The 576,716-nt window shown below is 44.8% G+C and overlaps 11 protein-coding genes, 1 long non-coding RNA gene and 5 pseudogenes across 20 annotated transcripts; 9 read left to right on the top strand and 8 right to left on the bottom strand.

Moving 5' to 3' along the window:
• The first annotated feature begins 29,663 nt into the window (after positions 1-29,663).
• Positions 29,664-34,068, top strand: LOC123494793 (uncharacterized). Its single transcript, XR_006666729.2, has 3 exons — positions 29,664-29,857; positions 33,290-33,394; positions 33,929-34,068. It is a non-coding gene; the product is annotated as an uncharacterized lncRNA (long non-coding RNA).
• Positions 30,242-33,283, bottom strand: LOC109747865 (uncharacterized). Its single transcript, XM_045231222.1, has 3 exons — positions 32,930-33,283; positions 32,057-32,895; positions 30,242-31,905 (listed from the first exon to the last, which is right to left on the bottom strand). Exons 1-3 carry the CDS (start codon positions 33,075-33,077, stop codon positions 30,271-30,273), a joined length of 2,622 nt encoding a protein of 873 aa, XP_045087157.1. The 5' UTR covers positions 33,078-33,283; the 3' UTR covers positions 30,242-30,270.
• Positions 34,069-112,301: 78,233 nt separating the features above from the next.
• On the bottom strand, positions 112,302-114,127 carry LOC109775954 (uncharacterized). Its single transcript, XM_020334658.1, has 4 exons — positions 113,869-114,127; positions 113,548-113,773; positions 112,467-112,587; positions 112,302-112,349 (listed from the first exon to the last, which is right to left on the bottom strand). Exons 1-4 carry the CDS (start codon positions 114,125-114,127, stop codon positions 112,302-112,304), a joined length of 654 nt encoding a protein of 217 aa, XP_020190247.1.
• A 6,691-nt stretch (positions 114,128-120,818) lies between these two features.
• On the top strand, positions 120,819-422,656 carry LOC141026698 (BTB/POZ and MATH domain-containing protein 3-like). Its single transcript, XM_073503544.1, has 7 exons — positions 120,819-120,896; positions 121,219-121,503; positions 130,270-130,423; positions 138,547-138,632; positions 152,560-152,580; positions 421,067-421,526; positions 422,565-422,656. The coding sequence occupies exons 1-7, from the start codon at positions 120,819-120,821 to the stop codon at positions 422,654-422,656; spliced, it is 1,176 nt and encodes a 391-aa protein (XP_073359645.1).
• Positions 139,581-146,393, bottom strand: LOC120969979 (uncharacterized). The gene is made up of 3 exons (XM_045231258.1): positions 145,065-146,393; positions 144,480-144,587; positions 139,581-139,823 (listed from the first exon to the last, which is right to left on the bottom strand). The coding sequence occupies exons 1-2, from the start codon at positions 146,391-146,393 to the stop codon at positions 144,483-144,485; spliced, it is 1,434 nt and encodes a 477-aa protein (XP_045087193.1). The 3' UTR covers positions 139,581-139,823; positions 144,480-144,482.
• LOC109743390 (protein DWARF AND LOW-TILLERING) lies at positions 380,985-384,113 on the bottom strand. Its single transcript, XM_020302478.3, has one exon. The coding sequence runs from the start codon at positions 383,287-383,289 to the stop codon at positions 381,406-381,408; it is 1,884 nt and encodes a 627-aa protein (XP_020158067.1). The 5' UTR covers positions 383,290-384,113; the 3' UTR covers positions 380,985-381,405.
• LOC109743387 (uncharacterized) lies at positions 385,881-389,946 on the top strand. Its single transcript, XM_020302473.3, has 3 exons — positions 385,881-386,052; positions 386,699-386,973; positions 388,989-389,946. The coding sequence occupies exons 2-3, from the start codon at positions 386,711-386,713 to the stop codon at positions 389,794-389,796; spliced, it is 1,071 nt and encodes a 356-aa protein (XP_020158062.1). The 5' UTR covers positions 385,881-386,052; positions 386,699-386,710; the 3' UTR covers positions 389,797-389,946.
• On the bottom strand, positions 391,308-395,284 carry LOC109743386 (uncharacterized; annotated as a pseudogene).
• LOC109743389 (uncharacterized) lies at positions 396,172-400,380 on the top strand. 3 transcript variants are annotated; one of them, XR_012190050.1, is made up of 5 exons: positions 396,172-396,572; positions 397,080-397,352; positions 398,698-399,815; positions 399,974-400,019; positions 400,208-400,380. XR_012190050.1 is itself a non-coding variant. In XM_073505705.1 (3 exons), the coding sequence occupies exons 2-3, from the start codon at positions 397,303-397,305 to the stop codon at positions 399,578-399,580; spliced, it is 933 nt and encodes a 310-aa protein (XP_073361806.1). In that variant the 5' UTR covers positions 396,172-396,572; positions 397,080-397,302; the 3' UTR covers positions 399,581-399,963. The 3 variants fall into 3 exon arrangements, 1 of the variants encoding a protein (XP_073361806.1); XR_012190049.1 differs by having other exon boundaries at positions 399,974-400,030; XM_073505705.1 differs by lacking the exons at positions 399,974-400,019; positions 400,208-400,380 and having other exon boundaries at positions 398,698-399,963.
• On the top strand, positions 403,711-412,278 carry LOC109743385 (uncharacterized). 7 transcript variants are annotated; one of them, XM_040397403.3, is made up of 12 exons: positions 403,711-403,865; positions 403,960-404,046; positions 404,602-404,663; positions 404,807-404,915; positions 405,861-405,932; positions 406,286-406,798; positions 406,881-407,051; positions 407,129-407,212; positions 407,287-407,349; positions 407,430-408,350; positions 408,448-411,822; positions 411,953-412,278. In XM_040397403.3, the coding sequence occupies exon 11, from the start codon at positions 408,922-408,924 to the stop codon at positions 411,820-411,822; it is 2,901 nt and encodes a 966-aa protein (XP_040253337.1). In that variant the 5' UTR covers positions 403,711-403,865; positions 403,960-404,046; positions 404,602-404,663; positions 404,807-404,915; positions 405,861-405,932; positions 406,286-406,798; positions 406,881-407,051; positions 407,129-407,212; positions 407,287-407,349; positions 407,430-408,350; positions 408,448-408,921; the 3' UTR covers positions 411,953-412,278. The 7 variants fall into 7 exon arrangements, with proteins under 7 accessions (XP_040253337.1, XP_040253339.1, XP_040253336.1 ...); XM_040397405.3 differs by having other exon boundaries at positions 404,599-404,663; XM_040397402.3 differs by lacking the exon at positions 404,602-404,663.
• A 1,252-nt stretch (positions 422,657-423,908) lies between the features above and the next one.
• Positions 423,909-425,072, top strand: LOC109743383 (BTB/POZ and MATH domain-containing protein 3-like). The gene is made up of 2 exons (XM_073503542.1): positions 423,909-424,899; positions 424,990-425,072. The coding sequence occupies exons 1-2, from the start codon at positions 423,909-423,911 to the stop codon at positions 425,070-425,072; spliced, it is 1,074 nt and encodes a 357-aa protein (XP_073359643.1).
• Positions 425,073-440,978: 15,906 nt separating this feature from the next.
• On the top strand, positions 440,979-443,786 carry LOC141026697 (protein FAR-RED IMPAIRED RESPONSE 1-like). Its single transcript, XM_073503541.1, has 7 exons — positions 440,979-441,048; positions 441,232-441,374; positions 441,468-441,606; positions 442,075-442,158; positions 442,240-442,700; positions 442,795-442,884; positions 443,166-443,786. The coding sequence occupies exons 1-7, from the start codon at positions 440,979-440,981 to the stop codon at positions 443,784-443,786; spliced, it is 1,608 nt and encodes a 535-aa protein (XP_073359642.1).
• A 10,529-nt stretch (positions 443,787-454,315) lies between these two features.
• LOC109765094 (uncharacterized) lies at positions 454,316-457,120 on the top strand. The gene is made up of 4 exons (XM_020323881.4): positions 454,316-454,892; positions 455,046-455,235; positions 455,727-455,942; positions 456,615-457,120. The coding sequence occupies exons 1-4, from the start codon at positions 454,480-454,482 to the stop codon at positions 456,846-456,848; spliced, it is 1,053 nt and encodes a 350-aa protein (XP_020179470.1). The 5' UTR covers positions 454,316-454,479; the 3' UTR covers positions 456,849-457,120.
• A 10,262-nt stretch (positions 457,121-467,382) lies between these two features.
• On the top strand, positions 467,383-472,458 carry LOC109765095 (uncharacterized; annotated as a pseudogene).
• A 56,820-nt stretch (positions 472,459-529,278) lies between these two features.
• LOC141026695 (uncharacterized) lies at positions 529,279-532,782 on the bottom strand (annotated as a pseudogene).
• A 1,285-nt stretch (positions 532,783-534,067) lies between these two features.
• On the bottom strand, positions 534,068-537,365 carry LOC141026694 (uncharacterized; annotated as a pseudogene).
• A 5,535-nt stretch (positions 537,366-542,900) lies between these two features.
• LOC141026693 (uncharacterized) lies at positions 542,901-545,993 on the bottom strand (annotated as a pseudogene).
• Between the last annotated feature and the right edge of the window lie 30,723 nt (positions 545,994-576,716).

Here is a 576,716-nt window from a genome sequence, read left to right as displayed (position 1 = left end):
CCTTCCCCTCTCCTATCCCCGGCCCAAACCTATCCCCTCTCTCTCCCTCGCCCTCGCCCTCGATCCCCTTCCCCTCTCCTCTCCCGACGCCGCTGCCCGCCGCCCCGTCGTCCTCGTCTCCGCCCCGACGCCCCGACGCCGCGACGCCGCCCTCTCCTCTCCCGACGCCGCCGCCCCGCCGCCCCGTCGTCCTCGTCTCCTCGGCGCCGCTCTCCTCGTCTCCTCGGAGCACCACCACCACCCGGACCTCGTCGCCTCCCGGACCTTGTCGCACCACCACCACCCGGACCTCGTCGCCCCACCTCGTCGCCCCGTCCACACCACCGCCCCCGTGAGCTCCACCACCACCCGGACTTTCTTTCTTTGTTGCATCGTTTCTTGCTACCAACACCCGTAGTTTCTTTCTTTGTTTAGTTGGAAGTTTGTTATACTGATAGAGTGTGCATAGGGAGTAAAAGAATTCCTGCAAAACGAATTTTGTATGAGTTTTTTAGATCTGAATTCATTTATGTTCATGTGCGTCTGTCTGGCTGTGTATCCCAACTTGTGTTGATGCTCTGAAGTAGGTTTTCACTAAGAGAATTCAAAACTAAGACATGTTCTTAAACTGAAGCAGTATTTGTATCACAGAAAAAGTTCTGAAGCTGTTGAACCTTACCTTATGTAACAAGTTTTTTGCCTTCTTTGACCTGATATGCTTGACGATATTTCTGTTTGATTCTCAATTTGATCAAGCTCCTTCATGCTAAGTGGACCCATAAATACACCAAGTATATTGTACTACTATGACTGAGAGCTGATAAATTGGAGAAACATTGCAATATATATACAACAAGTAACTGTTCTGCCCCGTCTCTGTAAACTAGTACAAAGTAATCCTTGATGTTCAGACCCAAAATTTAAGCATCAAGTTTGTTCGACAAAAAAAGGCAAGGAACATCATGAACAACTCTCCATGACTTAATTTTCCTATATGTATTGGCCTGTACAGCAGGTTCACTTTTCCTATATGCATTGGCCAGTACAGCAGGTTCACTTTTCAAAACAAATTAGAGCAGACCTCATACACCCAAGAAAACCTGAAAAAAAAAAGAAGTTCAACCCCTCACTTTTCCTATATGCATTGGCCTGTACAGTTGGATTTGTTTCTGATTTTAGTGTTTTCAGTCTATTTTTCTATTTCTGCTTTAACATAACGGAATAACTAATGGTGGCTGCCTAATGATGACAGACTAAGTGTCTGATTTATTTTGTTATAGAAGTGTAGATTCATTGGTAACAATTGTTTTCAGTGTCTCATGTTGCTTGTAGTGTTTTGTCCAAAATGTTGAATGATACTGCTTGGAGATGCATATATTGTTTCACCTCTTCACATGCCAATGTATTTTCCATGTTGTGATGGAGGCCTTTTTTGCCTTGTCCACCCGAGAGGCCCTTGAGTTTGCCGGAATGTCGATTAACTTCCGTTCCGGCAAATTCGGGTACTCCATATGTCCTATTTTCAGCAAAGGTCATGCTGAAATTTTCCGTGAATTTTAGCATGACTTTGCTAAAAATAGGACATATGTGGTACTTGTGACTAATGCATGGGCCGGGGTATCTTAGTAGTTAATTAAGTAGGATCAAGTGCCCCGGCGTACTTGTGACTAATGCATGGCTTTTAGGGTGCCTCGGTGTCGATAAAAACCGAAATGATGAAAGCTTAGGCTTTTAGGGTGCCTCGGCGTCGAAAAACCTCAATGATAAAAGCTTAGCTTTTAGGATGCCTCGGTGTCGACAAACCCTAAATGATGATACCATGATCTTGTTCCTTGACAATAACCAACTTTTTGACCAAACTTTGTTCCTATTTAGAGAGAAACATGGCCAACAACGATGAGGCCGGGGGTTCGGGCGTCAAGGCATTCTGGAAGCTGTCCCAGGAGTTGGAGGAACAACCTCACTTGTATGAGGACGCCGCCTTCCCCACCGATCCTGAGACCACTGATGGTACCGCCGAGGATGACCCCACTGATGCCACCACTGATGGTGGCGCCGAGGATGCCACCACTGATGATGGCGGCGCACGCACAGATGGCAGCCAACCGAAGAGGCAACGGAAGGACCGGCGCCCGACCGTGCTCCGCACCCTCAAGGAGGAAGTTACTGAAGTGGACTCCGACGGGAATCCAACGGCGCCCGAACGAATAGTCAAGGGGTACTCGCTTCAGCTCGGGTGCATTCTCCGGAGCACCGCCTCGATCAACACCAAGAACCTGAGGCATCCTGACCGAGGGAATTTGCGCAACCTCCTCTTCACGAAGCTGCACGAACGATACAAGTTCCCCGCTGAATTTGAAAACACAAGCCTCAAAGGGAATAAAGTGAACAATGCTGCCCTCACGAAGATGAGCAAGGCCCTGTCTACTTGGAAAAGCAATGTGAAGAGAATGATCGAGAAAGGTGAGAGTTATGAGAAGATCAAGGACAAAAATCCTTCGATCACCGAAGATGACTACAACGACTTCAAGATCAATTGCTCGACCACCGCAAACTCCGAATCAAGTAAGTGGGGGAAAGAAATGCGGGAGCTGAACTTAGGGGAACACACACTCGGTCCCGGCGGTTACAGAGTGGCGGAGCCTATATGGGACAAGGAGGAGGCGGACCGTGCCGAGGAAGGCCTACCGCCCCTCTTCGATAAATACGGTGACAAGCAGACCAGGAACTTTGTCAGGGCCCGGTACAAGAAGGACCCGAAAACAAAGGACCTTACCACGGATCCGAAGACCAGGGCGCTTGAGCTTGTTCTGGTAAGGAATACACCCCCGCGTAATTAGCTCCATATGGTTGCATTCTAATTAATGAAGCCAAATTTCTAAATGGTTCACATTCCTTCCGCAGGCGGCTGAAAGCAGTAGCGCGAGGTCGACTAAGAGCAACCCTTGGGACACCACTCTAAATAGGGCGTTGAATGTAATGAAGAACAAGGATAAGCTCAGTAAGCCGACGTCAGCTGGTCGTGTGGCCGGCAAAGGCTTGTCGACAAAATGGTCATCATACTATAACACTGGTGGGCGAAAGGAGAAAAAGACCAGCTCGGAAAGCCAGGCGCGCGAGGTTCAAGAACTCAGGGCACAGGTGGCGTGGATTCCGGAGATTGTCCAAGAGCAAGTGCAACAACAACTCGGAGCGACGATCACCGCCATTGTGCCTACCTTGATCCAGGGGATTAGTGCGTGGATTGCGGGCGGCCAACAGGGGCCGCCCCCGATTCCTAGCTTCACGGCCAGCAACTCGCAGAACGCGATGGCGGGGCCATTGGTGTCTCCGGCGGAGGCGGCATTGGTGTCTCCGACGCCGGCACGGGAGCTTAATGCACCCGGGTGTACGCCGGCCGGCACCTCTGCAGCAAGCGGCCCCTCCGTCAACTACACGCCCGCCGTTGGCGGTGCCTCGACATTAGCCGAGCTCGACGCCATCATCACGGTAACTAATTAAGCCTCTCTCGGCCGAGGACTTCATCTCCTTGCCTTTGACTGGGCATCCCTAACGCCCTACATGTTTTCGCAGGGCGCCGCCGACGTCCCGTGCACTCTCCTGCACTTCGTGAACAACGAGTTGGTCGATGTCGCCAAGGGCAAAATCATTCAACCGGGCAACCCCTTGTTCCACGGTACCCAGATGCCACCCAACTTGTTTAGGGTTCAACTGGTTCGGGTGCTGCCAGGCTGCGACGAGTTGTGACCTCCGATTCGACCCATCGGGGCCGACGATGATGACGTGATGACCCTCAGCGCCTGCCTGAGCTGGCCCCTGCTTTGGCCGAAGAGCCAGATTCGTTTGGGGGCGGGGGACTCACCCCAAAGACAACACCGCCAGTCGTGCCGGCGCCAAGTCGGCCCCACGGCAAGACCGCCGCAACGGTGCCGGACATCCCTATGCCACTGGATCCAAACATGCATATGGCACAGGATCAGAACGACGACGACGACGATACATTTGCCAATGTCGATCAGTACTTTGCCGATCATGGGTACGGTGGCGACTTCATGGGGCCTCCTTCTCAAGAACCCAACCCAACAAAAGACGTGCGCGATCTAGCTGGCACCGCGGAGAAGCCAAGTTGCAACAGGCGTCGTCTACAGTTCAGCTCTCAGGAGACGCCTCCAGCTGCCGACTTCACCGAGCCTCAAATAGGCGAGGTGCGAAATATGATCAGCCCCAACACACTCAAGAAGGCGGTCTGTGAGCAGAACTCGGTCCCATTACAGGAGAAGAAGAAGGCACGCAAAAGAAAGACTAACAAGGGTGCGGGCCAGCCGGCACCGAGTACGATCCGTGCTCAGGACGGGCCACCTTCAACTGAGGATATCTCGAGGAGGGTGCATGTGGCGGGTAGGCCGATGCTACCAAGAAATATGCTCGATGCTGTAACCGGTGCTATGCGGAGTCTGCATGACAGTGTTCTTTCTTTGGAGAAGCGGCGTCTCGGAGAGAAGGATGTGGCATACCCGGTTTTCGCGGCCAAGGTGCCAGAGGGCAAGGGCTTTGTGGATAACTCCATCGGGGGTACGATCATCCTGCGGTTTGATGACATCCACGCTATGTTGAACCTTCATCCGCTGCACTACACCTTCGTTCGGCTATTTTCGCTGAGTACGGAGATGCGGATCATTCGCGACAAGACCCCGGACATCGTGATAGTCGACCCCTTCTAAATGCGTGCCAAGATCTTGGGCAGCGCTGGGGACCGGCAAGTCGCGAGTTCTTACCTCGAAGGCGTCATTCTGGCAAACCAAGATAAGGATAACTTCCTCGTGCCTTACTTTCCCGAGTAAGTCCTCCCCTCAACCGCCCCGTAACATATGAATTCTTAGATTTCGATCGTTTTTCTTTTAACATTCCGTGTTTTCTGCAGTGACACACATTGCACGCTCATCCTCCTAAGCCCCAAATATTCCATGGCCACGTATTTCGACCGGGACCGTCAGTCGAACGTAGACTACACAAATGTCAAGAAGGTTCTTGATGATGTTCTCCCCGGCTACGTCAAATCTGGAGGCACCTTCACCAGGCCTATTCGTAAGTATGGCAAGCACGTGTTCTCCCACAATACGACGTTTTGCTCCGTCAAGCAGCCGCCTGGCGGTCAGAAGGGTGCCTACTACGCCATCCATCACATGCGGGCGATCGTATGGGACCATCATCAACTTCTGCTACCGAGTAGACTCAAAGATTGGGCCGCGAGCGTGTCGGCAATCCAGGACGCGGACATCAGACAAGAATTCTTTCGCATCCAGTCGGAGTTTGCGGAAATCATCCATCAAGATGTCCTTCGTACCTCGGGGCAGTTCTACCTCAGAAATCAACCGTCCAACAGTGACATCGACACAATCCTACAAATGCAGGCTGACAACGCCCGTTGTTTCATGACTCCCACGATAGACGGCGGCTTCATCCACGCTCCGGTCCCTTGAGTCGAGTCAAAAGCAGTGATGTTGTGTCTAGTTCTGAAACATCGATTGGCTCATGTTGTAATTAAACTTTAATGAACTTGTAGTATGTCTCTTTGGTTTCGAGAGTCGTTCAACTTAGATGTAATCGATGCTATTAATGTCTTGCTTTTCTCTTCCGATCGTTCTGTTGCATACTTATATATTGCTTATGTATTGTCTGTGAATTGGTACTAACGTTTCGTTTGGCTACTGCATAGCGATGCCGTGGTATGTCGTGTACAAGGGTAAGGTTCCCGGAGTCTACGACGACTGGGAGGAGTGTCGGAGACAGGTTCACCGATTCAGCGGTAACAGTTACAAAGGGTACGCCACTAGGGCCGAGGCCGAATCTACATATGCCCGCTATCTAGCGGGAGAGGGGAGGGAGCGTTGGAGGAACCGGATGAAGACGAGTTTCATCGTGATGATGCTCATCGTGATGACCGCAGCTCTCTTCTATGTGATGGTAGTTTAGATGATCGATATCGACTTGTAATGTGAAGACAAACTCGCGGTCTCGAGACTTGTAATATAATGTTCTATCTTTGTTCGGTCTTTTCAATTCGGAGACTAATATGATGAATTGTATTCGGAGACTAAAATGATGAATTGTATTCAAAGACTAATCTTCTATTGAATTCGATGAATCTGTTGTTGATGTGTGCAGTCTATATTTTGTCCAATTATACATTTTGTAACCTGTGCAAAAAACAGAAAATAAAAAAATAAAAAAAGCTAATATTCATACTAATGGCGCATCACATCATAGTGCGCCATTAGTATGCCAAAGGATACTAATGGCGCATCACTAAACAGTGCGCCATTAGTATGCCGAAGTTACTAATGGCGCATCCTGTTGTTGTGCGCCATTAGTATGCCAAAGCACCTGGGTATACATGGCCCCCTGGGAGGCATACTAATGGCACACTGTTGTATATACTAATGGCGCATCTGGGGTGCGCCATTAGTATACCAGATACTAATGGCGCACCAGTGGTGCGCCATTAGTAAAATATACTAATGGCGTGGCACTAATGGCGCACCACTAATGCGCCATTAATGGCCAAATTAGGTGCGCCATTAGTAGGCCTTTTCCTAGTAGTGATGTTCTTGACCGCTGTCCAGTGATCCACTCCTGGATTACTTTGGTACCTCCCTGCTAAACTAATAGCAAGGCACACATCAGGTCTGGTACATAGCATTGCATACATGATAGAACCTATGGCTGAGGCATAGGGAATGACTTTCATTTTCTCTCTAACTTCTGCAGTGGTCGGGCATTGAGTCTGACTCAACTTCACACCTTGTAACAGCTTCCGAAGCAACTGACAGCTTCCAAAGCAGCTATGTACTCTGCTTCACATGTAGATCCCGCCATGATGCTCCGCTTAGAACTGCACCAACTGAGAGCTCCACCATTCAATATAAATACGTATCCGGTTTGTGACTTAGAGTCATCCGGATCAGTGTCAAAGCTTGCATCGACGTAACCATTTATGACGAGCTCTTTGTCACCTCCATAAACGAGAAACATATCCTTAGTCCTTTTGAGGTATTTCAGGATCTTCTTGACCGCTGTCCAGTGATCCACTCCTGGATTACTTTGGTACCTCCCTGCTAAACTAATAGCAAGGCACACATCAGGTCTGGTACATAGCATTGCATACATGATAGAACCTATGGCTGAGGCATAGGGAATGACTTTCATTTTCTCTCTATCTTCTGCAGTGGTCGGGCATTGAGTCTGACTCAACTTCACACCTTGTAGCAGCTTCCGAAGCAACTGACAGCTTCCGAAGCAGCTATGTACTCCGCTTCACATGTAGATTCCGCCATGATGCTCCGCTTAGAACTGCACCAACTGACAGCTCCACCGTTCAATATAAATACGTATCCGGTTTGTGACTTAGAGTCATCCGGTTCAGTGTCAAAGCTTGCATCGACGTAACCATTTACGACGAGCTATTTGTCACCTCCATAAACGAGAAACATATCCTTAGTCCTTTTGAGGTATTTCAGGATGTTCTTGACCGCTGTCCAGTGATCCACTCCTGGATTACTTTGGTACCTCCCTGCTAAATTAATAGCAAGGCACACATCAGGTCTGGTACATAGCATTGCATACATGATAGAACCTATGGCTGAGGCATAGGGAATGACTTTCATTTTCTCTCTATCTTCTGCAGTGGTCGGGCATTGAGTCTGACTCAACTTCACACCTTGTAACAGCTTCCGAAGCAACTGACAGCTTCCGAAGCAGCTATGTACTCCGCTTCACATGTAGATCCCGCCATGATGCTCTGCTTAGAACTGCACCAACTGACAGCTCCACCATTCAATATAAATACGTATCCGGTTTGTGACTTAGAGTCATCCGGATCAGTGTCAAAGCTTGCATCGACGTAACCATTTACGACGAGCTCTTTGTCACCTCCATAAACAAGAAACATATCCTTAGTCCTTTTGAGGTATTTCAGGATGTTCTTCACCGCTGTCCAGTGATCCACTCCTGGATTACTTTGGTACCTCCCTGCTAAACTAATAGCAAGGCACACATCAGGTCTGGTACATAGCATTGCATACATGATAGAACCTATGGCTGAGGCATAGGGAATGACTTTCATTTTCTCTCTATCTTCTGCAGTGGTCGGGCATTGAGTCTGACTCAACTTCACACCTTGTAACAGCTTCCGAAGCAACTGACAGCTTCCGAAGCAGCTATGTACTCCACTTCACATGTAGATCCCGCCATGATGCTCTGCTTAGAACTGCACCAACTAACAGCTCCACCATTCAATATAAATATGTATCTGGTTTGTGACTTAGAGTCATCCGGATCAGTGTCAAAGCTTGCATCGACGTAACCATTTACGACGAGCTCTTTGTCACCTCCATAAACGAGAAACATATCCTTAGTCCTTTTGAGGTATTTCAGGATGTTCTTGACCGCTGTCCAGTGATCCACTCCTGGATTACTTTGGTACCTCCCTGCTAAACTAATAGCAAGGCACACATCAGGTCTGGTACATAGCATTGCATACATGATAGAACCTATGGCTGAGGCATAGGGAATGACTTTCATTTTCTCTCTATCTTCTGCAGTGGTCGGGCATTGAGTCTGACTCAACTTCACACCTTGTAACAGCTTCCGAACCAACTGACAGCTTTCGAAGCAGCTATGTACTCTGCTTCACATGTAGATTCCGCCATGATGCTCCGCTTAGAACTGCACCAACTGACAGCTCCACCATTCAATATAAATACGTATCCAGTTTGTGACTTAGAGTCATCCAGATCAGTGTCAAAGCTTGCATCGACGTAACCATTTACGACAAGCTCTTTGTCACCTCCATAAACGAGAAACATATCCTTAGTCCTTTTGAGGTATTTCAGGATGTTCTTGACCGCTGTCCAGTGATCCACTTCTGGATTACTTTGGTACCTCCCTGCTAAACCAATAGCAAGGCACACATCAGGTCTAGTACATAGCATCGCATACATGATAGAACCTGTGGCTGAGGCATAGGGAATGACTTTCATTTTCTCTCTATCTTCTGTAGTGGTCGGGCATTGAGTCTGACTCAACTTCACACCTTGTAACAGCTTCCGAAGCAACTGACAGCTTCCGAAGTAGCTATGTACTCCGCTTCACATGTAGATCCCGCCATGATGTTCCGCTTAGAGCTGCACCAACTGACAGCTCCACCACTCAATATAAATACGTATCCGGTTTGTGACTTAGAGTCATCCGGATCAGTGTCAAAGCTTGCATCGACGTAACCATTTACGACGAGCTCTTTGTCACCTCCATAAACGAGAAACATATCCTTAGTCCTTTTGAGGTATTTCAGGATGTTCTTGACCGCTGTCCAGTGATCCACTCCTGGATTACTTTGGTACCTCCCTGCTAAACTAATAGCAAGGCACACATCAGGTCTGGTACATAGCATTGCATACATGATAGAACCTATGGCTGAGGCATAGGGAATGACTTTCATTTTCTCTCTATCTTCTGCAGTGGTCGGGCATTGAGTCTGACTCAACTTCACACCTTGTAACAGCTTCCGAACCAACTGACAGCTTTCGAAGCAGCTATGTACTCTGCTTCACATGTAGATTCCGCCATGATGCTCCGCTTAGAACTGCACCAACTGACAGCTCCACCATTCAATATAAATACGTATCCAGTTTGTGACTTAGAGTCATCCAGATCAGTGTCAAAGCTTGCATCGACGTAACCATTTACGACAAGCTCTTTGTCACCTCCATAAACGAGAAACATATCCTTAGTCCTTTTGAGGTATTTCAGGATGTTCTTGACCGCTGTCCAGTGATCCACTTCTGGATTACTTTGGTACCTCCCTGCTAAACCAATAGCAAGGCACACATCAGGTCTAGTACATAGCATCGCATACATGATAGAACCTGTGGCTGAGGCATAGGGAATGACTTTCATTTTCTCTCTATCTTCTGTAGTGGTCGGGCATTGAGTCTGACTCAACTTCACACCTTGTAACAGCTTCCGAAGCAACTGACAGCTTCCGAAGTAGCTATGTACTCCGCTTCACATGTAGATCCCGCCATGATGTTCCGCTTAGAGCTGCACCAACTGACAGCTCCACCACTCAATATAAATACGTATCCGGTTTGTGACTTAGAGTCATCCGGATCAGTGTCAAAGCTTGCATCGACGTAACCATTTACGACGAGCTCTTTGTCACCTCCATAAACGAGAAACATATCCTTAGTCCTTTTGAGGTATTTCAGGATGTTCTTGACCGCTGTCCAGTGATCCACTCCTGGATTACTTTGGTACCTCCCTGCTAAACTAATAGCAAGGCTCACATCAGGTCTGGTACATAGCATTGCATACATGATAGAACCTATGGCTGAGGCATAAGGAATGACTTTCATTTTCTCTCTATCTTCTGCAGTGGTCGGGCATTGAGTCTGACTCAACTTCACACCTTGTAACAGCTTCCGAAGGAACTGACAGCTTCCGAAGCAGCTATGTACTCCGCTTCACATGTAGATTCCGCCATGATGCTCCGCTTAGAACTGCACCAACTGACAGCTCCACCGTTCAATATAAATACGTATCCGGTTTGTGACTTAGAGTCATCCGGATTAGTGTCAAAGCTTGCATCGACGTAACCATTTACGACGAGCTCTTTGTCACCTCCATAAACGAGAAACATATCCTTAGTCCTTTTGAGGTATTTCAGGATGTTCTTGACCGCTGTCCAGTGATCCACTCCTGGATTACTTTCGTACCTCCCTGCTAAACTAATAGCAAGGCACACATCAGGTCTGGTACATAGCATTGCATACATGATAGAACCTATGGCTAAGGCATAGGGAATGACTTTCATTTTCTCTCTATCTTCTGCAGTGGTCGGGCATTGAGTCTGACTCAACTTCACACCTTGTAACAGCTTCCGAAGCAACTGACAGCTTCTGAAGCAGCTATGTACTCCGCTTCACATGTAGATTCCGCCATGATGCTCCGCTTAGAACTGCACCAACTGACAGCTCCACCGTTCAATATAAATACGTATCCGGTTTGTGACTTAGAGTCATCCGGATTAGTGTCAAAGCTTGCATCGACGTAACCATTTACGACGAGCTCTTTGTCACCTCCATAAACGAGAAACATATCCTTAGTCCTTTTGAGGTATTTCAGGATGTTCTTGACCGCTGTCCGGTGATCCACTCCTGGATTACTTTGGTACCTCCCTGCTAAACTAATAGCAAGGCACACATCAGGTCTGGTACATAGCATTGCATACATGATAGAACCTATGGCTGAGGCATAGGGAATGACTTTCATTTTCTCTCTATCTTCTGCAGTGGTCGGGCATTGAGTCTGACTCAACTTCACACCTTGTAACAGCTTCCGAACCAACTGACAGCTTTCGAAGCAGCTATGTACTCCGCTTCACATGTAGATTCCGCCATGATGCTCCGCTTAGAACTGCACCAACTGACAGCTCCACCATTCAATATAAATACGTATCTAGTTTGTGACTTAGAGTCATCCAGATCAGTGTCAAAGCTTGCATCGACGTAACCATTTACGACAAGCTCTTTGTCACCTCCATAAACGAGAAACATATCCTTAGTCCTTTTGAGGTATTTCAGGATGTTCTTGACCGCTGTCCAGTGATCCACTTCTGGATTACTTTGGTACCTCCCTGCTAAACCAATAGCAAGGCACACATCAGGTCTAGTACATAGCATCGCATACATGATAGAACCTGTGGCTGAGGCATAGGGAATGACTTTCATTTTCTCTCTATCTTCTGTAGTGGTCGGGCATTGAGTCTGACTCAACTTCACACCTTGTAACAGCTTCCGAAGCAACTGACAGCTTCCGAAGTAGCTATGTACTCCGCTTCACATGTAGATCCCGCCATGATGTTCCGCTTAGAACTGCACCAACTGACAGCTCCACCACTCAATATAAATACGTATCCGGTTTGTGACTTAGAGTCATCCGGATCAGTGTCAAAGCTTGCATCGACGTAACCATTTACGACGAGCTCTTTGTCACCTCCATAAACGAGAAACATATCCTTAGTCCTTTTGAGGTATTTCAGGATGTTCTTGACCGCTGTCCAGTGATCCACTCCTGGATTACTTTGGTACCTCCCTGCTAAACTAATAGCAAGGCACACATCAGGTCTGGTACATAGCATTGCATACATGATAGAACCTATGGCTGAGGCATAAGGAATGACTTTCATTTTCTCTCTATCTTCTGAAGTGGTCGGGCATTGAGTCTGACTCAACTTCACACCTTGTAACAGCTTCCGAAGGAACTGACAGCTTCCGAAGCAGCTATGTACTCCGCTTCACATGTAGATTCCGCCATGATGCTCCGCTTAGAACTGCACCAACTGACAGCTCCACCGTTCAATATAAATACGTATCCGGTTTGTGACTTAGAGTCATCCGGATTAGTGTCAAAGCTTGCATCGACGTAACCATTTACGACGAGCTCTTTGTCACATCCATAAAAGAGAAACATATCCTTAGTCCTTTTGAGGTATTTCAGGATGTTCTTGACCGCTGTCCAGTGATCCACTCCTGGATTACTTTCGTACCTCCCTGCTAAACTAATAGCAAGGCTCACATCAGGTCTGGTACATAGCATTGCATACATGATAGAACCTATGGCTGAGGCATAGGGAATGACTTTCATTTTCTCTCTATCTTCTGCAGTGGTCGGGCATTGAGTCTGACTCAACTTCACACCTTGTAACAGCTTCCGAAGCAACTGACAGCTTCCGGAGCAGCTATGTACTCCGCTTCACATGTAGATCCCGCCATGATGCTCCGCTTAGAACTGCACCAACTGACAGCTCCACCGTTCAATATAAATACGTATCCGGTTTGTGACTTAGAGTCATCCGGATCAGTGTCAAAGCTTGCATCGACGTAACCATTTACGACGAGCTCTTTGTCACCTCCATAAACGAGAAACATATCCTTAGTCCTTTTGAGGTATTTCAGGATGTTCTTGACCGCTGTCCAGTGATCCACTCCTGGATTACTTTGGTACCTCCCTGCTAAACTAATAGCAAGGCACACATCAGGTCTGGTACATAGCATTGCATACATGATAGAACCTATGGCTGAGGCATAGGGAATGACTTTCATTTTCTCTCTATCTTCTGCAGTGGTCGGGCATTGAGTCTGACTCAACTTCACACCTTGTAACAGCTTCCGAAGCAACTGACAGCTTCCGAAGCAGCTATGTACTCCGCTTCACATGTAGATTCCGCCATGATGCTCCGCTTAGAACTGCACCAACTGACAGCTCCACCGTTCAATATAAATACGTATCCGGTGTGTGACTTAGAGTCATCCGGATTAGTGTCAAAGCTTGCATCGACGTAACCATTTACGACGAGCTCTTTGTCACCTCCATAAACGAGAAACATATCCTTAGTCCTTTTGAGGTATTTCAGGATGTTCTTGACCGCTGTCAAGTGATCCACTCCTGGATTACTTTGGTACCTCCCTGCTAAACTAATAGCAAGCCACACATCAGGTCTGGTACATAGCATTGCATACATGATAGAACCTATGGCTGAGGCATAGGGAATGACTTTCATTTTCTCTCTATCTTCTGCAGTGGTCGGGCATTGAGTCTGACTCAACTTCACACCTTGTACTAGCTTCCGAAGCAACTGACAGCTTCCGAAGCAGCTATGTACTCCGCTTCACATGTAGATTCCGCCATGATGCTCCGCTTAGAACTGCACCAACTGACAGGTCCACCGTTCAATATAAATACGTATCCGGTTTGTGACTTAAAGTCATCCGGATCAGTGTCAAAGCTTGCATCGACGTAACCATTTACGACGAGCTATTTGTAACCTCCATAAACGAGAAACATATCCTTAGTCGTTTTGAGGTATTTCAGGATGTTCTTGACCGCTGTCCAGTGATCCACTCCTGGATTACTTTGGTACCTCCCTGCTAAACTAATAGCAAGGCACACATCAGGTCTGGTACATACCATTGCATACATGATAGAACCTATGGCTGAGGCATAGGGAATGACTTTCATTTTCTCTCTATCTTCTGCAGTGGTCGGGCATTGAGTCTGACTCAACTTCACACCTTGTAACAGCTTCCGAAGCAACTGACAGCTTCCGAAGCAGCTATGTACTCCGCTTCACATATAGATCCCGCCATGATGCTCCGCTTAGAACTGCACCAACTGACAGGTGCACCGTTCAATATTAATACGTATCCGGTTTGTGACTTAGAGTCATCCGGATCAGTGTCAAAGCTTGCATCGACGTAACCATTTACGACGAGCTCTTTGTCACCTCCATAAACGAGAAACATATCCTTAGTCCTTTTGAGGTATTTCAGGATGTTCTTGACCGCTGTCCAGTGATCCACTCCTGGATTACTTTGGTACCTCCCTGCTAAACTAATAGCAAGGCACACATCAGGTCTGGTACATACCATTGCATACATGATAGAACCTATGGCTGAGGTATAGGGAATGACTTTCATTTTCTCTCTATCTTCTGCAGTGGTCGGGCATTGAGTCTGACTCAACTTCACACCTTGTAACAGCTTCCGAAGCAACTGACAGCTTCCGAAGCAGCTATGTACTCCGCTTCACATGTAGATTCCGCCATGATGCTCCGCTTAGAACTGCACCAACTGACAGCTCCACCGTTCAATATAAATACGTATCCGGTTTGTGACTTAGAGTCATCCGGATCAGTGTCAAAGCTTGCATCGACGTAACCATTTACGACGAGCTATTTGTAACCTCCATAAACGAGAAACATATCCTTAGTCCTTTTGAGGTATTTCAGGATGTTCTTGACCGCTATCCAGTGATCCACTCCTGGATTACTTTGGTACCTCCCTGCTAAACTAATAGCAAGGCACACATCAGGTCTGGTACATAGCATTTCATACATGATAGAACCTATGGCTGAGGCATAGGGAATGACTTTCATTTTCTCTCTATCTTCTGCAGTGGTCGGGCATTGAGTCTGACTCAACTTCACACCTTGTAACAGCTTCCGAAGCAACTGACAGCTTCCGAAGCAGCTATGTACTCCGCTGCACATGTAGATTCCGCCATGATGCTCCGCTTAGAACTACACCAACTGATAGCTCAACCGTTCAATATAAATACGTATCCGGTTTGTGACTTAGAGTCATTGGATCAGTGTCAAAGCTTGCATCGACGTAACCATTTACGACGAGCTCTTTGTCACCTCCATAAACGAGAAACATATCCTTAGTCCTTTTGAGGTATTTCAGGATGTTCTTGACCGCTGTCCAGTGATCCACTCCTGGATTACTTTGGTACCTCCCTGCTAAACTAATAGCAAGGCACACATCAGGTCTGGTACATAGCATTGCATACATGATAGAACCTATGGCTGAGGCATAGGGAATGACATTCATTTTCTCTCTATCTTCTGCAGTGGTCGGGCATTGAGTCTGACTCAACTTCACACCTTGTAACAGCTTCCGAAGCAACTGACAGCTTCCGAAGCAGCTATGTACTCCGCTTCACATGTAGATTCCGCCATGATGCTCCGCTTAGAACTGCACCAACTGACAGCTCCACCGTTCAATATAAATACGTATCCGGTTTGTGACTTAGAGTCATCCGGATCAGTGTCAAAGCTTGCATCGACGTAACCATTTACGACGAGCTATTTGTAACCTCCATAAACGAGAAACATATCCTTAGTCCTTTTGAGGTATTTCAGGATGTTCTTGACCGCTGTCCAGTGATCCACTCCTGGATTACTTTGGTACCTCCCTGCTAAACTAATAGCAAGGCACACATCAGGTCTGGTACATAGCATTGCATACATGATAGAACCTATGGCTGAGGCATAGGGAATGACTTTCATTTTCTCTCTATCTTCTGCAGTGGTTGGGCATTGAGTCTGACTCAACTTCACACCTTGTAACAGCTTCCGAAGCAACTGACAGCTTCCGAAGCAGCTATGTACTCCGCTTCACATGTAGATTCCGCCATGATGCTCCGCTTAGAACTACACCAACTGACAGCTCAACCGTTCAATATAAATACGTATCCGGTTTGTGACTTAGAGTCATCCGGATCAGTGTCAAAGATTGCATCGACGTAACCATTTACGACGAGCTCTTTGTCACCTCCATAAACGAGAAACATATCCTTAGTCCTTTTGAGGTATTTCAGGATGTTCTTGACCGCTGTCCAGTGATCCACTCCTGGATTACTTTGGTACCTCCCTGCTAAACTAATAGCAAGGCACACATCAGGTCTGGTACATAGCATCGCATACATGATAGAACCTATGGCTGAGGCATAGGGAATGACTTTCATTTTCTCTCTATCTTCTGCAGTGGTCGGGCATTGAGTCTGACTCAACTTCACACCTTGTAACAGCTTCCGAAGCAACTGACGGCTTCCGAAGCAGCTATGTACTCCGCTTCACATGTAGATTCCGCCATGATGCTCCGCTTAGAACTACACCAACTGACAGCTCCACCGTTCAATATAAATACGTATCCGGTTTGTGACTTAGAGTCATCCGGATCAGTGTCAAAGCTTGCATCGACGTAACCACTTACGACGAGCTATTTGTAACCTCCATAAACGAGAAACATATCCTTAGTCCTTTTGAGGTATTTCAGTATGTTCTTGACCGCTGTCCAGTGATCCACTCCTGGATTACTTTGGTACCTCCCTGCTAAACTAATAGCAAGGCACACATCAGGTCTGGTACATAGCATTGCATACATGATAGAACCTATGGCTGAGGCATAGGGAATGACTTTCATTTTCTCTGTATCTTCTGCAGTGGTCGGGCATTGAGTCTGACTCAACTTCACACCTTGTAACAGCTTCCGAAGCAACTGACAGCTTCCGAAGCAGCTATGTACTCCACTTCACATGTAGATCCCGCCATGATGCTCCGCTTAGAACTGCACCAACTGACAGCTCCACCATTCAATATAAATATGTATCTGGTTTGTGACTTAGAGTCATCCAGATCAGTGTCAAAGCTTGCATCGACGTAACCATTTACGATGAGCTCTTTGTCACCTCCATAAACGAGAAACATATCCTTAGTCCTTTTGAGGTATTTCAGGATGTTCTTGACCGCTGTCTAGTGATCCACTCCTTGATTACTTTGGTACCTCCCTGCTAAACTAATAGCAAGGCACACATCAGGTCTAGTACATAGCATCGCATACATGATAGAACCTATGGCTGAGGCATAGGGAATGACTCTCATTTTCTCTCTATCTTCTGCAGTGGTCGGGCATTGAGTCTGACTCAACTTCACACCTTGTAACAGCTTCCGAAGCAACTGACAGCTTCCGAAGCAACTATGTAATCTGCTTCACATGTAGATTCCGCCATGATGCTCCGCTTAGAACTGCACCAACTGACAGCTCCACCATTAAATATAAATACGTATCCGGTTTGTGACTTAGAGTCATCCGGATCAGTGTCAAAGCTTGCATCGACGTAACCATTTACGACAAGCTCTTTGTCACCTCCATAAACGAGAAACATATCCTTAGTCCTTTTGAGGTATTTCAGGATGTTCTTGACCGCTGTCCAGTGATCCACTGCTGGATAACTTTGGTACCTCCCTGCTAAACCAATAGCAAGGCACACATCAGGTCTAGTACATAACATCGCATACATGATAGAACCTATGGCTGAGGCATAGGGAATGACTTTCATTTTCTCTCTATCTTCTGTAGTGGTCGGGCATTGAGTCTGACTCAACTTCACACCTTGTAACAGCTTCTGAAGCAACTGACAGCTTCCGAAGCAGCTATGTACTCCGCTTCACATGTAGATCCCGCCATGATGTTCCGCTTAGAACTGCACCAACTGACAGCTCCACCACTCAATATAAATACGTATCCGGTTTGTGACTTAGAGTCATCCGGATCAGTGTCAAAGCTTGCATCGACGTAACCATTTACGACGAGCTCTTTGTCACCTCCATAAACGAGAAACATATCCTTAGTCCTTTTGAGGTATTTCAGGATGTTCTTGACCGCTGTCCAGTGATCCACTCCTGGATTACTTTGGTACCTCCCTGCTAAACTAATAGCAAGGCACACATCAGGTCTGGTACATAGCATTGCATACATGATAGAACCTATGGCTGAGGCATAGGGAATGACTTTCATTTTCTCTCTATCTTCTGCAGTGGTCGGGCATTGAGTCTGACTCAACTTCACACCTTGTAACAGCTTCCGAAGGAACTGACAGCTTCCGAAGCAGCTATGTACTCCGCTTCACATGTAGATTCCGCCATGATGCTCCGCTTAGAACTGCACCAACTGACAGCTCCACCGTTCAATATAAATACGTATCCCGTTTGTGACTTAGAGTCATCCGGATTAGTGTCAAAGCTTGCATCGACGTAACCATTTACGACGAGCTCTTTGTCACCTCCATAAACGAGAAACATATCCTTAGGCCTTTTGAGGTATTTCAGGATGTTCTTGACCGCTGTCCAGTGATCCACTCCTGGATTACTTTGGTACCTCCCTGCTAAACTAATAGCAAGGCACACATCAGGTCTGGTACATAGCATTGCATACATGATAGAACCTATGGCTGAGGCATAGGGAATGACTTTCATTTTCTCTCTATCTTCTGCAGTGGTCGGGCATTGAGTCTGACTCAACTTCACACCTTGTAACAGCTTCCGAAGCAACTGACAGCTTCCGAAGCAGCTATGTACTCCGCTTCACATGTAGATTCCGCCATGATGCTCCGCTTAGAACTGCACCAACTGACAGCTCCACCGTTCAATATAAATACGTATCCGGTTTGTGACTTAGAGTCATCCGGATCAGTGTCAAAGCTTGCATCGACGTAACCATTTACGACGAGCTATTTGTAACCTCCATAAACGAGAAACATATCCTTAGTCCTTTTGAGGTATTTCAGGATGTTCTTGACCGCTGTCCAGTGATCCACTCCTGGATTACTTTGGTACCTCCCTGCTAAACTAATAGCAAGGCACACATCAGGTCTGGTACATAGCATTTCATACATGATAGAACCTATGGCTGAGGCATAGGGAATGACTTTCATTTTCTCTCTATCTTCTGCAGTGGTCGGGCATTGAGTCTGACTCAACTTCACACCTTGTAACAGCTTCCGAAGCAACTGACAGCTTCCGAAGCAGCTATGTACTCCACTTCACATGTAGATCCCGCCATGATGCTCCGCTTAGAACTGCACCAACTGACAGCTCCACCGTTTAATATAAATACGTATCCGGTTTGTGACTTAGAGTCATCCGGATCAGTGCCAAAGCTTGCATCAACGTAACCATTTACGACGAGCTCTTTGTCACCTCCATAAACGAGAAACATATCCTTAGTCCTTTTGAGGTATTTCAGGATGTTCTTGACCGCTGTCCAGTGATCCACTCCTGGATTACTTTGGTACCTCCCTGCTAAACTAATAGCAAGGCACACATCAGGTCTGGTACATAGCATTGCATACATGATAGAACCTATGGCTGAGGCATAGGGAATGACTTTCATTTTCTCTCTATCTTCTGCAGTGGTCGGGCATTGAGTCTGACTCAACTTCACACCTTGTAACAGCTTCCGAAGCAACTGACAGCTTCCGAAGCAGCTATGTACTCCGCTTCACATGTAGATTCCGCCATGATGCTCCGCTTAGAACTGCACCAACTGACAGCTCCATCGTTCAATATAAATACGTATCCGGTTTGTGACTTAGAGTCATCCGGATCAGTGTCAAAGCTTGCATCGACGTAACCATTTACGACGAGCTATTTGTAACCTCCATAAACGAGAAACATATCCTTAGTCCTTTTGAGGTATTTCAGGATGTTCTTGACCGCTGTCCAGTGATCCACTCCTGGATTACTTTGGTACCTCCCTGCTAAACTAATAGCAAGGCACACATCAGGTCTGGTACATAGCATTGCATACATGATAGAACCTATGGCTGAGGCATAGGGAATGAGTTTCATTTTCTCTCTATCTTCTGAAGTGGTCGGGCATTGAGTCTGACTCAACTTCACACCTTGTAACAGCTTCCGAAGCAACTGACAGCTTCCGAAGCAGCTATGTACTCCGCTTCACATGTAGATCCCGCCATGATGCTCCGCTTAGAACTGCACCAACTGACAGCTCCATCGTTCAATATAAATACGTATCCGGTTTGTGACTTAGAGTCATCCGGATCAGTGTCAAAGCTTGCATCGACGTAACCATTTACGACGAGCTCTTTGTCACCTCCATAAACGAGAAACATATCCTTAGTCCTTTTGAGGTATTTCAGGATGTTCTTGACCGCTGTCCAGTGATCCACTCCTGGATTACTTTGGTACCTCCCTGCTAAACTAATAGCAAGGCACACATCAGGTCTGGTACATAGCATTGCATACATGATAGAACCTATGGCTGAGGCATAGGGAATGACTTTCATTTTCTCTCTATCTTCTGCAGTGGTCGGGCATTGAGTCTGACTCAACTTCACACCTTGTAACAGCTTCCGAAGCAACTGACAGCTTCCGAAGCAGCTATGTACTCCGCTTCACATGTAGATTCCGCCATGATGCTCCGCTTAGAACTGCACCAACTGACAGCTCCACCGTTCAATATAAATACGTATCCGGTTTGTGACTTAGAGTCATCCGGATCAGTGTCAAAGCTTGCATCGACGTAACCATTTACGACGAGCTATTTGTAACCTCCATAAACGAGAAACATATCCTTAGTCCTTTTGAGGTATTTCAGGATGTTCTTGACCGCTGTCCAGTGATCCACTCCTGGATTACTTTGGTACCTCCCTGCTAAACTAATAGCAAGGCACACATCAGGTCTGGTACATAGCATTTCATACATGATAGAACCTATGGCTGAGGCATAGGGAATGACTTTCATTTTCTCTCTATCTTCTGCAGTGGTCGGGCATTGAGTCTGACTCAACTTCACACCTTGTAACAGCTTCCGAAGCAACTGACAGCTTCCGAAGCAGCTATGTACTCCACTTCACATGTAGATCCCGCCATGATGCTCCGCTTAGAACTGCACCAACTGACAGCTCCACCGTTTAATATAAATACGTATCCGGTTTGTGACTTAGAGTCATCCGGATCAGTGCCAAAGCTTGCATCAACGTAACCATTTACGACGAGCTCTTTGTCACCTCCATAAACGAGAAACATATCCTTAGTCCTTTTGAGGTATTTCAGGATGTTCTTGACCGCTGTCCAGTGATCCACTCCTGGATTACTTTGGTACCTCCCTGCTAAACTAATAGCAAGGCACACATCAGGTCTGGTACATAGCATTGCATACATGATAGAACCTATGGCTGAGGCATAGGGAATGACTTTCATTTTCTCTCTATCTTCTGCAGTGGTCGGGCATTGAGTCTGACTCAACTTCACACCTTGTAACAGCTTCCGAAGCAACTGACAGCTTCCGAAGCAGCTATGTACTCCGCTTCACATGTAGATTCCGCCATGATGCTCCGCTTAGAACTGCACCAACTGACAGCTCCATCGTTCAATATAAATACGTATCCGGTTTGTGACTTAGAGTCATCCGGATCAGTGTCAAAGCTTGCATCGACGTAACCATTTACGACGAGCTATTTGTAACCTCCATAAACGAGAAACATATCCTTAGTCCTTTTGAGGTATTTCAGGATGTTCTTGACCGCTGTCCAGTGATCCACTCCTGGATTACTTTGGTACCTCCCTGCTAAACTAATAGCAAGGCACACATCAGGTCTGGTACATAGCATTGCATACATGATAGAACCTATGGCTGAGGCATAGGGAATGAGTTTCATTTTCTCTCTATCTTCTGAAGTGGTCGGGCATTGAGTCTGACTCAACTTCACACCTTGTAACAGCTTCCGAAGCAACTGACAGCTTCCGAAGCAGCTATGTACTCCGCTTCACATGTAGATCCCGCCATGATGCTCCGCTTAGAACTGCACCAACTGACAGCTCCATCGTTCAATATAAATACGTATCCGGTTTGTGACTTAGAGTCATCCGGATCAGTGTCAAAGCTTGCATCGACGTAACCATTTACGACGAGCTCTTTGTCACCTCCATAAACGAGAAACATATCCTTAGTCCTTTTGAGGTATTTCAGGATGTTCTTGACCGCTGTCCAGTGATCCACTCCTGGATTACTTTGGTACCTCCCTGCTAAACTAATAGCAAGGCACACATCAGGTCTGGTACATAGCATTGCATACATGATAGAACCTATGGCTGAGGCATAGGGAATGACTTTCATTTTCTCTCTATCTTCTACAGTGGTCGGGCATTGAGTCTGACTCAACTTCACACCTTGTATCAGCTTCCGAAGCAACTGACAGCTTCTGAAGCAGCTATGTACTCCGCTTCACATGTAGATCCCGCCATGATGCTCCGCTTAGAACTGCACCAACTGACAGCTCCATCGTTCAATATAAATACGTATCCGGTTTGTGACTTAGAGTCATCCGGATCAGTGTCAAAGCTTGCATCGACGTAACCATTTACGACGAGCTCTTTGTCACCTCCATAAACGAGAAACATATCCTTAGTCCTTTTGAGGTATTTCAGGATGTTCTTGACCGCTGTCCAGTGATCCACTCCTGGATTACTTTGGTACCTCCCTGCTAAACTAATAGCAAGGCACACATCAGGTCTGGTACATAGCATTGCATACATGATAGAACCTATGGCTGAGGCATAGGGAATGACTTTCATTTTCTCTCTATCTTCTGCAGTGGTCGGGCATTGAGTCTGACTCAACTTCACACCTTGTAACAGCTTCCGAAGCAACTGACAGCTTCCGAAGCAGCTATGTACTCCGCTTCACATGTAGATTCCGCCATGATGCTCCGCTTAGAACTGCACCAACTGACAGCTCCACCGTTCAATATAAATACGTATCCGGTTTGTGACTTAGAGTCATCCGGATCAGTGTCAAAGCTTGCATCGACGTAACCATTTACGACGAGCTATTTGTAACCTCCATAAACGAGAAACATATCCTTAGTCCTTTTGAGGTATTTCAGGATGTTCTTGACCGCTGTCCAGTGATCCACTCCTAGATTACTTTGGTACCTCCCTGCTAAACTAATAGCAAGGCACACATCAGGTCTGGTACATAGCATTTCATACATGATAGAACCTATGGCTGAGGCATAGGGAATGACTTTCATTTTCTCTCTATCTTCTGCAGTGGTCGGGCATTGAGTCTGACTCAACTTCACACCTTGTAACAGCTTCCGAAGCAACTGACAGCTTCCGAAGCAGCTATGTACACCACTTCACATGTAGATCCCGCCATGATGCTCCGCTTAGAACTGCACCAACTGACAGCTCCACCGTTCAATATAAATACGTATCCGGTTTGTGACTTAGAGTCATCCGGATCAGTGTCAATGCTTGCATCGACGTAACCATTTACGACGAGCTCTTTGTCACCTCCATAAACGAGAAACATATCCTTAGTCCTTTTGAGGTATTTCAGGATGTTCTTGACCGCTGTCCAGTGATCCACTCCTGGATTACTTTGGTACCTCCCTGCTAAACTAATAGCAAGGCACACATCAGGTCTGGTACATAGCATTGCATACATGATAGAACCTATGGCTGAGGCATAGGGAATGACTTTCATTTTCTCTCTATCTTCTGCAGTGGTCGGGCATTGAGTCTGACTCAACTTCACACCTTGTAACAGCTTCCGAAGCAGCTATGTACTCCGCTTCACATGTAGATTCCGCCATGATGCTCCGCTTAGAACTGCACCAACTGACAGCTCCACCGTTCAATATAAATACGTATCCGGTTTGTGACTTAGAGTCATCCGGATCAGTGTCAAAGCTTGCATCGACGTAACCATTTACGACGAGCTATTTGTAACCTCCATAAACGAGAAACATATCCTAAGTCCTTTTGAGGTATTTCAGGATGTTCTTGACCGCTGTCCAGTGATCCACTCCTGGATTACTTTGGTACATCTCTGCTAAACTAATAGCAAGGCACACATCAGGTCTGGTACATAGCATTGCATACATGATAGAACCTATGGCTGAGGCATAGGGAATGACTTTCATTTTCTCTCTATCTTCTACAGTGGTCGGGCATTGAGTCTGACTCAACTTCACACCTTGTAACAGCTTCCGAAGCAACTGACAGCTTCCGAAGCAACTATGTACTCCGCTTCACATGTAGATCCCGCCATGATGCTCCGCTTAGAACTGCACCAACTGACAGCTCCATCGTTCAATATAAATACGTATCCGGTTTGTGACTTAGAGTCATCCGGATCAGTGTCAAAGCTTGCATCGACGTAACCATTTACGACGAGCTATTTGTAACCTCCATAAACGAGAAACATATCCTTAGTCCTTTTGAGGTATTTCAGGATGTTCTTGACCGCTGTCCAGTGATCCACTCCTGGATTACTTTGGTACCTCCCTGCTAAACAAATAGCAAGGCACACATCAGGTCTGGTACATAGCATTTCATACATGATAGAACCTATGGCTGAGGCATAGGGAATGACTTTCATTTTCTCTGTATCTTCTGCAGTGGTCGGGCATTGAGTCTGACTCAACTTCACACCTTGTAACAGCTTCCGAAGCAACTGACAGCTTCCGAAGCAGCTATGTACTCCACTTCACATGTAGATCCCGCCATGATGCTCCGCTTAGAACTGCACCAACTGACAGCTCCACCGTTTAATATAAATACGTATCCGGTTTGTGACTTAGAGTCATCCGGATCAGTGCCAAAGCTTGCATCAACGTAACCATTTACGACGAGCTCTTTGTCACCTCCATAAACGAGAAACATATCCTTAGTCCTTTTGAGGTATTTCAGGATGTTCTTGACCGCTGTCCAGTGATCCACTCCTGGATTACTTTGGTACCTCCCTGCTAAACTAATAGCAAGGCACACATCAGGTCTGGTACATAGCATTGCATACATGATAGAACCTATGGCTGAGGCATAAGGAATGACTTTCATTTTCTCTCTATCTTCTGCAGTGGTCGGGCATTGAGTCTGACTCAACTTCACACCTTGTAACAGCTTCCGAAGCAACTGACAGCTTCCGAAGCAGCTATGTACTCCGCTTCACATGTAGATCCCGCCATGATGCTCCGCTTAGAACTGCACCAACTGACAGCTCCATCGTTCAATATAAATACGTATCCGGTTTGTGACTTAGAGTCATCCGGATCAGTGTCAAAGCTTGCATCGACGTAACCATTTACGACGAGCTCTTTGTCACCTCCATAAACGAGAAACATATCCTTAGTCCTTTTGAGGTATTTCAGGATGTTCTTGACCGCTGTCCAGTGATCCACTCCTGGATTACTTTGGTACCTCCCTGCTAAACTAATAGCAAGGCACACATCAGGTCTGGTACATAGCATTGCATACATGATAGAACCTATGGCTGAGGCATAGGGAATGACTTTCATTTTCTCTCTATCTTCTGCAGTGGTCGGGCATTGAGTCTGACTCAACTTCACACCTTGTAACAGCTTCCGAAGCAACTGACAGCTTCCGAAGCAGCTATGTACTCCGCTTCACATGTAGATTCCGCCATGATGCTCCGCTTAGAACTGCACCAACTGACAGCTCCACCGTTCAATATAAATATGTATCCAGTTTGTGACTTAGAGTCATCCGGATCAGTGTCAAAGCTTGCATCGACGTTACCATTTACGACGAGCTATTTGTCACCTCCATAAACGAGAAACATATCCTTAGTCCTTTTGAGGTATTTCAGGATGTTCTTGACCGCTGTCCAGTGATCCACTCCTGGATTACTTTGGTACCTTTATGTATGTATGTGGTGTGTATGAACTTATTATGCGAAGAAGAACCATGTATGCGAGCGAGCTCCGACGAGCTGTTGCTTAAATTTCTCGCGCGAAACAACTTTTTTTAAAATTTAGGGGTTTGTTTACGGTTTCTAGTCAGCCGCCGCAAATTTCGGCCTGTATATCCGCCCATGTGCGACCTGCAAACACATTTTACAGATCAGCAAAATGCGAGGCCTGCTAGAGTTGCTCTAAGGAAACACACCTCTCCTGAATCATGGCGCTGAATCTCACTATCTCAGCCTCCGCACCAGCATTCGCGACCAACACCCTCTGTACCAGCATGAGGCGGCCAACGCCGGAAGGAATTCTCTCTAGAAAAGCCTAGGATACTCTTGAGCACCTACCGGCTGGACGCACAAGCAAAATGTCAAGTAAGTCTAATTATATACCTAGCAGTTCAAGTGCAGTAATATGTTTTATAGTTCTTTTTCTTCTTTGTGCAAATTTTAATTATCTTAATAACGGCTGGGGAAAAATCTTAAATTATAGTAGAAGCTCAGTTTATGGACTAAAAAATGGAAAAATATCAGCCAGAAATTTTAGTTCCCCACTGATCCGGCTTCCGGCGACTTGGCAAGATTATAAATGAAGCGGTAATCGATCGCTTTGGGGCCATGAAAAAACTTTAAAATATTTTTAAAAGGTACTTGTCTTAACATATCTGTTTATTGCAGAATTATACTTCCTCTGTTCCTAAATATAAGTCTTTTTAAACATATCAAATGGAATACAATATACGGATGTATGTAGACATATTTTAGAGTGTAGATTCACTCATTTTGCTCCGTATATAGTCACTTGGTAGAATCTCTAGAAAGACTTATATTTGGGAACGGAGGGAGTACTTAATATGTTACTAAGTGGTTTTGTTTCTTTTATTCTGTAGGCAATCAAAGCTTTAATGTTGCATTGTGTCAGCATCCTTCGTACTTATTTTCATAATTTGATGCTCTACTATTGCTCCATATTCTACTATCAACTAATATTTCAAGCGAACCTCTTATATTTGGATTTCTGATAAGCATATTCACTCTTATATCATATTCTATGTAAACTTATTCTTATGTGTGTTACTATTATGTATATTACTAAAAAAAACTTTGAAACGGAGGCAAAAGACTTGCCCCATTTATTAAATAAGAAGGATGTTTAACAAGGTTTCCGGGCACCAGCCAAAGGCCGAAAAGAAAATACAAGCCGTTATTCTTATGTATATTACTTGTTGATATCCACACATGTGATGGACATGGGACACCGGGTCATTTTTGTCCTGGGTCCGCCCTTGGATGATCATCACCCGGTTGCCTCTAAATATTAAAAATCTCAAAAAGAAAAAAAAAACGATTATCTCTCTAAAAAAGAAAATGGAAAAACGAGGAGCTCTGATTACCGGCGGATCCGCAGTGGCCGGTGACCCGTCAAGCTTTGCGTCCCGCCGCCCGCCCGTTGCTGTCCGGCGTGCGCTCGTCGCCCCCTCCGGCTGCAGCATGCAGGATATGTGTGCAGACTCCTCCTAAGTAAACGCACCTCTCCTGAATCATCGCGCTGAATCTCACTATCTCAGCCTCTCATTGGTAATTCTCCTGAACTTCTAAGAAAGCTATCCTTGCTCTCCTTTGCAACAAGTTTACTCTGATTTTTTTAAACTGAATTTTAGCTGAAAAACTGAATTTGCCACAAGTGCTTTCATTGGGAGTACGAATTTTTAACTGAAAAAATGTGTATCACGGTATGAATGAGAAAATGGCTACGTATTTAAGGTTAGTAACTCTCGATTTTGTCTCTGAAAGTTTGACTATTGATTCCAGAGGAAAAAAGGGCTGCTAGGTGATGGAGTTGAGTTGAGCTTAGATTTAAATCACATGTCCTACCTGGTACATTTACATTTGCAGGATGCTTTTCTGGCTTGACACATTTAGACCTGGTACATTTGCATTATGTATCCATGATCCTAGACGTATCCGTGGATACATGCCGTGTATGAGGAGCTGAATGTGCTGATATTAACATAATGCAAAGCCTGCTCCTTTTTGCTGCATAGGGAAACAAAGTTCAGTACCTTCATCACACACCTAAAGGCTGATGATATTCTAAATCATTCACTGAAAATAAAACTGAATCATTCACTTAAATTACTCATGCAACACCTTGCCCAACATTTAAGTTTGATTCAGTTTGATGTACCGCAATTTGATCTACTAAAATTCAGTTTGATTCTGTTTGCTATACTCTGCTCAGGTACTACCCTCTGTTCAACATCATGGATATACCAGTATATTGATCTACTACAGTAATTTCCTCCATTTTTTCTTGTCCAGTTTGATTCAGTCCAGACATCTCAATTTTGAACATGTAACTTGCATAGAACTCTACTCCAATTTTTTTATCTTAATGTTCTGTCATCAATCTTGCATAGAAGATGCATAGAACGGAGCAAACAGGTGGCGTTCAAGGTGAGGGACAAGCCAGCTAAGCATAAGGCCGACAATTGGGCGCGTGTGGTGGGCGTGTTTGTTCTTGGAAAGGAGTGGCAGTTTAAGGACATCTTCAAAAAAGGTGAAAGGAGTGGCAGCTCAAGGACATCTTCAACAGTGGTCTGAACTTCGTTAGTTTTTGCTCAACAACTGTAGAAATAACAGATCATCACACTTGCCTGTTTGTGTTGCAATCATTTTAAAATACTCCTTCTGTTAATGGATCGATAATACTCCTGCAATCATTTCAAAATACTCCCGTTGTTTGTGTTGCAATCATCACACTAAGGAGTAGTTTGTCATTTTAAATGGTCATTTAGTTTCAGTTTAGTTAACACTTCCTTGCCTCAGTTAACCTGCTGTTAATGGATTGATAATACTGATGCTGGTCCATCTAGAGCACTACTCCCATTTTTTGATTGCTCTGCTCCCATTTTTGCTCCCAATGATTCAGATAAGAACTACTCCTAGTAACAAAATGAGAAACGGTCAGAATTAACAAGCAAGTAGGAAGGGCAAACTGTAGATGAATTAAGAAATTCCAAAATGCCGTAAATTCAACAACTCACCGAGGAAACTTTACACCTAGTGTTCCTATCCTAAAGAAAATTTATGTTGTAAGCGCATCCGAACAAAGAATTATTTTTGACTAAAGTTGGAATTCAAGATGGCTTGTGAATACAATTAGACTAGTAAACTTCGTAAATCAAACTCTTACCATGATTGCAGCTTCACATTGGCGTTTCCCCGTCGAATCTGGAGATCCTAAATTCTATTTGGTGCTGGCATGATCTGGCCTGGATGGGAGTACTTGTGGTGCCATTTGTTAATTCAGAAATGTGCAGTGCTTATTTAACTTGGCTAACCTTTAATGTCAAAATATGTAGTGTCAAAACATGGAGTTTAGGGATGTAAATTTTTTTAATGTAAAAATTCATTAAAGAAACAATGTTTAAAGAATTTTTAACGTAACAAAGCAAAGTTCGTGGATACAGTAACACACCTGAAAACCATGGATACAGTAAGTTACTCCATGATTTAGTGTAAATTAAAACACAATCAGCCTAAGTTTCAAATTTCTAAGCTTGACTTCAGCTAATGTTCAATATTTCAGGCGCACGTTGATCTTGTGCCTGCATGCAACATGATACTGAATGTTTCAAGTTCAGTGTGGGATATGAAGATGCAAATCCTGAACTAAGAAGTAAGGGACTGAATGCTCGGGTTGAGGCGCATGTTGAGTATGCAGCATCAATCAGTATGCGGCTTGGTGACGATGAGGACGACGTCGGGAGGAGCACGGCGAGGACGACGGACGCCGATGGGGCTTCAACTATCGATGCTGCCGTCGGAGGACAACGTGAGTCAGCCGCAGGTGGAGCTAGCGGCAGAGCAGCAGCAGGAGCACGGGCGGCAGGGAAGCAGGTCGAGCGCTCCTGGTACACCGATCAAGACACAGGCACGTGTACTAGATCACACCCCGATTCCAGGTATCTTCCCTGTTATCGGTTTCTATTGCTTCTTGTCTTGTATCGATGTATTGTCCATCTTGACATTGCGGCTTGCAAGCAGAATGCTTGCAATTGATACCGAAAGCGATAAAGTGCCATGCATCACCACAGACAACAATGAAGAAGCTCAAAATCGTAGCTTGGCACCAGTAAATTTTCTGTTTGACTATATGTTTATGTCTTGCACAATAGCTAGCAATACTGGAACCAGCACCTACTTTTTTCGCCCAGTTGTACAAAACAGAAAAGGCAAAATCATAATACATATATGTCGAGTATGGAGAACCATATGGTAAATACATGTGAAATTGAACTCAATGTATTAAAATTAAATGCAGATACAGATTTTGCAGTTGAATCAAATTGAAAGCAGGCAAAACATCACATGATGCCTAGCTTTTCTCAACACTAGTTGCTTCATGTGCAATTTCCTTTGTGGCATTGGTCCTTCTTTTATAGAGTGACCAGGTTGCATAGCCTGCAACACAGACCAGCACAGGAATGACTAGACAGATGACATTCCTGGACGTCTCCCACTCCCTTGTGCTTCCTGCTGCGTAGGCACCCAGGAGGCCGAGCATGTTCAGCAGAATGGCCGTGTGCATTGGCCAGAGTAGCAACTTGTGGCCATGCAGCGTCTTTGGAAGAAGCAAGACCACCACCACAATAGAAGCTATAAATGAAGTGGAGTTGCTATAGAAGAAAGCTTGGTACCGGCTTCTGTTGATGTCGTGGAGGATTGAGTTGCCTGCGGAGTGCCCATTGTTGTTGTCTTGCCAGAGGCCACCTGGAGGTTTTAGGCCACTTTGATATGTCACACTTGCGGCCAAGACTCCTACCAGCATCAAGTACTCCCGAAGGTCCTTGTTTCTTTTCTCGTCAGGGCTGTCCTCTACATCTTGGGGTTCCTTCTCATCTTTTTCTTTGAGGCGGTTGTCCTCCTCTCTTGATCTAGTGGATTCAATATCTGCGCCGGGGTATCTTCTTTGAGAAGGGTGAATAGTGCTGACTCCTTGCCCGGAGGGCCCTTGATCATGGGACACATCGCTGCCGTTGCCGTCTTGTTTGGAGATCTTTTTTTTCTGGGATTGTTTCCAGAAGTAAATGACCAGCAAAATTACAAATGCAAACACTGCAGCAACCAATGTTAACACATAGATGGAAGTTCGTAGGTGGCGGGAGCTTCCAGCAGCATAGGCGCCCATGAGCCCAAACATACCTGCCACCATGCAAACATAGAGTGCATAGCACCGTATGCCTGGCCTGTATAGATTCGGGTTCACAAGGAGGACAATTAGAGCTACGGATGCCATGAAGCTCATCGCATTGCAGTAGAAGAATGCCCTGTAACGGTGAGGAAAGTTATCTAGGAGGACTGGGAATCCTGCATGGTGCCCCAAGTTGTCATCCGCTGACCAGAAGCCGCCAGGTGGGGTCAACCCAGCTTGGTAAGTGAGTGTAGCGACCAAGATTGCCAAGAGCAGCAACACCTCACGCCTATTATCCAACACAGTCTCTTCTTCCGGCTTGACCCCGTGGTCTAATGTGAAGAAAACAATATGAATCACCACATAGACAAGGACAGCTCCAGCCAAGGCGACAACATATATGGAGGAGCTTACATCCCTGCAACTCCCTGCGACATATGCACCTATGAGGCCGAACAGATCCAGTAACATGGCTGCCTCCAGTGTATGGCGCCTAAGAAGGGAGCTACTCTGGACCATTGTGATGACAATTAATGATGCCACAAAAGCTGCTGAGTTGCTATAGAAAAACACCTTGTACCGTGTAGGGTGTGTTGTCAGCAATACTGGGTCGCCACCCTTATGACCATCCCGGTCATCTGGCCAGAGGCCGCCTGGTGGATCTAGCCCAGCTTGGTAAGTGATGCTCGCAACGAGAGTAGCAAGCAATATAACAAGGTTGCGTGCTTTTTCCAGAGCTTGGTTGGCCTGGGATTTTTCTGGTTCTTCAGCCTTGGCTTTTCCCAGTGCCTCATTGGATTTTTTTGATGCTTCATTGGTCTTGGCTCTTTCCAGTGCTTTGTTGGCCTCGGCTTTTCCTGTTGTTTCATTATCCCTGGTAATTTGACAATACTCAGTTAAGCATAGTTAAGTTGCAGGATACAAATGGGGATAACTAGTGCTTTACATACCTGCTGCTTTCTGGCTCGACGAATAAGTCTCGATTATTTTCAGTAATGGCTTTGGTTATAACGACTTGAAGGGAGATATAGGCAAGAACCGCGCCAATAAGGCAAACAACATAGGTAGTTGTTTCAGGCTCCCTGCAGCTCCCAGCAGCATAGGCACCAACAAGGCCAAATAGCGCGATGACAATGAATCCATACAATGCTACAAACCGTGCAGACGATTTGTTTAGGTTCAGTGAAGGTAAGGAGAGTATCAGCTTCTTGTCAAGGAGAAGAATGATAATAAGAAGGGATGAAACAAATGCAGTGGTGTTGCAGACAAAGAATGCCTGATAGCGGCTGGAGTTGTGTTCCTGCATAATTGGGTTGCTGACAAGGTGGCCATCCTTGGAGTTGCTCCAGAAGCCACCTGGTGGGTTCAGCCCAGCCACATATGTGATAGTAACAACAAAGGTCGCGAGTAGCATCAAGACCTCATGCTGATCTTCACGCTTGTGATTTTTAGGATCCTCGGCTTGCTTCTCAGGATTCCCCGAGAAGACATAGACGAAGAAAGCAATCATGATGTATAGGAGGATGGCTGACATAATCACTGAAGAGTAGATGGTTGTGAATGTATCACGGCAGCTTCCAGCAGCATAGGCTCCCATGAGGCCAAGTAAATCAAGAACCATGAGCACCCGCAATGCAGCTGCCCAGGCTTTGGACTCGCTGTTCAGAATGAGGAGGAGGAGGCATACCACAACTGACGCGGCGAATGCAGTCGCATTGCAGTAGTAGAACGCGAGGTAGCGGTGGTAGTGGGTATCATGGAGGATCAGGTCGCCCGCGAGGTGTCCCTCCTTTGCGTCTGCCCAGACCCACCCCCCCCACCCGCCCCCCCCCCCCCCCCCCCCCCGCAGGCAGGTTGAGCCCCGCAGCATATGTCACCGTCGCAACCAGAGTGGCCAGAAGAAGGTACTTCTTCAGCTGGTACTCTGTTGAAGGCTTATTGCTGTCTGACCCCATTGGATTAGGGGATACTACTTGGTCGCTGGGTGGCATTGCAAAAAATGGTGGAGTGGAGGACGAATAAGGTGCCTTCGGGCGATGTGAAGACCTGCTCAGTTGAGCTCTTGGTTTTATAGCTGCACAGGTGCAGATAGCGTCACCACACCTTAGCCACCATGTTTCCCTGGCAGCTGCCTGTTTGCTAATTATGCCACGACTCCATCAATTGGTCTTGTTTAAAAGTTTTATCCCGTTGTCTTTCACAGGCTTGTACAGCAACTGAACAAACATTTGCCAGCTGAGGACTTGAAGTAGTCTGCGTTCACACTCCGGGTTTCAGTTGAACATGCTGCAATTTATTTACAATCTAGGTAACTTCTTTTTCCTGCATATAAAGTAGCAATACTCGTTTTATTCCGAGAGAGTTTATTTGATAATTGTAAAATGCCTTAAATATTGTTTTGCATCATTATTTATCCTATAAGCCCATAACTGATGGGAAATAGTCAAATACTCATTAGTATTGTCATCCTAGACAGGGTGTGTGGTTGTGTGGACAGGACAATACTTAGTTTATGTGACCAGACAAGACTTGCCTATTATATATCCTTTTCTAGTACTAGGTAGCATCGTTGAGTTCTGGGAGATGCTTATGCCATGAAGCTTCCTTGCATTAGCTGTATGCCAAAATATAAACATCACCTACACTCAAGTTGAGTTAGGAATGTAGGCACGTTTATCGTCTTCGCTCTGACTAACGAGGTTCAGTCATTCATATCAACGGCCGTCTGTTATTCCGTAATCACATAAGGAGACTAAGCTAATTCTTTGTATAGTGATTTAGTTGCATTGCCAGAGGACAGTGTAACATGTCATGATGCTGACGAATTAAATATATTGTATAGGAATCTGATGGCATAAGGCTTCTTATTAGCTGGCATCTGAGTTGGAATGGATCTGGGGAATGACTTGGTTCATGTTCAACGAACTTCCCTGGATGGACAGCATAGTTAGTTTCCGGTGAAATGCCTACTGGATGGACTCATTCTGGGACTGCAGATCGTAATCCCATGGCTTGCTGGTCTACCCCACGGTGGATCGTGTACAGCTGTGTTCTGGTAGCCTGACACTTGTCTGGCTTTACAATTATCTCAAATCATTCTATCCATCATGGTTCATCATGCTGCTTGAACATATTTCTTTTTATTGTGATGCTGGGAGTTCTTAAATACTCTCCATGAAAGTTCCAACAAAACAAAGTACTTGAAGGTCCTCATCATTTGAAAAGGCAAAGGACAAAACTGGAGCACAAAATAATGCAATTTGCATGTGGTGGAAATTTCCATCGTCGTAGCAAAGGATGAGCTGGTCTTTGGCCCATTGGAACTTCCTGTTCTGTTGTGCTGTTGTGCTACAATGAAACTTGGATTCATCAGGATACATAAATGAACTCTCCTTACATATTTGTGCTACTTAATAAGATGTCAAACCCAGTCTATATGGCTTCTAAAAACAACTGGATAAAAAGATACATTTTCTGCGAGGAAAGCAAATAATATGTCACCAAATATTAGTGCTGACCTGTGATGACCCTATGAATGGGATCGGTCGCACAGCAGAAGAATTTGAGGTGAGGAGAGAGAGCATGGTAGGTGAGATAGACGAACGGGGAGAGAGTGTTTCAGAGTAAAATCTTATTTCCTGTCTTGCTCGGTGTCACACACAGCATTAAGCACACACACGCACAACCGAGTCACATGGCCACATGTGGCCAAAACAACTACGGGTTACGGCCCACACCCGACTCTCCTCGCCTACTACTTGTTCACCGATACAGTCGTACCAGGTCCGTCGTACCAGGTGCGACATTCGCCCCACCTCGAGCATGATCGTCGTCCTCACAGCAAGGCGTCGTGGGGTAGCGTTGGCGCGGTACCTTGTAGCAAATTGTAGACTCCTGAGAGAGCGAAGACCACTGCACGCGCACCTGCCTCTCCTTTTTTTACCGTGCGGCAATCCAGGATGGTGATGGGTTGTAGTGGGGCAACAGTGAGGTCCGGGCTCCGGGTAGCTCAGAGAATACCGGCGAGTAGTCCTGCGTGAAGGGCTTCAGTTGTGAAACGTGGAAGACGGGGTGCATGCGACTGTCATCTGGTAGCTGCAGCTTGTATGCCGTGGCACCAATGCATTGCACGACATTGAACGGGACAAAGAACTTGTGGGCGGGCTTGGGGCAGGTGCGGTTGGCAATCGTCGACTGGGCGTATGGTTGAAGCTTGACCAGCAGATGTTCCCCCGCCGCGAAGGTGCGCTCTGTCCTGTTCTTGCGGGCCTTTTGCTTGCATCTATTCTGAGTGCGCCCTAGCTGCGCTCGAAGCCTGTATGTCGCCCCGTCGAGGTCTGCACCGGTATCCTCGGGCAAGTTCGTGGTGAGTGTCGGTAGACCACCGATGTTGGGGCTCTTTCATAGAGAGGTTGGAATGTGGATGTGTTGAGCCAAGAATGATACACATTGTTGTACCAGAACTCCGTCGTTGGCAGCCACTTGTGCTGCTCTGGTTGGGTGCGTCATGGATGGCGCAACGCAAGTACATATCCAGGCATCTCCTAACTTTGTTTCTTCGCCATTAAATATTGTTTTACACGGACTGAAATTTGTTTGGCCTTCTTCAAGATTGCACCTGAGTTTAACCAACAACAAAGGAGATGACAGAGCAAACATGTGTTCAAGAATATAGTATGAACTTAAGTTAGCGTTCACCTTGCAATGTATTTGTTTGACACAAATTATTATGATTTCTTTTTTGATAACGTGGGGTGTATCATTTTGCTGTCATGTCCTTGTCAAAAATAGAGTACTGAAAACTTTGAAGAAGCATCGTGCTGCAATTGGATATACTCTTGATGATCTTGATGGCATTAGCCATACTCTGTGTGAACACAAGATCAACACGAAACTTATGCTTATAGATGTATGCCTTTTGGTTTATGTAATTGTAACATCCCGATTCTCGGATTTTTTTTAAAGTAGAGCTAGAAAATTTCGTTTGTTTTATTTTTTAACAAATCTTAAACCGAGTTTTTTTTAATTTGGTAGATTTAACGTGACCTCAATTAAAATTTGAGTTTTTATTATTTTTATTTACTCGAGCCTTATTTTTCTCTAGCGCAAATAAAAATGTGCCCTTGAATTTTATTTGGTGTTTTTGAATTTTTCTTTGAGCTTCTTCTCCATTTCTATATTTCTTACTTTTTTTCCTCTCTCAAATTCTGGATTGCCTAACACCTCCTGCTTCACTTTCTTGTTTATTTATTTATTTTCCCCATATAGTCGAAAGGGCCATGTAGATTTTTTTTCTGTTTCTCCAAGGCCATAACTCAACCTCTCTATCTCTCTAATTTTCCTATGGGCTTGGCCGAATTGGCCCATTACCTGACTAAGCGCCTCTTCTTCTCCTTCCTCGTTATGTTTGCACTTATAGGAAGTTAAGCACATATGTCCGTGCGTTGCAACGGTAGAGATATTCTTTTGAGAAGCAAAGAGCGAGATAATTGAAGTGTGCACCAAAAATGGTCTGCACATCAATGAGGCGACAGAGCGAGGAACTGTGGTCTTCTCGCGGATCATGTTTGGCCCGTGAGATCTTGATAGTGGCGGCAACCAACCAACTCGTACCTTTTTTTGCTTTGTGTTCGCCCCCGTGTCGGGGCTGTAGCTCCCTCCTCATTTGATGGCTGGGCGGCGACCTTTAGGGCACGGTTGCTTCGCCACTCTCTCCTACTAGGATTTAACCGGATGGATTACTAATTGCAGTGCATAAATCAAGTTTCATTCGCATAATCCATGCATAACCACTCAGTTCCTTCTTTATCAGAGTTTATTCTCTTTGATTATTTTAGCGGTCACGTGCCTTCATTTCTTTTCATTAGAGCCAAATCAGTATATTCTCTTTTATTGTCTTGTGCCCACAATTTCTCTGAATTATAGCCAAAAAGCATATTCTCTTTTATCGTCAAATAGCACATGGGACGCACAAATAGTTCGTTTCTGAGCCAGCCCACTGGCAGGTCCCAAAAGGACCTGTTTTTGCAAGGCGCGAGTATAAATCCAAAAAACTACAAGTTGAAGTATCGAACTCACGACCTAAAAACCTAATAAAAAATAAATTGATATTTATGAGTTGCAAAATATTTTTGGAAACATGAAAAATTTTGAAATCCCAATTTTTTTTGAAAATTTTGTTCATTTTGGAAAAAGATGAACAACATTTGAAATAGGAAGATTTTTTTAAAATTCATAAACATTTACTGAAAACATGAACCTTTGAAAAAGCACTGGCATTTTTGAAATTGGGAACAATTTTTCAAAAAAGGGAAATGGTTTCAGAATTTAGAATAATTTATGAAAATTTGTTTATTTTAACCACAAACATTATTTTGAATTTGTGAACATTTCACTAAACAAGAATATTTATAGAATCTGGAACATAATTTAAAATGCAATTTCATTTCGAAAACTTGATTTTTTTTTGAAAACCCACACATTTTAAAAAAAAATTGGATTTTTTTTAATTTTGGAATGAGAGCAAAAAAGTTTCAAACATTTTTAAAAACAGGAACAAAATTTTGGAATTTAGAATTCTTTTCTAAAATTTGAAAAGAAAAATCGAAATTCTGATTTTTTATTTTGTATTTAATAAAAAAGTAAAGATTATAAAGTCTGCAGGGAAAAGGGAAAAAAGAAATAGAGAAAGGAACAAAAAAAATAGAAATAGAACACAGAAAAAACGAAAACTGGACGGCACAGTGTTGCGCCCTATGCGAAGGTCAGACTATTTGTCAGCATGTGCGGTAAATAGGGTTTTTCCAGCTGTGTGGGCAGGGAAATAAGTGGGTTGGCTTCGCAGGGTAGCAACATGCACGGCCCATGTACGCAAATTGTTTTTCCTTTTCTAGCCAATGGACTGGGATTATATGTCCGTGTAGAAAAAGCAAATTGTTCATCATCTTGGACCCCTTTGACCGTGGCAGTTTGAAGGCACACCTGCTCATGCATGGTTTCATGGATGGTCATACTCAGTGGATAATTGAAGATGATGATGAGGATGACCACATGGCAGACGACGACATGGAGCTAGATGAAGAGGTGACCGACGATGATGGACCCGAAGACGAGGGCGCAGGACATGGCGACGAAGAAGAGGCCGTACACGGTGGAGAAGAGGCCTGACATGGCGGAGAAGAGGCGGATACGCCGCAATCTTCGACGCGACTAAGTTTAGTCGTGCAAGATCTTCATGTTCCAGACCTGCTTTGCAAGAATACGACTAGCGACCGAGCTGCTTCAAGAGAGGAGGCCAAGCTAGCACAACTGGAGGTAGACTCGAAGACTATTGTAGACGGTTGTGATCCTGAGGTGACCCGCTTGAGTTTCACGCTCGAACTTCTAAAGACGAAGGCCAAAAACAAATGGACAAACGCAAGCCTTGATGAGCATTTCAAGTATCTACATAATAAAGTTCTCCCCACGGGGAACCTGTGTCCTACTGGTGTCGATGAGGCCAAGAAGATCGTGGGTCCTCTTGATCTGCCCCACATTAGATATCATGCATGCATCATTTATCGGAAGGAGCACGCGAAAAAAATCAATTGTCCCGTGTGCAATGCTTCTCGATACAAGAAGGCCGGGAAGAAATCCCCTCAGAAAGTTGTATGGTACTTAGCAATCACTCTCCGTCTGCAGCTTTATTTCATAGATCCTAAGTAAGCAAAGCTCATGCGCTAGCACGCGGAGAGGGTGAAGCCCGACGACGGAGATGATCTGAAGCTGAGACACCTCGCGGATGCTAGCCAGTGGCGAGCATTCAATGCCAAATATGGATATTTCACAGATGATACAAGGAACATCGTGCGTGGCATGAATACTGATGGCATGAATCCATTTGGCAACCAGAACATCAACCATAGCACATGGCCCGTGTTTGTATGGATGTACAACCTCCCCCTAGTTGTGGATGAAGTCAAAGTACGTAGACATGAGCATGCTGATTCAAGGGCGGAAACAACAGGGAAATAATATTAATCTGTATCTGGGGCTACTTCAAGAGGAGTTAGACATGTTATGGAAAACACCGGCCAAGACATGGGATGCAAGCAAAGGCGACTATTTCTATATGAGAGCCGCACTAATAATGATGGTGCACGACTCTCTCGGTTATGGATATGTCGCAGGCCAGGTGTGCCACGGATAGTGTGGATGAACCCGGTGCATGGATGATACAACGTCTCAGCAGCTAATGAAAGATGGAGTGTCTGGGAAAATCGTGTACATGGGGCACCGAAGATGGCTCGAGAAGGATGATCCGTGGAGAAACCGTGGAGATCTATTCAATGGTGAGGCTGAGCATCGAGGACCTCCACGTAAGAGGAGCGGCGCCAAAATTGATGGGCTGTTGGAAAACTGGGAACTGTGCCCCGCACCGAGAAAGATGAAAAAGCCGCTGTGATGTCGCTTGACTACGTCCGTATTTCCCAAAAGAGGAAGGGATGATGCAGCACAACTACGGTAGGTATTTCCCTCAGTGATGCGACCAAGGTTGTCGAACCAGTAGGAGGACCAAGCAACACTATGTAAACGCTACCTACACATAAATAACAAATACTTGCAACCCGACGTGTAAGAGCGGTTGTCGATCCCTCCTGGGTAATTGATTGGTAAAAGGATAGATGAGTAGTAGCAAATGGAACAACAGCAAATAAAATTCAATGAGGTATTTTTGGGTTTTTGATAATATAGATCTGAAAATAAAAGTTGCAAATAAAAGGAAAATCAAATGGCAATATAGATCTGAAAGTATATGATAGGACAAAGACCCAGGGGCGGTAGATTTCGCTAGTGGCTTCTCTCGAGAAATAGCGAACGACGGGTAGACAAATTACTGTTGGGCAATTGATAGAAAAGCGAATAGTTATGACGATATCCAAGACAATGATCATGTATATAGGCATCACGTCCAAGATTAGTAGACCGACTCCTGCCTGCATCTACTACTATTACTCCACACATCGACCAATATCCAGCATGCATCTAGTGTATTAAGTTCATGGAAAAATGGAGTAATGCAATAAGAACGATGACATGATGTAGACAAGATCTATTCATGTAGGAATAGATTCCATCTTTTTATCCTTAATAGGAATGATACATGCATGCCTTGCTGCCCCTTCTGTCACTGGGAAAGGACACCGCAAGATCGAACCCATCACAAAGCACCTCTTCCCATTGCAGGATAAATAGATCAAGTTGGTCAAACAAAACCCAAATATCGGAGAAGAAATACGAGGCTATAATAATCAAGTATGGATATTAAAACAAGGAAAATCTGATCATAAACTCACAATTCATCGGATCTCAACAAACACAGTGCACAAAGTCATTACATCGAATAGATCTCCAAGAGAACTTTCTATTGAGAAACAAAAAGAGAAGAAGCCATCTAGCTACTGCCTACAGACCCGTAGGTCTGAGATGAACTACTCACGCATCATCGGAGAGGCACCAATGAGGATGATGAACCCCTCCGTGATCGTGCCCCCTCCGGCGGAGTGTCGGAAAAGGGCTCTAGATTGGATCTTGTGGTTCTGGAACTTGCGGCGGCTGGAACAAAATTTTGTCGACTCCCCTAGGGTTTCTGGAATATTGGGATATTTATAGAGCGAAGAGGCGGCGTGGGAGGCCACCGAGGTGGGCACAACCCACCAGTGCGCGCCTGGGTCCTGGGTGCGCCCTGGTGGGTGATATGTCTCTGTTGTATCTACTTTTCCAAACACTTTTGCCCTTGTTTTGGACTCTAACTTGCATGATATGAATGGAACTAACCCGGACTGATGCTGTTTTCAGCAGACTTTCCATGGTGTTATTTATGTGCAGAAACAAAAGTTCTCGGAATGACCTGAAACTCCACGGAACATCTATTTGGAAAATAAGAAAAATACCAGAAGAAAAATCCACGTCAGGGGGCCCACACCCTGCCCACGAAGGTGGGGGGCGCGCCCCCCTACCTCGTGGGCCCCCCTGGAGCTCCTCCGACCTCAACTCCAACTCTATATATTTGCTTTCGGGGAGAAAAAAAATCAGAGAGAAGGATTCGTCGCGTTTTACGATACGGAGCTGCCACCAAGCCCTAAAACCTCTCGGGAGGGTTGATCTGGAGTCCGTTCAGGGCTCCGGAGAGGGGGATTCGTCGCCGTCGTCATCATCAACCATCCTCCATCACCAATTTCATGATGCTCACCGCCGTGCATGAGTAATCGTAGGCTTGCTGGACGGTGATGGGTTGGATGAGATTTATCATGTAATCGAGTTAGTTTTGTTAGGGTTTGATCCCTAGTATCCACTATGTTCTGAGATTGATGTTGCCCGAGTGCCATGATTTTAGACCTGAACCTATTATGTTTCCATGAATATATGTGTGTTATTGATCCTATCTTGCAAGTCTATAGTCACCTACTATGTGTTATGATCCGGCAACCCCGAAGTGACAATAATCGGGACCACTCCCGGTGATGACCATAGTTTGAGGAGTTCATGTATTCACTATGTGCTAATGCTTTGTTCTGGTACTCTATTAAAAGGAGGCCTTAATATCCCTTAGTTTCCATTAGGACCCCGCTGCCACGGGAGGGTAGGACAAAAGATGTCATGCAAGTTCTTTTCCATAAGCACGTATGACTATATTCGGAATACATGCCTACATTACATTGATGAATTGAAGCTAGTTCTGTGTCACCCTATGTTATGATTGTTACATGATGAACCGCATCCGGCATAATTCTCCATCACCGATCCAATGCCTACGAGCTTTTCACATATTGTTCTCTGCTTATTTACTTTTCCGTCGCTACTGTTACAATCACTACAAAACACCAAAAATATTACTTTTCCTACCGTTACTTTTGTTACCGTTACCACTACTATCATATTACTTTGCTACTAAATACTTTGCTGCAGATACTAAGTTATCCAGGTGTGGTTGAATTGACAACTCAACTGCTAATACTTGAGAATATTCTTTGGCTCACCTTGTGTCGAATCAATAAATTTGGGTTGAATACTCTACCCTCGAAAACTGTTGCGATCCCCTATACTTGTGGGTTATCAAGACTATTTTCTGGCGCCGTTGCCGGGGAGCATAGCTCTATTCTTTGAGTCACTTGGGATTTATATCTGCTAGTCACTATGAAGAACTTGAAAGACGCTAAGACAACAATTTATCCCTCAACTACGAGGGGAGGTAAGGAACTGCCATCTAGCTCTGCACTTGATTCACCTTCTGTTTTGAGTAAGCTTGCGACACCTAAACCTGCTTCTGCTATTCGTTCTGATATGTCGCATGTTATTGATGATGCCACTTCTGCTATGCATGATACTTATGATGAAACTACTTCTATGCTTGATACTACTGTGCCACTTGGTGAATTTCTTGATGAACAAATTGCTAGGGTTACAGAGAAAGAAATTATTGAAACTGATTATATTGATGAAAGTGATGATGAAGACTTGCCTGTTATTCCTGAGGGTTATGTTTTTGATAAAGAAGCTTCTTTAGCTATTTTAGCTTGCAAACATAGATATGAACTCAAGAGGTTATTAGCTAAATGGAAGCAGCAATCTCTTAATGATAGAATCAAACCTGACCCTGCTTTTGCTACTTCACCTATCTGTGTTACCGATAAGGATTATGAATTCTCTGTTGATCCTGATATAATTACTTTGGTTGAATCTGATCCTTTTCATGGCTATGAATCTGAAACTGTTGTGGCACATCTTACTAAATTAAATGATATAGCCACCCTGTTCACTAATGATGAGAGATCTCGCTATCTTTATATCCTTAAAATATTTCCTTTCTCATTAAAGGGTGATGCTAAGATATGGTTTAATTCTCTTGATCCTGGTTGTGTGCGTAGTCCCCAGGATATGATTTATTACTTCTCTGCTAAATATTTCCCTGCTCATAAGAAACAAGCTGCTTTGAGGGAAATATACAACTTTGTGCAAATTGAAGAAGAGAGTCTCCCACAAGCTTGGGGGAGGCTTCTCAAGTTACTTAATGCTTTGCCTGATCATCCTCTTAAGAAAAATGAAATACTTGATATCTTTTATAATGGACTAACCGATGCTTCCAGAGATTACCTGGATAGTTGTGCTGGTTCTGTTTTCAGGGAAAGAACACCGGATGAAGCTGAAATTCTATTGAATAATATGTTGACAAATGAAAATAATTGGACGCTTCCTGAGCCAGCTCCTGAGCCAATTCCTGAACCAACTCCGAAGAAAAGAGGTGTTCTATTTCTCAGTCCCGAAGATATGCACGAGGCAAAGAAATCTATGAAAGAAAAGGGTATTAAAGCTGAAAATGTTAAGAATTTACCTCCTATTGAAGAAATACATGGTCTTAATTTACCGCCTGTTGTGGAAATATATGATCTTAATCCATTACCAGTTGAAGAACCTCATGGTCTTGATAACCCGACACAGGTAGTAAAGGTAAATTCTCTCTATAGATATGATAAAGCTGAAATCCCTCCTACTAAAATTGCTAGCCAATGCTTGGATGAGTTTGATAACTTTATGGTTAAGCAAGAAGATTTCAATGTTTATTTTGGTAGACAATTAAAACAAAATGCCTATATGATTGAGCACTTGGGTGATTATATGCTAATGTTAGAGGTGAACTTAAACTCATTACTAAACATGCTTCTATGGTTACCACTCAAGTAGAACAAGTACTTCAAGCTCAAAATGATTTGCTCAATGAAATGAATAGTAAGAAAAATGATTATGCTGTTAGAGTGGCTACTAGAACTGGTAGAATGACTCAGGAACCTTTGTATCCTGAAGGCCACCCTAAGAGAATTGAGCAAGATTCTCAGAGAAATAATATTGATGCACCTAGTCCTTCTAAAAAGAAGAAAAAGAAAAATGATAGGACTTTGCATGCTTCTAGTGAACCTATTGCTGAACCACCTGAGAATCCAAATGATATTTCTATTTCTGATGCTGAAACACAATCTGGTAATGAACATGAACCTAATGAAAATGTTAATGATGATGTTCATGATGATGCTCAACCTAGTAATGACAATGATGTAGAAATTGAACCTGCTGTTGATCTTGATAACCCACAATCAAAGAATCAACATTATGATAAGAGAGACTTTGTTGCTAGGAAACATGGTAAAGAAAGGGAGCCATGGGTTTAGAAACCCATGCCTTTTCCTCCCAAACCATCCAAGAAAAAGGATGATGAGGATTTTGAGCGCTTTGCTGAAATGATTAGACCTATGTTTTTGCGTATGCGATTAACTGATATGCTGAAAATGAATCCTTATGCTAAGTATATGAATGATATTGTTACTAATAAAAGAAAGATACCAGAAGCTGAGATTTCCATCATGCTTGCTAGTTATACTTTTAAGGGTGGAATACCAAAGAAACTTGGAGATCCAGGAGTACCTACTATACCATGCTCCATTAAAAGAAACTACGTTAAAACTGCTTTATGTGATCTTGGAGCCGATGTTAGTGTTATGCCTCTCTCTTTATACCGTAGACTTGATTTGAATAAGTTGACACCTACTGAAATATCTTTGAAAATGGCTGATAAATCAACTGCTATACCTGTCGGTATTTGTGAGGATGTGCCTGTTGTGGTTGCAAACGTTACTATTTTAACGGACTTTGTTATTTTTGATATTCCCGAGGAGGATAGTATGTCTATTATTCTTGGAAGACCTTTTTTGAATACTGCAGGGGCTGTTATTGATTGCAACAAAGGTAATGTCACTTTTCATGTTAATGGTAATGAGCACACGGTACACTTTCCGAGGAAACAACCTCAAGTTCATAGTATCAACTCTATTGGAAAAATTCCATCGATTATATTTGGAGGTTTTGAATTTCCTCTTCCTACTGTCAATAAGAAATATGATATTCTTATTATTCGGGATGTGCATATCCCCGTTGAGGTAACATAGTGTTATTCGAAATTTCTCTGGTTCCATGTTATTCGGAATGAGTTTGTTAACAAGACTTGATCAACTTTGTTAGTGGATTCCTTTTGATGAGCATGAGATGGATGAAACTAGAAGGCACAACCTTCTGTACCCTCTTTCTACTTTCTGTTATTTAGTTGAAATAAAGTAAAAAATAGTATTTTTCTGTCTGTTTTCTCATTTATCCGTGCAATATAAAAATACCCTGAAAATAAAAGTTATCCAAATGCCCTGAAAATGGAACATATTTTTTCTAGAATATTTGAGAATATCTGGCACTGAGAACACAGCAGGAGGGGCAAGCACCTGACCACGAGGGTGGAGGGCGCGTCCCCCCTGCCTCGTGGGCCCATGGTGGCCCCCCTCCACTTATTCCTGCACCCACACACTTCTTCTTCCTCCCACAAACACCAATATCCAGCTCAAGCACGAGTTCTAGCTCATTTTGCTGCGATTTTTGATCTCCTTGCTCAAAGCACCTCTCACAAAACTGCTTGGGGGGGGGGGGGATTGTTCCTTGGTATGTGACTCCTCCATTGGTCCAATTAGTTTTTGTTCTAGTGCTTTATTCATTGCAAATTTGTGCTGCCTAGGTGACCATGTTCTTGAGCTTGCATGTTAAATTTTTATGGTTCCAAGTAGTTCTAATGCTTGATACAGTCTCTAGGCACTTGTAGAAGTAGTTGCTATCAATTTTATTATGGTTGGTTCACTTTGTTTGAAGTTACTAAAAATTTCAGAATATTTCAGAAAATAGTGAAGAGATTTTTGAGGGTCTCATCGAGCCGAAGCTCGAAGGAAAAGCAAAATGAAGAAGCACAGAGGCCCAAATATAATTTGCCTCGCACCACGGAGGTCCGGCCGTGTGAATGGCCTTCCGATGATTTCTTGAGAGAAGCCGGGATTTATGATGATTTCTATTCATTGGCTGAGAATGCTGGCCTCACCGACTTCCTCCGCGACCAACGTCATCAGTATCTCTTACTCACCAATACTTTTGTGCAAAACTTCTACTATTTTCCTAAAGAAACACCTCCTTCAGTAGAGTTTCATTTATATGATGTTGTTAAGAAGATGCCACTAGATGAATTTTGCAAGGTTTGCAAAATACCCTTTGAGGGTACCTTAGATAAACCACATCGTAAAGATGTGGACAGGTTTATTGACACCATTACTGTGGGGGAAACCAGGAAGGTTTCCGATGCAAGAATCACTAGCATACATTTTCCTGTTTTACGCTACTTTGCTATATTTGCTAGTCGTTGCTTGATTGGTCGCGGAAACTGTGGAAACCTTAGTGTTCCTGATATTATCATTTTGTTCCATGGTTTATATTCCGATAACACTGTTAGTATGGGCGGTATTATTGCTAAACGGTTAAGTCTGAACCGTACTAAGGGTCCCATCTTTGGAGGTATTTACGCTTCGCGCCTTGCTGCATATTATAATATACCTATTAGGCTCTATGAGAAAGAAGAAAAATTGCTGCCCACTGCTTATTTAGATTATAAGAGTATGGTAGCGCATGATTTCATTGTTAAGAACAAGGAAGGGGAGCTTAAATACAAATTGTTCTTTGATAAACATCACCCTGAGACTATTACCTTGCCTGCTCCTTCCTTGTTTAATTTATCTGCAGGCCCGTATCTCGTTCTGTGGGCGGCCATTTACGCTTACCGGAACCCTACACCAGCCCCAGAGCCGGAACCACAATTTGAGCCTCCACGACAGCCTGATTACTTTTGGGATCTGGAGATGACTGCCAGCCAGTGGCAGTCAGAGTCCTCTTCACCTCAGTACGACCCAAGCTACAGCTACGGATATCCGCCAGGCCATCCGTGGCAATGAACCAACTTAGGCCAAAAGCCTAAGCTTGGGGGAGTACGTATTTCCCACCGACATTACATTCATGTTCACACACACTCATTGCTAGATGTCGGTGCTCATACTCTTTCACTGTAATATCCATGCTAGTTTATTTTCTTTTTCTTGCTTTCTTCTTGTGTGTTTAATAAACCTTAAGAAAAACCAAAAAAAGTTAGTGTAGCTTCTAGCTAGTTTACTTTTCTTGCTGTAGTAGTAATAATTAAAAAGAAAACCCAAAAAGATTTCCTGTTCTTCTTTTTCTTGTTGGGAGCTTTCCCGTGTAAATAGTTTTTATTTCTTTTCTTTTCTTGGGGGTCGATAGGAGAAGACCATGATTAAATTGTTGAAGTGGCTCTTATATGCATTATTGTTGATTTAACCAAGAGCCCATATTTCCTTGTCTTCTCCTGTTCATTGAATGCTCGCAGATTCCAGCTTAGTCCAATGCACGTGCACTCTTATTATTATTCACATCGTTCAGTCGTGCAAGTGAAAGGTAATTATGACGATATATGATGGACTGACTGAGTGAGAAAAGCTGGTATGAACTCGACCTCTCTTGTTTTTGTAAATATGATGAGTTCATTGTTCCTGATTCAGCCTATTATGAATAAACATGTTTGCAATGACAATTAAAGATCATAGTTTCTCGTGCCAATCTTGATTAGCTATGAGTTATAATGGTTTACCTTGCGTGCCAACATGCTATTAAAATGGTTGTGATGTGGTATGATGGGGTGGTATCCTCCTTTGAATGATTTAGGTGACTTGACTTGGCACATGTTCACACATGTAGTTGAAACAAATCAACATAGCCTTCACGATATTTATGTTCATGGTGGATTATATCCTACTCATGCTTGTACTCCATGTTTATTAATTTTAATGCATGTTCATGACTGTTGTCGCTTTCTAGTTGGTCGCTTCCCAGTCTTTTGCTAGCCTTCACTTGTACTAAGCGGGAATACTGCTTGTGCATCCAATCCCTTAAACCCCAAAGTTATTCCATATGATTCCACTATACCTTCCTATATGCGGTAACTACCTGCCGTTCCAAGTAAATTTGTATGTGCCAAACTCTAAACCTTCAAATAAACAATCTGTTTTGTATGCTCGAATAGCTCATGTATCAACTAGGGCTGCCCTTATCTTCCATGCTAGGCGGGTTATTCTCAAGAGGAGTGGACTCCACTCCTCACTCACGAGAAAATGGCTGGTCACCGGGATGCCCAGTCCCATGCTTTATGCAAACTAAATCAAAATAATTGCAAACAAAACTCCCCCTGGGACTGTTGCTTGTTGGAGGCACTCGTTGTTTCGAGCAAGCCATGGATTGATGCTTGTTGGTGGAGGGGGGGGGGGGTATAAACTTTACCATTCTGTTTGGGAACCGCCTATAATGTGTGTAGCACGGAAGATATCGCCATCTCTTGGTTGTTATGTTGACAATGAAAGTATGCCGCTCAAAATATTATTTATCTCTATTTCAAAACCGAGCTCTGGCACCTCTACAAATCCCTGCTTCCCTCTACGAAGGGCCTATCTATTTACTTTTATGTTGAGTCATCACCCTCTTATTAAAAAGCACTAGCTGGAGAGCGCTGCTGTCATTTGCATTCATTACTATTAATTTATATTGGGTATGACTATGATTGGATCTCTTTTACCATGAATTACTATGTCTAGTCAGTCCTTGATCTTTAAAGGTGCTCTACATTTATGTTTTGCGGACTAAGAAAGGGCTAGCGAGATACCATCTTGTTATATCATATCATGATTGTTTTGAGAAAGTGTTGTCATCCGAGATTTATTATTATGGCTCGCTAGTTGATTATGCTATTGATATGAGTAAACATGAGACCTAAGAGTTATTGTGAATGTGGTTAGTCATAATCTTTGCTGAAAACTTGAATGCTGGCTTTACATATTTACAACAACAAGAGCAAACAGAGTTTGTAAAAGTTTTTCTTTATCACTTTCAGTTTATCAACTGAATTGCTTGAGGACAAGCAAAGGTTTAAGCTTGGGGGAGTTGATACGTCTCCGTCGTATCTACTTTTCCAAACACTTTTGCCCTTGTTTTGGACTCTAACTTGCATGATTTGAATGGAACTAACCCGGACTGACGCTGTTTTCAGCAGACTTTCCATGGTGTTATTTATGTGCAGAAACAAAAGTTCTCAGAATGACCTGAAACTCCACAGAACATCTATTTGGAAAATAAGAAAAATACCAGAAGAAAAATCCATGTCAGGGGCCCCACACCCTGCCCACGAGGGTGGGGGCACGCCTGCCCCCCTAGGGCGCGCCCCCTACCTCGTGGGCCCCCTGGAGCTCCTCCAACCTCAACTCCAACTCTATATATTTGCTTTCGGGGAGAAAAAAATCAGAGAGAAGGATTCATCGCGTTTTACGATACGGAGCCACCGCCAAGCCCTAAAACCTCTCGGGAGGGCTGATCTGGAGTCCGTTCGGGGCTCCGGAGAGGGGGATTTGTCGCCGTCGTCATCATCAACCATCCTCCATCACCAATTTCATGATGCTCACCGCCGTGCGTGAGTAATTCCATCGTAGGCTTGCTGGACGGTGATGGGTTGGATGAGATTTATCATTTAATCGAGTTAGTTTTGTTAGGGTTTGATCCCTAGTATCCACTATGTTCTGAGATTGATGTTGCTATGACTCTGCTATGCTTAATGCTTGTCACTAGGGCCCGAGTGCCATGATTTCAGATCTGAACCTATTATTTTTTCATGAATATATGTGTGTTATTGATCCTATCTTGCAAGTCTATAGTCACCTACTATGTGTTATGATCCGGCAACCCCGAAGTGACAATAATCGGGACCACTCCCGGTGATGACCATAGTTTGAGGAGTTCATGTATTCACTATGTGCTAATGCTTTGTTCCGGTACTCTATTAAAAGGAGGCCTTAATATCCCTTAGTTTCCATTAGGACCCCGCTGCCACGGGAGGGTAGGACAAAAGATGTCATGCAAGTTCTTTTCCATAAGCACATATGACTATATTCGGAATACATGCCTACATTACATTGATGAATTGAAGCTAGTTCTGTGTCACCCTATGTTATGATTGTTACATGATGAACCGCATCCGGCATAGTTCTCCATCACCGATCCAATGCCTACGAGCTTTTCACATATTGTTCTCCGCTTATTTACTTTTCCGTTGCTACTGTTACAATCACTACAAAACACCAAAAATATTACTTTTGCTACCGTTACTTTTGTTACCGTTACCACTACTATCATATTACTTTGCTACTAAATACTTTGCTGCAGATACTAAGTTATCCAGGTGTGGTTGAATTGACAACTCAACTGCTAATACTTGAGAATATTCTTTGGCTCCCCTTGTGTCGAATCAATAAATTTGGGTTGAATACTCTACCCTCGAAAACTGTTGCGATCCCCTATACTTGTGGGTTATCAGTGGGTTGTGCTCCCCTCGAAGCACCCCCAGGTGCTTCTGTGGCTACGTTTGGACTCAGTTTTGTATTGATTTTCTGCGATGTAAAAAACAAGCAAAAAACATCAACTGGCATAGGGTACTATGTCAATAGGTTAGTCCCAAAAATGCTATAAAATTGCTATAAAATGATTGTAAAACATCCAAGAATGATAATATAACAACATGGAACAATAAAAAATTATAGATATGTTGGAGACGTATCACGCCGGAGCCGCGACTGAAGGGATGGAAGACGAGTTCTGTTTTCTAGGACTTGGAGTACTAGCCTGAAATCGACACGCCTCATTGTCGTGATCAAATGCTTATCACGAAGAATGTCCTTGAGAGCTTGTTTGCAACAGTGATGAACATGTCGGATAAGACCAAGGATGGGCCGAAGGCAAGAAAAGACTTGGAAGATTTGAACATCTGGGCAGATATCCACATGCCGCCCCGTAAAAAGTTAGTGGAGACGGAGAAGGGGGATAGGGAAAAAAGTCAACAAGAAGGAAGAGAATTATTGCCCCCTTCTTGCTTCACCTTAAGTCCGAAGGAGATCGGTCAATTCTTCAAGTACCTTACCAAAATCAAAGTTAGTTCCGGTTACTGCGGGAAGAGAAGCAGAATTCTAAACACCAAGAAGAAAAGGTTCAGAGGGATGTAATCTCATTATTGTCACGTGATGATGACACAGATCCTTTTGGTTGCCCTTAGAGGGATAATGGAAAAGCACGTCCGTGAGACGCTTACGGGTCTATGCAATTTTTTCAATGTTATCTCTCGAAAGTCAATCAGTGTGAAGCAGCTCCGAAGGCTACAAGAAGAGATTGTTTTCATACTAAATGAGCTTGAGATTTACTCCCCGCCCGCATTCTTTGACGTCATGGTGCATCTGTGTGTCCACATTGTGGATGACATCATCGACCTTGGGTCGTCATCCCTTCATAGCATGATGTCGTTCGAGAGGATGGATGGGGTCATCAAAGGATTCCTTGGTAACATGTTCCATCTGGATGGAAGCATCGTGCAGAGCTATTTGACCCGAGTGTGTATCTCCTTTTGCGAGAATTATCTAGGAGGCGGAAAGCCTGTTGTTGGTTTGCCCGTCAACAAGCACTTTGGGAGGCTCGGAGGAGAAGGTCACACGAACGGATGGAGGGAATTGCATGTGGACCACTCAGGTCGACGCAACGACTTGGACATAGCAAACTTAGTAGTGCTACAGCACCTAGACGTGCTAGATTCTTTCGTGGCACTACACAAAGAAACCATCGCAAAGAAGTACCGTGACAAGGGGCTAAACAAGACATACCCTGAAGTTATTATAGAGCACAACTCCACTTTTTGCATTGGTTCAAAGAGCATGTTCTTGCTATACCCCGGAAGAGGGCAGTGCAGACGGATTGCGCATACACGCGTTAGTACATGGCCCCGCGGCCAACCTCGCGGCCTATCAGGCATATGATATCAATGGATACATGTTCTACATGGAGGCCAAAGACAAAGGCCATGATTACCAGAACTCAGGGGTGACGATGGTGAAGGAAATATGCCCTAGAGGCAATAATAAAGTTGTTATTTATATTTCCTTATATCATGATAAATGTTTATTATTCATGCTGGAATTGTATTAACCGGAAACTTAGTACATGTGTGAATACATAGACAAACAGAGTGTCACTAGTATGCCTCTACTTGACTAGCTCGTTAATCAAAGATGGTTAAGTTTCCTAACCATAGACATGAGTTGACATTTCGTTAACGGGACCACATCATCAGAGAATGATGTGATTGACATGACCCATCCGTTAGCTTAGCACTATGATCGTTTAGTTTGTTGCTATTGCTTTCTTCATGACTTATACATGTTCCTATGACTATGAGATTATGCAACTCCCGAATACCGGAAGAACACTTAGTGTGCTATCAAACGTCACAACGTAACTGGGTGATTATAAAGATGCTCTACAGGTGTCTCCGATCGTGTTTGTTGAGTTGGCATAGATCAAGATTAGGATTTGTCACTCCGATTGTCAGAGAGGTATCTCTGGGCCCTCTCGGTAATGCACATCACTATAAGCCTTGCAAGCAATGTGACTAATGAGTTAGTTATGGGATGATGCATTACGGAACGAGTAAAGAGACTTGCCGGTAACAAGATTGAACTAGGTATTGAGATACCGACGATCGAATCTCGGGCAATATGTGGGAGCCAATATGACAAAGGGAACAACGTATGTTGTTATGCGGTTTGACCGATAAAGATCTTCGTAGAATATGTGGGAGCCAATATGAGCATCCAGGTTCCGCTATTGGTTATTGACCGGAGATGAGTCTCGGTCATGTCTACATAGTTCTCGAACCCGTAGGGTCCGCACGCTTAACGTTCGATGATGATCGGTATTATGAGTTTATGTGTTTTGATGTACCGAAGGTTGTTCGGAGTCCTGGATGTGATCACGGACATGACGAGGAGTCTCGAAATGGTTGAGACATGAAGATTGATATATTGGAAGGTTATGTTTGGACACCGGAAAGGTTTCGGATGAGTTCGTGCATTTTCCGGAGTACCGGGGGGTTACCGGAACCCCTCGGGAGGTTAATGGGCCTTCATGGGCTTTATTGGAAGAGAGGAGGAGGCGGCCAGGTCGAGGGCGCCCCCCCAAGCCATATCTGAATTGGGAAGGGGGCCGGCCCCCCTTTCCTTCTCTCCCTCTTCCTCCTTCCTTCCGCCTCCTAGTTGGACTAGGAAAGGGGGGAACCTACTCCTAGTTGGAGTTGGATTCCCCCCCTTGCGGTGCGCCCCATGAGGCCAGCCGGCCCCCTCCTCCACTCCTTTATATACGGGGAAGGGGGCACCCCATAGAGACACAAGTTGATTGTTTAGCCGTGTGCGGTGCCCCCTCCACAGATTTCCACCTCGGTCATATCGTTGTAGTGCTTAGGCGAAGCCCTGCGTCGGTAACTTCATCATCACCGTCATCACGCCGTCGTGCTGACGAAACTCTCCCTCGGACTCAGCTGGATCAAGAGTTCGAGGGACGTCACCGAGCTAAACGTGTGGAGATCGCGGAGGTGCCATGCGTTCGGTACTTGATCGGTTGGATCGCGAAGACGTTCGACTACATCAACCGTGTTACTTAACGCTTCCGTTTTCGGTCTACGAGGGTACGTGGACACACTCTCCCCGCTCGTTGCTCTGCATCTCCTAGATAGATCTTGCGTCATCGTAGGAATTTTTTTGAAATACTGCGTTCCCCAACAGTGGCATCTGAGCCAGGTCTATGTGTAGATGTTATATGCACAAGTAGAACACAAAGAGTTGTGGGCGATAACAGTCATACTGCTTACCAGCATGTCATACTTTGATTCGGCGGTATTGTTGGATGAAGCGGCCCAGACCGACATTACATGACCGCATTCATGATACTGGTTCTACCGCCGTGCTTCACACACAGGTGGCTAGTGGGTGTCTGTTTCTCCAACTTTAGCTGAATCGAGTGTGACTACGCCCGGTCCTTGTTGAAGGTTAAAACAACACACTTGACGAAAAATCATTGTGGTTTTTGATGCGTAGGTAAGAACGGTTCTTGCTAAGCCCGTAGCAGCCATGTAAAATTTGCAACAACAAGTCGAGGACGTCTAACATGTTTTTGTAGGGCATGTTGTGATGTGATATGGTCAAGACGTAATGATATATAAATTGCAATCGCCATGTAATTGCTTTACTTTATCACTAAGCGGTAGCAATAGTCGTGATAGCAATAGTTGGCGAGACGACAATGATGCTTTGATGGAGATCAAGGTGTCAAGCTGGTGACGATGGTGATCATGACGGTGCTTTGGAGATGGAGATCAAAGGAACAAGATGATGATGGCTATATCATATCACTTATATTGATTGCATGTGATGTTTATCCTTTATGCATCTTATTTTGCTTAGTTCGGCGGTAGCATTATAAGATGATCTCTCACTAAATTTCAAGGTACAAGTGTTCTCCCTGAGTATTGAAACACCACGTGATGATTGGGTGTGATAAGCTCTACATTCACATACAACGGGTGCAAGCCAGTTTTGCACACGCAGAGTACTCGGGTTAAACTTGACGAGCCTAGCTTATGTAGATATGGCCTCGGAACACTGAGACCGAAAGGTCGAGCGTGAATCATATAGTAGATTTGATCAACATAGTGATGTTCAGCATTGAAAACTACTCCATCTCACGTGATGATCGGACATGGTTTACTTGATTTGGATCACATGATCACTTAGATGATTAGAGGGATGTCTATCTAAGTGGGAGTTCTTAAGTAATATGATTAATTGAACTTTAATTTATCATGAACTTAGTACCTGATAGTATTTTGCATGTCTATGTTGTTGTAGATCAATGGCCCGTGCTACTGTTCCTATAATTTTAATGCGTTCCTAAAGAAAGCTAAGTTGAAAGATGATGGTAGCAACTACACGGACTGGGTCTGTAACTTGAGGATTATCCTCATTGCTGCACAGAAGAATTACGTCCTGGAAGCACCGCTAGGTGCAAAACCCGCTATAGGAGCAACACCGGACGTTGTGAACGCCTGGCAGAGCAAAGCTGATGACTACTCCATTGTTCAGTGTGCCATGCTTTACAGCTTAGAACCGGGACTTCAATGATGTTTTGAACGTCATGGAGCATATGAGATGTTCCAGGAGATGAAGTTAATATTTCAAGCAAATGCCCGGATTGAGAGATATGAAGTCTCCAATAAGTTCTACAACTGTAAAATGGAGGAGAATAGTTCTGTCAGTGAACATATACTCAAAATGTCTGGGTATCATAATAGCTTGACTCAGCTGGGAGTTAATCTTCCGGTTGATATAGTGTCATTGACAGAGTTCTTCAATCACTGCCACCAAGCTACAAAAGCTTCGTGATGAACTATAATATGCAAGGGATGGATAATACAATTCCCGAGCTCTTCGCAATGCTAAAGGCTGCGGAGGTAGAAATCAAGAAGGAGCATCAAGTGTTGATGGTCAACAAGACCACCAGTTTCAAGAAGAAGGGTAAAGGGAAGAAGGGGAACTTCAAGAAGAACAGCAAGCAAGTTGCTGCTCAAGTGAAGAAGCCCAAGTCTGGACCTAAACCTGAGACCGAGTGCTTCTACTGCAAAGGGATTGGTCACTGGAAGCGAAACTGCCCCAAGTATTTGGCGGATAAGAAGGATGGCAAAGTGAACAAAGGTATATGTGATATACCTGTTATTGATGTGTACCTTACTAATGCTCGCAGTAGTGCCTTGGTATTTGATACTCGTTCTGTTGCTAATATTTGCAACTCGAAACAAGGACTACGGATTAAGCGAAGATTGGCTAAGGACGAGGTGACGATGCGCGTGGGAAATGGTTCCAAATTCGATGTGATCGCCATCGGCACGCTACCTCTACATCTACCTTCGGGATTAGTTAATAATTGTTATTTGTGCCAGCGTTAAGCATGAACATTATATCTGGATCTTGTTTGATGCGAGACGGTTATTCATTTAAATCTGAGAATAATGGTTTTTCTATTTATATGAGTAATATCTTTTATCGTCATGCACCCTTGAAGAGTGGTCTATTTTTGTTGAATCTCGATAGTAGTGATACACATATTCATAATATTGAAGCCCAAAGATGCAGAGTTGATAATGATAGGACAACTTATTTGTGGCACTGCCGTTCGTGTCATATTGGTGTAAAGCGCATGAAGAAACTCCATACTGATGGACTTTTGGAATCACTTGATTATGAATCACTCAGTAATTGCGAACCATGCCTCATGGGCAAAATGACTAAAACTCCATTCTCCGGAACAATGGAGCAAGCAACAAATTTATTGGAAATAATACATACTGATGTATGCGGTCCGATGAATATTGAGGCTCGCGGCGGGTATCGTTATTTTCTGACCTTCACAGATGATTTGAGCAGATATGGGTATATCTACTTGATGAAACATAAGTCTGAAACATTTGAAAAGTTCAAAGAATTTCAGAGTGAAGTGGAAAATCATCGTAACAAGAAAATAAAGTTTCTGCGATCTGATCGTGGAGGAGAATATTTGAGTTACGAGTTTGGTCTTCATTTGAACAATGCGGAATAGTTCCGCAACTCATGCCACCCGAAACACCACAGCATAATGGTGTGTCCGAACGTCGTAACCGCACTTTATTAGATATGGTGCGATCTATGATGTATCTTACTGATTTACCGCTATCGTTTTGGGGTTATGATTTAGAGACGGCTCCATTCACGTTGAATAGGGCTCCATCTAAATCCGTTGAGACGACACCTTATGAACTGTGGTTTGGCAAGAAACCCAAGTTGTCGTTTCTTAAAGTTTGGGGTTGCGATGCTTATGTGAAAAAGTTTCAAAGTGTGGACTTTGGTTGACTTGCCCGATGATCGGCAAGCCATAGAGAATAAATGGATCTTTAAGAAGAAGACTGACACTGACGGTAATGTTACTGTCTACAAAGCTCGACTTGTTGCGAAAGGTTTTCGACAAGTTCAAGGAGTTGACTACGACGAGACCTTCTCACCCGTAGCAATGCTAAAGTCCGTCCAAATCATGTTAGCAATTGCCGCATTTTATGATTATGAAATTTGGCAAATGGATGTAAAAACTGCATTCCTGAATGGATTCTAGAAGAAGAGTTGTATATGATGCAACCAGAAGGTTTTATCGATCCAAAGGATCCTAACAAAGTGTGCAAGCTCCAGCGATCCATTTATGGACTGGTGCAAGCATCTCGGAGTGTGATCAAAGCATATCGTTTTATACAGACTTTTGGAGAAGCCTGCATTTACAAGAAAGTGAGTGGGAGCTCTGTAGCATTTCTAATATTATATGTGGATGACATATTATGGATTGGAAATGATATAGAATTTCTGGATAGCATAAAAGGATACTTGAACAAGAGTTTTTCAATGAAAGACCTTGGTCAAGCTGCTTATATATTGGGCATCAAGATCTATAGAGATAGATCAAGACGCTTAATTGGACTTTCACAAAGCACATACCTTGATAAAGTTTTGAAGAAATTCAAAATGGATCAAGCAAAGAAAGGGTTCTTGCCTGTGTTACAAGGTGTGAAATTGAGTCAGACTCAATGCCCGACCACTGCAGAAGATAGAGAGAAAATGAAAGTCATTCCCTATGCTTCAGCCATAGGTTCTATCATGTATGCAATGCTGTGTACCAGACCTGATGTGTGCCTTGCTATTAGTTTAGTAGGGAGGTACCAAAGTAATCCAGGAGTGGATCACTGGACAATGGTCAAGAACATCCTGAAATACCTGAAAAGGACTAAGGATATGTTTCTCATTTATGGAGGTGACAAAGAACTCGTCGTAAATGGTTACGTCGATGCAAGCTTTGACACTGATCCGGATGACTCTAAGTCACAAACCGGATACGTATTTATATTGAACGGTGGAGCTGTCAGTTGGTGCAGTTCTAAGCAAAGCGTCATGGCGGGGTCTACGTGTGAAGCGGAGTACATAGCTACTTCAGAAGCAGCAAATGAAGGAGTCTGGATGAAGGAGTTCGTATCCGATCTAGGTGTCATACCTAGTGCATCGGGTCCAATGAAAATCTTTTGTGACAATGCTGGTGCAATTGCCTTGTCAAAGGAATCCAGATTTCACAAGAGACCCTTCAATTCCATCCGCGATCAAGTCAAGGAGGGAGACATAGAGATTTGCAAAATACATACAGATCTGAATATTGCAGACCCGTTGACTAAGCCTCTCTCACGATCAAAACATGATCAGCACCAAGACTCCATGGGTGTTAGAATCATTACTATGTAATCTAGATTATTGACTCTAGTGCAAGTGGGAGACTGAAGGAATGCCCTAGAGGCAATAATAAAGTTTTTAATTATATTTCCTTATACCATGATAAATGTTTATTATTCATGCTAGATTTGTATTAACCGGAAACTTAGTACATGTGTGAATACATAGACAAACAGAGTGTCACTAGTATGCCTCTACTTGACTAGCTCGTTAATCAAAGATGGTTAAGTTTCCTAACCATAGACAAGAGTTGACATTTGGTTAATGGGATCACAGCATTAGAGAATGATATGATTGATATGACCCATCCTTTAGCTTAGCACTATGATCGTTTAGTTTGTTGCTATTGCTTTCTTCATGACTTATACATGTTCCTACGACTATGAGATTATGCAACTCCCGAATACCGGAAGAACACTTAGTGTGCTATCAAAGGTCACAACATAACTGGGTGATTATAAAGATGCTCTACAAGTGTCTCTGATGGTGTTTGTTGAGTTGGCATAGATCGAGATTACGATTTGTCACTCCGATTGTCGGAGAGGTATCTCTGGGCCCTCTCGGTAATGCACATCACTATAAGCCTTGCAAGCAATGTGACTAATGAGTTAGTTACGAGATGATTCATTACGAAACAAGTAAAGAGACTTGCCGATAACAAGATTGAACTAGGTATTGAGATACCGACGATCGAATCTCGGGCAAGTAACATACCGATGACAAAGGGAACACCGTATGTTGTTATGCGGTTTGACCAATAAAGATCTTCGTATAATATGTAGGAGCCAATATGAGCATCCAGGTTTCGCTATTGGTTATTGACCGGAGATGAGTCTCGGTCATGTCTACATAGTTCTCGAACCCGTAGGGTCCGCACGCTTAACGTTCGATGGCGATCGGTATTATGAGTTTATGTGTTTTGATGTACCGAAGGTTGTTCGGAGTCTCGGGTATGATCACGGACATGACGAGGAGTCTCAAAATTGTCGAGACATGAAGATTGATATATTGGAAGGTTATGTTTGGACACTGGAAAGGTTTCGGATGAGTTCGGGCATTTTCCGGAGTACCGGGGGGTTACCGGAACCCCCTGGGGGTGAATGGGCCTGCATGGGCTTTAGTGGAAGAGAGGAGGAGGTGGCTAGGTGGAGGGCGCCCCCCAAGCCCAATCCAAATTGGGAAGGGGGTCGGCCCCCCTTTCCTTCTCGCCCTCTTCCTCCTTCCTTCCCCCTCCTAGTTGGACAAGGAAAGGGGGGAACCTACTCCTAGTTGGAGGAGGATTCCCCCCCTTGGGGGGCGCCCCATGAGGCCGGCCGGCCCCCTCCTCCACTCCTTTATATATGGGGAAGGGGGCACCCCATAGAGACACAAGTTGACTGTTTAGTCGTGTGTGGTGCCCCCCTCCACAGATTTCCACCTGGGTCATATCGTTGTACTGCTTAGGCGAAGCCCTGCGTCGGTAACTTCATCATCACCGTCATCACGCCGTCGTGCGGACGAAACTCTCCCCCGGCCTCAGCTGGATCAAGAGTTCGAGGGACGTCACCGAGCTGAACGTGTGCAGATCGCGGAGGTGCCGTGCGTTCGGTACTTGATCGGTTGGATCGCGAAGACGTTCGACTACATCAACCGCGTTACTTAACGCTTTCGCTTTCGGTCTACAAGGGTACGTGGACACACTCTCCCTGCTCGTTGCTATGCATCTCCTAGATAGATCTTGCGTGATCGTAGGCAAAATTTTGAAATACTGCATTCCCCAACAAATGGAATGCATGGCCGGCAACAACGGCGCAACTGAAATATTCTATGGAATGGTTGAAGAGATCTGGGAGCTTGACTACGCTGGCCTGCATAGTGCCACGATGTTCCGTATCAGATGGGCTAAGGAAGTCGAAAGAGAAAATAGGTATTTCACTACCATGGCTATACCCGACGCGAAGAGCGCAGCTACCATGAACGTCATCGCAATCCGAGCCATGCGTACACGCTAAGCACATGACACAATGCTTCTTCATAACCGAACCGAGCAATCCGAGCCGTGTTGTCGTGAGGAGAGGCAAAAGGAGCATCGTCCGAAAGGATGGAGTCGATAATGAGGAACACTACAACCAGTGCGGCGACCCGATGAGGGAAGACGATGATGACGTTGAAGCATATGCCAAAAGAAGAAGCAAGACTACTTTACCTAAGAAAACTCGTACTCCATGGAAAAGGAAAAGTGAAAACGAGGGGCTCAATTATTCGTCAGCGAACAAGAAAGGAAAGAAGCTCACTCAGAAACGACAACGTTGACACTAAGAAACCATCATTTATATACATGTTCCTATTTTGTATATGCACTTTACCGTTTATCGCTCAAATGATGTAATATATATCGTCTTAGTAATATACATTGTATCGATCCCCTTCCCATCATGTGCATATCGGTCGTCTTTCGGAGGAGAAAAAGAAAAAAGGTAAATCAAAAAGGAAAGAAAATAAAATGAAAAACAAATTGAAAAGTAAATGAAAAGAAACTGAAAAAGGAGAAAGGAAAAGAAAAAGGAATAGAACCAAAAATGAAAAGTAAAAGAAAAAGAAGCACTACTAGGAAAAAGGATACTAGTAGAACGGGTTAAATGGCTACTAGTAGCGCGGGTACCCGCGCTACTAGTATCGCGCTACAGCTAAAAGTTAGAAGTAGCGCCCGCGCTACTGCTATTACAGACCCGTGCTACTACTAACGAAATAGTAGTAGCGTGTCTATAGTGCCAATGCTACTAGTATCCCAAATACTAGTAGCGTGCCATTTTTTCCCACGATACTACTAGATTATTATGAATTAAAAAGTTAAAATCAGCCAATTCCATTCTATCACACATTTGCCGTATCTACTCACAGTTTCTCATTGTAGCGGCAACTCATGTATAATTCCTATCACACAGTGTTGTGCGTAGCAACTTGGTAAGTAGCTACCTACATAAGTTGTTATGGTCCGATCCGAAAATTGGATCACTCGTCAATATGCGGCACCTGCCCGGCCTGATCACGCGGCCTGCAGCTGCGGCGAAACACATGGGGTACCCTCGACGAGCCACATCTGACCGACGGCAACCGCCGCCACGTCTCCAGCAGGCCCCGGTCGAGGTCGTCCTCGTGCCTCGCCACCACTAGTAGAAAAAGGGTCAAATGTCAAGCACATTAGTGCCGGTTTGATTTTGAGCCGGCACTAATGTGTGCATTAGTGCCGGTTCCAATGGCTAGCCGGCCGCTCTCATTAGTATCGGTTCATGGCGAACCTTTAGCACCGGTTCGTGCCACGAACCGGTACTAAAGTGAGTGGTGGCAGGATGTTGTCAGTCCGGGGCCCTTCCAGCACCTTTAGTACTGGTTCGTGGCACGAACCGGTGCTAAAGGTCGTCCTACATAAACCCTTCGTCCACCCGAGCTTGCTCTGTTCTTCCCCTTTCCCCTCTCCTCTCTGTTCTTCCCCTCTTCCTCTCGAGCTCATCACACATTTTGCCCAAAATTTGTCAAGATTTGAAGGCCCCCATCCATTCAAATGATCACAAAGGTTAGCAACTGTGTCCTTTCATCTCTCATTGCTAGATTAGCTCTTGAAATGCTTTGTATAGTGATTAATTTATGAGTTTAGTAATTTGGGAGGAAATATATGTGCTAGTATTTGATTTATATGCAATTTGAGGTAAAAAAATAACACTTAGTTTGTATATGTAGGTGTGGTTTACTTAGTGCCTTCTAAATCTCCGTCGTAACCACAGTCGATCGCCTGCACCGTTCCGTCGCCGGCACCACCTTGTGGTGAGCCTCTTGTTCATGAATGTTTCACATTACCAAATTGATGTTTGTGTGATTTGGATATATAGTTACTCATATAATTATCTTACCCGTACGTTGTTTGTTATACATAGTGCCATGGTTTTGATATCCGTCCCCGTCGGCCCTCGTCCTTGTTATGATTCGGATGTGGTATATTCTCCTTTAAAACTAGTTGTTGCATTTCGTGTTTATGACAAATTATGCCCATCAAGTTGACATAGATATTTTTGTCTAGGAGGTTTGTGAACCGGAAATTCCAACTGACCCTATTGTCGAGAGGTTAAATTTAGTTGAAAGAGAAAACGAGTATTTGAAAGAAAAATTGAAAAGAATTGAGGGGGAGAAGATGGAATTGGAGTTGCATGTTGCCGATGTCGTCGATGATCACAAGATCAAGATGGAGAAAATGCGCTTGAAGATTAGAAAGATTAGAAAATATGCCATTGATAGTGAGGCTTGGTATCATTATGCTGTTGGATCAATTGTTACCTTAGTTGCGATCTTGATCGCATTTGTTGTTGCATTTAAATGCTTTAGTTAGAGAGTTATTTGTTTGTTGCATTTAAGTCTTGTATGAACTTTATGTATGAACTTTATGTATGAACTTTATGTATGAACTTGTATTAATTTGGTCTTTTCGGTGTTGTGTAATGAAGATGAGTCGACAATGGATGTACGATGACCGATGCTCTCCCGAGTTCATTAACGGCGTGCAAACTTTTCTGCTTGCGGCTGAGGCAAACAAGCGGGCGGATGGTTTTATGCCTTGTCCATGTTTAGTCTATAAGAATGATCACAATTACTCTACGTCAAGAACCATTCACGTCCACCTGTTTAAGTCCGGTTTCATGCCCCACTATAATGTTTGGACCAAGCACGGAGAAAGAGGGGTTATGATGGAAGACAATGAAGAAGAAGAGGACGACGATAGCTATCCTGGCCATGGGTTCCCTGAATACGATGATACAACAATGGGGGAAGAAGCTGAGCCGGCAATGCGGGAAGAAGCTGAAGAAGAGGCATCAGATGAGCTGTGGAATGGAACAGGTGTACGTGCGTGGGATGAGCACATGGGGGAAGAATTTGACCTAAAGGCCTTGCTGTTCGTGACCATCAATGATTGGCCTGCTCTCAGTAACCTTTCAGGACAGACAAACAAGGGATACCGCGCATGCACGCACTATTTGGATGATACCGACAGTATATATTTGGACAATTGTAGGAAGAATGTGTACCTGGGACATTGTCGATTTCTTCCGAGCAGGCATCCCGTAAGAAAGAAAGGCAAGCATTTCAAAGGTGAGGCGGATCACCGGACGAAGCCTCGCCACCATACTGGTGCTGATGTACATGATATGGTCAAGGATTTGAAGGTAGTCTTTGGAAAGGGTCCTAGCGGACAACCTGTTCCGAATGACGCTGACGGACGCGCACCCATGTGGAAGAAGAAATCTATATTTTGGGACCTGCCCTATTGGAAAGATCTAGAGGTCCGCTCTGCAATCGACGTGATGCACGTGACGAAGAATCTTTCCGTGACCCTGCTTGGCTTCTTGGGCGTGTATGGGAAGACAAAAGATACACCTGAGGCACGGGAGGACAAGCAACGTATGCATGGAAAAGACGGCATACATCAGGGTCATGCCAGCTACGCTCTTACCAAAGAAGAGAAGGAAATCTTCTTTGAATGCCTGCTCAGTATTAAGGTACCGTCTGGCTTCTCGTAGAATATAAAGGGAATAATAAACATGGCAGAGAAAAAGTTCCAGAACCTAAAGTCTCATGACAGCCACGTGATTATGACGCAACTGCTTCCCGTTGCATTGAGGGGGCTTCTACCGGATAACGTTCGATTAGCCATTGTGAAGCTATGTGCATTCCTCAATGCAATCTCTCAGAAGGTAATGGATCCAGAAATCATACCAAGGTTAGTGAATGATTTGGTGCAATGTCTTGTCTGTTTCGAGTTGGTGTTCCCACCATCCTTCTTCAACATCATGACGCACGTCCTAGTTCACCTATGCGAAGAGATTAACGTTTTGGGTCCTGTATTTCTACACAATATGTTCCCCTTTGAGAGGTTCATGGGAGTCTTAAAGAAATATGTTCATAACCGTGCTAGGCCAGAAGGAAGCATCTCCAAGGGCCATGAAAATGAGGAGGTCATTGAGTTTTGTATTGACTTTATTCCTGACCTTAAGCCGATTGGTGTTCCTGAATCGCGGCATAAGGGCAGACTGGATGGAGAAGGCACGCTAGGAGGGAATCAAAAATTATGTATGGACGGACATTCTCTCACTGAAGCACACTACACAGTTCTGCAGAATTCCACCTTGGTGGCTCCGTATATGGACGAACACAAGAATTTTCTACGCTCCAAACACCCGGAGCGGTCTGATGACTGGATTACACGTGAACAAACCAGGAGTTTCGCCGGCTGGTTGCAGACACGTACCATGCATGACGCCTCTATTGAAGATGACCTGTACTCGTTGTCCCAGTTACCATCTTCGAATATAATGACTTTCAAAGGGTACGAGATAAATGGTGATACATTTTACACGATTGGCCAAGATAAGAAGAGCACCAACCAAAACAGTGATGTCCGCTTTGATGCAACAACCAAGACGGGAAAGGAAACATATTATGGTTACATAGAAGAGATATGGGAACTTGACTATGGACGTGGTTTGAAGGTCCCTTTGTTTCGGTGCAAATGGGTCAATATGACACGAGGCGGGGTAACGGAAGACCCACAGTATGGAATGACAACAGTGGATCTCAACAATCTTGCGTATGCAGACGAACCATTCGTCCTAGCTAATGATGTGTCACAGGTTTTCTATGTGAATGATATGTCTACCAAACTGAGAAAAAGAAAAGATAAGGAAGCGAATGCATCATACGATGAGCCAAAGCGCCACATAGTTCTTTCTGGGAAGAGAAACATTGTGGGAGTGGATGACAAGACAGACATGTCAGAAGATTATGAAAAGTTTGATGAAATTACTCCATTCACAGTGAATATTGACCCGAGAATCCAGTTAAATGATGAATATTTTCCATGGCTACGGCGCAAAGGGACACAGGCGAAGAAAAAGTTTCACACCCAAAGATCTGGGATGTGATCGGCTTCACTATCATCACTTTCTTCTGTGTTTCACACCCAGGAGGGAATCTCTATAATAGTTAGGGTAGTTATGTGTTTTGGCATTTGAAACGCGAAGCAATTTTATGTGCAAACAAATTCTTTCATGCATTTACTGATTTTTTCAGCTAAATGACCCTGAAATTGAAAAGCATTTCAAATGAACTCAGAAAAGGTTGAAAGTTGGCATGGTATCATAATTTCACCCACATAGCATGTGCAAAAAGTAGAGAGGGTTACCGCAAAAACTGGATGCACTTCGTGTACAAAATGGACAATCTCTTTCGAAGTATCAGAGTTTCGGACGAAAACTCATCCGTTACAAAGGCATTTCATTTTTTAAATAACCTAAGCATTACCAAATTGAATATAATGATAAAACACACTAATATTAAACATAAGAAAAAAGAATCACTGAAAAATCTATTTTCAAAGTTAAGTTATTCACAAACTAGTGATTCACACAAATTTCAAATAATTCAAATTGTAAACTATTCAAATTTGTAAACTACCGGCACTAATAGAAAGTTTGTAATAGTTTGTACCTAAAGCAAAAATATTCCCAAAGAAACTCTAAATACAGCGAAAAACAACTCAAAATTAATAAAGCAAAAAAAATAAAAAAAATAAAAAAGCCCACCTACTAGGCCAGAGCGGCGTGCAGACGACTAGAAACCCAACCTGTAGTTGGGCCAGGATGCAGGCCCGCAAGCCCAGTAGGACCACAGACAGAGTAGGAGAGGTAGGCCTAGAAGGCCTGCTATTGAGAGGAGCTCAATGCAGTGCCCGCGCCGGGGCTTATAAACTGGTCCTGGCGCTCCTCAACTAGCGAGGTGGGACTAAACTTCTGCGCCCCTCGCCTGGCAGCGCACACCCTTTAGTACCAGGTCGTAGCTCCAACCGGTACTAAAGGGTGGGTCTTTAGTACCGGTTGGTGCCACCACCCGGTACTAAAGGGTGTGCGCTTCCCGCCACTTGGCCTGGCCAAAACAGACCTTTAGTACCGATTGGTGGCTTCAACCGGTACTAAAGGTTGTTCTATATAAGAAAACACTTCAAAAAATCAGTTTCTCATCTGTCCCTCTGCTTCTTTCTCCTCTGCCCCGTCGCCGCCGCCCCTCGCCGCCGCCCCTCGTCGCCGCCCCTCGTCGCCGCACCCGTCGCCGTCCGTCGCCGTCGCCGTCCCCGTCCCCGTCGCCGCGCCCCGCCCCGTCCTCCCGTCGTCCCCGCCCGGCCCGTCCCCGTCGTCACCTCCCCGTCCCCATCCCCGTCGTCACCGCCCGTCTCCGTCCCCGTCGCCGCCTCCCGTCGCCGCGCCTCGCCGGTGAGCTCCTGCCCCGGCCGCCATGTCCACACACACACACACACACACACATTGTTATAGAAATGTAAGGATTTTTTTTGTTTTTTAGTTATAGAAATATTAGAAATGTTAGTTATATAGAATGTTATAAATTTTTCTGTTTTTTAGTTATAGGAATATTTATAGAAATGTTAGCAATTTTTCTGTCTTTTAGTTATAGAAATATTAGAAATGTTAGTTATATATATAGAAATGTTAGAAATTTTAGAGTTAGTTTTAGCTAGATGAATTAGATTAATGTCAAATTGTTAGAATTTGCATATAGAATTTTAATTATCACAATCCAATCATTTAAAAAATGTTACTTTTTGCGGGCATATAGTATTTGTTCTCGACGATGCCCGGCCCGCATCCTCGCCGTCGACCCGTTCGCCACAACGTCCGGCTGACCCATGTCCGGGACTGGGCTCCGCCGGGCTGACACTGGGAGGTGCTACCTGGAGGGGCGCGCCGCTTGGTGAGGAACCCGGCCTCGGGTCCCGTCGTCGACCCTGATCTCCTTTCACTACAAAAAAATACAGTTCCGTGATGATACGTGTTTGTTACAGTAGGTTGCGCTTTTTGTCATGCATGTACAACCATGAAGATTTTATGACAGAATCAAGATAGTCATACCTGTGTTGTCGTAGAAGTGTTCCATGACATTACCAAAATTATCATCACGGAAGTGTCCACTTCCATGACGATAAATCGCGCGTCACAGAAGTGCTTTCGTCAAGGGTGACCGACACGTGGCATCCACCGTAACGGAACGCCGTTAAGCTATCGGGCCGGGTTTTGGATCCGATAACCCGTTAACAGCCCCGACCAATGGGAAATTTCCACGTGTAAAATTCTTATTGGCCGGACGAAACACGTGTCAGCTCGTCAGTGGGTCAGATAGGCGCCTATGATATGTCGACACGTGCCACGGCCCACCACTGGCCCATTTAGCTTACAAAGCCGGCCCGTTTGACTTGGTCAAAAGTTAACGGGCTGGCTCATGAAAAGCCTGTTAACAGTCTCTTCGCAAATAGCCCATTTTACGGCCCGTTACTCACGGCCCGTTAGGCCCTAAAGGAAATCGGCCCAACAACGTCATGTGGGCCGTCGAATATAACACCAGCCCATTTCACTTTCGGCCCATGTATGGCCCACGACGTCTTTCGGCCCATATGAGGCCTTCGTATCTTTCCGCCCTTTACTGGCCCACGGTGACTCTAGCCCATAATGAACAGTAATTTTCTTTATACCCATTAACGGCCCGTGATTTACATGGGCCGTTTCCAGCCCGTGTTAGCTTTCGGCCTATTGACGGCCCATACGTTCTTGGGCTCCTTTTCGGCCCTCGATTACTTCCGGCCCGTTACTGGCCTGTTCCCCTAATTGGCCAAATTCGGCCCATGGCAAGAGTCGGCCCGTTACTGGCCTGTTCCCCTAATGGGCCAAATTCGGCCCATGGCAAGAGTCGGCCCGTTACTGGCCTGTTACCCTAATGGGCCAAATTCGGCCCATGGCAAGAGTCGGCCCGTTTCTGGCCTGTTAACCCATTGCGCCGTTTCCAGCCCGTCCTATATTCTAGCCCATTAACGACCCGTTATGCCCGTGACAGAATTAAGCCTTTGCTGTCCTACGGCCTGTTAACGGCCTGGGCCAATACCAATTACGCCCGATTACGGCTCATGTAGACCCATTTATCCGACGGCCCGAGGCCCACCGATTACAGGCCCATTTATCGATGGCCCGTAGGAGACCCATGGATCCTACGGCCCGTAGGAGACCCATGGATCCTACGACCCGTATATGGCCCATGGTAGTTGCGGCCACTAGCAAACCAGGGAAAAAGAAGACTAGGAAATAAATAAGGCCGAAACTAACGCTAGGCTATTAAGGCGATTGCACAGATTACATCCACTCGGCATCAAAGTTCGCCACCAGTGCAAATATAGGGAACACCCTACACTATACAAAAATGGCTTGCTGGTTTCTTCAGCCGGTTGCTGCACATTAAGAATAAATTTTGTATCGCACCAAAACAAATTACAACTATATAACAAAAGGAAGGTTGGCATAAAACTTAACAGTCTAGCAGATAAATGCACCACCAGAAGTTCAGAAGCTCAGTTCATTTGACCTGACTGTTATGTTTTCATGCTGTATTGTCCGATGGAGTACCATAACCCTCGCCTTCATTTCCCCTAGGCTCCTGAAGAACATAGCAAATGTCTGATAGTCTGGTTTCAAAACCATTCATATCTTGACGACATTGAGCAATGTTTCTCCTTGTTTCACAAAGGGTCTCTATTAGGGAATGGACTTGTGTCTCGAGCGCAGATACAACATTGCTTTGAGCTTGCTTATCTTGATCATGAGGTAGTTTGGATGATATTGCCTTAACAACCAACCCAATATTACGCAGGAACGTGCTTTTGGCACTGTTAGTGGACAGGTACAGACCCACTGCAGCAAGAGCTGACATTGCGGTTATAGTTGCCTCGCCACCTTCAGAAGGTGGTGGTTCCACCATTTTTTCCATAGCTCGCTGAAAAGTTGAGGTTTTACATTAGTAGTACCAGAACAGAAGATATTAAGGAGGCAGCAAAACCAAACAAAATAGCTTTGGTCTATATACAGAACTTATTCTGGTGAACCCATGTAAAATATTAGTTGTATTTTATTGCAAAGTACATAATAAAACCAGGTTCCAAACATGTGACCATGTACCATCGCTAATGGATTGTCTATTTCTTCACATTGTATTGAGGGCTAAGGATAAAGAGACGAAGTTTATAATACGGTAAGCATAGTATGACATCATTCATATCACAAAACAACTGAGAACAGACAAACAGGCAATTGTAACGTTGTGTGGCAAGTCCAGCACAGAACTAGATTACGGGTCAAGATCAAAGGAACCTCACTCCTCTCTTTTAAACCTTGTAAGGCGCAATGATACGCTAAGACAATTGTGTATAAAATTGAAAAGAGTAATAGACATTGGCTGCAAACCATGCAGTTCAAGGCACAAGTCAGAGTAAGTAGTAGTTAAAATGCATGAGGATTAAGGACTTACAACAGCGGCTTTCACGGGTGTAGTCATGCCCTTCTTCTTGCTGGTGTGACAGTCCTTGAAGATTTCCACAGCATTTGGTTCAGGTACTTTTTGGTCCTTGCGGGCTTTCCTCTGCATTTCGAACAAGTCAATATAGATCTGATAATATGGTACAACGAAAAGAGTGAAACAGCAGCTAATTACAAGAGCCTCGCAGTGTGCAATATAGCTACGAGATCCTGTCATCTGTTGGAATTTCACTTTCGTACGGTTGGCCTTGTTCTTTGAACAGTTCACCTACAAGAAGATAGATTTGTGTGGCACATGCGTAAATAGGACTTCAACATGTGATCTGATCACATATATATAATGTACCTGATACTTCGGATCAGACCAGTGTTTAACAAGGCCCCTCTAGTCTTCATCTGATATATTTTCCACTGGAGATGTTTGGGAAAGTTCACTGTTAGCCTTGCCTTCAAAGTGAGTTTTCCTCAAGTTATACCGATACTGTCACAGAGCAGACTTGAAAACATGGGTGCAAGCTTGTCTGGTTGCATCATCTTGGCTATCCAACTTGAACCTCATATGTTGAAAATTATGGGAGTCTCATTATCAGCAACCTAGAAAGTATGGGACAGAGCAAGACGATATTACTATTTTCCATACATAACCATACTTACAGATAAATGGTCGAGGAAGGTGTTGAACTGGGTTTCGTCTTTATCATTCCTGTACTGAATCCATGTTGGGAGGATACGTACATGACACCTAACGGCAACCGCTGCCTCTGATACTAACTTGGCCGACTCTGTAGCATCACGTGGCCTTTTTAAACCTGCCTCAAAACGGATCTCCATTCTTCCTCCTCTAGATTTAGTTAACCTATCGAGCATTATCCCTGATGTTTGTTCCCTCTTGCACCTAGGTGCTAGTCCAACAACGAACATAGGAAGTGTTAGTGTACATCAAACTGTGAGACTACATATAAAGAAGCATGCAACTGTAACTTGACTCCAGCAAGTACCTTCTTGCTGTTGAAGCTCACAAGGTTCATCTGATATTGCCAACTCGTCTTGTGTCAAGAGTGCTTGGGAAGTAGTGTCAGGTGGCAAGGGAGCTTGGGAACGTGCTGCTAGCTCAGTTGACGCACGAGTAAGTCGTGCAGCTGGTAGTACTATGGTAGGTGTTGCAAGAACTAGGGCTGTCTCTGCTTGTTTGGTGGCAGCTATTTGTTTCTGTTTGGATTTTTTTGCAACTCGTGTAGCATGGGATGCCGAGTTTGTAGAATTTTCCGCTGGACTTTGACCTTCTATTGCACCATCAGTACCAGCAGAATCTGCAGGATTCATCCGCTTCTCATTCCCTGCCATTCTGTGTTTCTTCCTCTTTCTCTGTGCCATGTTAAGTCAAGCCGACAAGAAAAACGAATAACAATTTAGTTCTTCAGAACAAATTGATGCGTGATGCAGACGAACTGAACTTTGATGTTAGACAACCACATGATAGGAGGATGTAATATGTATGATAAACAGGACGGAAGAGATAACCAGAACTATGATGTGTAAACTAAGAAGAAGGCATTTCACCAAATTAGAAGCAATGCAATGGAAGGTAGACACCATATGAAAGATGCTACAAATATTGCTCTGCCAAGTTAACAGTGTCTCATCATAAATGGCGTTTAAACAAATGTGAAGCAGTACAAGAAATAAATCATATGCAAGATGCAAACAACATCACACTACCATGTTAGAGGTCTCTCGTCATTAGTGCCATTGCATATTCACAGCTTATGATGTGTAAACTAAGGAGAAGGCATTTCAACAAATTAGAAGCAATGAAAGCTAGACACCATATGAAAGATGCAACGAATATCACTCTACCAAGTTAAAACTGTCTCGTCATAAGTGCCATTTCAACAAATTAGTAGTACAAGCTAGAAAAGAATGTGAGATGTAACCTATATCACACTCCGAAGTCAAACGTGTCTTATGATAAGTGATTGTTGCAGGTTACACAACAGTAGTAATTTGATGTAAGAACATGGTGTGATAGACAAATATTGTATGTTCTAGAAACAGGAACACGTGTCTTATTCAAGTATAATGTGTAAAGTAAGCAGATAGAATTCAACAAAATTAGAAGCAATACAAGCTAGACATCACACATAACATGCAACCACATATAACAGTGCCAAGTTAGAGGGAGCACCGGTGATGCTGCACTAGGGGAGACGTGCTCATCATAAACACAACTTTGTTGAGTGTCTATGCATGTGTTGTCTTGGAAATCATCTTGGGGGTGTGGAGGAGTAGAAACTGTAGAGGCCCTCCGTTCGGAAGGAGCACCTTTATCCGCTGCCTTGCTAACTTCCTTCCGCTTTATTGATTTTGAATTGTCATGTAAAACCGACAAGAAAAAGCAATAAAATTCTCTCTTCAGAACTCATTCATGCATGATACTGACAATCACTACTTTGATGTAAGGCAAACACATGATACCAGGATGGAATATGTACGAAAAACAGGACGGCATGGCATGTTCACAACTGTTTGTGTAAACTAAGCAGAAACCATTCCAGCAAATAAGAAGCAATGCAAGCTAGACACCACATGAAAGATGCAACCAATATGACTCTGCCAAGTTAAAAGTGTCCCATCATAAATGGAATTTCAACAAATTAGAAGCAGCGCATGCTATAAATCATATGAAAGATGCAACTAATATCGCACTGCATATACTAAAGGTGTCTTGTCATGTTGATTGATGCGGGATACAAAAAAAAAATAGTTTTATGTAAGGACATGCTTAATAGACAGATGTACTATGTACTAAATACAGGAAGGCATGTCACATTAACAGGTATAATGTATAAGCTAAGCAGACTAGCACATGCAGTTTAACCAGATTGGAAGAATTACAATCTAGACACCATATGCAACATGCAACCACATATCACGCTGCCAAGTTAGAGCAAGCACGTGCGATGCTAGTGTAGGGGAAATGATGTAATCAACTACAGAGCTACGTTCACTATCTTCATCTAGCATTTCTGTTTGTTGAGAATCATGTCGGGAGGCTGACGCTGCATTCTTTAAATGAGGAGTAGTCCCCTTGCTTGCCTGCCTCGTCATAAGTGATTGATCACTACTAGGAAAAGGGCTATAGACAATATGCACACTAATGGCGCACCAGACATGCGGTGCGCCACTACTATATAGCAGTGGCGCACTGTGTGCTGGCGCACCACAACCATGGTGCGCCACTACTAACAATTTTTTTTCTTTTTTTTTCAAAAATACTAATGGTGCACCGTGTACTGGTGCGCCATTAGTGTCTATCACACTAATGGCGCACCACAACCATGGTGCGCCACTACTAACAATTTTTTTCTTTTTTTCAGAAATACTAATGGCGCACCGGGGCGCAGTGCGCCATTACTACTTTTAACTAGTAATGGCGCACCAGTCACCCCGTGCGCCACTACTATCATTTATTGTTTTTTTTGCAAAACTACTAATGGTGCACCGCCAGCTGGTGCGCCATTAGTAACCTGGGACCAGCTAGATATTTTGGACAGCCACCTACACACTCACTTTCCCCACTTCATTCTCTCCACCTCCTCCTCCAAGCTTGTCTCGGCTGCCTCCTCCTCCTCACCTCATTTGCACCATAGATTCATCCAAATTAAGTGGTTAAATTACCTTTTTTTTGATAGGTAAGTAAGGGGAAAGCTTTCTTTATGTTGTAGATCTACTTTTTCTCCCTCCAACAACGTGCACATGCACTTTTTATGGCCTAGCTAGATCTATGTATGTTTGTGGTGTTGCATATGTTTGTGGTGTTGCATATATGTTTGTGTTTGCAGGTACCGATATTTGAAATGCGATAGTTGCCAATATTTTGCCGGAATGTTGATTCATTTCCGTTTCGGCGAGAATTTTGGCAGTATGCATTCTTTTTGGTCCTATTTTTAGGCAAAGTCATGCCAAATTTTTTCTTGGTTCTAAAATATCGTTTTGCTCCACCCCGCAGGCGACCATGGTCCGCACGATGACCGAAGGCATCGTGAATAGGTTTTTGAGCTCCGCGAAGGCCGAGATGCTTCAAAATAACGAGACGGAGATAAGATGTCCGTGTCGAAGATGCAAGCTGAGGAGCCTTATGGACCCGGATTCCGTATAGGTGCGGGACCACCTGCTCTTGCGTGGTTTCATGGATGGCTATCGGTGGCAAGGTGATGAAGATGATTATGAAGTCGTCCATGGGGGCCGGCTGGCAAGAAATGAGGAAGGGCAGCAAGACAACCGCGGCGAGGGCGGGCGAGAAGACGAAGAATCTCCAGGACATGATCACGAAGTAGATGCAGTACAGAGTCATCATGTAGAAGATGCCGGACATGATGATGAGGAAGATGCCGGAGCAGACGAAGGGCATGATCATGAAGATGAAGATGCCGGAGCAGACGACGATGGACCATCGATGGGTGGGTGCAGGACCCTCATATTCAAGAGCTGGTTCTCAAGCAGACGGATAACGCAAGAGCTGCCGCCCGAGAGAAAGCCAAGCTGGATCAACTGGAGATAGACACGGTTACTCCATTGTATGAAGGATGCAGGCCCGAGGATACCCGCCTGAAAGTAACGCTCATGGCTCTGGAGATGAAGGTAAAACACAAAATGACCGACGCATGCTTCGACGAGAACATGTCATTCTGGCACGAACGTCTTCCCAAGGGGAACAAGTGCCCAACCAGTTTTGAGGAGGCGAAGAAAATCGTGTGTCCTCTGGATTTACCGCACGTGAATACCATATGTGCATGAACAATTGCATCATTTATCGGGACGAGCACGCGGAGTCTACCATATGTCCGGTGTGCGGCGTCACTCGATACAAGAAGAGGAAGAAAGCTCCTCGAAAAGTGGTATGGTACTTTCCGATCACTCCTCGTCTGCAGCGGTATTTCGCGGACCCTAAGGTAGCAAAGCTCTTGCGTTGGCACGCGGATAGGGAGGAGAAGAAGCGAGAAGATGACGCAAATGATCCGGAAATAAATAAAAAAGACAAGATGATGAGTCACCCTAAGGATGGGAGCCAGTGGCAAGCGTTGAACTTCGAACACCCAGAATTTGGGAACGATCCAAGGAACATCGTGCTGGGCGGGAGCACCGATGGAGTCAATCCGTTTGGCAGCTAGAGAAGCACACATAGCACCTGGCCTGTGTTTGTGTGGATGTACAACCTTCCCCCCTGGTTGTGCATGAAAAGGAAGTACATTCACATGAGTATGCTAATTGAAGGGCCGAAAGAACCAGGGAACGACATCAATCTGTATCTGGGGCTGCTGAAAGAGGAGCTAGACACGCTGTGGAAAACGCCAGCCAATACGTGGGACGCCGCAGAGAAAGAATATTTCCCTATTTGAGCCGCACTGCTCACGACGGTGCACGACTATCTCGGTTACGGATATGTCGCGGGGCAGGTGGTCAACGGATTTTCTGGATGCGTCAGGTGCATGGATGACACAACGTATCGCCAGCTAGATAGAGATCCCGGGTCTTCGAAAACCGTGTTCATGGGACATCGAAGGTGGCTTCGCGACGATGACTCATGGAGGAAACGCAAGGATCTGTTCGATGGTGAAACCGAAACCCGAAGACGCCCGCGTATGAGGAGCGGCGAGGAAATAGACGAGCTGTTGAAACATTGGGAAGATTGCCCACTGCCGGGAAAGAAGCAAAAGGCGCCACAGCCGGGAAAGAAGTGAAAGGCGCAAGAGCCGCTGCTGAAGGTATGGAAAACGAGGTCTGTTTTCTGGGACTTGAAATACTGGAAGATCCACCGTGTGCCTCGCAGCCTTGATGTCATGCATATCACGAAGAACGTGTGCGAGAGTCTGCTTGGTACCCTGCTCAACATGCTAGAGAAGACCAAAGATGGGCCGAAAGCAAGGGCAGACTTGAAATCAATGGGCATCAGGGAGGAGCTTCACGCTAATGATGATGATGATGAGGCAAAACAGGACACGGAAAGTCGTCGCAAAGGCAAAAAGGCCAAGAAGACCGGAAATGACTTCCCTCCCGTGTGCTTCACTCTAAGTTAGGAGGAGATCGATCAGTTTTTCACCTGCCTCGTAGGAGTAAAACTTCCTTACGGTTACGCGGGGCAGATAAGCAGATACCTAGGCCCAGCGAAGCAGAAGTTCAGTGGGATGAAGTCTCACGACAATCACGTGCTGATGACGCAGATACTTCCAGTTGCAATCCGTGGGATCATGGACGCGCACGTCCGTGAAACGCTATTTGGCCTATGCAACTTTTTCGACGTCATCTCTCGGAAGTCGGTTGGCGTGAGACAACTCAGAAGGCTACAGGAAGAGATCGTGGTGATACTATGCGAGCTTGAGATCTACTTCCCGCCCGCACTCTTCGACGTTATGGTGCATCTGCTAGTCCATATCGTGGAGGATATCATCCAACTCGGGCCAACATTCCTGCACAGCATGATGTCGTTCGAAAGGATGAATGGTGTCATCAAAGGATACGTTCGCAACATGTCACGTCCAGAGGGAAGCATTGCCAGGGGCTTTCTGACCGAAGAGTGCATCTCCTACTGCACGAATTATCTAAGCATCGAGAACCCCGTTGGCCTGCCCGTCAATAGGCACCTCGGCAGGCTCGCTGGATGGGGTCACCGTGAGGGTCGCCGCGAAATGCATGTCGACTTCGAGGGTCGACTCACCGACTTTGAAAGAGCAAACCTAGTTGCGCTACAACACATAGACGTGGTCGATCCTTGGGTGGTAGAGCACAAAACCTTTATTGAGAATACGTACAATGACCGAGGCCAACAGAGGACGGACGGAGATATAATCAAAGAGCACAACTCATGTTTCACGCGTTGGTTCAAGCAGAAGCTTTTGTCGTACCCTTTACATGAGGATTCTTCCGCGGAAGAACAACTCATATTTGCCTTGTCATAGGGCGCCGAGCACAACCTGATGACGTATGAGGCGTACGATATCAACGGCTACACATTCTACACCGAGGGAAAGGACATGAAGAGCGATGGTTATCAGAAATCCGGGGTAACGATGGAATCCTACACCGGTAATGACAAGGACAGATACTACGGAAGGATCGAGGAGATCTGGGAGCTGAGCTACGCTGGAGAGAAGGTCCCGATGTTCCGTGTCAGATGGGCCAAGAGCGTCCTAAAAGAAGACCGGTATTTCACCACCATGGTTATACCCGAAGCCAAATCCAAGACCGCAGGCGCAAACGTCACCGCGAAAAATGAGCCATGGGTACTGGCTTCCCAAGTGGACCAATGCTTCTTCATTACCGACCCGTCAAAGCCCAGTCGTGTTGTCGTGAGGAGAGGCAAAAGGAAGATCATTGGAATGGATGGAGTCGCCAATGAGCAAGACTTCGACAAGTACGGCGACCCGAAGATGGAACATGACGACAATGATGAAGTACCAGCATACACCACAAGAAGAAGCAGGACCACCCTACCTAAAGGACGTCCGTTCAAGAGAAGAACTCCATTTACGAAAAATAAGGGCAAGAAGATTGTGAATAGATAGCTAGCTAAGATCGATTGTATTTAAATTGTAGCCTTCATTTCTCGATTGTATTTCGACATATTGAAATGATATTTCTTCTGTTCTAGTATCCTCATGAATATTTATTTATGTTTATTATGGTATTGAATTTCTAACTCACAAAAAGTATTGAATTTGTTAATATTTTTTGAACTCATGAATATTTTTAAATTTCATGGGCACTTTTTGAATTCATGAATATTTTTTCAAATTTGATGATATTTTTTCATATTCAATATGAAAAAATATTGAATATTCATGAGGACACTCGATCTCGATCCCCCTCCATCTCGATCGCTACCCCCCTCGCCAGATCCCCCTCACCGCCGAGCACCCCCCCACCCTCCCCCGCTCCACCGCCGCCGCCAACCCCCCGCACCCTTCCCCGCTCCACCGCCGCCGAGCACCCACCGCACCCTCCCCCGCTCCACCGCCGCCGCCGACCCCCCGCACCCTTCCCCGCTCCACCGCCGCCGAGCACCCACCGCACCCTCCCCCGCTCCACCGCCATCGTCGATCCCCCGCACCCTCCCCGCTCCACCACCGCCGCCGACCCCCCGCACCCTCCCCTCTCCACCGCCACCGCCGACCCCCCGCACCCTCCCCTGTCTCCTCGCTCGGTTCCCCCTCCCCCCCCCCCGAGCGCCATTGCTATACAAAAAAAAGATTACTAATGGTGCACCTCTCTGGGGTGCGCCATTGCTATTGAAAAAAAAAGATTACTAATGGCGCACCTCTCTGGGATGCGCCATTGCAAGGTTGGAAAAAGCGGTAGGCGTAAGCGAGGCGGTTGGCCTTCGCCGAGTGCCTAGGTGGTGCTTAAGCGCCCTAGGCGCAGCCTAGGCTGTTATGTAATTTTCACTATCGGGGTGTATATGTGGTTATTATATGTGTATTTTAATAATTTAGGGCATATAAGGATGTTAACTACCAGTACTATGAATGGAATATGGCCCTTTTGGCATATCAGTGCAATATGGCATGATTTCTCGCTTGGGTAGAGAATTTCTTACTTCCTCTGCCTAGACTTCTGCTTATGCCCTAGGCGAGGCGTTTGGCCATTGCCTAGCGCCTAGGCGTGCCTAAGCGCCTCCTAGGCACTGCCTTTTCTAGCAGAGGCCATTGCTATACAAAAAAAAAGATTTCTAATGGCGCACCGCATGTGGATGCGCCATTGCTATCAAAAAAATTCTAATGGCGCACCGCTCGGGGTGCGCCATAGCTAACCCTTCCCCCCACTAAAATCCCCAGTCCCCTATCTATCTCTCACCTGCCGACTGCCCCGCCCCGACCCGACCCGTACTGCGCCACCGCCGCCCCCGCGCCCTGTGCAAACCGCCGCCGCCGTCGCCCCCGCACCTTCCCACTTCCCCTCCCCTCGCGCTGCTTCACCCGACTAGGTCGTCGCCGTCACCGCATCATCCCCGCGACCACCGTCGTCCCCGCACCCCACCAAGGAGTCCAGGAGCTCACCGCGGATCGAGGTCTTCTTCCACCTCCGGCCACCGCGGCGTCACCGTCGATCCGCGTCACCTCGTCAACCCCGGCCCCGCACGAGCTCGCCATCGTCTTCCTCTCGGTGAGCTGCACCGGTTCCCCTTTTCCCCCCCTTCGATTTCGTCGCCGTAGATTGTCGCACCACCGCGCCCCAGCTCCTGGTTGCCGCCCCCCGTGGCCGTGCTCCCCTCGGCCCCTGGCCGCGCCCTGGCCCCGCCCAGGCGCGCTCACCGCACCGCGACCGCGCCTCCACTACGCTCGAGCCGCGCCCAGCCGTATCGCCCAATTTGGATTACGGACAGAGATGGTTGTGAGCATAACAACATGAACAATAGGGCTTGTTTGCTTGTGTGTTCCTGCTGCTTGACTAATTGAACACCTGTTGTTGCTACTATGGGACAATGTTCCTTCTTTTCTTCCCGATGTTGCTATTTCCATTGAAGTACTCACATGTGTTCTAGATGAGCTGCTGCTAGTTAGTTCCCCTTAGACTACATTCTAGATTGCATAGCATAACTCCAGAATTTTGTCATTGCACACCTGCACATATATTTCTGTTGTGAGCATAACTCCAGAATTTATTTATCTGTGATTCGTATTGGGTTAATAATCTGCAGCTAGTTGTATTTTTAATTCACTAGCCTTTTACTTATACATGAGAGAACTCGGAAGCTAAGTCAATAGGAGCTAAACTCAACCCTTGGCTTGTTACGTGAGCTCAAACTAGTACCTAGTGAGTGTTTCATGTACTGAACTTGGATTTCCGGTGTTTTTGTAACATCCATGTAAGGTGCATAGCAGCCCTATTTTATGCTAGATCCTTTGTTTAACCAAATTAGTTAGGGATGATAACCCATTCATGAGCAATATTGCGAGATGTTGGTTGCCTTTTAGAGAAAATCTGGATCGTGGGGTGACTGGCTGTAAACTGAACTTGGTTCGGTTAAAAATGCACTGTCAAATCTGGACAGCAAGCTTAAATCTGAAAAATGTGTTAGCTAGGCTCAGAATTTTGAGTTGGCCCCTTTACATAAGTTTTAGATAGAGTTTCAAGGTTTCTTTAGAGTATTTATTTGTGTCGTTTGGATGTACGGTTTGAGAGCAGCTATCAGTTTAGTCTGCTGTCCCGAAATATATGTTCCTGGGTACAGTACATTGATATGGGAGATTAGGCCCTGTTAGAGGTGGTATTAAAATAAAGTTACAACATGAAAATTTTAGAGGCTGTTCTGTAGATACTTAAAACACATATCACTTGTCAGGTTTCGTTCGGTATATTAAATCCTATGAAATTATCAAAGTGGGCTGTACTATGTTGGACAAAATTTTATGTTTGGACTTGGGTGAATGTAACCAGACTTATACTCTCAGATTTTGTCATAGTTGATGGTGTGAGGACTTATAATGTGATAAAGTATATACGTTGTTGCAACACCTATATAATGTGATAAAGTATATACATTGTCATCTAAGTTGAGCTGATTTTGATTTCCGTATGTTATGGGGGGACAACAGATATTGCTATATGTTCATTCTTGAGGGTACAGACTTGCTAAACTATTGATGATTTTTTGTTGGGTGACCTATTAGATCTGGAATGGAAGCTCACATAAGTTGAGCTGATTTTTGTCCATATGAAAGCGGAGGACCATATGGTCTGTGGCCTTTTCATCCATATGAAAGTAGAGGCACATTGTGGTGCTAGTTTGCTGGGTTATGTCTCCGACCATCGTGTCGTGATGATTTTGCAGGTACCCCGAGAGGCCCTTGAGTTTGCCGGAATGTCGATTAACTTCCGTTCCGGAAAATTCGGGTACTCCATATGTCCTATTTTCAGCAAAGGTCATGCTGAAAATTTCCGTGAATTTTAGCATGACTTTGCTAAAAATAGGACATATGGGGTACTTGCGACTAATGCATTGGCCAGGGTATCTTAGTACTCAATTAAGTAGGATCAACTGCCCCTTTATTCTTGCTGCATTAAACCATAGGTGGCAATAGAGCCAAGTGATTAGGCCCAACTTAGAATTCTCCTTCCCTTTTCTTGATAGGGTATATTATTAGAAGATACCCATATATATCAGTCAGCCTAGGGTGCCTCGGCATCGATAAACCCTAAATGATGAAAACTTAACTTAGCATTTAGGGTGCCTCAGCGTCGACAAACCCTAAATTATAAAACCTTGGCTTTTAGGGTGCCTCGGTGTCGATAAAAACCTAAATGATGAAAGCTTAGGCTTTTAGGGTGCCTCGGCGTCGACAAACCCTAAATGATAAAAGCTTAGCTTTTAGGATGCCTCGGTGTCGACAAACCCTAAATGATGAGACCATGATCTTGTTCCTTGACAATAACCAACTTTTTGACCAAACTTTTTTCCTATTTAGAGCGAAACATGGCCCACAACGATGAGGCCGGCGGTTCGGGCGGCAAGGCATTCTGGGAGCTGTCCCAGGAGATGGAGGAAGAACCTCACCGCTATGAGGACGCCGCGGAAGACACCGATCCTGACTGCACAACCCCTAGTGGCGTCGGGGATGACACCACTGATGGTGCCGCCGAGGATGCCACCACTGATGATGGCAGCGCACACACAGATGGCAGCCAACCGAAGAGGCAACGGAAGGACCGGCGCCCGAACGTGCTCGGCACCGTCAAGGAGGAATTTACTGAAGTGAACTGCGACGGGGATCCAACGGCGCCCAAAGAATTAGTCAAGGGGTACTCGGTTCAGCTCGGGTGCATTCTTCGAAGCACCGTCTCGATCAACACCGAGAACCTAAGGCATAAGGACCGAGGGAATTTGCGCAACCCCCTCTTCACGAAGCTGCACGAACGATACAAGTTCCCCGCTGAGTTTGAAACACACGCCTCTCAGGGAATAAAGCGAACAGTGCCGCCCTCACGAAGATGAGCACGGCCCTGTCTACTTGGAGAAGCGCGGTGAAGAGAATGATTAACAAAGGTGAAAGTTATGAGAAGATCAAGGCGAAAAATCCTTCGATCAGCAAAGATGACTAGAAGGAGTTCAAGATCAAGTGCGAGAGCGGCGCATCCGAGGAATCAAGTCAGTGGGGGAAAGAGATGCGGGACTTGAACTTAGGGGTCCACAAACTCGGGTCCCGACGGTTACAGAGTGGCGGAACCTATATGGGACAAGGAGGACGCGGAGCGTGCCGAGCAAGGCCTACCGCAACGCTTCGAGAAATACCGTGAGAAGCAGACCAGGAACTATGTCAGGGCCCGGTACAAGGAGGACCCGGTAACAAAGGAGCTTACCACGGATCCGAAGACCAAGGCGCTTGAGCGTGTTCTGGTAAGGAATACACCCCCGCGTAATTAGCTCCATATGGTTGCATTCTAATTAATGAAGCCAAATTTCTAAATGGTTCACATTCCTTCCGCAGGAGACTGAAAGCAGTAGCGCGGAGTCGTCTCAGAGCTCCCTAGCTTGGGACAGCACTGTAAATAGGGCGTTGAACATAATGAAAAACAAGGATAAGCTCAGTAAGCCGTCGTCAGCTGGTCGTGTGGCCGGCAAAGGCTTGTCCACACAATGGTCGTCATACTATAACGCTGGTGGGCGAAAGGAGAAAAAGACCAGCTCGGAAAGCTAGTCGCGCGAGGTTCAAGAACTCAAGGCACAAGTGGTGCGGATTCCGGAGATTGTCCAAGAGCAAGTGCAACAACAACTGGGAACGACGCTCACCGCCATTGTGCCTAGCTTGATTGAGGGGCTGCAGGCGTGCATTGCGGGCGGCCAACAGGGGCCGCCCCCAATTCCCAGCTTCACGGCCAGCAACCCGCACAACGCGTAGGCAGCGCCATTGGTGTCTCCGGCGAAGGCGATATTGGTGTCTCCCGCGCCGGCATGGGCATTGGAGCTTAATGCAACCGGGTGTACGCCGGCCGGCACCTCGGCAGCAAGCGGCCCCTCCGTCAGTTGCACACCCGCCGTTGGCGGTGCCTCGACATTAGCCGAGCTCGACGCCATCACGGTAACTAAGCCTCTCGGCCGATGACTTCATCTCCTTGCCTTTGACTGGGCATCCCTGACACCCTACATGTTTTCATAGGGCACCGCCGACGTTCCATGCACTCTCCTGCACTTCGTGGGCGGCGAGTTAATCGATGTCGCCAAGGGCAGAATCGTTCAACCGGGCAACCCCGTGTTCCACGGTAATTCGATGCCACCCACCGTGTATAGGGTTGAACTGGTTCGGGTGCTGCTAGGCTGCGACGAGTTGTTACCTCCGATTCGACCCGCTGGGGCCAACGAAGATGATGTGATGACCCTCAGCGCCTACGTAAGCTGGCCCCTGCTTTGGCCCCTGCTGGGGCAGAGAAACCCAATTGCAACAGGCGTCGTCTGGCGTTCAGTTCTCAGGAGACGCCTCCAGCTACCGCCTTGACCGAGCCTCAGATAGCCGAGGTGCGGAATATTATCAGCCCCAACACACTCAAGAAGGCGGTCTCTGAGCAGAACCCGATCCCATTACAGGAGATGAGGAAGAAGGGACGTTAACGAAAGAATAACAAGGGCGGTGAGCCAGCCGGCACCGAGTATGATCCGTGCTCGGGACGGGCCACCTTCACCTAAGGATATCTCGAGGAGGGTGCATGTGGCGGGTAGGCCGATGCTACCGACTAATCTGCTCAATGCTGCAACCGGTGCTATGCGGAGTCTCCATGACAGTGTTCTTTCTTTGGAGAAGCGGCGTCTCTCCGAGAATGATGTGGCATACCCGGTTTTTGTGGCCAAGGTGCCAGAGGGCAAGGGCTTTGTGGATAGCGCCATCGGGGGTACGATCGTCCTGCGGTTTGATGACATCTTCGCTATGTTTAACCTTCATCCGCTACACTACACCTTTGTTCGGCTATTTTCGCTGAGTATGGAGATGCGGATCATTAGAGATAAGACCCCGGACATCGTGATAGTCGACCCCTTCTACGTGTGTGCCAAGATCTTGGGCAGCGCTGGGGACCGGCAAGTCGCGAGTTCATACCTCGAAGGCGTCATTCTGGCAAACCCAGATAAGGATAACTTCCTCGTGCCTTACTTTCCCGAGTAAGTCATCCCCTCACCGCCCCGTAACATATGATTTCTTAGATTTTGATCGTTCTTTTTTTCTAACATTCCGTGTTTTGTGCAGTGACACACATTGCACACTCATCCTCTTAAGCCCAAAATATTCCATGGCCACGTATTTCGACCCGGACCGTCAGTCGAAGAAAGACTACACAAATATCAAGAAAGTTCTGATGATGTTCTCCCTGGCTACGCCAGATCTGGAGGCACCTTCAGCAGGCCAGTTCGTAAGTACGACAAGCACATCTTCAGCCACAATACGACGTTCTCCTGCGTCAAGCAGCCGCCTGGCGGTCAGAAGGATGCCTACTACGCCCTCCATCACATGCGGGCGATCGTACAGGACCATAATCACCTTCTGCTACCAAATAATCTCAAAGATTGGGCTGCACGCTTGTCGGCAATCCAGGACGCGGACATCAGACAAGAATTCTTTCGCATCTAGTCGGAGTTTGCGGAAATCATCCATCAAGATGTCCTTCGTACCTCGGGGCAGTTCTATCTCAGACATCAACCGTCCAACAGTGAGATAGAAACAACGCTACAAATGCAGGCTGACAACGCCCGCGATTTCATGACCATCACGAAAGACGGCGGCTTCATCCACGCTCCGGTCCCTGAGTCGAGTCGAAAGTAGTGATGCTATGTAGTTCTGAAATGTCGATTGGCTCATGTTGTAATATTAAAATTTAATGAACTTGTATGTCTCTTTGGTTTAGACAGTCGTTCAACTTATATGTAATCGATGCTATTTATTAGTAGGACCATGAATCGTGCTATTAATGTGTTGCTTTTCTCTTCCGATCCTTTTGTTGCATACTTATATATTGCTTATGTATTGTCTGTGAATTGCTGCTAACGTTTTGTTTAGCTAGTGCATAGAGATGCCATCGTATGTCGTGTACAAGGGTAAGGTTCCCGGAGTGTACAACGACTGGGAGGAGTGTCGGAGATAGGTTCACCGTTTCAGCGGTAACAGTTACAAAGGGTACACCACTAGGGTGGAGGCGGAAGCTAGATACGCGCGCTATCTAGCGGGAGAGAGGAGGGAGCGGAGGAGGAACCGGATGAAGACCAGTTTCATCGCGATGATGCTAATCGTGATGACCGCAACTCTCTTCTATGTGATGGTAGTTTAGATGATCGATATCGACTTGTAATGTGAAGACAAACTCGCTACTCGCGGTTTCAAGACTTGTAATGTTCTAACTTTGTTCGGTCTTTTGAATTCGGAGAAATGATGAATTGTATTCGGAGACTAATCTTCTATTGTATTCGATAACTCTGCTGTTTATATGTTGTGCTGTCTATATTCTGTGCAGTAATATGTTTTGTAACCTGTGCAAATATCAGAAAAGAAAAAAATCCCTAATATTCATACTAGTGGCGCACCACCCAGAACTTTAGTGGCGCACTTCAAAATTCATACTAGTGGCGCATCAGCAAGCAGTGCGCCATTAGTAAGCCAGAGACATGGTTAAATATGGCCCCCTGGGAGGCATTCTAATGGCGCACCGTAGGGTATATTAATGGCGCACTACATGGTGCGCCATTAGTATCTGGTATACTAATGGCGCACCTGTGGTGCGCCATTAGTAATAAAATCTAATGGCGTGGTGCTAGTGGCGCACCTGTAGTGCGCCGTTAGTAGAAAAACAGGTGCGCCACTAGCAGCCCTTTTCCTAGTAGTGTATGAGGGATACACAAGAACATTAGTTTGATGTAAGAACATGGTTAATACACAGATGTACTAGTATGTACCAAAATCAGAAAGGCATGTCATATTCAAAGCTATAATGTGTAAGCTAAGCAGATGCAATTTAACCAATTTGGAAGCAATACAAGCTAGACATCCGGCTGGAGTGGTGAGCATGATCATCTAGGACCTGAGAGCCTGGTGGGAGGCGGGCTGCTTCGCCACCATCGCAGCTTTTTAGTTGGCTTCCAGGTGATGCCTATCTTTGTTGGGCTTGTCACTGGCTCGGCCAATGCCCTGACTAGCTATTTGTCTTCTGGTGCTCACGGGATGGTGGTTCATGTAAAAAAATATCTTTCCTTATCTTACCGACTTCGGCCTTTCGAATACAAGCTAGACACCATATGGAACATGCAACCACATATGACACAGCGAAGTTAAAGCAAGCACCTGGGATGGTGGTTCGTTGCGAGCGAGGTCATCAACTCCAGAGCTACGTTTACCGTCTCCATCTGCTAACACTGCACCCTTTATAGCGCTGTAACGTGTCTTGCCTACCCGCATACGAAGCTGGAGCGACTTCTCTCTCTTTTTTTTGGCTTCTCTCATGGCAGCAGAGTCTGAAATACCCTTGGATAAAAACACAATAGTGAGAGTAAGGGTGAAGTGTGTGCAGAACTAGTGCACTGTAAAAGTAGCAGATAGCAGGTGGCTGAAAAATAAATGACAGGAGACATATGATAGCTCTACAACATTGCATGGCAAACAAAATTAGATTCTACTCTGTATGATTTTGTAATATATGAGAAAAGGAAATGCAGGTACTCCTCCAGCACACCACCACATGTGGTCATATCTAAGATAACAGTCGACTGAAAATAAATAGGTCAGTCGATTTTTTTAATGAACCGTCCGATCTATAAGGAACAGGCAGATGGCCTTCGTCTACCTCCCGGCAGTCACTGTTGACGATCTTTCTCGAACCGCCAGCGACCACCGGCCCAGACCCCTGCCTCCGCCGCCCCGCCCTCCCATCGACCTCACACCACCGCCGTGCTTGGCAGCACCCCCAGGCCATCCCTTTAATCCCGTCCGACCTCCAGATCGGGAGCCAGTAGCTCTAGGCCGCACACGCCCCTAAGATAAACACCAAGGCACTGCTTCCCCGGCGTAATAGGCGTACTAGCGCTTGTTACACTGGGGAATGCTTCCGTTAATTGGGAATCAACTGGCCAGAAATTGAAATTCAGGGGGGGCGACGGACCTCTAGCTAAGGTGAAATAGTATATGAGGAGAAACCTTGTGCATCACGAGTTACTAGGAACATCTAGTATCAAGAAGAAGCGGTCAACTAGTGTCTTCTGTGGGATGAATACCGTGCAAGCAGAGACGTAAGATTTGCACGAATAAGGGAAGAGGAGTACCTTTTTCGGTTGCCGGTGTGGTCACCTCCACATGTCGCGCCGATCTTCTTATTTTTACCGGGGAAACCGATGTTCTGGAGGGTGCAGGCTTGGACGAACCAATGGCCAAATTGTTGACTGTGATGCCGTGGCCGTATGTCCGCGGTGGAGGGTGGCGAAGTTGGAGCGGCAGCGGTGAGGCGCAGGACGGCGTGGTTGAACTGGCTCGGGTACGGACGGCTCGGCCTCGGCTTCAACTACTAGCCGTGGAGGGCGTTGCGGTTGTGGTTGCGGTGGACGACGACGTCGGGGTATCGGCTCCGGCGTGATGGAGGAGGGCGGCGGTTGATGGGTGGGATGGGGTGGCGGACGGAGGACGCCGGGGTTTCACGGCTGGTGGAGAGGTAGTTTTGGCGCCCACTGAGTACGAATGGGGAATCGGGCGGGTGGGGGGAACCATGTTTCGGTCTGGGACACGCTTGTTTTTGGCTTTTTTGAACAGAAGATGGGACGCGCTTGTTTGAAATTTGGGGAAAGTACAAACTTTGCCCCCCTCTTAAATTTTGGACCTACTGCGGGTCGGGGGTAGGATGGTAATCCCAGGTGTCCCAAATAGTGGGCGGGAGCGATTTCGGCCGCGCGCATGCGTGCTTAGGCGGCCATTGTGTATGAATGTTTTTCGGATGCGGTTGCGTGGCGTCTATATGAAGCTACAAACCTACCCCGGTTTAGACCTTTGGACGTCGGGCCGGTAGGTTTCACGGGTCGGAGTTATTAGAAAAGTAATTTCCTTGTACTACCAAACATTGGTCTTTTGGCGCTTCGTTTGAAATTTTGAAACACAAGCATTCACGTTTAGAGTACTCTTGAACTATGAGGATTGACCTAAATAGACAACGTTATATTTGACCTTGTATGTTTGAAAACCTCATTAAATTATCCGCTTCTTTTTGAAATTTTGACACTTGAAAATCCTATAACTACGATTATTTTGGAATGCAGGAGCTAAATTTGAATCTATTTTGTACACGACTACATATGCTATTATGTACAAAATCAGAGCAAAGATTGGTGCCCCCATAACTTAGGTATGGTTTACAAATGCCATGATATCAAATTCAAACAATTGAATGGACTTCATGTTGAATTTGATTTTTTAAAACCACCTTAAGTTGAATTCAAATGTATGCTAGTTCATTGGTAGCTATTTATAATGTCCATTGTGTAACTTTCGTATGTATAATGTGCTTTACACACACAACATGAACTATACTCACGTTTATATTTGATTGCTAAAGCGATGCATTGTCTGGAGTTCAAAATACTAACTATGTGGATCAATTGTGTCGAATAATAACATAGACAGGCTCAAATTCGATAGAATCTAGATGTCTGATGGATCAATGACAGCTCCTTACGCGAATTGCAAATATCATGATCCCATCCTAATATTTGGATACAATTTATATCTTTAATCAATGTGTAGAGCAGTCTTTTACGTGTAGTTTCACTCTCCATCGGTGGTCTCTCACAAATGCTCACACACTCTCTCCCGAGGTGTCTTTCTCGCACACATGCTCTAGATATAACCCTCCCTCCCTCTCGTAACCATTTACAACTGTTTTCACTAACCTTTATCACAAGCACTCTTCCTCTCGCAAACATACACACGCACAATCCTCATCGACCCTTTCTATATACATGGACCTGCCTACGTGTCTCACGTATGCACATTATCTTTACGCCTGTCTCTCACGCATTGTCTCACACCTCTCTTCCTAATCGACGAGTATGATTCTAGCAGAGCATTCTGTAGGATGCCCCTTAAAGTTAGGTTGGATGAATAGTAATATCAGAGATAAAGGGGTTACCTTAGTCCGAGAACCTAGGGTTACAAATCCTAGCCAGCTTTGTCAGTGGACACAGAGTCCTTCACAATTCTGCTATCTTTGTCTTGTACGACTAGTCATCCATGGGTCTTCCTAAATGCGTCACGGGCCGACCAATGTGGCGCAGGACGGAACCGAACGAAGGGCCTCACCTCGACCCACCGGACCTCACGCGGTGACACACCGTCTGCCCCCACGTCTCATTATCTTCTCACACCCACACATACCAACACAAACACCACACACACAGAAAATTTCTCCTGGTGCCTCTATTCCCTCCCCCCTTGCATATACACACTCAAGGGAATGGAATCTCTTGTCGTGACGTCATATTCATCTCTCTCTCTAGACCACTCTCATTTCTCGTGCTATCTCTCCCACGCCTCCCCCCCCCCCCCCGTCGGCCCCTCTATCCATGCCTCTTTCGAATACGTAATACACACACATACCTCTCTAGGCCCCGCCAAATGCATCAACTACACATTCACACATGTTACATCACGTACCCCATTGATCTAAAAAGCCCTCTCTTCACGTTTATTTCACATACAACATTCCTTTTGAATAAAGTGTGGCCAAAAAATTATTTTAGAGTTTCTACATATATACAACATTAAAAAGTTATATGGAGGAGTACGGACGCTAATTTGCATTGCATGGTGCCCACAATGATATTTATTCCGCACTGTGAATTTGTATATTTTTATACTATATACAAAGTTAGTCATAATAAAGAGAAACGAAGAGCATCTCTCTCTCCATCGCATACCCCCCTGTACGCCCCTTTCACGTATGCACACAAAACTATCTCCATGTCCTCTAAAAGTAAGCCCCCAGAAAATTCACGCATGTTTCATCTTTCTCTCGCGATATATGCAATGACGATCATTGTATTTGAAGCGAAAGCACGATACGTACATTGGACTTCAGAATCCACTCATTACGGTCACCATTTACGTTTAGTGGTTATTATAGATTCACGGGCTCACCGTACAACTTTGTATTTGCTCATGACATGACTAGTTAACCAGTTAAACGCTCCACGTGGCACCTCTAGTGTTGCATCACATTATCTCACTACCATCGTGCCCACCTGTCGACTTGTATCTACTCTACATATACACTCTTATAAAATACATAAAATACACTCTTATAAAAACAGAGTTGGTGATGATGGTGTGCCTGCCATCCTGCAATATAGGTCGTCCGATTTATATCTGACGGGTAGGAAAGAAACTATGGCAATTTTGCAAAAAGGTACCCACACACCTCTCCACATTTGCAAATAAGGCCTTCCCTCGTTCATCCTTTTCTCTCACAAGATAAACAAGTCATACAAATGCATCTTGATGTTACGTGCAACGCACGGGCATCTTGCTAGTAAGAATGAAAACAAACGACAAAAAAAGATTTGGACGGTGGTTCGAAGTCATGACCGCAGGCACAGCGGACAAAGGTGGCCTTGTATTGGTATGCTGAGCCGTCTGTTTTAACACACAGGAGCTGGTGTGGTGATTATACACACACGCACGCATGCACACGAACTGCATCCACGCAACACTCACACAAACACATGCACCAACGCACGCACGCAACACTCACACGTACACACACAGCCACGCACGCACGCAACACTCACACGCATGCACGCAACACTCACACGCACACACACACGCATGCATGCACACACCAGTACACCACACGACCAACACACACTCTCATGCTCAAGTGCTCAACCTACACGTGCATGCGCACACATCAGGCCCTGACAGACACATACACAACCAGGTGATTCCCGCGCACGGGTTGGAGCCTTGTCGCGCCTGCGTAAATTTGTGTTTATCTGACCTTTTGCCTATGCGAACTGACATGTGGGACCCACAAGGAACGTGGTCAATTTAACTAGTCAACATGGCGCCATGCAGACTATTTGGCCGGTCAACAGAGTGCAATCCGATGCTGAACTGTGAGCAAGTGACCGTATAATCACCGCAAAACGTATATAGTGACCGTAATCAGCTTATTCTGAAGTTCGGTGATCGTATTACGCTTTTCTCTCTGTAGGCCCTCCAAAACTACATCTCTACACGTTCTCGCATGTTACATCTAACAACTATGCAATACAGCACTACTACTACACTCTAACACAATAAATCATATGTGTTTTTAGTTTTACTAGATATCATATTGTTACTTATAATTATTCAGTTTGCATACATTAATATTGCCTTTGAAATGTATGGCCAGTATCATCTACCGCGCGGGAAAAATCCCGCCCTTTCCTGTTTAATCGGGTTTGTATCGATGGATCGTGCGAAACAGAAAAACTATAGTACTATACAGTACAAGTGACAGTTCACTGGGCCGTCGTGTCGTCTACTCCTCCGTCGTAAGAGTGGAGCGCTCGCTTTCATAAATCTTCTAGTCCCTTTCGCTGACATGTGGGACATCAAGCTACCGGGTCCACGTGCCATACCGAAATACAGTGCAGAGCAGCTGGGGTGAAGCACCCCAGTCATGGCGCTGGCGTAGTGATGAGCAATGAGGCGTCAAATCAGAAAGCTGCACCTTTCCCGTAGTTAAGTTGGAGGGACGAAGCAACCATCATTTCACTCGTTGTTGAATCCGCTTCTCCCTCATCTTCTTCAACTTAACCACGTGTTGATTCTGCCGTTGTTCTGCCTCATGTCGGACGCGAATCGGCTTGGTAAAGCACTGACACGTGGGACCGCACGTTAGCAAACCGCCAGGACAACGTCCTCCGAAAATAAGAAGCCTAATCCTAGACTTACAAAGGGCTACGTAGCTGCTACGTATACTTTCCATCTAATCTATATATGCCCCCCCTGATTTTCAGGTGGGGTGGGCCTAATCCTCTCCTTTAATCCAATCAAATAGTCCCACATCACATCAGTTCTTAACTTTACGTAAACCATTACGTGGATGTAGCATTGCTCAAATAAGAAACCTCCCCCGCCATCCGCGCGGCAAAATCACCTCCTTTTTACTAATCTTGATTCTATAATTGTTTAGATCAATATAATTGAAATTTGTATAGATAGCACACAGGAGCAAAACCAAGTGGTACGGTTAAGGGCATCCACAATGTGTAGCCAAATGTGAAAATAGCTTTTGGCATCGTGGGAACCATTGTGGACGGTGTTGCCAAAGCCAAAAAGATGGAACCGAAGCTCCCTGATTGATTGATTGAAGGAATAGAAAAATGCAACGTCTCTCCTCTTTCTCCCATGCTTGGACGCATGTAGTACAGTATAGAGCACAGAGTCTACTCCCCTGTCCCTTCTATCACAAATCATAAAGCAGTGAGGCGTCAAATCACAAAAGCACGGACGAAGCAACCATCATTTCACTCTTCGCTGACTCCGCTTCTCCATCGTCTTCTTCGAGAAACCATCTCACCGCACTAGTACTCCTAGTAGTACTAGTAAAGGACTTCCTGGATGCAAATAAGGCGGTTGTCTCGGCTTGCAGGCGGCACTTGCGAACGACTTATTGTGGTCTCCCTCAATGGTGTTCTCCGTCGAACGCACTTCGCCAAACCACCCAAAAAAAGATCGTCGACGTCACCGCAATGGGGAAGGAAGTCAAATATAGTTACTACCTCCATTTTTTTTGTACACAAGGCCAGTATATCAAAATTACAATTTGCAAAGGGCCACTAACACTAATCGAGGTAAAATTGATGGGGTTAGCAACCAAGGACATTAATATCCCCTGCATGCATGCGGAAGTGAGAAGGTTGGTTTGCATGGTGTTGCATTAATCAAGCGATGAGGAGTGAGATGGTTAGCTCTTTGGTCTTTGGAGAAAAATACGCATTAATTGACACGTGAAACGAGGATTTGTATTGATTAAATCCCGCGAAGGAAAACCCCGCCTTTCTTTTTTAACACTAGTACTCCTAGTATGTACGTACTTATCCTGTTTGGGTGTAGGCCTTGCATTGCCAAACTTTGCCACACATTTTTGCCAAGCTTGCCTAAAGTTTTCAAAATGAGAAGGAGGTACACTTGCGCACGGCTGTCGCGGTCGCACCGCACCCTCACACGGTCGCTCCTGCACGCCGCGGTCGCACCGCACCCTCACACAGTCGCTCCTGCACGCCGCAAACCCAACCAAGGGAACGCACCCTCATTGACACGTGCTGTCGCATGTGAACAAACCAAACTCAGCCATCCTATCGCTGACACATAATTTTCGTTCATAGAGTATGTTTATCCAACCGCATGTTGGGGAGTATCCGTACGGCCCGTGCGGTGGTCTGTTAGGGAAGAAGAAGAGGTGAGGAAGAAGGAAAGAAGGGTTACGAGACGTAGGATATTCATCCAACCGCCTGAAATGGTAGACTGACCCAAGTCAGGCGACTTGCATAACAAATATATGTTTTTACACAGCAAAAGATCCATAAAAACAACAACATAAAGAAAAACTATCACTGCTCGCGGAAAGAGACGGCCTCGTCGTCTTTGGCTGCCGGCGTGAACCAGCCGTCGCTGCCGACGTGTGTCTCCGCACCGTGGTTGTCCTCGGCCTCCAGCTACTCGTTCAAGCGGAGCATGCGGGCGCTCTGCACGGACGATAGCACAGCCCGGTTCAAGTCGAGGACGTCCGGTTCCGCCTGCAGGAGGGCCTCGATGGCAGCGGCATCCGCGCGCTCCGTGTCGAGTCAAGCCTCCGTCGCCCGGTTCAAGTCTAGGACGTCTGGTTCCGCCTGCAGGAGGGCTCCGATGAGAGCGGCATCCGCGCGCTCTGCGTCGAGTCGAGCCTCTGCCGCCCGGTTCAAGTCCAGGACGTCCGGTTCCGCCTGCAGGAGGGCCTCGATAGCAGCAGCATCCGCGCGCTCCGCCTCAAGTTGAGCCTCCGCCGCCCGGTTCACATCCACGACATCCGGTTCCGCCTGCAGGAGAGCCTCGATGGCAGCGGCATGCACGCGCTCCGCGTCGAGTTGAGCCTCTGCCTCCCGGTCGTCCTTTAGTATCGCCTTGTTGAACCGCTGGTCCGCCTGCACCATGGGGGACTCGAACGCCAGCACGAAGTCGACGTCCGTCGTCTCATACCCATCGGGGGCCTTCTGCGCCGCGACCTCCGCCATGAACATTGGATCGGCTTCCTCCTCCTCGTAGCTTGGCTCCAGAGAACTCGGGGATTGGCCCGCCACAAAGCGAGCTTGGGAACGGAGGTCTGTGGCGCTGACCGCCGCCGTGATTTCTGCGTGGCGCTCCAGCGTCAGCATCTTGTAGTAAGTGATCTTGCGGCGCACCATGGCTTTCCAGCGAACTAGGGGACGCTTGATGCGGGCTAGGGGATCGAAAGGTGGGGGGAATGGGCTTGGAGATTTGGTGTGGTTTTAGGGCAGTGGATGGCGTAGGCCGAGCATCGAAGGTTCTGGTGTGAATAGTGGTTCCGGTGACGACCGGCCAATCGGTTTAGACTATACATCGCTCTTGTCGCGTTCGCGTTGCAGCCCGGCACGCTGGACCCTCCACGTCGCTCACTGAATGGAACGAGCTTCGTCTTGCGTTTTCGCTCGCTTGTGGGACCACAGTTGAGAGCAAACCGACGTCCCTCCCCCTCCCCCGCCCGCGTCATTTATTATACCACCACTCCCTCCGTTTTATGCGGAGTAAATAAAAACAAAGGGAGTATACTATGGATGAGGATCCCCTGACATGGCCGAACCCATTGAGTAACTGACATGCGGGGCCTAGCAAGCATGGGGTCCGCCAGTAAGTGACCGAAAGGGAGGGTAAGGCAGGGATACCTACGTCAGAGGATCCACTTCCACTATACTACTTTGACAAAATGTTAGAGTAATAATATATGACATGCAACTTACACAAATGTTAGAGTAATAATATATGACATGCAACTTACACAAAGCATACAGGGTCTAATGCGTTTTTTTAGGCTAACTTTGACCAAATGTTAGAGTAATAATATATGACATGCAACTTACACAAAGCATACGGTCAAATTCGTATGTGAAAGGAGTTTCCAATGATATAATTTTCACATTATACATCTCATGTACTATTAATCTTGTCAATAGTCAAATTGGAAACCATCTCGAGTACAAATCTAGGAGTACGTACGAATCTAACAATATTGATTGGGCGTTGTTGAATGTTGATACCTTTTTGATCAAAGTAGAGATACTTTGACTACACATAAAACTTATATGTAAACTAGAAAGGATAGGGGGAGTATATTGTACGTTCAAAAACGAAACCAACATTGAATACCCTTTATATATGATTTGCGGATGCTATGATCACCAGTTCAAAATTTTGAATCCGCCTTAGGTATCACGTGCCCCTACTCGTTCCCTCTCGATTTCATCTCGGGGTCCGGGGATCTATTCAAAGAGGACTAGGGTGGGTACATGCGAATGATGCTCGGCGGAATGTTCAAATGAGGCATGCGGGAGGATGGACTCGACTGGAGGGCGACATGATCGATGGAGAAGAGGGTTGGAGAGGAATGAGAAATAAGCAAACGCCACATGATTATACTTGAACGGCTCAAATAAACAATAAGTTGTCTCGCTTGGCCTACATAGTGAAAGGCCTAATGCGCAACGCGGAGCACTGACGCTCAAATATGGCCCGGAAAACAGGGAAACCGACATGTGGGGCACACCCGTCGGGACGACGTAGCGCAGACTAGTCCAATGGAGGAGCTGGCCCACGACCTCCTCGCCACCGACAACCGTTCATGTGGGTCGTTGGGGCCAACAACAGGGCGCAGCTCCAGCACCGCCTCTGGACACAGCGACCGCGGTGAGCGACACGCTCATATCGTCGCTAGACACGGTCGATTTCAGTGTGCCGAGGGTGGCGTTAGTGCTGTGGCACGACCAACGGTATGTTTGGTTTGTGCCCAAGGTTGCCCCATCAAAGCATTGGGTAGCCAAAATTTTGGTTGAGGTATTGGTTGCCCATGATTCGGCCGACATTGGCAAGAAAAATGAACTAGAGTTGGCTAGAGTTCATTGGCATGCCAAAGAAATGGCAACCATCCAAACAAAGACCAATCTTTGGGTCATGACCAAAATTTTGGTTGAGGTATTGGTTGCCCATGATTTGGCCGACATTGGCAAGAAAAATGAACTAGAGTTGGCTAGAGTTCATTGGCATGACAAAAAAATGGCAACCATCCAAACAAAGACCAATGTTTGGGTCATGACCAAAATTTTGGTAAGGTGCAGTTTGGCCACAATCCAAACACACCCCAACACCCGGCTCGTCGAGGATGCACGGGGCGCCGCGACGCGTCCGCTGAGTGGTGTAGCGCGGCCAACTGCATCCTCTGGACCTGAGACCATGCCGGGTCGTCTTGCTTTTTCAATGACATGCGGGGATCGCATGTGAGCAAAGGGCATCTCCAACGTTGCCACGACCGCAGCTGACTACCCTGGCACACCAAAACCCTCGTCCCTCGCGCCGTCGCGCGGTGCGTTCCCAGCCGGTGCCAGCTGCCCGCATTCATGTCGTCCGTTCGTATGTCGTCGTTAAGAGGCTCGGTGCCCGAGGAACCAACTCCGGCGACTTAATGACGCACACGGACGCTTGGCCTCACCGGAATGCTCTAGTTAAAGCGGCAACGCCCAGCTAACCTCCACACCATAGCGCATCGTCCTCCTACCTGGCACCACATCCGCCATGACCGCAAGTGCGAACGCTCTGCGGGAGAGCTTGTCTTCGGGGATGAAGCTCGAGGTCGCCGCCCTCGCTCAAGTCACCTCTGGCGACGCAATAGCGGCGTAGCCGGATGCGGACGCGACCGCACAAGCGGTGGCCACGCTGGCGGCCGACGACGGGAGCACCGTCAGCCACGCGTCCTACTTGCCGCCGTCCAACGTCTGGCACCGCCGAGGTCGGGGACTCCTCCGAGGATGAGTAGGGCATGGGAGGCGGCAGGGCATGGTGTGCCAACTGGCCGGTCCGTATCCCGTGTTCTACTCTTCCTCGCCGGAGACCACACATTCACTTCACGGGTCTTGAACCTCGCCCCCGTACATAGAGATCGCAGATGGAGGACGTCGGTTGCCACCGTAGAATAGAATTAGGGTCAGGTTTCTTTTATTTTTCTATCCTATAAAAGTTCGAAATGTAATGAAAATCTGCCATGTTTGCATTAATCTCGGCCGGTGTATATGAACTTCCACAATAATATAAATATTGTAGGAGTACTAGCAAGATGCCCGTGCGTTGCACGGAAGATCAAGATCTTGTGGGAGAAAAGGATGAACGAGGGAAAGCCTTATCGGCAAATGTGGAGAGGAGTGCGGGTAAATTGTCATAGTTTCCTTCCTATCCGTTAGATATAGATCGGACGGCCTATATTGCAGGATGACAGGCACACCATCATCACCAACTCTGCTTTTTATTGAACCGAGACAAATCTAATATGCGAAGTAAAATAAACACATAGGGTCTATACATACACAAATTATCTTAGGCACTCCAATAGTACGTCCACTACACATTCACGCATTTCACATCTTTCTACATCTACGGGAACTTACGAAAGGGTTAACGTAAATTGCCTCTCTCTCTCCTCCCCTGATTTTCATGGTGCTGGGCCCCTCCCTCCCACCAATCTACAATCAACAGCTCACACGTTTCACATTACGTTAATTACGTAACTGGGATTACGTAGGTGTAGCATTACTCGTCCTAAAAAACCCAACTAAGCCAGCCTCCCAGCATATCGCGCGGGAAAAGACCCGGCCGCGCCGTTTTAGTCGGGATTACCGGATTACTAGTAGTAGTATCGATGGATCGCGCGAAGCAACAAATTTATTTTTTTGAGGGGGCGAAGCACCTAGTTAAAAAGGAAAAAAGGCGGTACACTCACAGCACTCCTGTCGCGGTCGCATTGCACCCCACACACGTTCGGTCCTGCACACGGCTCGCGCAAACGGAACGCGCTTCGGCTTGCCTCTTCACTGACACGTGGGACTGCACTTGGAGAAACCGACCAAGCCCCGCCCACCGCGCGAAAATCCTCCCCCCCCCCACCCAAAAATTCCCCCCAAATCCAATTCAACCGCCCTTCGGCCAACTAGCCAATAATATTCCCCAAACCCCCCTCCCCCTGTCCCCTCCACTCCATTCGCTCCGCCAAAGCCGCCCTCCCCGCCGCGCCGATACGTCGGCGCCGCGGTTCGACGATCCTCTCGCTCCCACAGTACACTCTCGTAGACTGCCGTCCTCTAGCCGCGCCGCCACCTCTGGCTACGTTCTTGTGGAGGCGCACGGCAGTCAGCGCCGCCACCGCTGGCGACGTTCGTGTGGAGACGCACGGCGGTCAGCTTCTCCCACGGTACGTGCATTCTAGACTGAGGCCCCGTTCATGTCGGTGTACAGCTGAATGTTATATGATAGACGCTGTTAATCTCACTGTTTGCCGAAGTAGTTTACTGTCAATATGCTCTGCTTAAGAAGCTTCCTTGCCCTGTTCTGCACTCAACCTGCTTAGCTGAGATGGCATGCCAAGGCCGATTACTTGCTAAAATATCCTGCCATATATTTATTGTGACGTAGATTGCCATGGTCTAGTAGCCAATATGTTAGGTGAAATAGCTCTACGCCATTTTATACTTGATCTTTGTTGCTGCGATGGCCTTCGATAGTTCGATGGTTGTGTGCTCGGCCTCATTGACTGCTGAAACAGCCTGCCATAATTTGGCACTCAAATCTGTTTGCTGAATTAGCTTTACATATATTTCGTTACTTAGATCTGCTCGTCCAAATATCTTGCCATAGCTTTAGACATCGACCTAGGTATTTTTTTTCTGGACTTCGTAGAAAAGCATATATGTTTTTCCTGTAATATCTAGTAGAAAAACTAATTTGTATGTCTAACAGATGGACAAGACTTGGATAACTTCTGCTCAAAGATTCTCCGCTGCATATGTCGAGGGGGTTGAAAACTTCATGAACTTTATCAGAGCTGGGTACGGTGGTCCGAAATCAGATGTGGTCTGCCCGTGTAGCAGTTGTATGAATTCAGTTACAAGACCCCAGTCAACTGTGCAAAATTATCTACACTTGTATGGGATGTCGGTCACATATACTAGGTGGGTTCATCATGGTGAAGCTGTGAACGTCAATGTTATTGACTACGTGGAAGCAGCAGATCACCATCTTGATCTGCCTGATGCTCAGGTGGAAGAGGAGGAGGAGGTGGTGGTGGCGGAGCCAGTGAGTTTGACCAACATTGAAACAATGCTACGAAATGCTCATGCATTCCGTGAACTTTCACCTGCAGAAGAAAAACGGTGAGCCCGCATGTTGGAACAATGCAACGTTGCTGTCACCCCAGGAAATAAGCTGTCAGTATTCTCAGCTATGGTCACCTTTCTTCAGGTGAAGACACCTGAGCGGATGCCCAACAAATCATTCGATGCGATGTTGGCTGCTTTCCGCAAATCTTTCCCAGATGCGTCTGATCTGCCACACACCTACAGTAAAATGAAGAATTTCCTTCGTGCAGTTGGAATTGGATATGATATGATCCATGTTTGTAAGAATAATTGTGTTCTCTTCCGGAAGGATTATGCCAACTTAAGTGAATGCCCGAAATGCAAATCATCAAGATGGAAAGATAGCGATGCTGTGAAGAGGATTCCTCATAATGTTCTGAGACATTTTCCAATTACACCAAGATTGCAGAGGTTGTTTCATGATGCTGAAACAAGAGAGGATGTACTGTGGCATTCTAGGAACCAGGAGTACAGAGATCAGAATGTAATGAGCCATCCATCTCATGGTAGTGAGTGGAAAAGCTTCAATGATAAACACAAAGAGTTTGCTGCTGACCCGAGAAACATTAGACTTGGCTTAGCTTCAGATGGATTTAACCCATTTGGCCACCAGAGCGCCACATATAGCATGTGGCCAGTGCTTGTTATCCCTTACAACATGCCTCCAAATGTCTGCACCAAAGAATAAAACTACATGATGGCCTTGCTCATCCCAGGTCCAAAAAGTCCTGGAAAGGATTTTGATTTGTTCATGGAGCCTCTTGTGGAGGAACTTCAACAGCTATGGAAGGGTGTTCTCACTCGAGACCTATATAGCAGCCCACCAGCTGATTTCTTTCTGCGTGCTGTTATAATTTGGTGCATCCATGATTATCCGGCTTTGGGCACTATGTCAGGGCGAACGACACATGGTTACAATGCATGTGTTCGTTGTGACAGGAGTCCGCTGTCATACGCAATACTTAGCAAGATCTGTTACATTGGACACCGCCATTTCCTTGCCAAGGACAAGCCGCATCCTAGAAAATATCGAAGACATGTGTTCAATGCAAAGCATGAAAACCGTGATGCGCCAAAGAGGCTCACCGCCAATGAGTTGCAAGTGGAATTAGAGAAGGTCAGGCATATTACACCAGGAAACCATCCTGGTAATGGTAGCGGGAAAAGGAAGCGTGGCAGGGTAGAAGAGAGATTATTGTTTACCCGCAGGTCCACTTTGTGGGACTTGGAGTATTGGAAAGATTTGGATCTGCTGCATAATCTTGATGTGATGCACATCGAGAAAAATATATGGGACAGCATTATCGGCACACTTCTTAATATTGAAGGCAAGACGTAAGATACCTTAAAATCTAGGATTGATTTGACACACCTGGGTATCAGAAAGGATTTGCAGGTGCAAGATGAAGGTAAATCACGGGATATGGCACCAGCTGTGTACGTCTTGGACAAGGTAAAAAGAAAAGAATTCTGCGAGGTCCTGTCACGTGTGAGATTCCCACCTAGATTTGCTTCCAACCCTGAAAGGAGAGTGAGTGCAGATGGAAACAAGGTACAAGGGTTGAAAACTCATGACTGCCACGTCCTACTTCAAAGGGTTTTACCTGTTATCCTTAGAGGATTGGGCCGCCCTGACTTATACACAGTAGTTGCAGAGTTGGGACAATTCTTCAGGGAACTCTGCAGTAGGAATATCAGGATAGATGCTTTGGAGTCTTAGAGACAAGATACCAACTATCCTATGCGACCTTGAGAAGATATATCCTCCAGCCTTCTTTGATGTGATGGTGCATTTGGCTGTTCATCTACCTGATGAGGCACTACTTAGAGGTCCAGTACAGTATGGATGGATGTACCCTATTGAAAGGCGGCTAGGCACTTTCAAGGGCTATGTTAGGAATAGAGCTAGACCCGAGGGTTCCATTGCAGAGGCCTACATTGCTACAGAAGCGTTGACATTTTGCTCAAAATACATTGAAACAGCTGATCAGCTTAGCAAAGAGGTGGGTGAAGACAATCCCGGGCTCAATGTTTTCGATTATTCTGTTCGAGTTACAGGGAAGAGTCGACAAGAGGACAAACCTAAAGATTTGGACAAAATGGTTTGGTATGTGTTGAATAACTGTGGTCAATGAACCCAATGCCATAGCGTCCAGCTTTTTTCATTTCATAGATCTTCATCCTGCATAATACCACAGAAAAGAATATATAGTGAGGATATATAATTATAGGTAATTAATGATCAATCAATGAGCACTAGAGCTAGCTTGAGACTTAAATTACAGAAAGAAATCACTTACAGACAATAGCAACTGACGATAGATTTGTCGAGTGCATCTTGATTGAATAACTGAAATAGTTCTGAATACTCAGCGGACAGAGCTTTCTTATTGAAGTAATGATCTTCCTTGACTTGCACCATGAGGGACTCTCGATTGGAACTCTTGGTAATTTTCATGTACCAATCATGCAATTCATACATTCTCGTTGGGAGGTTCTTGACCTCCTCGGGCTCGACCAAAGGTTGGCCCCGGACATATTTCCGTTTTATTTCCTCCTCTCTAAGCGGAGACATGGGCTCGATATCGAGGAGTTGTCCAACAGTGATCTTGAGCATTTCAGCCTGCATTATGCTCCTCGGTTATTACCACATCGCCCAGCTCGGGAACGTAAACGGTTTGCCCACAATAATATTGGGCGCACGTACTCTCATGTGTTGTTGGCACAACAAGCGGAGGGATCGATTGCACCGCCTGTTCTCCCAGCCGGGGAACGGTTTCCCCACATTTTTTGACAGCTTCTTGTTGGCTCGACCTCGCTACTTTCTGTAGTCGTGCTCGATGTGCCTTCCTGATTTGGCGCTCATAGTCGGAGTCAACAGGCTTTGGAGCTGGTGGTCTAGCCATACGAATGAAGTCGTCAATCTTTTCCTCAGGCACTTTCTCCCTCGGCAGCGGTGCCGGTTTCGGTCCAAAATGGGCGTCCACTCCGGCCCGCACTATGGCATCGTTTTGCTCCTCGGTCATGTCTTAAAGCCTCTGAGGTAGAGCAGCGAGGCTGCTTGGAGCATATTTATATCGCTTGTCTCCGCCTGTACTTCCTGTACTACCTCGACTCGTACCGCTACGCACCATAGCTGCGGAGTGTCTCTTTTGCGATTGCTGAGGCGGCGGAGACGGCTGACGTGGCTGAGTTGGAGCAGGAGGAGTGGCCTGACGCTGTGCCGGACTTGAAGCAGGAGGTGTGGCCTGACAAGGGTGTCGGACTTGAAGCAGGAGGTGTGGCCTGACGCTGTGCAGGACTTGAAGCAGGAGGTGTGGCCTGACACGGTGTCGGACTTGAAATAGGAGGAGTGGCCTGATGTTGTGCCGGACTTGAAGCAGGAGTCTGCTCACGCGTTCGTGGACTTGGAGGAGCGGGAGTCTGCTGACACGGTGGCGGACTTCGAGGAGGAGTTGCAGACGCGGTGTCGGTGGACTTCGAAAGATGATGCAATCCTTTCTCCATAGGATGATACGATGTATGGCCTCTCCCAGTGTGTGCTCGTCGTCACCTCCAGGAATGTCAAGCTGTAGCCCCGAATATGGGTCCACCACCTCATCAACCTAGCCCGCTGGAATCGGGGCGCAATGGAAGGTTGCTTCGGGGGTAATTGTAAAAGCAACGGCGTCCGCCACCTTCATGGATATGTTCTTCATTTTGAAGTGTAGCTCACAGTTAGTTTTCTCTATGATGTCATCCACAGGGTATGTATCCACCAGTGCGTCGCCAGGGGCGGAACCAACGCTGCTTCTCGGCATGGATGGGACGGTGCTATCCAATGCTGGATGATCATCCGCTTGCTGCTGCCGCTGCTGAGACCCCCTTTCCTGGCTAAGTGAGTCGATCTGCTCCTGCTGCTGGAATTTAAGTGCCAAGTCCGCGTGCCTTGCTTCTAGGCCTTGAAGGCGTTCCGTGTCCTGCTTCCTCTGCTCCTCCTCCAGCTTCCTCTTCTTCTCCTCCTCCATCTTCTTTCTTGCACGGGTCCTGTAGTCGTCGTTCCATTCCGAAAAGCCCTCATACCAGGGAATAACGCCCTTGCCTCGTGTTCTTCCCGGGTGTTCAGGATTTCCCAAGGCGCGCATAAGCTCGTCGTTCTCTCTGTTGGGCGTGAACACCCCCTTTCGAGCATCTTCTATTGCGTCAAGTAACTTTTTTCGGCTCCTTTTAGACTTGCCTTCTTCGAAACCAGGCCTGTCTTCGGGTCCAACGCGCCCCATGCGCATAGAACCATGTTCTGCACCTGGGGGCCAGCTCCTAGTAACCGGAGTGACCCCTACATCCTCCATCTCTTGCTCAGACTTATCCCACTTAGGCATTGCCACCGCGTAGCCACCTGGACCCAGCCTATGGAACTGCGTCTTTTTGCGGCATTGGCCTTGTTTTTTCTCGACCGTTCCTTAGATAATTCTGATTCCTTGAATTTCACGAAAGCGGGTCAGTGTTCTCTTTGCTTCTCTAGTGTTCCCTTGAATTCTGGAGTCTTCCTTTCTGCAGCGAGGTAGTTGGCCCATACAGTTTTCTTGTGGGTGTTGAATGCAATTGCCATCTTCTTAAGAGCAGCGTCCTTGACTTTCTGCACATCTGCATCAGTGAAATAATCTGGTAGGGTGAAATGTTCCAGCAGAGATTCTCAAAGCCTTTGTTTTGCTTTGTCGTCGACCCAAGTAACATCTGGGCGTTTAGTTTTTGGCTCTTTCCATTCTTGAATGGAGATCGGGAGTTGGTCCTTCACAAGAACTCCGCACTGACGAACGAACTTGTTCGCAATGTTTTTAGGCGTGAGGGGTTCGCCACTAGCTTTGATGGAATCGATGTTGTACTTTACACCCTCCTTCAACTTTTTGCCCGGGCCGCGCTTTGTCCTACTGTCTGTAGAAGAAGATTTGCTCGATCCGGAGGGCTGAAAGAAGAAAGATCGATTCGTTAATATATCTTCAAATAAAAAAACATGTGATGATCACTAGATGCCTGCTTATATAAATATACCTCGCCGGTAGTCTTTGTTATTTCAAGATCAACATTGTATTCGTCATCATAATCATTGTCTGCGTCATCATAATCATAATCATTGTTCATGACTTCATCAGCTCGGTCGTCGAGATCAAATATCTTATCATCACCCTCCCCGGTATTGTTCAGATATTGGGAGCCGTCATTTGCTTCATTCAGATCATCTGGCCTGTTAGGGCTGCGTATGATCTCGAACAGGGCCTCTTCTCCCTCTCTGCCGGTATTGTCCACCATAGCTTTTATTTAACTAATACAGAAGAAATATAAAACAATTTAGTATTCAAATTACAATGCATGGATGCAATCAATAAGGAAAAACTGAATCATATAGTACATAATATGCATCGTCTCGAATAATATATAATCTCGAATACATTGTCTCGAATAATATATAATCTCGAATACATCACCTTGAATAATATAAAATCTCGAATACATCACTGGCTCAGTAGCTAATAAAGATCGAATACTACAGAAGAATCTAGGCCACTCGCGGTTCCTGGGGCACGGGCGGTGGACACCCAAAGACAAGGAACTATCACAGGATCATATCTCCGGTCATCTGCCCAAAGAACCTGCCAGGTATTGGAGAACCTGACGTCCATAGCAGCCATGTAGCGATGGACGTGCTCGTCCTCCTCCCTGACACGACGACGCACCACCTCCGGCGGGGCCGGCTCCCTCTGCACCGAATGTGGCCCACGTGAACGCCACCAAACACTACAAAAAAAAGACACATCCGTGACATTTTGGGCCGAACGGAAATTTTTTCTGTCATACATATGACACTTCTATGACGATAATTGTGACAAAACCCGGTATCATCATAGATGTGGTGGGCTCCTACTTCTATGACAAAAAATCATGACAGAAAATGGGCTTTTCGTCCTGGGCGGGCCGGAGACGCAGCTGCATGACATTCTTTGGGCCGTCCATGACGGAAAAAACCATGGTAGAAGCGAGGGGGAGGAAAATTTCGGGGAGTTCCCGGTTATGGTGGGAGGTCGGGGGCCGAGCGATGCGCGTTTCTCTCGTACACGTACGCGCGTGTGTGCGAGGCGTTGGCTCTAACTGAACCCGGGCGAGGCGTTGGGCTCTAACTGAACCCGAGCGATTGCACTGGAGGCTGCGCGTTACTGAACCCGAGCAATCGATCGATGGCTGTTAACTGAACCCGATCGAGCGATTCCTTCGCTACTGCTTCTAACTGAAGCCGATCGATTGGATGAACAGTGAGCGTTGCCGGGGTGGGGGGGTTGGATGAACAGTGAGCGGTGGCGTTGCCTCTGGATGAACAGGACCCCGTGGTGTGGAGGGGCTGGATGAACAGTAGACGGTGGAGGGGTGGTTGAACAGGACCCCGTGATGTGGAGGGCTGGATGAACAGTAGATGGTGGAGGGGTGCCCGTGGAGGGGTGGTTGAACAGTAGCCCGTGGAGTAGCGCGCGGTGGAGGCTGGATGAACAGGAGCCCGTGGAGGCTGGAGGAGGTCGACGATAGCCCGTGGAGGCTGGAGGAGGTCGACGGTGGAGATGAGCAGTATCCCTTGGAGTCCCGTTTTGCGGTACGCCACACCCCTCCCGATCAACAGGACCCCCGTTTCGACCGTAGGAGGTCCGTTTCGTCCGTTTTGCGGTACGCCACACCCCTCCCGATCAACAGGACCCCCGTTTCGACCGTAGGAGGTCCGTTTCGTCCATTTTGCGGCACGCCACACCCCTCCCGATCAACAGGACCCCCGGTTCGACCGTAGGAGGTCCGTTTCGTCTGTTTAGCGGTACGCCACACCCCTCCCGATCAACAGGACCCCCGTTTCGACCGTAGGAGGTCCGTTTCTTCCGTTTTGCGGTACGCCACACCCCTCCCGATCAACAGGACCCCGTTCCGAACGTAGGAGGTCTGTTTCCTCTGTTTTGCGGTACGCCAGGCCTCGTTTCCATCGCCTGTTCCGTCCAAGCCCTCCCGATGAACACGACCACGCATTCCGTTCCGACCCAGCCGGTTGGCTCCCACGCGTTCCGTTGCCTCCCGATGAACACGACGCATTCCGTTGCCTCCCCATGAACACGACGCATTCCGTTGCCTCCCCATGAACACGACGACGACGCTGTTTCTCCGTTCTGACCCAGCCATGTACACGAGCCCTGGCCGTACGTATGCGCGAGTAGGCGTTCGAGACCCCGCCCGTATGTACACATACGTGGCCGTATTTTCTTTCTTGCACCCTGGCCGCTGTACGTACGTGTACATGCTACGTGTGCGCCTCTACTACGACACGTGCGCGCCTCTACATCGCGCAGTATGTACGTACACGTTCGCGACCAGAATGACAACGCTACGTACGCTTCGACCAGGTGGGTCCCGACTGTCAGGCACTTCCTTGCCTGTGAAGATGTAGCTGGTGGGTCCTAGCAGTCAGGGGGGCGAATCGGTTTTTTTTTGCCCGGACGCACTTCCTTGCGTGCGAAGATGTAGCCGGTGGGTCCCAGTAGTCAGGGGGCGAATCGTTTTTTTTGCCCGGACGCACTTCCTTGTGTGCGAAGGTGTAGCTGGTGGGTCCCAGCAGTCAGGAGGAAATGTTTTTTCCGCGAAATACAGTGGCCCGTCCGGTGGGTCCTAGCTGTCAGGTGGACGAATCATTATTTTCCGCGTAATAAGGAGGCACTTGCTTGCTGCGGCCGTGGACCCAGCTGTCAGCCTCTCCACATACAGTCCACGTCCGATGGAAGTTGTTCCTTGACCACGTTGACCAGGCCGCGCCCAGAGCACCACGGCGGTGGACGACGGCGAGCCTAGGAAGGGGACGACGCGGAGCCGGGGAAGACACGGCAGTGGAAGCCCGCGCGGAGAGGAGTACGAGGGTTCACTGGTTCGGCTGCAGTGTGAGGCTGCCGTCGTCGCAGGGCCTGGCCAGCGGTGGGAATAGTAGGGGGTGGTGAGGCCTCCGCGGCAGCACAGCCGGCCACGGGAGGCAGGAGCATGCGGCACGACCGGCGCTGCTTTGGGCGGCTGGAGCAAGAAGACCAGATGTTGAAGAAGCACTACGGCCGTTGGATGGACATCGTACGGTCACTGGAGCTAGAATCGTTCATATTGATTAAGTTGACAAAGCCCTCCGTCCCCGTCAACTTAGTTGGCCCACAAGTCATCCTCCCACTATGGTGGGTCCCAGCTAGCAGGGGTATTCAGTTTTTTGTGCGTAATAAGGAGACACTTCCTTGCGTGCGAAGATATAGCTGATGGGTCCGACATGTCAGCAGGGGGGACGTTTTTTTCACGAAATACAGAGGCCCTTCCGGTGGGTCCCAGCTATCAGGTGGAGGAATCATTATTTTGCGCGTACAGTCCATGGCCGATGGATGTCGTTCGTTGACCACGTTGACCAGGCCGCGCCGAGAGCACCATGGCGGTGGACGACGGCGAGGCCTAGGAAGGGAACGACACGGAGCCGGGGAAGACTCGACAATGGTTTCCCACGCGGTGGGGAGTACGAGGGTTTACTGGTCCGGCTGCCATCGCCGGAAAATAACAGGAGGTGTGGGTGAGTAGAGGAATGGCCTGGCAAGTAGTAAGGTGGGGCGGTGCGGCCTGTGCGGCAGCACAGCCGGCCACGGGAGGCGGGAGCAGGCAGTCCCACCGGAGCTGGTTTGGGCGGCTGGAGCAAGAAGATCAGATATTGAAGAAGCAGCACGGCCGTTGGATAAACATCCAATGGTCACTGCTGCTAGAATCGTTTGTGGACTAAGTTGACAAAGCCAAAGTACACGTCAACCTAGTAGACCCACAAGTCAGCCTCCAAATCTGTCCCAAACAGCATATAGCCCGAAATTTCTAGCCAGATCCAAATTAATTTTAAATCTAAATATACCTTAATTTAAATTCAATGAAATTTTACCCGCACAAAAACAATGAAATTTAAAATATCAAAATCCGAAAGAAAACAGTATTTTGGAACTAATTGCCTGTTTGCTGTATTTTTTCATTTTACAGCCCATTTATTATTACTTATAGCCCATTTTCTGGGCAAAATGCATCCCTCCTCGTCTTGAAAGATTTTCGGCCCAGCAGGGCGTAGAAAAGCAAGTAGGCCTACGTTGGTTATTCTGCAAAAAAAACAAAATAGCTGGCTAGCCATTTTCAGAAAGGAAAAAAACAAACTGGGCTGGTCATGTGCTAAACATATGAAATAAAAGCCTGGGCTAGACGGGCCACGGGTCCCGCACAACCCAGTTGATACCCTTCTCCGTCCCAAAAAAACAAAATTACTGCGCGCTGCTGGGTCCCTACTGTCATCCTCACCATGTACAGTTATCTCCTTATTCCTCTCGGTTGTTGACCATGTTGACAACACCGGAGGGCGGCGCCGCGGCGAGCGAACCAAGGCGGAGGACGATGGTGAGGCCTCGGACGGGAACGAACAGGAGCCGGGGAAGATCACAGCCAGCCGTGGGAGGCGGGAGCAGGCGGTCCCGCCGGCGCTGGTTTGGCTTTGGCGGCTCGAGGAAGAAGAGACTGAAGAAATGCGACAGACATTGAATGTCAATCCAACGGTCAAGGTTGGCACAATTGTTTGTTGACTAAGACTGAAGAAAACTGCGAGGAAAATGCGTTCGTCTGCCGTCCTCCTTACAGGGAACGTTCGCCACATAAGTGACTAGCACCCTCGGTTTTCAACCGAGAGGTCTTGGGTTCGAGTCCCAGGAACTCTCAATTTTGTCCTCCTTCCTCGCCAAAAAAAGGGAAAGAAAATCAAAGACTTGGGAAGGCGTACAGAACAAGCTAGTGTACCAGTAAAGAGACGTTGCCGAGTTTTAGAAAAAAGAAAGACGTGCTCCTGTAGCTGGATCGAATCCAAACCTAGACTATGACTATATATGGTGCTATGCTACTCTGCAAGTAATGAAACTGACATATCCAACGCTCGCTTCTCCTCTTCTCTACTTACTCTGCCTAGCACCAGAAGCTCTGGCCGCAGCAACCATGTCTGTTGACTGCTCGTCCACCTGCTCTTCAGCAGGCAACAACCAGATATGCGCCAAGTCGCCACCCGTACCATCGCCTGTGGGTCTCATCACACCCCCGCCGGCACGCGCACCGTAGCCGATTGCTCATCGCAACCCGCTGCCGTTGGTGTGGTGCCACAGCTGCAAATCACGCAGACTCATCCGTCGCGTCTCAACCACAATCCGCAACCCTGGCCGAGTCTTCTACAAATGCCCGAATCATGGGGTAATAATATGTTGAAGTGTTGTTCTGCTGCTTTCAGTTGCTGATTTTTTTAATAGTTTGGTTGATGATCTTCCAATTTGATTCGTGCAGAAAAGGGAAGATTCGTGTGATTTGTATTTCTGGGAAGTTGCTGATGTGGGGGAATGCAACTACGCTGATTATTTGGTTAGCCGAGGAATCCCAATACCAGCAGGTTGGGGTGTTGGACAAGTAACTGAAGGAACGGCAGAACAGGAAGATGCAGAGCAGAAGGTTAAAGATGCAGTTCCTCTGATCATGGCCAAGCAACAGCTGCTGAACAGCCTTGACAGCAATGAGGAGATGAAAGAGCTTGTGAAGATAATGGGCAAAATCGATGTGCTCTGTAGGATGATTGTCTCTTTATTTGCAGTGTATGTAGCACTCGTGATGTATTCAGTGGCTACGACATGAGCACTTTGCTGAAACTCGTAATGAATGAAACCTGTGTAGCAGGCTGGGCGTAGTGTTGTGAACATCTAATGATTTCTATTAACGGAAATCAGGGGGTATCCCCTTTTTCTCATATAAATAAATAAATAAATAGCAGAGGCCCTGTCGGGTCAGCTTTGTTCTCATTCGAAGACGTCGAGCAAATTGCAGTCCAACAGCAAACTATTTCATCAACTTCAAGTTTCACAGCCAAATATGAGTACAAGTAAACAACAATGTCATCATGTTTTAGTTGTCATACAATCACCAAACACAAATCAGCATACATAACAAGTGATGTTCTCACAGCAAAATACTAAACAACATGTTCATCAGGTTTCAGTTGTCATAGCAAAGACAATTTCACATAGTAGATAAAAAACGTCTTCTGACAGGCAAATACGACAAAAGCAATGTAATCATCATCCGCAGCAGCAGCGTCAACATCTTCGCCATGTGTATCAGTCTGAATCGTAATTCCCCACGGTGTCTTCTTCTTCTTCGTCCTCACCGTCCTCGAACGCTGGCTTCTTCTTGATCAACTCTTGTATGTCCACAGCACGACAGGCAATCTTTTCGCCGGCGTCATTGACGTGATGGTTCTCAAAGATATTAGGAACATCTGTGTTATCTTGTACATCAGGAGCAGTGTAAGCATCATCTTGTTGTGCAACTTCATTAAACGAATTCCTCTGCTCAAACCTTTGCAATACTCTCCAGTCATCGCTACGTGCAAATGTGTCTTCCAAGAAAAATATCTGTGTTGCTTGATTTGCCAAAATAAAAGGCTCGTTGGTCTGGTACGCCGCCTTGACATTGATGGATTTGAAATAATCATCAGCTCTGGGTTTTGCGATCCTGGAAAACAGGTTATACCAACGACAGCACAACAGAACCACACACCGATGATCCTCGAAACTGGAGATATACTGCAACTGAACAATGTCTGTTATGTTAGCATACATTTCAGTTGTCTCTTTGTCATACGTATCCGTGCTCATGATGGCACTGTTTTGTGTCTTCCTGCCTTCGTCTCGTGCAAGGGTGTTGTAGCGCACATCTCCAACAACGCAAGATTCATAATGTCTTACCCGAGTATCAGCGCCTCAATAGCAATGAAAATATACTACTTCCTTACAACTTCGAGTGAGTCACACTGTCTTGTACTACAAATTCTGTTTTTGCTTACTAGCTAGATGTTAATAAGTGTATAGGGTTTAGGGTTATAGTTGATTAGTGTTATGCACATGCCCGCTTAATTTATACATGCAAACGTATGCGCATGCAGGTTCCACTGGATCTTGTTAGACATTAAAGTTGACGAAGGAAAAGTTGAAATACTGGACTCACTACTTAAAAAAGAAAGTGACTATAGCATCGTGAAGGGGATAGTCAACAGGTAATTTCAATCATTATTAACTATATCTCGGCCTATTTAGTTCGTCATTTCCTGATATGAACTATTTTTAATAACCCCTTTATTAATTTTCTTTGCCGGCGGGCAGGGCTTGGGCAAAGTACATCAAGGTGACTCCAGGAAAATGACGACAAAAGCTATTTTGGTATCGACCCAAGGTAAGTAATTAAGTAGTACTAGCTAGCTAGCTACCATCTCTTTAATTCTTGTTTCAACACCATTAATTAATTATCATGCTTGATTAATTATTATCTGATTAAATTCTATTCTCGTAAAGGCCCTGAAGCAGGCGTCGGGGACTGAAGTGTGTGCATACTACGTTTACGAGAACATTCGCATGATGGCGTCCGAAAGGAGCAGATCTGATAGACAACAATGGGTACGTTTGCCAGAACACTATTCACAAATCTTACATGATTGTCGATATCTAGTCACGCAACTAATACACATGCATATTGATCTCCTTCTTAACAGTTCAAAGACGTGCGGGACCAGCTCCTACCAACAGTGCGCATATGAGCACTTCAAGAGGAAATAGCGGGATTTTTGCTCGACCAGGTCATAGATCCCAAAGGAGAATACTATTACCCGCTACCGCCCCCATGAACCACTAGTCATCGTGCTCCGAAGGCACCAAGGCAACATGTAGGAGAAATTGTATATATATACATGTGTATGTGTGAATAACTAATGGTGGTTGTGAGACATTCGATTATATATATGATCGGTTCTACGAGAAAATCTATTTATATATATGCATAACGTGTACAATATGTAGTATCGTAAAATACCAGCAAACAAAAAAGAATTAAATGGAAAACACAAAATTAATGGAAAAATAAAAATTAAAACCAAAACCACCCCAAACATTTAGTACCGGTTGGTGCTACCAACCGGTACTAATGGTCTACCAGCACCCGGGCCTGGCTCGTGCCACGTGGTGGCACTTTAGCGCCGGTTTGTGCCGAACCGGTAGTAAAGGGGGGGGGCTTTAGTCTCCACTCTTTAGTGCCGGTTGCAGAACCGGCACTAAAGGCCCTTACGAACCGGCGCTAAAGCCCGGTTTTGCACTAGTGCACCAGCGGATGGAGGAAGCCATCGTACAAGTGCCCCGCACCCTGAAACCCGAACATCATTAAGATTCAGATTCAGATTCAGATTTGGCCACACACCGAATCAAGTGTATCTAAATGTTGATCATCTCTCAGGCTCGGGGTGTCTGGTCGACTGCTTACCCATGTGCTGGGGTGCCAGAGGTAGAGGACATGCAGCAGCTTTGCTTCTCCGTGCACCGGCTGCCACGACACCGTTGAGTCCACGAACCATTCAACGACCGTCAGCGTCGCCAACAGAACCCTGCAACATTACCAAGAGAGGTTCGGAAACTTCAGATTCTTCAGAAGAATGACACGAAAAAACAATGCGGTACATTTCGATGTCGTAATGCACAACTGAAGCTATAAGCTATTTCCTAGTAGGATAAAAGTGCAGAGAATAGTTATATAAGAATGCATATAGATTTGACAAGTGCATAGAAAAACATAAGGTCCAAAAGAAACACATAATCAGGCAACCACATAATCGGTTAACTTCTATTTACTCACCAATCAAATAACATCAAAATCAACACATTAGCGTTGGACCTCGATACAACACACAAGGGGTGCAAAAGAGGCTGACTGAGATCATAAAGAAATATATAAGAAGGACCAATACAATCATATTTCAGTCCAGACATATACAAGGACATATTATAACACACATACAAAGTAGCAACAAACTGATAATATAGTTTCTAGAATCATCTGCAAAGAGAACGACATTGGTACGATGATGAATTTACAATCTTTAGTCTTAGCCAACACAACATACAACCTTTACAACCTTAAAATATAATAATTTTTCTTATCTCAAGTTGTGCATCCTTCTAGCTCTGTATCCTAATTTTCTAAGATGTCTTCTAGTTCTAGACATAGGAGATTTTTGTTTAATCCTTTAAGAAATCTATACTACTACAAATGGTCAATGAAAAATATTTTAATTGACTTCCTTATATATCACCAGGACCCAAATTTTTGGTGGTGCGGCCTTGGCAACATGCATCAGGCGCTCACAATGATGTCAACAAGTAGATGATTACTGAATACATAGGCAAAGCAACAACTCCAACAAGATATAGAGCATTTCACTTCTCTACAGAATCCATTTACAGTCAGCATATTCAGACCAACTTGTTTGAGTAATATATCATGATCATCATCATCGTCATATCGTCATAGACAGGATCGATCGATCGAAAGAGCAGCACTGAGATACCTCCTGTCGTGCCGCGAGCGGTTCTGCTCCCTCCTGGTCATGCCAATGGGTTGGAAGGCGAGCCGGACGCCCCGGCGCTCCGCAGCCTTGCGGAGGAAGGAGAGCCACGGCGGTAGTTGGGCGCCATGGCGTCCCTCGAAGCTGCAGCCGTAGTTGCGGCCGAAGCCGCCGAGCAGCCTGTGGGCCGTCTCCCTGACCTGGCTCGTCTCCTCCAGCAAGTTGTAATCTGCACGCAGAGAAAACAGGGGACGGACAGTCAACATGGATGGAGGCCACGGCGAGCGAGGGACTAGACCGGAGGTTGAGGGACGAATCTGTCACCGGAGAGGAGCTGGTTGTCGTCGAACTGGGCGAGTGGGACGGGGACGGTGCGGGGGCGCTTGCCGGAGCAGGCGGTGCAGCGCTTGTGGGCCTGCACGCAGGGGAGGCTGCATGTGAGGCGGGAGCAGCCCGGGCACCGGTACTTCCACGGCTGATCCCCGCACTCCTGGCACGGGGTGCCCTTCTCCCCGCCGCCGCCGGACCCGGAGGCGGCGGTGGCGCTGGGGGGCGGGCCCTGCGCGGGCGGCTCCCCCTCCATGCCGAGGCCGGGGGGCAGGGCAGGGCGGCGGTGACGGCGGTTTCCTGGCTAGGGTTTTTGTGAGGGGTTTAGCTGCGAGGCAGGGCGGCCGCTCGGTCGGCGGCGGTGACTCTCTGGCAGCAAGCGACGAAGACGGGATTCATCATCTGATGGATCATGGCAGCGAAGCCCACCTACAGCAGACGGCGTGGTGGTGGACTATCTTGCTAGTGCTCGCCGGTGGCGAGTGGGTTGGGACAGGAGAGGAGGTGAAAGGGAGGCCGGCGCCGAGTGGGTTGGGACTTGGGAGAGGAGGAGAGGAGGGAAGGAAGAAAGGAATAGAAACAAAAAGAGTCAATTACACCGGTGGTGCTTGAACTTGGCGTAAACGATCACTTTAGTACTAGAACTTGTGGCATACATGAAACTGGTGCAATAACTTGGCTCGGTTGTGCAAATACGGTCCTAATCGCGTATGGATAGGAAATCAACGCTGACTTGGCATGCCAGCGTGGCATGGGGCCCGCTGTCAGCGACTTGAAGCGTGTGGCCTGTTTTCTTGTCAACAAAACCCCTCAAAAAATTATTTCTCACAAAAAAGACCATGTTCACGTGGTAGATGTTTTTTTCCTTTTTGTTGTATGACAAGTAGGTCCTGACGTGAAAACTAAAAGAAAAAAGCTTAGACCTCTACATTCGAACACGCCAACTACTGCTAGGACGCACACCCTCATAGCCACGGCAACATCTGCTCCCGGATGTTCAACAAGTATAACAGTCGGTAATGTAGTATATAAGGGTATTTGGAAAAAGAAAAGTAGTATAACGATGATGCATGTGGGGCTTAAATTGGCAGCTGATAGTGCGGCCCATTTTACACGCGCTAGTTTTTTTTGAAATAATTGTAAAACACAAGAAATAAAAATAAAGTTCAAAACATTTATGTGTGATAAATATTATACATACAAAAGATGATTAGTACATAAAAGTTTTTAAACAGACATGTATCATATAAATTGTTTAGTAAATGCGGGCACTTAAAATGTTTAATGAATATAAAAAAGTATAGAGTTGCAGCTATATTTAAATTATTCAAACTGATGAATATAAAAATTTACTAAATATTTATGAATATTCACTTCTGACTTATATTCAAAACAATTATCTAATTTAAATATTAGCACGACTGAATATTCGTATTAACATTTTAAATCTTAAACTACCTATTTTTTAATTATACAAACATCGAATTATACAAATATGCGTATAATTATTGAAATGTTTGTACAATTAAAATAAAATTTATGAATTGTAATGCTAAAAATATTTATATTTCTAATTATACAAATATTTTTATAATTTCACAAATATTATTATACATATATATGTATATTTTTAAAATTATATGTTAACATTTTAGAAAAGTAATTTATTTTGTTTGTATGTATAATAATATTTATACTTCTTGAAAATTGAAAGATTGTTTTTATTAGTGAGATTAGAATTTACATACCTACAAATATCTAAATAAAACAAACAGGAGAAAATGGGCCGTACTGACGGCAGTCCATTTCAGCCCCACAAGCGCCTCTATTCGACTACATTAACCTAAGTTGTTTACCATGGCATTACCGATCCCACAATTCTTGATACTTTGGCGTGCAGGGAGGCTCTAGCTCTTGCAGAGGATCTTCAGGTCACAAGCATGTTGATTGCCTCGGATTGCAAAGGAGTGGTTCAAGATATAAACGAAGGAACAGGAGGCCCGCATTCGGCTATAGTACATGAAATAACGCATCGTAGAAGTTTTTTCGATTCGGTTGTTTTTGTTTTTGAGCGTAGAAATCATAATTTCGAGGCTCATAATCTCGCCAAGTTCGCTTGTAACTTAGGGGTAGGGCGGCATGTTTGGTTGGGAGTTCCCCATTACCAACGTCGTGTACCTATGAACATTGCTGTTATATAATAAAGTGGCGAGATTTCTCAAAAAAAAAACGTAACTATCCATGTTGAAGTGTTTCTCAAAAGAAAAAACTATTCATGTGAAGTTGTTAATAGGTGAATGGTATAGCGGCCAGGACCAACTGTGACCTAACCAAGGGTCACGCGCTTGAGACGCCAAGCCTCCTTTTTTTCTTGTTAATTTTAGGATGCACACACGGGACCCACTGGCAATAGAGTCGTAAAAATATTGAAATGCCACCTTTCCAACGTCAATAAGGCTTTTTTATGAGAAAAAAACTCTAGGGGGTTTAAAAAAACTGGCCACACTCCCTCTCTTTGTCGTCCTGACTGCGGGACCGCCATGTTGGCGCGCCTAGTCAATGGCTCGGGCGTACACAACCGAGATCTGTACCGTATTTGCACGCTGGAGCCAAGTTATTACACTAGTTCGATGTATACCGCAAGTTCTAGCACCGAAGTGACCGTTCACGCCAAGTTCAAGCACCGCCGGTGTAATTGACTCAAACAAAAATGAAAAGAAATAGAAAAAAGGAGAAAGGAAAAAGGGAAAAATGAAGAGAAAAATGAAGAGAAAAATAAAAGGAAAAGATAAATAAAAGGAAAAGAAAAATAAAAAGAAAAGAAAAAAGGGAAAGGAATAGCAGTAGCGTTGGTTCTGTGCCCGCGCTATAGGTGCTTACTATAGCGGTAGCGCGGGTTTGCAAACCGCGCTACTGCTAAGTTTGACTTAACCCCCGCGCGGGTGTCCCTCCTTTCTCCCCCAATTCCCCATTCTTCACCCGCCTCCATGCTGTCTCCTCACCGTTACCGGAGCACACCCCACTACGGGAAATAGCTCATTTGTCATCAGGGGACGTCTTTGCCGTCAGCTTTTCGTCGACAGACGACAAAGAAAGAGTTTGCGTCATCAGCAAACGACAAAGAAAACCTGACCGCAAAATAAACTTTGTTGTTTGCGAAAGAAAACACAGACGACAAAATAGCTGATTCCTGTAGTGCCCGCCTCCTCGCCGCCACCGAAGCCCGCTCGACGCCCCTGCCTTCTTACCGTCATCGCGCCTGCCTCCTCGCCGTCGACGCCCCTGCTTCCTCGCCGTCATCACCTCTGCCTCCTCGACCTCGCCTCGCCTCCGGCCCTGCCTCCTCGCCCTCGACGCCCCAGCCTCATCGTGGAGGTATGCCCTGCTGCCCTTCCCCCTTCCCTTCCCTCTCCCTCCCGTCGCCTCCATTCCCCGTGCCACAACCGTCGTCGAGTCTCCTTCTCTGCTAGCCCCTCCGACTCCTCGACATGGCGTACAGCTCGTGCAGGTCCCTCGTCTACGCATGCCCGGTGCTGGCAACACGGATGCGTGCCTTCGTCCACGACGTGTCCCGAGGCCTGGCAAGCCTGGTGCGGCGCTTCGTATTCATTCGTCTATGCATGCCCAGTGCTGGCAACACCGATGCATGCTTTCGTCCACGATGTGTCCCCGGGCTTGGCAAACCCTGCGCGACGCGTCGTCAGGAACGTCTTCTTCCCAGCGCACCACTACTTTGACACCACCGTGCCTATGACTAACACGACGCCTCCTTGCGCCCGCGGCTCCACGGCTACTTCCTCGACACCGGCCACCCCGACTCGACATCGACCATGGCGTTCTTCGCACGGCTACCTCGACCACGGCTACACCATCCTATTCTCTCGGCTACGTCGACATCGACACAAAGGGCTATCACCTCGCTTGAGCAACTCGTCGGCTTCCTCTACAGTCCACGTGTCCGCAACACGACACCGTCCACGACACTCCCGCTGAGACTGCGGGGGGATGTCAGCCCGTCGGCTGCTATTCACTCCAGTCTAACCGTCCGCGACGCTCCTGCTATTCGCAAACGCTACTGCTACAGCTACGGGGGGATGTTAGAGATATATTTGGGATGCATGTATTTGGTAGTCTAGGATTTGTAATCCGTCTCCTACCTTATCTCTAGGAGAGGCGTCTTACCCTCCAATTCTTGTACTCAATATATACTCGCCCTCGAGGCTCAATAATACATCCATCATACAATTGTACTATTTCACCAATGTATCCCTTCTAACACGCTGTTTAAACCAGCGCTGCTGCTACAGGTTAGTTGTAGCGCCGTAGTAGTAGCGCGAGTACCCGCGCTACGACTATTTGTTTACCCCGCGCTATTACTAGGCTTTTCCCTAGTACTCCCTCCGTTCCTAAATACTTGTTTTTCTAGGCATTTCAACAAGTGACTACATACGGAGTAAAATGAGTGAATCTACACTCTAAAATATGTCTACATACATCCGTATGTGATAGTCATTTGAAATGCCTAGAAAGACAAGTATTTAGGAACGGAGGGAGTAGTATAAACATGCTAGATGAGTCATGGCACTTTACAAACGTTTCCAGCATGAAAAGCCGTGTGATGGATAGCTCTATGTCATACAGTTTTCTTCACCGAATCGTGTGTAATATAATTGAATAACAAAAGCGCTTAACTAAGGTAAATCGTCTGTGATGGCTCTCCCTATCACATACGAGTTTATATAAAATGTTGTGTGTGATGCACCCTACTAACGCAAACGTTTGCTTCAAACTTGTTGCGTGGGATGAAAAGCTTATCTCACACGGCTTGTCCGTTGCAATTATCTGTGATAGCTCTCCTGATTGCACACGAGCATATTCGCATGCGTGACCGGAGAATCTATTGCAGATGATTTATTTGTGTCGTGTCTGATGAGAGCCCCCCTATCGCCCACGTTAGCAAGGCGACAATTTAGAACTGTGTCACCTAATAAAGAGGATAAAAAACGTTTGCATAGTACGTCGTGGCACTAGTGATGCGTGTGTGTGTGAATTATGAAAAAAAAGATGGAGGAAGCAGCGTCCGCGTTGATCCAGGCGATTGTTGACTAACATAGCTTAACTTTTATCTCACAGCTTAACTTGGTTTCTTTAGGTATTTTTTGATCTTCTGCAGTATGCCAATCCTGGCTTGGCCATGGATCCAAATGTGTGACAGTACAGTCACACGGCGTCCGCTACGGGATCCACCGATACAAGCTTTCCATGCACCAAACATGTAATCAGTTTCCATGTCAAACGATTTATATTTGTAATTGATTATTACTTTTTCTTCCTATTTCACCAGCAGAGACCCAATATGGAATCAGTTTCCATGTCAAAAGAGTAATACGCCATGAAATCGGTTTCCATACCAAAAACAGTCTATCAATCTGTACACAGCAGTACTGCCATATAAATAAGACAAGCGTCTACTCCTGATTTAATCTGTGCCGTCCACATACGATCTTCGATCAAGCTCTAGGTAGGCGATCGTCTCCCCTGCCGGCCGCAGATCATGTCAACGTCCGAGCTTTTGTCCTGCCTGAGCGCCGCCGGCCTGCAGCCGATCACGGCTTCGACCGCCCACGCGACGCAGGAGACTGGCTTCCACGTCTTCAGCATTCAACGATTCACGGAGAAGGTGGCCAATGGCGTGTCGGTCGTGTCAGACAAGTTCAGCGTCGGCGGCCACGACTGCGTATCAAGTGTTTTCCGAACGGCGGGCTAGAAGAGGACGAGGGCCATATCTCACTCTTCCTCATGCACGACAGCCACGCCAAGACCGGCGACGCCACGGCAACTTATACAAGATAAGGATACTCGACAAGGCCTGGAAGCCATCGTTGTGTACTTTTATCTCTTCAGAAGGAAACCGCTTCAGGGGCACTGGTCATGGCTAGCTGCCCAAAATTCATGAAGCACAAAGATCTGGACAACGAGCAGCACCTCAAGGATGACTGCCTGTCCGTCCTCAGCTGCGACGTCTCCGTCCACTACACCCATGAGCCTACTGAGGTGAGTAAATTGCACAAAACCACCACTTTGAAGGCTAGGTTTGCAGAAAACACTACGCTACACTTTTGTTGCAAAAAACACCACGTCTTCTGTAATCGTTTTGCAAAAACCACTGATCGGCGGCTTTGTCTCGGTTAAGCGCACTTATGACAGACGGGGCCCGCCAGTCAGGCTGACGTGGCGCCGCTTAACACCTCGCAGGTAACGGCGACAGTTGGTAACATTGTGAGCATGTGTGGAGCCATGTGGGGCCACCTGTCATTGAAAGAAAAAGGACAAAAAAAGTCTGCCTTTTTTTTGCTTGCCTTGCCTTATCTTCAGCATACTGAAACAGAGCTGAGTTGCAGACACAGACGTTCCTTGGGAGGTGCACCTGCTTCGACGCTATCGAGCTCCGCATGCCGCCGGTGGTGTCCTCGAGAGCATCAGGAGGCAGAGCGCGGCGTCCTCCTGCTCCTCATGGAATGAGCTTAACATCGGCGGTCGCGACGCGGGGGCCGGCGCCGCCACGCGCATCGAACTGCGCCTCCGCCTGGGCGGCGCGGCCATCACAGCCACCGGCGGCCGCCTCCATCTCGTCATGGGCCTCCGGCAGCGCCTCGCCGAGCGAGATGTGGGAGCGCATGTGCCCGCCGAGCGAGCGGCCGCACAAGAAGCCCTTTCCTGCACACCTTGCACTTGTGGTGGTGCATCCCGCTTCCCACAGCAAGCTCCCCCATGGCGTCCATGACCAATTGAGCGACCAAAAGCAGTGATTCGGTTGGATCGATCAAGAGGAGAGTGGGAAGGGGCTGCCTGGAGGAGGATCTAAGGCAGCGGGTGCGACCATTGGGGATCTGGGGGAGAGCTGAGGGAGTAGAGGGGAGGCGGGCTCGTCCCGCTTCGTCAACTGGATGGCTCAACCTTCAGGAGGCCACGACGACGGCGGCCTCTGCCTCGGCAGGGGCGGGGCGAGCTTCGCACGGCAACGGGTACAGCGGCCTGTGCCCCAGCCGGGGGCGGGACGGGCGGCGAGCATCTGCCCTGGTCGGGATCCGGTGGTGAAGATGAAGTTTTTTTTTCATTTTCTTTCGATGACAGGTGGACCCCACATGGCTCATCACTCGTTACCTACCGTCGCCGTTAGCTGCAAGGTGTTAAGCGGTGCAACGTCAACCTGACTGGCGGGCCCCGTCTGTCATAAGTGCGCTTAACCGAGACAAAGCCGCCGATCAGTGGTTTTTGCAAAACGATTACAGAAGACGTGGTGTTTTTTGCAACAAAAGTGTAGCATAGTGTTTTCTGCAAACCTAGCCTTCAAAGTGGTGGTTTTATGCAATTTACTCTACTGAGGTCGCGCTTGCGCCCGTCACGTCAACACCCGGGCTCTTGTGCGCCCTGCGCGCCGAGACCCGTCAGCAGATCACCGCCTCCACCGTCACCGCGAGGCAGGCGACAGGCTCCCACATCTTTAGCATTGAAGGGTTTACGCGAGTCTGGGAGATGGTGCCCAATGGCTCCGCCGTCACATCAAGACCCTTCAGCGCCGGCCGCCATGAGTGGCGTATCCTGTGCTACCCAAACGGGCAGAAAGAAAAAGTACAAGGGGTATATCTCCCTCTACCTTGTCACTTGTCAGGCATGGTAAGATCGGCCACGCCACGGCAACGTCCAAGATGAGCATACTCGACACGAGGCTCGAGGCTACCGCTTCATGAACGCTTGGCACCTCATGTGCTATGGTTGGAGCTTGGAAGATTTCCTGAAACATGAAGATCTGGACAAAGAGAAGCACCTCAAGGACGATTGTCTGTCCATCCTTTGTGATGTCACCGTTGACCTAGGACTTCACACTACCGACTACGATGGCGAGATTGTTGTGGCGGAGGAACCAATGGTGACGCCGTGATTGGACTTGAACAAGCAGGCGGGCCTGAAGGCGGTTGCTCTGTGGCTTCACCTCGACTTGAATGTCAACTAGTATAGCCTTCTAGAGATTTGCTTCCCTTCGATTTGATTATCTACTACCTAGTATATGTTACCTGTTATATGTCTGAGTATCTATATTAGTAAGTAGACATTTTCTCTCTAAGTATCTATATTATATTACGGAGCATTATGGCGACTTACGTAATGCATCTTTGTTTCTTTACAAAGTTGTTTTTATCCTCACTTGGCTAAAAAATTGTTGCATATGAACTGCATTGTAAAATCGTTGCATTCACTATTAGTATGTGCACCATGTGAGATAATGAGTTGGCCACGGATGGATTTGAGTGCTACATAATACGAGGCTCAGGCTCAGCTTGGGATTGTTGCTCCATTGATTTGTCAGCAAGAAGCAGTAAAAATTGACCACACAAGATCCATGCACATCGTTGGCAAAGCAAATCCTAAACAAGAATTAGCTAGCTAGCAGCGGTAAGAATAGAAATAAATCACCCCGTCAATCCAGTATTGCGTCAAATCAGCAGCGACAAGGCTTACAACTTCGAATCACCATTCTCGTCATAACCTGACCATTAACCATCTTAATAGACAAGCAATCGACAAGTAAGGTTGAATTAGGTCCGAAATTCCAGAATACTAAATAAATAAGCAAAAGGCAACATTCAGATGAACATATTGCTTGAGTCACCATGGATCCGCATCAACATCTCACCAGGTCTCCAAGTGATCCTACCGGAACAAGATAAACAAGTGCACATCAATCGTCAATATAGTGCGTAGTTGGAAATCTGAGTCCAGTAGTCTACCATCTGATCCCAAAATATTTAAATATGAGGCTAATTCAAAATCTAGGAATGGCTGACTTTCATGCATCCAAAAGGTACTATCCAAATGTTAAAAGACAAAGCAGCAAAAGAGATTGTCTCAGGTCCATTCTTCAAAGTTTGGAGATGCAAGATTATACGTAGAAAACTAGCAGGCCAACTGAATCGACATTTATACCATCGTAACAAATGTGCAGGCCATGTCTAGTTATGCAAACCATCCACCTTCAGAATTTATATATAACATTCAGTTACCTATTATGCTTTTGCAACAGACGCAGGCCCTTTTAAGGCACCTTGATCCTTCACATCACTTCCTTCGGATCCTGGTGTAGACAAAGCTTGACCTTTTGAACAGGGACCCTGAAGAATCTATATGTATTGTGAACAGCCCAAAACAAGTACAGTGTTTCTACTCCAAATTAAAGTACACAGATCAGCCGATGTTGCCTCGATGGACATATACTGCTGTAAGCAGTCAACAGATTGTTGAGCCCAACATCAACAAGTATACAACATATGCTTATTACAACAGTAACGCCGAAGGGTGGAAGGGTTTCCACTTTTAGCGAGGCAGTTATACAGCCTACAGAGCACGGTTTACATATATCTATCAATCTTTCATGAATGGGTGCCTAGACAAGTCTGATTCTGAATTTATGCTTTATGCAAATCAAGTGCTTCATCCGTCAAACAAAGAATAATATAACAAACCATAATACCAAATACGGTGCCACAAGGGTATGATATATCATAATGTGCACACTATCAGCATAGAACTGCCTCAGCAATATATAGCACGGTTACAGAGTATTAGACTTTATAATGGTTCAGTATTTTCAAGTGAAATAGAAATGCAAAAAGGAAATCATGTACGGTAAGACTGGATAGCAGATTCGTACAACAATCCATTAATTCAGTGTTCTCAAGTAAATAAAAATTGCATACTGAAATCCAGGTTCTGTACATAGAAAGAAACTGTGGCAAAGCATTTTCTCACAATGTGCATGAGCTCACCTTATCAATTACTCCCTCCGTCCCGAAAAACATGTCGCAGGGGGTTTCAAATTTGAACTATCGCACTTTTTACAAAAACACCCTTCCATAACTTTGAATTCTCTAAAATCAACCCGCACGCAGGCTCCAGGCGTGGGAAGATCCTGCCGCCGGCCAGGCTCCAGGCCGGTGGATCTCCTGCCGTTGGCCAAAACGGCTGCTGCCGGTCAGTCGCTGCTTCTCCCCTGCTGCCGATCGCTGCTTCCGCACAGGAGCTCCCCCCACACTCCAAAAACGAGCTCGTCTCCTCCCACGCCGTCAGCGGCGTCGGCACAGGAGCTCGGCGCCGTCGCACCTCCTTAGTCCTCCCCGAGCATACCAGGAGCTCCGCCTCGCCCATACATACGTCCTCCTTGAGCCACGCTTGCTGGGAAGCCGTGGATCGACGGAATCGATCCCGTCTCCTCCCACTCCGGCCGCCGATTCCGCACACGAGCTCAACGCCATCGCTCCTCCTATGGCTTCCCCGAGCTGCTCAACAGCTTCAGGGTGATCTTCGGGTCCTCCAGGTCTCTTTTCCGCTGTCGATTGGTTGCTGGTTCTCCTGGCCGTGGTGGTCTGCCGCTCGCCGCCATTGGAGCTCGTCAGTAGCTCCTCCGGTGACCAAAAACCGCCGCCGCCGCCACCCAAGCTCGGGTGCGTGCACGCTCGCCCATGCTCCATGCTTGCCGGTGGAGCTCATGCTCGTGCTGCGCTGCTGTTCTTCGCTGCTGATCATCTCTGAAGAAGAAGGTACAGTGTAATCTCTGATCTGTAGCAACTGCTGTTGTTCCTTGTTGTAATCTCTCAGTGATGTTGTTGTTGCAAGCATAAGGAGTAGACATCAAGTGTAATCTCTTCGTGCTGCTGTTGCTTCCTGTAATAATGATCATTAATACAGTACTCATTCAGAGATGACATTAAGATGGTATTCAGATTGAAGCATAAACATAATGGAAAACAGTCCACTCTCAAAAAATGACCTGTAATTTTGTCATTTACTCCCAATCAAAATTACAAAGAAAAGAGAGGGCACCCATATGTCCAAATCATGAATCACAACTCTAAAGTTGAATGATGTGAAGTGAATGAACTAAAGAGGGACTAAGCATGTTGTGTGTTGTATGGCAGGTTTCAGGCTTCAGTTAATCTGTACTCCAGTAAGCCAATCATCTAATTGAAACAAAATTGCAGTATATAATCTGGTCAAATTGTACTTGCAAGATAAATTGAACTGTTTGACACTTGTCATGTCATAGTCTTTGCCAGTTTAGTTAACTGAAAACAGTAGTGTAAACCTGGGCACACCATTCTTGTTTGCAGTAAGATGAATGTATTATAGCTAACTTGGGCAATTTATTGCATAAGCAAGTTTTAGGCTCTCAGACATCAGCTACACATGGTCCCTCTTGCCTCCTCTTTTCCAGTTTAAAGAATTGTTCTACAGACAGAGAGAAGTACTGCAAATAAACAAGTTAATCTGAGGAAGGTTTCCTTAAGTAACATAGCTAGTTAGTTACTCCTACAAGATGTTTGATCAGTTATGTGTTATCTTTCAGGCAATAAATAGTTGTCCTCAGAAACAACTGCACAGAGTATAATTCACAAGTTGACATCACCCTTTACAAAAGCACATCTCAGTTTACAGGAGTACATCTCACATTCACTAAAATTCAGTAGACAGAGAATAAGTGGTTCAGAGAATACACACATTCAGTAAATTCAGTAAAGATGAAGTAGAGAAGAGAGGTTCATACCCAGGTTGTAAGAGTATATAAGGGGTATTTTCACCAACTTACAGAGAGTATTTGAAAATTTGGTCACCACAGGACCACTACACTACTCCATGTCACTACTGTTCAGAAACAAACTTGGCTGAAAATTCAGTCATTCAGTCATTCTAAAATGCATTAACAACATTTAAATTCAGTTAACTGTTTTTTTTTCAGAAACACACACAACACAGGATGTGAAGATGACCCGACTATTTTTCAGAACAGAATTCAGAGTGGTTCAAAAAGATCCATTCCACTGACAAAATTCAGTTAACTGTTTTTTTTTCAGAAACACACACAACACAGGATGTGAAGATGACCCGACTATTTTTCAGAACAGAATTCAGAGTGGTTCAAAAAGATCCATTCCACTGACAAAATTCAGTTAACTGTTTCAAGCTGAGACTAGTTCACTGAAACCTGTGCACACCATTTAAAATGATTTGTCAATTAAACATTTAAATAAAAAACTACAGTACATCATGACTCAATAGCTAGACTAGTTCACTGAAAGAAAAAGAAAATGCACAAGATCAGGACTCAAGCTGAGACTAGTTTCTGATTTACTCATAATTTGAAAATGTCAAATTGCTTTGCTTTACAACCAATGAGGAGGCCCACATCAAGGAGTACTTTACTCTTTGTTAATTACCGTTACTTTACTCTTTCTTAGTCACAAACAAGCATGTAGAATGGTCTCGATTTGTTTACATGATGAGAGTAGCAGATAATTAAGCCGAACAAATAATTCAGGCAAGCTTAGCTTCTAGCTAGCTGCACCACAAGTGCTAGTGCAGCAGCAACTACAGTCACGAAGTTTCTATAGTAAGCCCGCCGTAGCACCGTCAAAAAAAAAGAAATAAAGTGTCTATAGTCCCCTATTATGGAAAGCTACACTACAAACCAAATGAAAAAGAATTAGCAGCATTCACTTGGACCTGGTTTGATTTGCTTAATTACCCAACAGCATGCCGATAAAAGAACTCTAACACCGAGACGTGATGCCACCGCCTTAATTTAACCCAACTAGAGGAGACCTCTGCATCAGCACTACAATGTAAGCTACCATGCCAGCATGACCTATGTCCCTGGATCTAAAGAAAAGGGTGTGAAACCAGATACAAGTTGTAGAAGAACTAGTTTCTATCTCATCTTGTTTTACATCTCTCTCTCTCCCAATCATGGCCAGATCGAAAGCATCAAACTTTAGCGGCAATCAGTAAACAAACGCCGATGAATTATTGACACGTTACGTTGGCTCTAGATGTGCGAATGGGTCGCTTAATCTTCTGAATCTCTGGATCAAACTAGAAATGCCCACATCAAGGAGTAAATTGACAGTTTTGACAGTGAACTTTAGTCTGAATCTTAGCATCAAGTAGTTTCAGTACTCACCTCTGAATATGAAATCTTGAACAGGAGTGGACGGCCTTGAGGTGCTGGACGATGTCGGCCTTGAGGTGCTGGACGATGGTGCCGTGGCTGAACAGGAGTGGACGGCGTCGTCTACCTGCTGGCGACGACGACACGGGGTGGAAGGCGGCGTCGGCTTGCTGGCGAAGGAGCTGCGGCGTGGCGGGGCCGCCGGCCGAAGATGACGCGGGAGCGGCGGGGTGGGGCTGTGGGCGGAAGGGATGAGGTCGACGGAGGCTAGCCGGCGAGGAGGTGATCCACGACGCGCAGGTGAACCAGGCGGCGGCAAAAATCGAACCTTGCCGCTTGCTCTGTTTTGGCAGGGGAACGAGGCGGCGGCGTGGGGGGGGGGGGGGGGGAGGCGACGGCTACGTGGTGCGGCGGAGAGGTGGGTGGGGGGAGCAAGGTGACATGGGGCGTGGGGCGGAGGGTCGGAGTCAGCGCCGTCGCCGGAGTGGGGGAGCGACGAAGAGAGCGAGGAAGGAGACGGGGTGGACTGCGGGTTTGGTCGGGAATGTTCGAAGGACTAAATTGCGAAAAAGCCCTTGCGACATGTTTTTCGGGACGGAGGGAGTACCAAAGAAGGAGGCCACGCCATGATGTAGGGATGGATGGGCTTGTGATAATCTTCACAGATCATTTTCAGCTCTGCTGTTTCGAGACAAAAGGATAACAATAACGGAGGAGCCTCGGTATACCAGTCATATGCAGTACGCAGGTACACGACCCCATCGATAAGCTGCATAAGCCGCAAAATAATAAATTCATCATCTCCTTTTGAGAACTTAATGAACTGACGAATAGTTTTCAAGGGAAATGTCTGGTCCAGTATCCAGCCATCGTCAATATATTCGTTGCGTCTCCAGAAAAAAAATTAAGCGAGCAATCACCCCACAAATCTGGGGAAACGATACACGGCCTCCCATCCTTGGTATTACCAAGCACAAAAGCACACTCACGGTCATCTTGCCGCTCTGCCAAGAGCGGCGGCAGATCCATCTTAGTGAACTGCAGCGTCGCGGTGTCGAGCACGGTCATGTACGGTTTCCCCACGTGCGTCCAATAGATGGAGCCATTCACCATCTTGCCGGTGAGTCCGATCGCGGTCTCAGGGAACTTCTGCCACTCGGACTCGGTGCTGCTGTCAGACGAGCTGATGCCGACGACCGCCTGATCGAAGTCATTGTAGAAACACACTACCACGCGGGGTGGTATGTCGGGGTCCTCTTGGGAGGAGATTATGTGGAACTCGAAGTTTATGGCATCAGAGAAGAGGCGTGGCGGCGAGGGGTAGAGATGCAGTGCCTCCGTGAGAGGGTTGTAGGCAGCTATCTGCTTTGCCCTCTTGTTGAAGAGGACGACGTAGCCGTCGCAGCATCGCTCAATCTGCCACACGGGCGAGAAGGCCTCATCGTTCTGCTCTTCCTCGCTCTTCTCGTCTTCTTCTTCGTCCTCCTCCTTTTCATCCTCCATGTTCTCATCTTCACCATCGGTGTACCCCTCCATGTGGTTCTCTTCCTCGCTGTTCTCGTCTTCTTCTTCGTCCTCCTCTGCTTTATCCTCGCTGTCCTCATCTTCTCCATCGGTGTCCTCCTCCATTTCCTCCTCCTCATTGTTCTCATCTTCTTCGTCCCTGTCCTCATCCTCGTCTGGGAGTGGGAGGCCGTTGAGGTCGAAATCGCCACCGCGGACAGCGGCGGCGAAGTCCCGGTCGGTGTGGAGGTGGTGGGCGTCGAAATAGGAGTCCTCGGGCTCGAAGCCGTTGATGAAGCGTTGGATGAAGAGGCCGACAAAGGGAGACGGGTGGAGAGCCTGGAAACTGCGGCGGAAGGCGGGTGACGAACGGACCGCGCGGAGGAAGGTGCGGCAGGCGAGCGCGGCGCGGACGAGGCTCGGCAGCGCAGGAAGGTGGAGGAACACCTCGCGGAGAAGGGAAGTCGTCCAGATCGAGCACGGTTGTGGGGCATTTCGCCGGCTGCGGCGGCGCCATCGCTCCAGACCTAGCTAGCAGTGGTGAGGGAAGGGGCAGCCGAATAAATGGGTAATCTCGATCGTGTCGTCCGAATTTCCCAAAGGCCGAGTTTTATCCCAGCGGAACGGATACAGCCCAGGCCCAGATAATTCCACAATGTAACAATTCAACATTAGAACTTGAGAGCAACTTTTGTTTTTTTAGCAACAGAACTTAAGTACGTGTTCGAGTAGCCCTCCACGGCTGCAAAATCCTACGCTCACCGTCCCTCGAGCCGCTATATGTACGCGGAACCGGTGATTTAGGGTTACCTTCTCACATCAGATGCGCCGCTTTCCTCTTCCCCTCCGCCGCTTTCCTCCTCCCCTCTGCCACCATTTTTTCGTAGCTCCAGCGAGCACAGCCATGTTGGGATAAGGTTGCGGACGTGGTGGCCGCCGCCGTGCAAGTGCGGCCAGCACGGTGTGGAGGCCGGCAGCTCCAGCGGCCAGTCCGTCGAGCCGTGGCGCCGTGAGCAGGCTGGCAACCGTGGCACACTATCCCGCAAAGGCGGGAGCCATGGGTGGTTGCACTTCAATGAGCTATACAACGCACTCTGGCCATCGACAAAGGCTCTCCGCCAGGCGAAGGTCGCGCGATTCGCTGCTGGACATCGACGAAGAGGGTGCCGCCAAACACGGCGTATAGGAACTCTCCTACACCATCTACAAATCCGCGTGCGAGTTCCATCTCGGCGTGAAGCTGTGAGCCGCTACCGCCTCGCTTTGTCGTGAAGCTCGTTATCAGAATATACAAGTCAAGTTCTAATAATGTAAAAAATCCCACTAGTATATGAAAGTGAAATTCATGGAGACTATATAGAATGCATAGTGCTACTTTGAAGGACAAGTGTGATGATAGGATAGTAGTGTGCACCATCTCTCCCTTTTTCTCTCATTGTTCTCCTTTTTTCTCTTTTTTTCAATGGCCTCACGGACCTCATCCCCTCCTTTTCGAGGAATCATAAGTCTCCTTCAATTCATGTCCTCACAGGTAGTTCTCCCTGCATACCGAATAGGAATTGTCAGGCAGCAACCGGGTTAGATCGTGTGTGTGTGTGTGTGTGTGTGTGTGTGTGTGTGTTCTATACACGCCGGTTTGAGAGAAAACAAACAGGTACTCTGTGCTGATCTGGAAGCCCTAGGCAATCCGTCTCCTCAGCCGACCACATGTCAACGCCCAGCGCGGCGCTAACCGTCAGCGGATCATGGCTTCCACCGTCAGCTCCAACGTCTTCTGGATCAAAGGGTTCACACAAGTCAGGGAGAAGGTGGCCGCAATGGCGAGCAGGTCAAGTCAGACCACTTCAACATCGGCGGCCATGACTTGCCTGTCGTGTGTTACCTAAACGTCTGAGTCAGAGGGCCATCTCCCCCTCTTCCTCCGGCACGCCACCCACGTCAAGACCGGCAACGCCAAGGCAGCGTACACCATGACCAAACTCGACAAGTTCCTGAAGCCGTCCTACACTGGAATAGGGGATCGCCACTTTGATAATGACAGTGGTTGGGGCTGAAAAAATCATGAAACACAAAGATCTGGACAAGAAAGAGCTCCTAAAGGACGACCAATTGTCCATCCTTTGCCATGTCGCCGCCGAATTACCAATGCGATCGCGCCTATTGTCTCAAACTCAACACTTGGACGGTAGCTTACCACCGCCTCCCATGTCTTCAGGATCGAAGAGTTAACGCAAGTCAGGGAGAAGGTGGCCAGTGGCAAGAAGGTCATGTCATGCACATTTAGCATCGGTGGCCAAATATAGGCCGACGGTTATATCACCCTCTTCCTCCAGCACAACAGCCATGCCAAGACCGGTGACGTCATTGCAAAGTACACAATGAGTGTTGGAAATATGCCCTAGAGGCAATAATAAATTGGTTATTATTATATTTCCTTGTTCATGATAATCGTTTATTGTCCATGCTAGAATTGTATTGATAAGGAAACTCAGATACATGTGTGGATACATAGACAACACCATGTCCCTAGTAAGCCTCTAGTTGACTAGCTCGTTGATCAATAGATGGTTACGGTTTCCTGACCATGGACATTGGATGCCGTTGATAACGGGATCACATCATTAGGAGAATGATGTGATGGACAAGACCCAATCCTAAGCCTAGCACAAGATCGTGTAGTTCGTTTGCTAAGAGCTTTTCTAATGTCAAGTATCATTTTCTTAGACCATGAGGTTGTGCAACTCCCGGATACCGTAGGAATGCTTTGGGTGTACCAAACGTCACAACGTAACTGGGTGGCTATAAAGGTGCACTACAGGTATCTCCGAAAGTGTCTGTTGGGTTGGCACGAATCGAGACTGGGATTTGTCACTCCGTGTAAACGGAGAGGTATCTCTGGGCCCACTCGGTAGGACATCATCATAATGTGCACAATGTGACCAAGGAGTTGATCACGGGATGATGTGAGTTACGGAACGAGTAAAGAGACTTGCCGGTAACGAGATTGAACAAGATATCGTGATACCGACGATCGAATCTCGGGCAAGTAACATACCGATAGACAAAGGGAATTGCATACGGGATTAATTGAATCCCCGACATCGTGGTTCATCCGATGAGATCATCGTGGAACATGTGGGAGCCAACATGGGTATCCAGATCCCGCTGTTGGTTATTGACCGGAGAACGTCTCGGTCATGTCTGCATGGTTCCCGAACCCGTAGGGTCTACATGCTTAAGGTTCGATGACGCTAGGGTTATAGGGAATAGATGTACATGGTTACCGAATGTTTTTTGGAGTCCCGGATGAGATCCCGGACGTCACGAGGAGTTCCGGAATGGTCCGGAGGTAAAGATTTATATATGGGAAGTCCTGTTTTGGTCACCGGAAAAGTTTCGGGTGATATCGGTAATGTACCGGGACCACCGTGAGGGTCCCGAGGGTCCACCAAGTGGGGCCACCAGCCCCAGAAGGCTGCGTGGGCCAAGTGTGGGAGGGGGCCAGCCCCAGGTGGGCTGGTGCGCCCCCCACCAAGGCCCAAGGCGCATGGGAGAGTGGGAGGGGGCAAACCCTAGGTCCAGATGGGCCTTAAGGCCCACCCTAGTGGCGCCCCCCCCCCCCCCTCTCCTCCCCTTGGCCGCACCCTAGATGGGTTTGGGGGCTGCCGCCACCCCTGGGGAGGGAACCCTAGATGGGGGCGCAGCCCCTCCCCTTCCCCTATATATACTTGAGGTATTTGGAGGTGCCAGACACACGAGAACACCTCTCTCTTGGCGCAGCCCTTCCCCTCTCCTTCCTCCTCTCCCGCGGTGCTTGGCGAAGCCCTGCGGGATTGCCACGCTCCTCCATCACCACCACGCCGTCGTGCTGCTGCTGGATGGAGTCTTCCCCAACCTCTCCCTCTCTCCTTGCTGGATCAAGGCGTGGGAGACGTCACCGGGCTGCACGTGTGTTGAACGCGGAGGCACCGTTTTTCGGTGCTTAGATCGGAATCAACCGCGATCTGAATCGCTACGAGTACGACTCCCTCATCCGCGTTCTTGCAACGCTTCTGCATAGCGATCTACAATGGTATGTAGATGCACTCCCCTTCCCCTCGTTGCTAGATTACTCCATAGGTTGATCTTGGTGATGCGTAGAAAATTTTGAATTTCTGCTACGTTCCCCAACAGTGGCATCATGAGCTAGGTCTATGCGTAGTTTCTATGCACGAGTAGAACACAAAGCAGTTGTGGGCGTAGATGTTGCCAATTCTTCTTGCCGCTACTAGTCTTATCTTGTTTCGGCGGTATTGTGGGATGAAGCGGCCCGGACCGACCTTACACGTACGCTTACGTGAGACAGGTTCCACCGACTGAGATGCACTAGTTGCATAAGGTGGCTAGCGGGTGTCTGTCTCTCCCACTTTAGTCGGAACGGATTCGATGAAAAGGGTCCTTATGAAGGGTAAATAGAAATTGGCATATCACGTTGTGGTTTTACGTAGGTAAGAAACGTTCTTGCTAGAATCCTATACAAGCCACGTAAAAACTTGCAACAACAATTAGAGGACGTCTAACTTGTTTTTGCAGCATGTGCTATGTGATGTGATATGGCCAGAAGATGTGATGAATGATATATGTGATGTATGAGATTGATCATATTCTTGTAATAGGAATCACGACTTGCATGTCGATGAGTATGACAACCGGCAGGAGCCATAGGAGTTGTCTTTATTTTTTGTATGACCTGCGTGTCATTGAATAACGCCATGTAAATTACTTTACTTTATTGCTAAAGGCGTTAGCCATAGAAGTAGAAGTAATCGTTGGCGTGACAACTTCATGAAGACACAATGATGGAGATCATGATGATGGAGATCATGGTGTCATGCCGGTGACGAAGATGATCATGGTGCCCCGAAGATGGAGATCAAAGGAGCAAAATGATATTGGCCATATCATGTCACTATTTGATTGCATGTGATGTTTATCATGTTTTGCATCTTATTTGCTTAGAACGACGGTAGTAAGTAAGATGATCCCTTATAATAATTTCAAGAAAGTGTTCCCCCTAACTGTGCACCGTTGCGAAGGTTCGTTGTTTCGAAGCACCACGTGATGATCGGGTGTGATAGATTCTAACGTTCGCATACAACGGGTGTTGACGAGCCTAGCATGTACAGACATGGCCTCGGAACACACGCAATACACTTAGGTTGACTTGACGAGCCTAGCATGTACAGACATGGCCTCGGAACATGGAAGACCGAAAGGTCGAGCATGAGTCGTATAGAAGATACGATCAACATGGAGATGTTCACCGATGATGACTAGTCCGTCTCACGTGATGATCGGACACGGCCTAGTTTGACTCGGATCATGTATCACTTAGATGACTAGAGGGATGTCTATCTGAGTGGGAGTTCAATAATCAGATGAACTTCATTATCATGAACAAGAAGAGCAAGGTGAGATGACGATAAGTGTTGGAAGTGCTTCCAAGGTTGATGTGATCAAGCATCACATGCTCCCTCTACCATCGAGATTTGGTGTTTGTGTTGAGCATAAACATGATTGGATTATGTTTATCGCAATACGGTTATTCATTTAAGGATAATAATGGTTACTCTGTTTATTTGAATAATACCTTCAATGGTCTTGCACCTAAAAGAATCTCGATCGTAGTGATACACATGTTCGTGCCAAAAGATATAAAATAGCAATGATAGTACCACATACTTGTGGCACTGCCATTTGAGTCATACTGGTATAGAACGCATGAAGAAGCTCCATGTAGATGGATCTTTGGACTCACTCGTTTTTGAAAGGATTGAGACATGCGAACCATGTCTATTGGTATATATGCGTGAAGAAACTCCCTGCAGATGGATCGTTTGGACTCACTTGATTTTGAATCACTTGAGACATGCAAATCATACCACATGGGCAAGATGACTGAAAAGCCTCGTTTTCAGTAAGATGGAACAAGAAGAGCAACTTATTGGAAGTAATACATTTTGATGTATGCAGTCCAATGAGTGCTGAGGCATGCAGTGGATATCGTTATGTTCTTACTTCACGGATGATTTGAGCAGATGCTGAGTGTATTTACTTGATGAAACACAAGTCTGAATTATTGAAAGGTTCAAGTAATTTCAGAGTGAAGTTGAAGATCGTCGTGACAAGAGGATAAAATGTCTGTGATATGATCATAGAGATGAGTATCTGAGTTACGAGTTTGGCACACAATTAAGACATTGTGGAAAGTGTTTCACAATTAATACCGCCTGGAACACCATAGTGTGATGGTGTGTCCGAACATCATAACTGCACCCTATTGGATATGGTGCATACCATGATGTCTCTTATCGAATTACCACTATCGTTCATGGGTTAGGCATTAGAGACAACCGCATTCACTTTAAATAGGGCACCACGCAATTCCGTTGAGACGACACCGTTTAGAGAAACCTAAGTTGTCGTTTCTTAAAAGTTTGGGGCTGCGATGCTTATGTGAAAAAGTTTCAGGCTGATAAGCTCGAACCCAAAGCGGATAAATGCATCTTCATAGAATACCCAAAACAGTTGGGTATACCTCCTATTTCAGATCTGGAAGCAAAAGTAATTGCTTCTAGAAACGGTTCCTTTCTCGAGGAAAAGTTTCTCTCGAAAGAATTGAGTGGGAGGATGGTGGAGACTTGATAAGGTTATTGAACCGTCACTTCAACTAGTGTGTAGCAGGGCACAGGAAGTTGTTCCTGTGGCACCTACACCAATTGAAGTGGAAGCTCATGATAGTGATCATGAAACTTCGGATCAAGTCACTACCAAACCTCGTAGGACAACGAGGATGCGTACTACTTCAGAGTGGTACGTGATCCTGTCTTGGAAGTCATGTTGCTAGACAACAATGAACCTACGAGCTATGGAGAAGCGATGGTGGGCCCATATTCCGACGAATGGCTCGAGGCCATAAAATCCGAGAGAGGATCCATGTACTTGATGGTCGTAAGGCTGTTGGGTGCAGATGGATTTTAAAAGGAAGACATACAATAATGGTATGTGTCACCATTAAGAAAGCTCGGCTTGTCATTAAGATGTTTTCCGACAAGTTCAAGGAGTTGACTACGATGAGACTTTCTCACTCGTAGCGATGCTAAAAGTCTGTTGGAATTGTATTAGCAGTCTTGCAGATAGGATGTCAAAACATTGTTTCCTCGAAGATTTTCTTGAGGAAAGGTTGCATGTGATACAACCAGAAGGTTTTGTCAATCCCGAAAGATGCTAACAAGTGTGCAAAGCTCCAGCAATCCTTCTAAGGACTGGAGTAAGCATCCCGGAGTTGGAATGTACGTTTTGATGAGATGATCAAAGATTTTGGGTTTATACAAAGTTTATGAGAAACTTGTATTTCCAAAGAAGTGAGTGGGAGCACTACAACATTTCTGATAAGTATATGTGAATGACATATTGTTGATCCGAAATGATGTAAAAAAATTCTGGAAAGCGTAAAGGGTTGTTTGAAAGGAGATTTTCAAAGGAAGACCTGGATAAAGCTGCTTACATATTGGGCATCAAGATCCATAGAGATAGATCAAGACGCCCGATGATACTTTCAAAGAACGCACACCTTGACATGATTTTGAAAGAGTTCGAAATAGATCAGCAAAGAAGGAGTTCTTGGCTGTGTTACAAGGTGTGAGTATTGAGTAAGACTCAAGACCTGACCACAACAGAAGAGAGAGAAAGGAGGAAGGTCGTCCCCTATGCTTTAGACGTAGGCTCTACAGTATGCTATGCTGTGTACCGCACATGAAGTGTGCCTTGCCATGAGTTGGTCAAGGGGTACAATAGTGATCCGGGAATGGATCACATAACAGCGGTCGAACTTATCCTTAGTATCTAGTGGACTAAGGAATTTTCTCAATTATGGAGGTGAAAAGGAGTTCGTCGTAAAGGGTTACGTCGATGCGAACATTGACACTAATCCGGATGACTCTGAGTAGCAAACCGGATTCGTATAGTAGAGCAGTTATTTGAAATGGCTCCAAATAGCGCGTGGTAGCATCCACAAGATGACATAGATATTCGTAAAGCACACACGGATCTGAAAGGTTCAGACCCGTTGACTAATAACCTCTCTCACAAGCATAACATGATCAAACCAGAACTCATTGAGTGTTAATCACATAGTGATGTGAACTAGATTGTTGACTCTAGTAAAACTCTTTGGATGTTGGTCACATGGTGATGTGACCTGTGAGTGTTAATCACATGGTGATGTGAACTAGATTATTGACTCTAGTGCAAGTGGGAGACTGTTGGAAATATGCCCTAGAGGCAATAATAAATTGGTTATTATTATATTTCCTTGTTCATGATAATCGTTTATTGTCCATGCTAGAATTGTATTGATAAGGAAACTCAGATACATGTGTGGATACATAGACAACACCATGTCCCTAGTAAGCCTCTAGTTGACTAGCTCGTTGATCAATAGATGGTTACGGTTTCCTGACCATGGACATTGGATGTCGTTGATAACGGGATCACATCATTAGGAGAATGATGTGATGGACAAGACCCAATCCTAAGCCTAGCACAAGATCGTGTAGTTCGTTTGCTAAGAGCTTTTCTAATGTCAAGTATCATTTCCTTAGACCATGAGGTTGTGGAACTCCCGGATACCGTAGGAATGCTTTGGGTGTACCAAACATCACAACGTAACTGGGTGGCTATAAAGGTGCACTACAGGTATCTGTTGGGTTGGCACGAATCGAGACAGGGATTTGTCACTCCGTGTAAACGGAGAGGTATCTCTAGGCCCATTCGGTAGGACATCATCATAATGTGCACAATGTGACCAAGGAGTTGATCACGGGATGATGTGAGTTACGGAACGAGTAAAGAGACTTGCCGGTAACGAGATTGAACAAGGTATCGTGATACCGACGATCGAATCTCGGGCAAGTAACATACCGATAGACAAAGGGAATTGCATACGGGATTGATTGAATCCCCGACATCGTGGTTCATCCGATGAGATCATCGTGGAACATGTGGGAGCCAACATGGGTATCCAGATCCCGCTGTTGGTTATTGACCGGAGAACGTCTCGGTCATGTCTGCATGGTTCCCGAACCCGTAGGGTCTACACGCTTAAGGTTCGATGACGCTAGGGTTATAGGGAATAGATGTACGTGGTTACCGAATGTTGTTCGGAGTCCCGGATGAGATCCCGGAGGTCACGAGGAGTTCCGGAATGGTTCGGAGGTAAAGATTTATATATGGGAAGTCCTGTTTTGGTCACCGGAAAAGTTTCGGGTGATATCGGTAATGTACCGGGACAACCGGGAGGGTCCCGGGGGTCCACCAAGTGGGGCCACCAGCCCCAGAAGGCTGCATGGGCCAAGTGTGGGAGGGGGCCAGCCCCAGGTGGGCTGGTGCGCCCCCCCCCCCCCCCCGCCCCATCAAGGCCCAAGGCGCATGGGAGAGTGGGAGGGGGCAAACCCTAGGTCCAGATGGGCCTTAAGGCCCACCCTAGTGGCGCCCCCCCCCCCTCTCCTCCCCTTGGCCGCACCCTAGATGGGTTTGGGGGCTGCCGCCACCCCTGGGGAGGGAACCCTAGATGGGGGCGCAGCCCCTCCCCTTCCCCTATATATACTTGAGGCATTTGGGGCTGCCAGACACACGAGAACACCTCTCTCTTGGCGCAGCCCTTCCCCTCTCCTTCCTCCTCTCCCGCTGTGCTTGGCGAAGCCCTGCGGGATTGCCACGCTCCTCCATCACCACCACGCCGTCGTGCTGCTGCTGGATGGAGTCTTCCCCAACCTCTCCCTCTCTCCTTGCTGGATCAAGGCGTGGGAGACGTCACCGGGCTGCACGTGTGTTGAACGCGGAGGCACCGTTTTTCGGTGCTTAGATCGGAATCAACCGTGATCTGAATCGCTACGAGTACGACTCCCTCATCCGCGTTCTTGCAACGCTTCCGCATAGCGATCTACAATGGTATGTAGATGCACTCCCCTTCCCCTCGTTGCTAGATTACTCCATAGGTTGATCTTGGTGATGCGTAGAAAATTTTGAATTTCTGCTACGTTCCCCAACAATGAGCATACTCAATAAGTCTTGGATGCCATCATGCACTTATACCTCATTGGAGGAAGATCGGTTCACGGGCAATAGTCCAGGCTGGGGCAAATTCATGAAACTCGAAGATCTGGACAAGGAGGAGTTCCTAAAGGACGACTGCTTGGCCGTCCTTTGTGACCTCTCCGTCCACTACATCGATGAGCCTACTTCGGCCGCACCCATAGTATCAACACCCGGGCTCTTGTGCGGCCTGCACGGCAAGAACCAGCAACATATCATGGCCTCCACTGTAGCCGCGAGGCAGCGATGGGCTCCCACATATTAAGGATTGAAGGGTTCATGCGAGTCAGGGAGAAGGTGGCCAATGGCTCCGCGGTCCGGTATGGTAAGATCGGCCATGTCACAGCAACATACAACATGAGCATGCTCGACAAGGGCCTCAAGCCATTCCTGCACTCAAATCTCCACACGAGGTTACCGTTTCATGAACGCTTGGCGCCGCATGTACTCCCTTGCTTCGAGCTTGGAAAAATTCCAAAAACTCCCAAGTTCTGAACAAGGAGAAGCACCTCAAGGACGAGTGTCTATCTATCCTCTGCGACATCACCATTGACCTCGGACTTCACACTAATGAGTACGATGTTTTTAATTTTCTCTGACGGATTGGCTGTGAAGTCCGAGGTCAACGGTGATGTCGCAGAGGATGAAGATCGTTGAACTGAATGTATTATATTTATTGAACTGAACACTTGAACATCGCTTTTGAAAAGAATACTTAGCACATGATGCTGAGATCATTGCAATAAGCCACCAACCATACCTATCATATGAGAAAATCAGTCGACGAGGGTGGATTTGAGTCGAAGCAGACTACCGCAGCTTGATAGTGCTACACAATATGAGGCTTAGGCAGTTAGGCTCAGCTTGGGCTTTTTTGCTGCATTGATTTGCAAGGCTGAGGATAGACGGCACCAGCGAGCAGCAGGCAAAATAACCACACAAGATCCATGCATGCAGATCGTTGGCAAAAAAAAAAATTCCGAAACAAGAATTAACTAGCAGCTGTAATACTAGACATATATCAACCCAGCAATACAGTATGCACCAAACCAGCAGCAACAAGGCTTACAACTTCGAATTACCATGCTGTTCATAACCTGATCATTAACCATCTTAAGTGACAAGCAATCGACAACCAGAATAATGGTTCAAGGAGGTTCAAGTAGGTATAAAGTTCCAGAATACTGCATACGGAAAAGGCACATTAAGTTAATACAAGGCCATCAGGCTCTCAAGACATAGACCTTGAATCACCATGTATCAGCATCGGCATAAGACACCACCACCATCCATCTCACCAGGTCTCCAAGTAATCCTACAAAAACAAGATAAACAAGTGCACATCATTCATCAGTATAGCGCATTGCAAGTCTAAGTCAAGTCTACCATCTGATCGTAACACATGTAAATATGAGGCTAACTAAAAATCTAGGAATGGCTGGCTTTCATGCATCCAAAATGTACCATCCAAATGTTAAAAGGCAAAGACACAAAAAGATCATCTCAGGTGTATTCTTCAAAGTTTGGAGATGCAAGGTTATAGAAAACTAGCAGGCCAACGGAATCAACAATTATACTATCGTAACAAATGCAAACCATCCACCTTCTGAATCTCTACTCCTAATGGGAGAGTCCATTGTCGTTTCGTCTCGTTAGCCTCCCCACCGAAAGATGCCTCACCCACCGAACGATGCCTCCCCACCGATATTTTTTCATCTCCGCTGCAAAACCGGTGCGCAAATCTCTACTCGTAATGGGAGAGTCCGTTGTCGTTTCATCTTGTTAGCCTCCCCATGGAACGATGCCTCCCCCACGGAACGATGCCTCCCCACCGATTTTTTTTCATCTCCACTGCAAAACGGGTGGGCAAATAACCAGGGAAAAAACCACCAATCCCTCAGCACGCTTTCCTATCTCTGACCACGCTTTCCTAATCTATCTCTGACCACACTTTCCTAATGTAACTATGTAATCTAATCAATCTATATTCATAACGTTTTGCTTCCTTCCGCATCACGTTCACAACTTTCCTATAATCGTTGGTGATGGTCGGGTGGTACGTTCGCATCGTTTCGTCCCACCTCCTTCACACGGAGGAAATAAAAGGAAACACCTCTCCTCGTATTTTGAGTTTCTCTATATATCCTTCCCACGATCGTTCCCATCCAGATTTTTCGTTCGTAGGTATCCATATCTTCCTTTCCTTTTCCTACCCTCGCTTGATCTAGATCCAGAGGAGGGGTTGCTTCCCATTCCGTCCCTTCCATCCAGAGAAGGAGCGCGGCGGCGGTGCTGGCCTAAGCAGCTGCAGAGGAAGAGGCGCTCGTGGCGCTGTCCGAGGTCGGTGTGCAAAGGGATGGAGCCCAACTACTGTGGTGATTGACCAACCAAGGTAGAATTTGGTCGTATTGTCCCTTGCGCCGGCGATGGAAGAGAAAGAGATAGGAGAAAACCCAACCACGTGGAGAGGCGCCTTGTCCCCGGCAGAGTGCACGCGGCATGGTGTTCGCCCTCAGATCAGATTTGGCCAGGAGGGTGCAGTTATGCAGCGTAGAAGCCTTGGGGAGGCAGGGAGGGGAGGGACAGGACCACGGCGATGGAGGAGCAGCACCACGATAAGGTACACGCATAGAGCGGCCACTGTCGTCGAGTCCCCGTGTTGCCCGGGGCTCGTCGCTCTCGGTCATCTTCCCACCGGCGATGGTGCCAACTTCTCCTTAACAGCCTGGTTGCCGCTCCCTTCTGATCATCACATTAGGGATCAAGGTTTGCTAATTGTGGTTTTAACTTGCCACAAACATTGTACGTAATTGATGTTTTTAATCATGTATTATGTGTTGGGTTTATTCACCTGATTTTCTTAGTTATTTCGTTCAGGTTGCGATCTTCAAACTCCCGTTCCACCCCATCTGCTTGGATTGCCTAGGAAAGCACAATGGCAAGTAAACATATCTTAAGCTGAACACTTGAACATCAGCTTATCTATTCTTGGAGATCTTCCTACGTTCTGAATTTTCGAGATATTCTTCCATTCTGAATATGTGTGCTCACTTTGATATACCTACTACCTTAGGTATGTGTAACGTGGCTGGTCCCTAATATGATACTGGTGACTGGTCTATGAGGCATCTGCCAGGGGCATTTTGATGTAAGTGGTCTTACTATCTTAGGCAACCTAACTTATTTTGCTTCCAAAAATCTGCACTATTATTTTAGGCAACCTCTTTCTGAACATGATCAATGACGCACAATTTTATGCTGACTATCGTTAGTGATTTAAGTTCATAATATAATTCAGTCAGAGGAGGTTTAAACGGCCCGTTGTCATGCTGTAGTAGTTAACTTTGCTTTTTTACAGATATATCGACATAATATGATCATTATTTCTTGATAATAGTTTCATGATGAAGTTCATACATTTAAACAAGCTTAACTTATACAGCGAGGCTCGCGTATGATTACTTGCTTGTGTAAACCAAAGTAACATTCCTGAAAAAAAAACACCAAGGTAACGTCCTTGCTCTTCTTTATACTAGCAAGAATTTGACACATACTATCATCATTTTCTTGTCCGGAAGTTAATCTTCTTGCCCAAGACACTGAGAGACTCTACCACGTGATTTTTGCTACATAAGGAATGGGGAGAATCATATTGCCCATAATATACTTACAACTACGAACTGTGTTGAAAGAGCTCTAAAGTAGGTTCACAGTTTGGAATATTAATGCACTTATAAATATAAATAAGAGGTTGTTCTAAAATACTCCCTCCGTCCGAAAATACTTGTCGAAAGAATGAATGTATCTAGACGTATTTTGGTTTTAGATAGATCCATTTTTATCCATTTCTCCGACAAGTATTTTCGGACGGAGGGAGTACGTAGCATATGGATTGTAGTCTGGTGATCTAATTTATGGTTTGACCGTGTATCATGCTAGAAATTATCTGTAGATAATGTTTTTTTTTCTAATTTGAAGATGTGTTCGCTTTTTTTCCTCGATCTGGTTTTATGTATTTTTTTTTCCTATATGACTTCGAATTGTTGTAGCAGACATCTGTAGATTAAACACATAATCTGACAATGCTCTGTGTGAAGGCCAACCTGATGCTTATCTTTGTTTGTGTGCTATCTTTAGTTTGAAGACCTTTTCTCCATCATGTCCGTTCAATATCATATTGATATCTTCTCTAGCTTGACCTCCAAGCACAACATGGCCATTTGGATTTAACTAAAGTGAATGGGAGAAGGTTTGCTTTTGTTACTTAGTTTTGTTTTCTTACTACAATAAAATTGGGATATCCTTTTCGGTCTCCTTTTCCTCTGAGCAGAACAATGAAGGTTGGTTTTGTGCATCAAGGCTTGGATGGTGTTGTGAGAAATATGAGGCGATGGAGGATGGTTAGTTACTGTTGCAGTGTCGCTTATCATACAATAGTCAAAGTTGTGGTTTATCATACTGTAGTTGAAGATTAGTACAAGCAAAAGCTGTTTGGCAATTTGTAGTTTCTGACTGCATGGGATGCAGCTAAATAAATCCTCGATAGTCAATTCAAGATTTCTTGAGTAAAGATTACTGTGTGTAAACTTTGTATCTTTAGCTCTCTAAATAAAAGCCTCGGTTGTTAACATGGTTTATCACGATATGTTTGGTGCTTAGTAGGCTTGGACACACTGATGTTTATCAAGATGAATCTGAAACATGCTTTGATCTCAGTGAGAACATTTATTTGTATTTTTCGCACAGGAATGGACATTTTTAGTATTTTTGTGTGTGCAATGCACACTTAGCACTGATCCTGAGACGTTAGGCTGCGGCATACAACGATTCATCATGACCTTGCTAGAGGTAAAAAAAATTGCTGCTTGCCATGTCACTGGTGACACATGAGAGGCACGGGATAAAAGGATTCGAGTGAGGGGTGCGGGAGGTTAGTGGCACTGGAGACGGTAGGGTTTAGAGGGATGGCACGCTGGCGACGGTGATGGAGGAGGTGACTTGAATAGGGGAAGGGCGAGGCGGCGTGTGTCAACATTCGTCAACTGTGGGTGGCGGTGGCAGGTGCCGGCGATGGTGACTCGAGCAGGCAAAGGGCTAGGTGGCGTGCGTGAGCACTTGTCAACTGCAGGTGGCGGTCGCAGGCAGTTAGGCAGGGAGAGGTGGGCGCTTCAATAGGGTGGACGAAAAAAAAAGGTAGTGGCTTTACAGATTAGAGTGCGGCTAAGAGGAAGGTCGAAGGCGTCGGAGATGATGATAGGTTTGAAGGGATGGACGACGCCAGCTAAGGCAGTGACTCGGGCAAGGGGCAGCCAAGCAGCCCACGTCAACATCCGCGAGTCGTGGGTGGCACTGGCTGGTTGTTAGGCAGGGAGACTTAGGCGAGTTGATAGGGTAGATGAAGAAAAAGGCAGCGGCGTGAGAAATAATTAGAAAAGTAGCAGCAGCGAGTAAATTCGAGCGACACTGGTTTATTCTAGCTAACCGACGCAAAGATGCTTCTTTAAAATCGTGTTGTCTAACTCATATTATGACAAATCTCACAAGGTTAAAATATCAATAATTTTCTGGTCGGAAATGGGAAATAGCATCCTTGCACAGTAGATGAAATTTTGGTTTTTTTTGTTTGCTGGATTAGGAATTCCCTATTTTGTAGACCTTCTCTGACCCATTATGTCTACAGGGGCGTTATATGTTAATTGCAACTACATGCTGCAGTAATTTGTTTGCACAATCCATCGTGAACAATCATAGAAATATGTGAAACTATGTTGAGATATCTATTTGTGTGAAGAAACGAGAAAGAATGTAACTTATGAGGGTGGCTCCCATCGTCTACTTATGTCATTTAATTATCTGTTTGATTAATTCACCTATATTATCAGCATCGAGACACAAATTATATGTGTTATTGCCTGTAGCAACGCACAGGCATTCAACTAGTTTATATATAACCTTCAGTCCATGGCGTTACCTATTATGCTTTCGCAACAGATGCAGGCAATGTTTGGCCACCTCCAGCCTTCACATCACATCCTTCAGAGCTTGCGGTAGACAAAGCTTGATCTTTTGAACAGGGACCCTAAAGGATTTACAGATTACTATATAAGTATTATGAACAGCACAAATACTACAGTGTCTCTACTTCAAATTAAATTACACAGATCCACCGATGTTACCTCAATGGAAAATACACTGCGGTAAGCACCCAACAGAATGTTGAGCCCAACATCAAGCATAAGAACATATGCTTATGAGAATAGTAACGATGAATAACATTTTCTTGCTGGAAAGCAAAGAATAACATAACAAGCCACATATAGTGCCACAAGGGTATGATATATCATATGTGCAAACTATGAGCATAGAATTGTACGTGAACTGTCCATATCAGATATAGCACTGTCAAAGAGTATTAGACTTTATATGGTTGAGTAATTTCAAATGAATCAAATTTGCAAAATGGAAATCATGTACACTAAGAGTGGATAGCCGATTTCCACAACAATTCACTAAATCAGTGCTCTCATGGAAAGAAACTGTATATACATGGGCTCACCTCATCATTTTGTACCAAAGAGGGAGGCCAGGCCATGACGTAGGGACGGACAGGCTTGTGATAATCTTCACATATCATTTTCAGCTCTGCTGTTTCGAGGCAAAAGGATAGCAACAACTGAGGAGCCTCGGTACACCCGTCATACTCGGTACGCAGGTACAGGATTCCATCTATAACATCCATAAGCCGCACAATGAAAAATCCATCATCTCCTTTTGAGAACTTAACGAACTGGCGAATCGTTTTCAAGGGAAATGTCTGGTACAGCCAGTAATTGCAACCATCGTCATAATCCTCATCCTCGGGTCTCCAGAAAAAGACATCAAGCGAGCAAGCACCCCACAAATCTGGGGAAACGATACAGGGCCTCCCATCCTTGGTACTACCAAACACAAAAGCACACTTACGGCCTTCCTGGTCTGCCAAGAGCGGCGGTAGATCCATTTTAGTGAACTTCAGTGTCGCGGTGTCGAGCACGGTGATGTAGGGTTTCCCCACGTGCGTCCAATAGACAGACCCATTCACCATCTTGCCAGTGACCTCGCTCCCGGTGCCAGGGAACATCCGGCACTTGGACTTGATGCTGTTGTCCGACGAGATGAGGCGGACGACCGCCTTCTCCTGAAACAAGTCGAAATCAAAACACAGCACGCGGGGTGGTGCGCCGGGGTCCTCTTGGGAGGAGATAATGTGGAACTCGAAGTTAGTGGCATCGGAGAAGAGGCGGGGTGGCGAGGGGTAGAGATGCAATGCCCGGGTGAGAGGGTTGTAGGCAGCTATCTGCTTGGCCCTCTGGTTGTAGACGAGCACGTAGCCGTCGCAACATCGCTCAATCTCCCACACATGGGAGGCCTCCTCCTCCTCGTGCTCCTCCTCGTGCTCCTCATCCTCATGCTCCTCATCCTCGTACTTCTCCTCCTGGTTGTTGCCATCTTCTTCATCGATGCCCTCATCCTCCTCGTAGCCGTGTACGCTGCCGTCGGCGCCTGGGAGTGGGAGGCCGCTGAGGGAGAAATCGCCGCCGCGGGTAGCGGCCTCGAAGTCCGGGTCCGGGCGGGTGTGGTGGGCCTTGAAAGAGGAGGCCTCGGGCTTCAAGTCTCTGCGCTGGACGAAGAGGCCGACGAAGGGAGACGGGTGAAGGCCGACGAAGCTGCGGCGGAAGGCGGAGGACGAACGGACCGCGGAGAGGAAGGTGCGGCAGGAGAGGGCGGCCCCGACGAGGCTTGGGAGGCCGGGGAGGCGGAGAAACACCTCGCGGAGGAGGTCGTCGTCGAGATCGAGCACGGTGGTCGGGCATTTCGCCGCCGGCGGCGGCGGCGGCGGCGCCATCGCTCGAGACCTAGGTTTTTTTCTGAGGGAGAGCTCGAGACCTGGGTAGTGTAGTGGGAGGAGCCGGATGAACGGGGCCATGGGTCTCGCGTCGTCTGAAAATTTCGAGTTTTATCCCAGCGGATACGGCCCAGGCCTGTCACCCATCTGAGTGCATGGGTCGCGCTGATCAAGGCTATAGCGCAGCAGGACACCGGCCCATAATGCATCACCGCAGTTGAAACTGGCATTCTCTCGATCAAGGGAAAAGTGTGTGTTGCCGAGGCCATTGAGCTGTTCCCAGACTTTCTCCACCATGTTGGAAAAAAAAATTCAAGAAACTTCCAATCTATTCATCTTCAATCATGGCAGTACAAAGAACAATAGAAGTAATAAAGATTACAACAATGTTCGTGGACCACCTAGCGAGAACTACAAGCACTGGAGCGAGCCGAAGGCACGCTGCGGTCATCGCCCCTCCCTCACCGGAGCCAGGCAAACCTTATTGGAATTTTCTAACATACCATGTCTATGCCCTTAATGTCTTGATCGGTGTAGTATGGGTACCACAATGGAGGAGTGGCGTGATGCCCTACTGCATTCTCTTTTTTCTGTGGTTGCGCTAGGAGTCCCTAAGGTTACATGTAGGTTGGTTACATCAAGAGATAAACATGCTGATGATTCAAACATGTCTTGGAGTGTGCGTCAAATCTTTGGAGACAAGAACAAATGTCCAATCTAACACACACATTTCAGATGATAGGATACACAACATCATATGGGATTAGACAAGAACAAATGTCCAATCTAACACACACATTCCAGATGATACTTATGAGAGCACTAAGGCAACATCAATTGGAAAAATCAAGATTAGCACGTCCGAAATCCAGTTAATTAAACTCCCTAACATCAAAGTTGTTCCTCACCAGATCCGCGTCCTTATGTGACTATTTATGGCCATAATGTTTTCAATAATTGGTATTTCATATGTTATTCACAAGTTTTGTTGTTGAACCATTGACGCTAGAAATGATCACAAGAGTTGGTCGTGCATAAGCAACCTCAATCACTCTACTGAAGAATGCATCCGATAGCTCTAATGGAAGCACTATGAAGAGCCTGGACCTGAAGGTTGGCGTCGGCGCCCACAAGCAGGATGCCTCACCAGTTGGTTCCTTGAGCTAGCATCAGGTGCCTATGCCGGCGAGCAGCCTGGGTAGGACTACTCTCATTTGGAGCAGTGTGTGTTTATGACTGAAATTTTAAGTGTGCACTAGACGAGCAAAGACCTAAATGGCCCACATCTTCTTGCAATTTCTTCTAAAATCTTAGCTCGTCGGCGAGACACAACAAAAATTCGGCAAAGAATGTGGCACCTCATGACTTCTCACCCGAACCCCAACAGAAAGAGTGAGCTGACACAGCAGCACTGCAAATGGTCTACAGATATATAACAAGGCAAAGTGAGTGAGGCCAAAACTTCAGTTGAATAAAATCTCAGCTCGTCGGCGAGACACAACAAAAGTTCAACAAAGAATGTGGCACCTCATGGCTTCTCACCCAAACCCCAACAGAATGAGTGAGCTGACATAGCAACACTGCAACTGGTCTACAGTTATATAACAAAGCAAAGTGAGTGAGGCCAAAACCTCAGTTGAATAAATCACACTGTAAGTGTGATGCTTCGGAATGGTGTGACCCATTGCTCATATGGTGTAACAATCACAAGCATGACCAACTGGCCATGGTGCGACAAAAGGCATGAAGGAAGTCGTCATATGTCAAATTGCAGTGCGCTACTTATGTGAGCACTAGTTTCTCAAAAAGAAAACTTATGTGAGCACTAAGGCAACAACAGTTGGAATAATAGCAAGTCCAAAATTTCAGTTAATTAAACTCCCTAACATCAAAGTTGTTCCTCGCCGAATCTACGTTTTGTACTTCTGTTGTTTCTCATATAAATCAAGCCCCGACTGCTGTTATCTCTGAACAAACTAAATGTCTTCATTTCATCCAAATAATGCACCTATATAGCACCATAACCACTATATCCAGTATCTTTACTTCTATAAAATGCCAGGTCCAACTGCGTGACCTAGATTCTGTCACCAGGGCCAAATTGTAGTTAATTGGGCAATAATCAGAAGAGTTGATCATTTACAAGCAATATCTCAATACTCGATTGATTAAATGGAAGCGCAGCAATAAGCCTGAACCTGAAGCTTGGCTAGCGCCGGTGACTCCAAGCAGGATTACTCACTAGTTGCTTCCTTGAGCGAACATGAGGAGTCGGAACGAATGGCAACTTGTACCTATGCGGCCAGCAGCATGAGTAGCTAGGAATGTGTGGTAACAGAAGGATTAATGCAGTGGCTTTTCATTCTGTCATTTCTCTGCTCTTGAGTGAGCACTGCTAGGAAGCTGTTTGGAAGCTTAGTTCAGAAGCAAGTTGTACAATGCATTGCTGCCATTTTACACCTCGGTTACAACAGTGCAAAATGTGACTTTGTTTGCGGGTAAGTGCAATGTGTGACTGACATAATAGTTTAGATAATTTACTCTACCATTTGTCGAGAAGTAGAGTGAGTTCTTTAGTTATCTGTCTGAATCTGAAGCAATTATGCATCATGAATTTCTTACTTTTTCTCTCCATGGAACACAACATGGGATGCAGATAAAGGAAAAAACTTCCCATCAAAACACGAAAGTTCAGACAATACAAAGATTATATAGAACATGGAGGATGGATGAAGTAGTGTTTTGATTCCATTTTATTTCTAACTCTGAACAAAGATTACATGCTTGAAAGCGATGGTTGAATGCAATCATGATCTCAAGAAAATCGAAATCTACCAATTAACAACCACTGAAGTAACTAAAGGGAAATTGAAAGTATTCTATTATAAGAACATCTAGCAACCTTCCTTATGCGGATATTTAATTCTTCTTTCTCACCAATTGTATATAAATATGTTTTTTCATGCTACACACTCACGTGCACTTCGGGTTCTCCACAAAGAGTTTGCTGATACATTTGCATACATCGAGCCCAAAGTGGTTTATGCGGTTGCTCTCATTTTACTATTGAAAAGTTGTGAACTCTGCAGTAGTTCGCTGGAAATTGTGAAATGCGCTCTGAACAGGCAAATCACCAACAACAGCTATATAAGCTATCCTTAGTATCTTTTTTTCGCCAACCATTGAGCGTTGCCTCGTGATTCTGCACACTCATTCATACACTTCAGATGCTATACACCAACGTTACGGCTTGCTACACTGCATTTGCATACATCATGCCCAAACTGGTGTATGACTGCTCTCATTTGGAGTAGTGTGTTTTACGACCAAAATTGTAAGTGTGCACCACTGCGAGGTAGAGCTTGCTGTTGGTCCACATCTCCTTGTAGTTTCTTCTAAAATCTCAGCTCGTCGGCGAGACACAACAAAATTTCAGCAAGGAATGTGGCACCTCATGTCTTCTCACGTTCTCACCTGACAACCAACTGTGAGCAACATTGCAAATGGTCTAGAGATGTATGTATAAAGAAGGCAGAGTAAGCGATGGGCAGAACTTCAGTTGAATAAATCACACGGTAAGCATGATGCTTCGGAATGGTGTGACTGCCACTACAAGAAATATGTCAATTTGTGACCTTGACTATTGGTCACTGAAAGGTCATTGTTTTTCATTTGCGACCTTTTTGTGAGCAAAAACAGAATGTCAAAAGCTGGCAGTCGTAAACTGAAATTAACGACCTTCTCTGTGAGAAGGTCGTAGATGTTTACGACCAAAATATGCCTACTGTTTTGTTTTGGTCACTAGCTGTCTGCCCAGGCCACTTCGGATCCGACGTGGCAAGCTGACATGGCAATATTATGACCAATTGAAAAGGTCATGAAATTAGAATCGGCCCGGTCCAATTGGGTGTTTATATGGGCCGAGCCCATTAATTCAGCCAATTTAGTGTATTTTTCTGTCAATTTTTGTTAGCTTCATGGGCCAAGCCCAACATCGCAGCCTTTTTATTTTTGGGCCATGGCTATTTTGGCTAAGGAGTTCAAGTATTTCTTTTTTTTAAGATGGATCCACTATTCAAATAGTCCCAATTGTCGGGTTCTTCTAGTAAGTGGGTCCCAATTGTCAAGGTCATTTTCTTTAAATTTCAATTTGCTAGTAAATAAATCACCAACATTCAAATGGGAACAGATAGAGGACACAAATAGTACTTCACATAACATCCAGAATCAGTTTTGGAACTACATGCCGAGTACATGGTAGTACAACTACATGGGACTACAGCTACCACCAGAAGTAGACGCTTGCAAGAGAGGTAGGGACTAAACGAACATCAACCGAGCTAAACTAAGTGACAGTAGCAATGACTGGCAGCGGCGACATTCGAGAGAGCCCCTCCCCTGCTGCTGCTTGGTATGCCTGCTACTGCTTGGTGTACTGCATCACTAGTCACCCTGCACATAGCAAGAATTTTAGCTTTACATAAGGTTTGCCAACTTTCATATTGCCAGCAGAATGCTTAGCGTAGAGGGAAGATATTATCTCCACTGCACTAAGACCCGCATTTTCAGATAGTGTTCTTGGAACCATTTCAAAACTTTCACCAAATTTTGAAATGGCATACTGATCCAACCTGCATAATTGACCAACAACAGATGACGCAAATTAGCACAGGATTAATAAGTAACATTCTGTTTAATAAACCAACTACAAAAAATACTATGGCAAGAACATTGTTCACATATTAAATATGTCTTGAGTCCTACAGAATTATGGAACTCTAACAAAGAATACAAACATGACGTTACAAACTAAAACCCCAATGTGGACTTCAGATGCAACCACTCAATAAACACCAGGAGAACATGCACAATATTACTTGTATATTTTATTTGTTGCCATTGTACTGGAATGCATGCAATGATAAAATTTGTGCACTTGAAGGTGGTTAATAAAAAGAACTATCATTTGTACCCTCATGTTTCAGATGTGCCCTTTTACATGTATATATGAAATTTATTTGTCTCACAATAAAATGTAGTTACCCTGTTTCCTTCAGAGAAAACTCCTTCAATCTCTTTGCCAGTTCTACTTCTGTTGTGGCAGCTCCAGGAATAATCCGACTGCCCCTGCACATTGACTGGTATAAACACAACCAGTTAGATAATATTCCACAAATCAGATGATAATGGAGCATGACTAATACAAAACAATGCAAGGACCCTAATACATGAGATTGACATTCACAAGCTATTTGCATTTATATTTAGAACTGCGTCACACCATTTACATTACTAGTTATGTATTGACATACTTATCTAAAAGAACATATATATAAATATATGAATTTTATTTCTAAATACCATTACAGAAGTACTAAAAAAACAAGAGCTCATTACACAAGGATCCAGGAAGAACCCATCAATTCTGCGCTGGAGCGGGATATGTGCAGGCAGATCAAATAGTAGATTCGAGCAAGAAGGATGTACTACCTGAAATAGGAAACGAGGAGGCCGATACGACGAGTCCCACCCAAACTATGGAAGGAACAGCGGCAGCAGCTGCAGAAGGACTCGATGGCCCAGACGCCGTCGTGGAACTGGTAGGTGACGACGATGTGGTAGTGGTGGAAGCCGTCGCTGAGGCCGACGGCGCCTGCCGTGTCCTCGTTGTCCTCGAAGGCGATGACGATGGACGGGTCGACGTCGAAGCAAGTGCGCTGCAGGCCACATCATCATATTTGAGCATTAATATTTCTGTATTACTACACAACAACTACAGCACTAGGAGTACACAACAACTAGTAGCAGAACTAGAAGAAATAACCAGATTGAGTGTACACCAATATCATCAGGAACATGAGTATAACAAGCATCTTGCTTTACTGGGATAGAGTGACACAGAAGAATTACTAGGATACAATAACACATACACATTTTTGATTTAACATGTTCAGAAACAATCTAGTGTGTATATTGTACTATGCTAGGCTTGATTTAACACACATTATTTATTTAACACATGTCCCAAAAATGAACTACTCCTGCAAATCTCAGAAGAGCATAAGCACACACTACATCTACTCCCCAAATAATCACTTGCCAAACTCAAAAGAGCATAAGCAAAAGACCATTGCATATTAACCAAAACAGTTTCTCCAGTACTGAGGCATCACAAGGAAAAAGAGCAGTGCATCACTAGTGACACTCACAATTTTGATGCCAATTATAGCAAATTAGCTTCAGATCTATCAATGCTAGTAGAAGATCTCTTTAGATGGTCATAAAGAGGAAAGGCATTGACCTGATCTCGGTGCGCAGGTTCCGGTTGATGCTCTTGAGCCGGCTCAGGGTGCGCTGCATATTCTGCCATGATATCAAACGGAAGCAAATCAGCCACATCAAAGAAAGGAGAAAGTGATACAGCTAAAGAAAAAGATGGATGGAGGCAAGATAGAGAAGCAGCAGCCAACCTCATACTGTTCGGTCCGCAGGCTGGTCCCGGTGGCCTGCTGGTAGCGGTCGAAAATCCCCTTGATGCTGCAAGTAGCACATGAAGAAGAAGAACAAAACGAAGCTTGGAGGTCTTCTCCTTGTCATCCTCACAGTTTCTGCATACACACAGTCACATGAACAACATTCGACATTGTTATCTACACAGAGAAGAGATAAATCAAATAGAGCTCAATCATTTTGTCGTATTCAGAGCATGAACAACATTCAACATTCAGCAAGTTATCTACACAGAGAACAACAACATTCGGCATGAACAACATTCAGACAAATCAAACAGAGCATGAACAACATTCAACATTCAGCATATTATCTACACAGAGAACAACAACATTCAGCATGAACAACATTGAGCAGGCATGAACAAGCTACGAAAACCTGTTGCAGCAGAACTAAGTGAGCAAGTAGAGTCACCAAACAATAGAACTTTTGCAATTGAGGCTACAACCAATCTGGGCTGCTGCCATGTACTACTTCTATTCTAGTTCAGAACCAAAGCATGGACTGTATAGATATAATGGGGTTATAAGTAATGAGCATCCCTTACACTGGAACTCAACATTGCAAAGAACATGCATGATTGGCAAAAGTAAAGGGGAAGATCCTGCCAATCTGCCAACATAAACAAGCACAATTGATCCATGTCCCTCAATCTTAAGCTGACCAACCAAGAAAGGAACAAGATAATGCGACTGTCTGCATCAGAGTTCCACTTTGACATGGCAAAGAGACGCTCATAACTCCTTCCTACCCAACACTGGACCATGCAAGCAAGGCTTGTTTGTAATCCAAATGATGAGCACCTGAGAGAGCACTAATCTATACCTAGCCATAATCCACCACAGCAAGAAACACAAGGCGCTCCCTCAATCCCCACGAATCAATTCCAAACTAGAGAATCCTGCCAGGATCTCACCTACACATGTACAAACAAATCCACTGAAAGTAGTTCACATGCATGAACTAGCCAGTAGCCACCAGCAAGAATCATGAAGCAACTAACATAATACTGCTAATACCACACTTGCCCAAATTACTAGTAAACCCAAGAAGTTTTCCTCGTGCTGGATCTCCCTATCGAAGTTTCCTGCAACCAACCCAAACCAACAGAGAAGAGAAGCATTCATCAGGGAATGGAAGGGAAGGGGATAGGTGAAGAGGAAATAGAGAGAGGGGGGTGGACCTTGATGCGGCAGCTGCTTCTGCTTTTCCTCATGCTGGAGGAAGAAGGACCTTGACGAGCACAAGATCCATGGCGTCTCGAGCAGAGGAAGCTCCACTCCATGGCGCCTGCCTACAGAGACGAGACGAGACGGGGTCAGAGAGGGAGAGAAGAAGAGGAGGAGAAGGAGGGGAGTAGGGATTCATACCAAGCACTGCCGTCGAGCTGAGCCCTGTGCCTGCACCCTGCGGTCGGTCGCCATGGCCGGCGGCTAAGGTTTCCGGCGCGGGCAGGGGTCGAGGGAGGGCGGGTCTGACCGCAGGCTGAGCAGCTCCAGCGGATCTGCGTCCACGGCAAGACGGGGAGGGGCCAACGACGGTGGAGTGGAGGCCGGGGTTGGGGGAGACAACAAAGGTCGGCGGCGGCCATGGTGACCTGCCGCCACCGGCGGCGCTCGTCCAGCATGGGGGGGGGGGGGGGAAACTAGGATCGACGGGGGGATCAGCGCGGGGGCGAGGGGAGGCCGGAGGTGGCGTGCGGCATGGTGGGAGACAGGGGCGAGGCAGAGAGGGAGGGACGGTGAGCGGGCGTGGACGGTGAGGTGCCGCGTGGATCTGGGCAGCGCGAGGCGTGGGGAAGGACTGCGATGGGGAAAAGGGAGCGGCGGAGGCGATGGGGAGAAGGGGTCATGCGGTGATTCATGGGAGAGAGGAGTGCATGGGGGAGGCCCTGGACGGTGGGGCGCTCCGCCGGAGGGAGGTGGCGGCTGCGATCTGGAAGGGAGGAGGAGTGGTGTGCGGGGAGAGAGGGGCACGAGGACTCAGGAGAGCTAGGGTTTCGGCTTAGGTGGGCTTCGGGTGAGGACAGCCGTTGGATCCAGGAGCATCCGACGGTGATCCATCCACGATCCGCGTGAAACGCCCACGGACCAATCAAAATGCAGCACACGCGTACGATGTCATGACCATCTAAATTGGTCGTAGTTAACTGAAAAATTGGTCATGGTTGATTAAAAATTCATTTTCCATTTTTTGAGTGCCCAAAATGAGTTTTTTTGTATAGGATCTACCATATATTTATTTCAAAATTGTACCAAATCAATTTTCTAAAATACTAGGACATATTTAATGCACAATTGACCAAATGGTTGGGTGTAAAAAGTTTTTATACACTTCTGGTGAAAAAGACAAATTTTGGTCTATTTAGCTGGAAGCGGGTCAAATTTGAACTGCAGCTGCCTCATAGTTTGCTCTTTATTTTTTCCAAAAATCATTTGTAGGTACATAAGTATCTATTAAATCATAGAAACACAAAAAGTTTTCCAAGATTCAACCACTAGCTAGGAACGGTCATGCCCGCCGTTTTGACCGCATTTTGAAACGGGCATAAAAAATTCAAAAAAAAATCAAAAAACTGGAAGACCTTCGCATTGTGTGACCAAGTTACCAGCAAAAATTATAAGCTTGTAATACGGCGATTATTTTTAAAAAGTGTTCTCAGAAACGAGCTATCAAGTGTGAAGATGCATGGCTTTCAACCCAAATGCTCAATCTTATGGCCACATTCATGGCATAGTTTGTTCAAATGATCTCTTATTGTGCACAAGAGTGCATATTGGAATGACAAACAATGTTGCCTAAGGGAGTTTTCATTTTCTTTGGACGAAAAATTCATTTTCCATTTTTCGAGTGCCCGAAATGAGGTTTTTTTGTGAAGGACCTACCATATATTTGTTGCAAAATTGGACCAAATCAATTTTCTAAAATACTAGGACATATTTAATGCACAATTGACCAAATGGTTGGGTGTAAAAAGTTTTGATCCACCTCTCGTGAAAAAGACAAATCCCGTCGATTCAACTGGAAGCGGGTCAAATTTGAACTATAGCTGCCTCGTAGTTTGCTCTTTATTTTTTCCAGAAATCATTTCTAGGTACATAAGTATCTATTTAATCACAGAAACACCAAAAAAAATTCAAGATTCAACCACTAGCTAGGAACGGTCATTCCCGCCGTTTTGACCGCATTTTGAAACGGGCATAAAAAATTCAAAAAAAAATCAAAAAATTGGAAAACCTTCGCATTGTGTCATTATATGTGGCCAAGTTTCCTGGAAAAATAATAAACTTGTAATACGGAAATTATTTTAAAAAAGTGTTCTCAGAAACAAGCTATCATGCGTGAAGATTCATGGCTTTCAAGCCAAAAGATCAATCTTATGGCCACATTCATGGCATAGTTTGTTCAAATGATCTCATATTGTGCACAAGGGTGCATCTTGGAATTCCAAAGAATGTTGCCTAAGGGAGTTTTCATTTTCTTTGCACGGAAAATTCATTTTCCATTTTCCTAGTGCCTGAAATGAGTTTTTTTGTGAAGGACCTACCATATATTTGTTGCAAAATTGGACCAAATCAATTTTCTAAAATACTAGGACATATTTAATGAACAATTGACAAAATGGTTGGGTGTCAAAAGTTTTGATCCACCTCTGGTGAAAAAGACAAATTCCCGCCGATTCAGTAGGAAGCGGGTCAAATTTGAACTGCAGCTACCTCATAGTTTGCTATTTAATTTTTCCAAAAATCAGTTCTAGTTACATAAGTACCTATTTAATCAGAAATACATGGTTTGGTGGTGATACGTTGAGGTTTGGATGGTGGCTGAGGGCCCCAACTCTAGAGCGCGTAAACTCGCATGCCCGCCGCGAGGTCACCGCGTGACCGTGTTGTTGCCATGTGTTCTGGGCGGCCTAGGAATGTCTAGTGGGTTGGGCACTCCCCAGGTAGGTGCTAGGAAGAAAATCACAACATAAGATTCTCACTAGGAGACCAATCGATGCTCAAACATGAATAAGCAGCCAGGTGTTTGATTAGCGGTACGGGAAATGCACATGGCTAATGGGCGTGAGTTTTGGCCGAGGATGATCAGTTACTAAAAAGACCATCTTCACAAATTTTCAGCTCAAAAGGAGGAGCCTAGGTGGTACTTGCTTTGCAAAGTACCACACTGGACATAAATACGAATGTTGAAGCTGGGCTCAAAATAATGAATGGATTGAGCTGGCATTTGGTGTAGGACGGTTATTTGGGCATAGGAAAGCACTGTAGAAAATGGATACTATTTGGACATTCCAAAGTGGTACTTCCTTCACAAAGTGTTTTTCTGAACAGAATAGGAAAATGAATATTTTTGAATTATTTTTTAACTAGGCAAGGAAGGTTTTTTACATATTTGACGAAGATATGACCCAAAGAATTTATGAGATTTTTTTGGGAATTTTGGGAATGGCAGAAATATAGGTTGCTTCAGAACCTAGGGCAAAAACTGCCACATGGACCTGACACATAGGCAAAACTGATGAGGTGGCGCCTAGTCATAGCAACCCACCACAATTTACAAGGCTATGACCATCTATATTGGTCATGATCAGCTAGAAATAAGGCAGCGGACCAGTGCTATCTGCTTTATAACCATTTCGTGTAAGGAAATTACGACCTTTCTAACCAAAATGGTTGTTATAGTTTAGGGTTTGGAGCCCCCCGAACAGCTTTTGACGAATTGGTCTGAAATGGTCATAGATCTATGACCAATTCTTCCAGGGTCACTGACAGAAGGTCACTAGTTGACATATTTCTTGTAGTGTGCTCATGAGGTGCAACCATAACAAGCATGACCAACAACACAACAAGGGCATGAAGGAAGTTGTCAGATGTGAAAATGCAGGGGGCTACCTATGTGAGCAGAGCACCAAGGTAACAACAATTGGAATAATCAAGATTAGCAAGTCCAGAAATTCAGTTAAGTAAGTGTTAGAAAATTCTGTGCACAGAAATTGCTATTTATCTCTCTGGATCTGTTCGGTTCTCTGAATTCTGCGCCAAAAATTCAACAAAGTGAGGTTCTCTGGATCTGTTCACAGAATTTGCTATTTATCTCCATGGGAATGGGATACAGACAAGAACAAATATCTAAATATAACAGACATTTCAGATGATACTTATAAGAGCACTAAGGCAACATAATTGGAATAATCAAGATTAGTAGGTTCAAAAAGTCAGTTAATTAAACTCCCTCACATCAAAGTTCTTCCTCACCAGATCTGCATTCTTATGTGACTATTTTCGGCCTTAGTTTTTTCAATATTGGTGTTTCATATGTCATCCGTAAGTTTTGTTGCTGAACCATTTGACACTAGAAAATGGCCTCCTCAGACCCAACACTGGATTTTTTTTGGAGGGGAAGGAATGCTGACACTTAATCGCAATTCTTGATTCTTCTATAGATCAAAAGACCACACGGAAAGACATCCCAATTTGCGGACGAAGCCGCACATATGTGTGCACAACTGTGTGACCCGGGTTGTTTCACCAGGGACAAATTGTACTTAGTTGAGCAATGATTAGAAGAGTTTGTCCTCACAAGCAATCTGAATCACTCTGCTGGAGCAATGCATCCGATAGCTCAAACACAAGCGTAATGATAAGCCTGGACCAGAAGCTTGGCGCTGGTGCCTCCAAGCAGGATTTCTCACGAGCTGGTACCTTGAGCGAGCATGTTGTGTCGATGCCGGCCAGCAGCCTGAGTAGAAAACTTTTCAATAGTAAAAGGAGAGCAACAAAACTAGTGTATAACTGCTTTCATTTGGACCAGTGTGTTTTACGACCGAAATTGTAAGTGTGGACTAGTGCATTTTAGGCCAAGTTGGTCCACATCTCCTTGTAGTTTCCTCTAAAACCTCAGCTCCGTCGGCGAGACACCACAAAAATTCAACACAAAATGTGGCACCACATGACTTCTCACCTGACACTCAACAGAAGGAGTCAGCTAACACATCAGCGTTCCAAATGGTTTAGATATATATAAAAAGGCAGAGTGAGTGATCTTGAATAAATCACAAGGTAAGTGTGATGCTACAGAATGGTGTGACTCTTGACTCATAATACCACAAGGGCATGAAGGAAGTTGTCACATTTCAAATTGCAGGGTGCTACTTATGTGATCACTAAGGCAACATCAATTGGAATAATCAAGATTAGGATTTCCAAAAATTCTGTTAATTTAACTCCCTAACATCAAAGTTGTTTCTCATAGAATCTGTGCTATGTTTTCCTTATGTAAAATACAGTATAATTCAAGCTCTGGTATCTCCGAGGCAAACTAATTAAAGACCTTCACTTCATCAAAATAGTGCACCTATAGGAGCACCATGACAACTGCTGTGAATATGTAAATTTGTATGAGATGGGATTTTAAGCAACACTATTGGCCCCAATTACCTCATCTGCTATGCACAGCCGTGGTAACAAAAGGGGGCTTTTCATTATGTCATTTCGCTGCTCTTGAGTGAGCACGGCTGGGAAGTTGTTTGGAAGCTTAGTTCAGAAGCACGTTGTACAACGCTTTGCTACCATTTTACACATCAGTTACAACTTACAGCAATGCAAAGTGTGACTGGCATAATAGTTCATACAATGTAGTCTACCATTTTCACCAGAGCTAGAGTGAGTTCTCTGAATTTTACTCTACCATTTCCAACTGAAAAAAGATTGTGCGCACGGTGGGTTCTCAGATGATACAAAGATAGCATGGAGGATGGATGAAATAGTATGTTGGTTCCAGTTCATTTCCAACTCTGAAGAAAGATTGCAAGGTTACATATAACACGAGTGCGGTTCTCAGAATTGGTTCGCTTATTCTCTGAATTCTGGAACAATTGTGGGCACAAACGTACAGAATTCGCTGTTTTCCTCCATGGGAATGGTATATAGAGCACCACAAGAACAAATATCCAGTCCAACACACGCATATTTCAGATGATATATATACACAACGTGAAGGATGTATGAAATAGTCTATGATTCCATTTCATCTCTGGCTCTTGAACGAAGATTACAAGTTTCACATAATTACTGCAAAGAATGTGATGAAATGTAGTAATGCAGTGAAATATCCCTGCCGCTTCCTATAGCACCGTCGACACGTGCGTTCACATGTACGCCGTGTGGAGCACGAGTGCCTCGGCGACATGCAGTGCAACGGCATGGGCCCCAACGGCAAGGTCGTCTTGCCGAGCTGTGCCAATGTAGTGCTAGCGCCTGAAACCTGCCCTAGTTTGATTCGCTTGCTTCCTATTTTCCCTCGGTACGGTGAAACAAACAGGTTCAGGGAAATTTTAAAAGGAAAGAAAGGAAAAGGAGCAAGCGAATCGAGATAACCCTATGTGTGCGTTAGATCTCTAGTTGCAGCATTGCACTCATATTCCGCAATTTTTGTTTTTTTGAGTGGAATCCATATTCCGTAAATGCTATAGCCTATAGGTCACCCGTTGCGAGCGATGGCGTAGAGGAACCGCGAAAGATTCTTCTCACGCTTCATAACCTGCGCCTGCGGTTTTCTCTCGTTTGCATTAGCGATTGCTCGCTAGCGTAGGTAGACGGGCCTGCCCATTAAAAATCGAGGCGAAGCGAGCTTGAGACCGGTTCAGAAGGTTCCTGGACCGGATCTTTTCTTTCTAGGTTTTTCCTTTTTTCGGTGTTCTCTTTCGTTTTTTCCGTGTTCTTTTATCTTTTACGTTTTTCCTTTTCTTATTTTTCTTCTTTTATCATCCATAAATATCATATTTGTTTTTTATCCGATATTCGAATTTTATTACCATTTTAAAGAAATATTCAAACAAATTTCCTTTGTACTCTTGACCAGTTTTTACAAATTTCCAAACTTTTTTGAATTTGTGACAAAAAATTAATTCATGATTTTTTTGAATTCATGAACATTTTCTAATTCATGAAACAATTTTGAGTTTGCAAGAAAATTTCGAATTCAGAACATCCTATGTACCATCGATTCTGAAAATTCTTAAATTAAAGAGACGGGAGAAAAAGAAAAATGCATGCGTTCTCGCCACGCCCTCGCCCAGCCCAAGTCCTCGTTTTCAGTTTTGGGAAGTTTCTTTTTTCATTCTTGTTTTTTCCTTCTGATTTGTTCATTTTTTCCTTTCACTTTTAGTTTTAGTTTTTTGATTTTTCTTGTCTATTTTATTTATTCTATTTCCTTTTTATTCCAAATGCATAAAATTTTCTGAAATTTGGGAACCTTTGAAGCTGCTAATTTTTTGAAATTCAAACAATTTTCAAATTGGTGAATTCAGAAAAATACTCATTGAATATAAAATTGAGAAAAACGCTCATTGATTTTTTATGCATCAAAGACAAAAAATTATCATTGAAAAGTCCAATAAAGTTTTGAATAAAATAAAAGTTGACTTTTCAAAAATAGTGAAAAAATGTTCTGATTTTTTTTATACTTTTTGAAATTCATTAACATATTTTGCGTTAGTGAACATTTTTCGAAATTATATTTTTTTGGAATTCAAACATATTTAAAGAAGCAAAACAACAAAAACAAAAAAGAAACAAAAAAATTCTGAGACCTGCCTCATGCCCGGGCCGGCCAAAGATCACGCGTGGGGAGGGAGGGGGTGCGCGCTGCCCTCTTACGCACCGCGCAGGTCGTTGTATTGGAGGTACAGGATGGCCCTTCATATTCCACCATACAACTAGCTATGTCCAGCCCCTGAACATGAAGATGGGTCAGTGGGCTTCATGAATAGATGGGATGCTCATCGTTCAAATTTTGTACCTCAAACAAATAGCATTTTAGCATTTCTATGCCCCTAATAATTATAGAATTAGAGTCCTTATTTGTAGGTTAATATCATCGATATTTTTTGGGGGTGTTTCTTTTTTGTTTCACTTTTGGTTTACGGTTTTTCTTTTCTTCACTCATTTTTTATTTCTTTTTGTTTCCAAGGAAATCTGGGAACATCTTGATATGAGTGAATATTTTTTGAAATTCAATCATTTTCCAAAATGTGACTATTTTTTTAAATTCAAAACATGTTCATCAAACTCAAGAAATGTTTGTCATATTCAAAAATGTTGAAGAATTGATTAAAAATATTCTTCATATTTAAATTAAAGAAAATCTAAATTCAATTTTTTTATCAAATTCAAAAAAATCTTCATTGAATATATATTTTTTGGTCATCAAACACAAAAAAAAAACATTCATCGAAAATACAATTGTTTGTTCAACAAAATACAAAAATTGTTTGGTTTTTTTAAATTGTGAATATTTGTCTGAATTTGTGAATATTTATTGAAATTTGTGAACAAGTTTTCTGTTAGTGAACTTTTTTTGAAATTCTAATCTTTTTTCAAATCTCAAACATTTTTAAAGAGCCAAGAAAAACAAAAAAGAAAATAAAAAACAAGAAGAAACAAAAAATAAGGGAGCACCGCCCCACACCTCGGCCTGCTCATGGGCATGCGTGGGGAGCGAGGGGTGCGCACTGCCGCCTTTCCCAACACGCAGGTCACGGTAGGAGGTCCCACATGGCCCTTCATATTTCGCCGTACAACTAGCTATGTCCAGCCAGAGAACATGAAGATGGGCCAGTGCGCTTCATGAATAGATGGGATGCTCGTCGTTCAAAGATTGTACCTAAAAAGATACCAATTTAGTCCCTGGACGCCTTATTACCCATAATATTCTCGTCCCATATGAGAGTATGCACACAATTAAGAAAAAGAAAGGAAATTCCAGGTATTGTTCTGTCAAGCTAGACATGCATAAAGTGTACGACATGGTCGAGTGGGTTTTCCTTCAAAAGATGCTACTTCAGTTGGGTTTCCAACAAGAGTTCGTTGATCTTCTTATGGCTTGTGTCTCATCTGTTAAATATAACTAGACCATGAAGCCGCGCGTTGCCGCGCTCGCCCATCGTTGATGCAATAACAGAGATGCTTTTGAAAATTTATGTTTCTATTGAACATTGCTCCATGATATGTTCAGAATATGGTTAGGAATGACAGTCTTTTCCTTTAATTAAAGATGAATGCACAAGTTTGTAATTTATTATTTGTATTTGTCCGAACTGTAATTCTAGTTGAGTGGGTAGTGGGAAGTTAATGATTTAGTTACCATTTTACTTTGCACTTAATTAATACTATAAAACTGTGTCTTGGTTTGCTCTTTATAATGACCTGCTGTAAGCTGCGTGTGGGTTAGTGTCAGACAAAGCAAGAAGGATACATGGCTGCGGGGGCGAGAGGTAATATATTTCACATGATTAAATTATTTGTAACTGTCTTGGTGATTCTCCTTTCACAATTATGTGTATGGGTTAGCCCGAATATACTATTTATTAATGATTAAATTATTTGTAACTGTCTTGGTGATTCTCCTTTCACAATTATGTGTACGGGTTAGCCCGAATATACATATAACTTGGGGATTGTTTGCGTCTCTCGGAAGATAATTTTAGATGAAATTCTTAAGATTGATGGAAGAAGAGCCGAGTATAGTTGCATGAAAGTCATTATTATTAGCACAAAGAAAATATGTCAGGTAGACTTGACCAGGCCGTTGAACACTGATGTGGATGCTGAGGAAGATGCAGCTATAGCCATGATAGGGAAACTCACTGAATCATATAGGTTTGAGATTGATGATACATTTGAGGAATTGAAAAAGTGAAATCCTTGTGCTTGAAAATCTGAGAAATCAGCAAGTTGAGGCCACGAAGGTGTTTAAACAAGCGTTACAAGGATGAACAAATATTATATGTGATTTAGAAACAATTTTGTAGAGAAAAAAAATCCTGCATCATGTCCAAAAACTTGACCTCTTTTCACCGGCAACTATGTCTCCCCGACTCGCAGCCGGGACTAGATTGCAGATCTCGAGATCTGCTCACCCAGCCTCAGGCCGACCACCTCCGACGTAGGAGATGAACACCACCGTCAAGCCCAGGGTCGCCGTCCCGGGTGCCCGCGTGATGCAGATCAAGACCAGGAGCGCCACCACAATCCCAAGCCGAACCGGAGGTTGAGCGACTACAACATGGCCGCCGTCGCCGCCACCCGCTGCGACTACAGACCTGTTGCCACACTCCAACTGCCATTGTCTGCCATCACTGCCAAGAAGATCAAGATTGGAGCCGCCGCATCAATCTTGAGCAGCTGACGCGCGAGCACAAGACCGCCACCGTCGAGCCGCTCGGGCTTTCCCCTGGCGGCGTCACCGACGGCGGCGGAGAGGAGAGTGGTGGCGGGGGGACCGGAGGAGGGAGGCGGGGACGCCCCAGTGCTGCACGGCGGTGCTGCACGGGAGCGGGGTGGTTGAAACAGTATTATATACCACATGGAGGATGGATGAAACACTATTTTGATTCCATTTTATTTCTGGCTCTGAACAAAGCTTGCATGCTTGAAAGGGATGGTTGAAAGCAAACATGATCTCAATAAAACCGAAATCTGCCAATTAACGACCACTGAAGTAATTAAAAGGAAATTGAAAGTATTCTATTGTAAGAACATCTAGCAACCTTCCTTGTGCGGATATTTACTTCCTCTTTCTCACCAATTGTAAAAATACGTGTTTTTTCGTTCTGCACACTCACGTGCACTCGGGTTCTCCACAAAGAGTTTGCTGATACATTTACATACATCAAACCCAAAGTGGTTTACGAGGGTTGCTCTCATTTTACTATTGAAAAGTTGTGATCTCTGCAGCAGTTCACTAGAAAATGTGAAATGTGCTCTGAACAGGCACATCACCAACAACAGCTATACAAGCAATCCTCACTATATCTTTTTCACCAGCCATGGAACGGTGCTTTGTGACTCTGCACACTCATTCATACACTTCCGATGCTATACACCAACGGTTATGGCTTGCTACGCTCCATTTGCATACATCATTCCCAAACTGATGTATGACTGCTCTCATTTGGAGCAGTCTGTTTTATGACTCAAATTTTGAGTGGGCACTAGTCTGCACTAGACCTGGTGAAATGTCCACAACTCCTTGCAGTTTCTTCTAAAATCTCAGCCTGTCAGCGATACACACAAAAGTTGAGCAAGGAATGTGGCACCTCATGACTTCTCACCTGACAACCAACAACAGAAGGGGTGAGTTGACACAGCAGCATTCCAAATGGTTTGGAGGTACATATATAACAAAGGCAGAGTGAGCGATGGCAGAACTTCAGTTGAATAAATCACATAGTACGTATGATGCTTCCAAATGGTGTGACTCATGGCTCATGTGGTGTGACAATAACAAGCATGACCAATTAACCATAACGCAGCAAGGGCATGAAGGAAGTCGTCATATGTCAAATTGCAGGGGGCTACTTACGTGAGCACTAAGGCAACAACAATTGGAATAATCAAGATTAGCAAGTAAAAAATAAGTTAATTAAAGTCCCCAACATCAAAGTTCTTCCTCACTGAATCTGCGTTCTATTGTTTCTCATATAAATGAAGCTCTGCTATCTCCCAGAAAAACTAAAGATGGCTTCACATCATCCAAATAATGCACCTACATGAGAACCATAACAACTACTGGGAATATGTAAATTTGTACGAGATGGAATTGTAAGCAACACTGGCCCCAATTGATATTCCCGTTACCTCACCTGCCATTCACAACCGTAGCACTGGCTTTTCATTTTGTTATTTCACTGCTCTTTAGTGAGCACTATTGGGCAGTTTAGTTCAGAAGCAAGTTGTACAATGCATTGCTGCCATTTACAACAATGCAAAGTGTGATTGTCATAATAATTTACAGTAGATAATTTAACTCTACCATTTCACTAGAACTAGAGCGAGTTCTCTGAATTTGTTCAGTTATCAACTACAGTCGGGAGTTTGTTCAGGCATCTCTCTAAAACACAACATGGGATGCAGATAAGAATAACAAGAGGTTCTCTGAATTCTAGAACAATTGTGCGCATAGAATTCACTACTTTTCTCCATGGGAATGAGATTCAGTCGATTCAGACAAGAACACATTTCGAATGACACAAAGATTATATACAGAACATGAAGGATGGATGAAATAGTCTATTGATGATTCCATTTCATTTCCGCCTCTGCACAAAGATTACATGGTTTCATGGGTGTTTCATATGTCATCCGTAAGTTTTGTTGCCGAACCATGGACACTAGAAAATGGCCTCCTCAGACCCAACACTGTATTTATTTTTGGAGGGGAAGTAATGCTGACACTTGATCGCAATTCTTTATTTTTCTATGGATCAAAAGACCACACGGAAAGGCAGCCCAGTTTGCGGAAGACCACACACATATGAGTGCACAACTATGTAACCCAGATTGTTTCACCAGGGCCAAATTGTACTTAGTTGAGCAATGATCAAAAGAGTTGGTCCTGCAAAAGCAATCTCAATCACTCTGCTGGGGGGGACGCATCTGTAGCTCGAACGCAAGCGTGATGATATGCCTGGACCAGAAGCTTGGCGCCGATGCCTCCAAGTAGGATTCCTCACGAGCTGGTACCTTGAGCGTGCATGAGGTGCCGATGCCGGCCAGCAGCCTGAGTAGCAAACTTTTCAGTAGCAAAATGAGAGCAGCAAAACTGGTGTATGACTGCTCTCATTTGGACCAGTGTGTTTTACGACCAAAATTGTAAGTGTGCACTGCTGCATTGAAGGCCGGGTTGGTCCACATCTCCTTGCAGTTCCTTCTAGAACCTCAGATCCGTCGGCGAGACACCACAAAAATTCAACACAAAATCTGGCACCACATGACTTCTCACCTGACACTCAACAGAAGGAGTCAGCTAACACATCAGCGTTCCAAATGGTTTAGATATATATAAAAAGGCAGAGTGAGTGATCTTGAATAAATCACACGGTAAGTGTGATGCTACAGAATGGTGTGACTCTTGACTCATAATACCACAAGGGCATGAAGGAAGTTGTCACATGTCAAATTGCAGGGTGCTACTTATGTGATCACTAAGGCAACATCAATTGGAATAATCAAGATCAGGATTTCCAAAAATTCAGTTAATTTAACTCCCTAACATCAAAGTTGTTTCTCATAGAATCTGTGGTTTGTTTTCCTGATATAAAATACTGTATAAATCAAGCTCTGGTATGTCCGAGACAAACTAATTAAAGACCTTCACTTCATCCAAATAGTGCACCTATAGGAGCACCATGACAGCTGCTGTGAATATGTAAATTTGTATGAGATGGGATTTTAAGCAACACTATTGGCCCCAATTACCTCATCTGCTATGCACAGCCGTGGTAATAGAAGGGGGCTTTTCATTCTGTCATTTTGCTGCTCTTGAGTGAGCACGGCTGGGAAGTTGTTTGGAAGCTTAGTTCAGAAGCACGTTGTACAACGCTTTGGTACCATTTTTACACATCAGTTACAACTTACAGCAATGCAAAGTGTGACTGGCATAATAGTTCAGACAATGTAGTCTACCATTTTCACCAGAGCTAGAGTGAGTTCTCTGAATTTTACTCTACCATTTCCAACTGGAAAAAGATTGTGCGCACGGTGGGTTCTCAGATGATACAAAGATAGCATGGAGGATGGATGAAATAGTATGTTGGTTCCATTTCATTTCTGACTCTGAACAAAGATTGCAAGGTTACATATAACACGAGTGCGGTTCTCAGAATTGGTTCGGTTATTCTCTGAATTCTGGTACAATTGTGGGCACAAACGTACAGAATTCGCTGTTTTCCTCCATGGGAATGGGATACAGAGCACCACAAGAACAAATATCCAGTCCAACACACGCACATTTCAGATGATATATATACACAACGTGAAGGATGGATGAAATAGTCTATGATTCTATTTCATCTCTGGCTCTTGAACGAAGATTACAAGTTTCACATAATTATTGCAAAGAATGTGATGAAACGTAGTAATGCAGTGAAATATCCCTGCCGCTTCCTATAGCGCCGTCGACACGTGCGTTCACATGTACGCCATGTGGAGCACGAGTGCCTCGGCGACACGCAGTGCAACGGCATGGGCCCCAACGGCAAGGTCATCTCGCCGAGCTGTGCCAATGTAGTGCTAGCTCCTGAACCTGCACTAGTTTGATTCGCTTGCTTCCTTTTTTCGCTCGGTACGATGAAACAAACAGGTTCAGGGAAGTTTTAAAAGGAAAGAAAGGAAAAGGAGCAAGCGAATCGAGATAACCCTATGCATGCGTTAGATCTCTAGTTGCAGCACTGCACTCATATTCCGCAATTTTTGTTTTTTTGAGTGGAATCCATATTCCGCAAATGCTATAGCCTATAGGTCGCCCGTTGCGAGCGATCGCGTAGAGGAACCGCGAAAGATTCTTCTCGCGCTTCATAACTTGCGCCTGCGGTTTTCTCTCGTTTGCATTAGCGATTGCTCGCTAGCGTAGGTAGACGGGCCTGCCCATTAAAAATCGAGGCGAAGCGAGCTTGAGACCGGTTCAGAAGGTTCCTGGACCGGATATTTTCTTTCTAGGTTTTTCCTTTTTTCGGTGTTCTCTTTTGTTTTTTCCATGTTCTTTTATCTTTTACATTTTTTTTATTTTTTTTCTTCTTTTATCATCCATAAATATCATATTTGTTTTTTATCCGATTTTCGAATTTTATTAACATTTTAAAGACATATTCAAACAAATTTCCTTTGTACTCTTGACCAGTTTTTACAAATTTCCAAACTTTTTTGAATTTGTGAAAAAATTTAATTCATGATTTTTCTGAATTCGCGAACATTTTCTAATTCATGAAACAATTTAGAGCTCGCAAGAAAATTTCGAATTCAGATCATCCTATGTACCATCGCTTCTGAAAATTCTTAAATTAAAGAGACGGGAGAAAAAGAAAAATGCATGCGTTCTGGCCTCGCCCTCGCCCAGCCCAAGTCCTCGTTTTCAGTTTTGGGAAGTTTCTTTTTTCATTCTTGTTTTTTCCTTCTTATTTGTTCATTTTTTTCGTTCCTTTCACTTTTGGTTTTAGTTTTTCGATTTTTCTTGTCTATTTTATTTTTTCTATTTCCTTTTTTATTCCAAATGCATAAAATTTTCTGAAATTTGGGAACCTTTGAAGTTGCTAATTTTCTGAAATTCAAACAATTTTCAAATTGGTGAATTCAGAAAAATACTCATTGAATATAAAATTCAGAAAAACGCTCATTGATTTTTTGTGTGCATCAAACACAAAAAATTATCATTGAAAAGTCCAATAAAGTTTTGAATAAAATAAAAGTTGACTTTTCAAAAATAGTGAAAAAATGTTCTGAATTTTTTAATACTTTTTGAAATTCATTAACATATTTTGCGTTAGTGAACATTTTGCAAAATTATATTTTTTTGGAATTCAAACATATTTAAAGAAGCAAAAAAACAAAAAGAAAAAAGAAAAAAAAGTTCTGAGACTTGCCTCACGCCCGGGCCGGCCAAAGATCACGCGTGGGGAGGGAGGGGGTGCGCGCTACCCTCTTACGCACCACGCAGGTCGTTGTATTGGAGGTACAGAATGGCCCTTCATATTCCACCATACAACTAGCTATGTCCAGCCCGTGAACATGAAGATGGGTCAGTGGGCTTCATGAATAGATGGGATGCTCAGCGTTCGAAATTTGTACCTCAATCAAATAGCATTTTAGCATTTCTATGACCCTAATAATTATAGAATTAGAGTCCTTATTTCTAGGTTAAAATTATCGATATATTTAAGGGGTGTCAGGGCACCATGGCACCCCCATTGGATCCGCCACAGACCGAGTCAGCACTAAAACAACGCTAGCTAGGCCGAGGCATGAAACTTTTCTGGCTTGGAAAGGTCAAGTTTGCAAATTTCATATTTTCAAGTCGAGGGACTACGGCTGGGTCTACGGGTTTTTTCTTCTCCTTTTCTTTTTTCTTTTTTGTTTCACTTTTAGTTTACGGTTTTTCTTTTCTTCACTCATTTTTTTTGTTTCCAAGGAAATCTCGGAACATTTTGATATGACTGAATATTTTTTGAAATTCAAACATTTTTCAAAATGTGACTATTTTTTGAAATTCAAAACTTGTTCATCAAACTCAAGAAATGTTTGTCATATTCATAAATGTTGAAGAATTGATTAAAAATATTCTTCATATTTAAATTAAAGAAAATCTAAATTCATTTTTTTATCAAATTCAAAAAAATCTTCATTGAATATATATTTTTTGTGCATCAAACCCAAAAAAAACATTCATCGAAAATACAATTGTTTGTTCAACAAAATACAAAAATTGTTTGGTTTTTTTAAATTGTCAATATTTGTCTGAATTTGTGAATATTTATTGAAATTTGTGAACAAGTTTTCTGCTAGTGAACTTTTTTTGAAATTCTAATCTTTTTTCAAATCTCAAACATTTTTAAAGGAGCCAAGAAAAACAAAAAAGAAAATAAGAAACAAGAAGAAACAAAAAACAAGGGAGCACCGCCCCACACCTCGGCCTGATCATGGGCACGCGTGGGGAGCGAGGGGTGCGCACTGCCGCCTTTCCCAACACGCAGGTCACGGTAGGAGGTCCCACATGGCCCTTCATATTTCGCCATACAACTAGCTATGTCCAGCCAGAGAACATGAAGATGGGCCAGTGGGCTTCATGAATAGATGGGCTGCTCGTCGTTCAAAGATTGTACCTAAAAAGATACCAATTTAGTCCCTGGACGCCTTTACCCATAATATTCTCGTCCCATATGAGAGTATGCACACAATTAAGAAAAAGAAAGGAAATTCCAGGTATTGTTCTATCAAGCTAGACATGCATAAAGTGTACGACAGGGTCGAGTGGGTTTTCCTTCAAAAGATGCTACTTCAGTTGGGTTTCCAACAAGACTTTGTTGATCTTCTTATGGCTTGTGTCTCATCTGTTAAATATAACTAGACCATGAAGCCGCGCGTTGTCGCGCCCGCCCATCGTTGATGCAATAACAGAGATGCTTTTGAAAATTTGTGTTTGTTTTGAACATTGCTCCATGATATGTTCAGAATATGGGCAGGAATGACAGTCTTTTCCTTTAATTAAAGATGAATGCACAAGTTTGTAATTTATTATTTGTATTTGTCCGAACTGTAATGCTAGTTGAGTGGGTAGTGGGAAGTTAATGATTCAGTTACCATTTTACTTTGCACTTAATTAATACTATAAAACTGTGTCTTGGTTTGCTCTTTATAATGACCTACTGTAAGCTGCGTGTGGGTTAGTGTCAGACGAAGCAAGAAGGATACATGGCTGCGGTGGCAACAGGTAATATATTTCACATGATTAAATTATTTGTAATTGTCTTGGTGATTCTCCTTTCACAATTATGTGTATGGGTTAGCCCAAATATACTGTTTCTCAATGATTAAATTATTTGTAACTGTCTTGGTGATTCTCCTTTCACAATTATGTGTACAGGTTAGCCCGAATATACATATAACTTGGGGATTGTTTGCGTCTCTCGAAAGGTAATTTTAGATGAAATTCTTCAGATTGATGGACGAAGAGCCGAGTATAGTTGCATGAAAGTCATTATTATTAGCACAAAGAAAATATGTCAGGTAGACTTGACCAGGCCGTTCAACACTGATGTGGATGCTGAGGAAGACGCAGCTATAGCCATGATAGGGAAACTCACTGAATCATATAGGTTTGAGATTAATGATACATTTGAGGAATTGAAAAAGTGAAATCCTTGTGCTTGAAAATCTGAGAAATCAGCAAGTTGAAGCCACGAAGGTGTTTAAACAAGCGTTACAAGGATGAACAAATATTATATGTGATTTAGAAACAATTTTGTAGAGAAAACAAAATCCTGCATCATGTCCAAAAACTTGACCTCTTTTAATATCATCAGTTAGTTCATCTTGCTTCGTTTTGTACACCCAATTAACAATGTCAGGCCAGATCTGAACTCAATTTATTTTAGAACAATAAACGGTGGTTCTGTTCTAAGCATGTGTAACAATGAACCTGTAGCTGGGATGTAGCCCTACCACATCATGTGTATGTGTTGTATTGGCCAGGTCTGTAATGGCAACAATATGCGTAATAATCTAGCATTTCAATTATTTTTCGAGACTTGGAGGTAATAGGTGAGCATCAGTGTATTGAATGCCCAAATGAAATTCAGGATCACAATGTGCAGAGGTCAGTAATCTAGTGAAACCTTCAAGGGTATCGATGAATGGGGTTGTCCATTGGGATCAGATGGTGACCCTTTGCCGAACCATTTTAAATTGGTCCCTTAATTTGATTCAGGCTTTTCCCTTGTGTGTCACACAGAGTAGAGAGGGAAGAATTCATCTCCTGGTTTGTATGGCAGTGTAGAACACAATTATCAAGGAAACAGAAATCTCGTAAAGTAGCACAAGTAGAGGTGAATTAACACTATTTGTTTTTGGTTCCAATCCAATTGTATATAGTAACTGGTTCATTAATCCTTGTCTGCCTACATTGCGGCAGGACTCCAGTTGGTCCAGTACGTGTCATAGACAGATTGTATGAAATCTGAAACAAAGAAAAGGAAAGGAAGCAAACAAAATGGATGTGGCCGGTTGGAGTGAAAATCAACCAAATTCCTATGTAACAACTAAAATCACAGTAATCAAGAAAACATAGTAGATGATCAAAAGACAACCGTATGTAAGAATATTCGTGAGCATGATACCTGTCCAGAAGTCATGGTTGTAATTGGGTGTAACACACACACCCTCAAGCAATTTAGACACGCAAATCCCAAGGAATGAGGATTGCTAAACTGCAAGGAAGAAATAGGAAGTCACTTCGGTAGATATGAAGACATGGAGGAAAATTAGAGGGAGGAAGATGGATAGTCAGCAAGAACAAACCTAGGCAATAGGCATGGCCAAGAGGGACAGTGAAGGTAGGACGGAAGAGATGGCGCAAGGAATAATATATGAAGCAGAATGGGAGATTGGGGTAACGCACCAGGGCAAATTAATCACCATCATCACCCCTGAAACTAATTACCATCATCACCATTATCACAGGAGGTAGACAGTGGACCTTTAACGCCGTAGTTTCAGCTTCGTTTACGGGATGGGAAGGGACGCGCGGTACAATTGCAAGGCATGGAGAAAGGGTGCAGGAGGAGGACAGCCGGCGATGGACGCCGACGGCACGGACGGCCGCTGCAGACGCCATGGACGAACGTTGCAGGGCACGAAATTGAGAAACAGGGAAGAAGAGATTGCAGATGAAGAGTACAGGTGGGTGGACGGCACCAGTGTGGAGGCAGTCGCAGCAGCAGCTCGCCGACGGTGGAACGCCGGCGCATCGAGGAGGAAGGAGCGGCGGCGCGGAAGGAACAAAGAAATTGTTCTCATTTGGGGAGGGCGATGCTGGAACGCGGCGTACGACCTGGGCTGTTAACATCTCAATAAAAAGTTGTGGGCCTTATGCGGCCCGATTACTGAGAGAAAACCCAGCTAGCTCTATGGAGCAGCGGCCCGCGAGACGGGGCGTGCAGCGCGTTAGCGATCAGGGACGACCAGAATTTATCTAGAGCGTATGTTCGAGCAATCCGATGGCTGAGACACTCAAATCGCTGTGAAGGCTCCTAACTAGCCCCGTTATACTGTTTCTCAATGTGAGATTTACTGGCGATCTTCCTAACGGCCTCTGCCTATGCCATGGCAGAGACATGGCTAGCACTGCATGGTCGAGCTACTGATGCGTCGTGTGAAGGGCCTCCTCGGCATGGGAAGTGAGCATGGCAACATCGTATGCTGGAGCCGGTATCTCTTCCTCAGCCTCCTCCTCCTTGGTGTTGACGTCGAGGTATGGCTGCATCGCCCCTCTATCTTGGCGCCCTCCTCCTCAACCTTCTAGCAGTTTCGGGGAAATTTGGATGGTGTGGGCTCATACTCGGAGTAGTTGGTGTCGCCAGAAGCGCAGACTGAAAGTTGTCCGAGGCGGCCGAGGAAGCGCAGACTAAAAAGTTGTCCGAGGCGGCCGAGGAAGCGCAGACTTGGAGTTGTTGGAAATATGCCCTAGAGGCAATAATATTTGTATTTATTATATTTTTGTATTCATAATTAAGAGTTTATATTTCATTGTATAACTGTTATGATTCTGGAATATGCGATTCAGTGGAAAACTCATATGCACATGTGGAATAATAAACGGTTAATTAAAAGGTTATTATACGATACAAAGATTACATACGATATGGAGGTGGAGGGTGGATGAAGTAGTCTATTGCTTCCATTTCATTTCTGACTCTGAACAAAGATTACAAGGTTTCATGAGGTTCTCTGAATCTGTTCACCTATCTGAATTCTTGAACAATTGTGTGCACAGAATTCACTATTTTTCTCCAATGGGAATGAGATTCAGACAAGAACAGATATCCAATCCAACACACACATTTCATATTACACCAAGATCATATACAGAGCATGGAGGATGGATGAAATAGTCTATTGATTCCATTTCATTTCTGAATCTGGACAAAGGTTACAAGTTCCATATAACCAACTGACCATAGTGCAACAAAGGGCATGAAGGAAGTCGTCATATGTGAAATTGCAGGGCGCTACTTGTGTGAGCAGAGCACTAAGGCAACAACAATTGGAATAATCAAGATTAGCAAGTCCAAAAATTCAGTAGTAAGCTCCCCGACATCAAAGTTGTTTCTCACTGAATCCGCGCTCTCTTATTTCTCATACAAATCAGGCTTTGTTATCTCCTATACAAACTAAAGGCCTATCCAAATAATGCACCTATAGGAGAACCATAACAACTAATGTGAATATGTAAATTTGTATGAGATGGAATTTTAAGCAACAGTATTAGCCCCACTGGATATTCCCCATTACCTCATCTGCAATGCACAGCCGTGGCAACAGAAGGATCAGTGCACTGGCTTTTTGTTCTGTCATTTCGCTGCTCTTGAGTGAGCGTTGCTGGGAAGTTGTTTGGAAGCTAGGTTCAGAAGTAAGTTGTACCATGCATTGCTGCCATTTTATACCTTAGTTACAAACAATGCAATGCCTGACTGACATAATAATTTAGATAATTTACTCCACCATTTAACCAGAACAAGAGTGAGCTCCCTGTTTTAAATTCTACCATTTCCAACTCAAAAAAGAGAGTGAGTTCTCTGGAATTGCTCAGTTATCAACTTCAGTCGACAAACTTGTTCAGGATTTTCTTACTTTTTTCTCTCCATGGAACACGACATGGGCTGCATTTTTTTATACAGGCGATCCTTGACATTGCATTTTTTCTATAATGCCAAGTATAAATATTTTTGGCAAGCCTCGGTACAAAACCGCTTCAAACAACTGTAAACCAAAAGAGAAAAGCTACCAATACATCTTTGTTGATGGTGGTGATGAATGAATGTATAAAATCTCAGCTCAACAAATACTAGATTGGTCGACATTTCGTTGCAGTTTCTTCTAAAATCTCAACTCATCGGTGAGACACAACAAAAGTTAGCAAAGAATGTGACACCTAATGACATATCTCCTAAACCCCAACAAAGGAGCGAGGTGACACAACGGCATTGTAAATTTTCTAGAGATATATAACAAGTCAGAGTGAGCGATGGCCAAAACTTCAGTTGAATCAATCACACAGTAAGTGTGATGCTTCGGAATGGTCTGACTCGTGGCTCATGAGGTGCAACAATAACAAGCATGACCAACAACGCAATGAGGGCATGAAGGAAGTTGTCATATGTGAAATTGCAGGGCGCAACTTATGTGAGTAGAACACCAAGGCAACAACAATTGGAATAATCAAGATTAGCAAGTCGAAAAATTCAGTTAAATTGTTCCTCGGTTAATCCGTGTTCTGTTGTTTCTCATATAAATCAAGCTCTGGTATCTCCTAGACAAACTAAAGGCCTTCACTTCATGAACCTTTCTTAAAATAATTATTAATATTTTTCAATTCAATGAGCAAATTTTGAATTCAAAAAAGATTCACCCTGATTCGAAAAATGTTCGTATTTCAAAAAAGAAATCACCGATCTAAAAAAATATTCCTGGATTTCAGACCATTTTTCTAATTTGATGAACAAATTTGGAATTGAAAGAATTTTTTTTAAATGTGATGAACATTTTTTAAAAATTTATGAACATTTCTGAAAAAATGATGAACATTTTATGAATCGAAGAGAAAATTTTGAATTCAAAAATATTCACCCAGATTCGAAAAATTGTTCACCCAGGTTCAAATTGTTTTTCACAGATTTGAAAAAATCTTCCTGGATTTCAGAAAAAAAATATCATGAAATTTGGAAGGAAAAAATAATAACGGGAGTAAAAGAAAAAAAAGGCAAAAATTAAAAGATAAAGGAAAAAAGGAGAGAAAACCCAAAAGAAATAATAAGAGAAAAATAAAAAACCTATTTGAGAAGGTTCTAGAACCTTCCCAAAACCAAGCATAAGCTAGTTGGGCCGGGCCACATATACTCAGCGGGGGTACGCTTGTGGTCGCTTCCAGGTACGAAGCTTTCCTCTTGCCCTGATCTCAAACAAAAAAATATCCTCTTGCCCACTCCACACATACACACACACACACACAAACTAGTAATGTATCCTCTTACTGGCAGTGGCAGAGGGTTTCTTGAAGAAGTTGAAGCTACATTTTGGTGTCCAACTGCTTTCAGATGATCTTTTCCAATTAGAATCAAGAGATCAATCTTTTCAGGCTGAGTGATGTCTACCGGGAAGTTGATGTATAGTTCTTCTCGTGGTGTTGTTGATTTCGACGATTTGTTGCTCATACAAGGCGCCTTATGCAATGTAGGTTACTACTTTGCTTCTTAATTTCAGGCTGCTGGGTTGAGCGTTCACAGGTGCCAAGTGCAGTTCCTCGGTGGGATTCTACGTGGTGGCTGGATAAGCGAAGGGAAATACTTTGCAACCTACCATGAATATGTAAATTTTGTATGAGATGAAATTTCTAAGCAATACCGTACCGTTGGCTATTCCAATCCATGTTCACATTACCCCCTCATCTATGCACGTCATGGTAACATCAGGATTCAGGAACACTGTAGTGGCTATTCTTGCTGTCATTTTGATGCTCCTGAGTGAGCATTGCTGTTAAGTTCCTTACAAAATCTTAGTTCAGAATCATGGTGTGTCATTTATTGCTGCCATTTTACATCGCAATTAAAACGATGCAAGTGTGCTTAAAGAACTAACTTGAATAATTTACTCTACCATTTCCAGAACAGGAGTGGGTGAGGTTCTCTGAACCTGTTCACTTATCAACTTCGGTCGATAATTTGTTTAGTTACATCTCTGAATTATGGAATTATGCATATAAATGTGCAAGAGCTTGTTGTTTTTCTCTGGGATGCAGACAAGGACAAGCATCCCATCCACCACAAGCGCTTCAAATGACCCAACGATTATATACACACCATGAAGGATGGATGAAATAGTTTATGATTCCATTTAATTTATGACTCTCGACAAAGATTAATTAAACCTATTATTGCTGTGAAATGCCCCTGCTGTTGCAGATCAACTGATTGTCGCAGGAGAGTGGATTTTCAGCTCCCGGGGTGCCTAGGCACCCTCTATGAACAGTAAAATAAAAAGGAAACAAAATTAAAAAAATCTTAAACTTTGCAACATCAAAGATAGTCAAACTTTGTATGTGCTTTTAGCACTGAAATCTGAAACTCGATTGTACACCTTTCTCTACATGGTATTTTGGCATGAAAACTTGCAAGAACGTACAAAGTTTGACAATCTTTCACATTGCAAAGTTCCAGATTTTTTTTGCTATTTTTCACTGTTCATAGAGGGTGCCTAGGCACCCAGGAGCTGTTACACCTTTCTCTGGTTGCAGGAATCTTAGCTCAACAACCAAAATAATAAATAATTGTTACTCCATAGCTAATAACAATGGAACATTTTTCTACTTTCACTGTAAAACAAAAGAGAAAAACTACTACATCTTTCTTTTCTTCTGTTGTTTATGGTGGAAGTGAACGTGTCACGGTAGGTTTATCCTCAGATTCCACACACCAAGTCCGCTCTACAACTCATCCAACCAAGCCATGGTCCTTGGACAAATTGGACTATTGTTGCTCTGGTTTGCAGATGTGTGGTTGACAGTCAAAATCTTGTGAAGTATGCAACATTTCAACCGAGTGAGATAGCCTGATCCACATCTCCTTTCAGTTTCCTCTAAAATCTCAGCTTGTCTAGACACAGCAAAAGCTCAGCATAAGATGTTTTCCACCGCATGGCATCAGAACCAACTGGAGCAGAACGAATACTAAGTAGTGCAAACATATATAACGAGGCAGGTGTAGTGGTGACTAGTGAGCGATGGCCAAAACCTTAGTCAAGTAAAGCACATGGTAAGTGTGATGCCTCTGAATAGTGTAACTCATGAGGGCTAACAATACAAGCATGACCAGTGTGTCGACCATTATGTTTGTTTAATGACCATAGTGCAAGAAAGGCATGAAGGAAGTCATATAATATACCACTTGATCACTGAGGATACCACAACCAAGGAATAATCTAGATTAGCAAGTCCATAAATTCAGTTATACTCCCTAAGTCAACAGTAGTGTCTCAGCTAATACAGGAGCATATGAATTCTTTGTAAGTGTTAAATAAAATAGATGATGAAGATGATTAAGCGGAGGAACTAAAGTAGATGGAGGTATGACCGATGAGCTGAAGACTACGAAACCTTAAGTTCAGCCAAAAAATGCACTGCTTGTCTGCCATTGACATGCATCATCCAAACAATATGTACATGATGAGAACAAATTATTGCATGCACATCCGGTTCGTGCAGTGAAGCTAATCCTCGCTAGTGAGAGAGAATTTAACCTAAATAAAATTCTTCATGATCGAAGTAAGGTTAGCCATGAGCTAGCAAAGTTTTCTAAACTTTTTTTCTCCCCAGATCGTGTGCATGGTCAATCTATTGACTGTGCTACACAGCCTATTCTTATTCAAGGGAAGCACAAAAGAAATCTTAAGTTAACTGACTTTTTTCTCATCATTTTATTATTGTTGAGTACAAAAGTTGAACCGGCGCGATTCACATATAGTGTGTACAGTGATGTCTTCTTAGCTATTTATCTAAAGTTAAAAGGCTAGCTTAAACCTTGTTCTTTTATGAATCTTCTACATGTTGATTTATACGAAAAGTTGTGAATTAACTAGTTCATTTGCTTTTGTTCTTACTTCTTAGTTGCGTCTCATACGAAATTTAATTACAAAAAGTGTGGTGTTTCGCTTATCTAGTCAACAGGAGGAAATATAACTGCCGCATAATTCACAACTTTTCAATAGTAAAAGGAGAGCAGCAAACTGGTCTGGTTTTATGGCTGCTCTTATTTGTAGCAGTGTGTTTTACAACCCAAAATTTAAGTGTGCACCAATTGGGTGAAGACCTGATTGGTCCACATCTCTTTGTAGTTTATTCTAAAATCTCACCTCGTCGGCAAGACACAACAAAATTTCAGCAAAGAATATGGCACCTCATGACTTCTCACCCGAACTGACACAACGACATTTCAAATAGTCCAGAGCTATATTTAACAAGGCAGAGTGAACGATGGCCAGAACTTCAGTTAATTAAGTATATCGCATGGTAAGTGTGATGCTGCAGAATTGTGTGACTCTTGACTCATGAGGAGTAACAATAACAAGCACTGCCAACTGACCATAAATCCATAATGCAACAAAGGCATGAAGGAAGTCGTCATATGTAAAATTGCATGGCGCTACTTGTGTGAGAACTAAGGCAACATCAAATGAATAATCAAGATTAGCAAGTCCAAAATTCCAATTAATTAATCTCCCTAGTATCAAAGTACAACAACATATGGCATACAAGCGAGAGGGTTGTTGAATGTAAGAATTATCTCATGAAAATAGAAAGCTACCAACAACCACAAAAGTAACTAAAGTATATTATTTTACAAGAACATCTACACCTTGCTCATGGACATTTAATTCCTGTTTTGGGGCCATTTGTTTGTTCATGTTGCACACTCTCAGAAGCTCTTCAGGTTTTCCACACAAAGAGATTGCTACGCTACATCTAGATACATAAAGCCCAAAGTGGTTTATGCAGGCTGGTCTCATTTTACTGCTGGAAGCCATGAAATGTGCAACTGTTCGCAAGAAAAAGAGAAATGCTAGCTCAAAATTTGCACAACAACATCACCCATAAAGCCACACTCCTTAACTTTCTCCATGGGTGCTCACTTTGCCACAAAATCCAAGCTGCCTCTTTTTCCCTAACCATACATGAGTGTTTGTTCATTCTGACACTCAGAAGCCATACACCAAGGGTTACAGCTTGCTACGCCACATTTAGATATATGATTCCCTTGCACTAGCTGGTGTACATCCGCTCTCATTAACAGCAGTGTGTTTCACGGTTGAACTTTGAAGTGTGCACCAATATAGCGGGGGGTAGATGGTGTATTGACATCTCCTTGCAGTTTCTTCCAAAATCTCAGCTCACCGATGAGACACAACAAAAGTTCAGCAAACAATGTAACACCTCCTGACCTGATAACTGGCGGAAGGAAAGCGAATACCAGCATAGCAAACGGATCATATATAACAAGGAAGAGTGAGCGATGGCTAAAACAATCACATCATAAGCATGATGCTTTGGAATTATGTGACTCGTGTCTCATGTGGTGTAATAGTAACAAGCATGACCAATTGACCATGATGCAACAATGGCATGAAGGAAGTCATCATTTGTGAAATTGCAGGGCGCTAGTTGTGCGAGCACTAAGGCCACAACAATTGGAATAGTCAAGATTAGCAAGTCCAAGAATTCAGTTAATTGTACTCCCTAACATCAAAGATGTTTCTCAATCAAGTTCGGTTATCTCCGAGACAAGCTAAAGGCCTTCACTTCATCCAAAGAATGCACCTATATGAGCACCATGACAACTACTGTGAATATGTAGATTTGTATAAGATGGACTTTTAAGCACCACTATTGGCCCCAATTGAAATTTGTGTTACCTCATCTGCTATGCACAGCCGTGGTAACAGAAAAACCAATGCAATGGCTATTTATTCCGCCATTTTGCTGCTCTTGAGAGTGAGCATTGTTGCTAAGCTGTTTGGAAGCTTAGGTCAGTAATAAGTTGTACCATCCATTGCTGCCATTTTACACCATTCAGTGACAACAATGCAAAGTGTGACTGACATAATAATTTACTCTACAATTTCACTAGAATTAGAGTGAGTTCTCTGAATTTGTTCAGTTATCCACGTCAGACAACGAGTTTGTTCAGTTATGTCTCCATGGAACACAACATGGGAATGGGATGCATAAAAGAACCATTATGGAGGATGGAAGAAATAGTCTGTTGATTCCATTTCATTTCCTACCCTGGAAAAATATTACAAGGTTCATATAACAATAGTGAATCTGTTCGGTTATCTCTCTGAATTCTGCGTAGAGGATTTGCTATTTATCTCATGGGAATGGGATACAGAACACCACATGGGATTTAGACAAGAACAAATATCCAATCTAAAACACACATTTCAGATGATACTTATGAGAGAACTAAGGCAACATCAAAAGGCCACAAGGAAAGGCAGCCCAGTTTGCAGAAGAAGCTGCAGTATGTGTGCACAACTGTGTGACCCAAATTGTTGCACCATGTCCAAATTGTACTTAGTTGAGCAATGATCACAAGAGTTGATTGTGCACAAGCAACCTCAAGCACTCTGCTGGAGGAATGCATCCGATAACTCTAAGGGAAGAGCGATGATGAGCCTGGACATGAAGGTTGGCGCCGGTGCCTCCAAGCAGGATTCCTCACCAGTTGGTTCCATTAGCGAGCATGAGGTGCATGTGCCTGAAGGCACCTGGAGGAGTCGTTCTGTGAGTTGTATTCAAGCTCGCCGTTAGACCGAGTCAAGTTAGCGATAAGAGTCAGCTACTTTGGCATACCAGCCAGCAGCCTGAGTAGTGAGTAGCAAACTTTTCAATAGTAAAATGAGAGCACCAAACTGGTGTATGACTGCTCTCAGATTGTTTTATGTCTTAAATTTTAAGTGTGCACCAGATGAGTGAAGATCTGATTGGTCCACATCTCCTTGCAGTTTCTTCTAAAATCTCAGCTCGTCGGTGAGACACAAAAAAAGTTCAGTGAAGAGTATGGCACCTCAGGACTTCTCACCCGAACCCCAACAAAATGAGTGAGCTGACGCAGCAGCATTTCAAATGGTTACAGATATACTCCCTTCGTCCAAAAATAAGTGACTCAACTTTGTACTATTTTAGTACAAAGTTGAGTCACTTATTTTGGGATGGAGGGAGTATATAACAAGGCAAAGAGAGTGATGGCCAAAACTTCAGTTCAATAAATCACATGGTAAGCATGATTCTTCGGAATGGTGTGACTCATGGCTCATATGGTATAACAATAACAAGCATAACCAACTGACCATACTGCAACAAAGGGCATGAAGGAAGTCGTCATATGTCAAATTGCAGTGCAAAAAGCTTATGTGAGCATTAGGTTCTCAAAAAAAACTTATGTGAGCAGTAAGGCTAAGGCAAGTCCAAAATTCAGTTAATTAAACTCCCTAACATCAAAGTTGTTCCTCACCAAATCTGCGTTGTGTTGTTTCTCATATAAATCGAGCTCTGATTGCTCTGTTATGTCGGAGACAAACTAAATTCTTTCACTTCATCCAAATAATGCACCTATATGAGCATCATAACCACTATATCCAATTTCTATACTTCTATAAGATGCCAGGTCCAACTACGTGACCCAGATTCTGTCACTGGGGCCAAATTGTAGTTAATTCAGCAATAATCACTTGATAGCTTAAATCTCAATTACTCGATAGATTAAATGGAAGCACGGCGATAAGCCTGAACCTGAAGCTTCACTGGAGCCGGTGACTCCAAGCAGGATTCCTTACCAGTTGCTACCTTGAGCGAGCATGAGGAGTCGGAACGGAATGGCAGCTTGTTCCTAGGAATGTGTGGTAATAGAAGAATCAATGCAGTCGCTTTTCATTCAGTCATTTATCTGCTCTTGAGTGAGCATGCTGGGAAGTTGTTTGGAGGCTTAGTTCATAAGCAATTTGTATCATGCATTGCTGCCATTTTACACGTCAGTTACAACAATGCAAAGTGTGACTGAACATAATAATTTAGATAATTTACTCTACCATTTGACAGAAGTAGAGTGAGTTCTCGGAATATGTTCAGTTATCAACTTCACTCGACGAGTTTCTTCAGTTATATCTCTGAATTCTCAAGCAATTATGCATCATGATTTTCTTACTTTTTCTCTCCATGGAAAACAACATGGGATGCAGACAAGAACAAGCTTCCCACCAAAACACGAACATGTCAGACGATACAAAGATTATATTTTTTTAGAAAAGGAGGAAGACCCCCGGCCTCTGCATCTAGGCGATGCATGCATCCATTTTATTAATTATTCACAAAACACCTTACAAAGAAATACAACAATAAGTCTGAAGCCACCGTCTAGGCAACATCTGTCGCTACTCCTATCCACTTGATGAAGGGATGCTGATAGTCCGGGCCTAATACCACAGACCTCGCAGCCAAACCTAACATCTAAGACCTGAGGCCCCAACCAAGCCACTTGCCGGGTATGGGGCACACACCGGTCCGGCGTGCTCTCAGAGTCCGCCGCCGCCAACTACCACCACTCCATCTTCAGAGCTGTACCGACGCATCATCCTTGCTCGGTCTAGCTGCCGTCGACGCCACCACGTCGCCCAATAGCACCACCTCCCCGCGCGCGAACTGGTAAGCACGTCGTGGTCGCCGCCGGTTCTCCTCAGCACCATGCCGCCAAGTACCACCAGCCGACACAACTTGAAGTATGTGGAAGATCTGTCGTGCGTAGCACCTGCCGACCAGGCATGACAAAGCGTAGCACCTGTCGGCCAGGCATGACTTGACATCTCCAGCGAAGCTCCATGCCAGACGAAGCCGCTCCACCTCCTGCCTCTGACTTCCAGCGCCTGCTCCCCAAACGATGCTCCCAAGAGAGAACCAACACCGTAGTGCCGCCATCGTCCGATCTGGAAAATCAAATCCTAGGGTTTCCCCCGGAGTAGCACGAGTGGGTCGACAGTAGTTACAGGACAATGCCTTCATCAAGGCAAAGGCGCAGACCGCCGCCATCGTCCGCCATCGGCTCGGTTTTCACCGGCAACTATGTCTCCCTGACTCGCAGCCGGGACTAGATTGCAGATCTCGAGATCTGCTCTCCCAACCTCAGGGCGACCACCTCCGACGTATGAGATGAACACCACCGCCAAGCCCAGGGTCGCCGTCCCGGGTGCCCGCGTGATGCAGATCCAGACCAGGAGCGCCACCGTGATCCGAAGCCGAACCGGAGGTTGAGCGAATGCAACATGGCCGCCGTCGCCGCCACCCGCTGCGACTACAGACCCGCTGCCACACTCCAGCCGCCATTGTCCGCCATCACCGCCAAGAAGATCAAGATCGGAGCCGCCGCATCGATCTTGAGCAGCTGACGCGCGAGCATAAGACCGCCGCCGCCGAGCCGCTCGGGCTTTGCCCTGGCGGCGTCACCGACGGCGGCGGAGAGGAGAGTGGTGGCGGGGGGACCGGAGGAAGGAGGCGGGGACGCCCTGGTGCAGCACAGCGGCGCTGCACGGGAGTGGGGTGGTTGAAACAGTATTATATACCACATGGAGGATGGATGAAACAGTATTTTGATTCCATTTTTATTTTTGGCTCTGAACAAAGCTTACAGGCTTGTAAGGATGGCTGAAAGCAAACATGATCTCAATAAAACCGAAATCTGCCAATTAACGACCACTGAAGTAACTAAAAGGAAATTGAATGTATTCTATTGTAAGAACATCTAGCAAACTTCCTTGTGCGGATATTTAGTTCCTCTTTCTCACCAATTGTAAAAAACGTGTTTTTTCATTCTGCACACTCACGTGCACTCGGGTTCTCCACAAAGAGTTTGCTGATACATTTACATACATCAAACCCAAAGTGGTTTATGCGGGTTGCTCTCATTTTTAGGCAAAGACGAAAACCAAGTTTTAGAGCGATCTCTAAGAGAAAACGGAAATAGCTTCAATTTAACAATATCATTATCCACATCTTTCTTCTTTTGCATATCACACAAATAAACAAAGCTATTCAGAAGGGTAGCAGCATCTTCACTAGGAAGGCCGGCGAGTTGATCTTTCATGACAAGATTCAGCAAGGCAGCATTAATTTGACAAGATTCAGCATCGGTAAGAGGTGCAATCGGAGTGCTAAGAAAATCATTGTTGTTGGTATTGGTAAAGTCACACAATTTAGTATTGCCTTGAGCCATCGTGACAAGCAAACAATCCAACACACAAGCAAACAAGAAGCAAGCGAAAAAGAGGCGAACGGAAAGAGAGGGCGAATAAAATGGCAAGGGTGAAGTGGGGGAGAGGAAAACAAGAGGCAAATGGCAAATAATGTAATGAGGGATAAGAGTTTGTGATGGGTACTTGGTATGTCTTGACTTGTGCGTAGACTCCCCGGCAACGGCGCCAGAAATGGATCATTGACGGGAAATCAAATCCTGACTTGACTTGGCGCACACCTCCCCGGCAACGGTGCCAGAAATCCTTCTTGCTACCTCTTGAGCACTGCGTTGGTTTTCCCTTGAAGAGGAAAGGGTGATGCAGCAAAGTAGCGTAAGCATTTCCCCTCAGTTTTTGGGAACCAAGGTATCAATCCAGTAGGAGGCCACACTCAAGTCCCTTGTACCTACACAAACAAATAAGAACCTTGCAACCAACGCGATAAAGGGGTTGCCAATCCCTTCACGGCCACTTGCCAAAGTGAGATCTGATAGAGATGATAATATTTTTGGTATTTTTATGATAAAGATTGAAAGTAAAGACTGCAAAGTAAAAATAGATTGGAAACTTATATGATGGAAAATAGACCCAGGGGCCATAGGTTTCACGAGTGGCTTCTCTCAAGATAGCATAAGTATTACGGTGGGTGAACAAATTACTGTCGAGCAATTGATAGAAAAGTGCATAATTATGAGAATATCTAGGCATGATCATGTATATAGGCATCACATCCGTGACAAGTAGACCGATTCCTGCCTGCATCTACTACTATTACTCCACACATCGACCGCTATCCAACATGCATCTAGAGTATTAAGTTCATAAGAACGGGGTAATGCTTTAAGCAAGATGACATGATGTAGAGGGATAAACTCATGCAATATGATATAAACCCCATCTTTTTATCCTCGATGGCAACAATACAATATGTGTCGTTTCCCCTACTGTCACTGGGATCGTGCACCGCAAGATTGAACCCAAAGCTAAGCACTTCTCCCATTGCAAGGAAGATCAATCTAGTAGGCCAAACCAAACTGATAATTCGAAGAGACTTGCAAAGATAACCAATCATACATAAAAGAATTCAGAGAAGATTCAAATATTGTTCAAAGATAATCTTGATCATAAACCCACAATTCATCGGATCTCGACAAACACACCGCAAAAGAAGATTACATCGAATAGATCTCCAAGAGAATCGAGGAGAACTCTGTATTGAGATCCAAAGAGAGAGAAGAAGCCATCTAGCTAATAACTATGGACCCGAAGGTCTGAGGTAAACTACTCACACATCATCGGAGAGGCTATGGTGTTGATGTAGAAGCCCTCCGTGATCAATGCCCCCTCCGGCAGGACTCCGGTTAAGGCCCCAAGATGGGATCTCACGGGTACAGAAGGTTGCGACGGTGGAATTAGGTTTTGGTGGTGCTCCTCGATGGTTTGGGGGTACATAGATATATATGGGAGGAAGAAGTAGGTCGGTGGAGCCACGAGGGGCCCACGAGGGTGGAGGGCGCGCCCAGGGGGTAGGTGCGCCCCCTGCCTCGTGGCCTCCTCGATGATTTATTGACGTCCACTCCAAGTCCTCTGGATCACGTTTGTTCCAAAAATAAATCTCCCGAAGGTTTCATTCCGTTCGGACTCCGTTTGATATTCCTTTTCTGCGAAACACTGAAATAGGCAAAAAAACAGCAATTTGGGCTGGGCCTCCGGTTAATAGGTTAGTCCAAAAAATAATATAAAAGTGTATAAATAAGCCCATTAAACATCCGAAACAGAATATGTAATAGCATGGAGCAATCAAAAATTATAGATACGTTGGAGACGTATCAAGCGCCTACTCCACAAATGATGCTCCCAAGAGAACCGACACCGTAGTGCCGCCATCGTTCGATCTGGAAAATCAGATCCTAGGGTTTCCCCCGGAGCAGCACGAGTGGGTCGACAGTAGTTACAGGACAATGCCTTCATCAAGGTAACGACGCAGACCGCCGCCATCGTCCGCCATCGGCTCGGTTTTCACCGGCAAGTATGTCTCCCCGACTCGCAGCCGGGATTAGATTGCAGATCTCGAGATCTGCTCACCCAGCCTCAGGCCGACCACCTCCGACGTAGGAGATGAACACCACCGCCAAGCCCAGGGTCGTCGTGATGTAGATCAAGACCAGGAGCGCCACCATGATCCCAAGCCGAACCGGAGGTTGAGCGACTGCAACATGGCCGCCGTCGCTGCCACCCGCTGCGACTACAGACCTGCTGCCACACTCCAGCCGCCATTGTCCGCCATCACCGCCAAGAAGATCAAGATCGGAGCCGCCGAGCCGCTCGGGCTTTGCCCTAGCGGCGTCACCGACGGGGGCGGAGAGGAGAGTGGTGGCGAGGGGACCGGAGGAGGGAGGCGGGGACGCCCTAGTGCTGCACGGCGGCGCTGCACGGGAGCGGGGTGGTTGAAATAGTATTATATACCACATGGAGGATGGATGAAACAGTATGATTCCATTTTATTTCTGGCTCGGAACAAAGCTTACAGGCTTGAAAGGGATGGTTGAAAGCAAACATGATCTCAATAAAACCGAAATCTGCCAATTAACGATCACTGAAGTAACTAAAAGGAAATTGAAAGTATTCTATTGTAGGAACATCTAGCAACCTTCCTTGTGCGGATATTAACTTCCTCTTTCTCACCAATTGTAAAAAAATGTGTTTTTTCGTTCTACACTTTCACGTGCACTCGGGTTCTCCACAAAGAGTTTGCTGATACATTTACATACATCAAACCCAAAGTGGTTTACGCGGGTTGCTCTCATTTTACTATTGAAAAGTTGTGAACTCTGCAGCAGTTCACTAGAAAATGTGAAATGTGCTCTGAACAAGCACATCACCAACAACAACTATACAAGCAATCCTCATTATATCTTGTCACCAGCCATGAAACGGTGCTTTGTGACTCTGCACACTCATTCATACACTTCCGATGCTATACACCAACGGTTATGGCTTGCTACGCTCCATTTTCATACATCATGCCCAAACTGATGTATGACTGCTCTCATTTGGAGCAGTCTGTTTTATGACTCAAATTTTGAGTGTGCACTAGTCTGCACTAGACCTGGTGAAATGTCCACAACTCCTTGCAGTTTCTTCTAAAATCTCAGCCTGTCAGCGATACACACAAAAGTTGAGCAAGGAATGTGGCACCTCATGACTTCTCACCTGACAACCAACAACAGAAGGGGTGAGTTGACACAGCAGCATTCCAAATGTTTTAGAGATACACATATAACAAAGGCAGAGTGAGCGATGGCAGAACTTCAGTTGAATAAATCACACAGTAAGTTTGATGCTTCCAAATGGTGTAACTCATGGCTCATGTGGTGTGACAATAACAAGCATGACCAATTGACCATAACGCAACAAGGGCATGGAGGAAGTCGTCATATGTCAAATTGCAGGGGGCTACTTACGTGATCACTAAGGCAACAACAATTGGAATAATCAAGATTAGCAAGTAAAAAATCAGTTAATTAAAGTCCCCAACATCAAAGTTGTTCCCCACTGAATCCGCGTCTATTGTTTCTCATATAAATCAAGCTCTGCTATCTCCCAGAAAAACTAAAGATGGCTTCACTTCATCCAAATAATGCACCTATATGAGAACCATAACAACAACTGGGAATATGTAAATTTGTACGAGATGGAATTATAAGCAACACTGGCCCCAATTGATATTCCCGTTACCTCACCTGCCATTCACAGCCGTAGCACTGGCTTTTCATTTTGTCATTTCGCTGCTCTTTAGTGAGCACTATTGGGCAGTTTAGTTCAGAAGCAAGTTGTACCATGCATTGCTGCCATTTACAACAATGCAAAGTGTGATTGGCATAATAATTTACAGTAGATAATTTAATTCTACCATTTCACTAGAACTAGAGCGAGAATTTGTTCAGTTATCAACTACAGTCGATGTGTTTGTTCAGGCATCTCTCTGAAACACAGCATGGGATGCAGATAAGAATAACAAGATGTTCTCCGAATTCTGGAACAATTGTGCGCATAGAATTCACTACTTTTCTCCATGGGAATGGGATTCAGTCAATTCAGACAAGAACACATTTCGAATGACACAAAGATTATATACAGAACATGAAGGATGGATGAAATAGTCTACTGATGATTCCATTTCATTTCCGCCTCTGCACAAAGATTACAAGGTTTCATGGTGTTTCATATGTCATCCGTAAGTTTTGTTGCTGAACCATTGACACTAGAAAATGGCCTCCTCAGACCCAACACTGGATTTATTTTTGGAGGGGAAGTAATGCTGACACTTGATCGCAATTCTTTATTCTTCTATGGATCAAAAGACCACACGGAAAGGCAGCCCAGTTTGCAGAAGACGACGCACATATGTGTGCACAACTGTGTGACCCAGATTGTTTCACGAGGGCCAAATTGTACTTAGTTGAGCAATGATCAGAAGAGTTGGTCCTGCACAAGCAATCTCAATCACTGTGCTGGGGGAACGCAAGCGTGACGATAAGCCTGGACCACAAGCTTGGCGCCGATGCCTCCAAGCAGGATTCCTCACGAGCTGGTACCTTGAGCGTGCATGAGGTGCCGATGCGGGCCAGCTGCCTGAGTAGCAAACTTTTCAGTAGCAATATGAGAGCAGCAAAACTGGTGTATGACTGCTCTCATTTGGAGCAGTGTGTTTTACGACCAAAATTGTAAGTGTGCACTGCTGCATTGAAGGCCGGGTTGGTCCACATCTCCTTGCAGTTCCTTCTAAAACCTCAGCTCCGTCGGTGAGACACCACAAAAATTCAACACAAAATGTGGCACCACATGACTTCTCACCTAACACTCAACAGAAGGAGTCAGCTAACACATCAACGTTCCAAATGGTTTAGATATATATAAAAAGGCAGAGTGAGTGATCTTGAATAAATCACACGGTAAGTGTGATGCTACAGAATGGTGTGACTCTTGACTCATAATACCACAAGGGCATGAAGGAAGTTGTCACATGTCAAATTGCAGGGTGCTACTTATGTGATCACGAAGGCAACATCAATTGTAATAATCAAGATCAGGATTTCCAAAAATTCAGTTAATTTAACTCCCTAACATCAAAGTTGTTTCTCATAGAATTTGTGCTTTGTTTTCCTCATACAAAATGCAGTATAAATCAAGCTCTGGTATCTCCGAGACAAACTAATTAAAGACCTTCATTTCATCCAAATAGTGCACCTATAGGAGCACCATGACAGCTGCTGTGAATATGTAAATTTGTATGAGATGGGATTTTAAGCAACACTATTGGCCCCAATTGCCTCTTCTGCTATGCACAGCCGTGGTAACAGAAGGGGGCTTTTAATTCTGTCATTTCGCTGCTCTTGAGTGAGCATGGCTGGGAAGTTGTTTGGAAGCTTAGTTCGGAAGCACGTTGTACAACGCTTTGCTACCATTTTACACATCAGTTACAACTTACAGCAATGCAAAGTGTGACTGGCATAATAGTTCAGACAGTGTAGTCTACCATTTTCACCAGAGCTAGAGTGAGTTCTCTGAATTTTACTCTACCATTTCCAACTGAAAAAAGATAGTGCACACGGTGGGTTCTCAGATGATACAAAGATAGCATGGAGGATGGATGAAATAGTATGTTGGTTCCATTTCATTTCCGACTCTGAACAAAGATTGCAAGGTTACATATAACACGAGTGCGGTCCTCAGAATTGGTTCGGTTATTCTCTGAATTCTGGAACAATTGTGGGCACAAACATACAGAATTCGCTGTTTTCCTCCATGGGAATGGGATACAGAGCACCACAAGAACAAATATCCAGTCCAACACACGCACATTTCAGATGATATATATACACAACGTGCAGGATGTATGAAATAGTCTATGATTCCATTTCATCTCTGGCTCTTGAACGAAGATTACAAGTTTCACATAATTACTGCAAAGAATGTGATGAAATGTAGTAATGCAGTGAAATATCCCTGCCGCTTCCTATAGCGCCGTCGACACGTGCGTTCACATGTACGCCGTGTGGAGCACGAGTGCATCGGCGACACGCAGTGCAACGGCGTGGGCCCCAACGGCAAGGTCGTCTCGCCGAGCTGTGCTAATGTAGTGCTAGCGCCTGAAACCTGCACTAGTTTGATTCGCTTGCTTCCTTTTTTCGCTCGGTACGGTGAAACAAACAGGTTCAGGGAAATTTTAAAAGGAAAGAAAGGAAAATGAGCAAGCGAATCGAGATAACCCTATGCGTGCGTTAGATCTCTAGTTGCAGCACTGCACTCATATTCCACAATTTTTGTTTTTTTGAGTGGAATCCATATTCCGCAAATGCTATAGCCTATAGGTCACCCATTGCGAGCGATCGCGTAGAGGAACCGCGAAAGATTCTTCTCGCGCTTCATAACTTGCGCCTGCGGTTTTCTCTCGTTTGCATTAGCGATTGCTCGCTAGCGTAGGTAGACGGGCCTGCCCATTAAAAATCGAGGCGCAGCGAGCTTGAGACCGGTTCATAAGGTTCCTGGACCGGATCTTTTCTTTCTAGCTTTTTCCTTTTTTCGGTGTTCTCTTTTGTTTTTTCCGTGTTCTTTTATCTTTTACTTTTTTTCCTTTTCTTATTTTTCTTCTTTTATCATCCATAAATATCATATTTGTTTTTTATTTGATTTTCGAATTTTATTAACATTTTTAAAGAAATATTCAAACTAATTTCCTTTGTACTCTTGACCAGTTTTTACAAATTTCCGAACTTTTTTGAATTTGTGAAAAAAATGAATTCATTATTTTTTTTGAATTCGCGAACATTTTCTAATTCATGAAACAATTTTGAGTTCGCAAGAAAATTTCGAATTCAGAACATCCTATGTACCATCGATTCTGAAAATTCTTAAATTAAAGAGATGGGAGAAAAAGAAAAATGCATGCGTTCTCGCCTCGCCCTCGCCCAACCCAAGTCCTCGTTTTCAGTTTTGGGAAGTTTCTTTTTTCATTCTTGTTTTTTCCTTCTGATTTGTTCATTTTTTCATTTTTCCTTTCACTTTTAGTTTTTGTTTTTCGATTTTTCTTGTCTATTTTATTTTTTCTATTTCCTTTTTTATTCCAAATGCATAAAATTTTCTGAAATTTGGGAACCTTTGAACCTGCTAATTTTTTGAAATTCAAATAATTTTCAAATTGGTGAATTCAGAAAAATACTCATTGAATATAAAATTGAGAAAAACGCTCATTGATTTTTTTGTGCATCAAACACAAAAAAATTATCATTGAAAAGTCCAATAAAGTTTTGAATAAAATAAAAGTTGACTTTTCAAAAATAGTGAAAAAATGTTCTGAATTTTTTAATACTTTTTGAAATTCATTAACATATTTTGCGTTAGTGAACATTTTTCGAAATTATATTTTTTTGGAATTCAAACATATTTAAAGAAGCAAAAAAACAAAAACAAAAAAGAAAAAAAATATGAAACCTGCCTCACGCCCTTGCCAGCCGAAGATCACGCGTGGGGAGGGAGGGGGTGCGCGCTGCCCTCTAACGCACCGCGCAGGTCGTTGTATTGGAGGTACAGGATGGCCCTTCATATTCCACCATACAACTAGCTATGTCCAGCCCCTGAACATGAAGATGGGTCAGTGGGCTTCATGAATAGATGGGATGCTCGTCGTTCGAAATTTGTACCTCAAACAAATAGCATTTTAGCATTTCTATGCCCCTAATAATTATAGAATTAGAGTCCTTATTTCTAGGTTAAAATCATCGATATTTTTAGGGGGTGTCACGGCACCATGGCACCCCCATTGGATCCGCCACAGACCGAGTCAGCACTAAAACAACGCTAGCTAGGCCGAGGCATGAAACATTTCTGGCTTGGAAAGGTCAAGTTTGCAAATTGCAGATTTTCAAGTCGAGGGACTACGGCTGGATCTACGGGTTTTTTCTTCTCCTTTTATTTTTTATTTTTTGTTTCACTTTTAGTTTACGGTTTTTCTTTTCTTCACTCATTTTTTATTTTTTTTGTTTCCAAGGAAATCTGGGAAAATTTTGATATGAGTGAATATTTTTTGAAATTCAAACATTTTTCAAAATGTGACTATTTTTGAAATTCAAAACTTGTTCATCAAACTCAAGAAATGTTTGTCATATTCAAAAATGTTCAAGAATTGATTAAAAATATTCTTCATATTTAAATTAAAGAAAATCTAAATTCAATTTTTTTATCAAATTCAAAAAAATCTTCATTGAATATATATTTTTTGTGCATCAAACACAAAAAACACATTCATCGAAAATACAATTGTTTGTTCAACAAAATACAAAAATTGTTTGGTTTTTTTTAAATTGTGAATATTTGTCTGAATTTGTGAATATTTATTGAAATTTGTGAACAAGTTTTCTGTTAGTGAACTTTTTTTTTGAAATTCTAATCTTTTTTTGAAATCTCAAACATTTTTAAAGGAGCCAAGAAAACAAAAAAGAAACTAAAAAACAAGAAGAAACAAAAAACAAGGGAGCACCGCCCCACACCTCGGCCTGCTCATGGGCACGCGTGGGGAGCGAGGGGTGCGCGCTGCCGCCTTTCCCAACACGCAGGTCACGGTAGGAGGTCCCACATGGCCCTTCATATTTCGCCGTACAACTAGCTATGTCCAGCCAGAGAACATGAAGATGGGCCAGTGGGCTTCATGAATAGATGGGCTGCTGATCGTTCAAAGATTTTACCTAAAAAGATACCAATTTAGTCCCTGGACGCCTTATTACCCATAATATTCTCGTCCCATATGAGAGTATGCACACAATTAAGAAAAAGAAAGGAAATTCCAGGTATTGTTCTGTCAAGCTAGACATGCATAAAGTGTACGACAGGGTCGAGTGGGTTTTCCTTCAAAAGATGCTACTTCAGTTGGGTTTCCAACAAGACTTCGTTGATCTTCTTATGGCTTGTGTCTCATCTGTTAAATATAACTAGACCATGAAGCCGCGCGTTGCCGCGCCCGCCCATCGTTGATGCAATAACAGAGATGCTTTTGAAAATTTATGTTTGTTTTGAACATTGCTCCATGATATGTTCACAATATGGGTAGGAATGACAGTCTTTTCCTTTAATTAAAGATGAATGCACAAGTTTGTAATTTATTATTTGTATTTGTCCCAACTGTAATGCTAGTTGAGTGGGTAGTGGGAAGTTAATGATTCAGTTACCAATTTACTTTGCACTTAATTAATACTATAAAACTGTGTCTTGGTTTGCTCTTTATAATGACCTGCTGTAAGCTGCGTGTGGGTTAGTGTCAGACGAAGCAAGAAGGATACATGGCTGCGGTGGCAAGAGGTAATATATTTCACATGATTAAATTATTTGTAACTGTCTTGGTGATTCTCCTTTCACAATTATGTGTACGGGTTAGCCCGAATATACATATAACTTGGGGATTGTTTGCGTCTCTCGGAAGGTAATTTTAGATGAAATTCTTAAGATTGATGGAAGAAGAGCCGAGTATAGTTGCATGAAAGTCATTATTATTAGCATAAAGAAAATATGTCAGGTAGACTTGACCAGGCCGTTGAACACTGATGTGGATGCTGAGGAAGATGCAGCTATAGCCATGATAGGGAAACTCACTGAATCATATAGGTTTGAGATTGATGATACATTTGAGGAATTGAAAAAGTGAAATCCTTGTGCTTGAAAATCGGAGAAATCAGCAAGTTGAAGCCACGAAGGTGTTTAAACAAGCGTTACAAGGATGAACAAATATTATATGTGATTTAGAAACAATTTTGTAGAGAAAACAAAATCCTGCATCATGTCCAAAAACTTGACCTCTTTTAATATCATCAGTTAGTTCATCTTGCTTCGTTTTTTACACCCAATTAACAATGTCAGGCCAGATCTGAATTTATTTTCGAACAATAAACGGCGGTTCTGTTCTAAGCATGTGTAACAATGAACCTGTAGCTGGGATGTACCCTAACACATCATGTGTATGGGTTGTATTGGCCAGGTCTGTAATGGCAGCAATATGCGTAATAATCTAGCATTTTAGTTATTTTGCAAGCCTTGGGAGGTAATAGGTGAGCATCAGTGTATTGAATGCCCAAATGAAATTTAGGATCACAATGTGGGAATAATATTGAGTACTGTAAGGGCATAAGGGAATGATTTAAATTGGAGATGTAGTGCAAGCCACGTTGCTTGTCATGCATGATAATATCTCTCTTGAATGTATCAGTTGCGAAAAACACCAACAATTAGCAAAGCAATGTCGTCAGACGTAGGTAAATTGTATTGGACATCTGCATCTGATTGTGGACCCAATATTCTAATGGCTATGCACTGGTCGGGTTAGTCCTTTATTCGGTCCCTAGCAATTCTAAACTGTTATCATTACACAAAGCACATATTCTATTTTGAATTTCTTTGTCAGTCTCGTGATCATGGATATACAGTAGGGCAAATTTAGGCTTCTAGCCTGTTGGAGGAATTAATGAGCCTACCTGTCCGCTTATTTTTCCCACCAGAAAGCTGCATCACAGTGTCGGCATCTAAAACATCGGTGAACCAAGATTTGATCGACCACAGTAAGTAGCTGAAATTACCAGCAAGAGTGCAAAGTCAGATTTAAATGGGGAAAACAGGTTGCAGAATATTTGTGCAGAGGTCAGTAATCTAGTGAAACCTTCAAGGGTATCGATGAATGGGGTTGTCCATTGGGATCAGATGGTGACCCTTTGCCGAACCATTTTAAATTGGTCCCTTAATTTGATTCAGGCTTTTCCCTTGTGTGTCACAGAGAGTAGTGAGGGAAGAATTCATCTCCTGGTTTGTATGGCAGTATAGAACACAATTATCAAGGAAACAGAAATCTCGTAAAGTAGAACAAGTAGAGGTGAATTAACACTATTTGTTTTTGGTTCCAATCGAATTGTATATAGTAACTGGTTCATTAATCCTTGTCTGCCTACATTGCGGCAGGACTCCAGTTGGTCCGCTAGCGCAATGTAACTGGCACGCATCGCTTCCATGGGCTTGTAATCGAAAACGTTTAGGCATTTTTACACTACTTAGGTCCAGTACGTGTCATAGGCAGATTGTATGAAATCTGAAACAAAGAAAAGGAAAGGAAGCAAACAAAATGGATGTGGCCGGTTGGAGTGAAAATCAAACAAATTCCTATGTAACAACTAAAATCACAGTAATCAAGAAAACATAGTAGATGATCAAAAGACAACCGTATGTAAGAATATTCGTGAGCATGATACCTGTCCAGAAGTCATGGTTGTAATTGGGTGTAACACACACACCCTCAAGCAATTTCAACACGCAAATCCCAAGGAATGAGCATTGCAAAACTGCAAGGAAGAAATAGGAAGTCACTTTGGTAGATACGAAGACATGGAGGAAAATTAGAGGGAGGAAGATGGATAGTCGGCAAGAACAAACCTAGGCAATAGGCATGGCCAAGAGGGACAGTGAAGGTAGGAAGGAAGAGATGGCGCAAGGAATAATATATGAAGCAGAATGGGAGATTGGGGTAACGCACCAGGGCAAATTAATCACCATCATCACCCCTGAAACTAATTACCATCATCACCATTATCACAGGAGGTAGACAGTGGACCATTAACGTCGTAGTTTCAGCTTCGCTTACGGGATGGGAAGGGACGCGCGGTACAACTGCAAGGCATGGAGAAAGGGTGCAGGAGGAGGCATCCGGCGATAGACGCCGACGGCACGGACAGCCGCCGCAGCCGCCATGGACGAACGTTGCAGGGCTCGAAATTGAGAAACAGGGAAGAAGAGATTGCAGATGAAGAGTACAGGGGGGTGGATGGCACCAGTGCAGACCCAGTCGCTGCAGCAGCTCGCCGAAGGTGGAACGCCGGCGCATCGAGGAGGAAGGAGCGGCGGCGCGGAAGCAACAGAGAAATTGTTCTCGTTTGGGGAGGGCGATGCTGGAACGCGGCATACGACCTGGGCTGTTATCATCTCGATAAAAAGTTGTGGGCCTTATGCGGCTCGATTACTGAGAGAAAACCCAGCTAGCTCTGTGGAGCAGCGGCCCGCGAGACGGGGCGTGCACCGCGTTAGCGATCAGGGACGACCAGAATTGATCTGGAGCGTATGTTCGAGCGACCCGACGGCTGAGACACTTAAATCGCTGTGAAGGCTCCTAACTAGCCCCATTATACTGTTTCTCAATGTGAGATTTAATGGTCATCTTCCTAACGGCCTCTACCTGTGGCATGGACAGATACATGGCTAGCACGGCCTGGTCGAGCTACTGATGCGTCGTGTGAAGGGCCTCCTCGGCATGGGAAGTGAGCATGGCAACATCGTATGCTGGAGCCGGTATCTCTTTCTCAGCCTCCTCCTCCTTGGTGTTGACGTCGAGGTATGGCTGCATCGCCCCTCTATCTTGGTGCCCTCCTCCTCAACCTTCTAGCAGTTTCGGGGCAATTTGGATGGTGTGGGCTCAAACTCGGAGTAGTTGGTGTCGCCAGAAGCGCAAACTGAAAGTTGTCCGTGGCGGCCGAGGAAGCGCAGACTGAAAAGTTGTCCGAGGCGGGCGAGGAAGCGCAGACTTGGAGCTGTTGGAAATATGCCCTAGAGGCAATAATATTTGTATTTATTATATTTTCGTATTCATAATTAAGAGTTTATATTTCATGCTATAACTGTTATGATCCTGGAATATGCGATTCAGTGGAAAACTCATATGCACATGTGGAATGATAAACGGTTAAATAAAAGGTTATTATACGATACAAAGATTATATACGATATGGAGGTGGAGGGTGGATGAAGTAGTGTGTTGCTTCCATTTCATTTCTGACTCTGAACAAAGATTACAAGGTTTCATGAGGTTCTCTGAATCTATTCATCTATCTGAATTCTTGAATGATTGTGTGCACATAATTCACTATTTTTCTCCAATGGGAATGAGATTCAAACAAGAACAGATATCCAATCGAACACACACATTTCATATTACACCAAGATCATATACAGAGCATGGAGGATGGATGAAATAGTCTATTGATTCCATTTCATTTCTGAATCTGGACAAAGGTTACAAGTTCCATATAACCAACTGACCATAGTGCAACAAAGGGCATGAAGGAAGTCGTCATATGTGAAATTGCAGGCCGCTACTTGTGTGAGAAGAGCACTAAGGCAACAACAATTGGAATAATCAAGATTAGCAAGTCCAAAAATTCAGTAGTAAGCTCCCCGACATCAAAGTTGTTTCTCACTGAATCCGCGCTCTCTTATTTCTCATACAAATCAGGCTTTGTTATCTCCTATACAAACTAAAGGCCGATCCAAATAATGCACCTATAGGAGAACCATAACAACTATTGTGAATATGTAAATTTGTATGAGATGGAATTTTAAGCAACAATATTAGCCCCACTGGATATTCCCCATTACCTCATCTGCAATGCACAACCATGGTAACAGAAGGATCAGTGCACTGGCTTTTTGTTCTGTCATTTCGCTGCTCTTGAGTGAGCGTTTCTGGGAAGTTGTTTGGAATCTAGGTTCAGAAGTAAGTTGTACCATGCATTGCTGCCATTTTATACCTTAGTTACAAACAATGCAATGTCTGACTAACATAATAATTTAGATAATTTACTCCACCATTTAACCAGAACAAGAGTGAGCTCCCTGTTTTAAATTCTACCTTTTCCATCTCAAAAAAATAGAGTGAGTTCTCGTGAATTGCTCAGTTATCAACTTCAGTCGACAAACTTGTTGAGGATTTTCTTACTTTTTTCTCTCCATGGAACACAACATGGGCTGCATTTTTTTATACAGGTGATCCTTGACATTGCATTTTTTCTATAATGCCAAGTATAAATATTTTTGGCAAGCCTCGGTACAAAACCGCTTCGAACAACTGTAAACCAAAAGCGAAAAGCTAGTAATACATCTTTGTTGATGGTGGTGCTGAATGAATGAATAAAATCTCATCTCAACAAATACTAGATTGGTCGACATTTCATTGCAGTTTCTTCTAAAATCTTAGCTCGTCGGTGAGACACAACAAAAGTTAGCAAAGGATGTGACACCTAATGACATCTCTCCTGAACCCCAACAAAGGAGCGAGGTGACACAACGACATTGTCAATTTTCTAGAGATATATAACAAGTCAGAGTGAGCGATGACCAAAACTTTAGTTGAATAAATCACACAGTAAGTGTGATGCTTCGGAATGGTCTGACTCATGGCTCATGAGGTGCAACAATAACAAGCATGACCAACAACACAATGAGGGCATGAAGGAAGTTGTCATATGTGAAATTGCAGGGCGCTACTTATGTGAGTAGAACACCAAGCCAACAGCAATTGGAATAATCAAGATTCGCAAGTCCAAAAATTCAGTTATATTGTTCCTCGGTTAATCCGTGTTCTGTTGTTTCTCAGATAAATCAAGCTCTGGTATCTCCTAGACAAACTAAAGGCCTTCACTTCATGAACCTTTCTTAAAATAATTATTAACATTTTTCAATTCAATGAGCAAATTTTGAATTCAAAAAAAAATTCACCCTGATTCGAAAAATGTTCGTATTTCAAAAAAGAAATCACCGATCTAAAAAAATATTCCTGGATTTCAGACCATTTTTCTAATTTGATGAACAAATTTGGAATTTAAAGATTTTTTTTGAAATGTGATGAACATTTTCTAAAAATTTATGAACATTTCTGAAAGAATGATGAACATTTTATGAATCGAAGAGAAAATTTTGAATTCAAAAATATTCACCCAGATTCGAAACATTGTTCACCCAGGTTCAAATTGTTTTTCACAGATTTGAAAAAATCTTCCTGGATTTCAGAAGAAAAAAATCATGAAATTTGGAAGGAAAAAATAATAACGGGAGAAAAAGAAAAGACGAAAATTAAAATATAAAGGAAAAAAGGAGAGAAAAACCAAAAGAAATAACAAGAGAAAAATAAAAAACCTATTTAAGAAGGTTCTAGAACCTTTCCAAAACCATGCATAAGCTAGTTGGGCAGGCCCACATATACTCAGCGGGGGAGCGGGGGTACGCTTGCGGTCGCATCCAGGTACGAAGCTTTCCTCCTGCCCTGATCTCAAACAAAAAAATATCCTCTTGCCCACTCCACACATACACACACACACACAAACTAGTAATGTATCCTCTTACTGGCAGTGGCAGAGGGTGCTCTTGAAGAAGCTGAAGCTACATTTTGGTGTCCAACTGCTTTCAGATGATCTTTTCCAATTAGAATCAAGAGATCAATCTTATCGGGCTGAGTGGTGTCTACCGGGAAGTTGATGTATAGTTCTTCCAGTGCTGTTGTTGATTCCGACGATTTGTTGCTCATACAAGGCGCCTTATGCAATGTAGGTTACTACTTTGCTTCTTAATTTCAGGCTGCTGGTTGAGCGTTCACAGGTGCCAATGTGCAGTTCCTCGGTGGGATTCTACGTGGCGGCTGGATAAGCGAAGGGAAATACTTTGCAACTTACCGTGAATATGTAAATTTTGTATGAGATGAAATTTCTAAGCAATACCGTACCGTTGGCTATTCCAATCCATGTACACATTACACCTCATCTATGCACATCATGGTAACATCAGGATTTAGGAACACTGCAGTGGCTATTCTTGCTGTCATTTTGATGCTCCTGAGTGAGCATTGCTGTTAAGTTGCTTACAAAATCTTAGTTCAGAATCATGGTGTGTCATTTATTGCTGCCATTTTACATCGCAATTAAAATGATGAGAGTGTGCTTAAAGAACTAACTTGAATAATTTACTCTACCATTTCCAGAACAGGAGTGGGTGAGGTTCTCTGAACCTGTTCAGTTATCAACTTCGGTCGATGAATTTTTTTAGTAGCATCTCTGAATCCTGGAATTATGCATATAAATGTGCAAGAACTTGTTATTTTTCTCTGGGATGCAGACAAGGACAAGCATCCCATCCACCACAAGCGCTTCAGATGACCCAACGATTATACACACACCATGAAGGATGGATGAAATAGTTTATGATTCCATTTATTATGATTCCATTTAATTTATGACTCTCAACAAAGATTAATTAAACCTATTATTGCTGTTAAATGTCCCTGCTGTTGCAGATCAACTGATTGTTGCAGGAGAGTGGATTTTCAGCTCCCGGGGTGCCTAGGCACCCTCTATGAATAGTAAAATAAAGAGGAAACAAAATTAAAAAAAATCTTAAACTTTGCAACATCAAAGATAATCAAACTTTTTTGGTGCTTTTAGCACTGAAATCTGAAACTCGTTTGTACACCTTTCTCTACATGGTATTTTGGCATGAAAACTTGCAAGAACGTACAAAGTTTGACCATCTTTCACATTGCAAAGTTTCAGATTTTTTTGCTATTTTTCACTGTTCATAGAGGGTGCCAAGGCACCCGGGAGCTGTTACACCTTTCTCTTGTTGCAGGAATCTTAGCTCAACAACCAAAATAATAAATAATTGTTACTCCATAGCTAATAACAATGGAACATTTTTCTGCTTTCACTATAAAACAAAAGAGAAAAACTACTACATCTTTCTTTTCTTCTGTTGTTTGTGGTGGAAGTGAACGTGTCACAGTAGGTTTATCCTCAGATTCCACACACCTCATACAGCCAAGCCATGGTCCTTGGACAAATTGGACTAGTATTTCTCTGGTTTGCAGATGTGTGGTTGACAGTCAAAATCTTGTGAAGTATGCAACATTTCAACCGAGTGAGATAGCCTGATCCACATCTCCTTTCAGTTTCCTCTAAAATCTCAGCTTGTCTAGACACAAGAAAAGCTCATCATAAGATGTTTTCCACCGCATGGCATCAGAACCAACTGGAGCAGAACGAATACTAAGTAGTGCAGACATATATAACGAGGCGGATGTTGTGGTTACTAGTGTGCGATGGCCAAAACTTTAGTCAAGTAAAGCACACGGTAAGTGTGATGCCTCTGAATAGTTTAACTCATGAGGGCTAACAATACAAGCATGACCAGTGTGTCAACCATTATGTTTGTTTAATGACCATAGTGCAAGAAAGTCATGAAGGAAGTCATATGATATACCACTTGATCACTGAGGATACCACAACCAAGGAATAATCTAGATTAGCAAGTCCATAAATTCAGTTATACTCCCTAAGTCAACAGTAGTGTCTCAGCTAATACAGGAGCATATGAATTCTTTGTAAGTGTAAAATAAAATAGATGATGAAGATGATTAAGCGGGGGAACTAAATTAGATGGAGGTATGACCGATGAGCTGAAGACTACGAAACCTTAAGTTCAGCCAAAAAATGCACTGTTTGTCTGCCATTGACATGCATCATCCAAACAATATGTACATGATGAGAACAAATTCTGGCATGCACATCCGGTTCGTGCAGTGAAGCTAATCCTCGCTAGTGAGAGAGAATCTAATCTAAATAAAATTCTTCATGATCAAGTAAGGTTAGCCATGAGCTAGGAAAGTTTTCTAAACTTTTTTTTCCCCAGATCGTGTGCATGGTCAATTTGTTGACTGTGCTACACAGCCTATTCTTATTCAAGGGAAGCACAAAAGAAATCTTAAGTTAACTGGCTTTTTGCTCATCATTTTATTGTTGTTGAGTACAAAAGTTGAACGGGCGCGATTCACATATAGTGTGTACAGTGATGTCTTCTTAGCTATTTATCTAAAGTTAAAAGGCTAGCTTAAACCTTGTTCTTTTATGAATCTTCTACATGTTGATTTATACGAAAAGCTGTGACTTAACTAGTTCATTTGCTTTTGTTCTTACTTCTTAGTTGCGTCTTATACGAAATTTAATTACAAAAAGTGTGGTGTTTCGCTTACCTAGTCAATAGGAGGAAATATAACCCTGAAAGCACATATTTTGTGAACTATCTTCGGTTTCACTTATCTAGTCAACATGGAGGAAATATAACTGCCGCATAATTCACAACTTTTCAATAGTAAATGGAGAGCAGCAAACTGGTCCGGTTTTATGGATGCTCTTATTTGTAGCAGTGTGTTTTACAACCCAAAATTTAAGTGTGCACCAATTGGGTGAAGACCTGATTGGTCCACATCTCTTTGTAGTTTATTCTAAAATCTCAGCTCGTCGGCAAGACACAACAAAATTTCAGCAAAGAATATGGCACCTCATGACTTCTCACCCGAACTGACACAACGACATTTCAAATAGTCCAGAGCTATATTTAACAAGGCAGAGTGAACGATGGCTAGAACTTCAGTTAATTAAGTATATCGCAAGGTAAGTGTGATGCTGCAGAATTGTGTGACTCTTGACTCATGAGGAGTAACAATAACAAGCATTGCCAACTGACCATAAATCCATAATGCAACAAAGGCATGAAGGAAGTCGTCATATGTCAAATTGCATGGCGCTACTTGTGTGAGAACTAAGGCAACATCAATATGAATAATCAAGATTAGCAAGTCCAAAATTCCAATTAATTAATCTTCCTAGTATCAAAGTACAACAACATATGGCATACAAGCGAGAGGGTTGTTGAATGTAAGAATTATCTCATGAAAATAGAAAGCTACCAACAACCACAAAAGTAACTAAAGTATATTATTTTACAAGAACATCTACACCTTGCTCATGGACATTTAATTCCTGTTTTGGGGCCATGTGTTCGTTCATGTTGCACACTCTCAGAAGCTCTTCAGGGTTTCCACACAAAGAGATTGCTACGCTACATCTAAATACATAAAGCCCAAAGCGGTTTATGCAGGCTGGTCTCATTTTACTGCTGGAAGCCATGAAATGTGCAACAGTTCGCAAGAAAATGAGAAATGCTAGCTCAAAATTTGCACAACAACATCACCCATAAAGCCACACTCCTAAACTTTCTCCATGGGTGCTCACTTTGCCACAAAATCCAAGCCGCCTCTTTTTCCCTAACCATAGAAGAGTGTTTGTTCATTCTGACACTCAGAAGCCATACACCAAGGGTTACAGCTTGCTACGCCACATTTAGATATATGATGCCCTTGCACTAGCTGGTGTACATCCGCTCTCATTAACAGCAGTGTGTTTCACGATCGAACTTTGAAGTGTGCACCAATGTAGCGGGGGGTAGACGGTGTATTGACATCTCCTTGCAGTTTCTTCCAAAATCTCAGCTCACCGATGAGAAACAACAAAAGTTCAGCAAACAATGTAGCACCTCCTGACCTGATAACTGGCGGAAGGAAAGCGAATACTAGCATAGCAAACAGATCATATATAACAAGGAAGAGTGAGCGATGGCTAAACCAATCACATCGTAAGCATGATGCTTTGGAATTGTGTGACTCGTGTCTCATGTGGTGTAACAGTAACAAGCATGACCAATTGACCATAATGCAACAATGGCATGAAGGAAGTCATCATATATGTGAAATTGCAGGGTGCTAGTTGTGTGAGCACTAAGGCCACAACAATTGGAATAGTCAAGATTAGCAAGTCCAAGAATTCAGTTAATTGTACTCCCTAACATCAAAGATGTTTCTCAAACAAGTTCGGTTATCTCCGAGACAAGCTAAAGGCCTTCACTTCATCCAAAGAATGCACCTATATGAGCACCATAAAAACTACTATTGGCCCCAATTGAAATTTGCGTTACCTCATCTGCTATGCACAGCCGTGGAAACAGAAAAACCAATGCAATGGCTGTTTATTCCGCCATTTTGCTGCTCTTGAGAGTGAGCATTGCTGGTAAGCTGTTTGGAAGCTTAGGTCAGTAATAAGTTGTACCATCCCTTGCTGCCATTTTACACCATTCAGTGACAACAATGCAAAGTGTGACTGACATAATAATTTACTCCACCATTTCACTAGAATTACAGTGAGTTCTCTGAATTTGTTCAGTTATCCACGTCAGACGACGAGTTTGTTCAGTTATCTCTCCATGGAACACAACATGGGAATGGGATGCATAAAAGAACCATTATGGAGGATGGAAGAAATAGTCTGTTGATTCCATTTCATTTCCTACCCTGGAAAAATATTACAAGGTTCATATAACAATAGTGAGGCTCTCAGAATCTGTTCGGTTATCTCTCTGAATTCTGTGCAGAGGATTTGCTATTTATCTCATGGGAATGGGATACACAACACCACATGGGATTCAGACAAGAACAAATATCCAATCTAAAACACACATTTCAGATGATACTTATGAGAGAACTAAGGCAACATCAAAAGACCACAAGGAAAGGCAGCCCAGTTTGCAGAAGAAGCTGCAGTATGTGTGCACAACTGTGTGACCCAGATTGTTGCACCATGGCCAAATTGTACTTAGTTAAGCAATGATCACAAGAGTTGATTGTGCACAAGCAACCTCAAGCACTCTGTTGGAGGAATGCATCCGATAACTCTAAGGGAAGAGCGATGATGAGCCTGGACATGAAGGTTGGTGCCGGTGCCTCCAAGCAGGATTCCTCACCAGTTGGTTCCATTAGCGAGCATGAGGTGCCTGTGCCTGAAGGCCCCCTGGAGGAGTCGTTCTGTGAGTTGTATTCAAGCTCGTCGTTAGACCGAGTCAAGTTAGCGATAAGAGTCAGCTACTTTGGCATACCTGCCAGCAGCCTGAGTAGTGAGTAGCAAACTTTTCAATAGTAAAATGAGAGCACCAAACTGGTGTATGACTGCTCTCAGATTGTTTTATGACTTAAATTTTAAGTGTGCACCAGATGAGTGAAGATCTGATTGGTCCACATCTCCTTGCAGTTTCTTCTAAAATCTCAGCTAGTCGGTTAGACACAACAAAAGTTCTGTGAAGAGTATGGCACCTCAGGACTTCTCACCCGAACCCCAACAAAATGAGTGAGCTGACACAGCAACATTTCAAATGGTTACAGATATACTCCCTTCGTCTAAAAATAAGTGACTCAACTTTGTAGTAATTTTAGTACAAAGTTGAGTCACTTTGTACTAAAGTTAGTACAAAGTTGAGTCACTTATTTTGGGACGGAGGGAGTATATAACAAGGAAAAGAGAGTGATGGCCAAAACTTCAGTTCAATAAATCACACAGTAAGCATGATTCTTCGGAATGGTGTGACTCATGGCTCATATGGTGTAACAATAACAAGCATAACCAACTGACCATACTGCAACAAAGGGCATGAAGGAAGTCGTCATATGTCAAATTGCAGTGCAAAAAGCTTATGTGAGCATTAGGTTCTCAAAAAAAAACTTATGTGAGCACTAAGGCTAAGGCAAGTCCAAAATTCAGTTAATTAAACTCCCTAACATCAAAGTTGTTCCTCACCAAATCTGCGTTCTGTTGTTTCTCATATAAATCGAGCTCTGACTGCTCTGTTATGTCGGAGACAAACTAAATGCATTCACTTCATCCAGTAATGCACCTATATGAGCACCATAACCACTATATCCAATTTCTTTACTTCTATAAGATGCCAGGTCCAACTATGTGACCCAGATTCTGTCACTGGGGCCAAATCTATCTATCTATCTATCTATCTATCTATACCTACCTATACTAATTCTTGACTTCCCGTAAATTCCCACATTAATCAGTAATTGGAAGCTGTTAATCTGGTGGGTCCGAATTATTACGGTGTAGATCTTTTGAATTTTTTTGTAGATCAGTCAGAGAAAAAACAAATATATGAGCCTTCTATGGGACGCAATCGTAGTCTTTCTTTCTCACGGTTCTCTCTCTAGCTCGCATGTCCCTCCTCCTCCCTCATGTTTCTCTTTATCGCCACATTGAAATCAATTAGAAAAAAAACAAATATACGAGCCATCTATCAGATCGCAATCATAGTCTATCTTTCTCACGGGTCTCTCTCGAGCTCTCATCTCCCTCTTCCTGTCAGGTTTCTCTTCATCCCCACATGGACAATTCTGCTGCTCCTACCTTCATTGTTTATCTTATCAGAGTCCTTGCAGGAATCAACCCACCTACCTCTCCTTATTCATCTCCTCTGCTCGGTCCTCAATAACGAGGTCTTTCAATCTGAGATCGCCTACGTCTCAAGCATATGCTCCTCCTTGCCAGTCGCTGTTGTAGATCCATTGGAGTAACCTCCTACGTATGGTGATTTACCTGGCCTCATTACCTTGGCTAATGATCAAAGCCTCACCTTCTGGCGGTTTCACCACACTATCCCGCTGGCTCAAGATCGCAACCGCCATCTTCGCAATCGGCCTGGTACGAAAGAGCACTCTGAAATTAGATTCTTTTTTCCTCACATGTGGTGTGCTGGCAACAAAACTCAGATTATCTGTTTGTAGTTACACATGATTACGTAGAGGTAGCCTTGCATTGATATGTAATCAGAAACTTATTACTGCATTGCTTCCAAGATTTTTTGACTGAAATAAATCATGGCCGCCATCTACTTCGGTTTGTGTGCTTCTGGTGTTGTTTCGGTGTAGTTTCTAGCAGAGGCATTACTCTCAGTGGCCAGGCCGAGAGATGGATCACCAATACCGTCAGAAATTATCACGAGGTGACCAATACATAACAACTCATGCTGGCTTCGTCTCCCGCCTTGCATCTGCCTTGGCAATGGCAACCAAGATGTAATGCCCTGAGTTATGTTGCTCTTGCCTAACCTGTAGCGCTAGCCCACTGGATTGATTGGATATCAAAGGATACGTATATATTAATACAATAAATTACATGCAGAGTTGCAGACTAAGTTTGGTAAAAGGGGAATTTCAGTCATACATGCTATATTTATGTTGATGAGTGCACCCTGGAAATCGATCTTAAAGGGACGGATCCAAGCGCTCACCTGCTACTGAACAAGAGGCCTACCAATGAAGTGGAGTGGATCATCTCAGTTTTTGTTTACTCCTTTAACTGTACTTGCAGTGTTGCTGCAAGTTGTTCTATATAAGTATGTTCTATGTTTTTCATTTTCAATGAAATACGCATGGTACCGGGCCTGAGGGCCTTTTGATGGAAACAAAGTTACCCTCATGAGTTCACTCAGTGGCATTATTGTATATCAATCCAGCTCATTCAGTATAATTGTATCCGAATGCACATCCATAGTTATTGTAGTAGAATGTAGTTCGTAGTAAGTTTCTATAATCTTGCACCACAAACCATATGTACATGTTCTCTACACTCTTCCAATGAAGATTTTTTTTCGCAAAATGTCCAACGAATAAATTCTGATCATATATCCTTCAAAATATCCATTCTTATTCATTAGGCACACATAAGTATAGCTAAATCACACATGCATTCAATTAGATTTAGTTTTGTTTCATGTGCATGAGCTTTCACTTCTTTTATCTTGGTGTGCATTTCATTTTCCTGCTTAGCATAACTAAAGTTATGTCCATTGTGAGGGGAGATCGAAATTCCTGCTGTGATTGTGACTGTTAGTTTCTATCTAAAGTGCATTGCATCAACGAAACATTCAGTTGGGTGGGTTTTTTGTTCTTCAGTTACATACAAATTTCACTTTGGGTTCAAACTTCATATAAATAATTTTTTACCACCTATCCTTCAATGCCACTGCTTCTTGTGGTTGTTCTTGGCAAACAGCCTCTCCCAGTGCCTCATGCTGCTCCCTGGCTCGCGATACTGTGCTTTACCCCTCATCGCATCGTGTAGATTGTGCGCCTCCACGACGACGACTTTAGTGGGGTGCCTCTCCTTGGATCCCGATGCCAGTTTTGACAATGACGCTGGTAAGCAACCTTCTTCAATTTGAAATTATAGGTGCACTTTTTTACCCATGCGCTGTTTGGAAGATGAGTCTTAAGTACGCTGTGACCACAGGCTATTGATACCAGATAAGGCAATTTACATTTAGTCTGAGCTCCTAAGAGATTTTCTAATCATACGAGTTATATTTATACCCATGGAGAATTTTGATTCTGTAAAAGCCTATAGCATAGTGACGTTATTGGTACGTAATATTTTATCCGTTCCAAATAAAACTGGAACATACACATTTTGTTTATGTATTGTTGTCCAGCAAGAATAATACCTGATCCCCGACAACATATTTTCGTTCACCATACTGTGTGATGCCGTGGATAGTTAAATTTTTATAATGTATAGTTACAGTAGTATCAGTTTATACAAAACTAATGGGCTTAATTCTTGCTGCCAATTTACAGAAGGTCCTATCATACAAACATTCTAATGATCAAGTTCCATACATTCCATTTTTTCATTATGTTGTTTCACCTTAATTTGGACTCTGGCCTTTATGCTTTGGATGTTGCCCTTTATCCTTTGCCATATCCTTGCTGTTTAGTACACGCTAGATATTCTAAAGAGTCATAATATTTTTGGTATTTTAAACTGTCTCATTTGAGGAGATCTTGCATCACTGGTGATGCCTCTCGATACCAATTCCACTACTTCCTTTCAATGATGTGAATGTTAGACATTGCAATTATCTGCACATTTGCAGCTAAATTAATGCTTCTTTTGTAATTCATCTACTCCTGAGAAATTGAACATCATTGGAAATTTAAGTTGTATTGGATTGATTTACTATATAGGTAGTCGAATATAGTTATTACATAGTGTTCTTGCAACAAAATGACTTGCTTCATCAAATAGTTTTGAATGTCAATTAAGCCTTCCAAACAAATGTTTGATAAATTCCCAGCTAGGGAAATCAAGGATTGGTTCCTAATTTGTTTTTTTGCAGAGTTAAAAAAATGACTACTTGAATTCACATGCATGCACCATGTAATTTGTGGATTTACTCCGGTATATCAAAGGTATTTTCTGAAACAATTCTTCCACCATAATTTTTTTTGACTGAATCTTCTGCTACATTTTCATTGTAGTATTCCTATGACAAGTAAAAAAATATTCATATTGTTTGGTTCATAGAGATGTAGCTCTAAATTATAAACCTCTTGAATTACCTTAGAAGAAGATAATAGCGTTATTGCTATCACCATGACAGGTGATCTACATTTACAAATAGACAGTGTCAACACTATTTTTACATGTTTTCATTTTTCCAAAGTATATTACTCACCATGTTTCTTCTACTCAACATCGCTATCCTTGAAAAATATACATATGCACACAAGTAGAAACTTTACCTGAACTTCTACAAGAAATCGACAATTGGATAACTACAAATAGGCTTTCCGAATAATAATGGTTCAACATATGTGGCTATAAGTTTTAGTATCCAAATCCGTATATATTTAATCCAATATTAATAATGATTTTTAACATGGAAGCTAGCCCGTGCAAGTGCACGGGTTGACGACTAGTTGTAGTTAATTGAGCAATAATCACTTGATAGCTTAAATCTCAATTACTCGATAGCTTAAATGGAAGCGCGGTGATAAGCCTGAACCTGAAGCTTCACTGGCGGCGGTGACTCCAAGCAGGATTCCTCACCAGTTGCTACCTTGAGCGAGCATGAGGAGTCGGAACGGAATGGCATCTTGTACCTAGGAATGTGTGGTAATAGAAGAATCAATGCAGTGGCTTTTCATTCTGTCATTTATCTGCTCTTGAGTGAGCATGCTGGGAAGTTGTTTGGAGGCTTAGTTCATAAGCAATTTGTATCATGCATTGCTGCCATTTTACACGTCAGTTACAACAATGCAAAGTGTGACTGAACATTATAATTTAGATAATTTACTCTACCATTTGACAGAAGTAGAGTGAGTTCTCGGAATTTGTTCAGTTATCAACTTCACTTGACGAGTTTCTTCAGTTATCTCTCTGAATTCAAAAGCAATTATGCATCATGATTTTCTTACCTTTTCTCTCCATGGAAAACAACATGGGATGCAGACAAGAACAAGCTTCCCACCAAAACACGAATATTTCAGACGATACGAAGATTATATTTTTTTTAGAAACGGAGGAAGACCCCCGGCCTCTGCATCTAGGCGATGCATGCAGCCATTTTATTAATTATTCACAAAAGACCTTACAAAGAAATACAACAGTAAGTCTGAAGACCGTCTAGGCAACATCTGTCGCTACTCCTATCCAGTTGATGAAGGGATGCTGATAGTCCGGGCCTAATACCACAGACCTCGCAGCCAAACCTAACATCTAAGACCTGAGGCCCCAACCAAGCCACTTGCCCGGTATGGGGCACACACCGGTCCGGCGTGCTCTCAGAGTCCGCCGCCGCCAACTACCACCACTCCATCTTCAGAGCTGTACTGACGCATCATCCTTGCTCGGTCTAGCTGCCGTCGACGCCACCACGTCGCCCAATGGCACCACCTCCCCGCGCGCGAACTGCTGAGCACGTCGCGGTCGCCGCCAGTTCTCCTCAGCACCATGCCGCCAAGTACCACCAGACGACACAGCTTGATGTCTGTGGAAGATCTGTCGTGCGTAGCACCTGCCGACCAGGCATGACAAAGCGTAGCACCTGTCAGCCAGGCATGACTTGACATCTCCACCGAAGCTCCATGCCAGATGAAGCCGCTCCACCTCCTGCCTCTGACTTCCAGCGCCTGCTCCCCAAACGATGCTCCCAAAAGAGAACCGACACCGTAGTGCCGCCATCGTCCGATCTGGAAAATCAGATCCTAGGGTTTCCCCCGGAGCAGCACGAGTGGTTCGACAGTAGTTACAGGACAATGCCTTCATCAAGGCAACGACGCAGACTGCCGCCATCGTCCGCCATCGGCTCGGTTTTCACTGGCAACTATGTCTCCCCGACTCGCAGCCGGGACTAGATTGCAGATCTCGAGATCTCCTCTCCCAGCCTCAGGCCGACCACCTCCGACGTAGGAGATGAACACCACCGCCAAGCCCAGGGTCACCGTGCCGGGTGCCCGTGTGATGCAGATCAAGACCAGGAGTGCCACCATGATCCGAAGCCGAACCGGAGGTCGAGCGAATGCAACATGGCCGCTGTCGCCGCCACCCGCTGCGACTACAGACCCGCTGCCACACTCCAGCCGCCATTGTCCGCCATCACCGCCAAGAAGATCAAGATTGGAGCCGCCGCATCGATCTTGAGCAGCTGACGCGCGAGCATAAGACCGCCGCCGCCGAGCCGCTCGGGCTTTTCCCTGGCGGCGTCACCGATGGCGGCGGAGAGGAGAGTGGTGGCGGGGGGGGGGGGGGCGGAGGAGGGAGGCGGGGACGCCCCGGTGCAGCACGGCGGCGCTGCACGGGAGCGGGGTGGTTGAAACAGTATTATATACCACATGGAGGATGGATGAAACAGTATTTTGATTCCGTTTTTATTTCTGGCTCTGAACAAAGCTTACAGGCTTGAAAGGGATGGTTGAAAGCAAACATGATCTCAATAAAACCGAAAGCTGCCAATTAATGACCACTGAAGTAACTAAAAGGAAATTGAAAGTATTCTATTGTAAGAACATCTAGCAACCTTCATTGTGCGGATATTTACTTCCTCTTTCTCACCAATTGTAAAAAACGTGTTTTTTCATTATGCACACTCACGTGCACTCGGGTTCTCCACAAAGAGTTTGCTGATACATTTACATACCTCAAACCCAAAGTGGTTTATGTGGGTTGCTCTCATTTTACTATTGAAAAGTTGTGAACTCTCTTTTTTAGGCAAAGACAAAAACCAAGTTTTAGCGCGATCTCTAAGAGAAAACGGTAATAGCTTCAATTTAACAATATCATTATCCACATCTTTCTTCTTTTGCATATCACACAAATCAACAAAGCTATTCAGATGGGTAGCGGCATCTACAGTAGGAAGGCCGGCGAATTGATCTTTCATGACAAGATTCAGCAAGGCAACATTAATTTCACAAGATTCAGCGTCGGTAAGAGGAGCAACCGGAGTGCTAAGAAAATCATTGTTGTTGGTATTGGTAAAGTCACAGAATTTAGTATTTCTTGAGCCATCGTGACAAGCAAATAATCCAACACACATGCAAACAAGAAGCAAGCGAAAAAGAGGCGAACGGAAAGAGAGGGCGAATAAAACGGCAAGGGTGAAGTGGGGGAGAGGAAAACGGGAGGCAAATGGCAAATAATGTAATGCGAGGGATAAGAGTTTGTGATGGGTACTTGGTATGTCTTGACTTGTGCGTAGACTCCCCGGCAACGGCGCCAGAAATGGCTCGTTGACGGGAAATCAAATCCTGACTTGACTTGGTGCACACCTCCCCGGCAACGGCGCCAGAAATCCTTCTTGCTACCTCTTGAGCTCTGCGTTGGTTTTCCCTTGAAGAGGAAAGGGTGATGCAGCAAAGTAGCGTAAGCATTTCCGTCAGTTTTTGAGAACCAAGGTATCAATCCAGTAGGAGGCCACACTCAAGTCCCTTGTACCTACACAAACAAATAAGAACCTTGCAACCAACGCGATAAAGGGGTTGTCAATCCCTTCACGGCCACTTGCGAAAGTGAGATCTGATAGAGATGATAATATTTTTGGTATTTTTATGATAAAGATTGAAAGTAAAGATTGCAAAGTAAAAATAGATTGGAAACTTATATGATGGAAAATAGGCCCGGTGGCCATAGGTTTCACTAGTGGCTTCTCTCAAGATAGCATAAGTATTACGGTGGGTGAAAAAATTACTTTCGAGCAATTGATAGAAAAGTGCAAAATTATGAGAATATCTAGGCATGATCATGTATATAGGCATCACGTCCGTGACAAGTAGACCGACTCCTGTCTGCATCTACTACTATTACTCCACACATCGACCGCTATCCAACATGCATCTAGAGTATTAAGTTCATAAGAACGGAGTAACGCTTTAAGCAAGATGACATGATGTAGAGGGATAAACTCATGCAATACGATATAAAACCCATCTTTTTATCCTCGATGGCAACAATACAATACGTGTCGTTTCCCCCTACTGTCACTGGGATCGAGCACCGCAAGATTGAACCCAAAGCTAAGCACTTCTCCCATTGCAAGAAAGATCAATCTAGTAGGCCAAACAAAACTGATAATTCGAAGAGACTTGCAAAGATAACCAATCATACATAAAAGAATTCAGAGAAGATTCAAATATTGTTAATAGATAATCTTGATCATAAACCCACAATTCATCGGATCTCGACAAACACACCACAAAAGAAGATTAGATCGAATAGATCTCCAGGAGAATTGAGGAGAACTTTGTATTGAGATCCAAAGAGAGAGAAGAAGCCATCTAGCTAATAACTATGGACCCGAAGGTCTGAGGTAAACTACTCACACATCATCGGAGAGGCTATGATGTTGATGTAGAAGCCCTCCGTGATCAATGCCCCCTCCGGCAGGATGCCGGAAAAGGCCCCAAGATGGGATCTCACGGGTACAGAAGGTTGCGGCGGTGGAATTAAGTTTTCGTGGTGCTCCTCGATGGTTTGGGGGTACGTAGGTATATATAGGAGGAAGAAGTAGGTCGGTGGAGCCACGAGGGGCCCACGAGGGTGGAGGGCGCGCCCCCTGCCTCGTGGCCTCCTTGGTGATTTCTTGACATCCACTCCAAGTCCTCTGGATCACGTTTGTTCCAAAAATAAATCTCCCGAAGATTTCATTCCGTTCGGACTCCATTTGATATTCCTTTTCTGCGAAACACTGAAATAGGCAAAAAAACAGCAATTTGGGCTGGGCCTCCGGTTAATAGGTTAGTCCCAAAAATAATATAAAAGTGTATAAATAAGCCCATTAAACATCCAAAACAGAATATGTAATAGCATGGAGCAATCAAAAATTATAGATACGTTGGAGACGTATCAAGCGCCTGCTCCACAAACGATGCTCCCAAGAGAGAACGGACACCGTAGTGCCGCCATCGTCCGATCTGGAAAATCAGATCCTAGGGTTTCCCCCAGAGCAGCACGGGTGGGTCGACAGTAGTTACAGGACAATGTCTTCATCAAGGTAACGGCGCAGACCGCCGCCATCGGCTCGGTTTTCACCGGCAACTATATCTCCTCGACTCGCAGCTGAGACTAGATTGCAGATCTCGAGATCTGCTCACCCAGCCTCAGGCCGACCACCTCTGACGTAGGAGATGAACACCACCGCCAAGCCTAGGGTCGCCGTCCCGGGTGCCCGTGTGATGCAGATCAAGACCAGGAGCGCCACCGTGATCCCATGCCGAACCGGAGGTTGAGCGACTGCAACATGGCCGCCGTCGCTGCCACTCGCTGCGACTACAGACCTGCTGCCACACTCCAGCCGCCATTGTCCGCCATCACCGCCAAGAAGATCAAGATCGGAGCCACCGCATCGATCTTGAGCAGCTGACGCGCGAGCATAAGACCGTCGCCGCCGAGCCGCTCGGGCTTTGCCCTGGCGGCGTCACCGACGGCGGCAGAGAGGAGAGGGGTGGCGGGGGGACCGGAGGAGGGAGGCGGGGACGCCCCAGTGCTGCACGGGAGCGGGGTGGTTGCAACAGTATTATATACCACATGGAGGATGGATGAAACAGTATTTTGATTCCATTTTATTTCTGGCTCTGAACAAAGCTTACAGGCTTGAAAGGGATGGTTGAAAGCAAACATGATCTCAATAAAACCGAAATCTGCCAATTAACGACCACTAAAGTAACTAAAAGGAAACTGAAAGTATTCTATTGTAAGAACATCTAGCAACCTTCCTTCTGCAGATATTTACTTCCTCTTTCTCACCAATTGTAAAAAAACATGTTTTTCCGTTCTGCACACTCACGTGCACTCGGGTTCTCCACAAAGAGTTTGTTGATACATTTACATACATCAAACCCAAAGTGGTTTACGCGGGTGGCTCTCACTTTACTATTGAAATGTTGTGAACTTTGCAGCAGTTCACTAGAAAATGTGAAATGTGCTCTGAACAGGCACATCACCAACAACAGCTATACAAGCAATCCTCACTATATCTTTTTCACCAGCCATGGAACGGTGCTTTGTGACTCTGCACACTCATTCATACACTTCCGATGCTATACACCAATGGTTATGGCTTGCTACGCTCCATTTGCATACATCATGCCCAAACTGATGTATGACTGCTCTCATTTGGAGCAGTCTGTTTTATGACTCAAATTTTGAGTGTGCACTAGTCTGCACTAGACCTGGTGAAATTTCCACAACTCCTTGCAGTTTCTTCTAAAATCTCAGCCTGTCAGCGATACACACAAAAGTTGAGCAAGGAATGTGGCACCTCATGACTTCTCACCTGACAACCAACAACAGAAGGGGTGAGTTGACACAGCAGCATTCCAAATGGTTTATAGATTCATATATAACAAAGGCAGAGTGAGCGATGGCAGAACTTCAGTTGAATAAATCACACAGTAAGTGTGATGCTTCCAAATGGTGTGACCCATGGCTCATGTGGTGTGACAATAACAAGCATGACCAATTGACCATAACGCAGCAAGGGCATGAAGGAAGTCGTCATATGTCAAATTGCAGGGGGCTACTTACGTGAGCACTAAGGCAACAACAATTGGAATAATCAAGATTAGCAAGTAAAAAATAAGTTAATTAAAGTCCCCAACATCAAAGTTGTTCCTCACTGAATCCGCGTTCTATTGTTTCTCATATAAATCAAGCTCTGCTATCTCCCAGAAAAACTAAAGATGGCTTCACTTCATCCAAATAATGCACCTATATGAGAACCATAACAACTACTGGGAATATGTAAATTTGTACGAGATGGAATTGTAAGCAACACTGGCCCCAATTGATATTCCCGTTACCTCACCTGCCATTCACAGCCGTAGCACTGGCTTTTCATTTTGTCATTTCGCTGCTCTTTAGTGAGCACTATTGGGCAGTTTAGTTCAGAAGCAAGTTGTACCATGCATTGCTGCCATTTACAACAATGCAAAGTGTGATTGGCATAATAATTTACAGTAGATAATTTAACTCTACCATTTCACTAGAACTAGAGCGAGTTCTCTGAATTTGTTCAGTTATCAACTACAGTCGATGAGTTTGTTCAGGCATCTCTCTGAAACACAGCATGGGATGCAGATAAGAATAACAAGAGGTTCTCTGAATTCTGGAACAATTGTGCGCATAGAATTCACAACTTTTCTCCATGGGAATGGGATTCAGTCAATTCAGACAAGAACACATTTCGAATGACACAAAGATTATATATAGAACATGAAGGATGGATGAAATAGTCTATTGATGATTCCATTTCATTTCCGCCTCTGCACAAAGATTACAAGGTTTCATGGGTGTTTCATATGTCATCTGTAAGTTTTGTTCCTAAACCATTGACACTAGAAAATGGCCTCCTCAGACCCAACACTGGATTTATTTTTGGAGGGGAAGTAATGCTGACACTTGTCGCAATTCTTTATTCTTCTATGGAACAAAAGACCACACGGAAAGGCAGCCCAGTTTGCGCAAGACGACGCACATATGTGTGCACAACTGTGTGACCCAGATTGTTTCACCAGGGCCAAATTGTACTTAGTTGAGCAATGATCAGAAGAGTTGGTCTTGCACAAGCAATCTCAATCACTCTGCTGGGGGAACGCAAGCGTGACGATAAGCCTGGACCACAAGCTTGGCGCCGATGCCTCCAAGCAGGATTCCTCACGAGCTGGTACCTTGAGCGTGCATGAGGTGCCGATGCCGGCCAGCATCCTGAGTAGCAAAATTTTCAGTAGCAAAATGAGAGCAGCAAAACTGGTGTATGACTGCTCTCATTTGGAGCAGTGTGTTTTACGACCAAAATTGTAAGTGTTCACTGCTGTATTGAAGGCCGGGTTGGTCCACATCTCCTTGCAGTTCCTTCTAAAACCTCAGCTCCGTCGGCGAGACACCACAAAAATTCAACACAAAATGTGGCACCACATGACTTCTCACCTGACACTCAACAGAAGGAGTCAGCTAACACATCAGCGTTCCAAATGGTTTAGATATATATAAAAAGGCAGAGTGAGTGATCTTGAATAAATCACACGGTAAGTGTGATGCTACAGAATGGTGTGACTCTTGACTCATAATACCACAAGGGCATGAAGGAAGTTGTCACATGTCAAATTGCAGGGTGCTACTTATGTGATCACTAAGGCAACATCAGTTGGAATAATCAAGATCAGGATTTCCAAAAATTCAGTTAATTTAACTCCCTAACATCAAAGTTGTTTCTCATAGAATCTGTGCTTTGTTTTCCTGATATAAAATACTGTATAAATCAAGCTCTGGTATCTCCGAGACAGACTAATTAAAGACCTTCACTTCATCCAAATAGTGCACCTATAGGAGCACCATGACAGCTGTTGTGAATATGTAAATTTGTATGAGATGGGATTTTAAGCAACACTATTGGCCCCAATTACCTCATCTGCTATGCACAGCCGTGTTAACAGAAGGGGGCTTTTCATTCTGTCATTTCGCTGCTCTTGAGTGAGCACGGCTGGGAAGTTGTTTGGAAGCTTAGTTCAGAAGCACGTTGTACAACGCTTTGGTACCATTTTACACATCAATTACAATTTACAGCAATGCAAAGTGTGACTGGCATAATAGTTCACACAATGTAGTCTACCAATTTCACCAGAGCTAGAGTGAGTTCTCTGAATTTTACTCTACCATTTCCAACTGAAAAAAGATTGTGCGCATGGTGGGTTCTCAGATGATACAAAGATAGCATGGAGGATGGATGAAATAGTATGTTGGTTCCATTTCATTTCTCACTCTGAACAAAGATTGCAAGGTTACATATAACACGAGTGCGGTTCTCAGAATTGGTTCAGTTATTCTCTGAATTCTGGAACAATTGTGGGCACAAACGTACAGAATTCGCTGTTTTCCTCCATGTGAATGGGATACAGAGCACCACAAGAACAAATATCCAGTCCAACACACGCACATTTCAGATGATATATATACACAACGTGAAGGATGGATGAAATAGTCTATGATTCCATTTCATCTCTGGCTCTTGAACGAAGATTACAAGTTTCACATAATTACTGCAAAGAATGTGATGAAATGTAGTAATGCAGCGAAATATCCCTGCCGCTTCCTATAGCGCCGTCGACACGTGCGTTCACATGTACGCCGTGTGGAGCACGAGTGCCTCGGCGACACGCAGTGCAACGGCATGGGCCCCAACGGCAAGGTCGTCTCGCCGAGCTGTGCTAATGTAGTGCTAGCGCCTGAAACCTACACTAGTTTGATTCGCTTGCTTCCTTTTTTCGCTCGGTACGGTGAAACAAACAGGTTCAGGGAAATTTTAGAAGTAAAGAAAGGAAAAGGAGCAAGCGAATCGAGATAACCCTATGCGTGCGTTAGATCTCTAGTTGCAACACTGCACTCATATTCCGCAATTTTTGTTTTTTCGAGTGGAATCCATATTCCGCAAATGCTATAGCCTATAGGTCGGCCGTTGCGAGCGATCACGTAGAGGAACCGCGAAAGATTCTTCTCGCGCTTCATAACTTGCGCCTACGGTTTTCTCTCGTTTGCATTAGCGATTGCTCGCTAGCGTAGGTAGACGGGCCTGCCCATTAAAAATCAAGGCGAAGCGAGCTTGAGACCGGTTCAGAAGGTTCCTGGACCGGATCTTTTCTTTCTAGGTTTTTCCTTTTTTCGGTGTTCTCTTTTGTTTTTTCCGTATTCTTTTATCTTTTATGTTTTTTTCCTTTTCTTATTTTTCTTTTTTTATCATCCATAAATATCATATTTGTTTTTTATCTGATTTTTGAATTTTATTAACATTTTTAAAGAAATATTCAAACAAATTTCCTTTGTACTCTTGACCAGTTTTTACAAATTTCCAAACTTTTTTGAATTTGTGAAAAAAATTAAATCATGATTTCTTTGAATTCACGAACATTTTCAAATTCATGAAACAATTTTGAGCTCGCAAGAAAATTTCGAATTCAGAACATCCTATGTACCATCGATTCTGAAAATTCTTAAATTAGACACGGGAGAAAAAGAAAAATACATGCGTTCTCGCCTCGCCCTCGCCCAGCCCAAGTCCTCGTTTTCAGTTTTGGGAAGTTTCTTTTTTCATTCTTGTTTTTTCCTACTGATTTGTTCATTTTTTTTCCTTTTTTCCTTTTTTCCTTTTTCCTTTCACTTTTAGTTTTAGTTTTTTGATTTTTCTTGTCTATTTTATTTTTTCTATTTCCTTTTTTATTCCAAATGCATAAAATTTTCTGAAATTTGGGAACCTTTGAAGCTGCTAATTTTTTGAAATTCAAACAATTTTCAAATTGGTGAATTCAGAAAAACACTCATTGAATATAAAATTGAGAAAAACGCTCATTGATTTTTTTTGTGCATCAAACACAAAAAATTATCATTGAAAAGTCCAATAAAGTTTTGAATAAAATAAAAGTTGACATTTCAAAAATAGTGAAAAAATGTTATGAATTTTTTAGTACTTTTTGAAATTCATTAACATATTTTGCGTTAGTGAACATTTTTCGAAATTATATTTTTTTGGAATTCAAACATATTTAAAGAAGCAAAAAAACAAAAACAAAAAAGAAACAAAAAAATTCTGAGACCTGCCTCACGCCCGGGCCGGCCAAAGATCAAGCATGGGGAGGGAGGGGGTGCGCGCTGCCCTCTTACGCACCGCACAGGTCGTTGTATTGGAGGTACAGGATGGCCCTTCATATTCCACCATACAACTAGCTATGTCCAGCCCCTGAACTTGAAGATGGGTCAGTGGGCTTCATGAATAGATGGGATGCTCATCGTTCGAAATTTGTACCTCAAACAAATAGCATTTTAGCATTTCTATGCCCCAAATAATTATAGAATTAGAGTCCTTATTTCTAGGTTAAAATCATCGATATTTTTAGGGGGTGTCAGGGCACCATGGCACCCCCATTGGATCCGCCACAGACCGAGTCAGCACTAAAACAACGCTAGCTAGGCCGAGGCATGAAACTTTTCTGGCTTGGAAAGGTCAAGTTTGCAAATTTCAGATTTTCAAGTCGAGGGACTACGACTGGGTCTGCGGGTTTTTTCTTCTCCTTTTCTTTTTTCTTTTTTGTTTCACTTTTAATTTACGGTTTTTCTTTTCCTCACTCATTTTTTTATTTTTTTTGTTTCCAAGGAAATCTGGGAACATTTTGATATGAGTGAATATTTTTTGAAATTCAAACATTTTTCAAAATGTGACTATTTTTTGAAATTCAAAACTTGTTCATCAAACTCAAGAAATGTTTGTCATATTCAAAAATGTTGAATAATTGATTAAAAATATTCTTCATATTTAAATTAAAGAAAATCTAAATTCAATTTTTTAATCAAACTCAAAAAATCTTCATTGAATATATATTTTTTGTGCATCAAACACACAAAAAAACATTCATCGAAAATACAATTGTTTGTTCAACAAAATACAAAAATTGTTTGGTTTTTTTAAACTGTGAATATTTGTCTGAATTTGTGAATATTTATTGAAATTTGTGAACAAGTTTTCTGTTAGTGAACTTTTTTTGAAATTCTAATCCTTTTTCAAATCTCAAACATTTTTAAAGGAGCCAAGAAAAACAAAAAAGAAAATAAAAAACAAGAAGAAACAAAAAACAAGGGAGCACCGCCCCACACCTCGGCCTGCTCATGGGCACGCGTGGGGAGCGAGGGGTGCGCGCTGTCGCCTTTCCCAACACGCAGGTCACGGTAGGAGGTCCCACATGGCCCTTCATATTTCGCCTTACAACTAGCTATGTCCAGCCAGAGAACATGAAGATGGGCCAGTGGGCTTCATGAATAGATGGGCTGCTCATCGTTCAAAGATTGTACCTAAAAAGATACCAATTTAGTCCCTGGACGCCTTATTACCCATAATATTCTCGTCCCATATGAGAGTATGCACACAATTAAGAAAAAGAAAGGAAATTCCAGGTATTGTTCTGTCAAGCTAGACATGCATAAAGTGTACGACAGGGTCAAGTGGGTTTTCCTTCAAAAGATGCTACTTCAGTTGGGTTTCCAACAAGACTTCGTTGATCTTCTTATGGCTTGTGTCTCATCTGTTAAATATAACTAGACCATGAAGCCGCGCGTTGCCGCGCCCGCCCATCGTTGATGCAATAACAGAGATGCTTTTGAAAATTTATGTTTGTTTTGAACATTGCTCCATGATATGTTCACAATATGGGTAGGAATGACAGTCTTTTCCTTTAATTAAAGATGAATGCACAAGTTTGTAATTTATTATTTGTATTTGTCCCAACTGTAATGCTAGTTGAGTGGGTAGTGGGAAGTTAATGATTCAGTTACCATTTTACTTTGCACTTAATTAATACTATAAAACTGTGTCTTGGTTTGCTCTTTATAATGACCTGCTGTAAGCTGCGTGTGGGTTAGTGTCAGACGAAGCTAGAAGGATTCATGGCTGCAGTGGCAAGAGGTAATATATTTCACATGATTAAATTATTTGTAATTGTCTTGGTGATTCTCCTTTCACAATTATGTGTATGGGTTAGCCCGAATATACTGTTTCTCAATGATTAAATTATTTGTAACTGTCTTGTTGATTCTCTTTTCACAATTATGTGTACGGGTTAGCCCGAATATACATATAACTTGGGGATTGTTTGCGTCTCTCGGTAGGTAATTTTAGATGAAATTCTTAAGATTGATGGAAGAAGAGCAGAGTATAGTTGCATGAAAGTCATTATTATTAGCACAAAGAAAATATGTCAGGTAGACTTGACCAGGCCGTTGAACACTGATGTGGATGCTGAGGAATATGCAGCTATAGCCATGATAGGGAAACTCACTGAATCATATAGGTTTGAGATTGATGATACATTTGAGGAATTGAAAAAGTGAAATCCTTGTGCTTGAAAATCTGAGAAATCAGCAAGTTGAAGCCACGAAGGTGTTTAAACAAGCGTTACAAGGATGAACAAATATTATATGTGATTTACAAACAATTTTGTAGAGAAAACAAAATCCTGCATCATGTCCAAAAACTTGACCTCTTTTAATATCATCAGTTAGTTCATCTTGCTTCGTTTTGTACACCCAATTAACAATGTCAGGCCAGATCTGAACTCAATTTATTTTCAAACAATAAACGGCGGTTCTGTTCTAAGCATGTGTAACAATGAACCTGTAGCTGGGATGTAGCCCTACCACATCATGTGTATGGGTTGTATTGGCCAGGTCTGTAATGGCAGCAATATGCGTAATTTTCTAGCATTTTAATTATTTTGCGAGCCTTGGGAGGTAATAGGTGAGCATCAGTGTATTGAATGCCCAAATGAAATTCAGGATCACAATGTGGGAATAATATTGAGTACTGTAAGGGAATGATTTAAGTTGGAGATGTAGTGCAAGCCACATTGCTTGTCATGCATGATAATATCTCTCTTGAATGTATCAGTTGCGAAAAACACCAACAATTAGCAAAGCAATGTCGTCAGACGTAGGTAAATTGTATTGGACATCTGCATCTGATTGTGGACCCAATATTCTAATGGCTATGCACTGGTCGGGTTAGTCCTTTATTCGGTTCCTAGCAATTCTAAACTGTTATCATTACACAAAGCACATATTCTATTTTCAATTTCTTTGTCAGTCTCGTGATCATGGATATACAGTAGGGCAAATTTAGGCTTCTAGCCAGTTGGAGGAATTAATGAGCCTACCTGTCCGCTTATTCTTCCCACCAGAAAGCTACATCACAGTGTCAGCATCTAAAACATCGGTGAACCAAGATTTGATCGACCATAGTAAGTAGCTGAAATTACCAGCAAGAGTGCAAAGTCAGATTTAAACGGGAAAAACAGGTTGCAGAATATTTGTGCAGAGGTCAGTAATCTAGTGAAACCTTCAAGGGTATCGATGAATGGGGTTGTCCATTGGGATCAGATGGTGACACTTTGCCGAACCATTTTAAATTGGTCCCTTAATTTGATTCAGGCTTTTCCCTTGTGTGTCACACAGAGTAGTGAGGGAAGAATTCATCTCCTGGTTTGTATGGCAGTATAGAACACAATTATCAAGGAAACAGAAATCTCGTAAAGTAGCACAAGCAGAGGTGAATTAACACTATTTGTTTTTGGTTCCAATCGAATTGTATATAGTAACTGGTTCATTAATCCTTGTCTGCCTACATTCCGTCAGGACTCCAGTTGCTCCGCTAGCGCAATGTAACTGGCACGCATCGCTTACATGGGCTTGTAATCGAAAACGTTTAGGCATTTTTACACTACTTAGGTCCAGTACGTGTCATAGACAGATTGTATGAAATCTGAAACAAAGAAAAGGAAAGGAAGCAAACAAAATGGATGTGGCCGGTTGGAGTGAAAATCAAACAAATTCCTATGTAACAACTAAAATCACAGTAATCAAGAAAACATAGTAGATGATCAAAAGACAACCGTATGTAAGAATATTCGTGAGCATGATACCTGTCCAGAAGTCATGGTTGTAATTGGGTGTAACACACACACCCTCAAGCAATTTCAACACGCAAATCCCAAGGAATGAGGATTGCAAAACTGCAAGGAAGAAATAGGAAGTCACTTCGGTAAATAGGAAGACATGGAGGAAAATTAGAGGGAGGAAGATGGATAGTCGGCAAGAACAAACCTAGGCAATAGGCATGGCCAAGAGGGACAGTGAAGGTAGGAAGGAAGAGATGGCGCAAGGAATAATATATGAAGCAGAATGGGAGATTGGGGTAACGCACCAGGGCAAATTCCTTGAAACTAATTACCATCATCACCATTATCGCAGGAGGTAGACAGTGGACCTTTAACGCCGTAGTTTCAGCTTCGCTTACGGGATCACTAGTAGAAAACAGGGCTTTGGTCACAGGGTAGTATTCACATTAGTCCCGGTTCAGTCACGAACCGGGACTAATGTGAGCATTCGTCCTGGTTCGTGCGGCTAAGGCATTAGTCCCGGTTCACCTGGGCCCTTTAGTCCCGGTTGGTGCCACGAACCGGGACTAAAGGGTGCGATGCCCATTAGTCCCGGTTGGTGGCACCAACCGGGACTAAAGGTCAAATGGGCTTTGAGGCATTAGTACCGGTTCATGGCACGAACCGGTACTAAAGGTCCCATTTTCAAACTCTACCCCCCCCCCCCCAGTGGACCGCCTTTTTAGTTTTAGAAAAGACAAAAGAAAATGATGGAAATGTCAAAAAAAATAAAATAAAATAAGTTTCCCATGTGATATGTGGTCTAGTTGTTGGGAAAATTTACAAATATGAATTTCGACTTTATTTGCAAAATCTCTCTGGAATTTGTAAAATGGGCATAACTTTTGCATACGAACTCGGATGAAAAAGTTTTTTATATGAAAAATCATCTACTCGAAAAGTTACATCCGAATTTAATGAGGGAACCCCATTAAACATTTTCAAAATCCTCAAAAACCTAACAGAAAAAAGTTACGGGGCTTTTAAGATCTAGAGTGGAAAAAATCGAAAAAATTTCAAACTTACTAGTGGTGCACCATTGGCTAGGTGCGCCACTAGTAACAGAAAAAAATATAGTTTCAATTTTTTTTGGGAAAAATGTGGTCAAATGTGGTCAAACTGTGGTCAAACAATGGTCAAACTAATTATTCTAGAATATTAGTGTTACTAAATAATTATTTCAGTTATTTTGAATTTGGTCAAATCTGGTCAAACTGTGGTCAAACTGTGGTCAAACAATGGTCAAACTAATTATTCTAGAATATTAGTTTTACTAAATAATTATTTCAGTTATTTTGAATTTTGGTCAAATCTGGTCAAACTGTGGTCAAACTAATTATTCAAGAAATATTAGTGTTACTAAATAATTATTGTTTTTTAAAACAATAGTTTCAAACTCAAACAGTGAAATGTGTCACTTCATGCTCAAGCAAAATTCCTGAGGGTTAATAGGATTGACATCTTACTATTGTCAGGAAAACAACAAGACTTGGAAACAAGGGAGAATAGAACCCGGAAGTTAAGCGTGCTCAGGCTGGGGGAGTGGGAGGATGGGTGACCGTTCGGGAAGTTAGATGATTTGGAATGATGAGGGGTGATTAGAGATTACAGGATAAATTGAGCAGTGATGAGGGGTGATGATTAGAGATTAGAGGTTAAAATAATTAAAAAAATTGAAAATAAAAATAAAAATAAATAAAAAAATTCAAAAAGATATCATAAAATTTCCTTTAGTCCCGGTTGGTGTAAGAACCGGGACTAAAGGGGAGAGGCATTAGTAACGACCCTTTAGTCCCGGTTCAAAAACCGGCCGGGACTAAAGGGCCTTACCAACCGGGACAAAAGCCCCTTTTTCTACTAGTGGATGGGAAGGGACGCGGTACAACTGCAAGGCATGGAGAAAGGGTGCAGGAGGAGGACAGCCGGTGATGGACGCCGACGGCATGAACGGCCGCCGCAGGCGCCAAGGACGAACGTTGCAGGGCACGAAATTGAGAAACAGGGAAGAAGAGATTGTAGATGAAGAGTACAGGGTGGGTGGACGGCACCAGTGCGGAGGCAGTCGCAGCAGCTCGCCAACGGTGGAATGCCGGCGCATCGAGGAGGAAGGAGCGGCGGCGCGGAAGGAACAGAGAAATTGTTCTCGTTTGGGGAGGGCGATGCTGGAACGCGGCGGACGACCTGGGCTGTTACCATCTCAATAAAAAGTTGTGGACCTTATGCGGCCCGATTACTGAGAGAAAACCCAGCTAGCTCTGTGGAGCAGCGGCCCGCTAGACGGGGCGTGCAGCGCGTTAGCGATCAGGGACGACCAGAATTGATCTGCAGCGTATGTTCGAGCGATCTGACGGCTGAGACACTCAAATCGCTGTGAAGGCTCCTAACTAGCCCCGTTATACTGATTCTCAATGTGAGATTTAATGGTGATCTTCCTAACGGCATCTGCCTGTGCCATGGACAGAGACATGGCTAGCACTGCCTGGTCGAGCTACTGATGCGTCGTGTGAAGGGCCTCCTCGGCATGGGAAGTGAGCATGGCAACATCGTATGCTGGAGCCGTTATCTCTTCCTCAGCCTCCTCCTCCTTGGTGTTGACGTCGAGGTATGGCTGCATCGCCCCTCTATCTTGGTGCCTCCTCCTCAACCTTTTAGTAGTTTCGGGGCAATTTGGATGGTGTGGGCTCATACTCGGAGTAGTTGGTGTCGCCAGAAGCGTAGACTGAAATTGTACGAGGCGGCCGAGGAAGCGCGGACTTGGAGCTGTTGGAAATATGCCCTAGAGGCAATAATATTTTTATTTATTATATTTACGTATTCATAATTAAGAGTTTATATTTCATGCTATAACTGTTATGATCCTGGAATATGCTATTTAGTGGAAAACTCATATGCACATGTGGAATGATAAACGATTAAATAAAAGGTTATTATACGATACAAAGATTATATACGATATGTAGGTGGAGGGTGGATGAAGTAGTCTGTTGCTTCCATTTCATTTCTGACTCTGAACAAAGATGACAAGGTTTCATGAGGTTCTCTGAATCCGTTCATCTATCTGAATTCTTGAACAATTGTGTGCACACATTTCATATTACACCAAGATCATATACAGAGCATGGAGGATGGATGAAATAGTCTATTGATTCCATTTCATTTCTGAATCTGGACAAAGGTTACAAGTTCCATATAACCAACTGACCATAGTGCAACAAAGGGCATGAAGGAAGTCGTCATATGTGAAATTCCAGGGCGCTACTTGTGTGAGCAGAGCACTAAGGCAACAACAATTGGAATAATCAAGATTAGCAAGTCCAAAAATTCAGTAGTAAGCTCCCCGACATCAAAGTTGTTTCTCACTGAATCCGCGCTCTCTTAGTTCTCATACAAATCAGGCTTTGTTATCTCCTATACAAACTAAAGGCCTATCCAAATAATGCACCTATAGGAGAACCATAACAACTATTGTGAATATGTAAATTTGTATGAGATGGAATTTTAAGCAACAGTATTAGCCCCACTGGATATTCCCTATTACCTCATCTGCAATGCACAGCTGTGGTAACAGAAGGATCAGTGCACTCGTTTTTTGTTCTGTCATTTCGCTGCTATTGAGTGAGCGTTGCTGGGAAGTTGTTTGGAAGCTAGGTCGAGTAAGTTGTACCATGCATTGCTGCCATTTTATACCTTAGTTACAAACAATGCAATGTCTGACTGACATAATAATTTAGATAATTTACTCCACCATTTAACCAGAACAAGAGTGAGCTCTCTGTTTTAAATTCTACCATTTCCAACTCAAAAAAAGAGAGTGAGTTCTCTGGAATTGCTCAGTTATCAACTTCAGTCGACAAACTTGTTCAGGATTTTCTTAGTTTTTTCTCTCCATGGAACACAACATGGGCTGCATTTTTTTATACAGGCGATCCTTGACATTGCATTTTTTCTATAATGCCAAGTATAAATATTTGTGGCAAGCCTCGGTACAAAACCGCTTCAAACAACTGTAAACCAAAAGAGAAAAGCTACTAATACATCTTTGTTGATGGTGGTGATGAATGAATGTATAAAATCTCAGCTCAACAAATACTAGATTGGTCGACATTTCGTTGCAGTTTCTTCTAAAATCTCAGCTCGTCAGTGAGACACAACAAAAGTTAGCAAAGAATGTGACACCTAATGACATCTCTCCTGAACCCCAACAAAGGAGCGAGGTGACACAACGACATTGTAAATTTTCTAGAGATATATAACAAGTCAGAGTGAGCGATGGCCAAAACTTCAGTTGAATAAATCACACAGTAAGTGTGATGCTTCGGAATGGTCTGACTCATGGCTCATGAGGTGCAACAATAACAAGCATGACAAACAACGCAATGAGGGCATGAAGGAAGTTGTCATATGTGAAATTGCAGGGCGCTACTTATGTGAGTAGAACACCAAGGCAATAGCAATTGGAATAATCAAGATTAGCAAGTCCAAAAATTCAGTTAAATTGTTCCTTGGTTAATCTGTGTTCTGTTGTTTCTCATATAAATCAAGCTGTGGTATCTCCTAGACAAACTAAAGGCCTTCACTTCATGAACCTTTCTTAAAATAATTATTAACATTTTTCAATTCAATGAGCAAATTTTGAGTTTAAAAAAAAAATTCACCCTAATTCAAAAAATGTTCGTATTTCAAAAAAGAAATCACCGATCTAAAAAAATATTCCGGGATTTCAGACCATTTTTCTAATTTGATGAACAAATTTGGAATTTAAAGAATTTTTTTGAAATGTGATGAACATTTTAAAAAAATTTATGAACATTTCTGAAAAAATGATGAACATTTTATGAATCGAAGAGAAAATTTTGAATTCAAAAATATTCACCCAGATTCGAAAAATTGTTCACCCAGGTTCAAATTGTTTTTCAGAGATATGCAAAAATCTTCCTAGATTTCAGAAAAAAAAATTCATGAAATTTGGAAGGAAAAAATAATAACGGGAGAAAAAGAAAAAGAAAAGACGAAAATTAAAAGATAAAGGAAAAAAGGAGAGAAAAACCAAAAGAAAAAACAAGAGAAAAATAAAAAAAAACCTATTTGAGAAGGTTCTAGAACCTTCCCAAAACCAAGCATAAGCTAGTTGGGCCGGCCCACATATACTCAGCGGCGGAGCGGGGGTACGCTTGCGGTCGCTTCCAGGTACGAAGCTTTCCTCCTGCCCTGATCTCAAACAAAAAATATCCTCTTGCCCACTCCACACATACAAACACACACACACACACACACACACACACAAAAACTAGTAATGTATCCTCTTACTGGCAGTGGCAGAGGGTGCTCTTGAAGAAGCTGAAGCTACATTTTGGTGTCCAACTGCTTTCAGATGATCTTTTCCAATTAGAGTCAAGAGATCAATCTTTTCGGGCTGAGTGATGTCTACCGGGAAGTTGATGTATAGTTCTTCTTGTGGTGTTGTTGATTCCGACGATTTGTTTCTCATACAAGGCGCCTTATGCAATGTAGGTTACTACTTTTCTTAATTTCAGGCTGCTGGGTTGAGCGTTCACAGGTGCCAAGTGCAGTTCCTCGGTGGGATTCTACGTGGCGGCTGGATAAGCGAAGGGAAATACTTTGCAACTTACCGTGAATATGTAAATTTTGTATGAGATGAAATTTCTAAGCAATACCATACCGTTGGCTATTCCAATCCATGTTCACATTACCTCCTCATCTATGCACGTCATGGTAACATCAGGATTCAGGAACACTGCAGTGGCTATTCTTGCTATCATTTTGATGCTCCTGAGTGAGCATTGCTGTTAAGTTGCTTACAAAATCTTAGTTCAGAATCATGGTGTGTCATTTATTGCTGCCATTTTACATCGCAATTAAAACGATGCAAGTGTGCTTAAAGAACTAACTTGAATAATTTACTCTACCATTTCCAGAACAGGAGTGGGTGAGGTTCTCTGAACCTGTTCAGATATCTACTTCGGTCGAAGAATTTGTTTAGTTACATCTCTGAATTCTGGAATTATGCATATAAATGTGCAGGAGCTTGTTATTTTTCTCTGGGATGCAGACAAGGACAAGCATCCCATCCACCACAAGCGCTTCAGATGACCCAACGATTATATACACACCATGAAGGATGGATGAAATAGTTTATGATTCCATTTAATTTATGACTCTCGACAAAGATTAATTAAACATATTATTGCTGTGAAATGTCCCTGCTGTTGCAGATCAACTGATTGTTGCAGGAGAGTGGATTTTCAGCTCCCGGGGTGCCTAGGCACCCTCTATGAACAGTAAAATAAAAAGGAAACAAAATAAAAAAATCTTAAACTTTGCAACATCAAAGATAATCAAACTTTGTAGGTGCTTTTAGCACTGAAATCTGAAACTCGTTTTTACACCTTTCTCTACATGGTATTTTGGCATGAAAACTTGCAAGAACGTACAAAGTTTGACCATCTTTCACATTGCAAAGTTTCAGAATTTTTTTGCTATTTTTCACTGTTCATAGAGGGTGCCTAGGCACCCGGGAGCTGTTACACCTTTCTCTTGTTGCAGGAATCTTAGCTCAACAACCAAAATAATAAATAATTGTTACTCCATAGCTAATAACAATGGAACATTTTTCTGCTTTCACTGTAAAACAAAAGAGAAAAACTACTACATCTTTCTTTTCTTCTGTTGTTTATGGTGGAAGTGAACGTGTCACGCTAGGTTTATCCTCAGATTCCACACACCAAGTCCGCTCTACACCTCATCCAGCCAAGCCATGGTCCTTGGACAAATTGGACTAGTGTTGCTCTGGTTTGCAGATGTGTGGTTGACAATCAAAATCTTGTGAAGTATGCATCATTTCAACCGAGTGAGATAGCCTGATCCACATCTCCTTTCAGTTTCCTCTAAAATCTCAGCTTGTCTAGACACAACAAAAGCTCAGCATAAGATGTTTTCCACCGCATGGCATCAGAACCAACTGGAGTAGAACGAATACTAAGTAGTGCAGACATATATAACGAGGCAGATGTAGTGGTGACTAGTGAGCGATGGCCAAAACTTTAGTCAAGTAAAGCACACGGTAAGTGTGGTGCCTCTGAATAGTGTAACTCATGAGGGCTAACAATAGAAGCATGACCAGTGTGTCGACCATTATGTTTGTTTAATGACCATAGTGCAAGAAAGGCATGAAGGAAGTCATATGATATACCACTTGATCACTGAGGATACCACAACCAAGGAATAATCTAGATTAGCAAGTCCATAAATTCAGTTATACTCCCTAAGTCAACAGTAGTGTCTCAGCTAATACAAGAGCATATGAATTCTTTGTAAGTGTAAAATAAAATAGATGATGAAGATGATTAAGCAGAGGAACTAAAGTAGATGGAGGTATGACCGATGAGCTGAAGACTACGAAACCTTAAGTTCAGCCAAAAAATGCACTGCTTGTCTGCCATTGACATGCATCATCCAAACAATATGTACATGATGAGAACAAATTGTGGCATGCACATCCGGTTCGTGCAGTGAAGCTAATCCTCGCTACTGAGAGAGAATTTAATCTAAATAAAATTCTTCATGATCGAAGTATGGTTAGCCATGAGCTAGCAAAGTTTTCTAAACTTTTTTCTCCCCAGATCGTGTGCATGGTCAATCTATTGATGTGCTACACAGCCTATTCTTATTCAAGGGAAGCACAAAAGAAATCTTAAGTTAAATGACTTCTTGCTCATCATTTTATTGTTGTTGAGTACAAATGTTGAACGGGCGCGATTCAGATATAGTGTGTACAGTGATGTCTTCTTAGCTATTTATCTAAAGTTAAAAGGCTAGCTTAAACCTTGTTCATTTATGAATCTTCTACATGTTTATTTATACGAAAATCTGTGAATTAACTAATTCATTTGCTTTTGTTCTTACTTCTTAGTTGCGTCTCATACGAAATTTAATTACAAAAAGTGTGGTGTTTCGCTTATCTAGTCAACAGGAGGAAATATAACCGTGAAAGCACATATGTTGTGAACTATCTTCGGTTGCACTTATCTAGTCAATATGGAGGAAATATAACTGCCGCATAATTCACAACTTTTCAATAGTAAAAGGAGAGCAGCAAACTGGTCTGGTTTTATGGCTGCTCTTATTTGTAGCAGTGTGTTTTACAACCCAAAATTTAAGTGTGCACCAATTGGGTGAAGACCTGATTGGTCCACATCTCTTTGTAGTTTATTCTAAAATCTCAGCTCGTCGGCAAGACACAACAAAATTTCAGCAAAGAATATGGCACCTCATGACTTCTCACCCGAACTGACACAACGACATTTCAAATGGTCCAGAGCTATATTTAACAAGGCAGAGTGAACAATGGCCAGAACTTCAGTTAATTAAGTATATCGTATGGTAAGTGTGATGCTGCAGAATTGTGTGACTCTTGACTCATGAGGAGTAACAATAACAAGCATTGCCAACTGACCATAAATCCATAATGCAACAAAGGCATGAAGGAAGTCGTCATATGTCAAATTACATGGCGCTACTTGTGTGAGAACTAAGGCAACATCAATCTTATATTTACTAATTGGAAGCATCATTAGAGCCTCGACGTTAATCCTAGATAACTAACTATAATAACCATTGGATTTTAGTTGTACGTCCAAGATAATGAAGAAATCAATATAATCATATTTTCCGAAAGACCAGGAGTCCTGGATGCTTACGAGTCACAATCGGTTTGTTACTCTCACGAAAGGAGATCTGTTCTTCTCATTTGAAAAAGAAGAGGAATCTTCTGTATTGATCTCTTCTCAGTTAAAAAAAAAAAAGATCTCTACTATATCATGACGTGGGGATAAACGATTAGGCAGATGAAGTGCCTTGACGTGTCCTCTCCACCCTCGCATGCGCCATACATCCCTGAATCCCTCACATCGCCGCTCCTCTTCGCTCGAGCCTCCAATCCCTCACGCCGCCGCTCCTCTTCGCTCCTCCGGCATGGCCATCTCCTAACCATGCCGTTGTGAACCTCAGGTGCATCCATGCTTTAATCCCTTTGATAAAAAGCCCACGATTCAATCCCTCCGCCATACCAATCCGAGCTTCAAATTTCCACTTTTCAGGATTACAGATCAAAGGGAAGTTTCACCTCAAAGGGAGCAGAAGAGATGCCGAACCGAAGCGAACATTACGACGAGCGATGGCCTATATGCCAGACCGGCGACATACAGGCTGTAGGTGGTATGCATGGCGTTGATGGAAGTAGAAGAGAGGAGAATGGCGGGCACCGGAACCGACGAGGGAGGAGAGGAGAAGAACGCCTGCTAGGTTGATGGAGCCATCGGTCAGGAAAAAAATCGTTACTGTTCAATCTACTCCCCAATCTCTTTTTTTCCGGTCTTTAATCTCCTCATATTTCAGGTTCTGAACAGGCCAATCACTGAATCTTCTGAACAGACCAACAGCAGTTTCAAGTAGACTAGGCCGTGTGAAGAAGATGCAGCGAACTGGTGGTGTCACGACGCCTGCTGTATTGTTCATCCTACGATTTTTTCACAGAAGACAGAACCTATGTGAATCCATATTCAGTCATGCTTGACTCCATTGTGCGCCATAAGATGAGTACGCATGGCAGTGGGGTGTTCTGCATCGCCTCCAGCAGCAGCACATAATCTATATTGCAGGGAACCGAGTTAGTTCTTTTCATATGGCCAACCGAATTAGTTGTTGTCGTTTCTTATGTAGAAGATCAATGATGTGTGGGTGTTTCTTTCAAGTATATTATAAAAAATCTCTGATTAACTCGATCGTGTATATCTAATAATTATCCTGCCATTACATAGAAGTACTAGTCTTAGAGATTTAATTTCGTTGACATATTTATATACTAAAATTGTACCCTTTTTATTTGTTAGATAAAGTAGTCATATTTAAAATCTATTGGTATGGAGTTAGCTTTAAGTAGTACTTGAGCTGGACATGCATAATTAATGCTTTTACAGACGTTTATGCGGTCATGTTGTACATGGCATACTCCACAGCTTTCTCTATATGTTATGTCAGTTCCTATTGCCCTAACTGTACTCTACTATCGGTTCAAAAAAAAAAAACTGTACTCTCCTATGCAAGTACTGCACTCCAGCTAATGATGTTTCGCTCCTAACTATGGTCAATATGCACATACCGTTGTGCATAATGCTTTTGCAGCTTCAGAAAACTATGTGCAGGTCTCTCCAATCTCCATCACTCTTTCGGTTTCCAGGCCAGTGCTACGGCTAGCTCTTTATAGTGCTTCTCAGCAGTTTTTACACGAGTAAATTCTTCTTTTTCCGATCATGGACTCACATGCTAGGATGACATATAGTAATTAGTGTAGCAGTATGCCTTTGTTCAATTTTGATTTTCAAATAAGGGGAAATAGCGTAAGTGATGGAACGACGGCAGTTTGAAGCAGCTCCGCGGATGCTGCCCTCAGCAAGGCTCGAGTCGAAGGAGTGCGGCAGACTGCTCGGATCCTTTTTTTAATTATTTTTTTGCGAATCAGACTGTTAACATGGTGATTCATTTTCCTGACAGTCATCCCTAATCAGTAGGAAAGTAAGCCTGGATCCTTTAACTCCCCTCTTTATTTCCCAACCAAGCCAACCGATCACAAGATATTAGCAGATTTCCTACAGTATGGTCGCGTCCCTGACTTGAACAATTGAAACACAGGCCAGCCAATTCACTTTGATATTTATAGGAAGCTTAACTCCAGGTACGTAGAGACTCCATGGCCAAAACAAGTTGTTATCAGACTATGTCTCTGAATCCCGGTTCTACACTTCCATGGTACGTACATCTCTAATTATTTCGTCTTTCAGCCCTAAGGGACGCTATGATGCCTAGACTTTAGAAAATATTTCATACGGTATATAAATACAAGCAAATATTTCTTAAACCTTACATATGCATATAAATACATTAAAATGTACATTTAGACCTTTTTAGACTTGAAAATGTGGTTTGCCCTATTTAACCCAACACCCTAAAGCCAAGAAGACATTTGGGGTTTGTACAATATATCATGCATGATACATGACTGTCAGAAGGTTTTAGATCATCAGTTATACAAGCACACAATATTTAGGCTCACATAATATAATTACACTAGCATACAAAAATGGTAATATTCACTAATATTCTTCGTATATTTGCTAACTGAGTTCACCAGAGCTCTAACTTATCCGTAGAAAGAATGTTTTTCAAACATCATATATAATGAACATTAATGAAAATTGAAGCCTTTATCGAAATAAGTTCCTTTGGACCAAATGGTAGCCAATGTACTATTGCGGGTAATTTCATCATGTTATCTGTTCTCGAACCAAATGGTAGCCAATGTACTATTGCTGGTAATTTCATGTTATCTGTTCTCAAATGTATGCTCCTTATTGATTTTTTAATTATGCTAATATCCACATACTATTGAATGTAATTAGTTGCATTCTATCAAAAATTGGCTAGCTCGTGCAGACGCACGGGTTGATCACTAGTATGAATAATCAAGATTAGCAAGTCCAACATTCCAATTAATTAATCTCCCTAGTATCAAAGTACAACAACATATGGCATACAAGCGAGAGGGTTGTTGAATGTAAGAATTATCTCATGAAAATAGAAAGCTACCAACAACCACAAACGTAACTAAAGTATATTATTTTACAAGAACATCTACACCTTGCTCATGGACATTTAATTCCTCTTTTCGGGCCATGTGTTTGTTCATGTTGCACACTCTCAGAAGCTCTTCAGGTTTTCCACACAAAGAGATTGCTCCGCTACATCTAGATACATAAAGCCCAAAGTGGTTTATGCAGGCTGGTCTCATTTTACTGCTGGAAGCCATGAAATTTGCAACAGTTCGCAAGAAAATGAGAAATGCTAGCTCAAAATTTGCACAACAACATCACCCATAATGCCACACTCCTAAACTTTCTCCATAGGTGCTCACTTTGCCACAAAATCCAAGCTGCCTCTTTTTCCCTAACCATAGAAGAGTGTTTGTTCATTCTGACACTCAGATGCCATACACCAAGGGTTACAGCTTGCTACGCCACATTTAGATATATGATGCCCTTGCACTACCTGGTGTACATCTGCTCTCATTAACAGTAGTGTGTTTCACGGTCGAACTTTGAAGTGTGCACCAATGTAGTGGGGGGTAGACGGTGTATTGACATCTCCTTGCAGTTTCTTCCAAAATCTCAGCTCACCGATGAGACACAACAAAAGTTCAACAAACAATGTAGCACCTCCTGACCTGATAACTGGCGGAAGGAAAGAGAATACCAACATAGTAAACGGATCATATATAACAAGGAAGAGTGAGCGATGGCTAAAACAATCACATCATAAGCATGATGCTTTGGAATTGTGTGACTCGTGTCTCATGTGGTGTAACAGTAACAAGCATGACCAATTGACCATAATGCAACAATGGCATGAAGGAAGTCATCATATGTGAAATTGCAGGGCGCTAGTTGTGCGAGCACTAAGGCCACAACAATTGGAATAGTCAAGATTAGCAAGTCCAAGAATTCAGTTAATTGTACTCCCTAACATCAAAGATGTTTCTCAATCAAGTTCGGTTGTCTCCGAGACAAGCTAAAGGCCTTCACTTCATCCAAAGAATGCACCTATATGAGCACCATAACAACTACTGTGAATATGTAGATTTGTATAAGATGGACTTTTAAGCAACACCATTTGCCCCAATTGAAATTTGCGTTACCTCATCTGCTATGCACAGCCGTGGTAACAGAAAAAACAATGCAATGGCTATTTATTTCGCCATTTTGCTGCTCTTGAGAGTGAGCATTGCTGGTGAGCTGTTTGAAAGCTTAGGTCAGTAATAAGTTGTACCATCCATTGCTGCCATTTTACACCATTCAGTGACAACAATGCAAAGTGTGACTGACATAATAATTTACTCTACCATTTCACTAGAATTAGAGTGAGTTCTCTGAATTTGTTCAGTTATCCACGTCAGACGATGAGTTTGTTCAGTTATCTCTCCATGGAACACAACGTGGGAATGGGATGCATAAAAGAACCATTATGGAGGATGGAAGAAAGAGTCTGTTGATTCCATTTCATTTCCTACCCTGGAAAAATATTACAAGGTTCATATAACAATAGTGAGGCTCTCTGAATCTGTTCGGTTATCTCTCTGAATTCTGCGCAGAGGATTTGCTATTTATCTCATGGGAATGGGATACACAACACCACATGGGATTCAGACAAGAACAAATATCCAATCTAAAACACACATTTCAGATGATACTTATGAGAGAACTAAGGCAACATCAAAAGACCACAAGGAAAGGCAGCCCAGTTTGCAGAAGAAGCTGCAGTATGTGTGCACAACTGTGTGACCCAGATTGTTGCACCATGGCCAAATTGTACTTAGTTGAGCAATGATCACAAGAGTTGATTGTGCACAAGCAACCTCAAGCACTCTGCTGGAGGAATGCATCCGATAACTCTAAGGGAAGAGCGATGATGAGCCTGGACATGAAGGTTGGCGCCGGTGCCTCCAAGCAGGATTCCTCACCATTTGGTTCCATTAGCGAGCATGAGGTGCCTGTGCCTGAAGGCCCCTGGAGGAGTCGTTCTGTGAGTTGTATTCAAGCTCGCCATTAGACCGAGTCAAGTTAGCGATAAGAGTCGGCTACTTTGGCATACCAGCCAGCAGCCTGAGTAGTGAGTAGCAAACTTTTCAATAGTAAAATGAGAGCACCAAACTGGTGTATGACTGCTCTCAGATTGTTTTATGACTTAAATTTTAAGTGTGCACCAGATGAGTGAAGATCTGATTGGTCCACATCTCCTTGCAGTTTCTTCTAAAATCTCAGCTCGTCGGTGAGACACAACAAAAGTTCAGCGAAGAGTATGGCACCTCAGGACTTCTCACCCGAACCCCAACAAAATGAGTGAGCTGACACATCAGCATTTCAAATGGTTACAGATATACTCCCTTCGTCCAAAAATAAGTGATTCAACTTTGTGCTAATTTTAGTACAAAGTTGAGTCACTTTGTACTAAAGTTAGTACAAAGTTGAGTCACTTATTTTGGGACGGAGGGAGTATATAACAAGGCAAAGAGAGTGATGGCCAAAACTTCAGTTCAATAAATCACATGGTAAGCATGATTCTTCGGAATGGTGTGACTCATGGCTCATATGGTGTAACAATAACAAGCATAACCAATTGACCATATTGCAACAAAGGGTATGAAGGAAGTCGTCATATGTCAAATTGCAGTGCAAAAAGATTATGTGAGCATTAGGTTCTCAAAAAAAACTTATGTGAGCACTAAGGCTAAGGCAAGTCCAAAATTCAGTTAATTAAACTCCCTAACATCAAAGTTGTTCCTCACCAAATCTGCGTTGTGTTGTTTCTCATATAAATCGAGCTCTGACTGCTCTGTTATGTCAGAGACAAACTAAATTCTTTCACTTCATCCAAATAATGCACCTATATGAGCACCATAACCACTATATCCAATTTCTTTACTTCTATAAGATGCCAGGTCCAACAACGTGACCCAGATTCTATCACTGGGGCCAAATTGTAGTTAATTGAGCAATAATCACTTGATAGCTTAAATCTCAATTACTCGATAGCTTAAATGGAAGCACGACGATAAGCCTGAACCTGAAGCTTCACTGGCGCCGGTGACTCCAAGCAGGATTCCTCACCAGTTGCTACCTTGGGCGAGCATGAGGAGTCAGAACGGAATGGCAGCTTGTACCTAGGAATGTGTGGTAAGAGAAGAATCAATGTAGTGGCTTTTCATTCTATCATTTATCTGCTCTTGAGTGAGCATGCTGGGAAGTTGTTTGGAGGCTTAGTTCATAAGCAATTTGTATCATGCATTGCTGCCATTTTACATGTCAGTTACAACAATGCAAAGTGTGACTGAACATAATAATTTAGATAATTTACTCTACCATTTGACAGAAGTAGAGTGAGTTCTCGGAATTTTTTCAGTTATCAACTTCACTCGACGAGTTTCTTCAGTTATATCTCTGAATTCTCAAGCAATTATGCATCATGATTTTCTTACCTTTTCTCTCCATGGAAAACAACATGGGATGTAGACAAGAACAAGCTTCCCACCAAAACACGAACATTTCAGACGATACAAAGATTATACTTTTTTTAGAAAAGGAGGAAGACCCCCGGCCTCTGCATCTAGGCGATGCATGCAGCCATTTTATTAATTTTTCACAAAAGGCCTTACAAAGAAATACAACAGTATGTCTGAAGCCACCGTCTAGGCAACATCTGTCGCTACTCCTATCCAGTTGATGAAGGGATGCTGATAGTCCAGGCCTAATACCACAGACCTCGCAGCCAAACCTAACATCTAAGACCTGAGGCCCCAACCAAGCCACTTGCCGGGTATGGGGCACACACCGGTCCGGCGTGCTCTCAGAGTTCGCCGCCGCCAACTACCACCACTCCATCTTCAGAGCTGTACTGACACATCATCCTTGCTCGGTCTAGCTGCCGTCGACGCCACCACGTCGCCCAACAGCACCACCTCCCCGCGCGCGAACTACTGAGCACGTCGCGGTCGCCGCCGGTTCTCCTCAGCACCATACCGCCAAGTACCACTAGCCGACACAGCTTAAAGTCTGCGGAAGATATGTCGTGCGTAGCACCTGCCGACCAGGCATGACAAAGCGTACCACCTGTCGGCCAGGCATGACTTGACATCTCCACCGAAGCTCCATGCCAGATGAAGCCGCTCCACCTCCTGCCTCTGACTTCCAGCGCCTGCTCCCCAAATGATGCTCCCAAGAGAGAACCGACATCGTAGTGCCGCCATCGTCCGATCTAGAAAATCAGATCCTAGGGTTTCCCCCGGAGCAGCATGAGTGGGTCGACAGTAGTTACAGGACAATGCCTTCATCAAGGCAACGGCGCAGACCGCCAACATCGTCCTCCATCGGCTCGGTTTTCACCGGCAACTATGTCTCCCCGACTCGCAGCCGGGACTAGATTGCAGATCTCGAGATCTGCTCTCCCAGCCTCAAGCCGACCACCTCTGACATAGGAGATGAACACCACCGCCAACCCCAGGGTCGCCGTCCCGGGTGCCCGCGTGATGCAGATCAAGACCAGGAGCGCCACCGTGATCCGAAGCCAAACCGGAGGTTGAGAGAATGCAACATGGCCGCCATCGCCGCCACCCGCTGCGACTACAGAACCGCTGCCACACTCCAGCCGCCATTGTCCGCCATCACCGCCAAGAAGATCAAGATCGGAGCCGCCGCATCGATCTTGAGCAGCTGACGCGTGAGCATAAGACCGCCGCCGCCGAGCCGCTCGGGCTTTGCCCTGGCGACGTCACCGACGGCGGCGGAGAGGAGATTGGTGGCGGGGGGACCGGAGGAGGGAGGCGGGGACGCCCCGGTGCAGCACGGCGGCGCTGCACGGAAGCAGGGTGGTTGAAACAGTATTATATACCACATGGAGGATGGATGAAACAGTATTTTGATTCCATTTTTATTTCTGGCTCTGAACAAAGCTTACAGGCTTGAAAGGGATGGTTGAAAGCAAACATGATCTCAATGAAACCGAAATCTGCCAATTATCGACCACTGAAATAACTAAAAGGAAATTGAAAGTATTCTATTGTAAGAACATCTAGCAACCTTCCTTGTGCGGATATTTACCTCCTCTTTATCACCAATTGTAAAAAACGTGTTTTTTCATTCTGCACACTCACGTGCACTCGGATTCTCCACAAAGAGTTTGCTGATACATTTACATACATCAAACCCAAAGTGGTTTATGCCGGTTGCTCTCATTTTACTATTGAAAAGTTGTGAACTCTCATTTTTAGGCCAAGACGAAAACCAATTTTTAGCGCGATCTCTAAGTGAAAACGGAAATAGCTTCAATTTAACAATATCATTATCCACATCTTTCTTCTTTTGCATATCACACAAATAAACAAAGATATTCAGATGGGTAGCGGCATCTTCACTAGGAAGGCCGGCGAATTGATCTTTCATGACAAGATTCAGCAAGGCAGTATTAATTTCACAAGATTCAGCATCTGTAAGAGGAGCAATCGGAGTGCTAAGAAAATCATTGTTGTTGGTATTGGTAAAGTCACACAATTTAGTATTGTCCTTAGCCATCGTGAAAAGCAAATAATCCAACACACAAGCAAGCAAGAAGCAAGCGAAAAAGAGGCGAACGGAAAGAGAGGGCGAATAAAACGGCAAGGGTGAAGTGGGGGAGAGGAAAACGAGAGGCAAATGGCAAATAATGTAATGCGAGGGATAAGAGTTTGTGATGGGTACTTGGTATGTCTTGACTTGTGCGTAGACTCCCGGGCAACGGCGCCAGAAATGGCTCGTTGACGGGAAATCAAATCCTGACTTGACTTGGTGCACAGCTCGCTGGCAACGGCGCCAGAAATACTTCTTGCTACCTCTTGAGCACTGCGTTGGTTTTCCCTTGAAGAGGAAAGGGTGATGCAGCAAAGTAGCGTAAGCATTTCCCTCAGTTTTTGAGAACCAAGGTATCAATCCAGTAGGAGGCCACACTCAAGTGCCTTGTACCTACACAAACAAATAAGAACCTTGCAACCAACGCGATAAAGGGTTGTCAATCCCTTCACGGCCACTTGTGAAAGTGAGATCTGATAGAGATGATAATATTTTTGGTATTTTTATGATAAAGACTGAAAGTAAAGATTGCAAAGTAAAAATATAGATTGGAAACTTATATGATGGAAAATAGGCCCGGGGGCCATTGGTTTCACTAGTGGCTTCTCTCAAGATAGCATAAGTATTACGGTGGGTGAACAAATTACTGTCGAGCAATTGATAGAAAAGTGCATAATTATTAGAATATCTAGGCATGATCATGTATATAGGCATCACGTCCATGACAAGTAGACCGACTCCTGCCTGCATCTACTACTATTACTCCACACATCAACCGCTATCCAGCATGCATCTAGAGTATTAAGTTCATAAGAACGGAGTAACGCTTTAAGCAAGATGACATGATGTAGAGGGATAAACTCATGCAATATGATATAAACCCCATCTTTTTATCCTCGATGGCAACAATACAATACGTGTCGTTTCCCCCTACTGTCACTGGGATCGAGCACCGCAAGATTGAACCCAAAGCTAAGCACTTCTCCCATTGCAAGAAAGATCAATCTAGTAGGCCAAACCAAACTGATAATTCGAAGAGACTTGCAAAGATAACGAATCATACATAAAAGAATTCACAGAAGATTCATATATTTTTCATAGATAATCTTGATCATAAACCCACAATTCATCGGATCTCGACAAACACACCGCAAAAGAAGATTACATCTAATAGATCTCCAAGAGAATCGAGGAGAACTTTGTACTGAGATCCAAAGAGAGAGAAGAAGCCATCTAGCTAATAACTATGGACCCGAAGGTCTGAGGTAAACTACTCACACATCATCGAAGAGGCTATGGTGTTGATGTAGAAGCCCTCCATGATCAATGCCCCCTCCGGCAGGACGTCGGAAAAGGCCCCAAGATGGGATCTCATGGGTACAGAAGGTTGCGGCGGAGGAATTAGGTTTTCGTGGTGTTCTCGATTGTTTGGGTGTACGTAGGTATATAGAGGAGGAAGAAGTAGGTCGGTGGAGCCACGAGGGACCCACGAGGGTGGAGGGCGCACCCAGGGGGTAGGTGCGCCCCCTGCCTCATGGCCTCCTCGGTGATTTGTTGACGTCCACTCCAAGTCCTCTGTATCACGTTTGTTCCAAAAATAACTCTCTCGAAGGTTTCATTCCATTTGGACTCCGTTTGATATTCCTTTTCTGCGAAAAACTGAAATAGGCAAAAAAAACAGCAATTTGGGCTGGGCCTCCGGTTAATAGGTTAGTCCAAAAAATAATATAAAAGTGTATAAATAATCCCATTAAACATCCAAAACAGAATATATAATAGCATGGAGCAATCAAAAATTATAGATACGTTGGAGACGTATCAAGCATCCCCAAGCTTAATTCCTGCTCATCCTCGAGTAGGTAAATGATAAAAAAAGAATTTTTGATGTGGAATGCTACTTACCATATTCTTCAATGTATTTCTTTTTATTGTGGCATGAATGTTCAGATCCGAAAGATTCAAGATAAAAGTTTAATATTAACATGAAAATAATAATACTTCAAGCATACTAACAAAGCAATCATGTCTTCTCAAAATAACATGGCAAAAGAAAGTTATCCCTACAAAATCATATAGTCTGGCTATGCTCTATCTTCATGACACAAAGTATTTAAATCATGCACAACCCCGATGACAAGCCAAGCAATTGTTTCATACTTTTGATGTTCTCAAACTTTTTCGATCTTCACGCAATATATGAGCGTGAGCCATGGACATAGCACTATATGTGGAATAGAATGGTGGTTGTGGAGAAGACAAAAAGGAGAAGATAGTCTCACATCAACTAGGCGTATCAACGGGCTATGGAGATGCCCATCAATAGATATCAATGTGAGTGAGTAGGGATTGCCATGCAACGGATGCACTAGAGCTATAAGTGTATGAAAGCTCAACAAAAGAAACTAAGTGGGTGTGCATCCAACTCGCATGCTCACGAAGACCTAGGGCATTTTGAGGAAGCGCATCATTGGAATATACAAGCCAAGTTCTATAATGTAAAATTCCCACTAGTATATGAAAATGACAACATAGGCACTCTCTATCATGAAGATCACGGTGCTACTTTGAAGCACAAGTGTGGAAAAAGCATAGTAGCATTGTCCCTTCTCTCTTTTTCTCTCTTTTTTTATTTGGGCCTTCTTTTTTTTCTTTTGGCCTCTTTTCTCTCCCTTTTTTTTCTTTTCGTCTCGAGTCTCATCCCGACTTATGGGGGAATCATAGTCTCCATCATCCTTTCCTCACATGGGACAATGCTCTAATAATGATCATCACACTTTTATTTACTTACAACTCAAGAATTACAACTCAATACTTAGAACAAAATATGACTCTATGTGAATGCCTCCGGCGGTGTACCGGGATATGCAATGAATCAAGAGTGACATGTATGAAAGAACTATGAAGGTGGCTTTGCCACAAATACGATGTCAACTACGTGATCATGCAAAGCAATATGACAATGATGAAGCGTGTCATGATAAATGGAACGATGGTAAGTTGCATGGCAATATATCTCGGAATGGCTATGGAAATGCCATAATAGGTAGGTATGGTGGCTGTTTTGAGGAAGGTATATGGTGGGTATATGATACCGGCAAAAAGTGTGCGGTATTAGAGAGGCTAGCAATGGTGGAAGGATGAGAGTGCGTATAATCCATGGACTCAACATTAGTCATAAAGAACTCACATACTTATTGCAAAAATCTATTAGTTATCGAAACGAAGTACTACGCGCATGCTCCTAGGGGGATAGATTGGTAGGCAAAGACCATCGCTCGTCCCCGACCGCCACTCATAAGGAAGACAATCAATAAATAAATCATGCTCCGACTTCATCACATGACGGTTCACCATACGAGCATGCTACGGGAATCACAAACTTTAGAACAAGTATTTCTCAAATTCACAACTACTCAACTAGCATGACTCTAATATCGCCATCTTCATATCTCAAAACAATTATCAAGTATCAAACTTCTCTTAGTATTCAATGCACTTTATAGTTTTTATCTTGGATGCCTATCATATTAGGAATAATTTTATAACCAAAGCAAATTACCATGTTGTTCTAAAGGACTCCCAAAATGATATAAGTGAAGCATGAGAGATCAATAATTTCTACAAAATAAAACCACCACCGTGCTCTAAAAGATATAAGTGAAGCACTAGAGCAAAATTGTTTAGCTCAAAAGATATAAGTGAAGCACATAGAGTATTATAATAAATTCCGAATAATGTGTGTCTCTCTCAAAAGGTGTGTACATCAAGGATGATTGTGGTGAACTAAAAAGTAAAGACTCAAATCATACAAGACGCTCCAAGCAAAACACATATCATGTGGTGAATAAAATATGGCTCCAAGTAAAGTTACCGATGGACGAAGACAAAAGAGGGGATGCCTTCCGGGGCATCCCCGAGATTAGGCTTTTGGGTTGTCCTTAGATTTTACCTTGGGGTGTCTTGGGCATCCCCAAGCTTAGGCTCTTGCCTCTCCTTGTTCCATAATTCATCAAATCTTTACCCAAAACTTGAAAACTTCACAACACAAAACTTAACCTTGTACAAGATTCGACTCCATAAAATAATGTAATGTGAAGGATAAGAGTTTGTGATGGGTACTTGGTATGTCTTCACTTGTGCGTAGACTCCCCGGCAACGGCGCCAGAAATGACTCGTTGACGAAAATCAAATCCTGACCTGACTTGGTGCACACCTCCCCGGCAACGGCGCCAGAAATCCTTCTTGCTACCTCTTGAGCACTGCATTGGTTTTCCCTTGAAGAGGAAAGGGTGATGCAGCAAAGTGGCATAAGCATTTCCCTCAGTTTTTGAGAACCAAGGTATCAATCCAGTAGGAGGCCACACTCAAGTCCCTTGTACCTACACAAACAAATAAGAAACTTGCAACCAACGCGATAAAGGGTTGTCAATCCCTTCACGGCCACTTGCAAAAGTGAGATCTGATAGAGATGATAATATTTTTGGTATTTTTATGATAAAGATTGAAAGTAAAGATTGCAAAGTAAAAATAGATTGGAAACTTATATGATGGAAAATAGACCCGGGGGCCATAGGATTCACTAGTGGCTTCTCTCAAGATAGCATAAGTATTACGGTGGGTGAACAATTACTGTCGAGCAATTGATAGAAAAGTGCATAATTATGAGAATATCTAGGCATGATCATGTATATAGGCATCACGTCCGTGACAAGTAGACCGACTCGTGCCTGCATCTACTACTATTACTCCACACATCGACCGCTATCCAGCATGCATCTAGAGTATTAAGTTCATAAGAACGGGGTAACGCTTTAAGCAAGATGACATGATGTAGAGGGATAAACTCATGCAATATGATATAAACCCCATCTTTTTATCCTCGATGGCAACAACACAATACGTATCGTTTCCCCTACTGTCACTGGGATCGAGCACCGCAAGATTGAACCCAAAGCTAAGCACTTCTCCCATTGCAAGAAAGATCAATCTAGAAGGCCAAACCAAACTGATAATTCGAAGAGACATGCAAAGATAACCAATCATACATAAAAGAATTCAGAGAAGATTCAAATATTGTTCATAGATAATCTTGATCATAAACCCACAATTCATCGGATCTCGACAAACACACCACAAAAGAAGATTACATCGAATAGATCTCCAAGAGAATCGAGGAGAACTTTGTATTGAGATCCAAAGAGAGAGAAGAAGCCATCTAGCTAATAACTATGGACCCGAAGGTCTGAGGTAAACTACTCACACCTCATCGGAGAGGCTATGGTGTTGATGTAGAAGCCCTCCGTGATCAATGCCCCCTCCGGCAGGACGCCGGAAAAGGCCCCAAGATGGGATCTCATGGGTACAGAAGGTTGCGGCGGTGGAATTAGATTTTCGTGGTGCTCCTCGATGGTTTGGGGGTACGTAGGTATATATCGGAGGAAGAAGTATGTCGGTGGAGCCACGAGGGGCCCACGAGGGTGGACGGCGCGCCCAGGGGGTAGGCGCGCCCCCCTGCCTCGTGGCCTCCTCGGTGATTTCTTGACGTCCACTCCAAGTCCTCTGGATCACGTTTGTTCCAAAAATAACTCTCCTGAAGGTTTCATTTCGTTCGGACTCCGTTTGATATTCCTTTTCTGCGAAACACTGAAATAGGCAAAAACAGCAATTTGGGCTGGGCCTCCGGTTAATAGGTTAGTCCCAAAAATAATATAAAAGTGTGTAAATAAGCCCATTAAACATCCAAACAGAATATGTAATAGCATGGAGCAATCAAAAATTATAGATACATTGGAGATGTATCAAGCGCCTGCTCCACAAACGATGCTCCCAAGAGAGAACCGACACCGTAGTGCCGCCATCATCCGATCTGGAAAATCAGATCCTAGGGTTTCCCCGGAGCAGCACGAGTGGGTCGACAGTAGTTACAGGACAATGCCTTCATCAAGGTAACGGCGCAGACCGCCGCCATCGGCTCGGTTATCACCGGCAACTATGTCTCCCCAACTCGTAGCCGGGACTAGATTGTAGATCTCGAGATCTGCTCACCCAACCTCAGGCTGACCACCTCCGACGTAGGTGATGAACACCACCGCCAAGCCCAGGGTCGCTGTCCCGGGTTCCCGCATGATGCAGATCAAGACCAGGAGCGCCACCGCGATCCCAACCCGAACCTGAGGTTGAGCGACTGCAACATGGCCGCCGTCGCCGCCACCCGCTGCGACTACAGACCTGCTGCCACACTCCAGCCGCCATTGTCCGCCATCACCGCCAAAAAGATCAAGATCGGAGCCGCCACATCGATCTTGAGCAGCTGACGCGCGAGCATAAGACCGCCGCCGCCGAGCCGCTCGGGCTTTGCTCTAGTGGCGTCACCGACGGCGGTGGAGAGGAGAGTGGTGGCGGGAGGACCGAAGGAGGGAGGCGGGGACGCCCCAGTGCTGCACGGCGGTGCTGCACGGGAGCAGGGTGGTTGAAACAGTATTATATACCACATGGAGGATGGATGAAACAATATTTTGATTCCATTTTATTTCTGGCCCTGAACAAAGCTTACAGGCTTGAAAGGGATGGTTGAAAGCAAACATGATCTCAATAAAACCGAAATCTGCCAATTAACGACCACTGAAGTAACTAAAAAGAAATTGAAAATATTCTATTGTAAGAACATCTAGCAACCTTCCTTGTGCGGATATTTACTTCCTCTTTCTCACCAATTGTAAAAAAACGTGTTTTTTTCGTTCTGCACACTCACGTGCACTCGGGTTCTCCACAAAGAGTTTGCTGATACATTTACTTACATCAAACCCAAAGTGGTTTACGCGGGTTGCTCTCAATTTACTATTGAAAAGTTGTGAACTCTGCAGCAGTTCACTAGAAAATGTGAAATGTGCTCTAAACAGGCACATCACCAACAACAGCTATACAAGCAATCCTCACTATATCTTTTTCACCAGCCATGGAATGGTGCTTTGTGACTCTGCACACTCATTCCTACACTTCCGATGCTATACACCAACGGTCATGGCTTGCTACGCTCCATTTGCATACATGATGCCCAAACTGATGTATGACTGCTCTCATTTGGAGTAGTCTGTTTTATGACTCAAATTTTGAGTGTGCACTAGTCTGCACTAGACCTGGTGAAATGTCCACAACTCCTTGCAGTTTCTTCTAAAATCTCAGCCTGTCAGCAATACACACAAAAGTTGAGCAAGGAATGTGGCACCTCATGACTTCTCACTTGACAACCAACAACAGAAGGGGTGAGTTGACACAGCGGCATTCCAAATGGTTTAGAGATACATATATAACAAAGGCAGAGTGAGAGATGGCAGAACTTTAGTTGAATAAATCACACAGTAAGTGTGATGCTTCCAAATGGTGTGACTCATGGCTCATGTGGTGTGACAATAACAAGCATGACCAATTGACCATAACACAGCAAGGGCACGAAGAAGTCGTCATATGTCAAATTGCAGGGAGCTACTTACGTGAGCACTAAGGCAACAACAATTGGAATAATCAAGATTAGCAAGTAAAAAATAAGTTAATTAAAGTCCCCAACATCAAAGTTGTTCCTCACTGAATCCACGTTCTATTGTTTCTCATATAAATCAAGCTCTGCTATCTCCCAGAAAAACTAAAGATGGCTTCACTTCATCCAAATAATGCACCTATATGAGAACCATAACAACTACTGGGAATATGTAAATTTGTATGAGATGGAATTGTAAGCCTTGATACCAAGGCCATATACTCCTATACTAATAAAACATTAAGGCCACGAGGTGATGCAGTGCTGGTTACAGGAGGCAAGAAGAAGAGATGCATCCATCGACGACGTCCACCTCCTCGACTCAGGGCGCCGGCCCACCGAACGGCGGCTAAGTAGCAGCTGCTTTTGTGGCCAGGTCGACGTGCTTCTGAACAATGGCGTCCAAAGATTATAGCCACTGGAAGAAGGCCAACGTCTTTCTGTCCTCGCTGGCCTTGTAGTGGCCTATGTAGACGATTTCCTCGTAGACGTGGATGTGCAGGTCGACGGTTTCGTGCATGGCGAGGCGCTGCGCGACGAGCGCGGCCTCGAGGTGCACATTCTTCATCGCGACCTCCGGCAACTGCAGGGCCACCAGGGCTTGAAAGAGTTCATCACCATGGAGGCCGATGAGGGTGGCAGGCAATAAGGAGCCTGGGCGCGCGGGCTGGAGCAGTATGGCAAGGTCGTCAGCGCGCTTCTTGACGGCGGCGAACTTGCGGATGGAGTTGACCATCATGTCGTCCATCCGAGAGGCGAAGCCGGCATCGGCGAGGGCTACGACACCGGCGGTCGCCAGCACCATCTGGAAACGCTGCGCGGTGCTTCGGGCTTCTAGTCACTTGGTCTTGGATTGGAGTGAGCAGTGTTGCGCAGAGACTAAGGAGTAGATGGATTGGAGTGGTGGGGCGCCTTTATATGAGAATCCAAACTCTGTTGCATACACATCGTGCTGGCTCTATTCTTCTTCTCCAATTAATTCCCTCTGCTCCTTAAAAAATTAATTCCCTCTGCATGTAGAGTAATTTGAGGATGCATCATTGACCGTTCAACGTCTCGGGAACCGCTACCCTCTCCCTCCTTGGCATTCAAGCACCTATGGAGGCAACTGCCGCTCGCGTCTATCGCGTGTCAGGAGACGTTCCCGTCGACGACGAGGTGCCTATGGTGACTTCGTAAATTTCAAGATGATAGTACTAGTATACTCAATATTGTGCACCGCGACCAAGGCCGAGAGGAAAACGAGAGAACTACGTGTTTATTTACGGTGTAGATTCACTCATTTTGCTCCATATGTACCCCGTCTCGGTGTAGTCTAGTCACTTGTTGAAATCTCAAGAAAGGAAAATACTCCTTTCTGGTTTACAGGGCTATACTAGCAAGTACTTACTACAATAGTGGGCTCACATAGCAATTTTGTCTCATGCAAGAGCCTGGCTATATGCGTGCTCCAAGGTTCGCAACTGCCACGTTCGGGTTGCACTTGGCTCTTCGCCTCTTCGAGAAGACGAACAATGATGTTACTACTACTGCTTCTACAGTATCGAATCCACTGCTGCATGTCCGTCCACCGCGAGCGGGAGGGATAGCTTGTTGTTGTACTATATAAGCAAAAGCTTGTCCTCGTCTGCGAGCCACCGCGCGCATGGGCGAGGGAGAAGGCGTGTAGTAGTAAAATCAAGCTTCTCCTCCTTGTATGAGTTGACGCGACACATCATAGCACTGGCCCCACATGGTTGCCTCTAAACTTGGTTGAAAGACCCGCAGTGTACAATACTCCATTTGCTGCAACCTCTAACATTTACCCCACCACAAATTAAAATATATATTCCTGTCTTGACCAGATGAGCTTGCAAACTAGAATCACCAGGATGACAGGTAGGGCCAGAAGATAATTTTAATCAAAAAAATATAGCGTGGAGCCGACCCCAACGATTTTAAGCTTACAGGCACGGTACACGCTATCCTAGACTACTCTACACATGAAACTGCCACACGAGCGTCCGGGCTGCGCTTGGCTCTTCGCCTCTTCGGGAAGTCGAACAAAATGATGGAGTACTACTGTAGTGGAGGAGTACTACAGTATCTTTCTGGCCATCTGACACCGATTGAACTGCTGCATGTCCACCGCGTACGGGAGGGAGAGCGTGTAGCGAACGAAAGCTTCTCCTAGTCCTGCCAGCCACCACGCTCATGGGCGAGGGAGGGACGCAACTTCATTGACTTACTGCTCTTGCCATTGCGTCCATGACAGGTGGGCCGAAGAGGTCGGTGGCCCACCTGTCATGCAGCCAAAGGCACGTGCATTTAAGGCGAGAGGGCGTTGTAGTAATCAAACTTCTCGGTCTTGTACGAGTTGACGCGACACATCAAAGCACTACACTCGATATATTTCAATAATTTGCGTTTACCGATGCATTAATTACAACGCATGCATGCATGCCATGACTCTCCTTTTGATACTTGCATGTGTTTATTTAATGCACCTTGAAGTAGTATGAATATGTGACGGTAAAGCTTTGTAATGCCCCGGCCCTAACAAAGCAAGAGATGGTTGTGCACGAGGAGGGCGAGATCATGCAGACGGAACAGGACCCGACGATGGAGTTCTCTATGGTCTCGATGGACCTCACCTTGCTCCACTGCCCCTTGTGCCTCCGCCCCTTGAAGCCTCCAGTGTCTGAGGTTCGAATACACCTCGTCCGTTCAGCTGATCGAGCAAGGTGCAGGTTTCTTGATTGATGTGTTGTTCGATTGATTTGTGCAGTGCAAGGGAGGGCACCTGGCTTGCGCGGACTGCCACGTCGAGCGCCCCGGGAACCAGTGGCAGTGCCGGAAGTGCGAGCGCGGCGGTGGCTTCGACGTGCCGAACACGGCGGTGGACGCCGTCCTCTCCTCGGTGAGGGTGGAGTGCCCGCACGAAGGCTGTGGGCTCTACGTCACTTACCACAAGCTCGCCGATCACCAGAGCGTGTGTCCGCTCGCGCCCTACAAATGCCCCGTGCCCGTCTGCGGCTACGAAGGCCCGCCGCTGTGGCTCTCCCACCACATCAGCACCGTGCATCCCATGCCCATGCACAGGATCCAGTACGGCAAGGCACTCCAGCTGCAAGTGCCACTGTCGGAGCCACGGCTCTTGCTGTTCGTGGAGGAGGACGGCCGCGCGTTTTTCTTGGTCGGCGGCATGCTCGACATCGGCGCGCCTATCACCGTGTCGGTCGCCTGCATCAGAGTGAGGGCGTCCCCACTGCCGCACTACGTGGCCAAGCTGTGGGCGAACGGCCCGCCGAGTGAGCCCAAAGGCAGGACCGACGCCGTCAAGGTGGAAATGGAGGTGACAAGCAGCAGGGATCCCGGCGACGTCGCCGTGAAGGAGCTGACGTTCTTCACAGTTCCGCCCAAGCTGCTGGCCGGGGCTAAGCTGGTGTCCCTCCACATTCAGATTGACAAGCTCACGTCCTAAATGATTCTACAGTGCCTTCTGTTTATCTTAGTAATATGCTAATATAGGGGTTAGCTCGGTCTACTTTAGCTTAAGAGATGGTGGGTTTTGGTGGCGATGCAGCAATTACCTCGACATCAGATCAGCGGTGAAAGTAATTTCGAACAGTCGAATGGATATTTTGTGTCTGTTGGATATAAAGATCCTTTGGGTAAGAAGTAACAGCTTATATACTTTTTTTCGAAATGGAACAGCGATACTAGTATAATTTTTGTTGACATGCACTAATATTTTCGAAACGGACGTCGGGCTGTAGCTAGAAGGGCGGTTGGGACGCGGCATCGGCCCATGCCGTGGTGACCCCCGATTGGGACGCACCGACTGTGGATTTTCTCCCTCGCCGATGTCGACCGCGTCTACGCAGAACATTGTTCCCTTCCCCCAGATGCGGGATCAGGACGGATATGTGACCAGCGGTGTGGCCACCGTCGTTTGATGCTTGTGAAGAGAGCAACCCAAGCAAGCAGGCTTGTAGCTTAGGCTCCTGCTAGTGTATATATAGTGGTTTTCTTTTTCTCTCCATATCAACCATTTTATATTGCGTACGTGTCATTGAAGAGTGAAATGATGGTTGCTTCTTCCGACTAACTTACTGTGTGATTTGACTGCTCCTTTAGTGGCCCCTACACGTACTCCCCCTACGTGTATGCAACAGTCACACGTACACATGGACGCAAAAACGCGCGCGACGCCCTAATGCATGCATGTCCGAGCACACGACGGAACACACACGGTCACGCTCAAGTGCTCAACCTACACGTGCATGCACACACATACTCAGCCAGGGTGAGCTAGTGACCGTATAAACACCGAAAAATGTATATATTGAGCATAATGAGTGTATTATGAAGTCCCCTGACCGTATTTTTACAAATATACAGTGACAGACAGTGTATTTATCTCGTTTGAAATTAAGCCATATTAGCCGGAGAGGCGGCAGTATGGACTAGCATTACTTTGCTGTGTCCCATCAACTTGCCGAACGAGGAGAAGCTTGCAGGACGGGAGAAGCTTGCACGCGGTGGCTCGCAGGACAAGGAGAAACTTTTGACTAATGCAAGCTGTCCTTCGCTCAGGCGGTGGACGTGCAACAGTTAATTCGGTGTCAGATTGCCAGAAGCATACACTATACTAGTACTATTATTGTTGCACTTCCCGAAGAGGCGAACAGCCAAGCGCAAAGTTTACTAGTACTAGGAACCGGATGGAGGAGCATCTGCACTCTTATTATATTTTTTAAATGTGATAAAGCAATCTTCAACACATTGGTTCTCTTCGAGGGTTCTCGCATGTGATAATGGAAGTTGATTGCATGGAACACTCGCCACAATTCTCGCTTAATTCTGGCTCATATCCTGTTACAAATAGGAGCGCTCGGTAATATTTCCTCTCTTTTTTGTTATTCAGCATGTAAACAGGTCAGCAAACCTTGAGGCGCATCTTTGTGCGAACCATGCTTGCTGCACTTTGAATGTGGCCGAGAGCTGGCTTGATGAAACACGTCGCTTCCTACTTCTTTTTTTGCGGGGTACCTCGCTTTCTAGTGACCAGTGTCTTGGCTGATCGTCCTAAGAATGCTTATATATGAATAAAGCTCTCTCATTTACCGGAAAGGAGGGAGTATGGACTAGCACTACTTGCTGGTGTGTCCCGTCAACTCGCAGAACAAGGAGAAGCTTGCAGGACAAGGTGAAGCTCGCTTACGCCTTTTGACTAATGCAACGTACCTCGCCCAGGCGGTGGACATGCATCGGTTCATTCGGTGTCAGATTGCCAGAGGCATACACTGTAGTACCGAACATGCGGAGTACCATCATTATTCGACTTCACGAAGAGGCAAAGAGCCAAGTGCAAGGTTTAGTAGTACGAGTAGTACTACTACTAGAACCGCGTGGTGGAGCCTCTGTACTCTTATTTTTCTTAATCTTTGATAAAGTACACATTTATTCCGGAGAAGGGCGGAAAACGGCAGCCCAACATGTAATGATGATATCGATCAACCATGCTCGAATATATCTTGGCCTCCGTGCGAGCCCGTCTGTGTGTTCTCGCTCCTCGTCTCTCTCAAGGAACGGCGGGTTGGCCATTTTGCCGTCAATTGAGATCGGTTTGCTCACACTCCGGTCCCACATGTCAGTGATATGCCAAGACGAGGTGCGTTGACCGACTGGCCATACGCGTACTTGGTTTTGCACCTTCATACTACTCCTCCCTCCGTCACAGTTTACAGGGCGCGCTTCATTATGATGCATTTCTCTCAATGCATTTCCACCACCAGCGAGACTTTAGACGCGTTTGGTTTAATGCTCAATTAATTAGGGCGTGGTAACCGCAATTTTCTCTCGATGTAGTACTACGGAGTGGAGTAAGTGCATGCATGTGTCTACCCGGGGTGGAAGCACTGCATGCATGTGTGTACGCATTATTTCCTCTAGTAATAGACGCCGTGCTATAACTACCAATGCTATTTTTCAGGCCGATCGCTAGTCGCCTTGGTCCCAGAGATTTTCTCTTTTTCTGAAGCGCGCTCTATAAACAGTGACGGATGGAGTAGTATGAGCGGATTCAAAGAAGAGCGTATTGATGGTTGCTTCTTCCAAGCAACTTACGGTGGGAAAGGTGGGGCTTATGATTTGACTGCTCATTACTCACTATTAATGCGGCGCAACCACCGGTCTGAGTCTCCCATGCGGCTGTGCACTACCCCCTCGGTTCTTAAATATACTCCGGAGTATTTGTCTCTCTAGAGATTTCAACGAGTGACTAGTCAAATATTTGTCTTTTTAGAGATTCAAATGGACTACTACATATGGATGTATATAGACATATTTTAGAGTGTAGATTCACTCATTTTGCTCCGTATGTAGTCACTTGTTGAAATCTCTAGAAAGACAAATATTTAGGAACGGAGGGAGTGAACATACGAAGCAAAATGAGTGAATCTACACTCTAAAATATGCCCATTTGAAATTTGTAAAAAGACAAATATTGTTGATGACAGTTGCGACGACAAAAAAGAAGCATATTCCTTAGATCCTTGTCCTAAGGGAAGATAACAACACGGTTGTCTTTGTCTAAAACTATGTGAGGACGAGATTGCAATATGGAAAGTATGCCGGACGAGCTATGTTTTGTGCAAAGAACTATGGAAGATCCACATGCAGCGACGTGGGAAGCCGGGCAGTGGAGCAAGGCCGGAGGGGATACCTGGAGGTCGTCGGGATGTAACTAGGTGAGCGGCGGCGGGCGGAATCTGCCCATACTGCGGCAGCGAGTAGGTGGCGTAGGCCCTACCGCGCCGGAGCTTGGTCAGAGAGAACAGCGTGTACCGCAGATCGGGACGTGCTGCCTCGGCGCGGTCGAACGGAGAAACGATGCACGTCCTCCCTTTCCGCCGGCGGACGGGATGCGGCCGGATCAGTGACCAACGGTGAGAGAGAGAGAGAGGCCACTGCAGCCTTGTGTGAGACACTCTGAAGAGAGACAAACCAGGCAGGCAGGCTCCATTGTATATAGTGCAGCGGACTACCTTTTTCTCCATAAAAATCGGTTTATATTCTGTGTACGTGCCATTGAGCGATATAACTTTATTTAAAAATAACGCGCCAACGCATCAAGTCGAACTTTGTTTCGTGCACGCGTGGTACACGACCTCCATAGGTAAACAACCGCTACACGCATTCAAATTAGCACGTGGGCTGCCATTTCATATAGAAATGAGCTCCACCGTGTACCCGCGCGGGTGTGGCTGGGCACGAAGCGTGAGTATGTGCACGGTGCACCTATTCTCTTCTTGTATACGTACACCACCTACGTGGGGTTGTGTGAGAGAGATACAAACATAGAGAGATATAGTGTGTGGGTTCGTGAGAGTTTTTTTTAAGGGGGGGGGGGTCAATCAAAAAATGTAACATATGCAATGTGTGTGAAATAGAGTCCTGGATATATCATACATATAGAGGGGCGATCCACAAGAAGAGAGTGGAGGTATCATCGACTTGAGGTGTCCATAGAATCGAAGAGAGGGATGATGTGTGTGTGTGTGCGCGCGCGGTCGATAAAGAGTGCCATCAAATTTGTGTGTGCCCAAGTCAAAGATATAGAGTGGCTGGCCTACTAGAACGAGAGAGGGGACAGGTGCGGTTTGTCTCTGTGGCATGGATACCTACCTACAGCGCTCGACTATCGGTGTGTGGTGGGGGGGAGGGAGGCCTAATTAACTATAGAGGTACAATGGCTGGTATATGTGTGGAGGAGGAGAGAGGCCTACCTCATGTATTAAGGGATATCGATCTACCTCATGTATTAAGGGAGATCGATTGGCATCCATGCATATGTGCAGGAGAAGAATAAGGTTGGGAGAGAGACAGAGCTAGAGTGTTGGAGGGGGTGGTAGTGGAGTTGCTTCTAACAAATGGTGGGATAGGATTGCTAGACAACCGGAGGGCACACCTACAATATCAATAAGAGAGGGGATGGCTGCCTGTCTGTGCATGTGCGTGTGAGAGATGGGTCTGGAGGCATGCATGAATGATGGGGGGCGCTATGGATGTGGTAAGCAGACATAACTACATAGGAAAATCAATTGTCCTTTGTCAGAGAAAGGAAAGACATAACTTGTGAGGTACGTCGATCGATGGGGGGGGGAATAGTTAAAGTCGACCTAGGTATATGTTGGGAGATCGATCGGTATACATGCATGTGTGTGTTAGAAGCAAATGAGGCACGGGGAGAAGGATAGAGAGAGAGGGATGCATCTAGGAGGTGGTGCGAGAGTCATACTATATCGAGGGGGGAGAAGTGTGCGAGTACGAGATCGATGAAAAGAGTGGTGGGAGTGAGGCATGGACGATGATAATAGAAGAGGGGAAGCTTGTGTTTTGTGCTAGGCACACCTGGCTAGAGAGGCATATCGATCGATGTGTGCCATAAAGAAGGAGCTGGGGGGCCTACACACACCGTGGGTGAACGACCTAAAGTGAAAAGACGAATTTGCGCGTGGAGCTAGAGAATGCTGAGGGAGGGTTAGAGGGATGCGGGCGTCTGCATGCACGAGAGAAAGTTAGCGCTAGCTAGCTAGCTACAAAGATAAGAGGATTGTGTGGGTGTAAAAGACGAATGGAGATCATACTTTATTATAAAAAGTGAATTCGGATATTTTAAGAATTTATCATAGTGTTTTAAACTGACCCATGTGTGAATATATATAACGGTGATACACATGGTGTGGTTATGAACATGTTATACTACATATAATATATTTATCTCTACTCTTATAAAAAAGGAGTTGTTGATGATGGTGCCATCCTGCAATATAGGCCGTCCGATTTATATCTAACGGATAGGAAGGAAACTATGGTAATTTTGAAAAAAGATACCCACACCCCTCTCCATATTTGCAAATTAGGCCTCCCCTTGATCATGTTGATGTTCTATGGAACGCATGGGCATCTTGCTAGTACTACGTATAACATATAGAACATTGATCATAATTTGGGCTAATGTGTGGCTTTTGCAGCTCAGGTCTAAATACTTGTCATAATGTAGGGGGCGGGGCACTATAATATGTGTGATAAACACGGTGTACACGTATGGAACATGGTTTAGATTATGAATATGTAGTTAGTACATCAAATGTACTATTATTTGGAATCAACATCAAGTGTATTCAAAAAATAGAATTCGAGTTCATGTAGTACACATAGTTCATATCTATCTCTATAGTAATCATGTGGTGTGTTATTAAGGTAATACACGAATGATGGTTGAAGTTGGCAACAATCATGATTGTAGATTTTTTATTGAAATAGAGAAACGAATTCAATTCGAATTGTAGCGGTAGTATAGACATTTGGAATGCACTAAAATGTTGGTATGAGTAGGTTACATGCATTATACAGCAAGCGAAAAATTTAATTGGACATAACATGGATTCATACTACCGAATAGCATTTAATTGCGCTAAATTGTTGGTATGAGTAGCTTTAAATAGCATTTTTATAGTAAAACGGGGCAAGACTCTCTCTTTGAGTGGTGTGAATAGTTTTATTTTTTTCGTTTTCTTTTTGGTTGAGGGAAGTGCGAATTGATTTTGTACGTACAAGTACAATATTACACGTTAGGCTTGTCCCTAAAATTCAACCCGCGCCTTGTTATATCCCGAACATTCAGATATCGTGCTCCCAAAACTGGCGCCTTCACAACCCGCGCCTTGCTATCCCGAAATTACAACGCGCGCGAAAACTCGCTCCAGCTGCCAAATCCCGACACGCGAAATCCCCCTTCTAACCCTGAGCCGAAAGGGCCGCTAGTTCAAATCGGTGCGGGGTACTTTTGTAACACACCCTACATTTTGGACAAGCGCGTCCCTAAGTCATGGTTCACCGCCTCCCATCGCCTCATTTTTGCCATTCAAAATCTCAGGCCGCCATAACCTCTCTGCTCCAGCCACGAAACCTGACCCTCCTCCGTCCACCACCTTACCGCTACCCAGCCGGAGCCTCTTCCCCGACGACGTCGTCCACCGCAACAGCTCGACGTCCCTCGTCCACCTCCCCGGATGAGGATTCGTCGTCCATCTCGTCGTCCCGCCGGTTCAGCCGCCCCGTCCTCCACCTCCAAGGAGCTTCTCCGACGAACGCCTCGTCAATCGCGGCTTCTCCATCCCCACAGCGCTGCCTTAACCTGCTCCACCGGAACCACAGCATCCTCACCGACTCCTCGGACGAAGCCGAGGCCTACTCGGCACCACCAAAGAGGTTGTACACTCATCGCATCGCACCTTCTCCTTAGCTCGACCTCCCGGTGCCGACGGTGCTCCATCCCGCAGCCCCATGGAGCGGCTACCTTGAAGCCGGTGCCGCGGGCGACATCTCCACGGCGGCTCTCCCCCAGTGCGAGGCCCCTTCGGCGGCGGCGTCCATACCAGCCGGATCTGCTGCTACTGCTCCGGCTCTCGCTCGATCGCTCGCGCTGCTGCTGCTGCTCCGGCTCTCGCTCGATCGCTCGCTCGTCCAGCTGCTGCTGCTCCGGCTCTCGCTCGATCGCTCGCTTGCCCAGCTGCTGCTGCTCCGGCTCTCGCTTGTTCGCTCGCGCTGCTGCTGCTCTCCCCCTCGCTCGTGCTGCTGCTCTGCTCCGATTTAGCTACACTTCAGTCGACTGAATCGACTTTTGGGTCAGTCGATTTTCAGGGGGTGGGGGGCTTGCCGGAGTTAAGGAAGAACCACCCGCAGCGGGGACGGGGGATCGCCGGAGAGGTACCCCACTATCTATCTTAGGGTTCAGGGTGGGGGCGGGGGGCCTATAGGGCTGGCCGGGGCGGCGGAGGACCGACAGTGGGGAGTTGTTTCGGGGCGGCGAGGCGTCGCTGGGGCCGGTGGTTCGGCCGGTGGTGGCTGGCGGCTCAGGGGGGTGCAGGCTGAAGATGAACTGCAGGCCCTCCCTAAACTACATGTCAAGTGCCTATCTGCTACCATTGCATTCAGTTTCGACAGTAACATTCAGATTCCAAATTAATGTTCAAACTTGAGTTCTAAATTAGTTATGGGGCACATATCGAGGAAGCAATGAATAGTATCTCTGTCTAATATCTGGTTCACCTAGGGTATGCCTATGTTGTTCATCTTGGGTGGGAAACAAATAGTAAAGCAATCAGCATCTGTCTTTTTATTAAATTAAAGCAATCATCAGCCTGCTACCATTATTTTGGATCCATCCACTGGTTGTTACCATCACTCTAAATTTCTGCATGCTCTCCTTACATAATCTCACCATATTTTTTCGTATGCATGTCAAATATTGTACACAGCCATGTTGAACATGTAGAGAAAAAGAGAGGAGTTTTGCGCGGCAATACAATGTCATGCAGACATCGCTCCATGGTGGGTTCAATGGCAAACCCTCCCCACCCCTCTTCAGATTGTAATCCAGAGGAAGCTATCTGTTCTGAGGCGGATTCAGACGCCGCTGACCACTCCTATTTACCCCCCAAGGTGTTTGCTCTACCTTGGCATGATGATGTTAGTCATATCATGCATACGTTGCCTTGCAGTGCCTACTTTTGAAATCATATATGTCATCTGCTTAGTTTAGACATGTTCTGTAATGCCACCTGTTTAGTTTCTATATCACATATGGGAATTGTGCAGGCTCATGTCTTTTAGCCAGCCATAATATACGTGAAATGTGCAATGCCATCCTGTTTAACCAGGCATCATATATTTGAATGATATCTTGCCCATCCTTTTCTTCATTACATTTCCATTTGTCGACAATGTTTGTACATTAAACTACTCTTCCTGTGAATCAGCCATTTGGGTGGGAGATTGAAAAATCTGGAGTGAAAACAAGGCCTTCTGAGCAGACAGTGCTACTTGTCGAAGCCGATCTCTTGTTGGGTCCCGATAGCTCCTTAGAGATGGATTCAGAGACAGATGACCAGTCATATTCCCCCACCGAGGTGTATGCTCTAACTTGGCACAGTTATACTGCTCATATCATGCATATGGTGTCTTGCATTGCATAGATTAGACATCATATACACAATATTCAACACCATGCTCTTAGTTCAGACATCATATCTAATGCCCTCTGTTTAGCATATAAATCACATATGTGAATTAAATGATGCGATCCTGATTACTTAGATAACATGTAGGTGAATTATGTCATGCGATCCTGTTTAGTTATTCATCATATCTTTGAATTATGTTATGCTATGCTATCCAGTTTAGATAGACATCATATATGTGAAATTATGTCATGCTATCCGTTTTAGTTAAACAATATACATGTCAACTATTTCATGCCCTCTTTTTTCCACACTATCTATTGCATCTGTCTCTCATACAATGTCTGTACATTCAACTATGTTTCCTGTTTATCAGCCATTTGAATTGGAACGGGTGATGCCAGCATCTAGCGGACTAAAAACAATGTCTTCAAATAAAACAGTGCTACCTCTTGGTGGAGATGGCACCCCGGTTGTACATGCACGAGAACCAGCCCTACCACACATAACCCAAACTCTCGCGGATTGTACCCCTACTGCGATGGACAGAGAACCAGCTTCACCGAATCTAACCCCAACCCCAGTAGATAGTAACCCAGTTCCTGTTGACACGGCACCATCTCCACCACAGAGCTCCCAAACAAGAGCAGTTAGTAAGGGAGCTCCAGTGCCCAAAGGGCCAGTACTACCACGGCGAACCCCAACTCCACCAGTTAGTACGCCTATTCCTGTGGAGGTAGCACAACCAGCTAGTCGTAGTTTAGCATCTATCGCATTTGATGTTGTTAAATCGTATGTGCGTATCTTCCCATCTTGGAAATATTATACTGAAGATGAAGGAAAATGCCAGTTGCAGGTGTTTGTCCAGGAGTTATGTGTAATTAATGTTATTCATGGCAATTACTTTGCTTTGTCCCATACATCCTACCTCCATGATGGTTATAATACAGAATTTTTTCCCATTTTTCTCTATAGAGAAGGACCGATTTGGAAACCCAGGATGAGGTAACCTGTGCTAATACCTCTGCTATCTTCAAGAATGATTGGTGGCAGTATCGGAATTACCTGAAGAAAACGTACTTCACCGGCAAAGAAACTCATCAAATTCCCTTACGTTCTCCTGAGACACATTTACTGGACGATGACTGGGAATGCCTTGTTCTGTACTGGTCCCGAACCAAGAATGTGGTAAGGTCTATGAGCTCATTTTCTATTTTTAAGTACTATATTCATGCGTCTTACTGTACTCTGTTCATGTAGAACAAGTGCCCAAACCTGAAGAACAATTGTTCTAATTTAAGATTCCATTGCTATCATAGTTCAAAAAAGCGCTAGGCGTTAATTGTGCGTTTTGCCACCGCCTTGCGCTTTACTGACCAAAGCGCATGCTTATGCGCAGTTATGCACAGACTAAGCGTAGTTATGCGCAATGCGTTTCGCCAACGCCTAGAGCCTAGGCGCGCTTACGCGCTCGCTTAGGCACGTCCTTTTTAACTATGATTGCTATTGTGCATACTGCTTTGCTCTTGTATCACTGTATTTACTCGTACAAACTTATTTTTAAATTGAAGGATCCAATCGAAACTGCAATGGCACAGCAGGTATGTTCACGCATGTTTCTTTAACAGGCTTGCTCTTATGAATAGCTCTGCTGATTTCAATTTCAATTGTGTATACAGTTGACTTCTCATATCATGCACATTACTAGCATCACAACAGAGCCAATAGTGTTGTTGTACATGTAGACCCGTGGTACCCATCTGAAATCTTGTTGTGCCGTGTAGTTTCCCACGCTTTGTATTCTTTCACTGCTGCTTTGTCTTGAACTGATATGATTTGAACCGTGTCTCTATTTTGATTTGGCAAGACAATGCAGTGACCATAGGACATATACATATACATATATATATATATATATATATATATATATATATATATATATATATATATATATATATATATATATATATGTTTGTTTGATGCTTTTATTATGTACTAGTACTTGGCAATAGAAGACTTGGTAGTTTAATCCTGTCCACCTTACTAATGAACTGGTTCACCGAAATGAGTTTCATATACTAGTACATGCTAAACTGTTATGTGTCTGCTTGTTTCTTCTTTTAGAATGCTGACAGAATATTGGGGAAGAGTGCCTTATTAAGCAATGGTAAAGGAAGTAATGCAGATAAGGTTTAGGATAGTGACACATCCTTGTTGGTCTCCAACAAAGCTGATAAAACAGCTAAGGAAGACTATCTCGAAGACAGTGAGACAACCCCAAAGTCCTGTCTTGGTTTAGTGTTGGAGTTACTGGCCACTACCGCTTGCACAAGCTATTCAAACTCACTGTCTGAATCAGTTCGGTTTCTTGAGTCTCAACTACAAGCTGAAAGACATCGATCAGCTGTGCTGCGACAAGAAGCAGAAGGACTGCAGAAGTCCCTGGAGCATTCAGATGCATACTTTCTGGTGCAACAGCAAGCGTTGGAGGATTTTAGCGCCAAACAGGACAAAGCTAACAAGCTTGCTAAGCTTATTGCCAGCATGGTGGATACCACGTTTCTTGAGCTCTTATGAAGTTGTTTCAGTTATGCTCTTGTTTTGCTGCCGCGTTTATTTGCACTGGTGGCCAATTTTGACGGCCAGTGTATGTAATATGCTGCTTTGTTCCCTGTATTTGCACTGGTGGCGAACTTTGATGCCTAGTGGATGTAATATGTGTAATAGCGGTAATAGGCTAGCGTTAATTGCTTGATTATTTATTTCCTTATTATCTTGTTTAGTTGTTTGCCTGTAGTCACTGCAGTTCTTTTTATGTGTTTTTCTAATAATCATGGCAACACACGGACTGTTGTAACCATGGGCCTCCTGCGGGCCGTATGATCCATGGGCCTTCTATGGGCCGTAGGATCCATTGGCCTTCTATACGGGCCATAGGATCCATGGGCCTTTTACGGGCCGCACGATCCATGGGCCTTTTACGGGCCGCACGATCCATGGGCCTTCTACGGGGCGTATCATCATTTCGCCAATCATGGGCCATACTATTCATGGACAATAACGGGCCGTTTATTGGCCATATTTGATAACTCTATGAAAACAGCCCAATGGGTTTTTTCGACATGAAAACGGCCCAACGTATTAATGGGACGCAAACGGGCCGACTGTAACCACGGGCTGAATTTGGCCCACAAGCAGAAAATGACAGTAACGGGTCGTAAGTAACCGAATGCTGGAAATGAGCCCAAGATTAAATGGGCCCTGAGAAGGCCGAAAGATATCATGGGCTGGAAACGGCCCAACGGAATAATGGGCCATTAATGGGTATAAAGTGATACACTGTTCATTACGGGCCAGTTTTACCACGGGCCGTTAAGGGGCCGAGGGTTACTAAGGGCATCATATGGACCGAAAGACGTCATGGGCCATACATGGGCCGGAAGTTAAAACGGGCTGGAATTATATTAGACGGCCCAGATGACGCTAATGGGCCTAATTCGGATAGGCCATAAACGGGCCCTGGGATAGCGGGCTGTAAATGGGCTATATGCGAACAGGCCGTTAACAGGCTTGCCGTGGGCCGGCCCGCCACCTTTTGACCAAGTTAAACGGGCTGGCCTTTTCACACGAATGGGCCTCTGTTGGGCCGTGCCACATGTGGACGTATCATAGGCGCTTTGTGTCCAATGAGTGGATGACATCTGTCCCAGCGGTGAGCGGACACGTGTTTCCTCTAGCCAGTGATGATTTTACACGTGGAAAATCCCCATTGGTCGGGGCTGTTAACGGGTTATTGGATCCAAAACCGGACCCGATAGCTTAATAGCGTTCCGTTACGGTGGATGCCACGTGTCGGTCACCCTTGACGAAAGCACTTTTGTGACGCGCGATTTATCGTCATGGAAGTGGACACTTCCATGATGATAATTTCGGTAATGTCATGGAACATTTCTACGACAGCACAGGTATGACTATCTTGATTCTGTCATAAATTTTTCATGGATGTACATGCATGACAAAAAACGCGACCTACTGTGACAAACACGTATCATCACGGAAGTGTATTTTTTTTGTAGTGGAGGGAGGCGGGGATGCCCCAGTGCCGCGCGGCGGCGCTGCACGGGAGTGGGATGGTTGAAACAGTATTATATACCACATGGAGGATGGATGAAACAGTATTTTGATTCCATTTTATTTCTGGCTCTGAACAAAGCTTACAGGCTTGAAAGGGATGGTTGAAAGCAAACATGATCTCAATAAAACCGAAATCTGCCAATTAACGACCACTGAAGTAACTAAAAGGAAATTGAAAGTATTCTATTGTAAGAACATCTAGCAACCTTCCTTGTGCGGATATTTACTTCCTCTTTCTCACCAATTGTAAAAAAACGTGTTTTTTCGTTCTGCACACTCACGTGCACTCGGGTTCTCCACAAAGAGTTTGCTGATACATTTACATACATCAAACCCAAAGTGGTTTATGCGGGTTGCTCTCATTTTACTATTGAAAAGTTGTGAACTCTGCAGCAGTTCACTAGAAAATGTGAAATGTGCTCTGAATAGGCACATCACCAACAACAGCTATACAAGCAATCCTCACTATATCTTTTTCACCAGCCATGGAACGGTGCTTTGTGACTCTGCACACTCATTCATACACTTCAAATGCTATACACCAACGGTTATGGCTTGCTACGCTCCATTTGCATACATCATGCCCAAACTGATGTATGACTGCTCTCATTTGGAGCAGTCTGTTTTATGACTCAAATTTTGAGTATGCACTAGTCTGCACTAGACCTGGTGAAATGTCCACAACTCCTTGCAGTTTCTTCTAAAATCTCAGCCTGTCAGCGATACACACAAAAGTTGAGCAAGGAATGTGACACCTCATGACTTCTCACCTGACAACCAACAACAGAAGGGGTGAGTTGACACAGCAGCATTCCAAATGGTTTAGAGATACATATATAACAAAGGCAGAGTGAGCGATGGCAGAACTTCAGTTGAATAAATCACACAGTAAGTGTGATGCTTCAAAATGGTGTGACTCATTGCTCATGTGGTGTGACAATAACAAGCATGACCAATTGACCATAACGCAGCAAGGGCATGAAGGAAGTCGTCATATGTCAAATTGCAGGGGGCTACTTACGTGAGCACTAAGGCAACAACAATTGGAATAATCAAGATTAGCAAGTAAAAAATCAGTTAATTAAAGTCCCCAACATCAAAGTTGTTCCTCACTGAATCTGCGTTCTATTGTTTCTCATATAAATCAAGCTCTGCTATCTCCCAGAAAAACTAAAGATGGCTTCACTTCATCCAAATAATGCACCTATATGAGAACCATAAGAACTACTGGGAATATGTAAATTTGTACGAGATGGAATTGTAAGCAACACTGGCCCCAATTGATATTCCCGTTACCTCACCTGTCATTCACAGCCGTAGCACTGGCTTTTCATTTTGTCATTTCGCTGCTCTTTAGTGAGCACTATTGGGTAGTTTAGTTCAGAAGCAAGTTGTACCATGCATTGCTGCCATTTACTACAATGCAAAGTGTGATTGGCATAATAATTTACAGTAGATAATTTAACTCTACCATTTCACTAGAACTACAGCGAGTTCTCTGAATTTGTTCAGTTATCAACTACAGTCAATGAGTTTGTTCAGGCATCTCTCTAAAACACAGCATGCATGGGATGCAGATAAGAATAACAAGAGGTTCCCTGAATTCTAGAACAATTGTGCGCATAGAATTCACTACTTTTCTCCATGGGAATGGGATATAGTCAATTTAGACAAGAACACATTTAGAATGACACAAAGATTATATACAGAACATGGAGGATGGATGAAATAGTCTATTGATGATTCCATTTCATTTCCGCCTCTGCACAAAGATTACAAGGTTTCATGGGTGTTTCATATGTCATCCGTAAGTTTTGTTGTTGAACCATTGACACTAGAAAATGGCCTCCTCAGACCCAACACTGGATTTATTTTTGGAGGGGAAGTAATGCTGACACTTGATCGCAATTCTTTATTCTTCTATGGATCAAAAGACCACATGGAAAGGTAGCCCAGTTTGCGGAAGACAACGCACATATGTGTGCACAACTGTGTGACCCAGATTGTTTCACCAGGGCCAAATTGTACTTAGTTGAGCAATGATCGGAAGAGTTGGTCCTGCACAAGCAATCTCAATCACTCTGCTGGTGGGACGCATCTGTAGCTCGAACGCAAGCTGGTACCTTGAGCGTGCATGAGGTGCCGATGCCGGCCAGCAGCCTGAGTAGCAAACTTTTCAGTAGCAAAATGAGAGCAGCAAAACTGGTGTATGACTGCTCTCATTTGGACCAGTGTGTTTTACGATCGAAATTGTAAGTGTGCACTGTTGCATTGAAGGCCGGGTTGGTCCACATCTCCTTGCAGTTTCTTCTAAAACCTCAGCTCCGTCGGCGAGACACCGCAAAAATTCAACACAAAATGTGGCACCACATGACTTCTCACCTAACACTCAACAGAAGGAGTCAGCTAACACATCAGCGTTCCAAATGGTTTAGATATATATAACAAGGCAGAGTGAGTGATCTTGAATAAATCACACGGTAAGTGTGATGCTACAGAATGGTGTGACTCTTGACACATAATACCACAAGGGCATGAAGGAAGTTGTCACATGTCAAATTGCAGGGTGCTACTTATGTGATCACTAAGGCAACATCAATTGGAATAATCAAGATTAGGATTTCCAAAATTCAGTTAATTTAAATCCCTAACATCAAAGTTGTTTCTCATAGAATCTGTGCTTTGTTTTCCTCATATAAAATACAGGTAAATCAAGCTCTGGTATCTCCGAGACAAACTAATTAAAGACCTTCACTTCATCCAAATAGTGCACCTATAGGAGCACCATGACAATTGCTGTGAATATGTAAATTTGTATGAGATGGGATTTTAAGCAACACTATTGGCCCCAATTAACTCATCTGCTATGCACAGCCGTGGTAACAGAAGGGGGCTTTTCATTCTGTCATTTCGCTGCTCTTGAGTGAGCACGGCTGGGAAGTTGTTTGGAAACTTAGTTCAGAAGCACGTTGTACAACGCTTTGCTACCAATTTACACATCAGTTACAACTTACAGCAATGCAAAGTGTGACTGGCATAATAGTTCAGACAATGTAGTCTACCATTTTCACCAGAGCTAGAGTGAATTCTCTGAATTTTACTCTACCATTTCCAACTGAAAAAAGATTGTGCGCACGGTGGGTTCTCAGATGATACAAAGATAGCATGGAGGATGGATGAAATAGTATGTTGGTTCCATTTCATTTCTGACTCTGAACAAAGATTGCAAGGTTACATATAACACGAGTGCGGTTCTCAGAATTGGTTCAGTTATTCTCTGAATTCTGGGAATGGGATACAAACGTACAGAATTCGCTGTTTTCCTCCATGGGAATGGGATACAGAGCACTACAAGAACAAATATCCAGTCCAACACACGCACATTTCAGATGATATATATACACAACATGAAGGATGGATGAAATAGTCTATGATTCCATTTCATCTCTGGCTCTTGAACGAAGATTACAAGTTTCACATAATTACTGCAAAGAATGTGATGAAATGTAGTAATGCAGTGAAATATCCCTGCTGCTTCCTATAGCACCGTCGACACGTGCGTTCACATGTACGCCGTGTGGAGCACGAGTGCCTCGGCGACACGCAGTGCAACGGCATGGGCCCCAACGGCAAGGTCGTCTCGCCGAGCTGTGCCAATGTAGTGCTAGCGCCTGAAACCTGCACTAGTTTGATTCGCTTGCTTCCTTTTTTGCTCCGTACGGTGAAACAAACAGGTTCAGGGAAATTTTAAAAGGAAAGAAAGGAAAAGGAGCAAGCGAATCGAGATAACCCTATGCGTGCGTTAAATCTCTAGTTGCAGCACTGCACTCATATTCCGCATTTTTTCTTTTTTTGAGTGGAATCCATATTCCGCAAATGCTATAGCCTATAGGTCGCCCGTTGCGAGCGATCGCCTAGAGGAACAGCGAAAGATTCTTCTCGCGCTTCATAACTTGCGCCTGCGGTTTTCTCTTGTTTGCATTAGCGATTGCTCGCTAGCGTAGGTAGACGGGCCTGCCCATTAAAAATCGAGGCGAAGCGAGCTTGAGACCGGTTCAGAAGGTTCCTGGACCGGATCTTTTCTTTCTAGGTTTTTCCTTTTTTCGGTGTTCCCTTTTGTTTTTTCCGTGTTCTTTTATCTTTTACGTTTTTTCCTTTTCTTATTTTTCTTCTTTTATCATCCATAAATATCATATTTGTTTTTATCCGATATTCGAATTTTATTAACATTTTTAAAGAAATATTCAAACAAATTTCCTTTGTACTCTTGACCAGTTTTTACAAATTTCCAAACTTTTTTGATTTTGTGAAAAAAAATTAATTCATGATTTTTTTTTGAATTCAGGAAACAATTTTGAGTTCGCATGAAAATTTCGAGTTCAGAACATCCTATGTACCATCAATTCTGAAAATTCTTAAATTAAAGAGACGGGAGAAAAAGAAAAATGCATGCGTTCTCGCCTGGCCCTCGCCCAGCCCAAGTCCTCGTTTTCAGTTTTGGGAAGTTTCTTTTTTCATTCTTGTTTTTTCCTTCTGATTTGTTCATTTTTTTGTTTTTTCCTTTCACTTTTAGTTTTTGTTTTTCGATTTTTCTTGTCTATTTTATTTATTCTATTTCCTTTTTTATTCCAGATGCATAAAATTTTCTGAACTTTGGGAACCTTTGAAGCTGCTAATTTTTTGAAATTCAAACAATTTTCAAATTGGTGAATTCAGAAAAATACTCATTGAATATAAAATTGAGAAAAATGCTCATTGATTTTTTTTGTGCATCAAACACAAAAAAATTATCATTGAAAAGTCCAATAAAGTTTTGAATAAAATAAAAGTTGACTTTTCAGAAATAGTGAAAAAATGTTCTGAATTTTTAAATATTTTTTGAAATTCATTAACATATTTTGCGTTAGTGAACATTTTTCGAAATTATATTTTTTTGGAATTCAAACATATTTAAAGAAGCAAAAAAACAAAAAAAAAGGAACAAAAAATCTGAGACCTGCCTCACGCCCGGGCCGGCCAAAGATCACGCGTGGGGAGGGAGGGGGTGCGCGCTGCCCTCTTACGCACCGCGCAGGTCGTTGTATTGGAGGTATAGGACGGCCCTTCATATTCCACCATACAACTAGCTATGTCTAGCCCCTGAACATGAAGATGGGTCAGTGGGCTTCATGAATAGATGGGATGCTCATCGTTCGAAATTTGTACCTCAAACAAATAGCATTTTAGCATTTCTATGCCCCTAATAATTATAGAATTAGAGTCCTTATTTCTAGGTTAAAATCTTTGATATTTTTAGGGGGTGTTAGGGCACCATGGCACCCCCATTGGATCCGCCATAGACCGAGTCAGCACTAAAACAACGCTAGTTAGGCCGAGGCATGAAACTTTTCTGGCTTGGAAAGGTCAAGTTTGCAAATTTCAGATTTTCAAGTCGAGGGACTACGGCTGGGTCTACAGGTTTTTTCTTCTCCTTTTCTTTTTTCCTTTTTGTTTCACTTTTAGTTTACGGTTTTTCTTTTCTTCACTCATTTTTTTATTTTTTTTGTTTCCAAGGAAATCTGGGAACATTTTGATATCAGTGAATATTTTTTGAAATTCAAACACTTTTCAAAATGTGACTATTTTTTGAAATTCAAAACTTGTTCATCAACCTCAAGAAATGTTTGTCATATTCAAAAATATTCAAGAATTGATTAAAAATATTCTTCATATTTAAATTAAATAAAATCTAAATTCACAATTTTTTATCAAATTACAAAAATCTTCATTGAATATATATTTTTTGTGCATCAAACAAAAAAACATTCATCGAAAATACAATTGTTTGTTCAACAAAATACAAAAATTGTTTGGTTTTTTTAAATTGTGAATATTTGTCTGAATTTGTGAATATTTATTGAAATTTGTGAGCAAGTTTTCTGTTAGTGAACTTTTTTTGAAATTCTAATCTTTTTTCAAATCTCAAACATTTTTAAAGGAGCCAAGACAAACAAAAAATAAAATAAAAAACAAGAAGAAACAAAAAACAAGGGAGCAGCGCCCCACACCTCGGCCTGCTCATGGGCACGGGTGGGAAGTGAGGGGTGCGCGCTGCCGCCTTTCCCAACACGCAGGTCACGGTGGGAGGTCCCACATGGCCCTTCATTTTTCGCCGTACAACTAGCTATGTCCAGCCAGAGAACATGAAGATGGGCCAGTGGGCTTCATGAATAGATGGGCTTCTCATCGTTCAAAGATTGTACCTAAAAAGATACCAATTTAGTCCATGGACGCCTTATTACCGATAATATTCTCGTCCCATATGAGAGTATGCACACAATTAAGAATAAGAAAGGAAATTCCAGGTATTGTTCTGTCAAGCTAGACATGCATAAAGTGTACGACAGGGTCGAGTGGGTTTTTCTTCAAAAGATGCTACTTCAGTTGGGTTGCCAACAAGACTTCATTGATCTTCTTATGGCTTGCGTCTCATCTGTTAAATATAATGTGAGATTTCATGGTGATCTTCCTAACGGCCTCTGCCTGTGCCATGGACAGAGACATGGCTAGCACTGCCTGGTCGAGCTACTGCTGTGTCGTCTGAAGGCCTCCTCGACATGGGAAGTGAGCATGGCAACATCGTATGCTGGAGCCGGTATCTCTTCCTCAGCCTCCTCCTCCTTGGTGTTGACGTCGAGGTATGGCTGCATCGCCCCTCTATCTTGGTGCCCTCCTCCTCAACCTTCCAGCAGTTACAAGGAAATTTGGATGGTGTGGGCTCAAACTCGGAGTAGTTGGTGTCGCCAGAAGCGTAGACTGAAATTTGTACGAGGCGGCCGAGGAAGCGCGGACTGAAAAGTTGTCTGAGGCGGCTGAGGAAGCGCAGCCTTGGAGCTGTTGGAAATATGCCCTAGAGGCAATAATATTTGTATTTATTATATTTTTGTATTCATAATTAAGAGTTTATATTTCATGCTATAACTATTATGATCCTGGAATATGCGATTCAGTGGAAAACTCATATGCACATGTGGAATGATAAACTGTTAAATAAAAGGTTATTATACGATACAAAATTATATACGATATGGAGGTGGAGGGTGGATGAAGTAGTCTGTTGCTTCCATTTCATTTCTGACTTTGAACAAAGATTACAACGTTTCATGAGGTTCTCTGAATCTGTTCATCTATCTGAATTCTTGAACAATTGTGTGCACAGAATTCACTATTTTTCTCCAATGGGAATGAGATTCAGACAAGAACAGATATCCAATCCAACACACACATTTCATATTACACCAAGATCATATATAGAGCATGGAGGATGGATGAAATAGTCTATTGATTCCATTTCATTTCTTAATCTGGACAAAGGTTACAAGTTCCATATAACCAACTGACCATAGTGCAACAAAGGGCATGAAGGAAGTCGTCATATGTGAGATTCCAGGGCGCTACTTGTGTGAGCAGAGCACTAAGGCAACAACAATTGGAATAATCAAGATTAGCAAGTCCAAAAATTCAGTAGTAAGCTCCCCGACATCAAAGTTGTTCCTCACTGAATCTGCGCTCTCTTATTTCTCATACAAATCAGGCTCTGTTATCTCCTATACAAACTAAAGGCCTATCCAAATAATGCACTTATAGGAGAACAATAACAACAAGAATATGTAAATTTGTATGAGATGGAATTTTAAGCAACAGTATTAGCCCCACTGGATATTCCCCATTACCTCATCTGCAATGCATAGCCGTGGGAACAGAAGGATCAGTGCAGTGGCTTTTTGTTCTGTCATTTCGCTGCTCTTGAGTGAGCGTTGCTGGGAAGTTGTTTGGAAGCTAGGTTCAGAAGTAAGTTGTAACATGCATTGCTGCCATTTTATACCTTAGTTACAAAAAATGCAATGTCTGACTGACATAATAATTTAGATAATTTACTCCCCCATTTAACCAGAACTAGAGTGAGCTCCCTGTTTTAAATTCTACCATTTCCAACTCAAAAAAAGAGAGTGAGTTCTCTGGAATTGCTTAGTTATCAACTTCAGTCGACAAACTTGTTCAGGATTTTCTTACTTTTTTCTCTCCATGGAACACAACATGGGCTGCATTTTTTTATACAGGCGATCCTTGACATTGCATTTTTTCTATAATGCCAAGTATAAATATTTTTGGCAAGCCTCGGTACAAAACCGCTTCAAACAACTGTAAACAAAAAGAGAAAAGCTACTAATACATCTTTGTTGATGGTGGTGATGAATGAATGTATAAATTCTCAGCTCAACAAATACTAGATTGGTCGACATTTCGTTGCAGTTTCTTCTAAAATCTCAGCTCGTCGGTGAGATACAAAAGAAGTTAGCAAAGAATGTGACACCTAATGACATCTCTCCTGAACCCCAACAAAAGGAGCGAGGTGACATAACGGCATTGTAAATTTTCTAGAGATATATAACAAGCACTACTAGAAAAAAGGCTATTAGTGGCGCACCACATATTGCTATTAATGGCGCACTATGGGTGCGCCATTATTAACACGCCATTAGTAATTGTTAGTAATGGCTCACCTTTGATGCGCCATTGGTAATCCAAATACCAGTGGCGCACCACATGGTGCGCCACTACTAACCCTTAGGTGCTACACTAGTATTCCCTCCAGGTGCGCCACTAATAGCCTTATAGGTGCGCCACTAGTAATAAAGGAAGGTGCGCCACTAATAAGGGCTTAAATGCGCCACTGGTAATGTATTTGGAAAACAAAAAAAATCCAAATTTATAGAAAACAACCTATAAGGAAAAATAATTTTAAAAAAATGAAATAGAATCATATTTTTTATTATAGTAAGAATATTACAATGTCTTTACAAGTATCCAATAAAAGGAAAATTGCAAGGAAATAAAAGAAAATCCTAAAACTAATCTTCTAGTAATCTTTTCTTCTTTTTCTTCACTTTATCCCTGCAAAATGTAACAAAATAAACAGAAAGACAAATAAACTATTTATAACATGTCAATACTGTCATTTTTTATGCAGAACTAGATATGAGCATATATTTCCAGAATTACATGGTGTGAATATTGTATGAGTAAGATTATAATGGAAATGAATTTTGATAGGAGCCCACTTTCGACGAGTATTTATCTGACAGAGCTAAATAATCAGGGAATTTACCTTTTGATAATATTATTATACTATACTACCAGTATACTACTCCACTTGGATTTTTTAGATGAGCAGATCTGAGATAGACATCTGTTCAAGTGGCTATAGGTAGGCTTGAAGAATTCTCATCGGTTCAAGTGGCTACAGGTAGTTGCACAGCTGGAATATAGACTACTAGTACTATTTGAAAAGAAAACAAGAGCAAATCTGAACGTACTAGTCAGATCCGATCACATTGAGCTAGAAAGAAAATTCATCAGGAAACAGATGGCCAGCGACTTACTTCCAGACGTTGAGGATCTCGTTGTGCCCAGCGAAGACGCTGCGGAGCGCGTCGCGGACGGACTGCTCACAACAATAGCTGCCGCAGATGAACTCGTTGTCCTGCAGGTAGTCCAGCAGCCAAGAATTAAAGATAGGAGGGCTAGAACTGAAAGAACTAACATCTTAGAAAGCAACAGGAGATAATTCATATATGCAAAATACATATGAAGTGGTCTTCACCAAATTTGTTGAAACATGAACGAAATGTTTTAGCAGTACCAATGATACATGTCAAATTAATTGTTCATGTCAAATCAATACATACCTACTACTCCCTCCGTTCCTAAATATAAGTCTTTTTAGAAATTTCACTACAAACTACATACGGATGTATATAAACATATTTTAGAGTATAGATTCACTTAATTTGCTCTGTATGTAGTTTTTTTTAACAGAAAGACTGTAAGGGAACCCCTTACAGTATAATTGGTGCAACAAACCCAAATTGCAAGTACCATGCCTTGAACCTAGGCTATGCCTTAGTCTGCTACTCTGTATGTAGTCCATTGTGAAATCTCTAGAAAGACTTATATTTAGGAACGAAGAGAGTAATATATGCCTATATCTTAGTATTTCTTTCTATAAGAAAAAGTCTCGCTCCTATATATATACTTAACAATCGCCTTGGCTCAACTTTTTTTCCTCTCAAGAGGCATGCCGGTGCAAAACTGAGGAACAAATTGTGCCAAGTTATAGTTTGGGGAAAAAAAGGTAGACATCTCTTGTATGTATGTCAAAATTGCATGTTAGAATCATTTGGCATATGAAATTTCAAGTTTCAGCCCTGAATTATGTCCGTCGAACCCAAGCCACAAATTTCGTTGGGAAAAGATAACCCAAGCCACATGCATGGAGAGTCGCCGCGGGTGGTAAATTGTCTCAAGGTGAAGACACAATGCATTGCAGCAACATACATCATGTATGGCTGACACAACAGGTCGATTGTAATCTTCCAATAACCATCAGATTTCGTCTGATAAGAAAAATCCCCTTTTGTCACATAGAGAGTTCAAATGACAATACATCACATATGATCAAATTAACATGTTCAAGCAAACGATAGTGATCAGTAATCTGTCATTAACATGCAAAATGGAAAGCACACATATCCCAATGGAAGAACACAACTCCCGACCAAGTTAAGAAAGATCTTCAACGATACAACACTGCATACCCGAGAGAGAATATGTCCATAGATGGTTTCAGAGGTGCATCTGATGAAACTTGGGACTCAGCACCATGTTCGTGGAATCTCTGGAGAAAAAATGGAGTTTAGTTTATTTCATAGTATAAATAAAAATGTGCCATCAAAAAGAAGTTATAAGCTAACAAAGATATAGCATAAAAGTACATCACATTACAGCTGGATACCATTGTGAATGGATGTTGTGGTATGCTTCTTTCTTATTCTTGGTGCTCAGCAGAAGTTGTAAGTTCATGCCTGGAGCTCCTATTTTGTATGTACTGCTAAACTGTCTGAATTGGCCTGGTATAAATGTTTTTGGATCATTTATATAGTTTATCAATCAGAAGTGATTTTTTATCATGCTTTTGTGAACCCAGTTGGTTTGGGTGGTGCTGTGGAAGTATTATACAGGCCTTTCTACTGATATATTCTTGTACTCCCTCTATTTCATATTAGAGGTCCCCATTGTTTTGGTTCAGTTTCTCATTACAAAGCTTATGATCTTATCTAAAACATCTGTTAACTGCAGGCTTTTCCTATTGTACCCTCTTTTGCATGATGAAGATGCAGTGAGAGCAAGCATTTCAGTGAAGAGCATCTATTAACAAACTATTAGTAGCATGTAACAATTGTTACACCAATGAGGGCAAGCAAACTGAGATAAAGTGGATAAAAGAGCTTGAAGTTTTGAATATAATTTAGGTGAAGGGACTAACTTCAGGTGTGAGATAGCATCTTCGCCTTCCTCCAGTGTCGAAGAAGAACGAAAAATCAGATGGATCATCATCCGGGATGTAAGTTGGTTTAAAAGACGCAAAGTCCGTGAGGTATAGCTAGTTCCATGAGGTAACCAGTACATTCTCACACTTTATGTCACCTAACATAAACAGCAGTGTAAATATATATTTTTAGGAGAACAGCAGTGTAAATACAAATGAAAGAAAAACAGTACTGCTCATATAACTTAAGAGAAAACCTTCTCACCATGGCAAACTCCCTTACTATGGCTCTGCTCCACAGCATGGATTAACTGCACAACCAAATTGAGCTAAGTGGACAACCATATCTGGGAAGGAAAGCAATGAAGAACGACTCTAACATGTGCCACTAGTTTAAGGCTACACTTAGCAAAGAGGCTGTACAACTTCCTATAGAAGACCCCAACATGATTGACTCTTTCACCTTTTTAACCACTACTAGTGACCATCCGACAGCAGAGACAAAAAAGAAAGAATGGCGCACCTGAAAAGCAAGCCACTTCTTCTCAATTTGACTGAGGAAAGGGCGTGTACTAAGTCTATCATGCAGATTGCTGTAGGAGTACTGCCTCAGGAGATATGCTGCCTTGTCCGTCTGAAACCAAACCTGAGAAAACATCCGGAGTCCTGTCAGCATGTCAACCATGGGAGAGAGAAAACATGTCTGCGCAACAAAGGCACTCTCTACACATTGGAAGGCAATGCAACATGTCAATGTTCATTCATCCATGTATCATGTTGTGAGGAAACATCCAAGCAAGTAAGCATACTCAGGTAGATTCATAATAATCCAGAAAGAAGAAACCCCTAACAAATATAGTATAACAAGCAAGCAAATCCTCAAAGCAATTTACTCTAAATCTAACCCTTCTGCCTTGGCAGAATCAACACACTAAAACTCCAAGCAAAAACAAACAGAGATGGTATTAATACACAGGGCATAGAAACCCCTTAAAATGACAGTACACCAAGGAAGCAAAATACTGCAGGCAATTAACTATGCACCCAGACCCAACCTTGCTGCCCCTGCTGAATGAAACACACTAAAATTGCAACCAAAAGCAAACAGAGAAAATAATACACATGGCATAGAAATTCGCTAAACCACAATGTCACAGAATAACGCACTGATAAACAGCGCCGAGTAGTAATCGTTCGCAATGTACAGGAGAAACAAACAGCAGAGCGAGGCCCTGACCTGGAAGGGGGTGGATGGTGGGATTGATGGTACGGCCGCGCTGCGGTCCGGCGCGAGGCGGCGAGGGGAGCTCCTACTCCTGCAGATCGGCAGCCTCCACACCCTGGAGCAACGCCCTCGCCGGAGGACGTGGTCACCAGCTCTCCTCTGGATCCGGTGAGGAGGGTTGGGGAAGGAGCTCACCACGGCTCCATGCCCTGGATCTGGTGTGAGGGAGGGGGAAGGGGGCTCACCATGGTCGTGAGGGAGGGGAAGAGGCGGGCGGCCGGGGCTTCCCGATCTAGATCGAAGTCGAGGGAGGTGGATGGGTGTGTCAGGAGGAAGGGGAGGGGAGAGAACGTGACTAGAGGGAGGAGATAAGGGGTGATAGCAATGGCGCACTGGTAGGGGGTGCGCCATACATATAGATAGCAATGGAGCATCTCTTACTGGTGCGCCATTACTAGTTAAAACTAGTAATGGCGCACTTTTCCCTGGTGCGCCACTGCTAAGTCTGAAGAGGGGTGTGGGGCCAGGACAAAACTAGTAATGGCGCACCACACACCAGGTGCGCCATTAGTAATATGGTCATTAATGGCGGACCCATATCTGGTGCGCCATTAATGTCCATATTAGCTATAGCAGTTTTTGTAGTAGTGAAGTCAGAGTGAGCGATAGCCAAAACTTCAATTGAATAAATCACACAGTAAGTGTGATGCTTCGGAATGGTCTGACTCATGGCTCATGAGGTGCAACAATAACAAGCATGACCAACAACGCAATGAGGGCATGAAGGAAGTTGTCATATGTGAAATTGCAGCGTGCTACTTATGTGAGTAGAACACCAAGGCAACAGCAATTGGAATAATCAAGATTAGCAAGTCCAAAAATTTAGTTAAATTGTTCCTCGGTGAATACGTGTTCGGTTGTTTCTCATATAAATCAAGCTCTGGTATCTCCTAGACAAACTAAAGGTCTTCACTTCATGAACCTTTCTTAAAATAATTATAAACATTTTTCAATTCAATGAGCAAATTTTGAATTCAAAAAAAAATTCACCCAGATTCGAAAAATGCTCGTATTTCAAAAAAGAAATCACCAATCTAAAAAAATATTCCTGGATTTCAGACCATTTTTCTAATTTGATGAACAAATTTGGAATTTAAAGATTTTTTTTGAAATGTGATGAACATTTTTTGAAAATTTATGAACATTTCTGAAAAAATGATGTTTTATGAATCGAAGAGCAAATTTTGAATTCAAAAATTCACCCAGATTCGAAAAATTGTTCACCCAGGTTCAAATTGTTTTTCACAGATTTGAAAAAAACTTCCTAGATTTTAGAAAAAAATCATGAAATTTGGAAGGAAAAAATAATAATGGGAGAAAAAGAAAAAGAAAAGACAAAAATTAAAAGATAAAGGAAAAAAAAGGAGAGAAAAACCAAAAGAAATAACAAGAGAAAAATAAAAAAAAACCTATTTGAGAAGGTTCTAGAACCTTCCCATAAGCAAGCATAAGCTAGTTAGGTCGGCCCACATATACTCAGCGGGCGAGCGGGGGTACGCTTGCGGTCGCTTCCAGGTACGAAGCTTTCCTCCTGCCCTGATCTCAAACAAAAAAATGTCATCTTGCCCACTCCAGACATACACACACACACACAAACTAGTACTGTATCCTCTTACTGGCAGTGGCAGAGGGTGCTCTTGAAGAAGCTGAAGCTACATTTTGGTGTCCAACTGCTTTCAGATGATCTTTTCCAATTAGAATCAAGATATCAATCTTTTCAGGCTGAGTGATGTCTACCGGGAAGTTGATGTATAGTTCTTCTCGTGGTGTTGTTGATTCTGACGAGTTGTTGCTAATACAAGGCGCCTTATGCAATGTAGGTTACTACTTTGCTTCTTAATTTCAGGCTGCTGGGTTGAGCGTTCACAGGTGCCAGGTGCAGTTCCTCGGTGGGATTCTACGTGGCGGCTGGATAAGCGAAGGGAAATACTTTGCAAATTACCGTGAATATGTAAATTTTGTATGAGATGAAATTTCTAAGCAACACCGTACCGTTGGCTATTCCAATCCATGTTCACATTACCTCCTCATCTATGCATGTCATGGTAACATCAGGATTCAGGAACACTGCAGTGGCTATTCTTGCTGTCATTTTGATGCTCCTGAGTGAGCATTGCCGTTAAGTTGCTTACAAAATCTTAGTTCAGAATCATGGTGTGTCATTTATTGCTACCATTTTACATCGCAATTAAAATGATGCAAGTGTGCTTAAAGAACTAACTTGAATAATTTACTCTACCATTTCCAGAACAGGAGTGGGTGAGGTTCTCTGAACCTGTTAAGTTATCAACTTCGGTCGATGAATTTGTTTAGTTACATCTCTGAATTCTGGAATTATGCATATAAATGCACAAGAGCTTGTTGTTTTTCTCCGGGATGCAGACAAGGACAAGCATCCCATCCACCACAAGTGCTTCAGATGGCCCAACGATTATATACACACCATGAAGGATGGATGAAATAGTTTATGATTCCATTTAATTTATGACTCTCGACAAAGATTAATTAAACCTATCATTGCTGTGAAATGTCCCTGCTGTTGCAGATCAACTGATTGTTGCAGCTGAGTGGATTTTCACATCCCGGGGTGCCTAGGCACCCTCTATGAACAGCAAAATAAAAAGGAAACAAAATTAAAAAAATCTTAAACTTTGCAACATCAAAGATAATCAAACTTTGTAGGTGCTTTTAGCACTGAAATCTAAAACTCGTTTGTACACCTTTCTCTACATGGTATTTTGGCATGAAAACTTGCAAGAACGTACAAAGTTTGACCATCTTTCACATTGCAAAGTTTCAGATATATTTTTTTTGCTATTTTTCACTTTTCATAGAGGGTGCCTAGGCACCCGGGAGCTGTTACACCTTTCTCTTGTTGCAGGAATCTTAGCTCAACAACCAAAATAATAAATCATTGTTACTCCATAGCTAATAACAATGGAACATTTTTCTGCTTTCACTGTAAAACAAAAGAGAAAAACTACTACATCTTTCTTTTCTTCTGTTGTTTATGGTGGAAGTGAACGTGTCACGGTAGGTTTATCCTCAGATTCCACACACCAAGTCCGCTCTACACCTCATCCAGCCAAGCCATGGTCCTTGGACAAATTGGACTAGTGTTGCTATGGTTTGCAGATGTGTGGTTGATAACCCACAAGATAGGGGATCGCATTAATTTTCGAGGGTAGAGTATTCAACCCAAATTTATTGATTCGACACAAGGTGAGCCAAAGAATATTCTCAAGTATTAGCAGCTGAGTTGTCAATTCAACCACACCTGGATAACTTAGTATCTGCAGCAAAGTAATATGATAGTAGTGGCAACGTTAACAAAAGTAACGGTAGCAAAAGTAATATTTTTGGTGTTTTGTAGTGATATTAACAATAGCAACGGAAAAGTAAATAAGCAGAGAACAATATGTGAAAAGCTCGTAGGCATTGGATCGGTGATGGAGAATTATGCCGGATGCGGTTCATCATGTAACTATCATAACATAGGGTGACACAGAACTAGCTCCAATTCATCAATGTAATGTAAGCATGTATTCCGAATATAGTCATACGTGCTTATGGAAAAGAACTTGCATGACATCTTTTGTCCTACCCTCCCGTGGCAGCGGGGTCCTAGCGGAAACTAAGGGATATTAAGGCCTCCTTTTAATAGAGTACCGGACCAAAGCATTAACACATAGTGAATACATAAACTCCTCAAACTACGGTCATCACCGGGAGTGGTCCCGATTATTGTCACTTCGGGGTTGCCGGATCATAACACATAGTAGGTGACTATAGACTTGCAAGATAGGATCAAGAACTCACATATATTCATGAAAACATAATAGGTTCAGATCTGAAATCATGGCACTCGGGCCCTAGTGACTAGCATTAAGCATAGCAAAGTCATAGCAACATCAATCTCAGAACATAGTGGATACTAGGGATCAAACCCTAACAAAACTAACTCAATTACATGATAGATCCCATCCAACCCATCACCGTCCAGCAAGCCTACGATGGAATTACTCACGCACGGCGGTGAGCATCATGAAATAGGTGATGGAGGATGGTTGATGATGACGACGGCGACAAATCCCCCTCTCCGGAGCCCCGAACGGACTCCGGATCAGCCCTCCCGAGAGGTTTTAGGGCTTGGCGGCGGCTCCGTATCGTAAAACGTGATGAATCCTTCTCTTTGGTTTTTTTCTCCCCGAAAGTGAATATATGGAGTTGGAGTTGAGGTCGGTGGAGCGTCAGGGGCCCACGAGGCAGGTGGCGCGCCCAGGGGGGCAGGCGCACTCCCTGTCGGTGTCAAAACCGGCGGATCTCGGGTAGGGGGTCCCGAACTGTGCGTCTAAGGCGAATGGTAACAGGAGGCGGGGGACACGATGTTCACCCAGGTTCGGGCCCTCTCGATGGAGGTAATACCCTACTTCCTGCTTGATTGATCTTGATGATATGAGTATTACAAGAGTTGATCTACCACGAGATCGTAGAGGCTAAACCCTAGAAGCTAGCCTATGGTCTGATTGTTGTTGTCCTACGGACTAAACCCTCCGGTTTATATAGACACCGGAGGGGCTAGGGTTACACAGAGTCGGATACAAGGGAGGAGATCTACATATCCATATCGCCAAGCTTGCCTTCCACGCCAAGGAGAGTCCCATCGGGACACGGGACGAAGTCTTCAATCTTGTATCTTCATAGTCCAATAGTCCGGCCAAAGGATATAGTCCGGTTGTCTGAGGACCCCCTAATCCAGGACTCCCTCAGTAGCCCCCGAACCAGGCTTCAATGGCGATGAGTCCGGCGCGCAGATCACTACTAGGAAAAGGGCTATAGATGGAATGGCCACTAATGGCGCACCAGAGACGTGGTGCGCCATTGCTATATAGCAGTGGCGCACCATGTGCTGGTGCGCCATTAGTCTGAAAGACACTAATGGCGCACCAGACACACGGTGCGCCATTAGTAACAATTTTTTTTCCAAACATACTAATGGCGCACTAGGGCACAGTGCGCCATTACTAGTTCTAACTAGTAATGGCGCACTAGCCACATAGTGCGCCACTACTATACCTCCCCCGCTCCACCGCCGCCGAGCACCCCCCGCACCCGACCCCCCGCCGCCGCCGACCCCCCGCATCCTCCCCCACTCCACCGCCGCCAACGACCCACCGCACCCTCCACCGCTGCCGAGCACCCCCCGCACCCTCTCCCCCGCACCCTCCCCGGCCCGCTCCACCGTCACAAATGAATGCAACTAAAATTGCAAAAAAAACAAACTTGATTATATTTTCAAATAACAAATTTGATGATATTTTCAAATAATAAATTTGATGATATTTTCAAATAATAAATTTGATGATATTTTTAAAAAAATTATTACTGTTTTTATAAAAAAATATTACTGTTATGATTTAAACAAGTTTGAACATATTTAAACACAAATAAATATCAAACAACATTTTAAATGCATAAAACAAAAATTGGGGAGCCTAGGAATCAAAACCAAGACCTCCTAGTGTGTGTGCTGCGTGCTGACCAGTCGGGCTAGTGGGCGTGTTCTGATGGAGATAGGGTTAGGTGGAATATAACCTGACCAGTCGGGCTAGTAATTTCTAATGGCGCACCAGTGTGAGGTGTGCCATTGCTATCGCCGTACTTATGGCGCACTTGGGGGAGGTGCGCCATTAGATAGACATCCCGCACTCCACCTATTCCCCTCGCACTGTGGCCTCCCTCCCTCCCTCGCCAGATCCCCCACTCGACCCCAACCGTACGCCGCCGCCCCCTTGCTCCGCCCCCTCCATCCGCCGCGCCTGCACGCCGTCGGCGGCGCCGCCGCCGCTGTGGTCTTGCGCTGCCTCGACGCCGCCGCCCCGACCCCCGCGGGACTCCACCCCCGCCGCCCCCGCGCCCCCCGAACAGGATCGGCCGGGCGCGCGCCGCCCGCTCCTCTCCTCTCCTCCTCCCTCCGACGAGTGAGGGCCTCCTCCGGCCCCTGCAGCAGCCGGCGAGCGCGGCCCCGACGCGCCCATCCCGCCTGCCCCTGCCGTCCTCCGCCACCGGCCCCTGCTCTCCTTCGGCCGCGGCGAGCGAGGACCCGGACGAGCTCGGACCCCGACCGCGACCCCTTCGTCGACCCCGACCCCAACCCCTCCGGCGACCAGGTACCTCTCCTCCTTCCTCCTTCCTCCCTCTCTCCACCATTCCCCATTCCCTCCCTCCCTCCCCTCGACCGTGGCAGTGTAGGTCATCTGACCGTTGGCAATTTGTTCCAACATTTGCTCTGTTGTCCATGTGGTTGAAGCAATGAAGTTGAGTGTGTCATTCTTGCTATGGTCATGTAAGAGAAATGCCCTGCCTTGCTAATTTTACCATGAGATTTCGGGTAATCAGCTAGTTCTGGTCAAAGCAAGTGGTTTTCCTGAACTATGCCTTGGTTAGAAAATGATGCATGATGGTTTGTTCAGAAGAGGAATAATCCCAGGATAGCACCTATCATGGGGTCAAACCTGGGACCCCTATTGTAATTTGATTTTGATTATTAATTTTTCTGTGAGCAGATGAATTACAGTGTTTGTGTTGTAATGAAACTTGAGCTGAAATAGAACTTGACAGCCTGTATAGTGAATATATGCAGTGAATAGAAATTGACAGGTTTTCTTGACTGAATTCAGTCCTGTACAGTGAATATATGCAGTCAATATACAGTCATTGTAATTTTTGGGAGTAATGTTTGGTACAAGTTCACCTGTGAACACTTGAAATTAGTCAGGACATCCCGTACTGATAGATGTAAATTGTGTCCAGTAGGCTTTGAAGCACCGGTTTTTCCTGTTTCTAACTCTGAATCTGATATAAACCATACTGTTGGCATAAGTGGTCTTTTGTATATGTGCTGATGCTTTGTTAATATAAAGCTATAGATGATGTTTACTGCTGGGAGTACTATCTGAAGTTGTGAACCTAGCTACTAAGTATTGGTGCAAATTAACTGTTAACTTGAAGAAACAAAGCTTCTCTTGGTACTATTGGCTGTTAAGATGGCTGAAGTATTGGCTGAAGAAATGAACCTAGCTAGGAGTACAACATCCAGATGCTAGCATTGAGGTTTTGCTTACAGAAAATCTATATTCTCCCAAAACGAATTAATAAAGAAGAGCATATTCCAGTTTATTCATGGATTAAAAACATATGGTGGAATCTCTGTCATGAGATAGCCCAGGTCCCTCTCCTCCTTCCTCCTTCCTCCTTCTTGTCCAGCGCCCGCCGCCCCGACAGCATCTCCAGCAGCACCACCCCGCAGTTGTACATTTTTTGGGGTATTAAGGCATTTTAGAGTTAGTTTTACTCATGAGGCAGTACTTTATTTTAATATTTGAAAGGGCCTCTCACAAGACATGTATTGTCAAGCACATCGATGAACAATCTTTTTTGTGCAGTACAATATCCCAACTAAACACAAGCAGGACAGTGCTGTGGGAATACCAGTTCCATTGAGGATTTCTGACATCAGATTAGTTTAGCAGCCCCATTTTGATACCATTACTTTTCTTGGGGGGCAAATCTCCAGTGTGCTTTTTTCTTTTCCAAAGGAAAAGAAATGTGGTGTATAACAAATGTATTATTTGGTGGAAATTGAGATATCATATTAATCATTGACAAATTGGCTTTGAACAAATAATCTTAAATCCATGCATACCTACACAATTCATCTATTTGCAATGTGATGTTGTAAGGGTACTAATTGGTCTCTTCTGCTGCTTATCAGAGATGGGGGGAAGCAGCCACCGCCGCACTGCCTCACCGGAGTACGAGTTGGATGCTTTCGAGTTCTTCAGTGTCATACTTGGGACTTCAGTATCAGCCACGAGGCAGGTATATAAAACGAGAGATCTCCCCTTCACCCATCTCATTATGCTAACTCTGTTGTTTGCTACATCACTCCTTGTCCCAAATTGCAGAGGCTGCCTGACACTTTTATGAACATGCTGGGTGAAGATCCGCCAAATAATGTGAAGCTCGGACAGGCCAGCAGCGGGGTTCGCAGGCTGTGGGACGTGGAGTTGGTGATCGAGGAGGGCCACATGTACCTGTGTCGTGGCTGGGAGAAGTTCTACAGTGCCTACGACCTGCGGACCGGGTACTTTCTTCTCTTCAAGTACGACGATGACGCCACAATGCTCATCGTGAAGGTTTTCAACACGACTATGTGTCGCATGCGCTACGCTGACGACGAAGATGCCAGTGCGTTCTGCCTCTTCTTATTCCTCTACATTTGGCTTTGTCTCACATCGATTGTTAACGGTCATTGTTGCATTTGGACAGGCAATGGAAGCAGCAGCAGCGACACTGGCTACAGCCAAAGCAGCAGTGATTATGGCTGTAGCAAAAGCAACAGCGATTCTGGCTTTAGCGAAAGCATCAGCGATTCTGGCAGCAGCAAAGACAGCAAGAAGGATGATCCGGACTGGAGTGGGGGAGAAGAGGAGCAGAGTGGGGATGAGGAGCTGCAGGATGACGATGGGCATCAGGCTGAGGATGACCTAGCGCTGGTGGTGGCTCACCAAGGGCAAGAGATGGTGGTGGCTGACCATGGGCAAGAGATGGTGGTGGCTGAGGATGACCTAGCGATGGTCGTGCCCGTCCTGCCTGAAGGTGGCCTCGCGATGGTGGTGGTGCCTGACAATGACCACGCACCGGTGGTGGCGCCGGCGATCCCACAGCTGGGCGACATGACCACGCCAATTGTGGTAGAAGACTACATCCCACAGCTGCCTCCACCGCCTCGCCGCTCTTGGCGCATCAGGCTGAGGAAGGAGAAGGAGAAGAACAATGAGAACTGAACTATGTCAGGTATGTCAGATCTCCAAAATGATATATATATACTTAGTTACCTATGTTATCTCTAATATGCTTAGTTTCCTATAGGTTAGCTCCAAAATTACTTATGTTAGCACAAAATGATCAAGTTTACATAATAAGCTTATAGTCTTCTTCTTATTCTTCTTCTTTACCAAAATGACATATGTTAGCTTCATTTTACCTAAGTTGGCTCTAATATGCTAACTTAGAGCTTATATGCTTAGTTTCCTATAGGTTAGCTCCAAAATTACTTATGTTAGCACAAAATGATCAAGTTTACATAATAAGCTTATAGTCTTCTTCTTATTCTTCTTACTCTTCTTCTTTTCCAAAATGACATAGGTTAGCTTCATTTTACCTAAGTTGGCTCTAATATGCTAACTTAGAGAGCTTATATGCTTAGTTTCCTATAGGTTATCTCCAAAATTACTTATGTTAGCACAAAATGATCAAGTTTACATAATAAGCTTATAGTCTTCTTCTTATTCTTCTTATTATTCTTCTTATTCTTCTTCTAGTATTCTTCTAGTGTTCTTCTTCTTCTAGTATTCTTCTAGTCTTCTTCTTATTCTAGTATTCTTCTAGTCTTCTTCTTCTTCTCTTCTTCTTCTTCTTCTTCTTCTTCTTCTTCTTCTTCTAACTTCTTGTTTATCATTTTGCAGATTTGATTTAATTCACGGAAGCTTGCATGGATGGAGTGCTTCTTTTCCATTTGTGTTTTTATTTTGTATCAATGTGAAACTTTTGTGAATTGATGGATAACGGTGTTGGATGAACAATGTGAAACTTTCGTAATATGTAACGATGGAACTATGTGTTGGCTATGTATGTATATATGATGAAACTTGTGTGTTGGATATGATTGTTATATGGATGCTTGTTGTATATATATGTGTTGGATATCTCATATGTGAAATAGTGACCTAAGATTAAGAAAAAACGAATTTTAAAAAAAAAATTGTTACTAATGGCGCACTTCCATGTGGTGCGCCATTAGTATACCAGTTACTAATGGCGCACCTGTGGTGCGCCATTACTAAAATATACTAGTGGCGTGGTACTAATGGCGCACCTGTAGTGCGCCATTAGTAGCCAAAATAGGTGCGTCATTAGTAGGCCTTTCCTAGTAGTGGATTGTCTTCGGCATTGCAAGGCGGGTTCTTCTCCAAATTCTAAATACTTGTTTGAGTAGTGTCTGGCTTCCCATAAATGTTGCACTCCTTGGCTTCCGCGCCTAATAATGGATATTCCCCACGCGTTGAGCGAATGCGAGAAGTCGGGGCATTCTTACAATTGCCACCCTAGCCATGTGGGTAAATCGTCTATTAAAGAGACGGGGATTCTCAGATCCAGATCACACCATCCTCCCACAGCGAGTATCCATCGGAGCGCGCCCGGAAAAAATCCATTCCAACATGGCCGGTCATCGCAGCTCCTCCTCTCGCTCCCGTAGCCCTAAGCCCGGCAATTGGAAGAAGTGTTCCGTCCCCCACGGCCAATTAGTAGAGTTGCAGACCCAGGGATTTCTTCCTCCAGCGTATATGGTCCCCGTTCGAGCCGGGCTCGCCACCTATAACGGCGGGGAGCAACCGGAGATCTTTCCCAGCCCATCCATGGGGGAGCGGGTATGCCTCGTCCCTTACTTATTAAGAGGGCTTGGATTTCCAATTCATCCGTTCCTCCGTGGGCTCCTGGAGTTCTATGGCCTCCAGCTGCATAATTTCACTCCCGCCTCCATATTACACGTTGCTGGCTATGTCGCCCTTTGCGGGCTGCTTCTGGGCTGCGAAGCTCATTTCGAGCTATGGAAGAGGCTATTCTGCCTCGTACCCCGTAAACAGGAGGGGTCACTGTACCAAGTGGGCGGAGCCGGAATATGGCGCATCGCCGGGACCGGATACCTGTCCGGTACTCCGAAGAAGACATCCGAGGACTAGCCTTCGGAGTGGTTTTATATGGAGGACGTCCCCCTTCCGGACCCTATTCGGATGGGCCTCCCTGAGTTCGACAACGCTCCCCTGAAGAAACGCCGCAGCTGGCACCCTCGGAGCCCTCAGGAGGAAGATAATGGAGAAGTCCTTTACCTGATGGGCCGGATAAAAATGCTGGCTCAATCAGGACTGACAATAATCGAGGTTATGTCAATATGTATAATGCGGGGGGTACAGCCACTTCAATATCGAGGGCACCCCATGTGGCACTTTAACAGGGAAGATGATGCCACCCGCTGCGGGCGTAAGGGACCGGACTCAGTTGCTGCTCTAGCAAAAATTCTGTCCGATTTGTACAAGGGAGAGGAAGAGGAGTTCATCCGTATTAAGCCACGGGATGGATTCTCCATGTACAACCCTCCAAGCTGGGTGAGCTATCACTTTCTACTCCCAGCCTTCCCACATTCTTCGTCATAAGTACTTACCTTGCCGTTTCATGGCAGGAACTGCGAAAAGCTGTAAGGGAGGTCAACAGCCCGCATCCACAACCGGAGGACCCTGACCGGGCCCTCGATCCTGGACTCGAAGAGGATCCGGACATATTTGTGGAGCTGACCGACAGGACATTCTATCAATTAAGCTGCAATGATGCCATGGTGGCCATCATAGCCGACTATCCTGGGCTACTCCCTGCATCGCATGTAAGTAAAACTGGAGTCCCAACTTCTGAGAAGGATCCCCTTTTTTGCACTTCACCTACTGTACACATATGGTGTCTTACAAGGAAGGCCCTCGGGACGCCATGCCAAACCCGCAGTGACTCGCCAACAAGGGGCACCGAAGCCGCGTAGGCTAAAAAGGAAGGCGGTCAGGACTGAGACGTCGTCGCAGAGGTATGATACAGAACCTCGCTCCGTGGTTGTCGTCTTCTAAAATATAATAACGTCCACGTTTCCTAGTAGGAAAAATGCTCACCGGACTATGTCCGAAGAGGTTGCCGATCACGCCTCCACCAGCCGGGCTCCAGGGCCGGACAAAGAGGCAGAAGCTAACACGGGGCGAACGCCGGATGCTCCTCCTACAGAGGATGCGGATAGATTATCTGCTACAAATTCCGAAGTGGAGAGCGCCATGAATCACAGGCGTCGCCGGGCCGTACTCCGTGACGCTTGTTTCTCCCAAGAGGCGTTTGACGCCTTCAACTCAGGAGACGATTACATCCGTGCCGCTCAAAATGGTCTTGCCAGAACCACGGACCAGTATGTAAAGGATATACGGGTAAGAAAATCTGATGACTATATATATCAGTAGCCCCTGAGACTTGAAACAGTTGACACAACTGATTTAAGGATCATTATTTGTGCAGGTTCTTACAGAGAAGAATACCCAATTGTCTCAAGAGCTGGAAGAGTGCAAAGCCCAGCTACGGGCCGCAGTTGCCGCGTTGAAGGAGTCCGAGAAGGCCCCCTCTGGTAACACTTGTTTCCCTTGCAAAGAATGATAGGTACCAGATAGTATGCCGCATGCATGAAAATCTAACAATAGATGTTGCAGGTGACTCCGGAGTGAATCCGGAGGCCGTGCTGGGGGATGCGCAACATGGTAATCGACAGCTAAATGCTGGCGAGCGCGTGCTTACGCGGGTTAGGCAGGAGAAAAATTATCTCCAAGACGCCAATATCCAGCTGAGCGTGGAACTGAAAGATGTTCGAGCCCAGCTTGCGGACTCCGTGAAGGAGAATAAGTGGCTTCGACGTGGCATTTTCAGTAAGTGCTTGAACGAACTTTTGAAAGAGTTCGGCGAAGAAGCCGGCTAACAGAGTTATGTCTGCAGGTATGCTCACGGGTCGTCCCGCGGAGGAGATGCCCGGGTCTGCGGGTGATCTTCTACCAGAGCTCTCACAACTGCACGAACAAGTTCGGCAGGTGATGCAGGGTATTGCCCAAGCCTTGTGGCCATCCGCCTCCCCGCCAGGAGGCATGGGGGAGCTTATAGAGAAGCTCAAGGGAGCGCGGCGGCGCTTCCTATTATGGAAGATATCAGCCTACCGACAAGGTGCAAGGGAAGCCTGGGCCATGGTGAAGACGCGATATACCAAAGCTGACCCAAACCACATGGCCGAGGTCAGACCTGTGGGGCCTGATGGGAAAGAGATCCCCGTCAGTTTGGTGTATGACCAAGAAGAATTAGCCGCAAAGTATTTCCAACAGGATTGTAGGCTAGCTAGACAGCCTATTGGATGGTATAGAAGAAGAATTTAGTCAGTCTAAGTGACTGTGTACTTCAAGTGACATATATTGTTCCTAGCCGGATTGTAAATCATTTGTCATGGCGGACCTTTTCTCTTCGACCTCTGGACCCGATAGTCCGGAGTGTATCCGAATACCCGCTCAGTTATGTAAAAACCGGGGTACGCGTGGAAACCAGGCCTAGGGGTCATAAGTGCTTGAACAGATAAGTACCCAACTAGCTATGTTATATTACATGGATAGTAAGAAACGTCTTCCAGGGAGAATAGTTCCGTTAAAGGTTCCTTTCCCTGGGTACGCATGCCCTAATGTGCATGTCCGAACTGCGAAAAGAGACGCAGGTTATAAACATCTGGGGGCATGTATTAAAATAAATAAAAGTCATCTTTTGTTCACCGACTGAGTATTCCCTTAAGAACGCTAGCTTTCGGCTTCACCCAGTCTGAGGTACACATCCGGCTGACCCGGGAGTAACAATCGCAAAGGTGCTCCCCTTATGCCCTAGCCGAATTAACGGGAACGTAGGGCATAAACACAACAGCCAGGCAACCCAGCTTGGCCAAAACTTAAGTCATATCGATGCATATAATGGCGAAAAAAGGTACATGTGGAAGAATAACACATGTGTGGGGCATAAAGCCCGGAAAATAGTTATATTAAGCTTCTGTACAAGAAGCCCCCAGGTATAATGAGCGCGGTTAGCGCGTCAAGATTGTATAGTCAAGACACAATTTAGCCTTTTAAGGCCTTGAAGAAATGGAAAAAAGGAGAGGGAAAGAGAGAAAAGACAGTTAACGGATATGTAAAAAATTGACGGAGGTAAGGAGACGAACATAGAGTCCGGCACTAGGCGTAGAACCTTCGGAGTCTGGCTGCGTTCCATGGGTTTGGCTCGAGTCGATTATCCGATGCATCCCGCAGACGGTACGCTCCACCGGTCAGAACCTGGTCAATAATGAAGGGACCTTCCCATTTGGCCTTGAGCTTGTTCGTTTTCTTCTCCGGTAGGCGTAGAACGAGTTCGCCAACATTATAAGCTTTGGCCCGTACTTCTCTGCTTTGATACCTTCGAGCCTGTTGCTGATAGAATGCGGAACGGGCTTTTGCCACGTCACGCTCCTCCTCTAGGGCATCCAAACTGTCCTGCCGATCGAGCTCGGCCTCTTTTTCTTCATACATGCGCACTCGAGGTGAGTCATGAATTATGTCGCAGGGCAGTACCGCTTCTGCACCGTACACCATAAAAAACGGTGTGTATCCGGTAGTGCGATTCGGCGTGGTCCGCAGCCCCCATAGTACGGAGTCGAGCTCCTCTACCCAGTGCGTGTTTGATTCCTTTAAGGACCGCACTAATCTGGGTTTAATGCCGCTCATGATAAGACCATTTGCTCACTCGACTTGACCATTAGTTTGCGGGTGATAGACAGAAGCATAATCGAGCTTGATGCCCATGTTGCTGCACCAAAGTTTTACCTCGTCGGCTGTAAAGTTTGAGCCGTTGTCGGTGATGATGCTGTGGGGGATGCCATAACGGTGTACAACCCCATATATGAAGTCTATCACCGGTCCGAATTCAGCCGTTTTGACTGGTTTGGCTTCTATCCATTTGGTGAATTTGTCCATCATGACCAATAGGTATTTTTTCTTATGGGTTCCCCCTTTGAGGGGTCCGACCATATCAAGCCCCCAGACCACAAAAGGCCAAGTAATGGGGATTGTTTGGAGAGCGGTAGGCGGCATATGGCTTTGGTTTGCAAAAAGCTGGCAACTGACGCAACGTTGAACAAGGTCCTGTGCGTCTGCCCGGGCCGTCGGCCAATAGAAACATGTACGGAAGGCCTTGCTTACAAGGGCCCGGGCTGCGGCGTGGTGGCCGCCGAGTCCAGCATGGATTTCTGCCAAAAGCTTCCGCCCTTCCTCTTCGGAGATGCACCTTTGAAGGACTCCGGTAGTGCTTTTCTAATAAAGCTCTCCCTCGTGGACCTTGTAGGCTTTAGACCGCCGCACTATGTAGCGTGCCTCATTTTGGTCCTCGGGTAGTTCCTGCCTGGTTAGATAGGCCAGGAATGGTTCTGTCCACGGGGCGATGACGGCCATTATCACGTGGGCTGAAGGTGTTATTTCGGTGCCAGAGCCTCCGATTGTGTCAGAGTGTTCGGTATCTGGTGTTGTGGCCGGGTCCGGGCTATTGTTACCGGTGTCCCCTTCCCATACCACGGATGGCTTAAACAGCCTTTCCAAGAAGATGTTAGGTGGGATAGGGTCGCGCTTAGCGCCGATACGGGCGAGGATATCCGCCGCCTGATTGTTTTCCCGAGCCACATGGTGGAATTCAAGCCCCTCGAACCGAGCTGACATTTTGAGGACGGCGTTGCGATAAGCCGCCATTTTTGGATCCTTGGAATCGAAGTCTCCATTTATTTGAGATATTGCGAGGTTCGAGTCCCCACGCACCTCCAGGCATTGAATGCCCATGGAAACTGCCATCCGGAGACCATGTAACAGGGCCTCGTATTCGGCTGCGTTGATGGAGTCTGTGTATAGTATTTGGAGTACGTATTGGACTGTATCTCCGGTGGGGGACGTCAGGACGACGCCAGCCCCCAGACCAGCCAGCATTTTAGAGCCGTCGAAGTGCATGATGCAATTGGAGTACGCGCCGTACTCTTTAGGGAGTTCGGCTTCTGTCCACTCGGCGACAAAATCGGCCAGTACTTGTGACTTAATGGCTCGCCGTGGTCTATATGTTATGTCGAACGGGTGGAGCTCGATAGCCCATTTGGCAATCCGGCTCGTGGCATCGCTGTTGTTTATTATGTCGTTGAGTGGTACTTCCGAGGCCACCGTAATTGAACACTCTTGAAAGTAGTGTCGTAATTTCCAGGATGCCATAAATACCGCGTATGCTATCTTTTGATAATGTGGGTACCGTGATTTGCATTGAGTGAGGACAGTGGATACATAATATACCGGCTTTTGAAGTGGGAATTTATGTCCGTCCGTGTCTCGTGCGACGACGAGCACTGCACTCACAACTTGGTGAGTTGCCGCTAACAGCATTGGTTCGCCGACATTTGGCGCGGCCAAGATTGGGTTGGTGGCCAGGATGGCTTTTATTTCTTACAATCCGGCCGTGGCCGCGTCCGTCCACTTGAAGTGTTCGGTGCGCCGAAGGAGGCGATAAAGGGGTAGTGCCTTTTCTCCTAATCGGGAGATAAAGCGACTTAAGGCCGCCACGCATCCAGTTAACTTCTGGATTTGCTTGAGGTCAGTTGGGATAGCCAACTGTGACAGAGCTCGGATTTTAGCCGGATTTGCTTTAATTCCTCTACTGGAGACGATGAAGCCCAGGAGCTTTCCGGCGGGCACGCTGAAAACACATTTTTCCGGATTGAGCTTAATGCCGTATGTTCGGAGATTGTCGAACGTGAGCCTCAAGTCGTCTATTAAGGATTCGACATGTGTGGTTTTAACGACCACATCGTCTATGTATGCCTCCACTGTTTTGCCGATCTGTTTTTCCAGACATGTCTGAATCATGTGTTGATACGTTACACCGGCGTTTTTGAGCCCGAAGGGCATTGTGTTAAAACAGAAGGGGCCGTATGGGGTGATAAATGCCGTTGCGGCTTGATCGGACTCCGCCATCTTAATTTGGTGGTAACCGGAGTATGCGTCGAGGAAGCACAATGAGTCGTGTCCTGCAGTAGCGTCGATAATTTGATCGATGCGGGAGAGGGGGAAGGGATCCTTGGGGCAAGCCTTGTTAAGGTCCTTGAAATCGACACATAGGCGTCAAGATTTATCCTTCTTTGGTACCATCACCAGGTTTGCTAGCCAGTCCGGATGTTTTATTTCTCTAATGAATCTGGCCTCCAGTAACTTGGCTAGCTCCTCTCCCATGGCTTGTCGCTTAGGTTCGGAGAAACGCCGAAGAGTCTGCTTGACCGGCTTGAATCCCTTTAGAATGTTAAGGCTATGCTCGGCCAGCTCGCGTGGGATTCCTGGCATGTCTGAAGGATGCCAGGCGAATATGTCCCAATTCTCGCGCAGGAACTCCCGTAGTGCGGCGTCTACAGCGGGGTTTAACTGTGCCCCAATGGATACTGTTTTTGTAGGGTCCGTTGGGTGGACTTGGAATTTGACTATTTCATCCACTGGTTTAGAAGAGGTGGACTTGGATCTTTTGTCGAGTATCACGTCGTCCCTGTCCATTATGGAGCGCAGCGCAGTTAATTCCTCAGCCGCAAGGGCTTCGGATAATGCCTCGGGGGCCAGTGCGGCTATTTAGTTTTCGGCGCGGAGTGCTATGTCCGGATCACTAGCTAGAGTGACGATTCCATTGGGCCCGGGCATTTTGAGCTTCATGTACCCGTAATGGGGTATGGCTTGGAAGATCGTGAATGCCTCCCGCCCTAGAAGGGCGTGGTATCCGCTACTGAACGGGGCCACTTGGAATGTAATTTCTTCGGACCTATAATTCTCCGGCGTGCCGAATACCACATCTAGTGTGATTTTCCCAGCGCATCGTGCCTCCCGACTAGGGATGTTTCCTCTAAAGGTCGTGCTGCTTTGCTCAATGCGGTTTCTGTCTATTTCCATTTTTTGAAGAGTCTCCTCATAAATGAATTTTAATCCGCTGCCGCCGTCCATGAGCACTTCAGTAAGTCGAAAGTCGTCCACAATTGGACTAAGGACCAAGGCGGCTGGTGCTCGGGCTGTTCGGAATTTAGGTTCGTCACTGGCATTGAAGGTGATAGCCGTGTCGCTCCATGGATTTATTGTTGCCATGTGGCAAACTTTGGCAAGGCTGCGGAGTGCTCGCTTACGCCTATTATTTGAGGCGAAGGTCTCGAAGACTGTCAATAATGTATTGTTGTTATCCACGGGGTGGTGCTCTGCGGTATTTCTAATGAGGAGATCCTCTCCGCTCTTGGCCACCTGCCGGAGTACCCAACATGCTCTAAGGCTGTGTGTTGGTATGGTATCCGTTGTACTGTGAATTTTGCATGGCCCATTAAGCCATCCCTCCAATACGGTTCCACGCCCTGTAGTGGGCTTTTGCTTCTTTGTAATTGAGTCGGGCGACTTATGAGAATGCACCCTTTTAGTTCGGACTGGGGGTTTTGTTAGAGCCGGATTATCCCAAAATTTTGTTTGGGTTTTCCAGGCGCTTTCCATCTCACAGTACTTCCGTACTATGGCCGCCAAGTCAGCGAAGTGTGCTATGTCACGGCGACTTATGGCGTTGAGGATTCCCTTGTCCGTGCAATTATTGCAAAAGAATGAAATTGCATCTTCCTCGCGATAGTCCTTGACCTTGTTCATTACAAGGAGGAGTCTGGCCCAATAGTGATGTACTGTCTCCTGGGGCTCTTGCCTAATGTGGGAAAGATCGTTTATATCTGGGTGGGTGGGTGGATTTAAGTCCGGACCTTGACCCGATCTGAGACCCAGGGGCGGAGGAGTTTCCGATCATGGAAGTTCGGGCTCCGGGATGTTGCCCAGTGGGTCTGGCCTGCTGCCTGATTCTAGGTTCAGGGTTTGGGTGATGTCCTCCCGTAGACGGGTATCCGGCTCGGAGAGCTCGGGAATCCGGACATAGTTTGTCCTCAAGATAGAGGAAGAATCGCCGCATTGCTCCTCCACCACCGCAATCTGATGGGTGACCCGCGGAGAGTTAATCTCCCTTTGGTCGGGTTTAAGCCCAATCCGATCATAGTCCGTAGCGACTCCTAAAGCGGCGATGCGATCCAAGAGGTCGTTCAAAGAGGAGAGCTCCATTGGATTCATCCGCTCGATAAGTTCCGAGCCGATGTGGAGGCTGTTTTCGATGACCCGAGAAGTCATCGTCGGCGCAGCGGCCGAACGGGCGGTCATGACGAAGCCGCCTAGTCGGAGAGTTTTGCCTACAGCCAGGGCTCCCCCAGAGGTGATGTTGTCCCTGACAACGAGACGAGCCATCCTTCCTTATGATGACGGCACAGTGGAACTCTCAATGAAAGCACCAATGTCGGTGTCAAAGCCGACGGATCTCGGGTAAGGGGTCCCGAACTGTGCGTCTAAGGCGGATGGTAACAGGAAGCAGGGGACACGATGTTTACCCAGGTTCGGGCCCTCTCGATGGAGGTAATACCCTACTTCCTGCTTGATTGATCTTGATGATATGAGTATTACAAGAGTTGATCTACCACGAGATCGTAGAGGCTAAACCCTAGAAGCTAGCCTATGGTCTGATTGTTGTTGTCCTACGGACTAAACCCTCTGGTTTATATAGACACCGGAGGGGGCTAGGGTTACACAGAGTCGGTTACAAGGGAGGAGATCTACATATCCATATCGCCAAGCTTGCCTTCCACGCCAACGAGATTACCATCCGGACATGGGACGAAGTCTTCAATCTTGTATCTTCATAGTCCAATAGTCCGGCCAAAGGATATAGTCCGGCTGTCCGAGGACCCCCTAATCCAGGACTCCCTCACCCCCCACCCTCGTGGACAGGGTGTGGGCCTACTGACGTGGATTTTTCTTCTAGTATTTTTAATATTTTCCAAAAAGATGTTCCGTGGAGTTTCAGGTCATTCCGAGAACTTTTGTTTCTGCACATAAATAACACCATGGAAAGTCTACTGAAAACAGCGTCAGTCCGGGTTAGTTCCATTCAAATCATGCAAGTTAGAGTCCAAAACACGGGCAAAAGTGTTTGGAAAAGTAGATACGACGGAGACGTATCAACTCCCCCAAGCTTAAACCTTTGCTTGTCCTCAAGCAATTCAGTTGATAAACTGAAAGTGATAAAGAAAAACTTTTACAAACTCTGTTTGCTCTTGTTGTTGTAAATATGTAAAGCCAGCATTCAAATTTTCAGCAAAGATTATGACTAACCACATTCACAATAACTCTTAGGTCTCATGTTTACTCATATCAATGGCATAATCAACTAGCGAGCCATAATAATAAATCTCGGATGACAACACTTTCTCAAAACAATCATGATATAATATAACAAGATGGTATCTCGCTAGCCCTTTCTGAGACCGCAAAACATAAATGCAGAGCACCTTCAAAGATCAAGGACTGACTAGACATTGTAATTCATGGTAAAAGAGATCCAGTCATACCCAATATAATTCATGCAAATGACAGCAGTGCTCTCCAGCTGGTGCTTTTTAATAAGAGGGTGATGACTCAACATAAAAGTAAATAGATAGGCCCTTCACAGCGGGAAGCAGGGGTTTTGAAATACAGATAAATAATATTTTGACCGGCATACTTTCATTGTCAACATAGCAACCAAGAGATGGCGATGTCTTCCATGCTACACACATTATAGGCGGTTCCCAAACAGAATGGTAAAGTTTATACTCCACCTCCACCAACAAGCATCAATCCATGGCTTGCTCGAAACAACGAGTGCCTCCAACTAGCAACAATCACAGGGGGAGTTTTGTTCGCAATTATTTTGATTTAGTTTGCATAAAGCATGGGACTGGGCATCCCGGTGACCAGCCATTTTCTCGTGGGTGAGGAGCGGAGTCCACTCCTCTTGAGAATAACCCGCCTAGCTTGGAAGATACGGACAGCCCTAGTTGATACATGAGCTATTCGAGCATACAAAACTGAATTTCATTTGAAGGTTTAGAGTTTGGCACATACAAATTTACTTGGAACGGCAAGTAGATACCGCATATAGGAAGATATAGTGGACTCATAAGGAATAAATTTGGGGTTTAAGGGACTGGATGCACAAGCTGTATTCCCGCTTAGTACAAGTGAAGGCTAGAAAAAGACTGGGAAGCGACCAACTAGAGAGCGACAATAGTCATGAACATGCATTAAAATTAATGAACATTGAGTGCAAGCATGAGTAGGATATAATCCACCATGAACATAAATATCGTGAAGGCTATGTTGATTTGTTTCAACTACATGTGTGAACATGTGCCAAGTCGAGTCACTTAAATCATTCAAAGGAGGATACCACCCCACTATACCACATCACAACCATTTTAATAGCATGTTGGCACGCAAGGTAAACCATTATAACTCATAGCTAATCAAGCATGGCACGAGCAACTATGATCTCTAATTGTCATTGAAAACATGTTTATTCATAATAGGCTGAATCAGGAACGATGAACTAATCATATTTACAAAAACAAGAGAGGTCGAGTTCATACCAGCTTCTCTCATCTCAGTCAGTCCATCATATATCGTCATAATTGCCTTTCACTTGCACGACCGAACGATGTGAATAATAATAAGAGTGCACGTGCATTGGACTAAGCTGGAATCTGCGAGCATTCAATAAACAGGAGAAGACAAGGCAATATGGGCTCTTGGTTAAATCAACAATAATGCATATAAGAGCCACTTCAACAATTTAATTATGGTCTTATCCTATCGACCCCCAAAGAAAAGAAAAGAAATAAAACTATTTACACGGGAAAGCTCCTAACAAGCAAAAGAAGAACGGGAAATATTTTTGGGTTTTCTTTTTAATTAATACTACTACAGCAAGAAAAGTAAACTAACTAAAAGCTACTACTAATTTTTTTTTCTTAAGGTTTAACAAACTCACAAGAAGAAAGCAAGAAAAATAAAATAAACTAGCATGGATATTACAGTGAAAGAGTATGAGCACCGACATCTAGCAATGAGTGTGTGTGAACATGAATGTAATGTCGGTGGGAAATACGTACTCCCCCAAGCTTAGGCTTTTGGCCTAAGTTGATCTATTGCCACGGATGGCCTGGCGGATATCCATAGCTGTAGCCGGGGTCGTACTGAGATGAAGAAGACTCTAATTGCCACTGGTTGGAAATCATCTCCGGATCCCACCCCTAGTTAGACTGTCGTGGAGGCTCAAATTGTGGTTCCGGCTCCGTGGCTGGTGTAGGGTTCCGATAAGCGTAAATGGCCGCCCACGGAACGAGATACGGACCTGTAGATAAATTAAACAAGGAGGGAGCAGGCAAGGTAATAGTCTCAGGGTGATGTTTATCAAAGAATAATTTGTATTTAAGAGCCCCTTCCCTATTCTTAACAATAAAGTCATGCGCTATCATACTCTTATAATCTAAATAAGCATTGGGCAGCAATTTTTCTTCTTTTTCATAGTGCCTAATAGGTATGTTATAATGTGCAGCAAGGCGTGAAGCATAAATACCTCCAAAGATGGGACCCTTTGTACGGTTCAAACTTAACCATTTAGTAATAATACCGCCCATACTAACAGTGTTATCGCAGAATAAACCATGGAACAAAATGATAATATCAGGAACACTAAGGTTTCCACAGTTTCAGCGACCAATTAAGCAACGACTAGCAAATATGGCAAAGTAGCGTAAAACAGGAAAATGTATGCTAGTGATTCTTGCATCGGAAACCTTCCTAGTTTCCCCCACAGTAATAGTGTCAATAAACCCGTCCACATCTTTACGATGTGGTTCCTCTAAACTACCCTCAAAAGGTATTTTGCAAACCTTGCAAAATTCATCTAGTGGCATCTTCTTAACAACATCATATAAATGAAACTCTACCGAAGGAGGTGTTTCCTTAGGATAATAGTAGAAGTTTTGCACAAAAGTATTGGTGAGTAAGAGATACTGTTCGCGTTGGTCACGGAGGAAGTCGGTGAGGCCTGCATTCTCAACCAATTCATAAAAATCATTGTAAATCCCGGCTTCTCTCAAGAAATCATCGGAAGGCCATTCACACGGCCGAACCTCCGCGGTGCGAGGCAAATTATATTTGGGCCTCTGTGCTTCTTCATTTTGCTTTTCGTTCGAGCTTCGGCTCGATGAGCCCCTCAAAAATCTCTTCATTATTTTCTGAAAAATCTGAAATTTTTAGTAACTTCAAATAAAAGTGAGCCAAGCTCAATAAAATTGATAGCAACGACTCCTACAAGTGCCTAGAGACTATATCATGCATTAGAACTACTTGGAACCATATAAATTTGACATGCAAGCTCAAGAACATGGTCACCTAGGCAGCACAAATTTGCAATGAATAGAGCACTAGAACAAAAACTAATTGGACCAATGGAGGAGTCACATACCAAGGAACGATCCCCCCAAGTAGTTTTGTGAGAGGTGCTTTGAGCAAGGAGATCGAAAATCGCAGCAAAATGAGCTAGAACTCGTGCTTGAGCTGGATGGTGATTTTTTTGGGAGGAAGAAGAAGTGTGTGGGTGCAGGAATAAGTGGAGGGGAGCCACCATGGGCCCACGAGGCAGGGGGCGCGCCCTCCACCCTCGTGGCCAGGTGCTTGCCCCTCCTGTTGTGTTCTCAGTGCCAGATATTCTCAAATATTCCAAAAAAAATCATATTCCATTTTCAGGGCATTTGGAGAACTTTTATTTTCGGGGTATTTTTATATTGCAAGGATAAATCAGAAAACAGACAGAAAAATACTATTTTTACTTTATTTCAACTAAATAATAGAAAGTAAAAGGAGGGTATAGAAGGTTGTGCCTTCTAGTTTCATCCATCTCATGCTCATCAAAAGGAATCCACTAACAAGGTTGATCAAGTCTTGTTAACAAACTCATTCCGAATAACATGGAACCGGAGAAATTTCGAATAACACTATGTTACTTCAACAGGGATATGCACATCCCCAATAATAAGAATATCATATTTCTTCTTGACAGTAGGAAGAGGAAATTCAAAACCTCCAATTATAATCAATGGAATTTTTCCAATAGAATTGATACTATGAACTTGAGGTTGTTTCCTCGGAAAGTGTACCGTATGCTCATTACCATTAACATGAAAAGTGACATTGCCTTTGTTGCAATCAATAACAGCCCCTGCAGTATTCAAAAAGGGTCTTCCAAGAATAATAGACATACTATCGTCCTCGGGAATATCAAGAATAACAAAGTCCGTTAAAATAGTAACGTTTGCAACCACAACAGGCACATCCTCACAAATACCGACAGGTATAGCAGTTGATTTATCAGCCATTTGCAAAGATATTTCAGTAGGTGTCAACTTATTCAAATCAAGTCTACGATATAAAGAGAGAGGCATAACACTAACACCAGCTCCAAGATCACATAAAGCAGTTTTAACATAGTTTCTTTTAATTGAGCATGGTATAGTGGGTACTCCTCGATCTCCTAGTTTCTTAGGTATTCCACCCTTAAAAGTATAATTAGCAAGCATGGTGGAAATCTCAGCTTCCGGTATCTTTCTTTTATTAGTGACAATTTCTTTCATATACTTAGCATAAGGATTCATTTTGAGCATATCAGTTAATCGCATACGCAAAAAGATAGGTCTAATCATTTCAGCAAAGCGCTCAAAATCCTCATCATCCTTTTTCTTGGATGGTTTTGAAGGAAAAGGCATGGGTTTCTGAACCCATGGTTCTCTTTCTTTACTGTTCTTCCTAGCAACAAAGTCTCTCTTATCATAACGTTGATTCTTTGATTGTGGGTTATCAAGATCAACAGCAGATTCAGTTTCCACATCATTATCATTACTAGGTTGAGCATCATCATGAACATCATGATTAACATTTTCATTAGGTTCATGTTCATTACCAGATTGTGTTTCAGCATCGGAAATAGATATATCATTTGGATTCTCAGGTGGTTCAGCAATAGGTTCACTAGAAGCATGCAAAGTCCTATCATTTTTCTTTTTCTTCTTTTTAGAAGGACTAGGTGCATCAATATTATTTCTCTGAGAATCCTGTTCAATTCTCTTAGGGTGGCCTTCAGGATACAAAGGTTCCTGAGTCATTTTACCAGTTCTAGTAGCCACTCTAACAGCATAGTCATTATTCTTACTATTCAATTCATTGAGCAAATCATTTTGAGCTTTAAGTACTTGTTCTACTTGAGTGGTAACCATAGAAACATGTTTGCTAATGAGTTTAAGTTCACCTTTAACATTAGCCATGTAATTACTCAAGTGTTCAAGCGTATCGGAATTGTATTTCAATTGTCTACCAAAATAAGCATTGAAGTTTTCTTGTTTGACAATAAAATTATCAAACTCTTCTAAGCATTGTCTAGCAGACTTATAGTGAGGAATATCACCTTCATCAAATCTATAGAGAGAATTTACCTTTACTACCTATGTCGGGTTATCAAGACCATGAGTTTCTTCAATAGGTGATGGATTAAGATCATATGTTTCTTCACCAGGCGGTAAATCAAGACCGTGTATTTCTTCAATAGGAGGTAAATTCTTAACATCTTCAGCTTTAATACCTTTTTCTTTCATAGATTTCTTTGCCTCTTGCATATCTTCAGGACTGAGAAATAGAACACCTCTTTTCTTCGGAGTTGGTTTAGGAATAGGCTCAGGAATTGGCTCAGGAAGTGTCCAATTATTTTCATTTGTCAACATATTATTCAATAGAATTTCAGCTTCATCTTGTGTTCTTTCCCTGAAAACAGAACCAGCACAACTATCCAGGTAATCTCTGGAAGCATCGGTTAGTCCATTATAAAAGATATCAAGTATTTCATTTTTCTTAAGAGGATGATCAGGAAGAACATTAAGTAACTGGAGAAGCCTCCCCCAAGCATGTGGGAGACTCTCTTCTTCAATTTGCACAAAATTATATATATCCCTTAAAGCAGCTTGTTTCTTATGAGCAGGGAAATATTTAGCAGAGAAGTAATAAATCATATCCTGGGGACTATGCACACAAACAGGATCAAGAGAATTAAACCATATCTTAGCATCACCCTTTAATGAGAACGGAAATATTTTAAGGATATAAAGGTAGCGAGATTTCTCATCATTAGTGAACAGGGTGGCTATATCATTTAATTTAGTAAGATGTGCCACAACAGTTTCAGATTCATAGCCATGAAAAGGATCAGATTCAACCAAAGTAATTATATCAGGATCAACCGAAAATTCATAATCCTTATCAGTAACACAGATAGGTGAAGTAGCAAAAGCAAGGTCAGGTTTCATTCTAGCATTAAGAGATTGCTGCTTCCATTTAGCTAATAACCTCTTGAGCTCGTATCTATCTTTGCAAGCTAAAATAGCTATAGCAGCTTCTTTTTCCAAAACATAACCCTCAGGAATAACAGGCGATTCATATTTATTAGGGGGGGAGTCTTCATCATCACTTTCATCAATGTTATCAGTTTCAATAATTTCATTCTCTCTAACCCTAGCAAGTTGTTCATCAAGAAATTCACCAAGTGGCACAGTAGTATCAAGCATAGTAGTAGTTTCATCATAAGTATCATGCATCGCAGAAGTGGCATCATCAATAACATGCGACATATCAGAACGAATAGTAGAAGCAAGTTTAGGTGTCGCAAGCTTACTCAAAACAGAAGGTGAATCAAGTGCAGAGCTAGATGGCAGTTCCTTACCTCCCCTCGTAGTTGAGGGATAGATTTTTGTTTTCTCGTCTTTCAGGTTCTTCATACTGACCAGCAGATATAAATCCCAAGTGACTCAAAGAATAGAGCTATGCTCCCCGGCAACAGCGCCAGAAAATAGTCTTGGTAACCCACAAGTATAGGGGATCGCAACAGTTTTCGAGGGTAGAGTATTCAACCCAAATTTATTGATTCGACACAAGGGGAGCCAAAGAATATTCTCAAGTATTAGCAGTTGAGTTGTCAATTCAACCACACCTGGATAACTTAGTATCTGCAGCAAAGTATTTAGTAGCAAAGTAATATGATAGTAGTGGTAACGGTAACAAAAGTAACAGTAGCAAAAGTAATATTTTTGGTGTTTTGTAGTGATTGTAACAGTTGCAACGGAAAAGTAAATAAGCGGAGAACAATATGTGAAAATCTCGTAGGCATTGGATCGGTGATGGAGAATTATGCCGGATGCGGTTCATCATGTAACAATCATAACATAGGGTGACACAGAACTAGCTCGAATTCATCAATGTAATGTAGGCATGTATTCCGAATATAGTCATACGTGCTTATGGAAAAGAACTTGCATGACATCTTTTGTCCTACCCTCCCGTGGCAGCGGGGTCCTAGCAGAAACTAAAGGGATATTAAGGCCTCCTTTTAATAGAGTACCAGACCAAAGCATTAACACATAGTGAATACATGAACTCCTCAAACTACGGTCATCACCGGGAGTGGTCCCGATTATTGTCACTTCAGGGTTGCCGGATCATAACACATAGTAGGTGACTATAGACTTGCAAGATAGGATCAAGAACTCACATATATTCATGAAAACATAATAGGTTCAGATCTGAAATCATGGCACTCGGGCCCTAGTGACAAGCATTAAGCATAGCAAAGTCATAGCAACATCAATCTCAGAACATAGTGGATACTAGGGATCAAACCCTAACAAAACTAACTTAATTACATGATAGATCTCTATTGGGGATCGTAGCAGAAATTAAAAAAATTTCTACGCATCACCAAGATCAATCTATGGAGTCATCTAGCAACGAGAGAGGAGTGCATCTACATACCCTTGTAGATCGCGAGCGGAAGCGTTCAAGTGAACGGGGTTGATGGAGTCGTACTCGTTGTGATCGAAATCACCGATGACCGAGCGCCGAACGGACGACACCTCCGCGTTCAACACACGTACGGTTGGGAAGACGTCTCCTCCTTCTTGATCCAGCAAGGGGAAGGAGAGGTTGATGGAGATCCAGCAGCACGACGGCGTGGTGGTGGAAGTAGCGGGATTCCAACAGGGCTTCGCCAAGCGCTGCGGGAGGAGGGAGATGTGTCACGGGAGGGAGAGGGAGGCGCCAGGGGCTTGGGTGCTGCTGCCCTCCCTCCCCCCCTCTATATATAGGGCCCCTGGGGGGGCGCCGGCCCTAGGAGATCCCATCTCCAAGGGGGGCGGCGGCCAAGGGGGGGACTTGCCCCCCAAGTCAAGTGGGCACCCCCCCCCCACCCCTAGGGTTTCCAACCCTAGGCGCAGGGGAGGCCCAAGGGGGGCGCACCAGCCCACCAGGGGCTGGTTCCCTTCTCCACTTCAGCCCATGGGGCCCTCCGGGATAGGTGTCCCCACCCGATGGACCCCCGGGACCCTTCCGTTGGTCCCGGTACAATACCGGTGACCCCCGAAACTTTCCCGGTGGCCGAAACTGGACTTCCTATATATAATTCTTCACCTCCGGACCATTCCGGAACTCCTCGTGATGTCCGGGATCTCATCCGGGAATCCGAACAACTTTCAGGTTACCGCATACTAGTATCTCTACAACCCTAGCGTCACCGAACCTTAAGTGTGTAGACCCTACGGGTTCGGGAGACATGCAGACATGACCGAGACGACTCTCCGATCAATAACCAACAGCGGGATCTGGATACCCATGTTGACTCCCACATGTTCCACGATGATCACATCGGATGAACCACGATGTCGAGGATTCAATCAATCCCGTATACAATTCCCTTTGTCAATCGGCACGTTACTTGCCCGAGATTCGATCGTCGGTATCCCAATACCTTGTTCAATCTCGTTGCCGGCAAGTCACTTTACTCGTACCGTAATGCATGATCCCGTGACCAAACACTTGGTCACATTGAGCTTATTATGATGATGCATTACCGAGTGGGCCCAGAGATACCTCTCCGTCATACGGAGTGACAAATCCCAGTCTCGATTCGTGCCAACCCAACAGACACTTTCGGAGATACCCGTAGTGCACCTTTATAGCCACCCAGTTACGTTGTGATGTTTGGCACACCCAAAGCACTCCTGTGGTATCCGGGAGTTGCACAATCTCATGGTCTAAGGAAATGATACTTGACATTTGGAAAAGCTCTAGCAAACGAACTACACGATCTTTGTGCTATGCTTAGGATTGGGTCTTGTCCATCACATCATTCTCCTAATGATGTGATCCCGTTATCAATGACATCCAATGTCAGTAGTCAGGAAACCATGACTATCTGTTGATCAACGAACTAGTCAACTAGAGGCTCACTAGGGACATGTTGTGGTCTATGTGTTCACACATGTATTACGATTTCCGGATAACACAATTATAGCATGAACAATAGACAATTATCATGAACAAGGAAATATAATAATAACCATTTTATTATTGCCTCTAGGGCATATTTCCAACAGTCTCCTACTTGCACTAGAGTCAATAATCTAGTTACATTGTGATGAATCGAACACCCATAGAGTTCTGGTGTTGATCATGTTTTGCTCTAGGGAGAGGTTGAGTCGACGGATCTGCTACATTCAGGTCCGTATGTACTTTACAAATATCTATGTCTCCATTTTGAACACTTTCACGAATGGAGTTGAAGCGATGCTTGATATGCCTGGTCTTCCTGTGAAACCTGGGCTCCTTGGCAAGGGCAATAGCTCCAGTGTTGTCACAGAAGAGAGTCATCGGGCCCGACGCATTGGGAATAACTCCTAGGTCGGTAATGAACTCCTTCACCCAGATTGCTTCTTGTGCTGCCTCTAAGGCCGCCATGTATTCCGCTTCACATGTAGATCCCGCCACAACGCTTTGCTTGCAACTGCACCAGCCTACTGCCCCACCATTCAAAATATACACGTATTCGGTTTGTGACTTAGAGTCATCCAGATCTGTGTCGAAGCTAGCATCGACGTAACCCTTTACGACGAGCTCTTCGTCACCTCCATAAACGAGAAACATATCCTTAGTCCTCTTCAGGTACTTCGGGATATTCTTGACCGCAGTCCAGTGTTCCATGCCGGGATTACTTTGGTACCTTCCTACCAAACTTACGGCAAGGTTTACATCAGGTCTGGTACACAGCATGGCATACATAATAGACCCTATGGCCGAGGCATAGGGGATGACACTCGTCTTTTCTCTATCTTCTGCCGTGGTCGGGCATTGAGCCGTGCTCAATTGCACACCTTGCAATACAGGCAAGAACCCCTTCTTGGACTGATCCATATTGAACTTCTTCAATGTCTTGTCAAGGTACGTACTTTGTGAAAGACCAATGAGGCGTCTTGATCTATCTCTATAGATCTTGATGCCTAATATATAAGTAGCTTCTCCAAGGTCCTTCATTGAAAAACACTTGTTCAAGTAGGCCTTTATACTTTCCAAGAATTCTATATCATTTCCCATCAACAGTATGTCATCCACATATAATATGAGAAATGCTACAGAGCTCCCACTCACTTTCTTGTAAACACAGGCTTCTCCATAAGTCTGTGTAAACCCAAACGCTTTGATCATCTCATCAAATCGAATGTTCCAACTCCGAGATGCTTGCACCAGCCCATAGATGGAGCGCTGGAGCTTGCATACCTTGTTAGCATTCTTAGGATCGACAAAACCTTCCGGCTGCATCATATACAATTCTTCCTTAAGAAAGCCGTTAAGGAATGCCGTTTTGACGTCCATCTGCCATATCTCATAATCATAGTGTGCGGCAATTGCTAACATGATTCGGACGGACTTCAGCTTCGCTACGGGTGAGAAAGTCTCATCGTAGTCAACCCCTTGAACTTGTCGACAACCCTTAGCGACAAGTCGAGCTTTATAGATGGTAACATTACCATCCGCGTCCGTCTTCTTCTTAAAGATCCATTTGTTTTTTATCGCTCGCCGATCATCGGGCAAGTCTGTCAAAGTCCACACTTTGTTTTCATACATGGATCCTATCTCGGATTGCATGGCTTCAAGCCATTTGTTGGAATCTGGGCCCGCCATTGCTTCTTCATAGTTCGAAGGTTCACCGTTGTCTAACAACATGATTTCCAGGACAGGGTTGCCGTACCACTCTGGTGCGGAACGTGTCCTTGTGGACCTATGAAGTTCAGCAGTAACTTGATCTGAGGCTTCATGATCATCATCATTAACTTCCTCCCCAGTCGGTGCAGGCACCACAGGAACATCTTCCCGCGCTGTGCTACTTTCTGGTTCGGAAGGGGTGACTATCACCTCATCAAGTTCCACTTTCCTCCCACTTACTTCTTTCGAGAGAAACTCTTTCTCCAGAAAGGACCCATTCTTGGCAACAAAGATCTTGCCTTCGGATCTGAGGTAGAAGGTATACCCAATGGTTTCCTTAGGGTATCCTATGAAGACGCATTTTTCCGACTTGGGTTCGAGCTTTTCAGGTTGAAGTTTCTTGACATAAGCATCGCATCCCCAAACTTTTTAGAAACGACAGCTTAGGTTTCTTCCCAAACCATAATTCATACGGTGTCGTCTCAACGGATTTCGACGGAGCCCTATTTAAAGTGAATGCTGCAGTCTCTAAAGCGTAGCCCCAAAATGAGAGCGGTAGATCGGTAAGAGACATCATAGATCGCACCATATCCAATAGAGTGTGATTACGATGTTCGGACACACCATTTCGCTGAGGTGTTCCAGGCGGCGTGAGTTGTGAAACTATTCCACATTTCCTTAAGTGTGTGCCAAATTCGTGACTCAAATATTCCCCTCCACGATCTGATCGTAAGAATTTTATTTTCCTGTCACGTTGATTCTCAACTTCACTTTGAAATTCCTTGAACTTTTCAAAGGTCTCAGACTTGTGTTTCATTAGGTAGACATACCCATATCTACTCAAGTCATTAGTGAGAGTGAAAGCATAACGATAGCCTCCGCGAGCCTCAACACTCATTGGACCGCACACATCAGTATGTATGATTTCTAATAAGTTGGTTGCTCGCTCCATTCTACCGGAGAACGGAGTCTTGGTCATTTTTGCCCATGAGGCATGGTTCGCATGTGTGAAATGATTCATAATCGAGAGACTCTAAAAGTCCATCAGCATGGAGCTTCTTCATGCGCTTGACACCAATGTGACCAAGGCGGCAGTGCCACAAGTATGTGGGACTATCGTTATCAACTTTACATCTTTTGGTATTCACACTATGAATATGTGTAACATCACGTTCGAGATTCATTAGGAATAAACCATTGACCAGCGGGGCATGACCATAAAACATATCTCTCATATAAATGGAACAACCATTATTCTCGGATTTAAATGAGTAGCCATCTCGCATTAAACGAGATCCAGATACAATGTTCATGCTCAAAGCTGGCACTAAATAACAATTATTGAGGTTTAAAACTAATCCCGTAGGTAAATGTAGAGGTAGTGTGCCGACGGCGATCACATCGACCTTGGAACCATTCCTGACGCGCATCGTCACCTCGTCCTTTGCCAGTCTCCGTTTATTCCGCAGCTCCTGCTTTGAGTTACGAATATGAGCAACCGCACCGGTATCAAATACCCAGGAGCTACTACGAGTGCTGGTAAGGTACACATCAATAACATGTATATCACATATACCTTTGGTGTTGCCGGCCTTCTTGTCCGCTAAGTACTTGGGGCAGTTCCGCTTCCAGTGACCACTTCCCTTGAAATAAAAGCACTCAGTCTCAGGCTTGGGTCCATTCTTTGGCTTCTTCCCGGCAACTGGCTTACCGGGCGCGGCAACTCCCTTGCCGTCCTTCTTGAAGTTCTTCTTACCCTTGCCTTTCTTGAACTTAGTGGTTTTATTCACCATCAACACTTGATGTTCCTTTTTGATCTCCACCTCCGCTGATTTCAGCATTGAATATACCTCAGGAATGGTCTTTTCCATCCCCTGCATATTGAAGTTCATCACAAAGCTCTTGTAGCTCGGTGGAAGCGACTGAAGGATTCTGTCAATGACCGCGTCATCCGGGAGATTAACTCCCAGCTGAGTCAAGCGGTTGTGTAACCCAGACATTTTGAGTATGTGCTCACTGACAGAACTATTTTCCTCCATCTTACAACTGAAGAACTTGTCGGAGACTTCATATCTCTCGACCCGGGCATGAGCTTGGAAAACCATTTTCAGCTCTTCGAACATCTCATATGCTCCGTGTTGCTCAAAACGCTTTTGGAGCCCCGGTTCTAAGCTGTAAAGCATGCCGCACTGAACAAGGGAGTAATCATCAGCATGCTGCTGCCAAGCGTTCATAACGTCTTGGTTCTCTGGGATGGGTGCGTCACCTAGCGGTGCTTCTAGGACATAATCTTTCTTGGCAGCTATGAGGATGATCCTCAGGTTCCGGACCCAGTCCGTATAGTTGCTTCCATCATCTTTCAGCTTGGTTTTCTCTAGGAACGCGTTGAAGTTGAGGGCAACATTAGCGTGGGCCATTTGATCTACAAGACATATTGTAAAGATTATAGACTAAGTTCATGATAATTAAGTTCATCTAATCAAATTATTCAATGAACTCCCACTCAGATAGACATCCCTCTAGTCATCTAAGTGAAACATGGTCCGAGTCAACTAGGCCGTGTCCGATCATCACGTGAGACGGACTAGTCAACATCGGTGAACATCTTCATGTTGATCGTATCTTCTATATGACTCATGCTCGACCTTTCGGTCTTCCGTGTTCCGAGGCCATGTCTGTACATGCTAGGCTCGTCAAGTCAACCTAAGTGTATTGCGTGTGTAAATCTGGCCTACACCCGTTGTATTCGAACGTTAGAATCTATCACACCCGATCATCACGTGGTGCTTCGAAACAACGAACCTTCGCAATGGTGCACAGTTAGGGGGAACACTTTCTTGAAATTATTGCGAGGGATCATCTTATTTAAGCTACCGTCGTTCTAAGCAAATAAGATGTAAAACATGATAAACATCACATGCAATCAAATAGTGACATGATATGGCCAATATCATTTTGCTCCTTTTGATCTCCATCTTCGGGGCGCCATGATCATCTTCGTCACCGGCATGACACCATGATCTCCATCATCATGATCTCCATCATCGTGTCTTCATGAAGTTGTCACGCCAACGATTACTTCTACTTCTATGGCTAACGTGTTTAGCAATAAAGTAAGGTAATTTACATGGCGTTGTTCAATGACATGCAGGTCATACAAAAATAAAGACAACTCCTATGGCTCCTGCCGGTTGTCATACTCATCGACATGCAAGTCGTGATTCCTATTACAAGAACATGATCAATCTCATACATCACATCCTTTTGGCCATATCACATCACACGGCATATGCTGCAAAAACAAGTTAGACGTCCTCTAATTGTTGTTGCAAGTTTTTACGTGGCTGCTATAGGTTTCTTAGCAAGAACGTTTCTTACCTACGCCAAAACCACAACGTGATATGCCAATTTCTATTTACCCTTCATAAGGACCCTTTTCATCGAATCCGTTCCGACTAAAGTGGGAGAGACAGACACCCGCTAGCCACCTTATGCAACTAGTGCATGTCAGTCGGTGGAACCTGTCTCACGTAAGCGTACGTGTAAGGTCGGTCCGGGCCGCTTCATCCCACGATGCTGCCGAAACAAGATAAGACTAGTAGTGGCAAGAAAATTGACAACATCTACGCCCACAACAAGTTTGTGTTCTACTCGTGCATAGAAACTACGCATAGACCTAGCTCATGATGCCACTGTTGGGGATCGTAGCAGAAATTAAAAAAATTCTACGCATCACCAAGATCAATCTATGGAGTCATCTAGCAACGAGAGAGGAGTGCATCTACATACCCTTGTAGATCACGAGCGGAAGCGTTCAAGTGAACGGGGTTGATGGAGTCGTACTCGTCGTGATCCAAATCACCGATGACCGAGCGCCGAACGGACGGCACCTCCGCATTCAACACACGTACGGTTGGGAAGACGTCTCCTCCTTCTTGATTCAGCAAGGGGAAGGAGAGGTTGATGGAGATCCAGCAGCGCAACGGCGTGGTGGTGGAAGTAGCGGGATTCCAACAGGGCTTCGCCAAGCGCTGCGGGAGGAGGGAGATGTGTCACGGGAGGGAGAGGGAGGCGCCAGGGGCTTGGGTGCTGCTGCCCTCCCTCCCCCCTCTATATATAGGGCCCCTGGGGGGCGCCGGCCCTAGGAGATCCCATCTCCAAGGGGGGCGGCGGCCAAGGGGGGGGCTAGCCCCCCAAGTCAAGTGGGCGCCCCCCCACCCCTAGGGTTTCCAACCCTAGGCGCAGGGGAGGCCCAAGGGGGGCGCACCAGCCCACCAGGGGCTGGTTCCCTTCCCCACTTCAGCCCATGGGGCCCTCCGGGATAGGTGGCCCCACCCGGTGGACCCCCGGGACCCTTCCGGTGGTCCCGGTACAATACCGGTGACCCCCGAAACTTTCCCGGTTGCCGAAACTGGACTTCCTATATATAATTCTTCACCTCCGGACCATTCCGGAACTCCTCGTGACGTCCGGGATCTCATCCGGGACTCCGAACAACTTTCGGGTTACCGCATACTAGTATCTCTGCAACCCTAGCGTCACCGAACCTTAAGTGTGTAGACCCTACGGGTTCGGGAGACATGCAGACATGACCGAGACGACTCTCCGGTCAATAACCAACAGTGGGATCTGGATACCCATGTTGACTCCCACATGTTCCACGATGATCTCATCGGATGAACCACGATGTCGAGGATTCAATCAATCCCGTATACAATTCCCTTTGTCAATCAGCATGTTACTTGCCCGAGATTCGATCGTCGGTATCCCAATACCTTGTTCAATCTCCTTACCGGCAAGTCACTTTACTCGTACCGTAATGCATGATCCCGTGACCAAACACTTGGTCATATTGAGCTCATTATGATGATGCATTACCGAGTGGGCCCAGAGATACCTCTCCGTCATACGGAGTGACAAATCCCAGTCTCGATTCGTGCCAACCCAACAGACACTTTCGGAGATACCCGCAGTGCACCTTTATAGCCACCCAGTTACGTTGTGACGTTTGGCACACCCAAAGCACTCCTGTGGTATCCGGGAGTTGCACAATCTCATGGTCTAAGGAAATGATACTTGACATTTGGAAAAGCTCCAGCAAACGAACTACACGATCTTTGTGCTATGCTTAGGATTGGGTATTGTCCATCACATCATTCTCCTAATGATGTGATCCCGTTATCAATGACATCCAATGTCCATAGTCAGGAAACCATGACTATCTGTTGATCAACGAGCTAGTCAACTAGAGGCTCACTAGGGACATGTTGTGGTCTATGTGTTCACACATGTATTACGATTTCCGGATAACACAATTATAGCATGAACAATAGACAATTATCATGAACAAGGAAATATAATAATAACCATTTTATTATTGCCTCTAGGGCATATTTCCAACAATCTCATCCAACCCATCACCGTCCAGCAAGCCTACGATGGAATTACTCACGCACGGCGGTGACCATAATGAAATTGGTGATGGAGGATGGTTGATATTGACGACGGCGACGAATCGCCCTCTCCGGAGCCCCGAACAGACTCCAGATCAGCCCTCCCGAGAGGTTTTAGGGCTTGGCAGCGGCTCCGTATCGTAAAACACGATGAATCCTTCTCTCTGGTTTTTTTCTCCCTGAAAGTGAATATATGGAGTTGGAGTTGAGGTCGGTGGAGCGTCAGGGGGCCCACGAGGCAGGGGGCGCGCCACCCACCCTCGTGGACAGGGTGTGGGCCCCCTGACGTGGATTTTTCTTCCAGTATTTTTAATATTTTCCAAAAAGATGTTCCGTGGAGTTTCAGGTCATTCTGAGAACTTTTGTTTCTGCACATAAATAACACCATGGAAAGTCTGCTGAAAATAGCGTCAGTCCGGGTTAGTTCCATTCAAATCATGCAAGTTAGAGTCCAAAACAAGGGTAAAAGTGTTTGGAAAAGCAGATACGACGGAGACGTATCAGTGGTTAACAGTCGAAATCTTGTGAATTATGCAACATTTCAACCGAGTGAGATAGCCTGATCCACATCTCCTTTCAGTTTCCTCTAAAATCTCAGCTTGTCTAGACACAGCAAAAGCTCAGCATAAGATGTTTTCCACTGCATGGCATCAGAACCAACTGGAGCAGAACGAATACTAAGTAGTGTAGACATATATAACGAGGCAGATGTAGTGGTGACTAGTGAGCGATGGCCAAACCTTTAGTCAAGTAAAGCACACGGTAAGTGTGATGCCTCTGAATAGTGTAACTCATGAGGGCTAACAATACAAGCATGACCAGTGTGTCGACCATTATGTTTGTTTAATTACCATAGTGCAAGAAAGGCATGAAGGAAGTCATATGATATACCACTTGATCACTGAGGATACCACAACCATTGAATAATCTAGATTAGCAAGTCCATAAATTCAGTTATACTCCCTAATTCAACAGTAGTGTCTCAGCTAATACATGAGCATATGAATTCTTTGTAAGTGTAAAAGAAAATAGATGATGAAGATGATTAAGCGGAGGAACTAAAGTAGATGGAGGTATGACCGATGAGCTGAAGACTACGAAACCTTAAGTTCAGCCAAAAAATGCACTGCTTGTCTGCCATTGACATGCATCACCCAAACAATATGTACATGATGAAAACAAATTGTGGCATGCACATCCGGTTCGTGCAGTGAAGCTAATCCTCGCTAGTGAGAGAGAATTTAATCTGAATAAAATTCTTCATGATTGAAGTAAGGTTAGCCATGAGCTAGCAAAGTTTGCTAAACTTTTTTTCTCCCCAGATCGTGTGCATGGTCAATCTATTGACTGTGCTACACAGCCTATTCTTATTCAAGGGAAGCACAAAAGAAATCTTAAGTTAACTGACTTTTTGCTCATCATTTTCTTGTTGTTGAGTACAAAAGTTGAACGGGCGCGATTCAGATATAGTGTGCACAGTGATGTCTTCTTAGCTATTTATCTAAAGTTAAAAGGCTAGCTTAAACCTTGTTCTTTTATGAATCTTCTACATGTTGATTTATACGAAAAGCTGTGAATTAACTAGTTCATTTGCTTTTGTTCTTACTTCTTAGTTGCGTCTCATACGAAATTAAATTGCAAAAAGTGTGGTGTTTCGCTTATCTAGTCAACAGGAGGAAATATAACCCTGAAAGCACATATGTTGTGAACTATCTTCGGTTTCACTTATCTAGTCAATATGGAGGAAATATAACTACCGCATAATTCACAACTTTTCAATAGTAAAAGGAGAGCAGCAAACTGGTCTGGTTTTATGGCTGCTCTTATTTGTAGCAGTGTGTTTTACAACCCAAAATTAAAGTGTGCACCAATTGGGTGAAGACCTGATTGGTCCACATCTCTTTGTAGTTTATTCTAAAATCTCAGCTCGTGGCAAGATACAACAAAATTTCAGCAAAGAATATGGCACCTCATGACTTCTCACCCGAACTGACACAACGACATTTCAAATAGTCCAGAGCTATATTTAGCAAGGCAGAGTGAACGATGGCCAGAACTTCGGTTAATTAAGTATATCGCATGGTAAGTGTGATGCTGCAGAATTGTGTGACTCTTGACTCATGAGGAGTAAAAATAACAGGCATTGCCAACTGACCATAAATCCATAATGCAACAAAGGCATGAAGGAAGTCGTCATATGTCAAATTGCATGGCGCTACTTGTGTGAGAACTAAGGCAACATCAATATGAATAATCAAGATTAGCAAGTCCAAAATTCCAATTAATTAATCTCCCTAGTATCAAAGTACAACAACATATGGCATACAAGCGAGAGGGTTGTTGAATGTAAGAATTATCTCATGAAAATAGAAAGCTACCAACAACCACAAAAGTAACTAAAAGTATATTATTTTACAAGAACATCTACACCTTGCTCATGGATATTTAATTCCTCTTTTGGGGCCATGTGTTTGTTCATGTTGCACACTCTCAGAAGCTCTTCAGGTTTTCCACACAAAGAGATTGCTACGCTACATCTAGATACATAAAGCCCAAAGTGGTTTATGCAGGCTGGTCTCATTTTACTGCTGGAAGCCATGAAATGTGCAACAGTTCGCAAGAAAATGAGAAATGCTAGCTCAAAATTTGCACAACAACATCACCCATAAAGCCACACTCCTAAACCTTCTCCATGGGTGCTCACTTTGCCACAAAATCCAAGCTGCCTCTTTTTCCCTAACCATAGAAGAGTGTTTGTTCATGCTGACACTCAGATGCCATACACCAAGGGTTACAGCTTGTTACGCCACATTTAGATATATGATGCCCTTGCACTAGCTGGTGTACATCCTCTCTCATTAACAGCAGTGTGTTTCACGGGCGAACTTTGAAGTGTGCACCAATGTAGCGGGGGGTAGACGGTGTATTGACATCTCCTTGCAGTTTCTTCCAAAATCTCAGCTCACCGATGAGACACAACAAAAGTTCAGCAAGCAATGTAGCACCTCCTGACCTGATAACTGGCGGAAGGAAGGCGAATACCAGCATAGCAAACGGATCATATATAACAAGTAAGAGTGAGCGATGGCTAAAACAATCACATCATAAGCATGATGCTTTGGAATTGTGTGACTCGTGTCTCATGTGGTGTACCAGCAACAAACATGACCAATTGACCATAATGCAACAATGGCATGAAGGAAGTCATCATATGTGAAATTGCAGGGCGCTAGTTGTGCGAGCACTAAGGTCACAACAATTGGAATAGTCAAGATTACCAAGTCCAAGAATTCAGTTAATTGTAGTCCCTAACATAAAAGATGTTTCTCAATCCAGTTCGGTTATCTCCGAGACAAGCTAAAGGCCTTCACTTCATCCAAAGAATGCACCTATATGAGCACCATAACAACTATTGTGAATATGTAGATTTGTATAAGATGGACTTTTAAGCAACACTATTGGCCCCAATTGAAATTCGCGTTACCTCATCTGCTATGCACAGCCGTGGTAACAGAAAAACCAATGCAATGGCTATTTATTCCGCCATTTTGCTACTCTTGAGAGTGAGCATTGCTGGTAAGCTGTTTGGAAGCTTAGGTTAGTAATAAGTTGTACCATCCAGTGCTGCCATTTTACACCATTCAGTGACAACAATGCAAAGTGTCACTGACATAATAATTTACTCTACCATTTCACTAGAATTAGAGTGAGTTCTCTGAATTTGTTCAGTTATCCACGTCAGACGACGAGTTTGTTCAGTTATCTCTCCATGGAACACAACATGGGAATGGGATGCATAAAAGAACCATTATGGAGGATGGAAGAAATAGTCTGTTGATTCCATTTCATTTCCTACCCTGGAAAAATATTACAAGGTTCATATAACAATAGTGAGGCTCTCTGAATCTGTTCGGTTATCTCTCTGAATTCTGCGTAGAGGATTTGCTATTTATCTCATGGGAATGGGATACACAACACCACATGGGATTCAAACAAGAACAAATATCCAATCTAAAACACACATTTCAGATGATACTTATGAGAGAACTAAGGAAACATCAAAAGACCACAAGGAAAGGCAGCCCTGTTTGCGGAAGAAGCTGCAGTATGTGTGCACAACTGTGTGACCCAGATTGTTGCACCATGGCCAAATTGTACTTAGTTGAGCAATGATCACAAGAGTTGATTGTGCACAAGCAACCTCAAGCACTCTGCTGGAGGAATGCATTCGATAACTCTAAGGGAAGAGCGATGATGAGCCTGGACATGAAGGTTGGCACCGGTGCCTCCAAGCAGGATTCCTCACCAGTTGGTTCCATTAGCGAGCATGAGGTGCCTGTGCCTAAAGGCCCCTGGAGGAGTCGTTCTATGAGTTGTATTCAAGCTCGTCGTTAGACCGAGTGAAGTTAGCGATAAGAGTCAGCTACTTTGGCATACCAGCCAGCAGCCTGAGTAGTGAGTAGCAAACTTTTCAATAGTAAAATGAGAGCACCAAACTGGTGTATGACTGCTCTCAGATTGTTTTGTGACTTAAATGTTAAGTGTGCACCAGATGAGTGAAGATCTGATTGGTCCACATCTCCTTGTAGTTTCTTCTAAAATCTCAGCTCGTCGGTGAGACACAACAAAAGTTCAACAAAGACTATGGCACCTCAGGACTTCTCACCCGAACCCCAACAAAATGAGTGAGCTGACACAACAGCATTTCAAATGGTTACAGATATACTCCCTTCGTCCAAAAATAAGTGACTCAACTTTGTACTAATTTTAGTACAAAGTTGAGTCACTTTGTACTAAAGTTAGTACAAAGTTGAGTCACTTATTTTGGGATGGAGGGAGTATATAACAAGGCAAAGAGAGTGATGATCAAAACTTCAGTTCAATAAATCACACAATAAGCATGATTCTTCGGAATGGTGTGACTGATGGCTCATATGGTGTAACAATAACAAGCATAATTAACCAACTGACCATACTGCGACAAAGGGCATGAAGGAAGTCTACATATGTGAAATTGCAGTGCAAAAAGCTTATGTGAGCATTAGGTTCTCAAAAAAAATTATGTGAGCACTAAGGCTAAGGCAAGTCCAAAATTCAGTTAATTAAACTCCCTAACATCAAAGTTGTTCCTCACCAAATCTGCGTTCTGTTGTTTCTCATATAAATCGAGCTCTGACTGCTCTGTTATGTCGGAGACAAACTAAATGCTTTCACTTCATCCAAATAATGCACCTATATGAGCACCATAACCACTATATCCAAATTTCTTTACTTCTATAAGATGCCAGGTCCAACTACGTGACCCAGCTTCTGTCACTGGGGCCAAATTGTAGTTAATTGAGCAATAATCACTCGGTAGCTTAAATCTCAATTACTCGATAGCTTAAATGGAAGCGCGGCGATAAGCCTGCACCTGAAGCTTCACTGGCGCCGGTGACTCCAAGCAGGATTCCTCACTAGTTGCTACCTTGAGCGAGCATGAGGAGTCGGAACAGAATGGCATCTTATACCTAGGAATGTGTGGTAATAGAAGAATCAATGCAGTGGCTTCTCATTCTGTCATTTATCTGCTCTTGAGTGAGCATGCTGGGAAGTTGTTTGGAGGCTTAGTTCATAAGTAATTTGTATCATGCATTGCTGCCATTTTACACGTCAGTTACAACAATGCAAAGTGTGACTGAACATAATAATTTAGATAATTTACTCTACCATTTGACCAGAAGTAGAGTGAGTTCTCAGAATTTGTTCAGTTAGCAACTTCACTCGACGAGTTTCTTCAGTTATATCTCTGAATTCTCAAGAAATTATGCATCATGATTTTCTTACCTTTTCTCTCCATGGAAAACAACATGGGATGCAGACAAGAACAAACTTCCCACCAAAACACGAACATTTCAGACGATACAAAGATTATATTTTTTTTAGAAAAGGAGGAAGACCACTGGCCTCTGCATCTGGGCGATGCATGCAGACATTTTATTAATTATTCACAAAAGACCTTATAAAGAAATACAACAGTAAGTCTGAAGCCACCGTCTAGGCAACATTTGTCGCTACTCCTATCCAGTTGATGAAGGGATGCTGATAGTCCATGCCTAATACCACAGACCTCACAGCCAAACCTAACATCTAAGACCTGAGGCCCCAACCAAGCCACTTGCCGGGTATGGGGCACACACCGGTCCGGCGTGCTCTCAGAGGCCGCCGCCGCCAACTACCACCACTCCATCTTCAGAGCTGTACTGACGCATCATCCTTGCTCGGTCTAGCTGCCGTCGACGCCACCACGTCGCCCAACGGCACCACCTCCCCGCGCGCGAACTGCTGAGCACGTCGCGATCGCCGCCGGTACTCCTCAGCACCATGCCGCCAAGTACCACCAGCCGACACAGCTTGAAGTCTCTGGAAGATCTGTCGTGCGTAGCACCTGCCGACCAGGCATGACAAAGCATAGCACCTGTCGGCCAGGCATGACTTGACATCTCCACCGAAGCTCCGTGCCAGACAAAGCCGCTCCACCTCCTGCCTCTGACTTCCAGCGCCTGATCCACAAACGATGCTCCCAAGAGAGAACCGACAACGTAGTGCCGCCATCGTCCGATCTGGAAAATCAGATCCTAGGGTTTCCCCCGGAGCAGCACGAGTGGGTCGACAGTAGTTACAGGACAATGCCTTCATCAAGGTAACGGCGTAGACCGCCGCCATCGTCCGCCATCGGCTCGGTTTTCACCGGCAACTATGTCTCCCCGACTCGCAGCCGGGACTAGATTGCAGATCTCGAGATCTGCTCACCTAGCCTCAGGTCGACCACCTCCGACGTAGGAGATGAACACCACCGCCAAGCCCAGGGTCGCCATCCCGGGTGCCCGCGTGATGCAGATCAAGACCAGGAGCGCCACCGCGATCCGAAGCCGAACCGGAGGTTGAGCGACTGCAACATGGCCGCCGTCGCCGCCACCCGCTGCGACTAGAGACCCACTGCCACACTCCAGCCGCCATTGTCCGCCATCACTCCCAAGAAGATCAAGATCGGAGCCGCCGCATCGATCTTGAGCAGCTGAAGCGCGAGCATAAGACCGCCGCCGCCGAGCCGCTCGGGCTTTGCCCTGGTGGCGTCATCGACGGCGGCAGAGAGGAGAGTGGTGGCGGGGGGACCGGAGGAGGGAGGCGGGGACGCCCCGGTGCAGCGCGGCGGCGCTGCACGGGAGCGAGGTGGTTGAAACAGTATTATATACCACATGGAGGATGGATGAAACAGTATTTTGATTCCATTTTATTTCTGGCTCTTGAACAAAGCTTACAGGATTGAAAGGGATGGTTGAAAGCAAACATGATCTCAATAAAACCGAAATCTGCCAATTAACGACCACTGAAGTAACTAAAAGGAAATTGAAAGTATTCTATTGTAAGAACATCTGGCAACCTTCCTTGTGCGGATATTTACTTCCTCTTTCTCACCAATTGTAGAAAAACGTGTTTTTTCATTCTGCACACTCACGTGCACTCGGGTTCTCCACAAGGATTTTGCTGATACATTTACATACATCAAACCCAAAGTGGTTTATGCGGGTTGCTCTCATTTTACTATTGAAAAGTTGTGAACTCTGCAGCAGTTCACTAGAAAATGTGAAATGTGCTCTGAAAAGGCACATCACCAACAACAGCTATACAAGCGATCCTCACTATCTCTTTTTCACCAGCCATGGAACGGTGCTTTGTGACTCTGCACACTCATTCATACACTTCAGATGCTATACACCAACGGTTATGGCTTGCTACGCTCCATTTGCATACATCATGCCCAAACTGATGTATGACTGCTCTCATTTGGAGCAGACTGTTTTATGACTCAAATTTTGAGTGTGCACTAGTCTACACTAGACCTGGTGTCAGTGACCCTGGAAGAATTGGTCGTAAATCTACGACCATTTGAGACCTATTGGTCAAAAGCTGTTCAGGGGGCTACAAACTGTAAACCATAACGACTATTTTGGTCAGAAAGGTCGTATTTTCTTACACGAAATGGTCTTAAAGCAGATAGCCCAGGTACGCTGCCGCCTTAATTTTGTCGGTTTTAACCAATTTAAATTGGTCATGATCTTACAAATTGTGGTGCATTGCTATGACTAGACGCCACCTCATCATCTTTGTGTCATGCTTAGTTCACAATTTTGTTTACCAGTTTTGCACATGTGTCGTGCTCAGGTGTCATTTCTTTTGCTTATGTGTCAATTTTACATATGGTTTGAACCAAACTCAGCTGACCTATGGGACCCGCCCCTACTGACCAACGGGACCGACCTGATGACATGCAGGACCAGCCATGCGGGACCCATCCACCTAACATGCAGACACACACAAGCTGACACATGGGACCCAGCACACTCAAACAACCAAGCGAATAATCGAACAAAAACTAGGCAGCGGAGGGAGTCGAACCCGCGAACCCCCGTATTTGTAGGGGAACGCAGCAGAAAACAAAAAATTCCGACCTACGCACCAGTCCAGGACCACTATGGAGACTGCATACAAGGTTTGATCTTTTTCGTTACCGACTCGTAGCGCAGCGGGAAGTAGAGTCGATGACGATCGGCGGTGCAGATCCCCGCAGCTAGGATTTACAACCTCCCAACCGCGAGGATGTATACCCTCATCTGCTCCTCAGACAGCCCTCCGGGAGGCGGTCGAACAGCCCCCCGGACGGTGTCGCGGACAGCGCTTCGGGAGGACCTTCGAAACTCGAACGGTCACTCGGACAGCCCTTCGGGAGGACCTTCGAAACTCGGACGGTCACACGGACAGCCCTTCGGGAGGCACTCACGAACTAAGACCGAAACTACGATCTCTCTACAGAGTTGCACACATACGGTGTCATCAATCCGGCAGGGCTTCGCCGACCAGAACTAGTTCCCACCGGAACCCAGACAGCCTTTCGGCTCTACGAAACTATTTCGCTGGGAGGGAGAGAGAAGCCAGATCATGCATGGCACTTGTATGTGAGAAGGGATGATCCTTTAGGCAGCCCCCTCCACCCCTATTTATAGGCCAAGCCCAAGGGTGGCTTCTCCAAGAAGCCAAGGGGGGAAATACCAAAAAGGCCCTCAAGGTGGCTTCTCCAAGAAGCCAAGCAAAAAGCACTTTCACTATTCATGACTACATTTTTCAGCGTCCGTTCGAACTGAAAATATTTATGTGGGCTCAGAACATTTCTAGTACCCACTAAAATAATTTTCAACGCGTTCCGAAACAATTTCGGTTTAGTGATTTTCATCTACGAAAAGCAAACAAGAATGTGTTTTCACTATTCATGAAGACAATTTTTCGCGTCCACTAAATCCGAAAATATTTCTGTGGGTCTTAGAATAATTCCAGTACCCACTAAAATGATTTTGGATTCGTTCTGAAACAATTTCAGATTAGTGAATTTCATCTGCGAAAAACAGCCAAAGCGGTACCGGCAGCTCCGAAACATTTTCGGTTTTTATTTCTGAAAATTCCAAAAAGTTTCCAGAATGATTCTGGCACCCTCCAAGAATTATCAGGCATGTGCCGAAACCATTTTGACTTAATGGCATACCCCGAAACAACTTTTTCGGTTTCACCGAAACTCATCCGGTGACCTCTCTCTGCGGTACGATTCCGCTGTCCGAAACTTTTCGGTGTCCGAAACTTTTTCGGTGATTTTCTCTCAGACTCCCTGTCTAGTATTCAGCAGATAGATGACCCTTAAGCGTGTGACCCTATAGGTTCGGTGAAGTATAGACATGACCTGGAACCCCTTCCGATCAATGATCAACATCGGAGCCGTGGACACCCATATTGACCCCTATACCCACACGAATGAATATTGGAGTGAACCTCCAGTTGAGGTGAGCTATTCCTGTTGCTTCACGATATATCACAAACACCTGAGGTGAGATTTATTGCATCCCCGTGGGCCAACACTTTGTCCACTATGCAAGTTACCTCGTTACCGGTTTTGTTCTCTTTTCTCGTTTCGTGTTCCGGCATCCCCGTGATCAAATCACAAAGTGTCTGGCCAGACGATGATGGACACCGTAACACCGAGTGGGCCCGAGTATATCTCTCCATCGTCGGAGGAGCATATCCCAATCTCGAGCTATCAAGTTACTTAACATACTTTCCCATGAACCCGTAAGCCGCCGTAATAGCCATCCAGTTACGGATGACGTTTAACAAACCCCAAAGTTCATGAAGCAAGCATGAAGAAACTCGATACTCTCATGGTCTAAGGAATTATGCAAACATTAACTATCTCTGTGTTATAAACCATTAACTTGTGACGAATGAATCTCTTAGCATAACATCAATCCGGGTCGATTCAACACAAATGTTCTCTTAACATTGTGCCCTCAAAATTGCTGGCATAGACATGCCCATGATCAGGAAAACAGAACCATCATGCAACACTTGAGCTAGTCTTAGAGGCCAGACTAGGAATACTTCTTACCGTTTATTATTCCACACGTGCATATGAGTCTTCCTCCGAGCCTCGTGGATATTGCAGACTCGAGAATCATTGCAGTTATAGCATGGAACATAAACATAATTATGAACTCGGAGATAAATAATATCATTTATTATTGCCTCTAGGGCATATCTCCTACAGACTCCCACTTGCACTAGAGTCAATAATCTAGCTTATGCTAATGCACTTCACACCTGTGGCACACTGGTGTAAATATGCTTCGCTTGTGGTATAGCCTGATGTCCAACGGATCTGACGACTTCAGTTCCGTGTGTATCTTTGCATGTCCTCGCGTTTTCACGTTTTCACAAAATTCGTATTTTGTGTGGACTTGGCTTTGTATGTATGTGAATCACAGGTCGAACCTGGATTCCTCAGACTGAGTTATGGAGCAACTACCTGCAGTAGTGTCCCATTGTCAAAAGTCATCTTGGAACTATACTAAGTTCATGAATGAACTATATGATTCAACATCTTCTTTGTCGCTTCTAAAGCGTCAACATACTTAGCCCTTGTTATAGAATTCGCCACATTAACTAGTTTGAACAAATTCCAACTAACTGTGCCACCACATTGTGTGTTACACAAAACCCTTAATTTAAATCGAAAATCGCATGGAGAAAAGATGAAGACTGTATCGATGTAACATTTTACAACGAACTCTTCATGATCTCTGCTTGCGAGAAAACCATGTCATCAGTACTTACTCTAGTACTCTGTGACATCTTTCACTGTTGTCCCATGATCAGTAATTTGATCACTTTGGTATCCATACTCGCAACACCTTGGGAGTATCGGACATATCTGGCTGTTTTACATACCATGGAATACATGATTAATCCAAACACAAAAGTGTGTGGAATCTGCATCATGTATTTTACTCATCAGTGTTTTGGGACACCGAGTCTTGCAAAAACTCTTTCCATGTGACTTTGGCAAGAATCACTCCTTGGCGTTTTAAATGCTAAAAGGTTTTAGCATCTTGTCAATATGTATTCATTGCTTAGCCCCATTAGGTAAATCTATCTCCATAGATCATCATGCCTAATATTGAGGCTATTTGGCCTAAGCACTTCATCGAAAAATATTTTCAAATGAAGTCCTAATTTGTGTCAAGAAATTTATTTCCAATTACCAATGTGCCAAGCACATAAGGTTTTTAGAAATTATTACGCTCCCACTTACTTTCTTGAATTACAAGCATCTTCGTTACCCATTGATGAAGTCAAAACCCCTTTGACCATTTCATCAAAACACGAAGATTCCAACTCCATTTTGCTCTCTTCTGTCCTTTGCTAGAACTCTGAAGTTTGCATACCTACTAGCATCCTCTGGATCGACAAATTACTTTGGACTGTATCATATACAAGTCCTAGCTTTCATTTCCATCAGATGGAAATCCTTTTATCATCCATGTTTCATATCTCATGATTGAAATATGTATTAATTGCTAGTTCAACCCGAACCGACTTTAAGCATCGCTACGATGAAAACAACCTCATCGTAGTCAACTCTTGAACTTGTTATTTCAACAAGTCGAGCTTTATGGATAAAACATTTTATCCGTATCAGTTTTAAGTTCCATAAATATTCGTTAGACTCTAAGTCTTCCGAAAGGTGTATCAAGGTTTTAATCTTGAATCACTTATATGGAAACTAACTCGGGTTGTATTGGCATTTAGCCAATTCCGGAGTCAGGGCCCATCAACGCTTCCTTGTGTATCGTAGGTATAATGTTGTCTAACAACAATATCTTGTTTGCACACCTGAGAGGTTTGCACGAGCCTTGCCTACGTGGTTCAGCTGCAAGTTCAACCGAAGTTCATACATTTTATTGTAGAGACTTCCGTATCAGTCGCAGTAGGAAACTCTGGAATTACTTGCAAGGTCTCTTTCCTTTGATCTGATGACGTAGATACTGTTTATCTCATCGAGTTGCACTATTCTCCCACTCACCTTTTTGAAAGAACCATTCTCTTTAAAAGCACACCGTTTCACGGCAAAACTATTTGCCTCGGTATAGTGAGGGAGGAATACCCAACATTTTGGTATAACCTAAAAAGTAGCACTTGTCTGATTTGGAATAGGTTTGTAACCTTTTACACAAGCCCCATATTCCAAATGTTAAGAAAAGATATAACATGGTTGGGCGTACCATACCATGGCTTCATTTCAACAGACCCGATGTAGCTCTTTTCAGTGTAAAAGCCGCAGTCTCTAAAGCATCACTTTAAAAGGGATAATGGCAAATTTATTTATGTCATCTTTGACCTTACCATGTCATAAATGGTTTGATTACATATCCACGGACTTTCCACTTGCAGTGGTGTTCCGGGAGGTGCAAGTTTATGAAACCCCTTTCACAACTCATCAGACATTCGCTAAACATGTAACTAAAATATTCCTTTGTGCAATCAAATTGCAGAAACATAATTTTCTTGTTACAATAACTTCTACTTCATTTTTTAGAACCTTTCGAATGATTTCAAAAGATCCAGACTTACGTCTCATCAAGTAAATATCCATATATCTACTTGAGTCATTTCTGAAGATAAATAAATCCACCACTAACAACACTTATCGGACTACACACATCAAATGTATGATCACTAATAAGTTTGTTGTTCGTTCCTTATGGCCTGTGAACGGTATTTTAGTCACTTCACTTTTTGGAGGAAAGTTACAAGTGTCAGATGATTCAAAATCAAAAAGACTTCAAAATCCATCATAATGGAATTTTCCATGCGGGTTTCTCCAATGTGACCAAATGTAGTGCCACACTTGTGTGGTATTCTTTTAGTCTTGCGACATTTAGCGTCAGTGTTATGGATGTATCATATTACCCTCAATATTCATAACATACGTCCCATCGATGATGGAAGTATGGCCCTTATGTTATTCATAATACTTAACAACAATTGTTGTTATTATGAACAACTCTTTTGCAACAAACATTGTGCAATGCGCTAGAGTGTATGAAACTCTAAAATGAATTATGAAAGTAAACCCAGAGGTATTGTATTATTATCAATATTCATAACATACATCTCATTCATAATGAAAGTATGGCCCTTGTGTTATTCATAACATCGAACATAAAAAGTTCTCTTATGAACAACCTTCTTGCAAGATACCTTATGCAATGGGATAGAGTTTGTAAAACTCTAAATGAATTATGAAAATAAATACAGACGGCAATGCACCGATGGAAGGTATAGTAAAATTTACTATGTTCCCTGTGTATACCTTAACCTCATTTCTAGCTAGTCTTTCAGGCCATAGTAGTTCTTACATCGAGTTGCAACAGAATGCATCGAGCGGGCATTTTTGTGATGAACTCACAATACCCAAGAATTAGTGATTAACATGTTTAACCATAATTCGCAAGAACTATATCTTTGACCAGCCTTCTATACATCAAAAACTTGTATGACATTCATACATGAGCTGGATATTCCAGTCTTCTTTCCTTTTGCCTTTATACTTCTAGCAGTTTAACTTTTAGTATTTCTCCTACTCTCAGAAGAAGCACCCAACTTAAGAGTGGCATTAGCCCCGGACTTCCTAGGCGTGTAAGTCATACTAACACCCTTTGGACACTTCCTTTCTCTTTAAGTTGTTGTTTTATTCACCTTTCATTATATGACAGGCGTCCTTCTGGATCCCTTTCCCAACAGTCAAATGCATAGTAAACACTTTTACTAATACTTGCAAACAAACATTGCTTTGTTTGTATCTGAAAATAATTTTCAGTTCCATGAATATCATATAACTATCCCAACTTTTGAAGTTTGGGTTTCATGGAAGCAAACATATTCCACTTGACCGTAACAGAATTCTAGCTTTTGGATCGAAGGATGAGAGTCACATGATCCATAGCATTAGCGGGAGGATACAGAAAGCAGGCGATAGGACAAAGTCCTTCTTGGCACTTTTGAGGACAATCCTCATATTACGTTACCAATCGTAAAGTTTTAACCAGATATTTAACAGCTATTCAATTTTAATAGGGAAGGTGGAAATGCGAGCCATTATTCTACAACTATTATGCAAGATACACTTAGACAGTGTTCATAATTAATTGCACTGAGAATTAAACATGTTAATTCAACAGTGCGCTCCCACTCAAATCAATATCTCTCATAATTGATTTAGAGTGATTCAAGATCCATATTTCTATCCGATGCCATTGACGGGTTCATCATTGATGACACGAATTTCAATCGGTAGGCCAACTTGCCGATCACATCTCTATGTGATTCTTGTTCATCTTTCGATGGGCGTGTTCCGAGCTCAGGACTCTCCTGCCTGAACGTCAAAGACAACCAAGTGATCTTGCTGCGAGGTCTGACCTCACCCGCCTCATTCCTCTCGATTCGTTCGTGCTCATGTGTACATGGCGCACCCCGAAAGGATACGAATTTCAGACTGTGCTACACTTGGGTGAACACTAACTACTTTGATATTTTAAGTGAGAGATCACCCTAATAAAAAGCGACTACCGCACAATCAAGAAGGGTGCATCATAAGGGATAAACATCTCAGGCAATTCATAATAGCATGATATGGTATAGCCCTTTCTGACGGAGAAGTATTTCATTTCTTCGTCTTCGGCATTCGCGTCGGTGTTCACCTTCGCGAAGATTGCCACCACCTTGTCGATGCACCAGATAATATTGCTATCTCTATAGCTAACAAAATAATGCATTACAACAAGGTTGACACGCAGGTCATTAAAGTGCAATCATATGGCTCCAGCCATCATGCCGAATCATGACACGCAGGTCATGTTAATCAAATTACATCATATAGTCATCTCATACATAATCGAATTAGTATGAGCACTGCTATACCACATCACATGCACATCCTGCAAAACCAAGTTAGACGCCTCTAATCGGTTTATGCAAAATTTATTTTACGTGGCTTCTAAGGTTTTGACTTAAACCGCAGCTACCAACATTTTATCATCAAGTATGATTATTCAGGTTGCTAGATTAACATCTCGGGGTGTATGAAACATGGGATAATTAAATCTCGAGCCCCATACTAAACTTCGTCATACGCATGACCCCCGTGCAGATCATATCTGCAATGCCCTTTCATCTGCGAATTTCATCTTTCTTTTGACTACGGCAGAACCCAAAGAACCGATAGCACTTCCATGATCAATCAGGATCACGGATTGCCAGAACTTTGTCAAATTCCAACATGCTGTCTCGAGATTGAGCAAACGCAAATTCTAGGGAAGCAACAAGAACCTCGGGTAACAGATTTCATCTGTCACTCGCATAAATAATTTTCAACAATAGATCTCATCTACTACCTAATTATATTATGCAATACCCATACATCTCCATGTATTCTAGATCGAAACCTGCATCTACGCATAGCACGGCTCTTGATGCCACTGTAGGGGAACGCAGCAGAAAACAAAAAATTCCGACCTACGCACCAGTCCAGGACCACTATGGAGACTGCATACAAGGTTTGATCTTTTTCGTTACCGACTCGTAGCGCAGCGGGAAGTAGAGTCGATGACGATCGGCGGTGCAGATCCCCGCAGCTAGGATTTACAACCTCCCAACCGCGAGGATGTATACCCTCATCTGCTCCTCAGACAGCCCTCCGGGAGGCGGTCGAACAGCCCCCTGGACGGTGTCGCGGACAGCCCTTCGGGAGGACCTTCGAAACTCGAACGGTCACTCGGACAGCCCTTCGGGAGGACCTTCGAAACTCGAACGGTCACACGGACAGCCCTTCGGGAGGCACTCACGAACTAAGACCGAAACTATGATCTCTCCACAGAGTTGCACACATACGGTGTCATCTATCCGGCAGGGCTTCGCCGTCCAGAACTAGTTCCCACCGGAACCCAGACAGCCTTTCGGCTCTACGAAACTATTTCGCTGGGAGGGAGAGAGAAGCCAGATCATGCATGGCACTTGTATGTGAGAAGGGATGATCCTTTAGGCAGCCCCCTCCACCCCTATTTATAGGCCAAGCCCAAGGGTGGCTTCTCCAAGAAGCCAAGGGGGGGAATACCAAAAAGGCCCTCAAGGTGGCTTCTCCAAGAAGCCAAGCAAAAAGCACTTTCACTATTCATGACGACATTTTTCAGCGTCCGTTCGAACTGAAAATATTTATGTGGGCTCAGAACATTTCTAGTACCCACAAAAATAATTTTCAACGCGTTCCGAAACAATTTCGGTTTAGTGATTTTCATCTGCGAAAAGCAAACAAGAATGCGTTTTCACTATTCATGAAGACAATTTTTCGCGTCCACTAAATCCAAAAATATTTCTGTGGGTCTTAGAATAATTCCAGTATCCACTAAAATGATTTTGGATTCGTTCTGAAGCAATTTCAGATTAGTGAATTTCATCTGCGAAAAACAGCCAAAGCGGTACCGGCAGCTCCGAAACATTTTCGGTTTTTATTTCTGAAAATTCCAAAAAGTTTCCAGAATGATTCTGGCACCCTCCAAGAATTATCAGGCATGTGCCGAAACCATTTTGACTTAATGGCATACCCCGAAACAACTTTTTCGGTTTCACCGAAACTCATCCGGTGACCTCTCTCTGCGGTACGATTCCGCTGCCCGAAACTTTTCGGTGTCCGAAACTTTTTCGGTGATTTTCTCTCAGACTCCCTGTCTAGTATTCAGCAGATAGATGACCCTTAAGCGTGTGACCCTATAGGTTCGGTGAAGTATAGACATGTCCTGGAACCCCTTCCGATCAATGATCAACATCGGAGCCGTGGACACCCATATTGACCCCTATACCCACACGAATGAATATTCGAGTGAACCTCCAGTTGAGGTGAGCTATTCCTGTTGCTTCACGATATATCACAAACACCTGAGGTGAGATTTACTGCATCCCCGTGGTCCAACACTTTGTCCACTATGCAAGTTACCTCGTTACCGGTTTTGTTCTCTTTTCTCGTTTCGTGTTCCGGCATCCCCGTGATCAAATCACAAAGTGTCTGGCCAGACGATGATGGACACCGTAACACCGAGTGGGCCCGAGTATATCTCTCCATCGTCGGAGGAGCAAATCCCAATCTCGAGCTATCAAGTTACTTAACATACTTTCCCATGAACCCGTAAGCCGCCGTAATAGCCATCCAGTTACGGATGACATTTAACAAACCCCAAAGTTCATGAAGCAAGCATGAAGAAACTCGATACTCTCATGGTCTAAGGAATTATGCAAACATTAACTATCTCTGTGTTATAAACCATTAACTTGTGACGAATGAATCTCTTAGCATAACATCAATCCGGGTCGATTCAACGCAAATGTTCTCTTAACATTGTGCCCTCAAAATTGCTGGCATAGACATGCCCATGATCAGGAAAACAGAACCATCATGCAACACTTGAGCTAGTCTTAGAGGCCAGACTAGGAATACTTCTTACCGTTTATTATCCACACGTGCATATGAATCTTCCTCCGAGCCTCGTGGATATTGCAGACTCGAGAATCATTGCAGTTATAGCATGGAACATAAACATAATTATGAACTCGGAGATAAATAATATCGTTTATTATTGCCTCTAGGGCATATCTCCTACAAGTATAGGTGAAAGGATCGATATAGTTGACTAGAGGGGGGGTGAATAGGCAACTAACAATTTTTAACTTTTCTTTACCAAATTAAACTTTGCATCAAAGTAGGTTGTCTAGATATGCAACTAAGTGAGCAACCTATATGATGCAATGACAACAAGCATGCAAGCAAGTAAGAGATATAGCACAAGAAAACTTGCTAAAGTAAAGGAACGAGATAACCAAGAGTGGAGCCGGTGAAGACGAGGATGTGTTCCCGAAGTTCCTTCCTTTTGAAGGGAAGTACGTCTCCGTTGGAGCGGTGTGGAGGCACAATGCTCCCCAAGAAGCCACAAGGGCCACCGTATTCTCCTCACGCCCTCACACAATGCGAGATGCCGTGATTCCACTATTGGTGCCCTTGAAGGCGGCGACCGGACCTTTACAAACAAGGTTGGGGCAATCTCCACAACTTAATTGGAGGCTCCCAACGACACCACAAAGCTTCACCACAATGGACTATGGCTCCGCGGTGACCTCAACCGTCTAGGGTGCTCAAACACCCAAGAGTAACAAGATCCGCTAGGGATAAGTGGGGGGAATCAAATTTCTCTTGGTGGAAGTGTAGATCGTGGCCTTCTCAACCAAACCCGAGCAAATCAACAAGTTTGATTGGCTAGGGAAGGAGATCGGGCGAAAATGGAGCTTGGAGCAACAATGGAGCTTTTTGGGGGAAGAGGTGAGTCAACTTTGGGGAAGAAGACCCCTTTATATAGTGGGGGGAACAAACCAACCGTTACCCCCCTTCTGCCCCGAAGAGAGCGGTAGTACCGCTGTGCCAGCGGTACTACCGCTTGCCACTATAAGCGGTACTACCGCTCCAATGTGCGGTACCGCTTGGCCCCCAGCGGTACTACCGCGGAGGGAGGGCGGTACTACCGCACAGGAGTGGTACTACGGCCCCCCACAGCCGCGGCCAGTACCGTAAAACCCGACACGAAAAAGGAGCCCTTGAATCGAGGCGGTACTAGCACGAGACCACCACGGTACTACGGCTTGGGGCCACTAGCGGTACTACTGCTCTGGAGCGGTACTACCGCGCCCAGAGCGGTACTATCGCTTGTGGCACCCAAGCGGTACTACCGCTCCGTCCCGCGGTACTACCGTTGGGACCAGAGATAGTACACACAAGGGGGCTACTAGCGGTACTATTGCTCTGGGCGGTACTACCGCTCCAGAGCAGTACTACCGCTTGCAGCACCCAAGCGGTACTACCGCTCTAGCCCGCGGTACTACTGCTGGGACCAGAGAGGGCACAAAGAGAGGAGAACCAAGCCCATCATCGAAACGGAAAGGCTCGGAGGGAGGGGCAAAGGAAGTGTACGTGATGGTTCCGCCCTAGCCTTTCCAAAACGGACCCCCTCTTGATAGTACGGTGATCCCTATGAAACTAGTCCACCAAACTAATCCGAAAGGACCACACCGTCTTCGCTTTAAGCTCCGAGGGGAGGAAATCGTCTCGTGCCAAAAGGATGAATCTCTGAAAGACACTCAACGCACACGATTAGTCCGCAAAAGCATTGTCATCAATCACCAAAACATCTTAGGGATAAATATGCCCTTACAATCTCCCCCTTTTTGGTGGATTGATGACAATACGGGATTTGCACAACTGGGAAAAAACAAAGGACATAAGCAAACCCCAGGTCTCTAAAATATAGACGGGCTCCCCCTAGATGTGTGCCATCAAGATAAGTGCTTTGAACTGCACGACACACATACTAGGATCAACACTCCCCCTGTATTTTAGAGACCAACAACCTAAGCGAGATACAAGATAGCAGGATATATAACATAATGAAGCATATAACTCATGAGATATCAAATGACTAGAGACAAAGATAAAGATATGATAATGATAGGGTAGCATATGTCTCACACCATATGACTCGAACTAAAGGCTCACTGAACACAAAACCAAGCAAAGCACAAGGTCCAAGCAAAGCACAAAGTAGCACATAACGAAAGCACAAAGGCAAAGACACACTCGCAACACAACGACGCAAATCCCTAAACTCTCTCCCCCTTTGGCATCGAGACACCAAAAGGGGCAAAGAGCTAGCCTACGGCTCCAGGTGAGAGCATGCTGAGGATCTCGAACATCAGGACTCTGCGTGATCATCTGCACTGCTGTCCTCGCCCGGAAACTGCTCGGCATCTGAGTCGGTCCACGGACAGTGCTGCTGGATCCACTCCTCCTCCTCAGTAACCTGACCCTTTGAGCCGCTGGTGACTGTCGCACCCATCTGACGCATCAGCTCCTTGTGACGTCCTCTTGCCTTCTTCTCAGCCACATGAGTCATGTACTGACCATGAGACTCCAGGCAGAACAGCTTCTTCATCTTGCGTTTGAGCTTCTTTGCCCAAGAGGGCTCTGCTACAGAAGGCTCTGTCCCAGGAGGCACATACTCCTCATCATCATCACCGGCATCAGCCTCGTCCTCGGTCTCCATGGCAGCAGCAGAAGATGGAGCTCCAGATCTACCCCAATTATCCTTCTTCCTCAGACGCTTGATCTCATGAGAGACCAACTCTCCAGTTTCCAGCTGCTCCTCAGGATAGGTACGTCTCCAGGCCCTCTCAATAAGCAACATGATGAACGGACCATAACTTGGGCACTTGCGCTCAGAAACAGCCGCCAGAAGCTAAGACCACATGACATGAGAGATGTCCAGAGACTCGCCGGTGTTTGCGTCCTTCTCACGCTGGCAGAAGAGAAGCATGTCCACAAGGTAAGTGTGTACCATGTCCAGATTCCCAATACGAGGGAAGAGAGTCTCGCGGAAGATGCGGTGAAGGATGTCCAGATAGGTAGACAACTCATAGGTTTCCTTCCTGGTCTCAGGGTGGACCTTCCGAGTACAGTAGGGCCAGAGGGCTTTCTTGTGAGTGGAGGTGACATTTTGGTGAGGACGAAAACCAACTGGAGTCTCGAGCCCTTGATCTTCCACCTCAAGCAGCCCCATGAAGGCCTGCCACTTGACAGCTAGCACCTTTCCATTTGTCATCCAAGTCAGAGTCCTGTCTGCGTCAGTTCCCAGGTGAACAGTGGCAAAGAACTGTGCCAGCAAATCTGCATCAAAGTCCTTGTTGAACTGCATGATCCTGAGAATGTTCAACTGAGAGCACATCTGAAGGGCATCACCAAAGTACTCAAGGTCCTTCTCCATAGCATCCGTGTTGATGGAATGAACATTGACAAAGAGATTCTTCTTAGCCTTGATCACATCAAAGTATGTGGCATACTGAAACCGGTTCCAGAACGGGCGGTTAACAAGATTGGGTTCTTCTTCTTCTTCATAGGGGTTGCGCCGACGCCTGTCCCAGAATTCCTTGCTAGACATCTCAGTCACTTTCTTGCCACTTGGCTTCGGTCGGCTGGCAATCTTCTTCTTGCGAGGAGGATTAGCACTTGAGGAAGCACCCCCTGCCGGCTGTGGAGCACTGGAAGAACCACCTGCAGTCTCAGATGAGCGGTACCGCTTCGACGTTGAAATCACCTGGAACCAAACACACGGACACAAGAAACAACCAGAAGGAACGATCAAAACCAAATAAACACAACAAAGATGGATCAACATGTGGTAGGAAACAATGGAACTGGGCATCCAGCGGTAGTACCGTGCCTGCTCAGCGGTAGTACCGCTTAGCCATATAAGCGGTAGTACCGCTCCGTGGAGCGGTAGTACCGCTCCAGCGGTAGTACCGTGCCAGATGGGCGGTAGTACCGCCCGAAACGGGGCATGGCGGATCCCTACTGCCGTGGTCATATCCGGCACTACCGGGGATGCCAAATTCAAAAATAAACCTACCAAACATCAATCCAAAGAGTCTAGTTGCCTTCTCCAACCTACTCAAGCCTAGATTTGGCCAAAAATCTAGAGATGCAACTACTATTGCCCCTAAAACGCGAGATCTGAAAACTTAGACAAGAAGAGAAGAGGAACGGGGGCAATACCGGCATCCATGGCAAGAGGGCGAGGTGGGGATCGACTCCACCGAAGGAAATGGAGAGGAACGGTCCGGAGACGGAGGGCCGCCGGAGCCTTCCCGCGGCGAGATGGCGCTGGAGAGAGAGGAAGAGGAACCAGGGGACGAAGCAAATGGGTATGGGGTGGAGGAAACCACCCCTGCCCACGACTTAACCCCCTGGCCCCGCCCCTCAGCGGTAGTACCGTGGTGAGGGGCGGTAGTACCGCTTAGCGTATAAGCGGTAGTACTGCTCCGTGGAGCGGTAGTACCGCTCCAGCGGTAGTACCGCTCATGCACAACGGTAGTACCGCTCAGCGCAACTCAAACCAGACTCAACACATATGGTGCAAAACGAAAGACGGGAAACACCGGCAAGAAGACCAACACGAGCACTAGCAAGAGAACAAGAAACACAAGCCTCTATACGAGAGGGCGGTGGCCGAGGCCACCTATGTTTGAGTCACTTGGTATGGCACCGCGAAGAATTATCCTTGGGCCCATGACCAAAGCTCGTCTTTGAAGCACAAGTACCATCAAAAATGGCTAATGTGAAAGAGTGAGATCAGTTTATGCATTGTGGGGGGGAGGGAAAGTTCATTGAGAGAACAACACTCCCCCTATGTCCATGCCTACACCTAGACAAGAAAGCACAATGAATGTGAGGGGTGTGCAAAGGTTCAAACCACATTGCTCGAATCAATGATATTTAGCTCATGCCTTAACTCGCGAAATCTTGCTTCATCCAATGGCTTCGTGAAAATATCTGCAAGGTTATCATGAGTGTTGACATAGTTGAGCTCGATCTCCCCTCGCCTAATATGATCCCGGATGAAGTGATACCGAATCTCAATATGCTTTGTCTTGAAGTGTTGCACCGGGTTGAGAGAAATCTTGATAGCACTTTCATTGTCACACCAAAGAGGCACTTTGTCACAAATGACACCGTAATCCTTTAAAGTTTGCCTCATCCATAAGAGTTGTGCACAACAACTTCCGGCCGCCACATACTCCGCTTCGGTGGATGAGAGAGACACACAACTTTGCTTTTTAGAAGACGAACTTACCAAAGAGAAACCAAGAAATTGGCACCCTCCGGAAGTGGACTTCCTATCCACTTTGTCTCCCGCCCAATCGGAGTTCGAATAACCTACAAGCTTGAAGTTTGCTCCTCTTGGGTACCATAGGCCAAAGTTTGGGGTATGAGCCAAATATCGAAAGATTCGCTTGACCGCCACAAAGTGGCTTTCCTTAGGTGCGGCTTGAAACCGTGCACATATTCCCACACTCAACATGATATCCGGTCTAGATGCACAAAGGTAAAGCAAGGATCCAATCATAGAGCGATATACCTTTTGATCCACCGCTTTACCATTGGGATCAATGTCAAGTTGGCACTTGGTGGGCATTGGAGTGGAAGCCGGCTTGACATCACTTAGCTTGAATCTCTTTAGCATGTCTTGAGTGTATTTGGCTTGGTTGATGAAGGTTCCTTCTCTTCTTTGTTTGATTTCGAATCCGAGAAAGAACTTCAACTCTCCCATCATAGACATCTTGAACTTTGAGGTCATGAGAGCGGAAAATTCTTCATTGAAAGCTTTGTTAGGGGAACCAAAAATAATATCATCAACATATAGTTGGCACACAAACAACTCCCCTTTGACCTTCTTAGTAAAAAGAGTGGGGTCGATTTTCCCGATTTCGAATCCACGATCTTGTAACAACTCCGTAAGATGCTCATACCATGCACGTGGGGCTTGTTTAAGGCCATAGAGCGCCTTGTGGAGTTGATACACATGATCGGGGAAATAGGGATCTTCGAACCTGGGGGGTTGTTTGACATATACCAACTCATTTATGGGACCATTAAGAAAAGCACTCTTCACATCCATTTGTTGCAAAGTGAAATTATGATGAGAAGCATAAGCAATCAACAAACGAATAGATTCAAGGCGAGCAACGGGGGCAAAGGTTTCACCGTAGTCGATACCCTCGACTTGGGAGTAGCCTTGTGCCACCAAACGAGCCTTGTTGCGAACAATGATTCCATGAGCGTCTTGCTTGTTCTTGAATATCCACTTGGTTCCAATGACATTATGATTCCCGGTTGGCCTTGGCACTAACTTCCACACTTGATTATGTTCGAAGTTGTTGAGTTCTTCATGCATGGCGTTGAGCCAATCCGGGTCCTCAAGCGCTTCATAAACCTTTTGGGGTTCGACACAAGAAACGAACGCATGATGTTCACAATAGTTTGCTAATTGTCTACGAGTGCTTACCCCCTTTCTTAGGCTTCCAACCACATTCTCCATGAGATGACCTTTGGTGGTGAGCTTGGAAGCGATCTTAGCGGCACGACGCTCCAATTCCTCCTTGGAAGTGAAGTGAGGAGGGGTTACTTGATCATCTTGAGCGTCGTCTTGAGCTTGTTCTTGATCTTGAACTAGCTCGAGGGGAAGAACTTGACCTTGGGCATCATTTGGTGGATCACCACCATCTTGAGGTTGATCTTGCCCTTGATCTTGTTCATGAGGTTGAGGGCCTTCACTTTGTTCTTCGGAAGCGTGTGGGTCTTGGGTTGGTGATGGCTCCACTTGAGTGGAGCATTGTCCTTCTCCTTCGGCCACAAGGGGTTCCTCAATGGGTAGGATATATCCAATACCCATTCTTCTTATGGCTTGGGGAGGAATTTCATCACCTACATCACAAGTACCACTTTGCTCCACTTGGGAGCCGTTATTTTCATCAAACTCCACGTTACATGTCTCCTCAATAAGTCCCGTGGACTTATTGAGAACACGGTAAGCATGGGAGTTTGTAGCATAACCAACAAATATGCCCTCATGAGCTCTAGTCTCAAATTTAGACAAACGAACACCTTTCTTGAGAATGAAACACTTACACCCGAACACCCGAAAGTACTTGAGGTTGGGCTTGTTACCGGTGAGTATCTCATATGGAGTCTTGTTCAAGCCTTTGCGAAGATCGAGCTGATTTGAAGCATGACACGCGGTGTTGATGGCTTCGGCCCAAAAGTTGTATGGAGACTTGAACTCCGCCATCATGGTCCTTGCCGCATCCATCAACGTCCGATTCTTCCTCTCCGCAACACCATTTTGTTTAGGGGTATAAGGTGCGGAATATTGATGCTTGATCCCCTCATCACTGAGAAACTCATCCAAGGTGTAGTTCTTGAACTCGGTGCCGTTGTCACTTCTTATTGTCAAGATCTTTGCATTGTGTTGACGTTGGGCTTCATTTGCAAAGTCAATGACTGTTTGTTGGGTCTCACTCTTCCTCTTGAATAAATACACCCACGTGTATCTAGAATAATCATCCACAATTACCAAGCAATACTTTCTACCCCCAAGACTATCAAAGGATGGAGGCCCAAAGAGATCCAAATGAAGGAGCTCCAACGGCCTCTTCGAGTAAATAAGAGTCGTGGGAGGGTGAGCCTTCTCATGAAGCTTTCCTTCGATACAAGCACTGCAAGCACGATCTTTGGAAAAACTAACGTTCGTTAGTCCACGGACATGGTCCCCCTTGAGAAGACTTTGCAAAGATCTCATATTGACATGGGCTAAACGGCGATGCCAAAGCCATCCCACGTCAAATTTAGCCATTAGGCATGTCGCGGTCTTAGTGGGTCGCTCCGAAAAGTTAATCACATAGAGACCGTTCTCGACATGCCCAACAAAGGCTACTTTAAGAGTCTTGCTCCACAAGAGGGCCACGGTATCAATATCAAAGAAGGTGGCGAAACCCATGATAGCAAGTTGACAAACGGAAAGTAAATTGTATGCAAGGGACTCAACTAGCATGACCTTCTCGATCGTGAGATCATGAGAAATAACGACTTTGCCGAGTCCCAATACCTTAGAAGACGAGGCATCACCCCACTCGACATTGGTGGGAATAGATGGAATTTTGTGCACGTCCACCACCAAGTCCTTGCTTCCAGTCATATGATTTGTAGCTCCACTATCGAGCAACCATGATCCCCCACCGGAAGCAAACACCTACAAGAGATCAATGCTTGGTTTTAGGTACCCATTTAGTAATGGGTCCTTTGATGTTAGCAACAAGGGTCTTAGGAACCCAAATAGACCATTCAATGTACTCATGAGGAGAACCAACGAATTTGGCATAAACATGCCCATCACTAGCACGGCATAACACATAAGAAGGATTAAAGTCGTCGGCTTTGTTGGAAGGAGTGGCATTGCTCTTCTTGACACTGCCACCCTTCGCCTTGTTCTTCTTCTCCTTGGAAGCACCCTCTCCCTCCTTCACAAAAGTTTGCTTGAGAGGAGGAGGTCGCTTGGTCTTGTCATTCTTCTTCTTGTTCTTGGGATTGGGTGTGAACCCAATCCCCTCCTTGGCCACAACTTCCTTTTGATTGCTCAAAAGGTCGTTGAGGTTCTTCTCACCTTGTATGCATGACACAAGGCCTTTCTCAAGTTGCTCCTTCAACTTAGCATCCTCCTCAACAAGATGCACATGCTCACAACACGGGTTAGTAGCATTTGCATTATCAATTAACACCATATGAGGAAAGGTGGCTTTCTCCTTTGTTAGCTTCACTTGGAGTTGATCATGAGACTCCTTGAGGCTAGCATGAACACCCTTCAAGACTTTGTGAGCCTTGTCGAGAATGCCAAACTCCTCTTTGAGTCTAGCAAGATCAACCCCAAGTTTCGCCTTCTCGGAGTTTAGCACACGAGACACAACAAGAGCATGATCAAGATCTTTCTTTAACTTAGCATGATCATCGTTGTATGACTCCTCAAGATCCAAACGAAGACCACGCTCTTCGTCAAGAGCATTGGAAAGATCCAAAATCTCATCGGCATAGTCACGACTATGCCCCTCCATCTTAGAGATGGTATCTTCGTGAGCCTCGATCATGTCATTGGCTTCACCAAGTTGTTCCAAGAGAGCAACGAAGTGCTTCTTGGATTTACCCTTGAGTTTACCCATAAAGATCTCAAACTCATTTTCCTCCACATTTGTCCCCTCATGTTCATCAATGCTATCCATCGAAGAAGAATGATTAATGATGGTAGTTTTGATGTTGGAGGTTACCTTATTGGTGGCTTTAGCCATGAGGCACTTGGCGGTGATGTTCTCATTGGGTGAGTCGAAGAGAGACACCCGTGGAGTCTTCGCAATGGCAACGGAGACCATGGCAACCGACTCACTATCTTCATCATCGTCATCATCCTCATTGTACTCTTCTTGAACCACCAATGCCTTGGGAGGAGTCTTCTTGGTGAAGTTGCTCTTGTTGGGGAACGACTTGGCCTTGTCTTTTCTAATGAGCTTGCCACCATTGTCTTCCCTCTTCTCGTAAGGGCACTCCACAACAAAGTGGCTCACATTGCCACAATTGAAGCAAGTCCTCATCCGTTGCTTGCCCTTTGCGCCACTTGAGTTGCTTTTGTTGAAGTTTGGCCTCGAGTTCTTCTTGCTCCAAAATTGCCTTGAAGCAAGAGCCATGTGTTCATGATAGGCATACTTCGTATCTTCGAGGTTGCCCTCCTCTTCTTCCTCTTCATCCTCTTCCTCCATACTAACCTTGGCCTTTAGAGCAAGGTTGGGCTTCTTAACTCTTTGAGAGCGAAGAACCGCATTGTCGGCGGTCTTGTCCAAGATGCTCATAGCCACAAACTCATCCAACACTTCACTTGAGGACAAGGTGTGAAAGTCCGGCCTTTGACGAATTACGGAGGACATGGCTTTGTGGTAGGGCATCATTGCCTTGAGGAACTTGCGCTTGATCCAATTGTCATCCGTGTCCTTACTTCCATAATCTCGGAGCGAGACCGCGAGTTTGGTTACTCTTCGAAAAAGCTCACGAGGTTCTTCATCTTCTTTCATTGCAAACTCGTCGGCTTCATCTTGCACCACTTCATAGTTGGAGCGTTGAATGCTTGCGCTTCCCCGATAAAGGGAAACAACTTGGAGCCACGCATCTTTGGCCACGGTGTAAGGCTGGAGATGAGGAAGATCTTCGGGTGGGATGGCTTCTTGGATGATGAAGAGAGCATTCTCATTGAATTGATGATCCACAACTTCTCTAGGAGTGAAGTTACTTCGGTCATGCGGATAAAAGCCTTCTTCAATGATTCTCCAAAGGTTAGTGTTCACATGATTTAAATGACGCTTAAAACGATAGACCCAAGAATTAAAATCTACATTCTTCTCAATCTTAGGGGCCGGGCCGGCATGATTCAAATGAGTGGAAGGGAGCGGTCCACCATAGACGGGTGGAGGTTCCACATGGGCAAAGATGTCGGTCCCATTTTTATCACTAGAACAAGGAGCCTTCTCGCTCGAAGCTTCCCCCTTGTCAGAGGTAGCATCCGTCACCTTGTTAGCAGGATCACCCACTTTCAACGGTGCGGTGGTAAGTTTAAGCCCTTCTAAGAATTTATTCAACATGCTTTCGACCTTGGTCGTCATGGAGGTTTTCAATGTGTCCAACGCCACATTGAATTCCTCACGAGAGACCGCGGTTCCCCCATCTCCCGTAGACGAGACTGGATTCTCACCGGAGTGCTCCTCCGCACCGTCTACGACGTCAACCATACTCTTTGGATGGTAAAGTCCTTAATAAAGAGACGAGGCTCTGATACCAATTGAAAGGATCGATATAGTTGACTAGAGGGGGGTGAATAGGCAACTAACAATTTTTAACTTTTCTTTACCAAATTAAACTTTGCATCAAAGTAGGTTGTCTAGATATGCAACTAAGTGAGCAACCTATATGATGCAATGACAACAAGCACGCAAGCAAGTAAGAGATATAGCACAAGAAAACTTGCTAAAGTAAAGGAACGAGATAACCAAGAGTGGAGCCGGTGAAGACGAGGATGTGTTCCCGAAGTTCCTTCCTTTTGAAGGGAAGTACGTCTCCGTTGGAGCGGTGTGGAGGCACAATGCTCCCCAAGAAGCCACAAGGGCCACCGTATTCTCCTCACGCCCTCACACAATGCGAGATGCCGTGATTCCACTATTGGTGCCCTTGAAGGCGGCGACCGGACCTTTACAAACAAGGTTGGGGCAATCTCCACAACTTAATTGGAGGCTCCCAACGACACCACAAAGCTTCACCACAATGGACTATGGCTCCGCGGTGACCTCAACCGTCTAGGGTGCTCAAACACCCAAGAGTAACAAGATCCGCTAGGGATAAGTGGGGGGAATCAAATTTCTCTTGGTGGAAGTGTAGATCGTGGCCTTCTCAACCAAACCCGAGCAAATCAACAAGTTTGATTGGCTAGGGAAGGAGATCGGGCGAAAATGGAGCTTGGAGCAACAATGGAGCTTTTTGGGGGAAGAGGTGAGTCAACTTTGGGGAAGAAGACCCCTTTATATAGTGGGGGGGACAAACCAACCGTTACCCCCCTTCTGCCCCGAAGAGAGCGGTAGTACCGCTGTGCCAGCGGTACTACCGCTTGCCACTATAAGCGGTACTACCGCTTGGCCCCCAGCGGTACTACCGCGGAGGGAGGGCGGTACTACCGCACAGGAGCGGTACTACGGCCCCCCACAGCCGCGGCCAGTACCGTAAAACCCAACACGAAAAAGGAGCCCTCGAATCAAGGCGGTACTAGCACGAGACCACCGCGGTACTACGGCTTGGGGCCACTAGCGGTACTACTGCTCTGGAGCGGTACTACCGCGCCCAGAGCGGTACTATCGCTTGTGGCACCCAAGCGGTACTACCGCTCCGTCCCGCGGTACTACCGCTGGGACCAGAGATAGTACACACAAGGGGGCTACTAGCGGTACTACTGCTCTGGGCGGTACTACCGCTCCAGAGCGGTACTACCGCTTGTAGCACCCAAGCGGTACTACCGCTCTGGCCCGCGGTACTACCGCTGGGACCAGAGAGGGCACAAAGAGAGGAGAACCAGGCCCATCATCGAAACGGAAAGGCTCGGAGGGAGGGGCAAAGGAAGTGTACGTGATGATTCCGCCCTAGCCTTTCCAAAACGGACCCCCTCTTGATAGTATGGTGATCCCTATGAAACTATAGTCCACCAAACTAATCCGAAAGGACTACACCATCTTCGCTTTAAGCTCCGAGGGGAGGAAATCGTCTCGTGCCAAAAGGATGAATCTCTGAAAGACACTCAACGCACATGATTAGTCCGCAAAAGCATTGTCATCAATCACCAAAACATCTTAGGGATAAATATGCCCTTACAATAGGGGATCGCAACAGTTTTCGAGGGTAGAGTATTCAACCCAAATTTATTGATTCGACACAAGGGGAGCCAAAGAATATTCTCAAGTATTAGCAGTTGAGTTGTCAATTCAACCCCACCTGGATAACTTAATATCTGCAGCAAAGTATTTAGTAGCAAAGTAGTATGGAAGTAACGGTAACGGTAGCAAAAGAAATATTTTTGGGTTTTGTAGTGATTCTAACAGTAGCAACGGGAAAGTAAATAAGCAAAGAACAATATGTGAAAAGCTCGTAGGCATTGGATTGGCGATGGAGAATTATGTTGGATGCGGTTCATCATGTAACAGTCATAACATAGGGTGACACAGAACTAGCTCCAATTCATCAATATAATGTAGGCATGTATTCCGAATATAGTCATACGTGCTTATGGAAAAGAACTTGCATGACATCTTTTGTCCTACCCTCCCGTGGCAGCGGGGTCCTAGCGGAAACTAAGGGATATTAAGGCCTCCTTTTAATAGAGTACCGGACCAAAGCATTAACACATAGTGAATACATGAACTCCTCAAACTATGGTCATCACCGGGAGTGGTCCCGATTATTGTCACTTCGGGGTTGCCGGATCATAACACATAGTAGGTGACTATAGACTTGCAAGATAGGATCAAGAACTCAAATATATTCATGAAAACATAATAGGTTCAGATCTGAAATCATGGCACTCGGGCCCTAATGACAAGCATTAAGCATAGCAAAGTCATAGCAACATCAATCTCAGAACATAGTGGATACTAGGAATCAAACCCTAACAAAACTAACTCGATTACATGATAAATCTCATCCAACTCATCACCGTCCAGCAAGCCTATGATGGAATTACTCACGCACGGCGGTGAGCATCATGAAATTAGTGATGGAGGATGGTTGATGATGACGACGGCGACGGATTCCCCTCTCCGGAGCCCCGAACGGACTCCAGATCAGCCCTCCCGAGAGAGTTTAGGGCTTGGCGGCGGCTCCGTATCGTAAAACGCGATGAATCTTTCTCTCTGATTTTTTTCTCCCCGAACACGAATATATGGAGTTGGAGTTGAGGTCGGTGGGGCTCCAGGGGGCCCATGAGGCAGGGGGGCGCGCCCCCCACCCTCGTGGCAAGCGTATGGGCCCCCTGACCTTGATTCTTTTGCCAATATTTTTAATATTTTCTAAAAATAAGCTCCGTGGAGTTTCAGGTCATTCCGAGAACTTTCGTTTCTGCACATAAATAAGACCATGGCAATTCTGCTGAAAACAGCGTCAGTCCGGGTTAGTTCCATTCAAATCATGCAAGTTAGAGTCCAAAACAGGGGCAAAAGTGTTTGGAAAAGTAGATACGACGGAGACGTATCAACTCCCCCAAGCTTAAACCTTTGCTTGTCCTCAAGCAATTCAGTTGATAAACTGAAAGTGATAAAGAAAAACTTTTACAAACTCTGTTTGCTCTTGTGGTTGTAAATATGTAAAGCCAGCATTCAAGTTTTCAGCAAAGATTATGAACTAACCATATTCACGATAACTCTTAGGTCTCATGTTTACTCATATCAATGGCATAATCAACCAGCGAGCAATAATAATAAATCTCGGATGACAACACTTTCTCAAAACAATCATAATATGATATAACAAGATGGTATCTCGCTAGCACTTTCCGAGACCGCAAAACATAAATGCAGAGCACCTTTAAAGATCAAGGACTGACTAAACATTGTAATTCATGGTAAAAGAGATCCAGTCATAGTCATACCCAATATAAATTAACAGTAATGGATGCAAATGACAGCAGTGCTCTCCAGCTGGTGCTTTTTAATAAGAGGGTGATGACTCAACATAAAAGTAAATAGATAGGCCCTTCGCAGAGGGAAGCAGAGATTTGTAGAGGTGCCAGAGCTCGGTTTTAAAGCAGAGATAAATAATATTTTGAGCGGCATACTTTCATTGTCAACATAACAACCGAGAGATGGAGATATCTTCCATGCTACACACATTATAGGCGGTTCCCAAACAGAATGGTAAAGTTTATACTCCCCCTCCACCAACAAGCAACAATCCATGGCTTGCTCGAAACAACGAGTGCCTCCAACTAACAACAGTCTCGGGGGAGTTTTGTTTGCAATTATTTTGATTTGATTTGCTTAAAGCATGGGACTGGGCATCCCGGTGACCAGCCATTTTCTCGTGAGTGAGGAGCGGAGTCCACTCCTCTTGAGAATAACACGCCTAACATGGAAGATACGGACAACCCTAGTTGATACATGAGCTATTCGAGCATACAAAACAGAATTTCATTTGAAGGTTTGGAGTTTGGCACATACAAATTTACTAGGAACGGCAGGTAGATACCGCATATAGGAAGGTATGGTGGACTCATATGGAATAACTTATGGGTTTTAAAGGATTGGATGCACAAGGAGTATTCCCGCTTAGTACAAGTGAAGGCTAGCAAAAGACTGGGTAGCGACCAACTAGAGAGCGACAACAGTCATGAGCATGCATTAAAATTAATGAACATTGAGTGCAAGAATGAGTAGGATATAATCCACCATGAACATAAATATCATGAAGGCTATGTTGATTTGTTTCAACTACATGTGTGAACATGTGCCAAGTCAAGTCACTTAAATCATTCAAAGGAGGATACCACCCCATCATACCACATCACAACCATTTTAATAGCATGTTGGCACGCAAGGTAAACCATTATAAACTCCTAGCTAATTAAGCATGGCATAAGTAACTATAATCTCTAATTGTCATTGTAAACATGTTTATTCATAATAGGCTGAATCGGGAACGGTGAACTATTCATATTTACAAAAAAAAGAGAGGTCGAGTTCATACCAACTTCTTTCATCTCAATCAGTCCATCATATATCGTCATAATTGCCTTTCACTTGCACGACCGAACAATGTGAATAATAATAATAGTGCATGTGCATTGGACTAAGCTGGAATTTGCGAGCATTCAATAAACAGGATAAGACAAGGCAATACGGGCTCCTGGTTAAATCAACAATAATGCATATAAGAGCCACTTCAACAATTTCATTATGGTCTTCTCCTATCGTCCCCCAAAGAAAAGAAAAGAAATAAAACTATTTACACGGGAATGCTCCCAACTAGCAAAAGAAGAACAGGAAATATTTTTTTGGGTTTTCTTTTTAATTACTACTACTACAGCAAGAAAGGTAAACTAACTAAAAGCTATTACTAATTTTTTTTTGTTTTCTTAAGGTTTATCAAACACACAAGAAGAAAGCAAGAAAAAGAAAAATAAATTAGCATGGATAGTACAATGAAAGAGTATGAGCACCGACATCTAGCAATGAGTGTGTGAATATGAATGTAATGTCGGTGAGAAATACGTACTCCCTCAAGCTTAGGCTTTTGGCCTAAGTTGGTTTATTGCCACGGATGGCCTGGCGGATATCCAAAGCTGTAGTTGGGGTTGTACTGAGATGCAGCGGCTATTGCATCATGGGCTGCAGCTTGGAGGCCAGCTGCCCTCGTCCTCCTTCCGTACTCATTTGCCTCCTCTCTGGTTATAAAATGTCTCCCTTTTGCCTGAAAGTCAAAGAGAGTAGGGGCAGGGAGAACAATATTGACAGCATGACGCCTGTCAAAGATTAGTCGGTACTGGAGAGGTGGTTCATTCCTCTCGACAAACTGATGGTGAACCATAGCATTAAAGTCTAGATAAGTAGGGGCAATTCAATATCATCCTCACGTATGGTTACACCAAGAAAATTAGCTATACGGGTTGCATAAATTCCACCAAAGAAATCTCCATTAAATCTATTATGATGCAACCTACGTGCAACAATGGCTCCCAAATTATAATGTTTATCTCCTAACACAGCACTCCTAAGAACACTGAGGTCAGGGACACACATGTGACATGCTTCATCCTTTCCATTTATGCACCTACCTATGAAGAGAGCAAAATAATGTATAGCAGGAAAATGAATGCTCCCTATGGTAGCTTGTGATATATCTCTAGATTCCCCCACAGTTATACTAGCAAGAACATCTCTAAATTCAGATTTGCGAGGTTCACTTGTACTACCCCATTGTGGAAGTTTGCAAGCAGTGGTAAAATCCTCTAAGTCCATGGTATAAGAATTTTCATAAAGATTAAACAGGACAGTTTGAGAATTGCGTGAAGATTAAAATTCAAACCTCCTCACAAAGGAACTAGTGAGATAGTGGTACTGACGGCACTTTTCCGCCTCGAAGCTCGCAAGATCAGCGTTACACAAATATGCGTTAAATTCTTCCTTGATTCCTGCTCGATTAATAAAGTCTTCTGAAGGCCATTCACAAGGCCGCACTGGAGCGTCCCTTGGTGGTTCATCGTCAGCATCACGCATTGCAAGCCTGGGTCCTTGCTTCCTTGAAGAACCACCTTGGTACATTTTCCTAAACATATTTCTTCCTCTGAAAAATTTCTGAAATTTTTAGTAACTTCAAATAAAAGTGAACCAAGCTCAACAAAATTGATAGCAACTACTCCTACAAGTGCCTAGAGACGATATCATGCATTAGAACTACTTGGAACCAAATAAATTTGACATTCAAGCTCAAGAACATGGTCACCTAGGCAGCACAAATTTGCAATGAATAAAGCACTAGAACAAAAACTAATTGGACCATTGGAGGAGTCACATACCAAGGAACAATCCCCCAAAGCAGTTTTGTGAGAGGTGCTTTGAGCAAGGAGATCGAAAATTGCAACAAAATGAGCTAGAACTCGTGCTTGAACTAGATGGTGATTTTTTTGGGAGGAAGGAGTGTGTGGTGCAGGAATAAGTGGAGGGGAGCCACCATGGGCCCACGAGGCAAGGGGCGCGCCCTATAGGGGTGGGCGCGCCCTGGACCCTCGTGGCCAGGTGCTTGCTCCCCCTGCTGTGTTCTCAGTGCTAGATATTCTCAAATATTCCAGAAAAAATCATATTTCAATTTCAGGGCATTTGGAGAACTGTTATTTTCGGGGTATTTTTATATTGCGCGGATAATTAAGAAAACAGACAGAAAAATACTATTTTTACTTTATTTCAACTCAATAACAGAAAGTAAAAGGTACAGAAGGTTGTGCCTTCTAACTTCATCCATCTCATGCTCATCGAAAGGAATCCATTAACAAGGTTGATCAGGTCTTGTTAACAAACTCATTCCGAATTGCATGAAACCGGTGAAATTTTGAATAACACTATGTTACCTCAACGGGGATATGCACGTCCCCAATAATAAGAATACCATATTTCTTCTTGGCAGTAGGAAGAGGAAATTCAAAAGCTCCAATAATAATTGATGGAATTTTTCAAATAGAGTTTATACTATGAACTTGAGGTTGTTTCCTCGAAAAGTGTACTGTATGCTCATTACCATTAACATGAAAAGTGACATTGCCTTTGTTGCAATCAATAACAGCCCCTGCAGTATTCAAAAAAGGTCTTCCAAGAATAATAGACATACTATCGTCCTCGGGAATATCAATAATAACAAAATCCATTAAAATAGTAACGTTTGCAACCACAACAGGCACATCCTCACAAATACCGACAGGTATAGTAGTTGATTTATCGGCCATTTGCAAAGATATTTCAGTAGGTGTCAACTTATTCAAATCAAGTCTACGATATAAAGAGAGAGGCATAACACTAACACCGGCTCCAAGATCACATAAAGTAGTTCTAACAAAGTTTCTTTTAATGGAGCATGGTATAGTGGGTACTCCTGGATCTCCAAGTTTCTTTGGTATTCCACCCTTAAAAGTATAATTAGCAAGCATGGTGGAAATTTCAGCTTCCGGTATCTTTCTTTTATTAGTAACAATTTCTTTCATATACTTAGCATAAGGATTCATTTTAAGCATATCAGTCAAACGCATGCGCAAAAAGATAGGTCTAATCATTTTAGCAAAGCGCTCAAAATCCTCATCATCCTTTTTCTTGGATGGTTTGGGAGGAAAAGGCATGGGTTTCTGAACCCATGGTTCTCTTTCTTTACCGTGCTTCCTAGCAACAAAGTCTCTCTTATCATAACGTTGATTCTTTGATTGTGGGTTATCAAGATCAACAGCAGGTTCAATTTCTACATCATTATCATTGCTAGGTTGAGCATCAACAAGAACATCATCATTAATATTATCACTAGGTTCATGTTCACTACCAGATTGTGTTTCAGCATCAGAAATAGAAATATCATTAGGATTCTCAGGTGTGTCTACAACAGGTTCACTAGAAGCATGCAAAGTCCTGTTATTTTTCTTTTTCTTCTTTTTAGAAGGACTAGGTGGATCTACATTATTTATGTGAGAATCTTGCTCAATTCTCTCAGGATGGCCTTCAGGATACAAAGGTTCCTGAGTCATTTTACCAGTTCTAGTAGCCACTCTAACAGCATAATCATTATTCTTACTATTTAATTCATTGAGCAAATCATTCTGAGCTTTAAGTACTTGTTCTACTTGAGTGGTAACCATAGAAACATGTTTACTAATGAGTTTTGTTGGAAATATGCCCTAGGGGCAATAATAAAATGGTTATTATTGTATTTCCTTGTTCCTGATAATTGTCTATTGTTCATGCTATAATTGTATTAACTGGAAACCGTAATACATGTATGAATACATAGACCACAACATGTCCCTGTAAGCCTCTAGTTGACTAGCTCATTGATCAATAGATTGTTATGGTTTCCTGACCATGGACATTGGATGTCATTGATAATGGGATCACATCATTAGGAGAATGATGTGATGGACAAGACCCAATCCTAAGCATAGCACATGATCGTGTAGTTCGTTTGCTAAGAGCTTTTCTAATGTCAAGTATCATTTCCTTAGACCATGAGATTGAGCAACTCCCGGATACTGTAGGAATGCTTTGGGTGTACAAAACGTCACAACGTAGCTGGGTGGCTATAAAGGTGCACTACAGGTATCTCCGAAAGTGTCTGTTGGGTTGGCACGAATCGAGACTGGGATTTGTCACTCCGTATGACGGAGAGGTATCTCTTTGCCCACTCGGTAATGCATCATCATAATGACCTCAATGTGACTAATGAGTTAGCCATGGGATCATGCATTACGGAACGAGTAAAGAGACTTGCCGGTAACAAGATTGAACGAGGTATTGGGATACCGACGATCGAATCTCGGGCAAGTAACATACCGATAGACAAAGGGAATTGTATACAGGATTGATTGAATCCCCGACATCGTGGTTCATCCGATGAGATCATCGTGGAACATGTGGGAGCCAATATGGGTATACAGATCCTGCTATTGGTTATTGGCCGGAGAGGTGTCTCGGTCATGTCTGCATGGTTCCCGAACCCGTAGGGTCTACACACTTAAGGTTCGGTGACGCTAGAGTTGTTATGGGAAATAGTATGTGGTTATCGAAGGTTGTTCCGAGTCCCGGATGAGATCCCGGACGTCACGAGGAGTTCCGGAATGGTCCGGAGACGAAGATTTATATATGGGAAGTCCTTATTCGGTCGCCAAAAGTGTTCGGGGGTATATCGGTATTGTACCGGGACCACCGAAAGGGTTCCGGGGGTCCACCGGGAGGGTCCACCTGCCCCGGAGGGCCCTATAGGCTGAATATAGAGGTTAACCAGCCCCTAGGTGGGCTGGGCGCCAAACCCCCCTAGGTCCCATGCGCCTAGGGTTGGGGGGAAACCCTAAAGGGGGCGCCCCCCTTGGCTTGGGGGGCAAGCCTCCCCCCCTTGGCCGCCACCCCCCCTCTAGATCCATCTGGAGGGGGCCGGCCCCCCTCTCCCTTGCCCCTATAAATAGAGGGGGGGTGGGAGGGCAGCAGCACCACATCCATGGCGCAGCCCTCTCCTCCTCCAACTCCTCCTCCTCCTCCGTAGTGCTTAGCGAAGCCCTGCCGGAGAACCACGAGCTCCATTGCCACCACGCCGTCGTGCTGCTGGAGTTCTCCCTCAACTTCTCCTCTCCCCTTGCTGGATCAAGAAGGAGGAGACGTCCCCGGGCTGTACGTGTGTTGAACACGGAGGCGCCGTCCGTTCGGCGCTTGATCGGATCTTCAGCGATTTGAATCGCCGCGAGTACGACTCCATCAACCGCGTTCTTGTAACGCTTCCGCTTAGCGATCTTCAAGGGTATGAAGATGCACTCCCTCTCTCTCGTTGCGAGCATCTCCTATATTGATCGTGGTGACACGTAGGAAAATTTTGAATTATTGCTACGTTCCCCAACAGTGGCATCATGAGCTAGGTCTATGCGTAGATTCTATGCACGAGTAGAACACAAAGTAGTTGTGGGCGATGATTTGTTCAATTTGCTTACCGTTACTAGTCTTATCTTGATTCGGCGGCATTGTGGGATGAAGCGGCCCGGACCCACCTTACACGTACTCTTACGTGAGACAGGTTCCACCGACTGACATGCACTTGATGCATAAGGTGGCTAGCGGGTGTCTGTCTCTCCCACTTTAGTTGGATCGGATTCGATGAAAAGGGTCCTTATGAAGGGTAAATAGCAATTGTCATATCACCGTTGTGGCTTTTGCGTAGGTAAGAAACGTTCTTGCTAGAAACCCATAGCAGCCATGTAAAACATGCAACAACAATTAGAGGACGTCTAACTTGTTTTTGCAGGGTATGCTATGTGATGTGATATGGCCAAAAGGATGTGATGAATGATATATGTGATGTATGAGATTGATCATGTTCTTGTAATAGGAATCACGACTTGCATGTCGATGAGTATGACAACTGGCAGGAGCCATGGGAGTTGTCTTAATTTATTGTATGACCTGCGTGTCAATGAAAATCGCCATGTAATTACTTTACTTTATTGCTAACCGTTAGCCATAGTAGTAGAAGTAATAGTTGGTGAGACAACTTCATGAAGACACGATGATGGAGATCATGATGATGGAGATCATGGTGTCATGCCGGTGACGAAGGTGATCATGCCGCGCCTCGAAGATGGAGATCAAAAGGCGCAAGATGATACTGGCCATATCATGTCACTTTATGATTTGCATGTGATGTTTGTCATGTTTACATCTTATTTGCTTAGAACGACGGTAGCATAAATAAGATGATCCCTCACTAAAATTTCAAGAGATGTGTTCCCCCTAACTGTGCACCGTTGCCAAGGTTCGTTGTTTCGAAGCACCACGTGATGACCGGGTGTGATAGATTCTAACATTCGCATACAACGGGTGTAAGCCAGATTTACACATACAAAACACTTAGGTTGACTTGACGAGCCTAGCATGTACAGACATGGCCTCGGAACACGGAAGACTGAAAGGTCGAACATGAGTCGTATAGCAGATGCGATCAACATGGAGATGTTCACCGTTGATGACTAGTCCGTCTCACGTGATGATCGGACACGGTCTAGTCGATTCGGATCATGTATCACTTAGATGACTAGAGGGATGTCTATCTAAGTGGGAGTTCATTAAATAATCAGATGAACTTAATTATCATGAACATAGTCAAAAGCTCTTTGCAAATTATGCCATAGCTTACGCTTTGGTTCTATTGTTTAAGATATGTTCCTAGAGAAAATTTAGTTGATAGTTGATAGTAGAAATTATGCGGACTGGGTCCGTAAACTGAGGATTATCCTCATTGCTGCGCAGAAGGCTTATGTCCTTAATGCACCGCTCGGTGTGTGAACCTCGATCGTCGTCTGTGGATGTTGCGAACATCTAACATACACGTTTTGATGACTACATGATAGTTCAGTGCGTAATGCTAACGATTTAGAATTGAGGCGCCAAAGACGTTTTTGAAACGTCGCAGAACATATGAGATGTTCCAAAGACTGAAATTGGGATTTCTGACTGGTGCCCACATCAAGAGGTATGAGACCTCCGACAAGTTTCTTAAGCCTGCAAACTAAGGGAGAAAAGCTCAATCGTTGAGCATGTGCTCAGATTGTCTGAGTACTACAATCGCTTGAATCGAGTGGGAGTTAATCTTCCAGATGAGATACTGATTGTTCTCCATAGTCACTGCCACCAAGCTATTAGAGCTTCGTGATGAACTATAACATATCAGGGATAGACATGATGATCCTTGAGCAACTCGAGATGTTGGACACCGCGAAAGTAGAAATCAAGTAGGAGCATCAATTGTTGATGGTTAGTAAAACCACTGGTTTCAAGAAGGGCAAGGGAAAGAAGGGATACTTCATGAAACGGCAAATCCGTTGCTGCTCTAGTGAAGAAACTCAAGGTTGAACCCAAACCCGAGACTAAGTGCTTCTGTAATGAGGGGAACGGTCACTGAAGCAGAACTACCCTAGATACTTGGTAGATGAGAAGGCAGGCAAGGTCGACAGAAGTATATTGGATATACATTATATGAATGTGTACTTTACTAGTACTTCTAGTAGCACCAGGGTATTAGATACCGGTTCAGTTGCTAAGTGTTGGTAACTCGAAATAAAAGGCTACGAAATAAACGAAGACTAGCTAAAGGTGAGATGACGATATGTGTTGGAAGTGTTTCCAAGGTTGATGTGATCAAGCATCGCATGCTCCCTCTACCATCGAGATTGGTGTTAAACCTAAATAATTGTTATTTGGTGTTTGCATTGAGCATAGACATGATTGGATTATGTTTATCGCAATACGGTTATTCATTTAACGAGAATAATGGTTACTCTGTTTATTTGAATAATACCTTCAATGGTCTTGCACCTAAAATGAATGGTTTATTGAATCTCGATCGTAGTGATACACATGTTCATGCCAAAAGATATAAGATAGTAATGATAGTACCACATACTTCTGGCACTGCCATTTGAGTCATGTTGGTATAAAACGCGTGAAGAAGCTCCATGTTGATGGATCTTTGGACTCAATCGTTTTTGAAAAGATTGAGACATGCGAACCATGTCTATTGGTATATATGCATGAAGAAACTCCATACAGATGGATCGTTTGGACTCACTTGATTTTGAATCACTTGAGACATGCAAATCATACCACATGGGCAAGATGACTGAAAGGCCTCGTTTTCAGTAAGATGGAACAAGAAAGCAACTTGTTGGAAGTAATACATTTTGATGTGTGCAGTCCAACGAGTGCTGAGGCACACAGTGGATATCGTTATGTTCTTACTTCACAGATGATTTGAGTAGATTCTATGTATATTTACTTGATGAAACACAAGTCTGAAATATTGAAAGGTTCAAGTAATTTCATAGTGAAGTTGAAGATCATCGTGACAAGAGGATAAAATGTCTATGATATGATCATAGAGATAAATATCTGAGTTACGAGTTTGGTACACAATTAAGACATTGTGGAAATTGTTTCACAACTAATACCGCCTGGAACACCATAGTGTGATGGTGTGTCCGAACATCATAGCTGCACCCTATTGGATATAGTGCATACCATGATGTCTCTTATCGAATTACCACTATCGTTTATGGGTTAGGCATTAGAGACAACCGCATTCACTTTAAATAGGGCACCACGCAATTCCGTTGAGACGACACCGTATGAACTATGGTTTAGAGAAACCTAAGCTGTCGTTTCTTAAGAGTTTGGGGCTGCGATGCTTATGTGAAAAGTTTCAGGCTAATAAGCTCGAACCCAAAGCGGATAAATGCATCTTCATAGGACACCCAAAAACAGTTGGGTATGCCTCCTGTCTCAGATCTGGAAGCAAAAGGGATTGTTTCTTGAATCGGGTCCTTTCTCGAGGAAAAGTTTCTCTCGAAAGAATTGAGTGGGAGGATGGTGGAGACTTGATGAGGTTATTGAACCATGACTTCAACTAGTGTGTAGCAGGGCACAGGAAGTTGTTCCTGTGGCACCTACACCAATTGAAGTGGAAGCTTATGATAGTGATCATGAAACTTCAGATCAAGTCACTACCAAACCTCGTAGGTCGACAAGGATGTGTACTACTTCAGAGTGGTACATAATCCTGTCTTGGAAGTCATGTTGCTAGACAACAATGAACCTACGAGCTATGGAGAAGAGATGGTGGGACCGGATTCCGACGAATGGCTCAAGGCCATAAAATCCGAGAGAGGATCCATGTATAAAAGCGAAGTATAGACTTTGGAAGAACTACTTGATGGTCGTAAGGCTGTTGGGTGTAGATGGATTTTAAAAGGAAGACGGACAATGATGGTAAGTGTCACCATTAAGAAAGCTCGACTTGTCGTTAAGATGTTTTCCGACAAGTTCAAGGAGTTGACTACGATGAGACTTTCTCACTCGTAGCGATGCTAAGAGTCTGTTGGAATTATATTAGCAGTTACTGCATTATTTATGAAATCTTGCAGATAGGATGTCAAAACATTGTTTCCTCGACGATTTTCTTGAGGAAAGGTTGTATGTGATACAACCAGAAGGTTTTGACAATCCTGAAATATGCTAACAAGTATGCAAAGCTCCAGCAATCCTTCTAAGGACTGGAGTAAGCATCTCGGAGTTGGAATGTACACTTTGATGAGATGATCAAAGATTTTGGGTTTATACAAAGTTTATGAGAAACTTGTATTTCCAAAGAAGTGAGTGGGAGCACTATAGATTTTTGATGAGTATATGTTGTTAACATATTGTTGATCAGAAATGATGTAGAATTTCTGGAAAGCATACAGGGTTATTTGAAAAGTGTTTTTCAATGGAAAACCTGGATTAAGCTACTTGAACATTGAGCATCAAGATCTATAAGGATAGATCAAAAACGCTTAATAGTACTTTCAAATGAATACATACCGTGACAACATTTTGAAGGAGTTCAAAATAGATCCGCAAAGAAGGAGTTCTTGGCTGTGTTACAAGGTGTGAGTATTGAGTAAGACTCAAGACCTGACCACGGCAGATGAGAGAGAAAGGACGAAGGTCGTCCCCTATGCTTTAGACGTAGGCTCTACAGTATGCTATGCTATGTACCGCACCTGAAGTGTGACTTGCCATGAGTTAGTCAAGGGGTACAATAGTGATCCAAGAATGGATCACATGACAGCGGTCGAACTTATCCTTAGTATCTAGTGGACTAAGGAATTTTCTCGATTATGGAGGTGGAAAAGGAGTTCGTCGTAAAGGGTTACGTCGATGCAAACTTTGACACTAATCCGGATGACTCTGAGTAGTAAACCGGATTCGTATAGTAGAGAAGTTATTTGGAATAGCTCCAAGTAGCGCGTGGTAGCTGCATCTACAAGATGACATAGAGATTTATAAAGCACACACGGATCTGAATGTTGCAGACCCGTTGACTAAAACCTCTCTCGTAAGCATAACATGATCAAACCCTAGAACTCATTGAGTGTTAGTCACATGGTGATGGGAACTAGATTATTGACTCTAGTAAACCCTTGGGTATTAGTCACATGGCGATGTGAACTTTGAGTGTTAATCACATGGTGATGTGAACTAGATTATTCACTCTAGTGCAAGTGGGAGACTGTTGGAAATATGCCCTAGAGGAAATAATAAAATGGTTATTATTGTATTTCCTTGTTCATGATAATTGTCTATTGTTCATGCTATAATTGTATTAACTGGAAACTGTAATACATGTGTGAATACATAGACCACAACATGTCCCTAGTAAGCCTCTAGTTGACTAGCTCGTTGATCAATAGAAGGTTATGGTTTCCTGACCGTGGACATTGGATGTCATTGATAACGGGATCACATCATTAGGAGAATGATGTGATGGACAAGACCCAATCCTAAGCATAGCACAAGATCATGTAGTTCGTTTGCTAAGAGCTCTTCTAATGTCAAGTATCGTTTCCTTAGACCATGAGATTGTGCAACTCCCGGATACTGTAGGAATGCTTTGGGTGTACAAAACGTCACAACGTAACTGGGTGGCTATAAAGGTGCACTACAGGTATCTCCGAAAGTGTCTGTTGGGTTGGCACGAATCGAGACTGGGATTTGTCACTCCGTATGACGGAGAGGTATCTCTGGGCCCACTCGGTAATGCATCATCATAATGAGCTCAATGTGACTAATGAGTTAGCCACGGGATCATGCGTTACGGAACGAGTAAAGAGACTTGCCGGTAATGAGATTGAACGAGGTATTGGGATAACGACGACCGAATCTCGGGCAAGTAACATACCGATAGACAAAGGGAATTGTATACGGGATTGATTGAATCCCCGACGTCGTGGTTCATCCGATGAGATCATCGTGGAACATGTGGGAGCCAATATGGGTATCCAGATCCCGCTATTGGTTATTGGCCGGAGAGGTGTCTCGGTCATGTCTGCATGGTTCCCGAACCCGTAGGGTCTACACACTTATGGTTCGGTGACGCTAGAGTTGTTATGGGTAATAGTATGTGGTTACCGAAGGTTGTTCGGAGTCCTGGATGAGATCTCGGACGTCACGAGGAGTTCCGGAATGGTCCGGAGATGAAGATTTATATATGGGAAGTCCTTATTCGGTCGCCGGAAGTGTTCGGGGGTATATCGGTATTGTACCGGGACCACTGAAAGGGTTCCGGGGGTCCACCGGGAGGGTCCACCTGCCCCGGAGGGCCCTATGGGCTGAATATAGAGGGGAACCAGCCCCTAGGTGGGCTGGGCGCCAAACCCCCCTAGGGCCCATGCGCCTAGGGTTGGGGGGAAACCCTAAAGGGGGCGCCCCCCTTGGCTTGGGGGGCAAGCCTCCCCCCTTGGCCGCCACCCCCCTCTAGATCCATCTGGAGGGGGCCGGCCCCCCTCTCCCTTGCCCCTATAAATAGAGGGGGGTGGGAGGGCAGCAGCACCACATCCCTTGTGCAGCCCTCTCCTCCTCCAACTCCTCCTCCTCCGTAGTGCTTAGCGAAGCCCTACAGGAGAACCACGAGCTCCATTGCCACCACGCCGTCGTGCTGCTGGAGTTCTCCCTCAACTTCTCCTCTCCCCTTGCTGGATCAAGAAGGAGGAGACGTCCCCGGGCTGTACGTGTGTTGAACGCGGAGGCGCCGTCCGTTCGACGCTTGATCGGATCTTCCGCGATTTGAATCGCCGCGAGTACGACTCCATCAACCGCGTTCTTGTAACGCTTCCGCTTAGCGATCTTCAAGGGTATGAAGATGCACTCCCTCTCTCTTGTTGCTAGCATCTCCTAGATTGATCTTGGTGACACATAGGAAAATTTTGAATTATTGCTACGTTCCCCAACAAGTTTAAGTTCACCTTTAACTGTAGACATATAATCACCCAAGTGTTCAATCATATAAGCATTTTGTTTTAATTGTCTACCAACATAAGCATTAAAATCTTCTTGCTTAACCATAAAGTTATCAAACTCATCCAAGCATTGGCTAGCAATTTTAGTAGGAGGGATTTCAGCTTTATCATATCTATAGAGAGAATTTACCTTTACTACCTGTGTCGGGTTATCAAGACCATGAGTTTCTTCAATAGGTGATGAATTAAGATCATATATTTCTTCAACAGGCGGTAAATTAAGACCATGTATTTCTTCAATAGGAGGTAAATTCTTAACATCTTCAGCTTTAATACCCTTTTCTTTCATAGATTTCTTTGCCTCTTGCATATCTTCAGGACTGAGAAATAGAACACCCCTCTTCTTCGGAGTTGGTTTAAGAATAGGCTCAGGAGTTGGCTCAGGAAGTGTCCAATTATTTTTATTGGTCAACATATTATTCAATAGAATTTCAGCTTCATCTGGTGTTCTTTCCCTGAAAACAGAACCAGCACAACTATCCAGGTGGTCTCTGGAAGCATCGGTTAGTCCATTATAAAAGATATCAAGTATTTCATTTTTCTTGAGAGGATGATCAGGCAAAGCATTAAGTAATTGGAGAAGCCTCCCCCAAGCTTGTGGGAGACTCTCTTCTTCAATTTGCACAAAATTATATATATCCCTTAAAGAGCTTGTTTCTTATGAGCAGGGAAATATTTAGCAGAGAAGTAATAAATCATATCATGGGGACTACGCACACAACCAGGATCCAGAGAATTAAACCATATCTTAGCATCACCCTTTAATGAGAACGGAAATATTTTAAGGATATAAAAGTAGCGAGTTCTCTCATCATTAGTGAACAGGGTGGCCATATCATTTAATTTAGTAAGATGTACCACAACAGTTTTAGATTCATAGCCATAGAAGGGATCAGATTCAACCAAAGTAATTATATCAAGATCAATAGAGAATTCATAATCCTTATCAGTAACAAAGATAGGTGAAGTAGCATAAGCAGGATCATATTTCATTCTAGCATTCAGAGTTTTTTGTTTCAGCTTAGCTAATAATTTCTTAAGATCACTCCTATCATTGCAAGCAAGAAAGTCTCTAGCAGTTTCTTCATCCATAACATAGCCCTCAGGCACAACAGGCAATTCATACTTATTGGGAGAACCTTCATCATCACTTTCATCAATATTATCAATTTCAATAATTTCATTCTCTCTAGCCCTAGCAAGTTGTTCATCAAGAAATTCACCAAGTGGCACAGTAGTATCAAGCATAGAAGTAGTTTCATCATAAGTATCATGCATAGCAGAAGTGGCATCATCAATAACATGCGACATACCAGGATTAGTAGCAGAAGCGGGTTTAGGTGTCGCAAGCTTACTCAAAACAGAAGGTGAATCAAGTGCAGAGCTAGATGGCAATTCCTTACCTCCCCTCGTAATTGAGGGATAAATTTTTGTTTTCTCGTCTTTCAACTTCCTCATAGTGACCAGCAGATATAGATCCCAAGTGACTCAAAGAATAGAGCTATGCTCCCCGGCAACGGCGCCAGAAAATAGTCTTGATAACCCACAAGTATAGGGGATCGCAACAGTTTTCGAGGGTAGAGTATTCAACCCAAATTTATTGATTCGACACAAGGGGAGCCAAAGAATATTCTCAAGTATTAGCAGTTGAGTTTTTAATTCAACCACACCTGGATAACTTAATATCTGCAGCGAAGTATTTAGTATCAAAGTTGTATGGAAGTAACGGTAACGGTAGCAAAAGTAATATTTTTGGGTTTTGTAGTGATTGTAACAGTAGTAACGGAAAAGTAAATAAGTGGAGAACAATATGTGAAAAGCTCGTAGGCATTGCATCGGTGATGGAGAATTATGCTGGATGCGGTTCATCATGTAACAGCCATAACATAGGGTGACACAGAACAAGCTCCAATTCATCAATATAATGTAGGCATGTATTCCGAATATAGTCATACGTGCTTATGGAAAAGAACTTGCATGACATCTTTTGTCCTACCCTCCCGTGGCAGCGGGGTCCTAGCGGAAACTAAGGGATATTAAGGCCTCCTTTTAATAGAGTACCGGACCAAAGCATTAACACATAGTGAATACATGAACTCCTCAAACTATGGTCATCACCGGGAGTGGTCCCGATTATTGTCACTTCGGGGTTGCCGGATCATAACACATAGTAGGTGACTATATAATTGCAAGATAGGATCAAGAACTCACATATATTCATGAAAACATAATAGGTTCAGATCTGAAATCATGGCACTCAGGCCCTAGTGACAAGCATTAAGCATAGCAAAGTCATAGCAACATCAATCTCAGAACATAGTGGATACTAGGGATCAAACTCTATCAAAACTAACTCGATTACATGATAAATCTCATCTAACCCATCACCGTGCAGCAAGCCTACAATGGAATTACTCACGCACGGCGGTGAGCATCATGAAATTGGTGATGGAGGATGGTTGATGATGACGACGGCGACGGACTCCCCTCCGGAGCCCCGAACGGACTCCAGATCAGCCCTCCCGAGAGAGTTTAAGGCATGGCGGCGGCTCCGTATCATAAAACGCGATGAATCTTTCTCTCTGATTTTTTTCTCCTAAACACGAATATATGGAGTTGGAGTTGAGGTCGGTGGGGCTCCAGGGGGCCCACGAGGCAGGCGGCGCGCCCCCACCCTCGTGGCAAGGGTGTGGGCCCCCTGACCTTGATTCTTTCGCCAATATTTTTAATATTTTCAAAAAATAAGCTCCGTGGAGTTTCAGGTCATTCCGAAAACTTTTGTTTCTGCACATAAATAACACCATGGCAATTCTGCTAAAAACAGCGTCAGTCTGGGTTAGTTCCATTCAAATCATGCAAGTTAGAATTCAAAATAAAGGCAAAAATGTTTGGAAAAATAGATACAACGGAGACGTATCACTGGGCGCTCAGCCGCTCATGGGTCATGGAAGAGCACGCGCCCCTGCCTGGCTCCATGGTTCTTTGCCGATGTCCATCCCATCTCCACGGCGTTGCCCCTGGCATCCTGCGCGCGGCCACCACCTGCTGGTTCGGCCGCCTCTCATCGGCGTCAAGACCTCGCCGTGCCGCCGCTACCTGCTGGGTCAACCGCTTCTCATCGGCGTCAAGAGCTCGCCGTGCCGCCGCTACCTGCTGGGTCGACCGCTTCTCATCGGCGTCTAGATCTCGCCATGCCGCCGCACTCTGTAGCAGCCAACAGTGGCAGGGCAACAGCAGAGGGGCGGCGCTGTCCTCCCGGGCCAAACTCGCGCAACTCAAGCTCGGCCGTCGAGGTTCGGCTGGGCCTCCTCCAATGGTGCCTCGACCCGTCCGTCTCCATGCCGTTTCAGGATCGCCACCGGCCTCCTCCAATCGCCTCGGTCTAAACTTCTTTGATGATTAATAGAGCAGTAGTACAGGCGATGTCCTTCTCCAATTCTCATGCCGCACAAGATCGTACAACGGGAGGATGTTGGTATTGGATCCCGTCTCCTCACTCTCTCCTACTGATATTCCTTTAATTTTCCCCATTACTAATCAGCCTGCTTATGCTTCGTACGCTTCAGGCCTCTGTTCTTCTTTTAACTGTTGCTGCTGCACGCACGAGCTTAGGAATTCGGACCCATTCCTCATGTTCTTAGGTATTTCTTCATTCTGAATCAATGTTCAAGCCATATGGTTCAGAGGTGTAACACTTGTTGCAACCATTTTGTTTCCTGATCGATAGCTTCGTCTGTTGGTTTCAGTCTCCAAGCTCACTGAGTTCCCCGATCATCCCCACTGAGAATTCCAGGCCGTCATCTACATGCTTGATGGAGGCATGCACACATGCAAATAATGAAACCATTATGTGTTGAGCTTGAGCATAATTACAAATTCAGCTTTTAATCCTACAAAGTTATCCCTATAGGTCATTAAACTTACTGTAGTTTCGATTTATTTTTGAAGACACTTATTCTCTTTCTCCTATTGTCTATTCTTTCTCGTGGTAAAACCACACAAATTGAGTGAAATTAGTCCGAAGGACAGCGGGAAGAATGTTCTGTTCAATTGTTAAAACCATTGATTTAGGGTCCTAATTTTTCTTAATTTAACCGGCTAGAATTTAATTACTTCCACCTTATATTTCTTTGCATACAATTAGTTTTGGTAGAAGGGCTTATATTATTGTTTTGCTCATCCTGTAGTTTTGGTTTAGCAAAGCATCAACTATTTCATCTAATCTATATCATGCTCAAGTACATTTCAGCCACTAAAGTTCAGTTCTCCTGCTTTCCAAAAGTTGGAAGTGTTCCTCAACATCCTAGCCATTCTGGTTGTTCATCTACAGGTAGACTACTTCTCTTTATTTGGTATTTCTGTCTTAGATTACTATGTATATTGTTGCATGGTCTTGCATAACACATATGTCTGTTCTATAAGGATCAATCCTTGCTTTCATCGTTTTGAGGGATCATACTTGGATATTTCAATAGCTTGAATTTCCAGTTTGACATCGTCCGGTTCGTCCTCCGTACACGATGATCTGTTGATCATGTAGATGATCTCTCTTTTGCCTTCCTTCTCCTATAGAAGAAAGCAATGTTTAGTAGTAATTTTTCGGTAGTATTTCGCTGGCTACTGCTTATTCTGTACTGTAGTGCTTGCTACGCCTTGTTTTGCAGTCTTTTCTTAGCTTGCTACTACCTGTTATGAATTAATTTCTTTAGCTTGCTACTACCTCTTCTTCTATTACCTGTTCACTTGGTACTACATGTTCTGTTTCTGTACTTTTTTCTTGTAGTGAAGACAGAGAATATGCATCCTTTTAAGTCTCCAACTATGCTATCTTCTCACAGATTAATCTCCCTGTCCTGTTTGGCGTCAAATTCTTTGTATTTCTCTTGGGATCTTGATGGACTTTATAATATTCTCTGAATTTAATCGTGCTGCAGGACCGACGGAAGATCATCACAGTGCGGCTCGAATTCATATGGACCTCCACCAATTTTAATTGAAGATCACCGTGAAATGCATACAGAAGAAACTAAAAACATAGTATACAGAGATCATTGATTCTCATAGTCACTTACCCACCAAGAAAGCTACATGATAGTTTCTTTAGTAATAGGTATATATTTTTAGTAATAGGTACTCCCTTTGTAAAGTAATATGAAAGCGTTTAGATCACTAAGTAGTGATCGTTTAGATCACTAAGTAGTGATCTAAACGCTCTCATATTAGTTTACGAAGGGAGTACATGATAGTATCCTCTTTCTGTACAGGCCCAGGAATTTTATAGGTTCAATTATTAATTATTGCACATAGTTGGATTTGTTTCTAAGTTCTAATTTGCTCTGTAACAGTAAGAATGTAGTTCTCCAGAGTTCAGTGCTACGATAAGTAATTCCTGTAGTGAGTAAATGGGTGACACTCAGATTGTCAGAATGTGCGTAGTTTTTGTATAGCATTTTCTAGGTCTGTACAACACTTTGAATCTTGCAAAGAGAGATAATTCTGAAGCTATTTCGTATTTGCTGTGCACATGCAGTTTTTGTTTTTGTTTCATGTGGTCCATCAAGAATCAACGAAATAATGTTCAGGAGTTGTTAGAACAAGACTCACCACAGGACTGAGACTAGCATGTTCAAGGCTTCAGGAACTGAAGAGAGAGAGCTCAGTCACAATTTATATGACAAAAGGAGCATGTTTATTTGTGCGTGGGAGTAAAGAGGTCCGTATTTGCAGAGCATAGTGATACCTTCAAAGCTACAAGTACAGTAGTTCAACATAGGCCGGGGACTTTCCCTGCTGCTCTAATCCGCTTGACCTGTTCAAGGGATGTTTTGTTGTTCCCGTATGGTCGATGAAAATTTACTGGAGGCTATACAGTAGGTCCTATATTTAGGATTGTCCCTATGATATGTACTTAAGGAAGGTTTTGAGGACTGAAACTCCATTGGGTGATCGCTCACGCTTCTATATATAAATGTGCATTCGAGTTGTGGTTCTTTATCTCAGCATGCAGCTTGCTCTCTTTCTTTCTTCTTTTCTTTTTTGGCAAAGTACAGTTCGCCCTTTTTACTCATTTGTGTTTGTGATGATTTTGTGTGATAGGAAGCATGATACCATTGCTACCCCGTCGGCAATGGATGTCCCACGAGTACAAGGAGAGGCGTAAATGTGCACATACACCTTCCGAGGAAACCTGGGTCGGCTCCGATGGAAAGAAAATGCAAGGCAAGATTGCACGCCAATAAGGCCACGCCCTCCATAAAGAAAGTAGAAGATCTGTCTTCAGTTTTTTGGACCCTCTTTGCACTCCCACTTTGTCCTCGAACTGGAAGAATATGCCTCATGACATAAGCTATGAATGACAGTAACACAAATCTTAGTACCAGAGTAGCAATGTGTACTTCCTACTTTGTAAAATATATATATCGATCATGTGATGAATAAATGTATGCTTTGCAATTCACCTTTATACATTACTTGCCTTATTGTAACCCCCAAATTGCACATATATTTTTCTCTAAAATCTAAATTGTTCAAATAGAAGAAATTAGCAAACTAGCATACTATGCCGTAACATATTTCGTCATGATGTATCAACGGGGCACGGCGTGCCGCCGCGCGGGCATTGCTAATAGATAGTTATGTACCTAGGAAAGATTTTTGGAAAAAATAAAAAGCAAACTATGAGAGAGCTGCAGTTCAAATTTGACCTGTTTCCTACATAATCGGCGGAAATTTGTCTTTTTCACCAGAGGTGGATCAAGACTTTTGACACCAAACCATTTGATCAATTGTGCATTAAATATGGCCTATTATTTTAGAAAATTAATGGAGTCCAATTTTGCAACAACTATATGGTAGCTCCTTCACAAAAAAAGTCATTTTGGGCACTCGGAAAATGGAAAATGAATTTGTCTAGAATTCCAAGATGCACCATTTTGCACAATATGAGATCATTTTAACAAACTATGCCATGAATGTAGCTATAAGATTGATCATTTGGCTTGAAAGCCATGAATCTTCACACTTGATAGCTTATTTCTGAGAACACTTTTTTAAAAAAATTGTTGTATTACATGTTTATTATTTTTCCTGGTAACTTTTTCACATATAAAGACACAATGCGAAGGTTTTCCAATTATTTGATATTTTTTTGAATTTTTCATGCCCGTTCAAAATGCGGTCAAAACGGCGGGCATGACCGTTCCTATCTAGCGGTTGAATCCTAGAAAACTTTTGGTGTTCCTCTGATTAAATAGATATTTGTGTACCTAGAAATGATTTTTAAGAAAAATAAAGAGCAAACTATGAGGCAGCTCCAGTTCAAATTTGACCCGCTTCCAATGTGGTACGTTGCAAAGCAAATGCCACCTAGGATCCTCCATTTGACCTGAAAATTTGTGAAGACATTCTTCTTAGTAGATGATCATCCTCAACCAAAACTCACGCCCATTGGCCATGTGCATTTCCCATACCGCTAATCAAACACTTGGCTGCTAATTCATGTTTGAGCATAGTTCGGTCTCCTTGTTGGATTCTTTTTGTTGTAATTTTCTTCCTAGCACCTACCTGGGGAGTTCCCAACCCACTAGACATGCCTATGCCGTCCAGAATGCAGGGCAATGCCACGGTCACGTGGTGACCACGCGGCGGTCATGCGAGTTTACGCGCTCTGGACTTGGGGCCCTCGGCCACCGTCCAAACCTCGACGTATCGCCACCAAACCATGTATTTCTGATTAAATATATACTTATGTATCTATAAATGATTTTTGGAAAAATAAAGAGCAAACTATAAGACAGCTACAGTTCAAATTGACCCGCTTCCTGCTGAATCGGCGGAAATTTGTCTTTTTCACCAGAGGTGGATCAAAACTTTTGACACCCAATCATTTTGTCAATTGTGCATTAAATATGGACTAGTATTTTATAAAATTGATTTGGTCCAATTTGCAACAAATATATGGTAGGTCCTTCACAAAACAAACTCATTTTGGGCACTCAAAAAATGGAAAATTGATTTTCCGTCCAAATAAAATGAAAACTCCCTTAGGCAACATTGTTTTCCATTCCAACATGCATCCTTGTGAACAATATGAGATCATTTGAAGAAACTATGCCATGAATGTGGCCATAAGATTGATTATTTGGCTTGAAAGCCATGAATCTTCACGCATGATAGCTCATTTCAGAGAACACTTTTTTAAAATAATTGCCGTATTACAAGTTTATTATTTTTCCTGGAAACTTGGTCACATATATTGACACAATGCGAAGATTTTGCAATTTTTTTATTTTTTTGAATTTTTTATGCCCGTTTCAAAATGCGATCAAAACGACGGGCTTGACCGTTCCTAGCTAGTGGTTGAATCTTGGAAAACTTTTGATGTTTCTCTTATTAAATAGATAATTATGTACCTAGAAATGATTTTTGGAAAAAAAAAAATAAAGAGCAAACTATGAGGCAGCTATTGTTCAAATTTGACCCGCTTCCTACTGAATCGGTGAAAATTTGTCTTTTTCACCAGAGGTGGGTCAAAGCTTTTGACAACCAAACATTTAGTCAATTGTGCATTAAAGATGGCCTAGTATTTAGAAAATTGATTTGGTCCATTTTGACAACATTTATTTGGTAGTTCCTTCACAAAAAAACCTCATTTTGGGCACTCAAAAAATGAAAAATGAATTTTCCGTGCAAAGAAAATGAAAACGCCCTTAGGCAACATTGCTGTCATGTGAATTGGCTAACTGTGGCTCATATTGTTTTCCCCAGGTAGCTCATGGCGAGTGATGCGGCTCATTGCTGTCATGTGAATTGGCTAACTGCTGCCTGTTAATTACTACTACTCACTGCTGCTGTATTCTCAGTACCATGCTACTTATTTTGCCTCCTGAGGTTTCTAGTCTGCTATTTCTTGCTTTCCTTTATCTTCATACTTATTATGATGGTAATTTGACTTGCAGTGCTCATGTAGGTTAATTATTAAGCATACTGTACATATTCATGAAAGTTCTGTTAGTAGGTGGATGGCTTCTAGTTCCAAATGGTATCCTCAACAAACTGAACTTATTTGAACAAGACACAACATATTCATTCATCAGTTGTAACACCAAGTTTCATCTATTAACATGGCGTTGATTTTGTGCTGCAGATTTGGAAGCTGGGAATCTAGGGAATGCGAAATTGAAGAGACCTGGAGTATCTAGAATGTGATTGCCATTGTATATGTGTTATATGATGATGTACACAATGATTCTGATATTGTATCTTTGTTGTATGATGTATCAAACTGATTCTGGCTGTTATGTGAAGTACTATGTGTGTTCTCTATCTGTTCCCATTTGAATGTTGGTGATTTATTTACTAGCAAATTGAAATTTAAAGAAAATGACCTTGACAATTGGGACTCACTTACTAGAAGAACCTGACAATTGGGACCCATCTGAATAGTGGACCCATCTTTAAAAAAAGAAATACTTGAACTGCTCAGCCAAAATGGCCATGGCCCAAAAATAAAAAGGATGCGATGTTGGGCTTGGCCCATGAAGCTAACAAAAATTGACAGAAAAATACACTAAATTGGCTGAATTAATGGGCTCGACCCATATAAACACCCAATTGGACCGGGCCGATTCTAATTTTTGACCTTTTCAATTGGTCGCGATTTTGCCATGTCAGATTGCCACGTCGGATCCGACGTGGCCTCGGCAGAGAGCTAGCGACCAAAATAGAAGGTCATGGAATCAACGACCTTTTGTTTTGGTCGTGGAATTCCACGACCTTCTCATAGAGAAGGTCATTAATTTCAGTTTACGACCGCCAGCTTTTGACCTTCTGTTTTTGGTCACAAAAAGGTCGCAAATGAAAAACAATGACCTTTCAGTGACCAATAGTGATGGTCGCAAGTTGACATATTTCTTGTAGTGAAATGTCCACAACACCTTGCAGTTTCTTCTAAAATCTCAGCCTGTCAGTGATACACACAAAAGTTGAGCAAGGAATGTGGCACCTCATGACTTCTCACCTGACAACCAACAACAGAAGGGGTGAGTTAACACAACAACATTCCAAATGGTTTAGAGATACATATATAACAAAGGCAGAGTGAGCGATGGCAGCACTTCAGTTGAATAAATCACACAGTAAGTGTGATGCTTCAAAATGGTGTGACTCATGGCTCCTGTGGTGTGACAATAACAAGCATGACCAATTGACCATAACGCAGCAAGGGCATGAAGGAAGTCGTCATGTGTCAAATTGCAGGGAGCTACTTAAGTGAGCACTAAGGCAACAACAATTGGAATAATCAAGATTAGCAAGTAAAAAATCAGTTAATTAAAGTCCCCAACATCAAAGTTGTTCCTCACTGAATCCGCGTTCTATTGTTTCTCATATAAATCAAGCTCTGCTATCTCCCAGACAAACTAAAGATGGCTTCACTTCATCCAAATAATGCACCTATATGAGAACCATAACAACTACTGGGAATATGTAAATTTGTACGAGATGGAATTGTAAGCAACACTGGCCCCAATTGATATTCCCGTTACCTCATCTGCCATTCACAGCCGTAGCACTGGCTTTTCATTTTGTCATTTCGCTGCTCTTTAGTGAGCACTACTGGGCAGTTTAGTTCAGAAGCAAGTTGTACCATGCATTGCTGCCATTTACAACAATGCAAAGCGTGATTGGCATAATAATTTACAGTAGATAATTTAACGACGAGGAGTCTAGGACACCCTCAGTAGCCCCTGAACCTGGCTTCAATGACGAGGAGTCCGGCACGCAGATTGTCTTCGGCATTGCAAGGCGGGTTCCCTTCTTTCCGAACTCCAAGATAGTCTTCAGATGTAATGATTGTATCCGGACTTGTAAACACAACTGCAGAGGATATAATATTTCACGAACCCAATCTGCTGACAACTTTTTGGGTAATATGGCATCACGCCTACTTGGTCATTATTTGCGAACCGTTGGCTAGCCCGTCGTCCCACGTCTCAAGACGTGCTTTTATTGGAATTGCCTTATCCAAGCGGAGATCGTGTCTCCCCTTTTTTTAGGGATTCTTGTTAATCCGGACGTGGGTAACCCAACCGTCACCTGGGTACAACTCCTTGGGAATAGGCATGTTTTGAGGCCTAGGAGGAGACGCTCAACATTCGCTGTCTTTATATAGGGGCACATACCCGTCTTTTTTATTTCACGCTTGCTTCTTCCTCAACCCTTGCTACCCCGAGTTCCAACACCCAGGTTTCAATCTCCACAAGCTCCGATCATGTACGGATCCAGCCGCCAAGGCCGGTGGGTGGCTTCCTCTATCACGGAGGGAGATATTGCAAAGCTTCGGGAGGCGAGGTATCTGACCGCAGAAATCCTTCATCGGCTTCCTGCTAAGGGGCAGGTTATTCCCACCCCCAGATCCGGCGAGAGAGTCGTGTTTGTGTCTCACTTCCTCCGCGGGTTAGGGTTTGCACTTAACCCCTTCATCCGAGGGCTCATGTTCTATTATGGGCTAGATTTTCATGATCTGGCCCCGGACTCTATTCTTCTTATCTCGGCGTTTATCGTCACGTGCGAAGCCTTCCTCCGAACTCCTCCGCACTTCGGCTTGTGGCTCAAGACCTTGGATGTGAAGCCGCAAGTGATAGAGGGGGAGCAGGCAGAGTGCGGTGGTGCCACGGTGAGCAAGCTTGCTAGCGCTGTTTGGCTGATAGGATCCTTTGCCAAATCTTCCGACTTATGGCAGCAGGGGTGGTTCTATATCACCGATCCCCGTGGCTCCAAATGGGCAGCTACGCCCGCATTTCGATCCAGCCCCCCAATTCAGCTCTCATCGTGGATTAATAAGGGGTTGGACTGGGGATCAACGGACAAGGTACGGGCTCTGCAAAGTCGCATCCGAAGCCTCATTGAGAGGGACATCAATATCGTCAACGTTGTTCAAGTAATGCTAGTCCGTCGGACCTTGCCGTGCCAGCGACGGCCTCTCCGCCTGTGGGAGTTTAATCCAGAAGGGCCGCGGACTCTTCAACACTTCTTTGGCACTATGCACGAAGGAATGTGGAGATTATTTTTTGAGAAACGAAAGCAGTGGCCGGACACCACCGAAGATATCGGCCTAGACTATAACCATATGGACACCCCAGTAAGTGCCCGTTCGGCGAACACCTCATAATCAGATACCCAGTGGTAAGACACTGACCGAACCATCCTTTTTAGGGCTGGATAAAGAAAGTGGAATGGATTAGGTGTCCAGCTCCCCTTCCCGAAGACGCAGCTAATCATGTGTTAACAAGGATGCTGGCCTCGGCACCATACCAGGCGCCGGCAAGGGAGGGCAAAAAGGAGAGTGAAAAGACCCGGGATGGCCTTTGTTCCGGAGGTAAGTCGGATACTGAGTCCGGAGAAATCGACCTTTCCTCGCCTGAAGACAGAGGCGAGAGAGGAGCCAGTATCCCTTCTCCGAGCAGGAGGAAAAGGGCCGCCTCCGAAGGTTGGGAGGGGCGGTCTCCCAAGAGGGGCAAGATGCCACCGTCGAGCGTCTTGGGTTTGGAAAGCGACACCGTTGAACAGCTCCAACATGGGGACAAGTCCCTGACCAAACCGTGAGTGAATCTGGGGTGCTTTGATAGCGTCCCGCTCCTCTGCCATTACCAAAGATATGCATAACGTGTCCATGCATTTTTACAGGTCAACACAGAGTTTTTCGAGGCAATCCTCTTCTTCAGGAGGTCTCCTCCCAGAGATGAAGGAAAGCGAGACGCCTGCCCCGACCTCCTCGCCCAATAAGGCGGACGACTCCGAAGTGTCATCGCGGAGGGTTTTTCTTGCTCAACAAGCTACGCAGGGGATGAAAGAGGCAGTACCCGAAGGTGGACCTCCGACCGTCCGGGATTCTGTGGCCAATAATAAAGGCCCCGGACTGTCTGGCTTGCAGCCGACGATGATTCCGGAGACAGGTGAGCGAATTCCTTCAAAGGATGACTGTGCTCCTAGAGCGGCTTCCGGAGACCCGGCGGCTCCGGACATATTGCGGGACATGTTGCGAAACGCATCTATCTCGGGGGAACAGCGTACCTTGATGGGTACAGTGGTTGAGAAGATTTTGTCCGCGAAGAGCGGATTAAATGAAGCCTTCATGAGCCTACTAAAAGGCTTCGAGGTTTGTGATATAATGTTTTCAGCTATGTTTTATTTGCAAAGGTGCACTTGTGTATAGGTAGTAGCCCCTGAGACTCGGGTTGGCTTCCACTGGGAAGCGAACGGAGGATCGAAAAGAATTATTCAAGGACTAACCTGACGAACTTGACCACAGGCTGCTTCCCCTTTGGCTACTTCCCAAACTATGGATATTGCCAAGCTGCAGCGGAAGCTTGATATAGGAGGGGATGATCTTGCGTTAATCAATATGCGTCTTGACGAGTCGCGAGGTATGTATTAATTCGGGGCAATCCCCATACACTTTTGTGGTATAAGCATGATGCTAAAATTTATATGCTGGAATATCCATGGCTGCAGATGGTGCTGCCGCCGTTGAAGTTCTTCGAGCGGAGCTGGCCCAGGCCAAGGAGCAGGCCCGGCGTAGCAATGCTGCTGCCGAAAAGGCATCGGCTGAGTTAGAGCCGAGCAAGCTGCACGGCGCCAAGACGAGGAGAAATTATCCATGATGGCGCTCGAACTGAAAAATGCTACTAGCCGCTGTGAATTTCTGGAGAAGGAGAATGAAGCCAAAACGGCTGAACTGGACAAGGCCTTACAAGAGGCGAGAGAAGCGCGGTCGGAATCGAGAGCAGCCCGTGAGGAGATCCTGCAAGCTGGGGAGATTGCAGCTGGTAAGCCATTTTTGCTACAAACTAAGTTCGGCGATCCGAACTATGCTCAGCTTAACCGAGTGTGGAGTTCTCCGGACGAGTTTTTAGACTTGCCGAAGAGTTCTTCCGATGCGGCGCAGTATTACCAAGCGCGAGATGGGTACGCCACGGAGAAGCTTTTCTGGTCACAGTTTGGCGCATCAAAGCGCCCTCTGTTGCTGAATGAACAAATGTCCCAATGGGCCGAGCTTCATAGGATATCCGGCGCTGCCATGAAGGAGGTGATAATGTGGCGAACCAGGCAATCGGACTATAGGGCGTTAACACTTTCACTTAGCCATAGGATTTTTATGGTGGGACTACGACATAGCCCCTGGTATGTACACGGCGTATTATGATACGATGCTTTACATTCTTGACCTGAAAAAGATCCCTCGTGTGACACGGAGAATCGCTAAAGATTTCAATAAGTCGTCAAGTGGTTGACCAGCTCTCGCCGCATCATGACAGTCAGTTTTCGGCTTTCTCTACTGAGGCACTTGACCAGATGAACGGGAAGCACAATCGCAGTAGTTCTCCCTTTACTACCCTAGCCGATGGAGCGGAACATAGGGTAGCAAGCACAGAAGCCGGGCAACCCAACTATTGACCCAAGACAATGATTCGGAGCTGATGCATATAAGGCCAAACTTGCGACGCCGAAGTACGCTATAGAGCTGTTCGGACTTTTGTTGGCAACTCATTTGTTCCCATACCGAGCCCCTGGCAGGCTATGCCAAGGTGTATCTGTGAACCAACCATGGGAGCTGTATTCATTGGCGAAACAACACAGATGATTAATTCGGGTACTATTTACTGGGATCTGAGTGATATGCCAATGATTACTTTATATATATATATATATGAAGACCACAACCCCGGCCATTTGACATGCTCGGGGCCGGGGGCGGAGGAAGAGGCATAGTACAGGCTCGAAATAAAGAGTGCGGTCTACAAAAAGTTATTTTGGACCTCCTGTCGCACGTCTGTGTCGCCTGTCCTCGGCGAGGGGAATCCTTGGTGGACGGAGCCCTTAGGTGAGTTTACGGATCCGGACTCCGATAGAGTCAGTTTTAGATGTTTGTCCTGTTCGTCACCTGTTTTTAAAAGGTAGTGAAGAAAAAAATAAAAAGAAAATAGATAAAAGGTGTTACGGGAATGCTTCCAGGTTTGTCTGTAATGTGCTTCCACCAATGCCCATGGTATCTTGAGTGCATAGTGATGCATGCGCGATACAAATTTTGCAGGTATACGAGGTGGGCGGCGGAAGCCGGACTGCTATTTCCGCTCTGGGAGTAGTCTATCCTCGGGTCGAAATTGCTTCTGACCCCCGGTATATCGTTGGTGAACCTCTCCGTCGTTCCTGTCGCCTGGCGGCCTCCTCCCCTTGTGTCCGGCGTTGAGCTTGCCAGCCTGCTTAAAGACCCAGCAGTTTCTGTTGGTATGATTAGCTGGTTTATCGGGGTGGCCGTGAATCTGGCAGGGTTGGTCCAATATCCTGTCGAGGTTGGATGGTTCGTCTCGGTTTGCCTTGAATGGCTTGTTCCGTTAGACCGGGCTTGGGATTGCTGAATCCGGCGTTGACCGCTATGTCGCGTGATCTTTCATTATCATTGCGGCTGTTGTAGTTGCTTCACCGTGGCTTGCCGTTGCCGTCTCGGATTTCGGAAGTGCCCGGGTCGCTGGCGCTGTTGCTTCTATGAGTGAGTCAGCTGTCTTCTCCCGCACAAAAGCGGGTCATCAGAGCAGTGAGGGCTGTCATGGATTTAGGTCCTTCTTGACCGAGGTGGCGTGCGAGCCATTCGTCCCGGATACTGTGTCTGAAAGCCGCAAGGGCTTCCGCGTCCGGACAGTCGACGATTTGGTTCTTTTTGACTAAGAACCGAGTCCAGAGCTTCCTGGCTGACTCTCCGGGCTGCTGGACAATGTGACTTAGGTCATCGGCATCCGGTGGCCGAACATATGTTCCTTGGAAGTTGTCGAGGAAGGCCTCTTCCAAGTCCTCCCAGCTGCCTATGGAATTTTCAGGCAGGCTGTTTAACCAGTGCCGAGATGGCCCTTTTAGCTTTAGTGGGAGGTATTAAATGGCGTGGAGGTCGTCTCCACGGGCCATATGGATGTGGAGGATAAAATCTTCTATCCATACCGTGGGATAGGTTGTTCCGTCGTATGGTTCAATATTGACGGGTTTGAATCCTTCGGGGAATTCATGATCCATTACTTCATCGGTGAAGCAAAGAGGGTGTGTGGCGCCTCTATGTTGGGCCACACTGCGACGTAACTCCGAAAAAGTCCATTTGCGGTTTCGGCTCGGGCGTGGCTAGGTTTGTCACGTCCAGATAGGTAGCCATCGTCGCGTGTCCGGGCATGCCCTCGCGATCCGTAGATCTATCTTGCATGTCCTGCTCTACTGTCCAAGTCCCGTCGAAGGTCGTCTGTATAGCCATGGGCTATGTTATTCTTGCCTTTACGGCGAGGTGAGGCGGTCTGGTGTTCGGCTTGAGTTGCCTCTTTATCCGGACCGAGTTGTCGACAACCTGCCGAATTGTGTGATGATGGTACGGGCTCCAACGCCTCGTCATCGAACTGACGTAGCAGTCTATGCTTTGGGTAGCTTTTGGCTGGGCCACTAAGGCCGTATTCTTCGGCAGCCTGGACTTTGGTCCATCTATCGTTGAGTAGGTCTTGGTCAGCTTGAAGCTGTTGCTGCTTCTTTTTTAGGCTTCTTGCTGTAGCAATTAGCCTACGTTTGAAGCGCTCCTGCTCGAGGGGTTCTTCGGGTACGATGAAGTCTTCGTCGCCGAGGCTTACCTCATCTTCGGAGAGCGGAAGGTAGTTGCCGTCCTCCGAACTGTCGCTGGGCAGGGCCTGTTCATCGGGGCTAGCTTGCCCGTTTTCTTGTTCCTCCTGTTCGGATCTTGCTCCAACAGGGTCTTCATTGTTTTCCACGTCGTCCGGAGTACTATTTTCTTCGGTGTCAAGATTGTTGTATGTTGAGCGACGTGACTTAGAGAGGCATTTAGGGCGCCGGCGCTTGGACCATGTCCCAGGAGGTTTATTCTCAACTGTATCTTCTTTGTCATCATCGCTAGCTTTTTTAGGTGTATCAACCATGTACACGTCGTACGAAGAGGTGGTCGTCCCACGTCCAGTGAATGGCGGATCTTGGCCTTGCTCCTTGTCGGCATCGTCGTCTATACCGTCGATGTCTTCGGAGCCATAATCAAGCATGTCGGTTAAATCCTCGACAGTGGCTATGAAGTGGGTGGCGGGTGGGAAGCAAAATTCTCCATCATCAGCCTCCAGTTCGAATCGGACATAGTTCGGCTGTGAGTCCCCCGCCAAGGACAGGCTCTTTAATGAATTTAGCACATCGCCCAGGGGCGAGTGTTGGAAGATATCTGCGGCGCTGAACTCGAAGATCGATAACCGATCCAGCTCGGCGTCCGCAGGCGTGTGTGGTTCGGAACTTATAGCCTGGAACGAGTCCGGAATTCTGTTGACGCAAATATTGCAAGGTGCTGAGTCTGTGTGCGGCTCCAACGCCACGGACTATGTGCTTCGGATGGCGTGATCTGCTCCGGATCTAAGGCCGTAGCAGTTACAGGAACCATCTCGTGAATATGGTCCGATGATAGATTTAAGTTATGTTCATCGGAGCGAGGGGGAGCGATCGCCGCGGTCTCATATCCATTGAAGATCAAGTCTCCACGGATGTCCGCAACGTAGTTCAAGCTTCCAAATCTGACCTGGTGGCCAGGGGCGTAGCTATCGATCTGCTCTAGATGGCCAAGCGAGTTGGCCTGTAGTACGAAGCCGCCGAATACAAAAATCTGTCCGGGGAGGAAGGTTTCTCCTTGGATAGCGTCACTATTGACGATCGAAGGGGCCATCGAACCTTTCGTCGACAGCACAATGGAACTCTCAATGAAAGCACCAATGTTGGTGTCAAAACCGGCGGATCTCGGGTAGGGGGTCCCGAACTGTGCGTCTAAGGTCGACGGTTACAGGAGACAGGGGACACGATGTTTACCCAGGTTCGGGCCCTCTCTATGGAGGTAATACCCTACTTCCTGCTTGATTGATCTTGATGAATATGAGTATTACAAGAGTTGATCTACCACAATATCGTAATGGCTAAACCCTAGAAGCCTAGCCTGTATGACTATGGTAATGAGTATATCCTTTCCGGACTAAACCCTCCGGTTTATATAGACACCGGGGGGGATCTAGGGTTACATAGAGTCGGTTACATGGGAAGGAATCTTCATAGTTGATCGCCAAGCTTGCCTTCCATGCCAAGGAGAGTCCTATCCGGACACGGTACAGTCTTCGACCTTCCTGTCTTCATAGCCCATCAGTCCGGCCCATTGATAATAGGCCAGATGCCCGAGGACCCCTTAGTCCAGGACTCCCTCACCACCGTCTAGACAACATCTGTCGCTACTCCTATCCAGTTGATGAAGGGATGCTGATAGTCCGGGCCTAATACCATAGACCTCGCAGCCAAACCTAACATCTAAGACCTGAGGCCCCAACCAAGCCACTTGCCGGGTATGGGGCACACACCGGTCCGGCATGCTCTCAGAGGCCTCCGCCGCCAACTACCACCACTCCATCTTCAGAGCTGTACTGACGCATCATCCTTGCTCGGTCTAGCTGCCCTTGACGCCACCACGTCGCCCAATGGCACCACCTCCCCGCGCGCGAACTGCTGAGCACGTCGCGGTCGCCGCCGATACTCCTCCGCACCATGCCGCCAAGTACCACCAGCCGACACAGCTTGAAGTCTCTAGAAGATCTATCGTGCGTAGCACCTGCCGACCAGGCATGACAAAGCGTAGCACCTGTCGGCCAGGCATGACTTGACATCTCCACCGAAGCTCCGCGCCAGACGAAGCCGCTCCACCTCCTGCCTCTGACTTCCAGCGCCTGCTCCACAAATGATGCTCCCAAGAGAGAACCGACACCGTAGTGCCGCCATCGTCCGATCTGGAAAATCAGATCCTAGGGTTTCCCCCGGAGCAGCACGAGTGGGTCGACAGTAGTTACAGGACAATGCCTTCATCAAGGTAACGGCGCAGACCGCCCCCATCGTCCGCCATCGGCTCGGTTTTCACCGGCAACTATGTGTCCCCGACTCGCAGCCGGGACTAGATTGCAGATCTCGAGATCTGCTCACCCAGCCTCAGGCCGACCACCGCCAAGCCCAGGGTCGCTGTCCCGGGTGCCCTCGTGATGCAGATCAAGACCAGGAGCGCCACCGTGATCCGAAGCCGAACCGGAGGTTGAGCGACTGCAACATGGCCGCCGTCGCCGCCACCCGCTGCGACTACAGACCCGCTGCCACACTCCAGCCGCCATTGTCCGCCATCGCCGCCAAGAAGATCAAGATCGGAGCCGCCCCATCGATCTTGAGCAGCTGACGCGCGAGCAGAAGACCGCCGCCGCCGAGCCGCTCGTGCTTTGCCCTGGCGGCGTCACCGACGGCGGCGGAGAGGAGAGTGGTGGCGGGGGGACCGGAGGAGGGAGGCGGGGACGCCCCGGTGCAGCGCGGCGGCGCTGCACGGGAGCGGGGTGGTTGAAACAGTATTATATACCACATGGAGGATGGATGAAACAGTATTATATACCACATGGAGGATGGATGAAACAGTATTTTGATTCCATTTTATTTCTGGCTCTGAACAAAGCTTACAGGCTTGAAAGGGATGGTTGAAAGCAAACATGATCTCAATAAAACCGAAATCTGCCAATTAACGACCACTGAAGTAACTAAAAGGAAATTGAAAGTATTCTATTGTAAGAACATCTAGCAACCTTCCTTGTGCGGATATTTACTTCCGCTTTCTCACCAATTGTAAAAAAAACGTGTTTTTTCATTCTGCACACTCACGTGCACTCGGGTTCTCCACAAAGAGTTTGCTGATACATTTACATACATCAAACCCAAAGTGGTTTATGCGGGTTGCTCTCATTTTACTATTGAAAAGTTGTGAACTCTGCAGCAGTTCTAGAAAATGTGAAATGTGCTCTGAACAGGCACATCACCAACAACAGCTATACAAGCGATCCTCACTATCTCTTTTTCACCAGCCATGGAACGGTGCTTTGTGACTCTGCACACTCATTCATACAGTTCAGATGCTATACACCAACGGTTATGGCTTGCTACGCTCCATTTGCATACATCATGCCCAAACTGATGTATGACTGCTCTCATTTGGAGCAGTCTGTTTTATGACTGAAATTTTGAGTGTGTACTAGTCTGTGCTAGACCTGGTGACTGGTCCACATCTCCTTGCAGTTTCTTCTAAAATCTCAGCTCGTCGGCCATACACACAAAAGTTGAGGAAGGAATGTGGCACCTCATGAGTTCTCACCTGACAATCAACAGAAGGGGTGAGCTGACACAGCAACATTGCAACTGGTTTAAAGATACATATATAACAAAGGCATAGTGAGCGATGGTGAGAACTTGAGTTGAATAAATCATACAGTAGGTGTGATGCTTCAGAATGGTGTGACTCATGGCTCATGTGGTGTGACAATAACAAGCATGACCAACTGACCATAATGCAACAAGGGCATGAAGGAAGTCGTCATATGTCAAATTGCAGGGCGCTACTTATGTGAGCACTAAGGCCACAACAATTGGTTCAGTTAATTAAACTCCCCAACACCAAAGTTGTTCCTCACTGAATCCGTGATCTATAGTTTCTCATATAAATCAAGCTCTGGTATCTCCGAGATAAACTAAAGATGCCTTCACTTCATCCAAATAATGCACCTATATGAGAACCATAACAACTACTGTGAATATGTAAATTTGTATGAGATGGAACTTTAAGCAATACTATTGGCCCCAATTGATATTCCCATGATCTCATCTGCTACGCACAGCCGTGCTAACAGAAGGAACAAGTGCGCCTTTTCATTCTGTCATTTCGCTGCTCTTGATGAAGCTTAGTTCAGATCAAGTTGTACCCTGCATTGCTGCAATTTTACAACAATGCAAAGTGTGATTGACATAATCTCACTCTACCATTTCACTAGAACTAGAGTGAGTTCTCTGAATTTCTTCAGTCATCTCCATCTCTCTGAAACACAGCATGGGATACAGACAAGAATAACAAGAGTGAAGTTCTCTGAATCTGTTCTACCTGAATTCTGGAACAATTATGCACACAGAATTCACTGCTTTTCTCCATGGGAATGGGATTCAATCAATTCAGACAAGAACACGTTTCAGATGTCACAAAGATTGTACATACACAACATGGAGCATGGATGAAATAGACTTATCGATGATTCCATTTCATTGATGACTCTGATCAATTCAAAGGTTACAATGGCTGAAAAGAATGTAATGGAATGAATGTATTAATAATGCTGTGAACTGTCCCTGCTGCTTCTTCTTCTACAAGCAGCTGAATCTTGCAGGGATCCTAGCTCAACAGCCAAAAGAATGAAGAATTATTACATATAGCTAGCTAATAACAATTGAATCTTTTTCTCCTATCATATCACTGTAAACCAAAAGAGAAAAGCTACTACATCTTTGTTGATGGTGGTGATGAATGAATGAATGTATAAAAGAATTTGGTCAGATTGTATTATGAACTAACGAATGAATGAGTCTCAGCAAAAGAACCACTGAAAAAGTTCAGTTCTTTCCTCTTGGCTTCACTTGGCCTCCTCCTCCTGTTCAGCTCTGCAGAGAGTGTGACGCGGTGGTGGACGCGGACACGGTCGCGCTGCCTCCTGCGCCGTCGCCGGCCGGCGCCCACGCCGTGACGGTGTAGAGCGGGGTGTCGAGCCAGTGGAGCGTGAGCCCCTCGCCGTCGCCCTGCGGGTGCACGGCGTACTTGCCCGGCGCGAACATCCTGGCGATCATCCGCCCCTGCATCGCCTCCCGGTCGCCGATGCCGGCGCTCCGGAACCCGCCGTCCTCCATGCGCCGCCGCCACCCGGCGAAGCTCTCGTGCCGCTCCGACCTGTCGGGGCCCTCGAACGCCACCGCGTTGCGGATCTCCCGCGCGAACATCTCCTCCGCCTTGGCCCTGGCCGCGCTCGCCGGCGGCAGCCCGGCCGCGCCCACCGCGTCGAACGCCGCGGCGTAGTGCTGCAGCGCGCGCGCGAACCGCGCCTCCCATCGCCCGGCGTTCAGCCCCGCCGCCTCGTGCTCGCCGAGGAGCAGGACGGCGGCGCTTGTGCTGCGCACGAGGCCGAGGAAGTCTGACAGCGCGCCGCCGGTCTCGTCGCGGAGCAGGCGGTGCGCGGCGAGGACGCAGTTCACGGCGACGCGCTCGCCGCGCTTGACGTGGAGCATCCAGAGGCGCACGTCCTCGAGCCGGTCCACCACGGCGTGGAACTCGAAGGCGAGCCCCAGCCCGGCGGCCACGTGTGCGAGACGCGCGCCGGTGTCCTGCAGCTCCTGTCTCGACGAGCCGACGCCGGTGATCCGCACGTGCGCCGGCGGCTGCGGCGTCCGCGTTGCCAGGCTCTGCAGGAGGCTCGGCCACTGGAGCCCTTGCTTGATGTCGAAGTCGATGATGTGGACGCGGTCGTGGCCGTCGAAGGCGCGGAGGAGACGCTCGTTGAGCGTGAAGTGGAGGAACCTCGGGATCGGGGTGACGCTGTTGAGCACCCGCAGCGCCAGGGCGTCGTCGTCGTCGTGGAAGGCGCCGTCGGTGAGCTCGCGCGGCGGGGTGACGTCGAAGACGTGCGGCCACATGTTGGCCGCGCGGAGCGCGAGCGCCTCGGCGAAGCAGGCGGCCACGCGGTGCAGCGGCGTGGGCCCGGACGGCGAGGCCGCCTCGCCGAGCCGCGCCAGGTAGTAGTTGGCGGCGTCGTGCTGGCAGCCGGCGAGGGCCTCGGCGCACGCGGTGAGCGCGCCCACCAGCTCCAGCGCCTCCCGCTCCGCCTCGGGCACCACGAAGCCCCTCACGCCAGACGGCTCAACCGGCAGCATGGCCGACGAGCCGCCGTCCGTGCCCGACGAGGACGACGAGTGGGACGGCGACTTGCTGAACTCCTCCTGCTTGGCCGCGGCCAGCGACGAGGGCCCCGCGGCGGCCGCCATGCCGTGCGGGAACGCCGCGGCGCTCGGCACAAGAAACACCTTCTGCTCCTCCGCCACCACCTCCTCCTCCCCTCCCCCCTCCCCGGCGGCCACCTGCATCATGGCCGCCGGCCCTGCAATGGATTGATGGAACCATACCTCGTCGCCGTCGCCGCCCATCCGCGTCCGCTTGGCGCGGACGGCGGGGGCGCCATACTCATCCACCGCCTCCTCCTCGTGCGCGCGCTTGACGGCCCCGCCCCGCCTCTCCCAGCCGCCGGAGTCGGCGACGACGGAGGGCTCCGGCTTGGCGCCCCAGGACACGGCCTGGGTGACCGGCGGCGCCGGGTGCGCCCGGAAGGAGCAGGTGCCGTTGCCGCCCCGGCCGTCGCCGCCCGGCACGGCGCGCGGGGCGGCGCCGGGGACTGCCGAGTCGCCGCGGCCGCCCCGCTTGGAGAAGCCGCATGGTAGTCGCTGCGCCGTGCTCATCTGATGCCTGGACGACAAGGAGGAGCAGCCTGCCAACATCCCTGAGACGGGCGTCACCAGCGGATGCAGCAGCGCAATGTAACTCCTCCTTCTCCTCCTCTGAACTTTCTTCTTCCTCCTCTGCTTTGCTGATCACACTCTCACTCGCTCTCAAGTCACTCTCTGCTCGAGCTTCAGTGAGGATGATGGATGATGGATGGATGAATGTGGATCGAAAAACAGGGGAATGTTGGTGTTCTTGGAACGAATTTGTCAGTCCAAAGAAAGAAAACGAGAGAAAAAGAAACTGAAAAAAGAATGTAATATGTTTGTGTATCTGCTGTATATGCAGGAAAGAATTTCAGTGGTGGTGTTTGGACTCTGCAGAAATGCCGCTTAGTACAAAAGAATCAACGAATCGTTAGGGAGAAATTTAGAAAGAATGGCCTATAACATCTACGAAGGAAGAAGAAGGTCAATCAGAAGCTGCCGGGCACTCTCTGCAGAGCCTCCTCGCCGGCGACGACGGCGGCGAGCCCCAACACCTCCATCAATTTTTCTTCCCCAAGATCAAGATAGATAAAAAAACAGAGAAGAAATCCTACAAGAAAAATCTAGGATGGATGGGTGATGGATGCGATGCGGATGGGGATGGGGGGTTGATGATGATCCTATCTCCTACGGGGATTTGGTGGGTGGATGGGGGGTTGGGTTCTTGTCGCTCTTGTATCCTACACCACACTGTTCTTACCTCCTCGCCATGGACGATCCTCTCTCTCTCTGCTCTCACTATCCTATCCCTCTCCTCACTCTCTGTAACGGTGGCTGGCTCTCACTCCTCTTCTGATGATCTCACCTCCACTCTACTACCTATTGGGGAGGGGAGGAAGAAGAAGCCCGGGGAAAAGGAGGAAACGGCCTCGACAGCGGGCGGGAACCCCGAGGCGCCGCGCTAAGCCGTCGGATGGAGCACGGACGGCGCAGGGGATCTGACCGTTGCCTCGCGTCCGGTCAATGTGACCGTTGCGGGTGCTGGGCCGGGCTGTCAGCCGGAGGGGCGGGTGCGGCTCACGTGACCTGGCCCGTCCGTTTCCTACCGTTGGGGCGCCCACCACCGCACGGCGCACGGGCGGGGCGTGGGTTGGGGTGGCTGCCGCGTGGGGCCCGCGTTCGGCAGGGACGGCCGAGATCGCCTTGCGTCGCGTGGATCGCACGCCGCGCGGGAAAGTTGACGGGGTCGCCGCGACGTGTGGCGCCATGTAGGCCGCACGCACGCACGCACGCGTGGCTTCTGGTCGAAGGAAGGTGGCTGCCACCGTCGTCGGCGGAAATGACAAAATACGCCAATGGCCGGCTAATACGTTGGGCAGACAGTAATGGCGAGTTGGGTAGTACAGCGAGTGCACGGTGGCAGCAGCCAGCGCTGGGCTGTACGGACGGCCCGTGTGTGTCCGGCCATGGCCCTGTTTCCTCCACGCTCAACGGAAAGAGGAAATCTTGTAGTACAAATTAGCAATCTAAACGCTCTTACATACATTTCTTTATAAAGGGAGTGCTACATAGTAGCGTGCTTATTCAGAGACATCCACATTTAAGTGTCGCTGTAACTAAACTTGTGTTATACTAAACCAACGACATTTATTTTGTGCAAGGGAGAGTACTATAGCAGAGGCAAATAGGATTTCGCCAAAAAAAGGGAAATGAAGACAAAAAGAAAAGGGCCAGAAGTACATCGCAGTCCCCGATCCTGCCTTTTGATGATGTGGAGCGAACCTCGAGACGTTGTTGCTCTGATTTTTCACGGCACAAAGCTTCATCGTAACAAGAACTAGTTACGGGTTTACCAAGATGTTCACATGCTCCGCAGAAACAACGCGTCAACCCTTAGATTTGAAAGAATGGCGTGGACGCATCATATAGGTTCAGCCGAGATTTTTGACAAGATTTCTCTAAACCCGATAATGACTGAGGGCCGAAACACACACGATGTGTAATTCATCATAAAAGAAATCTTATTCACAATTCATAATAGAAAGTGGTAGTACATAGTTTTCATGGTAAATTTTTGAACAAAAAAAATGTAATATTCACTTGCCATACTCATGGACATCTTTTGTAGATTTATTTTCCCTAGAACATTTTTTTGTAAATGACCCAAAATATTGCTGTTTTTGTACAAAACAGTTTTTGAAACCTATTTTATATAAATTTTGAACTGTTTAGTCATGAAGATATTCATATATTTGGCATATTAAAGCACTTTATAGTCAATATAAAATACACTGGCCACAATATTCGTTTTGAGATAGACACAATAATTTTATTTTGTCTGGCTCAGAGCGTTTTTTGTAGCAACGCTCAGTTTTTTTTGAAAATTGTTTTTTTAAGAATAGCGACGCTCAGATCGGTTGAGTGTGGCGTTTCTGGCCTGGGCCCAGGATTTTCCCGGTCTGTTTACCGATAAATTTTTTCTATTGGGCCCAAGTTCGGACTTGAGTGCAGCACAGCCCAGGCAAAAAGGGCCCGTTTCTCCCTGTTGCTCGACCTAGCCGCTCGCACCGCCTCTGCCTCTCGATATCTCTCCGTCCGGCGTCCGCCGCCGCCCCGCTGTCCGCCACCCGCCCTCATCGTCCCCCCCCCCCCCCCCCCCACCCCCCGCCGCCTGCGCTGCTCCGCGCGGCGCTTGTTCCTAACCTCGCTGACCGGCGACCAGAGTCACCGTCCCTGCCTCAGCCGCGGGCCCCGGCCGGCGGCCGCCGTTCCCGACTGCTCCGCAGTGCTGCTGCTGTCCTGCTGCCTCTCTTTCCGCTGCGCCAGGATTGGGTAAATTTTTTGTGCCAAAAATTGATGCGTTTTGAGTTCCTCTCTCCACTGTATTTCAACATTGTATAGAAAGGATGAAACTGAATTGAAAAGAATTATGTTTATCACTTATCAGCTTATGTTACTCAAACTGATGCAGTGTTGTGTGAACAATTTTTTATGTCGTAGAACTAGAAGAATTTTGCTGGGAAAAAAAATTATGTTCGCCAGATTGTTTTGGCCTGGGGTTTGCCTCAATCCTGGCTCAGCCCACAGATCTTTGCCGGTCACCTTTTCTGCTTTTTCTTATGTGTCACTCTGTCATGTGCATGCCAGGTGTTCAGCAAAATTCCTATGGGTAGCTGCATATCACTAATTTATAATACTTGGGAGAAATTGATTGTTGAGCCTTTTCAGCTTATATCACCATCCCTGGGCGCGCGCGGTGGCCACCTGTTGTGGCAGTAGTGCTGGCTTGCTAGACTGAACCTGTTGTTTATATTCTCTATTTAGTGTTTTTCATCTTATTTGCACCTTCTGAGTGGATTTATTTTGTTAGGCCGGTTATGGATTCTTAGATGTTGGGAAATGTTAGTACAATATGCAATTTCTTATTGTGGAGTAGATACCTAGATTTGTCTAACTAGTTGACCCTCTGTATAACCAGAAACTTTTCTACATGGGGAAGAAGCCGGGCAATGCTGGCCCTTCCTCGGCATCCAGGCCCATGAACCAGGCCATGTCGCTCCGCGAGGAGACCTCCGGGAAGGCGCAGGCCGACGTGCCATCCCTGCTGAGGGTCCAGCACCTGCAGCGGCTGGCGGCATGGGTGAGTGGGGAGGCAGGAGTTGGCTCGATCGGGGCGCTGCTGGGCCACCGCCTCGCCACGAACGCCGAGGCGTCCGGGATTCCCATTGAAGCCTCCACCTTCCTTTGCCAGAGGTGAGAGTTAAAGCTTACTGTGTATTTTTTAAATGCTCCATTCATGTGTCTAATTGTTTGACCGTATCAATCTGAATATTATCTACCCATTTGAAATTCTACTATAGTTTATTTGTGTGCGACTTATGTACCATTATATTGTTTTCGGACAAATGCATGTTCTATCAAAGTAGCATGTCTGCATCTTGTGATGTGGCGAACTGAGACTTTGAGAAACAAACACACTGTATGAGCTTTTCAACGGGCAATACAGTAAATTTTTTTCTCTCTTAGGCCATTGCTGATAATATTTGATTGGAGAAATGGGGAAGTATTAGGGGCTTATTACCTGAATTTTGTTCTTTCGTTCACATAGGCAAAACTGTAACAGAATAACTGAGTGAATGAGATGTATCTCAGTTTTGTTTTCACTTTTTACATGGAAAGTCTTCTAATGGAAACTTCCGCCAAATGATTAAGAGTTGAGCGACAGTGTACCAGTCCTACCTTAGGTGTCGACTGGGCACATTGAGTGTACTGGTTGGCACAGTCAAGTAACTGGTTGACTAGTCGCTGACTAATCTCGGCAAATTGACCCCCTTGATTCAAGCGACTCTAAATCTTAGTCCCTGCCCGCGCAGCCTCCAGGCCGTCTCACCTCCTGGGTGTTACAAAGCCTAACCTTGTCAGGCCAATGCCGGAGTGACTGGGGGCCACAACAACGGCCGTTGCTGCCCTCCTGAGTGATATTCTCATCTGCCCTCTCCGCTCCTTGCTGAACTCATGATTTGTGCTTTCATCCGTTCCTTCCAATCCTCTGCCGTGCTGACTGATTTGTTCGATTTATGCTTTCCTCTCTTCCTTCCATATCGTAGCAGCAGCATATGATAGGCAGAGGTAGCAGGCAGAGATAGAGCCATAAGTTGCTGCCAGCGGTAGCTGTTAGAAGTATGGTCCCTCCATCCTGAGATCCTAAGAGGAAGCCATCTAAGTGCAAGGACCCCAGTATCAGTATATACACATACAGTTGACATGTTGAAATCGGTCTACAATTGTGTTAACTATGCTGTACCATTATCTTGCTGGATCCATGTTTGCTTGGACCTCCAACTACCTTTCTCAAAGTTTCTCAATGCAGTATATCAGTTCACTTGTTTTCTGCTAAACTCCTGACACTCACTAAGCAACAATATTTGTTGGCTTACATTGATTAAGTGGTACCACTTTATTGCAGTGATTTCTGTTCTGTTTTCAGCACCCATTGTTGCTGAGATGCTGTCTCCTATAGCTTTGAAAAACTTGTTTTATTCAATGAGAGCAATCTGTCAGGTACAGATAATGTTTAGATGGGTGGTTGTAAGGCCAAAAAAATGATTGAACATGCAAATTTTAAGTGAAACATCTTTTGTTTAAAACAATGAACTACACAAAAGCGAGAGAAAGGATGGGAAGGTTATTGGTCTCCAATTTGCAGGACCAACATTTTGCATGTTAGATTGGTTCTTTACCGGAATGCACCTTAGCTAATGGCTCTGGATCCTTGTATTGTCAATGTGAGCTTACCAGCATACAAGAACTGGAAATAGAAAACTGTGCTGATAATGTTGTATGAGTATTCCGTCTTAAGAGTAAATTACTGCAAAGCTTGTCTGTCTTGCTTAACCTTTGATCTCACTATGTATGTATGTATCAATTTATTTTTAATACGCCTTACAGTATGTAGTAATGCTAGAATATTTGGAATTATGTGTTTAGCTCAGATCTCCACATTCAGACTCTTCTCATTTAGCAAGTTTGCAGAAAGGTCCTTCAGAATATATTAACTAACAACACTAACACCAGCACATCTCCAATCTGCAGTATGTTTATAAGCGGCCAGGTTGAAGGGTCAGCGGTATTCTTGTACATTTATAGATTATATATGTGGTCAATGCAGTTTGTTATTTATGCTGCATTTTATTTTCTATTTTTGTACCTTTGTCCATATCAATAAGCCTTAAATGGACCTCTGAAGAAAGATTATTCGAATATTGCAGGTGTGAATCAATCTTACAGCCAGGTTTCAACTGTACAATCCGCATAAAGAACAACAAAAAGAAATCAAAGCGGCGCAAGAAGTCAAATCCTGGCCAAAACAGTGTTGTCTATGCATGTCATTTCTGTGGAGACCAAAACCTGATACGGGGCAGTGGAAAGGGTATCGTGAAGGGCCTGTTAGCATCAAGAAAGCCTGTTAGCACAATGTTGAAAGGAGAAAATATGAACGTGCCAACAGTAACTACTAAAACTGGTAAACAAGGTAATGGGCCAAAATCTAATCTTCCTGAAGATTATAAAATGGAGAAAGGGGCAGTTTTCTCAATGGTGGATTGTGGTCAGTTAGCGGCTGCACACGAAGACATCCTGCAGAAAATCGAAGTAGAAAGCCCACATGATAAATGTGTGAGTGGAATTGAGCCTGCAGCTTCTAAAAATACTACAACATGTGAACCCGATGTCACTTCTCAAGCAGAATTTCTAGCTGGGTCAAACTTTGTTACTCCTCGGAAGAGCAAACTGGCGGAAGTGACTGCGCCTATAGGTTCAGCAGAACCATCGAAGACTAGAAGTACACTGAACAATAAAGCGAAGAATTGTGGTTCAGTTGCTGGCAAGACCCCTGGAAGTTATAGCAAGTCAGCATCGAATAAAAAGTCTGCACCAGGTGATTCTACTCAGCCAGCTGGCAGTTCGAGGAAGCGGGCAAGAAAAGGGTGGACTACACTGAAGCAGATTGCTGAGAAGGACGAACTTGAGAGAAAAGAGAAGATGGATAACTTTGTAATCCCGTTCTTCATGCAGTAAAATATCTTTTACAGTTGGCACCTGTTGTAAACGTTCGGCTGGAAGAACTGTCACATTTTTAGTGGTATATTTTAGTTTTGTACTTCTGCACCAATCATGTCGTCAGTAGTATGATAGAAATATAAAGTTACCAAGAAATTCAAAATTTAACCTAAGGCAGATAGCTATCAGTCAAAGGAGAATGAAAGCAATGTAGGCGTGCTTGGCTCGAGCTGCCAATCTGTGAAAGGTAAAGTCAAGTACTCTGCTTTGTTCTTGGCGGAAGGATTAATAATCCAGAGATCCATTCATGCAGTTCTTTTCCATGTTATAATCAGATCCAGGTTGCTAGTTGTGCTCCAGATGCCATACAATTCTTTTTGTTTTTGGGATCAACATTGGCTAACAATTCCTGACATGTGAATTGGCTATGTTCTTCATCATGACCTACGCCGTCAGAAAGTAAATTGAAATTGCATGTGTACTAGTGCACCAGTGTAGTAGTAACATCTGTGAACTATTTGATGAATCTATAACCTGATTCAAGACAAGGGCACTTCCATAATTACAGTTTTGCTCTTATTTCTGTACCGCATCAGCATGATTTCTTCAGAGTTTGTTCTTGCTATGTAAACAGTTTTGTTGCTAATTAAGTATTCCTTTGTTTGTATCAGACACCATCAGAGTGATCATGCTATGGACTGGAGTTATACATGCAGTCCACCAGTCTGGATTTGGTAACATCTTGAGACTGATTTGTATGGCACTTCTTTAGTTGACCTGGTATAGCATCCACCTTTAGTTCTTGGGCATCTCATGCCTGAATCCTGTAGATTTGGCATGAAACCAGTGTTCCAAACATACTGGCATAACGGCGTCAGACTGATGATTTGCAGTTACATTGTCACTTTAAATCACATTTCTTTCCGCGCTTGAACATATAGTAGTAGCTGACTATCATTTGTTTTCCTGTCATCAAAACATCAAACGATTCAGAATACTGAAAGTACTATAAAATAGCACAACGGAGATGGCATCGGCCAATTGAAAATGTCATGTTTTGCTTCTGCAAACCAATCAGTACAACACTCATCTAGGTAAACAAAATGATTGGTTGGTGGATGATCTGAAATGAACTAGACGGTCAGCAACAATTATTTATATACTTCTCAGTTTTTTGGAACAAACATACTTTTTTTCTGGAACTCGCTCCTACGAGATGGCGCTTGCTCATGAGCTTAGCGAGCCGTGCATGCGTCCGGTGGCATTCCGGACGTAGAGCTATGTATAGCTACGTGCATGCATGTTATTAACTTAGGATTTGTGTTGAGATTAGGATTCGTGCTGAGATTTAGTATCCTTGAAAATCCAATGTTCCATTTTTTTAGTGTTATAATTCACTGAATATAGATTAGTTCGGAGGCAAGCGCCACCTGATGGCTGATGACCAATGTCATAGCTGAATGAACTAAATTGAACATGCACTGATAGGTCACTGGAATCGTCGGTGGTGTTCGTCAGCACCAGCGGTTAAGACAGCAGTTGTAAGCAATGACTGTCGGGCGACAGCCCTATGTCGTTACTATTGACGGGGCGGAAGAACACCCCCAAGAGTGTGGAGTAGTCGCTTTTGGTTGACAAACTTTTTTTCTACTTCACTTTTAATTTTCTAGTGAGCTTTTTCCCTTTCTTTGTCCATCCGATTATTTTTCTGTTCTTTCGTGGTTTTCTTTTTCCTGCACATATTTTGATTTTCCAGGACTTCATTTTTACTGACCTTCTCGCTGCTACAACACCTCGCAGTTATTGGAGTAGGCTCCAGGTTGCATTCATGTGAAACAGAGGCAGGGTAACTCAGATAATTGACAAAACGTGAGGAAGCTGCACATTATATTCAGGGTACCTCTCATTTTCTCTGATCAGTTTTACAATTAAAAATAGGAAAACATTCGTTTCACAATGGATGCTATTCTCAGTACCTATGCAGGGCAGATGCATCCATACACAGATAGGCGAGAGTGATGAATCATTCGGATGCATGACTCTGTTCAAGTGCTGATTTAGCATATTCCTTTTTTATTTTCTCCAGCATCACAACCACATCGCTCATCGTCATCCTGTCGTCAGGTGCGAAGCTGGTGCAGCGCAAACCCAGCTCGAATACTGGCGCTAGAAACCCTTCAAAGCTGCAGCCAGAAGCGCCTTGGAGTAGATGGACATCTATAACATGGACGAGTTCCGCAGGAAACGCTTCAAAAACCCATTGCCTAAGGCTTAGATCTCCATTGAAAAAGGCATCGGTTGGTCTCTTTCTAGTGAAGACTTCAAGGAGCATGACCCCGTAGCTGAACACATCAGCCTTCCGTGATGCTTTTCCAAGGGACCCGTACTCTGCTCAAGGAATTCATGAAAGGAAATTTAAGGCGTGATTGGTTGACCAAAAGGGCTTAACAACAATAGACCGAGCAAGCTTAATTACAAGGTCTAGCCAAGTACCTGGTGCCATGTAGCCAATTGTTCCAGGCATGCTGGCAGAGATCATAGAGGTGTCATCCCGGAGTAGCAACCTTGCGATGCCAGTCTGCCACATGCGCCGTCATGTCATCATCGAACAACACGTTGCTAGGCTTCAAGTCACAGTGCAAGACCACCTCATGGTGTTCATGGTGCAGGTACTGCATTGCCAGTGCCACTTCAAGCATGATGCCTAGCCGCTCAAGGAACCCCAAGTATGTCGAGCCTTGAGGGGAGTGTAGGAGCATCTCCAAACTACCATTAGGCATGTACGGCAACACAAGTGCTCTGAAGTCCAAGTTGGAACAGGTGTTGAGTATCCTTATGAGGTTGCGGTGTCGTGCCATACGCAATACACCACACTCAGTATTGAAGCTTCTGATAGCCTGCTCCAGCTGCATGTCTAGGACTTTTATTGCAACCATCAAACCGTTGCTCAATTGTCCCTTGAAAACTTTTCCAAAGCTTCCAGACCCCAACATCTTATCATCACTGAAGTTATCAGTAATACGAACTAACTCATGGTAGGAGACTAACTGATGGCTTATTACAGAATCAGTCGGATCGGCCGAGGCATTAACAACATCTCCCTGTTTAAGCTTTCTTCCTATCAATAGGTATGCGAAGGTAGCAATACCGCAAAAAGCTACAATGGCAGCAGGGAGCAGAAATTCCAGCAAATGCCTACTGCTTGAGTGGGATTGGGCAAGGCATGACAAAAATCCCAAGCGTGGAACACCACATAGTCCAGCATTCCCAATCAAAGATTGCAATGTGAGGGTTGAGAAAACACCTCCCTCTGGTATTTGTCCTTCTAGCCTATTGAACGAGAGGTTTAATGTAGTCAAGTAGGTAAAATTGGCAAGGAACTTGGGAATTTTGCCGGAAAGATTGTTGGAGGAGAGGTCTAATGTTGCTAAGCTGGTTAACCTTTGAAGCTGGTCTGGGATTGAGCCATCGAACGAGTTGTGTGACATATTTAGGTAGGTTAGCATCCTAAGTAGAGAAAATGATTGTGGGATGGTTCCTGTCAAGAAGTTGGAAGAAATGTCCATTTGATCGATTTGTATTAGACCATCAGCATTGGTCGGTAATGCACCAGCAAGGAAATTTTGGAAAAGAAATAGCTGGATAAGTTTATCAAGCTGGAATAAGCTTGTTGGTATCTTTGAACTTACTTGGTTATTGGACAAGTCAATGTATTCCAACATGCTAAGATTGCCGATGCTGGTTGGTATAGAGCCAATGAATTTGTTTCCTTGGAGAAACAACTTTTGTAGACCCACGAGCATGCCAATTTGTGTTGGTATTGGGCCCAAGATACTGTTTCCGGAGAGGTTAAGAAGCACCAGATTTCTCATTGTAGTAATGGACTCTGGGATTGCCTCGGTGAGTAGGTTGTTTGAAATATCTAACCATTCAAGGTTGGATAAGTTTGAGAAAGTAGCTGGAAGTCCACCGGTTAACTTGTTGCGACCCGCACGAAAAGTGATCAACTGTGTAGAGAGGTTTCCCACGTGGTTAGGGATGGGCCCGGTGAATGAATTTCCCTCTATGAAAAGGAGTTGGAGATCCCTACAACGGGAAAGATCTGATAGGAAGCCCAGATTCCCCTCTAAATTGTTATCCGTTAGAATAAGCATGTTCAAAGTTGCAATGTTGCCAAGTGTTGATGGTATGGATCCAGACAGTGGATTTATTTGCAAATCGAGGTAAGTTAGTTGAGATAAATTGCCGAGGGTAGGTGGAATTGCACCTGATAGATGACTAGTGGCAAGGTGCAATTCGGATAGCTGGCCAAGTTGTCCAAGTTGAGCCGGAATGGATCCTTCCAACTTGCAGAATGACAAGTCTAGGGCATACAGTGAAGTTAGGTTGCTGAGAGCAACTGGGATTGGACCAAAAAGCTCATTCCCACCCAATAAAAGGTAACGGAGATTGGTCAACTTGCCCAACCATGTTGGCACAAGACCCTCAAATGAATTGCTTGAAAGGGCAATAATTTGAAGGTACTGGCAAGACATGAGCCCCAGTGGGATCTGACCTGTGAAACCGTTGTTTTGAAGGATGATTTTTTCTAGCGATGGTAGATTAAAACTTGAGTTGGTTGGGAAAGAGCCAGTTAAGTTGTAGTTGTCACCGAGCCATAAAGAATGCAGTTTGGACATATTGAAGATGGCTGGGGGCACCGGACCTGCGAGATGATTTACTTGCAGGTCCAGTAACTCTAGCATTTCTAAGGACGCGATGCAAGGCGGTATTGCTCCGGACAAGCTGTTGTTGCCAATGTCTAGAACAGTCAACATTGCTGTGCTGTTGAACAGATTGACCGGTATGGTGCCGGCGAGGGAATTATGTTGCAGATATAGGGAGTTGAGATGGTGTAGGTTCTGTAGCTCGAGCGGGATCGGACCAGAGATACTGTTAAAGCCTAGGCTAAGAACCTGAAGCCTGGTGAGGTTTCCTATAGTGGGTGGGATGCTACCCGAGAGGCCATTGAACCTGAAGTTTAGATATTTTAGGCGATGCAATCTCCCTATAGAATCAGGGATTGAACCGGTGAGGTTTGTGCTGGTGAGGTTAAGGACCGAGAGGAAAGAGAGGTTACCAAGCTGAGGAGCGGGCGATCCATGGAGGGGTATGTAGGTGAGGCGCAGAGCTGTGACGCGCCGCCTCCTTGAGCTGCACGAGACGCCGACCCAGTGGCAGAAAGACGTGCCGGTGGTCCAGTTGCTGGCAAGGATGCCGCCTCCTTGAGCTGCACGAGACGCCGACCCAGTGGCAGAAAGACGTGCCGGTGGTCCAGTTGCTGGCAAGGATGCCGAGAGGATCGGAAAGCTGGCCTTTGAAAGCCAACAGCGCGGCAAGGTCCGTGTCGCTGCCGTTGCCGTTGGCCGGAGTCGGAGAAGAAGTGCCTAGAGCAGCTATAGAGAAGGCTGATAGAATAAGAAGTAGGACGCTGGAAATGGATGCGGTGGCCATTGAGCTGCTCCTGCCTGACGTTCGTGCGTCTAGCTTTGCTGGTGATATATAGTGCGGTTCGTATGGGGTTTCCGCATAGTTTCGGACGTATTGGCTGCTAACCAAACACTCAAAAGTTCTTTTTGGAATGCCTAATCGCTACTAGTCAAACTTTAGTCCATCTGCCGGCAATCACAAAGGACTCTAGCAATGATTAATTCCACTAAGCACGGCTGATAGAATAATGCAATATGACATAATTTTGACATATTATGCATGCAAAACGGATCTATATGCATGCAAATCAATATCATGGCGTCGAGGAACGCACTTTCTTTGTAAGTTTAATACGTCTTTTTTCCCTTCTTTCTTCGGAAGAGGTTATATGTTGGCAAGAGCCTCACTCTCTCACCTTGTTCCCGCTGGATGCACACACATGCGCATGCAAGCTGCTCCAGCAAATGGACAGAAGCAAAAACAGAGGAGGAGCAGAGCAGCACACACATGTTTGTTTTACAGGCAACGAATGGCTTCCGGCTCTGCTCTTTTGATGTCCTGTTAGGGTGTGTTTGGTTCGAGAACCAAGTGTAATGTAATGGAATGATTCCGTTCCATAGGAATCGGTCGGTTCGTTCTTCAGTTTTTTGAACTACAAAATGGAATGGAATGGAATTTATTTGTTGTGTTTATGTGTTTTGTTGGACAGATGGAACTTGCAATAGTCAGTCCATTCAAAATGGAATGGCGGTTGCTTCTTCCGATTTACAGATTGTTCATTTGTTCAATAAGATTTTTCTTATATTTGATCTTTAAGGCAATTCAAAATCAATATAAAATACATTGGCCACAAGATTTTATTTTGTCTGACTCAGATTGGTTGAGTGTGGCGTTTGTGTGCCTCGGGTTCCAGGGCCTTTTTTTAGTGTTTTCAGTGTGGCGTTTGAGTTTTAAAGCAATTTAAAATCAGTAAAAAAATACATTGGCCACAATATATAAAAAACGTCCTGGTTTTGGCGGAGCTGGACCCCGGGCCCAGGCACAAAGGCCCAGTCAGCGTCTCGACCACTGCTCAGAAGCACGCCGCGCCGCCCCCTGCCTGGCGCCGGCCCTGCTCCGGCCTCTGCCCATCTCCGACCCGGAACGCCGCCGCCGGTCGCCGCCGATATTCCTCCTCGACGCACGGGCCGCCTCGAATCTCCACACGTGCAGGTGGCCGCCTCGATCCTGCCCCGGACGCGTAGGTGTACGCCGCCCATTCTCGACCTCCGTTCCCGACGCCAAGGCCGCCGGCCGACCTCTTCCTCTCCCCGTGAGCTGCACCTGTATGTAATCTTTGCCTATCACCGTTTCTGCCTTTTATCTCTGTTATCTGCATGTCAGGTGTTCGGCAAAATGCCTATGAGCAATACCGTTACTAGGGAGCAATTGATCGACAGTACTAGGCAACCACCTGCTGTGTTGCACGCATGATGGGAAGATGCGCTGCCTTAGTTCTGAAGTTGCTTGATTACATCTTTGATTTATTGCTGACCACCACATGCTGTATGATTAGAGTATCTCACGAAAAATAAATGGTAGACACATGTGCCTGGCATTACATTGCTGTGCCACTAATATTATATTCTCTATTTATTGTTTTTCATCTTATTTGCATCTTCTGGGTGGATTTGTTGGGACATATTAGTGCAATACGCAATGTCTCGTGTTGAAATATGCAATGTCTCATTCTTCTTAGATTAAATGTGGGTACATATTAGTGCAATATGCAATGTCTCGTGCTGAAATAGATGCCCAGATTTGTGTAACTAATCGACCTTCTGTGTAACCAGAAAATTTTCAACATGGGGAAGAAGCCGGGCAACGCCGGCCCTTCCTCGGCATCCAGGCCCATGAATCAGGCCGTGTCGCTCCGTGAGGAGACCTCCGGGAAGACGCAGGCCGACACACCCTCCCTTATGAGGGTCCAGCACCTGCAGCGGCTGGGGGCGTGGGCAAGCGGGGAGGCGGGAGTTGGCTCGATCGGGGCGCTGTTGGGGCGCCACCTCGCCACGAATGCCGAGGCGGCCGGGATCTATAGGCGCCTCCACCTTTCTTTGCCAGAGGTGAGAATTACAGCTTACTGTCTAGTCTTAAAATGCTCCATTCATGTGTTTAATTGTTTGACTGTATCGATCTGACTATTATATTCGCACCTTAATTTCTATTATAATAATTTCTTTGTGTTCAACTTTGTGCCATTACATTGTTTTTGGATGAATGCTTGTTCTAGCAAAGTAGCATGTCTGCATATTGTAATGAGGCAAGCTGAGAGTTCAAGAAACAAACACAATATAATTATGGTCCCTCCATCCTGAGATCCTAAGAAGCCATCTAAGCCCCAGTATCAGTATATACACATACAGTTGGCATGTTCGGTCTACACCCGAAGTATTGTGTTAACTATGCCGTACAATTAGCTTGTTGGATCCATGTTTGCTTGGACCTGCAATTACCTTATCAAAGTTTCTCAATGTAATACCCCCTCCATCCCAAATTAAGTGACTCAACTTTGTACTAACTTTAGTACAAAGTTGAGTCACTTATTTTGGGACGGAGGGAGTATATCAGTTCAAGCACTTGTTGGATTTCTGCTAAACTTCTGATACTCACAAAACAACAGTTTTTGTCTACTTACATTGATTTAAGGGGTACCACTTTATTCCAGTGATTTCTCCTATTCCTATAGCTTTGAAAAACATGTTTTATTCATTGAGAGCAATCTGTGACATATAGATAATCTTTAGATGGGTGTTCGTAGACTCGTAGGAAAAAAAAATGATCGAACAACAAATTTAAGTGAAGCATCTTGTGTTTGAAACAATGAACTACACAAAAACGAGAGAAAAGATGGGAGGGTTTTTGGTCGTCCATTTTTACAGGACCAGCATTTTGCATGTTACATTGGTTCTCTACCGGAATGCACCTTAGCTTTTTTTTTTTTTTTTTTTTTTTTTTTTTTTTTTGCGAATGGAATGCACCGGAATGCACCTTAGCTGATTGTTCTGGATCTTTGTATTGCCAGAATGTGAGCTTACTAGCATAGAAGAACTGGAAATTAAAACAACTGCACTGATACTGCACTGATAATGTTGTATGAGTATTCCGGCTTAGAGCAAATTACCATGAAGTTTGTCTGTCTTGTTAACTTTTGATCTCAGATCTGTCATGGTGCTATGTTTATATGTATGTATATATCATTTTATTTTTAATACGCCTTAGTCTGTAGTAATACTGATAAAAACTTTCTTCTGTGTCTGAGGAATATTTGCAATTATGTGCTTAGCTCATAGCAGCACATTCAGAGTCCTTTCATTTAACTAACAACACTAGCACCAACTCTGTAAGAAACATCTCCAATCTGCAGTATGTTTATCAGACCTCTGAAGAAAGATTATTTAAGTATTGCAGGTGTGAATCAATCTTACAGCCAGGCTTCAACTGCACAATCCGCATAAAGAACAAAAAAAAGAAAGCAAAGCGGCGCAAGAAGTCAAATCCTGGCCAAAACAGTGTTGTCTATGCATGCCATTTCTGTGGAGACGGAAACCTGATACGGGGTAGTGGAAAGGGTATCGTGAAGGGCCTATTGTCATCAAGAAAGCCCTTTAGCACCAGCATAATGTTGAAAGGAGTCAACATGCCAACAGTAACTACTAAAAAGGGGATTGAGCATTCTGTAACAGCAGCCTTGCAACTGGAATCATCCAGGTTGAAAACATCCACTATTGAAAATGATAAACAAGGTAATGTGCCAAAATCTAATCTCCCTGGAGAATCTAAAATGGAGAAGAAAGGGGGAGTTTTCTCAATGGTGGATTGTAGTCTGTTAGGAGATGCACATGAAGATATCCCACAGAAAATTGAAGTGGAAAGCACACATGATAAATGTACGAATGGAATTGAGCCTGTGGCTTCCAAAAATATTACAACATGTGAACCAGATGTCACTTCCCAAGCAGAATTTCTGGTTGGGTCAAACTTTGTTACTCCTCGGAAGAACAAACTGGCGGAAGTGACTGCGCATATAGGCTCAGCAGAAACATTGAAAACTAAAAGTACACTGAACAGCAAAGGACAGAGTTGTGGTTCAGTTGCTAGGAAGACCCCTGGAAGTTATAGCAAGTCAGCTTTGAATACCAAATCTGCACCAGGTGATTCTACTCAGGCAGCTGGCAGTTCAAGGAAGCGGGCAAGAAAAGGGTGGACTACGCTGAAGCAGATTGCTGAGAAGGAAGAACTTGAGAGAAAACAGAAGATGGATAACTTTGTAATCCCGTTCTTCGTGCAGTAGAATATCTTTACTGTCAGCACCTGCTGTAAATGTTGGGCCGGAAGAACATTTACAGTGTTTAGTGATACTTTTTAGTTATGCACTTTTGCACCAATCATGTTGTAGAAATATAAAGGTGCGAAGGAGTTCGAAATTAAACACAAGGCAGATATGCTAGCAGTGAAAGGAATGAAAGTTAAGGCTTGAAGATTCACCAGCGTGGGTGCGCGTTGCTCGAGCTGCCAAGCTGTGAAAGGTAAAGTCAAATACTCGGTTCGGTTCTTGGCTGAAGGGTTAACAATCCAGAGTTTGTTCTCTGTATACAGTTTTTGGGCCACAGCGGCACAATTTCTCCAGAGTTTGTTCTCTGTATACATTTCGGTTGCTAATTCAGTATTCCATTATTTGTGTCAGATACCATCGCAGGGACCATGCTATGGACTAGAGTCCACCACTCTCTGTTAGTATTTGGTAACATCTTCATACTCATATTTTTGGCACTTCTTTGGCTGCTCTGGTACTAATAACCTATATAGCATCCATCTTCAGTTCTTGGGGCATCTCCTTCTTGAATCCTGTAGACTGATGATTCACAGTTACAAACTGTTTTCTTATGCCGAGTTTTTTTTATGTGTACTCGGTGTACAGGTGTCTAAGCCGAGGGTGCCACGTGGAGCCTGCCACCATGGGCTGTCACTATCCCATTAATTCAGAGGCAAAGATACAACTTTGTTTGATCCATGATATTGTCGCTATGCCATGATTTGATGAGGATTCTTATTCTTTGATGCTGGAACTGCCACTTATGTTGTCTTGATCTAGCTTTGAGGTGCCGATTGCTGTTGTGTGTTGGCTTGATCTAGCTTATACCAGATAAAAAGATAACCACATAATTTTGATCCAAGTCTTGACTCACTCAAGTCACAGGACAATTACACCGGCAATGTGCTGCATTTACTCGTGCGTGTATGGTGCACAACTCTAGGTTTAGAAAATCGGTTGGGCTAAAAATCAGTCGACTGATTTTTTACGAAGTCTCAGTCGATCGAAGATTTCTTTGCTGTTTAAGACTTTTTTTAGCGTTTCGTGTGAGCAGCCCACGTAGGATCCATGCTTCGGGATGGGCTCTCTTCTGTCTTCGTTTTTTCTGTCAGGCTGGGGTTCGCGTGAGGGGCTGGCCACGGGATGGGGCCTTTTCCGTTGTTAGTTGGCCTTTTCTTTCTTTGTTGGACTGTTAGATTTATTTTTGTTTTGTCCTACATTTTTCATTTACCCTTTTGTATATGTTTGTTTTTCCTTCTTATATTCATTTTTCTACATGTATTTTTGTGCTTTTGTATCATTTATTTTTAGTTATATTTTCTTTACATTTTTTCTTTTTTCTTTTTATTTTTTTCCCTATTTTATTTTTGCTGTTCTTAGCACACATTCCGTTGCACTGCCTTACTGTGTATGTACCTTGAGGTGTGTGAATGCCCATAACGCAACCTGCAACTGCATGTGCCACGACACGTCTGCAACTGCAAGGGGTACAACGTGACTGCAACTGAAGGGGAGAATTGTTGATCAATTGCATGTCGATGTCCATCACTAGAGTTGCAACTGCACTTGTTGTAGCCCGCCTGCAACTGCTAGTGGTACAACGCGGCTGAAAGTGGAGGGGAGGGATGTCGGCCAGTTACATGTCCATCACTAGAGTTGTAGCTGCACGTGTGGCAGTCCGCATGCAACTGCAAGGGTACAACGCGACTGCAACCGGACGGGAGGGATGTCGGCCAGTTGCATGTCCATTACTAGAGTTGCAACTACACGGGTCGCAACATGCCTGCAACTGCAAGGCGTACAACGCGACTGCAACTGGAGGGGGAGAGATGTCAAATGGTTGCATGTCCATCACTAGAGTTGCAACTGCATGTGTCGCAACCCACCAACAACTGCAAGTGGTACAACGCGACTGCAACTGGAGGGGGAGGGATGTCCGCCAGTTGCATGTCCATCATTAGAGTTGCCACTGCACGTGTCGCAACCCGCCTGCAACTAGAATTTATGCGGATCGATATTTTATTTTTATTTTTATTTTCATTTTATAAAATGGTAGGAAAATGGACCCAAATAGAAGGTGTAGTACTGCTCTGCCGAAGGGAAGAATGGAAGAAAAACGGGTTGATTCCTAGCCCATGAGCGAATAGACAACGGTGTATAGCAAGAAAAGAGTAAAAGGAGCACTAATTCCTAGCCCCACGCCCACATGCATGATTTGCTCAAAAAAAAGCCCACATGCATGACGTCGGCCGACTGAGACTTCACCAAGTCTCAGTGGACTGATGCCTAGTCAGACCCAGTAAGTAAAGGCAGTGCATCCTTTAGATCAGAAGGAGTGTCAGCAGTGCCCATTGCTTTACGAGTGTTCATGCCTTTGATCAGGATATCTACGAGTACATCTTGCCGGTGCATGCCCAAAATTTCTCAGATCTGGATGTTCTCAAATCAAGAGGGCTGGTAGCAAGATCAGGAGAACAGATAGCAACGTGCAATTTCCAAACAGCACTTACGGCCGTTTTTTTTTTTTTTTTTTTTTGCGTTATAGATCATCCGCGTGAGTTTAATGCTAGAAAAGACCACCTGCAAGTGTAATTTATTGAGATCTAAAGGAAAAATGATCGAACTCTGTCCTTTATTGATGATTGGTGCAACTTATATACAGTGCGAGGAGATGCCTTCGGAGAGGCGTCCGTTTGCAGGGGCGTGATACAAAGAGCAACCACCATGACGGTTGTCAAAGTTGCAACCGCACGCGCGGGGAATAGCGGGGATTTCCCCTAATTAACGTCGTGTGTTAATTAGTCTTAACATAATTGCCAAAATTACCGTGACGGCAGGCCTGGCAGGCAACACGTGTCACGTGCCACCACAGGTGGCAGCAGCCATTGTATTTACATGATTTGGAGCGAGGCAGGAATGGGTAATGGAACGGGGAGCCACGTGGAGACGCCATGCATGGGCTGTTGTTGTGCGCGACATGACAGCACACTGCGGGTGTTGGTTGGTAAGAGCATCTACAACCGGACCTCTTAAATCTGTCTCAATTGTCCAGGCAGGCCGCCCAGTCACTGACCAGTCACGAATTTTGGACCCAAACGGGTCTCTCAAACCGCCTTCAAATGTCCTGGCTGACCGGCATCCCTCATATCCAGTCTAAATATGAGGCGGATATGGGGCGGTCCAGGTGCGTCCGGCCGTGCCCGCCACGTCGACTTGGCCGAGCCTAGCCCACGCCTGCCCCACAAATATCGTCGTCCGAAAAACCCTAGGCCGCAGTCAATCCGAACTCCACTCCACTCCGCTCTCCGTCCACTCCACTTCCGATGGCTGGCGACCGAAGCAATGCTGCCTCCGGTGGGAACTCTGGCTCCGACGACGACTTGTCTAGCCTGCTGCGTGAAGCGGACCCCGACGATGTGGAGGAGGTCGCCCTCCGCATCGCCTTGAGGCGTTCGGTCATCGTTCAAGGCGGATCCGACAACGGCGGATCCACTTCGTTAGCGCCCGGCACCCGTCGACGCAGCGCCAGCGACGTCGCCGGCCCTTCCTGCCCGGCGCGCAGCTCCGGCCACTCTGCTCCGCTCTTCCAGGTACGGCTCCACCTCCAGCTCCGATGGTGACGCGCCTCCGCACGCCGACGCCTACACGGAGGAGGGGCACAGCCGCGCCGACGTACGGAAGGGGAAGGGGCCGGCGAGGAAATGGTGATTTCCTCCGCTCTTCCTCGTTCTGTTTATATTTTATCTATGTTTGTAGTATGGATTTGCACTATCCACCGTTGAATTCCAATGTATCATGTTTCTTTTGTCATGCTAATCTGATGAACTGCGATATAATCATGTGTTTTACGTAGCGTTGCATGAATTGCATGATTTTGAGGTTTAGGATATGAAGGACGCGAGTGTGTAAGACAAAATATAAGATGTGCCCGGTCAGTGTCCGCGGATGGGGCCCGTCCGCGGGCGTTTGAGGGGTCGGATTTGCCCAATACGTGTGTAGATGCTCTAAGTGTTGTCTGGTTGTGCCGACAGCGCCTGTGCCTGCCTTTATTCGATTATAAATGGTTCGCTTCCGGCAGCACACTCACACATTTCCTCGGTCTCTCTCTCTCTCTCTCTCTCTCTCTCGTTTGCTCTCTCTCAACTTTGTTTCCTTTCTCTGTTAGCATATGTGCCATTGAAGAAAATAGTCACTTTGGCTGCGATTTTGATCGATTTGAAGGCCGATTCAGAAGATGTTGTAGTTGAAGAAAAGATGGATCAAGGTAAGATCTATCCATTTGTGTGTTTTTTGTTTGCATGCATGCTATTTTTTGTCTGTTTGACTAGCCCCTAATTATGTATCCTCTGCTGTTGCAGGCATTAGTTGATTATTTTGGGGAGCCATTTGAAGTACTTGGAGTAGGATCTGTCAGTGAGAAGTAAACTAAGAAGTTGAACATCAAGGTACGAGCTATCCAATATATTGTACATGCACGATATAAATTAGTTGGTTATGGAGCTTGTAATTAGCTATGCCATGTTTTATTACTGAAATTTTAGATATGTCACCGGAGGACATATGTTGCACTTATAGTAGGAATTTCGAGAAGATGTAGTTCAACATGTTGTTGACCAATATTAGCACTGTCCAACAGTGGTATTTTTTTCACATGCACGATGTTGTTAGTATTGTCATTAAGTTGTAATTAGTAGTTTTGTTTAAAGTTTATGAAGGTTTAGACGATGAGTTTTGCACAACAAGTATTTGTAGATATTGTAGATCAGCGTGAGGTCCTTCGATTGCGCTATTTTATTTTGGCACGCAAGAGAAAAAAAATAGTACTATAATTGGAGTTTGCATGATTAGCTGCACTGTTATTTCGTGTGCTATGTTTAGACCACCTAGGTAGTAGAGTTAGGAAACCATAGGTAGTAATTTGTTATCTCGCAATCATCTTAGTTTTATACATGTATACTAGCTTCTAATTTATAATTAGGTACTTTGGATCATTTTAGCAGCAACAAGGAGGAGATGACGTAGTTGAAGATATTGTGTGTCGATATTTGCTCTCCATTTTTAGGTGACGAGTTCATACATACATATTTTATGTTTATGAATTTGTTAGCAGAAATAAATTTCCGTGGCTAATATTTATGTTCATGTTTATAATCTGTTAGCAGAAATAAATATCCATGGCTAATATTTATGTTCATACGATAATAGGTGGACTCTCCTGACACAACATTGATGATATGTTGATGGTGACGGATATTATCTCGAAATATTGTGACACGTAATTTATTTCTGGAACGACATCCATCTCCAGGTTGAGGTATAAATAAACGGTGGTTTTGGTGCGCTTGCATGTGGTCTTTTCTGGCATTACACCCGTGCAGTTAGTCTACAACGCCAAAATTTCATGTGGCTGATGCCATCATTAAAGGATACCTATTTTCTAAAGGCAGTGCATGCTCATAATTTTATTTTTAAAAATAAGCCATAATTGTACTTAGCTAGGAGGTACACCAGACAATTCTACTGTGAATGTGTTCCTCTGAGCATATACCCGCACTTGTCATACATGTATCAAACACAGACCATGGCACGCGAGCAATTTCAAAAAAAGTTCATTATTTAGTAAAGGTAGTGCATGCTCAAACTTTCATTCTTAAAAATAAATCGCAAAAAATATATTACACATCTCTATCTCTTCTCAGTCTTATCCATCTCAGCATTCGAACCACAAAAGTGCACACATTTGTTACAAAAATAGGAATCAGAATCCTAATTATTTAGTCACCTACTTACACGAGTTCAAATTCTAGTTAGCTACATACACACACGGTTTCCCCTGGCTTTAGTTAGCAAGAGTACAAATTCTAAATTAGCTAAACGAACACGTGGTGCTCTGCTACAAATACAAACGGCTTCCGCTGGCTTAGCTAGCTTTGTACGTCGGCTTTGTGCTAGAAGTCGCTTTTGTACGCCGCCTTTCAAATAGCTAGCTTCGATTTGATTAAGGTGGTTAACAAGTAGATTTGCGTAAGGTACGTTCGTTATCTGTTTTCATACGACCTCCTTCCCCATCCATATGAACAGTATGATCCTGCCATGTACAAATGAAATTTATCATCATCAATTTGGAATTTCCGGACAAGTAAAATCCGACGAGGAATAGCTGTTAGTTTGTATATACAGTGAAGAAAAGCCAATCAGGTTTACTCCTTTTTGTTTTGCGGGGAGGTTTACTACTTACATTATACAAACTCCCATGCAGATTTGTACTGTTGCCTTTCTGCTAGCAAGCTTTGCTTCGATTAAGGTGCTTAACAAGTTAAATTTGCATAAGGTACGCTCGTTATCTCTTTCCATACGACGTCCTTTCACTGTTTCACATCGTCATTAACAATATGATCCTGCCATGTACTCCCTCTGTAAACTTATATAAGAGCATTTAGAAGAGCATTTAGATCACTAAAGTAGTGATCTAAATGCTCTTATATAAGTTAGTTTACAGAGGGAGTACAAATTCTTTAGTGATCTAAATGCTCTTATATAAGTTTACAGAGGGAGTACAAATTAAATTTATTGCCAGCAATTTGGAATTTCCAGACAATTAAAATCCGAAGAGCAATAGATGTTAATTTGTATATGAGAAAAGCCTTCCGGGTGTAATGTTTACATTATACAAACTCTATGCAGACAAGTCATTTGGATCGATGGATGCCACTGGACAAAGAAGAAAAAGAGATAGAGAGCGGTATGCAAGAATGAATGATGAAGAAAAACAAGAAAAATTAAAAAAACGTCGTGAAGCCTATCAACGAAGCAAAACAAATAAAGATTCAAGGAAGAAGCCAGATGTAAAGACAAAAAAAAGATCACAATATGCAACTATGCGGCCAGAACAGAAGAAAGCTAGAATAGAACAAATTAGAGCTAACCGTGAGTTGAACCGCTCCAAATATTCAATTGCGATGGAGAACCCTGCATATATGGCAACCGAACAGGAAGTTAGTACTTCTACGTTTCCTGTAAAACACAGAAAGCATGTGACGCCAGGAAAAAGGCAAACATCGCTACACTATCGTAATGAAGAATTCACGACAAGACAGATGAAAATGGTTTCTGTAACATCACAAGAAGACGGATCCATGCCGGCAACCAGCAAAGATGACATAGGACCTCTAGAGGAGTCAGAAGTCGTGATTTATGGTAATACTCTTAATTTTATATAATATCCGCATTCCAAATAAATATACATTTGTCTATACAACTAACCATCTTTTGTGGATAGACAACCCTTCTTCAATGTTTCCATGCACCACAGAAGTGGATGCACCAACACAAACACTCTACAGTGATGATAATAGTAAGGTGGCTTTGTGGCCAGACATCCCCTCTTCATTGTTTCCAACAATCAGAGAAGTGGATGCACGAATACAATCATTCTACAATGAGGATCACGGTAGGTTTATAAATTTCATATATACTTTTATGCAATACTAAAATTATATATAATAATAGTCAGAACTTACTACACAGGTAATGATGAAGTCATATGTGAGCAAGAAGCAACCATCAAAGAAGTAGATGCACCAACACAATCAATCTACCATCAAGATCATGGTAAGGTTACCAATTTCATATATATTCTTATGCAAGTCAAAGAAAAACATATATAATAAAAGTTTACTACATAGGTAATGATGAAGTCATATTTGAAGAAGACACAGACGAGGAAGAATACATGTTCCCTGGTGAAGGTATGCTCAATACAATTTAACCATATTTGCATCATTATATTACTCCATTACTAATTTCTTGATGCGATAAATCAAACCAGAATGGGATAGAGAAGTGGAAATCAAAACTGGAGAAGACCAGGAATTTTACAACCTTGATCAGTATGATTCCGTCTATAGCAACATACCAAAGATCACACACATGCTCAAAATGGTACCAAATTGCAGCTTCTGTAATGCAAAAAAAATTATGTATGAATCGAAGGGGTTATGCTGCAATAAAGGACAAATAAGACTAGCCAATCCAGATACACCACCTGAACTCATGAGACTTTGGACAAGCAACGACTCTAATGCAAGACATTTTCGAAACAACATAAGATTTTTCAATGGACACTTCTCATTTACTAGTCTATACTGCCACCTTGATAGAGACACAACTGACATGCGAACAACTGGTATTTACACCTTTCGAGCTCATGGTCAGATCTATCACAATATACACTCATTTGCTGATATTAGGTCAAATCCAAAGCATTTGGAGCTATACTTCTACGATGATGATCCAAACTTAGAGCATCGATACCGCCATTGTCGCGAGGAAATGTACGAGCAAGACAAGCATGTGATCAGAATAATAACGAACATTCTACGCGATAACCCATACTCTCATCAGTTTAGGAGTTTGGGACAAGTCCAAAACCTTCAGGACTATAGAGTCATCTTGAACCTTGACCAAAGATTGGACCAGAGAACATACGGTGCACCAGTCACTTCAGAGGTAGCTTCAGTGTCAGTTGAAGGAAATGAAAAAAGAAATACTTATGACAAGAATGTAATACTACTACATGGGAATAACAGAGAAACCAAGCACATTAGATCATATTATGGGTGCTATGATCCATTGTCGTATCCTCTATTCTTTCCAAGAGCTGAACTGGGTTGGCATAGGAAAATCCCAAAGAAGGATACACCCGAGGAAGATGTTGGTGCTAATAATATCAACAATGACGACGTCACATGTAAAAATTCCATACATTGTTCCCTTCAAAATTCAACTTTCATATATGATATACTTCTACGTATCCAACTAACTTTTATGTTGCAATATTTGCACAGATCCAGTCAATGGCCTCTGGGTAACCATGAGAGAATACTACTGTTATAAATTCCATACACGACCAAACATATTCAACCCAATATTGCACGGCGGACGGCTTTTCCAACAGTTTGTTGTAGATACATATATCAAGATTGAAAATTCCAGACTGGATTACCTGTGGCATCATCAAAAGGAAATAAGGGCGGATCTATACCAAGACCTTGTAGACAATATTCAAGCTGGAGAACAAAAGGGAAATGCAGTTGGAAAACGGACAGTACTTGCCTCGTCATTTATTGGAGGGCCACGAGATAAACTTCGCCGGTATCAAGATGCTATGGCTTTAGTTAGAAAATATGGAAAGCCAGACATATTCCTCTCAATGACCTAACCCCAAATGGGAAGAGATCACACGTGAACTACAATCTGGACAAACACCACAAGATCGCCTAGATATTGTCGTTCGTGTTTTCAGGGCGAAGTTGGAAGAAATGAAAAAGCAACTATTTGAGAAGACCATTCTTGGAAAGGTTAAGGCATATACATATGTCGTAGAGTTCCAAAAGTGGGGATTACCCCATGCTCACTTTTTGCTCACCATGACCGGAAAATACAAGTACACAGGTCCGGAACAATATGACAGAATCATCTCTGCCGAGCTCCCTAACAAGCACAAGTACCCAGAGCTATACAAGATGGTAATCAAACATATGATACATGGTCCTTGTGGTGCATTGAATAAAAAATTTCCATGCACAAAAAATCGTCCGTCATGCAAGAATAATTATCCAAGGCCATTTAGTGAAACTACAATTCAAGGCAAGGACTGCTACCCGCTCTATAGGAGACGCAATAACGGCAGTACCGAAATTGTCCGAAATTGGAAACTCGACAATAGGTGGGTGGTTCCTTACAATCCCTATCTATTAAGGATGCTCAACTGCCACATAAATGTTGAGATATGTTCAAGCATTAAAGCCGTTAAGTACCTGTTCAAGTTCATGTACAAGGGTCATGATCGAGCATTTGTAACTGACAAAGTAGACGAAGTGGAAATTGACGAGATTCGACAATACAGAGACACACGGTGGGTGACACCTACAGAAGCATTGTGGAGAATATATGGCTTCGAACTAAGCAAAATACACCCATCAGTCTTGCAGTTGCACCTACATCTCCCAAATATGCACATGGTTTCATATCATGTCAAGGAAAAAATAAAAAATATTATCGACCGTGATGGCACCAAAAAATCAATGTTGACAACATACTTTGAAGCAAACAACTTACATGTGAAAGCACGAGGCATACTATACAGGGACTTTCCGGAATATTATACTCGGCAAAGACGAGGGAAGTTTTGGCAAGAGAGGAAACGAGCCGCTCTGTCCCAGGTTGGCAGGATCATCTCAGCACACCCGGCTGAAGGAGAACGATACTATCTTCGGGTTCTCCTAAACCATGTGACAGGCGCCACCAGCTATGAAGGCCTACGGACAATTGATGGACAAGTAATGCCAACCTTCCGTGAAGCTGCAGAAAAAAGGGGGCTCATTGAGGCAGACAACACACTAGATGACGCCATGACAGAAGCAGAGTTGTTCCAAGTGTCCTCATCGCTACGAAGGCTATTCACGACAATCCTGGTGTTTTGCATGCCCAATGACGTCCATAGCCTTTGGAACAATCACCTCAAGGCAATGTCAGAAGACTACAATATAAATTGCAAATGCAAGCACACGGTTGAACAGATGGTGCTGAAAAATATCAGTGACATCTTGCACTCAATGGGAAAAGACATAGAATCGTTTCCTCTTCCAAAGATTGACAAACAAAATGGCACAACAAATGATGTACCTAAGGAGATCATAGAGGAGACCTCAATCGAGGTAGACCCTGAGGACGCATCTTTGCATAAGAACCTAAACAACGAGCAGAGGAAAGCCTACGATAAAATCCTAGCCACAGTTGACTGCCAAAGAGGAGGCTTATTCTTTGTCGATGGACCGGGAGGCACGGGAAACACTTTTCTATACAGGGCTCTTTTGGCCACAATACGCGGACAAGGCAAGATTGCTGTGGCAACGGCCACTTCAGGTGTTGCTGCTTCCATAATGCCTGGAGGGAGGACCGCACACCCGAGGTTCAAAATTCCATTAAGAATAGACGATGGAGATATTTGTGGGTTCACAAAACAAAGTGGGACAGCCAAGCTACTCCAAGCAGCATCATTAATAATCTGGGACGAAGCATCTATGACTAAGAGGCAGACAGTGGAGGCACTAGACAAAAGCATGCGAGACATAATGGACAAACCAGATCTTCCATTCGGTGGAAAAACGGTCGTGTTTGGTGGTGATTTTAGGCAAGTGCTCCCTATTGTCCGAAAGGGAACAAGAGCCCAGATAGTAGATGCATCACTACGCAGGTCCGAGCTCTGGAATTGCATGCATCAATTGAAGCTTGTGCGCAACATGAGGGCCCCAAACGACCCATGGTTCACAGAATACCTACTACGCGTTGGGAATGGAACCGAGGAGACAAATGATGATGGTGAAATACTTCTACCTACAAGTATATGTGTGCCAAATAAGGCGGATGATAATGGCCTTGATAGACTGATTGACAGTATCTACCAACCTGCTTCCCTAAAAGATCCAAAATACATCACGTCAAGGGCAATTTTATCCACAAGAAACGACTGCGTAGACAAAATCAACCTAAAAATGATTGATCGCTTCCAAGGGGAGGAGATGGTGTACCATAGCTTCGATTCTGTAGAAGACGACCCACATAACTACTATCCACCAAAATTCCTAAACACACTCACCCCAAATGGATTGCCTCCACATATGCTAAAGCTCAAAATAAATTGCCCAATCATACTACTCAGGAATATTGACCCCGCTAATGGACTATGCAATGGCACAAGGTTGCTCGTACGTGGGTTTCAGAAAAATGCAATCGATGCAGAGATTGTGGTAGGGCAGCACTCAGGAATGCGAGTTTTCTTGCCTCGGATACCATTATGCCCCTCTGACGACGACATGTTCCCATTTAGTTTCAAGAGGAAACAATTTTCAATCAGGCTCAGTTTTGCAATGACAATAAACAAATCACAAGGTCAGACAATAGCAAATGTCGGCATCTACTTGCCTGAACCGGTATTCTCACATGGTCAACTATATGTTGCACTTTCTAGAGCGACCACGACAGCAAACATAAAGGTACTAACAGGTACACATGATGAGAACAAGGAGAAGAATAAGAAGATCAGTACAAGTGACACATACACAAAGGAGGAGAAGAAAAAAAAGAATAAGAATAAGAATATCAGTGCAAGCAAGACATACACAAAGAATATTGTCTACACAGAAGTCCTCACCAAATAGGTAATGCAACCTTTGAATTTTTTGTTAAAAGTTCAGTTTCAACATCATAGGTTCATGTACGACCAAGTATTTTATATTTCACATTCGCTGCTGATTTCCTAACCTTAAGTTCATTACTTGGATTCTACAGAACCATTGCAGCCAACTGTGAACTTCGCAGTTAGAATTCAGAACTACTTATCATCGTGAAGGAGCATGTCTTGATGTCCTGAACCACTATCCCATTCATGGATATTTCTGTATTATGTGTCCACGAATTCATTCGTGGTTATTTAAAACTTTGATCAGTCTGACGGTCCCCATTATGTTTGTACTAGCTATAACAATAATCTGTGTGTATATGCAAATTTAGCAGCAAAATGTGTTGTTAAGGGGAAACCGAGACTTACCAGTCAAAATAAGAACATATTTCTCGCCTTGGAGCTGTTGTTGCTGCTGCAACACAGATTTTCTAAACATCACTTTCTCTAACTTCCTCAAACCTGAAATATATCTGACTCATTTTGTAAAAATACATTTCACAGCTATAGATAAACAAACCCACCGGAAGACTATATGTATATATATGCAGATGCTAGAAAGGTTCTATTCCCTTCGTCCGGAATTAGTTGACACTCGAATGGATATATCTAAAAACAGATACCTGTGAATGTCCAAATAGCAAATGCACACTTCATTAACACTGACTTTCACGGGATTGAGATCCAACTTTTTGGAGCACTACAAGAACAGAGACACAAAAGGCTATGTACAGGAATAGATGAATATAATCCCGTTGATATAGTATATCGAATGGGCGAGCCGCCCCTCCGTCGCCACCAGATCATGAGCTGCCCTTTCCCTCCCCTCCCCTTCGTCGCCCCCACCCCTATCCCCGGCGAGTGGGCGACCGAGGGCCCCCAGACCCAGTTGTCGGTCCTCCCTTCCTTCCCCTCCGACGCCGCCGGTGGTCGGCGTCGGGCAAAGCTTGCGCGTCTGGCGGCGGCGGCAGAGGTACTGCCTCCCCTCTCAAGTCCTTGGGTGGCGCCGGACGCACCATCTCGAGGGTGTGATCCCGATCTGGATCATGGTGGCGCCGATCTGGACCAAGGCGCCTTGTTGGACAATGGCGGCGTGGCGGCCGACCTACGTCCCATCGGTGGCTTTGGCTGCTGGGATGGCATAGCCCTTCCCGATCAGGGTTGGAGGGCCCTAGATCAGGGGTGGTGGACCCTGGGATACCCTCCATGTCTGGTGGCGCTGGGCGGGTGGGCTATCGGGGATCGGACCGAGTGGCCGACGATTCACCGGCTGGTTGGTGTCGTGGCTTGCTGCCCCGGCGGCCAACGGCGCCAAGCCACTCCTTCCTACAACCCATGTTGTGTGCACTCTGTCTTATCAGACATGGCCATGCTGCTAGTCGGTTACCGGATTGGGACGGAGCGGGAGATGGGTATGCGGATTGGGATAATTCTCAGGTCGGTTCCTGCCGGCCACGGCGGTGACGACACCCGATGGTGCCGTTTTTCTTCATGGAGACGTTGTTCGGGTCCGCCCCACCTTTTCCCGCCTCATGGTCTTTTGGGTGAAAACCCTAGGGCGGCGACGACGCTCTTGGCGTCGTGTCCTTCTTGAGAGCTATGTGGCGGCGGGCCCCGCTTGGGTACTTTGGCAGTTGCAGATGGTGTGCCTCCGTTCCTCCAAGTGGCAGTTGTTCCAGGGGAAACCCTCGGTCTGGGTCACTTTGGTGTCGTTCTTCCCTCCTGGGGCATCGTCTTAGAGTAGTGGTTCACTGGAGAGGCCAACCGGTGAAGTGGTGTTACATCGACCACATTGAAGACGATGGGTCTCGGCGATGTGGAGCAGTGGAGTCTCAGTGTGTGGACGCGGTTTGATCGACACACGCAGGCTGGTGGCGCTGTCTGCTGTCGTCGACGACATATATGATTGGCAGGATCTTTGTAGTAATTCCTCTTGAAGACAGGGTGACGGAAGATGGCGGCGGCGTATCTTAGAACGTGTGCAGGTGGTGCACGTTATGGGATGCCTAGACGGGATGGTCTTAAGGCCACTGAATTAGGGATATTCCCTTTTGCTCCTACGTGCATATGCACCCATTGTCGAAATACACATTTCGAAAAGTTGAAAAATTCGGAACAAAAATCCCGCGTGTATATCCGGACATTTTATGTCAGTTCACAAGGTTTTGGTGAAAAACGACGTTTTTTGTGGCTTGTGTAAAAAAGACAATTTCTGATGCTTCATTCTAACTATTCATGAGGCATTTCTTTATCTTGTTTACACAAGCCACAAAAAACTTCGTTTTTCACCGAAACCTTGTGAACGGACATAAAATGTCCGGATATACACGCGGGATTTTTGTTCTGAATTTTTCAGCTTTTCAAAATGTGTGTTTTCGACAATGAGTGCATATGCACCTAGGAGCAAAAAAGCCGCGCGTCTATATGCTTGTTATACTCTGGTAAATAATCAATAAAGATGGCTGCATGCATCATGTTGATGCAGATGCCAGGGTAATCCTTCTTTTCAAAAAATAGTATATAGAATAACTACATAGAAGTATACCACATTAATTAAAAAGGTCTATCTATCTATCTATCTATCTATCTATCTTCTATCTATCTATTATATTATAAAAACGATAGAAAATGAACGGTTTAGATATAACAACAGAAAAAAGGCTCAAAAGAACGGTTCTGATTTGCTAGAAATAAGTAATCACGTATGCACATCTCCATATCCCGTACGTTTCCTGCCTCCCAAGCAAAGCCATGAGTTGATTTAAAAATAAACAAAACGATTGGTTGTCCAATTCCCATACGCCAGGCTACATATGCCAGCCGGCACGAACTCACTTGAATCAATCAGCCCAGTTTGTCACGCTGCATCAGATTGGATAAGACAAGAGGAAAACGTACGGGCAACAGAAAAAAAAAGATAAAGAGGATGTAGCGTTCAAAAAATAAAACCATGTACACGGCCATCATTGATACGTCTGACATGCATGGATACATACACATTAAAAAAGCCATCCGAGGTGAGAAGCTCCGGCGAGCCCAAGTTAGAGAACGTTTTAGAATTTTGTCCCCATTCACTGACTACATCCGTTTAGAGTGAGAAGCCGTATAGATATTCAAGCTATGATGAGAACACGTGGAAGAACATATATTGATAAGTGGATATATAACAGTCTACTAACAAAACATACAAACGCTATATGGTGGGTGTTGAGGCACGTGATTGATTCTACATTACTAAATAACTTGCGCCAGTATGGAAAGTTCTGATCTGTTCAGATTTCTTTCGTTGTGTGAGAGGGTGACGCGGAAATAAACCGATGAAGTGGGGGAGGGGACGAAAAAATCTACAAAAAAACTAGCGAAGGTGGGAGGAGGTACCAAAAAAACCATGAGAGGTGGGACGAAAAAAAACCTGTAAGCGAGACTACCAACTTCTCCATTAAAAGTAGAGATAAATAACTTGCGCCAGTATAGAAAGTTCTAATCTGTTCAGATTTCTTTCGTTATGTGAGAGGGTGACGCGGAAATAAACCGATGAGATGGGGGAGGGGACGAAAAAAAATCTACAAAAAACCAGCGAAAGTGGGAGGAGGTACTAAAAAAACCATAGGAGGTGGGACGAAAAAGAAACCTGAAAGCGAGACTACCAACTGCTTCATTAGAACTAGAGATGAATGTGCGCATCATGGTGATGCAGAGGCCGGGTAATCCTTTAAAAGAAATAGTATGGAAAACTACAAAGAAGTATACCACATTAATCTAAAAAAGGTCAATTTCGTTAATTTGAAGACCCGCGGCCTTCACTGGAGCAGCTGGTCTGACAGGTTGAACGCGGCGGCCAGGGCATTTGCCGACGGCGGCGGCTCCTCCATTACTTCTCTCCTCCGCTCGCCGTCGCCCCTCCTCAACTCCCCTCACCGTCGCCCCTCCCTCCCATTGGCGCTCCGCTCCCCTCCCCTTAGTGCCGCTCGACCAGTCCAAGCCACCGCCCACCTCGCCGCCGCCGGCGAGCTCCTGTACTGGCCACTCCACTCAGAGCCAGCAACTAGTTTACTATCACTACCGTCAGTAACTGGTTCACTTCCTCCATTCCAGCTTCTTTTTATGTGCCACTATGTTATGCGCATGTCAGGTTCTCGGGAAAATGCCTATGAGTAATACCGTTGCTGCATATCTCTAATGGATACAATTAGCGAATTACCACCAAATAGGAGTATATGATTAGAGTTATCTCGCAAGAAATGAATGCTAGACACATGTGCTTAGCATGGTATTGCCGTGCCGCTAATGGTTTACTCTCCATTCAGTGTTTTTCATCTTATTTGAACTTTCTGATGGATTTATTTTATTGTGCCATTTAGGGATTCTTAGACGTTGGGAAATTTTAGTACAATATGCAATATCTTGTGTTGAAGTAGATACCCAGATTTGACTAATTGACCCTCTGTGTACCCAGAAAAAATTTCAACATGGGGAAGAAGCCGGGCAACACTGGCCCTTCCTTGGGATCCAGGCCCATGAACCAGACCGTGTTGCTCCGCGAGGAGACCTACGGGAAGACGCAGGCTGACGCGCCCTCCCTGCTGAGGATCCATTGTAGACTAGAAGTACACTGAACAACAAAGCGCAGAATTGTGGTTCAGTTGCTGGCAAGGCCGTTGGAAGTTATAGCAAGCCAGCTTCGAATAGTAAATCTGCACCAGGTGATTCTACTAATCAGTCAGCTGGCAGTTCAAGGAAGCGGGCAAGAAAAGGGTGGACTACGCCGAAGCAGATTGCTGAGAAGGACGATCTTGAGAGAAAAGAGAAGATGGATAACTTTGTAATCCCGTGCTTCATGCAGTAAAACATCGGCTGGAAAAACAGTTACAATTTTTAGTGGTATTTTTTAGTTATGTACTTCTGCACTAATCATGTCGTAAGCAGTAATTAAAGTTACCAAGAAATTTCTAATAAACCTAAGGCAGGCATGCTAGCAGTCAAGGGAGAATGAAAGCAAAGGATTGTATGTCCATCAATGTGGGTGCGCTTGGCTGGAGCTGCCAAGCTGTGAAAGGTAACACTCTGCTTAATTAGTCCTTGGCTGAAGGGTTAATAATCCAGAGATCCATTCATGCGGTTATTTTCGGCATTGCTATCATGTCCAGGATGCTAGTTGTCCTCCAGATATCTATACGCTGGCTAACATTTCCTTTAGCTCTTTTAGATTAAGTACATTGGCTAACACTTCTTGACCTGCGAAGTGGCTATGTTCCGGTCAGCCTGGGGGGGGGGGGGGGGGGGGGGGGGGTGTTCTCCTGCGCGCTAGGGCCGACGGGGGTCGGGGTCAGCGGGCGGCGGCGCGGCGCTGGCCGAGGGCGTGGCAGGGGGCGGCGGGGGCGGGGTCGGTACCTGGCGGCGGCACATTGGGCTCGGTGGTGTTCATTTTTGCGCGGATGCGCCTGGACGGTTCCCCTGCAGCGGGTGGCAGGGGTGGATGCGGAAGGACGCCGGCCTGGCGGCGGGTTGGCAGTGGGCGTGGAGCTTGCTCCCTAGACTCCCCCGCGGTCCTCAGAGCGGATCTAGAGTCTGGTGGTCCCCCCTCGTGCTCCTTCTTGCCTCGCCAACCCACGCTACTGGCATCCTCTGGCTCGCAGGATCTGGTGGCTGGGTGAGGGTAGGGGGCTGGTGTCTTTGGATTGGGGGAAACCCTTGGCCGATTGTTGCGGCTGCAATGTCGGTGGCGCTTTGGGCGTCGTTCCCCTTCCTGAAGGCTGCATCGCGATCCTCCATTGCCCCCTTCCTCCATGTTCCGGGTGAAAACCCCAAATCCATGCATTGGGTGGCGACGGCCCTCTGGCGTCGTTAGTCTTCTTGAAGACGCCACCTTTGGACTGTGGCATGGTGGTCGGGGATGCGGTGATGGGGGTGGACTACCGAATACCTTCAGTGGGGGCTCCCGCTTGGTTGCTTGCGGTGGATGTGATCTGTGCTAAGGCCCGTGACGATGTTTTGGGCGAGGCATCGCACCGTAGGTAGCTGTCCTCTCATTCTCTCCACGGCAACCCATTGGTCCTGTTCTTTCCGCTCGATGGTGAGTGGCTTTGCTTGCCGATGTTGTGGCGTCCTGCGATCCAGGATGCGAAGGCAGGGGTGCCTTCTTTGGCGGCAGAGTCGGATGATGGATCAACTATGGTTGGCCTATGGAGTTGATGGAGCACGGTCTTCCTCCAGCGGGGGGCTACTCCCTCGTCCTTGTCACGTCGTATGCAGGATCTTGTTCGCCGAGAGCCTCGATGCTCAAGCCTCGCTTGGGCATTCGAAGTTTGTTAGTGGCTCTTTCGGTATCTTGTACCTTTGCTATTTTTTGTATCTCCTTGTTTGTTTGTTTTCCTTTCGAACTTGGATCTGTTGATCGATGTTGTGGTTGTTGCTTTATAATATGAAGTGGGGGTAACCCTTTTTCGTCTATGTTCTTCAGTATGACTCACATCTTCAGAAAGTAAATTGAAACTGCATCTGTACTAGTGCACCAGTGTAGCAATAACATCTGTCAAGTATTTGATGAGACTCTTTAAGCTGATTCTGATAAGACAAGGGCACTTGCACAACCACATCGTTTTCCACAGCGGCACAGTTTCTTCAGAGTTTGTTGTCTGTATACATTTCCGTTGCTAATGAAGCATTCCATTGTTTCTGTCAGATACGTCGCAACGATCACTCTATGGATTGATTTACGTACATGCAGTCCACCACTCTCTGGATTTGGTAACATCTTCAGACTGGTATGTATGGCTCTTCTTTAGCTGCTCTGGCACTAACCTATATAGCATTCATGTTGAGTTCTTGGGGCATCTCCTGCTCGAATCGTGTAGACTACCCAATGTTTCAAACCTCTATCTAAATTCCAATGAAGCGACGGTTCCTTTCTACCAATCCTACTTGTTGACGATTTGACCGGGCAAGGAGGTTGGCACATTAGCTGGTCGTTTCTCGCCCGGAAATCTTTTGGTACACGATTTGCAGCTTCAGGATGACATCTGCAGATGTGGCAGATTAGTGAATCATGTGAGCGGGAGCGACCGCGCGTTCCTGCGCCGGAGCGCTGTTCAGTGCTCGACCAAGAGATCAGGAGCGCGGAGACCTCCTGTATCCCTCTCCCATTTCCACAGTGCCTGAGCAATGTGGGAACGCCCTGGGAATGATAAAGAACTTGCCTACTGTTAGGAAGGAAATCTTGTTTGAGGTTATGGACAAACATAGATAGTCCAGTTTTGAAAATCACCAACCAGTACAGTAGCAGCAACATCATAAATCACCCATGGTAAGTATGAAGTAAATAAAAAAATGTCTTCAAAACGCACCAATATGGATTCTACATTTAAAGGTCCTGTAGAAATAAAGCCGATAATATAGATGTGTCATGAATCAATTACACGGCTTAACTAAGAAATTTGAAGTTTTGAGTTTGTAAATAAAATTGTCCGTTCTACGCATTTTTTTTTTCGAAAAGGGGGACTCCCCGGCCTCTGCATCAGAACGATGCATACGGCCACATTAATAAATAAGTAAAAAGGTTCAACAAGATCTTAAAGTCTGGAAACAAAACAAAATAAAGGCGAACTCACAAAGAGCCTCAACGCCGCAAAAAAAGCCATAGAGCCACAACCGGCTGGCAAAACAAAGATAGGTAAACTAATCGCCTATCCTATTACATGACCGCCATCCAAACCGGTTGAAGATATCCCACGCTACCATCTCCCACCGGACAGATCCAGTAAGCAAACGCTCCCTGGCCTCCATCGGAGTGAGTAAGGACCACATACGGAGCAGCGCCGTAGCTCGGAATAAAACCTGCAAAAGACGCATGCAAAGTTAAAGGGAGTTCTATGCTTCCCCCATGTGTAGCTCTGCTCCAGCGGTTAGAGCTCGTTAAGATAACGAGTCGGTCGGCTCGGCTTGTTAAAATAACGAGCGCAGATTCAATTGGCCCGACTCGTTTAACTCGTTATAGACGTGAAGAACAAAGTATATGTATTATATATAAATTAATCTAGAAAAATTTATTTGGCAACTTATTATTTCTCACAAATCATAAGAGTTAACAATTTTACACCAAAAGGTCCAACCATGTCCTCGACGCCCCAACTGCCGAGCTCTTCGCGATGAAGAAGGGGATGGAAATTATGGTACACCAGTTAGGCTGCTCTACAATCACCTTTGAATCAGACTGTCCAGAAATTATACAAGCGTGTAATGGTCTATCAGAGATTGGAGGCCCATACTCGGCAGTACTTGCTGAATTGGTGATGTTCATTTTACTCATTGTCCAAGGGATGCAAACACAGTGGCACACACTTTAGCTAGGAAGTCTTTTGATTCAAACTCTGTAGTCTATTGGGACGGTGATCCGCCTGAGTTTCTTCTAGCTGATTTGGTTAGAGATGTAACCATCATTTGAGTTTAATAAAGTGTGTCACACCTTCAAAAAAAAAAAAACAGCGAATAACAACGACATTGATCCATAGCTCATGTCCCATCTAATTAATGAGGTTAACAAGGACTCCCTCTGTAGTCAAATATAAGATGTTTTAGATCACTAACTTGTTAGCCTGGTTTGTTAAACTCGTTTAGTTAACGAGTTCAGATTAAAACTCAACTCAACTGGTTAGCCAATGAGTCTAACTAAGTCAAGCCAAGTCATGAACTACCGTCTTAACTCTTATTAGCTCGTACTCCCTTCGTCCGGAATTAACCGTCGAAACGTGTCTAGATTCAATCGTTTCAGTGACAATAAATTCCGGACGGAGGTTGTATAAATTTCGAAGTTTTAATTTCAGCCATATCCCTCTATCCCACGGAGCGAGAGCATGGGAGATTCCAGTCCATATGTGTGATATAAGGATTTAGGAACCACATCTCGGATCAACCAATATTCTAGGGATAAAATATTTTCATGCACATTATAAACAGGTGTTGCAAGAAAAAAAACTATATCTTTTCTGGTGAAGACCTTTTTTGAACGTGTAGAAAAAAATGTCTGCCAATTAATTGTAGCCCAAGTCATGACCTTCCCTCTGATCGATCTGGTCTGGTCTGATCTGTCGCAATACGTGGGTTTTCTTATCAAAAGAGTATCTATCTACCAGCCCCGTTGAATTCGCTAGTAGCCATATGATCTGGTCGACCTCGGGCTGCACACCGATGACTACACAGGTGAGGTTGCCACGGCGGAGCAGCTCAAGTCGGCGTCGCCCCCGTTCGACTTGCACGGCTTCGCGCTCCCGGAGGCCATCTGGAACAAGCAGGCGGCGGACGTGATGATCCACGTCGGCGACGACGGACAGATGGTCGCAGCACACCGGTGGGTGCTGGAGGCCCGATCCCCCGTATTTAAGGCGGATCTCGCCCTCGCCTCGTCAACCGGCGAGAACATTGCTGAACTACGCGTCGATGGCATGGACGCCGACGTGTGCAAGGCGCTGCTCAGGTTCATCTACACCGACTCACCTCCTCCAGAATTCGATGCAGCAACGATGATGGCAGAACGTCTCCTCGTGGCGGTAGACAGGTATGCGCTGGAGAAGCTGAAGCTCGCCTGCGAGGATGCGCTCTGCAAGAAGATCGACGCGAGCTCTGTGGCCGCGGCCCTGTCTCGGGCGGAGCGGCACCGCTGCCCGGCTCTGAAGGAGGCGTGCATGCAGTTCCTCTCTTCTCCTGATAAACTGAAGGCCGTCATGGCGTCTGACCAGGGGCGGACCTAGAACAAAACTTCCCGGGGTCCAGGTGTACGCCATAAATGATGGATACTAACCAATAATATACACAAAAGTAATCCACTCAATAGCTTAAAATGTCCAATAGTAAAAAATAATTATCAATATGAAGTGTTCCCTTGAAATTCTTGTTGATTGTGTAAAATTAAACAATAAAACATAAGATCTCCAAACAATAGGAACAAATATGATCAGGCAACATGAATTCCCTGGTAATTCGCTGATTATTATGTTATCACAAGTGCATAAGGAGTTACACTATTTGTGTTTGTAGACAGAAACAACAAATAAAGCATGCTGATCGAACCGTATGGTTGTGAAGTTAAGCTTACTTGACACTGTGTCTTAATGCTGCCGCGCAGTCGACAAATAATCCAAGGTTCCAAATAGATGTGAATCACTAAGGAAAATTAATCAAATCACAGAATTCATATCTCTGTTGTAATACCCTTGAATTTGAAAACACCAGCCATACAATCTAGGTAAAGAATTAGAGAAAATTGGGATATGTACATATGTTTCAGAGAAATTGGCGACCTTACCGAGAGCCATACTATTTCCTTTATTATTTAGCGATCTGCAGCCGCCAGCGGACGAGCGCAGGGGAGGGCGACTGATGAGTGGCGATTGCTCAGGGGGCGAGGGGCGGCGGCGCGACGGAAGGAGGCGAGCAGGCACCAACCGAACTGGCGCAGGATACGCACGTATGTGAGCGGTAGGATCCAATGGATCGCTATCTTGTTTTCTTTGCTCCCTCGAGACGATCGACAACCGGATGGGCCTTCAACTAGATGGGCCGCCTGAGCTCGCTCCAACCGGTGTCCAAGCCTCAAATACGAAGTAGTATACACGTAAGTGCAATTTCTACGCGGTGTCCTGTGACACCGGCTGCGTGAACGTAGGTCCGCCCCTGCGTCTGACGGTTTCGAGCAGCTCAAGACGGGTTGCCCCTCCGCCCTGCTGGAGCTCCTCGTGAAGAACATGCCAACGCATCATGAGCAACCACCAATTAGTACCAGCAGCCAGCTATTTAGTTACGCCAATCATGAGACAAAGTGAGTAGAGAGATTAGGAATTTATAATACTCATATACTAGATATATACATTACTGGAACTTGGGAGGAAGTGATCAGTCAAGAGATTTATTCTCTTTATTAGGAGATAACAGAGCTTTTGTTTTAATGTGCATGTGTGTCTTAAGCTTGGAGCTTGTTGAACCTTTAACAGTGGGCAAATTTATTATTTCAGCCATGGTAAACTTGTTGTTTTAACCTTCATGTCTACACCACCATGGAAACTAGTATCGCACACCAGCATAAATTCTATTTTTTTGTAAACTATTTTCGAAACATGGAAAATTTGTTGAATAGAGCATGGTAAATAATTTTGCACACCATTGACATTTTCATCACATTTGCAAAAAAGAACTCCATTAGTCTTTGAAATTTTTTGTTTTCAAATTTCTTTTTTGTTGCCATGTTTCTTTTATATGAAACTAATGGCAAACTTCAGTTAAAACACATTTTTGCTGAGTTTTCTTGCACCGACATGCCCTAAAACATATTTTTGTTATGTTTTTAAGTTCTGATGGCAGCTTACTTTGGGTTTTGGGATTTTTTTTTATAATGCAGCACAGCACAAACTGTGTGACATTTTTCTTGTTTCGACCTGATGGGCCAGCAGTATTAGGGCGCAACCTGATCGTTGTTCGGGAATCGTTCCCAGGGAATGTTTTGTTCGATCTGTGAGCCCACATCGAACGTTCCCGAGATATCCGGATCAAAAAGTTTTATGAATACATATATCATACTTTTTCGGTAATTTTTACCCCGCATATAAGATTTGCTTGAAGTCATACTTTGTAAATTTGACCATAGTTATTATATAATAAATATCAACATCACCAATACTAAAATTATACAATATGAAAATTAAATTCATGACGCATCTAATGATATTGATTTGCTATAGTGAATGTTGATATTTTTTTCTATAAAACTGGTCAAACTTTGTGAAATTTGACTTCAAACAAATCTTATATGTGGTGTAAAAAAGACCGGAGGGAGTATAGCTGGGAAATTGCATTTGAGTCATTTATCTCCATCCCATCAATCTTCTCAAAATAAAGATAAATATGCGTTTGAAGGGAAAATCTGTCTCGCGGAAATAATTAGTTTGTTGAGACTCTTATATTAGGAAACAAAATGTGCTAATAGATTGCAGCCGTAGAGGTTGCCAGATAAGACACGCGCATGCCGATTTAAGTCGCCGCCGGTACAAACCAACTTCTTAGGCGATCGTCTCTTTTGTCATGTCAACGTCCGCTCTCTTGTCCGCCATGCGCGGCGCCGGGCGGCAGCAGATCACCGCCTCTTCCCTCCGCGCGAGGCAGGCGACGGGCTCCCACGTCTTCACGATCCACGAGTTCACGAAAGTCAGGGAGAAGGTGGCCAACGGCACCGCCGTCCTGTCAAGCCCGTTCCGCGTCGGCGGCCACGACTGGCGTATCAAGTGCTACCCGAACGGCGAGACTGAGAAGGCCGAGGGTCATATCTCCCTCTTTCTGAATCATGGCAGCCACGGCAAGACGGGCGATGCCATGACAAAGTTCAAGATAAGCGTACTCGACAAGGCCTGGAAGCCGTCGTACACTGAAACAGGAAAAGAACGCTGCTTCACGGGCGGCGGTTGGGGCTGGAACAAATTCATGAAACATGAGGACCTGGACAAGGAGAAACACCTCAAGGACGACTGCTTGTCCGTACTCTGCGACGTGACCATCGATCTCGGGCTGCGCGCCGACGACTACACCGATGAGGCTGCGGCAGTGGACGGGCACAAGTCGGCGCCGCCGCATTCGCCACCGTTCGACTTGCGCGGCGTAGCACTCGCGGAGGCACTCTGGAACACGCGGGCGGCGGACTTGATGATCCACCTCGGCGACGGGCAGACGATCCCGGCGCACCGGTGGGTGCTGGAGGCCCGATCCCCGGTCTTCAAGGCGGATCTTGCCCACGCCTCCACAACCGGCGAGAACATTGCTGAGCTACGCGTCGATGGCATGGACGCCGAGGTCTGCAAGGAGCTGCTCCAGTTCATCTACACGGACTCGCCGCCTCAGCAGATCGAGGTGGCGGTGGTGGAGGGGCTCCTTGCCGCGGCGGATAGGTATGAGCTGGAGAAGCTGAAGCTCGTCTGCGAGGAGGCGCTGTGCAAGATCATCGACACGAGATCTGTAGCCGCTACCCTGGCGCTGGCGGAGCGGCACCGCTGCCCGGCGTTGAGGGAGGCGTGCATGCAATTCCTCTCTTCTCCCGGTAACCTGAAGGCCGTCATGGCGTCTGACGGTTTCGAGCAGCTCAAGACGGGCTGCCCCTCCGCCCTGCTGGAGCTCCTCGTGAAGAACATGCTGACACATGAGCAGCAGATTAGTACCAGCAGCCAGATAGATAGTTACTCCAATCGTACAAAGTGAGCAGAGACATTAGGAATTTTATTATCTTTTTATTTTTTGAGGAACCAGGTTAGGAATTCAAAATACACACATAGATTCATGATTTGCGGTGATCAAACAAGAGATTTATTGTCTTTCGGAGATATAACATAGCTTGTTTTCGGAGATTATTTCAGACATGAGATGCAAATTTAAGAAGTTTGACTTCAAACATGGAAAATTTGTTGAATAGAGCATGGTAAATAATTTTCCACACCATTGACATTTTCATCACATTGCCAAAAAAATCCATCAGAGTCTTTCACACTTTTTGTTTTCAAATTATTTTTTTCCCATGCTTCTTTTATATGAAACAAATGGCAAACTTAAGTTGTAAAAACAATTTTGCTAAGTTTTCTTGCACCGACAAACCTTAAAACATAAGTTTTGTCAAGTTTTTAAGTTCTAATGGCACCTTACTTTGGGTTTTGGGATCTTTTTATAATGCAGCACAGCACAAACTGCGTGGCATTTTTTTTTGTTTCGACCTGATGGGCCAGCAGTATTAGGGCGCAACCTATTCGTTGTTTGGGGCTCGTTCCCAGGCGATCGCTCCAGGGAATGTTTTGTTCGATCTGAGAATGTTCCCGAGATATCCGGATCCAAAAGTTTTATGAAAACATATATCATACTTTTTCGGTCCTTTTTATTCCGCGTATAAGATGTTTGAAGTCAAACTTCTTAAATTTGATATTATTTATTATATGAAAACTATGAACATCTACATAAAGTTGAAAGTTAAATTCATGATGCATCTAATGATATTGACTTGCTATTGTGAGTGTTGATATTTTTCCCATAAAGTTGGCACAACTTTACAAAATTTGACTTCAAAAAAATCTTATATGCGGAGTAAAAAACACCGGATTGAGTATAGCCTAGGGAAATTGCATTTGAGTCATTTATCTCCAACCCATCTATCTTCTCAAAATATTATATATTTATTTATGGAGGGAGTACTACATATACTAACCAACTAAATATGCGTTTGAAGAGAAAATCTGTTTTGCGGAAATAATTTTGTTGGAAACAATCTGCTAATGGATTGCAACCGTCGAGGTCGTATATAAGACACTCGCACGAATATCGATTTAATTCACCGTACAAACCAACTTATTATGATCTGCAAGGCCTTAGGCGATCGTCTCTTTCGTCAATCGTCATATCAACGCCCGGGCTGTTGTCCGCAATGCGCGCCGCCGGCCGGCAGCAGATCACCGCCTCTTCCCTCCGCGCGAGACATGCGACGGGCTCCCACGTCTTCACGATCCACAAGTTCACCAAAGTCAGGGAGAAGGTGGCGAATGGTGTCGCCGTCCTGTCAAGGCCGTTCTGCGTCGGGGGTCATGACTGGCGTATCAAGGTCTACCCCAACAGAGACGAGACAGAGAATGCCGAGGGCCACGTCTCTCTCTATCTGATGCACAACAACTACGCCAAGACCGTCACTCCCGAATGGTCATGCCACGTGGCTTCCTTTTGCCGTGCGTGGCTCTTGGCGTCTACCCCGTTCGTTGTACGGTACTTGTTTGCCGTGAGCCCTTGACGGCAGTAGGAGCTAGTTGCCGTGAAACCAGGTTTGCCGAGTGTCCCCCTCAGCGTTGCTTACTTTGCCGACTGTCCGCATTTTGGCTCTCGGAGAAAAGCTTGGCACCCGACGTATAAGGATTCCAGTAGTGGCGGTGGCTTCTAGGGCAATACTGACTCGTGTGGATTGGGTTAGTATTCCATGTATAGAGTCGACTGAGACCTATCCAATATCAACACGCAAAGAAGCTCCGGAGGCCGAGACCGAGAGCCCGAGACTGAGCCCAGAATAAGAAAAGGCAGAAAAAAATCAACTAATGGCAGAAAAATTTTACTGCAGAAATTCTGCTTTTGTCATTATTACGTATAGATTTAAGAATCTTTAACAATTGGTATTATCTGATACACCAACCATGAAACATTTTTTAGTAATATATTTGTTTGGTGTCACAAAATTGAACTTCTCTTTATATAAATTGGGTTAAATAACTATATATATATAGGTAAATTAACTGGGGCACCTAGGTGCTTGGGCACCTAGGGCATCAGCCGTTAGATCAACTCATCATCCTATCGAGATATATCGGGTTTACAACTGCCCAACCCACAACCCGTTAAAATCATTAAATACATTGGCAAGCACACGAATTTGGACGGGTTTTCAAAAATATTGCATGCGGATAAATTAGTACCTATCATAATGTTTCGCATTATTCTGATGCTACTTAATTTGACCGTTTCCAAAAATAAAAGTTGCAGTCTAATTTGATTGCTTTCCATAATATTAAAAATATTTATTAGCCAGTCATGATTCACACCTTTCAAAAATATTGCATGCGGATAAATTAGTACCTATCATAATGTTTCGCATTATTCTGATGCTATTTAATTCGACCGTTTCCAAAAATAAAAGTTGCACTCTAATTTGATTGCTTACCAAAAAAAGGGTTCATGCACTGCCATAATTTGGCCGAGGAATTAAAGCGGGAGGAAATCAAAGCATCCGGCATGCATTACATACCTATACGTGATCCACTCTCCCTGATTCATTTCCTACATGCGCACACCCGGCTGATTTGACCTCTCCTTTGTCAGTCTTCCCCAAAAGCATACCCAGATCATCATCAGTCCATCGTTAATCTTCAGACGAGCATACCCAGGTGACGTCCCCCCTTCGTTTAGCTTGGCCATGGTAGCCAGTGTCACCTTCGTGGTCGCCGACTGTGGTCGCTTTTCTCCATCAGAGCTATAGCAATTTACATATTTCTTTTCCATTTATAGGTATATTCATGCCTAGGTTACAGAGGTGTGCTACCGCAAGAAGAAAGAAAATTCTTGGGGTTGGTCGTGGCAATATGGCTGCAGCTGCAGACCACGATGACGACTTCATGGAGCCACCGGTCAGGTTGTCATCACTTCCCGTAAAATATGTAGCGCCGGTTTCTAGATGCACACCCATTTCAATTTCGTCCATCATGAACGATTTTAACGATGAAAAGAAACGCTTAGTCAGGGAGATGAAGTTTGATGGAATTTTGAAACCACCAGAAATCACAAACTCTCGTGAATTTAGTCACAACCTTCTATCTAGGGTATACACTGAAGATATAGCAATTAGAATGGGTGATGGATCTCTTCTCTACTTCACTGATGGTGATGTTCACAAAGTTCTGGGTATCCCATTCACGGGAAAGGAGTTGCGAATTCCTTCCACGGAAGAAATCAATCACATCAAAAATATAATATGCATCCGACTGAACGACCCGGAGTTTAAAAAAATCACGAGAACTGTACTAACTGATATTGTAAGCAAGAAACATGAAGCACCAATGTCGGATGATGAAGTTGCTGCCTTCAAGACTGCATTCATTCTACTTGTGATGACCAAATTCCTTGCGCCACAAACTTTGTTGGACAATATATGTCCGAGGTATTTTATGGCGCTCAAGAATTTGGATGACATACATAATTGGAACTGGGCAAGGTATGTCGTTAATGACATTATAGCAGCAGCGCGGGCATTGGCCAACAAGCTCACTGATGAAACAAAAGCCACCTATATAAATGGATGTGTCATATTTCTGCAGGTATTTACATTCTACATTCAGATATTCTACTCTGTATATACAGCTTGCATGTAATTCCAGTTAATACTTACATTCTACATTCAGATATTCTACTTGGACAACCTGGAATTGGGTCCGCTAAGTCTCAAGCATGATTGCTTCCCACGAATTATGGCGTATGATAAACATGCAATAAAAGTACGAATGAGTATGGACCTCAAAGAGAAGAATCAGTACAAGCCAACCCAGTTTTGGATGATGAAGGTAGAAAACAATCTCATTGTTACATTATAGTGTGCGTATCGTAATGAATTAGGACCTATTTTACATTTTTATCTTCATTTTTTATGTCCTTACGTGCATTATTTTTCTTGCAGCTACGTCCAAGAAGTGAAGTCTGTTACAGCAGACATACAATGGGTATGATGTCGGCTTTTCGAGCTGAAAGTGGCGCTGTCCCATCAGAGATCAATCCTGATAATAGCAAGGTATTTTCATAATTCTCTAGTTATATTCGTTTAGCATACTGTCTGCAATCCAACATGTTGTGTATATATGTTTACAGATAGTTCAGCAAGCATTCCTGATTAGGGACAATTTGTCAGATTGAAATATAGATTCCTGCGCCAATGTATTTCGTCAAACTTCTCATGTTCAGCTGCAGCATCCCTCTGGTATTTCCTAAACTTTCATCCACTGATAGCAATTTTAATAAGTAATGGTTAATCTATTTCATTTCAGCTCTAGCTCAGATGCAATTTACGACCAACATACCGACAACAAATAATCTGCATGCCAAAACATCAACATCAATGGGTACACCAGGTTCAAATGGATCACTCGATTTAAATCGGTCGGTTAAGAGTGAGCAAGAGACGAGCTTGAACCTGAACAAAACATACCCACGTCAATCATTGTGCGATATAGAGCCACCCTCCTTTGATCTCGGCATTGACCTAACACCAGTACAAGAATCAAAGAAAGGTATTACTGTTGGGAATCGTAGCATAATTTTAAAATTTTCCTACGCTCACCAAGATCCATCTATGGAGTATACTAGCAACGAGGGGAAAGGAGTGCATCTACATACCCTTGTAGATCGCCAGCGGAAGCGTTCCAATGAACGGGGTTGATGGAGTCGTACTCGCCGTGATCCAAATCACCGATGACCGAGTGCCGAACGGACGGCACCTCCGCGTTCAACACACGTACGGAGCAGCGACGTCTCCTCCTTCTTGATCCAGCAAGGGGGAAGGAGAGGTTGATGGAGATCCAGCAGCACGACGGCGTGGTGGTGGATGTAGCGGGGTCTCGGCAGGGCTTCGCCGAGCTTCTGCGAGAGGGAGAGGTGTTGCAGGGGAGGAGGGAGGCGCCCAAGGCTGTTGTGTTGCTGCCCTCCCTCCCCCCTTTATATAGGCCCCCTAGGAGGGGGGGCGCCGGCCTGGAACCCATCTGGATGGGGGGGCGGCGGCCAGGGGGGAGACTTGCCCCCCAAGGCAAGTGGGGCGCCCCCCCACCCTAGGGTTTCCAACCCTAGGCGCAGGGGGAGGCCCATGGGGGCGCCCCAGCCCACTAAGGGCTGGTTCCCTTCCCACTTCAGCCCATGGGGCCCTCCGGGATAGGTGGCCCCACCCGGTGGACCCCCGGGACCCTTCCGGTGGTCCCGGTACAATACCGGTGACCCCCGAAACTTTCCCGGTGGCCGAAACTTGACTTCCTATATATAATTCTTCACCTCCGGACCATTCCAGAACTTCTTGTGACGTCCGGGATCTCATCCGAGACTCCGAACAACTTTCGGGTTTCCGCATACTCATATCTCTACAACCCTAGCGTCACCGAACCTTAAGTGTGTAGACCCTACGGGTTCGGGAGACATGCAGACATGACCGAGACGCCTCTCCGGTCAATAACCAACAGCGGGATCTGGATACCCATGTTGGCTCCCACATGTTCCACGATGATCTCATCGGATGAACCACGATGTCGAGGATTCAATCAATCCCGTATACAATTCGCTTTGTCAATCGGTACGTTACTTGCCCGAGATTCGATCGTCGGTATCCCAATACCTTGTTCAATCTCGTTACCGGCAAGTCTCTTTACTCGTACCGCAATGCATGATCCCGTGACTAACGCCTTAGTCACATTGAGCTCATTATGATGATGCATTACCGAGTGGGCCCAGAGATACCTCTCCGTCATACGGAGTGACAAATCCCAGTCTCGATCCGTGCCAACCCAACAGATACTTTCGGAGATACCCGTAGTGGACCTTTATAGTCACCCAGTTACGTTGTGACGTTTGGCACACCCAAAGTACTCCTACGGTATCCGGGAGTTGCACGATCTCATGGTCTAAGGAGAAGATACTTGACATTGGAAAAGCTCTAGCAAACGAACTACACGATCTTTGAGCTATGCTTAGGATTGGGTCTTGTCCATCACATCATTCTCCTAATGATGTGATCCTGTTATCAATGACATCCAATGTCCATAGTCAGGAAACCATGACTATCTGTTGATCAACGAGCTAGTCAACTAGAGGCTTACTAGGGACACGTTGTGGTCTATGTATTCACACATGTATTACGATTTCCGGATAACACAATTATAGCATGAACAATAGACAATTATCATGAACAAAGAAATATAATAATAACCATTTATTATTGCCTCTAGGGCATATTTCCAACAGTCTCCCACTTGCACTAGAGTCAATAATCTAGTTACATTGTGATGAATCGAACACCCATTGCGTCCTGGTGTTGATGATGTTTTGCTCTAGGGAGAGGTTTAGTCAACGGATCTGCTACATTCAGGTCCGTATGTACTTCACAAATATCTATGTCTACATTTTGAACACTTTCACGAATGGAGTTGAAGCGACGCTTGATATGCCTGGTCTTCCTGTGAAACCTGGGCTCCTTCGCAAGGGCAATAGCTCCAGTGTTGTCACAGAAGAGAGTCATCGGGCCCGACGCATTGGGAATCACCCCTAGGTCGGTAATGAACTCCTTCATCCAGACTGCTTCCTGTGCTGCCTCCGAGGCTGCCATGTACTCCGCTTCACATGTAGATCCCGCCACGACGCTTTGCTTGCAACTGCACCAGCTTACTGCTCCTCCATTCAAAATATACACGTATCCGGTTTGTGACTTCGAGTCATCCAGATCTGTGTCGAAGCTAGCGTCGACGTAACCCTTTACGACGAGCTCTTCGTCACCTCCATAAACGAGAAACATATCCTTAGTCCTCTTCAGGTACTTTAGGATATTCTTGACCGCTGTCCAGTGTTCCATGCCGGGGTTACTTTGGTACCTTCCTACCAAACTCACGGCAAGGTTTACATCAGGTCTGGTACACAGCATGGCATACATAATAGACCCTATGGCCGAGGCATAGGGGATGACACTCATCTTTTCTCTATCTTCTGCCGTGGTCGGGCATTGAGCCGTGCTCAATTGCACACCTTGCAATACAGGCAAGAACCCTTTCTTGGACTGATCCATATTGAACTTCTTCAATATCTTGTCAAGGTACATACTCTGTGAAAGACCAATGAGGCGTCTTGATCTATCTCTATAGATCTTGATGCCTAATATATAAGCAGCTTCTCCAAGGTCCTTCATTGAAAAACACTTATTCAAATAGGCCTTTATACTTTCCAAGAATTCTATATCATTTCCCATCAATAGTATGTCGTCCACATACAATAAGAGAAATGCTACAGAGCTCCACTCACTTTCTTGTAAACACAGGCTTCTCCATAAGTCTGTGTAAACCCAAACGCTTTGATCATCTCATCAAAGCGAATGTTCCAACTCCGAGATGCTTGCACCAGCCCATAGATTGAGCGCTGGAGCTTGCATACTTTGTTAGCATTCTTAGGATCGACAAAACCTTCCGGCTGCATCATATACAATTCTTCCTTAAGGGAGCCGTTAAGGAATGCCGTTTTGACGTCCATCTGCCATATCTCATAATCATAGTATGCGGCAATTGCTAACATGATTCGGACGGACTTCAGCTTCGCTACGGGTGAGAAAGTCTCATCGTAGTCAACCCCTTGAACTTGTCGATAACCCTTAGCGACAAGTCGAGCCTTATAGATGGTCACATTACCATCCGCGTCTGTCTTCTTCTTAAAGTTCCATTTGTTTTCTATGGCTCGCCGATCATCGGGCAAGTCAGTCAAAGTCCATACTTCGTTTTCATACATGGATCCTATCTCGGATTTCATGGCTTCTAGCCATTTGTCGGAATCCGAGCCCGCCATCGCTTCTTCATATTTCGAAGGTTCACCGTTGTCTAACAACATGATTTCCAGGACAGGGTTGCCGTACCACTCTGGTGCGGAACGTGTCCTTGTGGACCTACGAAGTTCAGTAGTAACTTGATCCGAAGCTTCATGATCATCATCATTAACTTCCTCCCCAGTCGGTGTAGGCACCACAGGAACATCTTCCCGCGCTGCGCTACTTTCCGGTTCGGAAGGGGTGACTATCACCTCATCAAGTTCCACTTTCCTCCCACTCAATTCTTTCGAGAGAAACTCTTTCTCCAGAAAGGACCCATTATTGGCAACAAAGATCTTGCCTTCGGATCTGAGGTAGAAGGTATACCCAATAGTTTCCTTAGGGTAACCTATGAAGACGCATTTCTCCGACTTGGGTTCGAGCTTTTCAGGTTGAAGTTTCTTGACATAAGCATCGCATCCCCAAACTTTTAGAAACGACAACTTAGGTTTCTTCCCAAACCATAATTCATACGGTGTCGTCTCAACGGATTTCGACGGAGCCCTAATTAAAGTGAATGCGGCAGTCTCTAAAGCATAGCCCCAAAATGAGAGTGGTAAATCGGTAAGAGACATCATAGATCGCACCATATCCAATAGAGTGCGATTACGACGTTCGGAGACACCGTTTCGCTGAGGTGTTCCAGGCGGCATGAGTTGTGAAACAATTCCACATTTCCTTAAGTGCGCACCAAATTCGTGACTTAAATATTCTCCACCACGATCTGATCGTAAGAATTTTATTTTTCTATCACGTTGATTCTCAACCTCACTCTGAAATTCCTTGAACTTTTCAAAGGTTTCAGACTTGTGTTTCATTAGGTAGACATACCCATATCTACTTAAGTCATCAGTGAGAGTGAGAACATAACGATATCCTCCGCGAGCCTCAACACTCATTGGACCGCACACATCGGTATGTATGATTTCCAATAAGTTGGTTGCTCGCTCCATTGTTCCGGAGAACGGAGTCTTGGTCATCTTACCCATGAGGCATGGTTCGCACGTGTCAAATGATTCGTAATCAAGAGACTCCAAAAGTCCATCTGCATGGAGCTTCTTCATGCGCTTGACACCAATGTGACGAAGGCGGCAGTGCCACAAGTATGTGGGACTATCGTTATCAACTTTACATCTTTTGGTATTCACACTATGAATATGTGTAACATCACGTTCGAGATTCATCAAGAATAAACCATTGACCAGCGGGGCATGACCATAAAACATATCTCTCAAATAAATAGAACAACCATTATTTTCGGATTTAAATGAGTAGCCATCTCGAATTAAACGAGATCCAGATACAATGTTCATGCTCAAAGCTGGCACTAAATAACAATTATTGAGGTTTAAAACTAATCCCGTAGGTAGATGCAGAGGTAGCGTGCCGACGGCGATCACATCGACCTTGAAACCATTCCCGACGCGCATCGTCACCTCGTCCTTCGCCAGTCTCCGTTTATTCCGTAGTTCCTGTTTTGAGTTACAAATATGAGCAACCGCACCGGTATCAAATACCCAGGAGCTACTACGAGTACTGGTAAGGTACACATCAATTACATGTATATCACATATACCTTTGGTGTTGCCGGCCTTCTTGTCCGCTAAGTATTTGGGGCAGTTCCGCTTCCAGTGACCACTTCCCTTGCAATAAAAGCACTCAGTCTCAGGCTTGGGTCCATTCTTTGACTTCTTCCCGGCAACTGGCTTACCGGGCGCGGCAACTCCCTTGCCGTCCTTCTTGAAGTTCTTCTTATCCTTGCCCTTCTTGAACTTAGTGGTTTTATTCACCATCAACACTTGATGTTCTTTTCTGATCTCCACCTCCGCTGATTTCAGCATTGAATATACCTCGGGAATGGTCTTTCCATCCCCTGCATATTAAAGTTCATCACAAAGCTCTTGTAGCTTGGTGAAAGCGACTGAAGGATTCTTTCAATGACCGCGTCATCCGGGAGATTAACTCCCAGCTGAGACAAGCGGTTGTGTAACCCAGACATTCTGAGTATGTGCTCACTAACAGAACTATTCTCCTTCATTTTACAGCTGAAGAACTTGTTGGAGACTTCATATCTCTCGACCCGGGCATGAGCTTGGAAAACCATTTTCAGCTCTTCGAACATCTCATATGCTCCATGCTTCTCAAAACGCTTTTGGAGCCCCGGTTCTAAGCTGTAAAGCATGCCGCACTGAACGAGGGAGTAATCATCAGCACGTGATTGCCAAGCGTTCATAACGTCTTGGTTCTCTGGGATTGGTGATTCACCTAGGGGTGCTTCTAGGACATAATATTTCTTGGCAGCTATGAGGATGATCCTCAGGTTCCGGACCCAGTCCGTATAGTTGCTGCCATCATCTTTCAGCTTGGTTTTCTCTAGGAACGCGTTGAAGTTGAGGACAACGTGGGCCATTTGATCTACAAGACATATTGTAAAGATTTTAGACTAAGTTCATGATAATTAAATTCATATAATCAAATTATTCAATGAACTCCCACCCAGATAGACATCCCTCTAGTCATCTAAGTGAAACATGATCCGAGTTAACTAGGCCGTGTCCGATCATCACGTGAGACGGACTAGTCAAGATCGGTGAACATCTCCATGTTGATCGTATCTTCTATACGACTCATGCTCGACCTTTCGGTCCTCCGTGTTCCGAGGCCATGTCTGTACATGCTAGGCTCGTCAAGTCAACCTAAGTGTATTGCGTGTGTTCCGAGGCCATGTATGTACATGCTAGGCTCGTCAACACCCGTTGTATGCGAACGTTAGAATCTATCACACCCGATCATCACGTGGTGCTTCGAAACAACGAACCTTCGCAACGGTGCACAGTTAGGGTGAACACTTTCTTGAAATTATCATAAGGAATCATCTTACTTACTACCGTCGTTCTAAGCAAATAAGATGCAAAATATGATAAACATCACATGCAATCAAATAGTGACATGATATGGCCAATATCATTTTGCTCCTTTGATCTCCATCTTCGGGGCACCATGATCATCTCCGTCACGGGCATGACACCATGATCTCCATCATCATGATCTCCATCATTGTGTCTTCATGAAGTTGTCACGCCAACGATTACTTCTACTTACATGGCTAACGCGTTTAGCAATAAAGTAAAGTAATTTACATGGCGTTATTCAATGACACGCAGGTCATACAAAATAATAAAGACAACTCCTATGGCTCCTGCCAGTTGTCATACTCATCGACATGCAAGTCGTGATTCCTATTACAAGAATATGATCAATCTCATACATCACATATATCATTCATCACATCTTCTGGCCATATCATATCACATAGCACATGCTGCAAAAACAAGTTAGGCGTCCTCTAATTGTTGTTGCAAGTTTTTACGTGGCTTGTATAGGTTTCTAGCAAGAAAGTTTCTTATCTATGTAAAACCACAACGTGATATGCCAATTTCTATTTACCCTTCATAAGGACCCTTTTCATCGAATCCGTTCCGACTAAAGTGGGAGAGACAGACACCCGCTAGCCACCTTATGCAACTAGTGCATGTCAGTCGGTGGAACCTATCTCACGTAAGCGTACGTGTAAGGTCGGTCCGGGCCGCTTCATCCCACAATGCCGCCGAAACAAGATAAGACTAGTAGCGGCAAGAAGAATTGGCAACATCTACGCCCACAACTGCTTTGTGTTCTACTCGTGCATAGTAACTACGCATAGGCCTGGCTCTGATACCACTATTGGGAATCGTAGCATAATTTTAAAATTTTCCTACGCTCACCAAGATCCATCTATGGAGTATACTAGCAACGAGGGGAAAGGAGTGCATCTACATACCCTTGTAGATCGCAAGTGGAAGCGTTCCAATGAACGGGGTTGATGGAGTCGTACTCGCCGTGATCCAAATCACCGATGACCGAGTGCCGAACGGACGGCACCTCCGCGTTCAACACACGTACGGAGCAGCGACGTCTCCTCCTTCTTGATCCAGCAAGGGGGAAGGAGAGGTTGATGGAGATCCAGCAGCACGACGGCGTGGTGGTGGATGTAGCGGGGTCTCGGCAGGGCTTCGCCGAGCTTCTGCGAGAGGGAGAGGTGTTGCAGGGGAGGAGGGAGGCGCCCAAGGCTGTTGTGTTGATGCCCTCCCTCCCCCCCTTTATATAGGCCCCCTGGGAGGGGGGGCGCCGGCCTGGAACCCATCTGGATGGGGGGGCGGCGGCCAGGGGGGAGACTTGCCCCCCAAGGCAAGTGGGGCGCCCCCCCACCCTAGGGTTTCCAACCCTAGGCGCAGGGGGGAGGCCCATGGGGGGCTCCCCAGCCCACTAAGGGCTGGTTCCCTTCCCACTTCAGCCCATGGGGCCCTCCGGGATAGGTGGCCCCACCCGGTGGACCCCCGGGACCCTTCCGGTGGTCCCGGTACAATACCGGTGACCCCCGAAACTTTCCCGGTGGCCGAAACTTGACTTCCTATATATAATTCTTCACCTCCGGACCATTCCAGAACTTCTTGTGACGTCCGGGATCTCATCCGAGACTCCGAACAACTTTCGGGTTTCCGCATACTCATATCTCTACAACCCTAGCGTCACCGAACCTTAAGTGTGTAGACCCTACGGGTTCGGGAGACATGCAGACATGACCGAGACGCCTCTCCGGTCAATAACCAACAGCGGGATCTGGATACCCATGTTGGCTCCCACATGTTCCACGATGATCTCATCGGATGAACCACGATGTCGAGGATTCAATCAATCCCGTATACAATTCGCTTTGTCAATCGGTACGTTACTTGCCCGAGATTCGATCGTCGGTATCCCAATACCTTGTTCAATCTCGTTACCGGCAAGTCTCTTTACTCGTACCGCAATGCATGATCCCGTGACTAACGCCTTAGTCACATTGAGCTCATTATGATGATGCATTACCGAGTGGGCCCAGAGATACCTCTCCGTCATACGGAGTGACAAATCCCAGTCTCGATCCGTGCCAACCCAACAGATACTTTTGGAGATACCCGTAGTGGACCTTTATAGTCACCCAGTTACGTTGTGACGTTTGGTACACCCAAAGTACTCGTACGGTATCCGGGAGTTGCACGATCTCATGGTCTAAGGAGAAGATACTTGACATTGGAAAAGCTCTAGCAAACGAACTACACGATATTTGAGCTATGCTTAGGATTGGGTCTTGTCCATCACATCATTCTCCTAATGATGTGATCCTGTTATCAATGACATCCAATGTCCATAGTCAGGAAACCATGACTATCTGTTGATCAACGAGCTAGTCAACTAGAGGCTTACTAGGGACACGTTGTGGTCTATGTATTCACACATGTATTACGATTTCCGGATAACACAATTATAGCATGAACAATAGACAATTATCATGAACAAATAAATATAATAATAACCATTTATTATTGCCTCTAGGGCATATTTCAAACAATTACTTACATACATTTTCATTCCTTAATTACTTTTACTGCATACAGATTCTGCGGACTGCCGTCATCCTATCTCACCACGTTCTATGTCACGTGAGATAGCAGCATCTAGCTGCATTATTCTACAAGGCATGTACGTTGAGAACAGCCAAGGAGAACTAAAGCATGTGTGTGGCATAAAACGAGGGTACCCTGAACCCAAACTCTTGGACTTCAGTCTTTCTACCCATAACAAACCTCAGCGTCAGCGTTTCAAGTATTATATTAACTCTCCATTTGGTGACGCGGCCGCTGTACATTCTTGTCCGGAACACGTGATGAATGTATTAGTTAACTGGATTAAGAACTATCAGACTGAAGATGTATCCAGGTATTTCAACTTCATATTTTTTGGGTCCATACCCAAAACCTCTGAAGTTCGCAATGTTTACTAATTATCCCCTACATCTATCTCTACTTGGGTAGCTCATGTCAAGCCAACCGCGATCGAACTAACGGGGACAGACATCCATAATTTCATTGAAGGCAATGATAGAGTTGAGTATCCAACCGTGAGTCTTTACACTAGAAGGCTCATTCAACTGGATTTTGAGATGTATGGGGAAACTGATGCTTATGGAAAGCGCCACTTTATTGAGCCTGATTTTGGGGTTAGTTATCTTGTTATCCTGCTCCGCATATATGAATTTATTACCCAAACTTTTATTTACATAAGACTTTTGCAGGTTCATGCAATAGCTGGTGGAGACTGTTGGAACCCGGAATTGTTTCGACAACAGTTCACTGGTCCGCACCTCAAGTAGAACGTCTCCAAGTGTGAAAATGTAAGAGTACAAATTTTGCTAAGCTACATTAGTGTGCTTTGTCTAACGGACGGGTATATGGTCACTGCAGATTCATGTTTCCCTATGCGATATTAAACACTGGTCTTGTTATACATTCAACTTGCATCGAAGAGTTATTTACATCCTTGACTCTAGTAAGCCTGAAAAGAGCGAGGATGTTAGGCAATACAGTAGACATACTTGGATTGTACCTATGTTGGCTTCTGCCATGCAACAATGCTTGTCCCTGTTCTTCAGTGACTGGAAAGAAGATGTAACTACATGGGCTTATAAGGAACCTGGTGTGCCTACACACCGGTTTGAGTAAGAATTTCCTCTGCCTAACCTTACGTCTCATGATAATTCAAGATTTTACTGTTTTAATTACTACCGGTTACATCTAATTGTGCAGGGTTGAGAGTGGTGTTTATACTTTGGAGTTCATGAAGAATTGGAAGGGGACAGACGTCGCCAAAGAGCTCAATTCAGTAAGCCATCCATAATTTTTCTTAAAACATTTTCAATAAAAAAACTGTCATCCATGTGTTGCCTTACTTACTTCCTATCGTCAACACAGGCTTGCATTGACAAGGTTAGGGCCAACATTCTACTGGACATTCTTACCATCAGAGATAATGTAGCGGCACTTCCAGATTTCGTCAAACAACTTGTGAGGCAATACGAGGATGGAGTAGTCGTGAAGAAATGAAGACTGTCTTATTACCTTTATTTCATAATTTACATAATTATATTGAACTTGTTGTCACTTTCGGAAAAAGTATTGACCATTCTGTGTAATAAATACGCCAATTTGCTTCATTTTATGTTCAATCTCTTCATACGTTCCCTTGGGTATCATGTTGTCGGTTAATATTCCCACGGACCTGTCCTGGGATTGTACTTTTTAGCGCCGACAGTTAAAATTCATACACGATGCTTCATACAAATTAGACTACAATTTTCTCCTCTGTTCTGGATTTATACTTCAACTCATTTGGGTTTCCCATACTCCAATGAGATCAAAAACGAATATTACCTTCAGTTCCATACATACACTAAACCTTCTCTTCTAATACACAGCCGTCAAAAAATATCAAAGCAAAATGGCGCCACATTGATCATGGCGGGCTCAAATGGTAGCAACTGATCCAGTGTTGAGTTGACGGATCCATGAAAGCGGCGACAACCTTACTGACTACTATTTTACATTATTCTGCTCGAGTAACCAACATCCACACCAACGTCTCTTCGAATTATAAAAAACGAGTACTTACACTGCCATCATACATTCATTGTCATTGTACATAACCAATATCGACACCTTCTATAGTGGTCACAGTAGTCAGTTCAATTTTTAACATAAAATGTCAGGCAAAGTATCATAGCAAACATCAATTTTAATATAGATTCAGCGACGATTCTTTAACTAGGTGTCTTGCAATTAAGAAGCAATCTAAAATCGTCCGTAAAAATGGAAGCAGAGCAAGTGCTTGTGCACTGCCTTGTACGTTGTACCACTACTAGTGAATGCAACAAATCGCTAATTCCTAGTAATTAGCTAGGCAATGAATCACACCATAACTAAGAGTTAATAACCCGAATCAGTTACTGATCATGGCTAGTGGAGTCTCCTATCTCACGTATGGGTATTTAAAAGGAGAACCCCTCCTTCCCAAACACACCATTTCACAACGAAACACCATAGTCTGAAGCGCAAACCTAATGACCACTCCTTCTGAAGGAGATGTCGCTGGTGGCACGGAAGGATGTTCTTCACTGGATTGTTCTAATCAAGGCAGGACTACCAGTGGCAGGTCATTTCTGATACTACTATACTCATCTTCCCTACGTAATAGACATATTAGTCATTTTTGTTCTAGAAACTTGTACTCAGTGCTGACTCATTATATATTTTATAATTAGTGATGACTCCGGAACTGCGCTGGTTACTATTCCACCAGAATATTGCGATGCAATGATTATGGATCCTCTTTTAGGCCAGGTATTCCATGAAGACACGGATGCCTTCCAGTTTTATAACATGTACGCGTTGAGAAACGGGTTTGGTATAAGAATTCGTAAACAAGTCAAAAATGTTGCTGGTGACACTACTTACATCGAATTTGTATGCTCATGCGAGGTATGTACTACTTATCGTTTATCGCTCAAACTAAAATAATTCATGATTGTGGGATCATTCAATTTTTCTGTTGTCTTGTATTTCCTTTCTCAGGGCAAGCCATCTAAGGGGGTTCAAAAATCTGTGAAGAGAGGTTGCGGTGCCATGATGCGCATACACAGACATGAAGAACATAAGTGGATCATCACAGAACTCCGGCAAGAACACAATCACCCCCTTACAACCAGCACAGGTATGACCCGCAACTGGAAATCACATAACAAAATCGGTGAGGGCACCAAGCGCATTATGAAAGATATGATGGAAAACAACAGCACCACAACTCAAATGTATGGATATATAGCCGGGATTGCCGGAGGAGCATCGATGCTGCCTTTCTCTAGGACGTATTTTCAAAGTGTTAAACAATCAATCCGAATTGAAGAAAGTACAGATGACATCAAGAAGACATTACGGCTATTTGTAGAAATGCAAAAATCAAGCAAAGATTTCTTTTATGCTGTCGATGTTGGAAAGAATGGAAAGATAAAAAATGTTTTCTGGTCGCATGCTTGGTCTAGGGATAGTTACAAGCACTTTGGTGACGTGGTCACATTTGATACTACCTACCAAACAAATATATACGGTATGCCTTTTGGTCTTTTTGTGGGTGTAAACAATCACTTCCAGACTGTCATCTTTGGTTGCGGACTGGTTATAGAAGAATCAGAGGATGCCTTCAAGTGGTTGTTTAGTACTTTTCTTAAAGCTGTCGAAGATAAGCATCCAGTTGGAATTCTCACAGGTTTACTCTCCACATACCCTTACAGCACTTTTCCATTTTCTTTTCTTAAAACATTCTAATTATTTTGTACAAATAATACAGACCAGAACAGGGCCATGGAACTTGCCATCAAAGCTGTACTCCCTAACACAATCCATAGGTGGTGTAAATGGCACATTTTTTACAAAGCCAAAGAACATATTGGTCCTAATCTTTACAGCAAGACATCTGATTTCAAGGACAAGTTCCATAGAGTTCTTAATCATACAAGGACCATAGATGAGTTTGAAGGTGCTTGGAACTCACTTATTGCTGAGTATGATCTCCATAGCAACACCTGGCTACAAGATGTGTGGGATAAACGTGATCGCTGGGCACCACCATACTTCAAAGATTTTTTCTTCGCAAAGATGACAACAACGCAACGCAGCAAGTGCATGAATCATGTGCTTAAAGCCTACGTTTCACCATCATCAACCATGCATAACTTCATTAAACAATACGATAAGTTTATTGCTGATAGGATTGCGGCTGAGGACAAACTTGAGTTCGACACTTCGAAGGTACATTTATATTATAATACAAATATACCTTTTCTTTTTTCTAAATGAGATTCATTACCATACCTCATGCCGTTGCCACTTCTCATATTCGCAGGATGCAAGGCAGCCGAGATGTGGATCACCAATAGAGAGGAAAGCTGCTAAAGTTTACACAGACACCATGTTTGCGAAGTTCAGCGACCAGGTATACATGAGTGCGTCTTACTTTGTCCAAGAAATCAGAGATGATGGCACATACATAACAGTTCACATGGAATGTGATACGAGGGAAAACTGGAGTAAGTTGGAGTTTCCAGTTCATGTAAAGAAAGATGAAGAGGAGTACAGATGTATTTGTAGGTTATTTGAACACATGGGCATATTATGCTCACACATAATCAGGGTATGCACAATGAACCCTTTCAGTACTAGTCTTCTTTTCCCAAGGAAATTAGAGTCAAATTATATTATTCATTTTTGTGTCAGGTTATGATGCATATTGGGTGCCGGAATCTTCCAGACAAATACATCAAGAAAAGATGGACGAGCAATGCCCGAGAAGGAAATAAAAGCAGATTCAACATGCATGCTGCTGCTTCGAGGACTCACCGGCATACCCTGTTATTCGAAGCTTGCATGGACCTATCGTCCAAAGGTGATGCATCAGTTGATGTGTACCATGTTGCAATGAGGAAAACTACTGAAGCTTTACAGGAGATTCGTTTGATGCCAACCCAAGAAGATGCTACGGCTATACTTCAAGTCCACACAACATCTACACATTTATCTGCGGAATCAGATGATGAGTGTGCCAATGAAATGGAAGACGAGGACATCTTGGAAGCTCAACTTCATGACGATGTGCTTCCACCAAACCGACGCAAGAAGCGAGGACGTCCAAGGACAGCAAGGCTCAAATCTGCTGCCGAAGGTGGTGTACGTACAAAACGGAAATGTTCATTCTGCCAAGAGAAAGGACACTACAGAACTGGTTGTCCTCAAAACCCAGAGAATTTGACAAAGTCAAAGATTAATAAAGTCTGCAAGAAGTGCCAGCTTCCTGGCCACAACACCTCTACATGTGGCGATCCTCCTTTACATACTTGATACGTTTTAGTACAAGTGTAATAGTTTTCTTACAAAATTTCCTTCATTTTATTGAAGCATGTAATGTTCGTCCTTAATAATAACAGTGCCAAGATATTTATGATTTCCCATTCATTTTGTTTTTTGCATAACACTAAGCAATGGTAGTGTTATTCTACTGTCGTCCTCACTGCCAACTGTTTAATGAGTTTAAAACCCAGGTTGCATGGCAAACTTGTGTTCTGACTGAGTATCATCCTGTTGTCTGTTGCCATACCTTGCTCATGTTTGTCGATACAAGTTTAATACCCAGTTCAATAGTCTGATAGTCTTACTTCCGACTTATTTCTAATTCCGACTGAGTATCATTTCGGTTTCATTATTTCAAAAAAATGTACATTAATTAGAGGCGCATATTTGGAAGGTATTTCAATTCCTAGTTATACCATTTCCATATTACACACGTCCCGCAAAATTTTTGGAAGGTATCTGACGGGAAATCAGTTCGGTTTAATTTTGCAAAAATTGACTGACCATTGATGACAGCCACATTTTCGGAAGATGATACCCTTTCCATGTTATACCCTTTCCAAAAAAATGGATAATTTCGGTTCGTTTTTTCCAAAATGATAGACCACTATTGCACAAGCCACGCCATGCAAATTTCTTGGCAAGGTATTCAATTCGCATGCATCATTTATTTCTGGAAAGTTCGTATGGGGTATGAATTACAAACAGACATATGGAAACTAATTTCTTACCGATGGACAATAAAACGCAAAAATAAACACCTATTTGTTAACGGGTTATACCCAATAACAGATCTGACGGCATCTAGACAAGGTGCCTGGGCACCTAGGTGTCCCAAACTAGCGTCCTATATATATATGCGAACTTTCCAGAAATAAATGATGCATGCGAATTGAATACCTTGCCAAGAAATTTGCATGGCGTGGCTTGTGCAATAGTGGTCTATCATTTTGGAAAAAACGAACCGAAATTATCCATTTTTTTTGGAAAGGGTATAACATGGAAAGGGTATCATCTTCCGAAAATGTGGCTGTCATCAATGGTCAGTCAATTTTTGCAAAATTAAACCGAACTGATTTCCCGTCAGATACCTTCCAAAAATTTTGCGGGACGTGTGTAATATGGAAATGGTATAACTAGGAATTGAAATACCTTCCAAATATGCGCCTCTAATTAATGTACATTTTTTTTGAAATAATGAAACCGAAATGATACTCAGTCGGAATTAGAAATAAGTCGGAAGTAAGACTATCAGACTATTGAACTGGGTATTAAACTTGTATCGACAAACATGAGCAAGGTATGGCAACAGACAACAGGATGATACTCAGTCAGAACACAAGTTTGCCATGCAACCTGGGTTTTAAACTCATTAAACAGTTGGCAGTGAGGACGACAGTAGAATAACACGACCATTGCTTAGTGTTATGCAAAAAACAAAATGAATGGGAAATCATAAATATCTTGGCACTGTTATTATTAAGGACGAACATTACATGCTTTAATATGGAAATGGTATAACTAGGAATTGAAATACCTTCCAAATTTGCGGTGGCTCCATGAAGTCGTCATCGTGGTCTGCAGCTGCAGCCATATTGCCACGACCAACCCCAAGAATTTTCTTTCTTCTTGCGGTAGCACACCTCTGTAACCTAGGCATGAATATACCTATAAATGGAAAAGAAATATGTAAATTGCTATAGCTGTGATGGAGAAAAACGACCACAGTCGGCGACCACGAAGGTGACACTGGCTACCATGGCCAAGCTAAACGAAGGGGGGACGTCACCTGGGTATGCTCGTCTGAAGATTAACGATGGACCGATGATGATCTGGGTATGCTTTTGGGGAAGACTGGCAAAGGAGAGGTCAAATCAGCCGGGTGTGTGCATGTAGGAAATGAATCAGGGAGAGTGGATCACGTATAGGTATGTAATGCATGCCGGATGCTTTGATTTCCTCCCGCTTTAATTCCTCGGCCAAATTATGGCAGTGTATGAGCCCTTTTTTTGGGTAAGCAATCAAATTAGAGTGCAACTTTTATTTTTGGAAACGGTCGAATTAAATAGCATCATAATAATGCGAAACATTATGATAGGTACTAATTTATCCGCATGCAATATTTTTGAAAGGTGTGAATCATGACTGGCTAATAAATATTTTTAATATTATGGAAAGCAATCAAATTAGACTGCAACTTTTATTTTCGAAAACGGTCGAATTAAGTAGCATCAGAATAATGCGAAACATTATGATAGGTACTAATTTATCCGCATGCAATATTTTTGAAAACACGTCCAAATTCGTGTGCTTGCCAATGTATTTAATGATTTTAACGGGTTGTGGGTTGGGCAGTTGTAAACCCGATATATCTCGATAGGATGATGAGTTGATCTAACGGCTGATGCCCTAGGTGCCCAAGCACCTAGGTGCCCCAGTTAATTTACCTATATGCGTGTGCGTGTGCGTGTGGACGAAACCATGCACAAGGACACGGAGGCTCCGATCTTATCTCCTCCCAACGCCTTCAACTTCAATTCTCTCCCAAATCTTACAAGGCGCGCGTGCGCTGCACCCTGTAGCAGCGCACGGACGCGTGGCACGTGGGGAAGCGGAGACGGAGTGAGAATGGCGCCGCGATGGACGCGAAGTATTCAGGGAAGCATAACGGACAGACGTGGTGATGGGAGCGGACCACGTGTTGTGTCAAATATATTTTTTAAATGGTATACAAAGTTTAAAATATAATAACTTTCTCGTCAAGCATCTATTTCATGTTCCGATCGCACCATTAAATACATTACGACGAGATCTATAAAAGTAATCCATGTTGGATATGTTTCGACACAATTTTTGTGATGATAGAGTTTTTGCGTCTAGGGGTATAAAGTTTCAATAGTTGCAGTATAAATTTACAAAACATAGAGTGTGAAGTTTTGAATTTCAAAACTGCAGTTCTAGGTGTACAAAGTTCATGCCATATTATTATAAAATTCATAATGTAATAGTTCATAGTTTCTAACCTAGGATTACAAAGTTAGTAATGTGATAGTTCAAAATTTATAAATTTTGTGTGTAAAATTTTGAACCTATCAATGCAAAGTTTATAACATGGGAGTTCAAAGTTTTGAAACTATCATTACAAAGTTTGTAATGTGATAATTCAAAGTTTATAAATTCTAAGTGTAAAGTTTTGAACTAACCATTAAACAGTTTATAATGTAATAGTTCAAAGTTTTAGAACCATGTAGTACAAAGTTTGTAATGTGATAGTTTAAAGTACATATATTTTGAGTGTAAAGTTTTGAATCTGGTGGTACAAAGTTTATAATGTAATAGGTCAGAGTTTTTTAACCTAGCAGTACAAAGTTTGTAGTGTCATCGTTTAAAGTTTATAAATTCTGATTGTAAAGTTTTGACTCTTGCAGTACTAAGTTTATTTGATACATATATATCTCGACAAATAAGATGTAGTCCTTTCCCTAGTTTTTTTGATAACCATGTTTTCACTATCGATTCAATTATTAATCCCGTATAAAGTATTATGGAGCATAAATATATGAATTTCGAAAATAGTACTTTTACATTCATATGGATGTCAAACCATGTCCACGCCCTATTCTTCTCCCACAAACCCGCTATCCCGAAAGAGAAAAAATAGCTCGGAGAATCCAAATTGGCGCATAGAGCTAGAATCTAGACAGAAACAAACTGGACTACAAAAGCTAAATAGGCCTTAGACGGGAGAACTGGGCTATAAAGTCCCTGCGTGCGCTACCCAGCTCTCCAGATGCACACCCGTTGCTGCTAATTCAAATGCGCGCGCGTTGCTATTCTTACCGGCGCACACGCGCTTAGTAAGTGGCCCGCAATTCTCTGCCAGTCACAAATAAATAAACAGTGCCGGCCCACTGACATGTGGCATGTGTGTGTATAGACTCCTACTTTACGTCTCGGAGATTATGACACAACTTTCGTTGCTTTTTCCAGATCATGGTGTGTGATGTGCTGCATGTCGTGAAACATCGACGAGACCGTGCGTGATACACGATCCACTTTGTCTCTTCTGAACCTTAATTTACAAGTGCATGTGTATCATTGGATTTTGCATGTGAATTTTTTACTCCATATGAATTCGTATTACGAAATGTTGCAGTATCCCTGTCCAATTCATAACTATCATATGTTTTCTACATGCACTCTAAAATTAATGACCGCATGTAGATATGTTAGTATAAATTGACTATTTGCATGGTACCGTTTCATGACCTACAGCGGTCCACCCATGTGACAATCAAGCTCGTGTGGCCCTATCTGGGACAAGCCTCCGAAAACAAAATTGGGCTATATATACTGACCGATGTCCGACCTAATTAAGTATTAGTTTTACAGATCGATGTCGAAGACTGTTGCCGAGTTGATACTATTAGATATGCCCACCTATAATCTGTTTGAAATTTGTTGCAACCAATGATTTATCGTTAATGTTATATTTTTATTAACATCTAACACGTGAAAGCTCTTTCTTTTTTTGAAAAGGAAATATATTAATATCACACCTTCTACATCGACTAATGCATATAGCTATTCTTTATTACAAGCACAAAGCTCCTTAGATGTATCTTAACCTTGGATCGACGTTACACAACAACCCGTGCTAAATGCCATTCAGGAACTACCTGTAGCAGTACAATTTCCGTAGTAATATAACTTCTCGTAATCAACCGCCTGAGGGACGGACAATACCAGGTGAATGGTCCCAGTTGTGAAGATAACGTTGCCATTCTCTTGTGGTCTCGGTTCTGACACAGCTTTATTTGGCTTTTCCTTTTGGCCACACACGGGCTGGGCGTGTCATAGATATGGACCAGGTTGCGCGCGTGATAAACAACTCCCGTTGCTGCGCGTGATACACGACTCCCTTTGTCGTCAGTTAACTAGTGGATGTAATTGAGCCTTGGGGTGTGAAATTGTTTATATCCATTCATATTTCATAATGTTGATGATTCTCGGACAAATGATAAGCTATGTTTTCCGTAGAAACTATAAAATAAGGACTACATGCATAATTATGTGGGATCGGTTGACATATCTATATATCTATGTCTGTCTTTCTATATACCGGCAGCGACGCAACCTAGGACTAGCACCGAGCTAAGACTACCCACAATGGGAGTAACATAGGTAGTAACATCACACATATCTAGATAAAATAGATGATGTGGCAAGCAATAAATGAAGAAAGAGAAGCATGTGGTAATATAGCTAATTACTACTAGTATGAGTAACATCACACATATCAAGGCAAGATGAGTCTATAGCTTAATAAATGAAGTGTTGCATATTACCACACATATGTTACTCCCCTCTATAGAGATAATAACATAGAGTAGTAACATGGGCATGTTACTACCCATTGTGGCTAATCTAACCCCTACCAAATCTCTTCCTACCCTCCGTTGTAACCCCCGATTTTGGGTGCTCTTGATTATAAGGATCATTAGCTGCTGGACGTAGGGCATCATCGGCCCGAACCAGGATAAACAATTATGTCATGCCTGTGTGATTCTTGTGTTCCTAAGAGCACCCGAGCCACAGAAGACACGTACTCTGACACCAACTCGAACACAATGCTTGCCGCGGTTTCGACCCCGCGAAACCTGGGAATCTTAAAAATGGCACTGCCAGAAATTAATAACTACTGTAAACTACATGATAGTAACCTGTTCCAATGTGCTAGCTCCATGGGATGAGAAACGAGTTTTGTTGTGATGAACTTGTTTAAATTGTTTCTAACCGTCTTTGAAATAAAGACATGAAACTTCCATTAAGACCGGACTAATGATGGATGGATCGATGACTTTGTTTGTTAGCGTCACGCGTACTAAAGATCCTTTAATTTGCCCTAATTTCATAAAAAAAAATGGATCCATTGGGATTGCCAGCTTATTGCTGAACCCAGAACAAATTGTTAAGTGCTTTAAAAACCTCAAAGTTAAATGCGGCCTCTCTAAACGACGTGCTTTATAGCGACCAGAGGCATTAGTTGGAATAAAATTTATAGTGACCCACTGTCCATCACTATAGTGAGTTTTAGCCACTCAATGCAGCTATTGCTTTAAAGCTGTGGTGTAGCGCTTGTCAATGGATGTTATTTAGGTCCACAAACTTCAAAATTACAGTTCTAGGTGTACAAAGTTCATAGCATATTATTAAAAAATTCATAATGTTATAGTTCAAAGTTTCTAACCTAGTATTACAAAGTTAGTAATGTGATAGTTCAAAATTTATAAATTTTGTGTGTAAAATTTTGAACCTATCAATGCAAAGTTTAAAATGTGGGAGTTCAAAGTTTTGAAACTAGCAGTACAATGTTTGTAATATGATAATTCAAAGTTTATAAATTCTAAGTGTTAAGTTTTGAACTTACCATTAAAAAATTTATAATGTGATAGTTCAAAGTTTTGAACCTCGTAGTACAAAGTTTGTAATGTGATAGTTTAAAGTACATAAATTTTAAGTGTAAAGTTTTGAATCTGGTGGTACAAAGTTTATAATGTAATAGTTCAGAGTTTTTGAACCTAGCAGTACATAGTTTGTAGTGTCATAGTTCAAAGTTTATAAATTCTGAGTGTAGAGTTTTGAATATTGCAGTACTAAGTTTATTTGCAAGTACATATATATCTTGACAAATAAGATGTACTCCTTTTCCTAGTTTTTTTTATAACCATGTTTTCACTATCGATTCAATTATTTCCTAGCTTTTTGATAACCATGTTTTCACCATCCATATAACAAGTTCCAACCATGCAAGTTCATTGATATTAAATAAAAGCACAAATGGAAAAGAAGCACTCCATCCATGCAAGCTTCCGTGAATTAAATCAAATCTGCAAAATGATAAACAAGATGTTAGAAGAAGAAGAAGAAAATGAAGAAGAAGAAGAAGAAGACTATAAGAAGTAAGCATACTTAAGTAAAATGGAGCTAACCTAGAAGAAAATGAAGAAGAAGACTAGAAGAATACTAGAAGAATAAGAATAAGAAGAAGAAGAAGAAGAAGAATAAGAAGAAGAAGAAGAAGAAGAAGAAGAAGACTATAAGCTTATTATGTAAACTTGGTCATTTCGTGCTAACATAAGTAATTTTGGAGCTAACCTATATGAAACTAAGCATATTAGAGATAACTTAGCATATTAGAGCTAACTTAGGTAAAATGGAGCCAACCTAGCTAATTATGCCATCTTTGAGTGAACTAAGCGTATTAGAGCTAACTTAGAGCTAACTTATGTCATTTTGGAGAAGAAGAAGAAGAAGAAGAAGAAGAAGAAGACTATAAGCTTATTATGTAAACTTGGTCATTTTGTGCTAACATAAGTAATTTTGGAGCTAACCTATAGGAAACTAAGCATAGTAGAGATAACTTAGCATATTAGAGCTAACATAGGTAACTAAGCATATTAGAGCTAACTTATGTCATTTCGGAGGAAACAAAGCTAAGTATATATAGATCATTTTGGAGATCTGACATACCTGACATAGTTCAGTTCTCATTGTTCTTCTCCTTCTTCTTCCTTAGCCTGATGCGCCAAGAGCGGCGAGGCGGTGGAGGCAGTGGGATGTAGTCTTCTACCACAATTGGCGTGGTCATGTGGCCCAGCTGTGGGATCGCCGGCGCCACCACCGGCGCGAGGTCATTGTCAGGCACCACCACCATCTCTTGCCCATGGTCAGCCACCACCATCTCTTGCCCTTGGTCAGCCACCATCATCGCTAGGTCATCCTCATCCTGATGCCCACTCTGCTCCTCTTCTTCCCCACTCCATCCGGATCATCCTCCTTGCTGTCTTTGCTACAGCCAGAATCGCTGCTGCTTTTGGTACAGCCAGAATCGTTGTTGCTTTTGCTACAGCCAGGATCGCTGCTGCTTTGGCTGTAGCCAGTGTCGCTGCTGCTGCTCCCATTGCCTATCCAAATGCAACAATGACCGTTAACAATCGATGCGAGACAAAGCCAAATGTAGAGGAATAAGAAGAGGCAGAACGTACTGGCATCATCGTCGTCAGCGTAGCGCATGCGACACATAGTCGCGTTGAACACCTTCACGCAGGTCGTAGGCACGGTAGAACTTCTCCCAGCCACGACACAGGTACATGTGGCCCTCCTTGATCACCAACTCCACGTCCCACAGCCTGCGAAACCCGCTGTCGGCCTGTCGCAACTTCACATTATTTGGCGGATCTTCACCCAGCATGTTCATAAAAGTGTCAGGCAGCCTCTTCAGTTTGGGACAATGAGTGATGTAGCAAACAACAGAGTTATCATAATGAGATGGGTGAATGGGAGATCTCTCCTTTTATATACCTGCCTCGTGGATGATACTGAAGTCCCAAGTATGATACTAAAGAACTCGAAAGCATCCAACTCGTACTCCGATGTGGCAGAGCGGAGTCTGCGGTGGCGGCTTCCCCCATCTCTGATAAGCAGCAGAAAAGACCAATTAGTACCCTTACAACATTATAACATAAGAAATTTTGAGCAGAAGATAATCAACTACCCCAAGTTATCATTTCTCATTCAAAAAAACAATCCACTTGTGGACATATGATGGCTCTAGTTGAATTTATTAGTAGCACTAGTTGTCAAAAATGTTGACTTTAGTTGAATTTCATATAATAACTATTTTAACTTCTTTCGGTCAGCAAACTAGGCAACTAGCTAGCAGTATAAAAACATTCAACTAAAGAAAAGAAAGGAACTGCAAAACGTGGCGGAACCCTAAATAAGAAAGTATAAAAACGTGTCTTTTTCTTCTTCTTCTTCTTCCCCTCTTCTTCTTTTTTCCTCTTTTTCCTTTTCTTCTTCTTCCTCTTCTTCTTCTTCTTCTTCTTTTTCTCCTCCTCTTCTTCTTCTTCCTTTCCCTTTCCCTCTTCTTCTTCTCCCCCTCTCCTCTTTTCGTCTTCTTCTTCTTTTTTCTTCTCCTCCTCCTCTTCTTCTTTTTCTTATTCTTGTTCTTATTTTTTCTTCTTTTCCTTTTTTCTTTTTTCTTTTTTCCTTCTTCTTTTCTAATATGTAAACTATCTAAAACTATTTATTATCTAAAACTATATCTAATATCTAAAACAGAAAAGAAAAAAAGAAAAGGGGGGTGTGGAAGTGGAAGAGGGGGCTCACCGTGGGGAGGTGGAAGAGCTTGGCTGGCGACAGGGAGGGGCGGCGAAGGGGCGGGAGGGCGGCGGCGACGGGCGGGAGGGGGGCGGCGACGGGCGGTGACGGGGCGGCAGGACGGCGGGGAGGGGCGGCGACGGGCGGGAGGGGGACAGCGACGGGGCGCCAACAGGACGGCGGCGACGGGGCGGCAGGACGGCGGGGAGGGACGGCGACGGGCGGGAGGGGGCGGCGACGGGGCGGCAGGATGGCGGGGAGGGGCGGCGGGGGGCGGCGACGGGGCGGCAGGACGACGGGGAGGCGCGGCGATGGGCATAGGGGATGGGGCGCCGGCGGCGGGCTGGTAGGTGAGAGAGAGAGATAGAGAGCGCAGGCGTTCACGATGTGGGAGGTTAGCGATTCAACGCCGTGCCCGGGTGGGTCCCCTACCCTCTTTGCCGTCAGCCTAGCGGACGGCAAAGAATTGTTCCTTGTCAGCCGGCGGACGGCAAAGAAATGGCAGACGACAAAGAGCTGACCTAGCCATAGCCTTGCGTCTGTGGGCCAACAAGGTTCTTTGTCGTCGGCCAGCTGATGGCAAATAACTCTTTGCCGTCCGCGAGCCGACGGCAAAGTACTGGCTGATGGCAAAATAACCTGTTTCATCAGCTATTTCTTTGCCGTCAGCTTTCAGTAGTGATATTTGGCAAGCCAACATTTGGCAAAATCAAAAGTTGCCAAATATTGACAACTTTTTGTGGAGTTGAGAAAAAAAGTTGGTAGCCAACATTTGCCATTTGCCAAATATTGGCATGCCAACTTTTGGCATCGAACCAATCATGGTCAAAGTCCCTGCGTGCGCTGCCCGGCTCTCCTGACGCACGCGCGTTGCTGTTAATTTAAGTGCGCGCGCGTTGCTATTCTTACCGGCGCACACGCGCTGAGTAAGTGGCCCGCAATTCTCTGCCACTCACAAACAAATAAACAGTGCTGGCCCACTGACATGGACATGTGTGTGTGGATAGACTCCTACTTTATTTGTGCATGTCGTGAAACATCGACGTGCGTGATACACGATTCACTTTGTCTCTACTGACACAACTTTATTTGCTTTTTTCGTTTGGCCACACACAGGCTGCCTATATGGGGGTCTGCTCACTGTAGGGGCTCGTGTATCACGCACACCACCTTGCGTATATCTTTGTGCGTGTTATAGATATGGACCAGGTTGCTGCGCGTGATACACGACTCTCATTGCTGCCCGTGATACACGACTCCCTTTGTCGTCAGTTAACTAGTGGATGTAATTAAGATTTGGGGTGTGCCTTGCTGTGTGTGCATATTATCACTTTATCCCACATAGTCGTCCCGTCAGTCGCATGCATCCATCTCACTTTATCCCGTGTGTGCAAGCTTGCAGTTCCGTCCGGGGCTATAAATAGGAGTACGTACGCACCTGTGTTTTATCAGCTTTCATAGAAAGACAACTTACACAAGTTGAGTCAAGTACCGCACCGCCACCACTAGCTAGCTAGCAATGGCTACACCCACCGAAGAGCCCACCATGGAGACCTGCGGCGACGACGTCTCCGACCCAAGCATGGAGACCATCGGCGTCCTCTCTGATGTCTCCATGGTGAACAGAAGCCTCCCTGTAGGCGTCGTCTCCCCCAATTTCAAGGTCACTCGTGGCTTCGGTGGAATCGCGGAGAACGCCAAGGTGAACGTCGACAGGCTGTATCTGCGCCAGATCTTGACGGGCTGGGACGCGAATCAGTCAGACGTGATACAGCCCAATGCCGTGACAGGGCTAGGTAAAACTGCTGTGAACAACTGGGGGGTCTATGACGGTGCTGGCTCCAAGGCGAAACTTGTTGCCAAAACTCACGGCATGCACACACTTGCCGGCAAATGGAGCAATTGGTTCACCCTGGCGTTTGTGGTCGGAAGGTACGTAGAGTAACTCTTATCGTTTCGTTCCACTGTTTTTATTTTACATGTAAGGCCAATAATACATGAGAGTCTACGGGGCATGAAACCACTGCCGAGAATGGCCTAATTATTATCTAGGAGCAAAAGCGATTATATATATTGTGCATGCAGGTTCGAAGGGTCCACTCTTCAGGTTATGGGAGCTAATGATGAGGATGTAGCAGATAATGATTGGGCCATTGTAGGTGGGACCGGTGAATTCGCAATGGCTCGCGGTATCATCCAGAGAAGAGTATATAGTATAACAAACAGTACATTAACACATGCGCTTACTATTGAATTCTTCTGCCACATGAAGGAGGTAAGCGTGTAATTAATTTCAGGTCGTCCTCTTTGCATCATATATTCAAGTGGTGTCGTTATCTGATCAGTTTGCATTATATATGCAGTAAAATACTTATCGTTTCTTTTCTGTTATTTCAAATCGAGCTCATTGTTGGAATATGTTATACGCTGCGGACCGCTACTATCATGTTAGTCTCAATTACATAGCCTAGTAGGTCCTGTAAAATAATATTTGGAGGGCCATTTTTAGCCTGTAAATACGAACCCCACCAAGGGCCCATTTGTAGCTCCTAGTAGTGTTTTTGTAAATACAAACCCTACCGTGAGACATAAAGAGGACCTGGTCTCCCAAATCCCCCAATAAAAGGGGTTGAGGGAGGAGAGGTGGACGACTCTTCGTTTTTGCCCTATGACTCTGTTTGGCTCTCTCCTTTATTCCTTCACTCCCTCATTTTGTTGGGCTAAACCAACAATCGTGAATCATGATGCATGATCCTTCATATTCAGGTCGTCCCTTCACCTACAAAGAGAGGAACAGTTGGTGGAAATAGAGGCACCCTGCCTCGGGAAATGGAAGGCAAATCCCAACGTCTTGAAAATGTGACAATCTACCATGTAGGTGCAGTTGAAGGGTTTCAATTTTCCTACGTTGACGAAGACGGGAAAATCCGCACCACTGATACTTGGGGTCGAGTACATCCTGATCCTTTGCGCAAGACCGAAGTGAGTAGATTTCATATTTTGCCATGCATGTGGGGTGCAGTTGTTTTGCAAATCATGTTATAGTTTATGCCTGGCTTCATCATGAAAGGATGGTGCAAATCTATGTTTGGTTAGAGCTAAACTAACCTAAACTTGACATCAATTTATGGAAAATATTATCAAACGGTATGACTCCAAATATAGGTATATATATAGTATAATGAAAATATATATTACTTGTAAAATCATACTCACTACGTTTTTTACATGTCGTATTAGTTTTGTTATAAGTCAAACATTTGTATCTTTGACTATATAGATTCATAACATATAAGATTTGTTTTTTAGATTTACTATGAAAAATACTTTTATAGTATATAATTCATATATATGTTGTGAAACTATAAGGATGTTTTGAAAATGATTAGATGGTTATTAACGTTTGACTTAAAGCACTGCGACCTCTGAAATAAAAGAAGAGAGAGGGAGTACGTATAGTTGCTTATTTAGTGATATAATGTAATATCTTTTTATGGAAATTAAGATAGTTTGACCTAACATTATTTTAGACTTATATCTTTTTTGGGAGGTATGGAGTTTGTACCTATGTATATCTTTTGTTCTATCACCTAATTAATAAATACTTGATGATATATCTTTTTTCCTCTTAACTTATTATGTGTTGTTTTACAGATAAAGTTTGGCCCATCAGAGTTTGTGAAAAAGATCAATGGGGCTCAGAGAGGAGGCGAGGGCTGGCTGTCAAAATTTGAGATTGTCACCACCCACAAAACGTATGGTCCTTTTGGAGCTGACAACGGCACTCCAAATTTCAGTTATACCGTGCCGGAGGACGAGACGGTGGTGGGCTTCTTCGCAAACACTGATAACATTTTCGTCACTTCGATTGGTGTTTATACCATCTAAATCATTCAATATTCGACCCTGCTGCAGCCTGCAGTTACCTACATGTTCCTTTTAATCATCAGAGTGTTTGATTTCTTCCCGTTTCCCCTGTTCCAGCAATAAGATGGCTTGCTAACAAGGGTGGGTCCCCCTTGTCTATGCCTATTGCATTGTGATCTTTCGTAATCAAATCGGTCGTGTAACATCTTTCTTTTTCTCTTTCCTTTGCTATGTTCAATGATGTTTTCAGAGATTGTTTTCTTCGGAATAAAACAGATCGTATTGATGGCAAAGTAGAATGAGTAATCACGTTCATGTATTTCCATATCCATATAACATCCGCCAATCCGCGTCTTCCCAAGCGTCCCTGTTGTTGTTTATTAGGTATGGTCGCCCTAACGGTGCTACGCCGTGTGCACCTCTATCACTGTATCACTGCTATTGATGGCGACTGACGCCTGGTCTTGTGCTAGTCCACAGCTAGCCTCCTGCACCCGCGTACAGTTTCCGCGCACAACGACCGCTCTGTTGCCAATACCCGCCAGTCTCATCTCATGGTTTCTGCTCGAACACTCAGCATCGCGCGTGTCCCACCGTAACAGAACTAGTCCAAAATATGCACACACCCCAAGTGTTTCATTGTGCGAGGTCGGGGCTTCTCTCTACAACTCCAGGCAGCTTCGTCTTCCTCTTCTTCCACATGGCTACATCTATGCATGTTGTGTACCACAAGAGATATATACACCGGCTTCCGATTCTCCTTCCAGGTCCTTCTATCGGAATTACATGATGGCTAATATTGTGTTGTTGTATGTTGTATTAATCTAACCCATGTGTGGGTAGATATATGAGAGAGACCTAGAGTAGAGGGCAAGTCGTACATGATTTAATCCTATTATATCTCTTAACTCCTAATCTCTAACTTGAACATAATTATACTTTTAACATTCCCCCTCAGTCATAGCGGGGTCAAGCGGATGACTGCGACTGAATTTGAAGTCTTGCACTTCCGTCATCTTCTCCGCTTCATCATCATCACTGCGTCATGGGTCGGCACCTAGTGCGGTGACTGCGTCTCTCCTCTATTCCCTCCGCAGTCACAGCGGAAGTGGCATGGACGCTAGCGATGACGCGGACGCTGTTGACTAGAGTTGTGCCGATGAGTAACTGTAGACGTAGCCCTGTATGTCGATGTCGAGGTAGCCAATCATGATGTAGTCGTGGTCGAGGTAGTTGTGGTTGTTGATGTAGTCGTCGTGGATGATGAAGCCGCACAAAGCCTGAGGCGCAAAAAAGATGCGCTATGTTGTAGATGACGGAGCTGCAATCAAGGACGAGGCACCTTGCGAATGTCAAAGGGTGCCATCGGCGATGAGACCACTGGTTTTACCAGGAACAGAGGAAACCCATCGAGCACACGTCGGCTTTGCCAGAACCGTGTGGCCGTGCAGGGGTCATCACTATAGTGACACCGTGTCGATACAGTCGTGCCGTCGTGGATGACACGGTCGATGCCGTCGTCGTGACGCGGTCATTGCCGTCGTTGAGGCCGCGTCTTGCAGAAAAGTCTGTCAGAGGACGCTAGGTGTCCGTCTTGCGGACGAGGCGGCGGCGGTGTGTTGACAATGATGGCGATGAAGACCACGTTGATGAAGATCTTGACAATGAAGTGTCGACGATGGCGTCGGAGCATCATCTCGACGATAATATGTCGCTTGAAGGCATCCCTCGCGGCGACCAATTGTCCATGTCGTGTCGCGCCGGAGAAATTGATGGCGTGCAGATGGTGCATGTCGTGGTAGCTTGTCGTAGTTGTGCTCGACGAAGAATTTTTTTTTTTAGGCGTGATGTAGCAGTACAGCTCGATGATGTGGCGTGGGTCGATGCAGATAGCTCGTTGCAGTGCAGACGTAATGTTCGCTGCAGCGGCTCGTGGACATGGCTCGAATAGTGCGTGGTCCACAGTCGGTGCGCCGGTGGCTGATGATGCCGGTGAAGTGCCCTCCCGTGATCCGAGAACGACGCGTCGTGCAGCGTAGCCTACCGATGCAGTCCGGTGCTGACTCGAAGTTGCTTGCGGCTGGCTCGTCGACGGTTCGATCGGATCGTGGCCGGTTGTTGCACAGACGCGCTCGCGCAGGTCGATGAAGGCTCTGGACGGCTTGATGTAGATCAGCTGGTGTTTCTTTTTTGAATTGTTTGGATTGGTTATCACATTGGTTATCAGCCGGTGTTGATGCATGCACCCGCTCGTGCATGTGGTGCTGGGCTGCTCGCTATTCGTCGTACTGCTCCATGGCGGGGCCAGCGGCCAGCGCATGGATCGGTGACGCTTGCATAGGCAGATCTGATCTGGTCCTCGCCCGCCCGTGCGCGCGTCCGACGGGGTCAATGCTGCGCGTCGCAGCCGACGGATGTTGAGCTCCAGTAGCTCGGTGATGCGCCCGGACCTAGAATCGTAGGTTGATGCCGATGTCACCCGCGTGCTGCAGAGGGAGGAGCGCCCATGGCGCCGTTCCATCGCCGTCCGGCTGCCGGGTTGGAGATCGCTGGATTTTATTTGGCTAAAGAAGAAATTTCGAAAAAAAAATTCAAGATATTGATCTAATCTAATCTAATGAACCGATCTCATCTTTGATGATTGGTGCCCCGCCTCAAGGAATTTCTCGGGAGCGGCGCGTTATGAAAGTGGTGGAAGGTTTTAGAATCAGCATTGTTAGACAAACTACTCTAATACCATATTGGAATTATATGATGGCTAATATTGTGTTGTTGTATGTTGTACTCTCTCCGTCCGAAAATACTTGTCATCAAAATGGATAAAAATAGATGTATCTAGAACTAAAATACATCTAGATACATCTCCGTTTACCCATTTTGATGACAAGTATTTCCGGACGGAGGGAGTATTAATCTGACCCATGTGTGGGGTATATAGCCATACATGATTTAATCATATTATATCTCTTTAATCCTAATCTCTAACTTAAATATAACGGAAACACTAACGCCCACACGTGTGGGCGTTTGCATCTCGTCCACACACGTGGATCCGCGTCCGTTTATGGGTGCACGAATCTTGGCATTTTTGTGGTGCCACGTAGGACTGGGCTGGTGTGTGGGCATTCATCCGGTCGCCCACACGTCTGTTTCACCACACGGAGGGGCCGGTGTGTGGGCGTTTAGCAGTTCGCCCACACGCCAGTTTTCACTCACACACAAGGGCTGGTGTGTGGGCATTTGCCATCTTGCCCACACGCCCGTCTTCTCTCCCACACCCAAGCTGCCAGTTGCCATGCGTTTTCAGTGTACATGGCAACTGCCCTAGTGTGCTTGTAAGCATATGGCAACTCTCTTTTTTTTTACCCGAACATGTCAGTTGCCATATGTTTTGCAGGGTACACGGCAACTGCCCTAGTGTGCTTGTAAGCAGATGGCAACTCTCTCTTTTTACCCGAACATGTTATTTTGCCATATCTCTTTTGTAGCGCTACACGGCAACTGCCTAGTGTTAATAGGTGGCAACTCCTAAGGTTTTCAAATCATGGCAACTGTAGTAAACCAGACCATACATGGCAACTGCTTAATGTTAGTAGGTGGCAACCTCTAAAGTTTTCAAATCATGGCAACTATAGTAAACCAGACCATACATGGCAACAGCTGCAGTTGTCCAAAATGGCATCTGGCACTTGACCTGAGATGACAGCTGCAGTTGAGCAACCATGGCAACTGTAGGTAAACGGACATTGAAGAGGGTTCGGACCATGGCAACTGCGGGGACACGTGGTGACTGTCACGCTGGGCGTGCGGGACTGTGAGGTAGGTGGCTGAGAGAGGTCGTGTGGGCGTTATGCATTTTGCCCACACGTAGGCGTGTGAGAGGGACCGCAAGAAAAAAAAGAGGCGTGTGGGCGCTAGTTGTTTTGCCCACACATAGGCGTGTGGGCTGGACCCCTTAACGCCCAGACGTGTGGCAGTTATCGTCGTCCATACTTTAACACCTTCTACGTCAAAAAAAAGAAAAAATCGGTCTTCCTCCTCTCGTTCTCCGTCTCCCGACCCTGACACGGTGACGCGCTCCCGCGTCCCGTCCTCTCCTTCTCTCCCTTCCCCTTTCCCTCTCACTCGCTCTCTCGCTCTCTCCCGCCGTCGCGGTGTGCCCGTCAGGCCTCAAGATGCCAACGGGGATGAAACCCACCGGGTTTTGCTTGCCCAAACCCATCCCCATGAGAAAATCGCAAACCCGTCCCGTCCCCATCAACGTGCGCGGGGTTAAATTTTTGCCCGTCCCCTAAACCCGTCGGGTTTTCAAAACCCACGGGGAACCCGTCCCCATGAGCAGTAAATGAAAACAGAAACATTTGAAGAAAAAACAGGAGCAAGAGAGAGAGGCCTGAAGAGCGAGCAACACTGCAGCGACCAAGTGAGGGGTTGGTTTGTACTCCAGGGCCTCGACGCTGTGGGGCTCGGCTGCTCGGGCACTGTGGCTTTGGGCCACATGAGTCAAGATGGATCGGTGCATGCTAAATAACATATTTTGACGGGTTTTCTCGGGTTTCGGGTTCGGGTAGTACTCAAACGGGTTTAAACCCATGAAACATGTCGGGCTTTATAATATACCCATGAGCAGCCCCGCGGGGATAGAAAGTCGCCCATCCCCGTCCCCTAATAGGGTAAAAACCCGCGGGGACGCGGGTTTCGGGGCCCCATTGCCATCTTGACTCAGGCCCCAATGCCGCCGTTCCACCACGTGGCGACCTGCTTGGGCGATGGTGCCGCCGGTTTGCTGCACGGCGGGGTGCGCCGGACCCCGGGGTGGCCATCCCCGACCTCGGTGTCTCACGAGCACGCAATGCCGGTGGCCGCCGGTGTGGCTGCCCCACGGTGCTGACTGCTCCAGCCGGTCCACGAAACCCTAGCTCCCGGGCAGGGCGACGGCGCTGGGCTGCTTGCCCCAAGCACGGCAGAGCGGGCCCGTGCGGTGGTTTGTTTTGTTTCTGTTTTTCGGGATTGATTTCAGCTTGCTTGATTCTCTTCCTTAGGGTTCATCTAGGATCCCCAAATTTGATGCATTACTTTGAACAGTGCTGCTCTAATGTTATGCCTGGATGGATGTCCGTCAGGTTTGCCTGTTGGCTGGATATGCACTGATGTAGTAGCAAGAAAATCTGTGGTGCTTTAGTATGATGAATTTGTGCTGGTTTAATATGCCTACAAGATATTTCAGCGTGTTCAGAATATGCAATTTCATGTTTGTAGCTTGGACAACAAAGAAATTTATGTGTGTGCTTTTTCCCATATTTTTTTTATGTTCAAAGTGAAGGGATGGAGCATATGGAGGCGGAAGGAAATTTAATTTGTCCATTTAGCCATTGACATTTCAGCAATCTATAGTTTTCCTAAGTTTGGTCAATACATTTACGTTACCTTTTTCGATAGCAATATATAGCTTCCTTGAATTTTAGATCTTGTATGGTTTGTCACAGGCTGATTACTTTGTTGTGATGCAGGTAACTGCAGTTGCTTGGTAGCTACTAATAAATATGCCTCCGCTACAGCAAGGTAGTCAGACAGCTAAAAAGAACTAGATAGCTATAGTGTCATCTTCTGTACTGTTTCATATCTAATTGCTGCATGGACATAAACATGACAAGATGAAAAGAGAGCCATCAGTTGAACTGAGAAAATTCTAGCTTTAGTCCCTCCTCTAGCCAATTTGGCCTTTTAATGTTGTGTTGCCTCCTTTTCCTACAGGTTGCAGTCAAGTCCCAGAATAAATTTTTATGTGTGCAGCTCGTGTGCAGTTCAGCTTCTTTTTCTCTTTCAGAGTCTCAGGTGACACGTCCTTAGATTTTTTTCTGAACTGGTCCAGAATGAAGTAGAACCAAGTATGCATTATTTGCCTATCCATATGGAGCTTTATTCAGTATATTTCGTAATTTGCCTATCCAATGGATAACAAGGCTCCTTTTGACTGGGACACCATTTCAGAGCAATCTGACAGAGCTGCGGTCACTATTGAACTTCATTTTTTTCCTGATATATTCTCGTCCCACCAAGAATTTGGATAATCGTATGATTCTTTGATATAGATCAACTGATATGCGCATTTGTAAGTTCTACTATTCTGACAATGGACGAAATTTTGGGACATTCTACAGTATTACCTAGATTCAAAAGGCCACGGGGTTTGCACAAGCACAATTGATGGTAGTGTTAATTTGGAAGAGAGGTGGACACATGTAACATGCTAGCCTGTGCCAATATATCACTATTTGGCAAAATGTTGATAAGAAGAACTTGGATCTTTATTATACCTTCTTTGCTTCCCAAATTCTCATTTCACATCAGCACATCCAAATGGTAAATTCTTTAGGTGCTTACTGCATCACATTTTGCCCCCGACGATCCAACCACACAGACCATGGTTTACGGTTGCAAGGAAGCACAACACTACCTTTAGTTGGGTAAACACTAAAAGAATAAGAGTTGCTTTTTAGCCTTTTTGTGTTACTCCTTTTTCCTGCTTGATGACTGACTAATCTGTTGCTATTTTTACTTCACCAAAAAACTTTTGCTAATGTTATCTGTCGTAGATAATGATTTCAATGGCAATCTAAGTGTCTTCATTCTAAGCATATGGGCTGGTGGGTTTGTTATCATTAAATATTTGTCTTTCTAGAGATTTCAACAAGTGACTTCGTACGGATTTTTTTTCAAAACTATGACATATTTTATAGCATTTTCGGAAACTATAGCATGATTTGGATAAAAATCAAAAGTAGCAGCCCGTCGGCCACGCGCTGGCCGAAATGGGAGTTTTCGGCCACCTCTAGGCCGAAGTAGCCTTTTCGGCCTACCCTTGGTCGAAATGGTGGGGACCTGGCCGAAAAGAAACTTTTTGGTCAAGTATAGGCCGAAATAGACTTTTTGGTCAAGTTTAGGCTGAAAAGTCCTTTTTGGTCTCGTGTAGGCCGAAGTTGCATGGCTCATACATTAGGCTGAAATGTATTTTCCCTCCAAGATGGCGCATGCACCACCGGCTCTGCATGTCCCTCCAAGGTGTTGGTTCGTCAACTGTTGAATTACGTAGTGTCTTCACGGCCTTCAATATACCAGCATGTCTGTCATGAATGACACACATATTTGGTCGGTCCTTCACGATGACAATTTTCACTTGCCGGAAGAATCATACCCAGCTGGGAAAGTTCTCACCCTCCACAAATGCCATGGCAAGTGGGATGATTTGATTGTTCCCGTCCACACCAATAGCAGTCAGGATTTGCCCTCTATACTGCCTGGTCAGGAATTACCATCCACAAACATAACAGGAGGACAATGCTGGAAAACTTCGATGCACATAGCGAAAGAGAAGAACACTCGTTTCAATACCTTGAAATCTGGTATACTCAACAACCTCATGTGTTGTACGTTCACATAAGTGCCGGGATTCCTCTCCTTCAGTATGCCAAGGAGACGGACAACATTATCATATGAGTCGAAGAACGTCCCAAACCTTTCCTCCATAGCCTTGTGCTTAGCCCTCCAAGCCTTCCCATAAGGAATGACATAATTCCATCTGACCTTCACTGCTGTCTGGATGTGTTTGCTTCCATATCTTTCTTCTCTACTATCTCAGTATACATGAGTTGCGCAATGAGACTTGAAGTCAGGTTCGGATGCTTCACCAGCAGGTTCTTCCTCACACAATTATGTGGGACGACAATGGTGACAACCCAGTGGATGTCATACTTCGGCACGTGCCCGTGCACCTTCCCAGGACAACCTGTTTCAACACATTTCACGGTATAGTTTGTTGGACTTGATATGTGTGTCCGGAAAACCCTCTGCGTAGACATAGCCCACTTTATCACCGCATACTTCAATTTTTTCTTTGTATCAAACATAGCCCCTATCTGTACTTGGTTCAGATTATACTGCCATGGAGTCTCACGACCATCGTTGACCGTAAGGCCGGTGGATATGTCCTGCTCCCATGCAGAAGGAATCGGTACTTCAACTTCATCCTCCGAATTTTCAGAATCCAGTTCCTCCACCAATCCATCCTCGTCCTCTTCCTCCATCACCCTCTGTATTTCATCCCCTTCCTCATCCCCATCTGCAAAACCAGAACCAGCTAATATTATCGATTGGCTACTCTGCCCAGTATCAGGACCACAAACATTGTGTGGCACGTAGTCCGACCCTTTCTCGGGTTGGCTAGCATCCACATCTTGTGGTTGTGACCCGGATAAAACAATCTCGTTAGCCACTTCACTGCCTTGGCCGGGTTCATACCCCCTGTGGAGTTGTACGGTATTCTCCTCCTTCGGCACAGGTTGCACAAGTGCATATGGGTGGATTCTTCGGTCTCGGCAGCGTCTTAACAGGGACAACCAATGCAGGCTCCTATCTATCGGCATCAACTCCCACTTGACATTTTTTACAGGATTTGGTCCACAATGCATGAATACCGACGGAACATACTTCAGGATCCAGCCCGAAACTAGTTGTCAACCAGTACTTCAACTGTCTAATGTCCAGTCTGTCCGGGTCTGCTAGTGTCATGACGCCATTTTTAAACTCGCTAAGATCAACCCCCAACTCATTATATCGAACATTACTAGCGCCGTAGTAAACAGTCAGATTTACCGATTCAGACATTTTCACCTGTCAGACATTGTCATCTTCTCATTAATCACAACGAACACTAATATTACCCGCTACACGAACTATGCGCTAAAATGCCTCCACAAATATATTAGTACTAAAATTCGCAATATGACTTATATACACTAACTAAAATATACAATTTAGATAAAATCAATTTGTGACGACATGGTTATACCTTCGAAGCGTGTGTCCCTAGCTTCTTGCTCCTCTCTTTGACTCAGCGGCACCGGCCACCTCGCGGAGTTCTTGCACCACCGGACAACGACACCGCCGCCCCCTCGACGACTGGAGGTTCAACTCCTGTCACCCCCAAGCCGCACCTCCTCCTCACCACCTCCTCCTCCACGGCTGCTGCTCCTCCTCACCACCACCCACTGCCCAACCCCACGTCCTCCTCCCCACCATGGCTCCTCCTCCCCACCATGGCTACTCCTCCCAAACGCATCAAGAACTATCCCATAGCAAGAAATAACACCGTAGGCCGTCGGGGATTGCTACGATCTATCGATTTTATAGCTTGGATGTGAAAATGGGTGGCAAATGGAGGAGATCGGAGTGGGGTGGCGACCTACAGAGAAAGAAGAACAGAGGCGACAGGAAGAAGACGGGCGCGGCGCTGGCTTATCCAGCCCATCGGTCGAAAACGACTTCGGCCTATGCGTGGCCGAAAATGGCCCATTTCGGTCAGCTGGTGGCCGAAGTTACTATTTTCGGCTGGGCCACCGCCGACGCCATGTCTTCGGCCCAGAAAAGCCAGTCTTCGGTCAACCGCGGGCCGAAGTCCCCTTTTCGGCCAAAGTTTAGCCGAAAACTCCCTTTTCGGCCCAAGCAAGGCCGACAGGGTCATACTTTTGAATTTTTTACTTTCTATCCTATAGCTTTCGAATTTGCTTCAAAAAACGTGATAGTTTTAAAAAAATCCTACATACGGAGCAAAATGAGTGAATCTACACTCTAAAATATGTCTATATACATCTGTATGTGGTAGTCCATTTGAAAACTCTAAAGCACAAATATTTAGGAACGGAGGGTGTATATGACACTGATTGGGTAATTTGAAAAAAAAACTTCTTTCTATTTTGGATAATTTCTTTTTCAATAGGACTCTCATTTTGGAGTGAACGATCGAATATTCCCCTATTCCTTCTTATTTTAACAATTCTCTATCATAAGAAAACATTTTTTTAGTTAAAACTAGTAGAATGCAAAATATTTTCTCTTAAACCCGGAACATCATGGCAAATCGGTTCAAATTATTCCGGTAACTAGGCAACTAGTAGAACGCAAAACCTTTTCTCTTAAATCCGGAACATCATGGCAAGCCGGCATACTTTTTTCTCGGGCTTCGACAGCCCCATGCGCACACCCCGCCACGGACCCGAACAATCAACCACCAACTCCCCTGTACTCTGGGATACCGCTGGTGCGTCGTCCCGGGCTCTGGGTCGTTTGCCATTCGCTTCAACACCGGTGCCCACACGTCTCCTTGTGCTCAGCGCCGTGGAAAATCGTCTGACATTAACTCGTTTTTCAGGTGACTAATGAATAGCAAAACCGGATGTGGAAATAATTATTTTTCATTTACAATATAACCATGCAAATAGTGTTATTTTGAAGAGAAAAGGTTGTTTCGCGGAAATAATTTTGGCGAGACTCCTAGGAAACAAAATCTGCTAATGGATTGCAGCCCAAGTAAGGACTCTCTTTGGTTTGTTTGCATTGGATATGGACCTTTTTTTCAGCACATCTGTTGAAGTAGCCATATAAAGACACGCGCGCATGCCGTGCTGATCCGCCGTATACAAACCGAAAGAACGATCTACAAAGGAGCCCTAGGCGATCGTCTCCTGTCCTTGGTCAACTCCGGGCGGCCGGCCGCATCATGTCCACGTCCGGGCTCATGTCTGCCATGCGCGCCGCCGGCCGCCAGCAGATCACCGTTTCCACCCTCCGCACGGCACCGGCAGCCGGCTCTCACGTGTTCCGGATCGAGGAGTTCACACGACTCAGGGAGAAGACGGCCAATGGCGTCGCCGTCATGTCAAGCCCGTTTGGTGTCGGCGGCCACGACTGGCGTATCAGGTTCTTCCCGAACGGCAGGATCAAAGATTCGGAGGGCCATGTCTCTCTCCACCTCCAGCACGACAGCCACGCCAGGACCGGCGACGTCACGGCGACCTACAAGATGAGCATACTCGACAAGTCCTGGGAGCCGTCGTGCACCCAAATAATGGAGAATCACCGCTTCGAGACAGACGATGGTTACTGGGGCTGGAGAAAGTTCATGAAACACAAAGATCTTGATCTTGACAGAGAGAAGTACCTCAAGGATGACCGCCTCTCCGTCCTCTGCGACGTCACAGTCGACCTCGGGCTGCGAACCACCGATGAGGTTGCGGCGCCCGAGCAACTCAATTCGGAACCAGCGCCTTTGGAGCCTCCTCATGGCTTACATCTCGCGGAAGCAGCCGACGTGATGATCCACCTCGGCGACGGGAAGAGGATCGGAGCGCACCGGTGGGTGCTGTAGGCCCGATCCCCCGTATTTGAGTCTGAAATCGCTCTCGCCCCGACAACCGGCGCCAACATTGCTGAACTACGCGTCGACGGCATGGACGCCGACGTGTGCAAGGCGCTGCTCAGGTTCATCTACACCGACTCACCGCCGGCGCAGCTCGAGGAGGCACCGGCAACGACCGTGGAGCAGCTGCTCATGGCGGCGGACAGGTATGAGCTGGAGAAGTTGAGGGCCGCCTGCGAGCAGGCGCTGTGCAAGAAGATCGACGTGAGCTCCGTGGCCACCGCCCTGGCGCTGGACGAGCGGTACGGCTGCCCGGCGCTGAGGAAGGCGTGTATGAGGTTCCTCTCTTCTCCTGATAACCTGGAAGCTGTGGCGGCGTCATATGATGGTTTGGAGCAGCTCAAGACACTCGCCCCCTCTGTCCTGCTGGATCTATTCGACAAGAACATGCCGTTGCGTGAGCAGCAACGGATGCTCCGGACTATCAGACTCGTGTGGGATCAGTCTGATAAAGGGTGGTGAAGGGTTTAGAAGGCCCCCATTCCATTTTCTTTCATCATATATCATCTCTGTAGGAAAAGGGAAATATCATTGCTACGGGAGGTACATGTGCGATTGAAGTACAGTACTAGCGTAGCGTCTAGCGTCTCGTCTCCCTTCTTATGATTTCATAGTCTGCTGTTTACTCTTTTCCCATTACGTACTCTAGTTCCTTGTATTTGCGATTGGTCTGTTTGCTGCGCTTTGGGTGGTTGTCATTTGTGTTTTGGCCGAACTGTGTTGCCCTGCTTTATACGATAATACTACACTCACGGAGAAAAACAACGGACTATTACGGACCCCCCCAACGTGCCCTCATCTAATTGCCCCCCCCCCCCCCCCCCCCCCCCCCCCGCGATTTTCCAGGTGTGGGCCCGCCTCACTTAATTTAATTCCAACCAATCAGGACCTAATCACCCCGTAAATCCCCCGTGAAGGGTCCGTGCGTCTAGCATCTCTCTGCTTTATATATAAAACACGAGGCAAAATACACGCCTAACACAGTTTTCGTTCGAAGCTCCAATGCTTCACCAAAGAGTGTCCAGTTTATACACGAAGTGCATTCAGTTTTTTTCATAATGTTCCAAAAAATTTATCACATCCTATAGGGGTCATATTATGAACCCACAACAAACTCACACACACACACCTTGAGAATGTCAAAATCTTCAAACACAAGAGCGCGCCTTGACCAAGGTTGAAGCAAATACAATACCTACAATTCGGAGTGGCAAACGACTTGAAGAATGTGCCTTCTTCTCTTAAACGAAAGATGGACCTCGTCATGGTGCCATCCTTCTATCGCTGAAGAGACCTCCTTGCCCTGGCTTGAAGTGTGCCGAACCGATAGACGATATAGAACTCGCCCTAGAGCATGAGTGTCAACTCGAAACCGGACCACAAACCAGATGTGCATGCCGCGATTTGTTATCATCATGTATGTATTGCTTAGATAATGCATGGCAATATAATGGCAAACAGGCAGTATATTTTCTGTTGAAATGAAGGTTTTGTATTCCCTAGCTCATCACAGATACCTCCATCTACTTTACTCCCTCTGCATAATCATATTTATCAATTATTTCATTTACTCTTACAAAGAACCATCTTCTCTTGCAAATTTCACAGGGTTTTGACGGGCAACCAGACAACTGCGAACCAGAGTAGCAATTGACTAGTTTCGTGTTAGTCACAGTCGGCGTAGAGCTCAGGCAACCGAGAGCGACTCGAACGGCGGCAGCGAGCACCGCACCTGCTCCGGGCCGGCGTTGGCCCGGGCGCAGGCCAGGGCGAAGCGAGTCGATTCGACCAGACGCGGCGGCGCTAAAACCCTAAACGTCTGAATCCGGAGGGGCGAGAGAAGGAACGGATCAGGCCAGGGGGAGGGTGCAGGAGAGAGGGGGAAGGGGGCACCATTCTTGGCACCACCCATCATGTTAATGTACCCACCAATTCCCCCTCCCATTCCTCCTCCTATGGCACCTCCCATTCCCCCTCCATTCCTCCCATGGCACCTCCCATTCCTCCTCCCATCATGCTTCTCATGAGCATTTGCTTCTTCAAGAGCATTTCATCACGACAAAGTTCGACATACGCCTTTGCCTTGGCATCAAGAATAGATGTGTTCATGAACATAAACTTGAGTGCCTTCTTCTCGTCCATCTTCATCTCCTCGGCTGCCGCCTTTCTCTCCTCGGCCGCCGCCAACCTCTCTTCGGTTGCCGCCCTCTTCTCCTCGGCCGACACCCTCCGTCGCTCGGATTCACTCCTCTCCTCCATTTCTTTGAGCTTCAGAAATCTTTTTTCTTCCGCGTACTCTTTCCTCGCCATGACGATGGCATCAAATTCTTCCATGAGATCATTGTCTCCGGCCTTGGTCGCCGAGTGAGGGGTGGGGCTCCTTCTCTCATCACCAGGGACATCTTATTTATCCTCCACCACCATACTCTTCTTCTTCGAAGCATCGAAAACTTCCCTAGTTTTCCACTTCTCCTCATCCTTGAGCTCTTTCAAGCAGTGATGGAAAGTGAAAGGTCTTCATTTCTTCTTCCTCTTCCCTCCTTTGTTGTTCCTCTCTCGAAATAAGCCTTGCGCAATCATTTTCTACAAGAAAACAGTCAACATGTCATCATAAAACTAGTCAACATTTCAACAATTGCGGAAACTAGAGAAAGCACACATAAAGAGCAAATGATTATTACCAAGTCACTATCACCGCAATCACTCGGGTTCATGCGATCAACATTTGCCAAGCAACCTGCCCACTTTGGACATTCTGCTTTCTCAAAGCGGATGGCAAAGAACCTTTGCCGTCGGTGACAGGCGGCAAAGAAGTTGGATGGCAAATAACGGGAGCCTTTGCCGTCGCAGACGGCAAAAAAGTGGCTGATGGTAAATACTCTGATTCCAGTAGTGAACTATCAAATTACAGCTTGGTTCGCCCAAAATAATGTTGTTGAGACTTCCGGTCTAGGAAACAGGATCTGCTAATCGATTGCAGCCCAAGTCAGGACTCTCTTTAGTTTCCTCACGATCTTCTAGGAGACAAAATGTTGCTAAAAGAAAAAATTCTAGGAGACGATATATTTTTGTTGAGACTTCCGGTCTAGGAAACAAGATCTGCTAATGAATTGCAGCCCAAGTCATGACTCTCTTTGGTTTCCGCACGATCTTCTAGGAGACAAAATGTTGCTAAAAGAAAAAAAAATCTAGGAGACAAAATATTTTTGTTGAGACTTCTACGAAACCAAGATCTTCTGTTCTACTAGATGGATTGAAGTAGCCATACAGGACACGCGCATGCCGTTTTAATTCTCCGTACAAACCAACGCGCGATCTGCAAAGCCGTAGGTGATCGTCTCCTTTCCTTGGTCCAACCCGGCCGGCCGCACCATGTCCACGTCCGTGATCTTGTCGGCCATGCGCGGCGCCGGCCGCCAGCAGATCACCGCCTCCACCGTCCGCGCGAAGCAGGCATCCGGCTCCCACGTCTTCAGGATCGAGGAGTTCACACGAGCAAGGGAGAAGCTGGCCAATGGCATCGCCGTCATGTCAAGCCCGTTCGGCGCTGGCGGCCACGACTGGTTCATCAAGTGCTACCCGAACGGCGTTCCGGGAGGGGCGGGGAACCATATCTCGCTCTTCCTCATGCACGACAGCCACGCCAAGACCGGCGATGCCACGGCGGCTTACAAGATGAGCATACTCGACAAGGCCCTGAAACCATCGTGCACTAAATTCGAACATGAGCGCCACTTCAGGGGTGATGGATGGGGCTGGACAGAGTTCATGGGGCTCCAAGATCTGGACAGGGACAAGTACCTTGTGGAAGACTGTCTGTCCATCCTCTGCGACGTCACCACCACCGACGGGCTGCGTGCTGCGGCGGAGCCGCCGTTCGACTTGCGCGGCTTGCAACTCGCGGAGGCCATCTGGAACAGGGAGACAGCGGACGTGACGATCCACCTCGGGGACGGAGAGACGATCGCGGCGCACCGGTGGGTGCTCGAGGCCCGGTCACCCGTCCTCAAGGCGGATCTGGCCTTCGCCTCGAACACCACCGCTGACCATCTGCGCCTGTTCGTGAACGACATGGACGCCGACGTGTGCAAGTCGCTGCTCCGGTTCATCTACACCGACTCACCGCCGCCGGAGCTCGAGACGGCGCCGCCAAAGAACGTGGAGCGGCTGCTCGCCGCAGCGGACAGGTTTCAGCTGGAAAAGCTGAAGCTCCTCTGCGTGGAGGCACTGTGCAAGAAAATCGACGCCAGCTCCGTGGCGGCCGCCCTGGCGCTGGCCGAGCGGCACGGCTGCCCGACGCTGAGGGAGGCGTGCGCGCAGTTCCTCGTGAAGAACACGACGACACATGAGCAACCAATTAGTACCAGTGTATTTTGAATTTACCAGACTGCTAGCTACTTCCTTCCGTTCCTAGTATATGTCTTTTTAGAGATTTCAATATAGACTGCATATGGACAACATTATGTTCCGGCAATGCCTCAATGTGCACACCACTAGCGTCGTGTGGCATCATGCGCTTCTTGCATTATTTTCTTGGACAACATTATGGATGACTCTTCATGCTTGTTTTTTTTTTTGTTTTTTGTTTTTTGTTTTTTTTTTTTGAAATTTCATGCTTGTATTGTTACTCGTCATGAGTTACACAATTTGTCAGCATCACGCTTACCATCTGGTTTATACTTAACTAAAGTTTTGGCCATTGCTCACCACTGTATATATGACTTGTTGTATGTCAATACCATTTGATATGCTTATGTTTTCCCTCCGTTGCTGGTTGTCATGCATGAGATGCTATATTGTAGGCTAAACTTTTGATGTGTCTCATGGATCAGCTGAGATTTTAAACGAACAGTTTGTCTAATTCACATCTAGATGTTTTTTTAAGAATGTCATATCTAAGCTCCTACAAATATATAATGTAGCAACAAGAAATACTTAGAAGAAACTGCAATGAGTCGGGGACCATCGCCGACGTCTCTCTTCGTGGACCATTTTTTATTTTACTTCCGTATGACACACCATTGAGAACGATGGCCAAGGAACTACTTAATTCATACCTTTATGGATAAATCAGTATGCAAAAGAATATACAAAACTAGGTTCAAGCCTTCTAAGAAGGTATTATCGTATAGACAACCTCTGATTCTAGCTTGTCCAACTTTTGTACTCAAGAACAAGAAAAGGATGAGCAAAGAAACGACAATCTTTAGATTTTATTTTGTTGGTTTCATTGATCAAATAATAATGGTATTGCGGTACGCGTTTATAATTTGTACCCCAAACCCAGTATGTAGCTTGGCTGGGGCCTCCGGCATTAGATGTTAGGCTTTGGTGTTGTCGGCGGGATGACCCCCGGGTAGGCAAATCAGGACCTAATGGTTTTCTAAAACGACGCTGCGGCAAGCTCCCCGCCATCCGGCTTGCTTCCCAACCAGCCGCCCAGCTCCGGGCCAGCTGGACGCGACAACGAGGCTCAACCCGGCAAGGCCGGCTCCCTCTCAGGCAGACAAGACGACCAGATATCCCCCCTCCTACGATGGGCGGACGTGGCTACAGTGCTCCTGTCGCCCTCGCCCGAGGTAGATGTGGCTACAGTGCGCCCTGAGACCACGCCCTGGGATCGGTGGCGGCGACCCGGCCGGTGCTGTAGCGAGTCAGCGCCCGCCACTTCGTGATGCAAGCAACGGCGTGCCACAGTAACAGGCGGTCAGCGGGACCTGCACCCGGCGGGTCCCAGCAGCCGGCGGGCCCTACTGGCCGGCCTGAGGGAACACTAGTAGAAAACAGGGTACTAGTCACGGTTCCAGAGGGCCTTTAGTCCCGGTTCTGGAACCGGGACAAAACAGACGGGACTAATGCCCAAAACCTTTAGTCCCGGTTGGCTTACGAACCAGGATCAAAGGAGGTCCACGTGGCCGTTGTGGGGCGCCGAGGAGGACCATTAGTCCCGGTTGGTAACACCAGCCGGGACCAAAAGGCAGCCACGCGTCAGCAGCTCGCAGGCGCTGGGTTTTTTAGGGTTAATTTGGAGGTTTTGGAGGGTTAATTTAGGGGTTTCATATTGTGTTAGCTATAGCTACTACATATAGAGAGAAGTGACCTCTCTTTCTCCGTACTTGGTCAACACTAGCTACCACATATAGAGAGAACTCGATGCTAGTAAGCAAATGAAGGAACCATTAATTATAGAAGATCGCCATGAACATATACAGAGAGAAGTGACCTCTCTTTCTCCGAGAGATTGGTCGAACAACAAATTTTCGTATATCTATCCGACGCTACTACATATATAAATATAACATCTCTTACGAACCCTGACATCATCTACCGAAAATCCATTTGAATTTCCACATGGTATTCTCCGTCTTTATGTATGACGTGGTCAAGAAAAAATCCCGCCAATTCCTCCCGAATTGCTCGTATGCGATCATGTGGTAGGAGTTCTTGCCGCATCTCCCACATCTAATTTAAAGAAGGGGGTCAATACATATATATGAATGAAACTCAACACAATTGATGGTAATAAAATACAATTGTGAATATTATTATTTACGTAATTCAAATTGTTTGGCAGAGTAGCCCCGCTCAGAGGGTCGAGTGGCGGATGAACTCGCAAACGTAGTATCCACATAAATTATTCCCGCCTTCCTGCCATAAGCACTTTACGAGAATAGAGTTCAATCAAACTGATAATCAAGCATGATAATGGTATTGATGAAACAAGAATCAATGAGAGATGCACGGAACTAGCTAGTACTACTTACTTTGGGGTGTGTAAATCGCAGCTCCTTCTGTAGACTTGGAACCATTCCGGTGAACTTTTTCCAAACCCTGCCATGCAAAGAAAATGATTACTTGATATCAGGAAATGAACGAAAGTTGCCGATATGGTGCGATAATGATTGAACTTACTTCTGGAGCATTGCGGTCATGTCCGCATACTCTTAGGGATCTTTACGTCTCGAGTCTAAGACAGTTACTAGTCCCCCGTCAAGCTTAATCTCTAGTAGAATAAAGTGGAACCTGTGCACGCATAACTCATCAGTTACATTACTATAACCTCGAGTAAGCAAAACCAAATATGCACAAGACAGTAACACTCACTGGAAGTTGTAAGGAAAGAGTATGTTCCCTTTGTTTGATGTTGAAGGAACGATTGTAGCAAGTTGTCTTCAATATCTTTGACTCTATTTTGAACCGACGATTCATTTATGGTATTTGGGCTAATGAACCCAAGGTCATAGATTTGTCCTTTTTGCATTCGACAATCTTCAATCTGCATAATATAGTGAGGATAATTATATATACATGCAATGAACGAGCTAAGCTATAGAGACTTAATTACAGAAGTAATACATACACACAGTAGCAAGTCATGAGTTGTTAGTCGAGGGCGTCTTGATTGAATAACTGAAATAACTTCACAAATTCAACAGGCATCACCTCAACTCCAATGAGGTTGTGATCCTCTTTAATTCTCAGCAACATACTGTCGGCCCCACTCTTCCTACAGGTATCCATGTACCATTCATGCAATCTTCGCACCATCGTTGTTAGAGGAGGATGATCAGGTTTGACGAGAGGCTTCCCGTACTCGTATCTGAAGATCTCTACTACCTCTAACGTTTCAAACTATACATCATCGCCCAGGTAATCACCAAGATTGGTACTGGGCAGTAGCCCCGGATGATTAGCGACGATATCGCTAGACACCTTGAGCGAGGGGTGTGACTGCTTCGCCTGTTCGCCGAGCTGGGGAATTGTTTTCCCACATCTTCATTTTTCTAATCTTGCATCACTGGAAGTACTTCCTGACCGCCGCACTTCATCATATGTCTTTGCCATACAGCGGTCATAATTGGATTGTGGCGGAGGTGATGGTGGTCGCTTCAGGGCACACAGAATGCGCTTCGCTTTCATCGGATCTACTGTTTCCTACGGAGGTGGAGGTTTCCGTTCAAAATGGGCCCTCACTTCGGCAGCACAGATGTCCGCGTTTTCCTCGTCAGTCCTCTCATATGGTAACTTTGGAAGAGGCTTTAGGCTTGGACCAAATCTGTATTTCTTCCCGCCTCTTGTACTGCTAGCCGCCGGAGCAGCGGCGTCTCTCTTCCGCCGTTGCTGACGCGGCGGAGTCCGCTGACACGCTGTAGAAGACGGAGGAGGAGGCGAAGTGCCATCACGTGCCGGAGGAGGCGGAGTCCCCTCACGCGCCGGAGGAGGCGGAGTGCCCTGATGCGGTGACGGAGGAGGAGGAGGACGCGTCCAATTTGGAAGCTTGATGTACTCCTTTCTCCATAGACAGGTACTCCTTAAAGCATTTTCCAGATGAATCTCCCCTTCACCTGTAGGGTAGTCAAGCTTCAGCTCCTCAAATCCCTCCATTATTTCATCCACCATCACAATAGCATAGCCATGTGGAATCGGACGGTAATGAAAAGTTCCCTTAGCTTGAGGAGGTACAACAGAGCCGACCGCCGCCTTCAAGGTCAGGTTCTTGCATTTCATCATTAGCTCGCAATGTTCAGCCTGCGTGATACTATCCACGGGGTAGCGAGGAGCCGTGAAATTAGGTTGAACGAGCTCCATGGAAGCCACGCTGCTTCTTCGCTGAGATGGTGGGGTAGCTTCTGGGGCAGTGTCGAAACAAGGATCTTCGTGCCACTGAGATGGTTGGTCGGTAGCTCGCTGGCTCTCAAGTTCCTCTAGTTTTGCTAATCTTGCACTGAGCCTCTGCATTTCGGTTGCTTCCACTTTCCTCTTTCTCTCTCGGCTTCTATAACCACCGCTGTCGGGAAACCCATGCACCCACAGAACGGAGCCTGGTGTGCCTCGTGTTCGTCCAGGGTGCTCAGGATTCCCGAGGGCCTCTGTCAGCTCGTCCTTCTCTCTGTCGGGAATGAACGTCCCTTCCTGCGCTGCCTTGATTGCTTTCTGAAGCTTCCGAATGGGTATTGCAAGTTGCTCGTCCCTCCATCCATCCATATTTATCAATCCATCCATCCATACATATATACATATGAACATCCTATATTGACAAAAAAAATTCTAGCTTTGTTACAAACGTATGAACATATGAACATTTTCTATATACATCAATCCATCCATACATACATACATGGGCAAAAAAATTCTATGAACGTAAAAAAAAATTAAGAAAAAAAAATCTATGAGCATAAAAAATTCTAACTTTTGCATATTCTTTGCATATGAACATACATACATTTTCTTTTTTTCTTAAATGTAACTTTTGCATATGAACATACGTACATAAAAATTTCTAACTTTTGCATATTCTTTGCAAATTCTAACTTTTGCATATGCAAAATTCTAACTTTTGCATACGGAATGACAGGGGCGGCGGCGGCAGCGCAGGGGAAGGGCCCATTGCGGAGCTCACTGCGGGAGGCAGGGTGTCGGGGCATCGGCAAAGGGGCGGTCGGCCGGAGTGCGGGCGGCGTCGGCATCGCGGCGGGCGGCGGTGTCGGGGCGCGGGGTGGAGGAGAGGAGGGGAACGGCGCAGCGTCTCACATTGGGAGCGGGGACGGCATCGGGGCAGCTCGGGGACGGTGACGACGGCGGCCGGATCGCGAGCAGCGACGGTGAGGAGGCCCGGCGAGGGCGAGGGCGTCGGCGTCGAGGGCAGCAGCCTGGCAGCGTCGTGTGTTTCGGCGTCGAGGGAGAGAACGGGGAGAAAACTGCTAAGTGTTTGCTTATATAGCAAAGCCTTTAGTCCCGGTTGGTGGCTCCAACCGGGACTAAAGGCCACCCTTTCGTCCCGGTTGGTGCCACCAACCGGGACTAAAGGTGTTTTTTGCCAGCCCAAAGGGCGGGAAGCAGAGACCTTTGGTCCCGGTTGGTGACACGAACCGGGACTAAAGGGGGGCATTGGTCCTGGTTGGTGGCTCGAACCGGGACCAAAGGCACCCTTTCGTCCCGGTTGGAGCCACCAACTGGGACCAAAGGGCTTGTGCTGTAACTGGCGCGGTGCGGTGGGAGTTTAGTCCCACCTTGCTTCCCGAGAGGCGGTCGCGGTGGTTTATAAGCCCCGCTGCAATAGACCCGTCGAACTCCTCTCTAATGCAGGCATGTTGGGCCAAATGTTCTTATGTGCCCTGTTGGGCCTACTTGCCCCGCGGGCCTGCATCCTGGCCCACGTGTAGGTGGGTTTCTAGTCGTATGCAGGCCGTTGTGGCCTAGTAGGCGGGCAATTTTTTTGCATATGTTATGTTTTAAAAAATTTAATGTTATTTTTTTTGCATATGTTAAATTTAGTTATATAATTTTAGTTGCATAAATTTTATATGATTTGAGTTGCATAAATTTTATCGCTTATTAAAGTTTTATAAAAGCTTTTTAGTTTGCTATGAAAGTTTGTAACAAAAAAAACTTTATGAAAATTCATTTTGCTATTAAAGGTTTTAACAAAAAAATACTTTGATAATTTTAGTTGCATAAATTTCATATAATTTTAAGTTAATATTATTTTGATCATAACTAGAGGTTTATAAAAGCTTTTTAGTTGATTCTTTTTGCTATTGAAGAATATTATAGTTTTGTTTTAGTTGATCATAACAGAATATTTTAATTGATTCTTTTTAGTTCATTCTTTTTGCTATTAGAGTTTTATGAAAGTTTTCTAGTTCATTCTTTTTGCTATTAGTTCATTCTTTGAGCTAAATGACCCTGAAATTGAAAATCACTACAAATGAACTCTAAAAAGGTTGAAACTTGGCATGGTATCATCATTTCTCCCACATAGCATGTGCTAAAAAGTTGAGAGGGTTACGGCAAAATCTGGATGCACTTTGTGTACAAAATAGACAATCTCTTTTAAAGTATAAGGGTTTCGGACGAAAACCCATCTGTTACAAAGGAATTTCATTTTTTTTACTTATTTCAACTCCAGACTTTTTGTGCGTTCAACATGCACCATTCAAAGCCGCACCATCAATTTTAAACCCTTTCTGACTTCATTTGGTATTTTTCATGCATTTACTGATTTTTTTAGCTAAATGACCCTGAAATTGAAAAACGCTACAAGTGAACTCTGAAAAGGTTGAAAGTTGGCATGGTATCATCATTTCACCCACATAGCATGTGCTAAAAAGTTGAGTGGGTTATGGTAAAAATTGGATCCACTTTGTGTACAAAATGGACAATCTCTTTCGAAGTATCAGGGTTTCGACGAAAACTCATCTGTTACAAAAGGCATTTCATTTCTTAACATGTAACTGCAGTGATATTCTAGATCAAAGCCATCATCAGGATAGTTGTGGAGAGAAAGTCTTCACTTTTTCTTCGCGTGTGTCCCGTGCTTATTGCACCGTAACCATGGATAATCTTCATCATTTAACAGAGTGCTTGGGTCAGCCTTGACTTTGAAGGGAGGAATTTCATGAAACTTTTCATAATCTTTAGACATGTCTGTCTTGCCCTCCACTCCCACGATGTCTCTTTTCCATGAAATAACTATGTGGCGCTTTGGCTCATCGTAAGATGTATTCGCTTCCTTATGTTTTGTTTTTCTCGGTTTGGTAGACATGTCCTTCACATAGAAAAGCTGCGCCAAAACTTTGGCTAGGACGAATGGTTTGTCTGTGTAACCAAGATTGTTTAGATCCACTGTTGTCATTCCGTACTGCGGGTCTACATGTACCCCGCTGAAGGAAATATGCCCTAGAGGCAATAATAAAGTTATTATTTATTTCCTTATTTCATGATAAATGTTTATTATGCATGCTAGAATTGTATTAACCGAAAACTTAGTAAATGTGTGAATACATGGACAAAACAAAGTGTCCCTAGTATGCCTCTACTTGACTAGCTCGTTTATCAAATATGGTTATGTTTCCTAACCATAGACATGTGTTGCATTTGATGAACGAGATCAAATCATTAGGAGAATGATGTGATGGACAAGACCCATTCGTTAGCTTAGCATTATGATCGTTACAGTTTCATTGCTACTGCTTTCTTCATGACTTATACATGTTCCTTAGACTATGAGATTATGCAACTCCCGAATACCGGAGGAACACCTTGTGTGCTATCAAACGTCACAACATAACTGGGTGATTATAAAGGTGCTCTACAGGTGTCTCTGGTGGTGTTTGTTGAGTTGAGATAGATCGAGATTAGGATTTGTCACTCCAATTGTCGGAGAGGTATCTCTGGGCCCTCTCGGTAATGCACATCACTATAAGCCTTGCAAGCAATGTGACTAATGAGTTAGTTGCGGGCTGATGCATAACGGAACGAGTAAAGAGACTTGCCGGTAACGAGATTGAACTAGGTATTGAGATACCGATGATCGAATCTCGGGCAAGTAACATACCGATGACAAAGGGAACCACGTATGTTGTTATGCGGTTTGACCGACAAAGATCTTCGTAGAATATGTGGGAGCCAATATGAACATCCAGGTTCCGCTATTGGTTATTTACCGGAGACGTGTCTCGGTCATGTCTACATAGTTCTCGAACCCGTAGGGTCCGCACGCTTAACGTTCGGTGACGATCGGTATTATGAGTTTATGTGTTTTGATGTACCGAAGGTAGTTCACAGTCCCGGATGTGATCACGGATATGACGAGGAGTTTCAAAATGGTCGAGACATAAAGATTGATATATTGGACGACTATATTCAGACACCGGAAGTGTTCCGGGTGATTTCGGAGAAAACCGGAGTGTCGGAGGGGTTACCGGAACCCCCGGGGGAATTAATGGTCCACAATGGGCCTTACTGGAGAGAGAGGAGGGACGCCAGGGCAGGCCGCCCGCCCCCCACTTGGAGTCCGAATAGGACAAGGGAAGGGGGGTGGCGCCCCCTTTCCTTCTCCCTCTCTCCCTCTCCTTCCTTCCCCCTCTTTCCCCCTTGTTGGAAACCTACTAGGAATAGGATTCCTAGTAGGAATACTACTTGGGGGCGCACCCCAGAGGCTGGCCGGCCTCCCCCCTTGCTCCTTTATATACGGGGGCAGGGGGCACCCTAGAACACAACAAGAGACATTGTCGTAGCCGCATGCGGTGCCCTCCTCCACCATAATCCACCTCGGTCATATAGTTGCAGTGCTTAGGCGAAGCCCTGCGTCGGTAGCTTCATCATCACCATCATCACGCCGTCGTGCTGACGAAGCTCTCCCTCGACACTCAGCTGGATCAAGAGTTCGTGGGACGTCACCGAGTCGAACGTGTGCAGATCGCGGAGGTGCCATACTTTTGGTGCTAGGATCGGTCGGATCGTGAAGATGTACGACTACATCAACCGCGTTGTCATAATGCTTCTGCTTTCGGTCTACGAGGGTACGTGGACACACTCTCCCCTCTCGTTGCTATGCATCACCTAGATAGATCTTGCGTGTGCGTAGGAAATTATTTGAAATTACTGCGTTCCCCAACAGTGGCATCCGAGCCAGGTCTACGCGTAGATGTTATATGCACGAGTAGAACACAAAGAGTTGTGGGCGATAATAGTCATACTGCTTACCAGCATGTCATACTTTGATTCGGCGGTATTGTTGGATGAAGAGGCCCAGACCGACATTACGCGTACGCTTACGCGAGACTGGTTCTATCGACGTGCTTCGCACACAGGTGGCTAGTGGGTGTCTATTTCTCCAACTTTAGTTGAATCGAGTGTGACTACGCCCGGTCCTTGTTGAAGGTTAAAACAACACACTTGACGAAAAATCGTTGTGGTTTTGATGCGTAGGTAAGAACGGTTCTTGCTAAGCCCGTAGCAGCCACGTAAAACTTGCAACAACAAAGTAGACGACGTCTAACTTGTTTTTGCAGGGCATGTTGTGATGTGATATGGTCAAGACGTGATGAGATATAAATTGTTGTATGAGATGATCATGTTTTGTTAAAGTTATCGGCAACTGGCAGGAGCCTTATGGTTGTCTCTTTATTGCATAAGATGCAAGCGCCATATAATTGCTTTACTTTATCGCTATGCGATAGCAATAGTTGCAAAAGCAATAGTTGACAAGATGGCCATGTGACGACACATTGATAGAGATCAACATGATGGAGATCATGGTTTCATGCCGGTGATGATGGAGATCATGAAGGTACTTTGGAGATGGAGATCAAAGGCACAAGATGATGATGGCCATATCATGTCACATATTTTGATTGCATGTGATGTTTATCTTTTATACATCTTATTTTTCTTAGTACGGCGGTAGCATTATAAGATGATCCCTCACTAAATTTCAAGGTATAAGTGTTCTCCCTGAGTATGCACCATTGCGATAGTTCGTCGTGCTGAGACACCACGTGATGATCGGGTGTGATAAGCTCTACGTTCACATACAACGGGTGCAAGCCAGTTTTGCACACACAGAATACTCGGGTTAAACTTGACGAGCCTAGCATATGCAGATATGGCCTTGGAACACTGAGATCGAAAGATCGAACGTGAATCATATAGTAGATATGATCAACATAGTGATGTTCACCATTGAAAACTACTACATCTCACGTGATGATCGGACATGGTTTAGTTGATATGGATCACATGATCATTTAGATGACTAGAGGGATGTCTATCTAAGTGGGAGTTCTTAAGTAATATGATTAATTGAACTTTAATTTATCTTGAACTTAGTCCTGATAGTATTTGCATAACTATGTTGTAGATCAATAGCTCGCGATGTAGCTCCCCATTTATTTTTTGATATGTTCCTAGAGAAAAACTATATTGAAAGATGGTAGTAGCAATGATGCGGACTAGGTCCGTGATCTGAGGATTATCCTCATTGCTGCACAGAAGAATTATGTCCTTGATGCACCGCTAGATGACAGAACTATTGCAGGAGCAGATGCAGATGTTTTGAACGTTTGACAAGCTCAGTATGATGACTACTTGATAGTTTAGTGCACCATGCTTTTCGGCTTAGAACCGGGACTTCAAAAATGTTTTGAACGCCACAGAGCATATAAGATGTTCCAAGAGCTGGAATTGGTATTTCAGACTCATGCCCGAGTCGAGAGGTATGAGACCTCTGACAAAGTACTTTGCCTACAAGATGGAAGAGAATAGCTCAACCAGTGAGCATGTGCTCATATTGTCTGAGTACTATAATCGCTTGAATCAAGTGGGAGTTAATCTTCCAGATAAAATAGTGATTGACAGAGTTCTCTAGTCACTTTCACCAAGTTATTGGAACTTCGTGATGAACTATAATATGCAAGGGATGACGAAAACGATCTCGAGCTCTTCGTGATGCTGAAATCGACAAAAGGTAGAAATCAAGAAAAGCATCAAGTGTTGATGGTTGACAAGACCACTAGTTTCAAGTAAAAGGGCAAGGGAAAGAAAGGGAACTTCAAGAAGAATGGCAAGCAAGTTGCCACTCCCATGAAGAAGCCCAAAGCTAGACCCAAGCCTGAAACTGAGTGCTTCTACTGCAAAGGAAATGGTCAATGGAAGCGGAACTGCCCCAAATACTTGGCGGATAAGAAGGATGGCAAAGTGAACAAAAGTATATATGATATACATGTTATTGATGTGTACTTTACTAGTGTTCATAGTAGCCCCTGGGTATTTGATACTGGTTCAGTTGCAATGATTAGTAACTCGAAACAGGAGTTACAAAATGAACAAAGACTAGTTAAGGGCAAGGTGACGATGTGTGTTGGAAGTGATTCGAAGGTTGATAAGATCACCATCGCACACTCCCTTTACCTTCGGGATTAGTGTTGAACCTAAAATAAATGTTATTTGGTGTTTGTGTTGAGCATAGGGATGGCAATGGGGACAATCCCCTATGGGGATACCTACAACATCCCCATCCCCATCTATTCCCTATCATCCCATCCTCATCCCCGTTTACATGACTGGGGATGAAATTTCCCCATACCCATGCCCCACTGGGGAACGGGGCCCCATTAGGGTCCCCATCCCCATAAACAAATACTCATATACATAATATGACACCCTATAATCAACATACATACATGGTGTTGTCGTTATCCTAGTAATGCCTATCGGTCGTATTGACTTCTTGGTCATGGTGGCAGCTGAGGTGAGGATGTGAGATAGGTTTAAAGTTTTTTCAGAGCTTTTTTTTTGTTTTCACAAGTTTGTTTGCGAATATTTTAAGGTTGACTGCAGTATCACAGTTACTAACCGGGTCCCCGATGGGTATTGGGTCTGGGGAATAGGATATCGTCCCCATCCCCATTGTACCCTATGGGGAATAAAATAGTTTAGTAAATATCCCCATGGGGATGTTTTTTGCCCATCCCCACCCCCTAATAGATGAAATCCCCACGAGTTTGTCGGTTATGGGGCCCCGTTGCCATCCCTAGTTGAGCATAATATGACTGGATCATGTTTATTGCAATACGGTTATTCGTTTAAGTCAATGAATAATTGTTATTCTGTTTACATGAATAAAACCTTCCGTGGTCATACACCCAAGGTGAATGTTTTATTGAATCTCGATCATAGTAATACACATATTCATAATATTGATGCCAAAAGATGCAAAGTTGATAATGATAGTGCAACATATTTGTGGCACTGCCGTTTAGGTCATATTGGTCTAAAGCGCATGAAGAAACTCCATGCTGATGGGCTTTTGGAATCACTTGATGCTTGCGAACCATGCCTCATGGGCAAGATGACTAAGACTCCGTTCTCTGGAACAATGGAGCGAGCCACCGACTTATTGGAAATAATACATACTGATGTATGCGATCCAATGAGTGTTAAGGCTCACGGTGGGTATCGTTATTTTCTGACCTTCACAGATGATTTGAGCAGATATGGGTATATCTACTTGATGAAACATAAGTCTGAAACATTTGAAAAAGTTCAAAGAATTTCGGAGTGAAGAGGAAAATCATCGTAACAAGAAAATAAAGTTTCTACGATCTGATCGCGGAGACGAATATTTGAGTTACAAGTTTGGTCTTCATTTGAAACAACGTGGAATAGTTTCGCAACTCATGCCACCTCGAACACCACAGTGTAATGGTGTGTCCGAACGTCATAACCGTACTTTATTAGATATGGTGCGATTTATGATGTCTCTTACCGATTTACCACTATTGTTTTGGGGTTATGCATTAGAGACAGCTGCATTCACGTTAAATAGGGCACCATCTAAATCCGTTGAGACGACACCATATGAACTGTGGTTTGGCAAGAAACCTAAGCTGTCGTTTCTTAAAGTTTGGGGCGGCGATGCTTATGTGAAAAAGTTTCCACATGATAAGCTCGAACCCAACTCGGAGAAGTGCATCTTCATAGGATACCCAAACGAAATTGTTGGGTACACCTTCTATCACAGATCCGAAGGCAAAATATTCGTTTCTAAGAACGGATCCTTTCTGGAGAAGGAGTTTCTCTCGAAACAAGTGAGTGGGAGGAAAGTAGAACTTGATGAGGTAACTGTACCTGCCCCTTATTGGAAAGTAGTTCATCACAGAAATCAGTTCCAGTGATTCCTACACCAATTAGTGAGGAAGCTAATGATGATGATCATGAAACTTCAGATCAAGTTGCTACCGAACCTCGTAGGTCAACCAGAGTACGTTCCGCGCCAGAGTGGTACGGTAATCCTGTTCTGGAAGTCATGTTACTAGACCATGACAAACCTACGAACTATGAGGAAGCGATGATGAGCCCAGATTCCGCAAAATGGCGTGAGGCCATAAAATCTGAGATGGGATCCATGTATGAGAACAAAGTATGGACTTTGGTGGACTTGCCCCATGATCGGCGAGCCATTGAGATTAAATGGATCTTCAAGAGGAAGGCGGACACTGATAGAAGTGTTACTATCTACAAAGCTAGAATTGTCGCAAAAGGTTTTCGACAAGGTCAAGGTGTTGGCTACAATGAGATTTTCTCACTTGTATCGATGCTTAAAAGTCTGTCCGAATCATGTTAGCAATTGCCGCATTTTATGAAATTTGGCAAATGGATGTCAAACTTGCATTCCTTAATGGTTTTCTTAAAGAAGAGTTGTATATGATGCAACCAGAAGGCACTACAAAAAAATACACTTCCGTGATGATACGTGTTTGTCACAGTAGGTCGCGTTTTTTGTCATGCATGTACATCCATGACGATTTTATGACAGAATCAAGATAGTCATACCTGTGCTGTCGTAGAAGTGTTCCATTACATTACCAAAATTATCATCACGGAAGTGTCCACTTCCATGACGATAAATCGCGCGTCACAGAAGTGCTTTCGTCAAGGGTGACCGACACGTGGCATCCACCGTAACGGAACGCCGTTAAGCTATCGGGTTGGGTTTTGGATCCGATAACCCGTTAACAGCCCCAATCAATGGGAAATTTCCATGTGTAAAATTCTTATTGGCCGGACGAAACACGTGTCAGCTCGTCAGTGGGTCAGATAGGCGCCTATGATATGTCGACACGTGCCACGGCCCACCACTGGCCCATTTAGCTTACAAAGCTGGCCCGTTTGACTTGGTCAAAAGTTAACGGGCTGGCCCATGAAAAGCCTGTTAACGGTCTCTTCGCAAATAGCCCATTTTACGCCCGTTAACTCACGGCCCGTTAGGCCCTAAATTAAATCGGCCCAACAACGTCATGTGGGCCGTTGAATATAACACCAACCCATTTCAGTTTCGGGCCATGTATGGCCCACGACGTCTTTCGGCCCCTATGAGGCCTTCGTATCTTTCGGCCCTTTACAGGCCCACAGTGACTCTAGCCCATAATGAACAGTAATTTTCTTTATACCCGTTAACGGCCCGTGATTTACATGGGCCGTTTCCAGCCCGTGTTAGCATTCGTCCTATTGACGGCCCATACGTTCTTGGGCTCCTTTTCGGCCCTCGATTACTTCCGGCCCGTTACTGGCCTGTTCCCCTAAGGGCCAAATTCGGCCCATGGCAAGAGTCGGCCCGTTACTGGCATTTTCCCCTAATGGGCCAAATTTGGCCCATAACAAGAGTCGGCCCATTACTGGCCTGTTACCCTAATGGGCCAAATTCGGCCCATGGCAAGAGTCGGCCCGTTTCTGGCCTGTTAACCCGTTGCGCCGTTTCCAGCCCGTCCTATATTCTGGCCCATTAACGACCCGTTATGCGTGTGACAGAATTAAGCCTTTGCTGTCCTACGACCAATTAACGGCCTATTACCGTGCTGGGCCGATACCAATTACGCCCGATTACGGCCCATGTAGACCCATCTATCCGACTGTCTGAGGCCCGCCGATTACAGGCCCATTTATCGACGGCCCGTAGGAGACCCATGGATCCTACAGCCCGTATATGGCCCATGGTAGTTGCGTCCACTAGCAAACCAGGGAAAAAGAAGACTAGGAAATAAATAAGGCCGAAACTAACGCTAGGCTATTAAGGCGATTGCACGGATTACATCCACTCGGCATCAAAGATCGCCACCAGTGCAAATATAGGGAACGCCCTACACTATACAAAAATGGCTTGCTGTTTTCTTCAGCCGCTGGCTGCATGTTAAGAATAAATTTTGTATCGCACCAAAACAAATTACAACTATATAACAAAAGGAAGGTTGGCATAAAACTTAACAGTCTAGCAGATAAATGCACCACCAGAAGTTCAGAAGCTCAGTTCATTTGACCTGACTGTTACGTTTTCATGATGTATTGTCCGATGGAGCACCATAACCCTCGCCTTCATTTCCCCTAGGCTCCTGAACAACATAGCAAATGTCTGATAGTCTGGTTTCGAAACCATGCATATCTTGACGACATTGAGCAATGTTTCTCCTTGTTTCACAAAGGGTCTCTGTTAGGGAATGGACTTGTGTCTTGAGCGCAGATACAACATTGTTAGTGGACATGTACTAACCCACTGCAGCAAGAGCTGACATTGCGGTTATAGTTGCCTCGCCACCTTCAGAAGGTGGCGGTTCCACCATTTTTTCCATAGCTTGCTGAAAAGTTGAGGTTTTACATTAGTAGTACCAGAACAGAAGATATTAAGGAGGCAGTAAAACCAAACAAAATAGCTTTGGTCTATATACAGAACTTATTCTGGTGAACCCATGTAAAATATTAGTTGTATTTTATTGCAAAGTACATAAGAAAACCAGGTTCCAAACATATGACCATGTACCATCGCTAATGTATTGTCTATTTCTTCACATTGTATTGAGGGCTAAGGATAAAGAGACGAAGTTTATAATACGGTAAGCATAGTATGACATCATTCATATCACAAAACAACTGTGAACAGACAAACATGCACTTGTAACGTTGTGTGGGCAAGTCCAGCACGGAACTAGATTACGGGTCAAGATCAAAGGAACATCACTCCTCTCTTTTAAACCTTGTAAGGTGCAATGATACCCTAAGACAATTGTGTATAAAATTGAAAAGAGTAATAGTCATTTGCTGCAAACCATGCAGTTCAAGGCACAAGTCAGAGTAAGTAGTAGTTAAAGGCATGAGGATTAAGGACTTACAACAGCGGCTTTGACTGGTGTAGTCATGCCCTTCTTCTTGCTGGTGTGACAGTCCTGGAAGATTTCCACAGCATTTGGTTCAGGTACTTTTTGGTCCTTGCGGGCTTTCCTCTGCATTTCGAACAAGTCAATATAGATCTGAAAATATGGTATAGCGAAAAGAGTGAAACAACAGCTAATTACAAGAGCCTCGCAGTGTGCAATATAGCTACGAGATCCTGTCGTTTGTTGGAATTTCACTTTCGTACGGTTGGCCTTGTTCTTTGAACAGTTCACCTACAAGAAGATAGATTTGTGTGGCACATGCGTAAATAGGACTTCAACATGTGATCTGATCACATATATATAATGTACCTGATACTTCGGATCAGACCAGTGTTTAACAAGGCCCCTCCAGTCTTCATCCGATATGTTTTCCACTGGAGATGTTTGGGAAAGTTCACTGTTAGCCTTGCCTTCAAAGTGAGTTTTCCTCAAGTTATACCGATACTATCGCAGAGCAGACTTGAAAACATGGGTGCAAGCTTGTCTGGTTGCATCATCTTGGCTATCCAACTTGAACCTCATCTGTTGAAAATTATGGGAGTCTCATTATCAGCAACCTAGAAAGTATGGGACAGAGCAATACGATATTACTAGTTTCCATACATAACCATACTTACAGATAAATGGTCGAGGAAGGTGTTGAACTGGGTTTCGTCTTTGTCATTCCTGTACTGAATCCATGTTGGGAGGATACGTACATGACACCTAACGGCAACCGCTGCCTCTGATACTAACTTGGCTGACTCTGTAGCATCACGTGGCCTTTTTAAACATGCCTCAAAACGGATCTCCATTCTTCCTCCTCTAGATTTAGTTAACCTATTGAGCATTATCCCTGATGTTTGTTTCCTCTTGCGCCTAGGTGCTAGTCCAACAACGAACATAGGAAGTGTTAGTGTACATCAAACTGTGAGACTACATATAAAGAAGCATGCAACTGTAACTTGACTCCAGCAACTACCTTCTTGCTGTTGAAGCTCACAAGGTTCATCTGATATTGCCAACTCGTCTTGTGTCAAGAGTGCTTGGGAAGGAGTGTCAGGTGGCAAGGGAGCTTGGGAACGTGCTGCTATCTCAGTTGACGCACGAGTAAGTCGTGCAGCTGGTAGTACTGTGGTAGGTGTTGCAAGAACTAGGGCTGTCTCTGCTTGTTTGGTGGCAGCTATTTGTTTCTGTTTGGCTTTTTTTGCAACTCGTGTAGCATGGGATGCCGTGTTCGTAGAATTTCCCCTGGACTTTGACCTTCTATTGCACCATCAGTACCAGCAGAATCTGCAGGATTCACCCGCTTCTCATTCCCTGCCATTCTGTGTTTCTTCCTCTTTCTCTGTGCCATGTTAAGTCAAGCCGACAAGAAAAACGAATAACAATTTAGTTCTTCAGAACAAATTGATGCGTGATGCAGACGAACTGAACTTTGATGTTAGACAACCACATGATAGGAGGATGTAATATGTATGAAAAACAGGACGGAAGAGATAACCAGAACTATGATGTGTAAACTAAGAAGAAGACATTTCACCAAATTAGAAGCAATGCAGCAATGGAAGGTAGACACCATATGAAAGATGCTACAAATATCGCTCTGCCAAGTTAACAGTGTCTCATCATAAATGGCGTTTAAACAAATGTGAAGCAGTACAATAAATAAATCATATGCAAGATGCAAACAACATCACACTACCATGTTAGAGGTCTCTTGTCATTAGTGCCATTGCATATTCCCAGCATTGCATTCACAGCTTATGATGTGTAAACTAAGGAGAAGGCATTTCAACAAATTAGAAGCAATGAAAGCTAGACACCATATGAAAGATGCAACGAATATCACTCTACCAAGTTAAAACTGTCTCGTCATAAGTGGCATTTCAACAAATTAGTAGTACAAGCTAGAAAAGAATGTGAGATGTAACCTATATCACACTCCGAAGTCAAACGTGTCGTATGATAAGTGATTGTTGCAGGTTACACAACAGTAGTAATTTGATGTAAGAACATGGTGTGATAGACAAATATTGTATGTTCTAGAAATAGGAGCACGTGTCTTATTCAAGTATAATGTGTAAAGTAAGCAGATGGAATTCAACAAAATTAGAAGCAATACAAGCTAGACATCACACATAACATGCAACCACATATAACAGTGCCAAGTTAGAGGGAGCACCGGTGATGCTACACTGGGGGAGACGTGCTCATCATAAACACAGCTTTGTTGAGTGTCTATGCATGTGTTGTCTTGGAAATCATCTTGGGGGTGTGTAGGAGTAGAAACTGTAGAGGCCCTCCGTTCAGAAGGAGCACCTTTATCCGTTGCCTTGCTAAATTCCTTCCGCTTTATTGATTTTGAATTGTCAAGTAAAACTGACAAGAAAAAGCAATAAAATTCTCTCTTCAGAACTCATTCATGCATGATACTGACAATCACTACTTTGATGTAAGGCAAACACATGATACCAGGATGGAACATGTATGAAAAACAGGACGACATGGCATGTTCATAACTGTTTGTGTAAACTAAGAAGAAACCATTCCAGCAAATAAGAAGCAATGCAAGCTAGACACCACATGAAAGATGCAACCAATATGACTCTGCCAAGTTAAAAGCGTCCCATCATAAATGGAATTTCAACAAATTAGAAGCAGCGCATGCTATAAATCATATGAAAGATGCAACTAATATCGCACTGCATATACTAAAGGTGTCTCGTCATGTTGATTGATGCGGGATACAAAAAAAACAATAGTTTTATGTAAGGACATGCTTAATAGATAGATGTACTATGTACTAAGTACAGGAAGGCATGTCACATTAACAGGTATAATGTATAAGCTAAGCAGACTAGCACATGCAGTTTAACCAGATTGGAAGAATTACAATCTAGACACCATATGCAACATGCAACCACATATCACGCTGCCAAGTTAGAGTAAGCACCTGCGATGCTAGTGTAGGGGAAATGCTGTAATCAACTACAGAGCTACGTTCACTATCTTCATCTAGCATTTCTGTTTCTTGAGAATCATGTCGGGAGGCTGACGCTGCATTCTTTAAATGAGGAGTAGTCCCCTTGCCTGCCTACCTCGTCATAATTGATTGATGAGGGATACACAAGAACATTAGTTTGATGTAAGAACATGGTTAATACCCAGATGTACTAGTATGTACCAAAAACAGAAAGGCATGTCATATTCAAAGGTATAATGTGTAAGCTAAGCAGATGCAATTTAACCAAATTGGAAGCAATACAAGCTAGACATCCGGCTGGAGTGGTGAGCATGATCATCTAGGATCTGAGAGCCTAGTGGGAGGCGGGCTGCTTCGCCACCATCGCAGCTTTTTAGTTGGCTTCCAGGTGATGCCTATCTTTGCTGGGCTTGTCACTGGCTCGGCCAGTGCCCTGACTAGCTATTTGTCTTCTGGTGCTCACGGGATGGTGATTCATGTAAAAAAATGTCTTTCCTTATCTTACCGACTTCGGCCTTTCGAATACAAGCTAGACACCATATGGAACATGCAACCACATATGACACCGCGAAGTTAAAGCAAGCACCTGGGATGGTGGTTCATTGCGAGCGAGGTCATCAACTCCAGAGCTACGTTTACCGTCTCCATCTGCTGACACTGCACCCTTTATAGCGCTGTAACGTGTCTTGCCTAACCGCACACGAAGCTGGAGCGACTTCTCTCTTTTCTTTTTGGCTTCTCTCATGGCAGCAGAGTCTGAAATACCCTTGCATAAAAACACAATAGTGAGAGTAAGGGTGAAGTGTGTGCAGAACTAGTGCACTGTAAAAGTAGCAGATAGCAGGTGGCTGAAAAATAAACGATAGGAGACATATGATAGCTCTACAAGGCAAACAAAATTAGATTCTACTCCGTATGATTTTGTAATATATGAGCACAGGAAATGCAAGTACTCTTCCAGCACACCACCACATGTGGTCATATCTAAGATAACAGTCGACTGAAAATAAATAGGTCAGTCGATTTTTTTAATGAACCGTCCGATCTATAAGGAACGGGCAGATGGCCTTCGTCTACCTCTCGCCAGTCACTGTTGACGATCTTTCTCGAACCGCCAGCGACCACCGGCCCAGACCCCTGCCTCCGCCGACCCGCCCTCCCATCGACCTCACACCACCGCCGTGCTTGGCACCACCCCCAGGCCATCCCTTTAATCCCGGCCGACCTCCAGATCGGGCGCCAGTAGCTCTAGGCCGCACACGCCCCTAAGATAAACACCAAGGCGCTGCTTCCCCGGCGTAATAGGCGTACTAGCGCCTGTTACACCAGGGAATGCTTCCGTTAATTGGGAATCAACTGGCCAGAAATTGAAAATCAGGGGGGCGACGGACCTCTAGCTAAGGTGAAATAGTATATGAGGAGAAACCTTGTGCATCGCGAGTTACTAGGAACATCTAGTATCAAGAAGAAGCGGTCAACTAGTGTCTTCTGTGGGATGAATACCGTGCAAGCAGAGACGTAAGATTTGCACGAATAAGGGAAGAGGAGTACCTTTTTTGGTTGCCGGTGTGGTCACCTCCACATGTCGCGCCGATCTTCTTCTTTTTACCGGGGAAACCGATGTTCTGGAGGGTGCAGGCTTGGACGAACCCATGGCCAAATTGTTGACTGTGTTGCCGTGGCCGTATGTCGGCGGAGGGGAAGCAGATCCGAGGCGGCGAAGGATGGCGTAGCAGGAACAGCTCCAGTGCGGTGGAGGGTGGCGAAGTTGGAGCGGCAGCGGTGAGGCGCAGGACGGCGTGGTTGAACTGGCTCGGGTACGAACGGCTCGGCCTCGGCTTCAACTACTAGCCGTGGAGGGCGTTGCGGTTGAGGTTGCGGTTGACGACGACGTCGGGGTATCGGCTCCGGCGTGATGGAGGAGGGCGGCGGTTGATGGGTGGGATGGGGTGGCGGACGGAGGACGCCGGGGTTTCGCGGCTGGTGGAGTGGTAGTTTTGGCGCCCTCGGAGTACGAATGGGGAATCGGACAGGTGGGGGGAACCATGTTTCGGTCTGGGACGAGCTTGTTTTTGGCTTTTTTGAACAGAAGATGGGACGCGCTTGTTTGAAATTTGAGGAAAGTACAAACTTTGCCCCCCTCTTAAATTTCGGACCTACTGCGGGTCGTGGGTAGGATGGTAATCCCAGGTGTCCCAAATAGTGGGCGGGAGCGATTTCGGCCGCGCGCATGTGTGCTTAGGCGGCCATTGTGTATGAATGTTTTTCGGATGCGGTTGTGTGGCGTTTAGATGAAGCTACAAACCTACCCCGGTTTAGACCTTTGGACGTCGGGCCGGTAGGTTTCACGGGTCGGAGTTATTAGAAAAGTAATTTCCTTGTACTACCAAACATTGGTCTCACGCGGTTTCGAGCGAGTAGAGGCTCTTTTGGCGCTTCGTTCGAAATTTTGAAACACAAGTATTCACGTTTAGAGTACTCTTGAACTATGAGAATTGACCTAAATAGACAACGTTATATTTGACCTTGTATGTTTGAAAACCTCATTAAATTATCCGCTTCTTTTTGAAATTTTGACACTTGAAAATCCTATAACTACGATTATTTTGGAATGGAGGAGCTAAATTTGAATCTATTTTGTACACGACTACATATGCTATTATGTACAAAATCAGAGCAAAGATTGGTGCCCACATAATTTATGTATGGTTTACACATGCCATGATATCAAATTCAAATAATTGAATGGACTTCATGTTGAATTCGATTTTTTAAACCACCTTAAGTTGAATTCAAATGTATGCTAGTTCATAGGTAGCTATTTATAATGTCCATTGTGTAACTCTTGAATGTATAATGTGCTTTACACACACAACATGAACTATACTCACGTTTATATTCGATTGCTAAAGCGATGCATTGTCTGGAGTTCAAAATACTAACTATGTGGATCAATTGTGTCGAATAATAACATAGACATGCTCACATTCGATAGAATCTAGATGTCTGATGGATCAATGACCGCTCCTTACGCGAATTGCAAATATCATGATCCCATCCTAATATTTGGATACAATTTATATCTTTAATCAATGTGTAGAGCAGCCTTTTACGTGTAGTTTCACTCTCCATCGGTGGTCTCTCACACATGCTCACACACTCTCTCCCGAGGTGTCTTTCTCGCACACATGCTCTAGATATAACCCTCCCTCCCTCTCGTAACCATTTACAACTGTTTTCACTAACCTTTATCACAAGCACTCTTCCTCTCGCAAACATACACACGCACAGTCCTCATCGACCCTTTCTATATACATGGACCTGCCTACGTGTCTCATGTACGCACATTATCTTTACGCATGTCTCTCACGCATTGTCTCACACCTCTCTTCCTAATCGACGAGTATGATTCTAGCAGAGCATTCTGTAGGATGCCCCTTAAAGTTAGGTTGGATGAATAGTAATATCAGAGATAAAGGGGTTACCTTAGTCCGAGAACCTAGGGTTACAAGTCCTAGCTGGCTTTGTCAGTGGACATAGAGTCCTTCACAATTCTGCTATCTTTGTCTTGTACGACTAGTCATCCATGGGTCTTCCTAAATGCGTCACGGGCCGACCGATGTGGCGCAGGTCGGAACCGAACGAAGGGCCTCACCTCGACCCACCGGACCTCACGCGGTGACACACCCTCTGCCCCCACATCTCATTATCCTCTCACACCCACACATACCAACACAAACACCACACACACAGAAAATTTCTCCTGGTGCCTCTATTCCCTCCCCCCTTGCATATACACACTCAAGGGAATGGAATCTCTTGTCGTGACGTCATATTCGTCTCTCTCTCTCTAGACCACTCTCATTTCTCGTGCTATCTCTCCCACGCCCCCCCCGTCGGCCCCTCTATCCATGCCTCTCTCGAATACGTAATACACACACATAACTCACGAGGCTCCGCCAAATGCATCAACTACACATTCACACATGTTACATCACGTACCCCATTGATCTAAAAAGCCCTCTCTTCACGTTTATTTCGCGTAAACATTCCTTTTGAATAAAGTGTGGCCAAAAAATTATTTTAGAGTTTCTACATATATACAACATTACAAAGTTATATGGAGGAGTACGAACGCTAATTTGCATTGCATGGTGCCCACAATGATATTTATTCCGCACTGTGAATTTGTATATTTTTATACTATATACAAAGTTAGTCATAATAAAGAGAAACGAAGAGCATCTCTCTCTCCATCGCATACCCCCCTGTACGCCCCTTTCACGTATGCACACAAAACTATCTCCAGGTCCTCTAAAAGTAAGCCCCCAGAAAATTCACGCATATTTCATCTTCTCTCGCGATATATGCAATGACGATCATTGTATTTGAAGCGAAAGCACGATACATACATTGGACTTCAGAATCCACTCATTACAGTCACCATTTACGTTTAGTGGTTATTATACAGTCATGGGCTCACCGTACAACTCTGTATTTGCTCATGACATGACTAGTTGACCAGTTAAACGCTCCACGTGGCACCTCTAGTGTTGCATCACATTATCTCACTACCATCGTGCCCACCTGTCGACTTGTATCTACTCTACATCTACACTCTTATAAAATACATAAAATACACTCTTATAAAAAACAGAGTTGGTGATGATGGTGTGCCTGCCATCCTGCAATATAGGCCGTCCGATTTATATCTGACGGATAGGAAAGAAACTATGGCAATTTTGCAAAAAGGTACCCACACACCTCTCCACATTTGCAAATAAGGCCTTCCCTCGTTCATCCTTTTCTCTCACAAGATAAACAAGTCATACAAATGCATCTTGATGTTACGTGCAACACACGGGCATCTTGCTAGTAAGAATGAAAACAAACGACAAAAAAATATTTGGACGGTGGTTCGAAGTCATGACCGCGGGCACAGCGGACAAGGTGGCCTTGTATTGGTATGTTGAGCCGTCTGTTTTAACACACAGGAGCTGGTGTAATGATTATACACACACGCACGCAGGCACACGAACTGCATCCACGCAACACTCACACAAACACATGCACCCACGCACGCACGCAACACTCACACGTACACACGCAGCCACGCACGCACGCAACACTGACACGCACGCACGCAACACTCACACGCACACACACACGCATGCATGCACACACCAGTACACCACACGACCAACACACACTCTCACGCTCAAGTGCTCAACCTACACGTGCATGCGCACACATCAGGCCCTGACAGACACATACACAACCAGGTGATTCCCGCGCACGGGTTGGAGCCTTGTCGTGCTGCGTAAATTTGTGTTTATCTGACCTTTTGCCTATGCGAACTGACAGGTGGGACCCACAAGGAATGTGGTCAATTTAACTAGTCAACATGGCGCCACGCAGACTATTTGGCCAGTCAACAGAGTGCAATCCGATGCTGAACAGTGAGCAAGTGACCGTATAATCACCGCAAAACGTATATAGTGACCGTAATCAGCTTATTCTGAAGTTCGGTGACTGTAGTACGCTTTTCTCTTTGTAGGCCCTCCAAAACTACATCTCTACACGTTCTCGCATGTTACATCTAACAACTATGCAATACAACACTACTACTACACTCTAACACAATAAATCATATGTGTTTTTAGTTTTACTAGATATCATATTGTTACTTATAATTATTCAGTTTGCATACATTAAAATTTCCTTTGAAATGTATGGCCAGTATCATCTACCGCGCGGGAAAAGTCCCGCCCTTTCCTGTTTAATCGGGTTTGTATCGATGGATCGTGCGAAACAGCAAAACTATAGTACTATACAGTACTACAAGTGACAGTTCACTGGGCCGTCGTGTCGTCTACTCCTCCGTCGTAAGAGTGGAGCACTCGCTTTCATAAATCTTCTATTCCCTTTCGCCGACATGTGGGACATCAAGCTACCGGGTCCACGTGCCATACCGGAATACAGTGCAGAACAGCCGGGGTGAAGCACCCCAGTCATGGCGCCGGCGTAGTAATGAGCAATGAGGCGTCAAATCACAAGCTGCACCTTTCCCGCAGTTAAGTTGGAGGGACGAAGCAACCATCATTTCACTAGTTGCTGAATCCGCTTCTCCCTCATCTTCTTCAACTTAACCACGTGTTGCTTCTGCCGTTGTTCTGCCTCATGTGGGACGCGGATCGGCTTGGTAAAGCACTGACACGTGGGACCGCATGTTAGCAAACCGCCAGGACAACGTCCTCCAAAAATAAGAAGCCTAATCCTAGACTTACAAAGGGCTACGTAGCTGCTACGTATACTTTCCATCTAATCTATATATGCCCCCCCTGATTTTCAGGTGGGGTGGGCCTAATCCTCTCCTTTTATCCAATCAAATAGTCCCACATCACATCAGTTCGCAACTTTACGTAAACCATTACGTGGATGTAGCATTGCTCAAATAAGAAACCTCCCCCGCCATCCGCGCGGCAAAATCACCTCCTTTTTACTAATCTTGATTCTATAATTTTTTAGATCAATATAATTGAGATTTGTATAGATAGCACACAGGAGCAAAACCAAGTGGTACGGTTAAGGGCATCCACAATGTGTAGCCAAATGTGAAAATAGCTTTTGGCATCGTGGGAACCATTGTGGACGGTGTTGCCAAAGCCAAAAAGATGGAACCGAAGCTCCCTGATTGATTGATTGAAGGAATAGAAAAATGCAACGTCTCTCCTCTTTCTCCCATGCTTGGACGCATGTAGTACAGTATAGAGCACAGAGTCTACTCCCCTGTCCCTTCTATCACAAATCACAAAGCAGTGAGGCGTCAAATAACAAAAGCACGGACGAAGCAACCATCACTCTTCGCTGACTCCGCTTCTCCATCGTCTTCTTCGAGAAACCATCTCACCGCACTAGTACTCCTAGTAGTACTAGTAAAGGACTTCCTGGATGCAAATAAGGCGGTTGTCTCGGCTTGCAGGAGGCACTTGCGAATGACTTACCGTGGTCTCCCTCAATGGTGTTCTCCGTCGAACGCACTTCGCCAAACCACCAAAAAAAAGATATCATCGACGTCACCGCAATGGGGAAGGAAGTCAAATATAGTTACTACCTCCATTTTTTTGTACACAAGGCCAGTATATCAAAATTACAATTTGCAAAGGGCCACTAACACTAATTGAGGCAAAATTGATGGGGTTAGCAACCAAGGACATTAATATCCCCTGCATGCATGCGGAAGTGAGAAGGTTGGTTTGCATGGCGCTGCATTAATCAAGCGATGAGGAGTGAGACGGTTAGCTCTTTGGTCTTTGGAGAAAAAAATACGCATTAATTGACACGTGAAACAAGGATTTGTATCGATTAAATCCCGCGAAGGAAAACCCCGCCTTTCTTTTTTAACACTAGTACTCCTAGTACGTACGTACTTATCCTGTTTGGGTCTAGGCCTTGCATTGCCAAACTTCACCACACATTTTTGCCAAGCTTGCCTAAAGTTTTCAAAATGAGAAGGAGGTACACTTGCGCACGGCTGTCGCGGTCGCACCGCACCCTCACACGATCGCTCCTGCACGCCGCGGTCGCACCGCACCCTCACACAGTCGCTCCTGCACGCCGCAAACCCAACCAAGGGAACGCACCCTCACTGACACGTGCTGTCGCATGTGAACAAACCAAACTCAGCCATCCTATCGCTGACACATAATTTTCGTTCATAGAGTATGTTTATCCAACCGCATGTTGGGGAGTATCCGTACGGCCCGTGCGGTGGTCTGTTGGGGAAGAAGAAGAGGTGAGGAAGAAGGAAAGAAGGGTTAGGAGACGTAGGATATTCATCCAACCGCCTGAAATGGTAGACTGACCCAAGTCAGGCGACTTGCATAACAAATATATGTTTTTACACAGCAAAAGATCAATAAAAACAACAACATAAAGAAAAACTATCACTGCTCGCGGAAATAGACGGCCTCGTCGTCTTTGGCTACCGGCGCGAACCAGCCGTCGCTGCCGACGTGTGTCTCCGCACCGTGGTTGTCCTCGGCCTCCAGCTACTCGTTCAAGCGGAGCGTGCGGGCGCTCTTCACAGACAAGAGCACAACCCGGTTCAAGTCGAGGACGTCCGGTTCCGCCTGCAGGAGGGCCTCGATGGCAGCGGCATCCGCGCGCTCAGCGTCGAGTCGAGCCTCCACCGCCCGGTTCAAGTCCAGGACGTCCGGTTCCGCCTGCAGGAGGGCGTCGATGAGAGCGGCATCCGCGCGCTCTGCGTCGAGTCGAGCCTCTGCCGCCCGGTTCAAGTCCAGGACGTCCGGTTCCGCCTGCAGGAGGGCCTCGATGGCAGCGGCATCCGCGCGCTCCGCCTCAAGTTGAGCCTCCGCCGCTCGGTTCACATCCACGACATCCGGTTCTGCCTGCAGGAGAGCCTCGATGGCAGCGGCATGCGCGCGCTCCGCGTTGAGTTGAGCCTCTGCCTCCCGGTCCTCCTTTAGTATCGCCATGTTGAACCGCTGGTCCGCCTGCACCATGGGGGACTCGGACGCCGGCACGAAGTCGACGTCCATCGTCTCATACCCATCGGGGGCCTTCTCCGCCGCGACCTCCGCCATGAACATTGGATCGGCTTCATCCTCCTTGTAGCTTGGGTCCAGAGAACTCGGGGATTGGCCCGCCGCAAAGCGAGCTTGGGAACGGAGGTCTGTGGCGCCGAACGCCGCCGCGATTTCTGCGCGGCGCTCCGGCGTCAGCATCTTGTAGTAAGTGATCTTGCGGCGCACCATGGCTTTCCGGCGAACTAGGGGACGCTTGATGCGGGCTAAGGGATCGAAAGGTGGGGGAATGGGCTGGAGATTTGGTGTGGTTTTAGGGCAGTGGCTGGCGTAGGCCGAGCAGCGAAGGTTCTGGTGTGAATAGTGGTTCCGGTGACGACCGGTCAATCGGTTTTGACTGTACATCGCTCTTGTCGCGTTCGCGTTGCAGCCCGGCACGCTGGACCCTCCATGTCGCTCACCGAATGTCTTGTGGGACCGCAGTTGAGAGCAAACCGACGTCCCTCCCCCTCCCCCGCCCGCGTACTTTTATTATACCACCACTCCCTCTGTTTTATGCGGAGTAAAGAAAAACAGAGGGAGTATACTACGGATGAGGATCCCCTGACGTGGCCGAACCCATTGAGTAACTGACATGCGGGGCCTAGCAAGCATGGAGGTCCGCCAGAAAATGACCCAAAGGGAGGGTAAGGCAGGGATACCTACGTCAGAGGATCCACTTCCACTATACTACTTTGACCAAATGTTAGAGTAATAATATATGACATGCAACTTACACAAATGTTAGAGTAATAATATATGACATGCAACTTACACAAAGCATACAGGGTCTAATGCGTTTTTCAAGGCTAACTTTGACCAAATGTTAGAGTAATAATATATGACATGCAACTTACACAAAGCATACGGTCAAATTCGTATGTGAAAGGAGTTTCCAATGATATAATTTTCACATTATACATCTCATGTACTACTAATCTTGTCAATAGTCAAATTGGAAACCATCTCGAGTACAAATCTAGGAGTACGTACGAATCTAACAATATTGATTGGGCGTTGTTGAATGTTGATACCTTTTTGATCAAAGTAGAGATACTTTGACTACACATAAAACTTATATGTAAACTAGAAAGGATAGGGGGAGTATATTGTACGTTAAAAAACGAAACGGACATTGAATACCCTTTATATATGATTTGCGGATGCTATGATCACCGGTTCAAAATTTTGAATCCGCCTTAGGTATCACGTGCCCCCACTCGTCCCTCTCGATTTCATCTCGGGGTCCAGAGATCTGTTGAAAGAGGACTAGGGTGGGTACATGCGAATGATACTCGGCAGAATGTTCAAATGAGGCATGCGGGAGGATGGACTCGACTGGAGGGCGACATGATCGATGGAGAAGAGGGTTGGAGAGGAGTGAGAAATAGGCAAACGCCGCATGATTATACTTGAACGGCTCAAATAAACAATAAGTTGTCTCGCTTGGCCTACATAGTGAAAGGCCTAATGTGCAACGCGGAGCACTGACGCTCGAATATGGCTGGGAAAACAGGGAAACCGACATGTGGGGCACACCCGTCGGGACGATGTAGCGCAGGCTAGTCCAATGGAGGAGCTGGCCCACGACCTCCTCGCCACCGACAACCGTTCATGTGGGTCGTTGGGGACAACAATGGGGCGCAGCTCCAACACCGCCTCTGGACACGGCGACCGCGGTGAGCAACACGCTCATATCGTCGCTAGACACGGTCGGTTTCAGTGTGCCGAGGGTGGCGTTAGTGATGTGGCACGACCAACGGTATGTTTGGTTTGTGCCCAAGGTTGCCCCATCAAAGCATTGGGTAGCCAAAATTTTGGTTGAGGTATTGGTTGCCCATGATTTGGCCGACATTGGCAAGAAAAATGAACTAGAGTTGGCTAGAGTTCATTGGCATGCCAAAGAAATGGCAATCATCCAAACAAAGACCAATCTTTGGGTCATGACCAAAATTTTGGTTGAGGTATTGGTTGCCCATGATTTGGCCGACATTGGCAAGAAAAATAAACTAGAGTTGGCTAGAGTTCATTGGCATGCCAAAAAATGGCAACCATCCAAACAAAGACCAATCTTTGGGTCATGACCAAAATTTTGGTAAGGTGCACTTTGGCCACAATCCAAACACACCCCAACACCCGGCTCGTCGAGGATGCACGGGGCGCCGCGACGCGTCCGCGGAGTGGTGTAGCGCGGCCAACTACATCCTCTGGACCTGAGACCATGTCGGGTCGTCTTGCTTTTTCAATGACATGCGGGGATCGCATGTGAGCAAAGGGCATCTCCAACGTTGCCACGACCGCAGCTGACTACCCTGGCACACCAAAACCCTCGTCCCTCGCGCCGTCGCGCGGTGCGTTCCCAGCCGGCGCCAGCTGCCCGCATTCATGACGTCCGTTCGTATGTCGTCGTTAAGAGGCTCGGTGCCCGAGGAACCAACTCCGGCGACTTAATGACGCACCCGGACGCTTGGCCTCACCGGAATGCGCTACTTAAAGCGGCAACGCCCAACTAACCTCCACACCATAGCGCATCGTCCTCCTACCTGGCACCACATCCGCCATGACCGCAAGTGCGAACGCTCTGCGGGAGAGCTTGTCTTCAGGGATGAAGCTCGAGGTCCCCGCCCTCGCTCAAGTCGCCTCTCGCGACACAATAGCGGCGTAGCCGGACGCGGACGCGACCGCACAAGCGGTGGCCACGCTGGCGGCCGACGACGGGAGCACCGTCGGCCACGCGTCCTACTTGCCGCCGTCCAACGTCCTTCACCGCCGAGGTCGGGGACTCCTCCGAGGATGAGTAGGGCATGGGAGGCGGCAGGGCATGGTGTGCCAACTGGCCGGTCCGTATCCCGTGTTCTACTCTTCCTCGCCGGAGACCGCACCTTCACTTCACGGGTCTTGAACCCCGCCCCCCTACATAGAGATCGCAGATGGAGGACGTCGGTCGCCGCCGTAGCATAGGTTTAGGGTCGGGTTCTTTTATTTTTCTGTCCTATAAAAGTTCGAAATGTAATGAAAATCTGACGTGTTTGCATTAATCTCGGCCGGTGTATATGAACTTTCACAATAATATACATATTGTAGGAGTACTAGCAAGATGCCCGTGCATTGCACGGAAGATCAAGATCTTGTGAGAGAAAAGGATGAACGAGGGAAAGCCTTATCTGCAAATGCGGAGAGGACTGCGGGTAAATTGTCATAGTTTCCTTCCTATCCGTTAGATATAGATCGGACGGCCTATATTGCAGGATGACAGGCACACCATCATCACCAACTCTGCTTTTTATTGAACCGAGACAAATCTAACATGTGAAGTAAAATAAACACATAGGGTCTATACATACACAAATTATCTTAGGCACTCCAATAGTACGTCCACTACACATTCACGCATTTCACATCTTTCTACATCTACGGGAACCTACGAAAGGGTTAACGTAAATTGCCTCTCTCTCTCCTCCCCTGATTTTCATGGTGGTGGGCCCCTCCCTCCCCCCAATCTACAATCAACAGCTCACACGTTTCACATTACGTTAATTACGTAACTGGGATTACGTAGGTGTAGCATTACTCGGCCTAAAAACCCAACTAAGCCAACCTCCCAGCATATCGCGCGGGAAAAGACCCGGCCATGCCGTTTTAGTCGGGATTACCGGATTACTAGTAGTAGTATCAATGGATCGCGCGAAGCAACAAAAAAATCTTTTTAGGGGGCGAAGCACCTAGTTTAAAAGGGAAAAAGGCGGTACACTCACAGCACTCCTGTCGCGGTCGCATTGCACCCCACACACGTTCGGTCCTGCACACGGCTCACACAAACGGAACGCGCTTCGGCTTGCCTCTTCACTGACACGTGGTACTGCACTTGGAGAAACCGACCATGCGCCAAACTCCCCCCGCCCACCGCGCGAAAATCCTCCCCCCCCCCACACCCAAAAATTCCCCCCAAATCCGATTTAACCGCCCTTCGGCCAACTAGCCAATAATATTCACCAAACCCCCCCCCATCCCCCTCCACTCCATTCGCTCCGCCAAAGCCGCCCTCCCCGCCGCGCCGATACGTCGGCGCCGCGGTTCGGCGATCCTCTCGCTCCCACAGTACGCTCTCGTAGACTGCCGTCCTCTAGCCGCGCCGCCACCTCTGGCTACGTTCTTGTGGAGGCGCACGGCGGTCAGCGCAGCCACCGCTGGCGACGTTCGTGTGGAGACGCACGGCGGTCAGCTTCTCCCACGGTACGCGCATTCTAGACTGAGGCCCCGTTCATGTCGGTGTAGCGCTGAATGTTAGCTGATAGACGCTGTTAATCTCACTGTTTGTCGAAGTAGTTTACTGTCAATATGCTCTGCTTAAGAAGCTTCCTTGCCCTGTTCTGCACTCAATCTGCTTAGCTGAGACGGCATGCCAAGGCCGATTAGTTGCTAAAATATCCTGCCATATATTTATTGTGACGTAGATTGCCATGGTCTAGTAGCCAATATGTTAGGTGAAATAGCTCTACACCGTTTTATACTCGATCTTTGTTGCTGCGATGGCCTTCGATAGTTCGATGGTTGCGTGCTCGGCCTCATTGACTGCTGAAACAGCCTGCCATAGTTTGGCACTCAAATCTGTTTGCTGAATTAGCTTTACATATATTTCGTTACTTAGATCTACTCGTCCAAATATCTTGCCATAGCTTTAGACATCGACCTAGGTATTTTTTTTCTGGACTTCATAAAAAAGCATATATGTTTTTCCTATAATATCTAGTAGAAGGACTAATTTGTATGTCTAACAGATGGACAGGACTTGGATAACTTCTGCTCGAAGATTCTCCGCTGCATATGTCGAGGGGGTTGAAAACTTCATGAACTTTATCAGAGCTGAGTACGGTGGTCCGAAATCAGATGTGCTCTGCCCGTGTAGCAGTTGTATGAATTCAGTTACAAGACCCCAGTCAACTGTGCAAAATCATCTACACTTGTATGGGATGTCAGTCACATATACTAGGTGGGTTCATCATGGTGAAGCTGTGAACGTCAATGTTATTGACTACGTGGAAGCAGCAGATCACCATCTTGATCTGCCTGATGCTTAGGTGGAAGAGGAGGAGGAGGTGGTGGTGGCGGAGCCAGTGAGTTTGACCAACATTGAAACAATGCTACGAAATGCTCGTGCATTCCGTGAAATTTCACCTGCAGAAGAAAAATGGTGGGCCCGCATGTTGGAACAATGCAACGTTGCTGTCACCCCAGGAAATAAGCTGTCAGTATTCTCAGCTATGGTCACATTTCTTCAGGTGAAGACATCTGAGCGGATGACCAACAAATCATTCAATGCGATGTTGGCTGCTTTCCGCGGATCTTTCCCAGATGCGTCTGAGCTGCCACACACCTACAGTAAAATGAAGAATTTCCTTCGTGCAGTTGGAATTGGATATGATATGATCCATGTTTGTAAGAATAATTGTGTTCTGTTCCGGAAGGATTATGCCAACTTAAGTGAATGCCCGAAATACAAATCATCAAGATGGAAAGATGGCGATGCTGTGAAGAGGATTCCTCATAATGTTCTGAGACATTTTCCAATTATACCAAGATTGCAGAGGTTGTTTCATGATGCTGAAACAAGAGAGGATGTACTGTGGCATTCTAGGAACCAGGAGTACAGAGATCGGAATGTAATGAGCCATCCATCTCATGGTAGTGAGTGGAAAAGCTTCAATGATAAACACAAAGAGTTTGCTGCTGACCCGAGACACATTAGACTTGGCTTAGCTTCAGATGGATTTAACCCATTTGGCCACCAGAGCGCCACATATAGCATGTGGCCGGTGCTTGTTATCCCTTACAACATGCCTCCAAATGTCTGCACCAAAGAATCAAACTACATGATGGCCTTGCTCATCCCAGGTCCAAAAAGTCCTGGAAAGGATTTTGATTTGTTCATGGAGCCTCTTGTGGAGGAACCTCAACAGCTATGGAAGGGTGTTCTCACTCGAGACCTATATAGCAGCCCACCAGCTGATTTCTTTCTGCGTGCTGTTATAATTTGGTGCATCCATGATTATCTGGCTTTGGGCACTATGTCAGGGCGAACGACAAATGGTTACAATGCATGTGTTCACTGTGACAGGAATCCGCTGTCATACGCAATACTTAGCAAGATCTGTTACATTGGACACCGCCGTTTCCTTGCCAAGGACAAGCCGCATCCTAGAAAATACCGAAGACATGTGTTCAATGCAAAGCATGAAAACCGTGATGCGCCAAATAGGCTCACCGCCGATGAGTTGCAAGTGGAATTAGAGAAGGTCAGGCATATTACACCAGGAAACCATCCTGGTAATGGTAGCGGGAAAAGGAAGCGTGGCAGGGTAGAAGAGAGATTATTGTTTACCCGCAGGTCCACTTTGTGGGACTTGGAGTATTGGAAAGATTTGGATCTGCGGCATAATCTTGATGTGATGCACATCGAGAAAAATATATGTGACAACATTATCGGCACACTTCTTAATATTGAAGGCAAGACGAAAGATACCTTAAAATCTAGGATTGATTTGACACACCTGGGTATCAGAAAGGATTTGCAGGTGCAAGATGAAGGTAAACCACGGGATATGGCACCAGCTGTGTACGTCTTGGACAAGGTAAAAAGAAAAGAATTATGCGAGGTCCTGTCACGTGTGAGATTCCCACATGGATTTGCTTCCAACCCTGAAAGGAGAGTCAGTGCAGATGGAAACAAGGTACAAGGGTTGAAAACTCATGACTGCCATGTCCTACTTCAAAGGGTTTTACCTGTTATCCTTAGAGGATTGGGCCGCCCTGACTTATACAGAGCAGTTGCAGAGTTGGGACAATTCTTCAGGGAACTCTGCAGTAGGAATATCAGGATAGATGCTTTGGGGCGTCTTAGAGACAAGATACCAACTATCATATGCGACCTTGAGAAGATATATCCTCCAGCCTTCTTTGATGTGATGGTGCATTTGGCTGTTCATCTACCTGATGAGGCACTACTTAGAGGTCCAGTATAGTATGGCTGGATGTACCCTATTGAATGGCAGCTAGGCACTTTCAAGGGCTATGTTAGGAACAGAGCTAGACCCGAGGGTTCCATTGCAGAGGCCTACATTGCTACAGAAGCGTTGACATTCTGCTCAAAATACATTGAAACGGCTGATCAGCTTAGCAAAGAGGTGGGTGAAGACAATCCCGGGCTCAATGTTTTCGATTATTCTGTTCGAGTTACACGGAAGAGTCGACAAGAGGACAAACCTAAAGATTTGGACAAAATGGTTTGGTATGTGTTGAATAACTGTCCTGAGATACTACCTTATATCAAGTAAGTGCAGTACTGCAGCTTACACATCGTAATCTACTAAACTTGCAGCACATTCTTATATATTTAGATGTTTGACGCGATCACTATGTTGTGCAGCATCTACAAAGAGGAGTTACTGCCGCAAAATCCAAGAAACATTGACAAACTGGTTATGGCAGGATTTGCGAAATGGTTCAAGAACCATGTAAGCTTTTGAAGTGCATTGTCAGTTTTTTTAATATATTGAGTACATAAGATGATCAGCTTGTCCATTTTCTAACCATAGGTTAAGAAGATGCGGGAGGATGGGCAGGTAGTTGATGATGCCCTTTACTCACTAGCAATGTGTCCTGATAATCGGGTAAGACATTATGAATCTTGCGTTGTTGGAGATGTGCGCTACAACACCCTTGCACGAGACGAAGGCAGGAAGACACAAAACAGTGCCATCATGAGCACGGATACGTATGACAAAGAGACAACTGAAATGTATGCTAACATAACAGACATTGTTCAGTTGCAGTATATCTCCAGTTTCGAGGATCATCGGAGTGTGGTTCTGTTGTGCTGTCGTTGGTATAACCTGTTTTCCAGGATCGCAAAACCCAGAGCTGATGATTATTTCAAATCCATCAATGTCAAGGCGGCGTACCAGACCAACGAGCCTTTTATTTTGGCAAATCAAGCAACACAGATATTTTTCTTGGAAGACACATTTGCACGTAGCGATGACTGGAGAGTATTGCAAAGGTTTGAGCAGAGGAATTCGTTTAATGAAGTTGCACAACAAGATGATGCTTACACTGCTCCTGATGTACAAGATAACACATATGTTCCTAATATCTTTGAGAACCATCACGTCAATGACGCCGGCGAAAAGATTGCCTGTCGTGTTGTGGACATACAAGAGTTGATCAAGAAGAAGCCAACATTCGAGGACGTTGAGGACGAAGAAGAAGATGACACCATGGGGAATTACGATTCAGACTGATACACATGGCGAAGATGTTGACGCTGCTGCTGCGGATGATGATTACATTGCTTTTGTCGTATTTGCCTGTCAGAAGACATTTTTTATCTACTATGTGAAATTGTGTTTGCTATGACAACTGAAACCTGATGAACATGTTGTTTAGTATTTTGCTGTGAGAACATCACTTGTTATGTATGCTGATTTGTGTTTGGTGATTGTATGACAACTAAAACATGATGACATTGTTGTTTAGTTGTACTCATATTTGGCTGTGAAACTTGAATTTGATGACATAGTTTGTTGTTGGACTGCAATTTGCTCGACGTCTTCGAATGAGAACAAAGCTGACCCGACAGGGCCTCTGCTATTTATTTATTTATATGAGCAAAAGGGGATACCCCCTAATTTTCGTTAATAGAAATCATTAGATGTTCACAACACTACGCCCAGCCTGCTACACAGGTTTCATTCATTACTAGTTTCAGCAAAGTGCTCATGTCGTAGCCACTGAATCATCACGAGTGCTACATACACCGCAAATAAAGAGACAATCATCCTACAAAGCACATCGATTTTGCCCATTATCTTCACAAGCTCTTTCATCTCCTCATTGTTGTCAAGGCCGTTCAGCAGCTGTCATAACCTTCTGCTCTGCATCTTCCTCTTCTGTCGTTCCTTCAGTTACTTGTCCAACACCCCAACCTGCTGGTATTGGGATTCCTCGGCTAACCAAATAATCAGCGTAGTTGCATTCCCCCACATCAGCAACTTCCCAGAAATACAAATCACACGAATCTTCCCTTTTCTGCACGAATCAAATTGGAAGATCATCAACCAAACTATTGAAAAAATCAGCAACTGAAAGCAGCAGAACAACACTTAAACATATTATTACCCCATGATTCGGGCATTTGTAGAAGACTCGGCCAGGGTTACGGATTGTGGTTGAGACGCGACGGATGACTCTGCGTGATTTGCAGCAGTGGCACCACACCAACGGCAGCGGGTTGCGATGAGCAATCGGCTGCGGTGCGCGTGCCGGCGGGGGTTCTGATGAGACCCACAGGCGATGGTACCGGTGGCGACTTGGCGCATATCTGGTTGTTGCCTGCTGAAGAGCAGGTGGACGAGCAGCCAGCGGACATGGTTGCTGCGGCCAGAGCTTCTGATGCTAGGCAGAGTAAGTAGAGAAGAGGAGAAGCGAACGTTGGATATGTCAGTTTCATTACTTGCAGAGTAGCATAGCACCATATATAGTCATAGTCTAGGTTTGGATTCGAACCAGCTACAGGAGGGACCTCCTTGTTTTGCGAAAAAAATTATTTCTCCACCTGACAACTGGGACCCACCGGTTGTATCTTCGCACGGAAGGGAGTGCCTCCTTGTTTTGCGAAAAAAAATTATTCTTCCCGTTGACAGCTGGGACCCGTCAGATTTGGTGCCTGACTTGTGGGCCTACTAAGCAGACGTGTACGCACGACTTTGTCAACTTAATCAACAAATGATTCTAGCAGCTGGACCGTTGGATGTTAATCCAACAGCCATGCTCCTTCTTCAACCTCTGTTCTTGCTCCTGTCTCCCGTGGGCGGCACCGCGGTTGTGCTGCCGCGCACCCGAACAAGTGAAGTTTCCCACTCCTCTCCATCTGCGACTCCACTGCCCCGTCTTCCCCATCTCCGGGTCGTTCCAGTCTGGCTGCGCTCGGCACGGTGTGGTCAACGTGGTCAACAACCGAGAGTTATCGGAAGATGACTGTACGTGAGAGGCTGACAGTGGGGACGCACCACGCCCATGACGCATGCATGCAATGGAACGCGGCGAGGTCAACGTGGTCAAGGAACGACTTCCATCGGAAGTATACTGTACGTGGAGAGTCTCAGCTGGGTCCATGGCCGCAGCAAGTAAGTGCCCCCTTATTACACGGAAAATAATGATTCCTCCAACTAACAGCAGGGACCCACTGGACGGGCCACCATATTTTGCAAAAAAACGTTTGCCCCCTGACTGCTGGGACCCACCTGACGGGCCACCGTATTTCGCGAAAAAAACGTCCCCCCCCTGTCAGCTCGGACCCACCGGAAGTGCCTCCTTATTACGTACAAAAAATGAATACTCCCCCGGCTAGCTGGGACCCACCTTGGTGGGAGGCTGACTTGTGGGCCTACTAAGTTGACGGGGACGAAGGGCTTTGTCAACTTAGTCAATATGAACGATTCTAGCTCCAGTGACCGTACGATGTCCATCCAACGGCCGTAGTGCTTCTTCAACCTCTGGTCTTCTTGCTCCAGCCGCCCAAAGCAGCGCCGGTCGTGCCGCATGCTCCTGCCTCCCGTGGCTGGCTGTGCTGCCATGGAGGCCTCACTGCCCCCAACTATTCCCACCGCTGGCCAGGCCCTGCGGCGACGGCAGCCTCACACCGCAGCCGAACCAGTGAACCCTCGTACTCCTCTCCGCGCGGGCTTCCACTGCCGCGTCTTCCCCGGCTCCGCGTCGTCCCCTTACTAGGCCTCGCCGTCGTCCACCGCCGTGGTGCTCTCCGCGCGGCGTGGTCAACGTGGTCAAGGAACGACTTCCATCGGAAGAGTACTGTACGTGGAGAGGCTGACAGCTGGGTCCACGGCCACAGCCCAGTTTTTTTGTGATTTGCCAAGTAAGTCGCTTTGTCAGGCCTGTTGGGCTGCAAATCTTTCAAGACGAGGAGAGCTTTCATTCGGCTGGCCGAGAAAATGGCCCATCAGTAATGAGAAATGGGTTGTACATTTTTAAAACACATCAAACCGACAATTAGTTTCAAATATCTTTTTTTCATTTCGAGATTTTAAATTACATTAATTTTTATGCGTGGAGAATTTGTTGGATTTTATATTGATATACATTTATTTTTAAAATCAGTTTGAATGTGAGTCGAAATTTCGGGATTAAAAACAGTTCGGACCGCACCGAAATATGCAAAATTTCGTATAATTTTTTAACCGTGGCCACAATATGGGCTGTAATGCTAACAAAAAGAATATGGGCTCCAAAAAAAACCTTAATAGTTAGCAAATGGATTGTAAATTATTAGAAATAATGGCAGATGGGCTATATGCTGTTTTCCACAGATTTGAGGCTTTCCTAAAAAAAGGTTGACGCACAAGCAGTGACTGTTGGATGGCCATCCAATGGCCGTCGTGCTTCTTCAATCTCTGCTCTTCCTGCTCCAGCCACTCAAACAAGCGCCGGCGGGACTGCCTGCTCCCTCCTCCCCGCGGCCGGCTCTGCTGCCGCGTAGGCCTCACCGCCCCACCGTACTCCCATCGCTGGCCTAGCCATCCCTCTATTCACCCACACTTGCTGTTATTCTCCGGCGATGGCAGACGGACTAGTAAACCCTCGTACAGTCGTACTCCCCTCCGCGTGGGAAACAACTGCCGAGTCTTCCCTGCCTCCGTGTCGTTCCCTTCCTAGGCCTCGCCGTCGTCCACCGCCCTGGTGCTCTCGGCGCGGCCTGGTCAACGTGGTCAACGACCGACATGCATCTGAAGTGGACTGTATGTGGAGAGGCCGACAGCTGGGTCCACGGCCGCACGCAAGGAAATGCCTCCTTATTACGCGAAGCAAAATAATGATTCCTCCACCTGACATCAGGGACCCACCGAAAGGGCCTCTGTATTTCGCGAAAAAAACGTTACCGCCGCTGATAGCTCGGACCCACCAGCTATATATATCTTCGCACACAAGGAAGTGCCTCCTTATTACACACAAAAAAATGAATACTCCCCCTGTTAGCTGGGACCCAGTATAGTGGCAGGCTGACTTGTGGGCCTACTAAGTTGACGGGGACGGAGGGCTTTGTCAACTTAGTCAATATGCACAATTCTAGCTCCAGTGACCGTACGATGTCCATCCAACGGCCGTAGTGCTTCTTCAACCTCTGGTCTTCTTGCTCCAGCCGCCCAAACCAGCGCCAGTCGTGCCTCGTGCTCCTGCCTCCCGTGGCCGGCTGCGATGCAGCGGAGTCCTCATCGCCCCTACTACTCCCACCGCTGGCCAGGCCATCCCTCTACTCACCCACACCCCCTGTTATTCTGCGGCGACGGCAGCCTCACACCGCAGCGAACCAGTGAACCCTCGTACTCCTCTACGCGTGGGCATCCACTGCCGCGCCTTCCCCGGCTCCGCGTCGTCCCCTTCCTAGGCCTCGCCGTCGTCCACCGCCCTGGTGCTCTCGGCGCGGGGTGGTCAACGTGGTCAAGGAACAGCTTCCATCGGACGTGGACTGTACGTGGAGAGGCTGACAGCTGGGTCCATGGCCGCAGCAAGGAAGTGCCTCCTTATTACGTGCAAAATAATTATTCCTCCACCTGACAGCGGGGACCCACCGAACGGGCCACCGTATTTCGCGAAAAAACGTTTGCCCCTGACTGCTGGGACCCACCAGCTACATCTTCGCACGCAAGGAAGTGCGTCCGGGCAAAAAAAACGATTCGCCCCCTGACTGCTGGGACCCACCAGCTACATCTTCGCAGGCAAGAAAGTGCCTGACAGTCGGGACCCACCTGGTCGAAGCATACGTAGCGTTGTCATTCTGGTCGCGAACGTGTACGTACATATATACTGGTGGATGTAGAGGCGCACACGTGTCCTAGTAGAGGCGTGTACGTGTCGTAGTAGAGGCGCACACGTAGCATGTACACGTACGTACAGCGGCCAGGGTGCAAGAAAGAAAATACGGCCACGTATGTGTACATACGGGCGGGGTCTCGAATGCCTACTCGCGCATACGTACGGCCAGGGCTCGTGTACATGGCTGGGTCGAAACGGAGAAACAGCGTCGTCATCGTGTTCATGGGGAGGCAACGGAATGCGTCGTGTTCATGGGGAGGGGTGTGGCGTACCGCCAAACGGAGGAAACGGACCTCCTACGGTCGAAACGGGGGTCCTGTTGATCGGGAGGAGTGTGGCGTACCGCAAAACGGAGGAAACGGACCTCCTACGGTCGAAACGGGGGTCCTGTTGATTGGGAGGGGTGTGGCGTACCGCAAAACGGAGGAAACAGACCTCCTACGGTCGAAACGGGGGTCCTGTTGATCGGGAGGGGTGTGGCGTACCGCAAAACGGACGAAACGGACCTCCTACGGTCGAAACGGGGGTCCTGTTGATCGGGAGGGGTGTGGCGTACCACAAAACGGACGAAACGGACCTCCTATGGTCGAAACGGGGGTCCTGTTCATCGGGAGGGGTGTGGCGTACTGCAAAACGGGAGTCCACGAGATACTGTTCATCTCCACCGTGGACCTCCTCCAGCCTCCACGGGCTACCGTCGACCTCCTCAGCCTCCACGGGCTCCTGTTCATCCAGCCTCCACCGCGCGCTACTCCACCGGCTACTGTTGAACCACCCCTCCACGGGCACCCCTCCACTTTCTACTGTTCATCCAGCCCTCCACACCACGGGGTCCTGTTCAACCACCCCTCCACGGGCACCCCTCCACCGTCTACTGTTCATCCAGCCCTCCACCACACCACGGGGTCCTGTTCATCCAGAGGCAACGCCACCGCTCACTGTTCATCCAACCCCCCTGCAACGCTCACTGTTCATCCGAGAGGCAGCATCGATCGGCTTCAGTTAGCAGCAGTAGCGAAGGAATCGCTCGATCGGGTTCAGTTAACAGCCATCGATCGATCGCTCGGGTTCAGTAAGGCGTACCCTGCAGTGCAATCGCTCGGGTTCAGTTAGAGCCCAACGCCTCGCTCGGGTTCAGTTAGAGCCAACGCCTCGCACACACGCGCGTACGTGTACGAGAGAAACGCGCATCGCTCGGCCCCCGACCTCTCACCGTAACTGGGAACTCCCCGAAATTTTCCTCGCCCTCGCTTCTACCACGGTTTTTTCTGTCATGGACGGCCCAAAGAATGTCATGCAGCTGCGTCTCCGGCCCGCCCAGGATGAAAAGCCCATTTTCTGTCATGATTTTTTGTCATAGAAGTAGGAGCCCACCACATCTATGATGATACCGGGTTTTGTCACAATTATCGTCATAGAAGTGTCATATGTATGACAGAAAAAAAATTGGTTCGGCCCAAAATGTCACGGGTGTGTCTTTTTTTTGTAGTGAGGTTTTGTCGATCCTAAAGGTGCTAACAAAGTGTGCAAGGCTCCAGCGATCCATCTATAGACTGGTGCAAGCATCTCGGAGTTGGAATGTACGCTTTGATAGTGTGATCAAAGCATACAGTTTTAGACAGACTTGCGGTGAAGCCTGTATTTACAAGAAAGTGAGTGGGAGCACTACAGCCTTTCTGATAAGTATATGTGAATGACATATTGTTGATCGGAAATGATGTAGAATTTTCTAGAAAGCATAAAGGAGTGTTTGAAAGGATTTATTCAAAGAAAGACCTCGGTGAAGCTGCTTACATATTGAGCATCAAGATCTATAGAGATAGATCAAGACGCTTGATAAGTTTTTTCAATGAGTACATACCTTGACAAGTTTTTAAAGTAAGTTCAAAATGGAACAGTCAAAGAAGGAGTTCTTGCCTGTATTGCAAGGTGTGAAATTGAGTAAGACTCAAAGCCCGACCACGGCAGAAGATAGAAAGAGAATGAAAGTCATTACCTATGCCTCAGCCATAGGTTCTATAAAGTATGCCATGCTGTGTACCAGATCTATTGTATACCCTACACTGAGTTTGGCAAGGGAGTACAATAGTGATCTAGGAGTAGATCACTGGACAGCGGTCAAAATTATCCTTAGTGGAATAAGGATATGTTTCTCGATTATGGAGGTGACAAAAGGTTCGTCGTAAAGGGGTACGTCGATGCAAGTTTTGACACTGATCCAGATGACTCTAAGTCTCAATCTGGATACATATTGAAAGTGGGAGCAATTAGCTAGAGTAGCTCCGTGCAGAGCATTGTTGACATAGAAATTTGCAAAATACATACGGATCTGAATATGGCAGACCCGTTGACTAAACTTCTCTCACAAGCAGAACATGATCACACCTTAGTACTCTTTGGGTGTTAATCACATGGCGATGTGAACTAAGATTACTGACTCTAGTAAACCCTTTGAGTGTTGGTCACATGGAGATGTGAACTATGGGTATTAATCACATGGTGATGTGAACTATTGGTGTTAAATCATATGTCGATGTGAACAAGATTATTGACTCTAGTGCAAGTGGGAGACTGAAGGAAATATGCCCTAGAGGCAATAATAAAGTTATTACTTATTTCCTTATTTCATGATAAATGTTTATTATTCATGCTAGAATTGTATTAACCGGAAACTTAGTACATGTGTGAATACATAGACAAACCAAAGTGTCCCTAGTATGCCTCTACTTGACTAGCTCGTTTATCAAAGATGGTTATGTTTCCTAACCATAGACATGTGTTGTCATTTGATGAACGGGATCACATCATTAGGAGAATGATGTGATGGACAAGACCCATTCGTTAGCTTAGCATTATGATCGTTACAGTTTCATTCCTACTGCTTTCTTCATGACTTATACATCTTCCTCAGACTATGAGATTATGCAACTCCCGAATACCGGAGGAACACCCTGTGTGCTATCAAATGTCACAACGTAACTGGGTGATTATAAAGGTGCTCTATAGGTGTCTTCGATGGTGTTTGTTGAGTTGGCATAGATCGAGATTAGGATTTGTCACTCCGATTGGCGGAGAGGTATCTCTGGCCCTCTATGTAATGCACATCACTATAAGCCTTGCAAGCAATGTGACTAATGAGTTAGCTACGGGATGATGCATTACGGAACGAGTAAAGAGACTTGCCGGTAATGAGATTGAACTAGGTATTGAGATACCGACGATCGAATCTCGGGCAAGTAACATACCGATGACAAAGGAAACAACGTATGTTGTTATGCGGTTTGACCGATAAAGATCTTCGTAGAATATGTGGGAGCCAATATGAACATCCAGGTTCTGCTATTGGTTATTGACCGGAGACATGTCTCGGTCATGTCTACATAGTTCTCGAACCCGTACGGTCCGCACGCTTAACGTTCGGTGACGATCGGTATTATGAGTTTATGTGTTTTGATATACCGAAGGTAGTTTGGAGTCCCGGATGTGATCATGGACATGACGAGGAGTCTCGAAATGGTTGAGACATAAAGATTTATATATTGGACGACTATATTCGGACACCGGAAGTGTTCCGGGTGATTTCGGAGAAAACCGGAGTGCCGGAGGGGTTACCGGAACCCCCGGGGGAATTAATGCGCCACCATGGGCCTTAGTGGGTGAAAAATCACAAATCGACCCTTTGGCCAAAGTTCAGCACAAATTGGACCCTTTTTCAAAAAAAACACGAAATGGCCTACCCGCATGACGCCGCGCCCGGGGCGCCATGTTAGATATCGTAACGCCCTGGTCAAAGGCGCCATATGATCAGAGAAGACCGGACCGGGCTGGAGGCATGACGCCCTGAATAGGGGCGTCATGCATAGAAGCACAACGCCTTCACGCAGGGCGCCATGCATCTGCTAAAGTTGCTGGTCGCCATTCCAAAATTAAACAGTGGGAGTCACATCCATCATGTTATATCTACCTTAGTGCATGCATGGGACTTCAAAGCAAAGGTGCATGCATGGGACTTCAAAGCAAAGGTAGTGGATGTTGTACCAGTACATACTGTATATGGCAACACTTCAAGTATTTTTTTTTCAACCAATAACAAGCCGAGGCCGATGCCAGAAAGAAAGAATTAACAAGCCTAGGCTGTCTTAGATGGCGAGATATATGTAGCACATACGTATCTTTGTGAGTGCATGCATACATACATAAGTTGGGTGGAATGATATAGGTGTCATACGTGTGTGGTAAGAATAGTCTTTCGACCATGCAAACTTTGCATATTTAGAGCATCTACAACCGGACTCCCTTTCTTCCCTCTCTGGTCTGCGTCGCTTCCCCTTCCATCTTCATCCATTCCTGCCTCAATGTCGAGCATCGGCAACAGTGGCGACGCCGGATCCGGCAGTGAGGATGATCCCATCGACCGGGATGCCTTCGTTCGTGAGGCGGAAGTGGGCGACTACACGGGGGTAGCTCAGGCTCCGCTCCATTTCCTGTTACCCGGTGTTGTAGTGCCAACGCCGACGCCGGCCCGTCCCGCACCATGCGCAGCTCTGCTCGCTTACCTAGCTCTGTTCTACTGCCCCGATGCCCTCCTACCCGGGACGGGCCGGCGCCGACGTTTGCGTTGTGACGCCGGGTGACAAGGGACGGAGAGCCTATACGCCTGGACTGACCGGTACTCCTCATATCCAACTCATATATGGAGCAGATTGAGCACACAGAGCTGCATGCGATGCGGGATGGGCCAACATCGGCATCCGTGCTGTGTCACCCTGTGACAAGGGACGGAGCGGAGCCTGAGCTACTGCCCGCCTCCGCCCCACGAACAACGGCATCCTAGTCGAGGGGATCATCACTAGTAGAAAAAGGGCCATTTGTCCCGGTTCATAAGGCCCATCTGTCCCGGTTGTGGAACCGGGACTAAAGGGTCGGTACTAATGCCCTAGGCCTTTAGTCCCGGTTCTTATACCAACCGGGACAGATGGGCCTCCACGTGGCCGCTCCGGCGAGCCCAGGCAGGAGGGCCTTTGGTCCCGGTTGGTAGCACCAACCGGGACCAATAAGCTTCCACGCGTTAGCATTTCAGGGGCTGGTTTTTTTTTGAAAGGAGGTGGTTTAGGGGTTTTGGGGGTTAATTTAGGTTGTTATCGGTAGCTAATAGAGAGATGTGTCCTCTCTTATCTCCATGCTACTGCTATACTATTATTTCTAAACATGACTTAGATTGAAGTGAGGCAACATGTGGTGCATGTCGAAAGTAATACTAATCCTAACTTGATCAAGTCTGATTGTACTACTTTCGACATGCACCACATGCATGTTGGCTTCACTTCAATCCAATCCATGTTCATTTCACCCACAGATATATAATAACTCTTCATGCTTGCATCATGCATCATCATAATAACAAGTCCTACTAATCATCATCATACAACTTCTACTCGTTATTAATAACAAGTCATACGATCATCATCCTGATAGTCATCGAACCAACCCTACTTAATTGTTCTTAGCACATGATCATCAGTATTATGCAGGACCTAAATACCCTATTTAAGGTAAAATTGCATAAAACAATATAGACCCTGACTCTCCATTATGGAGAATGGAGATCATCATGTCTCCAATTCTTGCGCGGCGCTTCCTTTTGCTTCCAAGAACCTCCTTACGACTGTCCATACATTTTTTCCATTCTCTGATTAGCATGTCTCCACTTCTTTTAGAAATCCAGTATGGACAGTTGAGATTTGTAGGATGACCTGGATATATGTTCAAAACACGAAGGCTGTCATTATGATACATCAAATGAGGCACACAATAATCCTCTGGGATTCTCTGTTGAAAAACATAGTAATAACTTCATAGTTAGCAATGATGTACTAGTTTTAGAAGTATGCAAAAGATGCACGGATGTTGTAATAGTAAAAAATCTTACCAGGGTATCTCCATGGTAGTTACCATAGTTCAACACGTGCACTAGTGGCACGTATTGACCATAATGTTGAGGAGTTTGATTGTAGATATTGTACTTCTCAAGATCAGTACAAAATCCGACCAGATGATTTTTCTCCTCATAAGTTAAATCGGAGCCATCGGTGTAGTGGGTTTTGTCTACCATGTTCCGCACATTGTTTGAACAATCAAAATAAGCTGTCAATGGAAATAAGCAGTCAACTATTTTCAAATAAACAATATAAATTAGTTAATAATTAACTATGTTTGAGAAACTCACATAGCGGTAGAACTGGAGGCGTATCAACAAGGACCCAAATGTCCATATTGTCTTGGTCGATGTCAGGATCACCAAGATCCATGGTGACAAGCATACCCTCATCAAAACCATACATCTTGCAAAATGCTTCCCAATTTTTGCAACCAAAATGGGTTACGCTCTCAGCATTATACAGATTTACTTCAAAATCCACATCATGATGGGTCCTTAGGTGAATTTTCTTCGTTTCAAAATTTTCATGGTCTTCAAAATCCATCCTCTCCAAGACATAGCGTCTTGCATGGCATGGGATAAGCTACACTCGAATTGTAAAAGATGAAAATTACAAGTTGAAATAGTTGAAGTCATGCTTAATTACGAAAAAAACACTTGTCGCCGTTGCGTACCGTTTCAACATCGAAGGTCTCCTCGAGCTTAATGCTGAAGCGCCGATCATCGTCCAGGTGAGGCCTGTCGCACAAACCTCGATCGGCGTGGCACCAGCCGCACTCCCCTGGGAGACTTTCGTCGTCCGGTGGCGACATTTCCTACCTTCATAATTCAAAGATTAAACTTGTACAATTAAATATATGTACTACAAAAACTAAATTAGATCATTATTATTCATCACGGGTTGACTATCGGTTTGTCGAGTCTTTTCTTGAAACTCTCAGCTCACATGGTGTATACATTCGACCGTTGATGATGGTCGCTCCTCCATTTGTCCCCGAGTGCATTACACCAAAATTTCTAGCACACGGGAAGGAAGGAGAAGCGACCCCCACGACAACAGTCGGGATTCTTCGTCCTCTCATATATATATGGTGGAACTCTCCCTCACCGATTCCTCTCTGACATTTGCGACCGTCGGTGATGGTAGCTCCTCCTTTTGTTCCCGAGTGCATTACACCAAATTGTCTAGCACACGGGAACGAAGGAGAAGCTACCCCCACGACAACAGTCGGGATTCTTCGTCCTCTCATATATGGTGGAGACTCGACAGACTTAAAGTCAACCCAAAATATCGTTTAATTATCTTTCTAAAAGAGGATTTGGCTGGTCTCACCTCGAGGTCGGAGGGGTCGGTGACGGGGATGACGGCGGGGATGATGGAGGGGCCGGGGGCTCCTAGATTTCTGCGAAAACAAAAACCCTGTAAGCTATCAACTAATCATATGCATACGCCTTGCATAGTGCTCTCCAATTTTAGCATTCAAAGTAGGAGTAGTTTTCCAATTTGAGCATTCAATAAGCAAAATCAAATCGCAAAATAAAGTAGTATTCAAATTAGGATGCATTCAATTATAAGCAAAACTACATCATATCCATGCGTCCGTACATCGTCGAATATTATCACTAATACACCTCGAATACTATCATACATATAGCATCGCCAGTACCGCTAGAACCGTAGCGCCCAGTGGGTATCGGCGCGGGCGATGGACACCCAAAGAGAAGGAACCATCACAGGATCGCTCCAGTGAGATCCCTGAAGAACCTGTCAGGTATTGTCGAACCTGCCCTCCAACGCAACCATGTAGCGACGGACGTGCTCGTCCTCCTCGCTGACACGGTGACGTACCACCTCCGCGGTGTCCGAAAGCCTCGGCACCGTCACTGGCCCACGCGACTGCCACCAAACAAGGATCGGGTCAACGACAGGCTGGCTCCTCACCAACCTACGCCCCCCGGAAGGTAGCACCTCCCAAAACCAGTCCGGCGGAGCCTAGTCCCGGATATGGCCCCTCTGATCAAGCCGGCCTCCTCCGTCGAGTCGACGACGAGGATGCGGGATAGGCATCGTCGACGTCGATGCGGGAATAATTGCTTTAACTAAAAAAATAAACTAGTTCTATTAATTTCCTTGCTAAAAATAAACTACTTCTATAGTAAAATAAACTAGTTTTGTTAAATCAACTAGTTCAACTACTAAGCACTTACTATAAATAGAATAAAGCAGTACTTACTAATTAAAAATAAACTAGTTTAACTAGTTCTATTATTTTTCTAACTAATTATATTAAACACTTTCTCTTCTTATTGTATGAACAAAATTACAATAGAAAAAAATCATAAAAATTCTATGAACAAAATAAAAATTCTATGAACAAAATATCAACAGAAAAAAATCATAAAAATTCTATGAAAAAAATTGACATATTCTTTGCATATATATGAACACACAAACATTTGCATATTCGACAATAATATCACCAAAAAAATCTATGAACAGAAAAAAAATTCTAACTTTTGCATATTATTCATTTATGAACAAATTACAACAACTCAATTAACTACACATCTAAACTACGCATGTAAATTAACTACATATCTAAATTAGGAAATTCATATATGGAGCTCTCACTACGCAACGGGGCGGCGATCGACGAGGAGGCAGGGCACGGGGCGACGGTGATGGGCGCGGCGACGGCGACGGTGAGGGGCGCGGCGACGGGCGATGAGGAGGCAGGGGCGGCGACGGCGACGCTGAGGGGCGCGGCGACGGGCGGCGAGGAGGCAGGGGGTGCGGGGCGGCGACGGCGTCAGAGGCAGGGCGACGACGGCGACGGCGAGGCGCAGAGGGGCAGCCTGGCGGCGGCGTCGGGGCGGGATCGAAGAACTGAACGAAAATTTTCACAAGTGTTGTATATACAGACGGAGCATTGGTACCGGTTCATAGCAGCAACCGGGACCGAAGACCCCTTTAGTCCCGGTTAGTGCCACCAACCGGGACCAAAGGCCTGTTTTCAGCAGCCCAAAGGGCGGGAAGCGGCGGCCTTTGGTCCCGGTTGGTGGCACCAACCGGGACTAAAGGGGTGGCATTGGTCCCGGTTAGTGCCACGAACCGGTACCAATGCACCCCTTTAGGCCCGGTTCGTGCCACCAACCGGGACCAAAGGCCTTGTGCTGCTGCGCCCGCGTCGAAAGTTTAGTCCCACCTCGCTACTTGAGAGGGGCGCGCAGTGCTTTATAAGCCCCACTGCCGCACCCCTCTCGAGCTCCTCTCCATTGCAGGCTTACGGGCCTAATTGAAACTGCTATGCCTGATGGGCCTACTGGGCCTTCTGCTGGCCTGAATCCTGGCCCATTGGTTGGTTTCTAGTCGTATTCACGCAGTGGTGGCCCAGTAGGTGGCATATTTTTTATTTTTTCCCTATTTTTTTTGTTTTCTTTGTTGCTTTATTTGTTTTGTTTTGTTTCTACTTACAACAAAGAACTTATTTATTTTATTTTATTTTGTTTCTAATTACTTATTTATTTCACTTTATGATACACTGGTAGAAAAAAGCCTTTTAGTCCTGGTTCGCAACAGCCTTTAGTCCCGGCTGTGCAACCGGGACTAAATATGCGCGACTAAAGACCCCCCCCTTTAGTCGCGCCTCTTACGGACCGCGACTAAAGGCTTTAGTCCCGGTTCTTGTGGCTGACCGGGACTAAAGGCCCGTCCACGTGGGCGCCAGTGGTCCGTCGGGGCGGAGGACCTTTAGTCCCGGTTCTCGTGGCCAACCGGGACTAAAGGCCTCCTCCGCAGGTTTAGGGTTTTAGCCCCCCTAAACCTGGTTTCTTTTTAGTTTGGAGTGTTTTATTTCTTTTATATTTTGTTTTGTGTTTTATTTTAATTTTGATGAAGTTTCAGTACACATATTCTACGCTACTATATACATGCATATGAAATTTCAAACAAGAAGAATTCAAGAGGAATATATAATATATATTCAATCTCGGGTGACCATATACAACTTCGAACAAGTTTCCATACACAATTAGGATGGATGACCATATACAACTTCGAACAAGTTTCAATCTCGGGTATGCATATAAATTTCTTCGTCCTCGGTATAGTGTTCTCCTTTAGGATTGATGACTTCCCTCATGAAAAATCCTGCTAATTCTTCTTGAATTGGTCGGAAGGGAGCTTCTGGACTAAGCCTCCTCCGCAAGTTATCCGTCGCGTTCCGCACGCTATCCGATGCCTTCCGCTCAGAGGTGTGTCTCCGGATGTTCTCACAAACATAGTATCCACATAGATTGGTCCCCGGTGGCTGCTTATCCACATTAACTAACCTTCTGAAATCTAGCCCATGTTTGAATTCACCGACAATTTCTTCTGAGAACCGTCTCCAAACCCTACAGGGCAAAGAAAATTAAATGAACAAGGGAGTTATTAGTTACTTGATATTAGGAAATGAACGAAAGAGACCGATCGATATAGAGCTCAAATGATTGAAAATAATTACTTTTGCAGCATTTTTCTCATGTCGGCCCAACGCTTTGGATCCGAATCCATAGAGTCCATGATTAGAACTCTGGAGGTGTGAAGTTCAATATTTAGCAGAATCCAGTGGAACCTGCGGACACGTTACATGCACAGTCATGCATAACTCATCGATTAGACATACCATGCGTGGAGTAAACAGAAGAGAATGGGCACAAGAGAGAAACACTCACCCAAAATGGTAAGGAAATAGAATATGACTTTTGAGTTGATGCTTTCTAAGAAACTTGTACAAGTCTTTCTCCACGTCTTCGGGGTGATGTTGTAACACATGTCCATTAACGATATGTGGGTCAATGAACCCAACATCATGGATGTTTCTTATTTTGCATTCCCAAATTTTCAATCTGCATAATAGCGTACGCAACAATATAGTTAGGACAATATATATATATATAGTGCAGGCAATGAAGAACGAGATGAGGTAGAAATAAATCACTTACAGAACGTAGCAACTCAGCATAGATTTGTCGAGGTCGCGCAGATTGAACAGCTGGAACAATTCACTCATATGAACTTGTACAGAGTACCGTTTGGTGTGATGCTCATCTGTAACATCCGCATAAACATATTCTTTGTCGGCCCATGTTATGAATTGCTTGTACCAACGTAGCAGATTTCGCATTTGTGGTGGTAGACTCTTTTCCCGCGCAGGCTCGACGAGAGGCCCAATCCGCACATATTGTAATGCTATCTCACATACTGGCGCATCCTCAAGGCCTAAGAAGGCGCGAAGAGTCAAACCCATCTCAGACGCTTGTGTCATGGCACTCGCTACAGTCAATCCAAGTGCTGCCACAGCTGCTATGATCTCGGGGTCCTCTTCCGGACCGGCTTTCACTATGAGCGGGGGGATCGATTGTTTCTTCTGCATCCCGAGCTGGTCAACTTGTTTCCCGCTTTTTTTACTTTTTTCTTTCTCCTCCTTCAATATTTTTGCTTGCCTACGAAGTTCATGTCCATAGTTGTCAGGCATATTCAGCTCGGCTTGGGACGGTGTCGTCAAAAAATCCTTAGCCCACTTCTTTTGCTTCTCAGTGAATACTTGCTTGGGCTCAGGCTCTTTTATCGCCTTCATATCCGCCTTCCATTTCTCATAATCAGCAGACGCGGCCAATTTGGTTTCAGCTTCACTAAGTTCCCCAGGCCTTGGGAGGAGAGGCTTCAGTGATGGCTCCGGTACCCTTGTGGTCTTAGGTACATAAGGGTCCGGGTTAATAGTCCAGGAGTGGGTTTCCTTGTTGTCCGCCTGCTTCTGCTTCTTCGCCGGACGTGGATTGGGGGGCGTCGTACCCGCCGGAGGAGGATTGGGGGGCGTCGTACCCGCCGGAGGTTGTGGATCGGGGGACGGCGTCGAATGGCGTGAAGGAGGTGTAGGTGAACCACCACCACCGCCACCACCACCAGCACCACCATCGGAGGGGGGTGGACTTGCTAGCCTTGGCGCCTCGCCTGGAAACACTATGTACTTCTTTTTCCATAGAATAATCTGGCGCTTGACATCTCCAAGTCTTCTCTCCCCTTCGGGTGTAGGTTTGTCAATCTCCAGGTCCTCAAACCCTTGGACTATGTCTTCCACCGTGACACGAGCATAGCCATATGCAATGGGGTTGTTGTGGTGGAGTGCTCCAGGTGTACAGGGTAAAGCACTGCCGCTAGCTACCTTCGTGGAAACGTTCCCCACGGGATAATGCAGATAACATTCTTTCATCTCCTTTACATCATCCACGGGGTAGTGAGGCTCCGGTGCACGAATCTCGATCATCGGTGCACTAGCACCAGGCGGGGCCTCCGTGGAAGCCACGCTGCTTCTCCGCTGCTGGCTTCCGCGATCCGCTTCATGATCTTCATGCGGCCCTGCAGCCGATTTTTCTTTTACTAGTTCATGCACGGTCTGCTTCAACTCATGGAGTTCCGATGCAAACTTCGTCATAAGATCTGCATCCCGGTCCGTCTTTCTCTTACGGCTTCTGTAACAGTACGGGTCATTGTCCTGGGAAAACCCTACTTTCCATGGAACTTTGCCTTTGCCTCGTACACGTCCTCCGTGTTCATCATTCCCGAGGGCTGTTGTCAGTGCGTCTTTCTCTCTGTTGAACTTGATCAAGCCCTCTTGAGCTTGGGTCATTGCGTCAATAAGGGCTTGGGTGGGAGCAAACTGTCTCTGCCGGTGAACACACACCCCTGTCTCCGGGTCTAGCGATCCCCCATGCCCGTACCACCAGCTTTTGGCCCTTGGGTCCCATCCCTCTGTACCTAGAGGGATTCCTCGCACCCTCAGGTCCTCCTCCATCTTCTGCCACCTAGGCTCCGAAAGGCGGTATCCTCCTGGCCCCATAATATGATGGAACTTTTTCTTACTCGCATTATCCTTATTTTTTTTCGATATTTCCTTGAAATGCTCCGATTGCTTTTGCCTCAGAAATTCTCGCCAATCATCTTTCAGTTTCTCATGTTGTCCATTGAAATCCGGAGTCTTGCCCTTGTTGACATAGTCACGGGTTAAATTTTTCTTGAAGTTCCGGAATGCTTCGCCCATCTTCTGAAGAGCGAACTCTTTAACTAGCCTCCTCCTCTGACGTCCACCCGGAACCTCGTTACCGAATTCATCGACTTTGTTGTATTCCGGAGGTAGAATGAAATGTTCCATAAGCTTTCTCCAGCAATCCTTTTTCGTTCTCTTGTCGACAAAACTGAAACCAAGACGTGCCTTCTTTGGCTCCTTCCATTCCAGGACGGTGATCGGGACGTTGTCTCTAAAAATGACTCCGCATTGGTTGATAAACTTTGAGGTGTGCTGTAGGGGCTTGCCGGTTTCACTGACAAACTCAATGGCATATGTTTCTCCTGTTTTCATCGCCTTGGATTTGCCACGCTTTGTCGTACTCGATCCGGAGGGCTAAAAAAAGAAAGAGAGTCGCGCGCGTTAATACATATGTATTCACATTGCAGTAAGTTTGTATCACGAGAGGCTCAATGTATATATATACCTCGCCGGAGGTGGTTGCTACTTGCAATTCGAGATCGTCGTTTGTTGACGGTTGACCTCCGTCGACAATGTCCGTTCCTTCACCTTCTTGATCATCGACAATCTCTGTTCCACCGTCAAGGTTCAGAAAAGAAGAGACTACATCCTCTTCTTGCTCATATTCTGAGCCCGGCACATAAGGAATCTCGTTGTTGATGATACCCATTAAATAACGTTCAGCCTCCGGATCCCTAAGCGGCTCGGCTTTATCGTCCGCCATATGTCACTCCTGCATGTAGTAAAAATTCTTTAAGTATAAAGGAATTAAAAAATAAGATTAAGGGGACATAGAGGAGGAGGAATTAAAAAATAAGATTATTGAGCACTGCCAAGTATTTTGTTTTGTTTTCTTTGTTTTTCTTTTTGGTTTTCATTTGGTTTCTTTCTTCTTCCTTTTTTCTTCTTTTTTTCTTCTTCTTCCTTTCTTCTTCCTCTTTCTTCTTTCTTTCTTCTTCTTCCTTTTTCTTTCTTCTTTCTTTCTTCTTCTTCCTTTCTTCTTCCTTTCTTCTTCTTTTTTTCTTCTTCCTTTTTTTCTTCTTCCTTTTTTTTCTTCTTCCTTTTTTTTCTTCTTTCTTTTGGTTTTCATTTGGTTTTCTTTCTTCTTTCTTTTTGGTTTTCATTTGGTTTCTTTTGTTTTGTTTTCTTTTTTTTTCTTCTTCCTTTTTCTTTCTTCTTCCTTTTTTCTTCTTCCTTTTTCTTTCTTCTTTCTTTCTTCTTTCTTTTCTTCTTTTTTCATTTGGTTTCTTTCTTCTTTCTTTCTTCTTCTTCCTTTTTCTTTCTTCTTTCTTTCTTCTTCTTCCTTTCTTCTTCCTTTCTTCTTCTTTTTTTCTTCTTCCTTTTTCTTTCTTCTTTCTTTTGGTTTTCATTTTTTTCTTCTTCCTTTTTCTTTCTTCTTTCTTTCTTCTTTCTTTTTTTCTTCTTCCTTTTTTTCTTCTTCCTTTTTTCTTCTTCCTTTTTTTTCTTCTTCCTTTTTTTTTCTTCTTTCTTTTGGTTTTGTTTTGTTTTCATTTTTTTTCTTCTTCCTTTTTCTTTCTTCTTTTTTTCTTCTTCCTTTTTCTTTCTTCTTTCTTTCTTCTTTCTTTTTTTCTTCTTCCTTTTTTTCTTCTTCCTTTTTTTCTTCTTCCTTTTTTCTTCTTCCTTTTTTTTTCTTCTTCCTTTTTTTCTTCTTCCTTTTTTCTTCTTCTTTCTTTTGGTTTTGTTTTGTTTTCATTTTTTTCTTCTTCCTTTTTCTTTCTTCTTTCTTTCTTCTTTCTTTTTTTCTTCTTCCTTTTTTTCTTCTTCCTTTTTTTCTTCTTCCTTTTTTTTCTTCTTTCTTTTGGTTTTGTTTTGTTTTCTTTTTTTCTTCTTCCTTTTTATTTCTTCTTCCTTTTTTCTTCTTCCTTTTTCTTTCTTCTTTCTTTTTGGTTTCTTTTGGCAGGGCAGCGGGCGGCGGGCGGCGGGCAGGGGCAGCGGGCGGGCGGCAGGGCACGGGCGGCGGCGGCGCTCACTGGGGACGGGGGCGGCGGCGCGCAGGGCGTCGGGCGGCGGGCGGCGGGCAAGGGCAGGGGCTGCGGCGGGCAAGGGCAGGGGCACGCTGCGGCGGCGGCGGAGCGCTAAGGGCAGGGCACGGGCGGCGGCGGCGCTCACTGGGGACGGGGGCGGCGGCGCGCAGGGCGTCGGCGTCGGCGTCGGGGCAGGGCTTCGGCGTCGGCGTCGGCGTCGGGGCAGGGCTTCGGCGTCGATCGGCGTCGGGGCAGGGCTTCGGCGTCGATCGGCGTCGGGGCAGGCCTTCGGCGTCGAGAGAGGAGAATGGGAAGTGGCGGAAACTGCTAAGTGCAGTATATATACACATACCTTTAGTCGCGGTTGGCCACACCAACCGCGACTAAAGGGCACCTTTAGTCGCGGTCCGCCTCCCCAACCGGGACTAAAGGGTTTTGGCGCCGCTTTCGTTCCCGCGCAGAAAGAGCCTTTAGTCGCGGTTGGGGACAACAACCGCGACTAAAGGGTACCCTTTAGTCCCGGTCCGCCTCCCCAACCGGGACTAAAGGCATTGTGCTGCTACGCCCGCGTCGAAAGTTTAGTCCCACCTCGCTAGTTGAGAGGGGCGCGCAGTGGTTTATAAGCCCCACTGCCGCTCCCCTCTTGAGCTCGTCTCCATTGCAGGCTTACGGGCCTAATTGTCACTGCTATGCCTGATGGGCCTACTAGGCCTTCTGCAGGCCTGAATCCTGGCCCGTCGATGGGTTTCTAGTCGTATTCAGGCCGTGGTCGCCCAGTAGGTGGCATATTTTTTATTTTTTGCCTGTTTTTTGTTTTCTTTTTTGCTTTATTTATTTTGTTTTGTTTCTACTTACAACAAAAAACTTATTTATTTTATTTTATTTTGTTTCTAATTACTTATTTATTTTACTTTATGATAATTATTTTTGCTATTAAAGTTTCTAACAAAAAAAGTTCTTTATGAAAATTCTTTCAGCTTTCAATGATTTTGAACAGAAAATACTTTGATAATTTTAGTTGAATCAATTTTATATAATTTTAGTTTCAAAAATACTAGAGGTTGCTTATAATGTTTTGAACAGAAAATACTTTGATAATTTTAGTTTCATAAATTTTATTTATGTTATTAAAATTTATTTTATTTTGTTTGTACTTATATATTTTATTAGAGTTTATATTATTTTGTTTCTAATTCATTTTAAAATCTTAAAAATACAATTATATATCAAAAAATCAGAAAATAAAACTAATTCATTTTAAAATCTTAAAAATACAAATAATATATCAAAAAAATCAGAAAAATAAAAGTAATTCATTTTAAAATCTTAAAAATACAATTATATATCAAAAAAATCAGAAAAATAAAACTAATTCATTTTAAAATCCCTTGAAGGTTTGACAAAAGGTTTGATACATCATTCAGTTCATCGACCAAATACAAAGTTTGGTACAATAAATTATTACACATCAATTCTTCCCTTGTGTCCCTGCTTGCTTACGATTGTGCCGTATCCATGGAGCATCCTCATCATTTAACTTAATGCTTGGGTCAGTGTTCACTTTGAAGGGCGGAATTTCACCAAACATATTATAATCTTCTGACATGTCTGTCTTGTCCTCCACTCCCACGATGTTTCTTTTCCCTGAAAGAACAATGTGGCGCTTTGGATCATCGCATGATGTACTGATCGTTTTCTTATCTTTCCGTTTCCTCGGTTTGCTACTCATGTCCTTCAAATAAAAAACCTGAGCGACATCTTTGGCAAGGACGAATGGTTCGTCAAGGTAACCAAGATTGTTGAAATCCACCATTGTCATTCCGTATTGCTCGTCCACCTTTACCCCACCTCCTGTTAGCTTGAACCATTTGCACCGGAACAAAGGGACCTTAAAGGAGGGTCCATAGTCAAGTTCCCATATCTCCTCTATGTAACCATAATATGTGACCTTTCGCCCATTCTCGGTTGCTGCATCAAAGCGGACACCACTGTTTTGGTTGGTGCTCTTTTTATCTTGGGCGATGGTGTAAAATGTATTCCCATTTATCTCGTACCCTTGGAAAATCGTTATAGTCGAAGATGGTTTCTTGGCCAACATGTACAGCTGATCTCCAACATCATTGTCATTCATTAAATGTTTTCGCAACCAACTGCCGAAAGTCTCCATGTAGGCCTTTCTAATCCAGGATTCAGGCTTCCCCGGGTTGTCCGAGCGTAAAATATTCTTGTGTTGCTCGAAGTACGGAGCCACAAAGCTGGAATTTTGCAGAACTGTGTGGTGTGCTTCAGTCATAGAATGACCGTCCATACATATCGTGGATTTCCTTCCGATCTTGCCTTTTCCACTTAGTCTCCCCTCGTGCCGCGATTGAGGAATACCAATCGGCTTAAGGTCAGGAACATAGTCAATACAGAACTCAATTACCTCCTCATTTCCATAGCCCTTGACGATGCTTCCTTCTGGCCTAGCACGGTTATGAACATATTTCTTTAATACTCCCATGAACCTCTCAAAGGGGAACATATTGTGTAGAAATACAGGACCGAGAATGGAAATCTCTTCGACTAGGTGGAGCAGGAGGTGCGTCATAATATCGAAGAAGGATGGTGGGAACACCAACTCGAAACTGACAAGGCATTGGACCACATCGTTCTGTAACCGTGGTAGATCTTCTGGATTGATTACCTTCTGAGAGATTGCATTGAGGAATGCACATAGCTTCACAATGGCTACTCGAACATTTTCCGGTAGGAGCCCCCTCAAAGCAATCGGAAGCAATTGCGTCATAATCACGTGGCAGTCGTGAGACTTCAGGTTTTGGAACTTTTTCTCCGCCATGTTTATTATTCCCATTATATTCGACGAGAAGCCAGACGGGACCTTCATACTGCTCAGGCATTCAAAAAAATGACCTTCTCTTCTTTGGTAAGAGCGTAGCTGGCACGACCTTGAAACCATTCCGGATGCCGGTCATCTGGGTCTTTCAAAAGTTGCTGGTCCTGCCGTGCTTCCTTTGTATCATTTGTCTTCCCATACACGCCCAAGAAGCTTAGCAGGTTCACGCAAATATTCTTCGTAACATGGATCACGTCGATTGCAGAGCGGACATCTAGGACTTTCCAATATTCTAGCTCCCAAAATATAGATTTCTTCTTCCACATGGGTGCGTGCCCGTCAAATCCCCGCGGAACTGATTGTCCGCCAGGACCCTTTCCAAAGATGACTTTCAAATCCTTGACCATATCAAATATCTCAGCACCAGTACGTTCCGCAGGCTTCGGCCGGTGATCTGCCTTGCCGTTGAAATGCTTGCCTTTCTTTCTTACGTTATGATTTCGGGGAAGAAATCGACGATGACCCAGTTACACGTTCTTCTTACAATTAACCAAACATACACTTTCAGTCTCATGTAAGCAGTGCGTGCATGCATTGTATCCCTTATTTGTCTGTCCCGAAAGGTTACTGAGAGCAGGCCAATCATTGATGGTTACAAAAAGCAACGCTCGTAGGTCAAATTCCTCTCCTTCGTGCTCATCCCAGACACGTACACCAGGTCTGGCCCACAACTGTAAAAGTTCATCAACTAATGGCCTTAGGTACACATCGATGTCGTTCCCGGGTTGCTTTGGACCTTGGATGAGCACTGGCATCATAATGAACTTCCGCTTCATGCACAACCAAGGAGGAAGGTTGTAGATGCATAGAGTCACGGGCCAGGTGCTATGGCTGGAGCTCTGCTCGCCAAAAGGATTCATGCCATCAGTACTTAGACCAAATCTTATGTTCCTTGCGTCAGCTGCAAAATCTTTGAACACTTTGTCGATCTTTCTCCATTGCGTTCCATCAGCGGGGTGTCTCAACTCCCCGTCGGACTTACGGTGCTCTTTGTGCCATCGCAACGACTTGGCATGCTTTTTGTTCATGAACAGACGTTTCAACCGTGGTATTATAGGAGCATACCACATCACCTTGGCGGGAACCCTCTTCCTGGGTTTCTCGCCCTCAACATCGTCACCAGGGTCATCGCCTCTGATCTTATAACGCAATGCAGTGCATACATGGCATTCATTCAAATTCTCGTATTCACCGCGTTAAGGATGCAGTCGTTAATGCATGCATGTATCTTCAGAACCTCTAAACCTAGAGGGCAGACAACCTTCTTTGCTTCGTACGTACTGGCGGGCAACTCGTTATTCTTCGGAAATATATTCTTCAACATTTTCAGCAAATTTTCAAATGATGAGTCACCTACACCTTCCTGTGCCTTCCATTTTAGCAAATCCAGTGTGCAGCCCAGCTTTTTCAGACTATTATCGCATCCTGGATACAACGACTTTTTGTGATCCTCTAACATGCGATCCAAATTCTCCCTATCCTTGTCAGTTTCGCAGCGTCTCCGTGCATCAGCAATGGTCCGACCAAGATCATCAGCGGGCTCATCATGTGCCTCTTCTTCACCTTCACCTAACCCTTCCCCACCTTCAGCATCATCCTCCATGAAAGTATCACCGAAATGATCATGATAGTTGTCATCGATATCATCCCCTTCTTCATCTTCTTCCATTCTAACCCCTCTTTCTCCATGCTTGGTCCAACAATTATAGCTTGGCATGAAACCGTGCCGAAGCAGGTGCATGTGAACGTCTCTTGAGGAGGAGTAACCCTTCTGATTCTTACAGACAGCACATGGACAGATAATAAAACCTTGCTGCTTGTTCGCATTTGCCACTACGAGGAAATCTTTCAAACCCGTAGTGAACTCGCCGGAGAGTCGGGGACCGTACATCCATTGCCGATTCATCTGCATTATTATTATATGAAGTATATAATTAACCATCATGCATTTGTTAAACTAACTAGCTAGAAATAATACAAATTAAACAATGAACTACACACATGCGTATTTTATCAATGACACATGAAAGGTTCAAGTTGCTAACCGCGATCGCGGAGGAAAAATAAATGAGAAAGCTCAAGTGTGGCTCGGACACTTCATATCATGTTTGTTTCAGGCTCTCGGGCATTTCATCGAACACCTTGTGTGCATAGGAGGAACCAAAAGCAAACCCACCACCCCCTTCTGAAAATTGTGAAGTGAGCTGAGTGAAGTGAAGTGAGCTGAGTCCTATATATAGGGATGGGCCTTTAGTCCCGGTTGGCCTGGCCAACCGCGACTAAAGGCCTTCGGGGACCTTTAGTCCCGGTTGGCCAGGCCAACTGGGACTAAAGCCCCTCCCGTCCGCCAGCTGATGGGCCTTTAGTCCCGGTTGGCCTGGCCAACCGCGACTAAAGGCCTTCGGGGACCTTTAGTCCCGGTTGGCCAGGCCAACCGGGACTAAAGCCCCTCCCGTCCGCCAGCTGTCGACCGAACGCGCTGGGTCCAGATAGTTGGTCGCGGGTCTCCTCCCGAACCGCGACTAAAGGCCCCTTTTGTCGCGGTTCGATTGTTTTGGGGACTAATGGGGGCGTATGGAAGCCTCTTTTTCTACTAGTGATAATTCTTTTTGATTTATGTTATTAAAGTTTATTTTATTTTTTATTTGGTTTGTACTTATATATTTTATTAAAGTTTATCTGTTTTAAATATCAGTTTTAAATATCAGTTTTAATCAAAATCATATTTTGTTCATTTTTTTGCTATTAAATTCTTTTTTGCTATTAATGTTTTGAACAAAAAAATGCTTTGTTAATATAAGTTGCATAAATTTTATTTAATTTTAGTTTCAAAAATACTAGAGGTTTATATAAGTTTTTTAGTTGATCATAACAAATATTATAGTTTTATGCATTTTATTATTTTTCATGCATTTACTGCTTTTTTGAGCTATAAGACCCGGAAATTGAAAAGCATTTCAAATGAACTCCGAAAAGGTTGAAAATTGGCATGGTATCATCATTTCACCCACATAGCATGTGCAAGAATGTTGAGAGGGTGACGGCAAAAACCAGATGCACTTCGTGTACAAAACGGACAATCTGTTTCGAAGTATCAGGATTTCATACGGAAACTCGTCTGTTACAACAGGCATTTCAAATGAACTACGAAAAGGTTGAAAGTTGGCATGGTATCATCATAATAGTTGTGGAGAGAAATTCTTCACTTTTTTCGCTTGTGTGCTTTGCTTATTGCGCCGTAACCATGGATAATCTTCATCGTTTATCAGGATGCTTGGGTCAGCCTTGACTTTGAAGGGAGGAATTTCATGAAACTTTTCATAATCTTCAGACATGTCTATCTTGCCCTCCACTCCCACTATGTCCCTTTTTCCTGAAAGAACTATGTGACGCTTTGGCTCATCATATGATGTATTTGCTTCCTTATCTTTTGTTTTTCTCCGTTTGGTAGACATGTCCTTCACATAGATAACCTGTGCCACATCATTGGCTAGGACGAACGGTTCGTCAGTGTACCCAAGATTGTTCAGATCCACTGTTTTCATTCCGGACTGTGGGTCTACCTGTACCCGCCTCCTGATAGATTGACCCATTTGCACTTAAACAAAGGGACCTTAAAATCATATCCGTAGTCAAGTTCCCATATGTCCATTATGTAACCATAATATGTGTCCTTTCCCCTCTCGGTTGCTGCATCAAAGCGGACACCGCTGTTTTGGTTGGTGCTCTTTTGATCTTGGGCGATCGTGTAAAATGTATTCCCATTTATCTCGTATCCTTTGTAAGTCAATACAGTCGAAGATGGTCCCCTGGACAACGAGTACAGCTCATCACAAACAGTGGTGTCACCTCTGAGACGTGTTTCCAACCAACTGCTGAAAGTCCTGATGTGTTCACATGTAATCCAGTCATCACACTGCTCTGGGTGTTTGGAGCGCACACTGTTCTTGTGTTCATCGACATACGGGGTCACCAAGTTAGAGTTCTGTAGAACTGTGTAGTGTGCTTGAGACCAAGAATGCATGTCCTTGCATATTATTGAGTCCGCTCCTAGCGTGCCTTTTCCAGTCAGTCTCCCATCATACCGCGATTTAGGGAGACCTGTCTTCTTAAGGCCAGGAATGAAGTCAACACAGAACCCAATGACATCCTCTGTTTGATGGCCCATGGAGATGCTTCCTTCTGGCCTAGCATGGTTACGGACATATTTCTTTAGGACTCCCATGAACCTCTCAAAGGGGAACATATTGTGTAGAAATACGGGGCCCAGAATGACAATCTCGTCGACTAGATGAACTAGGACGTGCGTCATGATATTGAAGAAGGATGGTGGGAACACCAGCTCGAAACTGACAAGACATTGTGCCACATCACTCCTTAGCCTTGGTATGATTTCTGGATCGATCACCTTCTAAGAGATTGCATTGAGGAATGCACATAGCTTCACAATGGCTAATCGGACGTTTTCCGGTAGAAGCCCCCTCAATGCAACCGGAAGCAGTTGCGTCATAATCACATGGCAGTCATGAGACTTTATGTTCTGGAACTTTTTCTCTAGAATATTTATTATTCCCTTTATATTCGACGAGAAGCCAGTCGGGACCTTCATACTGAGCAGGCATTCAAAAAAGATTTCCTTCTCTTTTTTGGTAAGAGCGTAGCTGGCAGGACCTTCGTACTGCTTTGGAGGCATGCCGTCTTTTTCATGCAAACGTTGTAGGTCCTCCCTTGCCTCAGGTGTATCTTTTGTCTTCCCATATACGCCCAAGAAGCCTAACAGGTTCACGCAAAGGTTCTTCGTCACGTGCATCACGTCGATTGAAGAGCGTACCTCTTGCTCTTTCCAGTAGGGTAGGTCCCAAAATATAGATTTCTTCTTCCACATGGGTGCGCGTCCCTCAGCGTCATTCGGAACAGCTAGTCCGTCGGGACCCTTTCCACATATTACGTGTAAATTAGAGACCATAGCAAGTACGTGATCACCGGTACGCATGGCGGGCTTCTTCCGGTGATCTGCCTCGCCTTTGAAATGCTTGCCTTTCTTTCGACATTAATGGTTGGTCGGGAGAAATCGACGATGGCCCAGGTACACATTCTTCCTGCATCTGTCCAAGTATATACTTTCGGTGTCAGCTAAACAGTGCGTGCATGCGTGGTATCCCTTGTTTGTCTGTCTTGAAAGGTTACTAAGAGCGGGCCAACCATTGATTGTCACGAACATCAATGCCTTTAGGTCAAATTCTTCCCCCATGTGCTCATCCCACGCACGTACACCTGTTCCATTCCACAGCTGTAAGAGTTCTTCAACTAATGGTCTTAGGTACACATCAATGTCGTTGCCGGGTTGCTTAGGGCCTTGGATGAGAATTGGCATCATAATGAACTTCCGCTTCATGCACATCGAAGGAGGAAGGTTATACATACATAGAGTCATGGGCCAGGTGTTGTGATTGCTGCTCTCCTCCCCGAAAGGATTAATGCCATCCGCGCTTAAAGCAAACCATACGTTCCTTGGGTCACTTGCAAACTCAGCCCAGAACTTTCTCTCGATTTTTCTCCACTGCGACCCGTCAGCGGGTGCTCTCAACTTCCCGTCTTTCTTACGGTCCTCACTGTGCCATTGCATCAACTTGGCATGCTCTTTGTTTCTGAACAGTCGTTTCAACCGTGGTACTATAGGAGCATACCACATCACCTTCGCAGGAACCCTCTTCCTGCGGGGCTCGCCCTCAACATCACCAGGGTCATCTCGTCTGATCTTATACCGCAATGCACCGGGCATGCGTTCAAATCCTTGTACACACCGCGGTAGAGGATGCAGTCATTAGGGCATGCATGTATCTTCTCCACCTCCAATCCTAGAGGGCATACGACCTTCTTTGCTGCGTACGTACTGTTGGGCAATTCGTTATCCTTTGGAAGCTTCTTCTTCAATATTTTCAGTAGCTTCTCAAATCCTTTGTCAGGCACAACATTCTCTGCTTTCCACTGCAGCAATTCCAGTACGGTACCGAGCTTTGTGTTGCCATCTTTGCAATTGGGGTACAACCCTTTTTTGTGATCCTCTAACATGCGATCAAACTTCAGCTTCTCCTTTTCACTTTCGCACTTTTCCCTTGCATCAACAATGACCCGGCGGAGATCATCATCGGGCACATCGTCTGGTTCCTCTGGATCTTCAGCTTCCTCTTGATCTTCAGCTTCCCCCATTGCAGCACCATCGTATTCAGGGGGCACATAGTTGTCATCGTCCTCTTCTTCTTCGTTGTCTTCCATCATAACGCCTATTTCTCCGTGCTTCGTCCAAACATTATAGTGTGGCATGAAACCCTTATAAAGCAGGTGGGTGTGAAGGATTTTCTTGTCAGAGTAAGACCTCGTATTCCCACAGTTAGGCCATGGATAACACATAAAACCATTCTGCTTGTTTGCCTCAGAGGTGTGTCTGTCACCGTACATCAATTGCCGGTTCATCTGCGTGCATTATATATAATTATGTGTGTTAAAAGTAAGAAAATTAGACAAGTATCTATCTAAAGTAAGATTTTTTTCTTTCAGAAAGAAGATAAGAACAAGAGGCTCACCACGGTGGTGCCGACGACGAGATCGGCGCGGGCGATCGACGGCGGTGAAGACGAGGACGGGGCGTGACGGACCGCTAAACCTAGACAAATCTCGAAAAAAATGGAGCTCGGAGGTCGAGCTTCGAGAGGAGAAAGCTTAACTAGTGTGGATCGGGCATTTCATCGAACACCTCACATGCATAAGAGGTGAGCTAGAGCACCCAAATGCCCTTCCTCGCCGGCCAGCAAAAAACAGAGCACTGTGGAGTGCTCTGCTCACCGGCGATGGGGTATATATAGGCAACTCATTTGTCCCGGTTCGTGGCTGGAACCGGGACTAAAGGCCATCCTTCTGTCCCGGTTACTGCCACGAACCAGGACCAATTGTTGTGGGTCAGGAGCGAGGCCCATTGGTCCCGGTTCGTGCCAAGAGCCGGGACAAATGGGCCCAGACGAACCGAGACCAATGCCCACGAGGCCCCGGCCAGCCCCCTGGGCTCACGAACCGGGACAAATGCCTCCATTGGTCCCGGTTCGTGGCAGAACCGGGACTAATGGGCTGGCCAGGCCCGAACGAAAGCCCCTTTTTCTACTAGTGCATCATCGCTGCCGGATCCGGCGCCGCCGCCGCTGCCGGTGCTCGATAGTGAGAGAAGAGTGGACGGGAAGGGAAGAGAAAGGAAAGCGATGGAGAGCGGAGCGGGGAGAGGGAGTCCAGCTATAGATGCTCTAAGTATGCAAAGTTTGCATGGTCAAAAAATTTCTCTTATGACACACATCGACATCTAGATCACCCCACCCAACTTATGTATACATGCATGCACTTACAAAAATACGTATGTGCTACATATATCTCGTGGAAGCCTAGGCTTGTTAAAAAGAACTAGCATAGTGGCCCGCTCGATGCGAGGGCTAGAATTTTATAAAGTTGAGAACATTTTAATTTGATTTTCTAAAGAAATTATTGGAACCAAATGTTCATATTTAAAAAATATGAAACTTTTGCTAACAGTTTTCCCATAGGTATGTTTGGCATATATATCTTATGAATTAAGCATGCATATATCTGCTTGTTATGCATGCTATACTAAAATATCATACTTTGTTCTATTTTGCAGTATATATGCGTATCATTTTCTTGCCTTTTTATCTTTTTTGTTTTTCTAAGTACTTTATTTAAACAAAGATTGTGATATGTATATTTTCTAATGTTGTGTAGGATTTACATATTAATATTTTAGTTGAACATTTTTGTATGTATAATATTCACCAATTATGTCAGTCCTGTTCTATCGATTTGAGAAGCCAAAATAAATATCATGGCCTGTTTTTATGGAGAGTAAGAAAATAATTAAAAGAAGACATGAAATTTTAAACTTGTCAAATAATGTGTATATATTAGTAAACATAGGAAGAGAAAATTCCTAAATGAAAACTTAACATTGTAATACCTAAGTACTTGAATATTCTATTCATGAGTAATGGAATAAAAAGACAGTGGATATTAGCTTAGCCGAATAAATGTAAATGTCTGCACATTGAAAACAATACGTATGCAATATGGACCATGCCAACAAAGCCATATCAACTTTTATCAAGTTTTTTTTTGTAAGGGCATTCAAACGGCATGTTGTCCATTGTCCAGTATTCTAGAAGCAAACAATCAAGATATCGGAAAAAGATAACTCACTTAATTACAAAACACATATAGTCTTGGTAAGCAAACATAGGAAAGGGAAAACTACTTGAAGTTGTAAATAATATGAAGGGGCAACAACCCATGTTTAAGCTTTATATGCAAGTGCTCACCATGATTCATTTGAGTGCTCCAAATCAACCAATAGGGCACAAAGAGTACAGTGCAGCTAAAAACAAACACATATGCTCTTACTTGTTTTTTATCAAGGAAATGAACTATCTGGCTCCACCTCCATCAAATTTTGAAACCTCACTCATCACCTAAGGTCACCATGGCACAAGCAAAAGTTGACTTATTTATTGGCGGCATCACACCATGATACATACATGAAGCAATATTGTGAAAACTTTATCTTCCAATGATTACTCCGTGATTCATCCACGTTTCACTTTATCTTCTTATGTCTCTTGATCCTGCTCCATACCATGAGCCACCATAGTTTACCGCCATCTACAATGGAATAAAGCCAAACAGGTTAATCATAATAAATATTTGTGGAACCAATCAAATTTACGGGCTGTTAAGTCCATCATTAATTACTCAAGCAGGAACCAATAAATTTTTTTCTCATGCTCATTCTCCTTTCGTCTCATTTTCTGGGTACCATGTGGTGGAAAACAATAGTTTTCCCTCAAAAACGGATTTACTTTTTTACCTATAATGATACTATTAACTTTTTTTGTCTATGAACGGGAAGTTCATGTAGGTGCGTAAGCATGTGATTCGAGTAGGCATTGCATATCAAGCTTTTCTCATGTGTCCTCTTGACTAAAAACTAAAAGGTAGGCATGCACATGCAAGGAGAAGATGCAATGATGGGAGTCCTAGATGATTTTAGAATATATCAAGCAGATGCTTCAACTTGTGGTTGTTGTTGACACTACATACTTTGCTTTCAACCCCCATGAGGCCAAACTGTGTATTGCATCATTCTTTGCTTGGCGCATTCCTTTCCATGGAATATGTCACAAGGAGAAAGGACGTGGGGCTAATTAGTCAGTTCCTCTTAATAGGTTTTGGCCTTGTCACACGAGCGCATACTTTTAGTTTGGTCGTTCCGCTAGATGTTAGAAAGATGTAGCTCTTAATAGGCAATAGGGCGCAAGGAATAATGGAACATGATGCTTGCTTTTTTTTCATGCGTCCATATTTTATGGGAGAATACATGCATGCATATACATCATGGTATCTTCCCACGTAGTACCTAGATTTTTACCATCACGTCCTAGTCCCATGCTATCTATTTTTTCTTTTGTGGAGTCCCACGCTATTCATTTTCTGGGAAAGAGTCCCACGCTAGTTGAATGCATCTGCCCGCCTAGTACCCTAGTTGTTTTAGCAGCACATCCTAGTACCATGATGTTTTATTTTTTCATGTAGTTCCATGCTAGTTTTTTCTTTTGAGGAAAGAGTCCACGCTAGCTATTTCTAGGGAGAGTCCCACGTTCTTTTTCTATCGAATATGAAAAGTTCGACCCTAGTATTTTTTTCACGCTATTGTTTTTTCTATTGTATAGTCAAAGATCCACGCTAGCTTTTTTGAGAGAACAGTCCCGCGCTAGTTGTTCGCATGCTAGTTCTCTTTATCATAGGGAAACGTGAATGAAATGGTTTCTTTTTTAATGGAATTGGTAGGTAATTTTTCCACTTAAAACTAATCTAACGGCCCTTGTATTTTAGTCCATAAATTAAATGCTTGGATTTCTCTATTCTTTTTGGGATTTTCTAGCCTGTTTCTCTTTTTTCTGGAGTGCACCGCATGCCTTAGCTATGTTCCGGCTCTCGATGCTAGTCGCACGCCTAGACGGTGCTGGCTCCTAACATGTACATGGCTCGTAGACAAAGTACACTATGCCGGTGCTATTGGTTGTCGTGCCTCATAGGACGGAATATAATGTTAGCATGCCGAGCAGGAAAGTGTCCGTGACATGAGGTATTTGTGATTTTTAATTTATTTTCTGATGCCTTATGCACGTGGGAGTATTGATCGAAATAGACTTGCCGAAGCAGTCAAGCACCACCCGCTGATGAAATGTTTTTTTATGTGGGAAAATATTGATGACAAATTGGGGCATGCAATCACGCATGGATCTTTGTTTCATTCCTTTCTTGTGGAGTCGATCACACATGCAAGATCCCTGTCCAACAAATTCTTGGTTATTTTCTCCAGGTAAGATTTTTTTTTTGACGTGCATACATGTGTCAAAAAAATCTGCATGCATGCAAAATATATGGAAGAGGTAGTTAACGTGCAAGTTGGTTATCCTTTTTTAGGTGACAGATCCCTTTTTTCCTTTGACGTGCATGCATGAGTTTTTTTTATGGGGTGACGTGCATGCATGAGTTAACGTGCCAAAATTGGTCATGATTCTTTAGGTTAGCCCTCTTTTTTTTACGTGCATGGATGAGTAAACCTGACCAAGTTAGTTTCTTTTTTGAGGTGGAATAATTTTTTTAACGTGCATGCATGTGAGAGATCTAAATCATGGGCATGAATCTACTCCCTCCGTTTCAAAATAAATGACCCAACTTTGTATTAACTTTAGTACAAAGTTAGTACAAAGTTGAGTCATCTATTTTGAAACGGAGGGAGTACATGCGTGTCAACTTGGTTTGGACCCACCATATTATGGTACGCGGATCAAACGGATAGAGATTAAAAATAATAACTGATCTATCTGATCAAGGGTCAATATTTTCTGATTAACATGGAATTTTTTAGCATAATTCTCTTTCTTCTAGTTAACCCGTCAAGTACTTTTTATATATAATAGATAGATAGCTTGGCATCGGCCTAGGCTTGTTATTGGATCAATTTTTTTCCCTTGAAGTCTTGCCATATACGTACTAGGCTTCGGAAGTCTCATGCAATATCCACTGTTTAACTTTGCAATGGCGAGCAGCAACTTTAGCAGATGCATGGCGCCCTGCGTCAAGGCGTTGTGCTACTATGCATGACGCCCTGGGAAAGGGCGTCATGCGTCTAGCCGAGTCTGACTTGGCAGCTCTTGTCTGATAACACGGCGCCTTTGACCAGGGCGTCATGCAATCTTGCATGGCGCCCCGAGGCCGGGCGTCATGAAAAAGGGTCATTTTCTGAAATTTTTACAAATCAGATTCATTTTGTGCTTAACTTTTTGAAAAGGGTCATTTCTGTAGTTTTTCACCCTTAGTGGAGAGAGAGGAGGAAGGCCAGGGCCGGCCGCCCCCCCCCCCCCCCCCCCCCCCCGCCGCCCTTGGAGTCCGAATAGGACAAGGGAAGGGGGGGGCGCCCCCCTTTCCTTCTCCCTCTCTCCCTCTCCTTCCTTCCCCCTCTTTCCCCCTTGTTGGAAACCTACTAGGAATAGGATTCCTAGTAGGAATCCTACTTGGGGGCGCGCCCCAGAGGCCGGCCGGCCTTCCCCCTTGCTCCTTTATATACGGGGGCAGGGGGCACCCTAGAACACAAAAAGAGACATTGTCTTAGCCGTGTGTGGTGCCCCCCTCCATCATAATCCACCTCGGTCATATCGTTGCAGTGCTTAGGCGAAGCCCTGCGCCGGTAGCTTCATCATCACCGTCATCACGCCGTCGTGCTGACGAAGCTCTCCCTCGACACTCAGCTGGATCAAGAGTTCGTGGGACGTCACCGAGCTGAACGTGTGCAGATCGCGGAGGTGCCGTACTCTCGGTGCTAGGGTACGTGGACACACTCTCCCAGCTCGTTGCTATGCATCACCTAGATAGATCTTGCGTGATCGTAGGAAATTATTTGAAATTACTGCGTTCCCAACACCCGCCTCCTAACAGATTGACCCATTTGCACCGAAATAAAGGGACCTTAAAATCAAGTCCATAGTCAAGTTCCCATATGTCCACTATGTAACCATAATATGTGTCCTTTCCCAGGTTGGTTACTGCATCAAAGCGGACACCACCGTTTGGTTGGTGCTCTTTTGATCTTGGGCGATCGTGTAAAATGTATTCTCATTTATCTCATACCCTTTGTAAGTCAATACAGTCGAAGATGGTCCACTGGCCAATGAGTACAGCTCATCTGCAACAGTTTTTTCACCCATGAGATGTGTTTGCAACCAACTGCCGAAAGTCCTGATGTGTTCACATGTAATCCAGTCGTCACACTGCTCCGGGTGTTTGGAGCACAGAATATTCTTGTGTTCATTGACATACGGGGTCACCAAAGTAGAATTCTATAGAACTGTGTAGTGTGATTGTGACCAAGAATGCCCATCCCTACATATTATTGAGTCCGCTCCTAGCGTGCCTTTTCCAGTCAGTCTCCCCTCATACGGTGATTGAGGGAGACCAATCGGCTTAAGGTCATGAATGAAGTCAACACAAAACCCAATGACCTCCTCTGTTTGCCGGCCCATGGAGATGCTTCCTTCTGGCCTAGCACGGTTACGAACATATTTCTTTAGGACTCCCATGAACCTCTCAAAGGGGAACATATTGTGTAGAAATATAGGGCCCAGAATGGCAATCTCGTCGACTAGATGAACTAGGACGTGCGTCATGACATTGAAGAAGGATGGTGGGAAAACCAGCTCAAAACTGACAAGACATTGCACCAAATCACTCCTTAACCTTGGTAGGATTTCTGGATCGATTACCTTCTGAGAGATTGCATTGAGGAATGCACATAGCTTCACAATGGCTAATCGAATGTTTTCCGGTAGAAGCCCCTCAATGCAACCGGAAGCAGTTGCGTCATAATCACATGGCAGTCATGAGACTTTAGGTTCTAGAACTTTTTCTCTGCCATATTTATTATTCCCTTTATATTCGATGAGAAGCCAGACGGGACCTTCATACTGAGCAGGCATTCAAAGAAGATTTCCTTCTCTTCTTTGGTAAGAGCGTAGCTGGCAGGACATTCATACTGCTTTGGATGCATGTCGTCATTTTTGTGCACACGTTGCTGGTCCTCCCATGCCTCCGGTGTATCTTTTCTCTTCCCATACACGCCCAAAAGCCTAGCAGGTTGACGCAAAGATTCTTTGTCATGTGCATCACGTCGATTGCAGAGCGGACCTCTAGGTCTTTCCAATAGGGTAGGTCCCAAAATATAGATTTCTTCTACCACATGGGTGCGCGTCCCTCAGCGTCATTTGGAACAGATAGTCCGCCAGGACCCTTTCCAAAGATTACTTGTAAATCATTGACCATGTCAAGTATGTAATCACTAGTACGGAGGGCGGGCTTCTTCCGGTGATCTGCCTCACATTTGAAATATTTGCCTTTCTTTCGACATTGATGGTTGGTCGGAAGAACTTGATGATGTCCCAGGTACACATTCTTCCTGCATTTTTCCAAATATATACTTTTGGTGTCATCTAAACAGTGCGTGCATGCGTGGTATCCCTTATTTGTCTGTCCTGAAAGGTTACTGAGAGCAGGCCAATCATTGATGGTTACAAACAGCAATGCATGTAGGTCAAATTTCTCCTAGTTGTGCTCATCCCATACACGTACACCTTTTCCATTCCACAGCTGTAAAAGTTCTTCATATAATGGCCTTAGGTATACATCAATGTCGTTGCCAGGTTGCTTAGGGCTTTGGATGAGCACTGGCATCATAATGAACTTCTGCTTCATGCACAACCAAGGAGGAAGGTTATAGATACATAGAGTCACGGGCCAGGTGCTATGATTGCTGCTCTGCTCCCCAAAAGGATTAATGCCATCCGCGCTTAAACCAAACCATACGTTCTTTGTGTCACCATGCAAAGTCCCCCACGTTCTCTCGATTTTTCTCCACTGTGACCTGTCAGCGGGTGCTCTCAACTTCCCGTCTTTCTTACGGTCCTCTTTGTGCCATTGCATCAACTTGGCATGCTCTTTATTTCTGAACAGACGTTTCAACCGTGGTATTATAAGAGCATACCACATCACCTTGGCAGGAACCCTCTTCCTGTTGTGCTCACCCTCAACATCACCAGGGTTATCTCGTCTGATCTTATACCGCAATGCACCGCATACCGGGCATGCCTTCAAATCCTCGTACGCACCGCGGTAGAGGATGCAGTCATTAGGGCATGCATGTATCTTCTGCACCTCCAATCCTAGAGGCCATAGAACCTTCTTTGCTTTGTACATACTTTCGAGCAATTCGTTATCCTTTGGAAGCTTCTTCTTCAATATTTTCAATAGCTTCTCAAATCCGTTGTCAGATACACCATTGTCTGCCTTCCATTGCAGCAATTCCAGTGTGGTACCGAGCTTTGTGTTGTCATCTTCGCAATTTGGGCACAACCCTTTTTTGTGATCCTCTAACATGCAATCGAACTTCAACTTCTCCCTTTCACTTTGGCATTGTCTCTTTGCATCAACAATGACCCGGCGAAGATCAACATCGGGCACATCGTCTGGTTCCTCTTGATCTTCAGCTTCCCCCGTTGCAGCATCACCGTATTCAGGGGCGGATAGTTGTCATCCTCCTCTTCTTCTTTGTTGTCTTCCATCATAACCCCTCTTTCTCCGTGCTTGGTCCACACATTATAGTGTGGCATGAAACCCTTCTCAAGCAGGTGGATGTGAAGGGTTTTCTAGTCAGAGTAAGCCTTCGTATTCCCACAGATAGGGCATGGACAACACATAAAATCATTCTGCTTGTTTGCCTCAGCCACTTTGAGAAAATTATGCATGCCCTTAATGTACTCGGAGGTGTGTCTGTCACCATACATCCATTGTCGGTCCATCTGCGTGCATTATATATAATTAAGTGTGTCAAAAACCATTACAAAACATCATGAATAGAGAAGTGACCAAATTAATAGAAGTTCATCATCACATTAAAACCAAAGTACAGTAGTGATCAAATGTTATTATTGAAAAAATAAAAACATAAAGTTCATACATAGTTCTCATTGAACAACATATATGTAGCTCTCGAGAGCATTTAATTAAAACATACATTGAAACTATGTAAAAATTTAAATGCAACAACAAATGCGATCATTATCGCAACTAAGGTAACAATTGATCCATCGGCATAATTATACCAAGCTTCGGTATGAATGGTATATTTTCTAATCTTTCTAATCTTCAAGCGCATTGCATCCATCTTGATCTTGTGATCATCAACGACATCCGCAACATGCAACTCCAATTTCATCTTCTCCTCCTCAATTATTTTCAATTTTTTCTTCAAGTAATTGTTTTCTTTTTCAACTAAATTTGGTAGGAAGGTACCAGAGTAATCCCGGCATGGAACACTGGACAGCGGTCAAGAATATCCTGAAGTACCTGAAAAGGACTAAGGATATGTTTCTCGTTTATGGAGGTGACGAAGAGCTCGTCGTAAAGGGTTACGTCGATGCTAGCTTCGACACAGATCTGGATGACTCGAAGTCACAAACCGGATACGTGTATATTTTGAATGGAGGGGCAGTAAGCTGGTGCTGTTGCAAGCAAAGCATCGTGGCGGGATCTACATGTGAAGCGGAGTACATGGCGGCCTCAGAGGCAGCGCAAGAAGCAATCTGGATGAAGGAGTTCATTACCGACCTAGGGGTGATTCCCAATGCGTCGGGCCCGATGACTCTCTTCTGTGATAACACTGGAGCTATTGCCCTTGCCAAGGTGCCCAGGTTTCACAGGAAGACTAGGCATATCAAGCGTCGCTTCAACTCCATTCGTGAAAGTGTTCAAAATGGAGACATAGATATTTGTAAAGTACATACGGACCTGAATGTAGCAGATCCGTTGACTAAACCTCTCCCTAGAGCAAAACATGATCAACACCAGAACTCTATGGGTATTCGATTCATCACAATGTAACTAGATTATTGACTCTAGTGCAAGTGGGAGACTGTTGGAAATATGCCCTAGAGGCAATAATAAAATGGTTATTATTATATTTCCTTGTTCATGATAATTGTCTATTGTTCATGCTATAATTGTGTTATCCGGAAATCGTAATACATGTGTGAATACATAGACCACAACATGTCCCTAGTGAGCCTCTAGTTGACTAGCTCGTTGATCAACAGATAGTCATGGTTTCCTGACTATGGACATTGGATGTCATTGATAACGGAATCACATCATTAGGAGAATGATGTGATGGACAAGACCCAATCCTAAGCATAGCACAAAGATCGTGTAGTTCGTTTGCTAGAGCTTTTCCAATGTCAAGTATTATTTCCTTAGACCATGAGATCGTGCAACTCCCGGATGCCGTAGGAGTGCTTTGGGTGTGCCAAACGTCACAACGTAACTGGGTGACTATAAAGGTGCACTACGGGTATCTCCGAAAGTGTCTGTTGGGTTGGCACGGAACGAGACTGGGATTTGTCACTCCGTATGACGGAGAGGTATCTCTGGGCCCACTCGGTAATGCATCATCATAATGAGCTCAATGTGACTAAGGAGTTAGCCACGGGATCATGCATTACGGTACGAGTAAAGTGACTTGCCGGTAACGAGATTGAACAAGGTATTGGGATACCGACGATCGAATCTCGGGCAAGTAACGTACCGATTGACAAAGGGAATTGTATACGGGATTGATTGAATCCTCGACATCGTGGTTCATCCGATGAGATCATCGTGGAACATGTGGGAGCCAACATGGGTATCCAGATCCCGCTGTTGGTTATTGACCGGAGAGGCGTCTCGGTCATGTCTGCATGTCTCCCGAACCTGTAGGGTCTACACACATAAGGTTCGGTGACGCTAGGGTTGTAGAGATATTAGTATGCGGAAACCCGAAAGTTGTTCGGAGTCCCGGATGAGATCCCGGACGTCACGACGAGTTCCGGAATGGTCCGGAGGTGAAGAATTATATATAGGAAGTCCAGTTTCGGCCACCGGGAAAGTTTCGGGGGTTATCGGTATTGTACCGGGACCACCGGAAGGGTCCCGGGGGTCCACCGGGTGGGGCCACCTATCCCGGAGGGCCCCATGGGCTGAAGTGGGAGGGGAACCAGCCCCTGGTGGGCTGGTGCACCCCCCATGGGCCTCCCCCTGCGCCTAGGGTTGGAAACCCTGGGGGTGGGGGGCGCCCCACCTGACCTTGGGGGGAAGTTTCCCCCCCTTGGCCGCCCCCCCCCCCATGTAGATGGGATCCCAGGGCCGGCGCCCCCCAGGGGGCCTATATAAAGGGGGGAGGGAGGGCTGCTGCACCCTAGCCCCTGGTGCCTCCCTCTCCCTCCCGTGACACCTCTCTCTCCCGCTTGCGCTTGGCGAAGCCCTGCCGGGATCCCCTCTACTTCCACCACCACGCCGTTGTGCTGCTGGATCTCCATCAACATCTCCTTCCCCCTTGCTGGATCAAGAAGGAGGAGACGTCGCTGCTCCGTACGTGTGTTGAACGCGGAGGTGCCGTCCGTTCGGCGCTCGGTCATCGGTGATTTGGATCACGACGAGTACGACTCCATCAACCCCGTTCACTTGAACGCTTCCGCTCGCGATCTACAAGGGTATGTAGATGCACTCCTTCCTTCTCGTTGCTAGTAAACTCCATAGATGGATCTTGGTCATGCGTAGAAAATTTTAAAATTCTGCTATGATCCCCAACAGTGGCATCATGAGCCAGGCCTATGCGTAGTTACTATGCACGAGTAGAACACAAAGCAGTTGTGGGCGTAGATGTTGTCAATTTTTCTTGCCACTACTGGTCTTATCTTGTTTCGGCGGTATTGTGGGATGATGCGGCCCGGACTGACCTTACACGTACGCTTACGTGAGACAGGTTCCACCGACTGACATGCACTAGTTGCATAAGGTGGCTAGCGGGTGTCTGTCTCTCCCACTTTAGTCGGAACGGATTCGATGAAAAGGGTCCTTATGAAGGGTAAATAGAAATTGGCATATCACGTTGTGGTTTTACGTAGGTAAGAAACGTTCTTGCTAGAAACCTATAGAAGCCACGTAAAAACTTGCAACAACAATTAGAGGACGTCTAACTTGTTTTTGCAGCATGTGCCTTGTGATGTGATATGGCCAGAAGATGTGATGAATGATATATGTGATGTATGAGATTGATCTTTGTTCTTGTAATAGGAATCACGACTTGCATGTCGATGAGTATGACAACCGGCAGGAGCCATAGGAGTTGTCTTTATTTTTTGTATGACCTACGTGTCATTGAATAACGCCATGTAAATTACTTTACTTTATTGCTAAACGCGTTAGCCATAGAAGTAGAAGTAATCGTTGGCGTGACAACGTCATGAAGACACGATGATGGAGATCATGGTGTCATGCCGGTGACGAAGATGATCATGGCGCCCCGAAGATGGAGATCAAAGGAGCAAAATGATATTGGCCATATCATGTCACTATTTGATTGCATGTGATGTTTATCATGTTTTACATCTTATTTGCTTAGAACGACGGTAGTAAGTAAGATGATCCCTTATAATAATTTCAAGAAAGTGTTCCCCCTAACTGTGCACCGTTGCGAAGGTTCGTTGTTTCGAAGCACCACGTGATGATCGGGTGTGATAGATTCTAACGTTCGCATACAACGGGTGTTGACGAGCCTAGCATGTACAGACATGGCCTCGGAACACACGCAATACACTTAGGTTGACTTGACGAGCCTAGCATGTACAGACATGGCCTCGGAACACGGAAGACCGAAAGGTCGAGCATGAGTCGTATAGAAGATACGATCAACATGGAGATGTTCACCGATCTTGACTAGTCCGTCTCACGTGATGATCGGACACGGCCTAGTTAACTCGGATCATGTTTCACTTAGATGACTAGAGGGATGTCTATCTGAGTGGGAGTTCATTGAATAATTTGATTAGATGAACTTAATTATCATGAACTTAGTCTAAAATCTTTACAATATGTCTTGTAGATCAAATGGCCCACGTTGCCCTCAACTTCAATGCATTCCTAGAGAAAACCAAGCTGAAAGATGATGGCAGCAACTATACGGACTGGGTCCGGAACCAGAGGATCATCCTCATAGCTGCCAAGAAAGATTATGTCCTAGAAGCACCGCTAGGTGAAGCACCCATCCCAGAGAACCAAGACGTTATGAACGCTTGGCAATCACGTGCTGATGATTACTCCCTCGTTCAGTGCGGCATGCTTTACAGCTTAGAACCGGGGCTCCAAAAGCGTTTTGAGAAACATGGAGCATATGAGATGTTCGAAGAGCTGAAAATGGTTTTCCAAGCTCATGCCCGGGTCGAGAGATATGAAGTCTCCGACAAGTTCTTCAGTTGTAAAATGGAGGAAAATAGTTCTGTCAGTGAGCACATACTCAGAATGTCTGGGTTACACAACCGCTTGTCTCAGCTGGGAGTTAATCTCCCGGATGACGCGGTCATTGACAGAATCCTTCAGTCGCTTCCACCGAGCTACAAGAGCTTTGTGATGAACTTCAATATGCAGGGGATGGAAAAGACCATTCCTGAGGTATATTCAATGCTGAAATCAGCGGAGGTGGAGATCAAAAAGGAACATCAAGTGTTGATGGTGAATAAAACCACTAAGTTCAAGAAAGGCAAGGGTAAGAAGAACTTCAAGAAGGATGGCAAGGGAGTTGCCGCGCCCGGTAAGCCAGTTGCCGGGAAGAAGTCAAAGAATGGACCCAAGCCTGAGACTGAGTGCTTTTATTGCAAGGGAAGTGGTCACTGGAAGCGGAACTGTCCCAAATACTTAGCGGACAAGAAGGCCGGCAACACCAAAGGTATATGTGATATACATGTAATTGATGTGTACCTTACCAGTACTCGTAGTAACTCCTGGGTATTTGATACCGGTGCGGTTGCTCATATTTGTAACTCAAAACAGGAGCTGCGGAATAAGCGGAGACTGGCGAAGGACGAGGTGACGATGCGCGTCGGGAATGGTTCCAAGGTCGATGTGATCGCCGTCGGCACGCTGCCTCTACATTTACCTACGGGATTAGTTTTAAACCTCAATAATTGTTATTTAGTGCCAGCTTTGAGCATGAACATTGTATCAGGATCTCGTTTAATTCGAGATGGCTACTCATTTAAATCCGAGAATAATGGTTGTTCTATTTATATGAGAGATATGTTTTATGGTCATGCCCCGCTGGTCAATGGTTTATTCTTAATGAATCTCGAACGTGATGTTACACACATTCATAGTGTGAATACCAAAAGATGTAAAATTGATAACGATAGTCCCACATACTTGTGGCACTGCCGCCTTGGTCACATTGGTGTCAAACGCATGAAGAAGCTCCATGTAGATGGACTTTTGGAGTCTCTTGATTACGAATCATTTGACACGTGCGAACCATGCCTCATGGGTAAGATGACCAAGACTCCGTTCTCCGGAACAATGGAGCGAGCAACCAACTTATTGGAAATCATACATACTGATGTGTGCGGTCCAATGAGTGTTGAGGCTCGCGGTGGCTATCGTTATATTCTCACTCTCACTGATGACTTAAGTAGATATGGGTATGTCTACCTAATGAAACACAAGTCTGAAACCTTTGAAAGGTTCAAGGAATTTCAGAGTGAGGTTGAGAATCAACGTGACAGGAAAATAAAGTTCCTGCGATCAGATCGTGGAGGGGAATATTTAAGTCACGAATTTGGCACACACTTGAGGAAATGTGGAATAGTTTCACAACTCACGCCGCCTGGAACACCTCAGCGAAATGGTGTGTCCGAACGTCGTAAGCGCACTCTATTGGATATGGTGCGATCTATGATGTCTCTTACCGATCTACCGCTCTCATTTTGGGGCTATGCTTTAGAGACTGCCGCATTCACTTTAAATAGGGCTCCGTCGAAATCCGTTGAGACGACACCGTATGAATTATGGTTTGGGAAGAAACCTAAGCTGTCGTTTCTAAAAGTTTGGGGATGCGATGCTTATGTCAAGAAACTTCAACCTGAAAAGCTCGAACCCAAGTCGGAAAAATGCGTCTTCATAGGATACCCCAAGGAAACTATTGGGTATACCTTCTACCTCAGATCCGAAGGCAAGATCTTTGTTGCCAAGAACGGGTCCTTTCTAGAGAAAGAGCTTCTCTCGAAAGAATTGAGTGGGAGGAAAGTGGAACTTGATGAGGTGATAGTCACCCCTTCCGAACCGGAAAGTAGCGCAGCGCGGGAAGATGTTCCTGTGGTGCCTACACCGACTGGGGAGGAAGTTAATGATGATGATCATGAAGCTTCGGATCAAGTTACTGTTGAAGTTCGTAGGTCCACAAGGACACGTTCCGCACCAGAGTGGTACGGCAACCCTGTCCTGGAAATCATTTGTTAGACAACGGTGAACCTTCGAACTATGAAGAAGCGATGGCGGGCCCGGATGCCAACAAATGGCTTGAAGCCATGCAATCCGAGATAGGATCCATGTATGAAAACGAAGTATGGACTTTGACTGACTTGCCGGATGATCGGCGAGCCATAGAAAATAAATGGATCTTTAAGAAGAAGACAGACGCGGATGGTAACGTGACCATCTATAAGGCTCGACTTGTCGCTAAGGGTTATCTACAAGTTCAAGGGGTTGACTACGATGAGACTTTCTCACCCGTAGCGAAGCTGAAGTCCGTCCGAATCATGTTAGCAATTGCCGCATTCTATGATAATGAGATATGGCAAATGGACGTCAAAACGGCATTCCTTAACGGCTTTCTTAAGGAAGAATTGTATATGATGTAGCCGGAAGGTTTTGTCGATCCTAAGAATGCTAACAAGGTATGCAAGCTCAAGCGCTCCATCTATGGGCTGGTGCAAGCATCTCGGAGTTGGAACATTCGATTTGATGAGATGATCAAAGCGTTTGGGTTTACACAGACTTATGGAGAAGCCTGTGTTTACAAGAAAGTGAGTGGGAGCTTTGTAGCATTTCTCATATTATATGTGGATGACATACTATTGATGGGAAATGATATAGAATTCTTGGAAAGTATAAAGGCCTATTTGAATAAGTGTTTTTCAATGAAGGACCTTGGAGAAGCTGCTTATATATTAGGCATCAAGATCTATAGAGATAGATCAAGACGCCTCATTGGTCTTCCACAGAGTACGTACCCTGACAAGATATTGAAGAAGTTCAATATGGATCAGTCCAAGAAGGGGTTCTTGCCTGTATTGCAAGGTGTGCAATTGAGCACGGCTCAATGCCCGACCACGGCAGAAGATAGAGAAAAGATGAGTGTCATCCCCTATGCCTCGGCCATAGGGTCTATTATGTATGCCATGCTGTGTACCAGACCTGATGTAAACCTTGCCGTAAGTTTGGTAGGAAGGTACCAAAGTAATCCTGGCATGGAACACTGGACAGCGGTCAAGAATATCCTGAAGTACCTGAAAAGGACTAAGGATATGTTTCTCGTTTATGGAGGTGACGAAGAGCTCGTCGTAAAGGGTTACGTCGACGCTAGCTTCGACACAGATCTGGATGACTCGAAGTCACAAACCGGATACGTGTATATTTTGAATGGAGGGGCAGTAAGCTGGTGCAGTTGCAAGCAAAGCATCGTGGCGGGATCTACATGTGAAGCGGAGTACATGGCGGCCTCAGAGGCAGCGCAAGAAGCAATATGGATGAAGGAGTTCATTACCGACCTAGGGGTGATTCCCAATGCGTCGGGCCCGATGACTCTTCTATGATAACACTGGAGCTATTGCCCTTGCCAAGGAGCCCAGGTTTCACAGGAAGACCAGGCATATCAAGCGTCGCTTCAACTCCATTCGTGAAAGTGTTCAAAATGGAGACATAGATATTTGTAAAGTACATACGGACCTGAATGTAGCAGATCCATTGACTAAACCTCTCCCTAGAGCAAAACATGATCAACACCAGAACTCTATGGGTATTCGATTCATCACAATGTAACTAGATTATTGACTCTAGTGCAAGTGGGAGACTGTTGGAAATATGCACTAGAGGCAATAATAAGATGGTTATTATTATATTTCCTTGTTCATGAGAATTGTCTATTGTTCATGCTATAATTGTGTTATCCGGAAATCGTAATACATGTGTGAATACATAGACCACAACATTTCCCTAGTGAGCCTCTAGTTGACTAGCTCGTTGATCAACAGATAGTCATGGTTTCCTGACTATGGACATTGGATGTCATTGATAACGGGATCACATCATTAGGAGAATGATGTGATGGACAAGACCCAATCCTAAGCATAGCACAAAGATCGTGTAGTTCGTTTGCTAGAGCTTTTCCAATGTCAAGTATTATTTCCTTAGACCATGAGATCGTGCAACTCCCGGATGCCGTAGGAGTGCTTTGGGTGTGCCAAACATCACAACGTAACTGGGTGACTATAAAGGTGCACTACGGGTATCTCCGAAAGTGTCTGTTGGGTTGGCACGGATCGAGACTGGGATTTGTCACTCCGTATGACGGAGAGGTATCTCTGGGCCCACTCGGTAATGCATCATCATAATGAGCTCAATGTGACTAAGGAGTTAGCCACGGGATCATGCATTACGGTACGAGTAAAGTGACTTGCCGGTAAAGAGATTGAACAAGGTATTGGGATACCGACGATCGAATCTCGGGCAAGTAATGTACCGATTGACAAAGGGAATTGTATACGGGATTGATTGAATCCTCGACATCGTGGTTCATCCGATGAGATCATCGTGGAACATGTGGGAGCCAACATGGGTATCCAGATCCCGCTGTTGGTTATTGACCGGAGAGGCGTCTCGGTCATGTCTGCATGTCTCCCGAACCCGTAGGGTCTACACACTTAAGGTTCGGTGACGCTAGGGTTGTAGAGATATGAGTATGCGGAAACCCGAAAGTTGTTCGGAGTCCCGGATGAGATCCCGGACGTCACGAGGAGTTCCGGAATGGTCCGGAGGTGAAGAATTATATATAGGAAGTCCAGTTTCGGCCACCGGGAATGTTTTGGGGGTTATCGATATTGTACCGGGACCACCGGAAGGGTCCCGAGGGTCCACCGGGTGGGGCCACCTATCCCGGAGGGCCCCATGGGCTGAAGTGGGAGGGGAACCAGCCCCTGGTGGTCTGGTGCGCCCCCCATGGGCCTCCCCCTGCGCCTAGGGTTGTAAACCCTGGGGGTGGGGGGCGCCCCACCTGACTTGGGGGGGGGGGGAGTTTCCCCCCCCCCCTGGCCGCCGCCCCCCCATGTAGATGGGATCCCAGGGCCGGCGCCCCCCCCAGGGGGCCTATATAAAGGGGGGAGGGAGGGCTGCTGCACCCTAGCCCCTGGCGCCTCCCTCTCCCTCCCGTGACACCTCTCTCTCCCGCTTGCGCTTGGCGAAGCCCTGCCGGGATCCCCGCTACTTCCACCACCACGCCGTTGTGCTGCTGGATCTCCATCAACCTCTCCTTCCCCCTTGCTGGATCAAGAAGGAGGAGACGTCGCTGCTCCGTACGTGTGTTGAACGCGGAGGTGCCGTCCGTTCGGCACTCGGTCATCGGTGATTTGGATCACGACGAGTACGACTCCATCAACCTCGTTCACTTGAACGCTTCCGCTCGCGATCTACAAGGGTATGTAGATGCACTCCTTCCTTCTCGTTGCTAGTAAACTCCATAGATGGATCTTGGTGATGCGTAGAAAATTTTAAAATTCTGCTACGATCCCCAACACTATGTGCATAGAAGGTGAGAGCTAGAGCAACACACACCTCTCCCACACAGTCGGCCAAAAAACATAGCACTGAGCGGGCACGGGCGGGGGTATATATACGCTTCTCTTTAGTCCTAGTTTGTGGCTAAAACCAGGACTAAAGGACAACCTTTGGTCCCGGTTCCAGCCACCAACCGGGACTAAAGGTGCTGGGCCAGGAGCCAGGTCCATTGGTTCCAGTTCGTGTCTGGAACCGGGACCAAACGTGTCAAATGAACCGGGACCAATGGCCCTCGAGGCCCGGCCGGCGCCCTGGCCTCACAAACCGGGAGTGATGCACCCTTTGGTCTCGGTTCGTGAGTGAATCGGGATTAATATGCCCTTATCCTGCACTACAAGAAATATGTCAACTAGTGACCTTCTGTCAGTGACCCTGTAAGATTTGGTCATAGATCTACGACCATTTTAGACCAATTGGTCAAAAGCTGCTCGGGGGGCTCCAAACCCTCAACTATATCGACCATTTTGGCCATAAAGGTCGTAACGAAATGGAAATAAAAGCGGACAGCACTGATTCGCTGCCTTATTTCTAGCTGATCATGACCAATATAGATGGTCATAACCTTGTAAGTTGTGGTGGATTGCTATGCCTAGGCACCACCTCATCAGTTTTGCCTATGTGTCATGTCCATGTGTCAATTTTTGCCCTAGGTTGTGTAGCAACCTATATTTCTGTTAGTCCCAAAATTCCGAAAAAAAAATCTCATAAATTCTTTGGATCATATCTTCGTCAAATATGTGAAAAACCTTCCTCGTCTAGTTAAAATATAACATTTTCCTATTTTGTTCAGAACAACACTTTATGAAGGAAGTGCTATTTTTATATTCTCGATTGCCCTCAAAGTTTTTGGGCACTCTTTCCTGTCCAAATCATTCCCTCATGACAAAATTCAGCTCCATTTGCCTAGTAAATCTTTCTCGGCAAATTTCTAAAGTTTTTGTCCACCTAGAAGCATTGTGAAGGAAGTACCATTTTTATATATCCAAATGACATGAAATTTTTACAGTTCCTTCATATGCCCAAATTATAACCCTCCTCCGAATTGCAGCTCATTCAAATCATCTGTGTGAGCCCAGGTTCAATTTCTATTTTATGGCCAGATTGGCACATTGCAAAGCAAGTGTTATCTAGACCCCTCCTATTACCCTCAAACTTTTTGGGCACTCTTCCATACCCAAATCATTGCCACATGGTAATATTCAGCTCCATTTTCCTGGTAAATCTTCCTCAGAAAATTTCCAAAGTTTCTATCTAGAGAGAAGCTTTGTGAAGTAAGTACTAGCTAGGCTTACCCAAATGATCTCAAAATTTACCAGGGCATGACCATACCTATGTAACTTACCTACACCAAATTTGAGCTCATTTCATTTATCCAACTTCTCTCACTAATTTTCCCAAGTTTTTGTCAAGAGAGGAGCATTGTGAAGGAAGTACCACTTTGGCATGTCCAAATGGTATCAATTTTGTACAGTGCTTTCCTATGCCCAAATAACCATCCTCCACAAAATTTCAGCTCAGTCCATTCATTATTTTGAGCCCAGCTTCAACATTCATATTTCTGTCCAGTGTGGTACTTTGCAAAGCAAGTACTACCTAGGCTCCTCCTTTTGAGCTAAAAATCTGTGAAGACAGTCTTCTTAGTAGGTGATAATCCTCAGCCAAAACTCACGCCCATTGGCCATGCGCATTTCCCGTACCGCTAATCAAACACTTGGCTGCTAATTCATGCTTGAGCACAGTTCGGTCTCCTCGTGAGAATCTTATGTTGTAATTTTCTTCATAGCACCTACCTGGGGAGTGCCCAACCCACTAGACATGCCTAGGCCGCCCAGAACGCAAGGCAACGCCACGGTCACGCGGTGACCATGCGGCGGGCATGCGAGTTTACGCGCTCTGGAGTTGGGGCCCTCGACCACCGTCCAAACCTTGATGTATCGCCCCCAAACCATGTGTTTCTGATTAAATATATACTTATGTAACTAGAAATGATTTTTGGAAAAAATAAAGAGCAAACTACGAGGCAGTTGCAGTTCAAATTTGACCCGCTTCCTTCTGAATCGGCAGAAATTTGTCTTTTTCACCAGAGGTGTATCAAAAGCTTTGGACACCCAACCATTTTGTCAATTGTGCATTAAATATAGCCTAGTATTTTATAAAATTTATTTGGTCCAAATTTGCAACAATTATTTGGTAGGTCCTTCACAAAAAACTCATTTTGGGCACTCGGAAAATGGAAAATGATTTTTTTTCGTCCAAAGAAAATGAAAACTTCCTTAGGCAACATTGTTTGCCATTCCAATATGCACCCTTGTGCACAATATGAAATCATTTGAACAAACTATGCCATGAATGTGGCCATAAGATTGATCATTTGGCTTGAAAGCCATTGATCTCCACACATGATAGTTCGTTTCTGAGAACACTTTTTAAAAATAATTATTGTATTACAAGTTTATTATTTTCCCTGGTAACTTGGCCACATATAATGACACAATGCGAAGGTTTTCCATTTTCTTTAATTTTTTTGAATTTTTTATGCCTGTTTCAAAATGCGGTCAAAACGGTCCGCTTGACCGTTCCTAGCTAGTTGTTGAATCTTGGAAATTTTTTGGTGTTTCTCTGATTAAATAGATACTTTTGTACCTAAAAAAGATTTTTGGAAAAAATATAGAGCAAACTACGAGGCAGCTGCAGTTCAAATTTGACCCGCTTCCAACTAAATCGGCAGAAATTTGTCTTTTTCACCAGAGGTGGATCAAAGCTTTTTACACCCAACCATTTGGTCAATTGTGCATTAAATATGGCCTAGTATTTTATAAAATTTATTTGGTCCAAATTTGCAACAATTATTTGGTAGGTCCTTCACAAAAAAACTCATTTTGGGCACTCAAAAAATGGAAAATGGTTTCTTCGTCCAAAGAAAATGAAAACTTCCTTAGGCAACATTGTTTGGCATTCCAATATGCACCCTTGTGCACAATATGAGTTCATTTGAACAAACTATGCCATGAATGTGGCCATAAGATTGATCATTTGGCTTGAAAGTCATTGATCTCCACACATGATAGCTCGGTTCTAAGAATACTTTTTTAAAATAATAATCATATTAAAAGTTTATTATTTTCCTGGTAACTTGGCCACATATAATGACACAATGCGAAGGTTTTTCATTTTTTTGATTTTTTTTGAATTTTTTATGCCCGTTTCAAAATGCGGTCAAAACAGTCGGTTTGACCGTTCCTAGCTAGTGGTTGAATCTTGGAAATGTTTTGGTGTTTCTATGATTAAATAGATACTTTTGTACCTAAAAATGATTTTTGGAAAAAAAATATAGAGCAAACTACGAGGCAGCTGCAGTTCAAATTTGACCGGCTTCTAACTGAATTGGCGGAAATTTGTCTTTTCACCAGAGGTGGATCAAAGCTTGTGACACCCAACAATTTGGTCAATTGTGCATTAAATATGGCCTAGTATTTTATAAAATTTATTTGGTCCAAATTTGCAACAATTATTTGGTGGGTCCTTCACAAAAAAAACTCATTTTGGGCACTCGGAAAATGGAAAATGATTTTTTCGTCCAAAGAAAATGAAAACTTCCTTAGGCAACATTGTTTGCCATTCCAATATGCACCTTGTGCACAATATGAGATCATTTGAACAAACTATGCCATGAATGTGGCCATAAGATTGATCATTTGGCTTGAAAGCCATTGATCTCCACACATGATAGCTCGTTTCTGAGAACACTTTTTTAAAATAATTATCGTATTACAAGTTTATTATTTTTCCTGGTAACTTGGCCACATATAATGACACAATGCGAAGGTTTTCCATTTTTTGATTTTGTTTGAATTTTGTATGCCCGTTTCAAAATGCGGTCAAAACGGCCGGCTTGACCGTTCCTAGCTAGTGGTTGAATCTTGGAAAAAATTTGTTGTTTCTCTGATTAAATAGATACTTTTGTACCTAAAATGATTTTTGGAAAAAATATAGAGAAAACTATGAGGCAGCTCCAGTTCAAATTTGACCCGCTTCCAACTGAATCGGCAGAAATTTGTCTTTTTCACCAGAGGTGGATCAAAGATTGTGACACCCAACAATTTGGTCAATTGTTCATTAAATATGGCCTAGTATTTTATAAAATTGATTTGGTCCAAATTTGCAACAATTATTTGGTAGGTCCGTCACAAAAAAACTCATTTTGGGCACTCGGGAAATGGAAAATGATTTTTTTCGTCCAAAGAAAATGAAAACTTCCTTAGGCAACATTGTTTGCCATTCCAATATGCACCCTTGTGCACAATATGAAATCATTTGAACAAATTTTCGTTCAAATTTCCCCGCTTCCTACTGAATGGGTGAAATTTGTTTTTTTATAAGAGGTGGATCAAATGCTTTTGACATGTAACTATTTGGTCAATTTTACATAAAATGTGGTCTAATATTTTTGAAACATGAAGTTGTGCTATTCTGGAACAAATATTTGGTAGCTTCTTCACAAAAAAACCTTTTTATGCACTCGAAAAATGGAAAATCGTCTTTTTGTGCAAAGAAAATAAAAGGCGTCGAACTATGGCATCGTTTGCCATTCTAAGATGCACACTTATGAAAAAAACGAGATCATTTTGACAAACTATGCCATTGTTATGTTTAAAAAAATTCAAAGTTTTGGGTCCAAAATTTTGAGATTCAAGTGCGAGATAGCCGGCCAATGAGACGCGAGGAACCGCTTTCATGCGGATCACCAAATTGGACGCAATCTGAGCCATCCATCACGCATCCATCCAACGGTGGAGCTTATCCCGAGAATCAAAAACCCTAACCCACCCACCCACCCTCCCCTCGATCCCCCAGATTCCCACCCGCTGCCACCCCCACTCCCCCCCCCTCGGTCCCCCAGATCCATCCTCTCCTCTCCCGCAACCCCAAACCCGGCCCCGCCGCCGATCTCCACTTCCCCAAACCCAGCCCCGGCCCCGCCGGTGACCTCCACCCCCACTCCTCGACTGCCCTGGCGACATCCTCTACTTCATACCCGCCGGCGACCTCCGCCTTCCACTCCACCCTCTCCTTCTCTCCACGTCGAAACCCTAGATCGACGCCATGGCCACCTCTCTCCAGCGTCCCCTCTCTCTCTCCCATGGAGGCACTCACCACTTCAACACCGTCGGCGACCACAACCATGGCATCCACCTCCCCTTCCCTCCCTGGCTGGAGATCCACTCAATTCCTCTCCCTCCCCCGATTCCTCTCCAATCCCGTCGATGGCCGACTACCACCCCCACCGGCGACCTCCCTCCCTCCCTCCTGAGATGTACGGATGTGGCGACAGCGCCCGAAACCCACCCATCGCCCATGGATGGATAGGGACAGGGCGGTGACGGTGTATCCGCACCCACCTTCTCTCAGTGGGTCCCGGAGCATCCTGTCGTGATGGCCCTGGTGATTAGCTATTGCGTCGTCTACTGCTTCAACCACGACGCCGTCGTCTACAGCTTCAACCACGATGTCGGTTCTTCGTCGACCTCCACCACGCGCGCCGGCAGCCGTCCATCTCCGGCCATGGTGACCACAGATCTCCGACCATGATGGGTACGTTTGTCTCCCCCCTCTCTCACCCTTCGTGCCTGCCTCGGCGCCTTAATTTGTCGGTGTCATCTCTGCTCGTCACAGCTCCTTCATGCGGTGCGCGCGTCCGTGGATCTGGCGCACGCGAGGCGGTGGATCTAGGTTGCGGGGTTAGGTGTAACAGCTCCAATTCCCCCCGGTTACGTATGAATCTGTGGGGGTGCGCGTAGTTGCGATCTGGATTCGTTGATTTGGCGCATTTCCCCTCTCTGTTAATTCATGAGTGGTGGAGCAATTGAGAGATGTTTTCTGTTCCAGACCTCACTGATATATTGGGACTTGTTTAGTATTCACTGATGATCCTACCTTACCATAACATCATGCAATTGATGCCACTTGGATCATAGTCTCAACTATAAGCCAAGCAGATGATCAATTGCTGATGGACCGACTATGCTACATGAGGAATTGCTGTGTCTCCTAGCAAGTTGTGTTAATTTCGTAGGGGTGTGTGCTGACCTTGTTTTGATCTTGCTGATGCAGGGTAAGGAGTTGAAAGGCGCGGGTGGTCAGGCCTGCCAGATATGTGGTGACACTCTTGGCATTTCGGCCACTTGCGATGTCTTTGTCGCCTGCAATGAGTGCGCCCTCCCGGTCTACCGCCCTTGCTATGAGTATGAACGCAAGGATGGCGTACTACAGGGAGTTGATCGCCTACTCAAGCGCTGAGGGAAGGCGGCGGGCTGGCAGCACCACCAAGAGCCCAACGCCAACCTCCAAGATCAAGTCCTACCTATAATTCATGGATAAGGGTATGGATTAAGCTACTCCTGCCCTTTGATTGATTAAGACGGCTGTAGATGCTTGTGCTAGCTTGCTAGGCCCTTTTGATTAAGTTACTCCTTAATCTTAGTCTTCAACCTCCAAGATCTACTAGTTTGCTTGCTGAAATGAATGCAGGCATTTCAATTCCTTATGTTTGTACTCCGGGTTTTAGTCATAGAGCAAGGAAGTCAGTATAAATTTAGGTGTACTTCAAGGGGTTGTCGTATGTCCAACGCCAATTGCTGAAATGAATGCAGGCATTCCCTATCTTAGTACTCCGGGTTTTAGTCAATTGCCTGTTTACAGTGTTGTTTTCTGTTGAGATATTACCCTGCTGCAGAAAATTCAGAGAAAGAAAGTTAAAATTCAGAGTAGAACTTCATGAATGTACTGCTCTCATAAATTCACTTTAAGATTGGTGTTCTAGGCCAAGTTATTTAGCCAATTTGATGTTGTTCAGAATTTTTGAATGTACTCCAAGCATGCAAGCTAATGTACCTCGAGCATATTGTTTTCATCAGACTAGTGTACCTTGAGCATGCAAAGTAAACACATGCTACTCCACTTGTCTATTTGTACAGAAACTTTTGTTTAAATAAACCGAGCAAATAAACCAAACTGTGCGAACACATTCAGTTCTGAAACTTGTCTACTCCACTTGTCTGATTGTACTGAAACCTTTGTTTGAATGTTTCTAAAATACAGAGAAGAACACCCTGTGTTCTGGTAAAATATTTGTTGGCTATGATATGAAATTCCATGATGTGTGTGTTGTTTCAGTTTCTATAGCTACAACAAAGTCCCAGTTTACTCTCACTAGTAGAAAACATGGCTTTGGTTCGGCCAGAAAAGAGCATTAATCCCGGTTGCATTACGAACCGGGACTAATGTGAGCCAGTTCGAGCGGCTAGGGCACTGTACAGGCATTAGTCCCGGTTCAAATGGGACCTTCAGTCCCGGTTGGTGCCACGAACCAGGACTAAAGGGTGCGATGCCCATTAGTACCGGTTCGTGGCACCAACCGGTACTAAAGGTTACACCTTTAGTCCCGGTTCGAGCCACCAACCGGTACTAATGGGGTTTGAGGCATTAGTATCGGTTCGTGGCACGAACCGGTACTAAAGGTCCCATTTTCAAACTCTACCCCCCCCCCATCACCTTTTCAGTTTTGTAAAAAGCTAAAGAAAATGATAAAAACTTCAAAAATTAAAATCCTTCCAGATGTAGTTATGTTACTACATGTACTAGTTAGGAAAATTTAAAAACTTAAATTTGGACATGTTTTGCAAAAAGTGTAGGGAAAACGTAAAACGGCTATAACTTTTGCATACGATGTTAGAAAAAAACGTATAATATATCAAAATGTTCAGCACAAAAATCCGCATCCGATTTTGACCGCCTATAGCCTGTTTGCAAATTTTGAGAATCCTCAAATTCTAAAAGGAAAAAAAATTATGCTCAGTTTTCAATTTTTTTTTGAATTTTGGTTAAATCAGGTCAAACTACTTATTCAAGAAGTATTAGTGTTACTAAATAATTATTCAATAATATGAGTGTTACTAAATAATTATTACAGTTTTTTAGAATTTTGGTCAAATCTGGTCAAACTGTGGTCAAATCTGGTCAAACTGTGGTCAAACTATGGTCAAACTACTTATTCAAGAAATATTAGTGTTACTACATAATTATTCAAGAATATTAGTGTTACTAAATAATTATTTCAATTTTTTGAATTTTGGTCAAATCTGGTCAAACTGTGGTCAAACTATGGTCAAACTACTTATTGAAGAAATATTAGTGTTACTAAATAATTATTGTTTTTTAGAATAATAGTTTCAAACTCAAACAGTGAAACATGTGACTTCATGTCAAGCTAAACTCCCGAGGGTTAATAGGATTGACATCTTTCTATTGTCAGGTAAACAACCAGTGCAGACTTGGAAACGAGGGGGAATAGAACCCGAAAGTTAAGCGTGCTCAGGTTGGAGTAGTCAGAGGATGGGTGACTGGCCGGGAAGTTAGATGATTTGGAATGATGATGGGTGATTAGAGATTAGAGGTTAAATTGAGCAGTGATTAGAGATTAAATTGGAAAATAATTCAGAAATTTGAAAATCGAAAAAATTCAAAAAAATTAAAAAAAATTCAAACTTTTTTTCGTAAAAATACCTTTAGTACCGGTTGGTGTTACCAACCGGGACTAAAGGTGGAGCTCCAGACAGCGGCCACGTGGACGGCCTTTAGTCCCGGTTCGTGTAAGAATCGGGACTAAAGGGGGGAGGCTTTAGTAACGACCCTTTAGTCCCGGTTCCAGAACCGGGACTAAAGGCCCTTATGAACCGGGACAAATGACTCTTATTCTACTAGTGTCTGTACTTGCTGATGATGATTGCTGGCTAAATTTACAGTTGAAATAACAGTAGCCAAGGAGTAGATACAAGACCTATTTACCGTATTTTGCATGGAATGTTCAAAATCAGTTATGTTGTGGTTTCTTGTTCTATGAGTCAAATTGCATAAGATGGGAGTATCACAACCTGAATGTGCAGCTTATGTTGTTTATGTATTTTTGTTAAAGCATGGAGTAGCTTCTATAGTTTTGTTAAAAAATTATCTTGGTCTTGGGCTGATTTGAGTACTACCAAGGGATGTATATTGAACTTCCCTTGCAGATTCAGAGCCTATAGGAGAATTCTACTGCGACAACAAATTAACTTGTCTTGAATTACTTCTTTTACTGGATCTTCAGAATGTTCAATTAACTGATTTGCACGTGTTTATGTTTGTTTTGTCAACTTCTTATGTTAACTTGTCTTGAATTACCCTTGTATAGTGTAGCAAGTTTGTACTCTTGAATCAAATCGTTCCATGCTTAAATGATAAAAATGATAAAAATGTCGCATTTATAGGATTGTAAACCTGGTGTGATTGGAGTAGTTTTTACTCGCTGCTGATAGTTACTAGTATTCACTGATTTTGCCTCATTTTGCTTGTTTTACTCTTATTTATGCACACAGACTGCCTACAAGTTAATGTGCTGTTAGATTTGCCTTTATTTTGTTCCTAACAATTTTGTTTGATAACTTGCAGATGCTGTCCTTCATTCATGTTTCGTTGTAAGCTCCAGGACGAAGAAGTTGGGAGAAACATAGAGTTCTAGCTTATTGGAGCTAGTTATACTTCGATAGGTTTTTTTTTATTTTTTAGTTGTGTTACCTGATGTGAACTAGTTCTGATGTGAACCATGTTTGACTGCAATGTGCCAAGTTTGGCTCTGTTTGATTGTATTCATGATGTGAACTATGTTTTCATGATATTTTGTTGTGCTCTATTTGAAGCACTGTGTAAATATTGGTATTTATTTATTGGATCGTTGAAATATGAGGAATATAACCCTGACAACTGGGACCTACTTATTAGAACCTGACAATTGGGACCCATTAGACTAGTGGACCCTTCTCTTGAAAAAAATAAAATCTGAAACTCTAGAGCCCGAAAGCCCACGTCGTAGCAAAATAAAAGACTAATTGTTGGGCTTGGCCCATGTGGCTGACCAAAATTACCAGGAAAACAAATAAAAAATAGGTTGATTTATTGGGCTTGGCCAAATAATAAATGGTCTGATTTAGTGAGCTCGGCCCATATAGACACCTAATCGGACCGGGCTGATTCTTATCAACGACCTTTTCATTTGGTCGCAATTTTGCCACGTCAGCTTGCCACGTCGGATCCGACGTGGCCTGGGCACACAACTAGCGACCAAAACAGAAGGTCATGGAATCAACGACCTTTTGTTTTGCCTTCTCACAAAGAAGGTCGTTAATTTCAGTTTACGACTGCCAGCTTTCGACCTTCTGTTTTTGGTCACAAAAAGGTCGCAAATGGAAAACAATGACCTTTCAGTGACCAATAGTGATGGCCGCAAGTTGACATATTTCTTGTAGTGCTGGCCTCAACCAAAGCCATGTTTTCTACTAGTGGAATGACACCGGGGTCCCACACCCATGTATCTTTACTATTGCAACCCTTGGGGGGTCTATAAGACCGCCCAGGAGCCCTCCATGCAGGGACACCTTGTTCTCCCGCTCGCAAACCCACCCACACACACTTAGGAGAGGCAAGAATGGAGAGCTAGCTCCTTCTTCCTCCTCCATCAAACAGCTCCAGGAGCGCATTGTAATCACTCTGTGTGATCCATCTAGTAGATCCGGCAGGACCAGGGGTTTTACCTCCCCCGGATGGCCCCGAACCTGGGTACATCGCAAGTCCCTCTCCGCTTATCCCCGATCTAGCCTCCGGAACCCTCCGACGTCCTTTGGCCCCAACTACGTTCGATAAGCCTACCCATGGCATCTGCCGTGAGCACACCACGACAGGTGCGATATCTGTTTGGTATTAGGCTCGGACTATCGACACCCCTTCATCAAGTGGATAGAAGTAACGACAGTTGTTGCTAAGATGGTGGCTTGAGACTGCCTGATGTACTACTTTGTAAGGTCTTTGTGAATAATTAATAAAATGACGGCAATGCATCGCCCAAATGCAGAGGCAGGGGGTAATCCTCCCTTTCTAGAAAAAAAAAAGATTGATCAAACAAACAATCGGATGAAAAAAAAGTTAGCAAACTTTGCATTTCTCTTTCACTAGTGAAAATTGGCTTTTAAATATTCCGCCTGGCTTCACATTAGTAAAGTCTCACGCGCCCGATCAGATACAACGTGCTGAGAAGAACATCTTACTTAGACCACAAATAGTTACAAACAAACATCAAGTAAAGAACGACACACACACCTTGAGAATGTGAAAATCTTCAAACACAAGAGCGCGCCTTGACCAAGGTTGAAGTGTATACAATACCTAGATTTGGGAATGGCAAACGACTTGAAGAATATGCCTTCTTCTCTTCAAAGAAAGATGGACCTCGTCATGGTGCCATCCATCTACCGCTGAAGAGACCCCCTTGCCCTGGCTCGAAGTGTGCCGAACCGATAGACGATAGAGAGCTCACCCTAGAGCATGAGTGTCAACTCGGAACCGAACCACGAACCAGATGTGCATGCCACGATTTTTTTCTCATCGTGTACATATTGCTTGGATAATGCATGCCAATGGCAAACAAGCAGTACATTTTCTGTTGAAATGAAGGTTTTGTAGTCCCTAGCTCATCACGGCTACCTCCATCCACTTTAGTTCCTCTGCATAATCATATTTATCAATTATTTCATTTACTCTTAGAAAGAACCAGATGCTACTGCATTAGTTGAGGGAATTTTCTTGGCTTGCTAATCCTGATTATTCCAGTCTGATATCCTCTCGGTGCTCACATCAGCCATGTGGTGTTATACAACATATCACGACTCCCTTCATGCCCTTCTTGCATTATGATCTATTTTCTAGACAATGTAATGGTCGACGCGCTGGTCATGCTTGTATTGTTGTTCCTCATGAGTTACACCATTCAGTGGCATCACGCTTACCCTGTGCTTTACTTAGACAACATAATGATCGACCCACTGGTCATGCTTGCATTGTTGTTCCTCATGAGGCATGAGTTACACCATTCAGTGGCATCACGCTTACCCTGTGCTTTACTTAGAAGTTCTGGTGGCCATTGCTCACCACTATATATACAATGTTCTATCTAAACCATTTGATATCAGTCTTTCCTATGTTGGTTATCAGGCCATGAGGTGCTACATTTTCCACGATGAGCTTTTGTTGTGCCTCACTGACAAGCTGAGATTTTAGAAGAAACTGAAAGGAGGTGTGGACCATCCTGTCTCCCGCTGTCCTCGTGTTGCAGATTTCACAAGATTTCGACTGTCAACCACGCAGCTGCAAACCAGAGCAGCAAGACTAGATTGGCCAATTTTACATGAGTTCAATGGCCACCGCCCTGGCGCAATTCAAGCGGCGCCGGTGCTCGATGCCGAGAGAAGCATGCATGTAATTCGTCTCATCACCGGGTAGCCTGAACGTGGTCGAGGCCTCGTCTGATGGTTTAATAAAGCAGATGAAGACAATATGCCCCTCTGCCCTGTCATGTAAATCCCCCCGTGTACTTGTCGACTATTGCTCAAAAAGGAAGAAAGAGCCATCACTTAGTTATACTTTGTGCTACTCTCCAATATGTTTAAAATCTTATATTCCACCCTGTGTAACATACGAACAATAAACCACCATTAATCAAATTCATACTATATGTAGTCAATAGTCCGCGCGTTTCTGAACAATTTGTCACGAGAGCTCGAGAGCAAAATGGAACAGGGGAGGGCAGCCACAGCAGCGATCCTGGTGAAAAATAACAAAACACAGGACCGATGAGGATCATTGGTTAAAGGAACGGCAAGACCCTGTACACATTTCATTGCATACACATTCAACGGCATTTTTCAAACTCTTTGATCTTCAAGACATAATGGATTGCCAAAAATGATTAAAAGTGTGCCCATAGTGCAAACTAGAGAAGCTACCACCTGAAAAGAAGAAATAACAGCAGAAACTGTGGTCGGAGGACAAGGAAATTAACAGCTGGGTGATAATGCAGCACACAAGAGCAGATTATATGGAGCAACACGCATTAACCAGCAAAACCGTTTGTACAATACAATTCCACACGATTCAGACATAGCTTGAGGTCTTTCAAACATTTTTTCAAGCACAGAATTATTTTGTTCTTTTTGGCGTTTAAAAAAATAATGTCTCGCCCAAATATTCTGTTGAGATTTCTAGGAAACAATAACTTCTAATGGATTGCAGCGCAAGTCAGGACTCTATGCAATTTTTTTTGTACACGATCTGGTCTGTTGTACGACCTGCAAAGCTGTAGGCGATCGTCTCCTAACTCAACCGCGGCTGGCCCTCCGTCCTGCTCGAGCTCCTTGATCGTGAAGAACACCGAAAAATGAGCAGCCAATTAGTACCAGGCTACCAGTAGCCAGCAATTTACAGTAGTTACTCCTATCATAAAAAGTGAGCAGAGAGATTATGATCTCATTTATAACACTCAATTAAGAGATTATTTTTTAAAGCTATGCAGTTGAACATTAGCACATTGTTTGCAGTTCGGTTTTAATTGTGACGTTGAATCTTTAGCTATCTCCATGTACTTCAGATTCTTCTCCGTGATCATCTGCGGAGACTATTTCAAGACTATCGTTTTATGAAACTTCAGTTAATCCTTGGTCAACCGCTTATCTTTAGAGACCATATTCCATTCTCAGTTACAAACAAAGACTATTTCAAGACTATTGCAATAGCTGAGATGCTCCTTACTGATTTGAAAGAGGTGATCTATATTACGGCAACTCACTCTGTTCGCCTCAATGCGCATGGTATAATCATGCGATTCTTGCATTATTTTCTTGGACAACGTTATGGTTGACTGGTCATGCTTGTATCGTTACTCGTCATGACTTGCACAATTTGGCCGCATTACACTTATCACGTGGTTTACTTATATGGACATTGCTCACCACTGTATATATGCCTTGCTATAAATCTTGACCATTTGATGTGCTTTTGTTTGCTCTATGTTGTTGGTTGTCATGTCATGAGGTGCTACACTCTAGGCTATATTTTTGGTGTGTTCTTGCAGATCAGCTGAGATTTTAGAAGAAACTGTGCCGACTCATGGACCATTTGCAAGGTCTATGCTCCTGTTTTTATGTTAAACTAGAAGATGCCCCGCGCGTTGCAGCGGAAATTTGTGGTATGCATATGCAAAGTTCAGAGGACAAAGATTTACCATGTAACTAAAATATAAGCACACAATCTCTGATGTGCATATATAGGATAATTATGTTCAGGAGGATGCACATAAGCTAAGCAACGCGTCTGATAAAAAGGATGTTTCATGCAGGAAAAATCATGTCAACATTCTCTTACAATGCTTAAATGTTAGCCTCACAACATACATGCATTATCAGGAATGGTTAATTAATCTCAGGTTAATTAACAAGTCACTAACGGAAGTGTCACTGTACGAGACGTTGGACCATGAGCTTTTCGTGGACTTGATCGTGGCCTAAGCCCAGGCCCACGACTCCCTACCAGACGGCATATATATTCGACGTGTTGGCCAGTGCAGCCAACACACTTACTCCCTCCTAGCACAACCCTAGGCGCCATCCACTGGTCGTCTCGTTGTGCTATCTCCAGCGATCCCGTCCCGCCAGCCACGTGCAAGGCCGGACGGGAGAGCGGGCCTCCGGAATCCCATCCTTCGAGATCATTGTAACAGCCAGAGACTGACACGCTCCAAATGCCTTGCATGTTTTCATCATAGTCGTGTTTATTATTTGTTTATTGCATTCATCATCGCACCATTCGCATTGCATCGGCACTCCGTTCTTGTCATTTTTTCTTTCAAAACCTGCGTCTGTTCGTAGTTGCCGATTCTCCCCGTTCTCGTTGTTGACTGTTTCAAGATCAACCACACTTGCATGCATCCGTGGCATCGTTAAATAATTATTTCCCAAGTGAGAATAAAGCATTCCTCGAAATGGGTTGAAAGTTGGCATGCTGTCTTGTTATATTCTAGGTAGACCACCTGTCAAAATTTCATCGCATTTGGAAGTCGTTTGATACCCCATCCGTTATACTATAGCGGCACTATAGTTGGTTTAATCGTCAGATGTTTTGGCAAATAAACTTGTTGTCAGGCCTCTCATTTCCCTCTCACCTCAGCCCATGGCCTCTCTACACAGCCACAGTCTGCCCTCCTAAGACGAGCTAACCCTCTCTCTCGCTAATCCTAAGGCCCATCCAAACATCTCTAATTTTCAGCTCACCTAAATCTCTAATTAGAATAGTGTGACTAGGCGAGCGCCCGCGAGTGGAACAACGCCGCTCGGAGGAGGATGGGCGAGGCTGGGTGCAGAGCTGCAGATCATAAACGAGCTGCATCTTGCTATGTCCAACAAAACCGCCTGAAAAACCACTCTAATCGGTGTTAGGGGTGATTTTCACCTGGTTTAGGAAAGATCAGGGGATTAAATAGCTGGTTTTAGACCTTAGGAGGTCAACTGGGCAGTCTATGAAACCCCGGGGGGTTATGTGGACTTCTTTCGCTTCCAAACTGTACTAATTGCGAGGCTCATCAGGAAGTCAAAAATAAATTATGCCGGTGAATTGTGTCGAGGTGAACAGAGGTGGTTGTGTTTAATCAGAAGGCTACCTATACTTCAAGCCTTGATCGACGGCTAGAATTAATTGGGGTGACGTGGCTTAAGGAGAAGCTAAAGAATTACGTGTAGTGGGGAGCTCCTATTTAGATAGTATAGTAGATAAAACACGAGACAAGATACACGCCGAACAATACAAGGTACCAAGGAATCCTTCAAAGTAGATCTACCCGGAGAAAAAAAATCATAAACGACTACGCTAGCGAGAAAAAGCATAGAAAGGCCGAAAGACAACGCCACACCCGTTTTTTTTTTAATAGTCGAGATGACGAGGAAACATAAAATATAGTGTAATGAATATTTATTTGCAGTTGAAATGAAAAAACATACATTTATGTGGCTTTAGGGTCCTTTTTGTTATCTTGCCCCAGGCCCCTCAAATGGGACCAGGCCTATTTGATGGTTTCAAGCACTTGAAGACAGTGTGCCCCTCTGCCTGTTGGAGCTCCTCATGAAGGAGATGCCGCGACATAAGCCTAGTTTCGCGGAACTAGTGGACGTGACGATCAACGCCACCGCTGACCATCTACTCCTGCTCGTGAATGACATGGACTCCGACGTGTTCAAAGCACTCCTCCAGTTCATCTAGACCGAGTCACCACCGCCGCAGCTCGAGACGGCACTGCCAGAGAATGTGGAGCGGCTGCTCACAACAGTGGACAGGTTTGAGCTGGAGAAGCTGAAGCTCCTCTGCGAGAACGCGTTGTGCAGGCAAATTGACGCCAGCTCCGTGGCGGCGTGCACGCAGTTCCTCATGAAGAACACACCGACACATGGGCAACCAATTAGTACCAATGTATTATGAATTTACCAGCTAGCTAGTATGTTACTCCAATCATAAAATTTTATGAATTTATTATACTCAACTAAGAGATTTATCTCCTTCGAAGATCAGATGACAGGGCTTTGCTTTTTAAGCTAAACAATTGAACAATAGCACACTGTTTGTAGTTCTGTTGACTGAACTGAAGGACCATCACCGAAGTCTTTCTTCGTGGACCATCTTTTTTTACTTCCGTATGACACACCATTGAGAACAATGGACAAGGAACTATACAAAACTAGGTTCAAGCCTTCTAAGAAGGCATTATCGTATACACAACCTCTGATTCTAGCTTGTCCAACTTTTGTACTCAAGAACAAGAGAATGAAGAGCAAAGAAACGACAAACTTTGGATTTTATTTGGTTTCATTGATCAAGTAATAATAGTATTGTGGTACGTGCTTATAATTTGTGTAGCTCTGTCAATAGATTAATCAAACAAACAATCGATGGGAAAAAAGTTAGCAAAATTTGCTAGCTCATGGTGATTTCTATTGATGTCAATTTCTCTTTCGCGAGTGAAACATAAAGTCTCAGGCGACCCACCAGATAAAAGGTGCTGAGAAGAACATCTTACTTAGACCACAATTAGTTACAAACAAACATCAAGTAAAGAAACACACACACACACACACACACACACACACACACACACCCCTTGAGAATATCAAAATCTTCAAACACAAGAGCGCGCCTTGACCAAGGTTGAAGCGAATACAATACCTAGATTTGGGAATGGCAAACGACTTGAAAAATATGCCTTCTTCTCTTCAAAGCAAGATGGACCTCGTCATGGTGCCATCCGTTTATCACTGTAGAGACCCCCTTGCCCTGGCTCGAAGTGTACCTAACCAATAGACGATAGAGAACTCACCTTAGAGCATGAGCGTCAACTCGAAACCAGACCACGAAGCAGATGTGCATGTCGTGATTTCTTATCATCATGTATGTATTGCTTAGTTAATGCATGGCAATGGCAAGCAAGCAGTACATTTTCTGTTGAAATGAAGGTTTTGTAGTCCCTAGCTCATCACGGATAACTCATCCACTTTAGTTCCTCTGCATAATCATATTTATCGATTATTTCATTTACTCTTAGAAAGAACCATATGCTAATGATTAGTTGAGGTACACCGTCGGTTTAGGGAGTCTTACTGAATTTCTGGAGTTGTTTACGCTTTTGTGAGGGAATTTTCTCGACCGCTAATCTATATTATTCCAGTTCTGGTATCCTCTCGGTGCTCACATCAGCCGTGTGATACAACATATCACAACTCCCTTCATGCCCTTCTTGCATAATGATAAATTTTCTAGACAACATAATGATCGACCCACTGGTCATGCTTGCATTGTTGTTCCTCATGAGGCATGAGTTACACCATTCAGTGGCATCACGCTTACCCTGTGCTTTACTTAGAAGTTCTGGTGGCCATTGCTCACCACTATATATACAATGTTCTATCTAAACCATTTGATATCAGTCCTTCCTATGTTGGTTATCAGGCCATGAGGTGCTACATTTTCCACGATGAGCTTTTGTTGTGCCTCACTGACAAGCTGAGATTTTAGAAGAAACTGAAAGGAGGTGTGGACCATCCTGTCTCCCGCTGTCCTCGTGTTGCAGATTTCACAAGATTTCGACTGTCAACCACGCAGCTGCAAACCAGAGCAGCAAGACTAGATTGGCCAATTTTACATGAGTTCAATGGCCACCGCCCTGGCGCAATTCAAGCGGCGCCGGTGCTCGATGCCGAGAGAAGCATGCATGTAATTCGTCTCATCACCGGGTAGCCTGAACGTGGTCGAGGCCTCGTCTGATGGTTTAATAAAGCAGATGAAGACAATATGCCCCTCTGCCCTGTCATGTAAATCCCCCCGTGTACTTGTCGACTATTGCTCAAAAAGGAAGAAAGAGCCATCACTTAGTTATACTTTGTGCTACTCTCCAATATGTTTAAAATCTTATATTCCACCCTGTGTAACATACGAACAATAAACCACCATTAATCAAATTCATACTATATGTAGTCAATAGTCCGCGCGTTTCTGAACAATTTGTCACGAGAGCTCGAGAGCAAAATGGAACAGGGGAGGGCAGCCACAGCAGCGATCCTGGTGAAAAATAACAAAACACAGGACCGATGAGGATCATTGGTTAAAGGAACGGCAAGACCCTGTACACATTTCATTGCATACACATTCAACGGCATTTTTCAAACTCTTTGATCTTCAAGACATAATGGATTGCCAAAAATGATTAAAAGTGTGCCCATAGTGCAAACTAGAGAAGCTACCACCTGAAAAGAAGAAATAACAGCAGAAACTGTGGTCGGAGGACAAGGAAATTAACAGCTGGGTGATAATGCAGCACACAAGAGCAGATTATATGGAGCAACACGCATTAACCAGCAAAACCGTTTGTACAATACAATTCCACACGATTCAGACATAGCTTGAGGTCTTTCAAACATTTTTTCAAGCACAGAATTATTTTGTTCTTTTTGGCGTTTAAAAAAATAATGTCTCGCCCAAATATTCTGTTGAGATTTCTAGGAAACAATAACTTCTAATGGATTGCAGCGCAAGTCAGGACTCTATGCAATTTTTTTTTGTACACGATCTGGTCTGTTGTACGACCTGCAAAGCTGTAGGCGATCGTCTCCTAACTCAACCGCGGCTGGCCCTCCGTCCTGCTCGAGCTCCTTGATCGTGAAGAACACCGAAAAATGAGCAGCCAATTAGTACCAGGCTACCAGCAGCCAGCAATTTACAGTAGTTACTCCTATCATAAAAAGTGAGCAGAGAGATTATGATCTCATTTATAACACTCAATTAAGAGATTATTTTTTAAAGCTACGCAGCTGAACATTAGCACATTGTTTGCAGTTCGGTTTTAATTGTGACGTTGAATCTTTAGCTATCTCCATGTACTTCAGATTCCTCTCCGTGATCATCTGCGGAGACTATTTCAAGACTATCGTTTTATGAAACTTCAGTTAATCCTTGGTCAACCGCTTATCTTTAGAGACCATATTCCATTCTCAGTTACAAACAAAGACTATTTCAAGACTATTGCAATAGCTGAGATGCTCCTTACTGATTTGAAAGAGGTGATCTATATTACGGCAACTCACTCTGTTCGCCTCAATGCGCATGGTATAATCATGCGATTCTTGCATTATTTTCTTGGACAACGTTATGGTTGACTGGTCATGCTTGTATCGTTACTCGTCATGACTTGCACAATTTGGCCGCATCACACTTATCACGTGGTTTACTTATATGGACATTGCTCACCACTGTATATATGCCTTGCTATAAATCTTGACCATTTGATGTGCTTTTGTTTGCTCTATGTTGTTGGTTGTCATGTCATGAGGTGCTACACTCTAGGCTATATTTTTGGTGTGTTCTTGCAGATCAGCTGAGATTTTAGAAGAAACTGTGCCGACTCATGGACCATTTGCAAGGTCTATGCTCCTGTTTTTATGTTAAACTAGAAGATGCCCCGCGCGTTGCAGCGGAAATTTGTGGTATGCATATGCAAAGTTCAGAGGACAAAGATTTACCATGTAACTAAAATATAAGCACACAATCTCTGATGTGCATATATAGGATAATTATGTTCAGGAGGATGCACATAAGCTAAGCAACGCGTCTGATAAAAAGGATGTTTCATGCAGGAAAAATCATGTCAACATTCTCTTACAATGCTTAAATGTTAGCCTCACAACATACATGCATTATCAGGAATGGTTAATTAATCTCAGGTTAATTAACAAGTCACTAACGGAAGTGTCACTGTACGAGACGTTGGACCATGAGCTTTTCGTGGACTTGATCGTGGCCTAAGCCCAGGCCCACGACTCCCTACCAGACGGCATATATATTCGACGTGTTGGCCAGTGCAGCCAACACACTTACTCCCTCCTAGCACAACCCTAGGCGCCATCCACTGGTCGTCTCGTTGTGCTATCTCCAGCGATCCCGTCCCGCCAGCCACGTGCAAGGCCGGACGGGAGAGCGGGCCTCCGGAATCCCATCCTTCGAGATCATTGTAACAGCCAGAGACTGACACGCTCCAAATGCCTTGCATGTTTTCATCATAGTCGTGTTTATTATTTGTTTATTGCATTCATCATCGCACCATTCGCATTGCATCGGCACTCCGTTCTTGTCATTTTTTCTTTCAAAACCTGCGTCTGTTCGTAGTTGCCGATTCTCCCCGTTCTCGTTGTTGACTGTTTCAAGATCAACCACACTTGCATGCATCCGTGGCATCGTTAAATAATTATTTCCCAAGTGAGAATAAAGCATTCCTCGAAATGGGTTGAAAGTTGGCATGCTGTCTTGTTATATTCTAGGTAGACCACCTGTCAAAATTTCATCGCATTTGGAAGTCGTTTGATACCCCATCCGTTATACTATAGCGGCACTATAGTTGGTTTAATCGTCAGATGTTTTGGCAAATAAACTTGTTGTCAGGCCTCTCATTTCCCTCTCACCTCAGCCCATGGCCTCTCTACACAGCCACAGTCTGCCCTCCTAAGACGAGCTAACCCTCTCTCTCGC

Source organism: Aegilops tauschii, chromosome 7, assembly GCF_002575655.3.
Source record: "Aegilops tauschii subsp. strangulata cultivar AL8/78 chromosome 7, Aet v6.0, whole genome shotgun sequence".
Taxonomy (NCBI): domain Eukaryota; kingdom Viridiplantae; phylum Streptophyta; class Magnoliopsida; order Poales; family Poaceae; genus Aegilops; species Aegilops tauschii.
This window is presented reverse-complemented; position numbering and strand designations above follow the sequence as displayed.

Bases quoted from the DNA above. Each gene is read 5' to 3' on its own strand.
- LOC109747865 (XM_045231222.1), bottom strand. From the start codon at position 33,077: ATGCCACCCAGCGACCAAGTAGTATCCCCTAATCCAATGGGGTCAGAC. The intron at 32,896-32,929 runs GGGGGGGGGGGG...GGTGGGGGGGGT, and splicing joins GGGGCTCAACCTGCCTGCGG to GGGTCTGGGCAGACGCAAAG. The intron at 31,906-32,056 runs GTCGAGCCAGAA...GAAAGAGCCAAG, and splicing joins AAAATAATCGAGACTTATTC to ACCAATGAAGCATCAAAAAA.
- LOC109775954 (XM_020334658.1), bottom strand. From the start codon at position 114,127: ATGGAGGGGGAGCCGCCCGCGCAGGGCCCGCCCCCCAGCGCCACCGCC. The intron at 113,774-113,868 runs GTGACAGATTCG...CTCTGCGTGCAG, and splicing joins CGACAACCAGCTCCTCTCCG to ATTACAACTTGCTGGAGGAG. The intron at 112,588-113,547 runs GTATCTCAGTGC...GTAATGTTGCAG, and splicing joins CGCTCGCGGCACGACAGGAG to GGTTCTGTTGGCGACGCTGA.
- LOC141026698 (XM_073503544.1), top strand. From the start codon at position 120,819: ATGGCTCAACCTTCAGGAGGCCACGACGACGGCGGCCTCTGCCTCGGC. The intron at 130,424-138,546 runs GCTGAAAAAATC...GCAATAGTCCAG, and splicing joins TGATAATGACAGTGGTTGGG to GCTGGGGCAAATTCATGAAA. The intron at 138,633-152,559 runs GTCCACTACATC...TCCAGTACTGAG, and splicing joins CCGTCCTTTGTGACCTCTCC to GCATCACAAGGAAAAAGAGC.
- LOC120969979 (XM_045231258.1), bottom strand. From the start codon at position 146,393: ATGGCGCCGCCGCCGCCGCCGCCGGCGGCGAAATGCCCGACCACCGTG. The intron at 144,588-145,064 runs GTGAGCCCATGT...TAAATCCTTTAG, and splicing joins CTTTGGTACAAAATGATGAG to GGTCCCTGTTCAAAAGATCA.
- LOC109743390 (XM_020302478.3), bottom strand. From the start codon at position 383,289: ATGTTGGCAGGCTGCTCCTCCTTGTCGTCCAGGCATCAGATGAGCACG.
- LOC109743387 (XM_020302473.3), top strand. From the start codon at position 386,711: ATGGGGAAGAAGCCGGGCAATGCTGGCCCTTCCTCGGCATCCAGGCCC. The intron at 386,974-388,988 runs GTGAGAGTTAAA...CGAATATTGCAG, and splicing joins TCCACCTTCCTTTGCCAGAG to GTGTGAATCAATCTTACAGC.
- LOC109743389 (XM_073505705.1), top strand. From the start codon at position 397,303: ATGCCGAGGCGGCCGGGATCTATAGGCGCCTCCACCTTTCTTTGCCAG. The intron at 397,353-398,697 runs GTGAGAATTACA...TAAGTATTGCAG, and splicing joins TCCACCTTTCTTTGCCAGAG to GTGTGAATCAATCTTACAGC.
- LOC109743385 (XM_040397407.3), top strand. From the start codon at position 408,922: ATGAAAAAGCAACTATTTGAGAAGACCATTCTTGGAAAGGTTAAGGCA.
- LOC109743383 (XM_073503542.1), top strand. From the start codon at position 423,909: ATGTCAACGTCCGCTCTCTTGTCCGCCATGCGCGGCGCCGGGCGGCAG. The intron at 424,900-424,989 runs TCCTCTCTTCTC...CCCTGCTGGAGC, and splicing joins GAGGGAGGCGTGCATGCAAT to TCCTCGTGAAGAACATGCTG.
- LOC141026697 (XM_073503541.1), top strand. From the start codon at position 440,979: ATGTCGCTGGTGGCACGGAAGGATGTTCTTCACTGGATTGTTCTAATC. The intron at 441,049-441,231 runs GTCATTTCTGAT...ATCCTCTTTTAG, and splicing joins GGCAGGACTACCAGTGGCAG to GCCAGGTATTCCATGAAGAC. The intron at 442,701-442,794 runs GTACATTTATAT...TCATATTCGCAG, and splicing joins TTGAGTTCGACACTTCGAAG to GATGCAAGGCAGCCGAGATG.
- LOC109765094 (XM_020323881.4), top strand. From the start codon at position 454,480: ATGGCTACACCCACCGAAGAGCCCACCATGGAGACCTGCGGCGACGAC. The intron at 454,893-455,045 runs GTACGTAGAGTA...TTGTGCATGCAG, and splicing joins CTGGCGTTTGTGGTCGGAAG to GTTCGAAGGGTCCACTCTTC. The intron at 455,236-455,726 runs GTAAGCGTGTAA...CTTCATATTCAG, and splicing joins TCTTCTGCCACATGAAGGAG to GTCGTCCCTTCACCTACAAA.